General features: G+C 34.5%; 1 protein-coding gene across 1 annotated transcript; it reads right to left on the reverse strand.

Moving 5' to 3' along the window:
* Positions 1–51,697: 51,697 nt before the first annotated feature.
* Positions 51,698–373,951, reverse strand: LOC150107420 (glutamate receptor 1-like). The gene is made up of 16 exons (XM_090391848.1): positions 373,932–373,951; positions 373,456–373,640; positions 247,286–247,534; positions 143,965–144,215; positions 135,774–135,938; positions 131,462–131,662; positions 121,030–121,137; positions 118,075–118,185; positions 112,703–112,918; positions 79,803–80,158; positions 71,293–71,491; positions 59,926–60,170; positions 56,895–57,003; positions 56,399–56,536; positions 56,127–56,225; positions 51,698–51,815 (listed from the first exon to the last, which is right to left on the reverse strand). The coding sequence occupies exons 1-15, from the start codon at positions 373,949–373,951 to the stop codon at positions 56,130–56,132; spliced, it is 2,649 nt and encodes an 882-aa protein (XP_090247974.1). The 3' UTR covers positions 51,698–51,815; positions 56,127–56,129.
* Positions 373,952–456,662: the final 82,711 nt, after the last annotated feature.

Genomic DNA, 456,662 nt, shown 5'->3' on the forward strand with positions numbered 1-456,662 from the left:
AAAAATAAAATTAAATTCAAATATTACTCAGGCAAGAAAACCAAACGACCATTTCTTTTAGTTATAATTCAGTTTATTAATTATGACATTAAGCTGCACATTTATTAAATGCAATTTTTTATAAATGCGTATATTTATACTTATTTATAATTAACATTTTATGAAAACAGAATATTAATACATCATTTTCATCATCATCATCAAATTTCTGACAAGTACCCTGAAGGAGTGTACTACTACATGAAGAACTTACATTATTACTAACTTCCTACCTAAAAGTTTCCTGCAAATCAACCTGTTACCTGTCAAGACTCCAACATTATCAGATCTTATACGGGGTGTTTCAAAAAGGATGTCCCAATTTGAAAATTGTATATCTCTGCAACCACGAATCACAAATGAATGCGACTTGTACCATGTGAACGGCCTTGGCCCTGAGTTTGATATGACGACCACTAGATGTCATGACTAGCGTCAAATAGCCGCTACGCTTAGTTAATGAGAAGATGGCGTCTAGCCAACAGAAGGCGTTTTGTGTTCTCGAATTTAGCAAGACTGAGTCCGTGATTACGGTGCAGCGTGCGTTTAGACGGCGTTGCGGGATTGATCCATCACTGGACAAAAACATTCGTCGTTGGTATCGACAATTTCAAGAAATAGGGCGTTTTTGTAAGGGAAAGAGTCCTGGACGACCACGCACCTCAGAGGGGAATGTGCAACGAATTCAAGAGGCTTTTCAGCAAGTCCACTCGTCGTGCTAGCCGAGAATTTACCGTTCCTCATGTGACTGTTTGGCGTGCGTTACGACGACGTTTGCTTATGAAGCCATACAGATTGCAACTGGTGCAAGCTCTTCCTGTAGGCGACAAAAAAAAAAAAAAGAACAGATTTTTGTGATAATCTGTTAGAGGACATAGAGGACGACCTTTCTCCATGAGGGACTTGAGAATCCACATGAAATTGTACAGCATGAACGTGAGTCACCAAAACTTAAGGTTTTTTGCACGGTTTCCGTTAGAAAGGTTTATGACCCTTTCTTGTTTGAGGAAAACACTGCTACGGGAAACTCCTGTCTTGAAATGCTGCAAGACTGGCTACTTCCACAGCTGAATGAAGAATCTGAAGATTACATTTTTCAGCAAGATGGAGCACCGCCACATTGGAACCTCCAAGTTCGTCGGTTTCTAAACGAAACATTGCCTCAGCGTTGGATTAGATTGGACGCACGGAACCCCACGACTTCGCACTACACTCTTGGCCTCCAAGATCTGAAGACATCCATCACACCTTGTGACTTCTTTTTATGGGGATACGTAAAAGAATGTGTTCATGTTCTTCCATTACCCGCTGACTTGGATGAGCTCAGAACCAGAATCACGGCTGCAGTAAATTCTGTGACAGAAGACACTCTCAGACGCGTTTGGGATGAATTCAGCTATCGGCTTGATGTTGTCCGTGCAGCAGGTGGAGGGCACATTGAGCATTTGTAATTGTGCTGAGTGAACCATTAGGCCTTACTCCATACTTGGTAATTTATTTTGTAACTGTACCACATTTTCATTATTAAATATAATTATTTGAAATAGGGTCATACTTTTTGAAACACCCTGTATTTCTGTCTTTTGAGGCACTTTTTATTGTATCATTCCACCTATATCTTGGTTTTCCTCTGGGCCTTTTTCCTGCGAACCTGGAGAGATTAGCTCTGCCAACACATTCCTGGATGCTAATAATGTCAAGTTCTTTAATATTATCCTCGTTTTTAATATGATATTGTCTTCGATGTTCACGCCCCTAATCTTACTCAGACTCTCATATCTACGTTCTCTAGTCTTTTGGGATGCTTAAGGATCAAAGCTGTATAACTGAGAGGAGTCCTCCACATAGTCTTTAAAGGAATGCAGAGAACCGATCAAGGCATCTGACCTAATGTCTAATCCTCACCTTCTCGTGGTGCACCCTGTTGGGTATCTTCCTGGATACTGAACGAACGAGGATGGGCTGGCAATTTTGGATTTAGCTGAACAAATTTTATTCTTATTGGTTTAAACCACAATTACATAATTTTCCATTTACATATTATTTCAAATAGTCTATTATAACTAGTTAAGTTTATACTAAAATAAAGAGCCAAAAGGCCAAAAGGTGATCCGTGCTAGGGCGACTCGTAAATGCCTGCTGGCATATTCCCGTAAGCTCTCTGGTCAACTTACTTTTACGAAATTTTCATAGTTTCTACATTCGGCTTTGAAATAATGCTGAATTCTGGATCTAATAGCCACTTCATTTTTATAAAATAGTTTTAAGTTAATTTATTACTTTACTTTAATTTTATTTTATTTATTGTATTTCTACTTTTATTTCCTTTTATTAAAATATTTATTGTGTCACTAGAACACATTTCTATCAATCTCGCATATATTTTGATCATATTTTGCAATGGAAAAAAAAACTCGTTCTTCGTATGGATAACCTCTTAGTCGTTCACATAAAATCAGTTAACTTTATCAGTTAGTTAGTTAACAAATGAGAAAAAAAGCAACTAACTATTCCTTTCATACTAAATGAAATTTCACACCATTTCTTCAAACCTACTAATTGCACAAGCTGTTCTGGCTAACCTAGTCTTGCATATTGTTTAGTTATATAACTGATTTAATTAAGACTTTATTTTTATATAATCATTATTTATAGTTTATTTCTTTATAAATGAGCAATTTTACATTCTGATGCAATGGAAATAACATGAGATGCTCATGTACAAAGAATGAAAAAATTGGTACCAAGCAAGCGACCAATGCAAAGCATATAGGAATATCTTTTCTCGAATGAGAGCACCAAATATAAAATTCTAATCAAATACTTTACTTGAAGTTTTTCGTTTTTTTACTCATTTTCTTGTTGCATACTTGTCCACATTTTTAGAAAATTCCAAACCATACAAGTAGTTCATTATGAAAGTAAATTTTGAACTGCAAAGAACTTTAATTTCTAAGTTTCCACACACAATAAAGTGCATGTATAAGTACGTTCATTATTTTGAGCAATCATCTGGAAAGTTTTAATAATCACATATCCACTTTCGTGTGCATGGCTTAACTTATTTCAATACCATTCCTAGTTAATTGCTGTCCTTGCCTTCTGAAAGTTGCTAAGGAAAGAATCGCGGTGCATTTTATACGCAATCATAAGACTCTACACGGGGAAGAGAGTTGGGGTGATTGCCGCATAGAATATGCCGTACTCTTGTGTCGTAAAACGATCTGGTTCCCATGGAAATAGCGTAACGTAAACCAGAGAAATGGGATAATTTAAATATGAAATAAATTCTTGAAAGATGTGGATTCAAAAATTGTTACTGAGTGTGTAATCACAGTTTCGCATTTCAATGTTATCATTTCGAAAGAGGCACTCACTGCGATGATGGATATTATTCTTTACAGGAGCACTACATTAATTAATATACCGGTATTATATCATTTTACATTTTGCTTTTCCCTCTGGGTCAATACATTGATGAATTGTTTGGATATTTTCTTTTCTTTTCTGGTAAACTACTATAAATACTTCATCATAATAATCAATATTCGTACTCTAAATACAGGGTGATAAAAATTAAAGTATCCCTTTTTAAGGCCTTGTGGAGCACCATTTAGTGATTCAAATGCTGCAAGACCTTGCAGGAATACATATTGTGCATCAGGCAGAAGCAACATCAGGAAAGAAAAAGTAGTTTCAAAATTCACCACTACCATCAGGGGCATTATAAACACCAAATACATGGAATTTGCAAATCGCTCAACTCGGCAGGATCCAGGAGGGTTTAAAAAGATGGACAAGGGATTTTCTCTTGATTCTGTTTATGAATACCGTTCACTTACCTTGTCCCCAACGTGCTTTGCTCTTTGCTCGTGAAACTGTACTACCTAAACAACTGCAATGCTGTTGCTGCACTCCATGGATATCTCTACGAATTTCGTTGTCTGAATAAATGTCGACGAGGTCCACTATCTCCATGCGTTCCCTGACGAATGAATAGTCGTTTTGAAGAAACGGGATGTGCCCTTACGCAACTGTTTGGAAAATTCTACGGTCGTTTATGCATTTCTAGCCATTCAAGATAATTTAAGATTTTGGGGTACTCAAAACCCGCATGCAATCCGACAAATTCCTTTGCATTCATCAAAAATTACTGATTGGTGCGGGTTTGCAGCTTCGTTTATCATTGGACCATTTTTCTTTGAGGACATTCGCTACCCGGGTCCTTTGACCTGCCTGTTCATTTACCGACGAGATGTATGGCGATATGATAAACAGTTTTGTTGTGCCACAGCTACAATAGCTCTTGTGCATGGATTCAGTCATTTTCATGCAGGATTGGGCCCCACACATCGGTCTATCCGTACAAGAGATTCTTTGAGAACATTTCACGGAAGCCATAGTGATCAGCCGTGCGCTTCCCACTGCATGGCTGCCTCGTTCACCTTATCTGACCCCCCCCCATGACTTCTGGCTCTGTGAATTTCTCAAAGACTGGGTTTATCAAGATCAACCTATAACTTGCCAACACTGAAAAACAACATAGATGGTATATGCGCTACATTACTCCCGACCAACTGATTTCTTCTGGTGAACACACTGTGCAAAATATGCAGTTTGTAACATACCGAGAAGATCAGCACATTGAACAATACAGCCCGTGAATGCATAATCGGTACATCATACGGTGCCCACTGGTGAGGAAGTTTGGAATTACTTTTTCGCCCCCTCAGATATCGCTTCCGCATGATGCACAATGGATTTCTGCAAAGTTTCGCAGCATTTGGATCACTGCATGGCACTACAAGGCCTTAAACAGGGATACTTTAATCTGATATTACCCTGTGCTTTACTATGAAGCAGAGAACCTATAAAACGCGCAAGGTTTCTGAAAACTCTTAACTCCAGTTATCCTTTCTAGAAAGAAACACAAAGTAATGTAATCAAGTAGAATTTATTTGTATGTAATGTATTCAATAATATTTGAAGCATAAATGACTGTCTTCTGCTGTATGTGCAAAAATCCAAGAAATAGTGCTCATTGAGACTGCTATTATATAGACAAGACCACGGGCTCACCATCTGGACAGTAACGTTTCCTACCAAATATAGTTTAAATCCAACAGGAAAAAATAGACTATTCATCATAGAATGCACATATTCCGGAGAAGAAATAAGATTCGAAACAACTGAAAAGACAAAGAAATAATAATCATCACTCTTTATCATCACTGGAATAAAAATGTTACAATTGCGCACGAACTTCAAAACAGATTTTGTTTTGTTTCACACAACTATGGTTGTAGAAATCAAATACTTTATTATGAATATGTAGGACCTGTTCTCGTCAGGCGATGTACTATGGAAAAAAGATTACAATATAATACTGCATCATCTTCAAGCATAGGACCATATAATAAAAGATATTATACTACAATTTGAATCATTTTAGCTGTGTTTAGAAAAATCTCAGATACTAAACATATATCTAAACCACAAAAAACATCCAAACGTCCTTCATTGGTAAAACCTGGCAGATTAGTTAATGAGTAAATAACTGAGATCAGCTATCAACAATAGCTAATTTAAGACACTATTTAATCATGCAAATAACGTCTAAATATCAGAAGAAACAAACACGTATAACTTAGGAAGAAAACTCCTATTCGGCAAATTGGCTTGCATATTGCATAGCAGGAAGACTGTCCTACCTATCTGAAAATTAGCTGCAAGAAAAGACGAAGGCCACTCTAGTGAGAGTTACAAGAACGACTTATTAGAAACCACTGGAAAACATGTATTGCTAACGAACACAATGCTATCTTCCAGCTTCACTATCAACAGACTGAGGGTAATTAGTTTTTCCATTCACTACGATCTCTTATATAGACCATCATACATAGGTCTCTATATTGATGCCAACTTTGGGAATGTCTAGTTGTTCTTTCTACGTGAAATGGATATTCTGATGGGCGAATTTTAATATAATTTACAAGATAGATCAAGAAGCAGAATCGCAACGAAAAATATCAAAATTTCGCTCAGCATCGCTTATCTGACCCACTGCACGATACTTCTCAGAAACTATTTCAAGCACGAATACAGAGAGAAGTAAGCTATGCTATGAGCCCGCAGACACGTATATATCTAATGGCAAGGCGTCAGCAAATGCATACGGAAAAGCAACAACATCATTCCATGTGTCTGATATTCTTAACAACCCTCTTCTGAATCTAAGAAATCTAATCAGCATGTTGATCTAAAAACTGGATCATAAACCAACACGATTCATGTGAAAAAAATAAAATACTATCTAGATATGATTGATTAAAATTATGTGAAATATTCTTTTTAATCAAAGGTGATAGCGAGTGAAAAAAAAAATGCGCCATCTTTTTTTTTTTAAATTGTATTCTAAAAATGTGGATAACATTTAAAAATTTTCCTTAAAATATGAAACTAAATTTATTTTTAAAACTTAGAATGGGATGAACGCTATATAGAAAAAAAATTTTAAATAATTTTGTTATATTGCTGGAAATTTAACAAAGCAAACGACGTGAGAAAAGAAATTTTTAATAAAATATTGAAATAAAGGTAAACAATACTTCGCTGTATATTTTCATGAAAAATGACACTGAAATTCATAAATTTCGTATATTAATTTGAGTGCATGTGCATAAAAAATATATGAAAATATATACAAGTACATCTGTGTTTTGACTAGCACGTGACAGCAAACCGGAAGCGCCATGTATTCAAACAATGTAAACATCGATATTATGTGTTACCTTTCATTCTTAAATTGGACAAAGAAATACTAAAATGCACTCCACGTACTTTTTTCTAGTTCTACCAATTGTGTTAAGAAGAGTGTTTTCGTTCTAAAGAACCTAATTTTGAAAGATCTTTCAGAAAAGTTTAAGTAGCCGATGAAATACAGAAAAAGTATGATGGATGTCAGAAGCACACTTAAAATAACATTACTGAGATTACTGCGTTCTGCTGTTATAATAATGCCTGTTCTGTTACAGAAATAGTCCCATTGTTACAATTGTTTTTGATCAATAGAGAAACATTTCGTTGTGTTTGTGGGAAGCAAACATTCGATGAGATAATAATGAGCTGCGACTGTTCTTTATCAAGTAAATTATGTCTTCAAGTACGAATAGGATGTATCGGGAATGAGAGGATGAATTCTGGAAATCGTTTGTTGGCATATTTCCTGCTAAATTTGTTCTTGGAGATATAATTTCGTATTAGCTTCAATTACCTTTCATTGTTTTTATTTTGCATTGCTTCCCATTTGAAAACAGGAAGACCGTTGAGAACGTATTAACTTTTAGATAACAACTTACTATTTCATGCTGATTTTAAGCTTATGTTACACGTTGTTTTTTCGTAGATATAATCTTTTTATTTTATTTTTATTTTTTACAAATGTTGTCCTTGACAATGCCATGGACAACATTTCTAAAAAAAATGAAGTCATGTTCCAATATTGATTCCGATAAAATGCGAGAATTAACCTGCATATTACCTATTTCTCATAGAAATAGGTAATATGCAAGGTCAGATTCGTTTCTCTGATTTTAACGGCTGCCAAAAAATCCAGAGTAATGAAAAAAAAAAAAAAAACTTCTCTCCCAGAACTCTAGGAATGGGGTAAGGGAAAGTGCACTTATGATCAACGTTGTCATGGAAACCCCTAATCACCATACTTGGAGCGGGAGACTTCTCAAATATTAGCAATGGCAAATGATGGTCATCTAAAAGAGGCATCATCGTCTTTAATATGTTTCATCGGGGGTGCAACACTCTTGCCTGCCTAATATTTTCTAGTGGATGCAGTTGCCATCGTTACCTACGGCAATAAGTCCAATGTTTTACAACACACATCCGCAGTTTCCTAAGATGCATCATATCGTATTAAAAATCAAAATGTTTTGCTGATGTCACGTTACAGTTCGACGTGTGTGCAGGAAGACAGATATATAAGGACTTCAAACACGTAAAACAGAAATTTTTTTGAGTGCATGAAATTTTTTTAATAAATAAAAACTCCTTGGACCGTTACAGTTTCAATAATTCATCACATAATGTATACGGATTTTTATTTCGCATTTATGTTTTATTTATAAACTAACTGAAAAAAAATATTTGCATTAGAAAAGAAAATATGGAATTCTCAGGAAAGATAAACTGCCAGTAGAGGGAGCTGTAAAATTTCCGGTTTTGAATTAAAACTAGCCGATGAGAGAATTCATGAATTGGAATTACTTTCACGTGAAACTAAATTAATGGTTTTTAATCCCTTAACTTGAGTCCTACGGCTAATACTTACGAAGATAGCCACCATTAAGAATGCTTTCATCCTACTCTTAATTTTCTAACTATCTTTCACTCATTATCAATTAAAATTAATGGTTGTATCGATTTGGCTTAATGTTCACTAGAAAAACTTAGTTCACACCGTGTGGAAAGAGATTATTACTCCTGCTGATATGTGTGATGAGATTATTACACCTGTGATGTCACAAGAAAATTCTTCGACAGAAACGATTCGGGATTTTTCCAAGTTTAAATATTCCCCCTGGTGATTATAATCAAGATTTAAATGAGCTAATGCCCTGAATCAGTAAATCAGCTGTTTGAAAATACCGGTGTGAATACAGAATTAAAGTAACTGTTTATTCATTAAATATAAATATGCGATATATCAATGGTGAGCATAATATTTGTTTTTCAATTAAAAATTTTAATAACACTTTTTTGCCTTTATATTATGTATTTGCAACACATGTTCTTCTAATATTAACAATGAAGATTATACAGAATTTTTGAATACAGAATATATATATATATATATATATATTTTACAACGTATATTATTATAATATTCATAATGATGATTATTACAGATGTTTCTTTGTAATTTTACATTCTATATGTACAATATCAATGGATATAATCACGCTATATTGCATACTTTTGTTACAGTTATTACATACATTTGATTATATATGATACATTACTTACATTTGTTTACATATAATAAATACATTACATACATTAGTTTACATGTGATACGTACATTACATGTATTTGGTTACATGTGATATATCTTGCATGAGAACTAATTTCTCTGCTTTCATCCTCGAAGCTCATATGTAAGCTTATCTGAGGATGACACCAGTTGGTTATTATGTATTGGATTTTTTGCTCTGTTGGGAAGCTACAAAATCTATGATTCAAAAATTCTGGCGCACACACGCACGCACGCACGCACGCACGCACGCACGCACGCACGCACGCACGCACACACACACACACACACACACACACACACACACACACACACACACACACACACACACACACACACACACACACACACACACACACACACACACACACACACACACACACACACACACACACACACACACACACACACAATAACGTGAAATATATTGATGTGTCGCTGAACTGGAAGCCTGAACGATATATATATTGTTTTCATTAACTTTGTATGGTATTTTGGGTGCGTGTTTCTTGTTCATAGTATGTCCTTAGAGCTCTTTTCAGGCTATTTTAGTTTGTAAGGTTTCTGTGTTCAAAAGGTAATTTGTTCATGATGTCTGGGATGTAGAAGTTTCGCGTGGCCTTTCCGTAGTGATTATTGTATTTATATGTGATATAATTAGTTGTCTGGGGTCTTATTATACGGAATGTATTTCTGACTGTCCTGTAGTTGGCATCGAAATAATGTTTTAGCAAAGTTGCATAGTGACATAAATGTTTTGCTGTCAGTATTTTGTGTTCTGACATTGGAATGTTTATAAGGTCGTGGTTTTCTCTTTGTTCCCAAAAGATCAGTTTTGTCATTTTGTACTGTACAGACATTAATTTATTTAATTTGTAGAGTGCACAGAAAGCATGCGTTGTTATAGCGTATGTTAGTATATTTTGGCATAGTTCTTTGTATATTAGTGTTTATTATATTTATATTTTTTATAATTAATAATAATAATAATAATAATAAAAATAAAAAAAATAAAAAAAAAATAATTATTATTATTATTATTATTATTCTGCCATGAAACATAATTTCATCTAGGATGGCAAGGCACGTAACTCTGCCAGTTACCCGAATTCATACTTATTGCTGAATATAAATATAACTACTGCCAAATGTATTTGAGGTCAGTTTTAATAATGTGAGTAGGGAAAGTGGAGCACCCGGAGAAAAACTAACTCCATGTTCACAGTTTGAGACAAACTAACGCAATGCTATGGCAGGGAGACGAAAGGAACAGCAGATGAACCTTGTACTGAATATGGACTACTCTCGTCAAAACCGATACGTATGCCACGAATTTCACCATTCGCATAGGATAGCTTGTGTATATTGACTAATATTTTCGGTTTAATTCATTTCTCACCAAGTGTGATTTTATTTTTATTATTATTAAATTTTTCATACATATTTATACCCAGCCGCATAACTACTCTGCTTGGAAAGAAGTCAACGGACACCGTGTGTGAGAAAAACTACCATGGCGCCCACCTCGATAAGATGTAAGACCTCCTTTCACAACAATTACTGCAGCAATCCATTATCCTACGGGGCATACTTTCCACAAGGGTCCGACAGCGATCAATGGGAATTTAGACAATTCTTCCTGTTGGCATGTAATCGGATCCTGGACTGTTGGGGGGGGGGACGTCCTTAACCTCATTCAGCGCTACAGTTCATCCCACTGTTCAATAGGGCTCTGTGGAGGCCAATCAAGTGTGGTAACGTTCATGTCCACATACCACGCAGTTATAGCAGTAGCCTGATGACACAGTGCATAGTCTTACTGAAAGAGACTATGGCCAGTTCCGTGGAAACGCTACAAATTAGAAAACGTTTCATTGTCTAGAAGGTTCAGATACCTCTTGGAGTTCAAAGTTTATTATTATTATTATTATTATTATTATTATTATTATTATTATTATTATTTTACACCTCAAGGGAGTCCAAGGACTCATCGAGGAAGGCACCACCAAAACTCTCCGTCTCCACCACTCAATCTACCAACTAAACGAACCTCAACTACCTTCATCATTTACACCAACGCTATCTACCGCCGACCACTACTACCAGTAGTACTTTCACAGACAATCACAAACATCCAAGTCCATGGCGGGATTCGAACCCGCAACCTTTTGGCTGGATAGCGGATATGCTAACCACTCGGCCAATCAGGCAGTTTATTGCCCACAAACAGAGGTCCGAGGCCAAATCAGGAAATACAGGCCCAAACCATCCCATCGCCCCCACCACCACCACCTCAGAATTTCATAGTTGGGAGTTACGCAGTCTGATAAGTGACATTCTTCGAGCATCCACAACATCTACCCCCCGTCCATCTGCTCTGTAGAGGGTATAACGTGATTCGTCGCTTTATACCAAAACTTTCCGAACTTCAACGTCCCACCGTGCACGTTCTTTGAACCACTGAATATGCTGCATGTTGGTTTGGGTAAAGTGGGACTTGCATATTGTGGTCCTACCATAGAAAACCATGTTGACCTCGGTTGTGATTGTTTCGGGGAAGATTCGTGTTCCAGTCGATAATAGGAACTCCGCATTGGCCGACGAATGGCTGTGTTTACATGTTATCCTTCGGTCACGTTCGGTGAGTGTGGCGGGTCGTCCACTGCAGGTGGCACTGGCAGTTAACTCCTTGCGCTTCCATCTCAGTATGGTATCGCTGACTGTTCACCTGAGATAATCCAATTTGTCAACAATTTGCAGAACAGATAGGCCTGCAAAATGGCATCCTATCACAAGGTCTGTTTCAAAATCTCAATTACCTTCTCGCAGCCATTTCACTCTGACACACTTGCAATGACTTGGTAGTATCATATTCTCTAATATATATCGGCTGTAAGCACGTGACTCGTTACATGGAACGATGCAGCTTGCATCGTTCCATGTGTCGTTCAGTCCATTGACTTATTTCCAAGCAGCGTGCACGATATGTTCACAGTGCCCAAATTAGAAAATCATTATACATAATTTTAATTAAGGTACAAATCAGCCATTGCAGTTTTCTAATTCTTCCTTGAACTTACATGACTTCACCACTTCGATAACTTGCTGATGAAGTCCATTTCGCATATTTTTATCCTAAAAGTAAAATCTGACGTTCGTGTGTTTGTACTAACTCTCCTCTTTTGCTGTCAGCTTTTTTATTGTTCCCTCTGTAGAGTCAGGTTTAGTCATATGACGCTGTTATTTATCTTATAAAGGTCTTGAACTGACATCTGCTGTCGTCTCTTGTCGTCTCTTGCTGGATAAATTTCCCTTAGCCAAAGCAAACAACATCTACAAACAAATCAATGCATCTACACCCTTAGTCAATCCTCTCTGGAAACTCCCAGTTTTCTTGATATCCATTAAAAAACAATTCGAGTAAAGCCGGACCTAATAGTGGCATGACTAAAGGCTCTAATAGCGGTATCATAACTCCCTTACTCTTGTAAAAATTCGGTGTCATAGCAAGTAATTCACTACTCTGCTCAAGTTTACATCATCAGCAAAAAGAAAAATCTTACCCAATATTTGAACCTAAATCACTTATGAATATATTAAATACAAGGATTCTGACACTACCCCCGTGGTATAACACTCACAATAAGCTGGCTGTCAGAATATTCTCCACTGAACATTACTTCTTGTCATATATATCAGTCAATCCCCATTTAATGAGGTGAATCATCAGTACCTGTTTGGTACATTTTAATCAGAAGACTGCTATGCGGGTTGTAATTAAAGACATTACTAAAATACAAATATATCACGTCATAGACATTACATTGATCTATTTATTTCGTGACTTCATATAAAATAAACATTTTTGTCATAAACGATCCGCTTTAAAAATTTTGGTGTGTTGTGCTCAACAAGTGATCATTAAAAGTGATCTGGGATATCAACCAATATCCTAGATACGATTCTCAATTAGTTCTTCCATTACCATTACTTTGTATTTAAACCTAAAAAAAAGGTTCACTTTACTATGTTCTTCCTTATGTGATCATCCACCATAATAATTGGAATAACCCTTGCAAATTTCCAATCAGAAGAAAATATTCGTATCCGCTATTAGAGCCTTTAGTCATGCCACTATTAGGCCCGGCTTTACTCGAATTGTTTTTTAATGGATATCAAGAAAACTGGGAGTTTCCAGAGAGGATTGACTAAGGGTGTAGATGCATTGATTTGTTTGTAGATGTTGTTTGCTTTGGCTAAGGGAAATTTATTGAAGATAACAAAAGTGGGTCAATTAACCCTGGCAAACATCGTTTTACTACGAAGCGGCATCCTATCTCCAATCCTCATCGACTGCCAAATAATTTAAGATATCAGCACTTTCTTCCCAATGTATTATGCTATTAGGTAATTCTGGTCCTGAAGCAACATTTTGTCTTCTAACCGACAAGTGTTCGCTGATATAATATTCATTAAATTCTTTGCAACTTCATCTGGATCATTCAAAATTATTATTGATAAACTGATCGTTTTTAATTAGTTTCCATCATCTTTATTTTTTGCTTATCAATAAAAGCATTTAGATACTTTTATCTAAATTTTAGATAAAATTTAGTATTAATATTAATAATTCAAGTTAATTGTGATTCAGATTTTGTTTTTAAAATCGTTAATAAAAGTGTGGTTAATACCAGTTTCAAGTAACTAATTTATCAGATCCATACTCTTTCCAGCTGACCGGTGGCTTTATTGTAAAATTTACTGGTAAGAACAAAAAACATTAGATTATACAAGACATTACTTAAAATTATCCATTTAGTCTTAATGTCTCTTCCATTAAATAATGTCTTCCAGTTAATACTTTTTTAACTCTCTTAACATGCCATCAAAATTATTCTTTTAAATTCCCCCCCCTTGATGCTTTCTAATCATCATCATCATTTTTCAGTTTAGCGTCAATTCTACTTCAAACTTCAAAGGATAGATGTCGTAGAGGGAGTTCCAAGTAGTTAATATGGTTCGTCATTAATTCCTCTGATGTTTTTATCAAACCCACGATCCTATCTGCTTTAGTTAGTGCTTGTGCATGTGCTTTAAATGCCGATCACGACGTTGCTCCAGAGATTTATCACTGGTTAGTAAATTCATTCTTCCAGTCAATATCTCTCCTATTAAAATCCCCTATTAATGATACTTTAATTTTACTCATCTTCTTGAGTAACTAGCTTATCTCCACTACAGTAACTTATCCAAACCTTCAAAGGTACGTATCCCGTATATTTACATACAGATATGTTGTTTCTATTCATTGCCTAAATTCTGCCGCTGTTTGCTATTAACCAAATAATTAAACATTTAGTTAAAAGATTGTAGTTTCTCAAAAATTCGGATAATATGAAGGACGGCTTGCCATAAGGATAGGTGTTTATGTGTAGGAATTGTTCTCTACACAGTAAAGGCGATTTATAACTAGGTTTGCATACGGATAATAAGTAGCATGTCGGTATCCCGGAGTTTAATAAACTATCCCTAAAACATTTCTATTTAGGATTAGATTATTTCTGATCCTAAATAGAAATGTTGACTTAAATCACTGACTTAAATCAGATTACCAGAAGAGTACAAATGGGGTTATACCACTCTGAGAAACAGTAACCTCCAGATGTAGAAACTTGAGCTGAGTATAAATCACTTTATATGCGTGTAGCAAATTATCCCTTCTCACAGAAACTTGTCATTATTGTATTTAGAGTGACAACTTTGGCGCTTATGAGAAGTTCTGGAATGAATCAGTGATGTATCTTGCTGCAAAAGTCATTGTGACCCAGAATCAGTCCACTATGACTCCAATTCCAATCTAAATATTATCGATCCACCACTTTGAAAATAGAGTCGTTTCCCCGAGATATACATACTTCTATAATTCGATTATTTCAAATGGCTTCGTTCAAGGTTGGTATTATTTTCAGCTTTGGTTGCTGATGGATTTAGAAGAAGCAGCCCAATCGAGCAAAAATGAAAGGGTTTGTGGGGAGGATACCGTTCTTCGAAGACTCCTCAACAGCTATCATCATTCCACCATTTCTCATAACATTTGCAAATATGGTTGTTTCGCAAGTTGATTTATTTCAACTGAGAGCTGAAGTCAATTCGTAAGAAACGGAATCGAGTTTTCAAAGAGTAGGTTACTTCCTTCTGTACACTAGCACGTTTCATTCAACTGATTTCGGCAAAATTTTGGAATATTGTTGATTCCTGACTGTTTAGACCTCTGACATTTTTTGGAGCTATCGGAAAAACATGGAAGACGAGGATGTAAATGAAGAGGGAGAGGGGGGTTGTAAAATACTAAAGACTCCTCTGTAGGTCGGATTATTGTGACCAGTTATTCATACATGATTTTATTGCCTTTATATAAAAGTAAGCGACATTACATAAAAAATCATATACAAATAAGCATAATTCTGCAGAAAATAAAAAGCTCTTGGCTAAAAAATTGCCGGCCTGGTTGGCCGAGTGGTAGCTTATCCCCTCACCAGTCATAAAGATTGCGGGTTCGAATTCCGCCGAGGACATGGATGTTTGTGGTTGTCTATGGAAATACTAGTAGTGTTGGTGGGTCGGAGATGGCGTTGGTATAGTTGGGGTTAGTTATAGTTGGTGGATCGAGTAGTGGAGACAGAGATTTGCACAGTAGGTGCCCTCCCTCGATGAGTCTTAGGACTCGCTGGAGGTGCCACGAAAAAAAACAAAATAGAAAGAGCTTATTCGCTTACATTTTTGTTTCTTTTTTGTTTGAGTTATTTAGAATTTAATTATCCTGGGAAATTCCAGCAGCGCAGGAACAAATGCAACACTATCGTTAATGATATGCAAAACAATGTTAGCAAATAGTTGCCTGTAAGCAACAACAAGGTAGCTGCTTTGAACGCACTTTTTTCCCGCTCTGAATTCAGATGTTTTTATGAGACCGATGTCTTTCGTATCAAATGGGACCAGCGCTACAAGTGGCCAGCTTTTCATAATATTATCGTTCGGCTAATACTGCTTCTAGACTTTCTAAATTCAAACTCTTGAAGCAAACCTACAAATAAATAATTTTAGAGGTCTTCCCTGCTGTCATTATGTTCGTCACTGTACTTTTACTGAGTGGTTTACCGAAATCTTAATATTATTCTGATATTGATTTAATAACGTCCTCCTCCTCAAAACATTAACAATTTCAAATAGTTTCGAAGTATCGTCCAAGGTGATTTTAGTGATATTTAGAAATCTGATAAAGGACTTGATTTTAGAAACTTTGAATGGTCAGCAATCACCGAGAATAAAACGTGAAAAGTTATAATGAAATGTTGGCAACTTTTGAAGTGAAAATCTCATTCAAATTGCTTGACAACACCTAAAAATCAATAGTATACTTCTGGTGGCAGGAAACTGTGACATTTTAATAGTTTGTGAAAGGTTGCAGTAAATTTAACAAATTTTGTGATAAATGCACTCTTGGCAGATCCTTTTTAAACGCTTAACTCTGGAAAAATAGGGAAAGACTACATGCATTGCTCTGTCTTTCACGTAAGTGTTGTCTTGTTAAGTGAAGTGCTGCACCATCTTTGAATTAAAAATAATAACGAGAATAAAAATTTGATATTTTCTTCCTAGAATATTACGCTAAGAAGGGAATGAATGCAGCTCTTAGATAAGATTGACGAAATATTCTATCAATATCGCATTACAGCGGGAATTTAAAGTGAGTCGAATTTGCATTTAAATTATCATTAATATAATTAAGAAATGTATGAACTTGGAAGCGTCTAAATAAAACTATATCGCATCGGAGAAAATGAGACGTGTCCCAGAGTGCATTATGCGTGTGTGTATGTGTGTGTGTGTGTGATCGAAAATGGCAAAATCATAGTCACGACGTGTATGTCACGTTATTATTCATTAACATTAACTTATTATCACTGAGATAATGGATAATGAGAAGAATCACTAAATAATAATAATAATAATAATAATAATAATAATAATAATAATAATAATGCTTCTAAACTTCAAAGTAGATTTAGTTGAAATTAGGAATGATTTAGATATTAGAGCACTTCTACAGATCAGCACCTTCATAAATTATTAATGTAATTTATTTCATATGTTATTAATAACACCTGATCTTTCTTTTATTTCGGTCCCAAACACTGCTGCGACCAAATAACTTGGCTTTACCACCCAAAATGTTACACTATTATACAGCTCGTCTTGTCTATGAATGCGTGTGTTCTCTGGCTAGTTTACCTCGTAGGAAAAAAATGTGTATTTTAGTGTGTTTCGCATATCTATTTTACTTCCCACCATCATCATTTCTAGATTCTGTCAAGGACTTTTCACTGACGCATACCCTTCCTTTGGATTTACTGTTATTTCTAACAGAACAATGAAACAATTTGGATAAAATGTTTTCGGGTACAAAACGTTTGTTACAAACAACAGCCAACTATAGCCATAAACTGTAAACAATACGGAAAATGCAAACGTGACGCATGCAGTGGTATTTAACTTCCAACAATAAGGACACAGTGCCTACAAATCGAAGATCCTCATTACAATTTGTTTCACTCTGACTTGTAATAATTCCGATGCATGCATTTGAATGCCAGCAACATTCATAAATAGGCATGTAAACAGTACTGTAAATAATTGAAGTTCTAAAATAAATAAATAAAAATGTGGTATAAAGCCACGCGTAGAGTTACATATAAAATTAGGCTTTAACGTTTCTGTTTTCTAAAGTCGTGTAATTATTTCAGAATGCAGTTATTGGATAGTCGTTAAACCAAGCAGCATTACTCTTTGACGGGAGAAATTCATAACTCTCTCCCACATCCTTTATTTACATTTAAATGGAAACATTAAAAACAATAGCGTCAAATCAAAAAGAATGCAAAAGGCTTCATTAAGGAAGTCAGGAAACAGACATATTAACTGGGAATAAAAATGAGCCTGTGATTAATTACTTTTGACTGTCATCTTCATTAGCAGAGAGGAGATGGCTAAGACTGAATGGCCGCGTTGTTACCTTTTCTACAAAAGAGAATTCACTGTATTCAAACGCTGGTTATTTTGTTATGATGTGCTTTAAACAGTAGTTTAAATTTGAAAAAAAAAACTACGTTTATTAATTTATATGTAAAATGAGATTTGCAATTCCAGTAACGTTAGCAAATACAGTTGATTAAATATTGTAATTTAATTGAGCACAGTTTAAAATGTCGCATATAGAGGTGGGTAACTAAGAGGTTTTTATCAGCGTATTGCCACCTCGGACGAGAGATAAACCAGAACGATACATGACAATAAACACACCTGCAGTACCTATTTGCTGTTTCACTCTTGCAATTATTATTTTATACTTATCGATTTAGAACGCGTGCAGCCAACGTTTGTTACAGTTTTGGCGCTTCCATGGCAACGAACATTCAGAGTATTGTTGAACTTCGAGCCGTGTGCAGTTGCAGGACAGTATTTTGTAGCATATTGGAGTTTCTGCTTACAGATATTATTTCCCAGAGTGGAACTCCACCCCTTTTTTCCTTTCTCTACGAGGACAAAAAAAAACTGTCCTTTTTCATCTGGAATGAAAAAGAAATATCACCGAGCCCAATGCTACTGAAAATATTCCCAGTTTAAAAGGAATAAAATTATGGTGGTTTTTGTTAATTCCTGGAACATTCTAATCTGGAACATGAAGCCAAGAAACGTATCACTTTAAGTTTATAATTTATCACAATTTTCTTGGTTATTTTCACAAGATTTCCTTAGCTTATTTTCTTTTTTCAAATTAAATTTAAAAACTAAATTAAATGTTAAATCCTTAGATTTTTAATTAAAACAATTCTCAGATTTTTTGTTAAGGCGTTTCTTACTTCCTTAAAACACCCTTCAATTGTTTTTTTTTTAAATATTCTTAAAATAAATTTTTGTTCTTTGTTTAAATTCTTGTTTTTTATTATTTGTATTTATTTTCTTCCTTAAATTATTCTTTCTACTTTCTTAATGTTTTTCTTATATTCTTTTTACTCTTCCGTAACAAACATGACACATTTCCAAAAATGGTAGAAAACTTTATATTGTTATTTTGTGGCACGGAACATGCTGAATTGCGTAGTATCGATTTTAATGAAAGAAGTACAGAGATGAGCGAAAAATGTCATCCTAAACAGAGCTGTACAAGGTTAGATGCTTGTTAATTTGACAACAGACCAGCATTCTACCGGTTCTTAGACTAACGATACGCAATCAGCAAATCAGATTAATATGTTTGTGGAGCTGCCAAGAGATCATTATTTACTGAAGGTATTTTATCCCGCCTGCTATGTGATAGCTTCATGTAAGAAACAGAAATATTGGGCATGATATTTGCATTCCAGGAAATTGTGAATATTACATTCATTGTGGAGATAGTTTAGAAAATCTAATAATTTTTAACATGATATTGCACTATGTCATATTGCACATGTCTGCGGTTTTGCGGTTTGAGGCAATGAGAGTGCAAACGTTTAGACGTAAACCGTACACAAAGCGCTTGAGATGAATTATATGCGGAGAGGATCAACGCGATCAACTTAAGTAGTGAGTATTAGACGATGCTGTCATTCTTGTAGCGAAGGAACCAACATTTTATAGAACGTGAGCGGCATCTGTAATCGCTAAATATAGTTAACTGCTTATTGAGGTTTTTACGAAAATAAAGAATCTAAAATACTCAGTATTCTTATACTTTTTGTGCATAATATACGTCTCCAAAAAGTTTCCTTACTTTAACATCTATTGGCATTATTAATCTAAGGACATTTAGAAGATATCTTGGAAAAGTATAATTTTCTTTGGTTGGTTGTTTATAGAAAAACTTGTAACTCTTTTTCTAAACGAAACTTTTTGTTGGCAATATTTTTGAGATATTTACAAGAATATGCACAAAAACGGATTCCCTAAGCTCCCTCTTTAATTTATTTTGCTGTTAAGAATGAACATTAATTGATCGTATTAAAATACCTACCAACCAATTCAAGAAAAAGTTCGTTAAAATTATTTATTTAATCTTTTAGTAATGGATAATCCTACACGATGAAATCAGAGATGAGTTGTTCTGGCTTTGGTTTAAATTACGGCGGATGCAACTTTATTTCTGTATTCAAACTCAGTCGAAGAAAGCTTGTGTGCTTATTGTCCACTTCGTACCATCGGAGATCTTCTGGTTCGCTTATTTTCAAAAACAAACATGGACTTGTTTCGAGCCACTTCACGCCTCCCATAAGAAGTGGTCTTACATTGAACAACGAAAATTAACTACTACCCAGTGATATGCTGTATGGCTAGTCTATAATGTCTATTAATTATATGCGTGCTATGAGTAGTTTGTCTATGTTAATAGAGGTAAAATCGTGCCACATTCGTATGAGATCGGATAATTCGTCTTCAGCTCAAAAGTCCTTATAAAGATTCTGTGCACGGAATCCCAACCCAGACGTTTCCTAAGCGATGGACACGTAATAATGAATTTATTCTTTAACAAAATAAAGTCAGTTATCTTCGACAGCTTCTATCACCGTCTCACTAAACAGCAATTTCCTAAACGCTAATTATTTGCTGTCATTGAGCAGCAGCAAGTCCATTTCATGTATTTCACAGTGCATTAAGTAACTCAACCTCCAATATCGATCTTGAACTCTAATCCTTACGTTTCCTGACAGTCACCACCAATAAAAATGCAAGCACAAAGGGCGTAAAAACATCGAAGGTTCGTAATAATTTAGTTTGCTTGCATTTGCTATAACATCGTTCGTAATAGGGCTGACAGTCGGGTAGAGGGATGCCATCGTCGAAGACGCTGCTATGATTAATGATATTTCCCTTGTCAGATGAAAGCTAATAGCTCTGCCGCGTAACTCCACCCTAGCAGTCGACTAAAAATAACGACGTCTTCATGTAAAACTCAATACTTAATCAACGGAAACATTGTGGTCAGACAATTTTTTTTTCTAAATTTCGGGTTGTAGCGATATATTAGGGTGTAAAAATTGCACGATGAGGGAGCCGATAGTGCAAAAACAGGTGCGTCATTGAACATGGACTATTCCGGCTATGCACGTTAAATTAGACACGATGCAACACTCATCATTTGCCTTGCACTTCACTTGTGCATCGCCTCTGATGGGTACAAAAGAAATAGACTTTCTGTAAAACGCTAATCCCTTTGGTCCTAACGCGGAAAGGGAGGTTCACGGCAGTACAGCAAAATGGCGTCATGGATGAATACAAATGTTGATTTAAAGAAAATTATCATCACTGGTAGTGCTAAATAATATAAATAATTCTTGATATTTTAAGGATACTTGTGACATAAAGATTCAATAATATAAGCACGTAAACACAAGAAAGATATTTAATTAGCCAAATATTTTGATCTGAAAATTGCAGACCATCTTCATTGGCACTACAAGAATAGCTTTAAAAATACAAGGTGGAATGCTAACAATAGATCATTGAAAAATAGAACAAGCCGCGTGATGTTATATCACGAAGTATTAAAGTACTAAATATTATTAAGCAGAAACATGATTGAAATAAAGATATTAATTAAAAATATTAAATAACATAAAATTAATATGAATTAATGAGTTATCCTGATTAGACTTTCCCAGATTTTTGATACTGATATACTGTCATTCCGTTTCAGGTTGGGACGATGGAGTAATTCCTCTACGCTTTCTTTGAATAAACGTTCAAAGTTATAGCGGGATCTATGCTATAAGAGGCGAGTTTTTGACCATAGGATGTTGTGGTTAGTTTCAATCCCGTGCTGAGCCAATCCAGATTTTTCAGGTTTATTTTGATGAATGGAGGATTGATGTTCTTTGATTCGTTTTTCAAAAGAGCGTCCAGTTCGTCCAAAATAGGAGAAATCACAGTTGTAGGGAATTTTATAAACTCCAGGAAGAGACATAGCTGAGCGTTTGTCTTTAGGAGAAGGAAAATGGGAAGATAATTTGTTAATAGGTGAATACGTAGCTGTTAACTCATATTTCTTCAGAATTCTTGAGATAGGTTCTGAAATCCCGTAGATGTATGGAATTGGAACTCTACGCATTGAATCTTTTGTTTAGTGGTGGATTATAAGAATTGAGAAGATGTTGTGTACTCTTTTCGGAAAAGCCATTGAGTTTCATGTGTTGTTGGATAGTAGAAAGTTGTTTCTGTAGAAAATTAGAAGTAGAACGATTACTAAATTATTAAATCTTCTCTCATAATGTAGAACAGTAATACAACTCCTAGGAGCTGAGTTTCACATTATAGGTAAATACCAAGAATAGTGATCGGAGCTTGCTCCACTCTTACAATGAGTTGCCTCAGTGTTGCACTACCAAATGGGTCAGGTGTTGCACTATCCAGGGTATTTGCTTACGCATGGACTCGCTAAACTTTATATAGTTTCTATATTCGGTATGAAACTCTTGAGTTTCTTATTCGGCTATGAAACAATATGGGATGTAATATTCCTTAATTTTTGGCTCTTCTGATTAGACATTTTATGATTCCTGTTTTTTGACAAGGATGATGGGCTGATTCTTTAAGAATATACCGACCTGCGAACGTTGATTTCCTGTAAACGGTAGTTCTAAGAGTATTTGAAGGTGACCGGATGAGGAGAACGTCTGAAAATGATAAGTGGTTGTTGTTGTTGTTTTTTTTTCAATTTCCATAGTAAGCTTTATACGATGATGTAAGGAACTGATACTGTTTAAAAAAGAAGGTAAGGAGTCTTTGTTGTGAGGCCATATAGTAAAAATTATATATCTTACCCAAAACGATGGTTGAGAAGAAGACTTTTTCTAGATGTTCTAAATAAAAGTTGGCTAAAGCAGGAGAGAGAGGACTTCCCATGGCCGTTCCTTCTACTTGGCTGTAAAATTTGTTTTGACATAAGAAATATCCAGAGTGTATTACGAAATCGAATAGTTTTATAATCTCTTCTGGAAAGATGTCAGCCAGTAATTTTAAAGTCTCCTTGAGAGGTACATTTGCATATAAAGATTCCATATCAAAGCTCACCATAAGATCTGTAGGTTGCAATGAGATATTTTTCAATTTTTCTAAGAAATCTGAGGAGTTTTTAAGAAAGGAACTAGAGTTGCTTATGTGAGATTTCAATAACTTAGCTAGATATTTGGCTATACAGTAAGCAGTAGAATCAATACAATCTACTATCGGACGAAGAGGAAAGTCAATCTTATGTATTTTAGGAAAACCCTAAAATCTAGGAGGTCGTGCAAAATGAGTTTTAAGTCTTTCAATTGTGTCTCTATCTAAACTAATGACTACATCTAAGAGAGAATTTAATTTTTTAGTTGTCTGTTGGTTGGATCATAACCAATTTCTTGATATGTGGAGCGATCTCAAAGTAAAAGAGAAAGTTTTCTTCTGTAATTTGCAGAGTCCATAACTACTGTTGCTTTCCCCTTGCCAGGAGAAAGCAACAGTAGTTATCCTCCAACACTGAGGCAACTCATAGTAAGGGTGAAGCAAGCTCCGATCACTGTTCTTGGTATTTACCCATAATGTGAAACCCATCTCCTAGGAGTTGTATTACTGTTCTACATTATTAGAGAAGATTTAGTGATTTAGTAATCGTTCTACTTCTAATTTTCTACAGAAATAACTTTCTACTATCCAACAACACATGAAACTCAATGGCTTTTCCGAAAAGGGTACTCAACATCTTCTCGATTCTTATAATCCACCACTAAACAACAAAGATTCAATACGTCGAATCTTTTCAATACGAAAGATTCAATACGTTGAAAATTCCAATTCCATACATCTACGGGATTTCAGAACCTATCTCAAGAATTCTGAAGAAATATGAGTTAACAGCTCCTATTCACCTCTTAACAAATTATCTTCCCATTTTCCTTCTCTTAAAGACAGACGCTCGGCTATGTCTCTTCCTGGAGTTTACAAAATTCCCTACAACTGTGATTTCTCCTATTTTGGACGCTCTCTTGAAAAACGAATCCAAGAACATCAATCCTCCATTCATCAAAATAAGCCTGAAAAATCTGGATTGGCTCAGCACGGGATTGAAACTAACCACAACATCCTATGGTCAAAAGCTCGCCTCTTATAACATAGATCCCGCTATAAATTTGAACGTTTATTCAAAGAAAGCGTAGAGGCCTTACTCCATCGTCTCAACCTGAAACGGAATGACAGTATATCAGTATCAAAAATCTGGGAAAGTCTAATCAGGATAACTCATTAATTCATATTAATTTTATGTTATTTAATATTATTAATTAATATCTTTATTTCAATCATGTCTCTGCTTAATAATATTTAGTACTTTAATACTTCGTGATATAACATCACGCGGCTTGTTCTATTTTTCAATGATCTATTGTTAGCATTCCACCTTGTATTTTTTAAAACTGTTCTTAGTGCCACTGAAGATGGTTTGGAATTTTCAGACCGAAATATTTGGCTAATTAAATATCTTTCTTGTGTTTACGTGCTTATATTATTCAATGAATAATTCTTATTTGCAAAAATATCTTTAAATGTTTCTATTTCTACAGACATTCTTAAGAAAGGTGAAAGGTAAGATCTCTCTGGTTCTTTCTTTCTATCCCACAGTCCCTCTCTTTCGATCTCCGAGGCTCCTAGTGTGCTTGTTTTGTGCTTGTTATTAATCTTTCTTGTCTTCTCTCTCTCTCTCTCTCTCTTTCCTTTTTCTGTTTCTTCTTGTCATATTTTCTCCTTTTCATCTCTATATATATATATATCCTCTATATTTTTCTCTTCATCTTTACCAGCATCACAAGTTATCTGATTTTTCTTGCTTTTTCTAACATTTTGTTTGTGTACTCTCCATATTTTTATATTTTCCTGTTTTTCTGCGTTCAGTCATTTAAATCTACATATCCAAACTGAACTCTGAACTTTAATTTCGCATTTACTGAATCTATTTCACTTTTTTAATTTTTTACATTTTAATTTTTAAGTTCTCTGGGTTTTTTTAAAATTTATTTGTAGGCTTTTATTTTTCTGTCGTTCGCTCTTAGCCTGTTTCTTTTATCTTTTAAATATTACCTTTTAAATATTCATATAAAACATAACGATCCATCTCGATTCCTATTTTAGTATACTTGGTGTACATCGAGATCCCGTACTGGGTGTCTACTAGAGTACATTAAGCATGCATAACAAGTGAGGTTATATCGTTAATAAATAATATTCTATATTACAGTTTTCTGAATATACTAAATAATATTCGTTAATATTTTATCCTTTATGCATTTTGATTTTTCTTTTCTTTTGTTAGCCTTCGTACATCATAATTTTCTTTTATTACATTTTGTACTTTGAGTTTCCTTATGATTTCGGCTTTCTATTTATCTCTTGATTTTCTCGACTTCGCTATCTTTTTTTTTTTTTGACGTTACTTTTGTCTTAGTTCATACACTAGTAATTCTCCATCAATATTCATGATATCACTGTTTCTAATGCTAGCAAATAACTTTGTATTTGACATACTTCCGTTGGTTCTCAAACAGTATTTCATAGAATTAATAAGTCATCTCTTAAATCTATATTCGATAAAATTATTTTGAAAGGGACGAATGTTTGTTTGAATTCTTTCGCTCCCAATTCCTAGTGCCGTGCCACCATAATTAGCCACTTTAATCAATACTCAGCCATTAATAACGAAATCTAAAAATGAATTATAATTAACTATCGTAACAATTCTTTTAGTACATACTTTAGTATATGGCAGGACGCACATTCGACTTTTTATACACCAAACGATAAATGCCACTGTCATCTGACCAGACGCAAATCATTGCAATGAATAGGCAAGCATGTTCCGTTCGACATATATCACTCCGCGCGCCTCATGTATCATGCATATGTAAATTTCTAAAGTTAGAGTTTGTAAAGGAAGCTCAGATACGGTCCAAACAATAATTCAAGCTACAAGGGAAAAAAAGCAAGGGGTAAACGCAATATTGTGTGACATTTTCAAGTTCTACCGGCATCGTATATTTATTTTAGGAAATGTTGGTTATAATCCTGCTTTGCCACGTTTAAAATTATTGTTGAGAGGGCGGTCATGCGATGCTAAGTTTGCAATAGCCATAATATTACCTCTTCACTAAATGTCAGACCCGGGCTCTATAAATCTCTTCCTTCAAGCTGTTGTGTGACTTTATGTGGCAACACAATGTCTCACATAAATAATATTCTCTACCGTGTAATTGTCTTCGAGTAATCCTAATAGCATTTCGTCACATAAATCGCACTAAAAGTCAATGATATGAATATTTTAATAATTTATAGCAACGTCAAGGAAAAAATACCGGTAGAATATATCGCATGATAAAAATAACGTACTCTATAACTGTAAATCCCTTTCTTTATGCGTTGTTTTAACAGTCAAAATATATGCATAAATATGCTGTTATAAACAACTTTTGTTTGAAATTAAAGTCAACCCTCTTTAGTTCTCCTATTGGAAAGATCTGAAGGAAAAGATAATTTTATTTCAGATATTGTGACAGTTTATGAGTACAATGATCTAACAATGTAGAACTTCACATCATTTATCAACAATAAAAGCAGATCACTCAAAAACAGCAGAATCGTTTATTGATTAGTTTGAACCAAATATTGAACATCCTCAGGCAATATTGGACAGTCTCCGCAATAAATAATGACGACAGAATTAAATTGATCTGTGTACTGTTACTTTTTATCCTCCATTAATTAATCAAATAATGAAAATAAATAATCAAAATAAATCAAATAATTAATCAAATAATTAATTAATCAAATAATGTACCAGTCTTAAATATATTCACGTAGTACACTTTAGTAGGTTGATATAGAGATTGATCATAAAATTAAAAACTCATTATCTTGTAGTTACACTGGATGGATTTTTCCGATTTTTGAAAAACGATATTTGTGGTATTTTTGAATCCATCCCATAGCAGCAACTATTTCATTGACGAAGACATTGATTATCGTATTGAAAATCTAAGTTTGTCTGAAATGTGGTGAGTTTGTTAGTTAGCAATGAGGATGAACTTGAAGAAGATATTCTTAAATCAATGGTGCATTATCGTCTTGAAAGATTTGCTATCGTTTTCATGGTTGATTAGCGTCCCAATCCAAATGACACATAAATGTTATTTATGTGTCATTTTTTATTTTTTTCACAAATGACTAGTTCATGCTATCTTCGCGAAAAGAGTATAAATCTAGTGAAATTAACATTATTGTCCAAGCATGAATTCCAGTGTTGAGACAGACTGAGTTTTCAATTTCAAGAAATTGAAAACTCAGTTTGTTTCCAATTTCTTGTTTTAGTTTTTCAAAAGTGGCAGCTAATTGATGGACATTACATTGACAAATTAACTTTAAATAAAATTTCAGTTTCAGTTTCGTATATTTTATTTTCTGCCATTCTTACTAGAAATTAATGTTTCTCTCTCTCTCTCTCTCTCTCTCCACACACACACACGCACGCACGCACAGTTTTCTTCGTGATCGTGCATCACTTTCAGCTTCTTTTAGTGTTCAGGAAACCCCTTTATTATTTCTTAATAATTGTAACCTCGTATCACTCAAAGTGAAATGAGCTTAACATTAATTAAAATTAGGACTCCATGCATTCTAAACGAGTCGATATGGTTACTTGTGTATGGAGTCCTAATTAATAGCGTACCATGTAGAAAGTAGAACGATGAATGCAATAAAAGGTCAAGTACTGAACTATATCACGTGTCACTTTTCAAGTTAATAAGCTGCCGTTTCTAACACTACGCATTCGGTTGAAAGGTCTATTACGAACAGATTAATACAGTTTTAACCTCAAATTATGATCCGGCGATTAATTTGACCATCATATTATGCTATATCGGACATTACGTGTGTGCTCAGGTAGTTTGTCTCTTTTTTCAGAGTAGATATTTTTGTAGGAAAAAATAGTTACATCGTAATCAAATCGAATGTCTCATTCAGTTGAAAAAAAATCTTATAAAACCCAGATCATCACTAGAGACTACGCTATAATAATATTCATATTATATATATGAATATTAATATAGAATATGGAGTGCAGGCGCTCATCTAATCGAATTTCCAGAAACGGAATATAATTTGTTGTGTTACTTTTTTTTTCAGCTGACGTTTACCTTGCTTATTATATTTTAGAAAGATATGTACATCTTTGTGTTGTTCTTGATAGATATATATCATATTTAAGAATTACCTGGTGCAAAAATATTCAAATTATTAAGAACTGCTATTGTATTTAAATTTGCTAACTTCGCCATTACAAAGTTGTTTTAGTACTTGACACCAGTTGCAGGTCCTTTCGTTATGCTGCATTGTCTATCACATGGTGCAATTTAAGATCACCTTTCTATCTATGCGAGGCCTCCGGAGATACTGTCCATCCATTAATGACACAGAATGATGTTACAAGTAAAGGAATAATGTCTAAAATATGATATGCTCTAAGAGAGAGAGAGAGAGAGAGAGAGAGAAAGACAAAAGCTTTAAAAATTCAAAAATGAATGCCTAATAGCTGCTGTCTTTGCTTTCGCACCGACCCATTTTAATTTCGCTAAACCTGAGAAGAGCGCTTTGATCTCTTCAACCGTTCTCATCTTTCCTTTCAACATTCACCATAAAAACCCCACCAGCTACCTATTGCATAATATCTGCTGGCAAGCTTCGTGTGCGGTAAGATTAACAGCTTGATGTTGAATAAATTTGCTAGAATGGTAGAGCAATCACCTCTTGCTCTAAAACATGATACGTTCTACTAAATGATGGAAGTGTTAGCATTGCTGACAATATCGGACACCCTGTCAATAACAATCGTGTTTACTTTATCTTCGCATTCACCTGCTAATACGAAGTCATTCCGGAATTAAATGCTTGCATTATTTTTTTGAAAGTAGATTTAAGTAGACGACTAAGATGATTTTGTATTTTGTCACTAAAAATGATGAGAGTTAAAATTTATTAAGTATCGGCATATCTGTTTTAAATATCAGGGGGGGGGGAAACATACTTCTTTCGGTATATAAAATTATATTTAAAATATTTTTATTTTTCGTTTAATAAGTATATTTGAAATAACGTGAATCTTTTTCGATACGATAAGATTCCATTAGCAGTTTTTCCAAGTTAAAGGCAAATCTTATCTTTACATATTCTCATTTTTTCAGAAGCCAAACCGACACGCCTAAGTATAGAGCTCCCAAGAGCTTCAGCCAACGTAATACCTACTTAAATATTACAGATGTACATTGCTCTGAATTGATGATTACTGTTTATCTTGGTAGCGTTTCTCGTTTTGAATTACGTATAGAGATCATGGGATATAGTTGCTTGTATACGTTTAATTTTATTTCGTCTTCTTTCATAATTCCGGAAAGTTTTTAAAATATGCAATATTGTTTCCTTTCTTTCTTTCTTTATTTTTCTTATGAAAGGTGTGCATCTGTGTGTTACTAATATGCACGTATAAAATTCCTTCAGTATAAATGGAGATATTATCAGTAACATTCAGCCTAGCCTCCATATCGAAGTCGGTAACCAAACCGACTCCATTGGTCATAATATTTTGTGAAATCTATGGATGGCATTCAAAGGACATCATAAAGGTTTTCCACCTAAAGTGAGTTAGTCGGTCTCAAACTAGTGGAGTTTTCCGAATATACTCGTTGACAGACAAAATTCAAAAATAACGTGTTTTGTCATAATACTTTTAAGCCATTAAAGTAGAACATTCGGGTGGACTCTTCGGCAAATGACCGTTAAATGGACACAACAAAACGAAAATGGAATTTGAATGGAAAATAAAAAATTGAATTAGATGGAGTATCAAACAGGAGGATTTATCATTACAATAATTACTGAAACAAAGAAGAAATTAAAAGAACAGTGAAGCTGAGAGCTTTAGTATAATACATATTGAAATCAGCAAAGACTAAGACCACAGGGCATAGGCACGAATTTTGATTTGGTTTCATATCAAAAGAGATAACTTGCTACAGGAATGAAAAAATAATACAAGTTAGATGAAAAATAAATTGATACTACTTAAGAATGATTGAATCATATGCTCCAGAAGAGGGAAGAGAAGATAACAGCAATAAATTGTATCAACAATTATAAAACAAATACAGTTACACCCCGAGTTACGTTACATGCGAATTACGTAAATTCGCAGTTACATAATTAATATTCTAGCGCGTATGAACACGTTTGTGGGTTTGCGCAGGTGCGTCTTTGACAGCCTTATTCCAGTAGTAGTAGATGCCTACCGCAGTTAGCTCAGTCACTTGTTATCACTGCTAGTTTTGTTGTTGTTGTTTTTTACCCTTAAAATGGAATGCAAACGCAAAACTGAATGCACTGGTAATAAATCTTAAAAACAAAGGTCTGCAATTATTTAGAAGAAAAGTTGAAAATAATTCGTATGTATGAAGGCGGGAAAATTCTAGCAAAATTAGAATCGATGGATCCGAACACTGAGCGGTTCGAAAATGTTAGTCACTGTATCTATTCCGATATGTTTAGCTACAAGGCCATCTACGAGGACAAGAAGCATGTGACCACATAATCTACTCTAGACCTGTTTGTAAGATGCCGTTCACAACAAAGTCAAGATGACAACCCCGACTACCCTCAGCCTTCAACATCGAAAGGGGCAAAACTTCCAGCAGAACACAGCATTAGAACAGCCAACTTAGCAGTCACAAGACGGCTTTTTTATTTGAAAAGTGAATATTTCAGTTTCTTTTATATTATGCATTTTTCATACTTTCATATTTACAGTATGTATACAATTGATATTTTTTATAACTGTTTTTTTTTAATTACCCCAAAAATGAAAAATATTAAAAATGGAAAATATCTGATTAATGATAAAAAAAAAATAATGTAAGACAGCGGTATGAGTAGCCATTGAACATTTTATTGTATGTATGTAATTTGCAAATTCGACTTACGTAAAATTCGAGTCACGTAAAGATTTACGTAACTCGAAATTAATTACGTAACTCCGGGTGTAACTGTATAATCAGATAAACAATTTGATATTACCAGGAGATTCAAATATAAGGATTATTGCGATCTTCGGAATAAATACTAAAATAAAATTGGTAAAAAATAACAGATTTTATAATGTATATGAAATCAGTTAAATTATTTTGAAAGAAAAACAATCTGTAGGTGTTAAATATACAGAGGGTACGAAATTAGAGCTGATCACTTCTTTACTAAGATAAAACTAATATTTAATATTAATATTAAACCAATGCTTATATAAAATAGAAAAAATGAACAGATAGGAACAAAATGGTTTAATATAAAAATAATAATAAACATAGCAACGAAAGTCTGGGAAAGAACAACATTTAATAAAAAGATGAAAAAATGAAAAGTATTGACGATGAAATTAGTGAAATAATCAGCAAATGATGACGGTAAGATAGGGAGGTGCCCCAAAATCTGTTGCAACGGAACTGGTGGAATGTCATTTCGCATATATTTTCGCGCACCTACTTATCTTCCATCACAATTAATAACAGAAATTACCACAAAGAGCGCCACTAACTTCTATTCACCTGATTGTCTTTGTTTTCGAAGTCACTTCATTTGCTGCTTCACTGACTATATTTTGTTAAACTGTCTGCGATAATGCTAGTTTGATCTGGTGAAACGTCAGTTTGCAAATAATTAAGTTTAGTACGTAAATTATTTATTCCGTTTTCTAAGTTTTTGTTGCAGGAATTTCAACATCGATTCTACCATATTGTCTCTCTCGTTGCCATGGTCACGAGAAAGAGTTCAGCAAAGTCAACTGAATTATTCAATGCCAAATCTCCCAATTCAATATGATTAAAATATCTGCTAATGTCCATATGAAATCGCAATTTGATAGCAGCGGCAGCATCAGAAAAAATTTCAAAATTGAATTCCATAAAATAGGCCACAGGAACATTTTCAAACCATTTTAAATGTGACTGAGTTAATTTTTCTTAACCAGAGTGATAAGGTTCTGCTAATGGTTTATAAGGATTTTCGTTCCACATTCATATAAGCAGGGGGTGAACGTCTACATTCTTAAATATTAATAATAACTTTTTCACCATCTTCTTCATTCGGATAATCCCATAATTTAAAATTGATGTTGGGATATTTTAACAAATAATTCCTTTTACATTGTGAAGTTATTCCCACTCTTTGAATACAGGTATGGATATTTTTGTTCGTGCTAATTCTACAGTGTTGAAGATCAGGATTTGATTTCTAAAGATCGATTATTATTGAAGCGGAAAATTTGATTACTGAAGATAAACAGTTGTTGAAGATCGAGATTCGATCTTAAAATTTTGATCTTCAGCAATTTCATAGCATTAATTTGTAAACCACACAACGGTTAGGAGCTAAGTTTATTAGGTAAAGAGAAAAAAAATGTAGGCTTTAAAATACATATTTGCTTAGACTAAGTATATAGAAGCGCTCCTTTTTTACAGAAATGAAGGATGTCATTTATATTCTCGATTTCTGAGAAATGTGAATCTTAATGAACATTAGCCTTGAGGAAGACAATCATAGTTTTTGACACAGAAATAAATCTGTTTCTCTCGCATTGCAATCCAACAAATTCCCAGCAACAATACATGTCCTATATCTGTCAGAATTTCACACAAAGGTTATTTGTGTGAAATAAGAGGGTAATTTCATCCAATACGGCACAGGTTTTCCAGAAGGCTTCAGTCGAGACAAATGCAAACAAAGGCTGACAGTTTTATTCACAATATTCAAGCCTTCACCATCACACATATGCTTCCACGCATCTTTCTATTTAGCCATACCTATCATTGAATGTGATGATATATTTTACTTTCCGAGAAAAATCATAAGGAAGTCTAATGGTTGCACTTTTTTTCATATTTAATGATATTTTCAAAATGCATTACGCTTTTTCTACTTCTACTTCTACTTCTGAAATTCGATTATATAAACAAGGATATTCGCTTTAAGTGCTTATTCTGCACGTATGACGACTTCTCCGAAGTCCAATAGTCAGAGGATATTAGACTTATCTAGCAATTCTGCTAGCAGCTGTTAAAATCATTTATAGGATGGAGAGAAACTGCATTTGACAGATAGATACCTTTATTTGTTATTCCGGTTGGATAACGAATGGCTAATAAGCAAATTAACGATATGAGCAGTAGCGTCTCTAAAACATGCTTACTGATGTAGAAAAAAAAAATTTGTTGTTCTTCTATAACTTAGTAGGTTACAAAAGAAATGGTATGCAATACCATTGTATGCAAAAGAATTGTAGAAGTATCGAATACTATTTAGATGCCCCGATATTATTAAGAATATAATACTAATATTTTTTTTTCTGTTGGTTTGTCTGATTCTTCTTTTAAATTGGCTTTCCTGATAACCTAAGACCAGTGAATAATTTTGATGTAATATTTCTTTGTCATTTCTAAAACTGACTAATTAATAATTTGATCACATGGGTTGAGATAAACGAAGTACCCACAGCGTTAATTATATCAACATTCGCTTCGATAGATGAAAAACTGTGCTTATACAAATTAGACTATACTGACTTTAAAATACCGTAATTATCATCTTAGTTTTATAGAACACAATGTGACACAAATGTAAGAATTGGTGTCATCAGTTTCTTCAACAATAGGGATAAACTAAGAGAGATAAAGCTTCTTTAGGCAAATAGAATGGAAAAAAGGAAGATATTTTATAACATTTGTTTTATTTTTCTTTTATAAATGCATCATCCTCTTTCAGAAAAGGAACATAAGACTTCCTTATTAAAATGGCTCAGGCAGAAATTGCTAATGGGATTGCAAAAAGCGAGAAAGAATGACTGAAAGACAAAGTATTATTGATTATCAAAGAAACGGATGAACTGAAAAAAAAAAAGAAAATGAAATGTGACGTCTACAAAGATTATCCAGTAAAACCAAAATTAACTTAAGTAGTAATTAGAAGCAGAAGATACTCACAATGCCAGACACTAAAAGAGAAAAACTGTTCTTCGAAAGAAAATTTTTACTTGTTAATCAGCATGACGAACATCACCAGAACGAGCTTTCAATACTGTGTTGCATCCTGTGGAACAGAGAAGTTGTACTGGTACAAGAACGGATGTGAGGCCCTGAAGTGGGAAAGTATCTAATGGGCCATTATAAAATCATAAATTAGATTTTCGGAGGCTACTATAAATCTATATTTATGTCCTCTCGAAATTTGAGCACCTCAATTGACCAAGTTGGAAAGGGAAGCTACAGAAACCTACTGATTGCATATATAAGAACCGAAATTGATACTATCTTCCTGTCTAAGCGGTATTTTCCCCCAACTACCGCTTCATGTCATGTTCATGAGGCTTACCTCATATTTTTTTCATGGCTCTGATACAGTGTGCTGGAATGCATCACCTTTCAATTATGTTGTATTTACTGTCTCGGGAGTAACAGTGGCACTTTTGCACTCCTCAGTAAGATAATAGAAACACACCTTTTTCTGTCTTTCCATTCCAAAATTGTCGTGCATTCTTGCAATACTGTAGAGTAGATATCCCAAAATCGTCAACACACTTATTCGAACTGCTCTGATGCACACTGGGTAACAACCGTCCTGTGCCACGAAGTCCAGTTTTCCGGTCCACATCACCACGCTTCGAAAAACCTAGCTTTTTACCTTGAGAGTTATTCTTTTATAAATAAAGCATAACATTAGTAGTGTCGCGTGCCCATTTCGGCTGGGTGTGTGCTGTCGTGGCTTATGAAACCCGCGCTACAAAATTCAAGCCAGTTTGCCGTGTGATTACATTATTATCGGTGTATGGACGTTTTAAGAGTGAATAGCACATCAGTGCTCATCTTAATTGGTCTAATGCAATTAATTTTAGGATAACTTTGAATACTTGAATCACACTTGAATAATTGAATCATACTTGAATGCTTGAATCATACTCGAATACTTGAATACTTTGAATTACAGCTTCTAGGTGCTATTATCTCAGAGCTCACCCTGCTCGCCTTCTTTGCGGTTTAAAATTACTAGAATGCGAAGAATGTGATCCGCTGCGCCATCCACACATCTTTTCAAAGGATTCAAAGGCGTATGTTTTTTGTAATGTGTTGTGATTAACTCATTGAAAAAATTAAACCTTGAGAAATTAAAATTTATTCGGATCATTGAGAAATTTCTTCAAGAAATTTCACTGCTTTCTTGAAGAAGTGATCGCCTTCTTTATGCGATGAATATGTGACTCAGCTGACAAAAATATTTGAGGAATAACAATTTTATTCAGCTGACAAAATAAATCCTTAACGCTTATATTTATAATTGATCAAAATTGGAATTTAGTTTCAACAATGATAGAAACGAAGAATAAAATTCGAATATTGGATCTCTTTTCCTATTTCCGTCCGATAAAGATGGAATTTCAATAACTTCCTGTTATATCAGTGAGAATCATCGTCTGAAGCTATGCAACAGATATAAACATTGGGAGGATTGCATAATGATTTATTTTGTTTCTGTTCTGCTTCTATCATTTACCAAGAAACGGCACATATTCTATAATAGCAAACATTGAGAAGTATTTATAGTTTTAATTATAATATATAAGTGATTCTCAAAATTTAGCGAATATGCAATAGCATAATACATTGTTCATATCCTCAATAGTGATTCTAACCACACAACGAGCCTCCATAACATGTTTCATCTATGGATTCATTTTTTATCATAGATGAATGGTATTAGAATATATTCAATCTTTTTCTGCCCATTTCATGAGCTGAATGAGCTTTGACAAACATAGAGTCATCTTCTTACACTAGTTTATGCTTCAATACATACTTATCATCGGTTTTCCGGAACACAGGACAATATATGAATGAATTCTGTTTTCACTAGTATGTTTACTAGCATGACTGGATAAACATCATTATTTGAAGTACTGACTTTATTATGTTTGACATTGACTTTCATCTATGCAGAAGATACATTTAATCAATTTGTAGGAATCTTGGTTGCAGACGACTTAACGTAATAGGTCTATTATTACGTCACAACCACATATTCAGAAAACTTCAAAACGAATAGATACATTCTATTCTGTCTAAATCTCAGTGTTGTTCAGATCCAACAAAATATCTGAATGTAAATCAAGTATAACCATGAAAGGCTAACCTATTTAATGAATGGATTGTAAGAAAGTTGCTCTTAGAAATCTTATGTTGATAATACATAATCGTTTTGTTTTTAAATATCAACGATGGTTTGAGACGAGAAATTTAAAAATAGTTTTTGGATGAGATCTGAGTGTTGTCCAGAAAATTCTCATCCGTAGAATTGTCCATTAATGTTTAATATTAGGACAATAGAAGGCCTTTGTCTAGACGACATTAACGGAATTAGCAAGGGTGAACGGCCACAAATGATGACAACAGCGATGCGAAGGGAAGATAAAAGTGATGCATTGCTGAGCTACACAGTTGATAAATTGAATGGACACGCTAATCATGTTTTATGTATTTCACATCAGGGATATTACTAATAATAGATATTAGTAATCTCTTCTCAGAAAAACAGAAGTTAGAACTTGAAGAAATTCTTTTTCATAAATGCATTCAACATGGATTTACGTGAGTCAAAACATACTTACAGCTTCTTACTGCGTAACAATAAAAATATGTTACTGATATTCAAATCTTGAAAAAATAATGTTTTCAAATCATGTGCCTGTGTTAGAATATTGAAATTCTTACTTATATATATATATATATATATATATATATATATATATATATATATATATATATATATATATATATATATATATATATATATATATATATATTAAAAATTAATTGATAAATGGAAGCTATGAATTACAGATGAGTAACTTTCTACAGTAGTTTAATATTTTCTCTTCGGAGTAAGTTTTTCCTGTAGAAACACTGAAATTATTTTATTTTCCTTTCAGAGACAGTAAAAAACAGTATGGAATTAACGGTTTGATAATGATGATAAGTGTAAGCATTCCTTGAACTGTACCGATGACGAAAAATAAAATATCAAATGAGTATTTACCTGAAACGAAAAATTCTGACATTTGTAAAAACATCTCATAATTTCCGAATTTTGCACCATCATGTGCATTAAAGATAGATGAACTTGATTTATGTACAAGGTCCACTTGGAAACTAAGATTTTAAAGTAGCTTTATCTCTGAAGCGACCAGCAAAATATTGGAATTGCGGCAGACTTAGAATCAATGTATTTATATCTTTGAGAGATGCATTGACAGAATTTCTACCTAAAGAAATGAAATTTACGATGGTGGTCTGACAGGTTCTTGTCCGACCATAGATGGCATCACTATCGGCACGATTTTTTTTAAGTTGGTACATCTATCATAAGCATCTATGTGAGATTGTAAGTCATTCTATCAAGTAGTTTGTTTTATACAGCTGTCTGAGGCAATTGTCCGTCAGTAGTCTTTCCACTTCTCGAAGGAGATTTCAACTGCAGGTCTACACTTGGTTGAAGGAAGGGACAAGGCAGGTCCTGAACCACTCAACCCCCATAAACACCTACTAGATTTAACAATGAATGGAATAGACACCGACGCCCTGATAGAAACACTGGACAGAGGATATTCCTTGAAATGGATAAAATTGAGTATCGTGCGGTTATACATTTTTTTTGTAAAAGGTTTAACGCCAAACGTTAAACGTTTAAATTCATAAACGTTTAAACGTTTAAAGAGCCCATAAACGTTTAAATTCATAAACGTTTATGGGCTCTCCCCTCCTTCGTTTTTCGACAATTAAGAAATGGGCTTCCGAGTTTAAACGTGGCCGTACCAGCCTTGAAGATGATCCACGTGAAGGACGTCCAAAAAGTGTAACAACACCAGAAATCATTGATCAAGTGCACGATATGGGATTGGATGACCGGCGAATCAAATTGCGTGAAATTTCTAAGACTAGAGAGATTTCAAAAGAACGTGTTGGATATATTTTGCGTGAAGAATTGCAAATGAAAAAGCTTTGCGCAAGATGGGTGCCGCGCTTGCTCACAGCAGATCAAAAACACACTCGCAAGAAAATATCTGTACAGTGCTTGGAGAATTTTAACAAAAATAAAACTGATTTTGTGAGTCGCTTTATTACTATGGATGAGACTTGGATTCACCATTACAAACCAGAATCCAAACAGCAGTCAAAACAGTAGACAGAAGCCGGTTGTTCAGCGCCAAAGAAGACAAAGTCGGTTCCAACAGCAGGAAATGCATGGCATCGGTGTTTTGGGATGCTAAAAGAATTTTGTTTATTAATTATCTTGAATTAATTACTGGGGAATATTATTCCATCTTTTAACCAGACCAGACGAAAAAATTCGTGAGAAAAGACCCGGTTTGTAGAAGAAAGAAATCTTTTATCAGGACAGTGCATCTGCTCACAAAGGTGTTTTGGCAATGGGAAAATTTAGGGATCTGAAATATGAATTGTTGGAACATCCACCCTATTCCCCAGATTTGGCTCCCTCTGACTTCTATCTTTTCCCAAAACTAAAACTCTTCCTCGCTAGTCAGAAGTTTTCTTCGAATCAAGAGATGATTGCAGCTGTAGAGTGATATTTTGCAGATCTTACTGAGAACCACTACAGAGACAGGATAATTGCAATGGAGCATCGCTGGAATAAATGTTTTAGTCTTAAGGGGGATTATGTTGAAAAATAAAAATAATTTTGAAATTATAAATTCGTTTTTTCATTGTTAGGCCGAGAACTTTTCAGACCCCTCCCTCGTACTATTCAATGCTCACAGACCTGTTGTAGAATAACCGATCTTGCAAAAACAATAATGGCGAGTTTATGCTGTTGATTAACATATTAATGTTAGTTTAAGCATCATAAAGATTGTGCGCGCCACTATAGTACGGTCAGCGAATGTCGGTATAATAAAATTATCAATTTCATGATGCCATTAAGGGACGATTTTCAAAAATGGCCAAACTATACAAATTTTACTGGATCGGTGTTTTTCATACCTTCAGGTTGTTGTCCTTTTCTTTACAAATGCGTATTAAAGGTAACAGCTGGTGCAACTCTCCTCATCGATCAATTTGCAGACATACGTCACTTGTTGAACTAGAGAACAGGAAACTTCCGATAAATTCGTACTGATTTGCATTAAGGAATGTTTTCTGAAAATTTAGTTGGATTTAAATTCCATCAATAACCTATGAAACATTTGTTGAGTTCCTTCCTTCTCGGGCTGAGTTAGCCATTCTCAAAAGAGATTGCTAGATTTTCTCTAGAATCTTTTTTTTTTTCATGCAAAGTGGCTTGGCTGGTCTCAGAACTTGCGTCAACTGATATATTGATTATGCGTGGCTTTAATTACATGTTTAACTAATTTTAAGTACAGCATCTGGCGTGATATCCGATAATAATCCAATTCAAATCCTTCAAATCAGCATTCAGCTCATTGAGTTTCAGGAATATGTCGCAGAGAGAGCCCAGGATAATTATGAAGTGATGATTTAGCAAAGGTCATTACATCGATTTTCCTCTCTATCGAGAGCTATATAATTCGTCGAGAAAGGATGATCTAGTTCTCAATGATTTCAGAGGATTAAAATTTTACAAGGGTCATATGTAAATTGTGTATAGCAATTAGTGGAGTTACCAATGCTGAATGAAATGTATTCAGCGCGAAGGAGGAAACACAAAATAAGATATTTTCAGTGTCTTTCTCGTGCAAGATTATACCACATTTAGGATAAGGAACGAATATGCGCTTAATCAGAATAGAGAATGTTTCTCTGTATTATGAATACTCGACCACAGAACCCCTCTGAGGAAGTAAATTCTTCACTTAGCTCTGCTTATTATGAAGATCATGAACTTCCCGCGGTGCTGAAAAAAGGTGGAATACTAACCTTGGATGATAATTGCATCCAGCAATTGTCATCCAATATTGAACTATGGTGGATCCCTATAGCGGAGATGGTCGATCTTTTTCATTCCACAGATAGTGTTTGTTCTGAACTATTATCCAAGCGAATAAATTCAGGAGGGATGAACTGGGGAATTCTCCCAAAATGTCCAAAGCAATCTAATCTGTGGCATTTATACTTTGCTCCATCACTATTAAGCGACCGAAGACGTATGCAGAAAACATTGATCACACCATTAGACTTCAATGTAGTTTGTTTGAGTTTAACAAAATGTTTAACGCAGTCTCACAGTAAAGGCTGTTTGGATGGTTGTTTCCTCGTAGTTAGATGGCTGTCGACATAACGTAGATATTACTGTGCGCACTGTTAACCTATTATCTCATTGAATTACACATATTGCAACCCTGAGTGGCCAACAAAAAATTGGTCACTCAGGATAGGTAATTGCTATTGGCCGCCACTGGGATATAGTGCTGATAGATGCCGTCTTTTCTTCGTCAAACGAATTGCAGACGTCACTGATAAATATATTTCTTTACTGTTTATTGATATTACAGGAGAGGTATACAATACTACGTGTGTGTGCATATATATATATATATATATATATATATATAGATAGATAGATAGATAGATAGATAGATAGATAGATATAGATAGATATTTAAAATGACAACAATTTTGAAGAATTTTGACGGTTGACGGTTTTGTTCCCAATAATTAAGGCTTACCTTTCCTAAACCTTATCTACTCATCATCAAGGGCAATTTAATGAGCAGTTAATTCGGTGTCGTAATAACGAGCTGATAAATTATACGCTACAGCATTTAAATAATAATGAATAAGTCCTTGGTGTAGCATAATAAATAACCTATCAGAGTATTTGACTCTTGGTTACAAATACACAGATTCAAATCAGTAAAGGGAAATGTTATTCTAGACATTTTTTGTTGACGCTGGGTTAGCCGGTGTCCAATTACGGTTTCCGCTTTCTTTCTTCAATAAAATCGACTTTTCTCTCTCAGTGTAGTTAAAGTCGGCATAAGTATACATTTCAAAATTTATAGAGATTTGGTCTTAAAATAAATGAAATCATCATGGCCTTACTGATCAGAAGTAATGTAATCTACTGTCATTGAAAGAGTCGTTTCACGAGTGAGGATCATATCAATCCGTCGTTCTCAACCATGTTTCATTATCGTGTATACACGATATATATATCGTGTAAGTTAAAGAAACATTTCGAGGTTCACATAAAATATAAGAACGTTTTCGCTATTAAGTATGAAAAATTTACAGCGCGGACGTATTTTATACACATATAAAACATTGAAAAACATCATCATCATTGCGATGTTAGAATTATAATAATATGCAATCTTAGAATGAAATATTAAAAAACAAAGTCTTCGAAGCTGTTGGCTGAATGATAACGGAAACAGTGTGATTAAAATGCACTCGGTCGTAACTAAAGATTACGTTTTTACTGAGTGATTCGTTGCATCATGCAATAGAACAGGAGATCAACAGCGTCATTAAAAAATGCATTTTGTAATTACATTTTCCTTGCAGAAAACAAGAAAACTGTAATGCAGCGTAAAATCAGGAAAAAAGAATTTATATCCACTAAATCTGAAGAAAAAAAATGAACAAAGTTTTGTCGAGAATATTGTCGTGGTGTAATAGTGCAAAAATATTCTTTAGGATCATTCATTTTCTGTTGAACTGATTCATAGAATAAAACTTGTTTTGAACAAGTGTACAGACGGGAGAACAACAGCACACTATAAGTAGTTCAACTCATAATGGAATGAAAACTTGAAGATGTACAAGTGTATAGATTCTAAGTAAACAAATATATTTCTAATATGAAACCTATCATGTGTTGGACTAGGCATAACTGGGTATAGACTCGAGATAAATTACTTCAAAATGTTGTTTTCGATTTGTGTTGTTCGTAATGCTTCAAGATGAAGGTTTCATAATCATTTGAGAAATACACATTCATTTTTATATTTAGACAAATTATTTTAGTGCGATAACTTTATAGGTTTATGCTGTGTTTACTACGTTCGCAGTAAACACATTCATACAAACACCATTTTACAGGAAAATTCAATTTGTTTGATAACTGGGACATCTGGAGAATTGTTGTCTGCTGCAGCACATGTGCTTAAGTGAAAGACACTTCTCGAAACGTCTTTGACCAAAAATATCTGTGTCCCTATCTATCAAGGAGCAAAGGAAATGTGCTATTTTTTATGACATCGGTGCTGTTGTGTAGGCAGGACGGCTGATACTTTTGTATTTCCAGACTTAATTGAAAGTGAAGGAATGGTGAAGGTAGTTAAAGTGGAGCAGTGCTCGAGGAAGTGGATGTAAAAGAAACGTCAGGCTATGGTTATTTATGTAAGAGTCAGAGGAGAAGAATGATGCCAGAGGATCGACCTCAGGTGTTATTGCATCAGTATCATCAGAGAAAGAGAGAGATTCAGACACAGATGAGCACTGAGTGCATCTGATAGTATTTGAAAGCGCCGATAGGTATTCACATAAAACCAGCCACAGTAAGATTTGAACCAATAATTCTCGTCCATCCAGCCAACCAAGATTGCCCAGTTTATGTTACTTCCATCATGAAAGGTTCTAAACCTATAGCGCGTTGTATTTTGTGTATTTTGTATAGGGTGTGAGTGGACTAATGCTGGCCGGCTGTCTCAAAATATAATTTGTAGCTATTGTGGTCGTTTTGCATTTTTTTAAAATTATTTTTATTTTTTTGTGTGTGTTGAGCCCATACACGAGAGGTTGATTGATCAACCTTAGTACTCAGTAATGTTAGTTAATTAATACCGTGTATGGATAATGGGTTGGGAAAGGAGTAACTTGTTGGCACTTGATTTAAAAGACTGTGCATATTGTATTCCTTGGGAAACACAACAGGGAGAAGACTGTTCCATAATACAGCAGTAGCAATGGAGGAGGAGGAAGAAAAGAAACTAGTTTGTAGGTTTCAGGGTGTACTGTGAGGGGATGTTGGGCAGAAGCCGCACGTGTTCCGACGGACTCAGTACTGAATGGGTGAATTATTGATGCTATTTCAGAAGAACATTTTCCATGGAAATATTTATAGAATACACATAAGCAGAAACCAAACGTCTGTATAAAAGGGGGAGGAATGAGTTGGTAATATATGGGTAATTAATAAGTGTAATTGCTCTCCTCTGTATTGAGTCCAGCCTTTTTTAAAGGAAGCCTTTGGAGGGCTCCCACCCCATATGTAAAAGTAATGTTTCAATAGCCGGGAAGATCTGTGATTTGTCTTTAGCAATAGGCTCAGAATCTTGAGTTCTTATGGTAAGCCACTTGATATATGTTGAATTTATCTCTTGCAGTCATTTGGCACACACCCGTTGTTAGAGAAGCAGGTGGATAGTAAATGGGAATTTTGAATGCAGTGTAGGCATTTGAATGAAGACTTCATTACAGCCCTAATGAGTTCGATAATCACAAGAGAGAAGTGTTTAAATAAGAAGACAGAATTAGATGTCCCTGAGATCGTCCAACTTGGCTCTGCTATATTGCAGAAGTGTATATGAGGTTATGGATGGATGGCTGAAGGGAGTTTTGTGGAAGAGGAAAGTTACATGGTGTGAATTGCCGAAAGCTGCGTTCTGTATGGCATATTTTACCTGATAAAGAAAAGATCAAAGTACTGAGAAAGTATTGGGGGCGTTATCTGGTATTCTGGTTCTTAGATGTACGATTTGTGCTCAATTCGTTATTTGAGGGAGCCATTAAGGTAGAGTTCTCTCCACTCTACATGAAGGGAGCCATTCTGATAGAGTGGAGAGAACTTTGTTCTGGTCTTCAATGCAGGAATTAGAAGCGAAAAGTGATGCCAGTAAGTTAGCGTTATCTTTAGATGAGATAACTACAGTACCATCCAGATCTGACAGCGGTGGAGAGCTCGGTGGACTGATATTGCGCCCCATGGCCTTGTAAAGAGAGTAGAAGGAGCGACTGCCATTTGGGAGGCGAGTTTGCGGTAATTGGCACTTTCAATGTCTTGTTGAACTTGATGATTGTTTTACAGATGTTGCGATCTGCAGTATAGGCAGAGTGCGCAGGTGAAGTTTTTATCTTGAGCCATTTATCACTAAACGTTTACTTGAATTACTGAATTATTCACTTACACTGCTTGAAAGTGAGGGGATGAGATCAGAAAACAGAATGACTACTTTGGAGACTCAACTTGGCATCAGCCACAAAATCTCCGATAAGCAAGATAGTCTTGCAAAAAGAAAGTATCCTTTTAGAACAGGAATACTCACTAAGTTTGTCAGAGCCCCTTTTGTGGAAGTGAACCACGTCACGAGAAGTGGGGTTGGCGACTGTGCTTTGTAATTCTTTTTTCATTGCCGACACATTACTACATGAAAGTACAGTTAAATAGTATCAGTTCTGCAGGGTACGATTTTAGCTGTTTTTCGTTTCGATATCCAGAGATTACTTTAATTTCAAAAGTATCTGCAAATAAAAGTGAACAACAGATATAATTAATTATTGCTCGACAGAGTTTCTCACTGCTTCCACATAAAAGTCACATGACTATTAACAACGTCACCATAATTCAGAAGTTTCTTTATCAGATGGTCGACAATTTTTCTCCTCTTTGAAGTATTCAATTCAGTACATGCATAATTCTTTTCGGAAGCTCAATATCTATCAGTTCATTCATCGCAATATTAGGCTTTCGATGTCTCTAATAGAGAGTTTATGTAATGATCAAAGAAACAAAAAGGCACGCTTCAATAGCACGCTTTAATTAATGAATAAGTGAACACTTTTTTGGTTTTTTAATGAGTGACAAATTGAATAAAAATTACTCCGATGATGATGACGTATTTGTGTGTGTTATTTGAGTAATGACACCAGTACACAAGATATAATTGACATTTTATTAACGAAAACCCAATTCTAAATTACATGCATTAACAACAATAATCAGTTCAACAAGTTACAAACTTCTTTAGATACCAATTTGTAATCCAACACTTTCTTCCGAGATCTATTAATATGATATACTGCAAACAATCAACAATCAACCAACTGACCAACCAACTAACCAAACGAAACAAGCGACCAACAGTCAACATGATCAAATAAAGAACTGCATTATTTACAGCTAACAATTTATAATCTACGTCATTACATATAAACAAGAAAGCTACTTGAACCCAAATTAGATAATATTTCTCTGTACAAGTAATAGCATATTATGAGTAATGAAATAAGCAGACAAAAAGTGAAAAATATGTACACAGTTAACGACTAACTCCATAGTCATCAAGGGATAAAATTAATCTCAGTATAAATATCCCTTTACTCACCATTTTTATGGAAGAATACAAAGACATTTTATGGAATCTTCGTCCAGGCAGATATAAATAATATCTACATATCTATTCACTACAGTCCTAAATCTACTTTGGCAAAGTGCAGTGTAAAAGAGGTGGATGTCTTCAGCGTCTATCAGAGTGCTAATCCACAGGACAGTACCTCGAACATAAAGGAGTGACCTACAGCCGGTGGCTATCTACAGGTGTGGTTAAGGATGATGGCCACACATACGTCACTCATTGAGCGTCCTGCAGCCATCTCCTGATATGTGGCACAGAAAAGCACCATGCCCGCAGCTAGAGATCTCACTGCTGGCAAGAACCAAGGCACATTGAGTGCTCAGCGGGTGATATAACTTTAAAATAACATTTGGCACGTTTCGTTCAAACATACCAAAATAGTCTTCAGAGTTAACTTTGCCCATCCTTAGTATGAAGAGAGCAGTTGCTTCTTTCACACACACAAACACACACATTGCTTATATCAATCACCAATAGTTTGGCTCAAAAATTTACAAACTTACAAACAGATTTTAGCACTGAACTATTTTAAAGGATGACAATACGATCTTTTTAACACATTCAATAATGCATTTCATTTTCCTGTATTTTATTCAGGTTTTCTTCAATGATAACCATAAGAATTCGCATTTATTAAACGTGTCTGTAATCTTAATATTATAATACGATTTAAAATTTAGATTAAAAACACTTCAATAACAACTGCATCACCAATTAATTCTTAATCATGTTTTACTCCCCCCCCCACAAGATTTATTTTCTCTCTCAATATTTTACTTCCCTCTGTCTCTCATTTGATTATTCCTACATAATGTTTATTCCTTTAATACTTCTAAAATTCAAAACTGCAATGATGCTACTTTGTGTTCATATAAATTACTATTTATTTGAAAAATAGACAACTCTAACTTCGGCTATGGAATATGTGAATATTTTCTTATCACTAGTGTGATCACGTGTTAATTACAATTAAAATTTCGTGCAATTATAATTCCACTAAAAATACATTATTATCAAGACGTGATTGAACTTTACAGAATGCTTTTAAAATTTTCAAGCCCAAAGAAATAAAATTAAACCAAGAACAATGTGAACACTGTATTTTAATCGAACTACAATAATCAAATTAAAAATATTTAATAAATTAATAATTAAATAAATTATAATAATCGACATATCGTTGTTATTTCATAAATTACTCTTAATATTATCTTCTAGGAGTAAAATCATTAGAAATTAAACCGGAGAGACAAGAAACAATACAGTTACTAAAGTTAGCCTCCTCAAACTGCCTCCTCAACTGGCAGTTTGAGGAGGCTAACTACCACCTGACAATTTCTTTGTTATCCTCTTCGAAAATAAACGATTCTCCACTGTATTCCTCCACTTATGATGTTTAGTTACATATGAAAATAGATTCTCGTCTTCTCCTACTTCAACAAAGTCAAATAAGCCTAAAACATCCATCAAAAGATTTAGTTTACGAGTTGAAATGGTGACGAATAACTGATTAGCCTTCCTAAAATGAGTAATTTCTTCCCTGCTGAAGTCAATTAATCTTCTCTGTGTATCAGGATGCAACTTTGTTCAAAAATACATGGATTACGAAACTCCTCATTCCCCGTGATGAGTATCATGGTCACACAATGTGTACTCATTCAATCTTTCATTGGTCAACCCTACGCTCTCTATTGGACAGTCTCTTAATTATCAGGAAGGTGATCAAATGAAATGAGATCCTACTGTAAATGATTTCCTTCTGATCTTAGTATGAAGAAATGTATAGACTCATAACTCAAACCTTCTTCACCGAAAAACTGGCGCCATTCTTGTAACTCTAATTTCCCTTTTTTTTTTCTCTTCTGTTCAAAGACTGGACTTATACATTCCCCTTTCTTTCAGCTAAGAACACAAGCCATCCATAATTACTTCCAGGTTAATACTGAGTCCCTCTTCTCAATCATTATACAAGAAATGGCAAGTTAGCAAAAATGTGCTTTTTATCATCGAAAATGATCTGGAAAAAATGATAGTATATATAATATGGTATCGTTTTATTCAGATCATACCTTATCATGGGACATTTTTTCCAGGATAAATAGCGCATTTTTGTTAGCGTGCCATTTATGTACAGTTTCTTTATTCTTTTTTTTCCATGAAGACTCAGAAGATTGTTAACTTGTTTACTTTTAGCAAATATTGAGCAAGCAATTATATTTCACTAATACTACTGTTTCGTGTTTCTGCTGTTTAATTTTTAATGATGAAACAATATTATTATTTATGGGTTAACAGCTGCTTCATACAATAATTTTATTTCATTTCTTATAAAACTAATTATTCAGTTAAAGCATTAAATTAACAAATAATCAAAGATATACGTCACTAATAGGTTTTTGAATAAAAAGGTATCCTACTGACTAGGACCTAATAGTTGGTCCATTTTCCCTGTATTAGTAATGAATTCGTAAGTGTCATATAGGATATCTGATTTACTCTGCTCTATTATATCTACAAAAGATGATAAATTATTCTTAATAAGACCAATATGTGACTGCTAACAATAAATAAAACTGATAATTATAAACTGCTAATCAAAATTATAAACAGCGTACTTACCATTGTCTAGGAAGTAAAGAAAATAATAATAATCTATATCCTCCTGTAATTGGATACAGTCAGATAGTTCCGATCAGAGAATTAAATTTCAAAGTCGAACCTACAAACTAACTTTAAGTATATACTGCATCTAAATCTATTTAGAATATTCTTTTACTAAACCCAACAGAACCATTCACTGTACACTGAATGCAACGCTTCCTAGTTTATAAAAACATTACCTCCAGTCACAGAACCCACATCTTTGAAAAAAGAACAATCTGCACGTTTGTTTTTCTTTTAAACGTAGGCAATACTTCTCCAGGATTCAAATGAAAAGTCATTGGTCATTGACAGTCGCTCACCTTTAGGCAATGTTATTCACCATGGAATTTTACATGACGATCGGTGGCGATTAAATAAAAACAAAAACTGATCAATCATACGGACGCAGACCCCTGTATATCTCGTAATTAATTGAAACATAACGCACACAAAAAAAAGAAGAAAAAAAAAGAAAAATTCCCTTCACATACCTACACACAAAACATATCTGTAGTTTATTGTCAATCATTCATTGATTTGTATATATGCAAGTGTTCTAGAATCAAATAAGGCACAACCGCTGTTTCGACATTAAACAATTTTTAAATTGTCTAATGGTGCGAAAGTAGAAATACAAAGTTGAATTTCCAGTAGAAAGCAAAAAAAAAGCTTCTTTTACAATAAGGAGGAAATCGCAGACAATGTGTCTGATCTTCTTTGATAGCAATATTAGAACAGTGAGAGAATATTGAAGAGTAGTAAATCCTGTTATAGCTCATAAGATTTGGAACTTTAACTCTGTGGGCCGATAAAGAAGTATATAGCGATTGCAAAAAAAAGAAAAAAAAACTATGATCGCAGTACATGGTAAAATCTTTGAGCTTCATATGAAATATATTATTTGGGAAGGAATTCATCACAGTAGGGAGGTTAATTCGGATAAGAATTATCAGGATATTTGGATATTTTAAACAGAATTTTAAAGTTAATCAGGAGTGTTCAAGAAAGATCACATATTTCTGGACAATCGAGTTCCAACATACCGTGCTAAATTGACTACCATAGAACATAATGAGATTCAAGTTCTCGATAAACACGATAATTTACCAGATATAAAAACCTAAAAGACAAATACGAGAGCTAAATATAAAAGGGAATGTATCCCAATGCTCTCCTTAATTTGAATTGGGTTCTGATTCATCGGATCTATTTGAACCGCCCTCTTGCATTCAGGTAGAAAGTCCGTCTTGTACACTAATAATAAGCTCTGAACAATTCCAAAAAGACAAAAAATATATCGGTTCGTACTCCTCATCAATATTAATAACAGTAATCCCTTAAAGACAAGCTGGCTTCCTTACAAACTAGATCTGTATTTTCCACGAATTTTGACTCATGCTACCTCTTATAACCGATCTTTATCAAGAATTACATTTGGATGTTATGTATAAGAAATGCGGGCTATAATATGGTCAAATTGCCGGTCTACTTAATGTGCAATATAAAAATGCTCACAATAGTTATTTGCAGTGTAATACTAGGTCTAAAATTACGGTTTAATAATTTGCCTTCTTTCAGTAAATATAAGATGAAATTCGCATAAAGGACGGGATCCAAAAGTATCTTCTACTTATAATACTAAAACTAAGCTAGTTTGAGCGATGGAAGTATACTGTAAGTAATTGGCACTCCTTGATGATTCATTTAATATTACTAGATAGTGGTATAAAACTCTCCTAATTTGTACTTACAGTTCTAATTTAGCGGATATTTTTATAAAATGTTGAGCAATTATACCATCGGGACTGTAAAAACCATGGAAACCAGCCCGGAGAACATAAAGCATCTCACTGCTACTTCTCTTATTTTATAATCTGTTTCGTCTAATCTTGCAACCTTTAGAAATATCAAATGCTATTTTTATGGTTAATGGGTGTATGTTAAAATGGATTTATAGCGGTAAAGAAAGGAAACTGTGTGTGGAATAAAATAGATAACATTATTGTTACTCTGTTCACTTTCGAGGGAGGAGCTTCACTAAATGGAATAGCTGGATGTTCTTAGATGATATTCGTTGTACAATCGAGTACAGTTGGAATATTAATGAACTGTAACGTAGCATTTGTTCTAAACTGCTATAAAATCTTTAATAGTACTTAATTAGAAATAAATTGCATGTTTTGTAATTATATGCGCTAATATTCACCTGTCAGATACATTTTAGGCGAATTTTTTTTTTCAGTTTTCCACTGTACTGGAATTAGTTATTTTGCCTAAAACAGTAAACTATTTATAAATAGTGTAGAAATCCATTACTTGTAGCTATATGCTATGGGATTTTAATATGATATTATGAATTATAGACACATTGAGCACTCTGAGAATGTTTCACAGAGCAAGAAACACGCTATATTAGTTGATATAATCATGTAATATACACCAATTGAGGAAACCTATAATACAATACAATCAACAGTTGCAATCACATGGCAATTAATAAATGAATTAACAACTTTTAAGCACGTGCTCTCATTTACAATAAGGAGACTAATATATTTTGATTTTTCTGTTATAAACATATGAATTATGGTTGCTCAAACAATTCATTTGCCATCTGTAGTATTACTGAACAGCATATAATAACATGCAAATAGGTATTGTATGCAATATATGGAAAACTACAGGCCTAAACATGTTCCAGTCTGTATATAAACATGTTACCAAATATCTTAAACACTAACCAGAAAGTACTTAAATGTTGACTTTTGAAACAATTTATAGTAACCTATAACTCCAGTGGTAAATCAACATAATGGATTACTTGCTTAGGTGTTTATCCAATTCTGAAGCTAAGGATCTTGAGAATTTTCTAGTCTTTTGCGGAATCTAAGCTCTCAATCCTATTTTAGTTCTTTTTGTTTTCCACGACGTTTTTCTGAACACTCTGGTATCCAATATTTTGATGACTGATCACACTAGTAACAAACAGGCACCCGTGATATTTCTTACTCACCAGCAAGAATTTCAATAGATATATCGACGATTAGCCTCTTTGAAAGTGGATCACAGATGAATCTTTAAAGGTCAGTTTTGCATCAGATAAACAAGGAAAAATCTCCCAATCATTGGTCACACACACACACATAACAATTACCGCTTTTTATGTTTATTATATTAACACTAAATGAAGTTGGTTACATTTCGGCACTGAGGGCAGCGTTCCTCACTGGGACTGTACTGGTAATTATATTAAGCGTGATGATACTTGTTATTAAAATGCAAACTCGACCCAGACTGGTGCATAAAACATAAATTAAGGGGGAAAAACTTTATAGCATTCAACAAAGTTAAAAGAGATTATTCATATTATTATCGTTATTACACCAGCCTTTTCAATGATCCCATACAAAACACACGCTTCCCACTGAGAAAATAATTTCGGAATCATCCAAAATTGTCCTCTTCGTTTTTCCTTTAAACTTGAGTATGGAGATTTGCGTTCATGAAATCACTTAGTCCATCCACGGTGATCAGATTCGAAGCAGAAACATAGAACTAGCAAAATAGACGAAGTACGAATTAAAAGAACTGAAAGTATGACAAGTGAGCATCATTAAAACTACAAGCCAAGTGTTAACGAAATTAATTTAAAAACATTTTTTTTCTTGAATTACAGTATAATATGGTTTCATATCTTCAGGTCTCCGATAACGTTACAAGGTGATGATGGGCTAATAAGAAAATCGAAAAAAAAGTAATTTTTTTTTCAGCCAATTCAGGCATCAAATGACATTGTCGTGTTTAACAACGATGAAATTTTCTCTTACCTAAAGGCATTCACAAACATGCATATATAACGCGGGATTCGAACGCATAGCATATTGGCTGGAGAAATGACACGCTATCTAATTCGTCAAATTAATAATTAATTCAAATTCAAAATACAGTAAGAGCTACTATCGTGAAAACCGTGATCGTCCCTGTACTACTACACGTCGTCTATCTTACAGATATCAGGGAAAATACAGCATCTGATTTATATAAATCCTTCAGTTCTTTTGTCACGAGCAAGAGGTATAGATTCATCCACTTTTTCTCCCAGCTCACAATGCAGAATTGGCTTCCAACAGCTCAGATATCGCGTCTTTACTAACACCATTAGAATGATTAAGAAAACTCCTATCTCCACTCATCTTAGCAACCGTCTAGTCTAGTACTTCCTAGGATATTTTCTATCTGACTTCGGTATAAGTAACCACAAGGATCCCGTGAAGAAATTATCCCCGAATACTATGGGACTTCCTGTCATTTCATTAGCCAAAGGAATAAATCTGTTATCACTAAATCCACGCAGTTGTACTCAAAAATCTTCCAATTTCATATTCATCTAGCACCGAACTCGCATATGGATATAGGAATTTTTTCAAGTAGCCTCTACAAACTTCGCTGCTACCTTTCCAGACAAGACCTGTTCTGGACGATAGCACTCGGGAACTTATCAGTGAAGTGCATAAAATGCAGTAAATTGCAGACGGACAGCCCAACTAGCTCGAAACGGGTAATCACTTCTTTCATTACTGCCCTCTAATAAGATGTATTTGGTTTCGTGTTAGTGCGGCCCTGCGTGTTCCTATGTTGACAATAGAGAAAGTCGTATTTCTGCAGTTTCATCTACTAGTCAGCAGAAAAATCAAAATCATCATCTTTCTAATTACAGAATTCAAGTACCATTTATGGAGAATCCCGAAACGGGATACACAAACCCTGAAAGCAAGTTATAGTCTACAATAACTGCAGCTTTCTAGAGCCGTACCTCAAAATGTCTGCCTTTAGAACAGACCATTTTGGGGAACTCTTGGTTCATCAAGTATTGTGCACGCCACTAATAACTATGTAGGCAAGGAAATGACAGAAGTGATATTTGTCTGAAGCTTCGATTTTTTAACTTTAGTAACTTCAGAACCAGCAAGTAATCCAACGACTAACGCAATGTCCCTAGAAGGGAGAAGTCCTATGAAACCTTGGGTAGAGAAGGCCAACGCAAGGTGGTTAGCCTCGAGGGGGGAGGCCCCCACCCATGTATGGACTTCACACACTCCTTTCCCCTCTTTCTTTCAGGGTTTAAGGACCAGCATTCAGACATGAAGAGGTTGGAATGAACCTATAACTGATACTTTTTAATTGAGGTCTCGGTTTAGATCTCTGATGTTCTTCTGAACAAACTGTTTTACCGTTTTCCACTCTCTTAAGCTGTCTGTCTGTTTGGTCGCAGAAAAAAAGACTGCAGGCCCATGTACTCTAGTGGTTAGTCTGCCTGCCGCTTCGCCGAGAAAAGGCTAAGCTTGACGACAATACTTGCTTCTGGTTGTTCTGGATTGAGGTTCAGGGTGGTGACCGGACGGAGCGCAGAGATTCATAAAAGATCCAGTTTTGAAGCAACTTGAGATGTGACCTATTAGATCACTTATGGATTTTTGGAATTGGCAATTTGAAGAAATTCAGTTACCTCGTATCTGATGAGAACCAACATGTAAACACCTATCTAGTAAGTGAAACCTTAAAGTACCAATAGAAGTAAAATTTTTCTTAAATAAAGTCAAGGCAACTCCGATGCCGAAGATTCCATTCTCTTAAACCTTCTGGTCTATTCTTGAAACTTTCAAGGTTTCCATACATTCGACTGCGAAATAGAATTTATAATATTCTTTCGTTCTGTTAGTTCAAGTAGACGTTAAAATATAAGATTGCAATTACATTTATTTGAATGCATTTCTTTTAGCAGATATCTTTAGGAGACAAATTTGAAAGGAATGTTTATTTCTTCCGACTTTTAAATAGTAAGACTTGACATTTCTTAGAGATAAAAATCATCATTATAATATTTCCATGAAATGAAACTCTTGCGAAAAGGTGAAAGATTTAAAATATTATTATACGCTCATTCATCCAATAAGCCCTTCCTCTCTTGAGGGTTACTGAATAAACACGAGAATTGTCTCGAGAGAAAACGGAACAATCCCTCAAAATCTGATATTCCCAGGAGAAAAAGCAGTAAAATGCCCTAATAACAAGATAAGTTGTGTATCTAAGCATGTAATTCACTACACTGGCGAGAAATATTTGTCTCAAGAGATTTTTGAGACTATCTAATACGCATACATATTGAAAAGATGTAAATCAAGAAAAGTTTTGAGTTTCCGCTAAATAAATATCAAAACGAAAGCTGAGTTTCATTTAAGACAGAAAAAGTCTGCGATTGACAAATACGAGAATTAGCTGAACCATGAGGAAAAGAATAACAAACAACACTGGTTTGAAGTTGGATAATAAATTATCTTTAAAATTACAAAACAAATAAAGAAAGAAAGAAAAAGAAGAAGCTATACATCAAATCAACTAACGTATCAACCCCTTAATTATTTTTGTACGATTTTCAACACTTATCGAGTTTTACTATATTTTTAGATTAATCTGATGATGCAAAATTACGTGTTAATTATAGTAGTTGCTTAATATAAAATAAAATGTATGCTGTGCAGCAATATATATATGTATTTATGATAGTAAAAATAAAAGTAAAGATCTTAAAATTAAGAAATGGTTACAAATAATATTTAAGCCATCTCATCTTATCTTCCTTTCCGCCTATTTTACCTTGCGGTGTTCAGGATTTATTAATCAATGGACCTCAAACCGTTCACAGGATAAGGTGGTCAGCCCTAAGCCCCGGTGTATCCTATGCCTGTAGTGTTGAAAGACTGGTTTGCTTGCTTTGCGGGGTGAAAAAACCCCAGGATAAACTGGGAAGAAACCCTACTGTCCACTTTTGTACCACACTACTGTACCATTAAACTTTGTCAACTTTAATGGTACTGTACCAAAGCCTCCAGTCTTATTCATGCAAGGAAGATCACATTTTGTCTCCCTACACATCTGGTAATACCCAGATTTGTTTTCTTACGATTCTAATGTTTTTAACGTAAACACTTCACACTTTTTCACTTCCAAAAACAAGGTGTGCTTTTTCTCTCTCCGGATTTCACTTTTCGCTTTCATTTAAGGGTAAATATACAATTTTAAGAAGGCGAGGTTTTCCCTAAATCAGAGGAACCAGACTGAAACAGCTCATGATCTCAGTTCTGTAAGAACTGAGGCATTTGCCATGATTTCACCTTCAATCTCAGCAATGATTCATCGACAGGTAGAAATGTTTCAAAATAACTGGCAGATTTACATTGTAATAACGATATTACATCTGATGAAATTCAGGTATTTAAAAAAAAAAAATGCTAGTCGTTTTTCAATATTTATTCGAACGAGAGGAAGGGTGCAAAACTAATCGGCACACTTGGCGCGCGCGCTTCTTCGGTCACGTGTGTCATATTCAAATCACTATCGCATACTTTTATTAATGGCTCTTCTGCGAACGATTTTAAATTTAAATGTCGTGATTAACTGCGTAGGAATCGTAGTTATAAATCAAAAAAACTTAATAGGTGTTCTTCTCGTTGTATTTGACAAGAGAAATGCTTTAACGTGAAATTTCTTATGGATCTGTAAATGTTGGATTATCTCGAGTCAGGAAAACTTTACATCATTTCTTGTGGGAAGCCGCGCACATGCAACTATTTTATATTTCTTAGCTCATTACGGATTTAATTCGATTTTGAAAGAATGCATGAGAAAGAAAATAAGAAATTTACAATATTCGCTGAATGTATTTAAATTCATGCAAATATTACCTTTTTTTAAAAAATAAATTCTAGTTTTATTTTACACTTAAAGGAATAGTATTCAAGCCGGTAACTTTTTTATCTACAACCTAGACGAAAACGTAAATAGAAAGACGTTATCAATGGTGTATACCAATTATACAGAGCCTGTCCGTACCCTTCCTCGATCTGCATTAGGTCCGCCAGTGATGGACATGAGCACTTTTGCTTTCATAGCTTCGCAGATGGTCATCTGAAACAAAAATATTTGTTGGCATTAATTTGCACGTTCAATATTGTTGGCTTAAAAAATTTTTGACCTGGAAAAAATGCTTATTGGTATGGTCTTCTGTACTTCCTTGTTCTTTATAAGCAGCGGAAGCATGAATTATAATATATTAATGCAATATTAATTAATTTACTTACCTTAGATCTTTTTGCTTCCAGACGAGCCTTGTAACAAAACTCTAGAAGAGCGACCACCATTGCGAGCACAAGTCCGCCAATAAGGATATAGAAGCATCCAGCGACATTACTTAAAGTGAGTTCATTTTGAGAAGATTCCTGAAAAAAAAAATTAAAATGCAATTATCCTCAGAACAACATAAAAGCGTGAAGAACCCTATCTGACTTACCATTGCGTGATTCGAATTTCTTTTAATATCAATAGATTTTCTATTTAAATGTCTAAAAATATCTTTCCTGATTTCCTTTTGTAATAAAAATAAATGAAAAAATAATAGGTGTTCTTTTAAATGTTCCCTTTTAAATAAAATTTTAACCTATATTTTATTGTTACTCACAAAATTATCATACAAAATACATTGACTGACCGAAACTATTTCGATTGTGACACTTATTAATGATTTGAATTTCATTAATTTATGTTTTTATTACAGAAAGAAGAGGAATACATATTTACCTTGCTATCTCCGTTCCTGCATTCACTTCTGTCGTACCACCATTTATTTTCTAACCTTGCCAGATCACCTTTCTCCTTTAACCAAAGAACAGCAAGATTTAGTCGATCCCTGAAAATATAATTTAAAATCAGTATATATTCCTTTTTAATCTTCTACTCTCTAATTACTCCAAATATAAAGGGGAGTGTCATTCATGTACTGTATGGGAACCTCTAGAAGAAGTCCTGTTTCTACTCCCCGAGTCAATAATAAATAAATTTTATATTATTTATGCAGATCTTATTGACTCTATCTACTTCGATACTTATTGTTGTTGTTGTTCAAAAGTATTTGGAGAATAAAATGATGGCTACTGTAAAAATATATAAAACATTTCATGTTTAACGAACTTTAAAAATTGAAAAACATATCTGACATTTTCAAACAATATTAAAAGATCATTATTTTTACCTACAGGTAAAAATAAAATCATTTGTTTCTGATTAAAAAAATAACAATGTAAACTCTTCAAAGCATTTTTCTTCTCGTGTGAATAAAAAACAATAAGGCTTTGAAATTAAAAACAATAAAAAATGAAAAAAAAAACTACACGAAAAGATATAAGCACGTGTTAAAACGAACAATAGGTTACGCTTCTTCTATTGAAATCAGATAAGATGAGATGTATGCAACCTTTTCCAGTTTTGTACTCGACAACACATTCTTTCTCTTTTTAATTAAATCGCATTGTTAGAAACGTCACTTCGAGGCTTAAAGTGCTGAAACTGACGTAATAATATACAGCGAGACTGAAACTCAATTTTCGATAACAGGTTTTTTTTTAGCAAGATAAAACATAACATTACGTAAAATACAAACCAAGTAATTTTTAGAGAATAAAGAACTACGCATTTTCTTTTTTGTGACTTAGCTAATCATTATGGACACTTTTCAGAATAGACATTTAATAGGAAAATTAAAATAAAATATCAGAATAAAGAAAAATATATCCAGTAATGCAAATATTGTTAAATATAGCAATATTTGCACGTTGCGAATGATGTTTATATACAGGGTGTTCGGGATAAATTTGACATATTTATAATTAATTATATTTTTCCGTAAGTTACATGTATTAACACATACTTCTCTTCATTTAAAAGTTTGGACCCTTCTTCATTCATATACAAGATGTCAGAAAGGATGGATAGCTGGAACCCACCTGAATCATGGAAGAGAATAACTTGTATCATGATGATTCGTGCCCGCCATCAAAATAAGGATATTACGACTGCTGCCCAATGCTCCCTGAATACAGTAAAAACAATCAGGCATGGACTAGAGACTTGCAATGGTGACTACGAGGATGTAGCAAGAAGAAAGATCCCTAGCAGACGATCTGATTGCGTTCGTACAGCAGAATTCCTCGCAAATCTGCAGGAACAGGTGTTGAAGAACCCTGGCATTGGAATTCGGGCTTTGTTCGTGGAGTTGCTAACTGTAGTCAAGCCCTGGATAACAAGGGTAGCCAATGGTAGGCCGTATGTATGGCAGCAGGATTCGGCCCCTTGCCACACCTCTGGGAAAAGTCAAAAATGGTTGTCTGAAAATTTCTACGACTTCACCAGTCCAAATGTTTGGCCTCCAAACTCCCCAGACCTTAACCCCATGGATTATTTTGTATGGGGCGCAGTTGAAAAAGACACCAATCGCACTTCCAGTAATACAAAAGCCCAGTTAATGGATAAAATTAAAACAGTTTTTGCGGCCCTTCCCAGGGAGACTGTAGCATCAGCTTGTTCGAGGTTCCGAAGCAGAATTGAAGCTGTGATCGATGCTAATGGTGGTTATTTTGAGTAAATCTTGTTGATAGTATTGTAATTAACTCTGCCTGTAATGTTTTTTTGTCAATTCATTAAATTTAATAGATACAAAGAAGATTTTCTTTTTCCTTACGAAACTGTCAAATTTATCCCGAACACCCTGTATATATATATAAACTTTGATTTCGGATTGTTTATTCATTTTATTTTTATTTATTTTAATTTAGTATCTTCAGGTTTTTCCTAATCTTGTCTCTAATCGCTCTCTCTCTCTCTCTCTCTCTCTCTCTCAATTTAAAACTCTATCACTCGGGATAAAATGGACCAAGTTCATTAATTTACGTTTAAGCGTTTATGGTTGGCGAACATAAAATAACTCTCGGTAGATTTTTTTCCCCGGAACTGATCTTTATTTTCTTTTAATTCATACGCATTTTGCAATTAAATAATAGAAAAGCTTTGTAACTATTGATTTAGGCAAAAGGATTTTAAAACTTAAGTTTGCTTAATGAAATATTTTATGAGAAGAACTTGTCTGGGATGATTACTTTATATTTGTAAAATGAGATAAAACCATTAAGGGAAAGAAATTGCGAACGCAATTTCGCTTTGTACATTCTTAAATATGTGGCACCTCATTAAGGCATGGAAATTTCCTTCGTTCGGAATGATGTAGCCAAAGATTCCTTTTACCGATTAAACGAATACGTTCTTGTTATTAGTAAGGAAATACTCACAGAAACCGAAGTGAATAATGAGTTGGAAACGGAAATTTCTAGAATTTGATTTCGGAAAGCATACCGGAACCTTTACTGTGTGTTGCACGGCATGGGCGAAATTATATGAATTTGTAAAGAGCCCGCCGTCCCCTCTCCTCCCCCTCAAGGTGAAAAAAATTTATCAAAGAATTAATTGGGTTTTACTTAAAATAATACTGTTTTTCTATGCCTCAATTAGCAACTGAAAACATTTCTTTAGTTTGAGGTGGATATTCATTAAATTTTAGAGAGGTGAGGATCGCTAGAACAGCGGCATGAGTTTATGTATAAACAATTACGTCCACACATGAATCGCTTGCTTATGTCGTATAACATAGATACGTTTTTTTTATGTTTGTTTGCTTGTTTTTGTTGTTGTTTTCGTTTCTTGAAATTATCTAAGACAGTCTACTTTTTTTTTACAATAATAATAAATTTTAACCAAAAACTTGATTCAAATCACATAATACCTGAGAGTAGATCCAAGTGGTGTAGCAACCCCGTAACCTTTTGCATCCAGGTTACGACCGACCTTCATAGTATCGCAGGGTTGCCTTTCGTTGATGTAATCATTCTTCGTTGATTCAATAAGGAAGGCATATTTTCCTTTGGATTCCCTCACTCTGCGAATGCCTTCTTCATACGATGAAACAAACACGTGTTTCCTTGAGTTCATGAATTCCCACATGCGAGCATACACTGTAATCTTGGAACGCTGCCAAAAAAAAAAAAATAAATAAATAAAATAAATAAATAAAACAGTAAATGCAGTTTATAGTGCTTATTCATGCGTCCATTTGGATACTAAATTATTATTGTAAATACTAATTTTGATAATCTCTACCGATGAGTCGAATTCTCTTTCTCTATAATAATCTCCTGTACGCATCTTTTTTCCGAATTTGTGTAATCCGGAGGGAGAGGAATTTGCTATCTTCTGTAATATCATTTCAGTAACAAGGCAGTCTACTAATGAAAATTAGTTTTTTTTTTTTAATTTTATTAGTTTTTATATAACGAAAGAAAATATATAAAAGAAGTAATTTGTTCCCTGTATCTCCTGTTCTACAAGAATTCAAGTATAATTTTCAGTCTAAGGACATGCATAATTTTTGCCATTTCGACTATACATGAAAACCATTATTCGCTACAACATTAAAAGATCCCTGATTAATCGCCATGGTGACAACTATTCGTTTATTTCCCCCCTTACCCTCAGAAAAGGCGGCCTTCTTTCTGTCTATAATTTCCACATCATACCTTAATATACAACAAATCATTCAGTATCATTTGAAAGTAATGGTAAGGAGTACAACACAAAAAGAGAATCAAGACTGTCAGATAATACATAAGAAGTATAAAAAAAACACTGGCTTACATTGATAACACAGCTCGATTATACCATGACAACGATAGATGTCCTAATACTGACCGAAGTTGCAATAAACGACACAGAAATTTACGCATACAACATAAATAATTATCAAACCTACAACTTATGCAGACCAAACAAAAGAAGAGTTGGCATTGTGGCATTTATCAAAGAAAAATACAATGTGACAGTAAAACAAACTCACTTCGAACATGCAGAAACACTAATTTTGGAACTCACAAATAGCCACAATAGTATCGAATACACAATAAACACAATATACAGACTCCGAGATAATAATCCACTCAGTTTTCTTCACGAGTTAGAAACATGGCTAAGCGGCATCGAACCGTGTACAACACACAGGCTCATCCTAATAGGAGACATTAACATAAATACTCTTGACCACGCTTCTTCAACCACTAACACATATCTTTATATACTAAGTCAGTACAACATAAACCCTACCATTAACTCCCCAACAAGAGAAGAACTACTCAATAACTCACTAACACAATCATGCATTGATCATATCAATATACGGGCTTCCATCCATACATATACATCATCAGTAATTAACGTAAAAATTACCGATCACTACTTTGTCTCAACTTCGTTTTATTACGTTTCCTATCCCCCCCTCCCACCCCCACAAAAGTCGACAAAACTCGATCATACTAAAGAACATTGTCGATAACCAAGTAAAAAATACAGACTGGAATTCCTTACTTAAAATAAACGATCCTGTAACATTATACGAGAATTTTCAGCCAAAGTTCACAGAAATATACAAAAAAGCAACAAAACCTACACAAACGAGGCGACAATCAGACAACAATCCATGGATAAATGACGACATACTAAATTCTGTTGCTATAAATGAAAAGCTATGGAAAAAACTTAAAAAGTCACCCAGTAACACATATTTACAAACCTTATACAAAAACACAAGAAATAAACTAACAACAAAAATTCGTAGGGCAAAAAGACGCTACTACTTCCGAAAATTCATGGAATATAACGACAACTTTAAGCAAACATGGGCTACACTCAACGAATTAGTAACCCGAAAAAAAAAACTTCAGCACAAGATTTTATTGCAAAAAGCTTCGGTCAGGATACAAACCAAGAGGAACCAGCAGACATTCAACCATGCTTTCACAAACAACATCACACAACTCAAAAAAGACAAACTATCAACGATCAACAAAAAACTACCGACACAAAGTCAACAACAAAAACGATGTATTTTCCACCCATAACAAAACAGGAACTGAAAGAAGCACTCCTAAAACTAAAACCAAAGACTACTCCAGGAATGGACAAAATAAGACTCACAGACCTTATAACATACTTTGAACAAATAAATCCAATATTTTTGAAACTCGTGAAGGTAATATACGACACAGGTATTATCTCAAAAATCCTAGAAAAAATAACATACACCAGACTACAGAACTATTTACAGAAGTACAAAATCATCTCACAAAACCAATACGGCTTTCAGAAAACAAAAGCATCATTACTTTATTAGAAGACATCGCCGACACAATAAACAAAGCTCTCGACAAAAACAAGTACGCCGCCCTTATACTGCTGGACCTAACCAAAGCATTTGACACACTTGAACATGACATACTACTCTCCAAACTATACTCAATAGGTATAAGAGGAACACTGCATACTTGGTTCAAGAACTACGTCTCAAACAGAACACAAGTAACAAAAATAGGTACATGTCAGAATTGGAGTATACAAGTAAAACACGGTGTACCTCAAGGTGCCATATTATCACCCACTCTATTCAACATATACATCAACGATGTTCATAACATATCCATAAGAAGTCAAATATTTCAATACGCAGATGACACTGCACTACTAGCAATCCACACAGACATTAACACAGCTCTCTGCAAAGCACAACAAGACCTAAACGAAATCACAACATACTTCCACCAAAACGCAATTCTAATCAACGGCACCAAAACACAGATGTTGATAATACACAACCTAAGAATCCTCCGCCCCGCATCACTATCGATACATTGTCACACATACCGCTGCATTAACAACAAAAATACCTGCCAATGTTCCGAAATCAAACCTGTAACACACGCAAAATACCTCGGTCTCTATATAGATTCCCACCTTAAATGGACAAAACATATAGAATACCTACACACTAAACTCCGGATCATCGCAGCAAAACTCTTCCAAGTTAAAGACATTATTCCACCCAACATGAAAAAAAATTTCTATATCACGGTATCTGCGAATTCCTACTCAGATATGGAATAACAGTCTATAAAAATACATCAAACAGCCACCTAACAAAATTAGAAACACTACACAGGAAAATCGTGTCAACAGTGATCTGGACACCTTACACGCAACAACCAATATCCGACAAGCACATGGCGATACACAGAATTCTGAGCATTAAAAACCTGAAACACCACATGATATTAGCAAGGAATTACTTGACATTAACAAGGAATTACTTCAATATCATCTGGCGAAACAACAGAGACACATATCGTATAACACGACCTACAACAACTCTTTACATCCCCACACCCTTCAACAACTCATACGGTTCTTTTGTGAGATCACATCAGATACCCACGCAACTCAACAACCTACCAAGAAAATTAAAACACATAGATATCTACAACATTAAAAAACGAACTCTGGAAAATATACCAACAAAGTTAAGAAACCATTAGCACTAATATACACATCACAAATCTCTAGCATCCAATGCCTACATCCCATACATAAACAGTAGCAACAACATAAATAGTGAAGGCTAAATCCCACTCTCTTCATAAAAGCTAACCGAAGCTTCGAAGTAGGTGGGATTAACTTGCCTCACTCATCTACAAGTCATCCTTATAAGCAAATGCAGAAATTTGTATGTATAATCATTCTTTCTCAAACTTAAAAAAAAAAAATAAACAAATAAAATAAAAAATTATACAAAAAATTCTGTATAATCTTCATTGTTAGTATTAGAAGAACATGTGTTGTAAATACATAATATATATGCAAAAAAAGTATTATTAAAAATTTTAATTGAAATCCAATGTAGGAATTGCAGCACTTAGTGCTGAACTCTGTAAAATTATAAGATACAATGTCACACAAGATGTTTATTGTATGTATAAATATTTTAGCAATCAATAAAATATATTAAAAAAATAAAATAAAATAAATTATCTGAGGAATTACACTGATAATTCCTCATTTTGATATAATGATTCTAACAGAAGTATCCATAACTAATGACGAAGCGACTGCTTTCCAAATACCAGGCTTCCAACAACATAGATCATGTCGCCAAACAAACAGAGGGGGTGGAATATTAATATTTATCAAACAAAAATTAATAGCAAAAGAAACGACCTATCACTTTGAGCATGGCATGCTGAAACCCTTTGCCTCGAAATCACTAATACCACCAATAGACAGCATCCCATAATACTAAATGCTATTTACAGGCCACAAAACCTAAACAGGATAAAATTCTTGCACGAACTCAATTGCTGGCTTTCAAGCCAAGAAATATGCTCAACCGAATACCTAATGGTAATTGGCAACATAAACATAAATATTGCAAACGAAAACCAGAACACCACTGTACAATACCTAGACACGCTATCAATGTATAATCTAATACCAACAATAACATCATGTACTAGAGAAGAAATATTCGGAAATACTATCAGTGCTTCCTGTCTAGATCATATAAACGTCCGAGCACCACCAAAGTTACACTGCATCAGTCATAAAGTGCAAAGTAGCAGACCATTATTTCACTGCTCTAAACCTGCACACAAAGACATGCATGCAATGTTCTACAGAAGAAAAGCGACAGAAAACAATAATAGAAAGAAATAGTCAACTAAATACGATAAACAGACTGGGAACACGTGGCATCAGATTCAGCAGATATCTTATACAACAACATTAAACTCACACTGGAGGAAATTTATAAGAAAGCTACAAAGAAAGTCTGAATTCATTCAAAAACAACACAAAATCCTTGGATAACATAAAGCTTAATCCTAGAAATACACAGAAAGGACACTTTATGGAAAGAATTAAAGCGATACTACAGAGACAAAATAACCTCTGCACAAAACAACATGAAACAAACCTGCCATCGGATCAATGAGATGCTAGATTCTGTTCCCAACACCACCGCCTCCGAAAGCATAAAACACAGTTTCATGAAAGATGCAAAACCTACCCGACAACTAGCAAATGACCTTAACCAATACTTTGCAGACTCCGTCCAAGAACTGCACAGAAATATTCACCCAATCACAAAACGTAACCCTACACTTGGACCATAATCAAAACACACATTGTAGTTCCCAACCATAAAATCATGTTTTGTGATTGTGGGAATATATAATATTATATTCCTACAATCACAAAACATGATCCTTCGCTTGGACCACAATCAAAACAGACATTATGGTTCCCAACCATAAAAGAAGCAGAACTTCTCTCTGTAATACATCAAATCAAACCAAACAAAGGCCCAGGAATTGATGGTATAAGACCTAAAGATATAAATCAACATGCAACTAGTTTAAGTCCTATCCTACTAAAATTAATAAATAAAATATTTAAAACAGGATATATACCAAGTATGCTAAAGACCACCATAATCACACCCATATACAAACATGGAAAAAGAAATTTAATCAGCAATTACAGACCTATAGCAACATTACCAATTATCAATCAAACTATGGCGCGGATCATACTGAAGAAACTCACAGCATCAGAGAGACCTTTCCTATTATCCCCAAAACACAATATGGTTTTCAGATAAATAAGTGAACAACACATCTGTTGGAAAACTTTACAGACGTAATTAATACCGTCTTAGAAAAAAACAAAATTCCCAAGGTAGTCTTTATTGATCTAACTAAAGCAATCGAAACACTCACACATCAAACCTTGTTAGAAAAACTGAGGCATGTTGGAATAGACGGGCCTCTTCACAGGTGGTTTACAAACTACCTTCAAAATAGAAAGCATATCACACGTATCGGGTCATACCGAAGCAGAGAGCTACCAGTAAGATGTGGAGTAGAGTACCACAGGGAGCTGTACTCTCTCCAACTCTATTCAACATTTACACGCACGATATTAATCAGCTACCACTCCAAGGTAAGATATTCCAATACGCAGACGATACAGCAATAATACCCATCCATAATAAAGCAAGCATAGCCCAATCAAATATGCAACATGACATAAATCTGATCATAGACTGGCTCACGAAAAACTCCATACACCTAAACTCAGAAAAGACAAAATTTATGATATTCAGAAATCCACTGACTCTACTAGTTGATATCAAATATATAACCATCCAACATTCACTTTCCAACATAAAAAACACACAGAACAGCAAAATCACTCAGGTTGAAACAATACGATACCTTGGAATTTACTTCGATACAGATATGAACTGGAATAGCCACATAAACCATCTACATAATAAGTGGCAAACTCTACAGGTTAAAAGACATAGTTCCCATTCGCCTAAAAACACTAATATACAAAGCACTGTGCCAAAATATACTAAGATACGCTATAACAACGTATGCTTTCTGTGCACCCTACAAATTAAATACATTAATGTCGCTACAGTACAAAATGACAAAACTGATCTTTTGGAAACAAAGAGAAAATAACGACCTTATATACATTGCAATGTCAGAACACAAAATACTGACAGGAAAACATTTATGTCACTATGCAGCTTTGCTAAAACATTATTTCGATGCCAACTATAGGACAGTCAGAAATACATACCGTATAACAAAACCTCAGACAACTAATTATATCACATATGAATACAACAATCACTACGGAAAGGCCACGCGAAAATTCTACATCCTAGACATGATAAAGAAATTACCTTTTAAACATAGAAACCTTACAAACTACAATAACCTGAAAAGAGCTCTAAGGACATACTATGAACAAGAAACACGCACCCAAAATACCATACAAATTTAATGAAACACAATATATTCGTTCAGGCTTCCAGTTCAGCGACACATCAATACATTTCAAGTTACTGTGTGTGGGGGGCGGGGTGCGTGGGTTGGTGGGTGCGTGCGTGCGAATTTCTCAATCATAGATTTTGTAGTTTCCCAACACAGAAAAAAAAACCAATAAATAATAACCAACTGGTGTCATCCTCAGATAAGCTTGCATATAAGCTTCGAGGATGAAAGCATAGAAACTAGTTCTCATCCAAGATGTATCATGTTCAAATGCATGTAATGCAATGTACGTATCACATGTAAACCAATGTATGTAATGTATGTATTATATGTAAACAAATGTATGTAATGTAAGTATCATATATAAACAAATATAAGTAATGTATCATATGTAATCAAATGTATGTAATGTATGTAATAACTGCAACAAAAGTATGCAATATAGAGTGATTATATCCATTGATATTGTATATATAGAATGTAAAATTGCAAAGAAACATCTGTGATAATCATCATTATGAATATTATAATAATATACGTTGTAAATAGTTATTGTTATTATTATTATTTAAAAAAAAACTTTACGAGAAAGGATTTGTTATGCATAATTGTGTTCATATTATGTATGTAATTTATCTGAGAAATAATAAAATGTTAAAAAAAAATTATTATCCGACACCTCCAGATAGCCAAGAACACATCGAGAAGGGCTATACGATCGCAAGTATCAGTAAGAAACGTCATTGTTATTTACGTGAGGTATTTGACCATCACTAATCGGTTCTCCTCAGTAATGTAATGCAAGCCAGCATCAAAGAAGAAGAACAGTGTGCAGTGAGTCTATTTTTGTTTGCTAAAGTCGTATAAAAAAGGTGAGACTTATAGAAAAGCGTGGTGTCAGTGTTTTCGTCAGTAGATTAGGAAAATTCCAGTAAAGTGACATGTTCATATCCTGTCGAAAAAGTGTCGCCGACAAAAGATGATGATCATAATATTTATCCACGTTAACAAAACTGCTCAGCAATTACTCTCAATAGCAGAAGGATGATACCAAACACAATACACGTCACTTCAATACTGTTTATACAAGTGGAAAAAAATCCATTTGGATATCTGTAATTCTTATCTCCAATCGATATTGTGCGAGATTACTCCCTAGGCACAGTCTTGAAAGATGAAACTTTGATCTGCTGTTAGAGATTAGGCAGAACTAACTGTGAAAAACCCTTTTATTCAGTCCATATCGTACTCTGTTGGTTTGTGAACACTTTCGTTAGCTCAAAAAGTATTTGAATGGGCGCCATTTCGCCAGTAATCATACTAAGAAGCTGAGTTTTCTTCCAAGAATACAGAACATCGCCAATAATTGTACAAAAATCTATTTTAAATGAATAGACTACTATTCTTTCCATGCTAATTTAATAAATAGTTAATGAATATTATTGTACACATTTAATGATGTCATATCAGCATAATTTTAAACTTGTTCTATAAGATCCACATTTTTGTTGGCCAGAAATAGCGGCCTCTGGTAAGTTGCATAACACCTTAAGACTCATCCTAAATGTTAGGAGGAGTCTTAAGACAAATCTAATCTGACTGCATCTTCACATGCACTCAGATAATAATAATAATCGTATGATGGTACACGGTCGTGAGTCCCCTTTACGGGGAGGTACGGCACCATCTCAGTCCCCCCAATTTTATCCGGTTTGCGGGATGAAAAACACCAGATAAAGTGGCGGAAAAACCCTACTGTCCACGCCCAAGACCGGCTAACTTGGCTATGGCTGAGGAAGATCCTTAAGCTCCTCGCGTCGTCGACGGAAATCGAACCTAGGACACTCCTTCCCCAGGCATATGGTTGCGAAGCGCACAATGACTAGGCTAACCGCGAGGACATGCGCCCAGATTAAATTATGTTACGCTTAATCTGAAAAACTGCCCATAATTAGTGTCGAACGTCTTAACTTCTTTAGACTAGAAATCTTCAGGATTAAGAATACGTCATATCTGTTCATTATTCAACACTTTAAAACTGGAAAATGTTGTTAAATACAGTGTAGGGCTATGATATATGAAAAAAAAAGTACTGTTGGAGAAACACTAGATTTGTATGCATGCCTTTCGGTTTCTTATATCTTGTAAGACATTCTGGAAGTGTCGTATTCAAAAATCCCTGGATTAAAAACATGAATTATCAATAAGAAATGGAAATGCGACAAACTGTTGTAAGAGGAGGAATACAACGTGCAAATGTTGGGATGTTTAATGTTTTATGTTTAATGCTTCAGCAGCAAATAAACTACACGGTGAACGATCATCAAGACAGAGAGAAGGGGAGAGAGACAGAGAGAGAGAGAGAGAGAGAGATTAAACGTATCATTATTTTACAACTTCCCAAAGGAAAGAAAAGTGTATACGTTGTTCAAGGATGAACACCGACGGATTAGCAACACTCCTGGCGGTATGTAACATATTTGAGGAAAATGGCGTTGGAGAATTTCAATCGACAACAGACATTTCGATCAAACTCTTTTGGAACACACACGCACGCACGCACGCGCACGCACACACACACACACACACACACACACACACACACACACACACACACACACACACACACACACACACACACACACACACACACACACACACACACACACACACACAATGTCAATTTATGGACATGGACATTATTTTAATAATTTAGTCTAGAGTATCCAGAAAAGTTTTTGTATCAAAAATAGAAAAAACGCAAATTCTGTTTTTATCTCTATATATTTTTTTATTTACTTTTCTTCTTTTTGTATTTTAATGTTCCTTTTACAATGTATTTTGTTCGTGTTCTACCTTATCTTCAGAACTGTCAACACAGTTAACGGTTAATCTTTTCTAATCATAATAGTGCTTTTCTCCACCCAAGTTTGGTGCCATAAGTATTTTATTCTGATTGAGCTCTATTACGAAACTTTGCAATATGAAGATGCTTATGGCTACGTTCACATTATGACCCTCATTTGTTCTCATACAAATGCGAATCGCACAATGTGCACTTTATGTGCATTCCTTATAGTCAGTCGCTGTTCCAGAAATTCAAAAATAGTCTCATTTTATTAATTGCAAAAATGAAAAAATACATAATCTTCCAGTACCAATTCCTTAAAATAATAGCATTTAATTTGAATCAAATTTTTTTCAAAATTAGTTTCAAAAATCTTAGATCACCTTCAAAAACGTTTGCGTCAAGAGGTGGTCTCGCCTTCTCCCTTTTAGGGAATAAAAGACGTTAGAAGATTTATTTTATTTATTTATTTTTACGATCATCTTCCAAAGTAGGAGATACCAAATTCAAAGTACCATTCTAAAACATATTTTAGAACAACCTAAAATTTCTAAGTGTTCTAAATTATTCGTCGCTACCAATTTTTATGTGTAAATGCACTGACTCGTTTTATATATAAAAAGTGAATTACATTTACTTTATATGAGGGTTTGAAAAAAAGGGCAATTTAGTTTGGCTGTAGTTCAATTTTGTACGTGTTAAGATTTCATATTAACCATCTAGGAAAAAATGAAACACATTAACTAAAACATCGTTAATTATCCACAAATGAAACTTCACATATCAATTCTTTCCGTAATTAGCTAATGGAATCCAGTTTACAAGATGAAGTATAGAAAGGTTGTTCGTATTTTTCAGACACCTCAGCTGCAAGCGTGCAAATAAATTATATGACAACAACAGGGATTCGATTGTACCTACTTCCCACGAAACTTCTTACTCAAAATCAGGAAAACATGTATAAACATTATCAGAATTCTGTGGTAGATCAGATATTTTTATTGCATTGTTTGCAAAAAATTGTCTGATAAAATTCTATTTAAATAAAAAAAAAGAACCATTTGAAATCAGCGATACTTAGATGAAGTATTTCTGATTATCAACCAACAATCGCAACATTGCTTAAGAACATCAAGAATAAATATTTGTAACAATGTATCGTGGGTGAAGACAATGCATCTGTTTAAAAAAAGATTTGTAGTTTTGAATTGATTGGACGCGTTGAAAACATACGATGCTCCTCTCTTGAATCTGCACTGTGTAATTTAACATGTAAAATTGTAATCCACACATTGGATAAATGTATACTTCGATTGTTAATTTTCTTTGTATTAACAAATTTTACTTGGAATTTGAGCGTGTTCTTAAAAAATAGGCCATTGATAGCCAGTTCTCCTAACACTTCTGTTGCAAGGTCTGTAAATTTACAACTGTAATATATACTCCTTGGTTTAAAAAAAAAAAATGAAAAGTGCGAGTTTTCTCGTCATCCAGAGGAAATAATAGATTAGGAATAACGTGTTATATTTGGTAAAGAATTAAAACATTTGTAAGATAATATCACGCGGTATTTACCTACCCTAAAAAATTCTTGAGTGGAAGAGTACATCAACGTTCCGTATTCCACCTCGGTCTGTTTTGCTAAATCGTCTGCGGAGTTGATGGGTGTGACCATCCTTTCGACTGTCAGGAAAGCTGCTAAATTAGCTGTATAAGATGATATAATGATGAGAGTGAAGAACCACCATACACTTCCTACAATGCGCCCGGATACTGATCTGAAATACAAGACAGAAGAATCATCGATTCGGTTTGGAGATATATGAATTAAGACATGCAAAAAACGTCATCTAACGATTAATAATAGCAATAAAATAATTATTTTTATTCTAACTGTAAATGACATATTTCATTTGCTGTACATTTCTACTGTGTATGTTCAGCTAAATAAGTATTACATTATAAACCCACATACGTCTTGACAATTTCCAGTGAATTGTCATGAGGGTTTGTGTCACCTAGTTCAGTAAATATATCACAAGGGATATGTCACAAATTCCAGTAAATCGTCGGCATTCAATTCCAGTACGATCAGTCGAAGAAGACGATACACCAATAGACAAGACTCACAATGCTGGCCAAACTGGTTTGTTCACCTTTTGGAAAACAACGGTGATGTTAGTTACAGTCTATGAACAAAAATGCCATTAAGCTTGGTGATATAAATGCCATATTATGTAATCATTCTTTCTAACAAAGGCAAGGGAGAACAGATCTTTTCTTCAGCAAACAAGCAAGTTCTCAAAGACGAGATTCATGCTACTACAGGTCTTAAGTAATAGTTCTTCCTCTTATAATTTTATTTTCCCTTCTTGTTTCCTTATTGTAGAGCTCTTGGTCGTTACGTTCTGTTAATATAACCTGATCGAAGAGGAGTTAAGAAAGAAGCTCGAAGGGATTAAAAGTCCACGACGCATTTCTCTCCATAAATTACTTAAGAAAGCTTTTGGTGACTCGACATCACTTAAAAGGGGCAGACACGGAAAAACTTTCTTGAGCTTGTGACAGTTATCTAATTACTAGGCAAATATTTCGTCTCTGAGAAGGATCTCATGGGTAAGACACGTGAACTTGATGCCCTCTACAGGAAGTTGAGAGAGTAAAGAATCAAGACGCTAATCTGAGGCAAAACTTTGTTAAACCTTCTTTTTTTTAATTTTAAAGATTAGTCCTTTAACCTCAGAAGGAAGACTTCGGAACGACAGCGTAAAGAAACACTAATGCCACTGGAATTAAAATAACAGAGAACAGTGCTTAAATAAGCTACAATGACGTAAGTGTACATGCAATTCGCCTACCTTCATGAATATTTCAAGGCTGTTTGATTAGGCTCTTTTTGCTAGCCCTTCCATTAGTAGTCAGGTCTTCTGATAGGGACAGTCCACGTTGTAATCCAGTATGCTAACATTTTTTCAAAGATGTACAATATAAATAGCATTCAGTGGAAGTGCACTGAGATGGGACCGAGACTGAAAACAATCTGAACCTATTTAACAGACTCCATGATTGTAGAAGGCAGACATGAATCACATAAAGGTATTCCTATCCATTTTAGGTATATATCAGAATGCTAAAACTGTCTCTTTTTCAGAAATTAATTACGTTTTATTCAGTGTGTCAAATTAGCTGAAACTAAACAGTCTGCTTTTAAGTACTGTGTATAATTTATAAGAACTTTTCTAAGATTTTCATCGCCTGTTCCCGAGATTGTGGATCTCTGGCACGAATAAGTCGTTTTTGGTTTGAGTTACTCAGGTTTTCATCACGTAAATTCAAGAAAATTGACTGTAGAACTCACACTATTTCATGCAATAATATATAATGTTAGGAACCCAAAATGAAGGGGGAGTTGTCTGCCATACTCTCTTTGGCGTATGCCAATTAAAACCACTGACAGTTATAGACAAGAAGTTCTGTGATAGGCTAAGAGTGAAGCTAACTGCTCTAGTTTTCAAAAGTTAGTTAAGGCTAAATAGCCTTGCCTATTTCCTTTGGGGAATAAAAGGCGTTTGTGAATCTATTTATTTATTTTGAATCAGTCTCGAGAATAAAATTAGGCTGAGTGACTAAATGTGGATTCAATACAAGATGTAATTTATTTATTTTAGAGGGTGTTTAAGGGAGGGAAAACATTATTTTGAGACAAATGCGGCGAATATACACAACTAACAGCTCCAAGGGATAGTGGGGGGGGGGTGAGTAGAGGTGGAGTTGGATCGTACACAACGAACATCGAGAAAGCTAAAGTTAAGTAGAGGAGGTTCTTCCTTAAGTGAGTCCCTTGAGTGGTCGGACTTTCCATCCAAGGAAAACACAAATTACGATAAAAAAAAAAGTAATTGGCCCCGTCCCAGACTGGTTCATTCGCTTCGGGAGAAAAGGTTATAGCTCTTTAATTGCTTTATCAATTCTGATATTTCCAGCCTAAGTTACGCTAATCAAATTTATTTAGTGCGATTTTTATACTGAAGAATTTTCTACAGAAAAACCCAACTGTTTAAGAATGCCGGAAGTCATTAGACGGATGTTTCTTATTATTAGTAGATGTAACTATAAATACGAAGTTTAAACATAGCTGTGTTTTCACTACTATCATTTCTGTCTGTCTATTTCCTATACGTTAGTCCTTTTTAATTTCGATCTGAGATGAAAATTGCCCCATCGTTCCGTAAACGGAGCAGAGAATGTAAACAGAAATAACTCGGCAATTCGTTGTACGCATATATTAATGAAATCACGTGAACTGGCGACTGCCGAAATGCTAACAAGAAACACGAGTAATTATAAGAGAAAACAAAGCTGAAATCTCCAATGGCGAACAGCATTCCTCCACATGTACTGCTAGATACCAGAAGTAATGCGTGTTAAAGGTGAACTATTTCCGATATTTCATTCGCTATACAGAGAATTTAAAGAAAAACACTGAGCAATATTTCACACATTCCACAAATGCTGAAGATACGGTTAAGAAACTCTAATGAACAAATTATCGCACATTAGAATTAAAATTCTACATGCTGAGCATACCAGATTAATGCTAGGATTATGGTGACATCCGTCTCCAATCATTGACTGGTAATGTAAAAATAATAAAAAAGCTACACACACACACACACACACACACGTGTGTGTGTGTGTGTGTGTGTGTGTGTGTGTGTGTGTGTGTGTGTGTGTGTGTGTCTTACATTTTGTCACTTAAATTTTGCTGGCCTAGTTGGCCATTCTTCAGTCAATTGTCTGTAGGTTCGAATCCTGCTACGTGCATGAATGTTTGTGATTGTTTTCCTAATTCTGTGTAAAAGGAAATCTGCGATCGTACCACTTTCTTTGGCAGAAATTCCAAAACCATAGGAGGTACTGGAGTGACCTTACGGCATCAAATGTGAAGAACTAACTACATAAATTTTATAGTTGTCTACTTGTCTATATCATTTGAAAAATACGTGAACTCTATTTAGAAAAGCTAAGCACATATGAGCAATATATATGGGTTTCCGAACACATTGTGTTTAAAAATTATCTTCAAAGAAGAAAACAAATCATACGTTTTGGATCAACCTGCAGTAGAGAGTTACAAAAACGTTGTGTTTTATAACGTATTCATAAAATGTTAACAAAATGTTAACTAAGTATTTTGCCATTGACAAAAATGTATGCTTAGTACTCATCATATTTATTTTAATATAGAAGCAATTTAGTTTTTCATTTTACTTTTCAAATTACTAGATCGCAATCATACATTATCTTTGAGATTTGACATTCAACTATCTAATGAACTCTCGCTATGAATGGTGAACAATCAATTTCTGCGTTTAGTAGTAATTTAATCTCTTTGCTTAAATAGGATTTCGTTGATCAATGGCTTGTCCAACTAAACCAGAAATAGAGAGATGAGCTTTACAAGAGTGGAATCAAAATGTTATTTCACCGATGGATGCTTGTAAACAGAACAGCTGCTGTTCAAGTGAACACTCTCTCATTAGATGCATCTCCATTAAGAAATGGAATAGAATGAAAGCGGTATTAGAAATGAATCATCCAGTGAATATAAAAAGTGATTTAACCACTTCGTTAGTTGTGTTTAAAGCAAATTGTCGGAAGTGTTTTTTTTTTTATTTTATTTTAGGAAATCAGTTTTTTTTTAAACGTTGGTGCATATGACTACATCGTCATTTCTACCTGTAAATGTTCAGTTGTATAATAACTGATTATTAAATGCAGAGCGAGAGGTAGCCATTTGTAATAAATTGATCCAGAATATTACTGGGTGAGTTTCTAATTCCAGTTCATTACAAATCACAAATGAGTGACTGATCTGGGAAATGCGTCAATTTATTATGAGTTCGATAGCACATTTACTTCTATAGAACATAGAACTTCTAGAGCACATTTACTTCTATGCGTTGAAATGAATTGTTTTGAAGTGTGTTTTGAAATTAGTAGGGTGGGCGACGGGAAATGCTAAATCTTAAACGGACAAAAGAAATGCATCATCGTAATCAATGTTGCAATCGCTCAACAGGATAGTTAAAAAGGGTTCCTACAGAATTTTGAAGACAGCTAAGATCACACCTACACACCCACATACAGCTTATATATATTATTAAACAGAAAATGTCAATATTTATATAGTGTGTAATTCAGCATATAAATAGCGGATCGTGAGCGCTATTTCGTGGCGTAATCTATGTGTGTGTACGTGTGTGTACGCGTGCCAAGAAATGAGTTTCGGAATACTTAAGAAACATGGAAGAAGGTCTAATTAATTATTTATCGTCCATGGTCGCCACTGATCTCTTTGCTGGTGCACGAAGATGTTATCTGCTGTGGACATATTCCGATACATTGTCATCCAGTTGGTAAGCCATGCGTAATATCACAGACAGAAATTGGCACGGATATTATTATACTGAGATGGCTCAATTATTGCAGCGTACCGGTGAATATTTATAAAAGTATTTCTTTAAGAGCAATAAGGCACGAGGAAAGTCTTCGATTTTTCTACTTTTAGTTGAGTTATTTGGTAATACGGGTTGCATATTTGTTTGCAGTCGGTAAGATGGTAAGACATAAAGCGATTTTGAAGTGTCTACTGTACTTTTGCAATTTGTTCGTAGATTTAAATTTAAATATGTCAACAAATTATGCTATTAGATAATTGCATTGGTGAAAACAGCCGTAATTAGGCAAATTAATTCCCTTACTAATTCTCGATAATACTATTCCTGAATTCAAAGAAAGAATAATTATCTTGAGGAGAGCATTTATTTCTTACAGATATGGCATAACGCAGAGCAAAGAAGAAATTATTAAAAATTATAATGAAATTTATAATTGCTTTAATATGCATCAGAATTTCTTATCTGCTTTATATATTTTGTTTGTTTTTGTTAAATTAAAATACACACCAATATTTATTTCAAATCCATAACTATGAGATGAAGAAATTCGGCTTCCGTCAAAATCACAACACCACCCATCAAATCCATAGACTGGTAGAATACATCACCACAGGATTCAATTGGAATCAACAGCGATTATGCTTCAACAGCCACATCAAGAGCATATGCACCAAAGCTTCAAAAGTTATCGCCCAGCTATACCCCTTGATCAACAGATACAGCAAACTAAGCTCAACAAATAAAATACTACTATGCAAGACAGTGATCCGTCCCACAGTCATATACGCCTCCCCAGCCTGGAGCCATACCTCCAAGACAAACATCCTCAAGCTACAAAGACTACAGAACAAATGCCTGCGAATGATTCTGGACGCCCCGTGGTTCATCAGGAACGCCCAGATCCACCGGGACATAAATATCCCCTACATCTCTCCACTACTATGCTCCTTAGCAGAAAAATTCTTTATGAAGACATCTATCCATCCAAACCAACTGATACAACAAGTCGGAAACTATGACGGTAATGACTACTGGAAACATAAAAGACCGAAAGCCATCCTAACACCCAACGACGAATAACCACTTCTGCCCACTCAGGGCGAGCTAAAATAGTTCACAAATCTCTCCCATCACTGCTCCCGAAACAGACAACAGGGAATATGAAAAGCGTCAAGCTTCACCCTCTGCGCCATATATGTCCTGCGTCCTGCGTCTTTGATTTACATGTCTGCAATTCAGAGATTGATCGGCTTCAACCTTTTACGGGATTTTTTCATAGCCAAATTTGAGAACGGAGTTTTGTTTAATAATCAGATAGTGAATTCGGCAGTTTTTAAATTTTAAATTGTTATAAATCCTCCCTGAGAAATTGCGCATTGTGTGCTTAATTTAGACTACATTATCCGACTGGAGTTTAGATACGATATCGGTATAAGATTTTTCATAAAACAGTCTACATCAATACACGATTTTTTGAATTTTTTTTACTTATTAACAATTCCATCTTTTCATATTATATCCTTCTTATTTCATTCTTTGAAAAAGTTGAAAATAAAACAAGGATACTACTTCTTGCACAGTGGAAACCTGACTTTTAAATATTTACTTCCATTTAGACGATTTCAGTTGTTAGGATGTCCATTTTGAAAGCGCCTTTTTTCACCATTCCTTAATATCAACATGCATAAATCATTAAACAAGATTGAATATTTCACCATTTTTGAGGATTAAGTAACAACTGAGACACGCAAAGTAGCAATAAATTTCGGAGAAATAATCAAATAAGAACTTTATCTACTTCTAAGGGTAATAAAAATAAATATTCTAGTAACCCAGAGGCATTTAACCCAGTTGTGTGAGATTGTATTCATCCTAAATTCTTCCTTACATGAAATTTATTTCGCGGCAAACTCAAAGCTAAACAGAGATAAAATAGTCTTATAAAGAATTTAAAGCAGTTATTTCAGTCCTAAAGGAAACATAGATATTGCACAGAATATGTTTATCAATCATTAAATTTCGTGGTTACCACAAGAAATTTTGCATTCCAATTGGAGATATAATAAGCACTTATTTTTATTTGTTTTAAAAAAAGTCCTTCATTAAAAATATAGCATGTCTGTCACTCGATATTTAGCTAATTTTCTGCTATTCTTATGAACTGATTCAGTTATTCATTGGCTGACTGAAACCCACTACATGGTTTTGCTTTTAATTATATCCCGTTCTAAAGCATCAACCTTCAGTGAAAAATGTCCTGCTTGTCATACTGTCATACGCAATTAAAACGATGCATTTACGTGGGATATTATGTTTTTAATATCCCTTAAATTCTCTCCACTGTTTAGTTTATTTATCTTTAACTTTTTCAGAAGTAGAAATTCACTTACGATTCCATTATTTCTAATTACGTAACTGTTTTTCTAATGAACACATTCTGCTTACTTAGTCTGACGTCCTCTTTTATTTTTTTTCATTCTTTCTTCCATCTATTCGTTCTTGATGCGTTTAATTTATGGAAAGAATAATTCTAAAAACAATTCTTGATTAATTATCCATTGACAGATGCTATTTCGATACTAACAAAAATGGCGATTATAAAAGATATCAAATAGAATAAAAAATATTATCTTTTCTTTTCTATAGAGTTGTACAGAGCAGCGATTGCAGACCACGTGTACTATTGCGAATGTAAATCAAAGAGCTAGCTGTAAACACACAAAACCTACAAATAAAAATAAAAAAAAACTCCACACTGTTTTTATTGAACTATTTTTCGAGGGTTTTCTTGGGCGTTGACAGAAAAAAAATACACAAATCCTTTCACAGTTAAAGAAAGTACGCTTTCCATCTTCAATGCATTGGTCTGTCTTTGGAAAACTGATGTAGTGAGCAAGAAAGAACGATCAGCGAAAGCCCCTATATCTCTACATGTTGGCTGAGTCTGCAGTTTTGGGGGATTTTTTGGCTTTATCATCTTCATCTAAATGACCGCTGCTTTCTGGAAGAAGTGCGGTTGGGTTCATTGTGTTGCTATGGCACTCCGAGTCACTATATCCTGTAAATTATACGGTTCCAAATATACTCCATCGAGACGATGGAGATTTACGGAACCTATTCCATGCAGCGCTTCTATAGAATTGAAACAACATGACAATTTTAGGAATAATTATTATTAATGAATAAATATTAATTAATACTTTCTGAATCCCAAAAGAAATTCCATTTTTTTTTTCATTCTTATGTGGAATCAGAAAATTCGGATGGTTACCATAGCAACCTGCCCATTCGTGATCAGTCATAACTTTGAAACAGCTTGTCGTCTGTGTACCTTAATTAAAAGTGCTTTTTATAGCAATGTTTATTGGTTTGAATCTCTCTTCATGAAGGCGAGGACATTTATAACAGCGTTTAAACTGAAGATGTATAATATTGGCCGGTTTCACACGCAGATAACGCTATTTCCGTTTCACAATCGAATGCCAAATAGTTACTAGTTGAAAAAGTAGTTGAATTAGCCACAGATACAAAATGGATCAATTATGCAACGAAAGAACGCATGGGACTTTATTTTTTTTTTTTTCAGCCTTAAGACTGAAGAAAATAAAAAAAGTGTCTAGTAACCTACCTTGGACAGATGTCACACCCTTGTTGCATAAAAGCACCTAAGGAGAACCACAGGCTATTGTAAAGGGAAAAATCATTTGATATTGCTGGTCCACCGAATGTATCCTGATATCTCCATTCGTGGGGAGAAAACCTGCTGACGAGAAAGAGAACCACGGATACTCCGACATAAGCGAAGATGATGCACATCCATATTTCCTTAGATAGAGGATTCATGAAAGAAAACACTCCTGGTTTCTTCTTCATGGGCTTCTTAATCATAATACTGATGCCCAAAGACATGAACGGTTTTGTAAAGTCGATTACCCTTTCTCGAGCAGAGGTGATGGTTAGAGGGGCAATGGCCATGTCAGCTTCCTGTAGAGAAGAGAAACAGAACAAAAAAAGAAATACAAACATGTATGATATACAATCTTTAATTAAAGCAATCAGTGAAATAAATAATGAAGTATACTAGGTAGCAATGTGGATTCTATTAGCGATACAATGGAAACAAATGACTTGATAAGTTTGGAATGAGATCGCTCAAGTGAGCCTGAAAGTTTTTGAAGTGTTCTTGCGTATACAAGAATTCTTATTGTTATTATCGCGGTTAGACTTTCAGGTTGCTAACATAGAAGTGTAACTTTTAAAATGCAAATATTATTATTATTATTATTATTATTATTATTATTATTATTATATATTTTAATTAAATAACGCTATTATATAGTTTTAATGTGGTTCTAACTCCTATTTCTAATTTAAAAGTGTCATAAAGTAACTCTACTTGTCACGCTGAAGACAGTGACATATAATTCATCGAAATCGGCCAAGTGGAATCCAAAATCTGAGTGTGCTAAAAATTGAAGCGCACACCGCGGTTGCTAACGAGTATAGAACAAAGGACGTCGCCATCTTTGCAGCTATCCAAAGGAAGAAAGGTGAGTCATGAAGTGCAACAAGTGCCTGAAGGAATTGCCGTCCGACGGATGTCATATAACCTGCAGGAAATGCCATAGAAATCTTCACTTTACATGTTCCGGACTTTCAGAAACAACATGGCAACGCAAATCCAATGCCAAACGAGAAGAATGGAAGCCTAAACTGTAGAGAGAACAAAGAAACGCCGCCACCCACGGCGCAACTGATTACGCCGGAGGCAGAATCGGACGATGAATTGAACAGAGACAACAAAATACTGGTGAGTCTTATAATTTGAGTTCCGTAAATTTATTACTAGAAAAAGGTTTAGAAAATATAAAAGCCAGCTTAGTAGATCTTGTCCAAGAACTATTTGATAAACAGAATAAAGAAATAACAAAAAAAACAGCGAATATGAAGAGTTTGTTAAATTTAATAATTCAAACGTCGAAGAAGACTTACAAACGGTAAAAGACATTAAAACCAGCATTAAAGCATTAACTGACAGGCAGCAAATTGATAAAAGACACATCGGAACTCCGTCAAGAATTTAATTCCCTGAAACTACAATACGAAGTTTTAAACCAACAAAAACATAAGGAAGACCTTGTCATAAACGGTCTTCCAGAAACTGAATCCACAGAAAATCTCAGAGAAGTAGTTTTAAAGTTAGGCCATGCAATTGACATCCCCCTAGAGCATAATGATATTCAGACCATAAATCGGTTTCCCAGGAAGAACAAAAAACTGCTCGCCACAACCCGCACCAGTCATAGTTTGTCTGACAAGCAAGGCTACAAGAGACAATCTCATAAAAGCCAGCAGACTGAAAAAACCAGTAGTCAAGGATTTAAATGCATCGTAAGACATACACCAATCTTTCTATCTGAGTATTTAACACCTTTCAATCAGAATCTTTTGAACCAAGCAAGAAAAGAAAAAACAGAAAAAAGTATCAATTGTTATGGATCAAAGACGGCAAAATATTCTTGAGAAAGTCACAGACTTCAAAGTCTATACAAATAAAAAGCTCGGAAGATATAGACAGGTTGCCAGAGCGAAACAAAAGACTCCAACTTAGTTCAATAAGAAGATCTCAACACAACAAAAATGAATGTGAACCATCAGACAGATGTAATTACACCAGAATACATCAGTAGTTGTACTTTCGAATCGCTTGATGCATGGAAACAACACACAGTACAAGCGAGAGGTCTCTCAATCTTGCATATTAACATCAGAAGCATCGGAAAACATTGGTTATTGTTACAGGCTTATCTGAGGAATGACACTGATATTATTGATATATTAATTCTTACAGAAGTATCCATAACTAATGACGAAGCAACTGCTTTCCAAATTCCAGCCTTCGAACAACATAGATCATGCCGCCAAACAAAAAGAGGGGGTGGAATATTAATATTTATCAAACAAAAATTAATAGCAAAAGAAACGGCCTATCAGATGGAGCATGCTAAATCCCTTTGCCTCGAAATCACTAATACCACCAATAGACAGCATCCAATAATACTAAATGCTATTTACAGGCCACCAAACCTAAACAGGATACAATTCCTGCACGAACTCAATTGCGGGCTTTCAAGCCACGAAATATGCTCAACCGAATACCTAATGATAATTGGCGATATAAACATAAATATTGCAAACGAAAACCAGACCAACACTGTACAATACCTAGACAAGCTATCCATGTATAATCTAATACCAACAATAAAATCATGTACTAGAGAAGAGATATTCGGAAATACTATCACTGCCTCCTGTCTAGGTCATATAAACGTCCGAGCACCACCAAACAGTTACACTCCATCAGTCATAAAGTGCAAAGTAGCAGACCATTACTTCACTGCTCTAAACCTGCACACCACGACAATATCCATGCAATGTCCCATAGAAGAAAAGCGACAGAAAACAATAATAGACGAAGAAATAGTCAACCGCGAAATAAGAAAAACAGACTGGGAACACCTGGCATCAGATTCAGAAGATATCTTATACAACAACATTAAACTCGCACTGGAGGAAATATATAAGAAAGCTACAAAGAAAGTCAGAATTCGTTCAAAAACAACACAAAATCCTTGGTTAACACAAAACTTAATCCTAGAAATACACAGAAAGGACGCTTTATGGAAAGAATTAAAGCGATTTCCAAATAAAACAGCTTTAAAAACTGAATATAAGATAACAAGGAATCTCCTTGCAACACAAATCAGAAATGCAAAAAAGAAGCTACTACAGAGACAAACTAACCGCTGCACAAAACAACATGAAACAAACCTGGCATCTGATCAATGAGTTGCTAGATTTTTTTTTCCAACACCACCGCCTCCGAAACCATAAAACACAGCGTCATGAAAGACGCAAAACCTATCCAACAATTAGCAAATGACTTTAACCAATACTTTGCAGACTCCATCAAAGGACTGCACAGAAATCTTTCCTCAATCACAAAACGAGACCCTCCACTTGTACCACAATCAAAACAGACATTATGGTTCCCAACCATAAAAGAAGCAGAACTTCTCTCAGCAATACATCAAATCAAACCAAACAAAGGCCCAGGAATTGATGGTATAAGACCTAAAGATATAAAGCAACATGCAACTGGTTTAATTCCTATCATACTAAAATTAATAAGTAAAATATTTAAAACAGGACAGATACCAAGTATGCTAAAGACCGCCATAATCACACCCATATACAAACATGGAAAAATAAATTTAATCAGCAATTACAGACCCATAGCAACATTACCAATTATCAATCAAATTATGAAGCGGATCATACTGAAGAAACTGACAGCATACACTGAGATCTTTCATATTATCCCCAAAACACAATATGGTTTTCAGAAAAATAAGGGAACAACATCTCTCTTGGAAGGCTTTACAGACGTAATTAATACGGCCTTACACAAAAACAAAATTGCCATGGTAGTCTTTATTGATCTAACTAAAGAATTCGATACACTCACACATCAAACCTTGTTAGAAAAGCTGAAGCATGTTGGAATAGATGGGCCTCATTACAGGTGGTTTACAAACTACCTTCAAAATAGAAAGCATATCACACGTATCGGGTCAAAACGAAGCTACCAGTAACCTGTGGAGTACCACAGGGAGCCGTACTCTCCCCAACTCTATTCAATATTTACACGCACGATATTAATCAGCTACCACTCCAAGGTACGATATTCCAATACGCAGACGATACAGCAATAATATCCATCCATAATAACGCAAGCATAGCTCGAACAAATATGCAACACGACATAAATCTGATCATAGATTGGCTCACGAAAAACTCCATACACGTAAACTCAGAAAAGACAAAATTAATGATATTCAGAAATTCACTGACTCGACCAGTTGATAACAAATATATAACCATCCAACATCCACTTTCCAATTATTCACATCGTGAACTCTGTCCAAAAACTACAGGAAACAATTTCTCCTCACCCAGAGAAACATTCTCCACTAGGTTCAATGGACTGCATTGTCCATTACAAGCTCTCCACATACGTTGAAACATTCTAAGTCATCCCCAAAACACAAAATGGCTTTCAAAAAAATAAAAATGAAATACAGGAATTCTTCCAGTAACACTCCCGGAAGATTTCAAAGACCTAGCAAACGCTGTATTGGATAAAAACAGAACAGTATTAGTCGTTTTCATTGATTTAACAAAAAATATTTGACACATTAACACACAAAACCTTGTTGAAGAAACTAACACATACCGGAATCGGAGGTCGTCTACTTCAGTGGTTGAAAGCATACATGAAAAACAGAAAGCACATCACACGTATAAGATCAGCATACAGCAAAGAGCTTCCGGTAACCTGAAGTATCAAAAGGAGCTGTTCTATCTGTTTAATATACACACACGACATAAACCATCTTACCCTAAAAAGCAAAGTCTTCCAATACGCAGACGACACGGCCATAGTATTCATTCACAACAATGCAAATATCGCTTACACAAATATGCCATACGACATCATTCAAATCGCTAATTGGATAACCGAAAACAGTATATATATAAACCCTGGGAAAACAAAGCTATTGATATTCAAAAAACCCCAAACCCTACCCATACAAACCAAATATCTCACTATGCGACATCCATCCTCCTATACACAAAGCGCCGATCCTAAAATCACAACCATCACACAGGTGAAAACAGCACGTTATCTCGGACTTCACGTCGATGCTGATCGAAGTTGGAATAGCCATATAAACTACCTACACAACAAACTCAGGATAATAGCAAGCAAACTATATCGATTGAAAGATATTGCCCCGACACACAAATCTATAAAGCATTATGTGAAAACATTTTAAGATATGCAATCACATCATACGCATTCTGCGCAGACTACAGACTTAACAGGTTACAACTGTTGCAAGATAAAATGTTAAAACTGATATTCTGGGAACAACCCACACTTATGCAGGCAGCACGGACAAAACACAAAATATTTAAGGTGAAACACTTATGCCACTACACAGTCATGTTAAAACATTACTTCAGTCCACCCCTACAGATTAACCAGAAGAACATATCAGATAACAAGACCACAGTCAACAAACTACATAACATATGCGAGTAAGTGTAAGTACAATAATCACTACGTCAAAGTCACCCGAAATTTCTACGTATCTGACATTATTATTATTATTATTATTATTATTATTATTATTATTATTATTATTAATTTATTTCACATAATTTATTCACATAATTGATACTCAGTCAAAACAAGATATCTTTCAAACAACAATTTGACTGGTGATACAGAGCAATTCAGATTCTTCCCAAGAATTCTGGGTAGAATCTGGGCCACTATCTAAGCCACTTGATCATGACGGTATTCATAGTCAGTTTAAGCAATCTTACTGCAGGCACTGATTAGATATTCTACATGCTCATCTTTCTGATCGCATAATCTGCATTTGTTGTTATTATTGATGTTCGACATTTTTACTTCGATTGCATTAATTTGTAATCTGTTCTTGAGTTGCTAGAATAAATCCTTCTGTATCGTTTTTAATATGTCCATATTGTGGCCATTTCCAAGTCTTGTTCACGTCAATATTTTCCTCATTATCTTGAAGAAATTGACCATGTAAGGGTTTATTTTTCCAGCGCGCATATCGGTTATTTTACTGTTCCTTTTTGTAATCGAATTTGTTTCTTGTCGCTTTTAGAAAGCCCTCTTGTATAATTGCTTGAAACATTTGCTCAGAGTTATTGTCGGTGTAACTTCACAGTCTAATAACACTTGCAGCACACCCTCGTCCACCTATTCTCCTTGGTAGGTACTACCGGTTAACATCACTTCGTGGATGTAATGCATGATGCATAGTCATTAACTTTCTATTTTTGAGGTCAAGTTTGTCCAGGTCTTCTTTTGTCCAATCTATTATGCCAGCTGTGTATCGGATCAGTGGTATAGCCCAAGAATTCATTGCTCTAATTGTGTTTAATCCATTTAGTTTTGTTTTCATAATATTTCTACTCTTTTGGTGCATTGTGCTGCTGTCTGTTGTTTAACGTTCGAGTGGAGAATATCACTGGCTTCTAATATTCCTAGGTATTTATAGTGTTCATCATCTGAAATTGCTTTTATATATTTCTCTTGATCAAAATAAAAGTTTTTATCGTCATTAATTTTTTAATCGTTTAATTGATAAAACTGCTCATTTATCCAAACCAAATTTCATTTTAAAGTCCTGACTAAAAATACGAACCGTGTACAGTAGAGTGTATTTGCTTGGCCGATTTTACATGAACCTTTATTATTATTATTATTATTATTATTATTATTATTATTATTATTATTATTATTATTATTATTATTATTATTATTATTTCACTTTGATCAGACCTTTCAGATCATTCATTTGACCTCCCAAACACCTGCCTACTTCCAACACAGCAACCAAATCAATAAATATATATATATATATATATATATACAGGGTGTTCGGGATAAATTTGACATATTTATAATTAATTATATTTTTCCGTAAGTTACATGTATTAACACACACTTCTCTTCATTTAAAAGTTTGGACCCTTCTTCATTCATATACAAGATGTCAGAAAGGATGGATAGCTGGAACCCACCTGAATCATGGAAGAGAATAACTTGTATCATGATGATTCGTGCCCGCCATCAAAATAAGGATATTACGACTGCTGCCCAATGCTCCCTGAATACAGTAAAAACAATCAGGCATGAACTAGAGACTTGCAATGGTGACTACGAGGATGTAGCAAGAAGAAAGATCCCTAGCAGACGATCTGATTGCGTTCGTACAGCAGAATTCCTCGCAAATCTGCAGGAACAGGTGTTGAAGAACCCTGGCATTGGAATTCGGGCTTTGTTCGTGGAGTTGCTAACTGTAGTCAAGCCCTGGATAACAAGGGTAGCCAATGGTAGGCCGTATGTATGGCAGCAGGATTCGGCCCCTTGCCACACCTCTGGGAAAAGTCAAAAATGGTTGTCTGAAAATTTCTACGACTTCACCAGTCCAAATGTTTGGCCTCCAAACTCCCCAGACCTTAACCCCATGGATTATTTTGTATGGGGCGCAGTTGAAAAAGACACCAATCGCACTTCCAGTAATACAAAAGCCCAGTTAATGGATAAAATTAAAACAGTTTTTGCGGCCCTTCCCAGGGAGACTGTAGCATCAGCTTGTTCGAGGTTCCGAAGCAGAATTGAAGCTGTGATCGATGCTAATGGTGGTTATTTTGAGTAAATCTTGTTGATAGTATTGTAATTAACTCTGCCTGTAATGTTTTTTTGTCAATTCATTAAATTTAATAGATACAAAGAAGATTTTCTTTTTCCTTACGAAACTGTCAAATTTATCCCGAACACCCTGTATATAACCAGTGTCATCCTCAGATAAGCTAATTACAAAGCTTCGAGGATGCAGTTGAGACATTACATCCCAGTAGCAGTATTTATCTAACCATTATTTACTTAACATTCTGTAATGAATACTTGTAATAAACAGAAAATGTGATAGTAACACTTCAGTTACATATTTAAATTTAAAATTATATATTTAATTTATATATTTAAATTTAAAAAAAAATATTATTATGTAAACTGCAACATAAGTGATAATCAAAAGACATATTTCGGTGATTACACCACATTTTTTTATTATTCAGTTATATAAAACACTGAAATAATAGTTCCCGACAAGTTTCGTAAATAGGATTTACATCTTCAGGGGTAAATAGTATAACTTAAAGTTTAAACAAGAGAATTAATAAATACAAATCATAACCGTCTAGCTATTCATAAAACTCAAATAACAGAATGCAGATATATAACGTTATTGACGTTGAACAATACTGGACGATGTCACGTGTGCTTGTTCTCGTTCATACAGTCCGAGCTCAGATTGAGGTAGATTTTTTATTAGAGCTGACCACACTTGATGGAGAATTAAACCTTGATTTTTATTGCATTGGGTTGGTTTTTTTTAGCATATTAGTAGCTTCTTTAAATTTTCGTATATAACTGTTGTTTTCTATGTATGACATCGTCATTTTTTGCCAGAGTTTTTTTGTTCTCTTTTGTATTGTACGTCTGTTTGGTGTTCAGTCATGCATATTTCTCCAGATCTTCCTGTCTGTCCGTAACAAATCCCGCAAGAGCAATGGATTTTGTAGACTCCTGGTTTTTTAAGAGGATGATGAGGTGGTTTTGGTGGATGTAGGAATCTTGAGATTTTTTCCATAGGAAGGAAGGCTACTTTTATGTTGTGTTTGTTCATTAATTTGGCTAGCTTATCTGTAACATTTTTGATATAAGGAAGCGAGATTGCGTTTTTGTAATCCTGTTTTATTGTGTTGTTAGCTGGAGGCATTTTAAGGATTCTCTTGATGGTTTTTGTTTCATATCCATTCTGTTGGAGGATTTGTGTTAAGTATTTTAGTTCTTCATTACATCTTTCTTGTGTGCTGGAGATATTGTATGCTCTGTCTCGAAGAGTTTTAATTAAGCTTATTTTTTGTGAAGGATGGTGGTGGTGTGAGGTTGCATTTAGAAATCTTGCAGTGTTTGTCGGCTTCCTATATACTGAGAAGGAGAGTTTACTTTCTTCATTAACTTCTAATAGAATATCCAGAAAAGGAAGTTTTTTATTTTTTTCTTGTTCTAAAGTGAATTTTATGGTGTTGTGCAAATTGTTGAGATAATCTTTGAAATTGATAAGTTCATCTGTTGTTCCACTGAATATGATGAAAATATCGTCCACATAGCGTAGCCATATTTTTGGTTTTTCATGATAATTCTTAAGAGCATTGTTTTCAAATTTTTACATAAATAAGTTTGCTAATACCGGTGATAATGATGAATCCATGGCCAGCCCTTCTTTTTGTTCCCAGATTCTATCTTTATAGGTGAAAAAAGTATTGTTTATACAATGTTTAAAAAGATTCAAGATGTCCGGAGGGAAGAGGTCTTCTAGGAGATTCAAAATTTCTTATCTCGGGACGTTTGTAAACAAGCTGATAATGTCGAGACTTGCTAAGATGTCTATTGGACCAATATGTATATCTTTCACTTTTTCTATGAAATGTGTACTATTTTTTATGAAGGAAGATGTTTTTCCTATATGTTGTGAGATCATGTTGGTGAGGTATTTCGCCAAGTTGGAAGTCGGTGAATCTCTTCCATCTACTATTGGTCTTAAAGGTATATCTGTCTTATGGATCTTTGGAACACCATATATTCTTGGTATCAAAGGATGTTTTGATTGTAAGCATTTTTTAAGTTCTTCCGTCCAGAGAGGCACTTTTTTTATTAGATGGTTTGTTTTTTTTGTGTGTAGGCCAAGTCGGGTCTCTGTCTATGGGTTTGTAGGTGTTTGTATCTTCCAGGAGACTTTTCATTTTGTTATCATATTCTGTAGCATTTAAAACGACAGTTGCATTGCCTTTATCCAGGTTTAATTCTCCATCAAGTGTGGTCAGCTCTAATAAAAAATCTACCTCAATCTGAGCTCGGACTGTATGAACGAGAACAAGCACACGTGACATCGTCCAGTATTGTTCAACGTCAATAACGTTATATATCTGCATTCTGTTATTTGAGTTTTATGAATAGCTAGACGGTTATGATTTGTATTTATTAATTCTCTTGTTTAAACTTTAAGTTATACTATTTACCCCTGAAGATGTAAATCCTACGATTTACGAAACTTGTTGGGAACTATTATTTCAGTGTTTTATATAACTAAATAATAAAAAAATGTGGTGTAATCACCGAAATATGTCTTTTGAACCAATTAGCGACAGAAGTTTACGCCTGCAATAAATGATATTGTTTAACTTGTGAGTTATTAAGTGTAAAGTATTACTATTAAGTATTATTATTGTTATATTGTTATATATGTTAAAGTATTATTATTATTAATGGTAATAATACACGCTTTTTATTATTGTGTCAATGAGAAATTCTGCAAATGATAATGATATTATGAGTGATTATAATTTTTACTGAACCATTTGGATGAAAACGGTGCATTGTTGCCTAAATTTTAGTATTCATGTAATTATTTATAATAAACTATTATTATTATTAAAAAGAAAAAAATTATTTTTATTGATATTTATTGATATTAAACATATTTATATATTATTTATATGATCATATTATATATGTATATGATCATATTTTCTCAAACTTCGAAAAAAAAAATTTTCATTTCAACATGCAATGTTACAGTTTACATTGCAATGTTAACTTTAACAACAGTACACGTAAATTATTGTGGTATTATTATGTTTACTAATAATACATGAATCATTCTGTTATAGCATTTGCACATTATGCAAATTATAATGATATTAATTAGAAATTGTTCTTGAATCACATGAAAGAAAATGTAGTATCATTGCTGAAATTTTATATTATATGTATGCAGTTTATCTGAGAGAAAATAAAGTATTAAACTATTAAAAAAAATTTTTTTAATTATTATTATTATTATTATTATTATAGTGAGTACTATTTAATATAAATAAATTCGGTCCATGAATGCTTTTAACCTTATCGCATGCAGATTAAAGATAACATAATTTGGGAGTCTTGTTCTTGAGGCCGAACATTTTCAAGCCACTTTAGGAGCGCAGTACGCACAGTGGTGGTCTCACATTGGCAACATCAGTCACAAAAATCTGAGATTCGAGTCCACAGCTTATTGGGTGGAGAGCAAGTTAAGTTATTCATATATAGCCAGTCATGCCGACAATAAAATGATTTGGGGGATTTTGTATATTTCGACATTTTTAAAGAAACTGAGATTTCTAAAATGATACACCTGTTTGCAAAAAAAAAAAAATCTTCTGATATCCTATTTTGATTCCTTAAATTTAGCATAAATAAAAAAAGGGTTGGGAGCAGTAGTGTCTGAGACATAATAGCAAGCAACGACTGAAGGCACGAAGGCCATCCTACACAATCAAAACTTAACCATTGCAACAATGCGATGCGGTGGAGGATTCCTTGCTAACAGAAGAGAAGAGGTGAATGGTTCTAGTTGTACTAATATGGTTTTACGGTCCACGCACACCGATTTATGCTAACAGTGCACTTTGTGTGAGATAGACATTGACACTGCTCCATGCCACACGGAACCTGTCGTCTAGAAAGGGCTACAGGAACACAATAATGATTCGATATGAATGGAATCCCCTCCTCCAAGTCACAAGATCTCCATCTCACTCAGCATCTTTGGGAACGAAATGCTCATGGAAGGTCTCGCCGTGAACAACTCCGATGGACGCACAGGAATTCATCACGTTCGCCTAACAGTATACCTACAAATGTTTCCAAGTAGCCTGTCGTAGGATATCACTGAAATTGACCATGCAGCGTACCGAAAGCAGATTTATCATGCTGAGTGGTTTTAAAGAGACCGATCGAATTCTTAGAGTGAATTTATAAGAAGAATCTATTGGATTCTCCTAATAAATCCCATTCTACCCAAAGGAGATTTTTTTTCTTCTTAGTATGAAACAGTAATGAAATAAGAGCGAAAGATCATGTAAATTATCGAATGCTAAATCGCCTTACATTAGCAGTAATGGAAAGTGACCAAAATAAACATTAATCGCATTGATTACGAACAAGAAACAACTTAAAATATACCAAATAGATTACTGTTCAGTGTTAATAATAGTAGATCTTCGTTCTGTTTGTTTCACACGGCATGTACAGGAATTGGCAAGATCAGATCACAGTAGGAGATAACCAAGAAAAAGGTAGAAGTAGAGACAGTGGTTAAGGGAGTAAAAAAAAACTTCCCTAGCACACTATTAACGACAGCCTTCTAGAACAGGATTTTCTTGAGAACTTTACTGAGCTGAGTAAATAACATAAAACCTGAGGCTTCTTAGCTCGGCGAATAAAAGGGAATCTAAGAACAAGAAATTGGATCTTGAAAGATGTTTCGAAAATTCCACAGGGGATTAAGGGTCTTCACGTGCGTGTAAAAGGTACTCAAATGGAAAGTGACAAGTACGTGAAAGGGAACGTAGCTTAACATTTAGTTACTACAATAACTGCCTGGAGCACAGAAAGGGATGTCACGTCACATTTCTCTCTCTCTTTCTCTCTTTCGTAACGCGGAAGATAGCAGAGAACGTGTCAGCGAGTTTAAGATTATCGTCAAGTAAGCTACCTAAATAGATACGAAGTCCATGGATGTTATTAGAATCACTATGGCAACAGAGAAATGAACATTTTTTTACTTAATATTGAATAAAAGGATGGTGTCTTTCGGTAGTTGAAAACAACTTTTCAGATGTAAACTAAAATAAGCCGAATTTCTACTATACTTGACGTTGAAAATCAAAAAAAAAAAAAAAAAAACATGCTAATTATAAAAAGAATTTCAACTTAGATATTCTCATTCATCATTCATCATTGCATTTTTTAATAAAATAAGACATTGAGTTAATTAACATATAAAAAAATTATCTTTAATTAATCAAATATTGAAAATAATTTAAACAAACTATTGTAATAGAAAAGAAAGTTCAATATTAAGACCAATAGATGGCAGCACAGTAAACTTTGTCATAAGTAAAATAGCAAAATATTCAAAAGTAATCTAATGATCCATTCAAATAGCTTTAATAGTTACACTTGATGGAAGAGCTGTTGAAAAGTAAGCCACGTGCAGAATTCATGTCGACCATAATTAGTTTGGTTCGTATTCCTTATGAATATACAATTAAAATTAAGCAGGATTCCTACAAAAGTCGGTGAGTACTTGGACATCGTGATTAATCAGCCCCCAGCATTCGTACGCGGAATGTATTTCTAATATATGAGGGACACGTACGTTGAAGAACATGATATTATATAAACAACCTAAAAAACACTGAAAAAAAAACGAATAATTTACGTAAAAGATAATAATATGGTTATTTTTTTCTTAATTTTTAGGACTAGTTAGTGATTGAAGATTGAGTAGCATCTCCTCGAAACTGTCGGTTCAAATTATAACGTAGCACAAGTTATTGTGGAAATATTGGAAATATGTTTCATGTAATTTGTTGGTCATTTATAAAATCTGTTTGGTTTATACAGATTATTAGAAATTACTGCTAATAACAGCACACCTCTCTCTCTCTCTCTCTCTCTCTCTCCATCCTTTCGGATAAAATTATATTTGCATTTCCGCAATCAGAGCAAATACTCTTTCGGAAGCTATAACAACAAAACATACATCTAAAAATAAAATGCAACACGGCTATTTATATGCAGAATTTAATATCACTGAATTATCCAAATGCATACATCATCTGTTCACAGAAAAGTGTGCCTCCTAAAGTAAGACAAATTATTGGCAAGAGTCGCGGTGTCATTATGGATAGCCGGTCATCATCATTAAAGGATCGCGTCATATATAATTGCCTAGTAATGACTGCTGGGATATAATTTTCAAAACTCCATTAATTTTGCCGTCAGTTTCGGGAAAGATAGTCATCAGTCGTGTGTGTGTGCGTGCATGTGTGTGTGTGTGTGTGTGTGTGTGAGAGAGAGAGAGAGAGAGAGCAAATTTAAAAAAAAGAAAACGAAACAGACGTACATAAGAATGGAACTGAAATTCTAAAAAGGATGTCTAATATTAATCACGATGGCTAAATCGCAGCTGAAAAGATTACTGATTTCATTAGTCAACAGTTTTTGACTAAATTACTTTAAAGTATGTCGGCATTTATTAAAATAAAATTATTTCTCTTTTTTTTTTAAGCATTCTAAATTTTCTTCCAATTCTGAAAATGACGTACTAGGCTTACTTTAGGATGCACATGCGCATTAGATTCGAATTTTTGGGTCCAAACCCAACTCGGGATGTAAGGATATTTGATGAAATTTGTTATATGAGCTTATTATTATAATTGTTGAATCATCTTAGTTTTAGTTTAGATTGATCCATTTCAATCTTAAACGTTATAATAAATGATAATAAATTGTAATTTATTACAAGCAATTATCAAATAAACACATGCTGGTTAATACACGTTTTCTGTATTTATTTAATTGCAGCATTTGCCAGGGTGAAATTGTACTAACGATAGTTTATTGGTAAACTGAAAAGCAAGCTGAGTAATTAATTTTCAAAGAATTTCGTAACAATCAACTGAATCAATCTCTTCAGTTAAATCGACAAACACTGCAATGGAATTATCGTATGGTAGCACAACTCAATTTACCGTTGAGTTAATTGTACTCAGTTTAGTTTGTTTTATTTTATATCATTTTGTATCATTTGGGTTTATTTTGGAACTAAAATTGACCGACTTAAATCGATATTGAGATAACAAATGACATTGGAACAATTCAGCCAGGACGACGCAGTCGTTATATCGTTGTAGATAAAAAAGGGATACATTTCCGTTATTGCAAGACATTTAAAATCATTGGGTTCGATCGCTGTAGCAGGAACAATAACCTAATACAATAATAATTTTATTGGGTTTTGTCGATAAAAGTAATGAACAAATTGACTAATTGAATCTGTAATTCACTGGCATTTACGTATATCAAAATATCTTAAATACCCTGGTAGCATAATTGGAAGTCAAGTTATAGACAAGAAGTTCGTTTTTCTAGTAATCAAAGAATACATCGAAAAAGTCAGGAATATTCTGAAAACAAAACTATATGGATTAAACAGAATTCCAGCAGTGAATTCCTTGGGATATGATCCAATACACAATTGGCATAAAAGCTTAAACAAAGACCACCTGGACCAGCTGTATCTACCAAGAAGAACAGGTGAACGGGGTCCTCTGCAAGTGAGACAGACATTTGAAGAAGAAATTAGTTTAAAAAATTACATCGACAATAGCAATGAGCAAGTACTTCAAGCCATTTCATAAGTATGACTTCTAGGAGCAATAGAAAACAAATCCGATTACAAAATGAACAACAAAATATTCGATATGTGCGCTGGAAAAATAAACCCTTGAAAGGCCGATTGCTTGCAGATATTGAGAAAAAAATGCTGTGACCACAATGTCTACAATAAAGATATATTAAAAAAGAAACAGAAGGATTTATTCTAGCACTCAAGAACAGGCATTACAAACTAATGCAATCGAAGCAAAAATGTGGAACATCAATAATAACAGCAAATTCAGATTATGCGATCAGAAAGATGAGACTGTGGAACCTCTAATCAGTGCTTGCAGCAGGATAGCTGAAACTGACCATAAATACCGCCATGATCAGGTGGCCAAAATAGTTCATTGACATGTATGCAAAACTATGGCTTTCCTATTTCTGATAACTGGTGGCAGCATAAAAACAATGGAAAAGGAAACAGCAAAAAGTCTCTTGTACTTTAGATTACAAACTGATCGGCATTTAGAATACAATAGACCTGACATCACAATTATCGAATATCGAGAGGTTTGGATTATCGAAATCGCAGTACCCAGTGATAACAATATTAACAACAAAGAACTGGGAAAAATTGCGAAATATCGAGATCTGGCAATCGAAGTTGACCGGCTGTGGCTTAAACATACCAAAGTTATCCCAACAGTTATCGGTGCACTTGGGACAATTTTAAAAAAGCTGTCCAACTATTTACAAGAATGAAACATCACCGAAGTGACCACATATGATCTTAAAACACAGTATTACTTGGAACAGTTTATATTTTACGATGCTAACTAACAGACTATTCTAAGATTCTTGGTTACAATCGGAATTGTTCTGTATCACCAGTCAAACTGAATGATATCTTGTTTTGACTGTGAATAAAATATAATAATAATAATAATGTGGTAATTAATAACTTGCCAGCAAAGGTTGGTCGATTGGTAGAGTCTCCGCTACTAATGGCTCACGCAAAAAGTTAAGCAAGTCTGAGCGCAGTTAGCAGTTGGAAAGGAAAATCGTTCCATGGTTTTGGCACTCTGTTGAGGATTGGACACTCTTACAGGGTTAACTTCGGCCTGTAAACGAACTTATGTCAAACCTCTCTACCCTCGAGGGCACGTGGGGGATATGACATTGACAATTAATGTTGGTCACTTATTAAATTATTAATAAAAGTAGAAATATAAAGAACTGAAATAAAATTATTACTTTAATAGCTAAACAAGACCCCCAAAAAAAATAAATGCGATCTCTCACAGATAATATTGATACTCTAATAGACCAATGTAAGTAGCTGTCTCTGTTTGCTTAACTTGTTTTAAGCAAACGATGTCAAGGCCTGACGAGTTGCCTTACGAAAACTTGAAAACACACAAAGAGGTCAAAAATAAACCAAGTTTTACTTAATTTTGTGATCTGAACCATACCAAGCATATTTTATGACACCTACCTTCAACATAATTCTAAAATATATACAAATTTTAATTAGTAGAAGAACAAAAATAGCTCATTGGTTTCAAGAATATTTATTCTTACATTGCATAGATATGAAAAGACATTCTATTAGCTAGAATAGATATGAAAAGACATTCTATTTATATCTCAAATACATTCTATTAGCGCTGCCTAAGCATCCATATATGTGCCTTTTATTAGTGCATTTTTTTAAAGTTTCACTATAGCCTGATAGCTGTTTCGAACTGGTTGGTTCTCTTCAGAGACCAGAGCAGAAGAAACCTTAAAAAAGCAGAAACTCTCTTTTAGTATTAAGGAAATCAAATGTCACAGAAATGTATTTTTCGTAAGCGAACTCTCGGTAGGCACGTAAAATAAAAATAATAATATTATTATTATTTTAAAATAATAATTATTAAAAACGTTTCACTGTCAGGCCAGCGAAACCTTAAAAAATGCACTAATAGAAGTATATATGTTTAGACGCGAATATATGTTTAAACTCTTGGGAAGCGCTCATAATTTTTAAGTAGTGCAAGCTAAGGCAACTCGGGGATTCTGAGGATTGTATTCTTGTAAGCTCTCTGGTCCATTTTACGAAACTTCATAGTTTCTACAAACATTCGGCTTTGAAATAACGTTGGATCTAATATCTACTTTACCTGTGTAATTTTGCATCGCCGAAATGAAGCTGTATGGCTCGGTATTTTAATAATTTATTGTTACATTTTATTTTGTACTTGTACGTGCTCGATAAAAGGGACATGCGTACTCAATGTAACTCAAATACATTCTATTTTCATTGACTACCTAAGAATAGCTTACATCTCGATGATACGAGCAATTGAACACATTAGCAAAGCCTTAAAAGTTGGCCATTAGGAGATTATTGGAAACATAAAACGGGTCCACATTAAGACACGTTTGATGAATGAACGACACAAATCAATTGCCAAGGTCATTCCAGATATGTGCAGCAGCCATTTTGACAGGCTGGAGGTACCTTGAAGAGTCGAAGGAAGAGAGAGAGAGAGAGAGAGAGGAGGGGAGGGCACAAATCAGTTGACTTGAAGAAATACGGGGAAAATGAAGTGTCTTACTTGTTCCGTGAATTTCCCCGAAAATGCTTTTATTCTCTCCACAACAGATGCGGACCATGACGCTGACGAATGGAGCGTCAAATCCGATTGGAATCTCATCAAGCCAAGTGCAACAGTATCCTCGCAGTGTGCCCAATTACACTACAGGATAATCTGATTTACCGTAGACAACTGACGGTGATAAATTTGAACGGAGCAACTGACGACCATGCATCATGGAGTGCTGAATATGGAAACTCCAGGAACGCCTTGCTAGAAATGGTGCGCTAATGGATTACGAAACGCTAGAAACAAGCCGGGCGGTAAGCTCTCTCTCTCTCTCTCTCTCTCTCTGTCTCTCTTTACGTTCATGCTATACGAAAATAATGAAGTCACTCTGATACAAAAGGACTTCCTGCAGTTATTCTCACGCTCTTTCGGTTCTGTGCCCCCTCCCCCATTCAGTTGCCTACCACCATCTCTTCGTTAGCGTTTGTACGTGGCATCCGAACACACATCTCCGTAGTTCATCACATGAATTGTTATAATGAAAAGGCAATAAAATAACAAACAGGAATTTCTAACTTTATTATTTATAATTCAATTTTTCCCTTTAATCTCGTAATAAGATTCTCTTATGAAGATATTATATTCTCTCTTTGAAAAGTGTACACTGCCTGGCAAAGTATCAGAGCTCTTAACTTATACAGCCTATCTGATTTCACTACTACTTACACGATAGTGTAATGTGTTGATTTATTATATGCTCGAGGGAAAGATAGCTTGCGAATAAAGATTTTTTTGTTCCGTATATACGTGATCAAGAGCCACATCATGCAATAATTAAGCATCCTCGTTTTAACTAGCCGCCAATGTAAAACACTTAACATTCGTACTGGATGTCAGCTACAAAAAAACTTTGGAAAGTTGTACCTGTTAGCATTAAATCCCCCCCCCCCATCTCGCTAAGGAATTAGATGTAAGTTGCTGAAAGTTTTACCGCTGAGTTACAAAGCGTATTATACAACAGGCAATAAATTATTCTTGTTTAATCCATTGCCTTCTTTGTTTGCTTATGCTTCATATATTAATATATAGTGTTGGGGTTAGGAACCACAAGATGGCAGCAGTTGTCGACAGTAGTCTCTTCCCCCGATGCCAATTAAAATCATTGATAGTCTTGAGCCAACTATCTCTGACTAGGTATGAATGTAAATTGACTGCCTCCACCGCAGTTTCCATAAAAAAAAATAATAATAATAATAATTTTGGTTAAATGCTTAAACGCCCTCTATTGATCCCGTTGGGGAATGAAATGACTTAGCGGAGTTTTATTATAATTATTGTCAAGTATAATCTATATATAATAAATTTGTGTAGGTTCTTTTATAACCAAAATGTCATCTCATAGAAGAATAGTTCCGATTTTACTCAGATAACATAACATAAGCTGTTGTTTCAAACGTTTCACTGTTTTATACTAGATGGCAGCACTAGTTTTTATTGGTAAGAAAGTTGGCGTGCACTGCCACATTTGCAAGTATTTAAGGTATGTAAGTAACAAGCGAAATATCGGTTCACAAGATAAAATAAATGAATTTAAGTTAAAAAAAAAAAGAAACCCGGGATAAGTAACGGGATGTCAGTAATAAAGGGAAACCTAACTGTATAAATCTCCAGATAAAATTTAAATCATGAGCAAGACAGGTTGGTAAGGCATTGCGGTATTAAAGTGGGTCAGAAATAACTGAAAATTATAAGATATTTGTTCCCTTTTTTTACCTTTCTTTTTTACCTTTCTTTTCTCTTTTACTTTTGTTAATTGGCAAGGATGAGAAAATTTCTCTTCTTACCCATTTCAAAAATCATCGGACTTGTAAACTGTATTTATAAAAATAAAAAAAGAAGAAAAAGATTTATTTCACTGAAGTTTTGTTCGTATTCTATAATAGGTGTTGCTGTTCTCTTTTGAACACAGAGTATGCTTCTATTTTACAACCAAGCAACCAGCAATTAATTATGTTTTTGTTTGGAGATCTGTCAGTACTGTTTATGCAGCACATGAACCGCAGTTACATTGCCTAAGTAGTTAACAAATGCATACACGATCAGATGCATGCGAAACAACAACGTAATAAATCCCTTTCACTCGGAACACCAGCTTTACTGCCAGAAGTAAGTCTGAACGATGAAAGAAGAAACAAACTGCTGTTCACAACAACATACTTTTTAATGTTTGTATGTTTTTCATTTATTTCTTATTCAATTTTCTGTCATTCCAAATGTCCGCATCATTGCGTTGTTCCATTTGCACAACACCGAGGATTTATTTATTTAAATGCTGCTCGAAAAATAAAGTAGATTATCCGTCACTTGCAAATTTTTTTCCAGTTCGGTTCTTCGCCGTTAAAAGTCACCACTGACGTGAGAGCCCCAGAGATTTCTCCTATTTTCTGACATCACTTTCTGCTAAAGGCTGAAGACTTTCATTAACTTCCTTTGCAGGGACAAAGTGACAGTTTTTTTCTAAACTCGAGTGACGCTCAACTGTCATTTAACTTTCCCCACGCGCACATTTGCTGTCAGGAAGCAGATCCATCCATTAGTCTATCCAGGTTACAGTTAGCATCTTCGAGTGGATGGTCATGTAATTATGGAAGATGATGTGACAGCTATGACGGAAACTTGCACATAATTATAGAAGCCGTCTTCACCTGCTTCTTATGTAGCGAATGAAACATGAAGTCAACACAAATGAATGTATATACACACGCATACGTACGACTATTGCTCGCCGATAGTACTGCCCTAGAAAATTACTTGTAGGTAGTGGTATAAATGTCTTTCTCCAGTTCTATATCCGGCAATTGAGAATCATCACGTCTTTCTATCTTTCTATCATATAATTGTGCAAGAAAGGGACTCAGCAAACGGATGTATGGAATCCCGAGAAAACGAATAGAGTAATAATCTTATCTTAGTGAAGTTCTTGGTTATTGTTCGTAGATAGTTAATGAAGAGCCGTATCAGAAGGATGTTTTATTCTAACTGCTTCCTGCTAAAGATTAGCGCATCCTACTTTGAGATGTTAAGCAGAACTGAACCGCAGAGTCGGGCTTAAAGATGAACTTCACACGGAGGTTCAAGAGTCCTATGAAAGTTAAATGAGATCTAGGGAGAACGATTTCAAACTAATTATTCCAGCTAATGTAACATATTTTAAAAGTGTCTTTTATTATGATTATCGCTAGCAACACTGACAAGAATTCATTGCAGGAAGGCACTCTACACCACACAACTCTTCGTCTACCCTACTTGATCTTCCATCTACATGCTACGTCACTATCAACAGAAAGCTCTTCTCATACGAACAATAGTATGTGGAAATTTCAAAGTACACATTCTTAAGCATACAAATTATTAATAATATTCGGTGGGTCCGAAATCATCAATAACGTTGTGTATCGAGAAGTTCTGGATTCATCTAGAGAAGCAATAAATAATGAGTGATGATGTGAGGTGTACGATGGTCAATGTGCGATAGAAGTATTACAAAAGAGCTCGGACATTATCAAACAGTTAAGGGTTATAGGAAGTAGACGACCACGAAGCGGATTACGTGGTATATAATCCTAATAATAAAGTTGACAGTTAAAGTTTTTTGTTACATTGTAATCTTATGAGCTGAATGGGATAGTAAAGAAATATTTCTCTGTAATACTAAATCTGTTATTTTTAAAATTCATAAATATTTAATTTCTTAGTAGGAGACCTATTACGTAATATAATGCAGTCTGTTTTTGAAGTTGAAAACCAGACAAATGCAATCTCTTGTTCGCAATTTTGAATGCTACCCATCATGCTAGTAAATTACGGGGATATAAAAAGCCTATCATGTGACTAAACATCGAAATCGATATTTTCTCAACTTTTCATTTATGAATAATGAACTACTATTCGTGGTATCTAACAACATAATCCTATATGAGTACGACAAAGGAAATGACGATGGCTCAATTTCTTAGTATGGCAGAGTAAATTTCTTGATCGAAGGTTAATGCTAAATAACAAAATATGTGGACATGCCGAACGATGTTATTTAATCTTCATCAACCAAAATAATAGCTAGGAAATATCCGAATTCAACTCCCATTAAGAAGTGACAAGCTTCATTTAAAGCTAATCAGCAAATTCTATTAACACTTCTAGAAGACGTCTGGAGTATTTTCATAACTGGATTTTCATGAACCATAAAAAAATAAAAAACAGCGCATGCGTAACATTGTCCTCTGCAAATCACTGACTCAGTAACCCTTTTAAAACGTGACATTAACTAATATCGGGAACCTATTCACTAGAAATATTACAACATCTTTACATAAGAAAATCTAATTACGTTTGCTGCTTTGACAGAAGAGCAAATTGCTGATGATGTGCTGCACAGAGAACAAACGTACATCAAAAGAGGCCAAAAATGACATCGCATCAACCTTATAATTACAATGTAATATATGCGTCTTAATCATAAATTAAAACACATTTTTGACAAACGCTTCAAGAAATATAATAATATCGAATCTAAAACCAAATATTTCTCACAAAAGATAATCGAGACAGCTGAAGAAATCCTTGGATACAAAAGGAAAACAAATAAACGATGGATAACCGAAAATATTATGGACCTATGCGACGAAAGGAAATATTTGAAATCTCATATTAATAGCGGTGATAATAGAAAATAGTGTACAAATATTACTAAGATTATTAAAAAAGAAATCAAACATGCTAGAAACTTATGGATACTGTATGGATGCAAAAATATAGAAGAGGACTTAAATAAAAATAATCCTAAAAGTGCTTTTCAAATTATCAATATGTTAACCAAATCTTTTACTGCAATTAATTGGAGCATAGAAGATGGAACTCCTATCACGGACAACAGGAAAATAGTTGATAGTTGGAAATGTTACGCAATCAAGCTTTTTCAAAAGGACCCTCAACTGACTGACGATATTTAGGACGGAATTTTGCCAGTAAGTTCGGAGGAAGGAGATTACCCGATATTAAAAGAAGTCATTGCAGCAGTTAGCTTCTCAAAAATAGGAAAATCACCGGGAATTGATGGTGTTACATTGGAACTGATACGCGAAGAAGGTGACATCGTCATCATAGACACCTTGCTAAATTTATTCCAGGACGTATGGAATACAGAGACTAGGCCTTCTGATTGGCGGACATCTGTCCTTGTACCTATTACTAAAAAGGGAAAAAGCAATAAATGTAGCAACTATAGAACAATAAGCCTTATTAGTCATACAAGCAAAATCCTGTTAAAAATACTATTGTCAAGAATCGAAAAGAAAATAGAAAGCAGACTATCAGATGAATAAGCGGGTTTCCGGAAATCCAGAAGTACAATCGATCATATTTTTACAATACACATACTAGGTGAAAAATACATAGAACATAACAAAATAATCTGTGACAATTTTTTAGACCTTCAAAAAGCTTTTGACTGAATATGGCACGAGGCATTATGAAAAACTTTAGAACATTATGGTATTGAAAACAAAATCATTAGGATTATTAAATCTTTTTACTCCTCATTTGATATGAGAATTGAAATTAAAAATTACAGCAGTGGACTGTTCCGGACAGAACGGAGGGGTGTAAGACAGGGATGCATCTTGTCCCCTCCTCTTTTTAATTGTTTTCTGGAATATGTCATAGATGAAGCTAATCATGAATATGACACTGGAATAGTAGTTGGCGGACTAGGAATAAATAACTTACGTTTTGCAGACGATATCGATATTCTGGCAGAAAGTGAAGAAGAATTACAAGAGATAACCACCTGCATTTTCGGAACATTAAAAAAATATGGATTATACATAAACCTACAAAAACAATGATAACCTCAAAATCAGACATTGAATTCTTAAAAGATACAAATGGGCAATAAAAAAATTGAGAATGTAAAGAAGTTCACTTGTCTAGGAAGCACGTTGAGTCAAGATGGTCGTTCAAAAACCGACATCAAATACCGAATTGCTAATGCAACCGTGGCCCTACAGAAGTTAAAACCATTGTGGGGAGATAACAGAATAGTAATCACAACCAGACTAAGACTAATTGACACCTTGGTGAATTCTATCCTCTTGTATGGTTGTGAGGCCTGGACTTTATTGAGGGAAGATGAGAGGAGACTCCTATCTTTTGAAATGAAAACTTACAGAAGACTTCTGAGAATTCTCTATACTGCTCACAAAACCAATGAAAATTTCCGAAAACTGATTGATTCAATAGACGGGAGAAAAAGGGAAAATATTCTGACAGTCATCAGAAGAAGACAGATGAAATGGTTCGGAAATGTGGAGGGCTAATGGCATTCCAAAGCAAGCACTAGAAGGAATCGTTAAGGGACCAAGGGTTAGGGGGCCGACCTCGATTAAAATGGACTGATAACATCAAAAAATGGACAAATTCCTCCCTTTCCCAACTGACATCAAGAACAAGAATCCGAGACGACTGGAGGAGGCTAACAAAGAATATCACCTACTAGCCATGAGTGACCTAACGGTCCATTTAGGACTACGGGAGAGAATAAGAAGAAGAATCATAATCATTAAAATACTATCCACCTCATTATAAAACATTTAGAATCTGTTACTGCTGATCACTCCTTGGTATAGTTGAAGCTCAGTGGCAATAGCGATTGCTATTGCCACTGAGCTTCAACATCAGCTGTAGCGATTCAGCAACAGGAAATGGGATCTGCGATTGCCTACCAGGTTATCTTTGACTCCGGAATAATTCTCTTACATCACATCGTCGAGTGTGTTCTATGGGCCACTGTGTTCCTTTGTAGCCATTAAGTGATTCAATTCTCTAAATATCCACGACGCAAAAGTTGATAATCAATTAATAACAAAATATTAATTGTTACTTTTATGCTATATACTAAACTTCCGAGGACACCTTTTCAACCAAACTTTAACTATTATTGGATTTTTTATATCTATTGATTAGGACAGATGAACGTCCGACATTCAATCTAGTGATAAACAGCAAGTGTGGCTCCTCCCTACACAGACATTTCCACTACATACTCTCACACAAACAGGTTATATTGATCACATATAATTCTAAGAAATAACCTAACCATGTCGGAACACGACAGACCTTCGACGCCGATTAGTCGCCCTGCAGTCTAGGTAACCGGACTTATAATACCTATTTTTGTTTGTTATTGGCCATGCACGCCTATGCAGCATGCTTCTCCAATAATTTCTATAAAAAGGGTGGGGAAATATCAAAAACAAAATTATCTTCCGAACTAATGTTCAAGCTAAAAACATTCATTTTATAAAATGGGTGTGTGCGTGCTCTATTTCTTCTATAAGAAATCCTTGTATAAGATGGGTTGATGAAATTTACTGCTGATTTGTCGTCCGTTATTTTTTTTTTATTCATAAAACTTGTAATACTTGCAGATGCACTCATAAGAATCGTTCTTAAAAGAAATATTCACACAGCGACTTCTAAAGATAACAAAAACAGTAAATCTCGGTCGTATTACAGCTATTTGCTGATTCAGTATTCTCAATGCTCCGATTCCTGTTTTTACTCCATAATTTTCACTTCAACAACTGCTTATTTTTAATAAAAATAAATCGTGTATTTGCTTGCTATTTCGGTTTTGCTCATAAATATTGCTACTTTGTTCAGAAAGTTCTGTAAAACATCTAGGAAAAAACCCATTACTGTTTAACAGTATTTGGTTTTTAAGGGAGCCTTAGATTTTGCACTTAGGATACAAACACTCATTTGCTATTCGGTCTTTTCTATCACTACTAAGGTCAAGAGGACATTAGGATAGTTCATTCAGAAAAATGATTTCAAATCCCGTGTAGGATGCAAGTAATATTTAAATAAACATTTTCCAAATGAAGGATAAATGAATCGACCTCCTATGGAGATAGGGGAGTTTTTTCCTTCTACAAACTTGACTTTTTAATAGCCAAATCTGTTTTCATAAAACACATCACCTTGATTCATTCAGCTTTAGTTCCGAACAACCAATCCAACCAATAATACTTCCACGAAGAATGCTCATTCGAGTAGCAATCAACACCGGTTTATAACTCAGATTCCACCTTACTGTATTAATTACTCTCTCTCTCTCTCTCTCTCTCTCGTTATTATTTTTCAAGACTATCATTCAGCGTATTGGAATACCAGTATTTCCTGACAACTGCAATGCACACAACATTCGAGTATAACACAGATACTTTCCTCGTATCAAAGTAACATTTACCAATTTAACACTTTAGCATAGCGTAGTCAAGAGGGCACTAATACATTATATCTATCAACAGTTTTTCCTTCAACTGCTGATAGATATAACTGTTATTGCGTCTGTCAACAGTTGCAGAAAAACTATGCAACCTACAGTGATGTTCAAATTAATTTTGTTTCGTTTGAAAAGTCCAAAAATATGTCTTTCGCATACTTTGTTTGCATCGAATCAAGGGCTCTTCAACCCCAAAGGAACGTGATCATTAATTCAGATGTACCAGAGAGACATTCGATTAAGAGAAACGAAATATTTCAGTCAATAAATTTTGAAATTAAATATCTATTTTTTGTTGGAGAAATACCTATAACGGAAAACTCTTGCGAATTATTTCAATGAATGTAAGAAGTGTTGAATAAAAGATAGAAGAAGAAAAGCAAGTTTAAAAGAAAGTGATAAAAGTAAAGAAACGTATTGCAATAACGATAAGATATCTGATAAGATATCTTGTACCAAAAAAATGAGCAATTATTCTGAGTAACAGATTGAGGTAACTTAGTGAAAATAATGCGTTATTCATTAACCTTACTGCTCTCTTAAACCAAATGTAACCAATTGTAATATTTATACATTTAATGATACCTTCGAGATGAATTCTTTCGCGTATCATTTACAAATCACAATAAAATTGTTTTATTATCTTCCGCTGACTCTTTAAATTCTTATACACGAACACAAAAATAAAAACTCCAACCAAGATAAACTTGTGAATTCCCAGAAAGCATCCATTTATAGCCACTTCTCGAATGTTCTTAGACCGGCTGGCAAACAATTTAAATTGATTAGCGTACCTAGAAGGAAGGTGACGTCATTGGAACGTATGTATACCAAGCAGTTCATCTGACACTGACTGATGTTCGTTCAGCTAGTGAACAGTTCACTGTTGGCCATCTCTTCCCAGATATCGGTCTCCAATAGGGACTGTAAGCTAATTTGATTCTTTCTTGTCAGGTCGTTGAAGTTCCCCAGTGAAGCTCAGTGATTAATTAGCCTGTTGCCAGCCAGCAGTTTGCAGGGAAAACTGATAGGTGCCACCGAGTGAGAGTATAATGAACTAGCAACAACCATTCGTGGGCGGTCTACAATTAAAGCCACAATGAATGAAGCAGTGACGGACCACTGCGTGTGGGAATAGAGACGCCTGAAGAAGAGATAAATATGCTCGCATTTCTCTTGCATAAGAAAGACAAACAGCCCATCGTATCTGAGATATTCACTAAAGTGCCGTTGTAGAGAAAACTGATTTAAATGAAGACATGCGTTTCCAAGTGTTGTGAAATCTTCTGAGCATGCTTGGTTGTAATTTCTAATCTTTTAAGTCGTTGTAAACGTATAAAGACGTGTGCAAAGAGGACTGTAGGAAGCTGTGTATCTTATTTTACTGAACGGTGTATCTAAAATACAAGTTGTTCCATTTAAATCATGACTTAGGGAAAAAATTAGAAGATTTCTACCAAAACACATATTCATGTTTTTAATGGACACATCAAAAAAAAAAAAAAAAAAAAAGAGGACCACGTCATCAAACGAATGACGCAATATGAACCAAGCATTTAACCACCCTGCTTAAAATCGATTAATAATATTCATTAACTGATGTGAGCTTTTCTTTAGCTTCTGTCCACCACATTCTCCTAGTTAAAAAATGCCAAGTTAGCAAAGAGATAAAAACAGATTATTGGAAATCAATAACAAAAAATTACGCCGACGTAGTAAGTCAGGACAAAATGAGTGATCTCATTAGCATGTAGTTACAGAAAGTATTTTGATTTTATTCTCTTTTATGATGTAATTTTTAATCGTGCCAATTGTAATGTAAAATCATTAAATAAATGAATATACAACTAGCTAACAATGAGATTTGTTTGTGGTCATTAACAACCGTCTATTTCTTTCATACAAGGCAGCACAGACTGATGATATGGTAAAGACAATTGTTTAAAATGAAAAAGCAACTAAATCATCATTGGCAAACACAGATTATTTGAATATCTTCTGACGGTTGTTCATGTTAGAAGAAATCTATTGTAGTAAAAAGAAAGAAGAATTAAATTTAGCGATGTGATGAAGAACGACACACCGCCGACGAAACATCAAAACTCTTCTATGAATTTCTTTTCTTTTTTTTTTTTTTTCGTTCTTGGAGCTTCACCAGAAGCTCGCAGTAAAGATCTGATTTCAGCCTTCGACCTTTATTTACTTAACTGCACGTGCTCGCCAGTCGTCACAGGGCTATAGGTCACCGAGTATTGTGAGTGTTCTGTCGACTCTTCGGGAAATGAATAGATAAGTAGGAATAGCCTACTTCCGCTCGTCATTCCCCGTCTTTTCAGATTCATCATAGCGAGAAAGGTTAATGATGGCCGGAACTAGAACTGACAGCAGAAGTCATGAGAATGGAGAAGGCGAATATTGTACTCACAAAATTCCATTATTAGCAAATCCTAGCTTTACTCGACTCAGTTAAAGAGTTACGATTTTAATAGGGAAATGTTCTTCTTGCATCATCTTAGGAGGAATGGAGTGGAAATGAGAGTTGAAGTAAGTTTACAGGCGGTGATCAATGCAGATGTTTATGATAATGTCAGATCCTTTGGGAGTAAATGAAAAGCATGTTTGAAATACGCATTTTCAGGACAGTTCCCCCCACCTCTAGTCTTCAAAGAATCTTTAAACGTTTTTCTCTATTTAATGGCACTATACTAACCTATTCATAAAACAAAATAATAAAAAAAAACCTTCCTTTAATCCAAAATTCCTGCAGACACCGAAAACATCACTTGTTTCCAGTTTGCGTAATAACAGTAATTATTAGACCCTTCACTTGATGAATAGCTAACAGGAAAATGATTTTCTATCTACGAGAGATGAAATTTAATGTATACGTTATAAACCTCATGTACTAGTTTATGTGGCAGTGACGTCATCGCACGCAAGTTTGAAATGTCATGTGTGTAAAATTAACTGGCGCCTCTGTTTCTGGGAGTTTACGTGCTAATTCTAAAGAATTGACTGTCTGGAAATATATTTTTAGAAAATTAGAGTCTCGAAATCTGTTTAATAATTAATACTTTAAAATTATATATAGACTATAACATTACATGTATACTGGTTGGTCAATTTATTAGCCACACCTGACTCATAGCTATTCATTAGATCAAACTCCATCGCATCCTAGTTACCTGAGATTGCAGCACGACATCCCTGTTGGGAACAGTTTGTTGAACTTCATCACGCGCATGCTCAGTGAATAAGGCATACTAAAATTACACTCGCGATTTTATGACCAGTCCCTGACGTCCTGTATCCTATGACATGATGCATTATTCTGTTGCTGTTAGTAACCACTGTTTACTAGATGGATAAACTGTAAGCATGAAACAGTGAGTCTGGTGGGAAATAATGTTAACACTTTTGATGCTATAACAATTCAATAAAATACCATGAATACAAAACACCTAGTGGCGAATCTACTAATTAAAAGTATACGGTCAACTGGCGTATATAGTGAAGAAGGAGTACAATGCAATTAATAAGATCATTGTTGGTCGTGTTTTCCTATAGTGGTTGATTAGGACAGATTATTTGGTAGGCAGTTCTCAGTAATGCTCATACTAACATTCTTATTTAAGTTGCAAGTTCTTGGTATATCCAATGCCTCATTAAATCTACCAATAGTATATAGCATAGATGACTTATGGGTCTTAGAAGAATACTCATGCTATATTTCATCTTTCATAAACTCACAAAGAAACTAATATAGCCACAATTCTTTTTTCTCCATCTTTTGTAACTAACATATTCGCGTATTTAGAATACAAAACGAAAATTATCATGGTTTGTGCATCTTAAAACAATTTGGTCCTTTCTCATGCCAGAACCACAATCTGCCGATCCGTAATATAATATCTATTAATATTAAAAAAATCTTAATTCCCCTGGTAAACGTAATCCTATTCGTATTATGTTAATGTTATAAACATTTCCATATTATAAAATATTCTAAGGAATATGCAGCGCAAAACAATTTTCATCATATCGTAGGATAAATGACATCTTTCAATGCGATGACATTTCATCTAATAATTATCGTTGACAGTTGTAAAGCACAGAAAGAGGAGATAGCATTTTTAAGGTTATTGAAACATCCTCCAATACCGCTTGGCTTCGTTCAAAGTAATGCTTTGTTAATGTTACTTGCAAGGATTATTACAAAAATAAGTACATTTAGCACTGAGTCAAATGACTTCAAAATAGCCTCTCATTTGTAGTGATGTTTAGTAATAAGCTAAGAATTTCATCTTTCCCCTATCTGATGATGTCTTGAAGACGTCCCTGTTGGTATTAAAATCATTTTTGATGTTGGCGATGCAGTTGATGAGCTCCCTAACGACTTTTGTTGAGTTTCACTGATAAACTGTTCGTATTAGATGAGTTCTAGAGGCCAGGACACAGACTGAAGTGATAATTACATCTATTTAACTTCTTAGGGATTCATAGGCTGGGAATATATTCCCATGCCTTTTAGTAAATGTGGTCCTGATACGAATCATTATATTGGACTTCATTGATTCGTCGTCTTTTCAGATAATGAGAAGTTTATGAGTGTCCATGTTTCACTGCATTATTTTTTAACAATTTTTAGTAGGAGAACGAAAGTAGCGATTGTTAAACTATGGGAAGCTTTTAAAAACTGAAGTCATCATAATTAAATTGTCATAAGGATGAACATTATGAAAAATACTAAACAAAATTATCCCTTCAAAGCAAACTAGGTTAGTTTAATAAGTAACTAATCTAATTTATATAATAATAACTCATTAATTAATTAGATGTAACCAAAATTAACAACTGCTACAATGTTCACAGCTTAGGCTAGTTTTTCAATTTAGTTTCTATCTTAGGATTTTTGTTCAAGTATTTTAGTGCTTATTATTCTCACTATACTTTGATATTATCAACGATTTTGATCAAAGGATAAAACCACTTTTATCAAACTTTTGTTGCATAAAAGTGGTTTTAAGTCACCTTGTATTTTCACTAAACGATTATCATGTACTATTGCGTGACTCAGCCAAGCATCTTGTCCACAATAACAAGGAAAACTGGTGCGTCATCGAAACAAAGATGTGCAGAGCCATAAAATACAAAGATTTATCTCAAGACGCTTAGAAAAGACAAGAGCGCATTAAGTAAAATTATGTGATCCTCACTTAGACTAATCATGTTGACTGCTTCTATTCTAGTCTAAGTTATTTTGCATATAAACAAAAAAGAACACGAAAGATCTTGAGTAATCTACCAAATTACGTTATGTAGTTATTACGTATAGCGATAGAAGTTCAATTTTTACTTCCGAGGTATACGACGACGATGGATACGTCAGGGAAAATGGAGGCGAGAATATAACAATAAGAAAAAAGATACTTAAAGGTGAAATTCAAATTAATAAAAGAATTTGTTATACCAACAAAAATATAATAAATTTGAATTGTCGTTGCCTAAGCGGTTATTATCAAGAGATGATAAGAGCACTTCCGCTTCCTATGTATATGGCATTCAGTGTGCTTCTAGTTAAAGTAATTTGCCCTTATAACACCTCTGTAGTGGATTCAGTCGAATCCACGAAAGACGAATTGTCCTTCGTGGATGAAATCTTCTGGTTAATCCGCATTGTTTTACAAATCTGTTTATTTGACTGGATTTTCAATTAATAATAACCAGTTTCGTATAGATGTGGCACATCTCCCCCTACATGAATCTAGACTCCATTTCTTTTTTAATTTTCCAGTTGACACAGTCTCAATTCCCATGAATAAAAGACATTCTTTCTTATTCAGTGTTGGAAAATTAATTAAATAAGAAATCTTATCTTCCAAATAGGTTTCAAATTATAGTTCTGGCAATATAAATTTTAAAATCCATTTCATTCACTAATATTTTGATGAAACATAAAAAATGCGTCGCAATGAAGAATAAATTTATTAAATAAATTTGGAAATTTTTTTCCCACTTGGTTAGATTACATTAAATTTAGTTTAATCCTTTACCCAAGTGTAGGCAAACAAAGTTTGCACCTGAAGTATCTTCAGGACAGAGGAAACTCGTGGTAAAGGTGGACCAAGCTCTCATCACTACTTGTCTTAGTATCTCCCATATTGCAAAGCGCATCTCCTTGCGGACATGTATGATGCTATGAATTAAGGGAAGGACCACTACCCATCCCGGTGTTGACCTTTATTGAGGACTCGTCAATGGGAGCCAGACCCAGAGGTGGTAATACTAAGGTGGAAGCAATGGAGAAGTCATATTTACTTATAAGAGTTGCCAAAAGGTGTCTCACCTTATTATTAAATTACTCTGGATTTAGAGAAAGATACTTCAGCATCTTCGTGAAGAATCGTTCTAAAGATACTTCAGGCGCAAACTTTGTTTGCTTACACTTGGATAAAGGATTAAACTAAATTTATTATTATTTATATTTATCTTGCATTATTATTTATGCTACCATAATCAAGCTCAGTCCTGATATTTTATCCCGTTTCATCGTCATGCGATAAAGCAGTAGCTTCATGCATTGGCAGATATGTCTTAATTAATTAGATAATACTATAAATTAATAATAATATACAGAAGAAGACACTCACCTTTCTAATTAATTCTCCAACCATCCCGTTCCATCCAGCTGGAGAATTAGGATCTTGGCCGCCGTAATTGGAATCGTTTACTAGTTTCAGAATGTAAGTAAAATGTAGATGATCGGCAATAAGGTCAGCCAAATCTTTGCAGTAACCCTCGAATGCTTCGTTTCCCGTCAAATCCTGTCCGGGCTCAGCTTTTTTTTCCATTAAATATGGTTCCTCCTGATAATAATAATAATAATAAAATCGCTTTGCAGTGAGAAGTCTTCGATGTTCGCACACACAACTTAAATATATCTCTTTATTAAATAAAATTTATTTATTTATTTATTGAATAAAGGTTTAAGATATTTATTTCAAATGAGCATACTGAGAATTTAGTTTTATTTCATTTATTTGTATATTTTTGTCATCTGGCTGACCATCCTGTAACTTAATATTTTATTATAGGATGTGGTTATTAGAATTTGTTTAAGTCTGCTGTTGGAATCTGAGATTTATCCAGATGATGCAAGTTCATATGACGTGTCTTCCAGGGTTCTGTTCTGAGATAAAATATTGGAACATTTAGACTTAAAATGGAGGCTGAAGATACCTGAGATGATGCTATTTTTGCTTCATAAAAGGCAACTAGATTCTAATATCATTACATTTTTATTCGCAAGGAATATTGCGAGAATAAAGAAGGTTCTTGACCTAGAATTCTAATTTTAATATTATAATGACAGATTCTACCAAAATGTTGATTTTAAGAATAATTTCAGAATTTTGAAGTTATATCTCCTTTACCTAGAAATAATATGAAAATGTATTTCATATATACTCTTAGGAATATTTCTTAAATAGAACAATTTAAAATCTCCTTGAAGGCGCACAAAAAGTCTATGACTGGACTAATGTCGATGAAATTCAGAGTTTGGAATTTTTAATATCATTTACTAAAACCTTGCATTGCATTACTGGATTAAGTTGGATAATTTAAATTAGGTAGGTTATCTGTTTACAAGCTTCTTCGTGACACCATCGGAATAACACTTTCCTTACTTAACCTGGATTCAAATGTCGTCTGTAACATTTATAACAGTTTTGACTTAAAGTGAGGTAGCGGTTCTCGTATAGAGGTATTAGAGTTTTTTTAACTTTAAGAAACTTGAAGGTCCGCCAAATGCAGAACAGATAAAATAGCCTTTGGAATAGATATAATTCAGACTGCATAGCCTTAGCTGATCCCATGTAAATCTAAAGGGATTCAGCTGCCTTCTGCGAGATTGCGTCATATCTTAAAATATTCTGAGTTATATTTCCATGTGATATTTCATCAGATAGGAACTAAATGCTGAATTCCTATTATTATCAGCTTGAAATAGAAGAAAAACCCAAATTTTCTGAAGATGAATCCTTGGCCACCTCCATATGGGACTCCATGTTTGTCATTCATCTTCACCACTTGTTTGTACGAGGTTCCTCTCTAAAATGCATCTTTTAAAGAGGGGTGGTGGTGTGGGGGGGGTGAATAACATTCGTAATTCTACAAAGACATTCCCAGATAGCAAAAATATTAATTTCACTACACGTTTGAGGAATCAATATTTTCAGAGAACTGCAGATGATTAGGAAAGGAAGTGCATTTCAAACATGACTTTCAATTAAGATATAATGCCAAACAATATTCTTAATATCGTAATCGAAAGTCATGTTTGAAGTCAGTGTACCGGAAACAATATTTTTTTTCAGGAAGTAACATTCTAGTCTCCAGTGAAAGGGAAGCTCCTATCTGGAACTGCTTATTATAAGGTACAGAGGGCTAAAATGTTACTCTGCATTTATTGATATCAAATACAATGAAGAAAAGTGTACGAGAGCTTTGGTATTTATCATAACACAAAATATTTCGATTATATTAAATTATCACCATCACAATTCCTTTTCCAATATTATATCGGTGTGCTCATCTAAACTAAGAGCACGTGACGATTCCTGGGTATCGACAGAATTCGTTTAGTTTTCTCAACTTTCTGAACTTCTCAATAGATGCTTAAATGTCTGCATCGATAGAAAATCGTTTGTTATTGAGAAACGCAGCTCGATGTCGAGATATCGCTAACCGGGACACATCACTCGGTCCATTTTAACAAGCTATAGTTTCAATTGCTACTTTTTACTAAGCACAGAGCCAATTCACGGAATAATTGGCTGAATCTTGATTTACGGTCTGTGATTTGATAAGATTGCTAATTACAGACAGAGGTAGCGAACAAATGATTTAGTTTTGCCTAATGGTTCTGTTCGTTAGCTAATCTCAGCCATTCATTCTACTTAACACGGAAAGAGAAGACTTGCCGGAAAAATGTGCCCACTGTTATCGGGAGTCAAGTCGGACGATTGAATAAGGCTTTTGTCAGTTGTTTCAACGTAGATGAACGAAGGCATTTGTTTTGTTAAAATAGCTACTATGGTAACCTCGTTTTAATTATGAGATATTGCACTCGAATTCTTAATACCAAGTTTCCAATTGACAACGATAATCTGACTTCATTATTTGCATTGTTCAGTGGAAAAGTGATGCTTATATCAGCGCGCGCGTAGTCAAGTCAATTATCTTTAAGATGTGTAGAATTCAGCCTTCGGCTTTTCAAGTTAAGATGAAAATAAGGAAGCGGGTTGTGGATTCGGTGACGTAAAACTTATCTGAAAATGTGTGTTTGTAGGACGGAAGGTTTGAAGTCATTTCAGGGAAGCAAATGAAGTGCAGGATAAAGAAGAAGTACTCGATGTGGAAGTATCTTAAGAAATATAAATAAGAATATTCTAGACATAAGAGAAAGTTGAGAGAAAGTATAATCAACGGTTTTATCCGACTTCCCTCATAAAAGGCAGCCTTAGTTAATGATATCTCAGAAAGGAAAGGGTTAAAGCAGCTTTCTGTACCTCTGCTATGAAGGTTTAAGTGGGAATTATTTCAAAGATATTTATGCCATCTAATGGACACTTGAAAATCTTTTCAACTCAATCGAATTTTAGGAAAACTTAATATTCTTTTAAGAATGTTTAATATCTACTCTACCGAAAGATTTAGAATGGTAAGATTGTAAGTCTTAAAATTCCTCAGCCCACGCAGGCGCGCGCGCACGCACACACACACACACTCACTCTGATATTGAAAACAATACGTCTTTAACTTATAGCTTATCAAATGATCCTACTCAGTGTTCATAATATTCAATATTTTTTTTTTACTTTTAAATATGATTCAAGCATATTTTCGTATCAAAACGTCTGAATATATTTGACTAACGAAATCACTTTTAGTCTTTAGTAATAATCTGAGGATGATTATTTTATATAAAGATTAATCTCAGTTTTTAATTCTGTTTATTATGGTTTATCAAAAATCACAGAATTTTATGACGAAATAGTTAATTGTTTCGTCATAAAATTCTGTAATTTGAATTGAATTTACTAAGAATGACTAAACAGAAAATGCATTCATATGGTCTCATTAATTTGTCAATAAACACAGTGATATGGACAACTACAGAAAAATTGAATGTGTAAAACAAGAAGAAGATAATGATTGTTAACTAAATCAGTGAAGCTCTCTGTCAGGTTTATAGACAAGGCTTACATTTGATCTGCAAATATATTGCTTTCAATTTGTTCAGGCCAGTTTTTATTCGACAATATAATATTCATAATCAGTTATATGACAGAGCTTAGTTATGAAAATCGCCTACTCTCTAGTTAGAAAGATCCAGGTTTGAATCCTGTTGGGGGTTTGGAGATGATCGTAAATAAGACACGATCTAGAATCCAAATTGAAAAAACTCGGAAAATACATTAGCTTCTAAGTGTAAAGAGAATATAAAACCTTTTTAAAGAGGAAATAATGATAAGAATTCAAATATTTAATCATTCGTTTTCAAGTTTAAAAGTGAAGGGAAGTCTGCAAATGATGCGAGATTAAAAGGAAAGTAGTGTGCACTCAAAAACGTTGCAAAATAAGAGCAACGAAAGTCGGTTTCTCCTCCATTGCAATGCTCCCGCTCACGTTTCTTCATCAGTGGAGAAATTATACCAATTTCTGTCACCGAAATCTGTATGATCATTACTTTATTGGGCTCTCTTTATTTTCCAGATATAAGACTCCGTACTATTCTTTGCAACCTTTTGTGTTGGAGCAGAACATTTTCTCTCTCTCTCTCTCTCTCTCTCTCTCTCTATATATATATATATATATATATATATATATATATATATATATATATATATGGAATTATTCATATGAATACTAATTAAACACTGCCGTATTTGCTTCTACAGGTCGTCGCTATAATTTGTAGTTTCTGATATCTGCAGCCATTTACTGACGGAGTAATTAGCGGATCTGATATAACCTGGTCTAGTATCACGTATTCTGTGTACGCGTAGTGAATCTTTGACAAGGATATCTTGGCGTTATAGACCTGCCGCATAAATTATCCCCTTCCATCAATGCTCAGGTTACCTGAAGAGCTCGCGCATTTAATCAGCGGGCAGGCATTGCCCTCTGAATCTCCAGGAAATCATAGTAATTAGTAATAATTACTGCAATTGTTTGTTGTTAACATCGGGTTAGGTATAGTAGCATATATTCGGTGTTCCGCATTGCCTGTGACTGCCACGAATGATGTTATTCTCATGAAAGCCGTCAGAGGACGCTGAGATCAGTATATAAAATTAGGAGAAGAGAAATTTCTTGATTAGCAGCTTTGTTCAGTATTACTGCTATTTCTCGCGAATAATTAAAAGCTTTAAATGTGTTAAATATGAGATCGACCTATTTAATGAATGGAGTCCCAGTTTAAAGTAATGTTTTAGATAGATCCAAAGATAAGGGGAGGAGGATTATTTACCCCTCAATAGTCTGCTTAAAATCAGAGATTTGCATGCAATAAGACATCTGTGGAATTAATTATGTAGCGATACACAAAGTAGAAATTAAATTTTGACATCCCATTTCTCTTGCAGTTTCTAATTACCATAATAGTAATTTTATTATCTTTTCAAGGCGGTGAATAGAGAGATTCTTAATGTATCAAATGTACCCGAATTACTCGGGTTGCATAAATTACTGCCTTTTGTCTTTACTCATATTGATTTTAAACTACCAAACAATAGCTTCCATTGACACGTGCGCAATAATTTGTACTAGAGCTAACAACAATGGGAAATATGCTTGCATGCATTTTATAAAGTGAATAATATTATATACATACTCGTAAAATAAAACCTAATTTCATTCCTTGAAGGCAATTTCGACAACTGTCGATACGAATAATTGCAACAATAAGCAAAACTATTCGAATGAGATTTCGTTCTACGTATGATCAAATACTTACCAAGATACTTGTTACGACATACGTATTGTTTTCAAAGGTTGGATCCGTATTGACCCTTCTATATCGAGGAGGAAACATTTGTAATCCTCTCATATCCGACCATTCCGCTATCTGAAAGATCATAAATGATATTTACATATAATGAAAAACTCAATTTTAATTGAATTAACAGAGCAAGAAAGACAACTGGTTTCGCTATTAAAATATCAGCGATGATTTTTCCTTAGATTAAATCAGGTGACCATGAGCTGATTGCGAATCTAATGGTGCTTTTGCTCTCACGTGATTATTATAAATGTTTCGTATTTATTTATAATTGCAGTTAACCAGTCGAAAATGAACATTCTTAACATTTTAAATATGTTTGTTTCCTGATAGTTGACGGAAACTTTCACTATTTCTTCACAGCCTGTCTATAAGTAGTGTCTTCAGTTTTTTTATGTTGCCTAAATTACATATTACAGTATTTCTTAGTAAAATCCTATCCTCTCCCATAGTCCTTAATGGACCGTTGGGTCACTCATGGCTGAGCCATGAATGTCTAATTGGCGATGAATTAAGACAGATGGCGCCCATCGCCTCTTCTGTCTTCGTCTATACATCCTATGGCTGTATCCTGTATGTTCACGGGTGCGGTTTGCTTGTTTGCGGGATGAAAACCCCCACAATAAACTGGGATTTTTCATCCCGGTTTTTCAAACTGGGAAAAAACCCCGCTGTCCACTCCCAAGACCCGCAAACTTGGCTATGGCTGAGGAAGATCCTTCAGCTCCTTACGTCTCCGACGAAAATCGAACCTAGGACACTCCTTCCCTAGGCATATGATTGCGAGCGCACAGGCACTAGGCTAACCGCGGGGATCTTAGTAAAATACAACCGCTTAATTGCATTGCATATAAGTCAGTGCTCTTTTCTCGTGCCAACTGTTTCGTTCATTTTCTTAAAATCTTCATCATTGCAACTGCATTGAATCATTTGTGAATGATATAATCATCTTCATTTACATCTTCACGGTTTCAAGAAAATGTTTTCTTGAATTAAAGAAACTTCTTATCGTCTTTGCTGCTTTTTTGTTTTCTTTTCCAAGTATAACACAAAAATTAATTAGAAGCCATTTTTTGAAGGAAACGTTATGAATTTTTATTAATTTATGGAATGGAAGCTTCAAGAAGTGACCAAAATATAATAAAAAAAAAATTCTGTCCAAACTGATGGCCACGTTATAACTTCAAGAATAACTTTAGAAAATGACGTCAACTATTTTATGCAAAGAATAACTTCGAGATTATAAATATAAGAATAACTTCAACTTTATTATGTAAAGAAGAACTCGAATGTTGTAGATTTAATGCGTAACTTCATAATAAATTTAATCATAATTCCAGGTTATAACTTTCAGAAAAACTGAATAATTATGACTTTCACTTTTATAACTTATAACTTAGGGATATCTTCAAGATAAGAACTTGAAGAATAATTTCAAGGTTTAACTTATGTGCAGGCTTCTTGAATAAGTTTAATAAACTCGGAGCATTTAATATATAATATTATTAGTTCCATGCTTAAGAAATCAAAATAACCCTGCTATTTCAGTAATTGTTTATCTCACCTGTCAAAAGAACATTTTTCATTGCAATCTTCAAATCTCGGAAGAAGATTCTGCATCGAATATAATTACAGAAGAAATACGATAAATGTCGTTGAATATAATGTGGCAAATATGCTTATTTTCATTCGATTTTCCATTAAGCCAACTGTTTTCATTGTTCTGAACATATTCTTTATCCAACAAGGTCTTTAAAGTTGATAATCCTACAGTACACACGTATGAGCTACCAACAGACGAAAAACAATAATTCTCAAATAATTTCTTCCTTGAAAATTTGTTTAACTCTTCCGCATTCCTTTTTTATTCCTAAATCTTGTCAGGTGAAATCATGTATGACGATCAGCAAACAAGCAGTAAGAAATGTTAAGTTTCTAAATGAATATTCTAATTTAGATATTTATGGTTTGCATTTGTTTCGTCTAATACGATGGACGTTCTGTTTAACTTTAATATCCTACTACAAAAAATCTCTTTATCATGCCTACTTTAATCCCTTATAGTACAGACACACACACACACACACACACACACACACACACACACACACACACACATATATATATATATATATATATATGGAAAAACTTAATTACAATTCAGGAGTATTTCACAGAACATTATTATTATTATTTAATAATAATAACATTAAATAATAATAATAATAATTATTATTATTATTATTATACCTCCAGGGAGTAGGACTCATCGAGGGAGTCCCTACGTCACCCACACCAGCTGTCATATCTCATCTTAAACTTATTCACACTACATGCACTCACTGCTTCAATAGGCAAACAGTTCCATTCACGATTCTCTGAGAGAAAAATCTACCTCTCACCTCTTTCTTATATTATATTATATCGTAATATTTTATAATATTATATTACAGTACATTATGTCATAAATGTTCCCATTTTGGACATAGATGCATTAATTTCAAAACACATAACATATATCTACATATTTCATTAAATTAATTACATTTCTTATCGGATTGTAATATAGAAATAATGAATTATTTTTATTCCCTTTTGCATTGGTTTATGTTCGGTAAGATGTCCACAATTTTGATTTACAATAAATTGATGCAAGTCTAAGGAGAAATTTTAATCAATAATAGAAGAATAGGCGTCTATAAATGGTAAAATATGATGTATGAAGGTCAAGAAATTTTTTTCTAAACAGTTATAAATTAGGATATATATATATATATATATATATATCTTCGTACTAATCAACTTCCGACCCCCCAATTCCCATACTCTTCCGTGCAATTTATCTGACAAATATTGCTATGTTACACATAAACGTCGCGCACACTAGTGGCGACATCTGTTATCACTTACCTTCACCATTTCGCTGTTTACTGTCATTTCAACTACATCGATAGTAAAGTTGACTCGGAATCCAAATCCATCAAAAGTGATATTTCCAGTCAGTCCTTGAATTTCTGTCTGTAGAAGTTCAATACATGGTTATAGAAAATATCATTATGGTTTTTTCGCCTAAAGAAACAACAGTAGATTCTGAAGAAGAAGAAGAAGAAGAAAAAAAAAAAAATATATATATATACTGGAAATACAAAAATAAATCCATGGAACACATAAAATGCATATTTGTTTCATTATAAACCCATTTTTATAGCAAGCAAATGCACATAGTGAAAAATGTTAATACGATTTGTTCGGCTTCATTTTCATACCAGTTTCCTTTCGATTTCTTTTTTTCCAAAGGATAAATCCGTATGTTTCTTTGACGGTGAAGGAATGCGGGGGGGTGAGAGGGGGGAGAACAGATTTCAATGGCTTGTTTCTTTTGGAGTATTATTATTCGTACAGGATAAGCAATACCTAATTATAATTCTAACATTATTTCTGTTTAATAGGAGGAAGAGGCTTTAAAGAGATTATTTCTCTTTAAAGCCTCTTAAGAACACATTTATTTCTGGAAATAAATGTGTTCTTAAAATCCTAGTGGTAGCTTTTGTCTCCGCATCCTGATATTATTGAGAATCCGGCAATTTCATGAAAGACAGTAAAATGAAAAAATATCCCTGCACAAAATGTGACGTGAGAATAGTGTACAACTCTATTCTCTATTACTTAGTATGCCACTACTAGGTAAAAATAATTGACAAAGATATTTTGCTAATTCTTGAAATATATGGCTGCTCTAATTCTATAGTAAAATCGGAAAATAATTCTACACAGTATAAGAGCATACTGAGGGGGGGGAAATCCTAACAGTCACTAACTTAGAACTATTTATATTATATAAACTTATTTAATTTGTTGCAGTTCAGAATAATGAATGACCTTATAAACAGTTACTGCCACAGTTGTTGAGAGAGCTTAGTGTGTCCCATCGTTTCGAATTGAAATACAGTTATTTTTGTTCTATATTAGCTATTTTGTATTAACTATATTAACTGAATTACGCTATTGTTTTGCAGTGAAATGTATTTTGTTTATAGAAAGATGCGCTGTGTTATCTTGTTAGAATTATTATTATTATTATTTGTTACTAAAATAATCGTCGCTAAAGACGATTATTGTAAAACAAAATTATTATTATTATTATTATTATTAAGAAAGACCTCCATTGAGGGCGACCACATACTACACACACACACACACACACACACACACACCAACTATCGTGCCGTCATACTTATTCTTGAATTCATTCACACTGCTTGCACTCACAACATCTAATGGAAATCCATTCCAATCACGCACGACCCTCTGAGAGAAAAATCTAGCCCTCACACCCTTCTTGGCGACCTTCATTCTCAGATTCCAAGGATGCCCTTCATCCTTTTCCCACCATCCATAAATCGAAAAATTCCATTAATTGAAATCCTGTATGACCCTTTCAGAAGATTGTAAATCTCAATCGTATCACCCCTCTTTCTCCTGTTTGCTGGTCTCTGCAGTTTAAAAATTCTCAATCTGTCTTCATAATCAGTATTCCACAATCCTGATATCATGCACAATATTCCAAGTTAGGTCTTATCAAGGCCTTGTAAAGTGGCAAAATGGCATTCTTATTTTTACATGTGAATGTTCCTTTCAGCATTGCAATTATCTTTTGAGCTGTATTTGCAATCATGGCTCCTCCGAACTTAAAATATTTGCTACATGGCTCCCCCGAACTTAAACTTCTTATCTATTAACATTCCAAGATCCCTAGCCTCATCAGTTTCTACCAGCATAATCCCAACACTATTATACGACATTGTATGTCTAATCACGACGAAGTGAATGAGTTTACATTTAGTGACATTGAACTGACCTCCATTTTCCCATGCCCACAATTCCAGTATTCAAACCATTCTGCAAGTACTGCATATCAGCAGCATTACTAATTATCTTCCCTATCTTTGAATCATCAGCAAAATAGTTGTATTTCGCTTGTCAAATCCTTTCTAATATCATTAATGTATAGATTGAATAACAGTGGACCAAGCACTGGTCCTTGTGGTACACCATTGGTTACCTAAAATCTTGCAGACTCACATCCCGCGTATATTACGTTTTGATATCTGTCAGACAGTCATTGTCTTATCCATGTTAATATTCTATAACCCAAACCCATATTCTCCAATTTATACAACAGTCTACCGTGCTGTATTCTGTCAAAAACCTTAGCAAAATCCAGAGATATCGCGGTGTATCATTCTCCTTGTCTAGTTCAATTACATTGTTATAAAATGTGAGCAAGTTGTTCCTTCCTTTAGTAAACCCATGTTGCTCATTGCAAAGTAGAGATCTACTTTCACCCATTTTTGAATGCGAGCCCTCACCAATTTTTCCAAAATCTTCACCACCACACCTGAAATTGTATCCAACTATCGACTAATTGGTCGATAGTTGGATACATCAGTCTTTGTACCGCCACCATTGTGAAATGTAATGACCATACATTCCTTCCATTCGTGAGGAATCTTCCCTGTTCTGGACTCATATAAAATAGCCTGGTCGAAGAAATACCCAGTTCAGCCTGAACAGCCTTTTAGCACAGGTGCTAATATCCCATCAGTCTTTATTGCTGAATTCTCATTCAGTTTGTGCAACAGCTCTAATACCTCCTTCTCGTACACTCGAGTTTCTTCATCCAGTGAAGAGGTAGCAGCGAGCTCAATATCGTATATACCAGGTTGAAATCTTTTAACAAAATGAGCACCCATTAATCGAACTATCTCTTCTGCATCTGTAACCCTCACGCCATCTGCATTTAAAATAATTATTCTTTAATATTCATTCTTTATTTCACTTGCAGCATATTGATAGAATTCTTGTGGCTTGTCTATAGCACGCAGAGCCAGTTGCTTTTCTTTCCATACAACAGTTGTGACTATTCTAGCGTACTGCTCATAACGAACATCATCCTTATGCACACGGTATTCCTTCCACATCATCCCTTTCTTAATACGAATCTCTTGCTTGATAAGATTACAGATCCATTTGACTCCTACCTTATTTATTCTTCGAACTCTCGGATCAAACTTAGCACTCTTTGATCTCGAGTTCCTTTTGTCACGCGCTGCTTGAGGAAGTTGTCCCGCAACAGCTCAATAAACGCATTTTCATTCTTCTCATGAGATTATACTGCTACCCAATCAATATTTGGATAATTAAAGTCTCCCATTATAATTATTCATTATTCTTTTCACGCTCATCTTTTCTATTTGTCGACGCATTTTTTCATTACTAGCAACCGATCTACGAGGTCTGTAACAACACCCCAGTATGTAATTGATCTTGTTAGATTCCACGTCACAACAGATGGCTTCAAACTCGCTGCCACGTGAAATACTGTTAGTAGTAGTAGTAGTACCACTACTACAATCATAGGTCTCAACTTTAGCTGGATTCAAGTCATCCGATATCATTATCAGCACGCTCCACCCTCTCCTATCCTGTCTATATTTCCCAAAAATACTGTACTCTTTAAACTCGATACCAGTTATTAGGTCTGATTCTGATAGCCTGGTCTCACTAATGCATGCTTACTATCTGAGGTCCCAACATATTGAGGCAACAAACTCTATCCCTTTGTTTCTGATACGCCTAGCATTCGTGTAAAGACAATAATATACCTGCCTGTTCTTTTGTCCTGTTTGGAATCTATATGAAGCAGTTGGACAACTTGCAGATCTCTATTCTTCTCTGGTGCCTAATAAATGTAGACATCTTTGCACACGTTTGATCTGTCCGAACAGAACGAACACAAAGTCTAAATTGTTCTCTTCTCGTCAACATTTCTATGACAAAGCTCATTCCAATCATTAACACAGTTGTATAACATTGTCGCTCTTACACTTACATTCTGGCCATTTTCACCACATATAACTGTATTTTGTGTATTTTAATATATATATATATATATATATATATATATATATATATATATATATATATAAAACAGAGTTTCAGTTTCCAACTAATTCAATCACCACTCATATCACTTTTTCTAATTCGATCCTCTCACAAAGTTGGAATTTCGGTTTGGTTTGATATTATTTATAAGAGAGCGCACAAATTATTGAATCTTTTTGATATTTTGAATAATTGGCTGAATCTTGTTACTTTCTATCAAATACCACTGTGTGTCTATCATTCACCTAATGACACTAATATTATGAAGTGATCATTATCATTTCTCAAAATGTTGATTTTCTCCAGCACAAACGTTTCCTTTAGCCAATTCACCATCATCTTAAGATTTTAATGTTCTCTCTCTTGATGTCCCCCCCCCCTCTTGTGACCCTTCTAAATATATTGATATGTTGTTTGTCCTTTAGCGAATTTACAATGCAGTGTTTGACTTCTCCGATGGGAAAAAGCACTCAAAAGTATTCTCGTTATAATGTAGTCAGGCGGTATACGAATGCCAGATAGGATGAGCTTTTTGATTTCTATGCTTTGCCCTGCTTGGATATGTATTTTTCATTTCTGTTTCCATGTATTAACAGGCCATTAACACCCACAGCCTGCAACGAATCCTTGGCATTATGTCTTATGCTTAAGTTGCATGTCTAAATATTTATTCTCTGTGTAGATTTCATGTCCTCCTGGTTGGTTTACTAGTTGTGGAATGAAACACCGAAGTCTCCGAGAGGAAATCCTCCACCTTCATATGAGACTGTCGAACACACCTTCACAGTTGAAAAGCAGATAATTATTCTTCTCGTCCTAGACGAGATTCGAAACCAGGTCTTTCCAATCAAAAGCCTTCGCAACAGAGTGAGCTACGGAGGCTCTGCATATCAACTGCTGCAACTAAATTCAGACCTATTTCATAGATTTCTCAGTGGGATGCTGAAAACATTGTGGAATTTATTGGTTGCAGAATTCAATGGTCTTATTTTTGGGGAAACATTTTTTCACAGTCTTACTTTAAATTACATGCTAATCCCAGGACAAGAAATTTTTCTTCTTGAAAGAACTCTAACTCGTAATCGTATCGAAATAAATAAATTACAATTATTGCTTGAAAGTATTAAGCTTCACTCTCTTTCAAGGCATCCCTGAACAGCCATTAACGCAAAACAAATCACTAATTAATCACTTCACGGAAGAAATGCTGGCTTCATATTCACTGTGAAGCAGTTCAGACCTTCCTAAAACACTTAACTCAGTACAGAAGAGAACAATTAGATTGATTAATGGCGTTTCTCTGATCAATTCAGTTCCTCTCTTTCACACTGACATTCCTCTTGCTTGCAATTTCACAGTTCAACTCCACTCTAAGAGAACAAATTTTCTTTTAGAGTGGATCAATAATAATTATAATAATTTCTGAATGTCGATGTAAGATTGAATTCGTTGATAATAACAAGTTCACAAATTAAAACATCGCTCATAAATCAATTGAATCTGAACATTCTCATTTGGAAATGCGTCTACATTGGATACAGTTTTTGGAAACATTCATGTCATTCTTTCCATTGAATCTTGTATTGTCTGAGATAAGAAAGAGAAAGTGATCTTGCATTGCTGCCAAAAACTGAGAAACCTGGAAGGGCTCTCAAGTTGACTATGATCAGTTGAATAAAGAAATCTCTCTCTCTCTCTCTCTCTCTCTCTCTCTCTCCTTCAGGAAAATTCTTTTTTGCACAATCAGCATATCTCATCGCCATAAACCATTCTTTTGAGTTTATTCTGGGGTTAACTCTAATATTCTTTCCTACTTCACTGAAGGTTTACTGTGCATCCTGCAAACAGATGAATTTGTTTGTTTGTTTGCAGGAAGAGAAACTAGAGTAATACGGAAGGAAACCGGTTTTAGCTCCTCATGAGAGGCCACTCATCTTCGGTTGAAAAGCCTATTTATTCATAAGAAATGTTCGTCACGTTAGCAAAATGAATCGGTTTCCTCCAGCTTGTCTGTAAAATTATCCATCCAAATGCTCTACGTAATCGAGAGTACGGATGCCCGTTGCGTAAGAAACGGTCCGTATATGTTTTAAGATTGATGTTTTGGAGCACAAGTTCTGAGTACAACTGCGAGAGAATCAGGGATATAAGATACTTTCGTATCTCATTGGTTCACGATTTTCAAATGTTCCTAGATGATGATGATCATTTATTTATTTATTTATTCGTATGCAGTTCTCTCCATTTTCTCCCCCGTTCCTATTGGGACGAGTTGAATCTCCTCATGGGGGGAAGGGGTTAAGTATTTATGGCTGTAGATTCGTGTGTGTGTGTTCACGGGGCCGGTTCGCCTGCTTGCGGGATGAAAAAACCCCAGATAAACTGGGGGGGAAAAGCCTGCTGTCCACGCCCAAGACCAGCTAACTTGGCTGTGGTTGAGGAAGATCCTTAAGCTCCTCGCGTCATCTACGGGAATCGAACCCAGGACACTCCTTCCCCAGGCATATGGTTGCGAATCGCAAAGCCACTAGGCTAACCGCGCGAACATGATGATGATGAAGCATGCAGTATACTTACTGGTTCTGGGTACTGTTGGTGATGAAACGTGCTTTAGTCATCTGTTAAAGAGACAACTATCTGGTGTGTGTGTGTGTGTGTGTGTGTGTGTGTGTGTGTGTGTGTGTGTGTGTGTGTGTGTGTGTGTGTGTGTGTGTGTGTGTGTGTGTGTGTGTGTGTGTGTGTGTGTGTGTGTGTGTGTGTGTGTGTGTGTGTGAATTTAATAACTGTCAGAACGTACATTTGATAACCTAAACAGTTAGGGAAGTATTACTTGCAAAGAATACGCATCAGCTTACCAACACGGAAAAATAATATGTATACAAAATCAAAATACACAGAATCGTGAATAATTTGAAACGGAAGCAAAGTGATCGGAAAATGCAAACACTTCGGTATTTCTCTATTTATTTAAGTACGAAGGTGCTTAAAATGTCCGATAATCCTGTTTTCATCATGTGAGTGTTCGTCTCGGAGTCAATGCACTTATTAATGCACATAACAAAACTCCCTAGCGATGTACACATTCTCTTGGTTCATAAAATGTGCAACTCAGACAGTGGATAACAAAAAAAAAAAAAAAACTGCCAATCTCTTCGTATGCACTCCTGGATCCTTGACACATATCTTCTTCGTACAGAGAATGTTTTAGTGTCTTTGAAGATATTGTAGAGAGTTTTCCCCTAGCTGGGAACATGGATTATGCATTTTATTTTAGACCATTTTAACTGAGAGTGACGCAAACATGGTAGATGTGTTGAATGCTTAAAATATGAATGAAACTGTCCCACGCACTTCGATAACATTGTTACAAACATGAATATTGCATTGCTTTGAAAAATATCGAATCTTAAAAGGACGCCAAGAGAAATTTTATCCTGGCTGGCCATCCCATGAGAAAATAGGATATACGGAATACTGTAAAGCAAGCTACTCTTTTTTGGCAAGACGTGTTTACGTTATGAAAAAAGATATTCCTATCTTTCTTGAGAGATTGCAATTTTACCTTTACGACACGTGAGTTTCAGGTAGCCACGTTACTTACGGTTCGTGTCCGTGTGAAACCTCGCATGTTGTTTGCTAGTTAAAGATCGAGAATCGATATGCTGTGGCTCAATCTTATATATATATATATATATATATATATATATATATATATATAACCTCCTAACTTGAGTAAAATTAGCATTGCACGTCCAATTATGAGATATTCTCTTTTGCTCCATAACACAAATTTTTATTTCGTTGTTGGTTCTAATACTACAGAATTGGTTCTAGAATTCACTGGTCTTAATCTAAATCTTTTCTAAAGATATTTATTATTGTTGTTTTGCTTGCTATATATACGATTAACGAATATCATGATTCCTTGTTCATTTCTGCTTCACAATTTTAAAACAAAAATGTAAAAGGTTTTTCCAAGCTATCATACAAGTAACTCTTTACCTGCTCCTTGTGAGGAAAGATATAACTCCTATTTGAAATGACTATCCAGACGAACTACCTCATTCGGTGCTTTACTTCCCAGTCAGCTAAACAATCACCCATCTTTAGTTATATTCCATACAAAATGTAGACTGCGTTGTCAAAGATCCATTCTAACCGTATAACTAGTTTATCATTTCGAAGGGAATCCGGAAAGTTACATATTAACACCAACTGGATGGAGCTTTGTTCGATAACGAACTTTCGTTGAATTGCACTCGAATCGACTGACGAAATTAGTATCATTCCAACAATACCGGACATGTGACACAGTCAACTCAATTTTCCATTTGTCCTTTGATTATAAAGACATTGATTTCTGCGAGTCTCAACTAGGACGTGCGTAACCTTTATTGAAATGTTTAAGTGCTGGCAAGTTAGTCCGTCTTATATGTGGCACATTTTCTTCGTGTAAATGAAACAAATGGGCATCAGATCGTAAGTAATTAATAGATATTATATAATGTAATACTCTTACGTCACACCGTTAGGTGTCTCAACTGTAATTCCCCTGTTGTAATTGCTTGCAATGTAATTGCAAGCGGGGTACTCTCATACAGAGCCCTGCTTTCAGTTATAATCTACCCCCCTCAGTTCTTTCTTTCTTGAGTGCATTCGTTCTCGACTTCCATGAATAACCTCTCGTCCACTTTTATCGTATGCCTTTCATTTGCTCATGTAAATTCAATTAATCTCCACTCTACATCGATTGTTAAATCCATTAGTTTCTGTCTATATTGAAATGACTAATCCATTAAGAATCAGTATTCAGTTGCTATTTTTATATCACCCCTTACACAATGACCGATGAAAATTCGTATAGTTTTAACATCTTACTGCTTACCACTGCAAACCTGAGTTCGACCGATACGCATTTTTCTGATTTAAGTGATTTTAATATTATAAAATCGACACACACACACACACACACCACCACCACCACCACCACCAATAATTAACATAAAGATGTCTTCATATGCTTCTTCACCCAAGAACACTGAAACCTAAAAGAAATCAGTATGAATAAAAGACTACATAACCCAAGAAATCCAATAACCAGAGTGGTGGTCTCATACTGGACTATGAAAATTATGTAAACCTAAAAATAATACACAAAAATCCGTCCCAATAGTCTATATCCTGGCAAGCAGACGCTGATCATGCCCTGAAATTTTTATAAATGAATTTAAGAAGTTGCCCTTCGCAGGATCCACCCTACAGTACTTAAAAATTACATACAGGGTATTCATTCTTTAAGTGAGTACGTTGTGATAGGGACCGACCGAGGCACTGTTCGATAGCGAAACGTAGATAAGGGTTAACCAGCTGTCTTCTTATTTATTATTCTTTGATCTTTGCTCATTTAGACGAAGAACAGATGCACTTTCTGTCAACTGCCTAAAGAAACTAAAATTACGAATACCAGTCCAGAAGCACTGTAGCTCCATTTGTAATCATGATGCCATTTGATTTTAAACATTGTTTCGAATATCGCCTACAATGTTAGCAGCGTCGACTTTTCAACTGAAGGTGAATTCCAACTTCATGCGAAAGTGATAGAGTTCGATTCGGAATCTTTTTTGTTGTTGTTGTTGTTCTCGTCCTTCAAGAGACGTACATAGAACATTGATCCTGAGAATCCAGAATGGTAATTAATCCATATTAATTAATATTAATATTAATCCAGTTACATGCGATTAATGTCTGTCGTTACAAAAATTAGATTTATAAAAAAAGTTCAGTGGACTTAACCAGATCATTGTGTCTGATATTAAAAGAACAGGGACTTTAAAAAAAAATAGCAAAAAAATCATAACCGTCAAATGTTAAAAGCAAAATTAGTTCGTAACTGCAGGAAGAACATAATTGCATATAAAGATTTAAAAAATCTTCAATAATCCAAACAATTAATATTTCAACAATCAAAAACAATCGATCTATTTTCAAAACAAGCCAAAAGCAATCAATATATACATTTTTCTAATATTGTATAAATTATTTTCACTAAAATACAAAATATGGTTAAAACTATTCGAAATTTCGTTTTCTGGATGTTCACTATACAACAGAAAAAAAAACTTAGGACAATTTTTATAACAATTTCTGATTTTAGTTCTTTTCTTTAAAACTTGATGTCTAAATATAGACAAGGAAACTTGATCCAAAAGGTAAGAAACTAATTTATCTCTGCTGTAGCTACAAGTTTCAAAGCAACAGCTGAAATGAAAACTTCCACTATAATATGGTTGTTACACAAGAAGCGAGCATTTGATCTTTGCGACAGAAATAAAAGAACAAACAAGAAAGGAAACTTGAGATTCATTAGTGACCTAGGCTAGTTATACCGTTTCCAGACCTTCTTGAAGAAGCGTGCTATCCGCTCTCCGTGTTCCCAGGGAACCACCGGGATACTTCGACAGTCGATTCCCTTGGTGCCATTATTGTAGACTTCGCCTCGACGGAAGTTGTTGCGGAAGATATCCGGTTTCTTCTTTAATAGTCGACTGTAGGAGTCGAGGATGACCTTGGCCACATCGTACATCAAGGCAGCATCCGCCTGTAGGGGGAAAAAAAAAGGTAAAACGCACTTGAGAAACATTCAGGAGAAAAAAGAACTTCGAGAGGTTATTCAAGTGTCTTGTTAAAGCAAAAACGTAGTCGCTTATGAGATTATGCTGAATTAAGGAGGGCCTACGAGTGGCGAAAAATTGCCCATTAGAGAAGACATGCAGACGTTAAATGATACTCAGCTAAAAGGAACTTCCTGCGAATATTTCTTGAATGCTATCTTGCACTTAAGGATGAAAACAATAAAGCAATGGAACGAGAAAATTCTTCCTATAATGAACAAAATTAGAACTATTACGCAGAGATAGTGGTTGTAAACCGAGCTAGAACAAAGCCTCGGTAATGTATTGATGGGAATCAGCAATTTCACACAAGAGCTTCTCTGTTAATGCAGCGCTTGTTGTTATTGCTAGCGATTGGTTGCTTAGTACAGCAAGAAGTATATCATCTTATTTACAAATGAGGAACACTAAATATTCCTTGACACATGCGGGAAAATATATGGGAGTCCTAAGAAACTAGGGTTTGTTAGTTTCGTAAGAGGACTGTCCGTTAAAGTTTATTAAGACGGTGAAATTTTACATACGAAAGATGAAAAGAATATTTAATTTTCCTCTGTGTACAGTAGATGGCGTTGTTGTAGATGATGGAGACGAAGAGTTGTAGAGTAGGTACCCTTCCTCGATAAGTCACTGAACTCCTTGGAGATGTCAAAATAATAATAATAATAATAATAATAATAATAATCTTTGAACTGAAATGAATTAACTCGCAATAGATGTGGAGGAATAATCAGATACCATTAAAACAGAAATGGCTTCTGCTGCTATTGCAGTTTTAATTCCAGCTGAAAGTAGACATTCTACAGGTGTTATTAAAAGCAACTTGGATGGAACCTACGAGTTAAGTCGTGCACCTTGAGGTTTTTATCTTTGAAGCATAGCCAATATTCTTCCGATAATGGCTAAACATTAGAGATATCGCTGAGCAGGAATTGCATTGCATCTCGCATATGAAATGGTGTGAACATTTCCACCATTGATCTCACTTTACATTTTTCAATGGACTTTTCTCATTAATAATGTATGCCATGTAATTTAAAAGCATGCTATTACTACGAAGTATGATTACATTACTATGTGGATGTTACGTGCTATTAATACATGTCCTCATTAATAACATCCAGTTACTCGTATTAGTCATGAAGCTAATTCCGATGCACCCATATATTTTACAGTAGAATATGAAGAACATCTCAAGATAATTGTTGGTGCACTCGATCCTTTGTAAACGAATTCGTAATGCTTAATTCCATAAATGTAATAATAAAAATAATAAAGCACCACCTACGTAACTCTACTTTTGTAATGGAAAAGCAATCCGATTTTCAATTTGATACCCATATTTCCAGCCGAAGGCGTTAGCTGTTCTCATATGGAGTTGATAGCTTTCCTCCTCATTAAAATAAGTTTTTCTCTGCCAAAATAAACAATCCATCCCTAATGACGCATGCGATTAAAGGCTAAATACTGTGGTCCCGCAGCTTTAGTGCTTTGATCGTATTTCCAAATATCAACAATGAAGCAGTACCTACACGTGAGAAGCATAAAACTTTATGCTTCTCACGCATAAAACTTTATGATATGGTCATGTAATTTTTTTTACGAATGTAACTATGGGCAATTTATTTTATTTAAAACTCGAGTGTTTTCCCTGCTAGGGATTCGCAGAATCTATTTCCAATGTTACAAAAGTGTGAAAACTGAAAAGTGCGAAGTACGAAAACTTATTGTCACCACTGAAGCAATTGCTATATTTTTGTGTGTTCTTGAAATATGTTCTATTGAATTCACTGTAAGTCTGTTTCATCGGAAATATTTTAGAAACTTGTGCAAATATATTTCCAAGTTGATCACATGATTGCTTGCTTGTTCTACAGTGTTCATTTTACCTTTAACAAGATGACTCGTCATCACCAAGACTTCACGGAAACTTAATTCATGCCGTGACAGGGATGGTTAAGCTTATAAACAGTATGATGCGCCTGCTCATTGCGTATTTTCTCTTGCAGTTTGCAGTCATGCAAGATGAAAAGGTGAGTTTAAAAGAGACAAACCATGCGACCTCCTTATGAGACTAACTCAGCTACATTTGAAAAGATCTTATAAAGGCTTTCGATCCCGGTCATTCCAACCAAAAGAACATCTTGTTACCATGTATGTTTATTGCCGTCATGCTCAAAATTTTGCTGCAATTTCTTCAATGCTCAATTAATGCATAAGTAGTTTACATTTTACTATTTCTGGACTCGTTCATTTAACTAGATATTTAACTAGATAGGAAGCGTAACCATGTGCACTTGCAAGAAAACTAGGGTGAGTTATTGAAAATGTGAATACTAAGAAGTAAGCATTTTTTTTTAAATTTCACATTACAGTATGTAAACTTGATTACATGGAATCTGTCATCTTTAATTTATATACATCAGCAATCTAAAGATTTGCTGATGTATATAAAGTTTCCGATGACATAAAGTTTGCTGATGAAGTTTCATTCCATGCAGAAAATAAATCTGTTGTCATGTTTCTATGGAGAAGACAGAGCTAGAAAGCTATTCCAAAGAACAGCGGTAGGTGGAATAAAAGAAGAAGAACAGAAGTTTGTTTGCAGTTTGAAGAGAACTGCCATTGTCGCTAATGAAGTATATCAATAGAACAATTAGAAATGCATCCCCCATCCAATTATAAGCAGCATTGAAACAAGTGCAAGAAGTGCCAGAGGACTCGATAAAGTCATATGGAGTGAAAAATCCTGGTTTCTTTCTTATTTGTGTGTACCAAAGGAAACTGGTACAGTGACCAAACATACGAAGTCATGGACTCAATCTGATAGGTCACAAAATATAGTGGATCAATGACGTGACAGGTTTTCCCTGGCATTTTGACGTTTTGATATTACTAGGGAAAGGACCAAATGAACAGGCCCACCTCAATTCTTTTTTCCAGCCATGCACACGCATTCATGTTGATCATTTTACACTGTATGTGCGAATATACATGATTATCAAAAAAAAAAAAAATCAGATTTTTTGACAATTCTAATCCAGTTTTATTCTAACAAGTCACCACTGTGGGTTATTAGGCTATATATATGGAATAGATTTGTCATTCACTATTATTACGGCGTTTTTAATAATTGATTTACCAAAGAAAGGAAAGTTAGTCGCAAGATTGATAGCACATCGGTACCGTATGTAGGAAAAATTAGAATAATCAGAAATCGAATAGGGATACCCAGTTTCAATCCCGATGTTTGGATCCTTGATTGGAATTATCGTTGCAAATTCATTCTACTGTAGATTATTTAATTTTTTTATAGTCGATTCCAATTAGCGTTGACAACTTTAACTAGAATGCTTACATCTTCTCCGTGAATTTGTTTCTTTAAGAAACAATATCAATAGCTCGTCCTAAGTATTTCATCATCGAAATATCTCAAAAGCATTCGAGATATTCGCACAAGAAATAAATCACAGTATACTCTAAGTCACGTGATTCTTCCGGTGTTAAAAACATGGCAACCAACAAATAGGTGCATTTTTACGAGTAACGTCGTACGGTGTTATAAGGTGTGTATTTGTTTTAATCGAGGAACCTCGCATTTGAACAAGTCCGAAAGTTTAAATCACATAATTTTCAAACAAGTTTGTGGCATCTTCATCTTACCGATGCTTATGTATGTCGACAGCCAACTCATTTTCAGCGAGTTTTTGTTACAGGTAGGTTCAAAATATTAGAGTGCGCTTTCATTTTTATACAACAGCAACAGCCTTTTGAAGAAAGAAATTAAACAGAAATTACTGCACATTCTTCTTATTCTCTAATATAAGTCAGTCCAAATATGGAACAAGCATGTTTTCCGAATCACTCTTCTTCCTTTTCGTCCAGCTTGACATGATAGTTCCCAACTATCATGTCAAGAACACATCATGAACTTTAACTTAAATCCATGAGGTAGGTACAGTACATTTATGTATTTTCGTACCTCACTAGATATCATATGAAAGTAGAGAGCTTAGGAATAAAAGAGTTTGTACTCACCGATACATATTTCGTGCCCGCTCCAGGCCATCGTGTATGATCAAGCTGTGCCCACACATTATGAAACTGTCGGAAGTCTGGGCTGGTCGGTTGTAGGATTCTGAACCCAGTAACGTTGATAGCACCAAACTCTAACACTTGAGTATTCCATAGTTCGTCCATTACCTGGTAGAAACAAATAAATGAAATAATCCACTGCTTTAGTAATTTGAGATAATAAAAATGTTTAAACAGGGAATACATTAGGAATGTTTCAATCATTTTTTTAATAGATAGGATCTTATGAATTCATTTAATATTCGAAATATGTTATTCCGTCTTTCAGACGCGATAACAAATAACTAAGATGTATTATTTTAATACTTTCGTTGCAAACTTTGATTAGTTTTCTGCACTTTGTTGAATAACTGATAAATAAATCACAAAATTTTAATTATTGTAGAAATAAGGTGCGTCATCCATTCTATGTAGAATGAGCAGCAGATTGTTACTGAGATGCGAACCGATCCACTCTAACTACAGAATTAAAATATTAATAAAAAGTATCCTTCCTGTGAAACGGGCATGAGATAACTGCTAATATTTTCATAAACAAATTTCCAATGAAGCTGATAACAAGCTAAATGCCTCGTGTTTCGTTTGAACATATTAAGTCTGACATATTTGTGAATCACTAATTGAAGTAGAAATGAACGTTAACATTTACAGCTCCTCTGAAAAATAAAATATTTACAATCCAGCGAAAATAGAAAATAGTAATTAACTTACATCAGATATTAAAATAAATATTTTATAAAATACGAAATGTTTTATACTTTTAACGTCTTTCTTTATGATTAATTTAGATAAACACAGAAACCGATAAAGAAGAATATGTTCTATTAAAGTATTTACAAAGATTACAACCAAAAACATTTTATAACCTCTAAATAATGTTTTGATTGCTAATAACAATCACTGAAGATTGAGAAATGTACATATACTACCAAGAAGAGGGTGATATCAGAAGGAGAAGAAGGCATCAATTTATCGATTGTTCATTTAATAATGAAAAGCAAAGAGAGATATTTTGTTGGATTGATGCATATGAACGGTTAATGTTAATTGATGGATCCACAGGTTCTGGGAGAATAACAAGAAAGCGACTGATTGATTTTGATGTAAAGAAGGAGAAGTGCTGGTGAAAATACGTATAGCAACTGGATGAAGCACAATAATGCGGTCTGCAATAGATTATGAAGGGAATTAAGAAGACAAGCTATCAACCCAAGCAACACTATGGATCCAAGTATGTACTGGAAATTATAACAGATTTTAACCAAATCCTACTTGCTGAAATGGAGATGAAAACATTTCACGATACTCTTATTGGTATTTGAAAGATATAGTAGTTCACATAAAAGTGACATAAAAAATCAAAAGAGAGCTTAGCTTTCGTGATGACAAAGGCGTTCCCGATATTTATTGTCAACAAAATATATCCAAGTAGATAATTCATATCCCATTTACAGATATTTATTATACTCGTCATCATTTGTTTATGATATCAAGAACGAAATGCATTAGTACACTGCAAGTCAGTGAATACAGAATAATTATAATTAATAAAAGAACACCTGTAGAGAATTGCTTTTATTCAAAGATACAAAAAAACTTCCCTTAAAGCTAAACTTAGCATTTTATTATCAGTAATGTTGTGAGATTTTGCTGAGGAGAAAATCGAAAGACATAGGATTTAATAGTGGATATTCTACCAGAAGTGGAGTTTTATCTATGCAGAAGTGGTGTGAAAATTCGAAAGCTAAAAAAATGTTATTTAATAAAATAATTCGAACGAAAACCAACCAAAAAAAAAAAAAAATCCATGAACAGAAGAATTCAGCAAGGTCATTAGAAACATCGTTATTTTGTTTTATAAACTTGTCGGCTATATTATTTTAATTGCTGCAAAAGGACTTAATGAATGGAGGAGAGTTAAAGTTTTCCTTTTCCATTATGACCTGTTCAATCCTGTGAGACAAAGTCTTAATAGCAGGAAATTAAAACAGCATAAAATTAATAAGGAAGACCCAACTTGACCTACACTATGTCGATACAGGCATTTTTCAGCATTGGACCACAAATCAAATACTTCTACTGGAAAAATTATTCGGAGCAAAAAGAGATTTCTAAAAGTAAGAGTTCGGAAAGGTAGATGGACAGAAGCACATTTAATATGGCAGAATAACAAAAAATTATTTACTGCCAAGGAAATAAAAAGTCATATCAGAGTTTTTGTGATTGACATGGAATATCAGAGCAGACATGTGCAAATCCTAAAACAATTTAGGAGCATCAAGAATGCCAAGTGAAAAAATATATATATATATATATATATATAAATGTTACCGAATTTGGTAAGAAGACCAATCAAGTCATGAGAAGAAGGATTCCCCGAAAAAAAAAAAAAAAAAGTTCGAAAAGTCGCCGATATGGGTAATATGGCGACTTTGCATAAAACGCAGTTCAATACCTGTTTTTCTGGTATTATAAAAGCTATAAACGAAAATATTTCACAAACGCATTCCTATTGATAGTCGTCTTCAGCAAGTTTACTTATCCTGCGTTACTTATAAAGTTATTTTACCTTAACAAATGCAATTTCATCAGCCCTCTTCGTGAGTTTAGAACCTACCAGTACTGGTGTAAAGGTCCTCTCTCAGCTACCGCGCTTAGCTGAAGTTTAAGAATCTTTAGAAGTTCGACCTGGTTAGGTTAGGTTACCTAATCTAACCCGATTGAACCAGTCCCTAACCTTACTAACCAGAAACCACTGCTACCACCAGAAGAAGTTGCCACCGCGATTGTCGACAGATCACACCAAAATATTCCGGATGATACCGCCGCCCGTGAAATAGTGCGACAATTGCTTTATTCCACGGTATGGAAAGTCTTGCGCAAAATTATTACATTTTATCCATGCAATATCAGCCGTGCAGCAGCTGCTACACGATGATTATGATAAGCGACTGACATCTGCTTTGATGTTTCTGGTCAAACTGGAAGTTGAAAATGCTTGGTCGACTTCTAATTCTGAGGAGATGAGGCCAATTTTTATCTGAATGGGGCTGTAAACACTCAAAATTGTCGAATGTGGACTTCTGAATCACCTCACGCGCTCCAGCAACTCCCATTACATTTACCAAAAATTACCGTTTGGTGTGGATTCACAGCAGATTTTAGGGTCATTCTTTTATGAGATCATCATCACTCTTACAGAATCAGTATTTTGTTTCATTACAACACTTTTCACCTAGTAGCAGCATTATCCTCACTTCAAAAAAAAGTGGGGAGAAGGAATTACCCCTACTCTCAGAGGTGATGAAAGAGATAGTATCAGGCCAGCACAGTAGGTACAGGGGCGGATCACACTGGATATTTAAAAATAGCCTGCTACAGGATACAAATTACTTAATTAGCTGAAGGAACTACATCAACTCACTTATATGTGACCATGTCACATCACAAGCAATCATTGATGGTCAAGACCCAACTTCATATATTTACACAGAAGTAGAGTCATCGCTGAATTGGAGCAGAGGGGGAAATATTACATCAAATAAAGCAACAACATCCGCTCGGTTAGCCGAATGACTGCGATTTTCAACCATATGGAGAAGTGTATTCATGGCCGGAGAGGAAAGGAGTGTCCTGGGTTCGATTCCCGTCACCGACGTGAGGAGCTTAAGGATCTTTCTCAGACATAGCCAAGTTTGCCGGTCTTGGATGTGGACAGAAGGGTTTTTCCTCCAGTTTATCTGGGGTTTTTCCTCCCGCAAGCATGCAAACCGGCCCCGTGAACAGCCACCTTATCCTCGGGACGGATACGGCTTTGAAGGGCTAAGGATAGCCCCGTAATAGGCCACTAGGCCTAATATGTGAAGAGAAGAAGAAGAAGAATATAAAGCACCAACATAGGCAATTACTAGAAATGGATGTCTTATTTGAAAGATAGTGCTAAAGGTGCTCTTATAAGTTCTCGCTGCAAGCACACAAGCTTTACACATCCACCTACCATTTTGTCATTAGAAAACCATCAATAGACATTTACTAACCTTTGTGCCAAAATAACATACGGTGGAAGAATCTTAAAGGCCAATCCATGAAATCCTCCTGCACACCTTGAATTACTACCAAAGTGTACAAAGATGAAAAACATTCCTTGAAGCCACTTGCAAAATTCTTGCAGAAGCGAAACAACTCTCAACTTTTGTGCAATAAAAACAGTTACTAGTTACGCTACTTACCTAAAGAAATCATGCAATGCCTTGCCAATAAAGAGGTCATAGAAATAAATGGTCTTATCTGTAAGTTCTACCAAGCTTTCTGGGAACAGCTCGGGCCTCTCCTCTAGAATATGTACAAGGGCATACGCTGGCTACTCAATAGGAATAACAACATTGTCATCGAATTCGTCCCAAAAATGATGATCTCACCAAATATGAAAACTGGCTAATCATCTTCATAGTCAACACTGATTGCAAAATAACATCCAAAGTCATCACCAACAGGACGAAACTGCCCCTAGAGAAGATAATAGACAATCATCAGAGCAAAATCTTGCTCTGATGATTGTCTAAGTCTTGCCAACATAAACAATGGGTGCGTGAGCCTAGTGACATTAGACCAAGAAAGAATCTCTGAACGCATTGAGCATTTCTCCCTGTTCAAATTCTTGAAAGCCTTCGGCCCCAACATCATTCGGGTAATCAAGATGCTGTATTCTGATGCTGACTTTTGTCTAAAAATTAATAACAGACTCACGGCACCTGCGACATACAAGAGAGGAATAAAAGCCGTCAACTTCTGCACAGATTAAACAGTCTACTCAGTGAAACTCACCCGTGGATCCTTTCTTGCCAAGCACTCGCCTTGATGGCCTGTGCTGATGATGTCGCTCGCTATTGTAGTCCGCCAGGAAGAAGACTTTTCGCAGTATCAGTTGAATACAGGGTAACAACTTTTCATATCCAGTTCTTCAATAATCAGTGTCACGAAAAGTTATATAAACAACAACAGAAGAAATAGTCTGTTTTTCTTCCACCGTTGGGTTCCATTTCTACTTTCCTAGGAATGACAGCAGCGTATGTCCCGATGAGTCTCATCACCCATCAAAGGTGAAAATCCTAATACATACGACACAGAGTGAAAGTATTGCCTGTTTAGCATAAGTCCTGCCACAAACAATCAGATCTTTTCTCTTGGAGTTGACATGGCTTGAGATATCGTATCCATAAAACTTGCATGGTTTTCCCCGATCCTTATTAACACTCGAATACAGGAACCAATATTATCAGATGGACACTCTCAAATCTGCGATTCAGAAGGCTATGCCAGAAATCACATCATCTGAAGCCTATTTTTGATAACCAACAGCAGAAAACTTGATGCCTGTACTTGCAAACCTGTAATTCTACAGTGGTACGAGTGGTACGCATCTCGTCCTGTATGAGCACGAGTATATGCAATCCTAATCCAACGAACAGCAAATAGCTTCACCAGGGAACCCTTCATCATTTATGGAATACCTGTTAATTGGTATAACTACCCTACCGGAGTAGAGCCACTAAACCCGACGCTGACATGCACGGAGGAATGTGGCATAACGCCCTTCATATCCCTACCAAACTATACAAATTTAGTATGGATTTATCAGAAAACTGTTTCTTCTACGAGCGAATCGGAACAGTCCGGCATATCTACCTAAACTGTTCTCTTAATAGCAAATTGAACAACTTGTCTCAGGAACTACAGCTCTAACCAGGGGGATGTTTGCATTCAGAAGAAGAAGAATATCCCAGGGTTGTACATGCACAGTCGAGAAAATTCAATCTGCAACCATCTCTTCATCACTGTGAAAGTAAAGATATACAACTTTCTACAATTCGAGAGAGAGAGAGAGAGAGAGAGAGAGAGAGAAGCTGCTTTCCACTATGAGCATCATCACACGGAGAATAACACCCTTGATCTCTTCCACCAACACTAAAACGAAAGGGAGCAACAGTATCACAATCCATTTTTCCAGCTAGTAACAACACAATCCCCTCCCCTCCCCACAAAAAAGGAGGAAAAATTTTTTTGATTATATAATGGACTATTAACTTGAACAATGAACCTAAATTTACTGTTGTTTATCTTACATCTTTAATATTATTATATTTAACAATTAACGTGTATGCAAAAGCTCTGTCTGAATGCAGAGAAATCCTTGCAAATTAATATTTATCGCATGCACATAAGATTACTATTTTTAATAGAAAATATCTTCTAAACTCTACATCACAACTATAAGTATAGGATTAGCTAGAATGAAGTAGTTGTATTAATAAGATCTACAGCCATCATTCGGTTCTTTCGATGTCCGGATTACAAGAAAAAAAATCTGGATTTTTTGCCACTTATTTTGTAACATTATATAATATAAAAGTAAAAAAAAAAGAAACAAAAAAGGCAAGTTTCTTCTTTATGATTAAAATTCATGAATAAATCAAAGCCTTTCACCAGTCTGATCTTCTGTTATGTTAATTTGGAATCTTTATAAACATATTTCTAAAAATTATTCATTTTTTTTTTAATTAGAAACTTTCAAACAAAACGGATATTTCTGGCTAGTTAAAGCATCAACCCTCCGAACGTTCATCGCATAAAAACTAATATTTTTATGCCGATCAGATTACAAGGAAAAAAAAAAAAACATTTCTTTTAAGGATGTCGAAAGTCATTAAAAAAAACCTCGCAGAACGGATAATAATCAAATCACCGTGTTGTTATTGCACGCCTGAACGAGCTTATGAAAATACATGAGTCCCGAGAGTTTGTGGACAAATGAGTTCCTTAAAAAAAAAAAGATGATACATCTGAATTGATATTAGAATCACAGTTCTGTTTTCTTTCAAAAACCTACAGGATTGTAATAGCAGACCGTTTTTAATGTAAACTATAATTAAAATTGGAATATGCAGAATAAAAAAAATCGGGCTTTGAGACAAATATAGAAATGACGGTGCAACAAATATTTTCTTCTAGTAGAGAATACCTTACAACAGGGAAAAAATATCTTGCTAATTTTTGATTTCTGTTTCTTTATTCATTGGGAGGAATCAGGTGTCAAAGAGTAGAAATTAAATTCTAAGGTTGATGATAAACGAACAGGAAGAGTATCAGTGGTAGAGAAAAAAAAAGTTTAATTGTTGTCTCATAGAGAATTAATTTTTATGACACTTTCACCCACAAAAGGTGATAAATACAAGAGTATATTATTACCGTGATTAAAATAAGACCTTGTTTTTCATTAATTTTATATTTTTCCGTGTTTTATTTATTTTTACAGAAACCTTGACTCCCGATCGAAAACATGGATTTTAACCACCAAAGGTGATAAATCTATAGTATATTGGCCGGCTTGGTTGACAGAGTGGTTATTGTATCCGCTCTCCAGCCAAAAGGCTGTGGGTTCGAATCCCGCCGTTGGCATGGATGTTTGTGATTATCATGAAAATAGTAGTGGTCGGCGGTGGATGGCGTTGGTGTAGTTTATGAAAGTAGAGCGGTTCGTTTAGTTGGTTCGAATGGTGGAGATGGAGAGTTGTGGAGTCGATGCCCTCCCTCAATGAGTCTTTGAACTTCCTGGAAATATCATGTAATACTAATAATAATAATATTAATACCGCGATTGAAATAAGATCCTGTTTTCCATTAATTTTATATTTTTTCGTGTTTATTTATTTTTACAGAAACCTTGATTCTTGATCGAAAACATAGATTTTTTTTCAAGCCACTTCCTGTCTCCAGTAAGCGGAGGCAGGTTATCATGCTAGGCGATGAAATTCATCTCCCACCTAAAGACAATCACAAACATCCACGCCTACGGTGGGATTCGAACACACAACCTGTTGATGGGAAAGCGGGTACCCTAACTACTGTGTCAACCGAGTAGCTAGCACATCCGCTGGTTTCGACTGTCCTCTACAATCCATATTCCAAACTTTGAAAATAAATTAAATTTTATCTTTAAGCAGCTTAAACAGATATCCGATTATAGACTTTAAGATTATTCCAAAATTAAATTTGTGAACTACTATGACACTTATCGAATAATATCCTTCATAGTTTTTTCACTATGAAATGTTACGTCTGAAAATCAATTACTCACCAAACTAGTGAGGAGGAAGTGATAGTTCCTACGTCCCATATAGATATCCCTCACGTGATTGACGATGATCGCTCTTGCCACCTCCGCACTACAGTCCAGGACCACGTACTTCAAGGCTTCTCTGTTGCTACTTTCCAGGTTATGAAGAAAGTCGTTTGCATCTGAAGCATTGCTTATTCTTTTCACTACCTTCACTTCTAACTTGTGACTGTCGGTGGTTAATCTGAAGATATGTCGAAGCTTCAGTAGGCCTAAGAAGAGAACATAATTCTTACTCGATCCTATATAGTTCGGAAACATTCAAAATAAAACATATTTACAAGTTGGAAAGCAACCAGTCCGCCAATTAATTATTTTAACTATTCATTGAAAATTCCACAAGTGATACGCAGCATACTACTTAATAGACATACTACTACCCCTACCAATAATCTCATTTACTCTTTTTTATAATTACTTTATCGCCACTTTAATATTCTTTCATTTGATTTCATCTATCTTAACTTCTATGGGCTTCTTCCCTTTTTTACCTTTTCAGTTTACTCTATAACTGGCTTCAATAAAAAAAAGAAGGCTGGTGATGTCCTTGCACCTAATTAGCTCCTACTTTTATGAAAGAAAAAAAGATTAATTGGCTTCAAATCTCTGCCATGTTTATTCATCAGCTGAAATCTGAGATTATAACCTAACGAGAATCCTCTTGGTCAAAACCTACATTCAACCAAGTTGTGTGTGTACACTAATTATGCGTTTCGTATAAGCGGTCTTTATGCCAGTGCTACCGCTATTATTTCAGCAGGTGGTAATACAGTATGACCAAGATGGGATCGAATATCTTTGTTTTTTTCCTAATTCATCAAGATCAAGGGTTGGTGTAAATGAAGCAATTAGCTATTAAGGCACGTGTGAGGGTAACTAGTAAACGGATATCGCATTCATCACTCTCCTACTATGGAAATCAAAGCAATTTAACGTGTGTAACACCTGATGCATTAGCGAAGAAACAACGAATATATAAAGTAGTAACAACGTGCTATCGATAATATCAGGTGATGCACCTGTCTTTTTCCAATTATTTAGAACATTCTTTATAGATTATTACGTATATGAAACAAAGACGAATAACTGGCACTCCAATGTTCATCTAGACCAGGGGTCGCCAAACTTCTTTGACCGTCGACCCCTTCAAGAGTTTCTTGACTTTTCATCGACCTCCTCTATTTTACTATTACGTAATTTTAATATTACCTAATATGTATGTTGATGAATTTTAGAACATTAACGCTCACTTGTATGTCGATGCGCAAAAACGACACTGGGTTCGAATAAAGAAGCAACCGCGCACGTGTTGCAAATGACGTATTTACCAAAACGCGTTGCCAAAATGACGTATTTACCAATAAACGGATGTCAGTGGGAACCACTGACATCCGTTTATTGGTAAATACATCATTTTGGCCTACTTGATTGGCCTCCATAACTATTTTCATGACCTTGCTCCATCTTACAGGTCTTATTCATGTCACTGTTCCTACGATTCACTCTTAATTGCGTTGTCATTCAGGATGGAGGTAATCCAAGTTAACCGAATTAAATATTACCCATACAATGATATCTTATATTTTTCTGTCGAACCCCAATCGACCCCTGAGCCTGAGTCGACCAGTAACAATGTTATATCGACATTACACCTGTGGGTCGATATCGACCACTTTGGCGACCACTGATCTAGAGAGTGAATAGCTTTTTTTTTTTTTTTTTTAAATAAATAGCTTTTTAAAAATAAAAAAAAAATCATCGCCTATGGCCAAGGAAGCTATATTGAATGTGATGGTTCGATTCATGTTTGTTTTATGATATATTCTGAAGCTTTTTGGAGATTCTGCCTTTGTCTTATACATTTTAAAACGATACATCGTATACAACTTCGAAGTATGCTCTTCTCCAGGAACCAGGAATTTCCTCAAACTAGTCTCTTCAAGAAATAACAGTGTTTCCCATTGGGGAGTGATTTTTAGTACATATAAAACAGACAAATCGATCTTCAGAATCCAGTTACTTTACAAATACCTGAAATCATCGTTGTCAAAATTGCCTTTGCTATAACTTAAACCTTCCCCCCACTTTTTTTTTTCTTCTGTGCATTTTCTCCTGTTTTGAAGATATTTAGTTTTCTGATTGTGTCTGAGCTTGGTAGATAATCACCACGCCCTTTTATTCGAGAAAAAAGCCTACGTTCGAGTTCCGTCTAGTAGGCGAAAAAAACTTTATAAGTGTTATTTAATTGAAATTGAGTTAGTCAGTTCCATATATACGTCGGTGGAAAGGTCTGTGGTCTAACAAATTCTATTATCTCGGATAAGACAGACAAGCCAGCCATAGAACACATGCAATTGAAAGCACTGCGACTATGTAGATAGATTTAATAAATTTATCAGAACATTCATTAGGTTTATAATAATAATAAATACGGATATCACTTACGTCAATATATTATTTATTTTCTTAAAAAATAATTACGTTTTTTAAAGTCAATTAGTAGAGAAAGATGATTAAGCCTACCATGCAAGAGAAAAGAATGGAAAAAAAAATTTTTTCTTGTTACCGTTAGTCCTAAAAATTAATGGTGAATCACAAAAGCCGGTAAATCCTTTCACTTTTCATTTCATGATTATCACGTGAACATAATATGAGGACTTTTGAATATTTATAATGAAAACATTAAAAAGATTTTGCCATCCATTTAGCTTAAAACAAAAGAGGCGACAAAAGTAAATTCCTTCCTAAGACAGGCGGAGTTGGAAAGGATTATTTATTGTAATTAGTCGCCGATGAAGTCAACCAGATAGGACAAAAATGTTTTCCATGTACATGAAAAGCAACTTGATCCCAAGAGATGACAACCAATCGCTTACTTCACAAGCACCCCACCGCTAATTGTTTTCGGAGATATCAAAAGCGTGAACTTCGTCACTGCTGTGATGACACTCGACTCCCTATAATTAATATGAATCATCACAACAAATGACGCCTTGTTATTATGCACAGAAGCCTGATGTTTTTTTTTCTTTATGTAACCCACAACGTTTCTATAGAAGAACTGAAAAATGAGCGGTAAAAAGATCGCTATAAATCTCATAATAGTAACTGATGGTAGGACAACTCCCCTAGCGGCGATGCAATGAAGTATCGAATCTAATATTATTTTGTGTCAGATCTAGTTAATAATTTTACTGCTAATTCTATCACTCGCTACTTGCTTAATGAAAAACAATATAAAATGCAACAAATATAGACGCCAACAATACAAGTACAACAATCTGCATTCTTAGGTATCTCGTGTTGGAGAAAAGAATGCAATTTTCTCCAAATACCGACACATTGTTTACAAATATTCTAACAGCTTGTAAAATATCACAAACGTATGCCAAACATTATGGCCATAAATAAATTATTACAATATTGAATCAGATTTCAATCAATAAACTAATCCCTCGGTATGGAATAAGAATGATAATACGCAAGCAATTATAGCGGAAATAGAGGAGTAATAATGCAGAAACTCAATTAGTCTGCAATACTAATTTACAATTATAATGCGGCGTTGGAATTTTCGGGTTTGTGAGCACGGATGACGTTACTATGATTGATATTTAGGGTAGTTTACATATCGAATAGTGATCTCATCAAGTTGAGTTAGTTCCGTCTATATACGACGCCACGTGCGCATTGTATGCACTATTGTACCCTTTTATGATAATCCACAGATTCATAATTCACTTGGAAAGTCACCTTAATTGTTAGGAGTTCAAGATTAGTGCAACCGTTATTGTCAGGTAGGATGCAAACACACCTGTCATAATGGGCTTATTGTTATACTCTGACATTGTTGTGCGATGATACTCGTGTTCGTTTGTTATTTATAAATCATAATTCACTGAAGAGGGCGTGCATGTGGAAGTTTGTAATGCAATCCATTAGTTTACTATGTCTAAATTTAGAAAAGTGCCTGCTTGCGTGAATTATGGGTTTTTGGTCTAAATTAAAGTACTCTCGTATTGAACTATGTCATATATCACTGACGGGATGTTTAGAGGAAAAGAGTTCCCATGTTTTCATTTTATCGACCCATTTATTTTTAGATTCTTGACAAAAAAGTAAAGAAGATGGAAGGAGGTGGCTGTTTTTTTATGTTACGGATTTAAACATAATCATCCAAGAGCAACATTGGAGAAAAGCCATGCGAATGTTTTTACAAAAATTCATATAATAAAAAGATATAAATAATAAATTCAAATGAATATAAAACACTAAAGGGAAATAACAGTTGGCAGTTGATAGGATAACCTCTAATTGAAAATAATACATAGTTTTCGAAAAACCAAAGAATCGACAGCTGTTATACATCGTGAATAGAATACTATCGCAAAATCAAAGTGGTTAGGGTTTTATCATCAATAAAATAGTGTATGGTTTATTTGGTTTATTTTAAATTTAAAAAAAATGATAAGCGAGAAATAATATCCCGTCTTGCTTTAAAATTACTCAGATAGTCACTAGATGGAGCCTCTTGGCAGAAATTCACGTGCTGTTTCTCAGTTTAAAGAAGCCAGGGAGCATCTTGTTTATTAATTGCATCGATCTTACTTCATGTATCAGCCAGCGAAGGAACGTGCATATTTATTACTTCAAAATATTCGACTTGTTCGTTTTCACACATATTTTAATCATCATCATCATCATAATAATAATAAGCGCTATTTTTCTCCTTTTTCCACTTTTTCCCTCAGGGATTATGATATTAGTTTCTTCGATTTTGTATCATTTCTTACTCGATTAACCTCATCATCAACTTTCTCTATTGTTTTTCGTTTAACTCTTTATAATTTGTTCCTTTTAGTGCATTTCCTATAAGATTTCTAGTTCTAACAAGTTTGCTGGGCTGTTTTGTGGAATAAATAAACTCTTCACGATGCTAATCATTGAACTGGAAGGCGTTGACGTTATCCCTTCTATGTGAATGCTGTTGCAGTTTTATTGAAATTAACATATAAAACGGAATAAAGTGCTGAAGTGCTGATAAATTACATGTAAAAGATTGGAAACAAGAAAGAGATTCACTTTGAAAATTCATTATTAGTAATTGGTTACTGTAATTAGTTTCCATTGGATCATCATTAGAAAAACTTATAAAATCAATAATATATCATCAGTTCTACTCACTGTTCATTCTATTCATTTTCCGTTAATTTCTTTAACCTCGTTCTCCCTAACCTCGTTTTCTTCCTAATTTGTTTATTACCATCATTCACAAACGAGAACGTCTTGAAATTCGTAAACCTCAAGAATAAGCCTAGTTTCATAGAAATTATTATTAACGACTTTAAAGCCGTTAACGTTACTTTGAATATTGTTAATAATATGAACATTAATAGTAAACTCTTTATCTTTTACACCCACCCACCCACCCACCCACCCACCCACCCACACACACACACACACACACACACACACACACACACAGAGAGAGAGAGAGAGAGAGAGAGAGAGAGAGTGCGTAATATCTTTAGTTTGTCTGGACAATAAACAAATGGTTATTTAGCTATATTGGAAAAATAAATGGTCAATAATTCTTCATTCTTGGTCTTTCTCTTGAAGGCGATTCGATATAAACAAATTTATGCTTCTGCAAGTAAGGTAACGATTTTGTTTCTTTCATCTGCTGCAAATATTTTGTTTTCCTCTGATAAAGTACGTTTCTTTGAATCGCGGTCGATTACGCAGTGAAATTTTGTAGCCCTCCTCTTTCCACTCAATCTTTTCTCTCCAGAATAAAGTGGCTAACGCACCACCAATACTTGTCGATTTTCGATAAAAATGAAATACATATTTTCATTCCACACGAAGTGTTTTTGATAGCATTCTCCAAAACCATATCCACTTCTATACCCACCTTATGGTTATTAGGAAAATCTTACTTGGGGAAGATTGTAAAATCATAATTATTTATGTATTTGATCCTTAAAATAATTAATTTTATATTCCATATTAATTTTATTGAAGGGTGGTTTATTGTTTCAAATGACAGCTTCCACTGGTATGAAAAGTACTAAAATATTATTATGTTGCTTTTAAACACAAAGCGCACGTAGTCATATTTGTGGCTGTGTAATAAAAGATGATATTCTTTTATTATAACCAGTAAATTCATTCACAATATCATTCGCAGGTTTGTCCCCTTATTATCATGTCTTAGGTAACAAATGATAGTTGAAAGCGGGATAGTCGTAGAAAGCATTCGAAAGATACTGATATGCATGAAAAAGGCCAGTTTGGAGAGTTTCATCTCAGAGCTAAGGATCGAATCTTTTGTAAAAGGCGCTTGGAAGGGAAGTACGGAACAAGTCCTCGTTTGTACTACTCAAGGAAGAACTAGAACTTATGGTATACTTAAAAAGGGCCATCAATCGGGAAAATAGACATCGAAGCTTTGGAACTAGTGTTTTGATAGTGATTTAGCCACCTGCTCCTCTACTTAAACTTATGGTTGGGGTTAAAAGGTTAGTAATATCAGGGAATTTGGAACGTTTATCTGGAATTATGGTAGAGATGTATATGCGTTAAATACATTGAGGAAGTTATTTGCTTGTGAAGATAGCTACAAATGCTTTAAGATGTCAACGAATAGAATTGAATTTAAAAAAAAAAAGTTGATAAAATGGGAGATCTCCTTTTAATAATTAATCAGATGTAAATATGCTCGAAAATTTTTGCAAGGTGGAGTATAAGCATATTCAAGCCTCCAAGAAGAGAGAAAGAATCTCATAATTCTCAGATATATGTCAAATGGGTTAACTTTGTTTACCGAAGATGGCAACGTAACATTGCCAAAATATAGGAAGCATTGATTAAAGTTTTTTAATTAATATTTTTGTATACGTTGTATTTGCTGAAAAATTTAAAGCCACGAACTGCTTTTGTTTATTTATAAAAAATCTTTTGGTGCTTTCCCTCTGAATTCAAACTCCTCCTGAATGGGTCAGAATCTTTTTCATTAGCAATTCTGTCGGGTTATCTCAACTTTATTTACTCATCTGTTTTCCCACTTATCGTCACGTATGTAATACGAAGTATTTTTCTTGAGCTGCTATTCGTCTGTCATTTAGTCTTCTTTTTTTTATTTTTTTTTACTTTTCCAAGCCAGTTAGGTCGAAAGAAGAAGACGAAGATGATTGGAACATATCACGAGCTTATGTCTAATCATTGGCAGCTGATATGACATCATCCACTGCACCAAACGTCACTGCATCTCTCTCTCTCTCTCTCTCTCTCTCTCTCTCTCTCTCTCTCTCTCTCTCTCTCTCTCTCTCTCTTCCTTGGCGGATGAACTGTTGGTGCTAATTGGTTAAATCTTTCCGGAAATTTCTGATCAAAGTGACCGCACTAATTACACCCAAGTAGCGGCTAATTGAAGTCTCTAAAAAAAATAATAGTTTGTAAAGGAAAACGCACTTTCTTTCAAAAGAACATTTTACCGAAATAACAATGATGACAAAAAACTATACACGAAAATAACTTATAATTCATTATCTGTTCCGTCAAATTTATGAATGTTATAAGGGATCGTTGAGATATTGACAGAGATGTACTTATTTATTCTTTTTAAGGAAAGAATCAATTTTATTAATTTCAAATAAATAAATCGATGTCTCATTTTTCCCGATTAACAAAGAAAGCTTCATCTTTTCAGTAATCCTTTCTTTTTCTATTTTAATCATATTTATTGTTTCGCTTTGTAATTTTAATGTCACTTTCGATGTTTGCATTATTATGTATTTTATTTTTATTTCTTATGCAATGATTTTCATTATTCAAGATAACACCAAAAGAAACACGCACACACACACACACACACACACACACACACACACACACACACACACACACACACACACACACACACACACACACACACACACACACACACACACACACACACACACACACACATGTGACGAATCCATTCCAGTATTAGCAAATTATATACTTTAGTTGTTTCCTTCGTATTTTGTCATCTTGAATTTTATTTCTTTCATTGCAAATGAAATTGATCTTAAAAAAAGAATATTTGACATTTATGTTTGAATTTTTTTCTTTGAAATTTATTAAGACTGAAGAAATATTACAAATAATAATATAATACAACAGCTATGTAACACAAGTATTATATCAACTCAAGTAATAATAGAAGATGGTAAAAGTAACACTAAAAATAAAATACAACTACTGTTCGAGTGATAATATAAAGACTAATACGTTTAAGAAAACCCTTAGATTAAAGAATAGAAAAATGAAATAGAACAGAAGGAACTATGCAATTTGTATATGGCTAAGGATCATGAACTGTTTACTAGAAAAAATGAAACTGTAGGCGATACAGCTCCATTATAAAATGAAATGATTATCTAAAACTATTTTGCATGAGAGCACAAGTGAAATACAACATATAATATAATGAAAGATAACGATTCTAGTATTCTGTTGTAATATACGTTTAAAATAAAAGGCAGCATTATTTAATCCCATGTGTTTGTCTCTATTTGTCCAGTGTGCAAATATTTATGAGAAATATCATAAAGTTCTTTCCAGAGCGCAAACCATAACTATTACATTATCATTTACAATGTTTTTTTTACAAAGAATATGCAAATATACAGTTTCGATATTGGCAAAATATTAAAAATGGAACAGATTAATAGTGGCATATAAGAAATAATTCAGTAATGGTTAAATGTGTAATTATTTTATTTTGAATTCTTGTTATGGGCAATAAGTGATGTAGTAATCTCCACCCGACACGCGATATCATATTGTAATGAAATATACCTATGAATACTAAAAGCATCTTAAAATGCTGCCCTGACAAATTTTTAACATAATATACTCTATTAATTATGAACCTCAACTGGTTTGTTAACAATGCGAAAGGAGAGTTCCAGTCGACATGGAGATGGAGACCCAAATATTTTATAGAATGTTTATTAGTGTATACAAGCTACACTTTGATTCACTTCGTGCCATTTTATGAATAGACGGGATATAGTTAATCGATTAAGCTGAAGTATGTATAGAAGAATCTCAACCAGTGCGCATCAGGCGAGCAGAAGTCTGTGGAATTTAGATAGCTATTTAAACGTTCTCATTAAGATTTCAATGACCTCTGAGACTACACCCACTGTTCGTATACATATCGCATGCGAAAAGAAGACAATAGTCGCTAACAGCAATAAAGTAAGCACTTTATGTGAAGTACATTCATTACCAAAGATCTTCAAAAGGATTAATGGTTGCCGACCAAGCCCGTGATGATACATGCCGAGATAAAAGTGCCACATTTAATCTCCGCTACAGAACGCAAAAGAGAAAAGGTGTTTCGATTCACACCGACATGAGAAGGACGAGGAAATAAGAGACGGAGGGCAAGGCCTCTTCAAAAGCGCGCGCTACGCGTCTGGAAATTCCCTCCCAACAGTAAATGGCGCGAGGAAGCCATCGATCCTTAGCTTTTGCTATTCGCCATCTCGCGGTCCTGCGTTTGCTCTTCGCCATGTGACAATACACATTCCTCGGGGATTACTGGCAATATTTATCTGCGTCCTTGTCGTAACCGGGGAAGCTTCACCAGCTCGAGAATCACCTCTCTCTCTCTCTCTCTCTCTCTCTCTCTCTTCGGGTACTACCCCGGATGTCAAGTACGGAGCGCCTAATTTGTTACGGTTTCGTTAAATAATGTGACAGTGTGATTAAAGACGTTGATTACCAGCAAGGCACAAAGGTCTGCCTATCGATGCTGTGCAGAACTAGTGGCGATGAGTACGCGGCTGCAGTGCGTTGTCTGGTGTTCCCCCTATTGCATGATATCGTGCCCAAAGGCAGACGACTACGAGAATGTCACTTGTGGTGTTTTCCTGCTCCGAGCACTTTTTCCGACAGAATAATGGATGCTCCGTTACTTCACTCATGCGTGTATTTCCATGCATTTAAGTGCACACACTGGAAAAAGAAATACCGGAAAAGTACTTCTATAAAACCATATCTTAACGGTGATATCGCTAACGGCATCTGAAAACAGAACTGTGGACGAGAGAGAGAGAGAGAGAGAGAGAGAGAGAGAGAGAAAAAGCAAACATATCGAGTTATAATGGGTGCTACATAATGTTCTAACGTGGCAAATTCCCACGATACAAAGGGCAAAAAGCTACATTAGGACCTCACCGTTTGGAGTATTACATGGAGATGGAACATTTATTGGTTTGTTAATGCTCTGCATTAGCTTCTTGTACAATATAGTAATGGCCAAATGCGTTTCACTGAATCATATAAAATATCAATAAACATCGGTGAATTCTCAAAGTAATAAAGAAGTGCTTCGATAAAGAATGAATATATTGCATAAAAACGAAAACATTTTTGGCTTGTTGCCATAATGATTTTATGGCATCTCATGATAATTCAGAAGTTGCACATCTTCTGTTGAAGATGCTGAAGTTGCATGTATGATTGCTATCACATATGCTATAAAGTATATCTAATACATTATACTGGAACTGTAAGCAAAGTAGCAATCATACGTTGTGCATTAAACTTTATTTAAATATTCGATTCCTTTAGGCAATGATTATAATCATTGAATAAAGATGAATAATTATTCATCTTTCAATATTTTAAAAGTCTTTTTCACATTTTATTTCATGTCTGAAGCAGTCAAACAAAATGAAAAAAAAAAAGCGCATTGTTATTTTTTGCTCGTATTATGTAGGATAAAATATGTTAATATTTATTACACTGGCAAGACGTTCTTCTGAATAAATAAACACTTTCCGAAATTTGGTTTTCATTGCGTCTAATTGTGTTAATATTACATTTGAAGATTATCGTATGCTTGTAAGATAATATAGTTCACAATGTTCTAGTGGAATAGTAAGAATGCTCTTGAGTAGAAAACATAACTACTTACTTGATAGAGTAACATAAAAAATCACTTGACATAAAAACAAAATAATATCTTGTTTAAAAAAATATTTTGTTTTAACTTTAATATTTCGAAGAGGTATGCCAACCGCTGTATCGTATTCTGTTTCGCCGATGTCCTTTGGTTACGAAGACCTGAGTTAGAATCTTTTCAACTGAGTTAGCCAGTCTTATATGGAGGTGGAAGGGCTTTCCTTCCAGGAAAAGTCGGTTTTTCATCTCGCAAAATAGGCAAAAGGTCCAAGAGAACACACACACACAATTTATAGACATGCTATGGGAATTGAGGACGAAGTTTTTTGGTCGGAAAGACCTGGGTTCGATTCGCGTCAGTGAAGTGAGGAACCTTTACCTTTTGACTAAAGGTGAGTTAGCCAATCTCCTACGCAGGTGGGGGAGTTTTTCATCCAGAAACTTGGGTTTTTCGTTCCCCAGAACAAGCAAACCGGCCCAGCGAATACATGCATTGACAGACATAAGACACACGGAGGGGGGGGGGGGCATAAGGCCAACCACTTAACCTCGAGACGATTGCGGTGTGAAGTCCACAGCTAAAGAACCTCAGTGGTTCGTGAAAAGCTTAAAACAAGACATGGGAAATAGGAATAGCCACCCAATTGTTACATTTATAGAGTACTACGGGAATAATAGTCAACCATCCTATCCCGTCAGATCTATTTCCGAAATCCTGCATGGTGTACGCGTAAACGTACAACAGAAAGGAAGGGAGGAACGAAGTATGCACACACACACACACACACACACACACACACACACACACACACACACACACACACACACACACACACACACACACACACACACACACACACACACACACACACACGCGGTCTGTGACTATCCATTTCCCGCTTTTAAAAGAGTTTGCAAGTTCTCTTTTAAGCTTCACGTTGCAGATACGCCATCCTTGCGTATGCAAATGAAAGAATTTTGGCTGTACAGATGTTAAAAATATCTATTATTTGGAATCCACACAACAATTTCTAGAGCCATTACAAATTTAGTTACAGTGGCACCACTTGCAAGTGCAAAATGGCTAAAAAGTGTCGAAATTATATATTGCGAGAAGTATGACATGGCTGAAGAGAATCGGATAAAATGTGTGTTAAACAATAAACGGAATAAACATTTTTTTCCTAATTTTTTCAGAAAATTATATTGATATTAATAGTTATTCACTGGCTGTATGGAATTTATTTAAATATGGTGGTTGCGATTTCTATTAAAACGTTTTCTATGATTTCATCTTAGTTTTAATCGTCCCATATGCGATGGAAGTTTTTTAATAACTAAATTACTCACCACAACTCAGGTACTTGTTTGGATGCACTTATTTAATCTAAACCTAATAATAATAAGACGATTGTTAACAATGTAAACGGAAGAATAACACATTCTTTTGGGTCAGATGGTTCGAATACTAGCTTTCAAGATTATGTGGGTTGTTTTTCTCTTTGAAAGTAGCTTTTTCTCAAGATAAACACATTAGAAGATAAAGTACATTCTCAATAACCTTAGCTGTCTTGAGATAATGCTAAACCACAAGTCATTTCAAACTCTTGGAGAGGATAAACTGCATCTGCGCACAAAAAAAAAAAAAATATTAAATTATTATATCGAACGTTAATTTTAACTATGGTTGCAGAGGACACCATCAAACGAATGCGATTTCCTGCCATAAGTCCAATCATCCTTTTAATTGAATAGTTGATTTTTCGTTTCAATACGTGATCTCTTTAATAAAATATCATAATAATAATGTTCACTTGAATTCATAAGGCACTAAGCCGCCATATCGATAACGAAATTTCCTAAGACTCTGATCATGTAAGATGATTGGGAAAAGAAAAAAAAAGAAGAAAAGTTTGCGATGTGACCATAAAAGTTGTGCAATTTCTGCTTCCCAGAGTCTTCTTCTGACATTCCTCTTGACAGCGGGAAGGGTGGATAGGCATCACATCGCAAACGACTGACCATTATTTTCGGTGCCGAGTAACATACGGAGCAGACAAGGCGGGGGGGTGGGACGATCCAACATACCCACGTGCTAGCTAACGGAAGCAATCCTGTCTCCAGGAGATGGAGAAGGTAGTCATAAACGGAGCTCTCAGCAGTATTGAGATCATCTACTCAGGAATGTAACCACATCAGCATGGTGCCTTGGGAATCGCTATGGGTTCCGTAATATTCTGGAAATAAGATAGAAATAGCCTACCTTGAAGACGACACCAGTTACGAATAAGAGAGAGAGAGAGAGAGAAAAAAAAAAACTTTCTGATGCATCCCCCATCACTATTTTATTTGTTTGAAAATCCCTAGATCGTTAGAAACCGGGAAGGGAATAAACATCAGATATATAATAAGAGGACTACATGCAATCGAGTTGCTTTGGAAACGCACGCATTATATCTTATGATGAAAATATGCAAATTTCGCCAACACAGCTGCTTATTCTCCCTTGGTCACGTTTGTTAGAAGCAACTGGCATCGTTATATGTTGTTTCCGAAAGAAGACCTACTCTGTGAACTACGCTGTCTTTCTTCCTCTCACAGTGTTTCCAAAATACTTCTAAATCTCAATGCGTGCCAACAATGAAATTCATATTTCAAAAACGCTACCTGTCTGCTTAACAACAATACTGTTATAAGATCTTGAAAAAAGTATTGTTGTCTGCCGAATAACAATACTTTTCAAGATCGTATAACAGATAATGGAAAACATGCGTCTACAATAGAAAAATTAAATGGCATTCGAGCAGACTGCACGGGTGTGAGACCATAACACGAATTCCCAACCAATAGAAAGCGATCTTTGTCTTTTATCGCACTGCATTCAAAGCACATGGTAGGTTAATGTTTAAGAAACAGATGGGCAAATTTTACTTGGTAAATTTATTCAGTAACGATCCTTATCCAGAAGCCTCAGCTGCTCTGAATCAATGAGAGCTGTTGCTCGTGTTTTAAGTTCTTGAAAAACACCGTCAAACTCATTTGCCTAATGATACAAGGATAACGAGGGAATGGTGTTTGCTTCGTTGAATACACTACCACATGTCGGCACCACCACTTGGAGGGCTGTGACGATGTAGAGAGGTGAAGATAACATTCTCTAGCATCAGTTCATTATTCTCTCACTTGTCTAAGTACTTAAATTAGATACACCGCTTATGGCAGTCTTTAAGAGACTGGTAGCAAGCAACGATGGAGAATTGTGTCCATTTAATGACTGAAACAATGTTCATCACACGGTACTCTATAAAAAGTACTTGATAATTTTCAACATCCTTCCTCGGTAGATAATAAAAATTTTTTGATGATCAAATATGCCAAAGTAATATGTTTATCATTATGAAACTTTTAAAGATTTTCTAGAATTCTATACTATTAACAAACCAATAATTTCAAGAATTAGCGAGAGCAAACAATGTGCTATGACGTCACAATAGAGTCCCGATTTGCAACTTCACAGTGAATGGTGTGTTGATCCAAATATGATTTTTATTATTCGACATAGTGAATCAAAAACAGTCTTTTGGCTTTTCATATTATATTGGTAGAAGGAGGATATCCGTATACCAGAAAATGATTTATTTATTTATTCTCAAGGTGTGCTCACACTCTCTTGAGCCAACGATAATTTTAATAGGCTTAATTATGTTGCAAAATAAGAGTTCAAGAAATATTATGAGTAATATCAGCTGGTCGAGTGAAAGATATGCCATGTAAACACACATTAGTTACATTCATTCCATTTTAAACTATTTTTGGTTTCGTCATTTTTCGTTTATTTGCCACACGATAATTTCTTTCTTGGTTTCGTAACAGCAGTAAAGTCGACTTCAGCTAACAATTACAAAGTATTTTCAGGAGAGAAGTAAAATTCTTAGAAGTTTAAAGCCGGATTAGTAATAAGAAGTAACGGTCTTAAAACAGAGCCTGCGTAGCTCAGTCGGTATTTACATTTTTTTTTTTTTTTTTTTTTTTTTTACAACATGATAACATGCCCAATATCTATTTTCACCTAGAGTCCTGTGCAATCTTTTGGGCAGTTATTTTGTCATTTAACATCCATTGAAATATTAACATATTTTTACCAACTGAAAATTATAAGACATTACTTCCTCTTATGCAAATAGATCTGTTCATTACTATACAATATTTCTACGCTTATATATACATATTTACATTATATGTTTAGTTTTCTATTCCATTATTTTTTCTTTCAGAGCGAATTGTATTGGCTTGTTTTCATTTTTTCTTTATGGTGGGTCTTTTATTTCTATTATTTGTATGTTTTCTTCATATTCATCAGAGATAAGGCCTGTCTTCCGCCATTGGTGTTTGGTTATCTTTTTTTTCTGTTTATTGTGTCTGTTATGATTTCATTTAGTTGTTTGTTAAGTTTTTGCATTATATCTGGGCCTGTATCTCTTCCATAAATTCTGTCACATCTGTATGTCCAGATAGAGTACATTGTTGTTATAATTACAATTGCTTCGGTTATTGTTATGTTTCCGTCCTTTAGCCAGAATATGTGTGTTTTGTGACCGGTTCTTTGTGTTTTATAAATTTCTGAACAGTGTTCCATATTGGAGAGGTGTGGGGGCAGTATAACATTATGTGATATAGTGTTTCTGGTTCAGGGCAGAAGTAGCATTTGGCTGGAGCTTGAAGTGGAATACCTTTGTATGCGCACCACATTCTGGTGGGTAGGCAAGCGTGGTGAACCTTGTAATAAAATGTTTTTAGTTTCGGGTGTATGGGTAATCTGAATGCCTTTTTGAGTACATTGGATAATTTAATTTTACCTTTTCCAAACTCTCGGTGTTGTGGTGGTGGTATAACTGCTCGCGTGAGAGTGATAAGTGCAATTTTTGGTTTCATTTTGAGGAAATCTTTTATTGCTATATGATTATTAATGAATTTGTACCCCTCCGCAACTTCAATGAACATTTTTTTGGTATTTTGCCATTCGATTGTGGAAGAGAACAAATTATTTAGTGGGGCATTATTCTTTGCATGTAGTGTATGATTTATGCACTCCATGCTTTGTGTTCCGAGTAAGCTCTCTCTATGATTTTTGCTCTTGCACTTAGAGTTTTTAAATGTACATTTATTAAACCAAGTCCTCCAGCTTCTATATCATGAAATATTGTACACCTTCGTATGGGTTCGTATTTCGAATCCCAAATAAATTTTGCACATTCTCTGTGAATTTTGTCAACTTCGTTGCCATTGTAATTAATGTTGGCTACAAGGTACCATATTTTTGATAGTAAGAGTTGGTTACATATTTTTGCCCTGCTTCTAATTGATAGTTGTCTGGGTCTCATTTGTGAAATTTTTTTAGTAATTTTGTTATGAGCTACTTCCCATTGCTTGTTATGATGGGTTTGGTCCCCTATGGTGATTCCTAAAAGAGGGAGGTGTTCATTAATTTTAATTTCGTTTGGCACGGTTGGCTTATTTGCCCACCTGCCGACGAACATCGCGTGGCATTTATGAAAGTTGAGTTTTAATGCGGATGCCTTTTCAAAAGATTTAAATACATTACAAGCAATCGTGAAGGACTCGGCTGTGGTTAGCGTTAACGTAACATCGTCGGCATAGGCTAGTACTTTTGTTTTACCTTCTTCTCCTATATGAGTACCCGCTATGCCGGGATGTCCCGATATCGCTCGTATCACCGGGTCTAAAGCAAGAGCAAATAGGATCATAGATAGGCTGTCTCCCTGTCTGACCGAGCAGTCAATTTTAACAGGTGCCGACAGTTTCTTGTTGATTATGAGTCGTGACTGTGCAGTGTTTCATATGTTTGACATTAAGTTTTGAAATTTCTTCCCGAAACCTGCAGCTTTAATGACTTCTTTCAGGTACTGGTGACTAACCGAATCGAAGGCTTTTTCTATGTCCAGACTTATCAACAGGCATGGTTGTTGTGTTGCCTGGTAGTGTTCATATATACATCTAACTGTCAGAATATTATCTTCTTTTTTCTGTTTTTAACGCCGCAGGTTTGGAATCCTGATATTATTTTATGTATGTATATTTGAATTCGTTGTGATATAATTTTGGATAAGATTTTGTAGTCTGTGTTGAGAAGTGTAATGCCTCTCCATTGTGAGTTTGCGTTGTTTGTGTGTCTTTATTTTTTGGTATCAGTGTTATGTAACCGAGGTTGAAATATTCTGGGATGCTTTCCGAATTCTGTATTTCGTTCAGCATTTTCACAAATAGTGTCTCAAACAGGGGGTAGTAAGCTTTATAAAATTCCGCCGTGAGACCGTCAGGTCCTGGAGATTTGTGTAGTGACAGGGACTTTATAATATTTTTGCATTCAGTTTTTGTAATGGGGGAATCTATAATTTCAGCTTCTGACTTTGATAATCTCGGTAAGGTTTTTAATAAATTTTGTGTTTCTGTTATATCACTTTGTTTTTGGGAGAAGGTAGTTGTGTATTGTGAGTGGAAGAATCGCAGGAGATTTGCATCTCCCTCGACCTCTGTCCCCTCATGTTTTATTTTATGAATGGTGTTTTTTTGTTTTCTCTGCTCTTCAAAGAGCCAAGCTGCTTTGGACTTCCCTTCATCATGTTCCATTGTTCTGATTTTTGCACGTATCCAGGCCCCTTCAGTCTCTTTTATTTCTATTTGTTTCAATTTTGCTTTAAGAGCGTTGATAGCTATTTTATTTTCTGGGAGGGTACTGTCTGTATTGTATTGTCGTGTTAGTTCTTTGATTATGCTTCTTTTTTCTTGGTTTGTTGTATATTTCTCATGTTTTCCTATTTTTATAGCAGCCTGTTTTAAATGTATTTTGAATTGGTTCCAGGCATACACTGGATTTTCTATTTCTGTTATGTTGTCTAATATTCTTTTTATTTCTGTTGTAAATGTGTCTGTGTTGATTATACTGTTGTTTAGCTTCCAGAGTGGGTAGTTTCTGTTGGTGTATACATTTCTGTCGTTAGGCTCATGGGAAAGTTTGCCCTTAACCATGTAGTGGTCACTAAAAGTCAATGGCAAGTGATAAACCTCCTTAACGGTTAATCCCATCGGCTTATGTAGATTCTGTCTAGCCGTGAGGCATTGGTGGGGGAATAATGAGTATAAGCTTTACATGTTGGATGTAATTCTCGGAATATGTCTTTGAGTTGACATCGCTGTATAATGTGTGAAAAACTGTTTTTTGTTGTAGCATTTTTTACCTCTATGTCTAATATATTGTTTTCTACAAAATTCATGTCACCGGCCGCAATTATATTTCTTGTGTGTGCTAGTTTGGTTTCTAGGGTCTCCCAAAAGTGTTTTTTTTGTGTGTGTTCAGCCGGGCCGTATACGTTAATTAACGACACTATTTGTTCTTCCCAGACTATTTCAACCTCTAGCACTCTGTGTTCTATTAGAGTAGAGTGTGATAATAATTGTATGCTACTTCTCTTACTTATCAAAGTCATTAAACCTACAATGCCATTACTTTGGGCTTGTTCGCCAAGAATGTAGTAGTGGCACTGCAGATTTCTGTGTAGTTTTTGTTCTGCTTCTGAATTTTGTTTTAATCTGGTATCGTGTAGCATTACTATATCTACTTGGGTCTGGTATATTGTGTTTGTTAGCAATTTTTGTGAAACCTGGTTATTCAATCCATTACAATTCATTGTAATTATCTTAATTGGCTTATTCTTCATTTTTTGTATATATATTAGCAGGCTTTATTTCTTTCTGTTTTTCCTTTTTCTCTTTTTGCTTTTACATTAGGTACGAACTGGATTTTTTTACGTCTCCCTGGGGTAGAAGCGCTGCCATTTGCTTCATGTTTTCCCCTTTCGTCAGGTGTCATATTCTTTTCTTCCTCTTTTCTCATAGATACCTGATCTTTATCTGTTTCTAAACCAGTACTATTCCTTTCTCTTTCTTCCGTTGTTTTTTCTCCTTCTGGATTCACTGGTTGTGATGGCACAATTGATGTATTTTGAGAATCACCCCGCTCCAATTCCTCCTCGTTAGTGCCTATTTGGTTTTCTTCTTCTAGATGATGTACAGTATTATTATTTTCTTGTACATCATCTACTGACTCTAGCTCTTCTTCTTGGTTAGGTTGGTTTATTGCTGGTCGTTTAACCAACATCGATGCATATGTTTGCCCTTTACAGTCTTCCGTATCATGTCCGATTCTTTTGCATTTATCACACTTAGGTGCCATACACTGCTTTCGCAAATGTCCAATTTTCATGCATCTGAAACATGCCGGAGGTCGTCCTGGAATTATGACTATTCCGGTCATTTTTTGAACCTTAATTACGTACGGTATATCTTCTACTTTTGTATCTTCGTTCAGAGTTATAATTAATTTTTTCTTATTAGAGTTGGTATAGACGAAACCCTTTAGTCGGAAAGACCTGGGTTCGATTCTATCCAAGACGTAATGAACCTTTATCTAGTCTCTTTCGACTAAAGGTGAGTTAGTCGGACTCATACGGAGGTAGGGTTTTTTTTTTCACCAGGAAACCTTGCGTTATTTCTTCCTAGTAATTAGTTGCACCCCTCTCAAAGAGAGGAGGCCACACGATAAGGTCTTAAAATACTCTACAGCATATCAAGAAATAACTCCAAATCGCAAGAAGCAGGAGACCTCTGGATAATATATTCTTCAACAACGTATTAGGACTTATCTGCTAATTTATTCGAAATAAATAAAATGAAAGTTAAAAGCGTTCACAGACTTACGGATAAGCCAATAGCACATTAAACCTAATCCAGTAAGCAAACACTCTACTAATTAAAATACCAAACAGATGCGAGATTTCGCACACAGCACCATCGTATCGAACGAAATCCCTTGCTTTAATGAGACAAATCAACTGCAAACCAGCGTAGAAAGAAAGAAAGAAAGAAGAATTTTTTCATTATCCCTTTTGACTAGAATTAATATCACCTTATAGTATTCGACTCAAAGGTAAAAAATCCCGCATCATTCGGATCCCTATCATTCTCTAAATCTATTAAGAAAAATTCACCAACCAAGCCACCATCCATTCGCCGTTCGACTGCAAAATGTATTTCTTTTCTCTTCATTGTCGGTCTCTCTACTGCAGGTTTTGTGCTGTTATATTTAGCAAATAGCGCAGTCTACAGGAATTTAATTCCAATGTTAATAACCGTCGTCTTTCTTCCTATAATTCCATGGCACTGATGTAACACAAGCTTAGAGACTTTTCGTATTCGGAGTCATTATCTTCATCATACAATGATAAAATCTCAGCGAGTAAATAATTATCTGTAAGCGAATTCGAATTTTAACTTTATTTCCAATTAATGTAAGTTTACTGTTCACAAGCTAAATTATACTATGAGAGCAATCACAAGTTTTCCACAAATATGGCACGTTATGAACTGTTTGGATGTGGATGGATATAACAGGATTAGATCGAATTGACTCCTTCATCACAAAACAAGTAATTTGAGTAAACTAATTTAAGGAAATATTAAAAAATTATAAGAAACATAAAAGTTGCCTAATTAAAAGGTCCATAATTTTAAAAGTTCCGTACATAATAATTACACAAACTACACTTCAGACGTATGACATCCTGTCAGTTAATGACGGCAATCTTATGATATTTATCCGTCTGATGTAAGCGAAGAGAATAAATTATTTCTGTTAATTTTATCCGTCGTTCATCCCGTATTTCATTTTCAACTGCCATCCCCTTCCATCTTTATCCGAACTTTAATTTCTACTTCTGTTAAAGATTGGGTTAAAGGTTGAGTTGAAAGATTATCTGCATCAATGCAGCGCAGATGCAGCAACTGCTTCCAGCTATTGTTCTGATAATAACAAGAGCATTACATGAGATGCTAGCTTAAAGCGAAAATCCTTCCTTAATGAACAAAAAGAAGAAACTATTCTGTACTGAGAAGTCTCTAAGACGTAAACATAAAGCATTTCCTTTCAAAGATGATAACGACCTAATTATGAAAATTGCGTTCATTTTCGTTTCAACAATAGTAATTAGAATCACCGGGGCCCTTCTGGTTTTCGAAAGGGTTGTCTCCTTTAATTGGCATTCGACTGTTATTACAATGTGTGGTCGCTTGGTGCTTATTTTAGAAGCACAAGTAATGTCTTCCTTGTCAGACAGCATTTGTTTGTGTTTCTCGTAAACGTTGTTCGAGCATTATTAATATCATTTCAAGTGCTTTGTATCCGAGAAAAGACAGAACACATTTTATAGTAGCGGGACAATGTCGGATTTATAGAGAATCGTGCTTTGACCCCATTGCATAAAATAACAATTTAAAAGACATCAAATATCATTATATATACACAGAAATTGATGGAAGACAAGAGCAAATCCTCCTTTGTCAGAAATTGTCCCATGTTAATATATCACTGAGACTTGGATATTAGCATATAAACATGAAAACAACGGATGCCTGTCTTCCGATTCCTGGTTGAGTAGTTAGTTTCAAGAAACCAAGATGTAATGGAAGTTTTGTGATCGGAATTTATTATCAAAAATGCCTTTAATCAATCTTGAATTTAAAGTCATGCATGATGATTGCATATTTAGAATAATGTCTTAAAATTATTTGTAAATTCTAAAGTGCTATTTGATGTAATACAACATGGGAACAACTTAGTCATTAGATGTAAATACTCGTGTATATACATAAGGAAAAAAAAGAGAGACAGAAGGAGCGATAGAAGTTGTATAAATCAGTAAATCGAACACATTAGTTCTTAAATATGTTTGTGGGGATTTACCTTTACTAATGAAGACGGTAAAAAAAAATACATATATGAAAGAAAACTTTTTCAACGAGTTATAATAATATCTCACCTTATTGAAAAAATTCATCATTTAAGTTAGCGGAACTCGGGTTCGAGATTAACACACACCTCATTTGCACATAAATGTATTAAGCTTAATGGCTTATTCTGGCCAAATAACTTAGATTCATATAAATCTAATTAATCTTCTCTTTCAGAAGATTTGAACCAAGGCTTTTCAACCAAAGCGCATCGTCGATTGAGATACGGAGGCTTTTCTCATTGTTCATATAGCAATCATATTGAAAACTTGGGACATATTAAAACATCTTGGACGTCAACATTCGTGTATATGCAGTTGCATTTAATTCGTATGTCTTTGGATTTGCAGTTCATTCAACGACTAATATATGGTCCACGTTCGCTGCTGATAGATAAATGTGTCATTCAGCAAGGTCTTGTTGGTACATTTATCATTTAAGTCGGTCTTCGCGTATCTGAAAAAAAATTCCAAAAATGGCTTACTTTATAGTTGGTATTTGAATCAAAATTGATGTTTACCAAAGAGCGTTAGCATATTGCGATAGTAATATGTTAACGCACGGGCCACCCATAAAAACACTAATAATCATTATTACACGGCTATTTTGCCTACTTTCGTTTAGGAATGTCCCTTTTTTAATGTCATTGGCTTTTTACCCCTGACCCCCTTCTCCCATAAACTCTTCCCCTTCCTCAAAAAATAATTTCTATTTTCAGAACCCTTTTTTTCATATCTTACCCCCTCCAAAAAAGCGCTCCGCCCATCCTTAATAATAATAATATTATATATATATATATATCATAAGAAAAACTCTGGTTTTTTCAAATTCTCCCACATTTCCTCAACCCCCCACATTTTTCAAAAAAAAACAAAAAAAATCCTTCCTTTTAATAGCCGAACGGCAAAAGTATGCACAGAAAGAAGACAGTCAAGGACATCCGAAAAAAGGTACGTGCGAATTTTCTTCCTCTACATTCTGCATATATTTGTCTCTATAATACATTTGTAATGCCCTAAGATTCTTGAGTAAAAAGCCAATAACATTAAAAAAGGGACACTCCTAAACGAAATCAGACAAAATAGCCGTAAAAGTAATAGTTTTTAAGAGGAGTAACATGGGAATTTTCCCAGAAATAATACCTACTAATAATCATAATCTTCAAGCGAATTAATTAAAAAATAAAAACGGATTAAGAATAATTAAATGATTATTTTTCATCTTATTTAATACAGAATCGAAAATTAAATTAGTTTTATTTAGTTACGTATAATTAAAATAATTCATATGATTGATTAACTGTAATAAGACTGTTGCTCTAATAGTTACTGTTTTAGAATAATCGGTTAAAATAAATCTAAAGCCAATATCACCCGCTTTTAAAAAACAATTTTCACACAACTATATGACGACAAATAGGCCGGAGAAAGTATCTTCACATGGACTTTTTTTTTTTATCCGATGCTGCACCGCAGTATGCATTTTTCACCCCATCTTTGGATGATCAACGTGTGTGTGGTCGCTCTTCCTTTCAAACCATTACTTTAACGCAGTATCTTTTTATAGTGATTTCAAGTGTTTGACGAATTTTCTTTCGTATTCAGGAACGACAGAACTTTTAAAAACTCAGATAAAAGAATCGATCTAGATTGACGAAAAAAAAAAAGTGAAATAGTTTGCAAACTGTTCGACGAATAGTGACGTCATTGTAGAAAAATTTAGTTTATCGATTACATTTGAAGAATTATTTGCTCACACTTTCACATAACCCGGCACAGTATTATTTATTAGAACAACATTGAACTATTATTCAATTAAAAAAAGTAAAGATGTGGCCAGAAATGCTTACGTTGGAGTTTTACAGCAGTCTGCATCAAGAGGAGACAGCTGTACCAGAAATGCTTCCGTACAGCAACTCTATTGCAGGATCGTGTCTCGCTTATCGTGTAAGTGGTTCGTTCGTTGAAGTGGCTACACTTCGACACTTGTGTATTTTCCAGATAGCACGAAAACATGAACGGTGCCGATAAATTTTATAAACCCAGCTAAGATCTAAAAACGGATGCTGTCGAAAACTTCTTCTTACAAATGAGATGTTCGAAACGCTACGGTGTTACTTTTAAGAGAAATGGACGGAAAGATACAGAAAACAACTATTTTTTCTTTCTTTTTTTAATGAATTTGTTATTCTTTTTAATTTTCTAAAAGTCTCAACCCTTCTTTAATTGCACATTAATTCTAAATCGAAATATGTAAACGTGTTATAGAAACACTAATAATGACATTGATTAAGCAGAAAAATGAAGAGTAAATATTAGATTCATTAAACTTTTTTTTTGCACTAGTCAGATATGTCAGTTTTATTAAATACGTAACTGAACTTGTTGCTATACTTATTACTATATTGACTAAACAAAACATTTGTTCTTGACTTTAAATCTGCTTATACAGGAAACTGCACAGAACGTTATGGCTTCAATTCATCCATATATCTATTAAGGGGATGTATTCATCCAGAATAGCAGATCCTCCACGATTATGAGCTGCATCTAGAAGGAACGCATGCAGCATTCTAAATTCATGTAGTTCAGTGGCCTTACGACATGTGTGGATTAGTAGAATTTGGGCTGATTAGGCGATCCAACTTTCCTTTTTGAAAAATTTGCAAAATTTGTTCTCTACATCAATGCAGGTGACGTTTCTGCTATTATTTCTAACATGTGCTAAGCAGATATAAATGCATTGTTCATTCTGTGATCAATTTATTTATTTATTCATTCATATGGAGTTTCCTCCCTTTTCTTCCCCGTCCCTATTGGAGCGAGTTGAGCCCCCTCATGGGGGGTTAGGGTTAAGTATTTATGGCTGTATATCCGTGTGTTCACGGGGCCGGTTTGCGGGATGAAAAACTCCAGATAAACTGGGGGAAAAAACCCTGCTGTCCACGCCCAAGACCGGCTAACTTGGCTATGGCTGGGGAAGATCCTTAAGCTTTTCACGTCGGCGACGGGAATCGAACCCAGGACACTCCTTCCCCAGGCTTATGGTTGCGAAGCCACTAGGCTAACCGCGCGGACATTCTGTACTCAATTACAGTTGATTAAATCAATACTTCGAACCTTCTGTTGAAGACCCTACTGGTAATACTTCCTGTACTTTGCCAGTTAACAGACAGCATTTCGTGTGTGATGCCAAGCGATGGCTTTCTTTAAAACTATCTATTTTTAATTAACTTTTGAAACAGATTTTAAATAATGAACATAAAATAAGTTAAAATAAATTAAAAGTAAGCATTTTATATAAGTGTGTGCTTTTAATAATACCCACATTTCGATAAGAAATGAGTTTGATCTATTTTCGCTGATGTTTTTAATTTCAGTATGCTAAATTGAAACTATGAGGGGGGGGGGTCTGGAAAGTTCTCATAAACACCTAGAAAAAAAGTCATTAATTTTATGTCTTTTATACATCCTAAAAAAGAACAAATTATTACAATTTGATGAAACATGGGGATTAGAGCGTTTTAAGATATGTTTTTTCTTGTGGTTATATCAGTTTCTTTAATATCATTTTATCAGAACTTTCCAGATTCCGCTCGAAAAGATAAAATGTTTAATATTTTAAAGCAAATTTTTAAAACAGAACCATGATTAGATCGCCAATAAGCACGTTGGTATTATCCCATCGGACGATAAATATCATCTTCTGCCTATAAAAATCAAATAGTACCGTAATATAATATTTCTCTAGTTATTGTCAGTCCTGATGACGCCAATAATAAAATATCGTTAAATAAGAACCCTATTTGATTAATGAATTGATTTGTCAATTGATTTGTTTATAGTATAATCACGTGATTTTTGACTGGGCCACTCTTTACAGAGAAAAACAAAGTAATCCTTATGATTTGCAAAGATCAGCAAACTAAGGACGGCAGAAAAGTGGTCTAGTAAATATACTTTTAGTCATAATTAAATCAAACCTCTCTCTCTCTCTCTATCTATCTATCCCTCCTGAAGAACCGTCTTCGTGAAATTTATTACTATAGTAATATATTACTATAGTAATAAATACTATAGGGTTAAGTATTTATGGCTGTATATCCGTGTGTTCACGGGGCCGGTTTGCGGGATGAAAAACTCCAGATAAACTGGGGGAAAAACCCTGCTGTCCACGCCCAAGACCGGCTAACTTGGCTATGGCTGGGGATGATCCTTAAGCTTTTCACGTCGGCGACGGGAATCGAACCCAGGACACTCCTTCCCCAGGCTTATGGTTGCGAAGCCACTAGGCTAACCGCGCGGACATTCTGTACTCAATTACAGTTGATTAAATCAATACTTCGAACCTTCTGTTGAAGACCCTACTGGTAATACTTCCTGTACTTTGCCAGTTAACAGACAGCATTTCGTGTGTGATGCCAAGCGATGGCTTTCTTTAAAACTATCTATTTTTAATTAACTTTTGAAACAGATTTTAAATAATGAACATAAAATAAGTTAAAATAAATTAAAAGTAAGCATTTTATATAAGTGTGTGCTTTTAATAATACCCACATTTCGATAAGAAATGAGTTTGATCTATTTTCGCTGATGTTTTTAATTTCAGTATGCTAAATTGAAACTATGAGGGGGGGGGTCTGGAAAGTTCTCATAAACACCTAGAAAAAAAGTCATTAATTTTATGTCTTTTATACATCCTAAAAAAGAACAAATTATTACAATTTGATGAAACATGGGGATTAGAGCGTTTTAAGATATGTTTTTTCTTGTGGTTATATCAGTTTCTTTAATATCATTTTATCAGAATTTTCCAGATTCCGCTCGAAAAGATAAAATGTTTAATATTTTAAAGCAAATTTTTAAAACAGAACCATGATTAGATCGCCAATAAGCACGTTGGTATTATCCCATCGGACGATAAATATCATCTTCTGCCTATAAAAATCAAATAGTACCGTAATATAATATTTCTCTAGTTATTGTCAGTCCTGATGACGCCAATAATAAAATATCGTTAAATAAGAACCCTATTTGATTAATGAATTGATTTGTCAATTGATTTGTTTATAGTATAATCACGTGATTTTTGACTGGGCCACTCTTTACAGAGAAAAACAAAGTAATCCTTATGATTTGCAAAGATCAGCAAACTAAGGACGGCAGAAAAGTGGTCTAGTAAATATACTTTTAGTCATAATTAAATCAAACCTCTCTCTCTCTCTCTATCTATCTATCCCTCCTGAAGAACCGTCTTCGTGAAATTTATTACTATAGTAAGCAAGTACTCTTTTCAGCTGCTGTAGTCCATTGTTATGATATTACTATTTCTAATTTTATTTCTATATATTTTGAATTCCTGTCATAAAGCTGTATAAAATAATTGGTAGAAGCATTTCTTGTGTTGTCTGAAAGGATGTTTTGGTGTGAACGTAAGAAGAAGGAAAAAGTCATTATATCGCAGTTAATCAGAATGTATCGCAACCAATTCTACAAATGCATCTGAAAAATACATGAGCGGTCAATACGAATGTCACGTTGACAGATATGCAATCTACTCATGGATTTGTTCGATGGTATGTGAAATTTTATTGTACGAAGAAATTTCTGAGAAGCAATTGTTTCTGCGACCACCCTGAAAAGAAATTCGTTCTCCTTGAATGAATACTGATCGTTTCGCTAAGTTTATTTTTCCGAAGACGCCGTTTCGAGATATTTTATTACTTTTAGTTTCTGAATACAATTTGAATGCAGCTCTAACACATCGACTTAGTTCAAGGGAACTGCTCAAGAGATACGTTATAAAGTATCTCGGATTTTTATTATGAAATAGTTATTTCGTTATAGATTCTTCTTTAGAAGATTAAAATACTGGCATTGAGCGTCAGGTAAAGAGAGAGAGAGAGAGAGGAAACTACATCTCAGTTGAAGTGCCTGAAAGAAAAGGGAACTTACTCTGTTCATATCTAGGAAGCGGTTAGCATGTTGCTATGGTAACATTTTATAAAAGATATCTCGGAAAACAAAACTAAATTATATATATTTTTTTTATTTGAAATTTTCTGTTAATTTTGAGTTTTACATGATGAGATGTCACCGAGAAAGACTTTTTATTATTAAAATGCCTGCAGAGTTAATTTAAAAATTTACTTAAATTAAAACTTAAAGTTTAGAAATATATAGGAAACAGAAACGTTTTAGACGGAGTACAATTGAACACCAAATTAAAGATGAAATCAAAAAGAAAATATGGAAAAACTGGAACTGAAAGAATTAAGTTATGAAAATTTTGAAAATATCAATATATCATCATTGAATAATAACAGGCTTGGAGCGAGAGTGAGAAAAAAGAATGAACGTTAAGTATGTCATATGTTCGTCTTATCGTAAAGATGAATTATTACAAAATATTGTTGCGAAGAAAAACATAAAAATCTAAATGAATGCGAAATAAAGCAGAAAGATAAATGACATACTTTCATTAATAAACTTCATTCTTAGAATTCAATAACCGTCATTATTTTTTTAAACAGAAAATAATATCTTGAGAGAAAAGCATCATAGAAAAAAGAGTCCCCTTCCTTTATCAGCGTTATTTATCGTACATGTGTCTGAACTGATGTTATCTGACGTTTCTCTAGTTTTCGAATTAGCGAACTGGTTTCTGAATCTTACTTAGAATCATCTTAAAACTTCCGACTACAATGTCCATTCGAATCCACCTTTCCCAACGAAGTACCTCATAAAGAACCACTAAGTGCGCTAGATACAAGACCACTTTGCTTGCTTTAATATTTCTGAAAGCAAGCTGCACGTGTACTATTGTTACGTAAGAGCTCATGGACATGTTAAAAATGAAAATCAAACAGCATACTGGATAAAATGGAAGTTAGATATATAACTGCAACGATCATTATAGTATGTTTCTTATTTACTTAAAAATAATGGCAAATTACAAACTGAAAACAGAAGTAAGATTAGTGTTGTTATTGGAGAAAAACAATCTATTTTTTGTGCTTAAAATATTTTCCCTTCATCATTTCCTTGCAGTTAAATGGTTAATTTCATTTTGCTCATTTCTTGCAACTCACGTCTGAAAAGTTAACCAAGGAATTCGTCTATTTTTTTCTGAATTCTCAGATAAACTTTCTAATTCAACCGTCCAATGAAAAGATTGAATGGTATTCAACCAATTTAACTGCAGAAAACAGTTCTTCTGCAAGTGTGTGTAACAGGAAGTAACTTTTTTTTCGATGAGGAAATACGAAGGCTTGGAAAGCGCCGTCAGTTTCTCTTGACGGGAAACTGACTAATGGCGAGGTTGCTAACGAACTGTGAAATGATGTAGGAGCCCAGTTCTTTCATTTCGTGTCAACTCTGTCGGTAGCGCAATTCGTGCTCTCATGATTTTCTTGTTTGCCAAGAAGGGAACAATAAAACAGTTTCAGATTTTTCATAGTTAACATGAAATGCTAACCATAATTAAAAGTTATTGCACGGGTGTGTAAACCTGTTTCCATCAACGTCCATTTCACTTCTGAAGCACAATTAAGTGCATGACAAAAGCAACTGGCTAGAATTCAGTGGAGTGCAACTTTTTTTAGTTTTTTATTATTTATTTAATCATGCAGGGATTTCGAAATTTAAAGTCGTTCGGTACTGGCAAAAATGCACAACATTTCGTTTATATGGGGTGATAATACTGTTACAAAGTGCGTGCATCGTACTTAGTTGAATAGCAAAATTAATATAGAAAATCAGCATTGATTTAAAAAGAATTAAACACTTTCTTGAATTAATTTAAATGATGCTTTTAATCAAAATCAAAATATGAACAAATTTCGAAGGGATATAATATCTATCCCTTGTTTGAAAAAGTATTTTTATTTATTATTAAAATAAATTGGCTGGAATATTAACTGGTATATCTAATTATGGTAATGATAGTTTTATTATGATAAGGATATACAGTGACAATTATTTGGATATATAGTGGTCATTTTGAGGGTTGCTGTTGATTATAATGAGGATATCTATTGATTGTGATGAGGATATACGTACACTGATCATTATGAGGATGTCTGTTGATTGTGATAATGAAATACATTCGTCATTATCAGGATTGTTGTTGATTATGATGAGGATATCTGTAGATTATGATGGTTATACACTGATCATATGAGGATATACATTAATCATTATGAGAATAACTATTGATTGTGATGAGGTTATACACTGATTATTATGAGGATATATGTTGATTATGATGAGGACATTATCATTATTAGGATATTTATTGCTCACGTAAGCATATTTATTAAGTTGAATATTTATGTTAATGATGATCAAGATATATTTTAATTATGATCAAGATGTTAATTATGATGAGAATTTTGAAGCATGCTTATCTGTATTCTAAGTAAGTAATTCACCATTACTCTTTTCCGTTGAATTTAAGCTTAACAAATAACTTTCACTGCACGTGTTGTTCTATTGAGTTAAACCTACTTTATCTGAAAAATCTTGTGAAGAACTACTTTCTTTGGCAATATATTAAGTTTATGGACGTATATTAAAAACGCTGGATATATTCGGAAAACGGGGATGAGAGGGCACATGGCCACTTTTAGGTCGGAAAAAAGGCATCCCCCCCCCCCCAGAAGAATCATATACTTACAAGTAATCAGCACCTCCTACATTTCGCAGACAATTCACTCAGAGATAAGAATGCAGTGAATCCAGTCACCCAGAATGGAAAGTAATATATCAAGACGCTGGTCAGAAAGCTTCCTTTATACAGAATACAGTTAGTTGCCATTATTGGCGTTATTTATCTGAAGGTGGTCGAAATCACCGTCTGCATTGAAGCAATCCAAGTCCACTCTGCCGATCTAGTTGGAAAGCAATTCTAAATTTATAGCAGGTACAAGAAACTCTGCTGTTCAATGGAAAGACGGGAATGTCCACGCGCAAAGAATTTACGAACACCGAATTGACTTCCGTAGAACGCGCATTTATCCTAATGGCCCAAACCTCTCGGAGACGAAAATGCAATAAAACAGAACTGACCCTCGATGACTATGATCGAACATATCAGCGAAAGAGCTTCATTTATGGAATTTATTTCGCTATCAGCTTTATATCCGCTGCAATAAGGAAGCATTTTTCACAAAATAAGATTCGAAAGAGTTGATGTATGCTTCTGTTTTTTTTTTGTTTTTTTTCAGCTTTCTTTCTAATATATCCGTCGATGGATGCTGGGTCGAACATTTCAAATAGAGTTCTTAGAACTATATGGTATCTAGGAGTGTACCAATTACAACAGTAAAACAGCCAATTGGCAATGCAATAGAGAGAGAGAGAGAGAGAGAGAGAGAGAGAGATGAAGTGTAGAAATGGAGTTGCCATTAAGAATGGCAACTCCATTCTGATAATGGTCAATCCAATCAGTTTTAATTTCCAGTATTCCTTTAAAGGCTATTTTCAGTGCTTTTGACAGTTTTCCCTTCTGTAACATGGAAGGTAACACAACTGCTGTTAACGTTAGCAGGTATTAACTGTTGATTATTGTTCTTAAAATTTGTAATTATGGAAGAGGAAGCTAAGGATGCGTTTCATCCTGGAAATTCTGTTTTTACTCCTGAAAAACAGAATAATCAGCTATAATACGCATTCTTGTTGGAATCTGCTTTGTTGGAATCAAAGATAAGTTTTTTAGAAGAAACGTTTTTCATTACATGAAGACTAGTATTTTACCTTTAACTGAAAATTTCTGCTAAAATATCCTCTCTTTATATACGCGATTCAGACCTCTGTGTGTCTAACCTACATGCAAATATCCCCAGCACTAAACTCACTACACTCTACCTAATATTACTACATTATTTTAAATCTCATTATCTGGAATGCAGTTTACTATGACGAAGGAATCTAAAAGATATTGGAATAAGACAAACTACCAAAACTAGTCCAGTAATTATTGGAAACTGACAAAATAACTCAGTTAAATATTTTATTAAGGTAATATTTTGGAAAAAAATAAGATTCCAATATTTATTATTGCTTCGTTATTAGTATTTCGATTACATTTGTGAACGAGTGTATTAAGAAAAAACAATTATTGAAATGAAAAGCGGAAAATATTTTAATCGCTACTGAACACAGATTTCCGTTCTTCTTCTTTGTAGAATTAATAACACATCCATCTATTGAAATTGAAATTGGACTCTCAAAATGAAACTAAACATTAAAATGTAAATAGGAGTATGATGTCTGTTTACTGTTGAAGTAATCAGGTCTTGTAATATGTTACTGAGGTCCAATTTCGGATAGAATATTTTAAAAAATAAGAAGAATCGATACCCCATGTTCAGAAGAAACTGGAATTAGCTGCTGCATACAACACTATTTGAATTAGGTGCAGAATACTAAAATAGTAATAAAATGATGCACGTACCAAATTTATCTAAAAAAATATGCAGTGGTAATATGTGCATTTTCCCATACTAATAGCGAGAACAGTCAATTACTTTGTAAGATTGGATTCAGATGAATACGTTACAACTAGATCATTCTCTCAGCCCAATACACCACCGCGCAAATTGAGTCTAATTAGTCGCCCACTTGGATATTCCGTGCGCTCTACATACTGTTAATCGAATGCTTGATTGAACAGAATTTAATAGCTGCTAAATGACAGATCCCCATTCAAATGTTCCCAACTGCGGTTCGTCCGTCTACAAATGAGCTGTGTGTGCACGTGCATTCGGAGGTAATACATGTCTTGAAAGACATTATTTTTACTATGTTACAGTTTGATTAAAGTTTGCTTTCTGACGAATTCTGATATAAATTCTTAGGTATTAATTTAACATCACATTTTATTTATGAAAAACATTAAAAAAGATAAACTCCGCCCATAGTACATCATAACGAACCTTTCAGTTTAAAAATGCTACCTGTCATGCGCACTCCAGCTGCTTAAAATGGGAGGAGAGTTATTATTATTATTATTATTATTATTATTATTATTCGTGACACCTCCACGAGTCCTAAGACTCATCGCGGGAGGACACCTACAACTGTCTCAACTACACCGAACCTCTACTACGAATCATCTCCATCAACGCCATCTACCGCCCACCTCCACCAATACCACAACTAGTATTTTTTGTCTGTAAATTGCGTGTGTTCTGAAGGGCCGATTTGTCTGTATACGGGATGAAAAACCCGAGTTTCCGGGAGAAAAGCCCTGCTATCTCCTTATGAGATCGGCTAACTCACCTTCGATTGAAAATCGTCCAGATAAAGACTCCTCCCCTCGCGACGAGAATCGAACTTAGGCCTATTCCAATCGAAGGGCACAATGTACCGTCGTTCTTCCAATTGCGCTACGGAGGCGCTTCTTCGTTTATATCACCAACAAAGTATTTCCATAAAGTCACTCTTGTCCATTTGTCTAGTAAAGCACTTATATCACACTCATGAGAACAAACTGCGAACCATTTCTCTCTCTCTCTCTCTCTCTCTCTCTCTCTAATGAATGAATATAGGATTCGCTTATTGACATTAGGTTGACAACCCATCAGTGCCTTAACTGTCGAAACCTGATTTACCAAAATGCTTCCATAATGTTACATTGAAATGCGTTACATTTAGTCAAAAGCTTAGTAAGAGTTTTTTGCTATTGTCATTTGGTATAGTTTTGAAAAGCCTTTTATTTTGTAAATATTTTATGATTTAGATACCAACTTTACTACTTTAGGTTTTGGTTAACTTTCATATGTGCCATATATCTGGAAAAGATAATGTATTCGTGGCTGATCCTTCAGTACTTCGCCATCTATATCCATCGAGTTGTTTATTAATTCTAATTTTGTTCCATTCTAATTTTTCATATTTAATATTTCGGTCCTCAATATTACACTGATTGGAGCCTTGGGAGCTCACTCTTTCCTACAAAGCTACGTAGTCGGAAAGTCAGTGGGAAAGACCTGGATTGGAATCCTGTCTAGTAAGGAAGAATCTTTATCTGAGGCAATTTCAACTGATGGTGAGTTAGTCGGAAATGACAGGATGATTTCATCCGGAAACTCGGGTTTTTCATTCCATAAACAATTGTCCATGAACACACACACACACACACACACACACACACACACACACACACACACACACACGCACGCACGCACGCACGCATATCTAAAGACACATATTTGAAGATTTAATATCTAAAGACATGAACATTTATTGTTTGGCAAGAAAGAAAACTGTCTTGCATGCCCAATAAAACTACCTTGTTCTATCATTATTTCCTAATAAATACTCAATTAAAACTAACCTAAAATAACTTTCGAATTCCAGGATTTAAAACAATGAGGTACTGTTATAGTACACAATTTTCAGAGAATAAATTTCTAAAATTAAGTAAATTAATAAATTGCCAAAAAAGGAGAAAAACGTGGGTTATTGCTTTGTGAGTGTCAAATAAGTTCCTCAAAGTTACATTTGTTTTCTGTTTACAATATTAGAAAGTAATATGTTAATAATATTTGGTATAAATACATACTAAGAATGGTATTGCTTCGAACGTTGAGTTGGATCGGTCATAATTATGACCACAACTGCTAAGTCCAATGATGTAAATAAAACCGAATTTCCTGTGGGATAAAGTCTCCCCCATTTGTATGAAACATCAATTAAAAAGTTTATACGGGTTCTTTGTGTCCTAAATGAAATGCAAACGCGGTCTTTTAATGGAAGGGAAAATATCGGAAGAGCACTACGGACTTATGGATGTAGAAAATAAGTTACTATTGCTGTTCAAATAAATCCTTGTGTCATTTCTGAATCCACTCAATTTAGATGAAAAGAATCTTCTAACTAACAATGAAAACGTAGTGAAACTTTATTCATATTTAAATGGATTTGATTTAATATTAACGTATCATAAAAGTTAATAAATGAAATTGTCGATTGAATGTACAGCATATCCGCTTTGACCAACAAGCTGTGGGTGCGAATTCTATAGTTGGAGTGGATGTTGATGAATGTCTTTAGATGGGAGATGAAATTTGATCTTCCATTACTGGAGGTCTGATGCGGCTTGAAAAGTTCCACGTTTAGTCTCTAAAGCAAGGTTTACTGATTATCTAAATCTTAACCGATCAATGATAATAATATATTACAGATGTACAGTATTATATGATTGGTTTAGAATTAAGTTCTATCAGAAATGCTAAGAAAATGAAAATAGAAGTTGATTTGGTCTCTTGTACGCATGATAAAATGGCGTAAATAAAAATGTTTTTTGAGATAACAGTAAGTCCAGTATACAGCTATTTATTTGTATTTCGTAGGTCAAGTCCATCTAGAGTTTCCCGAGTCGTGCTAAAACGATGTTACCTCAATGTGCGTAATCACTATGCACATTGAGGTAATACCTCACTAAACTGAAATATGAAGAATTATAAATAAATATAAAGAAGAAAGGAAAGAGCCAACAAATAAGGTTCAAAATATTTGATGAGAATTACTGGAGTATTAAAACAACTTACTATTAATGGGAGCATATGTTACATATTTTAATATGGCAACTGCAGATTTAGACGGGTTTGCTATGGACGAATTAGCCAAAAACTATCTCTAAATACTGAACTGTTATCTCTTCAATGATTGATAATTTTACTTGGCAAAGGAATGTATGTGGATTAGTAATTTTTCTGTTAAGCATAAGCTTCTTTTCAAATTAGGGTACAATTGAACACAATATCTCTTAAATAATTTGCCGGCCTGGTTGGCGGAGCGGTTTAGCGTATCCGCTCTCCAGCCAAAAGGCTGCGGGTTCGAATCCCGCTGTGGACATGGATGTTTGTGATTGTCTGTGAAAATACTAATAGTGGTGGTGGGCGGTAGATGGCGTTGGTGTAGATGATGATGATGATGATGTGATGGTAGTTGCGGCTGGTTGAGTGGTGGAGATGGAGAGTTGTAAAGTAGGTGCCCTCGCTCGATTACATAACACTCCCTGGAGGTGTTACGTAATAATAATAATAATAATAATAATAATGTGTTCAATGTTTAATATATTATTCATTTAAATCACTCACAGGCAAAATTAATCATGATAGCGATCGAATAATTTAAATTAATCGGAATTTAAATTCGTATTCTACAGCTGTATCCGAACGATGTGGAAAAAATTATATACATGTGAAAGTTTTTTGCAAATTATATAAACAAATTCTAGAAAACAAAAAATTAGGTTTAAAACAATGTTTTTATGCTGTATTTTGGTAAATCAGTTATAATTACTTTTTCCCCTGTTAGTTAGTGATTCAGAAAATTTGAATTAGAAACCAACAGAATATAATAATCTTAATTCAGAAGTATCAGAATTCTCCAGTCTTCCGTTTTCGTAGTTCGGAAAATAACTTGTGAGGTGAAGCTTAAATGCTATGCTTAGTCTTAGATCTTCAGTAAATATTCATAAAATAATATCGCATCGTAAATAATTCCTGAAAAGTTATCTACTGGAATGCTACCAACAACCATCCGGAAGTATAATAAATGTTGCACTATGATAGGATATTTAATCAACAAGATAATAGCAATGGGAAATACACTTCGTTGTACTATTGATGATAAATATCATTTGATAATTAGAGTAAACCTAATAAATATATTAGCGCACGTACACAGCTGAACATAATAGAAGATTTGGACTTCAAAGTATTTACTAATATACCCATTACTCGACATAAATATGAGGACATTTCTAAAACTTCGATTAACCCATATCACAATGAGTCATTATATAAATAAGTCTTTCCGTGATATGTAATTGCTTTACATAACTTAAATATAGATGACAATCCTCATTAGTTATTTAATAATACAATCAACAACACTACATTCGATTTTCATTTTCCTACCATATAAATAGTGTGTAAGGTATAATAATCTGTGTAGGAACTCTTTACAACGGTGATAATCCTGAGAGAATTCTCGTCTATCAAAGAGATGCCTACCAGAATTGATGAAAGACTGATTGCGATGCACAAAGAATAAATTAGAGTACCTTTACCTGAGAGCATAAAAATATTACAGCAGTTGTACTGAATGAACTGACAGATGTGACATAAAATCATAAAATATTTACTTTATTCTCGCAGCAAATATTGAGACAGAGATGATGCATAAGAAGATTGACTTGGTGTGGTTTTGTTGCGGTTATTTTGAATTATGACGAAGCAATTATGGCTATGTAGCTAGTGTATTATGGATATAAATTGATTGTGTTCTTTGGCCCTTGGTGTGATCTTTTATATTTCTGAATAGATGTTATAGAAATATTTGCATATTTACAAACAGAAATGCAAACATTATAAGTTATAAAACAACAAATCTACATGTTATATGACGAAATTACCAGGATAATTACAATGGAGACTGTAGGCGTATGTGAGGTTGTAAACTGAAATAAGATACAAAATAGTAAATATGAGTCAATGTTCTAGAGAACTTCATGTATATTAAGTGAACATACTTCATTTAAAACTTAACAGCTTCTTAGTTGAACTGACTTCTTAACCAGTGAAGTCACTTCAAATTATTTTGATGCAATCAGAAAACACAGACGCAATAATAGCAAGCAGTGTTCGTAAAGGTTGACAATCGTGTGTTTAAGAATTATATACTATTGTAAATATTGCACCATTACTCCCAGGATTTATAATTCCAGAATCTCCTTGGGAGTAGACTGGTACTTAAAGTTACTTTTTTGGCTGAATGCAGTTTCAACTAAAACCAGTAGGAAATCCAACAGGAATTCATATGATAGGAAAGAGAAAATCAGGTAACTGCAAGAATATATGGAGATTGGACATCACAGATAGTGGTTGGATCTGACCTACTGTATTCTATTAATGACGCTAACAAATTCACTATGTCTTCCGGCGACTAATGTTTCTTTTCCGTAAAAACAACAACTTAACCGTTATTGCACCTGTGTTTCGTCCGAGGGAATTATGCCATCTGTCTTACTATAATCACTAATTCTCTACTTTCTCTACATCTCATAGCCTATCTCTTAACTTTCAGCTTTCACGAAAATACGAGCACCATTTCGTGCACTTGTTATTTCTGGTTAGATTGATTTCAACTGCACGATGTCTTCTAAATGTAGATCGTACGGAGTGTATTAAGGGTACTTCTGAGGAAGAGGTGGGAAGAGACAGCGGGGAAGATTGAACGAAGAACGGGGAAACGAGAGAGTAAAGTATACTGATTTAAGACATTCTTTGGTCGAATTACTCTAGCTGTACATCTTAATGTGCAAGATTGATAAATTGTTCGAATTCGCGTTTTAATTATAATTTTAAGCCAAAAAATAACAAGTGCATTTAGTTACGTTCTTTCTTTTTTAATCGACTAATATCACAGAAACAACAACAACAACAGATGAGTTGTTTTTTCTATAAAATATATCCCGTTGAGTTGAGAGTACAAAAGACTTAATTTCGTTGCAAGCTAATATCAGTAAAGTTAAAGAATAGAATCTGGAGAGAACCGTTCAAGTTACTCCTAATTACTAGAAAATCTCATCGTGCCATACTTATATTTGTGTCAATTACAGTTGAATTGTCCACACAGATATTCATCCCAAATACTAAGAGTAATTCTGATGCATGAAGGCACATCGATGGATTATTATGTTTATACAAATATTTCTTGTAAGTCGCTGTCACGTTAATTTAGAATTGTACTAATTTGGAGGAGGGAGGATTACGACTTTAGACTAGGACAACAAACCTTTTTTTCCACCTGGGAAATCACACCAGTCCATGAACGGCTATTTGATAGTGATATCACAGGCTATAAGCCAAAGATTTGACCGTTTTATCCGGTCCAGATAATTTCCTTCGCAATATACGATAATTGCATTACAGGCCTTATACTTCCAATGGCAATATGAAGAAAACTATGTTTGTATATGGTGGATGGTGTATCGACCCTCTTGCATAAAGTAACTATGATTGTTCTGCTATTCTTCAGATACTCTATTTCATGAGAAGAGAATATACAAACACAGTGCTTCTTATCTTCAATTGATTTCCACATTGAAAATCCATAGGTCCCTTTGTTATATTTCTGAAACTTTTCCGTCCACAATAGACGAAGAAGAAATGTCGAGATTACTTTGTATCAGTGATGCTGAGAGCAAGGCTAGAGTGTCCGATTTTTTTTTTTTTTTTTTTAATTAAAAGGAAAGTTACTGCAGCGGCAAATAGTAAGTGTCTTCAGGAAAGACCGAAAGATCAAATTACAGGAAGAGAGAGAGAGAGAGAGAGAGAGAGAGAGAGAGAGAGAGAGAGAGAGAAAGAAAGACTGTTTCAAAGTATAATGAATAAAGCTCATTTTAAGTTCTACTTGCGGACAGTTCATTCAGGAGTGAGTGACTTGTTTCGCTTTTACTTTACTGAGAATAACGAGAGCGATCTCCTTACGAAGAAACAAAAGCGCGCTAGAGAAGGACTAAAATTTAAAAGTGAGCAAAGCAAAAAAAAAAAAAAAGTTTATCAAAAACATGATTTTTTTCGGAAAATGCAAACTTGCCTTTAACATGGGTAAAACAAAGGAATTCCCCTCACCTGACAGTTGTGCAGTTACTCTAGATTCAAAACGCTGAAGTTTTCTACTTAAATGTTTGCAGAATATATTAAACATTATATTTGAAATGTGTATGACGGTTCTTGTGAACTATAATATTGCGTTTCTTAAAAATGAGTTGCTTTCCTTAGTAAATGAGTTTACAGAAATTAAAAGAATTTTAATGTAAGGGCATCTAAAGAATATTAAGAAGTGGCCATGAAATTGATAACCGATCACCCTGTAAATGCTGTTCTATGGCAACACACTGCAACTATGGTGGAAATCATATCATCATGTTGTCATCATCCTACATGTTGGTAGAATGAAGTTGCCACGCGTATCTAATTGCAATGATATTGCCAATTCGTTATTGTTATTTAGTGATAACATCACTGGTGAATTGTAATATTAGACACTATTTGTCCTGTTTTAAACACAAAAATTGACAGAGTCAGTATAATCGTGTAAAAGATTGGAGGAAATAATAATAACAAAGAGAGGTTTCGCAGCAGCATTCCTGTTGCAACAGGGATGCCACTTATCACCAAAACTGAATCTAGAGGTCGGTTTTAGCCTATGCACTCTACATAGTTTACGTATTGTTCCTGTAGCATAAAATTTTATCTTGTACCATTTCGTGTCGTTTTTCGTAATTAGATTCGTTACTTCGTCTGTAATTCAAACAATATTGAAGCATATTAAATTTTCCCGTTGAAAATGTTAAAGTGAAAAATCAAACGTAAGAAGATTCTACAGACTTCATATACGAGTAGTCCTCTAATCGAAATGTGTTGTTAATTATAAAATCCCATATAAGGAATATAAGAAAATCTAATTAGAACAGGATAATATATATTTAGGAAAATTCTATTTACGAGTAGATTAGGATATTATCTATTTAAGAAAAAATCTATTAGAATAGGATAATTACGATATAGGAAAAATCTATTTAGAAGAGGATAATATCAATTTAGGAAAATCCATTTAGAATAAGATATTATCTAATTAGAATTTATTTAATATCCATTTACAATATATTAACACATCTCGACTAACAGGTTCGAATGTACTGCAAAGACATGTTTGCTTCTGAATGTTGCTAGGTGTGGGGGTGGTATAAATTTCATCGCCGGTGTGAGACCATCTACTCGACAAGCCTGAAGTAGCTTGAAAGATTTTGATTCCCATGTTTTATATCTCAAGTAGAAATCGCGAGTTGTGTGAAAATTAAAAATAAAAAAATCGTAACCAACGCAAATGTACAAAAATAATAATTTCGATAATATTTCCAAAAACTGTATCCAAACAAATGTCACCTCTCGTATAAAATTCCTTAAGGTTGGGTTGTGCGAAATACTACATTTCTTTTTTTTTTAAATAAATACAAATTAGACGAAATGTGCATCTCTTTTCTATCTTAAGAATACATGTCGAAAAAAATTAACTCTCGACATCGAGGAAGTTCTAATATTTTACACTCTATAAAGAGAAAGCGAAATACCCTTCTATTCTCAATAGCACATGTCAGTAATTCTTTGCATTATGTAATAAGATGTAAACCACCATCATCTATCTTTATTTGTATCACACAACAGTTCTGCTACTGTCACCGATGTTTCTGTTTGCTGTCTTCAGCACAGTTTCATTGCCCATAAGAGGACTACGCCAGCTAGACAACCATGTCGTCATGCCTGACGAACTGTAACTGTGTCATTCCTTGTTAGCTACGTTGCTTGCTCACCTGGCAATGAATAGACAACGTATGACAACCATGGGACATGAAAAGGCAGTCAGACGTCATATCCTTAGTTACGGTGTGTCTGTGTGAATGCACTCTCCTATGTATTCTGTTTCCGGCGACAATAGAAGAAATAAATAAGAAAAATATTAATTGCCGATTATTGTTCTTTATTTTAAACATTATGGATTAATAATATTTAATTATTAAATACATTAAATAAAAAATAAATGTTAATAAATCTTTATAAAAATGTATAAAATATTAATATGCCGTATTTTTTGGGGTTATCTTTAAAAAAAATTACAAAATTAAGTTCTCTTTTTAAAAGATTATATTTTAGAACGACAATCTCAAAGGTCCCTGGTGTAATTATCTTTAAGTTTTGTCTGTTTATATATAAAATCTGTTGTAATTACTTTTTAATTTGACTTTCTATGACTAAATCGGTGTTGATATTTGGTTCTTAATATATTCTTAGAAAATATACTGATTTTCGAATATCAAAGTATTTCAAATATTCTCCTGCGTTTCCTAACACAAAAATACAACTCACTTGTAACCGCAATGCACAAAGCACACACGAGAAATATTTAAATACAAAACAGCTGCATCCTGCATTTCGTAGATGGAGTGGCATTTGAGTAAAATTCCTAATTAGCATTAAAACATAAGATTATGATTCCAAATATACAGCATGTGTCTGATTTACACAGAGATTAAAGGATTAACTTCTAACTAGTGAAACGACATTCAAGCAGTTTAATAAAGAGCGTTAAAGTACAACATGACAGTTAATTAAAAAGGAGCTCAGTTTTTGCACGTATTCTACAAGAGTATTTTGTTGAATATACAAGCTGTATGTGTGTTTGCATATTTGAATTTAAAAAATAAATGACATAAAGACGTAAAAGTGCACCATTCTGAGTGAACTAAATTCCATAAAAATGAAGAAAAAAAAAACGATAATATTGTTTTTTAAGTATTATTTAAATTAGTTACTATTCATCACATCAACTTATAGAACAGAGATCGAGTTCTTGTCTAATCCTGCGACAAGTCCAGAACGGACTCAACATTGTAATTGAAAATTACGTTGCACTAGTCTGTTCGTTTTCTGACCAAGAAAAACAGGGTCATTGTAAGCATGTGGTCATCTGAAAAACAGGGTGATCAGTAAATTAATTATTACTGAAGCCTTTTCGCATATATTTACCGTCTAACGTCTAAATCTCAAGCTTTTAAATGTCAATATTTGAATGTGAACATTTACATCTATCAAGTTCCTAATATTACTAAGGAGAAATTAAGTTTGATTGTGCTTAACTATCAAACCAAATGCGAACGTATGTTAAACGTAAATATTATTTGAAATATACAAGTTACTCATGCATAACAACGTCTGGTAAATATTATTCTTTTCCCCTTGTCCTGTATTTTTTCTTCTTTTCATTTTATATTTGAATCACACACACACATATATATATATATATGTTTATGTAACGTTATATGTGTATTTTTTCTGGATGAAAACCTATGGTAAACACTTGATTGGAATAATATAGTTTTTGTAAAGGTCCAGGATGTGAACAACCGTACGGAAAGCATTAAAACCAATAAGTGAAAACAGTAATGTGATATCCTAAATGGAGTTTTGCTGTCGCAATGGTAAACGATATATGATATTTCCCCAAAGTGAAAATTGCAGAACCTGCTTTCTGAATTCGAGTAGACAGTTGCCTGTTTCAATCAAGATATCGAGGGTTAAAGATCTTGTCAATTTTAACACGGAAGCGACAAGTTGTTAGGCAAGGCTTCTGGGTTTATAGTGGTGTAAAACATGTAATTCAGAGAAGGCAATTTGTTATTATTATTATTTTATTATTATTGTTGTTGTTGTCGATTCATATTGTAGGTCGATCTTGAAATGCGGTCAGAGGAACTCTTTGGTGGTTTGTCAAGGAGTCATCTGATGATGTACTCACGTGCAAATATGGTTTTGGCATTTTGTAAAAGTATATAAAATGCCAAAACCATATTTGCACGTGAGTACATCATCAGATGACTCCTTGACAAACCACCAAAGAGTTCCTCTGACCGCATTTCAAGATCGACCTACAATATGAATTTATACCATGATGTATACGTAACTAAAACCGAATATGTTCAAGGTTGACTTTATGTTTTCGAGGAGAAACCCTGATCACCCTGAAGAAATTTAATGTTTTCAAGGAGAAACCTGGATCACCAATTCAACAACCACCAACTCGTTTACCTAAAGCCAGTGAAAAACATGAAAATTAGATAAACCATATTCTGTCTAATCACTGCTGTGCGACAGACCATTGTCTAACAGACAAGCGAACTATGAAATCCACAACCCGATTATATGATAACTGGTATCTGTTTGTATCCATCCTCTCACTTTTTTTTTTATTTTCAATTTTTAGTTTCATTATTATTTATTCCTTTTCTACACTTATTTAGAGAGAGACACGTCATAATGCTTAAACACGAGATATTGAAATAATTATTATATTTTTGATATCATAATGACAGCCCAGAAACATAATTTTTCAATAGTAGAGAAAAACATTCAGCGAATATACCAGTCGACAAAATTTTGATTGGAAGTTAAGATATCAGCGTATATTCCAAAGGAAATCATCCAGATGCAAAATAATACAAAATTGAAAGGGGATATTCCATGAAGTGCAGCTGGATAAAAACTACATTATAAACTAAACCTAAAAAATTCTCCTAAAATGACAACCTGCCTATAAGAGAAGATCGATACATCTGTAAGGAATCCTTTTACAAAATGAAAGTAAAAGCAGAAAGACTTTTACTCAATGATGGGCTTCAGAAAGCACTCAGGTTTCCAATTTGAACAGTTAAGAAAGATTCGTCTACAATTCCGGTAGAAGATAACGCATCAAGTTTCATACTGGCTGTCTATAAAATATCAGAACTTATACGTTCTCTTTCACTCCAACTATACATTTCAATCCTTTTGTAAAAGGATTCTGTTCTTCAAGGAACGATAGTCACAAATATTATTATTTTGATGTCCGAATGGACTCCATCTCTGTTATGCGGACTTGTTACAAGTGCATTGTAACAAAGCTTTATTGTGTTGAGTGATGGTTAAAACTAATATCGGAATGGATCGTGAAAAATATTAAATGTTTCCTATGAGGTTATATTGTACGAAACTGCTTTTCATCCAATATAAGATTTATAATTGAAAATGTAAGAAAAACGAGGTCATCAACACAATGACGATCGTGTTTATGGGAAGCTCAAAGTTTTCATCGCATCTAAAAGTAGCGTTGTGGTAAAGTTGTTTACAATGGCAGACTAACGCGCCGAGAAAGTGTTTCACTAATTAGCCCTGAGGAACTTGGCACGAGCTAACGTCACTGCGAACAAAATTACATTAGTGGTATATTAAATTTTATGGGAAAGTAGGAGAAAAGTCTGGAGGAATTTTATTAGCCCCTTCATGACGCACACAGGAATGGTCTTGATGCCCTTCCTTTAATAGATTCGGGCAATGAAACAAAATTAATTCTTATTGACTCAACTCTTGTGAGACGTAAAGTCTTGACATACGTAATGTCGTTGTTCTGCATCGTTTCAACTACGAACCAGATCCCCATCTTCTCCCCTCGCTCTCCTCGCTTGCTTATTTCCTAATAATTTCAGTCATCAAACATTTCGTATTAGTCCCGCTGTGTTTTATCTCAATTCCATCCTCTGGCGTGTGCTAATTTTAATGTGTAAATTTTCTAAGTAATGGGATACGCTCATTAATTTCGTTACATCCGTGCTAATACCTAAGCATTGCTCCCCCCTTCCTCTCCTTCTTTCTTGAAAGGATACAATTGGCATGGCAGTGCGAGGGTAACCATGGAAACTTAATTATTGCCTTCAACGTATTTGTTTTTGTAGCATTCAAATTAAACACTCGTCTTAGGGACTGGAACGTTATCAGAACTTCTAAAGAACAAATTGTCTTATAATACAGAGAATTGTTGAAAAATCTTGCCTTTGGATTAAGATATTCTTCCAATTAACGAAATTGTTGAAGATCTATTTGCAAGGAGTAACAATCGGAATTTTGAAAAAAGATATATTTTCCTCTGGAGCTGTAACGATATATAAAAAATAATAAATAAAATAAATCCTCTCAGGCCTTTCATTACCCAAAGGGAGTAGTTGATGTTTTGTTTTATCCCAACTTTTCCGGAAATTCGTAGGCTGCTTATATCTGTCTTTCATCATTGCTGCAGTTCAGTGTCCATCTGCTATTTGGAGAAAGGCAACGAACTAGACAGAAGTGCCTACGTTTCCCAATCCTAGCGAAGTCTTATCTGTATGTATTGGTGTATTCGGCGGTAGATATTCTTGAGTGTGTGTTAATTACCAAAATTCCTCGGGAGGAAAAAAAGAAACTCTACTTGCTTCACTGCAGATTAACTCCTGTTCTACAAAGTTTTATGTATCCTCAATAGATAACAAGAATATGATGCAAAGTTTTATAAATGTGTCATAATGTTTCCATTCATAACTTTCGTAAGCATTTCAAAAGTTGAAAAGACCATAAAAAAGATTATTCGCGTTTTAGACAACTCTCAAACAGTTCCTTCCAACCAAAGGACATAGTAGCGAACGACTGAGCTACGGAGGCTTTGTCTGTTTATGGTTCGCATGTGTTAAATGAAGTTTAGGTCTAGAGACTGACTAGACCGAATAGAAGCGGCTTGTGATTTGCCTTCCTTTTGGGGTATCGAGTCCTTCGCAATGACTACGTCTTCATAATTAGTTTCGCCCTGTCAACCCCGTAATTAAAGATGTACCGAGGTCATTTATATAAGTAATCGATATTTAGTATTTATCCTATTTTTAACCAAGTGTCCATCCATCATTAGAAGAATAAATATGCGTCCATTGTGTCTCCTTGAGTTTGCTATTTTATTTAAGGTAATGATGTCAGCTGTTCCTTGGAACGTGTCTAAGTAAGAACGTAATTTAGTTATTTCTTTTTAATTATTTTCTTAAATTTAATTGAAATATTTTTAAGAAATGATTCAAACTCGTCTTCAAAAGGGAAGGAGATGTTTTTTAAATTCTAAATGCTATTTGTAGAAGATAGTGAACAGAAGACAGATATTCAGACTATAAATTATCGTTGAACAACAATAAAGTGGCCAGTAATTTGAAAAGTATTGTTTCAGATATTTCTCTGTATATCAAACGGTTTTTCACGTGCCAATTCCCTTACAGCTATTGCTATTCTACACGATTCTTCTGAATTTCATAGAAAAACAAACACAATCTTAGTGATACGTTTAAAGAATGCATTAAGATTCTGATTATGTATGATGACTCAATTTTGGTATTGAATACTGTTAATCTTGACTGACAGCGAAGAATTATATTCTATTCTCATAATTCACAATATTTGTATATTGTATTACATAAGAATAATATACTTAACAGTTTTGGCCTCACGCTATACTGTTAAATGCATAACATATTATTATCTAACATCCTTCATCGTTTATGATGCTTAAAATCTTAGTAAAAAAAGAAAAAAGTAACCTCGGCTTCTAAGTACCCAAGCTTCAGAGTTTTATGACGAAATATGTTCATGGAAAATTGTATTTTGTACGAAGCACAAAAAGGGTTTTAATTTTTTTTTTAAAAAATCATCTTTTTTTTTTCAGATCTATTTCAATGACTTAATAGTTGTGTTGCATTCATCTGAATAATTATTAAATGAATCGAATTACTTTTATATTCTGTCTAGTTTCTTAAATGTACGCAATCACAGGCTATGCTATGTAAACTGTAAAAGGTACTCGACGTACATGATCAACCATTTTATCATCTTTAAGCACAACAATCAATTTAAGATTTTCAAATTTCTTTTTTAACTATTGAAAATGTCTTATCTGTCTCCTAGATGCAAAAATTAAAAGAAATTATAAACACTGTTGTATACGTATAATGTGAAAATTGGAAAGCATACTGCTCATGGATGTTCTTCATTTTTCATGTTCATGTTCTTCATTTAAGAACATGAAACTGTTTTTTCTAAATGAGCAACGATAAGTGAATATTTTTGAAGTACGATTCATCTTATTTTCTAAATCAAATTCATTGTATATATTAAAGGTTACCGCCAAATTTTCTATAACTTAAAACTTTAAATAAATACATAAACAGTTACTATTTTCAAAAATAATTGCACAAAATTTTCAGACAATTATAGAAATTTTTTGTTTGTTTTAATGACATTTACAAGGTGGTTTCTCACTATTCAACTGATCCAAATTTAGTCCTTTTACAAAAAATAGAAACGTTATGATCGCTGATATTACAAACTATATTATTTATTAGTTAGTACAGTAATAACAGTGCAATTTATATAAAAAAAATTCACTTTGAGATTTCATGTTTGTTACACGATCCACTAACTAATAGAAAATTCAGTTATCATAGAAAACAAAAAGTAACTTTTTGTTTTCTATGATATCTTTCATACTTTCAAAGTAACTTTCACGGCTAATTTTATCAGTATTTTCCCAATCTAAACTTAAGCATTCTTTACCAATATTAGCAATAAAAATACTTTAAGCAGCAAGAAACCAACTGCTAATTTTTGTGGTTTAAGTGTCAATACCATTCCCTCTTTCTTTCACCTTTTCAACTTGTGAATCTGTACAAAGAAGTACGCAAGAGAACTTTAATTTAAACATTTTTCCAGCTGCCCTATCGTTTCCATGGTAACCGTTTGCTTCACAAACTTGAATTTACAAAACTCGAGAGAAACATGAGCGATTACAAATGGGGACATTTTTATTTCTACCAGTAACAGTTATGGCTTTGAGACAATTTATACTCTGCAACGATGCTTTTAACCGGAATGAATCGAAGTGGAAAGAAAACTTTCAATCTTCTTGAGGTCTTCACCTTTCTCGATTTTACTCTACTACCATTAATCCTCATGACTTCGTATGTATCACCCATAAAATCAGTCGAAATAGTTTTAACGCATGATATTTAATAATAAATGGTTGTGTTGGATACACAGATCACATATTGCAGAAGGAGTAAAAAAACAGACAAAATAAAAGAGCAACGTTTGATTGATGCTTCAAAAGAATTCCATTACTTTCCTTTTAATGTAAACGGAAATTCTAAATATTTCTAAATGACATTCATATTTCAAATGCACGGTCCATGTGCTGAAATCTCTTAAAAATAAATATTTCAGGGCTAAAAGATACAACACAGTCGTGCTTCCTGGACACATTCCTCCTTTTAAATCAGTCTTGAAGATTTGATTTCTTCACGGAGATGGTCATAATAAGGATAGTTATTTCAGTAGATGAAAAGGAACTTTGTAAAACCTATCGCGATCGATAAAGCAGAGAAAAAAGGTTTAGTGTTTATGATTCTGTTGTCTTTTCCATATTTTTATTGCGAAATTGTTTAATGCATAACACTTGTTGTGAATTTTGAAAATTATTAAGTGCCAAAGCACACATTATACTGAAATTAAAACTTCGTGAAAAACTAAACCGCTTATCCTTGGTCTTGTTGTAATTAATTATAAAGCTCTCCGTTAAGTGCATCATCGACAGGCAAGATTATAACAACGTACAGCTCACAGGAAAACTTTGTTCTATATAATAATAATATTCTTTCACACTCATCGTTTAAGTACTCAAATTGCTTGGACATTTTCTTCTTTATATGTATATTAGTAACCGGATAAGCTTTGTACGTTCCATAGCATCCCAGACATTTTTCATATGCTGCTGACCGCGAAAACGAGGGTTCTGTTAGAGTAGTTATTATATTATTTTATTCGTGGTCTTATAAATAAAAAACAGCGTTTCGGATGGTTTAACTATTCTACCTACTTGATATTTTATCTAACATTCGGACGTATTTTAATCAATTTTAAGACTAAAAATAACTGTCCGCGTATACTGATAATCTATAAGAGTTTCAAAGCTTGCCCATGTATAAAATATAGAATTTTATTCAAACATTCCGATATATTCATCCAACGTAACATGAACATCATCAGGGAGACATATCGCTAAATACTTTCAAAGCATGAACAACGATAGAAGGAATAAACCCGCAACAATATTCAACTAATAACTGAGTCAACCTATAACAGATAGGTTATAAATTAAGCAACAGATCGCTAGAAATGGTGAAATGAATGTTGTCTAAAGGTTCCAATTTTGTCTTGTTTCCCCGGCATATACCGTACATAAAATTATTATTATTATTATTATTATTATTATTATTATTATTATTATACCAATAGCTGCACAGTGGTATCACTGCTCCCTTTGTTTTTGTTTATAGTTTAAAGTGGTTTTAAGTCTGTTTGTAATTTAAAAGTTCCATAAATAATTCTAGTTGTCACGCTGAAGAGAGCGATATATAATTCACCGAAATTGGCCAAGTAGAATCCAAATTTTGAGTGCTGAAATTTGAACAGAGTTCACCGTGATCACCAACGATCAACGAACAAAGGATGTCCTTCTGTAAAGTTGCTCAAGGGAAGAAAGGTGAGTCATGAAGTGAAACAAGTGCCTCAAGGATTTATCGTCTGACGGAAATCATATAACCTGCAGGAAATGCCTCAGGAATCTTCTTTATATGTTCCGAAATTTGAACAGAGTTCACCGTGATCACCAACGATCAACGAACAAAGGATGTCCTTCTGTAAAGTTGCTCAAGGGAAGAAAGGTGAGTCATGAAGTGAAACAAGTGCCTCAAGGATTTATCGTCTGACGGAAATCATATAACCTGCAGGAAATGCCTCAGGAATCTTCTTTATATGTTCCGAAATTTCATAAACAACGTGGCAACGCAAATCCAATGCAAAACGAGAGGAATGGAAGGGCCTATACTGTACAGAGAACAAAGAAACGCCGCCATCCACGGCGCAACCGATTATACTGGAGGCAGAATCAGATGATGAACTGAACAGACAAAAAATACAGGTGTGTCTTATTACTAGAAAAGGGTTTAGAGAATATGAAAACTAGCTTAGTAGATCTTGCCTAAGAACTCTTTGATAAACAGAACGAACAAATAACAACAACAACAAAAAAAATAGTGAAAATGAGGATTTTATTAATTATAATAATTCAGCAGTCGAAGAAGTCTTGCAAACGGTAAAAGACATTAAAATCAGCACAAACGTACTCTGACAGGACAGGCAACACAAATTGATAAAAGTCATCCGAACTCTATCAAGAACTTAATTCCCTAAAACTACAATACGAACTTTTAAATGAGCAACAACATAAAGAAGATTTTGTCATAAACGGTTTTCCCAAAACTACATCCACAGAAAATCTCAGAGACGTAATTTTAAAGTTAGTCCATGCAATTTACATCTCCCCCTACAGCATAATGACATTCAGACCGTAAATTGGATTCCCAGAAAGAACAAGAAACAAAGCTTGCCACGACCCGCACCAGTGATACGTTCGTCTGACAAGCAAGTCCACAAGAGACAGTCTCATAAAAGCCAGCAGACTGAAAAACCAGATGCCAAGGATTTAAAAGCATCGTAAGACAATACACCATTTTTTGTATCTGAGCATTTAACACCATTCAATTAGAACTTGTTGTACCAAGCAAGAAAAGCAAAAACAGAAAAAATTATCATTTTTTGTGGATCAGAAACGGCAAGATATTCTTGAGAAAATCACAAACATCAAAGTCGATACAAATAAAAAGCTCGGAAGACAGAGATACGCTGCCAGAGTGAAACAAAAGACTCCAATTTAGTTTCAAAAAGAAGACCTCAGCACAACAAAAATGAATATGAAGCATCAGACAGATGTAATACAGCAGAATACATCAGCAGTTGTACTTTTGACTCGCTCGATGCATGGAAACAACACACAGTACAAACTAAAGGACTCTCCATCCCGCATACTAACATCAGAAGCATCCGAAAACATTGGTTATTGTTACATCCGAGAAATTACGCCGGTGTTGTTGATATATTGTTCCTAACAGAAGTATCCGTAACTAATGACGAAACGACTGCTTTCAAATTCCAGGCTTCAAACAACGTGGATTATGCCACCAAACAAAACGAGGGGGGGGATTTAATATTTATCGAACATAAAACAATAGCAAAAGAAGCTGTTTATCAGTTTAAGCATGCTGAAACCCTTTGCATCGAAATCATTAATACCACCAACGGACAACATCTCATTATACTAAATGCTATTCACAGGCCACAAAACTTAAACGTGATAAAATTCTTGCACGAACTCAATTGCTGGATTTCACGCCATGAAATATGCTCAACCGAATACTTAATGATAATCGGCGACATAAACATAAATATTGCAAACGAAAACCAGAACAACACTGTACAATACCTAGACACGCTATCCATGTATAATCTAATACCGACAATAACATCATGTACTAGAGAAGAAATATTCGAAAATACCATCACTGCCTCCTGTCTAGATCATATAAACGTCTGAGCACCACCAAACAGTTACACTGCATTAGCCATAAAGTGCAAAGTAGCAGACCATTACTTCATGGCTCTACACCTGCACAATATCCATGCAATGTCCCACTTACGAAAAACGACATAAAACAATAATAGACGAAGAAATAGTTAACCACGAAATAAGTAAAACCGACTGGGAACACATGGCATCACCAGTTCAACAGATATCCTATACAACAACATTAAACTCACACTGGAGGAAATATACAAAGAAAATCAGAATTAGTTCAAGAACAACCACAAATCCTTGGATAACACAAAACGCAACCCTATAATTGCACAGAAAGGACTTTAATTGTTTCCGTTGCTCTATGGAAACACTTAAAGCGACATCCAAATAACGCAGCTTTAAAAACCGAATATAAGATAACAAGGAATCTTCTTATAACACAAACAAGAAATACAAAAAGAAACTACTACAGAGACAAATTAACCTCTGTACAAAACAACATGAAACAAACCTGGCATCTGATCAATGAGATGCTAGATTGTGCTCCTAATACTACCGCCTCTGAAACCATGAAACACAGCTTCATGAAAGACGCAAAACCTATCCAACAACCTCCAAATGACTTTAACCAATACTTTACAGACTGCATCCAAGAACTGCACAGAAATATTCCGCCAATCACAAAACGAGACTCTCCACTTGTGCCACAATCAAAACAGACATTATGGTTCCCACCCATAAAAGAATCAGAAATTCTCTCTGTAATACATCAAATCAAACAAACAAAAAACGCACAGGAATTGATGATATAAGAACTAAGGATATCAAGCAACAGTTTAGGCTCTTTTCTACTAAAATTAACAAATAAAATATTTAAAACAGGACAGATCCCAAGTATGTTAAAGCCTGCCATAATCACACTCCATATACAAACATGGAAAAAGAAATTTAATCAGCAATTACCGACCCAGACCCATAGAACACTACCAGTCATCAATCAAATTACGGAGCGGATCATACTAAAGAAACTCACAGCACATACAGAGAACTTTCGTATTGTCCCCAAAACGCAATACGGTTTTCAGAAAACTAAGGGAACAGCATCTCTCTTGGAACTTTAAGGACGTAATTAATACCGCCTCTAAGACAAAAACAAAATTGCCATGGTAGTCTTTATCGAATTAACTAAAGCATTTGACACACTAACACATCAAACCTTATTTGGAATAGATGGACTTCTGCACAGGTAGTTTAGAAACTACCTTCAAAACAAAAAGCATATCGCACACGGGTCAAACCGAAGTAGAGAACATAAATGTCTCATAGGCTGGCTCACGAAAATCTCCATACGCCTAAACCCAGATAAGCCAAAATTAATGATATTCAGAAATCCACTGACTCGACCAGTTGATAACAAATATATAACCATCCAACATCCACTCTCCAAGAATGAAAACACAGAGAACAGTAAGACCACTACCATCGCTCAGTATGATATACCTTGTAATTTACTTCGATGCAAATATGAACTGGAATAGCCACATAAACAACTACACAACAAACTCCGAACAATACGTGGCAAACACTACAGGTTAAAAGACATAGTTCCCACCCTCCTAAAAACACTAATATATAAAGCACTATGCCAAAATACACTAAGATACGCTATAACAACGTATGCTTTCTGTGCACCCTACAAATTAAATAGATTAATGTCGCTACAGTACAAAGTGATAAAACTGATCTTTTGGGAACAAATAGAAAATCACGACCTTATAAACATTGCGATGTCAGAACACAAAATACTAACAGCAATACATTTATGTCACTATGCAGCTTTGCTGAAACATTATTTCGATGCCAACTACAGGACAGTCAGAAATACATACCGTATAACAAGACCTCAGACAACTAATTATATCAAATATAAATACAATAATCGCTACGGAAAGGCCCCACGAAGCTTCTACATCCCAGACATGATAAACAAATTACCTTTTGAATACAGAAACCTTACAAACTGCAATAGCCTGAAAACAGCCTTAAGGACATACTATGAACAAGAAACACGCACCCTACCCACACCTTACAAACTTAATGAAATATAATATATTACTTCAGGCTTTCCAAGTTCAGCGACTCGTCAAGACATTCCAAATAATCTTTGTGTGTGTGTGTGTGTATGTGCGTGCGTGCGTGTGCGTGTGTGTGTGTGTGTGTGTGTGTGTGTGTGTGTGTGTGTGTGTGTGTGTGTGTGTGTGTGTGTGTGTGTGTGTGTGTGTGTGTGTGTGTGTGTGTGAATCTATCAACCTATGGTTGTAGTGGAAATCATACGTATCAAACATCAACCTACTTCCTAACACAGCAAACAAACCAATAAATAAAAACTTACCGGTGTCATCTCCTCATATAAGTTTAACAAATAATTTTCGAGGATGAAAGCTGAGAAATTACATCTCAACCAAGTTCAATGAAAAAAAAAAAAAAAAAAGAGGGGGGGGGGACTCCATATACATGTATTACATTTAAGTGCAATAGTTGCAGCGCTTAAATACGTTAAATTAAAATTGTAAATATATATATATAACTCATTAGCAAATATATAAATTCTGTAAAAAAGCAATGTTATTCAACGGCAGAAACAATAAATTACCAACTACAGTAATGATTATAATTAATACATTATTCTGAAAAAAAAAAAAACTAAACCTGTTGTAAATATGTAATCACAATATTAATCATAATTTTAATACTAAAAAAGGATTGAATTTAAATAAAATGTAATCAATGTATGTATCATATGTAATTTAAATATGTAATCATAATTTTAATGAAAAAAATTATTATTGTATGTAATTTATTTGAGAAATAAATAAATTATCTGAGAAAAAAATTATTATTACATTGTCCTAATCATAATAATTTTAATAAGGTATAAAAAACGTACTTTACACTCGTAATTTCTTCGAAAGATAATAAACTGTGTTTAAAAAATTATTATTATTATGTGACACTTCCAGGGAGGTTTAAGCACTCATCGAGGAAGGGCACCTACTCTACGACTCTCCACCGAAAAATTATGATTAATATTATATTAAAATTATGATAAATGTGGGGAGAAAGTATCAGAGAATTACACACAGATGAAAATTAAATTACGTTTTAGGACTGTCCAAACTCCATACAAAGCAAAGCCATCTCCTTCAAATATATCCTTTTCAGAAGTGCAAGTCAGCACCCTACGCCAGCACACCAATTTTGTCATCGTAATGACTGATAAAGGTAATACCATTGAGTATAATTGTAAAATTAATATCTTATTGAGAGATAGATGAACTAACAGTGTGTTCATCAGGAATCCAAAAAAAAAAAAAAAAAGTCAAATCAATACATTAAATAAATTATTGGACAATGTCCAATATTCGGATGTCACTACTGCTGAAAGGTTACGAATTCATCATGCGCGTTTGCATCGTTTCTATGGGTTACTTAAAGTTTACAAGGGTAAAAACGCACTATGTCCAATAATGGACTGTATTGATTCTCCCATTTACTACTTGCAAAACATCTCTCTTGTCATCTTTGGAATGTCACTATCCGCACTTGCTCTTATATTAAAAACAGTCTTGACTTGAAGAGAAAATAAAACATCTATATCTGTATTATAATAAGATTATGGTTTCTTTTGATCTGGTCTCCATATTCACCAACATACCACTTCAAGACACACTGCAGTTTTGCAATATGATTTCCCAGAAGACAGTGTTAGCTTATTTAAATTCATCATCAGTGCATGTATTTTATATGGAGTAATTAGCTGTTCAAAGAGTCAAACGAACATCAATGGATAGTCTTATCTCACCAGCTTTAGATGATTATATTATGGAGCTTATAGGAAAATTAAATAACTCTTTGACTGTTACGTTTTTTGATGATATATTTGCAGTTTGGTCCCACTCGAAGCCTTGAATTATTTCACCTCCTGGAGAAACTCCTTGCCCCGTATCAAGTTCACTATTGACCATGAAACCAGCTGCCATTTTTGGATACCTTAATAGTTCGTAATCCCGCAGGTCATGTTCAATTTTTAGTTTATCTGAAACCATCCTTTATTGGAGGATACATTCACTCGTCTTCACACCATCATTAATCACAGGGGATGGGTATTATCAAGAGACTTGTACATAAGACTCATACGAGTCCTATCTACAAGAGACCCTTCTGATTCTCTTTTGTTATGAACCACATAAACTTAAAAGCAATCTGATGAGTAATGGATACAACGAAACTACCATTCAAAACATTATTGATACTTATCATCTTACGACCAGACTATAATCCCGTGTGAAAATAATTTCAATACCCTACCTGTTAATCAAGTGTTCTGCTCATGTCAACTTGGCTACTTTGGACAGACTGGCAGCTCTGATTTGATTAGAATCCAAGGACATCAAGACTACATTACAGTTTTGGAATTCGACAAGTTTGGCCTTGCTTCTCATGTTTTTGACAATAGACACAGAGTTCTTTGTAACTACCCAAATATTCTTCATTCCAGTAAGTTCAAATTTGATCGCCTTTTCCTTGAATAATGTGAAACGCTATGAAATTCAAACCTTAACCACTCAGACTGTATACCAATCTCTAAGTTTTGGAAAGTTATTATTATTAATTATTCATAATATTTTAATTATTTTTATTATTTACAACTTTTAAAACTGTTCCTTTGGACTCTAATAGTGTAATCGTATCAATTCAATTCAATTCAAGAGAGATTGAGAGAGATACATTCTTCAAGACTCGTTCTTATGATTCATGTTTTGCATGAAGTTACCGGTCTGTCTCCCTGATGATATCCATGTAACGTTGGATGATTTTTCAGTTAGATTTCATAAAATTATCAACATAACAGGCTTTCTGGTTCCCTTTTTCAGAAACAATAATAAGCAAAATTATTGTTACAGGCAGTATACGAGACTTCTTTCTGTTTATTCAATTTTTAATTCAAAACCCTGTCCAACAACAATTCTCTCGTTTTGCAGAAAATCAAGAGTGTTTACTAACGTTAGTTAAGATCGTTTAGGATATTTTAAATATTTGTATGGAGGAAAAAATAATGATTGAGCACTTGGAACAATAAGTCAAGCAATATCGTGAGTATTCTTTCTTTTTTCAAATTTAAATCTTAATACAACAGTAAATCTCGCATATATATATATATATATATATAAAGTTTTTTACCTTGGGTATAATATACGTTAAAGATACCAAGCTATTTTAAACCTGGTTTTAATCTAAGCCTGACTCCCACTGATGAGACCTCAATAAATAAATAAATAAATATATATATATATATATATATATATATATATATATATAGAGAGAGAGAGAGAGAGAGAGAGAGAGAGAGAGAGAGCAATCGGTTCACAATTAATAGGATTAAGAGAATTTCATCGAAATGTTTCCTCCTGAGTACACAAGCAGGCACTCAATCAGAAAATCGGTTGGATCAGCTGCTAATCACATCAACAGTGGTACCATAAGAGTGTACTGTTTATCCTGCTACTTTGTGGACAGTCAGTTGCAAAACAAGCGAATAACTTCTTAATAGGTAATAATGTAAATCTCTATCTTTCGAAAAATTAGTTATTATGCTTTTTTTATATAAATGAATACTTTTCATATCATTATTCCATTCAAGTATTAGGTCCAATGACCTATCACGTTCAATCAACTTTGCTTCATATAACCTATTAATGCAATAAGATAGGGTTAAAGCTTATGTACTATATACAGTCTGATTCTGATTATGTTTTTTTCCCCGACTTTTTTTCAGAAAACAAGCTTTCTTTACGCCCCTCTTCGAAAACTAATCTGCGAAGACTGTAATGTAATATATTATACCTCCTTCATTTAACTTCATTTATTTTTTTTTCTAACTCTACATGTTGTGAATAATATTCTTTTCAACTAGGAGTGAGTTATCCTAGTTGAAACTCCTGTCTCAAACAGAAGTGGCAATTTTTATCTTAGTAATTTAGGTGTTTTGTAAGCCGGCAACACGAATGAACAGCTGGAAAATACGGTTAGTTAACATATGATATATTTAGCCTGAAATATTTTGTGTATTCTTAAGAAAAGTCACTGTCGAGAATATAGTGTGAATGAGCTCTATGTGAGAAAAAGCGAATGACTTTAACAAAAAATTATTTAGATATGATAAGTTGTGTTCCAATCCAAGTGTATCAAAATAGTTATTGGTAATAACATTAGGTTTGGCCGATATTGAATCCCAATATTAGCCTACAGTAATTTTGGCCATATGTGCTGGTGACGCACAGTTTGGAGCTACTCGCAGACAAGTGAACGTCATCTTCCTGTAGTATGGCTCTTTCCACAACCGGAGTTCTGGCGATACTAGTATTGCAACCTTATAAGGCTATCCTCCCGTAAGCTTGCTTATTGATAGCACATAAGGCCGAATCTCCTGGTAGAGTTTCGTGAGGCATGCTAATCAGCGGGAGAATAATCCTATTGCTGACGCTTATGCTGATTGGTTGTGTATAGAATGAGACGAGGTGATGCTTGGAATGGAGTCTAGGCACTCACTGTGTCAGAGCTATGTCCACAAGCCTTTCACCCTTACTGATGCCCGTATTCCATAGATTTTTTCCTAGATTTCTCTGTCATGAATGTTATCATAACAAATTATACAGTCACTGCGTTAAAATAAAGTTTCCTTTAAAAACCAACAAAAATACAAAATAACCTCAAAAAAGTACACAAAAGTCCAACAAAATAAAAAAATAAAAAATACCATTTAAAAAAAGAGAAAAAATTCCATATCGCCTTTATCAACATCCGGGATCCACAATTCTAAAATCAATGATGTATCCAAATCTGACCTATTATTCTTCACTCTGAACTGCTTCCACTGACATCCTATACTACTGCAGCTTACTTCAACTTCATTATCATTACATCATGTATGCTGCTGTCTTCGGTAAGAAGGGTAGAACATGAACTTTTGTTAGGTGTGATATCTGATCTTATTGATTATTCACCTGTGAAAGTTGATCATATTCAGCATAATATACATTATAATATACAGTATCATATACATTTTAGAGATTTCAACGTCCATAATTTACACTGGCTCTCCTTCTTTAAGTTGACCCAAGCTGGAAGAAAAGTAGATATGTTTGCTATATGTAATGATCTAACAACAATCCCCCACACCTACCAGAATACTAGTAATGTTGATTATTCTCCTACCTCCCTGGTTCCTTTGTTTTTAACTCTCCTATTTGAATCTCTGGATATAATATATTCATGCTTCTTTTTGGATGACCTTCAGATTTCTATTCCTCTTTTCCATGGTCTGATTATTGTTTCCGCTTTCCTCATACAAGCACTTACTTCGATCAAATAACTGAAATTCTTATTGGTCCTCACAATGTTTATTCTGTGGAAGTCAATTTTCACATTATGGAAATTAAAGAAGCAGTGCATACTTGTCTGTTGGAATAACCACATATATTCTTTTTAGGATGGGATGCATTAAAATGCTAATCCATCCATTTCAGAAATGCTTGCAAAAGCAAAGAGGCCTCACCGAAAAATACTACTATACGTATTAATTTGCACCTACGTACCTTTATTTATGAACAATCAAACGTTACTTCTCGAGCTCAAGCCTACTGTGTATTCGGCGATTCTGATATGTTAAGCAATTATCTAGCAATATTCGTAATATTTTTTTATAATTAAGGCGGTATTAAAATTCTGAGAAAAATACTGAAGCACGTTCTTCCTGCCTTTATGTTTCGTATTATGCATTCGTTATGCAGAGAACATAATTTTGCAAATCATTTAAAGCATGTAGACCCGTCCATTGTTGATATACTTGTAAAAATGCAAAGCTTTTATCGTAAACAAAATAGCCACATAGAGATTGGGGAAGATAAAAAAAAAATTAACACTGTACGAGATAAATAAAAAGTCTGAAGATTTCTAGTGTGGTGAATGCCTCTGGTGATTAAGGGAACAAACGTGTGTCCCTCAGGAACACGAAGTAGATAAGACAAAATTCAGTTAAAAAAAAGGGGACCTGAAATTCGATTGTCTCTAATTTGAAAGTAACATTCAGAAAGAATGCATTTTTTTTTCGAAGGCTGATAGATTTCAAGGAGACGTAAATTAGGAAACAATTAAGGGCGTTGAGTTTTTATTGTCATTGTGCAGTTCCTTTCTTATCTCCTTATTACATTTAACCCCAATTCCCAGAGATCTTTAAATCATTTTAAATTCCCCCATTCTTTTCTTTTTCATAGAATTAATTTTTTTTTTGTTATATTTCCTCTCTCTCTCTCTCTCTCTCTCTCTCGATTCCTTCACGAAATAAATTTCTGTGAACAGCTGGACAGGACACAAACAATTTGCTACTAATTAATATCGACTGTTAAGTAAAAATGTTTCCGTTGTTTTGAATTACAATCTATTTAAGCCTGAAATTTAACTTATTGAATATTTGCTACTGCGCATGCTTTTATTTTATTACTTCCGATAATTAAATAGACAGCATTAAATGCTATACAGTCATTATATACATCTATAGAGGTTCTCAGCATCGTGATTGTTTTTTATGTTCGTAATTAATAACGCTCGTGGTCCAAATAGACGTCCTTAAGAATCACTTTTAATTTCTTTAGTTCGCCCATATTCTTTCTAAGTTTTTTCGCTTCTTTCTCCTCGAATTGAATCGGTATTCAATAGCCCTAGAAGTGAAGGATTGATCTATACGAGCCCTAACAATAAGCTGACAAACATCCAATATTTCTCGGCTCTTACATCGGAACTTTATTGCACAATTGCTTGCTGTGAGCCGTAATGTGGTTTTTCTCTTTTTCTGCTCTTTTTTTTTTTTTTTCTTTCTTTCTTTTCCTCACTTGAGCATCATAATAGTGAACGCCGAAGATCAATATTAAATGACAGCTCCTTTCTTTTGTTTCTGCTATCCGGTCCTTTGATCAAAAAACTCCGAAAGTGGTAGTGGAGGTAGTGAAATTCCCAGATGGCAGAGTGGACATAATAAGGGATGATCTCACACAAGGAGTACAGCATCGTTCCGAAAGCATTATAACTACTTGGTATGTCATCTATCACTCCAGCTACTGGTCTAGAGTATTTCCCTACGATAGGTCCGCTAACTAGTGCAGTATTGATAGATGAGACTCTCAACAACGTGCCGCTGTGTTATGAAAAATAGTTGACTTTTCTGCCGCTAGAGGCCCTTAAAGCTATTCGAGTGGAGTATTCTCTGCTTTCAAATAAACCAATATATATTTAAATATTTAAACGACATATTTAAATCATGTTTTATTTTGTCCTGAAATTGAACAGTTTCATGCACTTGTGTGGAATAAGTCATGAATCTAAATGTTTGATCTGAGTTCGAAATTGAAGTCTTTAGCGTAAATATTTGAATAACTAAGACTGCTCACTTCCCATCTACCATCGAAACTAAACATAACAGAAGTACACTTAGTCTATTGGGATTTAAATTTGTAGGACATTCCTCGACTAACGGATGAACCGAATATGTCCACAGAATAGAGAATATCATTATTAATGGTAGGCAGTAGCCATAACAATCATTTAAGCTGGACGGCAACAGGAACCCAACAGACAAGTTACACACATCAGATAAGTTTTCCGTAACTGGCTGCCACTTGGTTTATGTTAAGGGGAGAAGATAAGTCATACGCTGCACTGTTCCGGAGAAATGTCACTGCTTACCGTGAATTGTAATATGACCTGTGCTCAACATTGCTGAACTGTAAATATATCACCCGTATTATGCATTCTGATTTCGGCTTTATTCCGAAGAATAGACAGCAGACACTGACTCAACAAATGAGCACAGTGACCCGGATATAACCTTGTTCATGGACGACACGATAATAATTAGTTTCCACTGAAAGATTTACCTCTTTTATGAGTGCGTGCCACATATTTAAATCAGGAGTGCGTGCAGACTTATTTCATAAACAGAATAGTGTGCTTCTAAACAGTAAGAAGGTGATGAGGAAAGACCTTTATTTTAATTATTGATCTCAAATCGTTATCTCGAAATAGTGAAGAAATATTACATGTATCCATACAACCATGATAATGGTTGTCATACGTCATTGTTCTACCATATACGTTAAAATAAATCGAATATAATAATAATATATACTGGATTCTTTGAATACATACGTTTTGCAATCTTTCTGTGACAACAACTACCACACAGGATCAACTCATATTCACAAAATATAAAAAAAAATCTGATTATTGCAAACGCATACAAATTTATGTAGTTTTTGATATGAAATATCATATGTGGCCTATGTTCGAAGAACAGAAACCTGCTGTTTGAACAGTTTTCGTAACTGTGCTCTAAAATGTAACATAAATTTAAGGAGTAGAAAAGATAACCCTACCTGCTTGCCACCTATCGCTAGAACTCCGCATGTCAGTGGGTTTGCGTTGTTCTCTGCTGCACCTAGTCTCACCTGTTTTCCTCTTCGCAGTTCTTACTCCATGAAAAAGAGGAGAGGGAGAGAGAGAGAGAGATAATGACATTTGTGTCCCATTCTCTCTCTCTCTCTCTCATGAAAATTAGTCTGAGTTCATATAAAAACCCTTCCCTTAGTGCAACTCCTACCTGAAAGATTTTCTGAAACGTAAGATTTCATTCGTTTTCAGTTCCTTTATCACCCATAACCAATTTACGGGTTATCATTAATACCATTTTTTGAATTACTCAACAGATTATAAAAGTCTACTCTGATATTAGAATGTTTTTATTCTGTTATTCCTATCTTTACCTGACGTTAATGTTTATTGCTTCATACATCCGTTTTTCTATTCAGTCTAAGACTACAATGAAATTTTTAACCAATCTTACTTTTATTTCTTTCCATTTTCGATATGTTTTGTCATCATTAGAATCATCCTCAGAGCAACTGACAATAGGATTCAGCTGCGTTGTCTTCACCCACCATTATGTATAAAACACGAATATCAAACACTCATCTGATTTTTGGATGTTTTTTCTTCAATAATTTTAACCTTCAATAATACTTGCTTCTTATCAATAAAAATCTGAATTCTTTAAGTGATGAGCAAACATTGTTTTCTAATGTCTTTTCTAATATTACCGAAGCACTGTAATTTTCTAATTCCAAAACTGTTCTTTTTTACTTTGATATTATAATTTGCAAAGGTATGCATTCACAAATTAATGAACCTGTTTATAGTTCATGAATTAAAAATAACCAGGTTTTTAACTCATAGACTCTTTTTTACTCTTTATACTATGTGAGACAATGATGGAAGAAACGAGTGTTGTCCAGAGGAATAGGAAATCATTTTACGTAACGCAAACAAAGGGAATTCAACAGTCATTTTAAATAGTGTAGACAGTGACATCAAGATTACTTCCATGTTGTCGGACTCTTCCGCATATTCAGAAATGGACCATGTTCCGACTTGGTCGTCACATGTAAAAACTAATGATTTGATCTCCAGAACAAAAAGAAGAAGACCAAACAGAGAATGGGGCGATGACATCGTCAAAAGGTACGGAAACTCTATACACAAACTGAGTCATCTTGCACAAAATAGAATGCAGTGGAAGAATCTTATCAAGATGGCATCAGACACCTACGGGCGTTGAATCTATGGTTGTTGTCGATTGTTGACTTTTCAATTTATAGAAAGACCTTAAAAACAATTGAAATCCAAACATCCGATCACTTCAAATTTTTAATGGCATGCCTAAAGTTCATAAGACAAAAATCTCTTTACGTCCAATAGTTGATGGCAGAAGTTCTCCAGCATATCTCTCTAAACGCTCAACCCTCATATCGGACATATAAACTCCTATTTAGAAACCTCGACTCATTTTGAAGAGAAACTTAAAAACATTAAAGTTTCGCCATCAGATATATACTTGAAAACCTATTTCCTCCGGACATCATACGTCTCTTCCAACATTGCCTAAAATCTTCATTCTTCACTTGGAAAGGAAAATTTCACTACCAAATATATAGTCTTGCAAGGCTCACATCTCTCGCCTCTGATCGCCAACTTATACATCGAAAAAATTGAAGAATTAGCTATAACACAGGCGACCTTAAAATCACATGTATGGTGAAGACATCTTTATTTTTGAGAAACATCTTTATTATTTGGAAAGACCGGGAAGATTTCTATATTTTCTGAATAATCGACATCAGAAAATACAATTCACATTAGAAGCGGAAAATACGGAAAATTACCATTCGTAGTCTCCTTGTCGACAAAAACATAACTGACGGATTATCATTAGAAGTCTGTAAGAAAGAAACCCACACAAGCAGGTACCTACAAGCAAGCTCATTCCATCACTTTCAACAAAAAGATATCATCAAACCTTGAAAAAGAGAGCTTTAAACATACTAAAATGGTGAAATCAAAAGAAAATCAGAACTTTGAATCCTATTTAATCAGTACCTCTAAATTGGCTGCTCAAAACAGGTACTACAGAAACTTTTATTTTCTGATAAACCATCTCGTTGCAACGCAGAAATTAATTACAAAGGCGAGGGATCTGTTCCATACGTTGGCAATGCATCAAGAAAATAACCAAACTATTAATTGCAGTCAAAGTCATTACAGCCTTCAAACCAGTCCACACCTTACGAAACTTTTCTACGCTCCCCAAAAGACAAAGTTCAATTTTATAAACATCCGGGGTTGGAAACAAACGTAAAGAAAAATGGCGAACTCTTGTGTACATCCTCAAAGAAAATCACACGGTAAACTGGCAAGCATCTTCCATGCCTTACTTAGAAGAAAATTACTTCAAGAGGTTGTTCAAGGAGTCCTCGGAAGTTATTCGCTCAAAAGACAGATAAAATAGAAATCAAATAATGATCCTTCACGACATCTGGAAGTCATTCATTAACTGCGTAACGTTAAAGAACTGTCCTATTCCAGTAATCACATACAGTTTACACAACAGTGGAGAGACCGCATGTAACATGCATAACATGCAGGTAACTTGCATACTATTTCCAATAGTAATTGGAAAACGTTATGGCTTTTAGCCATAACTATAACGGCTTTTAGCCATATAGACAGTGAAACGTGTCGAGGGAAATACATCTAGTATAAATAAAAAAATGTCTATTAGTTTAAAACATCGTTATTTATTATTGAAGATAATCTACTCATAGTGAAGCGCACAAAAATGCTCAGAATTACTTCATTAGTGGGAATGAATTGTTAATATATGTTTTATTTATTTTTTTAATATATATATATGCGACTCCTACACATACGAAAAGTCGCAATTCTATTATGCTTTACTACCGTAAGTGTGCTTATTCTTCTTCTTTTTTTTTTCATTAATTTGTATGCTTTTTTGTATTCTTGTTTATTTTTTACATAATCTGGAAGCCTTCGCTGGAGACAAAATATGAAACACTTTTTCAAAGACTTCGGATCTCCAATAAGTGGCGCAGCAGTCTCACATTGGACGATGAAATGCATCTCACATCTAAATATAATTCCAAATATTCATTCCCACAGCAACAGATTCGAATCCCACAGCCTGTTGCGTCGAGAACGGCCAACCACTACGCTAACCATGGTAGCAAATCAGACTAATCAGTAAACATTATTTTGTGTACCAAGTTCGTATAGTATGAATGAGAACATACATGTATGTGCGTTTTTCCCATCCGTATTTCTGTGTAGAAAATATAGTATTTATATTTCGTACACACACAAAAAAAAGAAAAATATTTAATCAAACTGTCGGAATTACATGATTTATTGTTGCCTTCTTATTGTTGAAATCGTCATAGAAAATAACAATACTGAACCTTTGCTTTTGCGCCTAAAAATGATTTTCATTTTTAACATAATAAATGGCTAATAAATATTCTAACTTTAACAAAAACTGTCACTGAAAAACGCTTTGGATAATTCATCCCAAGATATTTTCGATAATTATCTATTATTAATATTACTTTTGACATTTTCTATTACACTCTTTTAACACTTTTTGATACTTGAGATACTTCGTCTAAATTATTTCCAGTGAAGTATTTGGTTTGATTATATATTCGACAAGGTGTTTCCATTCGGCTACTTACACATTTACAGCGCACGTGAAGTTAAATAATAGAAGAAAGAATGTTGATTTATCGCCGCCATGCATCCACGTAAACGGAACTTTCTAACATCTTAGTGGGTTGGTATCTTCCCCATGCCCATACAACCGAATAATTCATTTCTTTTATGGCCATTCTTCTTGTGTACAACTACACCGAACATCCTTTCGTTCTAGGTAAGATAAAAAGTTATTGAGGTACGTTTAAACTACCTATTTTCGTCGTCTTTTTACGGCAGTTGAATTCCTGGGTTTCCTTTAAATTGTTCTTCAGAAAGGCCTTTTCACGAGTCATGTCTTAGAATTGCCTTTTGTTGTGGAGTTTTTTTGACGCACAGAAATTACTGAACTTTCTTAAGTATAAAGTTCCAAATGTGCCTCCCCTCCGACATTATCCGCTGGGATATTGTCGGTGGAAATAATTACAAAACGGAATCTCTTCTGATAATCAAGATTGTTTTTTTTCCTTCCTTATATCCGGTCTTCTCGGTGAAAAACTTGAAAGGAATAAAGGAAGCTAACGAAGATAATTTCCATTCTTCTAGCAAGTTAATTTTGCTTACTGCTGCTGCACTGGTTCCAAGTTTCTTTTCTTTTTTCTTAGAGAAGTTATTATGCGTACATACTATCTTAAAATGTGTATTATTTTAAACATTAATGAAAAATATTAAGATGTTAGTAGTGTTTAATTGCCTTGATCAGCATAATAAAATGCGTGCGAGAATGTGTGTGTGTGTCACATTGGCCTTTCAAAAATAAGATGAAATGACCTACGTATATTGCACTTAAGCAGGGAATGAGTGCTTCAATAAATTATACTCAAATAACAGCACTTGGCATTTTCTGACTCATTTACTCTATTATATTACTGTACTGAAATTAACGTCCATGAATGAAAAAATGTATTTTGCCAATTTTAAATCAGATTCCATGTGCTACACAAAAAGAGCAAAGAGATCTTATTCATCATCAACATCATCCTTTACTAGTGTACATAATCTCACCGACGCCACATATTTCGAGATTCAGACTTTTTTGAGCAGCTTTAGAACAGTTCCATATTCCAAAGCAACAGAGATGCATTAGCTAATCTTTAAACTTGCATAGGTGCCTGTTTTCCCAATCTTTCATCTTCCATTCTGTTTACATATCCATCTTATATACACATCTTAGATTATCAATGTTTAGACATCCTTGAATAGTAATGATTCCAAGTTTATTTCTGTTATCTTTATTTCATTATAGATGTACCTTTGATATTTTATGATGATTTCCATAAATTTCTTCAGAATTTTCGTATCTTTGATTGCATTCTTCAATCAGCTGATAAAAATAGAAATTCTTACACCTAATATTTTCTTCTTTTATTACTTCCTTTTCTTCCATGTAAACAGGAATAAATAATTCTATAATACTAGTATTTATTGAAATACGTAACCAGGCGTGTCAAATGCGTACATGTAGAAATAGCACTGAAAAAAGGTGGTTGCAAGACTGTGGATTCGTATAAACCAGGAGAGAGGCATGAGTTGATTTCTGCACACAAAGCAAAGAGAGAAATTTACTGAACTCGCAGCATTTATGACAAACATGTGATGGGCAGGAAATAAGATTCTGTGTGGCTGAGTTCACTCGATAATAGAATTCTTGAAATGTATGAAAAAATGGGAGGAAAAACCCATAGTACTTTAGTCTAACAATATCTTTAAAGTTGTTTGCCGTATCTACAAGAATAGATGCCTGATATTTCAACAAATTATGGCAAGCAAAGTATTTTAACAATGAGGGAACTCATAAAATTGTTTATGACAAGCTTAAAAGTAGAAAGGGAAACATTGATTTCAAAACTAGTTCAATGGACATCATAAAATCATGTGTAGGGGAATATGTAGATAATCTTATCTGTACGAAATCCCCAGTGTCCATGAGAATGAAATTCAATACAATGACGCGCTCAAGCGCGCGCGCGCGTGTGTGTGTGTGTGTGTGTGTGTGTGTGTGTGTGTGTGTGTGTGTGTGTGTGTGTGTGTGTGTGTGTGTGTGTGTGTGTGTGTGTGTGTGTGTGTGTGTGTGTGTGTGTGTGTGTGTGTGATGTTGAAGTTGCTGATTATGACTCGGTATATCCACTCATTCAGTGTTACCTCATTTTGTTACCCGTGTGATCATTTTCATAATGTATCATCCACTAGCCTTTTCGATTATCTTCCAAATGCGAAGTAGATTGGAAAGTCACCTACCACTTGTTTCCAATGCTAATAATCTCGTAACCAAACGTTCTCACATAATTTCGAATATAAAATAATAATTTACAACAAATCTCACAGTCAAGCGAATATTTCATCAGAAACAAAAATGAAACTTAAGTGTGTTCCCATGAAGTTTTTTACAGTTTTTTTTTACCACTGAGACTTGTAAAGTGATAGAAAATATTAACATACATTAACATCATAAAATTTCGCAAATAGTGGTTATTCTTTAAAAACCCTGTCTACAGTTCAGTGGCCTATTATATAGGCAAGCTAACCAGGCACGTTCCCTTCTTTCATAATTAATCCATCAGGCTCGATTGGATTATTATTTCTCATGTAAGTGGTGTCATTTTTCTGGTAAAAATATGATTAGATGATTGCTGTTGAACTTTACTTTAAACACGTGCAACACAATGGATACAGAACTTGTGTCATGGTAAAAATAAATATAAGGAAATCAATGTCTTACTGGTCTGTTACGGTTTTGTGTTTGAGCTGCGTCTGTTGTCTCATGATATCTGTTAAATCTCCAGTTTGTGAAGTTCTTTAGTAGGAAATCCCCTAGAGAATTCTTTTTTTTAATTAAAAAATATTTATAATAATGAGATACGTTACCCACTTTTAAAACACTATTTTTACAAAGCGGTATTTTTATATTTAGCACGATCCATTGTAGGATATTGATGTGGGAAACAGTTACGGGTATAACTAGAAACAAAATTTCAGTTGCAATTAGAGTGATTTACATTCAGTTATAGAATGGCGATTATTACCATATGGCCATGTGAATACTTAAAGTTTTGCCAAAGAGAAAAAAACAACAATTTGACACATGCTAAGACCAGTTCTCGTCAGTAAAATATTATTTTGAGTACATCATTTAATACACGTAATGCAGTTAATAAGCAATTAATAAAACAATCCGCATAATCATATGTTCATTTGCGTTTTTTTTTAGAGTGAACCAAATTGGTTTTCCAACACGATAATTAAATTGTAGAAAAGGTCATCAGATTTCCCCTTAAAACAACATTGCATGATTTTCTTTAATTGGCTAATGAAAAATGCGAAACTAAGCATTAAAAGCTGTAATTAAGAAGCAGGGCTGTTTAATGTACAACAGACGTTATATTTGTCGAATGAGCTATTTTCAATTTAATAAAGGTTTCTTTTCTTTTCTTTCCTTTTTTTTTTAATTGGGAAGTAATCCATGGAGGCCTGTCAACTCTAAGAAGCCAGATGCAACCCAGTGATTGAATCATCGAAATTTACGAGACAAGATTTTATAAAGTAAAACTTGTCAATTATTACTATATTTAATTGGTTTTATGCACTAATAAATAGTTCTTTTGGCAGAAGAACTATTTGTCCTAAGATAAAGTTACAAACGGTAATCTAAGAATAACTACCATTTGGGAAATTAACAAAAATCAAGGATCGAATATGTTTTAACAGCTTCAAATTCATAAACTAGACATTGACTAATTGTAAACTTACTAGTATTCACTCCTGAAAAGCTAGTGACTTTTAGTTTTAACCGAATCCAGTAAAATCACCTGTTGAACCTGAGCATATCTGATTAAGGTTTGGTACTCGCACACAGTTCTTGACAAGTGACGTCATAGAGCCGATCTAATAGTTTCAATTTATTATTATTTTTTTTAAATTCTTTCAAATTGTATAAGAAACTCTACTGGTGGCTAAATAATGCAGTTTTATTTTAGGTTCACTTATGCTTACTCTGTAAAGGAATATTTATTTCGCTTTACGTTATCTAATCATTTATCATTAATTACGATACTGAATGACAGATGTAATTGATGTAAATAAAACGATTGTTGTGTCCGCGCGGTTAGTCTAGTGGCTATGCACTTCGCAACCATATGCCTGGGGAAGGAGTGTCCTACGTTCGATTCTTGTCGATGACATGAGGAGCTTAAGGACACCACGGATTACAGTTAGGAATACTGACCCAGCCATAGGCCTGATTCGTCAGCTATGCCGGTTCCAGAGCCAGGATAAAATTTGGGGAGACTTAGATGGTGCCGTACATTCCCGTAAAGGGAACTTACGCTGTATCATCACAAGGAAATTAATTGTACGATTATTGTACACAGTTTTTCAGAGGACTAGATAGTAATGATCAGTTTAGGAACACAAACGGAAACCATTAGTTCTAAGATTTTGTTCACTAAAATAAATCACTCCAGTTCAAACAGAAAAGGTACACTTTTTTTTTCCCTTTGCATTTCTATGATAAACAGTAGTTCATTCTTTAAGTATCAGCACTATGAATATACTAAATTTAAAAATAACTGCATTTTATTTTATACATAATGCTATTATAATTTATAACGGTTGAACAAAATTTTATTATTTTAACTGGAATAACAAACAGATATTTGCTGAATAGGTTTTGCCGAGTGTTTAGCGTACCCGCTCTCCAATTAACCTGTTGATGCGTTCGAATTACTCTTTTAAGCTTCCTGTTGGAGGCATAAATATCTTTAAAAAGTTCCATGTTTGAAGTCTACAGCAGGTTTTCCGATTAGGTAATAATAATAATAAACGTTTATCGAGCCCACAGTATTTATGTAGTATAGATTTACAACCTTTCGTTGGTGGAGTGTTATAAAAAGTATATCTTTATCAGGAAAGCACGACTAACCATCGGGTATGAACTATATTTAGTGGTCATCTTAAGGAAAATGTTAAGAATTGCAATATAATTTAAAATATGTTCAATATCGTGAATTCTATTTTGCAGGAAGTGCACACCATCGTTCGGTGTTTAGACCAGAATTCACTGTTAGTCCTAACAGCTTTATATTCAATGTTTTTTTTTTTATTTTTTTAAAAAGATCTGTAAAATAAAGTAGACGTTCATTGCACAAACATCAACAATAATAGAAGAAATTCTCTGATTATAATGTAGCAAGATAAGATCGCGTGGGCATGGAATTTAATAGTAAACTTATATCAAAAAAGTTCAATGTCGTCCTAGTGAGTAAACGAATTTGTGGTCGATTTCCTTAGTATTCATCGATCACATGGAACTCGGCACACAGAATTAGTAAAACTATTCACGCCCATGTTTTGAGAGAGTAATGATAACCCAGTTCTTGTTAATTTAAAAGCAATAAGGTGGCACTCCACCAACTTTCTGCTGTAGGAAGAATTCCTTGAAACTGTTAAAGAATAAAATCCAAAGAGAGGAGCCGTATCGCGGATCCCACTGCCAAATATAGAAATCCATTAGTTACGTAAACTTAAATAAAAAAAAATGCATCCAAATGATGGGGTTTCTTCCATAAAGATGCTACGTTACTATCCACACATATCTGCACCACGTTGACAGAGAGAGAGAGAGAGAGAGAGAGAGAGAGAGAGAGAGAGAGAGATGAAAATTGTTATAGGCGAGTACTGAGTAATATAGACAGCACCGTAACCAGAACTACATAACCCGAAGCACTTCCTCTGCCGCCTGCTTCATTACACCAGAGTTAATGACACGTGCCTCCTGCTTTCCTTCCGTCACGCCGCCAGGGCATAAAGTGCACTGAAGTCACACTGACACTGTAACAAAAATGCACGGAGGGAATGGCGTATGGGGTGGATGGGGGATGTCAAAGATCGAGATGTTTAAGGCTCTTCTGTCAGGATGATTGCCTGTGATTAGAATGTCAATAGCGAGCAAGTGTTATCGCGCAGTTCCGTGTGTGTGCGATGGATTATCTAGACGTTTGCTTACGAAGTCATTAGTGTTATTAGTCGAGTTCGATAGACACTTGATTGAATAGTTTTCAAGCTCGATACGGATTAACTGGGTGAAATGTTAGTAATCAAAACGCATTATTACGAAAAGTACGAGAAAGTTACCACTAAAAAGACTCTGTTTGTATTTGTGAGCGACGATCAATAATAATTATTCATAATTATTGTTGGTTTTCATAAAAATGATGCCTACTAAACATGCAAACGATGCGATGTATTGTTTTGTGATGCACTGAGTTTCGATTTCAATAGTAAGATATGCGCCACCATTTTCGAACGTACATGATGATTCATATTTAAATTACGTCACAAATACGTCACTCATACGCATTGAAAGATTTAATAAAAAATTAAAAATAATAATAAAAACTGTTGAGCATTGTTGGACTTTATTTTCTAAATCAAATGTTGATATAATTATTTTTAAACAAATCCGTGTTAATTGGCTAATATAATAAACACATAATGTTGTTAATCCACGACTGAGCTCATCAGAATGAAATGATATTAAAATATAATAATTTTTTTTTTAATTTGTAACTATGTATACTTATTTATTTATTTATTCTTTATAGCTATTTATTAGATTTTAATTTTATAACGTTATAAGATTTATTTAATCTATAGTCAATATTATATTAGACTGATTTGTCTAAATTGGTGTTTCATCAATTTCCACTAATTTCCTAGTTTGCGTTTGTGAATCAAACATAAGATTTCACCACTTGTAAACAAATGTAGAAGGATTTTTTTTTTCATGAGAAAATCTCTGTGTATGCCATTGATGACAAAGTATTGAAGTGGTTTTACTTTTAGAGCAAATTTTACTTAGTTATGTTTAATTTCATTGGCATTATGGCCAGGGGAACTAAAGCTACGAAGTCAGTATATTTCTATATGTTAATTATGTGTGTGTGGGGGAGGGGGTGTTCTCCGGCTGGTTTGCCTTAATAAGTACAATAACCATTAAAAACTAATACCTCATAATATTTGTGACAATTTTTTAAATTGCAATTCTACTAACTATTTGTGCCGCTTTGGTCATCTATCTATATATTAATCATTATTGTTCGTTTATGGCATATATTTTATGCCGAATATGTTTATGACATTGTTTGTTTGCACAAAATAATAAGACATTCCAGATTCATTTCTGAACATACAACTGTTGCCGTAATCAGTTACACGGTTGCATAATAAGATGATAGGTTCAACTGATGCACAGCTCATCCTGCTTTGAGTGACTTTGATAAGAAACAGGAAATTCATATTGTTATTATGTAACTGTTAAGCTGGTTACAGCAACAGTTGTATGTTCAATAATGAAAGGATATCTTATCATTTTGTATAATGCAAGTTCATACTTATACATTCAAAAGCACGACATTACCTTACACAAACTATGATGATAAATATATGGATATAGATAGCCAAAATGACTCTATATTAATAAACAAAGTACTACGTTTGGAGTTTAAAACCTGATAAAGATATTTGTGGTGTCTAGACAAAAACTGAAAAGAATGGGATTCTCCATTAAACTAACACAATGCCGTATTCAAACCTTAAGTAAAAAATGTAGGATTTTTTAATCAGTATCCAAGAGAGACGCATTATTGTAGCAATATCCCTCGGGAGGATTATCCTACAGAATAATTTATTATGTAATTAGTGTGAAAAAAGGCTTTCAAAAGTTTACAATCCAGTTCGGTGATAAGAGAACTTCTAAAAACTCATTCCTATTGGACTTTGGCAAGACGCCAACACATATTAATGAACTAATTAGTTTAAAACGTTGGTAAATTTATAGAAGTAAGCGAAATTATGGATAAAATGCATTTGCGATATTTGTATCATTCAGTAGAGTGCGCCCTTGTAACAAAAGACTATCGAATTCATATATCTCTCTGCCATGATTCTTTTTTTGTTAGGTTCTATAATGTCATCTTCCATAAAATACCAGGAGATCATTAAGAAGAAATGAGGTATGCATAAAAAAAAAGGGAATCAGTTATTGAAAATAATAAATAACACCTATTGGGAAGTATTCTGAAAGTTCTTTCCGTAATTTATGATTTTCTCTTAAAAAAGGCTGAAGCCTTTTATAGCATTGAATGTAGAAGAGTATTATTATTATCATATATTACCCTGGAATTCAGCTTAAAATGCTACAGTTGTCGAAACTCAAGGGGGGAGGGGAACTTCCGGAATTAGGAAACCGTAAATAGAAACATGGAAATCTTTGAAAACGTATATGCATCAAGTAGAGTTGCTTTAGAACCGAAATACAATAATCTTTTATATGCAAATGAATTCAAGTAACTAAGACCACTAGACGAATGTAATGAAAAAGGAGCTCTTTTAGGAATTTTGAGCCCATTTTTGTCTCCGCTAGACTATTCACAACGAAAATTACCCATATTGTTTCAATATGCAATCATCATTGAGATGACTATCTACAAATACTAAAAACCGTTTCTGAGAACTAGTAAACAGATATAAAATGGATTACAATAAAATCGCAAAAGGAATGCTGGGCAAGTGTTCAAAACAACTTCCTTTATTGAAAACGCCAGTACCCAATGACCGCTCGCCTGATAGCTCGCACTGTGCCATATAGGAAATTAGATAATAGGGCGAGCAAGCATCACAGATAGTTGGGGGCGCCGTAAACATCAGCAAGGCGGAGAAAGTCAGAAATTAAAAATCGATAGCAGCCTACCAATGTTTCTAAAGCCAACATACAGAAAGTATCATGTTCGCTGGCGTCTCGTCTCCGTAGTTTCGCACACGAAGGGGGAAGGAATTGGGGGAGGGATGAGTTGAAGGAATGGCAGCTACTCGTTTCGGAGTAACAACGACCTCGGTATCAAATAGGTTATGTCGCTTCTAATACCTGGATACTTTTCCATAGATGACACAACGCATTCTTAGTTACCAGTTCACCCCATCCAAATCTCCACCCTCCCTCTCTATCTCGACGGTGTTCGTAAGGCACACAAGAAGGAGGAGGAAGTAAACAATACGCAGCGGTAGCAGTCAAGTTTGTGAGCAGGTATACCGTTCCTTTTTTTAAGTAATAACATTCTTTAGTAGTGATGACAGAGAAACAGGGACGGCTGAGAGTGTTACAGCAACAGATGAATGGCTCTAAGTGCTTCCAAGAACCTGAACAAGAAGAAGCTTTTACCTGGCTAGAAATCTAGGTAGTCACCCTTTAAATTATAGAGTTTGAGCTGACATTTACCACTGCTGTCAAATCGTCTAGCTAAAAGGGAACGTTTTGCTATTTGCTTGTGCGCTAGCATAAAAGAGAGTAAGATGTCTGAAAGCGAAATTAATTTTTTCGAGCTAATAATAGTTATTTGCATGAAATACAGGGTTCTGTAAGAGAATAATCATGCAGGAATAATTCTGAAAAAAAAATGCCTTGATTTTCATGTAACTTAATCCCCATCCCTTAATAAAATAATTGCAATTTAATAGTAGTAACGAGTATTTGTGCGCACATGTACTAAGGCGTGAACAGCACGCCATATGATATCGTCACGTTTTATGAACTATATCTTGACAAAGGTACATAAACATAAAATTATTAACCACTATATACATGAAAAATGATCACACCGAATATTCGCATTCAATGTAAAGACAGCGGCGGAAAATAAAAGCACAGAATAAGTGTGTTCTGTTGTTCAATCTTCGAAGATGAAATATTTACTATTAATATTGCGATTTATCATTCCCGTATTTGAGCATTTTGAATCCCACTTATGAAAGGCTTAAACCTGTAGTACTTTGCTACTGTGGGTAGAATGATTGCTATATAATCCGGAAACTATACTCTAGACACAAAATTAGTACCTTTTTTTTTGAAGTTCAGTCCTCTAATAAGTAGGATGGGTGATGCTGTTAGTGGATGATTCACAGCGGCGACTGAAATCGCTTATCACCTAAAGACATTCACAAATCTCCGAGACCACACCCACACTGGGATTCATACTTGCAACTTGAGGTTCGAAGCGGATTCGCTAACCACTCGGCCAGCCAATGAGCTTCCACTCGAATCATATGAAAAGAATGGTAATGCCTTTAGCAATAGTTATGGGTATTGTCTTGTTACATTTCTCTTGTCTTCTCTTCTAGAAGCTGGGATTTTGAAGCATTTACTAATTATATCATTTATCCACTAGTGTTTGTTCTAGAATAATATATTAATTCTATCCAATATTCTACCAAGGCAGCTCACGGTGGAATAGATAAGCGTCTATTCTTTTCACAAATATTATTATTTGTGAAACCATATTAACCTAAAATTTTATTCGATATTTTCTTTTTAAAAATAGATATTAAATTTTCTCTGTGCCTACGAGCAGAGATGTATATCACAATGAATACTCAGCTATGGTCCAGAGCTGGGAAGGAATATTTCTTTCTCATTGGATTCAGTAGTAAACTATGAAGATGAATTACCTGCCGCCAGTTTTTAGGCTACGATAGGATTCCTAAAAGCCTCCATAACGTTTCTGCCCAACTAATTATCATTTGAGATTAATGTCTTACAGGTTTTGCCATAAGCTAGTATTTTCGTTACTATCTTGCTGCCCAAGGAGTCAGACTTCTTGAGGAATCAGAGTGAACTCCCGTTTGAATCACCAAGATTTCGTAAAGCTTTTTTTCCCTTTCCTTTTTTTAAAGTACATTATTGAAGAAAAACATGAATAAGACCGAAAAAATGATCTTCACATAAAAGGAAAATTATTAACAAAACTCGTTTATAAGTTGAACATTTCAATTTATGAATTATGTGAGGAAACGTATTGGAGTACTTGAATGAGAATTACCAATTTGATCATGGTAAATAATATGGATTAAGATATTATTTACCATGATATTTATTTACCATGAATTTTCTTTCGTGAAATCGGTTAAATTCAGAATTCCATAATTAAAAACAGTATTGAATCCACATCTCTGTACTTTATTCGGGAAGATGCAATTAAAAGCATTAAAGCCATCGGTAGAACATTAAAGGAAAAATATCGACTGATATTACAAAACTGTTCTACAACTAAGCGTGTCTTTCTTAGGCAGAGATTAGATTGACAGCAAATATGCTGTCCATTCTTCACCATATGCGAGTATGCCCAAATATGGTATGCTTTTATTTCCTTTTAAATTCCTTCCCCTACCCATTCGCTTAAATTTGCACCCATTTTATTGAAGTTTGAAGCTCTCACTACTTTGAAAATAATAATCATAATAATAATAATAATAATAAAATAAAAATAAAGAAAGAAAGAAGTACCACGGTACTTGAATGGATACGGAATAAGATATTCACAGTCTGTATTTCTTAGAATCTTAATAATATTTCGGCAAATTAAAAAACAACAACAATGAAAATATTAAGCCTAATGCTCGGTGTAAACTTTTCTCGACATAAAAGCAGCGATTAGCACATTTTGTTTATTCGTATCCAAAAATTAACTTACATACCTCTGAGTCGTCATAATCAGATAATGTAGTATTTTACTTCTTGAGGTATTTGAGCTTACAAGTAAAACCTATTTAGAATAAATCACTAAATATGTGATATTATGTGGATATTCAATTCAAATTCCTAAACCATTACTCTAGAATACTTCGGTCAACATATCCCTGAAACGTTTTCTTGAATGACATAAATACGAAGTGAATAAATTACCTTAAGACGATTTTATTCACAACGCAGACTTCTTATTTTCACTCAAAAGAGTCCACAACAATTATTTACACAGCGGATTAGCTATTCACTGTGCTGTTGTCGACAGAACTGAGTAAGTTGTTTGTCACACAATTTCTATTGGACATTTTGCATTTTTAAATTCGTCAAGGACACGACAATCAAATTATCTTCGCGCATAACATCACGAATTACTTTCAAAACAGTATTTGCAGTAAATTTTAAACGTTTCTATCAACTTAAATTGTGTCTTCTTGATAGATAAACTTGATAGCAACTTTTTTTCAAACTATCAGACATTGAATTTCAGTAAACATTCTGAAATTCAATTTCTGATAGTTTGAAAAAAAGTTGCTAAATCTTCCATTTGCTTTCCTTAAAAGTTTTGCTGTATTTATTGAGCTTTTTCTAATTCAAAGTTCTGTAAATAGAGTAGTCTGAAAATCTCTGAAGTTCGCTTACGAAACGAAAAGAAAATCTCACTTCTATTTACAAGATCAAGACATCAACTATCTTGTAAGTTAATCCTGAGAAGGAACAGTAAAATGTTTATCGCAGAATTCAATCTCATCCCTTTATCACAAGGCATACTTTATTACTACATGAGTTCACCCTTTCAAAATGTTTTATTTCTCCCTAATATGCTTGAAAACAGTTTTCCATTCCATTCCGTATAATGAGTTGTGTTGGCACACATACAGAGCTAGTAGAAATACCAAAGGATTGCATGGAAAGTGGGCAATTTAAGTTTTTAATTTACACGAGCAATTCTTCGTCGCATGTTCAAAAGAAGTTATAAAAGGAATGCACTGATAGAGTGTAGAAAAGTTAAATATAGCGCTATACCGCTTGTTTAATATATACGTTTATTATTTGCATTTTACTACTTCAAAGTGGCTTCCAATTACTTGCAGATCTCCTCAAGAAATCTAAATGTTAAACTGCTACACTGAAATACAAGTATCACATCTCGTGTCTTCTAACCACGATTTGTTAAGTCAAAATAATGTGAGGTGAATTATGATAAGGTGTTCTTGATGGAAAATCAAGCCCATTAAAAGTAAAATAGTTTCCTTTTACTGTCGAAGCTGCACGATATTCAAGCATTGCACAAAGAGTGATAATCTTTGACTATCTGAAAACATTTAATATAATATTAGACAACATTAAAAGGTGATGTTTCTGATATAGCAAAGGAGATTTGCTCAAAAAAGTATTGAGAATGTAACCATGAAAACAAAAATGACTAAATGTGGCTCATTTCCTTAATAATAGTATCCTTCTCCCAGAACTCCAGACATACCCCTTTGGAAACGCCTTCGAAGGCAGATTTTGATGTTAAAATGTCATATTCTCCGTTGATTCAATTATGTTAGCATTTCATTGGTGACTCAATACTTCCAAATTACCATTCCGTGTGAAGTTGAGTCATTTTCATCTTTGTAAAAACACACTAAATCCAAGCATGACGAACAAACTATTCTTGAATCTGAATTCATTATTTATTAATCCATATTTATTCTGAATTTCTACTTATATTCAGCCTTTTTTTTTATTAAATTTACAGATTTTTCTTTCTCTTCATTTTTTTCCACATTCTTGAAGGTATATTTTACTTTTTATATACAACGCAGAAGCAATGCAGCAAGACATTTCTAATAAATGTGGTTTTTCTTATCACCTGATCCGATACACTTTCACATATGCATCTTATAGTATCTTATGCATCTTTGGGCCTTTTTATAGCACTAGTCTATGACTAAATACGATTGAATAGGAATGAGTACGATCTGGAGAAGTACGATCTTAAATCACTTGTTCTGCATTCACGACTAGTTTCGGAGACTAATGCTATGTCCTTACTACTTAAGTACAACTACACGCACGAGTGGTTACAAAACGCATAAGGCATTAGTACTGTGTGTAAGCAAATCTGTTGATATATTTGTTGAATAAAAATAATCGTAGTCCTTGAAAAAACAGTTCAAAAAAGAATAGAAGTGGATGGAATCAAAAAATACGACCAGCTTTGTTTGGTAGAATCGAGGCTGGATTTAACCAGAAATTCCCATGTGGTTACAGGTAGGTTTAAGAGAAAGTGAAGGAGGTTTAGCAAGTTTTGCAGAACAGTGTCTGCAGAAGTCCACCAAATATGCGAAAAATATTCTAATATCTGGTGAATTTATATAGAATTAGAAGTTGCACTCTGATCCTAAAAGGTAATGAAGTGTTTTAGAAGCAAACGATGTTATGCATGCGATTAACTTATGGTAAGTTAAACTAAGGCAATATTTCAAGTTAGCGAGAGGCATTGGATTACTCTGGCACTGGTGACGAAACCTGAATGAGGGGAGATATCGATCTCATAACCCAGCGAAAATCGTCCAGATAATTAACTGGCAAGCGAACTGTAAAAAGTGAGCCTCACACCATAAGTTGGCTGTTTGGTACATTTTTGTGCAAGACCAGATAATTTTTTATAATCGATTATCTCGATTCATAATGGATCTTTGGGATCGATTGTGAATCGATCCCAAAGTGTCAGAATCATATTGGTGATTGATGATTAATATGCGGGACTCTAGTTCAAGTTGATGACATTCTGTATTGTTTGAGACACTGGGATCACGATAATGAAACGACGGTCGACTTCTCTCTCTCTCTTTCTCTCTGTTTTCGGAATGGACTAAAATATTTGCTTGTTTCTCTACTTCTGGATGAGTAAAAAGGATTTTAAAGAAGATATAGGATGAATTTTAATTGTGGGAGATATTTATTTCTTTTGAATACTTGTGGGCATCCAAGTCATTGTAGGATTCTTCTGATACGCACTCTCTGAAAACCAAAGACATTCATTCAGTTGTTCTTAGAAATGTGAAAGTGCTTTATCTTGGTTTTCCTTTCACATCATTAATATGTTGTGTTCAGGGATGTTTCGCGGAAGTGGAAAAGTAATCTATGTGATTTCGTTGTCAACAGTGCATGTCGTCAGAAACGAAATGGACGAATCGTCCGTAGCTCAGAGGTAATGAGCTCATCGTTACTTCTAGACGTTCTGTTAAAAATCAGTTCCTTCTTAATTCCTTTTTCATTTCTCTCTCTCTCTCTCTCTCTCTCTCTCTATATATATATATATATATATATATATATATATATATATATATATATACAGAGAGAGAGTTGCAATTCCTCAATGACCGGTACCAAGAATGACGATATTGTTTCTTCTGTATTATTAAATTGCTGTGTTCGGTGAGCTTGTCAAAAAAAAAAATGCTTTTTGTATAAATTGCTTCCAGCTGCATTTTCCCAAACCATCTTATCTAAATTCCAGTTACACTTAAATTCCTATTAATACTTTGAATCTTAGGGTATGCATTTCAGAGCACCGAAATTATATAACAGCACATCAAATATGCACGGTTTCAATTAATTTTTCTTTGCCTCCGGCAAAAGAACAAAAAAAACACTCACCTGTATGCAACCTTCTTTCAAGATGAACTCACTTCATTGCAAACCGGCGCACAATTTGTTAACTAATTTCCGCTGCGCGCATCTTTCTTCCCTTCAAGGCACTCATGCACTCACGTTGTTATGGAAAAGCGAAGAAATGAACAAGCGTGCTTGAGAGCCCATGGCTCGCGATCTCACAGTCAACTATGAACCTGTTGTTAAGTGTGTGTATTATATTTACCTCAGTTGCTGCCACGGCTGAAGGAGAAAAAAATGTTTATGAAAGTGATGAACGCTATTTTTTTGTACTTCTTTACAGGTTCGTTTAAAAAACTCTCAGCATTGAAAAGAACTCCTTCTTCGAGCTTCATTTTTTTTTTTTTGTTAACAAAACGGAAATGTGGTAGAGAGACGAAACAGCTTTTTCCAAAGCTACTGTTATATAGATTTTTGTCAAGAAAAAAAAATCTATAAAAAAAACTCGTTTCATCGGGGGGTCAACTTTCTTAATAAAGCTCCAGCAAAGAAGCAGCTAACAAAATCTAATTAAATTTGTTTTGGTAGACTCCTCTTAAAATAATGAACAGTGTTCATGAATCAGGCATTTTATTTAGGAAAGTAGAACAATGTCTTTTATTAAAATCACTAAATAAATGACATAAGGATTGCTATTAACCTTTAGTTACGAAATAACTAATTACTGTCTGCATTCAATTGAGCAATACAGCATGGATCCCAGTAAAAACAGATCAAACGCACTTTCCATTATCATTGGCTTGTATTTATTCTACCGCTGATAAGAATTCTACATTTTTACTTTATTATATTCCTCTCTCTCTGTAAGAAGATTGTCTGCACTAGGTACTCAACTGTATTTGACATTTTCAAGAGAGGCATGTGTCATCACCTTTACTACGGCAGACTTTTTGAAATCTAGCACAGCTGTACTGAACACTGTAGAGTCTCCGTAAAACAGTCTAATGAATGACATAACCTCAGTGGTTGTTGGAACTTGGGTTCAATTTTTGTGCATCTCTTTTCTAAAAAAATAAAATAAAGAAAAAAAAGGGCTTTTGCATACGAAGTGAGTTAGTCATTCTGTTGACAAACTTGATGGCACTGGTTTTCACTGACATTCGGATGGACGCCACTGGCGTCCATCTATCAAGTAGAATGTACTTGACGTCAGATATACTTTAGCCGGTGATGCATTGCAAAACTAATACTTGGTCGAAGTCTAGTAATATGCATGTAAGCTTTAACATGTGACAAGGAATCAGGTCTGCACTTTGCAACATTGGTATTGTATAACAAGCTATAACATCTAGAGATTGTCTAAACCTTGTCTTTAATCTTATAAAAAAGCAAACATGAGAATCAGTGTGCTGCAATGAATATTTGAAGAACACGCTAAGTGCAACGTCAAGAACAGTGGAAACGAATTTCCTACTTGCAGTTATCAACAAAGTAGAATTTGCATTCACATAACTGTCACAAGCTTCCTTGTAATAAAATGGAAAGAATACGATGATAAGGAGCCAGTATACCTCAGTATTCTGACTTATCATCTGACCACGTATATACAGTTTAAAACCATCTCTGTGGCGTCAGAAAAGCCACAGAGATGGTTTTAAACTTTCATACTCAGGACAGTTTGGCCTTTCTAATGAAGACTCATCGATGTCAATGACTAACTGCGTTTTATTGAACTTTCTTACGTTTACTACCTACAGTTCCAATTGATCCCTTTATACGTCTATACATTTCCACTCTCGCAACTTTAATACCATGGGTTTATGATTCTTCGAAAAAGTTTCATTTCTTTAAATCTTTCTTGCACAAAATTCATGGACTTTTTTGGTTAACTGCCAACTTATTTTATATAGCATTATCAAGGAAATTATTGCAAATAATGTCAAAGGAACAAGAGAAATAGTATGTGCACGAAACTGATTATTATCATGCATCAAATGATTTCTGGATTTCATTGGTTGTTTGTTCATTGAATTCATTTTATCTATAACAAAACACTCAGAGTAGGAACTGTAAGTTTGCTGAAATATTCACAGATTTCATAATGACCAAAGCCAGTTCAGCTAATTTCGTATATCTCCCATCCGGTTTTTTTTTTTTTCATTTCCATGCTTTAGTGACCAAGCATGGAAATTTTTCAAGTCACTCCAGGCCTCCACCAAGTAAGGCGATGGTCTCAGACTTGACGGTGAAATTTGCCTCCCACCCGAATACGTTCACAAACCTGCACCTGTCGGCCTCGTAGTAGGATTCAGAAATGAACACCTGTTGTTAGAGTCTGGATCTTCCCTCGGCTAACCAGACGCTCATTTAACTAAAGCTATATTTTTTATTGACTAAAGTGTTCATATCGCCACTAAACGATGGTATGCATGAAAGGCGAATAATTCCCTTTTAATTCGTATAAGCTTTATTGACAAGGTGATTGATGCATGAAATATTGGAATAAAAAAGATACTTTCTCTCACTAATAATTATATCCCGGCGAGAAAAAACTGCGTTATAGATCAAGTGTGATTTTTTTAAAAAAATTATTATTTATCGATGGAATTAAATAAAAATGTTTTTATTATATATAATATTATTCATTATTTTCTTCTCTTTTTATTAACAAATTTCTAATATTCTATATAAAATGTATGATATTTATGACTGTTCCTTACATTCTCTCTCTCTCTCTCTCTCTCTCTCTCCCTTGATTACCATAATTCGACAAAATGTTTCGAAATGGTTTAAAATTACAAACGACAATCGATAAAGAAATAAACATACTTCAAACTATGCAGATTATCTGAGAAAATCATAAAAGGGTACATTTTGAGCTGAACATAAACTTGTGTAAATAAATACCAGTACTGCTTCTTTCATAGCTTATCTAAATTTTGTTAAGGAGCTTGATTGGTTGAAATTACGGCCAGAACAACTAAAGAAATTATAGCCAGTTTAATTATGTCTGCTAACCGTGTGTGTGTGTGTGTGTGTGTGTGTGTCAGAAATATGGAATATCCTAAAATTAATTGTTAGATTAATATTAGTAAGATCAGAGGCCTAATTGCTTTTTTAATCTGCTGCATGTATTTTCCATCCAAGGTATGAAACGCATTTTTAATGATTCCCGTTTTTTGTTCGTCATTCTCCTCCTCTGTTAGAGTAATACAGGTGGTTAAGGATTGTGATCACGTGCAAATATACCTTCCATCGCTTGCTACCGTTTCACACGTGCAATCAGTTATTGTATCTAAATACATTTCTTCAATATTTGAACTAGAACTGCTAGCATTTCACTTAATGAAATGGATTAACAGATACCCGAATCTCCTGGAAGGCTTAATTCATTACGCATAACAATAGTACCCTTTAATATACTTTTAAGACCTGCTGCAATTATCCTTCCGTTTATTTATTGAGGATAGAACACCGTGGAAAAACTATGGTAACTAGTTTTCAACAGAATATAGTTCAATGTACATTAGCGGCACATATCATAAGTGGTCCACGCTAAGGCAACTCGTGAATGCCGGTGAGTGCATTCCCGTATGCTCTCATGTCAACTTATTTTTACGTAACTTTCAGAGTTTCTACATTCGGCTTTGAAATAATGCTGGATCTAATATCCATTTGACTTATATAACTTTGCATCGCGGAACTGAAACCTTTTGGTTCTTTATTTTAATAAATTCCTACTGTTATTGTACGTCCAGAACACTATGCACGACATGTAATAAAAACAGGATTTCAATACTGACTAGAAACTGATACGAAACCTCAGTGATATCCTTGTTATTATAAGCAGTAACTTGTTCCCACATGACTTCATTGTATAATGCTCCACACAATAACTTTGTTTCTGGCGAAACTAAGTTACTGTCGCTATTTTTTTTTTTCTTATGAAACTAGAACCATTTCCTGAAATAATTCGGGATTAAATATCATTGTCTCTAGGATAAATATTCAGTTTTTGATTTGAACTTTAGTTTTTTTCGTCTCCATTATTATCTATGCCTCTATGTTCAACACTTTGAGATGAATGTAAAGTTATATTTGCTACTCTTGCACGTTTTTTAATTTTTATTATTTTATTTATTTAAGAAATAATAATGTAACCTATATTTTAATTATAAATAAAGAAAATAATTTAAAAATTGAAAGAAAAATATTATAATTTTCTTAAAAATAAAAACCTACCTATATTTATTTTATATGATAATAGTATAATTAAAATATAAGATAAGATAGCAGTAGATGGTATTGTGGAGGTGGAAGGAGAAAATGAATACAATACCCTTGGAGGGTAATGGATGGCAATGCTGTAGCCAATGAAGTTCTAACTGAGGTTCGGCTATTGCTGTTACCCTCCTGCCATGATCAGAGCTTTAATAGCTCAATAACATCTTATCCTTACACTGTCCTCTACAGATAACGGGGAAGATAAAAAAGCATTCTTGCTTCGCCCCTTTAAGCCAGTCCTTATAAGGATAGCAGAAGATGAGCGGGAAGGTCGACCGTGAGATGCAGTGATTAATGATTAATACCCTTGGAGGGTAATGGATGGCAATGCTGTACCAATGAAGTTTAACTGAGGTTCGGCTGTTGCTGTTATCCTCTTGGGTGATAAGTTTCGAGAGTTTTTGAGTTCGCTCTCTTAAGGTTCTTGCGTTAAGGAAGCAATTTGAGTCTCTGGGGAAGGTTTTCTCCGGCATGGCCCGCTCAGGGGCTTTGTCGGTGATGAATTATTTTCTTCGGAATTTGAGAGATTCTGCTCGGTGGCTGGGGAGCCCGTCACTGAGTGGAACCAACGGTGAGATATGGACGGTCTTTCGCCCACTATGGAGTGGCCTAGAGATCGTCCGATTTTTTGAGATTTCACCTTTACTTAAATAGTCGGTGATTGATGATTGATTTTATACCCTTGGAGGTAATGGGTAATGGATGGCAATGCTGTAGCTAATGGAGTCCTTATAAGGATAGCAGAAGATGAGCGGGAAGGTCGACCGTGAGATGCAGTGATTAATGATTAATACCCTTGGAGGGTAATGGATGGCAATGCTGTACCAATGAAGTTTAACTGAGGTTCGGCTGTTGCTGTTATCCTCTTGGGTGATAAGTTTCGAGAGTTTTTGAGTTCGCTCTCTTAAGGTTCTTGCGTTAAGGAAGCAATTTGAGTCTCTGGGGAAGGTTTTCTCCGGCATGGCCCGCTCAGGGGCTTTGTCGGTGATGAATTATTTTCTTCGGAATTTGAGAGATTCTGCTCGGTGGCTGGGGAGCCCGTCACTGAGTGGAACCAACGGTGAGATATGGACGGTCTTTCGCCCACTATGGAGTGGCCTAGAGATCGTCCGATTTTTTGAGATTTCACCTTTACTTAAATAGTCGGTGATTGATGATTGATTTTATACCCTTGGAGGTAATGGGTAATGGATGGCAATGCTGTAGCTAATGGAGTTCTAACTGAGGCTCGGCTATTGCTGTTACCCTCCTGCCATGATCAGCGCTTTAATAGCTCAATAACACCTTATCTCTACACTGTCCTCTACAGATAACGGGGAAGATAAAAAAGCATTCTTGCTTCGTCCCTTTAAGCCAGTCCTTATAATGATAAGTCTGGGTAGTTGATATTGGTCGACTGTGAGATGCGGTGATTAATTAATAATATTAATACCCTTGGAGAGCAATAATGGATGGCAATACTGTAGTAGCCAATGAAGTTTAACTGAGACTTGGCTGTTGCTGTTACCCCCTGGGGCGCAGAGATTCGAGAGTTTGAGTTCGCTCTCTTAAGGTTTTTGCCTTAAGGGAGCAACAATTTGACTCTCCGGGGAAAGTGTTCTCCGGTACGGCCCGCTGAGGGGCTTTGTCGGTGAATGAATGCTTTTCTTCGGAATATGAGCGGTTCTGCTCGGTGGTGTGTGGGTGGAAGGCCATCACTGAGTGGAGCCAACGTTGAGATGGACGGTCTTTCGCCCACGATTGAGTGGACTAGGGATCGTCCGAATTTTTAGATACGGCTTTACCTTTACATATGGCAATGCTGTAGCCAATGAAGTTCTAACTGAGGCTCGGCTATTGTTGTTATCTTCCTGCCATGATCAGAGCTTTAATTTAATAGCTGAATAACACATTATCCCTACACTGTCCTCTACAGATAACGGGGAATATGAAAAGCATTTTTGCTTCGCCTCTTTAAGCCAGTCCTTATAAGGACGATATTGAATCATACAAATAAGTATATTTATTTTTTAAGCATCCTAAAAATCAGCCGTCAGAATAAAAAAAAAAACACTATATGAATTCATCTCTGAGAATTATACCGGAGAAAAAGAATAGAAATACAAACCAATCAATAAACAGATTTAATGTTTAAACGATTTGCAGTCCCTAACGTAATCAATGTATAAAAATTGCCAAAACCTTAATTTCTTAACAGTAGCGACACTAAAGGAAACCGTTAGTCAAGACATATGAATTATTCCTATAGAGTAAAAAAATAAAAAGAAATGCGATCCTTTAATGAATAAATGACAAACTGACTGGATATTATCCATTTAAGCAACTCGGTTAGCACCTGTAATGTGTCTGTTTTATGTTCAAATACCGAAACTTTCCGCTGGCACTTGAAAAAATCGCTCAGCCTCTCCAAGTACAGCAACCCACGTCACGATGATGATATTATTATAAATCATGAATGGCTTCTGCAGCTCGTGGGGAACATCGAGGAGGAGAAAGAACGTGATGGATGACCGATTATCACGAGTAAAGACTACAAAAAAGAAAAAAGGAAGGACTTAGAACATCTAAGAAAAATGATGGTCGTTTTGGGAAATGAAGTTGCAGATACTGGGGGAAGTTCTTATTTTAAAGTTTCTTAAATAAGTGTAGATATTTCAACTGACAATACGGCGACCATTCTAATGACGAAAAAATAAATAAAACATACTTGAACTGCGATTCGAATTTATTTTATGGCTTTAATATTTATGAATTAACATTAATATCTTCCAAGTATTATCTATCATTTCTGGTTATTTCTTTTGTCTTCCAATCCAATTTTACATTTGATTGTTGTCCAGCCATGCTTATATGTGATTATATAAAAGGTTTTATATATTTTATATGTTTTTATAAGATTATATACTTATATATATATTTTTTTTTTTAAACATAGATTTAATGACTTAAAAAACCGAGATAACTTATAAAGATTTTAATGAGAATAATACAACTAGTTTGGGCTTATAACAGCCTTCCTCAGGTATTCATAAAGGAAAAGAATAGTAATAAACATTGAAGTATCTAAATATATATATACTTATATATACTTTACTTATATGTGATTATATAAAGGTTTTATATAAGTATTAAATAATAATAATAATAATAACAATAAACCTATTACTGTGGTTTTACGTGTGTTTATTTAGTCATGCTTATATGTAAAAATAAATTTTAACAATGGGTTCGCAGCAACCAATCCATTTCCAGTTATTTTCGTACATTTTACTTCTGACAGATTTCAACAATGATGAAGAATGGTATTAAAATATCAATTGTTAAAAATATCAACTGGCAACCATAAGGAAATATACTCAAACGAAAAAAAAATCTAGAGAAGTGTGTTATATTTTAGAGATCTACATACCGTAAATTTATACGTTCAGTTCAGGAATTGAGGGGATTATTTTCTAAACGAATTACCAGTGGCTCTATTTCCTATCATAGAAATTAGAATCAATCGTATTTTGTCAGAGTCAATAAATATTTGCCTTTTTTGTGGTTTCTCCTAAGTTGTACGGGTAAAGCCCTGCAAAACTCTTATCTTGAAAAACAGAGACGCTTGCATTAATGGGTTACTGTGATTTGTCCAACAGCTGAATTGCGCCCAATGAGCAGGAACATTGTTTTGATGAATTTTCCACTCTTGGAATATTTTCAACAATAGATGTTGATTATTATTTTAAAAATAATAATCCCCTTCATAACTGAGAGGAAAAATCAGTAATGTTCTTTATGACAAAAAATTTCCATGGTGACGAATGTCAGCGTCATAATAGTATCCAGCCACACACATATTACTAATTATTATGAAACGTTCAGCGGATACTACATATTAATTCGAATCACATGTAGTAGACTATTGAGAGTTCGTTTCACGAATCATAGAATAGAACGAACTTTCAGATGCCATTCTCATCCACAAATATCGAAAGAGGTAACAAGAAATTGCCATTTATTTTAATATTTCACAACTAGTCAATCGTTTGTTAATTTCTCGATAAACTACGCACGCAAGTCACCAATTCTTCATTTCTATAATTGGAAAGGCGTCAGGGATGGTCCTCACCATCAACTGATGCCAGTCACTTGTTAATTAAGAGGATAAGAAGAAGGAATAATCAACTCACATAAAGAAATGTGGGTTCAGAGCAAAATAATGTGGATTTTCAGTTAAATAATAGAAAACAAATATAGTGATATGTTGCTTAAATATTATTAGTACAAACAAAAAACATAAATAAATACTTGTGAAACTTTTATGAAAGTTAATAAGACATCGTAAATACTCAAATAAGTATTATAATAATCTTCCCTACCAAAGTTTGGATCCGCTTCATATGTTCTTACTTCTATACATTTTGTATTAATGCGAGGATTTGATTAGTATCTTGTCTTAGTGAGTTTTGTAGAGAACTTAAGTACATAAACATTCTTACTCTCAATTCTTCCTGTCATTCTAACTGGTCAACTTATTTTTACGAAGCTTTCATGGCTTCTACATTTGAAGCCTTTTAGCTCTTTATTTTAGTAAATACTTTTACGACCGACCGAGAGTTCGCTTACGAAAAATACACCTCTCTGACATTTAAAGTTCCTTTGTACTGACGAGAGTTTTTGCTCTCTTAAGGTTTCTTCCGGGTCTGCCTCCCGCTGAAGAGGGCTTAAGATTTCGGGAGTGAGTGCAGAGTTTTGCCTTGAGAGAGCAATTTGATCTCCGGGGGATTGGAGTTTTCCGGCAGGAACTGTATCGGTGGGTGCGTTTCCCTGGAGAATGAGTGGTTCTGCTCAGTGGTAGGGTGAGCCTGTACCTGAGTGGAACCAATGTTGAGTTGGACAGTCTTTGAGTCACTTGTAGAGAGTGGTGTGGGAGGGATCGCTTAATTTTTAGAGTGGTGCTTTATTTAAACAGTGCCTGGTCTCTGAGGAAAACCAACCAGTTCGAAATAGCTGTCAGGCCAATGAAACCTTATCAAAATGACCAATAGAAAGCGAACATATAGACACTTGGGCGGCGCCTATGTTTTCTAAGTGGTCCGCGCTAAGGCAACTCGTGAATGCCTGTGAGTGTGTTCCCATATGCTCTCTTGTCAACTTATTTTTACGTAACTTTCAGAGTTTCTACATTCGGTTTTGAAAATAATGCTGGATCTAATATCCATTTGACTTATATAACTTTGCATCGCCGAACTGAAACCTTTTGGTTCTTTATTTTTAGTAAATTCGCACTGTTATTGTGCGTCCAGAACGCTATGCACGACATGTAATAAAAACGGAATTTCAATACTGACTAGAAACGGATACGAAACCTCAGTGATTTTCCTTGTCATTATAAGCAGTAACTTGTTCCGACATGACGTCATTATATAATGAGCCACAGAATAACTTTGTTTCTGGCGAAACTAAGTTACTATCGCTATTTTTTTTTCTCTTATGAAACTGGAACCATTTATTGAAATCATTCGGAATTAAATGTCATTGTCTCTAGGATAAATATTCAATTTTTGATATTTGATTTTTATTATCTGGTTTTCAATTTTAGTTCTTTTTTCTCTATTATTATCTCTATGTTTAACACTTTGAAGAGAGATGAATGTAAAGTTACATATGCTACTCTTCTACATTTTTTAGTTTTTATTATTTTATTTATTTAAGAAATAATAGCGTAACATATATTTTATTTATAAATAAAGAAAATAATTTAGAAATTATGAGAAAAAGTTTATAATTTTCTAAAAAATAGAAATATGCTTGTATATATTTTATATGATATTAGTATAATTGAAATATAAGATAAACGATACCGAATCGATATTGTATTTGATCGTCTGTTTGCAGTCATTATGACGGTTGTGGATTTTCATCTTCGTAGAACGTATTAATCAAATATGAGAAACTCTTGTTTTATCTGGTTTTATAGTGTACCTGCTAGATTAACTAGCAGAGACGTGATTAAAGTTATTAAATTACGGATTATACCGTATTTAAGAACAGCAGCACAGGTAAGTGGATGTAATTGCAACGAGGGCGATTCGTTGGGCCTAACAGCTGTTAGAATCGCCATTGTTAGCTCATCTATTTCAGATACTTATATTTGCAGGATTTACTTGAGTAGTCCATCTAGGACTACATGATACTTTGCTGGCAGGACTCTGCGGGATTATTTATACTGCTATCAACCAATTTCTGCTGGCAGGAAATCGCCACTTTGATATGGAAAACATCACAGAACAGATCCAGATCCTTAATAAGGAGCAGTCCCTAGAGGTACTGAAACTCATAATAGGCAAGTTAGAATCTGACTGGCCAGGATTTATAAAACAATATATTCACTCTAATGATCAGGATGGAGAGGAGAAGGAGAATGAGATTTCACAAGATGAACTCATTGCTGCTCTGTCACCAAAATCTCCCTGTCAAAACATCTCTCAAGGGGAGGAGCACTCTAACAAAAGAAGAAGAACTATAGAAGAACAGATGGATGAAGACATACCAACATCAGATGTCCCGAGGAACACCGAAAATGTTCCACGTGTTATTCTAAGGAACAAGGACAAATGGACCACTGTCACATCAGCCCTTAGGGAACATAAAATATAATATTCCTGGGCTAAAAATCAAGATGAAGGAATCAAAATCCAGCCAGCCTCACTCACTGACTACAGACAGCTGACAAGATTAATGGATAACAAAAAGTCTTCCATATCACACTTTTCTTTACCCAGTGAAAAAAATCTCAAAGTATTCGCGGGGTAACCGAAGGTGTCACCTGTGAAGAAATCACTGCTGATCTTATGAGTCGGAGTCTAACACCAGTGAAAGTAAGCAGGATGCTTAGGGCAGATAAACGGCCAATGCCACTGGTACTCGTAGAAATTAATAAAACACAGAAAGAGATATATGAACTGACAACAATCTGTGGCCTCAGAATTTCTACTGAACCACTAAGGAAAAAGTCGACAGCTGGGCAGTGCCAAAGGTTTGGCCATGCCCAAAAACTTTGCAAGGTTTGCAAGGCAAATTACAGGTGTTTAAAATGCGGCGAGGGCCACCAGACCGTCATGTGTACAAAACCAAGATCCACTCCAGATACATGCGCCAATTGTGGAGGACCTCACCCCGCTAACTACAAGGGATGCATTACACACCCAAATAACCGAGGGGTCATCAAAAACTACCTTGCCAACACATTTCCGCGATGCTCAAGACAGCCGCGCAAGTCACACTCCGGTCCAAATTATCTCCAGCTTGACAACTCAAGAAAGGAAACAAATGCCTAAAACTTATGCAGAGGCAACACCAACAAAGGCTGCTCCATCTCATGATCATATAAGCTCAAATCTAACATCAGTACTAACTGCCTCACTAGCAACCATGTTACGAGAATTAAGTATGACAAATCCTTCGCTGTCCTCCACGAAAAGATTCCTACAAGGTACCCACTCAAGACAGCCCTCAATAATGAATAAAAGATAATTCCATCCCAACTCTCTCTCATGATCAGTGCATGGAACGCCAATGGACTTAATAACAAAATCCTAGAACTATAAGAGTTCTCTCACAGACACAATCCTGACATAATACTGGTAAATGAAACACATCTCAGGCCAGCTAATAACCCCAAATTACGGAACTATATCATGTACAAAACGGATAGACTCACCAGCAGCGGAGGAGGAACAGCTATATACATTAAAAACTAAATAAGCTACAATGTTCTGACCACTCCACAAACCAAGAACCTAGAGATAACAGGCATTGAAGTTCATACCAACATTGCTGGCAGTATCAAAATCTATGCTGTATATAATTCACCCAGCATTCCATTACTGGTATCTGACTTAGACACCATTCTCAGCTTCATAGACTCCATCATCATGGCTGGTGACTTTAACGCCAAACATACAGCCAGGCATAGCTCCACAATCAACGACAAAGGTCGAACTCTAAACCATTACTCAACGCAACATTCTATTATTGTAACTGGACCCATGGAGCCTACCCATCACAGCTCAACTGGAAGTTCAGATGTACTTGACATAGACGTCCTCAAAAACATCAGATACCAATATCAGCTGGAAACAATAAATGAACTTTCGTCCGATCACAACCCTATTCTGCTTCAACTCGGTACACAAGAACAATTCTCCCCTCCCCACTCTTTCATCTCTTGGGACAAACTCTCCAGAATCTTACCTGATCACATTGGCCCAGTCCCTGCTATTCATACTAAAGAGGAGAATAAATTGGCTGTAAACAACCTTACCAGTCAAACCAAAAATGCAATAAAGTCAATTACCCAAACTACAGTCTTTCATCCAAGTGGTCGGATCCCCGAGGAAATCATGGATTTAATCAGACTGAAAAACAAAACCAGAAAGAGGCATCATAACACAAGAGCCCCTCAAGATAAAACAAATTTGAATAAAGAGATAAGTCCGAGAATCCCTCCAAAAACATCGAAACCAAGAATGGGAATCTAAGCTAACGCAAAATTAAATTCAGAAGGCAACTCCATTTGGAAGTTTCTGAGAACCTTCCGCACTAAAAGACAACTTTTACCCCCAATTCAGACCACAAAGGGAATAGCCCATACTGACAAGGAAAAGGCAGAGGCTCTAGCTGACATCTTGGAAACTGAATGCAGCCCTTCTTATGAAAATTTGAACATCAATCTCATCTACAAGATTCACCGCCGAGTCAGGCAGGCCATAACACAACAAAAAGATGACATAGAACCTCTCACACCCACTTCTCCAACAGAAGTTATAAATATTATAACCCACCTGAACAACAATAAAGCTACAGGTTCAGGTGGAATTACAAACAAAATAATCAAACTACTCCCCAGAAAAGCCATTGTTCATCTAGTCAACTTAATTAATGCCATCCTCAGGTTCAAATATTTCTCTTTAACATGGAAGATAGCAGATGTCACACCAATCAAAAATATTGGAAAAAACACCCAACTCCCTGAAAGCTACAGACCTATCAGTCTTCTATCTAACCTTGGAAATATCGCAGAAAAAGTAATCCTTGTGTACTAGGTTATGATCACAAACGGATAAACTAGGTATAATCCCAAATGAGCAATTTTGATTTGGTAAAAACCACTCCACCGTTCAGCAGATCCACAGGCTGATCGAATACATCTCCGAAGGCTTCAACCGGAACCTTCATACAACTAGTCTTTTTAGATGCTGAAAAGGCTTTTGATAAGGTGTGGCATCAGGGTTTTCTCTACAAGCTCATCACAGTCAATATGCCCACTAATCTAGTTAAAATAATTCACTCTTACCTCAGAGACAGATACATGCAAGCCAAAATAAATGAAACTGTATCAACCAGATCCAAGGTTCTGGCGGAAGTGCCGCAGGGCTCACTCTTGGCCCCCTTGCTGTTTTCTATCTATATAGCTGATATTCCTCAAAACCCAAGCTTAACAATCACTGCATTATATGTTGATGATACTGCATTATTAGCAAGATCTCTCAGCCCCAAACTAGCCATCAAAAGATTCCAAAACAGTATTCACACACTAGAAATGGTTGATGGACTGGAGAATCCAAGCCAACAAACAGAAGAGTTCAGCCATACTGTTCACTAGAAAAAAGCCTCAAATCAAGGAGGATATACATTTACTAGGTGTTGAAATCCCATGGCAGAATAGTCAAATATCTCGGCGTAATTTTCGATAAAAATCTACAATTCACCAACCATATAGAACACATAAGTTCAAAGACATCTAAAGTAATATCGCAGCTCTACTCCATGATCAACAGAAAAAGTAAATTCGATACTCAGAACAAACTACTCATATACAAGATGGTAATACCCCCAGTAATCACTTACGCATCTCCTACATGGAGTCATACTTCGAACACAAATATTCAAAAGCTGCAGAGAATACAGCACAAATGTCTGAGAATGAGTTTGGATGCCCCGTGGTTTATCAAAAACTCTCAAATTCACAGAGAAATCAACATTCCCTACATCACATCTCTCCTTCATGACCTAGCTGAAAAGTTCTTCATCAAGACAATTAATCATCCGAACCTACTGATCAAGCAAGCTTCAGACTATAATGAAGCAGATTTCTGCAAATACAAGAGACCCAAGTCAATTCTATGCTCAGCTGAACACAGTTAATCTCGCTGTCCTTTCAGGACGAGCTTAAAGCTCATTAATTCTCCACCCAAAGAACTTTCCTTTTCAGATGGAGGGGAATATGAAAAGCATTTATGCTTCACCCATCAAGTCAGTATCGTTCTGCGTTCTGCGATACAGAATCATACAAATAGGTATATTATTCATTTAAATATACGTTCAATGTTCATGGATGGCAATGCTGTAGCCAATGAAGTTCTAACTGAGGCTCGGCTGTTGCTGTTACCCCCCTGGGACGCTGAGTTTCGCTCTCTTAAGGTTTTTACCTTGAGGGAGCAAATTTGAGTCTCCGGGGAGGGTGTTCTTCTCCGGTACGGCCCGTGAGGGGCGTTGTCGATGGATGCGTTTCTCTGGAATATGAGCGGTTCTGCTCGGTGGTGAGGGAGCCTGTCACTGAGTGGAGCCAACGCTGAGTTGGACGATCTTTCGGCCCACTGTGGATTTCCACTATGGAGTGGTCTAGGGATCGTCCGTATTTTTAGAGTTGCCTTTACTTAAACATCGGTAATGTTCATCAGTGTTTAACGATAATTTGCTAGCTATATGATCGATTATAGCTGAATGTCAGGTATATATATATATATATATATATATATATATATATATATATATATATATATATATATATATATATATATATATATATATATATATATATATATATACCTGATATTCGGGCTAATATATATATATATATATATATTAATATATATATATATATATATATATATATATATATTTATTTATTTATCTGTTGTTCCATTACTTCATATTCAGCTTTCTTAATTCCTGTGCTTATTTTCTAAAACGGTGGATCTGTTCTGGTACAGTCTCGATTTCCACCAGACTCTTAGAACTATTCAGAATGTTGAATTGGTCGGGCTAATGGATATACAAAGTGGCCCCGCCGAACTTAATGTTGACAGGATTGCTGATACTCAAATTAGTCAATCGCAGACTGTTTCTCTGGATCCTACTGCGAACTTTAATTGGCTTCAGGAAGAGAACAGGAAAAAGAGTCAGAAAGTAATTAACACTTACGAAACTGCAGCACTTACAGACGAAAATAACAGCCACACTACTGAATGAATTCTTCGCGACAAGATCAGTGGACGACGGTAGTGACCACTATTAAAAACAGAAAGATTAACTTCTCCAGGATTCAAAATGCTGATAAAAGTAACCACATTCAGGTCAGATACGGTAGTGGATTATAGTCTTACAACATTTTAAATGACATAATAGGCCATACATGTTTATCCGCAATAGATCGGAAAGAATCTAACTTTAGTGCTGAGACACATCATAGAATAGGCATCTACTAAAGAAATAATAGTTGATTTCACAAAGAAGGTCTGGATCCCTTAAAATTCAGCCATAAATTTAGTTCTGACAAGCATCCCATGCCACTAATGTTGGTGGAAATTAGTAAGCAGAAGCGGGAAATTTATGACATTAAGACTGCGACTTTGTGGTTAAACTGGAATGCCTTCGTAGGAAAGTATTATTAGGATAAAGTACTTTTGCTAAAAATTTGGCCATGAAAAACAAAGGTCCGTCGTATTAAGCGCAGCGACAACCATCCTGCCAAATCCATCCGAAAACTATATAGTTTGCAAACAATATCCAGCTAACCAGAAACGGCTAGGGAAGCGTGAAGTATACCAACGATAACCGGGTCAGAGGAGACAGCAAATTTAAACCTCTCCCAATTACGACCACTTCATTTGCAGAAGCAGTAATTATCTCCAGCAAAAGGATTCACTCTAAGCAAAAAAAAGAACTTGCAGCAAACCGCTACAGTGCTACCATACTAGGAGAAAGAAATGTTGGTAGAATTCAACAAGGCAAACCCTACTTAGGAATCCACAAATCTATTTGTGGGTTCCCAAGTGGAGTTTCCCAAGTTGTTGACTAGGAATACCTAGTCAAAAATATCCTTGAAGAATTTAACCAACCACTTCGGTATGAGATTTTTTTTTTATGTGGCGCACACTCACACCATGGTCCATTCGAATTTATGCATTATGGAATAGTGAACGCAACGGTCCTAGTGGGAGTTAATTCGTTAAGGATTCCGTTACCATTCGTAGATTTGTTATTCCAGGCGGCGTGCTTAGCACTCATGCCATGTAACCTTTCCTTGCATTTATTATTGATTTTGAGTATCTAAGCATGATCTGGCACCAGTAGTTGCTTACTGCGTGTATAAAACGAGTAGATTTTTAGTCTTCCTAGTAGTTTGGATCACCACCACAATGATCTCAATATCTCTGAGGTTCTGATTTTAGGATGGAAAGAGACGAGATTCATTGCGTAGTATATTCATTTCTCGCTTGCCTGGTCGGCCGAGTAGTTTAGCGTACCCACTCTCCAACCAACAGTCACGGATTCGAATCTCGCCGTGGGTATGGACGTTTGTGATTGTCTTTAAGTGGGGGGATTTCATCGCCCGGTGTAAGACCACCGGCCAGCTTATTGGAGGAACTGAAGAGTGACTTGAAATGTTGCATGTTTGGTCTATGCAACATTTCAAGTATGATTTCTGGACTATGTGAAAATATAGTCCTGAAATCCTGCTCTATAGACACCAAATATACAACTTTTCAAACCACTCTTCAGTCCCTCCAATATTATATATATATATATATATATATATATATATATATATATATATATATATATATATATATATATATATATATATATATATATATATATAAATGATAAAAATGATAAAAAAAAAAAATCCTTACCCGACCTCGTAGAGATGTCATACTTCGAAATATGCATCGATATCAACTGTAGATGCTGGATAAAGACTTAGTTCGGACCATAATTGGGACTTTAGACACAGAATGTGACGAAACTGCTAATTGTCCATCTAAACTAGGAGAAGATTGCCGATGCCGTCCGCAATTTCATTTGTCTAATACTAACCGCCCATAAAATCACTTAAATTTGTCATCTAGTTCATCAAACATAGGATAGAAATACAAACATCCTAAAAATAGTCTTCACACAAATTCTAATCCCATTGTATATCAGTTTTAATGTATTTTATTTTTTACTTTGAGAACGAAAAGTCAAATGGCCTTTTTTAGAAATACTCAATGGATTGATGGTCAACTGAGATCAGCCATTCCCCTCTAAATCTCAGCACTCCTTTTATGCTCTCAAGACTTGAATCCACACAATATATATTTAATAAAACTGTTTTCATATAAGTGTCGTAAAGGCGGCCTCGATCAATAAAAACATAAAAAAAATAGAGATTCATACTATTGAATCAATAATTCGGATAACCGATATTAGAGACATAATAATTCGGCTGGAACTATTCAAAGGCGACCACGTCTGGAATATCTGTTCAGTTTAATATTAAATATTTCTTTTACTTTGTAAATATTTCAACCAGGAAATTCACTGTTGCTTGTGTACGTGTTTCTAACAGAGGTGTAAACCTTTTCCATTATTACAAGCACACCGTGTGTATTGATCATAAGGCATACAGTAGTCTTAAATGTTAATAAAACAAAGCCATAAATACAGTTATTCTGTCTACCTCTTAGGATATCGTCATAAAGAACCACAGGTCTGTAATGCGCTTGCTTTGATTCTAGGGGAGCTCTACGAGGACATAAATCTCCTTCGCCCATTACCTTTGTGTATGATACCCGACTGCGTTCCCCTCTCTCTCTTTCTCTCTAAAGTGCACTTTGGCTACGCTGTTTTCACGTGCAAGCACTGCACACTGGCGCCAGAGGGCAAAGGAGACGCTAGAAGTTTATCAAGGGATTAAAGCCATATTTTTAAGAATGAACTGACTTCATATAAACCCATTAAAATGATTTGCTGTGTGCATCTGGCTATCGCTCTGAATGTAAACGAAGTAATATTTCCTCTTCCGAATTCCTCAGTACGCTGCTAAGATTCATTAGTATAGATGTGCGCAAAACATTTCAATAATTCAGTGCATTTTAAAAGAAATATGGAAGTTATTATTCTATACAAATTCGCTATTAAAGTAGCTATTGGTACTCAGCTATGTAGGAAGAATTGTTTGTGTAAAATATTCACGTATTCACGTAATGGCTACTTAGCTAAACTCCCTGGAGTACATAGTGAGATATATAAATAATATTTGCATAAATGATGCGTAATAATATAGTTATAACACATTATATGTATCATTTGATTGTGCAGAATTCTGAGCCACTCAACGTGTCGAATGGGGAAGAAATTGATGAGATATTCCATGTTATTCTAAATGCACAGGGACAGCTATCTTCCAGTTTCTCATTTTCGTAAACATAACGTAACATTCTAAATAATAAATATAATTAATTTCTAGTTAATTTTACGACATGAATTTTACAGAAGATGTGAAAAATAAAAATAAAATATTGTTGATTTGATTTGCTATTGATTTGAGTTGATATTGATTTGTTGCTGCACACGACCGATTTATGACACCACAGTCCGGGTTATGTGTCTAAGAGCTTGTCTGCGTCCGCCGAAGTTATTCCCTCCATTTTAGAGACTGCACACCATGAATCTACATAACAGGCAGCACAACTCTGTACTTGTAACCGTTGGAATGCGAAACTGTCGTAAAATGGCACGTACAGAGGCATCCCCCCCCCCAAAAAAAATGACTTGCAGCTATCATTCCCCTCTGAATCTGTTAACTTTTTCCGTGTATTTATCGTTTTGAGGAATCATCTCGTTTTCCTAATTTTTTTCTTATTCAAAAAGTCTTTTTTATTAGTTATATATGATAAGAAAGAAATTACGTGCAACAAATAGGTTGTTGTATGAAAAGAAATTCACGTTTTAAATTTATTAAACCTCAATCCTTTATGTTTGTAAATTATCACTTTTCTGTTTTGAAATGCTATTTTTGACCCCTAATCTGAACGAAAAAAATCTGGCCTTAAACATAAATAAGTGAGATTGTGGCTGCATCATGTTAATGGTTTACAAACAAGGCTTGGATTAATCTCCCATCGAAACAAACAGAAGCTTGCAAGAGATTTCAGTTTTGTCAGATCATAAAATTAATAGAACAGAAAAAATACAACTTTGTCAAGAAGCCAATTTTTATGTTAATCCAGTAAAGATAATCTTATAGTGCAGTTGTACAGTGAGGACGGGAGAGTTAAGGGTTAGATAATCCAGGAACACTGCTCTAGAAACTACGAACCATTGAACTCGCTTCCTGGTGACGAACTTAATCTTCCACTTAAAGACATTTACAAACATGATACCCTCATTGAGATTCAAACGCTGAGTCTGTGTTGGAGAGCGGAGGTAGAATCCTCTCCACCAATTAGAGACCAACTTGAATGTAGACGGAAATACTATCACAAGAACTTCGTTTTGGCTTTGAAATCTTGTACTTTGTATTATTATGTGTGTAGTTGAGGCGTTGCTTCTTTAGTGTGACAATCTTGTTATGACAATTCCACTATAATAGCCTATGCATATTACGTTCTATTTTTCCTATTAAACGCACATCCTCAATATCAATGAAAAGAGAAAAAATAAATAAAAGAAAAAGAGAAAAAAGTAATTTATCTTTGAACTTAAATTAGAACACAATTTTAAGACGAGTCATTATAGGAAGTTTAGCATTCGGAATCACTGCGTAAGTTAGAATTTTTATTAAAATTCTAACTTACGCAGAAAGTTAGAATTATAATTGCACCAGACATATGTGGTGCAATTATCGTCTTTTCTTGAGATTTTTTGTTTATTTTAATTCTCATCATTTTTGTATCTGCATTTATTATTTGTACTTAGCTCCGAAACCCTCCTCTAGAGACCCAACTTTTTGATACCACTTCAGGCCTGCAATGGTCTCGCATCGTGCGATGAAATTCATTCCACAAGCATAAGGACAATCACAAACATCCATACCCATGGCGAGATTCATTATTTCTGATCTTTTCCTTATGACTCCACATAACTACCTCAACTTTATCTGTCCCTACCACTTCGTTGCTCATGTTTTTATCTTCATTACTCGGTTCTGTTTCATACATCACAGCCGGCTTACGACGCTCTTCCTTTCAGTCTTACCGGCACACAACGATCACATAATATTCCATAGTCTGCTTGAAACGTGTGACAGAAATGTCATCCACATTTCTTCTTCTCTCGTCAGAGAATGTACAGCATATTGGGGATGGAATGTTTTAGGTCTACTAAATCCTCGCCTCTTTGCTTCTAACCATTTTCATCCCACGTTCTACGTTATCAGTTAAAGCTTTCTTGATTGGTCAGTCACTCAGTATCACATCATCTTCACACATTAAACATTACTGTAATTCGTCATGTTTATCACCAGCGAATTCTACTTTCACCATTGTGAACAAGAAAATATTTAGTTCTGATTCCTAAGATATATCTTAGGGATCAGCACTCCCTAAATGTAGCATACATATAATCATCATCATTATTATTTTTACTATTTGTAAAAAGAATGGTTGTTGATATTGTTATGAGGGGAGAGTAATAATTAGCTGTTAATGGATGATGGTTGAGGTATTCTGTCGCATCGGGCATGCGCTCTGATAAGGAGTTTGGATTATTTTGTAATTTTTTATTTAAAACTAAAATTAATGAAGTTTATTTAGAATATGTATCAAGACAGAGTCGAAATGAAAACCAAAGCATTATTTTCGATTTCTAAATGAATCAGAACATAACGGATTATAACATACTTTTGAATAAGCTTCCATAATGAAAACAAAAGTAGGTCTTGGGAGCACTATTCAGTTATTAAATCGCTTATAAAATAAAATACTGAGAAGCTTTTTAAAACAAATCAACAAGTCATCAAGAAACAAAAAACAGAAACATTTTCTCTCTCTCTCTCTCTCTTTCGGCACAATAAATTCTGCCAAGACGAGAAGAAAAATACTTCAGCAATTCTCAGACAAGTATCTTTACAACTGCAAGATGTTGTCCTCTCTGTGAAGGAAACCTAAGGGTATTCGAGCTCATGTGGTCACCTAAAGATTTGGCAACCGTCCAAGTAAACAAAAGGATGTCAACTGTCTCGTAATAGCTCTGACAATGACAGGAATATGTTGGGTTGCTTCTTTGCTGTAACATGAGTGCAATGTTTTGTTAACAAGGTCTCGAACAACATTCATTTCATACCAACGAAGTCTTTACTGTCAACAAAGTGCACGAAGTCTATAAAGCGGAATAATGAGACAAAAGTTAAATAGATAAGAAAAAAATTGACATTTAATAAAAGCAGCTGATCTAGTGCTGTTCTCAAGTAACAATGTAGTCTCACGCATTCTAACAGTTGCTGAAAATAAAACAAAAGACTTTATTTAATTCCAAACTACATATGCATTTTATTGCAATTCTTTTCCTTCCTGTATTCCCAATTGTTGCATAACAATGTCTTTCATAACTTACTGAAATTGCCACAAGTGTTTAAATCTACGTCTATTTTGTATTAATAATATAAGTGGTCTAATGTTCAAATAAACGTTAGAATAAATTAAATATTTCAACTGGCACCTTTAAACGTTTTATTGCATCTACTTATTCATTCTAAACAAATACAAAAAAATCCTATTAATTAGCAAAATATTTAATGAGATATGCATAAAAAGAAAAAACTCACCATTGTCAGTATCGTATAGATAGTAGATAGACTTCCATTGATAATGTTTTATGACATCGAGAATAGCTCGGAGATAATGAGGTCTCATACTGAGTCCAAAATATGCTGGTCTGTCTGTGCTGGCTTCGGGGAAAGCGGGACTAAAGAACGGTATCTGGAATGTGTTACTGTAAGAGGCTAGAGTATCGTAAGATGGTTCGCTGGTGGGAGCGACTAAGGTGAAAATACCACGATTCATCTGGTTACATACTAGAAAGAAAACAGGACCACTCAATACGAGGAAAATTGATTATATCAAAAAAACAATTTTTTATTTATGCACAATACCCGTCTCAAGAGTTCATTGATAAACGTCAAAATCATTTACTATGTGTGTTAATTGTTTCAAATGGAAGTAATGTCATACAGTATATACTATTTTAAGCATTTTATCGACCCAATTTATTTATTTTATTAGATATAACAAGGCAACTTATATATTGCTGATAATCTATAGTTTTATATTTTAAATAATTTATATTTTATTTTTAAAAATTAAAAAAGTCATACACACCTTTAAATAATTTGATATATCAAACTATAATATGTACTTCATTTAAAAGGACTATAATCGAGGTAATGAGTGAAAATGCAATACCCTTGGAGGGTAATGGATGGCAATGCTGTAGCCAATGAAGTTTTAACTGAGGCTCGGCTATTGCTGTTACCCTCCTGCCATGATCAGAGCTTTAATTGCTCAATAACACCTTATCCCTACACTGTCCTCTACAGATAACGGGGAAGATGAAAAGCATTCTTGCTTCGCCCCTTTAAGCCAGTCCTTATAAGGACTATAAGGACTATAATCGATCTGGTCCCCGTGTGGTTGCCGGGATAAGAATAGCACCGACGTAAATCCATGCGTGTCGTAAAAGGCGACTAATAATTGGACGCTGAGATTCGAGAGTTTGAGTTCGCTCTCTTAAGGTTTTTGCCTTAAGGGAGCAATTTGAGTCTCCGGGGAAAGTGCTCTCCGGCACGGCCCGCTGAGGGGCTTTGTCGGTGAATGCTTTTCCTCGGAATATGAGCGGTTCTGCTCGGTGGTGGTGTGTGGGTGGAAGGCCATCACGGAGTGGGGCCAACGCTGGGATGGACGGTCTTTCGGCCACTATATATTGAGTGGTCTAGGGATCGTCTTAATCTTAATTTTTAGAGATTGGCTTTACTTACGTATCACCAATGTAGCCAATGCATGTCGTACGAGGCGACTAAAATTGGTACCCTTGGAGGGTAATGGATGACAATGCTGTAGCCAATGAAGTTCTAACTGAGGCTCTGCTATTGCTGTTACTCTCTTGCCATGATCAGAGCTTTATATAGCTCAATAACACCTTCTCCCTACACTGTCCTCTACAGATAACGGGGAATATGAAAAGCAATATTGCTTCGCCCCTTTAAGCCAGTCCTTATAAGGACTATTAAAAAAAAATAATCGATCTGGGATTAGAACTTTGAATCGACCGTAAGATGCGGTGATTGATTTTATATATATATGAGATACCCATATAGGGTAACGGATGGCAATGCTGAACCAATGAAGTTTAACTGAGGTTCGGCTTTTGCTGTTATCCTGGGTTAATGAGTTCGCTCTCTTAGGGTTTGCCCTAAGGGAGCACTTTGAGTCTCCGGGGGAGAGTTCTCCGGCACGGGCCGCTGAGGGGTACTTGCCGGTGAATTATTTTCCTCGGAATATGAGCGGTTCTGCTCAGTGGTCGGGGAGCCCATCACTGAATGGAACCAACGCTGAGATTAGGACGGTCTTTCGCCCACTATGGAGTGGCCTAGAGATCGTCCGTATTTTTGAGATTTCACCTTTACTTACATAGTCGGTGATTGATTTTATATGAGATGCCCATATAGGGTAACGGATGGCGATGCTGAACCAATGAAGTTTAACTGAGGTTCGGCTGTTGCTGTTATTTTGGGTAAATGAGTTTGCTCTCTTAGGTTTTGCCCTAAGGGAGCACTTTGAGTCTCCGGGGAAAGTGTTCTCCGGCACGGCCCGCTGAGGGGTACTTGCCGGTGAATTATTTTCCTCGGAATATGAGCGGTTCTGCTCAGTGGTCGTGGAGCCCGTCACTGAGTGGAACCAACGCTGAGATTAGCACGGTCTTTCGCCCACTATGGAGTGGCCTAGAGATCGTCCGTATTTTTGAGATGTCACCTTTACTTACATAGTCGGTGATTAATGTCCTTGGAGGGTAATGGATGGCAATGCTGTAGCCAATAAACTTTTAACTGAGGCTCGGCTATTGCTGTTACCCTCCTGCCATGATCAGAGCTTTAATAGCTCAATAACACCTTATCCCTACACTATCCTCTACAGATAATGGGGAAGATGAAAAGCATTCTTGCTTCGCACCTTTAAGCCAGTCCTTATAAGGATAATCGATCTAGGGTGATTAATACCCTTGGATGGTAATGAATGGCAATGCAGTTCTAACCAATGAAGTTCTAACTGAGACTCGGCTATTGCTGTTACCATTCTGCCATGATCACAACTTTATGTTGCACAATAATCGATCTATTCCCGTGTGGTTGCCTGGATAAGAATACGACCAATGTAGCTAACGCATGTCGTACGAGGCGACTAAAATTGGTACCCAGGGAGAGTAGTGGATGGCAATGCTGTAGCCAATGAAGTTCTAACTGAAGCTCGGCTATTTCTGTTACCCTCCTTCCATGATCAGAGCTTTAATAGCTCAATAACACCTTATCCTTACACTGTCCTCTACAGACAAAGGGGAATATGAAAAGCAATCTTGCTTCGCCCCTTTAAGCCAGTCTTTATAAGGACTATAATCGATCTAGATCTAGATGGCAATCGAAATGGATGGCAATGCTGTAGCCAATGAAGTTCTAACTGAGGCTCGGCTATTGCTGTTACCCTCCTGCCATGATCAGAGGTTTAATAGCTCAATAACACCTTATCCCTTCACTGTCCTCTACAGATAACGGGGAAGATGAAAAGCATTCTTGCTTCCCCCCTTTAAGCCAGTCCTTATAAGGACATAATCGATCTAAGGTCATCAATAACAATATAGAGTTTCTTTCTGTCAAATTTATTGATCCAAATTGGGTTTTTATTTTTATTTATATTTTTCCGCCCAACCTACGCACTTGGTTTTAAATCCAATAATTTTGCTCTTAATAATCCATTCATAAACTAGATTTCGTCACTGACTAAGCTAACTTCCTTTTACAATTCTAAGAAATTCTCAACATTTTTTTTTTATTTCCTAAACATTTCAGCCTACATATATGGTTCCTATTCTATCCCAGTTTTTCTATTCTAGATCTCCATTAGAAATTCTACAAAAGTAGAATGATTTTAAGAGCCAGCAATATCTTTTCTCAGCAGTTCCATCCACAGCAGTATTAAAAGGAATAGCAGTAGGTTATTGCTTTGTGCAACCGACCCACGGAAGGCCTATCAAGGATTATTGATATTTTTGAGAAAAAAATCTTTCGTTGTATACGATAAGCAAAGCTTTCGATATATAACGTGTCAATCGCTAAAAAGTTGGGATAATCCGAATTTTTTTTTTATATATACTTCCCAGATAATCAAAATTTTCATTGAAATCTCAGCTCCTGTCATTATAATAGGAAAACGTCTTTGCACTGCTCGATGTATAAAATCACGATCAATGTTTCTTGAATTCGTGAAAACGAAATAAGAGCTTGTGGATGAAGCAAGATTCTTAGGGAATACATCTCGAATACAAATTCTCACCAGAAAAGCATACCATTAATTTGACCAGGCTTTTAGCATATGAACCCAGCAGTCGTTATGATCTCTTAATACATGTCCGTATTCGTAACCTGCTTTATTCCCCTTCTTCTCAATTCATGCCATTCAAACCACACTGTTGATCGGCAAACCAACGTACATCGTCGTATTATTCACGTGACTTTGCACTTAACTCCGCATGTTTATCTTCATGTCCCTGAACAACTGAATGGAATGTGCATATAAAAGCCTCCCTTCTCCGCCATCCTCCTTCTCTATTCTCACGTCTATTGAGCGAATGGAAAACTTCCATTTTCATGATGCTCAGAGTTTTAGCAGCTGGGGTCCCGCTGTCATCAGTGACAGCTGACTATTGCCCGCGATCCCGGAATAATGAAGTTGGGATGACACCGTCATAAGCTCTAGCATCGGCGTCAGATGACGTTTCAGCAAACGCAGGTCACCGAGCACGTGCATTCATGCGAAGTGGACATGACTGCGCTTGAGCAATTCCATAGTTATTGGCATGCCTTTTGCAACTCGCGACTTTCCCAGACACCCATTCCATCGCTTTCAGGAGAAACACTGCAGGGAACATAAAATATCGTCCTTAGATTAAACTATTCTTTTCGTTCTTTTTTTCACTTTAATTTTCTCCTTTCTTCTCCTAACAGCATGTCAGCTTTGATGTTTTCATAAGTATTGAGATTCTGACAGCTCTTATACTTGTAAATTATTTAATACTGAAAAGCGGCGCCCTTCAACAAGGATGACATCGTTTCCATCTTGGCTTTAAAATGCGTTTCTATTTTTAATGTACCGCCTGCTTTGTCTTCAAATGCGTTTTATTGTTTTTCATATATGCATATCAATTGTTAATGCCGACAGTGTTTTGTATTTCAAATGTTATTTCTTTCTTAAGCGATATTTAGTTTTTAAAGGAAATTAAAAGATGACTAAAATATATATATCTACATTTTAGAAATCTACAACATATGTAGTACATTTGCGGCATATTTCGTTCTCACTTGACAATAAAAATCAATATATTACTTTATGAAGGAACAAAATCCACATTTTGTTGAGTGCAGCGCCCTCTGTTTCTACGGGTCAAGCAGCATTTCTTCTGTATCCTGAGGTCAAAAATCGCATTTTGTTTTATTATTATTTTTTTTTTACATTATTTGGTTATTGTTAAATCGGCGCCTAATAATTTATTAAACTATTTTTATAAATTAGTGGCTTTTTAATCATTATGAACATTTTTAAAATTTAATTTCTGTAAACTAAATCAGTGACTTTTATGTATTTATTTATTCAGAGCAAGATAGCAGATTCTTTGAATTTTTTTTCGATTGTTGTTCGAAATGTTCCGTAGGTTTTAACATTTAGTTGGGTAGGTACAATAATATTTTTGGGTAATCGTCTGCATTAGGAAAGAGCACCAGTTGTACAGTAAAGTAACTTTCTTATAATGGCTGCTAATATCTTTAACTTACACTCGAGAGTTACGAAATCGATTCTGAACAGGAAAATAAAAGAAAAAAAATTTAACTACTCATTATCCTGTTTTACCGATTTATGGCCTTTAGTCTTAACCTGACTTTTATAAGCAGATATTATTTTCTGCTCGTTTAATAATAATATCTCCCACAGTATATAAAAAAAATCAGAACTTCATAGGAGTTACCGGACTTTTTTTACGGGATTTCCATCCGTGAGGAAATAACAAGTGAGATTCGCACAACCGCATATATTTAGCACATGTGAAATACATGTAAAATTTCAGTACTCGTAAATTAATGTATTCTATCATAATAAATATCATATATTGAATAATTAGATACTCTAAGTCTAATTCCTTAGTTAAAACCTTATTTGCAGCATTCCTAAACCCTGTTTCACATCTGCATATTAAGAACTGCAAATTGTATCTGTTTTTAGTTCTTAACGAAAGAAAAAGAAGAAAAGAGAAAAAAAAAATTTCTCGGAATAACATTACAAATTCTACAAACAATTTCATGCCATACCTTTTGAAAACATACCGATGAATATTACATTTCTACGGAGGACATTCTTTATACACTTCTATGAAAGATTTTTATATTGGCAAAATCTAACTTGCCACATTTTACATCACGTTAACCATCAGCAAACAGACAACCAGAATTTCGTTGTTCCAGTTTGTAACGTTTCCTTTTTTTTTGCTTTTTTTTATTCAAAACATTTCCGAATCTCTGGTATGTCGACAAGGAGTTCGAAAATAATAATAAAAGAAAGCAAAAGGCTCCAACAATTGTCCTTTCTTCCTGGTACAAAGAAAATGAAAATAAAATCGAATTTGTACTTCATGAATGAATCAGAACATCATGCTGGTAGCGAAAATCAGTTTGGCAAGCTAGGAGTGTATCATCTGTACAGCACGCATGCACATGCACAAGAAATATCGACTATTTTCTTATTTTTGTATGCATCTGTGTGTGTGTGTGTGTGTGTGTGTGTGTGTGTGTGTGTGTGTGTGTGTGTGTGTGTGTGTGTGTGTGTGTGCGTGTGCGTGTGTGTGTGTGTGCGCGTGCGTGCGTGCACCCATATACACACACACACAACTCATATATTGCGCTGTTTCCATCCCTTTTTTCCTTTGTTTGCATTGCTTACCACTTCTGACGTTTCTTTTTTCCTGTAATATCTATTTCCAAACGAATCTATGGAATCCTCTAACAGATAATGTCGATCTCTCATACCACAGCATCGTGTACATTATGTAATGGGAATAACAACCTTATTTTAGCCTGGGAAATAAGATATTTGCTCGCATGTTGTTGAACAAGAATAATCAATAGTTTACTCGAGAAGTAATACATTTCCATGAGGTCGGGGAGATGGAATTTGATTTATTTGTAGCCTTTAAAGATCCAAAGAACAACCATAAAGGCAGTGTCTGCATCACTCTGACATTGATTACAGGCTCTTTGTAACAACTCACGGGTATAGAGAAACACGAAGGGAACAAGGAATGGATAACATTCGTTAAATTTCTCAGAAACCATAAATCTCCCAAGATACAATCAGAATTCCAATAGAAAACCGTAAACTTAAAATATCTTGATATTACATAAGGAGTAAGTCATAAAAGGGGTTATTTGGTGACATCTTTTTAATCAGACGCAATATTTTTCACTCAAATTCTCGAATAACTAATACTATTCTTGTACTTTTATACACTGACTGGTTTTTCATTTCTTTTTTTTTTGGGGGGGGGGTTCTAATAAACACGTTTGTTTTTATTAGAATTATGCTACCAGCCGAAAGGATTAAAATTATATACAAATATGTTTGACATCTCTGATTCTTCTGATCATGACCAAAGGTCATGATCAGAAGAATCAGAGATTTCCATTAACATTTTTAATTAAAAATATCTTTTATGGGAGCTTGTAATGTTATTTCGCGATAAGTTCATCGAATTCAGATCGGCAGAAGAAAGGCCAGAATCTCATGATTTTAACCGGTCAGAAGTATTTTGAATTATTGATCATAGAATTCACACCGCTTTGGTCAATAAAACCAGTCAAAATTGACAACGTGAGATGGAAATTTATTTATGCCCTACTCTCGTTACACCACAAGTCTTAAATCATCAGCAGAATTTAACTGTCTGCCGTTAAGAAAGAAAAAAGTATAGTTTTGATGCCCATAACCAAACGTTTGGACATCGGTAGGCAGGCAGGTTGTAATAGGAAGCGCGCAGTTTTTAGTATAAAATCTCTAATTGGAAACGTGCATCCAATCAACTTCAATTACTTGTTTTGCCTGGTGCAAGACGATCACACTGGTTATTAAAGGCCGGAAATGACTTCGAAATGTTACATGTTTGTCTTCTAACACAGTAGAAGTGAATTATCTAACTTGGCAAAACTTATGATTATCTAACCATGTACTAAATGCGCGATAGATTGACAAACTTTCTTCAGTGGGATTCACATTAAAAAAAAAAACGTATAGATATAACTCTCTTTTTAGACAGAAAGCGTTATGTTTTACTGAAATCAACTAATATAAAAATATACTAATATAATATATAATGGCTTCTCTGATAGAGAAAGAGGTAAGCGTTTCTTTTGAAGCAAAATAAGTCATTAATGTCATTAATTCTTCCTTTCTAACAAGACAGACCATTTCACCGAAGATTAAGATGAATAAAGTTGAGGAAAGAGTTATTGATAAATCATAATAAGCCTAGATTGGTGATAGAGAAGAGAATTTTATATTTTAACAGAGCTCAAACATAGACCGTGTATTGCTCAATTTATATATATAATGTCTCGTCTACATGCATTTGTAGTTTGCAAAAAGCTTTTTTTGTTGTTGTTCCTTTGGCATCTTTTCTATACCCTTTTCTAAATCCACAAAACTTAAATACAGATCCTTCTTGTAATTCCATGATTTCACGATTATTTGTCTTAAATGAAAAACTTATTCTCTATATAGCCTACACTCAGCTTGTTCTTCTCCACGTTTCCCTTCTACAATTTTTCTTAGTCCATCTTCTCAAGTATGCATACGTAAAGCTTACTCAGAATGATCATTAGAAAAATTCCTCTGCAATTCTCACATTGACTTTTTTATTTCCGGTTTACAGATGGGTACTGTGAGCTCTAATCCAATCATCCGATATATACGACTTTTTTAACCAGTCCTCCGAGTGATGCATATATTTGAGCATTATTGGTTGAATGATGTCTACTTCAGCTGCTTTAACACATTTAGGAAGATATTATAGTGATAATTTTATCAAGTATTTATATATATATATACTGATAACTGTGTTCCTCTTGAATAGTTTTTACCATTCTTTTGTCACACTCTCATTTAATAATCTTTAAATGTAATTTCTCCGTACATCCATTTCTGATTTTGAATTCATGTTCAGATATTCATGTCCCTAAACATGAATATCTGAACAAACATGAATATCTGAACATGAATATCTGAATATCTGTTCGTGTACGTTGCGCAAAACAGTGATTTGTGCAACGTACACGAACTTTTTTAGAACAGAGCTTTTTTATTTTGTAAATATGCACAGAGCTTTTTAAAAAAACTCTGTATACATTTTCTCTTTGACTATAAGCTACCAGTTACATAAAATCATTTGCCTAAGTTGGTATCTTGTCAGTGCTTCCCATATTAAGACAAATGCAAGAGAAAAGTATTTGTTTCATTATTTCTATGCCTTTTGTGTGAAGAATCCCATTTCCTTTATTTCAATCAAGAACAAAAAAAAAGGTACCTTAACGAATGCGCAACAATTCTTTCTGTTAAAAAATTAAACTATCTACCATTCCAGAGCATGGCAGACTGTGAGCAATACTCTTGCAAAACAAGTATAAGTCACCGGAAAGCGAATCCTTAACTAGATGTTCCCAACAACAAAAGCAATGTTCTTGAGATCTGCTTCTAACATGTGGCGCTGTCACTAGAATGGCTTCTCTCATAAGGTAAGCGTCTCTTTTGAAGCAGAATATGTCATTAATGTCAGCAACAGGAGGCTGCCACAAATGGGCACCGTTAATAATCACTTTATCAACCAACATGTAAGGAGAAATCTTTAAAATGTCTGCCAGCATTAGCGCAACTGAGCTTATGAATGCTCTTTTGTCAGAAAATATCAGTAATCGATGCTAACCTTGGGTAATACCGTTTTACACGTCTAAATGTTTGCTGTTAGTAACAGTCATTGTGTCAGAAGTGTTTTTCTTTTAATTCATTTCGAATATTTTATTATAAATGAACTGTTATCGTTAGCTGCGCCATGTCTTTGAAAAAAAAGTCGGGGTATTCCGAAACTGTTCGTGTATTTTCCGAAAAGATGGAACCCCTCCACAATTCATTCGTTGTTTACTTCTCCTTCCGTCGCTAAGGAAACCTGTCTCCTCTTCTCTTGAAATGAAAACTCTAAGAGGCTAAACAGCACGAATGTTTCTGCGATACCTAAGCATAGTTGAAACAATTGGTTCGTGCACTCTGTTGCCTAGGTGATAGAGAATTGTGTCCATTGTTGTAAAGATAAGTCAGCTCAGGGGAATGATTTTGCAATGTACATGGCTATGCCATTATCGTTCTAATTATTTTTTGATATTTTAAAATTCATGAGACTAATAAATTAAATCTGATTCTTTTCAGATATTCCAATACATGTACTTTATTATTCTAGTTTAAGTTTTCCATCGTAATTGCAATATACTCAAATCACACTATCGCTTTAGAGATGATCAATCTAGACCTCTTATTCAGCTACTAAAGTTTAAAATAATTGAGTAAAAGTTTAATCCTCTTAGAAATACGTTTGTTTTCTTGTTTTTGTTTATTATTTTTTCTTAACGGTTTCGTCATTAACAGGAAGATGGCGAAAGTTTCTAGAAATCAACAAAATATTATCCAAACTATCACTTCTAGAAATGATTACGAACAAGGTGGGTATAGAAATCATGTGTACAAATCATGTGTGTAATCATGTGTACGTCTGCATTCCAATTGCAGAATACCCAACTAGAAGAAAACAATAATACAACACAATATAACCAATATCTCTCATTGTCTAAACTGCTGTGTTGATACTAGACAGGTGATAATCCTGTAATGAAGCAGCGAATCTTAATCCTTACGATTGTAATATAAAATCATATATAGAATCAATAATTTTCAATGATTTATCTTAACCACAATTATCAAGGAAACAGAAAAACAAGTGAACCATAATTTTTAATTTTTACCTTTCAGTAGTTTTCGACCGTAGGTGACTTTGTAAGCATTGCCCACAAAGTATTCCTGATGAGATTTTTTCAGGATAGTTCACCATTGCTCCTCCCCCCCCCCAATTTTATCTGGGCTCAGGACCGGAATATGGCTGGGACGTATTCACGACTGCAATCCATGTGTGTTCACGGGGCCGGTTTGTCTGTTCCGGGAGACGAAACACCCAGAACAGACAAACGGGTGAAAAAAAACCTACCCCCGTATGAGACCCGCTAACTCACCTTTAGTCGAAAGATACCAGATAAAGATTCCTCACGTCACTGACGGGAATCGAACCCAGGTCTTTCCAACCAAAAGGCTTCGTCTATACTGATTGAGCTAAGGAGGCTCCAACTATACAGTAATAGCTGAGTAAAACAGAAACTATATTGACAGGTGAATTATATTCATATAATAAACTTCACTTGATTCAAATTGCTAAATGCGCTCCGGTGTAACATTCTACATGTTTGCAATGGTTTCTGAAAGGAAGTTCACAGATAAAAGTCGTACATCATTACAAGTTTGTGATGAAAATCAAGTGAATATCATACGATATATCTTTCAGCAATGTGTAGGCTTAACAGTTTTTATTTATTTATTTATAAAAAGACGACTTTTCTAAAGAAGTATAATCTTCTTACTGCTAGTCGACTTTTATTTCATTGTCTCATTTATTTCAAGTATTAATATTATACATAAAATTTTATCTCGAAATTTTAATTTATCCAATTTTAGACATCTCAAAACTTTTGAGTTTAATTTTAAAAGTTCATTTTATACTGTCGTAATTAGACCTATTTCATATTATATATATAACCACATCTTGAAAATTAACTGCATTTGGAAATTATCTTTTAATCTTTCAGTTTTAGAAAATCTTTCTATTATTGGGATAAAATATAAAGAACATTGATAGCACATTTTAGCCAATAATACTTTAGCATTGTCACTACTGGATACTAGAGTTTTTCATCCTGCAAAACAGACAAAACTGCTATAATGACCCAAGCAATTAACATACATAAGAAAAATAGTATATCTTTTCAGAGCCTGTTATTTGGGTGGTAATATAAACCAAACCAGTTTATCATCCTGACGTATATTTCTATATATATATACAGAGCCAGCTTCAAAAATTAAAAAAAAAAAAAAATTAAAAAGTGCGATATTCCGCAAACATAAAACTACTCCATTGTTTCTCTGGTGTAGCCATGGATATATCGATGGATATATCCATGGCTTTTCTGTCCATGGATATATCCATGGACAGAAAAGACACTGTGTTTGGAATGCAATAACGTCGATGGATATGTCGAACTCATCAAAAAATTATGAAAAGCACATTGATAATGCCTTTATTATCTAAACGTTCATTATTAACATACAATATTTTAAATTTAAAACAAAATGTGTATACTATTGAATTTTCCTCCCGTGTGTTAAAATATATAGTTCAAATATATATTTCATTCTTCACAAGTCTGCAGGAAATTAATTGTAGTTAATTCCGATTAATTCAACCATAACATAAATAACTTATACCCTATAACAAAAGTGATCATTAACGAGCCCATCTCGGAAGTAGTAAGTTTTCTGAACACTTTACCAGTATTTTGTAGTCTTCTGTCTTTCTTAAACCAAGTTTTATTTTTATTCAAATTCTCAGAAACACTTCAGAACACTTTGTTTGGAATACTTTCAATCATTAAAATGAATATTTTCCTCAAAAAAGGCAACTCATTAATCTACAGTAAAGCAGTTTCTGATTAAATATCACTAAAATTCGATTTTCCTCCTGGGATGATTTTTTTTGTATGGTGCAAGCTTTAACAAGAAATGAATACAAGAAGTCCATTTTAATAGATGCCGGTTTATGATCGTGCTTTATGGTGGAAAGAAAGTTATCGGAAAGATAGAATAAAAAAAAAAACTACCTACAAGTTCGAGCGACTTCAGCATTGTAATAACTAAACAATGGAACAGCAGACTACGAAGCCTTTTTAATAGCCACGCTATTATCGAACATATAATGGTTTAAAAAGGTATCTGTTGCCGGTGTATTTGTAAACAGACATTTTACTTAACACATGAACAAATACATATAATTAAAAGTTGGCGGTGCGTATTATATGTCGTACAGTCAAAGAATAAATATGACAGCTCCACCTTTTTGAGAGCAACAGTAGTGAACAATGTCTGGCATCAGAGTTTTGAGTTAAAACAATTCGAGATTTACATAAAAAGGTTAGCACAGCATACTGAAAAGTGTGCCAGTTTAAATTAGAAAGGAAGCCGTTATTTGTTGTAAATGCAAGAAGTTTGTGTCAGAAGGTATTCCTTTTGCCAGATGACAATGTGAGACTTCATTTAGGTGGCGCGATCACTGAAACAATTCCATAAATTAAAGTTTAAAGAATATTGGAAATTAAATTGCATACTGATCCTTCAAAAAATTATAGAAAACATCTTGCATGCAGGAATAACAATAAAAGCAGACAGAATTATCAAATAAATAAATATAAACATGAATTCTCTGGCGCCTTTTATTCCCAAATGGAGTAGGCAGAAGTCTAGTAGCTCTAAGCTTCGACAATCGGTCGACTATTCTTGATCTTTAGTTGTCATTGGTAGTTGAGTTCACAGCTATGGACTATTTGAAGACTTCGGGTGAGATAGAAAATTCTCCTGGTTGGCGACTAAATTCGAACCAGGGAACTGTATTGAAAAATAGTGTGTATTTTATCTTTCTAGATTTTATTAATAAATAGCATTAGTTTAATTTATCTTTCTGATTTAGCCTTGTACATTTGATATTTGAATAAATCACACGAGTTTTCACCGCAGTATAGTGAGTACAGATGATTACTCATATTTACTCAATTCCGAATCAAATATGGTTCATGGTTTTACGGATGATAACATTATACATTTATCAAAATGTAAGAAAACGGATGTTGTATTGCAGCAGCAATGTATTTGATAACAATATGTGAATAAATGAATCTGTTGAAGCAGCAACAATATGTGAATAGAATCTGTTGAATGGCGTTGAAGTATTTATCTCACGCAACTAGATTTTATGTGCTAGATCGCTTTTAAACAGAAAATCCATTTTCTGTTTAAAATGGATTTATCAATTATCAATTTGGAAAAAAAATAATAAAATAATAAAAAATAAGAAATTTAACGATTGGGAAAACTATTTCTCTGCTTCTTATTATGAAAGCAAAGATATTATTGTAATTAATATCACGTGGGCAAATTCTTTCAAACAAATAGAGGAAAGTCTTTCTATTTGTACACGGCTGTGTGTTCTTCGACGACAGTAAAGAATAGCTTGTTTTTCTTCAGGCTTTCAAATGTGATCGTTCGCCGCATTTCACATTTGTCTTCCTGACCGTCATGACCTCTGAAGCAATCTACCTACAGTACGAAGGTATCTATCGCACTGAAGTTTATTTTCTCCCATAGGAGTGACAGCATTTAATGTCTGTCAGTAACTCACAGACATTAAATATAGCGTAGCCCATTTCAACCAAATCAACATTCTTGCAGGTGGAAGTTTGGAGAGAGAAAAACCAATTCTCTCTAATATTCATCCTCGCCATTGATCAGTATTAATTAAATATAAGAAAATATAAAACTAGGATTCCCAAATTAAGCCATTATATAAAAGCAGTAAAAGATGAATAGAACATAACAATATTTGTAAAATATTTTCGTAACTGACAGATTAAATTCTTGGAGTTGGAATATCCTGTCCTTAATTAAAATTCATTTCACACATGCCTCTTGTTAGTTGATGTAATGGCTCTGCTGTGCATGCAGTAAACTAATAAACATGGGTTTGAATGTGCCCTGTTGAAAATGGCTTTAAGCTGACTGCGTCGTTTGCATTTTAGAAGCAAACTATATTATTCTCTCGATGTTAATTATATTATCCTTTTCCTTGCCGTTCTCGTTTCTAGCTTGCTTCTCTCTCTCTCTCTCTGTTAGTTTAATGACAACATCTAAAATGCTAGCAGATATGTTACAATAAGAGAACATTTTGTTCTCTTAATGCGGTTAAGGATTTGCATATACGTGGCACAGTTATGTAATAAAATTGAATTATGAAATGTCATTCAAATTACTGTAAAGAAAATAAGATTATCTTCAGCAAATCCAAAAATAAATACTAATTATTTCTTAATTATATTTGTTAAGTAGCGAACGCTGAAGATGAATAATTTATTATGATTCCATGTTATTTTCGACCATCTAAACGTAAGAAAAATTGACATAAACTGGGTTTTTGTCTCTCTTTTAAGTTGTTTTAAGGGTGAATAATCTCTTTTAAGTTGTTTTTATGGTGAATAAAAGAGATTATTCACCCTGAAGAAGCCAAACAGCTAAGTTGGCGAAACTTATTGGTATTTTTACTTAGTATCAATTAAAATCCTTCGGCCAAAAAAAAATAATTTATGTCAGTTTTTCTTATGAATTTAATTTATTCACTTATTTGTTTGTGAGGGTTAGAAAGATAGTATCTGGGTACAACGTAATCACAGCATGTCTCTAACTATTGTGCTGATAACTGTTCTTGTGTGAATATGACAGATTCACACAACAAAACAAGTGATGTACTTCAGAACGAATGGACGAGCACTGAAGAGGCTGCTGTAAATTATGAACTAACTAATTTCTTTTCTAGTGGTTTATAAGAGGTAGTGAAGAGAATAACGAAACAGATTTACAAACATTCTTTTTTTATATAAAAAGGGAAATGACTACTTGCTTCTTAAAGTGTTTCTACAGGCTTCCTTTCAATTATTCTTTTTTTTTTCATTTATATTAGATTATATATATAGCGTCATGGTAGAAATATCTCCAGTGACATCGTAATAATTTGGCTTCTGTAAACGCAAAATCAATCTGAAGGCTAACTGGCATACCATCATATTGTCTATAATCTGGTTATCATAACAGATTATCCTTCCTTATTAAACTAATCTCCATGTGTTTCCTACATGGTCAAACTGATATCTGTTTTCTTCCGTTTTTATATCACATGGATAAACTTGAAGAAATTGGAATCCCAGATGTAGAGAACAGATCAGTTAAGAACATAAGATTTTATGTATTAAAGACGGCAAAGCTGAGTATTGTAAATTTAAAACCTTTCTGCTTTACACATAAAAAGGATTTGAGTCGACGCTAATTACATTTTATCCGATCATTTGAGAAATACCATAAGAATGCTGGTATGCATTAAGCCCTGTGATTCTGTCATAAACAAACTCATTTACTATTGAACTAAACCAAACGGAATGCTGTTATATGTAGAAATTGCCGGATGCTCTCCAAAGTAGTGTCATTAAACATGTATACGAACGTAAAGATGAGATCGAATAGCGCGTGCATTTAACTCCACAAGTAGTCCCTGGCGATCTATAAGTGAGTCTCCACGTTTCTTCCATCGGGGCTTCACTTTCTCTTATATAATAACAACCGACATGGAAACATCTGCTTAAGCCTAACGTTTTTTTTTTCTCTTTTCCTATTAAGGGATTACGTAGTGATCCTAATAACCTTCAATAAAGCCATATCTTGGGCAAGTGGAGTTTTTTTTTTTTTTCGATTACGAATACCATGCAAATCGAGATGGTTTTTTTTTCTTATGAATCCCAAACAACATCCCTTGCCTCAATACTGGTTGCTCGCCATTATAAGTCATGTCTAAAGGGACTTATAACTTCATTCTGCAATCACCGATGAGGGAATCCTACACTGCCTCTAGCTCCATCTAGAGAGTAATAAACACGCCTCATCTGTTCACATTCTTACCTGTAGGAAGTAAGCAGACTGAGGGGATGCTGATACGCTGTGACTGCCCCATCTTTTCTTCCTTTCACTCCATCACAACACCAGGAGAGACTTCATATATGGGAAAGCACGCGGCATCCCTCAGGGACGGAAGCATAGGCGAAGGTGGTGAACATTGACAGTCTGGTTTTGACATTCTAAAAGTGATGGATAATGCGTCCTTTTTCTTCGCTGCGGGCGAATTATGATGGCGAGAGAGAGAGAGAGAGAGAGAGCGCTCCACGGCGACAACGCTTCGTTCGCAACGACATCGCTGTCGCAATGTACATCTAGAAAACGTCCAATAAAAGCAATTTGCGTCTTTCTGATGGGCAACCACGCCAGGTGATCGGAAGGTTAGTCATCGAGGTCCATCATCGGAAACAAAGCTGTTCTTTCCCACCCTCCCATTCACCTCGCCCTTTATGACAGTCGATTGTCCATAAATCTCGACAAAAACTTATTTTAGTTGGGAATCGCTTTTCTTTTTTAGTACTCTTTAGAGAGAGAAAGAGAGAAAGAGAGACAGCGAGAGAGAGAGAGAGAGAGTCGAAAGTTCTGTTGTCCAGCATATTAAGAATTTTTATTCATAAAAATGAAAGATGAGGATTCATATTTAAATAAATAGATAGATGAAGAGAGAGAGAGAGAGAGAGAGAGAGAGAATATGATTTTTATGAGCACTTTGACCAAACGGTATGACTACATTACTAGGAAATATAAGTAACTTCTTTTAGTAGGCCCTCATGCGCCCATTCCCTTCCAAGCATGTATAGATTTTTTCACAGCTATTCCAGGATGGTTTTCCTCATGCCAATCGTATATATTTTCTATGTAAATAGCAAGTTTGTTCTCCTGGCTGACTTTCCTGTTTTTCTGGATGAAAAATACCCACATTTGTGGTTCGTGGATACAGTGTGGTGGGTCGGTGAATTTATCTCTCGTGTAAATTTGGTGATTTTTGTCTGTTTTATTGTGTTTTTCCCTTATAAAATTAGTGTTTAATAGTATATTAGTGTAGATTTTAGTGTTTTATAACAAAAGATATTTCAATAATAAGTATACATTTAAAATGGCGCCAAAAAATCACAAGAAAGGTAATACTAAGAAGAGCACCGCAGTCGAGAACAAGAAGGCTAGCCCCCCCCCCCCAACGAAGTTATTGGAGATGTGGAGGAGGTTAATGAAAATTAATTAACCTCCAAAACAGCAAATTTAAAGCAGATCATCAGAGAGAAGAAGCGGGAATTAGAAAACGTCGAGAGGCGTTGTTTGTAAGTGACGTTGTTTATAAAAAGAAGGATCTTGTTTGGTATGGGGGATTCTACAATAAAACATGCTATTGATGAGCGAGTTATAACTTCAAGTTTACCCTGAGGAAAAATTAAGAACATGAAGGAAGCAATTCAAAAACAGAAAAGAAAAGTCAATGAGATCGTAATAACGATAAGTTCAGTATGAGAGAGGACATGAAAGGGTTGTTGGAAGAGGTGAGAGCGAAGAGTAAGAAAGTGAAAATCTTCAGTATATGACCTCGATATGATTAAAATGAATTAAGAAGAAGAGATATGATGGCCAACAATTCGACGCAGCTGTGTAGAAGGAATGGATGCGAGTTTTTCGATGTTTGAAGAGAGTTTTGGGGGGAAGATTTAATTTTTATAAGAGGATGGTCTACACCTGATTGCTTTTGTTAGCAGAAATCTTGAAAAAAATAATAACTGATATGTGACCTAACATAGAGCGTCAGGGAAACTAAATTATAAAGGAAAGAATGGTGAGAATGTGAGTGTAAGATGTTATATAACTTTGTTAATGACGGAATGGGCTTTATCATGGAAATGCTGATGAGAAGAGAACGATTTCGACTCTGTGTTCGTCCGGTTCGAATACATCAAACGTGTGTAAAGATGCCTATATGTATAAGACTAGAAAATAATATAGATCTGCAAGTTGTCCAACTGTGTCATGTACATGTCAGAGTATACAAAAGAACATTATTATGTCTGTACACGAATGCTAGTAGTATCAGAAACATAGGGGTAGAGTTTATTCCTTGGTCAATATGTTGGAACCTCAGATTGTAGGCAATAGTAATATCTAGCTATCACAATTAGACATACTAACTGGTATTGAGTATAAAGGGTAAAGTATTTTTAGGAAGGATAGAGAGGATAGGAAAGGAGGGGGACGTGCTGATAATGATATCGGATGACTTCAATCCATTTAGAGTCGAGACCTATGATTGTAGTACTACTAACAGCATTTCATGTGGCAGTGAGTTTGAAGCCATCTGGTGTGAGGTGGAATCTAATAAGATCAATTACATATTGGGGTGTTGTTACAGACCTTGTGGATTGGTTGCTAATGATGAAGAAATGCATCACCAAATGGAAAAGATGAGCGCGAAAAGAGTAATCATAATAAAAGACTTTAATTATCCAAATATTGATTGGGTAGCAGTAGAATTTCATGAGAAGAATGAAAATGCATTTATTGAGCTGTTGTGTGACAATTCCTCAAGCAGTATGTGACAGAAGGAACGCGAGGTCAAGGAGTGTTAGATTTGATTATAGTGTCAGAGGGCGTTTCAGTTAAAGATTCAGCTATTCTGCCTCCGGTTGATGACAGCGATCTTGCAGTACTCACTTGGGAAGTGACTAAATTTATAAATGTTTCATTCAGAAAAGGTTACATGCTGAACTACAAAGTAGAAAATTATGACCAACTGAGGAGTATACTGTGATCAGCGGAATGGGATTAGTTGCTGGATGGGAAAAATATCCAAGAAGAAATAGGGTAGGAGTCAAATGGATGTGTAATCTTATTAAGCAAGAGATTCGTAGTAAGAAATGGATGATGTGGAAGGAATACCGTGTGCATAAGGATGATGTACGTTATGAAAATTATAAGCAGTAGTCTAGAATAGCCACAACTGTTGTACGGAAAACAAAGTCTGAGTATGAAAAGAAACTGATTCTGCGTGCTAAAGACAATCTACAAGAATTCTATCGATATGCTGCAAGTAAAAGAAGAAATATGAAAGAATAAATCTTCTGAATGCAGATGACACAAGGGTAACAGATGCAGAAAAAGTTGTTCAACTAATCAGTGTCCATTTTGTTAAAAGCTATCAACCTGGTAGACGCAACATTGAGCTCGATGCTACCTCTACACTGGATGAAGAAACTCGAGTGTATGAAGAGTGCATTAGAGCTGTTGCACAAACTGAATAACAATTCAGCAATAGCGACTGATGGAATATCAGTACGTATGCTAAAAGAGTGTTCTGCTGAACTGACTATTCCTTTGACCAGGCTGTTTAATATGAGTCTCAGAAAAGGGAAGATTCTGCAGGATTGGAAAGAATGTATTGCAATTCCATTGCACAAGGGTGATACAAAGACTAATGTATTCAACTATGGACAAATGAGTATCTCAGGAATGGTGGTGAAGATTTTGGAAAAATTGGTTAGGGCTCGCATTCAGAAATGGTTTGACAGCAAATCTCTACTTTGCAATGAGCAACATGGGTTTACTGAGGAAAGGTCATGTTTTAGTAACTTGCTCACTATCTATAACAGTGTTGCTATTGAACTTAGACAACGGGAATGGATACACATTCTTTTTTCAAAAAAAAATAATAATAATAATTGAAAGAAAGAAAAATAAAAGTCGCCACTTTTTTATATATTAATGCATTGTTCTTATTTTGTTCAATCTATCTTTTAAATTGTTGTAATGAATCTGGTATCCTACTTCCCTTTTCACATGAATATGCCACTGAAAAAACAACTTTCGTTCATCACATAACTCATCTATCCAATTCTCGTCAGTCCAAGACGGATTGAGTACTCTGATCAGTTTAATGCAGTGGGGCTTGCCATTCCTATGTTGCATCCCTCTATGGGTGAGCATTTTTATATCTGTAGGTATGTGTGTTGTATTCACGGGGTGGGTTTGCCTGTTTGCGCGATGAAAAAGTCTCCACCTCCACCTACTAAATCATCTTTGGTTGAAACTCCTCCGATGAAAATTATTTGCTTCCTAGACGGGATTTGAACGCAGGAGTTTCCAACTAAAGGGTTTCGTTTATATCGCATTTGCATTCTCTCAATCTCATAACGTAAAACTAAGCATTGAAAGAACACATAAATAATAATAATAAAAAAAAACCGTACAACTCTTGGATAATAGCAATATGTCTAAAAACGAATGACAAAAGAATAATTAAAAGTGAGATAGAAACTTACAGTAAATTGAGAATGATTTTACACTAATTTTTTCTTTTCAGGGTATTTGTATTTTATAGATAGAATCAGATTACACAAACTATTAATACAACAATACTATTTTCTTTATCAAACTTTATGCCTTTTCTGTGTGATGGCCGTAAAGAGTATTTTAATAATATATCAGATGTTCTATTTTACAACCCCCCCCCCCTCCTCCTCACTGTGTGATCTAATTTTTACTTTAATGTTACAAGTAAGAGTTTAAATTGCGAATGTGGGAAGAAGAAAAGAGCAAAAATATGATGGAGTGGGGAAATTTGTTCCGCTGATAAATTTTTTCAAATTAACCAAATTCTCACATATTAAATGTTCTAGCTTTTTTAATCATTTAGCTTAACATTCTGAGTTTTTATTTTATGGGTTACAACAAATACCGATTCCATCTCTCTCTCTCTCTCTCTCTCTCTCTCTCTCTCTCTCTCTCTCTCTTAACAATTGTTCATCCCATTCCTGATAACTCAAAATCGAACCAAATGGAAGTATCGCCTTCCCTGCACAGAACAACTTTCAAAGATGATATTAGTTATGATAGTGTTTGCTATTAAAGTGTTGCATATAAATAACATCCTCTCATAATTTTAGCAATAAATTATTTACTGTTTGCTGCCACTAATTCTGATCAAATGGACATTTAAAAAATTTCATAGTAGTAAAACAAACTGACGGTTTTACAACGATGAATCGGAAATATTCAAAACGTGCAATTGTAGATACACACCTTTTAATCCAAATTTTGTTTTTCGTAAAAACATTAATATATTTTCATTAACCATAGAATCACATTTGAATATGGTATTAGGTACTACTGACAGGCAGGTAAATCACAAAGATCGATTTCTATTTGAACTTGTTTGTCTTTAACGTAAAGCCAGTGTGAATGACAATACCCTTAAGACAGTAAGGCAATATGAGGCAGCTCACTAGATACTCCCTGGAAGCTTTGCTCTAAAGTAAACACTTTTGCTGATGAAGTCCTTGTGAACATCATCGAAGATCAGGTATATCCAGCAATATTGCACATTCCCACGAAGTGCCTGCAAGGCAGAACTGCTTCACCCATTATTGTCCATCATCCAATAATTCAATATCTCCTCAGACAGATACCAAACCTTCAAGAATCGATTAGACTACATATAAAAGTTAATAACTGCTAGGGAACGAATGACACGTATTATTAAACAGATTTTTTTTAGTTCAGAATATAAACTTAGATGTAATAAACAGAATTCTAGTGCTCGACAGGTTGAGAGCTGGAATAAAAACATAAATATTTTAATAACGGACCTCAATTTCAATAACTACTATCTAGTTGAAGAAGTTGATGGAGATTCATCCTCAGTATTTGCAGATTTGGTTTGGATTGGTCGTAACTGTGATTATCTCAAACAAAGACTATTAGGCCAGTAAACTGTCTTGTAAACTCGAGGAATCTTTATTCCTTAAATTTAACCCAGAATTTCCAAAGGGAACATATAAAAAATTAAACTTCAATGAGCGGGGAGGTGGCCTCATACCGTGCAAATAAAATTCATGTACTACCTAAAGACATTCACAAATATCCAACTGCACGGCGAAATTCGAACCCGCAGGTGTTGATTTGATAGCGGATACATTAACCATAAATAGATAAAGGTTCATCTTGTTTTAAACTGGATTCGAACTCAAGAATGATGTATCGTTCTTGAGCTGTACAACGAGAAACAATCATTTAAAGAATTCAAATAATTAATTAGATAAAATCAGGAATTTTAAAAAACAGCATCGATTCAATTAAGGATAGTTTATTTTTCGACTGAGATTTCCTTCCTTTGTTATTTTTTATTCTCCTTTCCTCTAATGAGAAATAAATTAAAAATAATTAGCAATTCGATTACCAGATTTGTTAGTATTAAGAAGATCGTCCGAAATAGCAGCAGAGTGCATTTTTGTTTTCGTACTTGTTAAATATTCTAAATGCTTTGCTACAAACAAATTCTTAGATGCTTCTCCAGAACCTGAGAAGCATTCAATGTAAAAAGAGATCGATAAATATATTTCATTTAAGGCCTGTGGAGCAGCATTAACATTCTATAGCTGTAATTGGAGACGACCAAAGTAGCAGTTGTAGTTAGAGAAAACTGTAAACAAGGTGCAGGATGGGGTCGCATTTCGCAATTTATGTTTGGGAATTATCGGGTTTTATTGCAGCTCAGAGTAAAAGTATGGAGCACGTTCGGAACAAAAGAACTGTGCAGAGGGAGAGAGAGAGAGAGAGAGAGAGAGAGAGAGAGAGAGAGAGAGAGAGAGAGAGAGAGAGATGCAGGAAAATAAAACGTGAAATATAGATATTGAGAAAGAGAAGTTAAAAACAAACCGTTTCAGGCGTCCACTTTTCTTACATTTCGAAATCATTTCCATGGGAATTAAAATGTGTGTTGCTCAACTGTGTTCTTACGTATCCACTGCCAAAAACTCTTCTGCATTATATTCAAGAAATTGCTGAGTGTTTTACATAAGTGAAAACTTTGTATTAATTCAAGGAAAACTTCGCTCAAGTCCTTTATTTTTTTAGATGAAACGAAAATTTCCTTTCTTCAATAAACATTATTCATCTGATCAGAAATACATCCTTAATATTTTATATAATTTGCTTTATAAAATTAATGCAAATCAGTTTTTACTAGTAAATAATCATTTTATGGAAATTGTTGCTGTTTACAATGCCTTCTGTAACATGTAGTTAAATTATAAGCATTTAGTGCGTAGCAGTTACTAGATAATACAAAAAATAAAATACATTAAACTTAGGAAATGAAGGATAAACATGAACTATATCCGTAAAAGGACTTTGATTTATTTCAATTATTTATGTTCTGTATCTTGCTTCCCACTTTAATATTACATCTTGAAAGTTATCGTTTGAACTGTAATTCTAATTTGACTAAACTCTTAGATTCATTGTACAATATCCCAATAAAAATATATGCATCTTGTAAAATGACTCACAGTTTGTCCAGCGGAAAACCTAAATCAATGTCTTTTGCAATTTTTCCTCTTCTGCAGAAATGATGATGCATGTATAAACCACAATGGAATACATGAAGGATTACATCTGCTAGTTACCAAATATATGTAACGCAGAAATCGTTAAAACGAAAGAGTTTGAAAAGATAAAGCGTTAAAATATTTAGAAAAAATCCAGAAGATAGTGATCTGGTTGTTTATCATTAGCTAAGTATCGCGTTATTGCAATGTGAAATGGTATAATTACGGTTGTGTGTATGGAATGCACAAGTCCAATGAAATATACAGCAACAAATTGTGACACAATTCGCATCCATTTCCATTCTAATTGAAATATTTCCCATTTCCAGCATGTTGATCAACTGCATGAATAACCATCTAAATTACACCAAAGCTATTAGGTGAGTTTATGTAATTATGATATCCGCTAACTTACATTCAGTTGAAGAATCTTTATAAATTATATTCGCATCTTAAAAGGATCTGAACAGGGGTTCTCCCACCAATCTTATGTAAAGAACTGAGAATTTAATCAGATAAATGCTGCTATGTACTTCTTGCTGAGTATGTTAACGTATCAAGTGCTCACAAGCTATTCACTATTCATCCTTCACTAAGAGATTATTCACAGTTATATTCTTGCATTCTAAATAAATCGTTATCTTGGTTATGCATGCACATCATAAAACAATACTGTTTTTATTCCACAAAACATACATATAGTCATATAAATGGATTTTTACTAGATATTATTGATTTTATAATCTATCTTACATTAAAAGGTTAAAAGGCATATATAATTTGTACTTTACTTCTCTGTCTTTATATATTTTTATTTAGAAAGATTTTGTTGAAAAATACATTATCCATTAGCAGAGCTTCTAATTCAAGCATGCTTTGTTTTCTTCATTTTCCTGCACAGTAAAGAAATAAGACCTGTCGAAAATTTTACTATTATTTGGGCAAAATATTTCAGGACATCAGTTAAAATGCATTTCATGTAAGAATTCCAAACAAACAAAAAATTCAATTTTGCATCATTTACAGCAGGCGTGGCCAACTTCATTCTATACGAGGGCCAATATATGATGAGTGGTAGCGTCATGGGCAGCACACTTTTAGACAGAACTTAAATAAAAATAAACTCTGCATTTTTTCAAGGCAATAGTTATATGTATTGAATTACTATATTTGTTAAATCATTTTACCACTGGGAGAATAATATAAAATACTTCATTGATTTCCGTGTTGAGAATATAAATTGTTTCCGTCATCGGAAATAATGAATATAACTAATATATCAATCAGAAAATCTGCGGTCGAAACTAATAGCTAAATTGATAATACATATAATTTAATATAGTTTTTATCCTGCCGCGAGCCGCACAAAATCACGTTACGGGCCACATGCGGCCGCGGGCCTGCTGTTGGCCACCTATGATTTACAGTATCGATTTGTCGATTTAAGCAATAGACTAAAGATGGACAAAATTCTGTTATTATTGCATATCCTTAAAAATAATCAAGCAATAGCAGGCTCGTACTAGAATTACCATGCAAGAGTAAACGTTAATGGAGACATGACGAAAAGTTTTTATTATCCACTGGAGTTTTTCCAGGGAAACACTTTGACGCTATGTATTTTTATTATTTTCCTTGAATACATGTTTCAGACTCGAAGAAAATAAGAACAAAATGACTGTCAATGATTCGGTGTGAGAAACTGACATAAACACTCTTTGCTTTGCAGACGATGATGATGTTACTAATTGATTCTAACATTCCCACAGCCGAAACTCCCTAGATAATTTAGGTAAAATTAAAAACTCATCATCAGTAAACCTGAAGTCCTAAAAAACAGAAGAGAAGGGAGAAATATTAGGCTAAATGACCACATCTTTAAGTGATAAAAGATTTTCGGTACTTTGGTGCTCTTACATATTGAAAAGAAAGTACAAAGCTTTTCGTTTCCATAAAAGTCTAATATATGGAAATCCAATTTCATCATCACAAATACCAAACTTCCTCTATAATACCACCAATCAATCCATATTTACATATGGTTTTCAGACAACGAGCAGTTTATATCATCAATAGCTTTGAGAGAATGTATGGTTCCCAGGCATGGAACATCATTACTCCAGGAGCAATTAATCAAGATTTTGGACTACATGCCTTTCATCAATACCAGGATATATATTGGATGATCACACTGCTGCTACTGTCATTCTTTGAAGAAAGCTAGTAAAGACCCCGTAATAGAAGCAGTTCAGAAAAATTAGCTGACTGGTTTGGATACCAACTTAAACATTCATCCTCACCTATGTCCAGTGCTTTCGTGTTAGCTTTATAGATCACCTAATAGGCACTCTGGTAAAATTTTATTTAAAGATGAGACTCTTGAACTATCTGACATTTTCCATCTGGCACATGACAGAGCAATTCGGCTTAGCTTCATTTAATAGTTTTTATCTCCATGAGTTTCTGGTAAATTCCTGTTTCGGAATAAATTAGCTCTTAGGTTTTCCAACCATACCCTTTTCAATCCTGTTGTAAAGAAAGATTCGTACGTAGGGGAATTAGCTGCCATTAATGATTTATAAATACATGCGTTTATTTAATTTAATAGTACTTGTAATTATTGAACTAAACATATGTATTTATAAATAAGTTACTCCGGAAAATTAATATACTCCTTTATTTTGAACCCCATTCCCTCTAAAAATAAAGCGACAGACAGCAATATACCTGAATATTTTCAGGAGTAGCTTATTAGAATTTGGTATTGAACTCAGAATAGTTTTGCATTCACGATTACACTTGTTTGTTTGTTGGTGCAAATATCAGGGAAAAACGCAAGGAGTTTATATTAGGTATAATTAATAAAGCTGCTTCAGAAAAGAGAAGTTGGCTGATTAAAATATCAGATAATAAACTGAAGTGGAGAAAAAAATCAGACGAATAAGTTAAAATAGACAAGAGAGAGAGCGAGAGGTTACTTTAATATCATTTAATTCACTCTAGCATTACTTTATCAGCTACACTAATTTTGGTAACCATGGTGACTGTAATCCTCGGTGCAAATTCATCAAATTTATGCAATTCGAGAACCCTCTGTGAGATTTCATTTATACGCAGATTACCTGCAAACAGGTGGTCAGATTTCATTCTTTTAATTGCAACAAGTTTAGCGTACTTCCGGAATAAGCCTCTATCTGTAAGCTCACAATCAGTGCTTAGGTTAGAACTCCTTCGGCAGCAAATATCGCTTGTCCAACTTATCACGTCGTTAGATGCTTGCCTCTAAACTCCCAGTACCAGCGTGCCGTAGCCCCAACTTTTCTCTTTCCAAGAATAACAAAGTATATTTAGCCAGCTAAGTAGCTTTATCTGTGCTTAATTCCACTAATGAGGGATGTTGTTTCTACTCAAGAGCGTGAACTGGTCTTTACCTTTGACATTCAGGGAAAAGCGCTTCCTCGGTGAAGGAGCACCACCATCTGCTTTGCATCAAGACGCTTAATCTCTTCTTAGTGCAGTCGCGCCATGTGACTAATACCAAGCGTAGCGATCTGTTACTTGGTCTGTCTTAAGTCTAACTTGGAATCCTGCGGACGCCTGTGAATTATTGCTGCTATCTTAGAACTTTCTATGAGATTTCATGTTTCTATTCGAGCGAAAATCGTTTTCCTAACTCGGTGTACCACTTGCTACTAGAGTTTACTCTGGGAAGACGTCTCGAAGGAGTTATTTTAAAGCAGTTTTAAAGAGTTTTATAAAAGGATGATTTGAATTTATTGTGTACTGATCGTAGAGATGCAATTCATATGAAAATAATCAGCAAAAATATTATTTTATTCTATTAAGGGATTACAGGTAATCGATGAAGATTAACGAAAATCAACAACAATAATAAATAAATAAATAACATTTAAGCCACTAACTATTATTGCAAACCTTCGTTTTTCATTTGACTTTTATTTATTTATATAGTTTTTCAATTTTGACACTCCGCACTATGCAACTATAATCACAAAGCAAGCAATGATCGCATATAGAAGGGTATAGATCTTGCTTTTCTGGGTCTGACACAATTACGCCCAGATGCAAACAAAAAAATGGTTCAAGATCCTTCACAGATTATGATCGTTTGATTTTTAATGATATTTCTACGAAAAATGAGTGTAATTATCCTATCTTATCGAGAATTAGCAAAATGAGAAATCCCAGAGTTGGATAAGGGCAAATCCTGCTCTAAAGACCAAACATGGTAGCAAGAAAAACTGCCCAGCTACCACAGTAAGCGTGGATGATTTTCATTGCGTGCCGCAAGATATTAATAATTCATTCTTTGCCAATGTAACTGCAAAAAACAAACAAACTGAGATTGCTTTAGAAAAAAAAAAACAAGAAAGAGAATATGTTATCTTGATATGATGGAATATTTGAATATAGAATAATCATACGAGTATACGCGTATATCTGTATGACGTTACGTCATAATGTATAAAACAGTGACGTCACCTAAGTGAAACGCAAACACCAAAAATATCATATAATAAGGTTAATATAGTCTATGAGTAATTCTAAATAATATCGTTAATTTTAGAAAGAAGAAACTTTAAAATTCTGAAATGGAATGTTAGTGTTATTAGTTCTGATATTAACTTAATAAGAAAATATATTTTATTTCATTATCTTACTATTCATTTCCTTCTTAGTGCGTTTACATGCATTCATAGAGCTGTTCCCCAGTTAATGCCATTGTTTCATCCTAGCACGTATTCTTTGGTTTAGGAAAATTAACGAAAAGTGAAAGAAGCATTTACCGTGGGAATTACAGAAATTTAATGGGAGATAGTAAGGAATTTAAACGAAAAATTCTTATCATAAATATAATAAGTAAGATTGCTGATTTTAATTTCTACTGCTTCGTAACAAACTACGCTAAAATCATGGACAATCTAGATTTAATTTTCCTCTCATTTAAAGTAAATAAATAAATAATTTAATATCTCGACTTTCAGTAGCGATATACGATGCACTTTTGATGCGCTTTTTTATTTTATTTTATTCATTTATTTGTTTATTTATTTTTTAGAAATCAGTTCTGTTTACGTTAAGAAAATCTAATTCAAGAAATAAACAGCAGGGTAATTACTTGAAAAGTATTACTGTTTGGTTGGCAACCAGCCATCTGTGTCGAGTAGTTTAATGCTCTGGTTAGTTTGAATATTTGTTGTCTTTTTTATTGTTTTTTTATTTTTTATTTTTTTTTGTCTCCATAGTCTGCTGGATCTGTCATTAAGTGTGTTTTATGGCTAATTGAGTGATTTCTGAATGATAAACCTTTTCACTTACGTTGAGACCGGCTATCTAACTTTGAAATAAAAGCTTCTTATAAAAGTACATCTCTTAGTACGACAGGAATCCAACTCAGGAGTGTACTATTTGTCAGGAAATTATTGTATAAACAGAAAAGTAATAATTGTGTAGTTTTCAGTAAGAAGTAATTAATTGTTGTGGTAGAATCGAATCGTGTTTTGCCTGAGAAGCAAATTGTAATAAGAAAAGTGTACTTTTGAGTGGCATGCAAAGTTTGTTTTAATTTTTTCCTGAAATAGTTGATAAATAGCCTTGATAAAGTTATTACAATGAATTGTGGACAGAGTAAGGCGTTAAGCACTTGAGGTACTTTCATCAAGAAGTTATATTTATAAGATTCAAACCAGCCTTATTTTATAATAAGTCTTAGGATCGTTCTAAAGGATGATGACCAGAATTAGCAGGTGTTTCTTCTCTTCCTAGAGATGTAGAAAAGATTACTAAAATATCAATGCCTGAAATTTTGTAGGGAAATTAAGCACATTTTATTTTAATCGGATAAACTAGAGAGGTAAGTTCGAACTTCCCTCACGTGAGATTTTGGCAGTGTTTGGGAAAGTAGTTAAAGCAGAAAAGGAATGTATTAACAGTTTGTTAACAGGTGACGACAAATTTGAGAACATCATGCACAGAAGGCTGTGTCAGGGGTATATGAAATGAAAGGGAAGAAGAAGAAAGTTGTATAGGAGTTCGAACAGTTTAAAGTAATTTTAGCATGTTGGATGGCCAAGTGGATAGCGTCTCTGTTCTCCAACAAGGGTGCAAGTATGAATCCCTAGCTGGGCAAACCATCTTTTATTTTATCCTGAAGTGATTTCGCAAAGGTTCCATGTTTGGTTTCTTGAGCAGGGAAACCCATAGCCCATCCACAGTTCTATTGTAGTATAGGTTTTCAACCTTTCGTAGGTGGCATTTATATTAAACTGCTGTATTAACTAGTAGGTAGACTAGTCAGTTTACATAACAGGAAGCTGGAGGAATGCTGAAATCCACTTCGACAGAATAGTGTCCGTTGAAAATCTATCGAAAATGCAGAAGACAGAAAAGAATGTCTGCCATAAAGTGATTGAAGTAAGCTCGTGAGAGAGGATCGTCACGTTACAGTATTGTTCTGTATAGCATCAAGAATTTTAGAGAGATGTTCGATATACCACCACCACCACCACCAGATGAGAGAACAGTATTCAAAAGTTGATTCGATTTGGAATTTGTATCAGACTGGAAGTTGTGCAAATAATAAAGCGTGTCAGAAAACAGGAAACAACATAAGATCTTAAAACGTCGAGGAGAACATGAAAGTACTGTGTTTTTGTCAGGAGCCTCCGTAGCTCAGTCGATAAACACGAAGCTCTTTGGTCGGAAAAACCTAGATTCGATTCCTGTCCAAGACGTGAGGAACCTTTATTTGATCTCTTTCGACGAAAGGTGGGTTAGCCGGTCTCATACAGAGGCAGAGGGTTTTTCACCCAGAAACTCGGGTTTTTCGTCCCCCAGAACAGGCAAACCGGCCCCGTGAACACGTGTCTACAGACATAGGACATACCGAGAGACAGGGCTAACCATTATCTCCGAGGCAGGATAAGGTGGTTAGACCTAACCACCTTATCACGGTTTCAAATCTTAAGAGGGCATGCAAAAAACGAACGTAACGGGCCACTAGGTCTAATATACGTAAGAGGAGAAGCAGGAGTTGTTTTTTGTCAGAACGGTTTAAATGTAAATGCAAATGGAAGGAGAGAAATGTGACCTCGCTTGTAGGTATTATGAAATTGAAGGAGACGTGAAATGCGCTCTTTCTTAGAGATTAGAAAATGGATGAAGTGTTCTGTGGCCCAAAATGGAAATGCGTTTCACTGGTGCCTGCATAGATAGGGTAATACCGTCATAGTAGTTATGTATTAAGTTTTTGTTGAAGTGGATCTGATTTCGGTGAGAGTGGGTTGAGTCTTTCTTTCTTTCGATTAGGCATTTATATTGCATGCTTTGTCTGATGGTTTATCCAGGTTTTCATCTCTGCTTTTACATCCTGCGAAGCAGATAAACCGACAAGAACAGAAGCGATAATTCGACTGTATTTCGCAACAACTCAAATAATTAATGTTCAGTTTAAAAAAAAGTTTCATAAACATCCATCTGGTCAAAGTATTTGAATTCAAGTCTTTCGACCAAAAGAACACATGTCGTTCTTCTAGCACGAAAAATCAGGAAAGCTACATTAAACAACAGCTGGTCAACCGACCGACCAGTCTCGTGTGAAAAATAAAATACTCGAAGAGTCGTGAAAAGCTCATTGTCATCATTCTGTCTAAAAACGCAAAAAGAACAGAAAAATAAAAACGTTTAAAATTACTATATAACACCAAAAGCTAACCGATAAAAATGTTTGCATTCATCACATATGATATTTATTTGTATCTCCATTTGTATAATTATCCGTTTATAAAATTGCGTAAAATATGGAACACTGCGATTAATATGAGACTAATTTAATAATAAATCTCACTGAATAAAAAAGAAAGAGAAGTAACGAAAGATGTCATTTTAAAAATAATTTAGTGTAAGTAATTTTTGTATTTTGAAGAGCGTTCCTGAATACAAACAAAACAAAAACGAAAATCGGACTGAAAAAAAGAATGAACGCAATTTTCATATCAAAAAAAAAAAAAAAAAAAAGGAAATTGACTAATAATTGTGTATATCTCTTTTTCTTTCTTTGTATGTTCGGTTGTCTCACCAAATGATTAATTTTAGTAAAACAAAATTGCATCTCATTTATTAGCTGCTTGTAAAAGATTTCGAAGACTGCCTCTACGTTTCTTCATTTCGCGTATGCTCCTTTGTGCACATCAAAAAATAGTAATAAAGAGATGAAACTTGATGTGCAGTCACTGTCTCTATCTACCTCTGTGTCTCGTCACGTGCGCTTTTGTCTCAGCAAATGATTAATGTTCCGAATGGATTTTTTGGCACCTTCCTTTATCTTAATTATGAAGCTTGCATTTAAACAAATAAAAAATAAATAAATAAAAAAGAACATGTGACAATCTTAGTGAATCAATAAAGTCTTCGGAACACACACGTTCTTATTTGGCTGCTTTATAATAACGATAGCAATCGATTGAACCTGCCTTAATTCCAAACATTTCTTGAAATGTTTTTTTTTTTGAAGCTTTTATAATATTTGTAATATTTCGAGTTTTATTTCACGCACAAGATAAACACGATGCTTATTACTAATGCTGAATAATTGGGTGCAGATAAAATTTTATTTCTTCGACGGCGTGATGTTTTGAACTGTATTTGATACACACTTACCGAACAATCTTTATTGTTCGGTATCTTCGAGTAAAAATTTAGGAAAATATAATTGACCCTATTGTCCATTTTTTTATATAGTGAATATCGAACTATTCAGTCAGAAGAGTATTATAATAAATCAAATGAAACCAGCGAATGACATACTAATATGTATCATGCTCTATATAAGTCTATATCACATATTGTACAAAAATGATAAAATGGTTTGTCCTTAACTGGTCAGATAACAAAATGAAATAAAACGCTTGATGTTTTTAATTCTTCTTAAAAGCATAAAATCGTACTAATTTAACCTTGATGTTTCATATTCAATAACCTAACATTATATATATATATATATATATATATATATATATATTAATATTTGATTCGTTGTATCTGATTCACAGATTTGCAAATCATCATACCGGATCAGATCTCTCTCTCTCTCTCTCTCTCTCTCTCTCTCTCTCTCTCTCTCTCTCTCTCTCTTGGACTGTTTATCATTTATCATTAAGGTCTCCTGCCATAAACGAATCACGCCGATAGCTTCTTCCCCAATCTATAAACTGCTAGACATTCTTTTCTGCTCAAGTTGCTGTTTTTCATTCGCTCAGCTACTAACTCAATACAAATTCGAAATCCGTCCATCCTTAGAATAATGTTCCCATGTTCCGTTTGGTGCTTACTAATTCTCTCTAAATTGTTGATGCTGAGGAGAGAAATTCTCTCCAGAGGAGACATATTCTGCTCACTGATGATCCTTCCCTCCTTAACTCACTCATTTCAAACACTATCTCATAGAGGATGCATTGTTTCAGCTCTGTGTCTTTTCTACATATGCTTTCATTCACCCATTCACATGGACATTGCTCCACTGAACTGGCAACCATCATTCTTCCAATTTCTGTTGTCCCGTTAAAAGAAGAGCAGCAGCAACAGCTTCCCTGCATTATTTTTCAGTACAACTACAAACACACCGAACCCGCTTCTCTTCGTTCTGTTTTATTCCAACTATCCCTGTCCTCTGGAGCAATCTTTCCACACGAAGTGTTTCACAACAACTACAACCTTCAACTCTTCAAGAAAAATGTCAATAAATTTCTTTTTTCCCCAACCCTAACCTGCACCTTACACAACGCAATCATATCCTAGAGGTTTCGTATGTCTCGTGTACGATCGATATAAAAAAGAAGACAATAACGGTAAATAAATTAAAAAGAAAGGGGTGTGGAGTTTTGTCGTTCTATTAAATATGAATAAGTTATCATTTTATGCAATTCAGAATTATTGCCTTGTACGAGCTGAGTTTATCTTTCAAATATAAAAATGTTTATTTTTGTTTATTAGTTTTTTAGTCTGGACGCCTCTCGTATGAATTCATACAGAACAAGATAGAATTCACCAAAATACCAATACCAGTCTAACTGCATATAATACAAGGAACGAGAGTTTTGAAGACAAATGTAGGATTGCATAAGACGATATCAGTAATAAAACTGAATTAAAAATATATTAAACATAACTGACATTAGTATCAAGAATGTTGAAGAATAATTTTTCTCTGACAACCTAAGCAACGGTGGGATGAAGATTAGCTAAACAATAGTGTGAATCCAAAATGACGGCTAAAAAAACGAAGGAAAGATGATGATTTGCTAATATTGATGCAGTTAGGAATGCCAAAGAAGCAGATAATTAGTTGACGATATTAGACTCTTAACAAATTAAAATCAATTTTGAAAAAAAAAATATTAATAGAAAATTAATAATAATAATCACTGTTGATTTTAGAATTACTAAAATAAGATACAATTAAAAACTTCATATGTTTGTGGAAATTAATTTCTGCAAACAATAATATCCCTGATAACGAACAGTAAAAGTATTCTATTAAGTAATTTTTAACTTTCATATTTATAAAATATGCTGGTTTTTATTTCATCTTTTCTTTCAACATTGATTTCACCAATGCTCAAATTATCTTTCAACACTGTCATTTAGGACAGTACTATGATTCTATTATGGCAACCTTTAATAAATTAACGGATATTGTGTTGTTTTTTTTTCACACCGGTGTGGTCAAAATTCTTTTTCTAAGATTTATGAGTATGCTACAACGAATATCTTGCTTCGTTCTATCTTATACCTCCTCAACAGAAAGAAAAAGCGAGTATGTATGTTGTAATAAGAAAAATAAACTTGGAATTATAAAGAAATTTCAGGAACTCGCCAATAAAATTATGGTTGGAAAAACGTAAAGCTACGTTGGCGTGTCTGAAACTTATAAAAGCGCATGTAAAAGTTACCCAGAGTTATATATTGCGTGTTTTATGAAAGTGATGCAACTTTGTTTATTTTGCAAAGGCTGCAAATAGCTTTGCGTGTAATTATGGATTCTTCACAACTCGCGTTACTTGGGCTGAATGCCACAGCCTGTGTATGAAAGTTGATAACATCGCTTTGATTATGGGAGGTTGTTTGTGACACTGGCGTTTAATAATTTCTAATGAGAACACAGAAATATAAAACTAATATTTCTCGAAATATAAAACTAATGCTTTAAATAGTGCGCAAAGTATCATAATTTCGTTCTTTAACTGCTAATCTAATTATTAATATAATGATAAATTAAATTCAATAATATTAAACAAGTTAACATTACATTAATAACAATAGTTTATATTCAATATTCCATTATTGATGGAATCAAAAAAATCAGATGAATTGGATTAAAAAAAAAAAAAACCTTGACCATTACAGCACTGTCTTTAATGTGGGCATTTCTTCAATATTGTTTATTTATATTTTAGCAAAGCATATGGTACATTATCCTTAAACGTTTTTGGTACTCGAAGCACGTTAAATAAAAAACAACGCATCTATTAAACAAAACCGTAAGAGGAACAAAACTTAGAAACCAAGAATTTACTAGTTCAAGTTCGAGAATACATTCAAATTACGAAGTTGTGGGACAATTACTATGTGGACGTTCCGCCATCTATTTCTTATCTGTCGAAGACGGGTTGAATACCCTGATCAGAGGCTTTAGGCAATTTAATTTAGCTAGATTACCAGTCTTCTTCTGCATCTCTCTAGGGATAAGTATACTGCTTGAAAATAAGCCAAAAGACACCCCTATGGGCAAAATACATCGTGCCATATAACGAGTCACGCGTTTGTAGCCAGTATAAATTGGAGGAATATGATGCTCGTAAGTCAGTGCAATTGTGTTCAATACCTCTTTTTAACTTACGAAGTTAAAAAGAGGCGTGGTGATAGGACGCCATATTGCAGGCCTATCTGTTCGGCAAACTGTTGACAAATTTGGCCGTCACACATTAAAAGTGACCGTAGAGTGCTACAAAGAATAATATGTAAAAACCGTAATTCGCCCGTCAACAGGTTGAATGCGGAGTTCCTGACATCGATTAGAATGGTAGGACCACAATATGCAAGCCCCAAATTACCCGAACCACAATGTAGTCTTCAATGGTGCAAAGAACATGTGCAGTGGGACATAGAAGCTTGGAAAGCTGTGTTATGAAGCGACAAATGACGATACACCTCTACCGAGCAGATAGACACCGTTTAGGGTGAGGAAGATGTCCGGTGAAGTCTCTTACTGGAGTGCGTAACTCTCCAGTGGATGATGTTTTCCTGGTTTAGCCTTTTAGCCTAGAACCTTCGTTTGTGGTGCAACGAAAATTGAACTTCGAGAGGTATCTGAACATTCTGGATAATGCAATGCCTCCTACTTTGTGGCGTTTTTACGGTACTAATTATTGTGCCTTTCATCAAGACAATGCACTGTGCTGTGTCATAAAGCTGTTGCTGTAACTGCATGGTTTGTGGGCGGCATGAACTTGACTCTCCTCCACTTGACTGGCCACACTTGACTGGCCTTCACAGAGCCCTGATCTCAACCCTTTGAATATCTGTGGGATGAACTGGAGCGCCGGGTGAGGTCAAGGAGCATCCGTCCCACAACAGCCCAGAACATCATTTATATGCCTACAGGAAGAATGATTCAAAATTCCCATTGATCGCTATCGTACGCTTGTAGAAAGCATCTCCCGTAGGACTGTTGCAGTAATCGCAGCGAAAAGAAGTTCTACATCTTATTAAGGTGGACTCCATAGCTCTTTGTTCTTCACATTATGGTGTCCATTGACTTCTTTACAAGCAGTGCATTTTACGTTCGGTAGAACTATGGATGAAAATCACGAGAGTTCGACAGAAATAAAAACCTCCAACTCTGTATGAGATCGGCTAACTCACCATTTTGAATTGAAAAGAGCTGATAAAGGTTCCTCACATCATAGACTGGATTCGAACCATGATCTTGTCAATAAAAAAGGCTCATATTTACCACCTGAGCTAAGAAGGTTCTTAGAATTAACAAATACTCGTATGTACATATTTGTTAATTCAGTTCCTCAGATAGCATTTTATATGATATGAGTGAACGACACAGATGATGATAGGACTATACCACAAAAGAAATTGGACAGAAAGCCGAAATGGCTTCTAAATTATCACGAAAAATTTAATATTCTAAGTGTATGATACTAATTTTCCCCTAATATATTTCAGATTTTAAGTATAAGATAAGAACTCCTCCTCCACTATAGTGAATAGACGTCTAAATCTATTTATCGCTAATGCTATTCAGTGAGTTTGACAGTGAGAAGAATCGGAATACAAGAGCACCGTCGAACAGAGAATTTGATATGGAGCAGCACAGGAAATATATAAAACTACCAAAAAAATTAATGAGAGGAACAAATGAACGGAGTAAAATTTTACCAACTCGTCATAAAGAATTAATACCGTGTCCTTGCGCAAAAGTTTGTGCGTCCTTGAAACATTATGAATACACACAGAGGATCACTTATAAAAGGAAAACTAATTTGCTGACAGAAATGTAGGGGAGAACACCGAGTGCATGACTAATGATCAAAACATGAAGTCTGTCACTGTTACAAACTACATTTGTTCCTGCGAATAAGTGTCTGAATAAATTCATCGATATTAATGATTTTTTTTCCTTTTCTTCTTCTTCAGATGAATGACAACGCAAAAAAGGTGTGTTTTTAAAAAGAATAATAACACGAAATGTTATTCTTCTTTTTAAAAACAGAAGAATAACATGACGAACTGAAGCTGGAAGTTTAAGCTGCGAGCGTTTCGATTAAATGTCGTCTAAATAAGTTCCAATTCAAGTAACAATTCTAATCATTTTTCTCACAATAGCTATCATACATCTCATCGCCAGGGCGCTCACAACTACTGCTGGCAATTCATTCCATTCATTCACCACTTTCCAAGCAAAGAATCTACCACATACCTTGCTAACCACATTCTTACATAACTTCCGGGGGTAACCTCTTATTCTTCCCTACTTATTATTTAAAACTTTCTTTTCCGTCAATCTTATAGAACTCCTTTTGTAACTTATAAGTTTCTATCATATCCCCCTTTCCTCCGCCTGTTAGCTAAACTCTGCAACCTCACTCACTTTCCAGCAATCCTCGTAGAAAGTATTGCACGGAGATGTCACCATCTTGGTCACTCGTCTCTGAATCCTCCTCACTACCGCCTCATCCGTAGGAAACCCAAGTGACCAATTTGTCCACAATATTCAAGATGCGACTGAATCAAGGCCTTATAAAGAGGGATGATAATAATAAAAATAACACCAAATATGGACATTCCCTTGTCGTGGCTTTTATTGATACTAATGCAAGTTTGCAGTAAGGTTTTACCTGATTAATAAAGTCGCGAAATCGCTATATGTTTTTATTTTTATGCTTTTATGTTTAAAGTAAATCGCTCGATATATTCAGGGATTAGGATTTTAAATATCATACATTATGATCCTTCTTTCTAGGAAGAGTTTTCCCTTAACGGAAATAATTTACTGGTTAAATAAAACCTAAAATTTACTCGAAAGGTCCTCTTTGACATCAAATAGTTTGTATTTATGATATTTTTCATAATCTGTGTATAATAACCAATAGTAGTAGCATTTATCAGGGACATCTCAATCTATTCCTGCACTTATCATGCATATTTGCGTAGTACTTCATTCTAAAACGATTCCTAATCCTTACAAATCAAGTAGACATTCATGCTTATAAGGAATCAGTCAATATCCTCATAGCTGACAAGAAACACAAAACTTGACCATGAGGAAAAGAAATTCTATTGACAGTAAAATATCACCAGAAAGGAATCTTTCGTAAGAGGGCTTTCTTTTTCAGCAAGTTCTTATACAGCAAATGCTATTGATTTCCGCATAAATGATACGATATAACTTCAATGAAAGCAAATAATTCATTTCGCAATCATCAAGTATAAAAACAGACCATATTTCTTTAAATAGAAGCTCCCCGTGCATTATTTGCCCAATTTCCTCTTTACACTCTGTTAAATCTTACACTCACTGCCTTTTGATAAATTTCTACCACAATGAACTCTCTACAATGTTTGATATTAAAGTGACATGAAAAATTCTTCTACCGCGTTAATATATCTTGACCGTTATTTTGGACAGAAAAAAAACTTGTAATCGATTTCAAAACAACTCACATGAATGTATGGGGGTTCTGAAACTGCAAAGCAAATTATGGTTGGAAAAATGTGACAGTGGCTAACAAATAGGAAGTTCTGCAAAAAAAGAAAGAAAAAAACCTCATACAGTTATTTCGTTTAGTCAAATCGAGCATTAACGTGGGACACTTCAAAAACAGTTCACCACTTCTATCGTTTTCCTAATTTCTAGTTCGCATTTCAGCCTTTTTAATGACGAGAATGACTCTACCCTCAATGCGCACCTCATTCGCATTCACACGGCGAACTGCTAACAGCATGGAAATAGTCAAGTAATTCTTGGTTCATTATACAATTTCAATGGACCTCTGAACAGTATAATAGTCTGATTTAACAGCCATTTGTTGCGGGAAAGGTTAACAGAAAACAAAAAGAATTCATTAGAATTCTTCTCGCATTAGACAAGCGTTGATGAAAAACTGAAAAACTAAACGAAAAATATTATTAAACTTAATGGGCAAAAACACAACAGAATAACATTAAATGAATAAATGGATTTTATGGAAACACTGATCGATTTCAGGAGCATGTGTACAAATTAAATCTATAGTTTAGTGCTCATAAACTGTTTAGGACCTAAAGCATATTCTTGTATTTATATATGAAGATATTTTGAAATAATGCTTCCTATTACGGAATTAGGCAAGTTCATTCCGGTCTCACTTTGCACTAAATTTAAATAGTTGTAATTCGGCTTAGTGTGTATAGTTGCGTGGATGCTCACTAACATAGCTTATTAGTAAAATCTATGACAACGTAGAAGTAGAAGAAAAAGGTATACAGTAGATTTTAGTCAGATTCTATACAAAAAAATTTAGAACTATTTTTTATAGCCAATGGAACTTTAGCACTGTTAAGTATGGTTTTTGATTTACTGTGATTTTTTAAGTCAGCAATTCAGAAAAATCGGCTACAAAGCACGCGATATACATGCTATAATATTTGTTAGAATTAGGAACACGAGATGGAGCGGAGCCCAGTGGGTGACTTATTTTCGTTGCCTTTCATGTAGCACTCTGGTGTGATAAACTTCTCATCTCCCAAGGAAAGTATCAAATCTCGATATGATACATCCTTACGGAGAATGAAAAGGAATACTTTTCATCCTCAAGTAACTTTCAGATAAAGCAGCTCAAACAGTTAATATTATTTCCACACCTCATCTGTGGCTGGCTTCAATCAGAGATGAAAATGAAAAGAACTGTTATCCACAGTGGTTATTTACGCTGCAGGGATTGGTTATTACAGAAGACGAAAACTGTATTGTGGTGATACATATAATTAATATGCATTTGAGCACCATGATTACCCTAGGTAACATATTATTTTTAACGTCTCTCTTACACGTCAAAAATTGTGAACCAATAGTATATTGGTGGCCTGTTCTTTAGTATTTTATTCCTTTGGAGACTAATAATGGAACTCTTTCAAGCCACTTCAGGCATCCAGTGGGTGGGGCAGTTGTCTCACACCGCAATAAATAAATACTCATTTTCCACCTAAAGAATTACAAACATCCACGATCAGATTCGAACTCGCAGCTTGAAGAAGTGGTACGTTACCAATCGGTCAACCAGGCCTGCATTTGATTACTATTTCTTTAGATGATAAAGAAAAGGTCTATTAAAAACTTTGCATTAATAAATATCTTTTTGCATATGGTCAGAAATGTAATCTATTTATAATAAAAAGATATTCGAAAAAAGAATCGTACACTTTTATTTATTCATTAGTTTACAAAAATGAAGTAATTCTTCATTATTGTTTCAGTGGAACTCTTTCAAGCCACTTCATTCATTACTATCATTACTATTAAAATGATATAGAAAAACAAGCAAAACAAGATATTTTTATATCAACGTGATAAGCAGAGAATACTGTTCATCGAAGTTGTTCATAAATAGAAGGCGCTCACCTTCACTTTAGGTGAAGCTTATACAGTTCTTATCCAATGATTACGTGCTGTCACAAATTAAAAGTGTCTTTAATAAAACTCTTTCTAACAATATTATAGAAAACTGTGATGCTCTGAGAATGGATACAGTTTCATAACAGAGTTCGGTTATCGTTATACTTCAAATGTTTTATTATGACTGGAATCCGTTAATATTTTTTAATTGGCCTCACATTCACACTCACTGGTGGCAAAAATAAGATAATTAGGATTGTAACTGGCGAGATTACTAAAAGACTAAGAAAAAAGTCAATAGACTGTAAGATACAACAATTATTTCTAGTTCTTTTTCTAAGCTGAACAAGAAGTGTAAACAATTAATTTTCTTTGGACTAATTCAAACATTGAAGCATCAGAAATCATTTGAAAGGAACATAATGAAAGGATCAACTTCCTTTCGTTAGTTGCAATTGTTGATTTTCAAAACAATCCGAATAACAAATTAAAAAAGCAAATTATAACCCAGTGACTGCAACTAAAGCATGACATTCGCAGAAGGAACAACAACTTTTTTTCCTTCTGCAAAACAGTGACTTCAAAGAGAACATGTACGCGTTCATTAACACTGTTGTAAGCCTCTTTTAGTCTTTCTACATCTCCATTGTGCATTATAATCACCCCACCATACTAGCACGTAACTTAAATTTGAACCAATAAGAGCATAGCCAACCGTCTTTGCGTCTTCTGTCTCACTGATTTTTTAAAGTCCCCATGAGAAGAAGACACCCAGGAACTATTTATTTTCATCTTGTCGCTAGACGTGGTTTTAGCCATAGTGTAGATCTAATGACTTTCCTACAGCCATCTGTAGGACTCCATGGTGCAAGAGATCTGCGAGCTATCGCTCGTCTTTTCTACAAGGAAAGGTAATGGATTGGGAGCAAGAAGTACTGCTTATAGACTGTGCACAGTGGCCTCTAGGGACATCATCTAGCTTTTTGTTGTAACAAAAGTCCGTTCCAGCGTCTCCCCGTTCAAAAGTTGTTCCGCTTCTTTGAAATTTGCTTTTATCTGAAGGAGGGATAGAAAAGGGGAAAGAATGAAATGTTAAGGGAACAATATTCATTACTTGTACTTTTAGAACTGCCTCCTGGGAGATGAATAAATACTTCAGATGAGGCAGCTGCGCTGTTGTTATATTATATTTACTTCTAGACTTTAATGTGGATTTTAAAGTAAGAGAGTATGTTGTGCTAAAAAAACGTATCTTGGTTTATAAATTAAACCTTGATAACATGTAATCGAAATGTAATGCTAATACGATGAAAGTAGCAAGTTGATCGTAATAAGGTATTTGAATCTATCGCTGAAATGTGCAGCTACAACCTTAGAGACGATAGGAAATAGATAAAAAAAATTCGCCCTTGGAAAGAAGGGATTCGGAAGGAACGCAAAATAAGCATTACAAAGTCATTATCTGGAGAGCATTGATGGCCAACATTTTATGCATGAGGGCTACTTTTTAAATTTGCTTCTGGGAGAACACACTATTTATCCATCATGTGTTAGCAACAAAATAATGTTTTGATCGTTTAAAATTAATGACATTTGGATTAAAACACCATTATATAAATGTTATGACCACTTAAATGCTTATAAATATTTTTTTAAGATAACATGCAGTAAGAAGTATCTGTTTGGCTCACTAAAGAATAATAGCTTTGTGTGTGTGTGTGTGTGTGTGTGTGTGTGCGTGCGTGCGTGCGTGTGTATTCGTCCCTAGTGACCGAACGTTAGTTATCTGAACATTATACCACGTTATAATGTTTAGATACATGAAAGGGTTGAGCATTTTCCATATTTCCACCTGTGTTTTTTTGACAGAGATCAATTGAATGTCCACTTAAATGGCGAATATTTCTATTTTTCTATTTCTCAGGACTATTATTTAAAAAACATTTATTCAACACCCCCCCCCTCAGATACTGATGATCAAGTTTCTTTCACGGCAGCTTTAAAATAAAAACGCCGTAGGACAACATTCATTCAACATGTCTCATCTAAAGTAAAATCATCAGACCATTATGATTAAAACAATTTGATTAAAACAATTATGAAACTACATAATTGTTTAAATCAAAGCGAGTTATGCTTTCATCTTTTCTTAGATGAAGAGCATATTTTTTTTAAATATGTTGCTGGTATCCTGTTAATCATGGTGGCCATTTTTATTCGCAAGTTCACAGCATTTTCACAATATCGGGGGGTTTTACAATACAATTATATGTAATTAATCACAGTTTATTTCAAATTGTCCAATTCTGATGTTTTTACTGATTTTAATGCAAAATATGTGCAGTTTTGGATTTTTTAGAAAAAAGTGATGTTTTTTGAAGATGATGGCTGTCAGTTTTAGATACCCAGAGTTCTTTTTTCCACATTTTGAACTGTACTCTGCAGGCTTAGATTTAATTCACAAGCGTGTGATTATTTTGAAAATTTCATTTAGAAATGTAGCGGAATATGTGTGTATCCAAAATCACCTTCATTGAAGCCTTTCTTCTATGAAAACATTGTCTGAAAAATTATCTCAAAACCGCTGATTTTAAACCCCCAAAACTTATTCCAGTTTCAAAATTTTCCAACTGTGAACCAATCCGCAGTGTTAATGTGGTAAAGTGTAAGAAGTGCGGTAAAGAGAAGTAAATAAAATTGTTTATTTACTTCTCTGACCTTTAAATAAAAGTCAGTCACATACTTGTCGCCTATCAAGAATATTAACCATGTTAATATAATTTACGGATGAGCAATACTGATCATCACGATTTTGGTTTCAGAAAATCTGTACATGAACGTTTAGCTGCATATTAAGAAATAAAGTATGTCTTATACGCTTTATACATTTACAGAATTTCACACAGTGTTTACTGAATGGATTTATTTCCTATTCGTTCTTCATCCAATCCTTAACCTGTTGCTTATATGTTTGAAAGCCTACATTTAGAAAATGCTTTTTTTCTATAAGCAAAATATTCTTAGACTTTATCTCTGCAATTCCTAAACTACAATCTCTCTCTGTCCCCACGAAGTATTAGAGTATAATTTATGGATGACTCCTGAACAAGTTGCATGTTAATTGCAGATGCGATGTTTTACTAAGAAATAATTGTTATTACACACGAAAAGTAGAAACCTCTATAAGGACTCAATTACCAATAGTAAACTCCTATAGTAGCAAACTCAGAGAAAGAAAAAGTCAACTAAAGTTTTGGAATCAGCCTCATTTATTTCTTTGGACTGTGATGCATCCAAGTAGAACATCATGTCTGGAAATTGTAAAGCTGGACATTCATGCGATGACAGAAATTGTGCATCCGAAGAAAATACTATAATCAATTATAATTAACCGTAAGGAGACGGTTTATTTTGGTCAAAACAACTCCATCCAAGAAAATGCGTTCACAAGGTCATTTAGCAATCACCCACGCGGAATAAATCAGTAGTCAAACATTCAAGGTTATGCGACATTGACTTTTGTTCCACGGACTCTTCTTGTCGTTAGAAGTGGACAGATGATTTGTTTGAGAAATTTCGATATAATCAAGAGTTTATTTTATAAATGAATTTGATACTCGCTAAGCATTGGGAATCGCCATTGCTTTCTGTATCATCCAAATATGATTTTGATAGAATTAACAAACAGTAGATCGAATTCAAATCACGTCCCCTCCCCACCCACACACACACACAGTCAAGTCATCGTTAAAGTAGCATGGTGAACCTACTTTGCATTCAAACAGATTATGCTAATAAAATGCAATTTAGAAGGCTTAACGTGCGCGTATTTTGAATATTTTCCCATTCACAGTAACACATACAGTCCGTAGCTGATTTCCTTATCATTAAATAATATTCCGACATTAAACAATAATAATATTTAATAATTTCCTTATCATTAAAGCATATTCCTATATTAAATAAAGAAGATGGTAAAAAAAGTGCAAGATTTTTTTTCCTGAAGCCTGCATAATATAAAAAGAATTTCTATAAAGTAATTGTAATATCTAAATTTGGTTTGTTTGGAATTACCTTCATTGAGGTTACTGTATTACGTCTGTTAATTATGTATTTTCTGTGTGGGTTTCGGGATAAAGAACGAGATTTTCAGTGATTTAAAAGCCCTGCCATTTCCATATGAGAACGGCTAAATCACGTATATTAGTCTAGATTCTTCGCTTCCAAGACCAGGCTCGAACCCTCATCTTTCCAACCAAAGGACTTCACCGTAACCACCTGAACTAGGGTGGATTTTGCAATAAACATAAATATGAATATTAACAAAAAGCGTAAGAATTATATAAGCGGGTTGTCTGAGAAGTTCTCTGCCTAACAATAAAAAAAGAATTTATAATTTCAAAATTATTTTTATTTTTCAACATAATCTCCCTTAAGACGAATACATTCATTCCAGCGATGCTGCAGTGCCATTATCTCGTCCAATTTCACTTAAAACTCCCTGTAGTGGTTTTAAGTAAGATCTGAAAAATACCTCTTCTACAACTGCAATCCCCTCTTGATTCGAAGAAAAACGCTGACCAACGAGGAAGAGTTTTAGTTTTGGGAAGACTTTAATTCTGAAGTCAGAGGGAGCCAAATCTGGGGGAATAGGGTGGATGTTCCAACAATTCATAGTGCAGATCCCTTAATTTTCCCATTGCCAAAACCCCTTTGTGGGCAGGTGCATTGTCCTGAAGAAAGATGATTTTTTTTCTTCTGCAAACCAGGTCTTTTCTCACGAATTTTTTCGTCTAGTATGGTTAAAAGATCGGAATAATATTCCCCGGTAATTGTTTTACCCTTTTCAAGATAATTAATAAACAAAATGCCTTTAGTATCCCAAAACACCGATGCCATGACCTTTCCTGCTGATGGAGCTCACTTTGTCTTCTTGGGCGCTGAACTACCGGTTTCTGTCCATTGTTTTCAGTGCTGTTTGGATTCTAGTGTAATAGTGAATCCAGGTCTCACCATAGTAATAAATCGACTCAAGAAATCAGTTTTATTCTTGTTAAAACACTCCAAGCACGGTTCAGAGATTTTCATGCGAGTGCGTTTTTGATCTGATGTAAGCAAGCGCGGCACCCATCTTGCGCAAAGCTTTTTCATTTGCAATTCTTCACGCAAAATACATCCTACACGTTCTTGTGATGCCCATAGTCTCAGCAGTTTCATGCACTTTGACTGGCCGGTCATCCAATATCATATCGTGCACTTGATCAATGATTTCTGCTATTGTTACACTTTTTTTTGGACGTCCTTCACGTGGATCATCTTCAAGGCTCGTATGGCCGCGTTTAAACTCGGCAACCCATTTCTTAATTGTCGACAACGAAGGAGAAGAGTGCCTATAAACTTTTATGAACTTCGAATGAATTTTCTTTGGTGATAAACCTTTTTTACAAAGAATTTTATAACCGCACGATACTCAATTTTATCCATTTCAAGGGATACAGCCTACACTTTGGTTTCAGACAGCTGTATAAAACAAACTACTTGATAGAATGACTTGCAATTTCACATAGATGTTTTTGACAAATGTGCCAACTTAGAAAAAAAATCTTGCCGATAGTGTTACCATCTATGGTCGAGGCCGAGAACTTTTCAGTCCACCCTCGTATAAATCGTTTACTCCAGTTAGTTTATTTGTCTAGTGATCAATCGTATGATAATATTTAGCCAATAAATTTAAGTATAAACAGCAAAAAATTCGTTATTTTACAAGAATTTCCATTTTTAAATATTCAATAAGAACATTCAATTAATCTATTTATATATTTTTTAATTTTTTATCATAATTTATAAATTTGAGTTTAGTTTGTGACACCAATAACACCAAATATATTACCTAATGTAGAGCCACCATATCTGAAATGATTAGGAATCGGATACAAATGATACAAAAGTACACTACAAAGCAACACTCTACATTAATATTTATGCCACCATATATTTTCTCTCTCTCTCTTTATCTCTATGATAAAAATCATCGACTTAATTTTTACTTTTCTGTTGTATTTTCGATGGGTCTTATTTGAGTGCTCTAGATAAGAGTAATACAATTTTTTTTTCCATAGAGCAAGAACGAATGAAATAACAGTAAAGGAAAAAACTGATGAGGACAAAATATAGAAAAGCGATAGTGATAAAGAGGAAACCAAGAAAAAGTTAAAATGTACATGAAAGAGAGATGGGAAGAGAGAGAGAGAGAGAGAGAGAGAAAGGTGACTGAATCGCAGATGAAATGTCCTTTCTTCCTGCTTTTCTGTGGAGATAAATAAACCAGAAAATGGTGCAGGAAAGTTATGGAATACTAATCACACCCGTTTCGTGTTCGTGCGAAGCATGGAGTAAGATGGGTGCATTTGTCTTTGCTTTACGTGTCTACTCTATTTTAACGCGCTGTGCGATATTGCTAAATGCCAATAAAATGAAGAGGGAAACATAAAAACCGCCTCTAGAAGCAACAATAGATCTACGTTATCTGTGCTGTAGATGAAGTATGGGAACCTTTACCAAGCTCTTCCTCCTATGGAAGAAGACGGTGCCTTTGTTTGCAAGCATATTGATCGAAGTAAACCTCACATTCACCGAGAACCAGAGATAAGGAAATAGAAAGATAATAATAGGAACTTAAATAAAGCTCCTCTAACATTTTCATAAAGTATGCAACCACAAGGATGTAGAGTTGAGTTTGCAACATCTCAATGTAATTAAAGCTCTGCACTCGATTTTCTGCTACACGGCTGAAACCTTCAGCAGGTAATGGATTAAGAATAATGCAGTAAGAGCCTATTTCAAAGATTGTTGTTCGCAGGTTCTTGCGTATACATAACAAGCAGAAGAAAAGTGGAAATGTAATCAAACTCTTCACTGACAAACTTGGAAGTCCAAACATATTTTGCATTATGAACAGAAGGATATAAAATTGTTTCTGAACAAGGACGAATTTCACTTAGAAGAAACGTTTCTATTATCTAAAATGTCGTAAAATAGAAGGAAGAAACACCGAACTATAAACCTAAAAGCCTTAAATATAACAAAGACAGCAATATATTGAAAACAAGTTTCGAACACAAAATGTCTGATTGTTCTATAACGCAGTAGGAAGACAAGAATTCCAAATGTCTTGCTGTTTAGTCATGGGCTGAAATGTGTATATACCTAAATGTTACAGACAAAACATCGTCTAGATTTGGATGCTATAAGAAATGAATGACAAGATACAACGGTGACACTTTTCAGAATGAAAATAAAAGAAAACATTTCAGATATTCAGTGTTGGATCGAGAAATTGCTATTTTGATTGCCTCTTCAAGTATTTCTAGAAACTTCTGACATGTGATGAGCTGTTCTCTATCACACTTGCTTAGCTTCGTATTATATATGACGGGTCGTGTATTTGGTCTTGATTGTCAGAGTTTTATTGAAATTCTGGAGTTGTTTTCTTGAAAACAGACATAAACGTGAAATGTGAAATGCGAATGCAAATAGATGAACAAACAAACTTCCAAAAGCATTTGTAGTTGGCATCGGCCAAGTTCGGGTTTTCTCTCAACATAATTAATAAAACTAGAGCAGTTTGAGGAAAATAAACAGCCACACCACACAGGAAGGGAGAATATTTTCTTAGAAATAAGTATATGGAGAAGGATTATCTGATAACTTTCTTTATAAATTATAAAGAAAGTTATCTTTACGAAGTTAGTTCAGGATTTAACGTGCACAAAAATACTTTATGTATTCGAGAATACAGCCAAATAATAATTATTTATCATTATTATTTCTTCTGGCACTATTAAAGACCTAGTATCTGCATTTCTACTTTCTGTATTTTCATTTTTGCATCGCTATTCCTTTCTGTCAATGAAACAATAGCAACTATCATAAACTAAAGGAATAGGCGAAATATACGTTTCTTAATAATATTCAATTAATCTTCGATTCTTATACATTTTTTTCTTTTTCGATAAACTGTTGAAACCACGATCAACAGGAAAAAAAACATGTCAGATTAATTAAAGATTTTCAATAGATTGATTTCTTTTTAGTCTTCATTAAACATCCTGAAAATATACCTTATCAGTTATATCTGTTCCGATATACTTGAAAAGGAGAATAATACGCTTTTCTTAACTATTGATGGAATAAGCGCGTCTAAATGGTTCTAACTATCCTGAACGGTTTTGAATTTCTTACCATGTAAAGCTTTCAGAATTGAATGACAGCCTGTAGATCTAAAATAACCTTCCAAGGATTTCTACTGTACGATGGAGAATTTTGTGCATTTATATCATCTGCTTATTCTAACATAGTCTTCTTTCATACTGAGTACAGTATGGTTGATTTGATTCTTCACTTCATATCTCCATACAAATCTGAATTATAACCAATGCAGAAGCGCAGATCCTCTACTATTAGTGTAGTGAGCTTATTCTGACGGTCAATTTCCCAATTCGAAACAATGGCTTGCAAAAACAAATGCGAAATCTTCAAAAACATTCTGTACTTTGTAGTTTCCAAAGCATTAGCCCTCTCTAACCCAAATACTCTTATCGTAAGACTCTTGAATGTGACCTAATAAAATATTTGCTGGAGTTAAGTTAGCGAAAGAATGTAAGGGAAAATAATGAAACTTTAATAGACGAAGTAATCCAATACTGCCTTCTCCTACTTTTCTAATTTAACTAGCTATTCTATTTTCCAATTACCTTCAGCAGTTTCCTAATGTTCGGTTAGCAGCGCGAAATAGAATTTAAGCAACCTACCAAGCTATAAACGTCCGCAAATGATCATTCAGGTTGTTGAAGGTGCAAAGGAACACACACCAACAAGCATATTGAAGATCCCAGGGAAACCGTGCCAGATGGTATGGTGACAGCGAACAGCAACCACCTGGGGTGGTTACCAAGGCAACAAAATCCCTTCCGAGATTATTCTGCAGTAGCATTCCCAACCCACTTCTCGCACTAGCTATAGGTGGTCCGTCGCCTCATGAAAAATGAACAGTTACGGCTCTCGCCTTACGAGAAGCGAATGCAGAAACAGCGGGAGGCTATAGGAGGCAGGATGTCAGACGCTGCACGTGGAAGAATAGGTTAGGTAGAAATAAGAAGAAAAATGAGTGATAGATAGAAAGATGGAGAGATGAAGCAGTGGCGCATCATGCAAAGGGAACAGTGATTTAAAGTTATTTGGAAAATAAACCAAACTTTACATTTCAAAGCTTTGAAACTAGATGTAAGTTCTAGATATTCGAAGACCGCATCGAGCATTAGCGCGATTCAGGAAAAAGTTTATTAGTTCAAAAGTGCGATGGCTTGAGATCCTAGTTCCAACTTTTCCATGGGGTAGTGATGGCATTCCTATGAATAAAATTTCGTTTCATTTCCATTTCGCAGCTTTGTGAAATAGAAGCATGGCCTTCAATTTCAGGAGCTATACAGAAAATCTAAAAACTACCACAAACCAGTTTTATTGCCATTACGCACTTTTACTTCTTGTCGGCAAAATATTCGAGTTTTCGTTGCATTTTTTAAAATTATTTCTTTATTAATGTCATTCATTTATTTTCATATTTATATCCTGTTCGTTACGATACACAACGATATAATAACAATATCAAAATAATATACAAGAACGTTATATAGAAATTGCACACGGTTGGTTTCAGCGAAATTGCTTAAAAATAGGAATATATAGTTTTCTTAATTGTGTCTTATTGCTGTAAACACATGATATGGCTATAAAGTAATGCGACACAAACATATCAGCATACATATACTGATTAATTGTAATTATAATTCTTGTAATTACTGTAATTGTAATATATTGTAATTGTAATTAGTCAGGTGGGAATAAATCAATCACGCTCTGTCGTTCAAGTCATTTCTTAAACGTTCCTTTTGCAGGTTTTATATGGAAACATGAAATATTTATTTTGAATAGCATCATTGCTGTCAAGTCGTCTTTTACACTTTTTGGAAGCCACAATTCATTTTGAGATAAGACTGAAAAATATAATGCTTGAAAGGTGGACGATACTGTTTTTTCATAAACTGTCTCGCTAGAGGTGGTACATCTGTCATAAGCATCCATGTGAACTTTAAAGTCATTCCATAAAGTAGTTTTTTTTATACAGCTCTCGGAAGCCAAAGTGTAGGCTGTATCCCTTGAAATGGATAAAATTGAGTATCATGCGGTTATATAATTCTTTGTAAAAAATGTTTATCACCAAAAGAAATTCATTCGAAGTTCATAAAAGTTTATGGGCACTCTTCTCCTTTGTTGTCGACAATTAAGAAATGGATTGCCGAGTTTAAATGCGGCCGTACGAGCCTTGAAGATGATCCACGTGAAGGACGTCCAAAAAAAGTGTAACAATAGCAGAAATCATTGATCAAGTGCACGATGTGGTATTGGATGACAGGCCAGTCAAAGTGCGTGAAATTGCTGAGACTATAGGCATTTCAAAAGAACGTGTTGTATATATTTGCATGAAGAATTGCAATTAAAAAAGCTTTGCGCAAGATGGGTGCGCTCTTGCTCACAGCAGATCAAAAACGCACTCTCATGAAAATCTCTGAACAGTACTTGGAGCGTTATAACAAGAATAAAAGTGATTTTGTGCGTCGATGTATTACTATCGATGAGACTTGGATTCACCATTACACACCGGAATCCAAACAGCAGTTCAAAACAGTGGACGGAAGCCGGTTGTTGAATTTTTTTAGCTATGGAAAGAATGTTATAAGAAATGCTCACATTCAGAATATCCTTGAGGACAGCTGTAGAAAACAAATTACTTGATAGAATGACTTGTAATTTCACATGGATGCTTATAATAGATGTAGCAATTTAGGAAAAAAAATCTTGCTGATAGTGTTGCCATCTATGGTCGAGGGCAAGAACTTTTCAGACCTCCCTCGTAAATTAAATACGGAGAAAAAGTTTACCAATACGGATTTTATTTAGCTATGGAAAGAATGCTATAAGAAATGCTCACATGAAGAAGATCCTTGAAGAGCTTTAACAGAATTTTTAATAGAATTAATTTTCATACTCTGTGAATGCAACATTTTATTTTTCATAGTTTCAGACTCTCGATTTAAAATCAGAATTCGCATTTAGTTTTCCGGTTGGAACAGCGAGTAACAACAAAAGTGTCGTTGCTTTAAGCTCTGCTTAAACTACATATCATTCCTCGGAATTCATAACGTTTCAAATAGCTTTCCTGCATAAATTATGATATCATTTCCATCCTTCCATCCGATTTCTACAGCTCTTAGACAGGTCGACTCCATTCAGTCCTTCTAATTAGGGGTTTTAGGCAATTTAATGCAGCCAGTTTGCCATTCCTCTAAGGGTAAATATTTTCATGTCCGTTGTACGTGTTCACGGTGCGTGTTTTTAGGAAGGAAAAATGCGCCTTTCCGGTAGAGGAAAGCCTCCATCTCCGTACGAAACCGATAGCTAACCTTTAATTGAATAGCCTTGATAAAGGTTCCTCCGTTCTACAAGGGATTCGAACGCACATCTTTCCAAGCAAATGGCTTCGTCGAAATCAACTGAACTATCACGTCATTTAGGATTTATTATAAATATTCAAATACATATTCACTTTAAAACTTAAATTTGAACTTTCTTCTTCTTATTATTATAATAATCCTTTTATAAATTAAAGATACCAAGTAATTATATACTTGGTTTAATCCATTATCCAAGTGTAAGCAAACAAAGTTTGCGCCTGAAGTATCTTCAGGACTTGGGCTAATCCATGACTTCTCCGTTACTTCCACCTCTGCGTCTGGCTCCCACTGATGAGACCTCAATAAAGGTCGAAACCGGTCTGGGTAGTGATCCTCCCCTTAATGCATAGCATTATACATGTCTGCAAGGAGATGTGCTTTGCATTATGGGATACTGAGGCAAGTGATGAGAAGTTATACCACCTTTGTCACGAGTTGCCCCACTGAAAATACTTTGTTTGCTTACACTTGGATAATGGATTAAGCCAAGTACATAATTTCTTGGTATCTTTAATTTATAATATAACCAAGTGAAAAACTTTCAACTTGGTTATAATTCTTTTTTGGGGAGGTGGGGGAGTACCACTCACTTCGTTACTCAAATTACACACTGTCATTGTCTTAAAAATTTTTTAAATTTTAAAATAATTCTCGTCTTACACTTTCCAAAATAAAGTCAGTGTAAAACACAAGCAAAACCATGATATAATCTATCATAACTAATTCTTAGACCTAGTCTGCGATAACTGATCTAAGAGTCTTAAAACATCTTAAAAAGATACCGTAAGAAGAATCATTGTACATGACGAGGAAATAGTTTGTGTGTGTGTGTGTGTGTGTGTGTGTGTGTGTGTGTGTGTGTGTGTGTGTGTGTGTGTGTGTGTGTGTGTGTGTGTGTGCGTGTGTGTGTGTGTGTGTGTGTGTGTGTGTGTGTGTGTGTGTGTGTGTGTGTGTGTGTGTGTGTGGAGTAGGTGAAGTACAAGAGGAGCAAAGTGAGAAACAATTCTGCGGGATGATTGTGTCAGTCCCTCACACTACGCTAAACCGACTGTTCATTCGGAAGTGAGTGGTTGTGTAATCCCGTGTTGATTACAAGGAGTAAGTTAAATGATTGCCATGATTATAGGGTACAAAGCCGACCATTAATCTCTCTGCCTCCGGTACAATTACGGCATGCGAGTTAACAACAAAGACGGGATTAGAAATAAATTATCTGTTGGTAATAAACGAAGAATTTCTGTACGTGGATTGTACGAGTACTATCAGCTATCACGTGTTTGCTTTACTTGTGTGTAATTATATCAAAGTGCACATCTCACAGGCCAGTTGTTGAAAATATTATACACAAAAATGATGAAATATTCGGAAGTTATCTAAAATAAACTGCTCGGAAGTCTATTTTTATATAAAATTTATATCATATTTCCCAACATTTTTGTGAATAAAAGTTTCTGATGGAGATTTCACAATTTCTTTAAATGCCCTGTAGTTTTAATCTGACTTTCTTAAGATAAGTAACTTGTGAATAGATAGACAGATAGTTGATTTCGTGACAGTATCAAGAATTTCCGTGACAAGAATTCGTTACGCATTCTTTATAAAATGACATCATATGGATTTAATAGCAACTTTATCTTACGGAGATGTCAATCAATAGGCCATACTATCATTACGTCGTATTAATTGACATGACAAAATAATCCATCATGTAGCATTTGCTACTGCGAATATTTTCAGTCAAAAACCTACTCAATAATTTAAACAGATAAGGGTTTAAAGAAATAAGGTTGAAATTCTTTTCCAAAAATAGTTAAACATTTATAAGCATTCAAAACGGGATAGTTAACCAAACTAATTGAATTATTTATAATACGTAATCATTTTTATAAAACAAACTTTGAAACGAAATAAAAAGTGTTATAGAACGGCAGATTCTGTACCAATCGATTACTCTGCTCATACGACAGAGAACTTTTGTCTTATTCATCCAACTCCACACAACCAGTTATTTGTTATTTATGATTCTTTCCAGAATTAAGAATAATCTTGTTGCTATTTTGCCGGAAAATAAGGCAAATACTCCGGACACAATGCATGTGTTGACCAATAAATGACACTCCACACATTATCCATACCTGAACTTAAATTGCATACTAACTGTTCAGTGTTCCAGCATACCAGACGACAGACAGAGAGAAACAGAATCTAAAAATCCCTCATTATTGCAAAATTTACATAAAAACTTGTTTATTCTCTTTAGCAGTACACCTTCATCTTGAACATGTTATACCAGTACTTTCAATATGCTAATCTACTGGAATCCAAAATTCATAATTTTAAAATATAAATAAAACAACAATAGACAAAGACTAGCGCACACGTCCCAGGTGAACGGAGACATATGGTTACTAAACAACCTATATATTTAAACTTCAGAAGAGATAAAAGACGCCAGTATTCTTAAAAAGAAAGAGGAAAATAGAATTTTATTTTCTTTCAAAGAATATTCACTCTGTTCGCAAACTATTCATTCGATGTTATAATTATCGATCCACAAATCCACCGAGATGTCGTTAAGAGCATTGTTAGTTGGAATTTTTATTTTATATACCAATTTGAATTGGCTCGTTGCGTTTTACATTTTTAAGTCTTTTATGGTAAGAAATTGTCTGAATGTTCCACCATTTTGTTCCTACAAGGATCGTTGAACAGTGACGGACAATTCATAAAAATTCGTTCTTTGAGTTATGGTTCAATTTTCTTTTAATGATGTCTACATCTGTGGATGACGACAATAAAGGGTGGACAAAAGGTTCTAGACAAGGCGGCAGACGGCGCATCCCATTCCTGAAATATGAAGTGACGCTGCAGAAGCTCATAAAAGCTATCGTTAAATAGGAAGTAGACTATATTTGCAAATAATTCATTGCTATGTTCGCTAAAATTAGCGAACATAGCTCGATGCAAAGTTAGTTGTGGTAGGCGGCAATACCATTAAAATGCACTTAAGTCGCGATGTTTATCTCATTTATCTCAGAAAAATATTTATCTTTTATTCGAAAATACTAAGCAGTTACTCTATGTTTAATCCCAAAGAAAGAAAAAGCGATGTTTTTTGTTTCTTTGATGAAGAAATAAATTTCTCGAAAAGAGAATGTCTATTTAGAATAGCGAAATGCCGATCTTTATCTTTGTTCAGATTGTTCTTATTCTAATAGAAGAGTGCTGAGAAATATTTGAAAGAGAATGAAAGGAAGAAATGAAAATATAAAGATATTTAATATAACAAAAGAAGTATAATGACACAGCGAAAAATATCACCGCACATTTTTATATTTTAATATTTAAAAATTATTAGGACTGTTGTTTCCGACTGTGTAATTTCGGATCTAATTTCCTCAGCATGAAAATTGGTACAAATTGAATTTTAATTCAGTCCACGATAATAAAGGTAGTGCCAATTCAGTGAATGGACAATAACAGGTGCAACATCAACAATCGCTGCCTACAAAGTGAAACAATCAAAGAACAAAAAAAAAAAGAAATGTACTAATCCCAAAACTAAATCATTCAAATTATGATTAAGAAAATGATGCGAGCAATTTCAGACTCTCTCTCTCTACCTACCTATCTATCTATCTATTTCGAATTCCTACTACGACCCCTTCTGGACAACATGAATCACCTCCTGCATGTGTGGTGTATTTTAATCACTATGGGGTTAGACTACCAGTTAGACTACCAGTTAAAGAAAAAAAAAACACGGATACTAGAAATTACAGTACGGGTTTAATTACAATATAATAGAATAGTTCTATTTCTATAGTAAAGGAGTTAATCACCAAATATTTGTGCAATATTTCCGAAACCAAGTTCTCTCTATGTAGATATTTTATTTGTATTCAAAATAGTAACAAATGGTGTGTGCTAACACTAATGTGAAAAATACAGGATGCGTTTCTTTTATGAGTATTTTCATGCTACTTCTGGAAGCAGAGCTATGTTCACACTGTCTTACGTCAAACTATTGCAGATATCCTCTCGTTCTTTGATGCTCTTTCCAACTCTTAGCATCCACTGAGTGCTTGATTTTGTTCTGTTGATCATGTTAATCTACTAACATATATGACCCGTCCATGTCCATTTACATCTTTATTCCATTCATATTTTCATTATGTGAAGCATTCGTCTCTCCAAGACTCTTTGGGCCCCTTGTAAACTATCTTCCTCTTTATCACACGTTGCCCATGTAGAGAAGAAATTGTTGCACATAAACAGCTTTCTTTTTAATACCGGTAAATATGCTAACAGATACACTTTCTTATCCTATCCTTCTCATCCGTCTAGGACGAGTTGAGTCCCCTTCTAATGAAGGGCTTATGGCGTATTAATGCAGAGGGTTCGCTACTCCTTTGCTGCATCCCCTAAGGGCGATATTCATGACTGTAATCCGTGTGTGTTTTTGGACCGGTTTGCCTGTTTGCGGGATGAAAAGACTCAGATAAACTGGGGGAAAAAAACCTGCTGTTCACTCCCAAGACCGGCTAATTTGGCTTTGGCTAAGGAAGCTCCTTCAGCTCTTCACGTCGTCCACGGGAATCGAACCTAGTACACTCCTTCCCCAGGTATATGGGTGCGAAGCGCAAAGCCACTAGACTAACCGCGCGAAACTCAGATAACCTTTATATAGCTAAAATGTTTTCTTTCTAAGTGTGATTCTTTGATTTCTGTGTCTTGTTTTTCCTTAAACTGATTGTCTCAGAAAAATATAAACACCCATAGTTTCAACAGGATTATCTATTAATTTCAGCCCCGTTTAATTGATGACCTGCATTTTTATTTCAGCTCAGTTTGTATTAAATTTTTCCTACATCTTCAGTTGGATTACTATGTCAACCCCCCCCCCCCATTATTTCTCTGCCAAGATCAAGTGCGAAATATTGTTACTGGAATGCTTCATAATTAATCACAGAAACATCGACCTTTTTTGTTCTTCGTGTGAATGTTCTTTATTAAGGAATTTTAGGAGTAGAGAAAATAACAAAATTATGAGTGATTATTATCAATATTTATTTCTCTTATGCCGATGCCAATTGAATTTAAGCAATTTCCACTCCTCCTTACACACACACACACACATGCACACTGTGCTTGGGGGGGGGGGGATGGTATTTCTTTCCCATCTGCTATACATGCTATCTGTCAGTTAAATTTCGGATAACAGGCAGCCAACTTCACACCGGTCCTTTCTACAATACAGCATAAAAGAAACCAGGAGGACACCCGAAAAATAGAGCGTCGCCATCTCCAGGTGACGAGTACTTTCCCTGACATTTAATGTGCAATTTCTAACACGTCTTTTCCTTGTTCCTTCCGCCCATAAACACTGCACACTCAATTTGTGTTGTGACATTCGGGGTCAGTCGCCCATCGCTGGGCAAACGATGGGTTGGTCTAAAATTGCGAATGTTAAAGTTGTCGTGAACTTCCTTGAACAGGGTTATATTCTCCGTAAAATTGCTCGATTTTTCTCCTGTGGAAACAGCTAAGGTGACTCTCGCATCGATCACCGCGGACAGAAACAAGCTGTCGGAGGCAGGTCGGACAATTATTTCCTCTGTTCCGCACACCGATCACGATGTCTGCGAAAAGTAGCGGGGCAGAAGACAAAAGTGCTTCTCTCTCTCTCTCTCTCTCTCTCTCTCTCCGTGTAAACTTAGCTACTTTGTAAAGTGGACGATTCTTGTGAATAGCAATTGAGGAGAAATCGCTGTCTCTTTCTTTAAGAAGATAATCTTTTAAAACCACAAGCGCTAAGAGGAATTGCTTCCGAGATGCCGCACAGAAATATTTTGTATATTAATGTGAATTACTGGAATTTTTTACGCTTTCCTCGTACTTTCGCTCAAAGGACTGAAATTCAAGCTTAGCTTATCATTTAAAAATTAATGGGCATCCCCTTCAGGCAGTCTTGCAGTGTGCATGCCTCAGATGGAGAGAACAAAATAATGAGACAGTTTCTCTCTTTTTCTTGTCGACAATTTTTCTGTATGTTGTTATGGATATTTAAACATACCGAAGTGCTGCTATTTGAAATTTATTGCAGAATTTTATACAAGAGAGGAGAATAAGCAGGCGCCAGTCGTTCTCTGTATATAAGTAGGTAACTAGAGAAGTAAATTAAAGTTTCGTGTGGGGGAATCATTAGGAAACGATAATTAATATTTGGGTAAACCATTAGGAAATTCATTTCCTGCCTCGCATGATATTGGTGTATTAATATTAATGGGGTAACTTCTCTTTCCAACTCTCACATTCCATTAGTTGTTGACCCACATTAACTACTAGATGGAATTCATCCTAATGATCTAAAATAGTATTGTTATTTCTTTCTTCTTCAAGCTGCATCAGAAATTTCATATTCTAAGTGAATATCTTTAGAAATAATGGTACTAGAATAACATGCATTGAGATTCTTCAGGATGTTCCGGATCTAAACAGTAATTTCTCTGATTGCCTCCCCCCCTCAAAACTATTCTTTCTAGAGATACTCACTTATAATATAAATTTTCTGATGCAGCTTGATGAAGAAAGAAATGGCAATGCTATTTTAAATCAGAAGAATGGCCTAAATTAGTATTGTTGATCTAAGGATGCCATCCGTTTATTTTCATTGTCCGTCAGTATCATCAAGGAGTGAACCAATGTCCATGACACATTATTTCAAGATTTGAGGAAACGTCGTCCAATAATTTTTATTAAAATCGGATAATTATAACTACTCGCTGATGCCCATTAATTTAAAAAAATATTAAAAGATCCTTAGCCCACCCATGATGCTAAGGCACTTACATAAAGCACTCGCTGAATTAACTTGTGGATAGCTCGATTCTTCTGGATAGCAACAAAATGCAACTTCGCACTAATCACCTTATATTTTGTTTGTAAAATAACAGTAATTAAACAACATATATTAAACTTGAGCCTATCTGAATTGGTAAATTACACTTTAATTTCCAAATTTGTTACTTCATTCTGTTCCTCTTTTGTGAGAATTTTTCCTCAATCGAAATGAACGTTTTACTCCTTCATGCTCTACAAGTTCAACAGCATTTTCCGTCTACCATTGATTGATATTTTCTTGTCCACTTTTATAGATTACTCAGTTTTTTTTCTCTTTATCGCATTACTTTAAGTATTAATTAATGCAAGTGGGATTTACTTAACAAAAACTTTAGTATGATTTCGTATTTCTGGATAATTTAAGCTTCTTAAATCCATCAAGAAATCTTACTCAGATAATGATAATATTACTACTCTGCTGCTTTGACTAAGTCGGGTAGTTAATCAAATGGTGTACCAAATCAAGGTCTCCTAATATTTTTTGTTGCATTCTTCTTTTCTTTACTATGTGTTTAGTATGGGCGATATTTTTCTATTATAATAAATATGCAAGCCGCTTCTCCATTTTCCAGAAAACTGATTTGCAGGAGAATATTTTAGTTAATTTTTCACTAAGATAAATTAGTCTATGAGACGAGTGAATTGTGTCTATAAATTTCGCATATTCTCGTAGGATTTTCCAGAAATAAAGCCTTTCACCTCCTTATGGGACTGATCAATAAATAATAAACGGGAGTGAATTGTTGTTGATATCATGACAAGCTCCAAGTCAATTTGCCCACAAACCCGCCATAAAATACAAGTATACATTTCAGTTTGAAGTGTCCTCGTTCTGTTGTAGGAGGGGAGATATTTCAACCACTAAATATGACAAGAATAACAGTATAATCGATGTGTGTGTGTGTATGTGTGTGTGTGTGTGTGTGTGTGTGTGTGTAAGATTTTCACCTCAAACGGACACATTTTTTTTCTTAATCCTTACGCTAACATCATAAATAACAGAAGAAACTCGATGCCAAACTCTGCCGACAGGAACAACTTCTCAAAAAATATAATATAGTCCCGTAATAACAACAACAAAAACCACTTTGACATTTATTTTATAAACATGAGCAGTCTGAGACACAAATGAAGTATGCTACCATTTATAATTATTCAAGCTTCACCCCGTAAATCATGAAAGAATAGTCTATCTTATGAAAGAATAGTCTATCTATTATACTCTAATTACCCATTACCCATTATTCAATCCTTTTCTCATCAAGTACTAGTTTGAAACATCGTTCCAGAGAATTTCCAGTTTTGTTTTTGCCACAATACGTTTTTCTTCCGAGTACTAGTTAGTACAAGTGTTATTATTCCTAATGCTAAAATTCTTAATGTTTTTTAGGATTAAAACTCCAGTTTCTTTTTACTCTGACCCAGGAAAGACGAAATAAATACAATTTCCCCCTGTGAGAAAGGAAAAAAACGAGAAAAATGTGTTTATGTGTCAGTGACTAGAATTGAAGCTGCAAGAGAGAAATGCATTCATCTTGCGATGACAAAAGGTAGAGGTTGACTGCCTTCCGATTACTAAAATGTAGGACTTCGAGAGTATCGTCTACTCTCTCTCTCTCTCTCTCTCTCTCTCTCTGTCTTTTCAAAGAGTGAAACTGGGTGTGTTGGGGGGGGGCTTGTAATATCTGTCACGATAGAACTACACAATAAAAATACCGCAAGACTATGCAGGAAACCTTCTACTCTTTTTCATTTAATGTGTTAAGCGATTATAAATATTTAATCAAGCTAAGTGTGTTGATACACACATTTTAATCGGTTTCGACACCGCTGTTACCCTATGTAAACTATTCTATATTGGGTTTGCAGATGTTTTCTTGTAACTTTTCAGTGAAAAGAGAGCAAATTATATTCATTCTCTCATTAAGCCTTTTTCTACGAAAAAGACTGATGAGATGGTATTCAAAACACTTAATCATATTTGTATCAAAAATAATGCACACTCTCTCGCTATGGAATCATAATTAAATCAGGAAAGCAAATGTAATATAAAAATAAAGAAAACGTAATTATAAATCCTGTCTGGTGTGTGCATGTGTGTGTGTGTGTGTGGGTGTGTGTGTGTGGATTCACCATGTCTGCAAAGCCAGGACGGAAGGTCTAAAACAAGTTCCTAGCTCAGCAATCTCTATTCCATTAATTATTTTTCTTACGTGTCGTAATAACTAGAGTCAGCGGCATAATATAGCGGTCGTGTGCAATATACCTACCTCAATTACACTGTTTATTGTCTCATCAAGACTGGGAAACCTTTTTCCACAAGAACAGAAAATCCATTCTTGACTTTATTAGTGCATTCTGCGCGCGCTCATTAGAGCCGAAAGCTTTAGGCCAAAGCCTTCAGTTTCGCAACTAGAGGCAATTATCAGTTGTAATTAAACAGGATAACAGGGTAATTGGATTACAGGCATAACAAAGGACGCTACAGCGAATGCCCATACTGTAATTACCTTTCGTAATATTAGTGTAGCTTAATGGTCCTTGTAGCAACCTGGATGGAAGTCGGAACAGATTCTGCGGAGTACCAAAACACCTCATCCACAAGGGACGATGGCCAATCCACGCAAATATGAAACGCCACGCATAGATATTATAGTAGATTAGACGGGTCGCTCACATAAATAGAAATCGCACTATTGGACTGGTCCTCTTCATTGCAGAACTCATTATACGTAATTATTCCCATAATGCAATATTATGATAGCATCCTATTAAGCCGTGATTGCTTTACAATAGTCTTATACTATTTCATTTCTTTATGCATTTCAATTCGACTTCATTACTCCTCTACCTACACCAAGAGAAGTTAATGAAAGTGTATAATAAAAACAGACCAGGCCCATATCTAGTAACCTCGCAAGAATTAGTTTATGAATGGAATTCTGATAATGAAGTAGCGGTAAAAGCATACTTTAGTCTCACTTGATCGCTGGCCTTCTTTCGCTGAAGTAATGAGAAAGTACCAATATACGAATATTGGTACTTTCTCATGCGAAAAAATCTAGGAAAAAATTGTAAATGTGTAGAGTATAATATATGCTATTATTAGCACTGATGGTTAGTTAGAGGAAAAATAATTGAAACATATTTAGAAATACCTACGCTAAAGTGTGACTTGAATTTTGGATGACTGGTTAACAGAGTGAAGAGTTCTGCTGTGTGGGTTGGAGAGCAGAACTGTTCACTCTGTTAACCAGTCATCACATCAGTATATTTTTAAATTGATATGTTCTCAAAATAGTGATTTGCAGATATTATACTAATGAATAGTGCAAAGTTTCTCTTTGTAAAGGTTATGAAGTTTATAATAATCTCGGATGTCAGTTGTCTTTCATCACGTTTTATACACAACGTGCACTATATGATTAGTTATATGATTGCACATGTGATTAGCATGTGCACTATATGATTGCACATGTGATTAGCATTAAATAAATCATATACCTGAGTTGGCATTATTCAACAAAAATTTAAGTTAAAAATATCGTAAGCACTTGTAATTTATAAACTTATTTTATCATCTTTTGAAATTCTTTTCATTATTATAGTTGCAACGTTTCAAGGAGGTGAAAAATGTCAAGCATTGAATTCTCATTGCAAAAAAGAGAACGTGATCTACAGAAGACCATTATGAACATTACGAACAAACTTCTTCCAAAACAGTTTGGTTTTCCATTTCCGATCGTTCATACTTATGGAGGTGCATAATTGGTAACGTAAACTACTCATACGTTTCTGAACTTTCCGAATAAATGTTCAAAGAGTAGTACAAATATACTTGACATAGACGGTTTCGAACCAATAGTTTGTGAATAGAATAGAGCAGGCTTTTATCAACTCCGCCAGAACGACATTAGTGAAGTAAAGAGAAAAAAAATCAAGAGCTATTTGCAATAAAAATACGCATCCTGGTTCCAATCCATTTGAAAAGAGAGAGAGAGAGACCGATGATCATTTAGCACTTCTCGACTATCAAATATGATACCATTTCCGGTATGAATATTGGGATGACTATAATAACATTCCCACGAGTTGTGCGCATCATAATTCTAAATAAACATCCCCGAAATCGTATAAAACATATTTGCTTCTGCGTGTTCTTTTGTACAAAATATGAAATAATTAATTATCTTCATGGATAACTTTAGACGCTTTTGAATCAAAAGTTGATGTACGGTAAGCTAATCAAACTGAATTGTTAAACCAGTCTCTGGAAGTCTCTCAAACCAGAGGTTTGAGAGATGTCCAGAGCAAGAATTAACAATGAGTGCATCTAGAAAAGACAGTTAACGGAATGTTCTAGTGAAATTGACAATATTTTTGTATAAGGTTCATGGCATGGCTTTATACACTAACTGATCAAAAGTATCTGGACACGCCTCTGTAATTCGTAAACTGACATCTAGATGTCATCACTATGACCTCACTTACCGGTATAAAAGGCGGCACGGAGCTGTGTGTTGTTCCGTGATAAGAAGTACAAGGAGACCCATGACTTCGAACGTGGACTAGTTATTGATTGCCACATCAGTAAGAAATCTGTCAGAGACATTTCAACCCTCCTCAAGTTGCCCAAGTCAACAGTTGGTGACTTGGTTGTGAAGTGGACACGTGAAGGACAACCACAACAAAACCGCTGTCGGGTAGGCTCCGTTTAATGACAGACAGGGACTGTCGAGCGTTGAAGAAGGTGGTTCGTGGAAATTGCCAGACATCGAGAGAAACCGTCACCCGGAAGTTCCGCAGTGCTACTTTACTGTCCAGCCAGCACCATGACCGTGCGTTGAGAGTTAAGAGGAATGGGGTTTCATGGGCGAGCAGCTGCCCACAAACCAAACATTTCTCCTGTGAACGTTAAGCTCCACCTGCAGTGGTGTAAAGTGCAACGCCACTGGACAGTGGACAACTGAAAACGTGTGATTTGGAGTGATAAATCACGCTTTGCCATGTGGCAGTCCGATGGGAGGGTCTGAGTGCGAATGCCTGGAGAATTATTCCTGCAAGTGTGTGTGTAGTGTCAACAGTGAAATTTGGAGGAGGTTGCGTTACAGTGTCGGGGTGTTTTCATGAAAAGGACTTGGCCCTCTCGTAACACTACACGGAAATCACATGCGGAAGGGTACAAGGACATTTTGACCCGTTGCGTACTGTCTCTGGAGAAGATCAATTCGCTGATGACTATTATCTGTATCAACATGAAATGGTACCTGCCATAAAGCAAGGTTTGTGAGGGAATGGTTTTTGGACAATAACGCTCCAGAAATGGATTGACCGGCCCAGAGCCCTGACCTGAATCCCACGGAACACCTTTGGGATGAATTAGAACGATGGCTTCGCTCCAGACTCCAACGACCCACATCACAAACTGCTCTGGCTACAGCTCTTCAGGAAAAATGGGCTGCCATTCCTCCAGAGACGTTCCGACACCTGGTAGAAAGTCTCCCCGGCAGAGTTAGAGTTGTCATAGAAGCAAAGGGTGGACCCACCCCTGTATTCATGTCTACTACTGGAAAGTGTGTCACATGGAAAGTCTGATTACAGTTTCGAGTAGGTGTCCGGATACTTTTGATGAGATGTTTTGAAACCCACTCATGTTTCTGAGCCTTTCTAGTTCGTTGACTGTGCATTGTGTTTCTAAAAGACTGATTTCATCAGACTCTGCATGTAATGTTGTAATCATGGACCGTGGATGATCGAACAGAAGTCATAGGCATGTCTGCAAGGTTCTTCACAATAGAACATTTATTCTCCCACCAACAAAATGCTCCCTCGATCATATTAGACGCGCGGTTAGCTGTGAAGCAACACTATTTTTTATCATCATTTATTTTTGCCTTTTGACCAGAAATATTCTTATTGTTTTTCCTATCATTTCCGAGCAAGGAATCTTATACATAGCTGTCACTATCGCATCTGCGATAAGAGATTTCCCAGAACGTAAACTTGCACGTAGATTTTTTAGAAATCGCTAATATCGTCAGTTCATTTCATCTCCTTTCATTCTTTTTGTTGGACGAAACGTCTCTTCTGACTTTTGCGTTTATTCTCAGAGTTATGTGCGATATGCGAATTATTCGGAGACACAATATGCTAAACTGGAAGGGTACACGGTTTCTATGGCATAACTATATAAAACGAAGGAACAAATTAGCCCATCTGAATGAACACAAAGATTTGAAGTTATATATTAGTAACGTACTCTCATAAAAAATGTTTCTTTAGAATCCATAAGAGAATTTCGGTATTCTGATTTTCCCTTTCAGTCGTTTCTGACCGCAGGTGACTTTGTAGGCATTGTCCACAAAGTGTTCTTGGTGAGATTTTTACAGGTTAGTTCACCTTTGCTTTCCCCAGCCACCTCCAATTTTATCCGGGCTTCGGACCGGCATATGACTGGGACGTATTCATGACCGTAGATCCGTTTGTGTGTTCACAGGGCAAATCGGCCCTGTGAACACACAACCCGAGTTTTCGGGTGAAAAAACCCCTACCTCACCTTTAGTCGAAAGAGACCAGATAAAGATTCCTCACGTCACTGACGGGAATCGAACCCAGGTCTTTCCGACCACAGGGCTTCGTCTATACTGACTGAGCTAAGGAAGCTCGAGAATTTATTAATAAATAATACACATTATTTGTTATAATAATAATGAGGGTATACTCTGCAAAAGAAACGAAAATATATGTTCCTTCAGTTATTGTCACCGATAATGATATTTCGCTACGCTTCACAGTAGCATTTAATGTCTTTCAAATAAAACTTAATTATTGTACTTAATATTTTGTTATTTAGATCATAATATCGAATTCAAATTCTCTCTCTATCTCTCTCTCTTTCTTTTCTTATCAAACGCGTTATTATTTTCTAAGAATATTTTGAAACGATGCATGTTTTCGTTGCAGTCGCCATATAATTTTCCCCGATGGACACATTTTAATTTAAGTCAGCAAATATTAAAACTTTACTATCCTCAGTGGATTTCAATAATGATCCTAAATTCTTATTATGTTTACTTTCAACATTACGATCACACTCTCGGGTTCTCTCGAAGATTCATTTTGTGAGTTGGCTAGTCAAGGCGATTAAAATTCTTGGTTCATGAGTATATTAAAGCAAAATCCGGTTTTATGTTGAAAGTCACTGTGAGGTAAAAGAAAAACATACACATTTCTTTCTTTCTTTCAAAAATTATAATTATCTCTAGAAATTTGCATTCTTTAATGCTAATATTTTTGATATATACCAATACCAATAATCAAAAAAAAAAAATAATAATAATAAAAACCGTTATCACTGTAGATGGTACAGTGATATTACCATCAATCTAAAAGTACATCAACAGTCTAACCGTGCTACCTTAAAAATATAATGGTGGAAATGGTTAACATCGCTTTTGAGTATATTTTTAAATGTTATAAGAAATATAAGAATCGTAAATAAGCTATGTTACAAATTAAGAGAACGTATTTTGAAAAAAAAAAAAAAAAAAGCGATTACTCTTTTTATTTCAAATGTCTTATAACGTGCCAACAAATTCAGTGGTAATTAACCATTTATCTGATTATTTATCGCATATAAATGGGATAAACGATACACTTGTATACAGCATGGTGCACTTACCGGAATAGTTTAGTATTTAATACTTTATGTAGCACCATTTAATTCAAGTAAACAAAACTAGATTTAGTATTTAGTTACGAAAGTGGCTTTTCTTGGCCACTAAATAAACACGGATTAAAAAATTAAACCAAACAGAACGTATTTTGCACTGAAACCTAGTAACAGGAAATCAAACAGACATCATTTAAAAAATCACCACTAATCAAAAAGTCATTATTATCTTCTCCACTGCGTCTGTGATCCCATGAAATTTTAGGACCGTCAGCTATATTTTTCATATAAGATCTCAAGCTTCTACCTCACGTGAGAAATAATACCTCCTCTTTCAATCATATTAAATTAAAATCACTCAACATTAAAATTAAACAGAATTTTTTGTTATCTTTAAAGTTTAAACAATTTTTAAGAAAAACTTTAGGAGCATCCTGATTTTTCAAAAATGTCAGTATTAAACACAAAATTATTATGTCTGCATAAAGTATTAAATACCAGTGAGTCCAAAACAGTGTTAAAATCTTTTCAAAGCCTAAAATCATTCTTTCCTAATAGGATAAATACCTCGGAATTTCTGCCATTTTCCCTACAGACTGTTTTTAGATCATTCTCTCTAGTTTGATTAACATTCTTATTCCCTACCCCTCTTACCATGGAGGGGCTAATGGTTTTAGTACCAGCTCTTAAAGAACAATTTATATTTATAATTAAGTAACAAAAAAGGAACCCTACCTATTTACAACTTTCTTTCCCAAAGATTCATCCAAAAGCCAGTTATTTTCATCAGAATTGTGGCTGTAATTATCTGTTCCTGATTAGTCTCTTTTAACCCCGACTCAGTTATTTTCTTATTTACACTTTCTACTAACTTATCAATTCTCTAGTTGATTCGGCCACCGTTTCTTCTACCCACAAGTAATTTTCTGCAGTGAAGCAATTTCTACATTTAAGTGATATTCTATTAACTAATCCTATACCGAGATAACCGTCACAGACTTTCTCTTCTTTTCAAAAGTTTGCAGACTTACTTATTACTATCCGGCTTATTTATTTTAATTCAGTAATTTCTGAGGTGCGCTTACAAATAAATTTAATATTACTTTCATCATAACCACAAATTCTACATCTTAGAATTAATCCTTATTTACTCTAAACCTTGGAATTAATCCTAAAACTTATCCTAAATTAATCCTGCTTTATGTTTTTAGAATTACAATTCGGAACAAATTAACAACTTGACAGTTATACAATACGTAAACAATCAAAACATACTGAGTTTTGAGTACACTTCATCTTGATGATTTTACAAGCGCTACCTTGTTATTTGTAGTACAACGGCAAGGAACGAACTAATCAATACCATTTTTATAATATTTTGTAGTGGCTGTCCTATTCAACAATGCTAATTCAAGTTCAAATCGCATCTTCTTTTCAAAAAGGGTCTCTGAGAAACTGACATTGCAAAATAAGCACTTATAATAATCTGGTAATCACGTATCGTAACCACGTATGGATCTCATCCAAGTATTGTGAAGCGATTTGGCTTGTTAGGTTAAGCAATTAACGGCCTAAGCAATTAAGTAATTGCCTGTGTTAATCTGCCCGATTTATAGATTTTGTGAGTACAAAGAAGAAAAAATGAATTCAAAGGCTAAAACTCCACTAGGTTAGTTGGAATCACCTTTACAAAGGCTCATTGAGTCCAGGACTGGACTGGATTCGAACTAGGGCTTTTGAAAGCTGAAGGATGAATGTTGTCTTTGCTCTAAGAGAAATGTAGCGCGGCAAGTATAAATGCCAACGGACCCCTTTTATCACTTAAGAATTTCTTTTTTCTTTTTTGAATCCAAATAGAATAACGCACAAAGGAAATGAGTAGAACATTTTTAGAGATTTGGGTTGTAAACAGAACTGATATCTCTATAATTCTTCACTAACTAACCAGCTTTGTTAAACTTTCCCCACGATCTTTTTTCATATTATAATAATTACAAATGTGTATTTTTTTTACATTTATATTCTGGGCAAACATTTGCAATCAATCTTGACTTTTTGTCTTATCAGTGTCTTGTATAGAAACAGCCTTTTTTACTTTCTTCCATAAAGCTAATTGCTCTTTTAAATGTTTTTATTGACACGTTTTTTTTTTGTTCAGAGAAAAAGAGAGAGAGAGAGAGAGAGAAGGAAAAATCAATGAATAATAACAAAGAAGCTTAATGATTTTTCAGTCGGTTTTATTAATCAGCTCAGCACTAATGGTTTCCAAAAATTAACCAACCAACAAACTAGTGGGAAGAAAATAACGATAGTAAGAGCGATTAAATACCACTTTAAAAAAAGTATTGAATTTTTGTCAAAGTTCACATTTTCATCCTACATTGAAACTATCAGAAAACATGAACTCATTACAGATTTCGCATATGAAGGTGTTATGATCTTCAGAATCTACAGTAGTCAGTAAATTTTTTGAAATAGAAACAGTAAATGAAATTAAGTGAACTTCTGCTAAATCACGCATTATTATTATAAAAAAAGTTGTAACAATAATACGTGATTTAGCAGAATCTTATGAGTTTGCTAAATCACCATTGCCAAATTGTGATGTGTTGTAATCTTGCTATTGAAAGAATTTGGTTATGTTTAAATCATAATCAGTTTACTCTTGGTGCAAATTAAAAGCTTCTATTCACGGAGAAACATTTTGTTCCGAAAATCCTGATTAAATTTAAAAGAGAAACCGAGTCTAAAATTTCAAGTGTCTTCTATGCAGCAGCTTAAAGAAAATGAATTATAAAATACACCGCCAATCGAGATGTATGCATGCACTGAAGTATCGCTCATATTAGAACTATTTGTGAATTCAAATTCTAATGATGATGATTATAAATCATATGAAAATAGTACTGGTAATTCTGATTATGTATTTTCATATTTTTTTGAAATCTAGTAGAACATTAATCAATAGAACACAGCAACTGTATATGGAGTTGAATTCGAACTGAGCACCAAATAGGCAGCACATAAAAAAAAAGGAAATTCATAGTCAAAACGTTGGGTTATTTTTATTGTTTGGAATTACGTTGATAGCAATTAAGGATCCAGTAAATTATAAGCTTAACTACCGCCTTCTTCTAGTCAGTTTGCCTGTTTTTAGTTGCTTGTTTTGAGAAATAAAAACACCCAATTTTCAGAACCAAATACTTTGTCACCTCCGTATGAGACAAGCCAATTCATCCTCAGTTGAAAAAAAACCATCAGCGTTCTTCGCAGATTCTAGACAGTATTCAATATGCTGTAAATTACCTTAAAGACCACAAGTCAGTCTTTGGAGATGTATATTTCATTATTACTGTAAAACCAACATAATGCGCATTCAGAGATAAATTGGCAAGAAATTGTGCACATTACACCACTGGATTGGTGTGACTAAATGTTTAGATTTTATTAAGAGTAAAAAAAAATAATAAATGCTACAGATGTTAAAAATTTTCTATCTATACTTTTTTATGGCTAACAATTTTAAAAAATCACTCACCAGAATGATATAATTTAGATACCGATTTAAAACATTTTACAAAGTTATTTTTAATGGCATACTACACTACTTCCATGTACACTATGTATACTATGTTCCAAATTTTTACACCCAAAATTAATGTTGTCTGCTATAGTACGCCCACAGATTCGAGACTCTTTGACACTTCTGCGCATGTCACAAAAAGGAGAATCCATTCCGATAACATGGTAATCAATCCGTCTTCTGGGATGAGTTGTTTATTATTACACGTCGGAAAATGAACTTCTCTTTTATGATCATTGTAGATTTTAAAGTGGTAACTATTTTGCCTGTATAACAGTTGGGAAATTTTATCTATAAAGCACGTGATTTTGCGTGTTGGCGACTAATTAGTACGTCCTTCATTTCTTTCTCTCCTTCAATGATAACGCCCAAGAGTTATTTAAATCTCATTCTGAAGAATTGAGTGATTCCGACCTGCTAAATTTAGATGGACAGCGGGAAGATCCCGAAGAATCTGAAGAAAATTTAACCACTGATAGTCACCCAAAAGAGATTTCACAGAAACAATTTGAAAATATTTTTCGTACAATCGAATTTTTTAAGCAGCAATACTTAGAGTCTGACCCTGATGAAGAGAGAGGCAGTAAAATTTGCAGAAGAGTAAAAGAGGCAATATCGTCGGTTGCATGAAAAAAATAAACAAAATGCCTGCCAAACTACGTTAGCTCAATTCTTCGTTAAGAAACAGAATAATAAATTTATATTCTGAATATGTTTTATTGTGTTTCAACTTCATGGTATGGTTTCCTTTAACTAGGCCCTGAGACATACCTTAATTCTTTTATAAAAAAAATTAAGGTTCAAAAAAGAAATTTGAGGAACGAGTTATACTTTTTCCCATAGGTTATTATATCCGATTAGTGCGTTTTCGATTAATGCGCCTGTTTTAAAGAACGCATTAGGCGCACTAATCGAGGGATTGCTGTATGTTTCAATTACTCTACATCTCTTATGTTGGATATATGTTGGAAATCTTATGTTGGATCTCCAAACTGAAAATAAAGCAGTCATTTGGGGAGGTGGGGGAATTTTCAAAATCTGAATATAAACTTTAGTATAATTTTTGAGCTTGAATTTGAAAATATAATGGAAATCCCGCAAGACACTGAGTATCTTCCAAACATGATATGATAAAAGATAAGAAGGGCTACCCAAGATTTAGTTTCTGCGAAATGTCTTTTATACTATGGTCATCTGCTTTTAAATCTTATAGAAAACTAATTATTCCATTAGTGATCGGAACATTCTGATTTCTCAAAGTTTCTATGTTTGCTACACGAAAATGCTATAAAAAGATCATTTATCTGACGTAATCTACACTGTTTATTGACAAAGGCTGTCACGTGTCGTTAGCAGTATGTTACTGGTGGATTCCATTTAGCATGGCCATGTCTAATATTTTAACCACTGGGTGTAAAACATCTACAAACCTTAACTATTCGAGATTTGCAATAAAACAAAACAATCAGATAAATATAACAGCATTCAAACATAGTATTTCTCCCAGTCTTGAGCAATTCATTTGCATAAAACACATCAGTCGGTAAATACCGAGTAACGCGAATGAATCCACTCACAAACTTCGAAGTCTAATCGGGTAAAAAAAACTGATGTAGACAGATAAATCATTCCATAAAAAAAATAAATTCTCTCATATCAAGTAAATTACTTCGATCGATTCAGCTGTTCCCTAGTTATCTAGACGTAGGCTGTAATCTTCAGAATCATTTTGTGAAACCATTATACAGAAACATACTTCCCGTCAGATTATCTAGACTAAAGGAGAAAATAACAAGCATGATATTCCTGGGTCAATGAGGATGTTACCTATATAGAGAAAGAAAAAGAAAGAATCTAACAGCAAAACATGTCAATACACTCGTATTTCATAATATATTTCTCTATGAACAGTAGATCAAAAACTTTACATCAGATTGCGAACCTACAAAGGACAAACTACCATCATGAAAAAGATAGGCAGAATCTCACATGTCAAACAAACACCCATCATCCGAACGAAATCCCCTGATCAATAAGGGCTTAAAATACACAGGAAATGTTACGAAAATAAAACATAATTGTAAACTTCTCTATTGTATGTTGTGATAAAAGGAATTTCAAAATAATAACTAATTATTTTTATTACGTAGATTACCAAATGAAACCTTAAAGTACAAGCCATTAGGAAAAAGAAAACCAGGACGTCCTCTTAAAAGATTCAATGATGACTTCTAAGGCCGGAACAGGCCACTCCAGGCCTAAATCCTTGATAGGCATGACGATGATGATTTTTATTACGTTTTTAGTTTTTTTTATTAGTTATATCTTATAAATATGAAATCGCAGTTGTTGAATGGTATTCAAAATGAACTTTTTATATAATATTTGCGAATTACGTATTGAAATATGATACCTGGAAAATACCTTATTTTTCATAATAATGTTCTTGATCAGATGAACCAGTACTGGCCTTGCAATAATGATCCAAATATATTAAATGGCCTTCAAATAAAATGGAGAGTATATTACTATTATTCCAAGGTATCACTTTTCATTTCTTTTTACATTTCTGCTTGCCGTTCATCAATTATCTTCATATTACCAACATAACTAGCAGAATTTGATTCCACTGCGCACATTAGTGCAGCAAGATTATTAGAAGAACTGAATAATACAGTATGAGTGAATGCATTATCTCAATTAAATTGATTAGAATGGAAAAATAAAAAAAAATATTTCAGCAAAGCAATAAATATGCTAAATAGGATAATAAGAATTTCCACAATGACCCATGAATTATCCCTACACGGCCAAAAAATAAAAAGACTTCGGTTGCACTTTAGTATTGATTCGATAGAAGCATTTTCTTAAATAAAACAAGAGTTTTGTGTGAATATCCACAAGCTATCTTGATGCATAAATACATATACAACATAGAAAATAAACTGAATATAGAATATTTTTGACACAAATTTTATGTGCTTTCACCCACGAAAGGTTAAAAGCCAATAGTAATCATGAGATTTTTTATTTATTTATATTTTGGATTTTTATTTATTTTAATATAGTCTGGAAACTCTACTCTAGATCAAACAAGCAATTTTGGTGAATTCAAATAATAAATGAAAGAATATTAAAAAAAAAATTCCCTTAATTGTATTGCAACATAAAAGTAAAGACCCTCTGATAAAACGAAATCCCTCAATTATGTATACGAGATTATCTTATTGACTTCATTCAAGGCATTCCCGTATAAACCTGGGGCACAAAAGTCTTCTTACCGGCAATGGAAAATGATTTCTTTCGCCACTAAAGCAACTCTAAATATCAAACACCACAACAAAACGCTATCTGAATCACATTGAGTTCTTCGTTCCCTTTAAATTATTTCGTCCCAAACTTCACACAAATTTAATGAGACTTCCGTTATGGAGTTCATAGCAGAAGAAAATGAAATGACCTTCCAATGACCCGTTTTCTGAAGTTTCATTACTAAGTATAGATCGGCATACATACACAAGAAATTGAAATATGGATTTCTATGAAACGTTAGGTGACAGGATAGTACATCAGTGAAATCCTCTAGATTACTCGAGATATTATAAAAAATATATATAATAATAAAAAAACCCGAGTTCATATCCTGTCTATTAAAGACAGGATATGAACTCGTTTTTTTTATCAGGTTTTGAACGAGCACTTTAAATTCTGCTAAAAATAGGAAATGCTGAGGTTACGTATTGGTCATAATAAAATATCAAGCATATTCCTATTCTGAATAGAACTGTACAGATTTTATTATAACCAACATAATCGCAGCATTTGTTATTTTTAGTCAGATTTGTAGTGCTCGTTCAAGTCGATATCTTCTTAGTAGAAAGGATATCAACTCGTTTCTTTATCTCTTGAATACTCTCGATGAGGTTCTTGATTTTTAATTTTTCTTCTACCGTTTTATATACTTATAACCATGTGTGATGTTGTAATTCGAAACTTCTTTGCCATTATGGTGATATTACTGGAGATTATCTAAACTGAATGTCCACAAGCGAATTTTCAAAACCGTCGTCATGCTGCTCCCGTCTATATTATGCATTCGCGAAGAACAAATGCATATTTCCGTACGAAACATGAAGGTCATCAGCAATATCCCTGATTTCCCCCACATCTGTTCGTTTTAATGATCGACATCCACGATAACAGCTTTGTAGTCAATGCTCTTGACTAATCAGTCATCCACGCATTGCTGACATCCATTAGTTTGCACTCATCGGACAATCAGTTAATGCTTGTCCTACATGACAAGCGTTTCACCGGTATACGAAGGGCTCCGCCAATAAATGTCACTTGGTTGACGACTTTCTGAGGACAAAAAATCGTACAAGACTCCATTGTTGCATTGGCTTGAAACGTTTGGAATGCAACAGTAAGTGAATTTTCTCCACCTGTTAGATAACTACGAAAACCCCATTAAGAATTCGCCCTTCATTTGCATCTTCTGAAATGTCCCATTAAGAATTCGCCCTTCATTTGCATCTTCTGAAATGTTCAACTACTCTATGTCCAATACACAATAAATGTTGTCGTTTGCAATATTTAGCTGAAATGGCTGTACCCTAAATTTGCGCAAATGGATGTTCACTATAACGTTTCTTAATGTCGTAAAGCTACTTAACTGTCAGCATTTGACCTGCATACATTCATATTGAGTACACAAGACATGAGATTTTAGCAGCCGAAAACTTACATCCCTAATTAATAATTAAGCTTTGAATATATTACTTCCTTCCTTACAACAATACATTTCATTCTTGTCAAAATACCATCAGAAGAGATAGAAATTGTTGATTATCTCCCCTGAATCAAAATTTGGTTCCAGTGTTATATTTTAGCACATAAGTTCCTATATACTGTATACAACACGGTGGATAAATAAGATGTGTCCATAAGGCATTATGCTATTATTCATTTCCCTAAAAATAAAAGACAAGGAGAAGATGATTTCAGACAGACAGACAGATAAAAACCTACGCGCGTATTATGTTTTTAAATCCGTCAATGATATACATTGCAATGCAAAAAAGGTTACATTTTTAGCATCATACGAATTGAGGGAAACAAAAATGAACACACACACACACACACACACACACACACACACACACACACACACAGAAGAAAATATACAAACAAGAGATGGCATGAGTAGTCTTTTAGTAAAAGTTCTCCGATGAGTAAGATGATTTTTTTCGACCAAAAAAACTAATGTAATAAAAAAATAACACTGGGTTTATAAGTCGTAATGATTATTTAATAAACTTTCTAGTTTCTCCACTTAAGCTATGGCTTCGTCTGGGTTAGGATAAACACCTCTGCTTTACGCTCAGGCGTAGTCCTACACTTTTTTACCGTGTAGGCATTCAGAACCGACGTTCTACAAAATAGGTTGGCTACTCCTTATTCCTGGAGGTATACTATATCTGTGGAAGCGTGTGTTCACGGGGACGGTTTGCCTGCTTGCGGGAGGAAAACCGGAGATAAACTGGGGAGAGAAAACCTTGCAGTCCTTGCCCAAGATCCGCTAACTTGGCTTTGTCTGAGAAAGATCCTAAGCTCCTCACGTCAGCGACGGGAATCGAACGCAGGACATTCCTTTTTCAGGCATATGGTTGCGAAGCGCATAGCCACTCAGCTAATAACCATTCCGCGCGGATAGGATAAACACACAAATAAATACACTACACAACAAGCGTTAAATATGAGCCATTACCTAACTAAAAACACCTAATGTGTAGGAACCTTATTACACAAAAATGCAAGTAAAACAGAAACACGTGGAGCGTTGAAGCTGGCACAAGGGCAGTCATTGTTCAGCAGGTGCATCCGATAGTTTCCAGAAAAATTCCGATGTTCTTCAAGATGTAATATGTGACTTCCAAATGTCACACAAAAAAGAGAAAAAAAGATTTTTCTGTGCATAAAATAACACAATGTGCAGTACACAAGGAATTGTGGATCTTCTATCACAGGAACAACATTTCGAAATTTCTACTTGCTGCTCATGCGTGCCAGTGGGATGATGCAATAGTTTAAAGCAGGCATGTCAAACACGTGGCCTGCGAGCCGCATGAGGCCTGCCGACAAGTAACATGCGGCCCGCCAAACTTTGTAACCAATATGATTATTTAACTTTTGACAACACGGATTTAAATAAACATATTTAAAAAAATTAACATTTCCACTTGAGATTATTTTATACGCCAAACTACTCAGCAATTCCTAAAGGAAATAATGTTCTATTTGTCATTTCAAAAACATTCTTGTTACACCACTGCATAAATATCGAATTTTACCGAATTTTAAAGAACAAGTCTACGTATGGGGCTACATCCGCTGACCACTCTAAACGAAGGCTAGCCGTTAGCAATTTTCAAGTTGTAAGAAAGTGTAGTGCTTTCTTTATAATTAATAAAGAATTTATAAAAATAATGTCGATACCTTTGGACGTTTCTGATATCATGATCAGTTTAGATGTTGTTTCTTTATTTACAAATGTGCCTCTTTCTGAAAGCATTGAATTACTGCAACAGGACTTTCCTTCAGACATTGTAAAATTATTTGATTTTGTAATACATTCTGGTTATTTTTCCTTTAAAAATAAGTTGTGTCAACAAATTGAAGGAACAGCAATGGGCAATCCTCTTTCTCCTGCTATCTCAAATTTCTTTATGGAACATTTTGAACAACGTATCTTTGACAACATTTCTCCCAGACCTACTCATTGGTTCAGATATGTCGATGACATTTTTGCTGTATGGAATGGCTCTTCTGATGGACTTCAACAGTTTCTCACTAGGTTAAACGCACTTCATCCTAGGATCCAGTTTACCCTAGAAGTAGAATCAAATAAGCAGTTAGCCTTTTTAGATCTTATAATTCTTCTTCAACCAGATGGTAACCTACATTTCTCAGTCTATAGAAAGAAGACTCATACAGGCCATTATATCCATGCTGAATCTCATCACCATCCCAGTCAAAAGGCAGGGACTATTAAAACACTGGTTCATCGAGCCCACTCCTTTTGTTCTTGAGACAATCTTTTACAGAAAGAACTGCAATATATAGCGTCTTCCTTTTTATCTAATGGTTATAAGAATTGCTTCATTAAAAGAGCTTTGAGTAGTTTTAATATGTCTTCCTCTTCAAATACAGAAGAAATAACGCGCACTCCTATCCCTTATTTACAAGGCATTAGTGAATGTATAGCAAAAGTTTTAAAACCACTGAATATTTTTGTTGTCGACCGTTTAGAAAAATATCCACCTTTCTCACTTCTCCTAAGGACAAGCTTCCACACCTTAATTATCCAGGTGTCTACAATATTCCGTGCTCTTGTGGATTATCTTATTTTGGACAAACAGGAAGATCTGCCTCTATTCGGCTAGAAGAACACTAATCTTATAGTGAATACTTTAAATCTGAAAAGTCTGGACTTGCAGAACATGCCATCTTCACTAGATACAGAGTTCATTGGAGAAAGACAAGAGTCCTTCACAAAAGTCGGTTCCTTATGGAACGCCTTTATAAAGAAACATGTGAAACTTTACTTCATTCTCCTAACTTAAACAGATCCGACGGCTTACGTCTATCCCCTTTATGAGAGATAGTACTTTATAAATCAGCTAATCTTTCCTAACTTTTTATTGTATACATTTTTTTTTGTTAGGAACTTTATTGACCTTTTTAGTTATCTTACACCAGCTACTTAGGTGGCGCTTTTTGGAATTGTCAGTTATTGTTTAATTTGAGCTTAAAATGTACTGAAGATGCCTGTGACACACAGGCGAAAATTATACTATTAAATAATCTTTCTACGTGAGATTTCCGTTATTAATTTTGTATCGATATGTCTACTCACGGTATACCTCTCTTAACTTTATTAAATTTTTTGAGCTGTAGTTAAAGATTTCGTTAATGAAAAACGCTGTCAAGTTTCTTCAGAAAAATGATATATATAACTTTATTTAAATATGTAAACTTTATATTTTATATGTATTTTTTTAACATGGTTGTATATTCTACTTATATACTCTAATGTTAATATGAAAAAAATCTCTTTCCTCTTTATTTCGAGATTTCTTTTCTGTTGCAACACGCGGTTTGATGTATAATTCTTAAATTGGCGCTTGGAGATAAATGAGTTTAACATGCCTGGTTTAAAGCAAAACTTCAGAATAAAGAAACAATACGACTTCGGTCAGAAATCATCGCTCATTTTACATGAAAATACGATACCACATTTTACTTGATGGAAATAGTTTCTATCCATCTTATGGAAAAGGCTTTAATCACCAATCCCGTATAGTCCATACTTAAGCTTCTAATCTGATCCTTAAGTAGAAAGAACCACTTCGTGGGGGGTCCTGGTCGCTACCACGGATGAGATTTATGCTGAAGTCATCAACTGATTAAATATATATCAGCAAAAATGGTGTGATGCAGGAATGAAAACGTTCAGCAGCAGTAAATAAGGCAGAAAGGAGATTATATTAAAGGTATCTTCTTCTTCTTCTTCTCCCGTAGTCCTGAATGAACCGTTGGGTCATTCATGGCTGGTAGGTGATACTCTTTTTTAGCCTCCTCCAGTCGTCTCGGTCTCTTGTTCTTGATGTCAGTTGAGAAAGGGAGGAATTTGTCCATTTTTTGATGTTATCAGTCCATTTTAATCGAGGTCGGCCCCTAACCCTTGATCCCGGAATGATTCCTTCTAGTGCTTGCTTTGGAATGCCATTAGCCCTCTCCACATGTCCGAACCATTTCATCCGTCTTCTTCTGATGACTGTCAGAATATTTCCCCTTTCTCTCCCGTCTACTGAATCAATCAGTTTTCGAACATTTTCATTGGTTTCGTGAGCGGTATAGGGAATTCTCAAAGTCTTCTGTAAGTTTTCATTTCGAAAGACAGGAGTCTCCTCTCATCGTCCTTCAATAAAGTCCAGGCTTCACAACCATACAAGAGGACAGAATTCACCAAGGTGTCAATTAGTCTTCGTCTGGTTGTGATTACTATTCTGTTATCTTCCCACAATGGTTTTAACTTCTGTAGGGCCACAGTTGCCTTACCAATTCGGTATTTAATGTCGGTTTCTGAACGACCATCGTTCAAAAACCGACATCATCTTTATTAAAGCGTCCTTCAGCATCCTTATTAAAGGTATATAAATGTATTTTGTTAATTAAATCTTTGCTTTAACAACAGGTTAAAGTTCCGATTAAATTCTTGATATTTGAGAACTATAACAATACGTTTTGGTTCCTGAAAGATCATAAGATCAAATAATTTCGGATTTAGAATTTAGAATTCTAAATTCTAATTTAGAATTTATACATATCTCTCTCTATCTTGATCAATGCTGCATAAACCACAAAAACCTATAATCATTATGAAATATGTTTTATATAAAATTCTTAATCTTTATCCAATTGCAAACATACCAAAAATATTAATTACTATTCATTTTAACCGCAACAACAGAAATCTGCTTTCGTTCAGCCAACTTAATCGATTCATTTTAATAAAATGAAACTCATTAAGAGCGGTTTGTTTTCAGTAACAAAACAATAATTATCGAGTGACCGCTAAAGATAAAACTTGTATAATAAATGATACTATTTATGCTTACTAATGCATCCCAGTTCTAATTACAGCATAAAAAATAGATAATTTTAAACTCGCTCTTCGAAGGGGAGGGTAGGAAAAGGGAACATTATACAGGAAGTGTATCGCGCTACTGCAGATTATCCGAACGTAATTACAAGAGTACACTATTTTGTCACCGCAGTCACGCAACAATATTGATAGCATTACTTCTTTTCACCACGTGTTTAAAACGCTGGCCATCATCACTCTTTATGTTAAGTTTCTTGGCTGTCAGAAACCTACTCACGTACTAGCACGAACTACTGATACCTCGTGACTGGTTAATTTATCACCCATTTTGTTAATATGAACTTTATGGTTTCATTCATGTTTGTTTCCAGTGACGTCATTTAAATGAAATAAAGACGCACATCAATTGAATTTTTGTAACGTCATAAAGCTAGTGAACAATGACAATATTGTCACGTAATGACATAAGTAAAAAAAAAACACTAAAATTGCCATAGATAAATACAAGTTACGCTTATGCATCAGCTACTAACATTATCCGCAAAGTGTTTATGTTACAGATAAACGACTTGGATTTGATATTTAATTACTCTAATCAAATGATTATGCGAAAGAAGATAAGCTGATTTATTAGATAAACAAAAAAAACAAGATAAAGGAAGGAAGAATTATGAAATATATCCAATTTAGAGTAATCATTTGATTGGTTATGTGGAGTGAACTGTTTAAATTGAATCATTATTATTATAATTGTTTTATAACTTAACTGGAGAAAGCCACACTATGCCAAAAATCTATTGGAAAAGATTAAAAAAGTGAGAAATGAGCGTTAGAATGGTTATATTTACATACATTCGAAAAACTTGTGCTCGCAGTTCTTGTCGTGTTAGTTGCCTCGGAGAGCAGTATCCTACGTTCGATGTTTGCAAACTATCTTTTTATTTAATTTTCTTCTTAGCGTTGTCGAACACACACGCACACACAGTATTATTAATAAAAAAAACGACGACTTATTTTCACTTATAAGCTGGTTGATGGAATGGACACAACCCCGTGCTTCTTCCAATCAATGCGAGTCTCCATAGCTCTGTCGGTATCGACGATTTCGTTTGGTTTGAAAGACTTGGGTTGAAATTCCGTCTATGACACGAAGAATCTTTATTAGGATTTTTTCATCTGAAGCCGAGTTAGCGATTTCATTCGGAGTTGAAAGGTTTTTCCACCCGGAAATAGATTTTCCATCCATCCAGAGAAACAGCCAAACCAGTCAGCATAACATGCATTTAACGTAACACACTGGCCTCGTGACCTCATAGCTTTAATTGTTTCGGCCGTAATCCTAAACAAATAGAATAATCCATAGACCATGGGTAAGAATACATTCTGAGCATGGATGTTTTTCAATGTGACTGAACAGATGATTTCCATCTTTCGGTACAAGACCAGAAGATGAAGTTGTCCTGAAGGCCTAAGTACTGAAGTAGCTGAACATATTCCCGTTATTTTCTGAGCGGAGTTTTCGGATTATTTAATACTTATCCCACCCAATGTACTAGATGTATGATTGGTTTATTTGTTAGTATAACTGACATATGAATGTAGTATTAATCGATGATTAAAAACAAATGTTTTCTTTATTTGTTTTTGCTTTAGCTCAAGCTACAAAAGAGAACCATGTTTTAGTATTCTTGAAGCCGTTATTTACCCGATATCTGAGTATTCAATTCTCTTACCTGGATGAACTAGTATATCTTAAAACTACTGCTACATAAATATATTCGTTATATAAAGAACAATTTGCAGAATAAACAAATGCGAAGAGTAATAACATAGAGTACAATAATGATCCTGAAGCATTGCCTCATATTATATACAGAAACATAAAATAAAAGATTTTTTATTTTATGAATTTATCGAAGTATTTCACTTACAACATGTGCTCTTACATCACAATACTAATGAAATGCATGAGATTTCTTATAACATGATTTTCATTATGTTGTCCCTTTGCATTCACTACCATAAACCGATATTTACTAAAATGTTCTTTGACTGAGCTGATTTTTTCGGTAATGCTTTCTCCACCAGCGAATTCTTTCTAAATAAACCAAATATTTGAACCTCTCTGCCAACTAATAATACATATCTTGATTCAGTTTGAGAATAAATCAAATTGTGAAATAGTATACATACGTGGTTTCAAATCTACTGGGTGCAACATTAGAAGCAACCACGTCCACTAACATTTTCACAAGTATAGCGCGCGAATGACCCAGTAATAAATTCAAATGTGTGTGCTGCGCAGCAGTATAAATTATTTAAATTTAATTATTTCAGTGATCATCAACAACTCGAACTAGACCAATTTCAACATACCGTTAACATAAATGAAGCACGTCACGCATTTTCTGCACCACCTTACCTCAGTCCTGAAGATATTTTCAGGCGCAAACTTTGTTTGCTTACACTTGGATAAAGGATTAAACTAAATTTATTATAGTCTAATCAAGTTCAAAATAAACTTCCAACATAAGATAAAAAGCCAAACGGCTTATTATCCCCTTAATTTATTTAAACTTCAAATATCTTTCTTTAAATCCAGAGTAATTCAATAATAAGGTGGTACACCTGTTGGCAACTTGTATCTGCCTCCCGCTGATGAGACCTCAATAAAGGTCGAAACCGGTCTGGGTAGTGGCCCTTCCCTTAATGCATAGCAGTATACATGCAAAGCCCATATACGCTTTGCATTATGGGAGATACTGAGACAAGGAGTGATGAGAGCTTGGTCCACCTTTGCTCTGAGTTGCCTGGTGTTGCACCACCTTACCTCAGTCCTGAAGATATTTTCAGGCGCAAACTTTGTTTGCTTATACTTGTATAAAGGATTAAACTAAATTTATTATTATCTTCAAATTTTATGAAGATTATCTCATTAATATACATTTAATTGAGCATTGATAATTCATTATTTTTGTTAATTATTATGCTTTATATTTTCATTTATGCATATATTCAGATACTTCTAAAGATTTCAGTGGGTTTTCAGTAAGAATAATATAATTTTTTCATCCTCATCACGAATATCAATCCATCTACAGTAGATCTGTATCGCACAGTCAATGACCGATTTTTTTTTTTTTTGTCTCAATTAGGGTAAAGCATATTGGGATGAGAGCAGTGTACTAAGTCTGCGAACTGAGTGTTCTTTGCTGCTTTGAAGGATTAAAAAATGCTAATTTCCAGTAGGAAAAGCCTACAGTATCTGTTTGATACCAGCAATATTTTGCCGGTATCAAAATTTTGATAAAGACAAAACATTTTGATAAAGATAAAAGCCTTTATCAAAATTCTTCAAGTCGTAAAGAGCACTCGAATACAGTTCATTCCATCAAAAGGCCAAACGGTGCGTTGACCTTGCACCCACGTTACATTAGTATAAAATCAAATTGATAACGTTGTTTATGAATAATTAGTATGTATACTATGTTCAAATAAGTACTGAGATACTCTCCTGTTATAGAATAAAGTATACTGATATGTATTTCCTACTGCCTCCTTCCCAACCCGCTATAACAGGTAACAATATTACGCCTAAAATCGAGTTTACATCTGTATTTTTAACTGCAAGTAGAGAAGCTACTGACTTTGAAAGAGATGTTATCATAGTCGCCGTAGAAGCAGCCTCTCCAAAAATAAATAAATAAATAAATAATAAAAATAATAAAAAATAGTTACCAAAATGAATTATAGGTAATATTGTCTGCGGACACTATTACATATAATTGCAGACATAAAATTACACAACCACGAAATTTACTGGAATTACAGTCTAAAACACTAAGGCTATGCGCATATTATGTATGTGAATTAGTTGTGTTCTTCAATGTGTTTTTTTCTGTTTTGCGGGATGAACAACTCGAGTTTCTAGAGGAAAAATTCCCTCCCCACCACGCCCTCATTAAGGTAGTAAGATTTTTTCCTCAGTTTATCCTGGGATTTTTCATCCCGCAAAGCAGGCAAACCGGCCTTGAGAATTCAACACTACGGACATAGGAGACACCAGGGGCATGGGCTGACCACCTTATCCTGTGAATGGTTTGAGGTCCGATGATTAATAAACCCTCGACACCGCAAGGTAAAAGAGGGTGAAAGGAATATGAGATGATGATAATACACACTACTCTAATCATTCATTCGACAACACTGATTTCTTGGGTGCCATCAGAATGTGAACATGAACTTTACAGAATTTTCTTCAATGTAGCGTCTAACGTGTACTTATTGACATTTATTATAAGCCTTCTGCTGACCTTTGTGCTGACCTATAATAACTCATAAAGAATGGTGAAGAAATAAAAAAAAATAGAACTGAAGATTAATTTGTGATTTTATTTTGGCTTATAATATCACATTCATTTTTAGAGAAAACAAAAGGTGAACAAATATGGGTGCGAACGGATTTTGCACATTAGATAATTGAATGTGTGTTATGCCAAACTTGTATTTGGGCAATTGTTTTAAAAGCAACTAAAGCTATGAGACCAGTATATTATGTCCGTAAAATGTATACGTTTGCCTAGGAAAAACGTTATTCACTACCTACACATTACTGTTATTATTATTATTATTATTATTATTATTATTATTACCATTTGTTTTTATGATTCATCTTCATCACCTCTTAATTACATACCAACTCAGTCTTATCATGTCCTGGTCCAAAGTACTGTAGCATCTTTACCGCCAAAATGCACACATGTGGAAGAGAAGAATGTGTTGATGTATTTTTGAAATCATGAAGCTTGTAGTCAACAGGGAGGAAGACAATGTGGGGAGGTCTGCTTCAAAGAATAGAAGTGTAGAAATGAAGGAAGAGGATGAGAAGTTGGTTCGATGAATTGGGAGATGAACTGTAAATGGTGTTGACCTGCAGCTGCTCGTGTTCTTATGAATACAAGAAAGTGGAGGGATGATAGCATCACGTTCAGAGGAACAGTGCATGAAAATACCTCTAGAAATCTCTGTTACTTATTTGGATACGTTTAAAGGGATGCTCCATCACCAAAAATAGCTCTGCCTTCTCTGTGTATTTTAAATGTTAGGAGCGACATAAGAATATTCTTACACTGTCTTAGCATGAACCATATATTAGAATGAATGCGTAATATCTTTAATTTCTTAGATTACAAACTTCCTAATCCTATAAAAGATGGATGAAAATGCAATCGAACGCTACCTCGTTTGATAAAGTGATCACTTTTTAAGTGTGTAACTTGAAGCACATATAGCTTACGTTAAAAGTCTAATTACAATTCCGTTTCTTCAAAAAAGTATTTTGATTATTTTAAAAACTATCCAAAATGCTGACGTGAATTATTACAAATAGAAATCCTCGTACAGTACAAATGGGACAGTGGTATATGTAGAAACAAATGTTTTCAAAATTCAATAAAATATTCCCATCTGTGCAATCATTCTTCGCAACCGTCGTAAAAATTGGAATTTGGTTAGTGGATGAATTTAGAAATTAAATGCAAAGTATTGATCTGAACTTCTGCTTCTAAGAGGAACAAAGGTCTTCCTTGCTGCTTACGTCTTTGTAATCAGTTTCCGATAAAGAAGGTTTCCCCCCCCCCCTCTTAGTAGAAGATGTTTCTTTTATAAAGTAGCCCTTGTCGATTCAGTGTAGACTCCGGACAGATAAGTGCAAATGGAATTTGAATTAAAAGTAGTTTTTTATAACTACAAGAAATATCTAAGAGACATTATCATGTGCGTGTTGTTGATAACACATCTCCAACATATAATAGTAGTTTAGTGTCTATTTTCTTTTTTTCTTTTCTTTTTTTTAGAAAATGGAGTTCAGGAAATTTTTCTTAATGTAACACTATAAATCATGGTGATTATTTAAAACCGTAGTGATTTCCTCTTTGGGGTGAATTTCTTTACATGTCATGTGAAAAGCAGTCCATTTGCTATTTCTTTTCTGTTTATGAAGAAAAAAATGTTCATCTTACAGAAACATTAATTAATTAATTACTTCAATGAACTCTCAAGCAGTGTGCAATATCGAAATTATTTATAATATCAATGTAGCATACTGAATTATTATCACTATTCTCTCGACTTTCCAGCGAGCGGTAGATTCCATGAAATTTAAAATTTGTATATTTGTACACTTGTTAGGCATAATAGTTTAAAATCTTTTAAATTCATTTAAGAGGATTATCTATTAGTGATAGTTAAGCCGCATAATATTAATATATCAGTGCAAAGTAAATTCCCTAAAACAAATTGAATTACATGGATTTAATCATAAAAAATTTGAACAATATTGTGAGAGGGCGCTTGTGTGCATAGAAACAAATGATATGATAATTGTATATATAACAATATATTATCCATTTCAAAATTCAATCAGAATTATGCGGTAGAAAATGAAAACCAAACATATTTAAAACATTTAAAATATATTAGATAGATTTAAGATGTTTAGCTTTTAATGCTGCTTAAAGCTATTTAATAATAAAATATATTTCGATTGCACAAGAATAATGTTTAATTTGCCAAATATTTCGGTCTGAATATTACAGAAATATTTGGCAAATTAAACATTATTCTTGTGCAAACGTGTATATATTTCTAATCATTATGTCACAAGTATCGTTAAAAATTCAAAATATATTTCGCTAAAATAATTGAACGCTTGGATCATAAAATTTTGTGTACAATATTGTGAGAGGGCGTGTGCACATGCTAAGACAAATCTTACATATAAGCAATATGATATTATCTATTTCAAAATTCAGTCAGAAATACTCATGTACAAAATAAAGACCGAATATGTTTACATGTTCGGTACACATTTGTTTGTACTTCAGGGAAGTAATCTCTTTACGATCGCTCTAGAAACCCAAATCATGTGGTATTCATAACAGAAAACGACAAAATAAAACTCAAAGGACGAAACTTCAAAATAAATGGATGTTTTCATAATACTAAAGTCAACGTCAGAAATCCCCATCTGAACAGAGCTTCGAGAGCTTAACCTTGGAAACTAGCCTTCTTTCATTATGCAGATAGTCATGTAGCCTTTCTTTTCTTTTTTTTTTTTAACCTTCGATGTAAGGCTGGAGTAAATGCTGAATGCCCTTCCTTCCCGGACAATAAACTGAACTTATTTACATAGCAATAAACATAACCTACAACCCGTTGCTGATAATGTATGCAATACAGGGAACTGATGAATACGTAAATTTTTATGTTTGCAGTGTCCATAGAATGAGGGTGGCAGCGGACAATTTCCCATGCAAAATATTCATGAAATTCGTGAATTTTTATGAACCATCCCATGCTTAATATTCATACCCATATGTAAACTTTCTATAAACATGCCCCAAAGTGAAGGCGAGAAAACAACTCAGCATGAATACTTCTTCCAGTTTCTTGATTACTTTTCAGTTAGGACTGTATTAAATTTTCTTACACTCTACGCAAATAAAAAACACTGCCTGCTTTTGGAATGAAAATGGACTATTGAACAGCAAACACGAAGATGTCTCGGTTATTTTATTTTTCTATTTGTCACTCAGGATGTTTTCATTAATGGTAGCAAACAAAGTAATACGCATGATCCATAGTGAAATAGATTTTCTTTCAATACACTCGTTGTGGACACAATGTGGGTGATTTTTTTTTTATCGTAACTCTTTAGACTCGCTGGGTTTTCCGATCAGTCGAACATTTATTTATTTTATTTTATTTTATTTTATTTTTTTGCATTTTCAAACATCATTTGTTTAAGTACCATCACATTTGAAGAAATTTTTAAAATATACATCAATTTCAGTATTCCATTGGACAATTTTAGTATACTATTTTGTATTTAAATAGATATTTAAAGTTCTGTGCAGGTCGTTGCTAAGACTTTACTGATACTTTGCTTCAGGGAGTAGACAAGATTGAATTCATACATGACTTTTCACTTAATAGAAGCGAAATGACACAGGAGGTGTATTAGGGATACTTTTATTGTAAAGTAGTAATAGTAGTAGTAATAATAGTTATAATAATAATAATAATAGTACATAATTTAAGCTGTGACTTCATCCGTATTTCAAACAGCTTCAGATACACTAAACGCATGACTCTCTCTCTCTCTCTCTCTCTCTCTCTCTCTCTCTCTCTCTCTCTCTGTCTTCAAGAAAAATAAAAAAACAACATAGTTATACTTCCCTAATGGTAAACCATGAATAGCTTTTTCGCTAAAATCAACATTCTTCCTGAATATTCCTAATTATCTAGATATTTCCTCAACCATAGAACAGAAACCTTTCATTGTGTTATAGCCGAGCTGACTTAGCTTTATAACATGCGGAATTCGAATCTTCATCTTCATCTTCCTTATACCCTCTTTTACCTTGCGGTGTCGGGGGTCCATCGATCATCGGACCTCACTCCGTTTACAGGATAAGGTGGTCAGCCTTATGCCCCGGTGTATCCCATGGCCTGTAGTGTTGAGTTCTCAAGGCCAGTTTGCCTGCTTTGCGGGATGAAAAACCCCAGAATAAACTGGGGAAAAACCCTGTTGTCCACGCCCAAGACTAACTAACTTGGCCATGGCTGAGGAAGATCCTTCAGCTCCTCACGTCACCGACTGGAATCGAACCTAGGACACTCCTTCCCCAGGCATATGGTTGCGAAGCGCATAGCCACTAGGCTAACCGCGCGGTGGAATTCGAATCTAGGTCATTCAAATAAAACTGCAGTTAGATTTGATTTTGTTTTCAAGACGTTTGACTCTTCTACGGCATGTGTGTGTGTGTGTGTGTGTGTGTCATATGATTTCTAAGATCTTACACGTGAAAGAAATATTTATACGTAAAAAAAATCTTCCGACAACAATGGATATTAATTAGGACATAAATTAATCTATTAATTTGGATTAATTACTAAAATGTATCCAATCATCTCATTTTTGATAAAAAAAGGATTATTTTATTACCAAGATTAGGCAAAACGACTTGAAATGATGCAAAATTACAACAACGATAGTTGTAATTTTTGTAAAAAGACAAAAATCGACATTAGATTCGATGACGTTGATGAATGTGAGGACGTCACCACACAAGAATTCTATTTGGTCTGATGAAGTGATGGCCAATTAAAGAGAATGCTCTGCGGTCAATTAAATTAAATCGGTAACTGTGCGTTATGATTTCATAACATATAACGTGTTATTAATAGGCTTGCGGTTTTAGTGGAAGACTCCCATGGGCAATGTCCTTGAATAGCATTTCTCGTACCTCAGTAGTAGGGGTAGTGGTTTAAACCAGATCAAGATCAAGATAAGATAAGGAATCGTAACGTGAATGTTTGTTGTTATAGAGTTTGGAAAGTTTGGAATTTCGCTGGGGCCCTCGTCTGTCAGTGACATCAGGTGGTGATTTTGGTTCACTTATTGCATTGTGGGTAATATTTAGAGATAAGAATCGTGACGTTATGTGTTTGGAAATTTCTGGGGAACATATGTCTCTCTGTGATATCACAAGGTGTTTTGGTTTGGCTATGGAATTGTGGGCGATGTTTTTGAGATAAGATATCTTGGAATTTTCCCAGGGTGACACACATCTGTCATTGTCGTTATGTGTGGTTGTCTATAGAGAGGTGTACTAATTTCCAATACATTATCGGGTATTTCTTTCCTGTTAAAGGGTGGGAATTCTGAGAGTAGAGTAGAGTCGTAATGGCAGCAGTGTTTCGAGGTTTCCTGAGTAATTCAATTATATGCTGTTGTCACTCAAACATACATTTTTTTTTCATAGCTCATCCGTATTTTTTTCTATATTCATATTCTAATTCAAGTTCATATTTGATTCATAATTCATCTGAATATTTTGATTTGGCTAAAATTATGATCTTAAAGTTCAATAAATAAATTAATAAACAAATCGTGTGTGAATTCACGGCGATTTCGAAAGTGATCCTACTTAAACATACATACACTTTTGTTTTCCTACTATAGATCATTGTACTAATTTTCCAATACATTTAGGAGTATTTCTTTCCTGTTAAAGGTGGAAATTCTTACAGTAGAGTCTAGTGGCAGCTGTGTTTTTCGAGCTTTTCTGAATAATTTCATTATATGCTGGTGTTTCTATGGCATTTTTAAATAAATAAATTAAAATTAACGGACAGTTAAATGGATTACAAAACTTTTTGCATGTATTCTTGAAATTCTAATGATAATTTAAAATTACTTACAGCTTTCCAGAATGCCTCTTCTAAATACGAATATTCCAAAAAAAATATTCCAAAACAGTTGAATTTTATATCCACACAACAACACAAACACAAACCACAAAGAACGAAATTTATGTAAATACTGTAACCTGAAATAGTTGAATACTTCTTCCTTTAGATTTCATTTAGATGATATGTTGTCGTCATGAGCAACATCGACCAGCGAGCGGTTTTCTTCCAAGGGGTGTTTCATGAAGATGACATGAGTCACATCCATAAATTGCGGTATTGTTCAAAAGGTAGCATTTTCTCAAGTTTGGACGTTTCTCAAATACTTACATATGACTAAGTGAATGGTATTCACATGAACGTGATAACACATATCCTAAAATTATTCATTCTTCGTTTCCGTGGAAAATTATTGGTGTAGTAAATTAATGCTTACATTTAATTTTAAAACCAGTACTGACTATAAATTTAGTTTAATCCTTTATCCAAATGTGAGCAAACAAAGTTTGCACCTGAAGTATCTTCAGGACTGGGGTAAGGTGGTACAACACCAGAACAACTCGTTGCAAAGGTCGAGCAAGCTACCACACTCCTCTCTCAGTATCTCCTATAATGCAAAACACATCTCCTTGCGGATATGTCTGATGTTATGCATTAAGGGAAGGGCCACTACCAAGACTAGTTTCGACCTTTATTGCGGTAAGGTGTTGTACCACCTTACCCCAGTCCTGAAGATACTTCAGGCACAAACTTTGTTTGCTCACACTTGGATAAAGGATTAAACTAAATTTATTATACTCTAACCAAGTGAAAAATAAACTTTCAACATCTTTCTCTAAATCCAGAGTAATTTATTAAAAAAGGGTGGAACACCATTTGGCAACTCCTATAGGTAGAGATGACCGTATCTCAACTTGGGCCTGGCTCCCACTGAAGAGACCTCAATAAAGGTCAAAACTAGTCTGGGTAGTGGCCCTTACCTTAATGCATAACATCAGACATATCGCAAAGGAGATGTGTTTTGCATTATAGGAGACATTATAGGAGATACTGAGACAGGAGTGTTGGTAACTTGCTCCACCTTTGCAACGAGTTGTATTGTACCGAATTACCCCAGTCCTCAAGATACTTCAGGTGTAAACTTTGTTTGCTCACACTTGGATAAAGGATTAAACCAAATTTATTATACTCTAACCAAGTAAAAAATAAACTTTCACCAATACTGACTATTAATTTAACGTGCGATTCCTTGTGCTCATAACCTATTTCTGTAACTGAAATTTATTTATTTTATTTATTTTTTCTTTAGCATTAGTAATTTTAAGTAACGAATATTTGCGACAATCAAGGTTTTGAACTCGCCCTTGCGTTTTCTTTCAGAAATTTCTTTTGCAGCACAACAAATAAATATTTATTTCTTATTATTTCAAATGAATATTAGCTCTGTAATATATACTTTGTTAATTTCTATGTTACTTTTATTTGACTGTAATATTATTAACAAATGGCTCTGTAAAATAGCCAAATTCTTACAGTATTGTAACTTTTCAGGTGAAAACTTCCTCACTAAAATTCTGGCTATTAATTTAATATCCAATTATTCCTTTTGCTTCCAAGATTTGACAGTTTCTTGAAATATTTGAGCGCTTGCATGAACAAATAAGACTTTTAATTCAATGAATCAAAAAAAGTCTCTGGTTACTTTGTTGCATGAAATTTCACAAGGAAAAAAAAAGGGAAAAAAATGTTATCCTCCTTCTTCATTTGTATAACACATCAACGACACCCAATTTGTTCATTTAAATTTACACAAATTTATTTGAATAAAATATTATTTACAAATTGTATTTACTGAATCTAACAATACAGAAAATAAATAAATTGAAAAATACATCAATGGTTCTTCCATGCTTGTGGAATTGCCATCATGTGGTTTTTAGCAATGTGACTCTCATCTGAAAGTTAATTTTTCATTTGGTGTTTGTTGGGAATTTATTGCTGTAGTAAAATTAAGAGTTGCATATTTATTTTTTTTTGAAACCAATACATATACTTCTGAAAATTATTAACAGCACAGAATCTTTCGTTATGTTTCCAAAAGCATTTAAAAGTACACGTTATGGGCATCCAATTTCATTTAAATCAAGAACAGGCCTCCCTATTAACGTTGGTAATGTTTTTGATTTTTCCCTTCCTTTGACGAGTAATATTTGATATTTGCATGTTGATTCTATCATCCAATTTCTTAGTTTGTCCAGAGGTAGTGAACCAATTTCCCACTTCAGCTGATGGTTATATTTTATTAACCAAGAATTCTGTTTTTTAACTCTTTCAGGCAATTCTTTCCAACTACAAGGTGATTTTGTCAATGCATATCTTACAATAATTCCATGAGAAATACAAATTTCTTTAGGAAATAAATTTAAACTCTTATTCAAAAGAAATCGGCAATCAATTATCCCAATGATAAAAATTCGTATTTTTCACCCACTGTCGATTTTTCATAATCGTTATCCTTCATTCTTCTTTTTCTTAGATTATTTCATATGTCACCACAAAAAATAGTTATTTATTATTATTATTTCACTGATTATTAGCTCTGATTGTATACTTTATGGTAACTTTCGTTTACAAAATTGTAAATAATTAGAACTTTTCACAAAGAAACGTTCAGAGAACTTGGGCTCACCCATTATTTTTACATTACCAAACACAAAACACCACAACACAAAACAGCAGCTGCAATGGATGAACGATTACCTTAAGTCCCAAGCCACTCGACTCTATGGTATTTTCTTATAGTGCCGTTTACACTTACCATGCCCTACCCTGACCGTTCCTTCAAAAATGAACCTCTTGTACAGATGACTCAAAGACATGTTTTCACATGCTGCTGGATATATTGTTTGTGTGTTTTTATCTTACTTTGTGTGGGAAAAGGTAAAATTTGTATATGTGTTATTTCACAACTTTTATTAGTTGTGAAGATGCTGAGAGATTTTCACCAAAAATGTATGACATTGATAATCATTTACTATTTTTGGAAACTGAATTACCACCTATTCGTATCATGGGCAAAATTATTGCTAATCATTTAAATTCATCAATGGTAAAATTAGACTTTCAAGATTTTATCCAATTCGATAAAGATTCTTTATTTTGGGACATTTATGAACATTTTACAAAAACTGTTTGTGTATATTTGCAGACAAAAGAATAAGCAGAATGTTTAGGAAGGCATGGTGTCATTTCCAGACTGACACAATATCAAATGTATGGAAGTGTGGTTACCATGGTATCTGATTTAAAAACTCTTTTGCATGACCAGCTATTTTGATGTAATGTAACCAAGAAACAGTGAGTAACAAAAATTTTATTCATTCAACTCTTTGGAAAATGTTAAGAGTCTAAACTAAATATTGTGAAACATTTTTAGGTAATTACATGTTTTTTGAATTTTTCTCAGTGAATATACTTGTAAATAGTGTTTCAGCAAAATAAAATATGCATTTGTAAACTTAAATGAACAAAGATGTGTGCTTTTGTTGTTGTGTTTTTCCACAGTGAATTTTTTACTCGGTTATTCTGATTAGAACTTCATATTTAAATCCACAACTTTATATCTTAATAAAATTCTGTTTAATTATTTTTAAAAAAATCACAACTGTGAAATTAATGCCAGGACTTGAAAAAAAGTGTTGAAAACTAATATCCATGTATTGATTATTTTAGAAATTATCTAATGCTACCTATTGACATTATTTGAGTTATCTGAAAACAAATCGTTCAGATAATCGAAATTCCAAACTTAGAATTTGCTTGTTATACAGAGAGAGAGAGAGAGAGAGAGAGAGAGAGAGAGAGAGAGAGCAGCTAATTAACCCAAAACGTGACTTTAATTCTTAAAGTTTGGTATAGAAAAAATGTTTGTATTCTCCAGATAACAAATTTTACCTTTCCCCACACAAAGTAAGATAAAAACACACAAACAGTATATCCAGCAGCATGTGAAAACATGTTGTTGAGTCATCTGCACAAAAAGTTCATTTTTGAAGAAACGGTCAGGGTAGGGCATGGTAAGCGTAAACAGTACTATAAGAAAATACCATAGAGTCAAGTGACTTTGGACTTAAGGTAATAGTTCATCCATTGCAGCTGCTGTTTTGTGTTGTGGTGTTTTGTGTTTGGTAATGTAAAAATAATTGGTGAGCCACATATTCTCTGAACGTTTTTTGTGAAAAGTTCTAATTATTTACAATTTTGTAAATGAAAGTTACCATAAAGTATACAATCAGAGCTAATAATCAGTGAAATAATAATAATAATAATAAATAACTATTTTTGTGGTGACATCTGAAGTAATCTAAAAAAAATAAGAAGAATGAAGGATAATGATTATGAAAAATCGACAGTGGGTGAAAAATACGAATTTTCAGTTATCATTGGGATAATTGATTGCCAATTTCTTTTAAATAAGAGTGCAAATTTATTTCCTAAAGAAATTTGTATTTCTGATGGAATTATTGTCAGATATGCATTGACAAAATCACCTTGTATTTGGAAAGAATTGCCTGAAAGAGTTAAAAAACAGAATTCTTGGTTAATAAAATATAACCATCAGCTGAAGTGGGAAATTGGTTCACTACCTCTGGACAAACTAAGAAATTAGATGATAGAATCAACATGCAAATATCACTCGTCAAAGGAAGGGAAAAATCAAAAACATTACCAACGTTAATAGGGAGGCCTGTTCTTGATTTAAATGAAATTGGATGCCCAAAACGTGAAAACATAACGTGTACTTTTAAATGCTTTTGGAAACATAACAAAAGATTCTATGCTTTTAATAATTCTCAGAAGTATATGTATTGGTTTCAATAAAAATAAATATGCAACCCTTAATTTTATTACAGCAATAAATTCCCAAAAAAAACCAAATGGAAAATTAACTTTCAGATGAGAGTCACATTGCTAAAAACCACATGATGGCAATTCCACAAGCATGGAAGAACCATTGATGTATTTTTCAATTTATTTATTTTCTGTATTGTTAGATTCAGTAAATACAATTTGTAAATAATATTTTATTCAAATAAATTTGTGTAAATTTAAATGAACAAATTGGGTGTCGTTGATGTGTTATACAAATGAAGAAGGAGGATAACATTTTTTTTCCTTTTTTTTTCCTTGTGAAATTTCATGCAACAAAGTAACCAGAGACTTTTTTTTTTTGATTCATTGAATTAAAAGTCTTATTTGTTCATGCAAGCGCTCAAATATTTCAAGAAACTGTCAAATCTTGGAAGCAAAAGGAATAATTGGATATTAAATTAATAGCCAGAATTTTAGTGGAGAAGTTTTCACCTGAAAAGTTACAATACTGTAAGAATTTGGCTATTTTACAGAGCCATTTGTTAATAATATTACAGTCAAATAAAAGGTAACATCGAATTTAACAAGGTATTATATATTACATAGGTAATATTCATTTGAATTAATAAGAAATAAATATTTATTTGTTGTGCTGCAAAAGAAATTTCTGAAAGAAAATGCAAGGGCTAGTTCAAAATCTTGATTGTTGCAAATATCCATTACTTAAAATTACTAATGCTAAAGAAAAAATAAATAAAATAAATAAATTTCAGTTACAGAAATAGGTTAAGAGCACAAGGAATCGCTGGTAAAATTAATAGTCAATATTGGTTTTAAAATTAAATGTAAGCATTAATTTACTACACCAATAATTTACCACAGAAACGAAGAATGAATAATTTTAGGATATGTGTCATCACGTTCATGTGAATACCATTCACTTAGTCATATGTAAGTATTTGAGAAACGTCCAAACTTGAGAAAATGCTACCTTTTGAACAATACCCGCAATTTTCGGATGTGACTCATGTCATCTTCATGAAAGACCCCTTTGAAGAAAACCGCTCTCTCGGGGATATTGCTCATGACGATAGCATAGCATCTATGGGCTGAAATCTAAAGGAAGAAATACTCAACTATTTCAGGTTACAGTATTTACATAAATTTTGTTCTTTGTGGTTTTTGTGTTTGTGTTGTTGTGTGGATATAAAATTCAACTATTTTGGAATATTTTTTTGGAATATTGGTATTTATAATAGCCATTCTGGAAAGATGTAAGTAATTTTAAATTATCATTAGAATTTCTAGAATACATACAAAGGTTTTGTAATCCATTCAACTCTCCATTAATTTTAATTAATTTATTTAAAAATGCACTAGAGACACCAACATATAATGAAATTATTCAGAAAAGCTCGAAAAACACAGCCGCCAATAGACTCTACTCTAAGAATTTCCACCTTTAACAGGAAAGAAATACCCCTAAATGTATTGGAAAATTAGTACAATTATCTATAGTAGGAAAAAAAAAGTGTATGTATGTTTAAGTAAGATCACTTTCGAAATCGCCGTGAATTCACACACGATTTGTTTATTAATTTATTTATTGAACTTTAAGATCATAATTTTAGACAAATCAAAATATTCAGATGAATTATGAATCAAATATGAACTTGAATTAGAATATGAATATAGAAGAAAATACGGATGAGCTATGAAAAAAAATGTATGTTTGAGTGACACCAGCGTTTAATTGAATTATTCAGAAAACCTCAAAACACTGCTGCCATTCCGACTCTACTCTAAGAATTCCCACCCTTTAATAAGAAAGAAATACCCGATAATGTACTGGAAATTAGTAAACCCATCTATAGACAAAAGAAATTAGTAAACCCATCTAATGACAGATGTGTGTCACCCTGGGAAAATTCCAAGATATCTTATCTCAAAAACATCGCCCACAATTCCATAGCCAAACCAAAACACCTTGTGATATCACAGAGAGACATATGTTCCCCAGAAATTTCCAAACACATAACGTCACGATTCTTATCTCTAAATATTACCCACAATGCATTAAGCGAACCAAAATCACCACGTGATGTCACTGACAGGCGAGGGCCCGAGCGAAATTCCAAACATTCCAAACTCTATAACAACAAACATTCACGTCATGATTCCTTATCTTATCTTGATCTTGATCTGGTCAAAAGAGTCCCACTAATCACGACACGATTCCTTATCCACTAATATATCTCCATTTTCGATTCAAAACAATAACGTCACTTATTTACAACTAACAAATGACGTATGTCACTTATCTCCATCTGATAACAACAAATATTCTCGCCACGATTCTTATCTTATCTTGATCTTGATCTGGTTAAAAGTGTCCCACTAATCACGACACGAACCCTTATCTCTAATATATCTCCCTTTTCCATTCAAAATAACAACGTCACTTATTTACAACTAACAAACGACGTCACTTATTTACAAATAACAAATTACGTCACTTATCTTCATCTGATAACAACAAACATTCACATCACGATTCCTTATCTTATCTTGATCTTGATCTGGTTCAAAGTGTCGCACCAATCACAACACGAATCCTTATCTCTACCATCACCCATAATGCCATACACGAACGAAAACACAAGAACTGAAGCCATTGACACATGCCCCCAGATAAATTCCAAACATTCCAATCTCATGACTTCACGATTCCTTATCTTATCTTGATCTTGTTCAGACCGCCATCCCTACTACTTACCTATTTATTAATAAGGTATATGTTCGAATAAAAAATATGAAGTATTTGTACATGCGCCTTAATGAGAAACAACTCTGTGCACACACACACACACACACACACACACACACACATACACATGCGAAGGGTATGAGATGTCAGTAATGCTTAAATATCATATTTGTTTGTGATTTGTATTTGCTTTGGCAAAGCCAAGACACAAATCTCGTCCATTTCCGATTCTTTAGTGGAGTATATTCCCTGTATGTCTGTCTCCAGAAAAGGAAAATCGAAATAACTGCTTTGCTTATCAGAGATTATGGCAAAAAATATTTTTCTAACACGTGATAGTAAATCATTTGCAAAAACAGTCGTTGCTGTTTGGATTTATGATTTCAGTTGGCTGCGCTGTGTTCCTAGGCCGGTTTGCCTGTCTTTCCAGTAAAAACCCTCCACCTCCATAAGACACTAGATTATTCATTGTTAGTTGACAGGTCATTCACCTTCGGAAAGGATTCAAATCCAAGGTGTTTCCAACCAAAGGACATCATAGTTACCTACCTACTTAGCTACGGAGAATAATTTGCATGGCACATTTGCATTTGCGTAATAGAAAAGAGTAGAATCCTTATGCAAACTTTGAATGCGCCTTTCAAATCACATTAGTTTGTAATCATACTATTTAAAACAAAATGGCAAAGCCAACGACATGAATTGGTTGGCCGAGTGGATAGTGTTTCCGGTCTGTAATCTACTTGCCATAGGTTAGAAATCGGTTTTATTAAGGTGGAATATAACCATCGTATCGAGCGATACCAATGATATTCGTTCCACGTCAAGCAATATTAAAGTATTTCCGACTACTCTTCAAATCACTGGTGCATTGTTAATTAATGAATCACCTATTTGACATTGGCAAGCTTCACTTTCGTGATGTAAATGTAATATAGATATTATATTTACATTGCAGGTAATTATAAATTTCAAATTGTTTTAGATGACTGTTTTTAAAAGAAGATAATGTTTCCATACATTATCTTTTCTCATCAAATTAGCTCCCTCGTTAACATTCAGAATTTAAAAACAAAAATTCAAATAAACTTTTTGTCATGTTAATCACTGAACTAGGTAATAAATTTTTATCTCCAAAACTTATCGGCTATATTCTTATTCTGAGAACATCTAAGATGAAGTGAAATTAGATGGTAAATTGATAAATTCCCTACCTTCAGCCTTAACTCGGCAAGAGTTCAAAATAATTAATTTGATGAACACATCTGTCGGGATTTTTCCAAGTTCACAAGTGGCTTCTTTTCTCTTCTAATGCCAGGTTTCATTTTGGAGCAAATTTGAACAAATAGGCATTATCCAGTGAGTGGTGACTTCCAGCAGGTTTCTCTTGATAAGCCTGGGATATCATCGTAACTGTGTCTATATACTCATTGTCTTAAACGCAAATATCTTACACATAATATGCGATATAAGAAAATATGCAATATTTTCTTATATTGCATATTTTCCCTTCTTTTTCATGTTGTGTTTTTATTCAGATTTGCTTTTTTAATGTTATATTCAAGGTTACACAGGCATAGGCAGTAACTATTAATACTATTAAATCTCACTTGAATATTAAGATAATTATTGTTTGTGAAATAATCATTTGCCCAAATACAGGAAGAATTTCGTGTTATTGATTACCTTCTGTGTTTAGTTTAAAAATATGCATTATTATTAAAGCATCGTTTACAATTTAATTAATAAAAAGTATTTTAATAGAGGATCACAATAAAAATGAATCACTATCTATTGCTTTAGGAAGGGAGAAAACGGTTTAAGAAGAAAAAACCCTAGGCTTCTATTCACCATGAACAGATTTGATTAAGTAAAAGACATTTTGCTCTAACTACTTCGGAAGTAAATAACTTCTAATAAATAGTAAAATCAGGAAGATCAGTTCAAAACAAGTGTATACTAACTATATGATATGGGAACCATCTTGCAGTTCCACTAACCAATGAGAAAGATCAGCTACATTCCGGATATTTACAGTCCGTTTGCACATCTGTTTAAGACGTATGTTCTCACCAATGATTAATTACTTAGAATTATTTAATTTATTTTCTGCTAACGAGATGTAGCTACTCCAATCTTCATTTATTCATTGCAGCTTACATATTCGAGTCTAAAACTATTTCAGCTTCAACCCTCCACCATCCCTTCCTTATAAGACAACGACATTTCGATTTAACTTCACCGAAATAAATAATTTTCAATACTCTATCGTCGACACTGAATTCTGTGTTTGATATAAACTGTGTGCAGTGAAATTCAATTAACTTTGGATTTAACAAGAAGGAATTGCGATAAAGCGTTCTAGTATTGTTGAGCATCAAACCTTTAGTCATTGTTATTCTTGGATTCCTCAACTAAAATCTTCAGAGAAGTTTTAATCTAATCTGTCTTCTTCGTGATGCCTGCTTTGTAGTTTGCATTAGTGAACTACCTTCATTCAAATATATGGAGTAACAACAGCTGGCTGAATGACAAGACGTTCCACAATAGTTTTACCGTGCACCTTTTGAAATTACTGCAGTGAAGCTGATGAGGATGTTCTTGTTGCGTGACTGCGTTCCAGTTCCATACACCAATTCAGAACTATTCATTACCTTGTGAACCTCTAGTAGTAGCAAGATAAATATCTCGTTCCAAGTTACACGCTGGAATGAATGAATGAATGAATACAGATCGAAAGATGTGAAGACGACCAGAAATGGAAAAATAGAGCAAGTAGAAACAGATAGACAAATAGAGAGAGAGAGAGAGAGAGAATGGGAAAAACGTAGAGTTAATGTAAGAAAGAAAATTCTAAAACAGTTTAAAATCTAAAAGTGAAGAAAAGATAAAACTCACCTTTATAAAGAAGATTCTTTTATAACCTTTCTCCTCGGGCTTTATATTCACTTGGCTGGCGTGCTAATGTCTCACATATCACGTTTATTTATAACCGTTGGCCAGCAAATTCAGTACATTTCATTATTTATTATCTTTTACTTAATCCTTATTATGGCAGATAAAGAGAAAAACAAGAAGGGTTCCTAAGTGCTTTTTGCTCAGAATCAATCACAACTTTTACTGTTTCACGTATTTAAATTAAAGACTCCGTAGAGTTCTTCGTATATTGATTTATATTTGAATTATGTGCCGTAAGTAATCCTTCATTAAAAGATTTTCTATAAACCTAAATTAATTCAAAGATTGTGTGAACACCCCACAGAAGGATTGTCTTTTTATTATGGCAATCCCGATTAAAAGCATTTGGCTTAAAAGAAAATGTTCTAATGAATGATTAATTTCCCATAATACCTGAATATGTTCTTGAAATCAAGCAATAAACTTTCATTGGGTCACTATATCTGAACAAAATCTTAACATCAACAGAAAATCCGACGAACAAAATACAGTTTGGTATAGGTTAAGTGTAAGTGTTTACTTACAGAGTCACTTTGCAGAGAGCGAGAATTGTCTATGTTAGGGTTTCCCAGTTCTGAAAATTCCTTAATTCAACCACGTTATGTTTACTAGGTTACCAAATTAAATAGTTCCAAAGGAATTGTTAAATCGATTATGGTGTCTACAAAACTATGTAATTGTAATCTTGGTGTGACATCTCTATGAATTAGTCTGAAACCTGTTTCGATGAAATTTGTACGAAAACCACTAAAATTCATTATAAAGGAAAAATTAATGTTACTCAGATAATTAAATAATTAGCTTCTATCAGCGTTATATGCATAAGAAAGGAACTTTTCTGCCCATTCAAATAGCCCTTGTCAATTTACAAGGATGATTTCAAAACTTCAGCGCATTGCACTCCAGTTGTTAAACAAAAAAATTAACAAAATGCATCCACAGATCTTCATTATAAACTCATTTCTACTTTATCACTTTTGTCCAACTGCGGCATAACCTTTGGATAACTCTTGCATTTTCTATAAGCAAAAAATTAATTCTTTGATGAGTTGAGCCACTTCAGCATAAACATCATCACTGAAGCGTTTTCCATGAAGTAGCTTCTTCAAGGTTAAGGGAACAGATCGAAAGGTGGGGTACTTAAACTGACGTGATGGCGAAACAAGTACATCATCCCACTGGCCACGTATTCGGGTGCAGAACCTATGAAATAATCCCTCGTAGCGAAATCTTCTTCAGAAAAATCCTAAATAAGGCTAACATTCGAAGTACTTAAAGCATTCTTATATCATGAACGTTATATCATCTTTTTCAATCTAAGATATAATCAATATCATTTTTCATCTGGCCATAAATTTATCCTTTATTTTAATACAAGTTAATAGGTAAGATGTTTTTAAGTGATTATTATTACTATTTTCACCTAATTTGCTCTTCAAATTGCTTTATGCTTCAATTATATATATATATATATATAAAATCTGACCAAACGTCCTCCGATTGTAGAAAAAAAAAAGATGTTACTACGCAATATTCAAATTGTATAGCCTATAATGAAGTAGCTCAGAAGTGATATCGATTGTGTATATTAATATGAGTACTTGAAAAGGGTTAATACCAGTTCAGGGGGAAATAATAATAATAGTCTAAAGTCTTTCGTGAAAATATTTGCATACCTACTTCTGCGCAGCAATCTAATATTTCTAAATTAGATAGTTGGTGATGCTGAGCCCAAAATAGGTCTAAAATGCTGATAGGAGCCAATTATGTCTTTAAAAAAGACTTGTTACTCTTTTTCATCTCATCAGTCACATGAGGAAAAGGAAGGGTTTTCCCATCACAGGAATTCTGGTTCATAACTTAAAGCAGCTAAACCAATCAGAGGAACACACGCAAAGTAATACGCATAGCAATTCTGGCCTCAGAGTGTTAATAGTTTTGCCTGTAGATCTGAGTAATCTAAATTCACCCTTAGATACCCTTAGATATGGAGAATCCGATTTTGCCGATGCGAACAGCAATCACGAAACGTTAAAAAATCTGCATTCTATGAAATTTTAAGAAAGAATTATGTTATACATAGTTCTTTCTTAAATCAAGTTTTTAATGAGGACTACTACATCAGGTTAATTGGAATGAATGGGACAAAGCACACATTGAACCGCTGATCAATGGCAGTCACTTATTCAGTGACTCGTCACAGTACATGCTCTTCCGATATGACGGATGTGTTGGGGCATGTGACATCTGGAGAATGTTTCTCATCTGAGCGTCTTTCAAATGATGGTTGTAGATGAGAGAGATGACAGTATAAATGAGTTGAATTGAGTTGCTCGTTGTTTCTTATAGTATGAACTGAGTCCGCTTAGTACACGGAATCTTGACTGCTACGTCGCACATTTATGATTTCGACAACTGTGCGCCTCATTGTATTGTGGCAGTTTTTTCACTTTACACTTCCCAACAATATAAACCTCTATGTGACAAAGTTGTGATTTAAAACACGTAATTTAAATAGAATAATATTGGAATATTGCAGCGAACAGAACCACCTCAACCTCTATAGAATATCTGCAGGATGAGTTAAGAACAGATTCAATAGTACACGATCGTGCGAATCTGCTTAACATACCGAAAGGAAATACCATGAACTTACACAAATTAATAGAATGATTTTTCCCATCACATTGGAACAGTTATTACACAAAGTGGACAACACGTTACTATTTCTATAAGTAGATATTTTATTTATATCTGCAACTGTAACTTGAATTTTTTGATAAATAGTGTTTTTATAATTTTAATTAATTACACGTACTTTTACACAATATATTTGCACATAGTAGCACATTATACGTAAGTATTTTATAGTAACAAGTATTTCTATACACAAGGCTCTTTTATTATTTAATACAAGAAAGAAGATTCCATTATGGAGAATGAAGTAGATGTCATATCAGTTATTCAGCCAATAGACTGTGGATCAAATCCTTGAGCATTTATTTTTCGAGTGAATTTCTTCAGATGGGAGATGAACTTCATGTTTAATCAGGTGAAGGTTATATATATAACTTCATCTAAACATGGTGTAAGCTTATCCAGCTGTAGGTAGGTTTGCTACAAGACAAATTAAGAACGCGTACAGAATTCTGCTTGTTTGACAGCATGTTATGAACAAAATTCATATGATTTTAAATTACTAAAAGGAATGCACTTCATATCTTCTAAACACATTCTTAATCCAATAAATGAAGTGAAGGAAACCCAGTTTGGAACTGCTCATTTAATCAAACGAACAGAAAGATATAAAGGGTTTGGCATATAACGCAAATGACGTCTTAACGTACAATTTGAGTACCATATTCGACCAATTTCAAAAATAAAATAATACACAGTTTCTCTATTAAAATATCTGAAACTGCGGAATAAAGATTTTCTAGTGTGGATTAAAACATTTATTTTCGACTCCCTCTTTCTGTTCCTCATGCCAAAATTCCTCGTACTGTCATCAGCGCTTTTACCGTTGCATTACAAGATATTCTAATTCTAAGCAAATGGATGACATTTAGAGTTCAACAGTTTTACTGATTCTCATGTCATCGTAGTGAAAATGTGAACTCCTTATTGGAGTATATACGCATTATTCGGCTTACGGAATGCGCATTCGATTTAGCCAGGAATCAAGGTAGACAGCTCACTATTCTTAGATGGCCTTGTAACCAAGAAACTCAAAGAAGGATTCAAGTTTCCATACACAAGAAAGTTCCCGTATATAAACAAACATTTTTCAACAAAGAACGTACATGGACGTCTTAACATCAAATATCTTTTTATTCCCTCTTTAGGTCTTAGACACCGAAAACGAACTCATCAGTAGTGAGGAGGAGGACGCATTAAAATGTATTACTAAAGAATATCGATACAGTATAATGAAACCACTCGGTAACTTGTTCACATCCCTGATTAGTTCTCAAAGAAAAGTATTCCTTCAATGTCGTATTAACTGACTGAAGGCTCTTATTTTATGCTGCAGATATCATTCATAAAAACCTTAAAAATTGCACTGTTCGATATTTTGAAACTGTGAGAAATATTGGGTAGTTCTATATCAAGCATTTTGAGCACTCCCAGAAATCAATGAGTTAAATATTGATAAGTAAGAATACTTTTGGAAAAAACCTTCCATTTCAAAAAAAAATGTCTCAGAACTTTAAGACGGAATTAAATAATAAGTTTCAGCATTGAAGTTTAAATGTCAAATTCTGCCATCATCTTAATCATTTTATACCAAACGGGATGAAATGAAAGTGATGTAAATTAGATCACCTGAGGTAGTCACGTGTCACATTTAAAGTTAAGTTGTAGGATGAGTAAACAAAACTTTTCGGAACAGATATGCCTTTGCGATATAACTTACCACTCGGAAAAAGGTCATATTCATCATCCTAAAAATTAGTTTGTCAAACTTCTTATAAAAATGCGCAGATATTATTAGAGGAGATATCTGTTTTGTGCACGACACTCTGTGAAGTAGAATGACGACTTTTCTATTGGCTAACAACTTAGTGATGTCTGCCAATCCTTTCCAGATGAGGAGATTTTTTTTTTTCAAATATAGTCAAAGAGATAAGAAAGATAAGATGCATACTTTAAACCTTATTTAAATTAAGGGGATATTAAATATCCCACATTGTTTTAAAACCGAATAATAAACTAAAAGATTGGAATCAGAGAGTTTCATGCCGAATATAGTAAACTATAAAAGTATCGGCGACTACTAGCGTGAGCTAATGCAAGTAGTCCAAGTGCGTAGTACAAACTCGGGCAACTCGCAGCAAAGGTGGTAAAGTTCTGATCGCTATTCTTAGTATTTCCTAGGAAATGTATGCTGTTATTACATTATGGTTGGAGGTCACTACCACAGGTTTCAGCCTTTATTGAGGCTTCATCAGTGAGTAGCTAGACCAAATTAATACCAAAGGGTATAGGGAAAGGAACTTATATACTCTGCTATACGAGTTGTCAAAAAAGGTGCACCCATTAAGTTACTTAAATACAAAGAGCCAATAGGCTTCATTTCGGCGATATAAACATTATTTAAATTAAGGGGATATTAAATCCCACATGAGGAATTTAATATTAAAAAAAAATATAATATAAAATATAATAAAAATTTTAATATAAAAAAAAACAGCACACGCATAAAAAAATCAGAAATTCTAGTTTAATCGTGTCTTACACGATTAATAAATCTCACTTTCCAGAATGCGCAGTTTAGCGATGAAGTCAATCATCACCTCTGGACATTTAAGTTACTCTTTCACAACGCAAGTGATAAGATTCTTGAACAAACTGAGAATCTGATAAGCTATGCTACATGAAATTTGCTTTCCTCCCTTCAGGTCACAAAGTAGTTTTTGTAAGGATTAGTAAGTCTTGTCGTGGAGTTTGCAAGACTCAAGAAGACACTCTGGCAACGCATATCACTGCCAAATTTAACTCTAGACCACCTAATATCTTTCCAATTTATTTTTTTTTCAGATGATTAAGTTGTTTGTAATTACTGCCGAAGCAGCCTAAGGCTGTGAGGCCACTGTATTATGTTCATCAACTGCATGTGTTCTTCTTTCCAGTTTGCCTGTTTTGTGGTTTTTCCGCAAAATAGGCAAACTGGTCAAACGAACACACACACACACACGCGCGCGCGCGCAGTTAACAAACATAGTACAGTGGCCTCATAGCCTTAGATTGCTTCGGCAGAATCCCAACAAGAACCAGTTTGTAAGGATGCAAAAACAGAATTTCCGGGAGAGGGAAAACCTGCGACTAGCTAACTCATATTGCAGTAGAAGCTGAGTGTTGTAGTTATTTTTCATTAGTTGAACGAAATATAACATAATTACAACAAAATATTGTAATCGCAAGAGTTATCGATATTGGATTATCAATGTTGGTAGAAAAATGTTCAAATACTTTACTTTTCACGATGCGATCGCAGAAGAGAACCAGTTATTATAAATTTCCATTACTTCATCCAACTCAAAACGTCCAGTATCTGCTGCGCAATCAAATAGTTACGTTGTAAGTCTATATTTATTCAATAAGATGCAAATTATCACTCTCAAGTAGTTTAGATTTTGTAAGTAGGAAAAAGCTTATTTAGAATTATTTAACATAGTGTCATGTTGATAATAAACACTTCTCTAAAAGTGTTTTTAGAAAAGTGTTTTAGTTTTTCTAAATTCGGTATCCGTTGATCAAATTTAATTCGCATTATTCGACACACTAAATTAAATTCACATTAAAAATAATGAAAATGCTACTGAGGGGGGGGGGGGTATAGAGGAAGAAGAAAAAATTTTACATAAATTAAAAAAAATGTTTCTATATTAATATGCTGGTTAACATTAACATGGGCTGCGGTGACCTCATTTTAATCTCTCTAATAGTATACATAACGAAAATAAGAGCTGCGAATTTTTTCGTGGATTCATAAATATAAAACAATGGTTCATATTATCTCATTATGCAATTTTCAAATATTACTTCCGGTAATTTCTTTCTCTGGTGTGTCATCAGTTGCGGTGTAAAAGGATCTCGCATTTCAACACAATAAGAAGGCGTTCCCTTAAACAGTAGCATATGAATAATAAAAGAGCAGGAGAGAGAGAGAGAGTGGGGGGGAACCGTTGTAATGGTGACTAATCCAAAGCAATTAAAGAGAACTTTGGAATATGACAAGTTGCAAAATATAATGAAAACCTGAAAGGGTATATCGTACACAGATGTTGCTTTCCCACGGGAAAATATTTATAAACATGTGACATGAACGGCAGCCTCTCCCTAGGTCATGAAAATGAAATGAGCGAAGTATAGTAAGAAGCAAGCATCCCTTAACATCAATAACACTATTCGAATAACAACATCCCTTAACACTATTCGAATGCTAGCATGCTGTTTCTGTCAATGATAAAAACTGTTTAGCATAACATTAAACAGTAAATGACTGTGAAAGAACCGTATAGCGTTATGCTGTTTCTGTAAGAGAAAAACTGTTTCTATAAATAAAAAAAAATGCTGTTTCTCTAAATATAAGGAACACATTTTCCCTCTTTTCACTTTTTTATGATTATTTCATTTCGTGTTTTCACACTTTTGTGGAATCATACATGGATGTCCTATCATGCAGCATTCTTTCCAATCCCATACAGATTAAGAAATGTTATTTCAATTTAACATTTGTTCACAAATGTTTTCGTTTCTCTTATTTTATCGATTTTATCCAAGTCTTGCCACATAGCTGTGGCTTCAACTTTTGCTCAGTCGGTACCGAGGAAAGCATTGAATGATCAACGCTATACGACATGACAGTCAACAAATTCTTTTCACGTACAGTTGTCGGAAGCATGCGGTAATGTAACTTGAAGAATAAGTAGCTCTAGATTCAGATTTTTTTTAAAAATTTTTTTCCTTATTTTGTACTTAGACGGAGACTTCCAAATACGTATGACTGAAAAATAATCGATAATTTCAGATACGCCAATTAATGAAAACACAGCCAATCGCCAATAAAGTATTTTCCCTTTATAATGTTACGAAAGCAGAGATTTTATTGATCACATAAAATCTCCCTACCATACTGTGTTATCTAATGCACTATCGTAATGTAAAAACAGAGCTCATCCCAAATGACTGAATTACTAGTTATGTGAGTTGTGGTAAAGTGCATTGTGTTATATTTTAAGATTAGGCCAAACCAGTGAAAGTACAAAATGAATGTAATGTTTTAAGTAATTTTGTTGGGTTTTTACCTGCTAGAAAAAGAGAAAAAAAAAGAAACTAAGATTCCATTGGCTGATGTCCTTCTCATTACGGAAACTGTATTCATTACCTTCGAAACCTATTTAAGATGCTAAAAGTACTTCTTCAGTTAGAGAAAGTCGAACCAGTCGCGTTTCCTTAATACAAGAACAAAATTCTATCACACGCTTTCAGCATTTAAAACATGTATAATCGTTCATTTATAAATGAACGAATCAAAGTTATTAAGAAAATGATGTGAGTATTTAGACAATGTTGTAAACAGCAAAATAGTGAGAATGCAAAACAAAATGGAACATTGTCTGAAACATATTTTGTAAGCTACTTCAAAATCCAAACAGGAAAAATCGCAATGTAATCGAAAACAAATCCCAATAAAAGGCACAAGAATTTTTTAAATTTTCTATAGCTGACAGCAAAAAAGCAATTGGTAGATATTCAGGCTTGCTTTTAAGCAAGAGAAATTATTCTAAAAACAAATTACGATAGATTGAAAAATACCAGCTTCTCTGCGAAGAAATAATCACAGCACTCTCCCATGAGAAATTATGCCAGTCTAGCGAAATGCCTTGAAAATGAGCCATTTCAAAGGCTGAAAGCAAATAAAATAAAAAAGTTTTTAAAAGATAGAAAAACCATACAAATGACTTTGACTAGCCTTACAAGTATAAGCTTACATGGCAGCGCATAAATACTGGCAATACACACACACACGCACAAAGAAACATGTCGACTGTGAGAATTGCGTACAAGGTAGAAGCGATGTAGTAATCAAGAACATTCCTCAAGCAATAGCTAAGAGCTAGGTACTTCTTTAAACGCGACAACAAAAGTAAGAAGGAAATAAATTTGAATATATCTCGGTCTTCTAGGAAGTATTTACTTCAGTGCAATTAAGACGTTCACATAAAAATCTGAAGGGTATAAAAAACCGATTATTCCTGTTTGTGTGAGAACAGTGGATTCAGATTGCTATAGGGTGAACAGCAGAAAATAGATCGGACACATCGGTGACTAAAGGTTTATGGCTGTTACCGATGTGAAAATAATGAGCTCTGTTGAAAATAAAAATGACCCCTTTTTATATTTAGAGAGAGAGAAACTAACTCTCTGAACTCTGAGATGAACTTTGGAAGTAACTAAGCACTCTCCATATACAGTAGGTTGGTTTTTATTACTAAAACGGCTTTGGTAACTGAATAGGAGAAACGAAAGTTAAAAGTGAGAAAAAAGATTATCTGGCTCAAAAGGATTTGTAGTAGTAAAATTAATATATTAATGCATCTTTAATGTGCTCTTAATAATTTAACATTTTCAGAATTAAATCCATAAACTTAATTCTAAAAAAAAAAGATAGGCTGAACTAATGAAATGAAACAACTTTGTACTAGCAACATTATCATGCAAGAGGGGAGCTAGATGATTCTGACTTCTTGATACTTACGTTACTCTCATTATGGTGGCAACTATTACTTTAAATATGGTCTTTCGCGTCAATACGTTAAGTCATGAGTTGTATAAATTATATAGGAATTGCAGATTATTCTGAAGCAAATACTGAGTTTATTGATTAGCTGTAACTAAAACTTACTCTTCACAAAAATGAATGAACGATTTGGTCTGAGACTTGGAAATTTTAAATCTCACGTTCTTGTTTTCTAATAATTGACTGCAAGAAAGCGAAGCCAGTCAACTAGTTCATTTATTCGCTACAGATTCAATAAGCTCATTTTTTTAAAAATTCAAATGGCATTCCTAACAGTCGCTCTTACAAGTATAGAAGCAAATCAAGTGTTTCGGATTTATCTCCAGGTTACCTACTTTTATGAGAAATCAGTGATTGCTTTAGTGATTTTGAGGAAGGAAAAAGCTTGTCGTATGACCATCGGATTGCACTTCATGCCTTCATAAACGGGAGTTCGTGTTTAGCAGAAGAAAATTCAGTTTGCTGGTTATTGCTCAAAATCGCGCCCAAGAAAACATGTGGCTCTTACATGACTATTCGCTGGTCGATTTATTTATTTTGCTTTACGAAAAAATCCTAGTTCCTGAAAGATAAATTGTATCTATTCCATATGAGACAGAGTGATTCACCAATAAAATGGAAACGCTTTCAATTCATCCCACAACAACTCTTAAAATAACTGTATCCTAGACAGGATTCGAAATCTTCCCGGTCAAATGGGACGTATTGTACATTTAAAGCCACATTTCAGCATCTTTCATGGAAACATGGTTTAAGTTATCGTCCTTGTATGGACTGCATATTAACATCCCAATGACATTCCCAAACTCTTACAAACCATTTACGGTTATAAATGTGGCAGCAAATAAAATGAAAACGCTTTCAATTCATCCCACAATTGTTTCTAATTAATTAGAGGGATTCGGGGAGTACGACAGTCGTGACAGATCTTACGATGCACGACTTAGTTGTAAAGGAATTCTAAACCGGAAGAAGGTTGAAACATTGTGACAGGCAATGACGGCAGGAGAGAGAAGATTAAACGATGAAACAAAATTATCCCCGTGAAAAAACAAAATAGAAAAGAAGACTAGCATGCGGATAACTTGAAAAGTGATGGCCCTGATGTCGGGGTTCTCTTTCCTTTGAGAATAATTTCTAGTTGGAGATGCTAAATGGATGCCCGGAGAAACACACGCTGTCCCAGATATGTACATCGTTTCAGGAAAATTGCATAAAATTCTGACAATAACAAAATCAATACAAATCCAGCGTGTGTATTCTTTTCGTTTCAATAAATTCCTGTCATCATATTCGGTTTTGAATAATGCTTCTTCCAAAGTAGATTAAGTTTATGAATCCATAAAGGATTCTAGACAGAATAATTTTTCTAAAAAAAATCCATTCTCGTCTATTCTTTAAAATACCCAGCTTTTTTAAAAAAACAATATTCTTTTTAAAAAGATGGTTTATCTAATTTATAATTTTATTTGTTAAGTGTCTGAAACGTATAATGATTGTTGTTCATCTAGAAATGCCAAATTTTCAAATGTGCTTTCTTTCATTCAAAGTAGAACACATTTTACATTTCGTGATTTTTTAAATAACTTAATTGCTATAGCTACGACGATGACGCCTCATTTGCCTTCTGTTCGAAAGAGCAGGTTCGAATCCAGACTAGGGCGCTAGTAACCTTCATACGGGTTTGAACTGAAGATGAGTCAGTACGTCTCATACAGAAGTGGAGAAAATGTTCCACCCTCAAATTTGGGTGTTTGCCTTCAGTAGGTTGGTTTGTAGGTTGGCCTTCAGTTTTGTAGAACAAAACTGAAGGCCAACCGTTCCGAAAAAACACCTAATTTACAGACAACACATTAGCCTTGTCTTAATTAGTGCAGCTGTAACCCCAACTATCAAAAGATCTTATACAGATCATTTTGTGCAATTGTAATCTCAAAGAATAGCGTTAGTCGAGTTAGAATATTGCAGGTCTCTTGACAAGTCTTTTGTATTTGAATTTCTTTCTTTATACTATAAGAATTACAAATTAAAGTTTCTAGCATTATCTGTCATTCGGTTGGTTGCAATTATTGCAACTAAGACCATGAGATCCTCATGTTACGTCTATTGTATGCGGATATTATCCGACCGACTTGTCCGTTTTGAATGATTAAAAACCATGCCTGAAATTTCTCTCCATACGAAACTGTTTAATTCTTCTTAAGTTAAAATGCAAAATAATTTATATATAGTAATTTCGTTCTTTCGTTACACACACACACACACACACATGGGTTAACCTCCACGTAATTCAAATACCAGTAATAATGCTTATTTAACCATCTAAATGAGTGGCGTTTGTGAATTCTAGTGATTTCTATTTCCCATATTGATGGTAGAAATTATTTCTATGATACATGATTAATTCTTTTATAACAATTTCTCTCATGGAAATCTTTAAAATCTTAAAATTTTGGTAGGCTTAAGGCACTCTTCAAAGCATTAATATCGCCTGTCCAGTTTTGATCTCGTACTTGTGTTACCCAAGGCGACTTCTTTTCACAACTATCTGAATAACACGAATTCAGCTAAAAATGTCTGCCTCCAAGAAATTAATGACGGCTGCAGCTGACATACGCATCCGGTCTAGTGAGAAGTTCTCGATGTCTCATGCCGACGTTATGCCGTATGGACACATCGACTGCTGAAACATGTAACACTTAATGACAGTCAGTAGAAAGAAGAGCTAAGAGATGTGCTTTCTACCATCTGTTGCCATCAGTAATTTTTGGTTCATCATTGTCAGATGTAGTTCGATGAGTTCTAGAAATAAACTCTACTGTGGTAATAAACATGAGTTTGCTTATCTTCTAAGCGACGGTCTTAACTAAGCATGTGAAGGAGAAAAACTGAGTACACGAATAAGAATTTTTTTAGGGGGGGGGGGTAAGATAAGACAAAACTAAAGCGATAATTACAGAACCAAATCTTTCCTCTTCAAGATTATATCTTTAACATTAACTAGTCGTAATTTAGACTGCACCCATTTCTTTGTGCATTTTAGTCAGGGCTATTGTGCTCCTTGTTTCTTAGCTGAGATCGTAAACTATGCAAATTCAACTTAGAGAGAAAGAGAGAGAGAGAAGGAGGGAGAATTTTATCGAACTATTAATAATATTAAAAATGTATTTTATTACCTGGAAAATGATAAGAAATGTTATATTTCTTAATTACTTCTGCCCTGAATTAAGCTATTTGTGCCTTTTCGTTTCTCAAATACGTTTTTGTGTATTAATTCCTATACCAAAGCATTTTTCTTACCTTTTCTCTAATCTAATATGGTAAAGTTCAGTATGCAGTTTTAAGTATCCAAATACGTCTCGTAAAGAATTTTTCTCGTAAATAATGTTTAACAAAAATCACTAAAGTTAAATTATAAGTTTTTTTCTGTCAGTGTCGCTGCGTGTTCCTCACACAGTAATCAAAGAAGTTACAAACTCGCTCCCTAGGGAAGGAAAGCATTTCGTACGTATAAAGAAACTTGGGAAACAAATAAGAGGAAACAGGAATACAAACCAACCATTGAATGTCTCTCTCTCTCTCTCTGTGTGTGTGTGTGTGTGTGTGTGTGTGTGTGTGTGTGTGTGTGTGTGTGTGTGTGTGTGTGTGTGTGTTTTATGTCATCATTTTGGTTGAATCGCTTTCTGTTCCACAACTTTAACACAAAAATCCTGCCAAACTTGGTACATTTAAGAAGTAGTCGCCTCAGGTATTCGTCCTTTAAAATACAAATTTCTTTGCATATCAAAAGCACCTTTTTAAATACGGTAAAGGCGACTTTTCCCCCTCTGCTTCTACGAACGGCAGAGGTAGTTGAAGGAGCCGTGTTGTTCAGCGCTGTTGGAAAGTAAACAACTCGTTCTTTCAATTTGTAAGTTTGTAGCCTTTGGCAGTTTTGCAAGCTGTCGCAAAGAAGAGGCCAAACAAGCATCTTGGTGTTAGATGTTTATGTGTGTGTTGGAAAGATGCCTTCAGCTCAAGTGATGGCACTCATTACTTTCAACGTGTTTCAATTTCTTTAAAAAAAATGAAGAAACCGTATTTACCTTTATTTAAAATTCACATATTTATTTCTATAATTTGGCGAAGAACTTTTAATGACTATAGTGGTTTCTTTTACAATGATCGACCACAATTTCGTAAGTGATTAATTACTGTTGTTGGAATCTTCATCAGAAATATCATATATAAAGATGAATTTCTTTATATATATAAATACGGTATATGAGCCTCCGTAGCTTAATCGGTATAGACGAAGACCTTTAGTCGGAAACACCTGGGTTCGATTCCCGTCCACGACATGAGGAACCTTATCTGGTCTCTCTCTCTCTCGACTAAAGGTGAGTTAATCGGTCTCGTACGGAGGTAGAGGATTTTGTCAGCCGGAAATTCGGGTTTTTCGCCCTCAGAACAGACACTTTTCCCGTGAACACACACACTCACTTCTACAGACTTAAGACACTCCTGGAATGAGGAATAACCAACCAATTCCGTAGGATTTCTGTTCCGAATACTTACATGGTAAAGTGTGGGTCTGCGCGTGAGCGTAAATTAGGATAGGATAATATATATATATATATATATATATAATCACTGCTTCTTTTATGGTATGTAGCGATAAAAACAAGATATTTCGTGATCAAAGTTGAACTATTTATTGTTTAACTGTTTGCGTTTTGCGTGTATAGATTGATATTCAAAATAAAAAAAAACTTGAGCTAATTGCTACGATAATTAAACATCAATTATACACAAAATCAATTTAAAATACTTAGCGACTAAACATTCTTGAAGTGCATAATTTTTAATATAATTTACATTTTATTTTTCTCAACTGTCTGCCTAGATCTGTGAAGTTCGTGACTAGGTATGTTCCGTCATCCTTTGAATTAGTTACCGAAAAGGGCAAGAAATATTTTTTTTTGTTCTTCTTTTCCTTGGTTGTATTGTAAACGAGGCGACACGTGCTGCTTTTAGAACGGTCGATGTCACTTAACTTGTCCCGTGACTGCCATCCTACCACTGCCACGCTCCAAGACTGCTCCCACTTCCAGTTAATTGACTCCTAGTCGGTTATCCACCGGGAGATAGCACTAATTATCCTAATGACAAGCAAATATGCTCCGTTAAATTACAGTTTTTGCCCTAATTCAATAATTGCAACCTATCAGGGACCATATCTTGTCAGAAGGGGAGACGCAGAGATAAAGACGAGAATCGTTTAATGACGGAATGATAGAGGGAACGAATCTGTGTGTATCCACCAGATCAAAGTGTACTGTCAACACGTCGTAATGGAATCACAGGGAGAAATTTAGACACAGCGAGTCAGTTAGAAAAACAAAGCTACAAATGCAAACATTAATTTCACCCTACAACTGATGCTGGGTTCACGGACTACGCAAGGCATTGAAGAAAGCAATTACTTTTGACATTCATTCTATTCAACATTGGATTTTTATTTTAAATCAGTTCCTCTTTCCGTGACACTGGATTTAACAGATTTGCAATGTTTATTTGTTTCGAAATGTTTGAAGTAATCCCATCCAGATTGAAAACTGTGTGGATGTAAGGTGCACCTTGACAACCTCTGTTGTAAATCCGCTTTGCTAGCACCAAGTCTGCGAAAGATCAATAACAAATATACAACACGTGCAGTAAAAGAAACTATTTCAGTCTGCCAGATGTTTGATCCAATGCTGACAACAGGGTTACTGCAATCCTCTTGTTTCAATGTGATTCCTGTGAGGAATTAGATTGAAGCAAAGTTTTGATTTGTCTGAATGTCCTCACAAATCTGAGATAATTACTTTTCTTTACCATTAAGAAACAAGATAAATAAACCTTATCATTAGTGGGCAATTATCGTCCATCCAACTCTTTATCTGTTTTATTGAGTATGCTAATGTGGATTGATTTCAATTATTCTTTAACAAATTATGCGTAACCATAAGCGTATTTATAGAATATCTTCTAGAAATCATTAAAAACGAAAAGGTGTTTTGAATAAATGAATTTAAAAAATTAATCGATCAAGTTCGTTTTGCTTCAAAAAAGATTTGGAAACTCCTCCCATAAGAAATAAGATTTCAGTCTTTAGTGGAAAAATGTTACTTATTATACAGCCTCGTGATCACTTGTATTCATATAGGCTGGTCTATATTATAAGTTGTTCTTTTTTCATCAGCGATACATAAATAGGGAATACAAACCAGATTGATCTACGATCTATCATTTTAGCAGTTGGTTATATAAAGCTGATGTTGTGGTATAAAAAAATTTTTAAAAATTACTTTTAAATATAAAAATTTAAATAACAAGCTTTTTAACTTAATGCTCCATTTATTAACTGCCGATTGAAAGTTTTAAATATTATTAAATATTATCCCTTAATATCATCCAACTGTGCCAAATTGAAGCCTTTGGGCTCTGTACGTTAGTAGATTAGATGCGCTACCGTGAGTTCACTTACGACAATTTCAATTTCTGACATGGGACTGTTATGGTACGGAATAAAGGGTTTTGCTTTCTTTAGGTTTTTGCCTGCTCTCTGAGGAGAACCAAACAGTTTGAAATAGCTGTCAGGCTAGTGAAACCTAATTTAAGCACAACGAACATGAGGAGTTCTGGGAAGAGTTCGTAACTTTTAAGTAGTGCAAACCAAGGGAAATTTGATGCTAAAGGTTGTATTCTCATAAGCTCCCTGCTAAATTTCGAAACTTTTTTTTTTCAATTTCCTTTCTATAGTTGGTTATAAAATATGGATGGATCTACAATATCCTCCCATTTAGTAGCTTGCTTATGTCAAATTGAATCCTTTTTATTCTATGCATTAGAAATTTAGTATGAATAATATGTATAAAACAAACATCAGGTCATCCATCGGTATGGTTGGCTAAGTGGACAACACTTACGCTCTCAATCCCACTGGTTGAGGATTTGAATCTCTCTGTGGCACGAATGTTTGCGATTGTCTTTTAGATGAATTTATTTTATCTTCCTTTTTTAGATCTCTGTGGCCCCAGGAACAAGATTTCAAATATAAAAAATGTTCAGCCAACTGCTATATGAAATACATCTTCGGGCTTTCGTGCATATGATTAAAATAAAAATCCGTAACAAAAACCTATAGATAATTATAGTTATAAAAATCATAATATATCGGTCATCTAAAACTTGAACTCAAGAATGTTCTTTTACAATTAATAAGATATTCTTAGGAAAATTCGTTTAGTTCTCCACTTAAATACATCTTGAGTTTTTCTAAAAACCAAATTGAAGCTGACTCATGGAATACATTTAACGACATTAACGATGATATATCAGCATAGAAACACTACTGATCGAGCTTGACTGAATTAATAAACATTTATGGCAGGTGCAACTCTGGCGGTATATGCACGCGAGAAAAGACCTTCGTTACCTGCCATAATAAGGAATATAAGCCACTTGATCCATCACGCTCTTCATCTTCGACGTTCGTAAAGTGTCAGAACCACAGTCACCTCTGACAATCCCCTTGTCAATAGCTTCGTAAAGTTCCGCAGTTAGCTGAGAATCTAATATATGGCCAAGAAATCTCATCCCCCCCCCCTGCCTTTCCAACGCATTCTTTCCTTATCATTAGGTGCTAATGTCTTCCGTTGTGCCTATGCACATTCTATGCTTGCCACGTACGCCCATGTCCCGATGGATTTTCCAATTAAAGAAACTGAGGAACACCGAAGACATTGTATATCACCGCCGAGACCGTACATCTAGAAACCAATCTTTTCGGGCACATACATTTTCATTAGCAGAAATTACATCGGACTTTAGTGAGCGACATTCTACCTCTCTGCATGAAAATCTACGCATTTTAATAATAAACGAAGTCAGTGATGCATAAAAGCAAGAGGAGAGAGAGATAGAGAGAGAGAGAGAGAAAATCAATTCAAACAATCATCAACGCCATCTGCTACCGTATCTGATGAACTGAATGATGTACAACAGACCAGCCTCCTCAGTTTACGATGATGTCTGCTTTTCATAATAGAAATTCTTTCGTGTTTTCTTGGTTATGACAAGAACAATATGAACTTGGGGAAATTTGACAAGTTTTTTAAAAGTTATTTTTTTTTATAACGTAAACACCGAACACACTTTTACTGACTTATTTTCGCTGAATTATAATTTTGAAAGTTCAATCATTTATAAGTTGACAGGTAAATATAACTATTAATCACCAGAGCGCTATCATATTGACGCATAAACCTCTTGCTTGCTCGTGCATGTATGATCACTCAAATATTGTGAGACAGTAAAATATATAATGATGAGGTGTCTGCACCAGTCCCGGAAAAAAAAAAAAATCCGCATGTAGCTATGGGAAAAACATTTTTTAAAAAAATTATGTATATTTCGCATATTATTCTGTATACGAACATCGCAACGAACTGGCTTCTTTCTTTGCATTTATATGCGGTACTCATCAATAAGTGTTAGTGCTTTGATACCGGTATATATTGCTTAAAATATGAGACCAATAGGCATCGTTCGTTATGAATGACAACAAAACATGCTTTCATTTTTCATCCTTCTTGTTCCTTTATTCTATAGAATTCCATTTACCATTTTCACAGAGTGTTCATAGTAAAAGTAGCCGCCCATCACCATTAATTAACTTGCTTTATCAGTAAAAACAGTCTCGAACACAAATTTGTAGCTAAGATAAAAATACTGTTACTTTTCGGACTATTTTTTTCTTTCTACAGAAAGCTCACGTAACTATTCATTTCTAAATTTCGTCTTCAATTATCGCTTGGTGAATGTTCCTATTGGATAGGATATGCGTTTGTTTACTGCCATTTTCTGTAACTGCCTTCATGATTAATGATAGTTGGCATTATTTGTATTGTCACCGTCTTTATCTGCGTCACTTTTTTGGGTGAATGCAACCGCACACAGCCCGGTAAATAAAACCCTTGTAAGCTAAGCAAATGTCGTTTAAAACTATGAAAGCAGACGAAATGTATCCGAAGGCATCGCAAATAATATAACAGTAGTTTACTAAAGGTAAAATAATTTAAAGATCTACAATTCCCTGTGATGATAGAATTCTCTTACATGAAAAGCGTCCACTGACACTGAACTAGATTATTACTATTTGTCTTCGAAAGCTAAATTTATCATTAAACTAGCTGCCAATTATGCAAAGAAAACCTAATTCTTGCTCTTATTTTATTACTGCCTTTATAATAAATAAGTATATTCGCCATTATAACTAGTATTCCACTACAAGATGAAGGAAAACCTGTTCTATGAATGTCTTGCTTATAAATAAGATAGAGGCAGCTAAGGTGGTTTCAGTGTAGTCTCCCGTGTGCATGTGTTTTTACGTTGATGTCTGTTTTGTGGTTTGCTGGAGGATTAATATTTTATAGAGGCAACGGCATGTGTTCGCCAGCCATTTTTTACGAGAGAAAGAGAGTATCCTAATTACCTGGAGGGAACACCCTGCCGCCTCCCGGATGAGACCTAATAACTCGTTGTCAGTTTAAACAGCCTCCGATAAAGGTCCATCGCGTAAAGGATTCAAATGAAAGTGTTTCCAACAAAAGGTGACTATTATGTGCTTCTCCTTAGCCTAATAGATGGTCGGACAGCAATACTACTTTGATTTAAAAGCACTGATAAAGTTTCTTCGCGTTACAGACAGGATACGAATCCAGGTCTTTCCGATCAAAGGGCTAAGTCGAAACTAACGGACCTAAGGAAGCTCCACCTATCATACACTAAGTATGATAGTTGGAGCTTATGATAGCTGACAGAAGGATTTTCCTTCCGGAAAATTCAGTTATTCATTGCGTATAGACAAACAGGCAAGAAAATGTACAGAATTGACAAACAGAAAGAATATGCAGATGGATGAACCACCCTAACAACGCAATCACTAGGCTTCTATGAAGTCCAATTACTTGACAATGAGAAACTATTGATCCTAACACGTAAGGGAAAGGTGAAAGCAATATAATTTATTGTGAATTAATTCAACGCATTCGATATTATTTTTTTATGTGATGTAAAAATTCTCAGTGGAATTATGAATTAATATGTTTAAAGTGAAACCATAAAGACAATTTGTTTTCTGTTGCTGAGCGCCACCATTTTAGTGATGAGAAGATAACATGCATGAATACACATACACAACGTCGTTCCCTTCCCACTCTTTAGGACAAAGGCAGTCATCAAATTTTTATAATTTAATCCTTACGGAAATTAAAGGACTCTCCTGGAGCTGTCCAAAAAACCCTTAGAGGCAAATCGACTTCCCCAATATCTTTTTGTAGCACTTTTCTTCTTGGCGTGTAGTACTGAGTGCTTAATCTTTTACAAACGAAGTTGCTTTTAGAAAAATGAAGATAAGAATACAAAATATATAACGCTTATACACGCAGATAGGTAAAGGGCATTTTTTGCATTATCTTTTTTTAGCTGTAATTTTTCATAAAGATAAAATCAAATTAGTGTTTAACCGCTAGAAAAAAAGTGTCGGAAAGCAATTTTATCCGTTGCGCTAATAAATTAAGACTGCATGAGCTGCTTGAGGCCCTGATATACATTGAAGTCAAAATGATTAGTTCCTCCAACAGTAAAGTTGTATTACCATAGGCTTCTATGGAATGCTGTGCAAAGAATTTCGGTACAAAACAGGTTGTATAATAAAGACAGGAAGAAATAAACAGCATGCGATAATAAAATACTGGACAAATACTAATTAAAAGGGAGTGCTTATAATGAATATGAGATTATTTTGAAAACAGATATAATTCTCCCTCCCACCGTCAGCTTACCATAATATATAAAAAATTACAATTAATACTCTCCAAAAAGAATTTATATATTTACAAAGATATGCAGTATCTTCCGTGAAATCTATTGAGAGCAAAATAATTTAGAAATTCTCTATAATACCATGGCTGCTGATTCGGATTTACTAATTAGTTTTCAAAATGAAATGTTGAAAAATTAATTTCGGAAACAGCGAACAAGCAATAACAATGAAGAGGAGGAAAGAAGGCCATACTCAATCCATATCGTCAAAGGCAATTTACGAATTATAAACTCGTAAATGCGTACCGTCTCTAAAAATCATTAAATTGCTCAATAAAATTACGAAACCAGTACATAATATCAAGAAAGATGGTTTGGGATGAAAAAATTATGGATAATTTTTTCATCCAACTTTCCTCTTACACGTCCAAGACATTCAAAGCAATATCTTTGAATTCATCTACAAATTATTAGGGCAATAGCTAATGACGAATCAAAATAACCTGAATATATTTTGCCAACGTAGAAGATTATTAATGAACATTTATTTAATCTTATGTTTTATCATCACTAAAGCGCAGAATAACTAAACGTATAATTTATAATTGAGCTATTTAATACCGTCACATGCGGAACAAAATGTTACACTAGTTATTGGAAATAATAATTAGCTTCCTCGGTTAACGTATTAGGCCTTTTGATCCATTATGGCCACGTTACTTAGCTTGTTTTTAAAACCTAGTTAATATTATGATAGGGCAGCTAATCCTATATAATGACTTGCTGCTATGGCAGTGTGTATGATTTCCGGTAGGCAACAACCCGAGTTTCCGAAAAGCTCTTACACTTCCATGTCAAACAAATTTACCTTCAGTTGAAAAGTCCTTACACCTGTTTGTTTTTAGAGGGGATTCGAACCCAGATCTTTTAAATCAAAGGGAAAGATGTCTTTTAATATGGTTACATAAATTCTATGTTAAAATTTTAAAATTAATAAAAGGAGAAAGGAAAATGAATTCTTAGTTGACGAGTCACAATTGTTTAAGTCACTTAATAAACTCGACTCGTTTCTTTCCGCTTAATGATCATACAAACAAATATTTCCTTCGCTAGAAGAACAAAGAGAACAAACAGTAAGGAATTGGTTGGTAATCATTCCCGATTTTACTAAAACCTTGCACAAAGATCGACATTTAAGATATTGTATTAGAAAATCCATCTTTAGAGGAAGTGGAGAAAAAAAAAATTCTTTTCGTCGTTAATGGCATTCACACAAAGTGTGTGCTAACCGACACACACACGCACAAAAGAGACAAATGCTTTTAATGCAAATTTCTAAAACTTCAACTTCTCAAAAGGAAGTAATTTGAGGTGCTTTAGAGAAACTTCACGTTTTCTCATTCATATTTGATTATCACTTTAATAACAAACTCTCGGACTTAGAAGGAAACTGTCTAGCGAAAAACATAAAACTGCAAAATCCTGTTAAAGAGATGTTGCAGTATTTTTAAATCTAAACTGCTGTCAACAAACATTGAATGCATCCAGCACAAAGGTTATATTGACTTTAGGCTGGCTAAGTCAATAGAGCCTGTTCCTCCGAATATAAAGTAAGCTTTTTTAAGTAATGTTTTCTGTCTGAGGAATAATAAAGCGCAAGAAATAAAGTAAACAAAAATGCGTAGGATTAGATTTGGAATTCATTCTTGCAAAATCTCACCTTGAGGGTATGTGGACGAGTTTCAAAATAAGTAAGATTTTTTCCCTGTTTCTTTCTTCTAAACTAGAAAATTTGACATCATTTTTAAAATTTGCCATAAATTCTTTTTAAAGTATGTCCCGTATTTAGTGAATAGCTTTAATTTTCTAGCATAAAATTCCGTTCGACTCAAACCGAATTTTATGCTGGGTCAGCAACCGGCGTCTCTCGAGCACTACGAATCTCTTTAATCTCAATTTACAGAGCGCGCATTAAGTCGAGTAATTATGTAATCAGATTTTAGAAGTGATTACCGCTTTATATTCACTGTAAGGGATGCTCTGTCGCGTTCAAGCGTGGTGAGGATTGACGTCCTCAGACACTGTTGTTGCATGACAGCGCATATCTCGTGTCAAAACTTCACTGACATTTTTGTACACGCTAACAACAGTCCGTTCTCTTGATTATTTTCATTTATGCCCAATTTCATCGACAGTATAAGCACATTCTGAGAATTTTTCCCATGTTCTAAGAGTATAGTCACATATTCAGGAAAATAAATAAATAAAAATAATTTCTTCACTACCCTAAGTTTTTCTCACAACTCTCATATATGCGTAGTACCCGCCTTTGACCAACTATTTTATTTGTAGCTACACTCTCAGACCATAAATAAAGATTTGCATTGCTGCTGCTTGAAATCTTAAGTTTCCGAATAATCTATTAAAATAATAAATTCTACCTGGATTTTAGAAAAAAAACAATCTCTGATTTCAATATCGTTTTGTCTAAGAAACTCAATTCTGAATATCAGAAAACCTCAAATGATAAACACGTAGAAGATTTAAAGAAATCAAATCAATTGTTTAAATTAGCTAGAAAGACTGTCGTTTGTTGGCTGTTTGCCAACTTGTGTCCATTCTTCTATAACAAATAGCACGGGTTATGTAAACCGCAAACAACAGATCACACGTTTATAAATCGACGTGAATGTGACTAGTTATTTAGCGACAAACTTTGGCATTTTCATCGCAGAATAATAGCCAGTTAAAGTTATTTGCAAACGCTAGTAATTACACATGAAAGAACACGTGGATTTACGATCACCGGTAAATTCTCTTTGTAGTTTTACGCTTGCCTAGTTATCCAACGCAACAGTACGTTGCACAGAACACAATACCGTTTTGTCAGTCTATTTATCTAAGTTGTAAGGTAGAAATTTTATCAGAATTGTAATCCGTTCATTGAGTTCAGTCCGATACCACGTGAAAGAGCCTTCTTTTCTTTCAAGAGCTAGAAAATTAGCACAAAGCAAAACGAAGTACTTGTAGAGATAACAAGCCTCTTAGAAATGAGAAACCGTGGAACAGATACTCTAAACAAAAGGAATCTAAATTAAAAGATTCCGGTTCTTTTATAGGAGGTAGCTTTTAGATTCAAAGACGGACACCCTGTACGAAACGTGAAACTACGATAATGAGCTGTTCCGTTTCGAGATGAAGGAAGTCTTAAATAACTTCAAAAGGATGACGTGGTAAACCTTTCCACAGAAAAGTAAAGTGGGGCGGTATAATTTGTCTGATCACAGCTAATAATTAATAACATTAAAACGATAGTAAGTTGCCAAAATAATCTCTGAAGAGAGATTATTTTGGCAACCTAGTATATAATTTGATAGTGTTTTAAGTTACACCAAAACGAAATCAACTGAGATTGTAAAAGAATATGTATGCATGTAAGTTGCGCGTGTTCTCTAGCCGATTTGTGTATTTTGCTGGATGAAAACCTGCGTTCCTGGAGGATAAAATCCTTCCACCTCCGTATGAGATGGTTACATCATCTTCATTTCAAAAGTTCTCCTCATTCTACAGATGGGAATTAATATCTTTCCAACTAAAGGGCGGTGTCTCTACTGAACCTTCTATGGAAGGACTATTTGTTAGGTATTGAAAGAATTTCTATCTTCCTTGTTGGCATCATCATCATCAGATAGTCAGATTACTATCTGTAATACTTACAGAAAGGACGAAGGTTTTTAAAGATGGATTGACGTATCAATGACCTCTTTGAATCTCATGCCAAACAATCGATGATGGTCTTCCAAAATTTACTATTCTTTCCTAGTCTTATTATGCTAATGTTTCTCCTTACACATAGTTGGTTTATATCAAATCTTAAACTGCATTAACACATAATATTAACTTTAAATATGCTAAAATGTCTAAATACTCTGTTTAAGTTTTTGGTCTTCTGTATGTCTGTCGCTAAAATTCCAACACTCCTGAAACAGGCGCACAGTTATGAATGTCAGTCCATAACTTTCCTTATGTTTGAGAAAAGATTTAATTTTAAAAAACAAACATTGCTCAGCATTGATTTTGATCACTATTTTTAAGTTATATAGATAATATCTCCCTATATGAAAGCATTGATAACCTAGTTCGGTTCAATGAAAGGTATTAAGACGTCTAGTACGAGTTTAACGTTCATTGTAAATTGCTGTTAATCTACCAGTAAACTTATCGTACATTTATCTCGCGTTATTAGTATTGAGACTGTAGTTATCGAAATTCATATTTTTCTAAAATGCTGAAAAATAGTGAAGTTTTATACGAACAGTATTAACATGTACTATTAAGATATCGTTATTTGATGATCTGAAACTGCCTTAGCATTTCGAGCATATGGAGAATAGCATTGTCCAGTGGAAAACAGACTCTACTCTGACGCTTTAACTATTTTCCCTTTTGTGCTTTATATTAACACACAGAATTATTCTACATACTAACACCGAAGTAGTTGTAATAGCTAGGCTAGTATTGCTTTTATATTTATTTAGAAATCAGAAAGTAACATCACGAGTAACAATCGTGTGCATGCAAAGAAAAAAACCGGACAAAATTACACAGAAATAACTCAGAATATTTAGCTTATATTAGTGATAAACGTGACAAGAGGTAACAGCAACCAAACACAGACACCCCTTCAACATTTTTACCGTTTTGGATGTTTCTACGAAGTCTGAAGTTAAATACGCATCTGTAGAATGGATACGCTCTGAATCTACTGCTTCATTTGCATTTAGAGATAAAAATGTAAAATGAAATCTATATTTGCATGCAGATTTCAAACGTCATACTTACACGTTCTCGCTATTTTAAAAGGATCTTCGGAGTCTATTACTTCTATAACGGGTTCGACCTTGAACCTCGCTTGCGTATCGTTGGTGTTGTGATTATGGAAGGTGTACTTTAAGGCTGTTTGTAGTTCATCCGTCCCGTAGATAAAAATGGCACCTGAAAATTCAAATTCGTAAGTAATATGTAAACTGAATATAACAATAGATAATATTGAATTTAGGCTATCAAGTTACAAAATATTTTTCTTAACTTCCCAACCTTATCTTCTACTCACCTGCATAGATTAAGTCCTCAAAGCTTGAGGACTTAATCACGATTAACGAATCAGTACTTACTAGAATTCGTGTAGTACTTTACCACTAGTTTAATTTCTGGTGTCTGGTGAAGATCTACATATATATATATATATATATATATATATTAAAAACGAATGTCCTGGTTCTTTTTTTTTCTTCTTTCATAATTAGCATTTGTTTTACTGCAGTTGTGTAGATCTCATTAATATACGAAACCGATGTGCTGATGTAGGTTTTCACCGTGTGAATCAAAGGGAAACTACAATGTCACTTCCACAATGTTTACTACTAGAATATTACAGAACGAATACCTCATTAAAAATAAATAAATAGAAATGAAGGGAGCTCAAAGCTGCCGATCTTTTGAGACAAAGCCACCTTATATAGCCTACCCTGTACTGAGCTGCCAACTACGTTCTACTCAAACAAAAGGTGGACAGAAAAAATCCTACGAAGCTCTGAAAAGTTCAATTCTAAAAGATGAAAGGGATAAAATTGGATTAGCTAATAAACAAAATAACAATAAGTATACGAAGAGTGAGTATAGGCATAAAGAAATTAGTTTAAATAAATCGTTTATAAAAGTAAAATTCACCAAAAATCTAATTCGAATCAACTTTCATGTTTGATTGTCGAAGGAATCAATCGCAGAGGGATAAGACACGGTATTACACACAGCTGAACAAAGATCGGAGGCATATTATATGAAGAACTAAAACGAGATGATTAAATTACTAATGATAAACAGATCGAACATGCTCAGATAAGTGATTGCAAATTAGAATGTTCCGTATAACAAACCGTTGCAGAAAGTATGCATAAATATATGTAATGAATTAATTACCAACTCTTTAATAATTTCTCTGTATATGCAAATCCGAATTCCGTTATGAACGGAGAGCGTTAATCCCCTTATAAACAAAGGTGTTTTCAAATCTGATGTCCGCACCACTTGTATGACGACATGACGTTGTGAGTTTATTAGAACGCCGTTTGTCAGAACTGCCTGCTAATGACATTTTTCACGGTACACTTCTTTGTTGCGTGTAATGGATTCGTTCAAGAACGGGGGGGAGGGGGTAAGGAGAGAGCCACGAAGTCTTGATGCAGCAGTATTTCATCTTGTTAATCCTAATACGACATTTTGAGCAGACAAGGTAGAAGAGCCGTTCGCTTTACAAGAGCCTCGTGTAATGACATTAGAATGATATTAGGGATAGTCTCTAGCAGCTAGTGAATTACTTACTGATGACCATAATTAATATCGCACTGTAGAAATGATAGCATGTATAATTACAGCCTCGTTGTGAATACAAAATGGACTTTAAATCACCTCTATGGGTATAATCAGGTTTCGTTTTGGTCTTTTCCACACATGTTAATGGAATATGCAAATACAGGCTGCATTTTAAGGATACAGAGAAATGGATGTACAATAATTTGACCTGTGTATACGCAGTAAAATACTTAATATTCACCAAATTATTTGTAGTTGGAACTACCAGCAACTCATTTTAATTGAAATGAAGTGAGCACTTTGCACTGCTCGTCTTTGAAGTAACTAATTGATTAGTAATTTGCTTATATCAAGTGTAAGAACACGGTACATAAATTAGGCTGGCCTAGAATAAACTCACTTTTCGGTCGGATCCAAAATAACTGTATAATCTAAGTATATTTTTCATATTATCTTACGTAATGTTTTGAGAGGTTTGTTATTATCTTTCTGAAGTTAATGGTCCGAGTAAAAAAAAAAAAAAGAGACATTTCTGATAGTTCAATTTCGACAATTTGGAATTTGTTTTCAAGCAATGTTAATGTCAACAATTTATAAACAAAGTTATAATAAAATAGGTGGATAAAGATAACTATAGATTAAAGCTATTTTTTGTGCGTGTTTATCAGTGTTGTAATAAGAAAAGTAGACATTAAAAAAAATACTCCATATCGTATATGGCTCAATGACTCCTTAATAATAAAGTCTTAAGTCCTATACTCTTATGACCTTGAAAATGTTTGGCCCACGTACGCTCTCTCTATCTATCTAAAGTTTGATGGTTGTAAATACAGATTACAATTAATTACCAAAATAAAATGGTTTTCATAATTTACACTGTTATCTGAATCCAGGCACTTCCAACTACATCTCTGCATTTAAGACACGTCCTTAAAGATTTCTTAGGCCTTGAATGCTGTTGAAAGTAACCTAGACCGTCCGAGTCGATTGATGAGCTTCGTAAAACTGGAAATCAATTCCCATTTCTCAAAGGCTGTCCTCCGCCTTCCACTGCAGTTTGTGTAAATTACGTGATAATGCTTGTTTTTGAACCATTAAGCTTTCTACACTGGTCGGGAAAAAATTAGAATGTGTGTGCGTGCGTACGGAACGCAGTCGCCTTCTGTGATAAAGTAAATCATCCACACCAAAATGCTTAGTATTTTCTAAGTATTATGATAAACTGTAGCTCAACTACACCTTCTCCATAATTAAAATTAGCAAATAATACCGTAAACATTAAACGCTGCCTCATTATAGCATATACACTATCTCTTCCTTTATTGTTTAATAACAGCATTTCGACTGTTCATTCAGCTCGATTTCCAGTTAACAATTACTCGTACACCAAATCAGTACTTGGGTCACAAACGCAGGTAAATTTGCAAAAGTGTCCACGGATCTTCTTCGGAGTAAGGTTAGCCAAGCAGTGTGAAGAAATGACGTGGTCAAACAAATAAATAAATGAAGGGATTCTTAAAGAATACTCCTCAGCAAAAAAGAATAGCCTCAGCAAAAGATATCGACAAGCCCACGTGAATTTATTTTCGAGTTGAGTTTTGTCTGGACTTTTTTTTTTAATCTCTCTCTGTTTATGTACAATCCCTGTATATTCTTTGGGGAAGGGAGATGCGAGAGCGAAAGGTTCTGTGGGCTCCATAACGTAATACAAGATTTCTCCTGAAATAGTATTAAACATTTCATCTAAAATGTTGTAATTCTGGGACTTATTCCATCGTTTTTGTATTATTTTTGCGGTAACTGGTATTTATTTAGGTATATATACTATAGTTCAACACGTTTTACGTTTTCAAATACTTGGAAGTAAAAAAAAAATCCTCACTGATATCCTATCGATGGGAAGAGTTTTACGTTCAGAACTGGTTTCCTTGTGTACAAATATTCTGACAAATAAAAAATAAAATGCAGACCAACCAGGAATCGTCTTCGTAACTGCCTTAGTCCTGTGAAATTTCTTTGGTCAATGTCCCACAAAAGCGACGTTTCTACTTCCGTGGGATCAACAGCAGTGATATTAACCATTCCTGGACTGCCAATAGGTACTGATAAATGTGCGCGATATGTATCCAAGTGACTTCAGACACACCCTACCCGCTGGTGTGGTGGCAGCTAATTTCAAGCTGTCATGTACGGTCGCCGCAGGTGAAGAGCCGGGAGTCAGAGGTGATAAATCATAACGACTTTTGCTGCCGTCATCTTTCGAGAAATAAAGCTCACCACGATACAGCCCATGAGCGCTAAAGGCGTGGATGCTATCTATCAAACAACCGGTCGCACGCTGACCTTGGTGTCGCGTTCGCTACTGGTCGTACAAATAGGATCTAATGTTCGCCGACACGCTTGCGATAGAAAACGAGAAATGTATTTGGGGTTGTGGAGATATCTGAGAACTTTAAAAGTATACTAAAGACTGGGGAATTCAAAATCACAGCAATGAATTCCATTGAGAATAAATAGAATATTTAAAACATCGGTGATTACGAGTACATTATGACTATTCTGAGGATGCTTTGTGATGTAGTTTTCAGGATACATGCGTGGTAGAAAAACTGAAGTTCAAATTTTCGACAAGGATATCAGGAATTTTTCCAAGTATTTTCAATCCAGATTGAGTTTATCAGTCTTGGAAAGTGGAGGTGAACTTTCTCTCAAACCTTCAGTTTTTACTTTCACGAAATATAAAAGTTAACCTGAGAACACACAATGAATAAATGTAACAAATGATCCCCACCTGATCTGCGATAATTCTGAACAAATCTAACGAAAGCTAATCTATCTCGATTTGAACCAAGTTTGACAAACTTATTGAACATAAAGTAAAGTTAATTTGTTCGTGGTTTTCTGCAAATAGTGTAATAAACAGATGATAATATGCCAGCAAAGGCATATTATTGGTCGACTGGTAGAGCCTCTGATACTAATGGCTCGCAAAAAAGTTAAGCAAGTTTGAGTAGTTGGAAGGGGCTGATCGTTCGATGCTGTTTGGCACACTCTCCCTTGATGAGTCTCTGGAGGTGTCACATAATAATAATAAAACATAATAATATTATTATTTTAAACCAGCGTATGAAATAATTTGGAATCCGTTCAAATTATTTCATACGGCGAAAGAACGGATCAAAAATGAGAAGTCGTAGCCATTAATATGACTGATCGGTTTTCTTGTTAATAAAAAAGTGGCGCATCTGTTTTTCTGAACGCAGAGGATTTACCACTAATGGGTTTCCATTCCACGAGCCTAAACATTAATTTGAGATTGTAAATACATTAAATCCACATGAAACATTTCTGATTTAGTCAGTGAATCTCGTTCCCTAACACCTCACCTCCCCCCCCCAAAAAAATGCATTCAGCTGATGATTCAACAGTACTATCATCTCAACTAATGAATGACTCTTTTTGTATACACGTTTTTATATTTTATTTGTATTTATATATTTTATTAATGTTTTGCAAACGAGACATTAATCAAAGCATCCATAATAGATCTGTTAATCGGTTAAACCACATCACACAACTACCATTTTGCAAGCATTTTTTTATTCTAATTTAGAAAAGCAGAATTTTCTAAAGTGCCGTTTTAGCAACACTTTTCGCACAAATTCTTCAGCCTATTAGCTTCTTTCCTTCCTAAGTGGAAAGAATCTCATTAAAATTCGGTTTCTGGAATCATTACTAAACTCATCGAGATAATTCAGTTGCGCATTTTAGAACATATACATGAAATTCAATTAAGCAAACACCCATTAACTGTTAGCAGCAGTTTAACATATGTAATTCAACATTAACAGCTCATAAACCCAGCCTTCCATCTTTGACTCTCTTCTACTGATTCTTTTTATTTTATTACGCAGGCTCTTATTAATTTACTTAGTTTTTACCTTATTGAAAATTACACTCCGGTTTTCTCTCTCTCCTCTCTGTTTCCCTAACTTAATTCTCTTACAATTTGTTTTCATGGCCTATCATCGATCTCCTCCACTTATGTCGTCTATCTATTGTCGTCTTCCTGAATTATCCTCTCCTCGATCGCTTTCCTTCACCATTTTTCATCCTTTCACCAAACCTTATCTTCTCTCTATATATCCTTTGTTCGTTTGCTTATTTATCTCTATTTCTTTCTTTCATTCTTTACTTAAATATATTTTGTTAGTTTTTACCTCTCTCTCTCCTAACATCTTCTGTTTTGATGTTAAGTTTTTCTTTCTCGTCTCTTCTGTAATTCGCAGTGTCTTTATCTTTCTTTTCACTTCTTTGTTTCATCAGTTTCCTGTCCGTATCTCTCTCTCTCTCTCTCTCAGCCGCAAGCACAGACACTCATGCACAAACACAGTTACCATCTCAAGAACGAACGAACGAACAAATCCTGCGTCACGAACAAGGATGATGCCGTGTAATCAGAAAGGAGGAAGGCGAGAGTAATAAGTTTATTGTGGTCATTTTCTTCAGCTGTTTCGATGTGGGTTTCTCTCACAAACATTTTTCCAAGACTTGAAAGTGCTATAAATCTTTAACTAGGCGCACTAACACAGTGAAAGAAGTAAATGAACTCTGAATCTTCTACTTCAACAATATCCCATAACATTACGGAGTGTTCAACCCCAAATTAGTTTTTACGAAAGTAAGAAAGAAAGCAAACGAAGGATTCTTAGAAAAACATAGAAAAATCATTAGAGTAAAAAAAAAAGAGAAAACACATCGTTGAATTAACTATGTATGCCTTTTCTAGAGTGTGGGATCCATGAGTACTCTCTAAAGTAAACAGCAGGAAAGATTTCTAATCAGACTAAGTAACTAGTTGGAATATTACTTTGAGTATCACCGCTCTCTAACCTAGTGTTTGCACTTTCTGTTTTTCTTGTGGTATCACACTTTTATAACGAATGACACGAAAGGAATAGTTCTATTTCCACAAATTCATGGTGGTCATCGTAAACCAAACTGTGAGACGATGCCGATGCTATCTGTTTTCTCTTCCTCTCTCTCTCTCTCTCTCTCTCTCTCTCTCTCTCTCTCTCTCTCTCTCTCTGGTTCTATTTTTATTGTACGTTTTTCCTTATCTATCTCTCTCTCTTTTTCGTTATGCTTCAGAACTTTGCTTATGTGTATAACTTTGGACGTTGTGCAAGTTTTTGTTGCCAATCCATAAAAGTTTGTGGTGACTGACAGTTCTCAAAGTAGGTGTAGGAAGAAAAATTTCCAAATCCGTTCGCTAGCGAACACGGGTTCACCAAAGTGTGTAACACATAATATATAAAGTTTGTAGTAAACATCACTACTGTGGTTTCTGTGATTTTGGAAGCGGAAGTGCAAACTGGTGAAGGAACTGATTGAGCTGCTTTTATTTCCATCGTATAAATAAATATTAGTGAATGAAATGTACATCTATAACAGGATTCGAAATATTTACTTCAGCAAATATTTTACTTATTTCTTTCGTTATCTAATTCTCCACTGTGGTCTCAACTCTTTCCTTCCAGTTCTTTCTTCTTTGCTCCTTTATTTTTTTTACTTGGCTGGTCTCCTTGCTTATTTTTTTGTTTCACTAACTCTCTAATAATAATTTTAAATTAGTTGTCATCTTGTTTATTATAAATATATTTAAATTTAAAATAATATGACAGTCATGGAAATATCTCACTGAGAACAGGAGTCCAGCAAACAATGTTAAGGTATTTGTTACAGAATATTCCGTATTTAAATCGTTTTTCAAGCTTATATTGCATGAAAAATGGTCATTACAGAATTTACCAAGAACATCGGATTTGTTCTGGTAGAACAGCCACGCATATTAATGTGCTTCTGTATAAGAGGATACTTGTCTATTCGGCAACCAGAGTATGTGAATTAACGCTGATCACGGAATTCTACAGTGATCAGAGGCAAAAAAGGTTTCAGGGCAGATGGTCCAAGATTTTTTTTTTTTGTTCTTTTATAAGCCAAATTTTAATGGGGAACTGGCAGTTGTGATGCACCTAGCATTGCAACTGTCACGAAATTCGCATCGCCAATACCGTATAGTCTTATTCTTGTTATAAAAGTGAAAATAATAACAATAATTTTGTTATTATTTTCATTATAATAACAATAATTTTGTTATCAATTTACCCCTGTCACTCATCACAATTTCAGCCATATTCAGCACTGCCAAATTTTAAGGATAAATTACAAAAAAATGTTAACATAAACTGACTATTATTATTAATGATCACAAGTTACTTATAACTCCTTGAATTAATATGAAGAATTGGACAAATAGTATTGGACGAATAACCTCAAATCCAGGTGCTTTCAGGGCATTTCTTCCAAGTTTATTCAATTGGACGAATAAGATTGGACGAAATGTCCTACTGGACGAGAAAAGTAATGGACGAGATTTTGATTGGACGAAAATAATTTGACGAACTGCCCTGAAACCAAAAAAAAAAAAAAAGAAAGAAATATGGGTGATAAATGATGCTGTAATTCCTCTTCTCCCAAGGAATTGTGTATTGGTTAAAAAAATTCTGTCAGTAATGTCATAGTTGAATGGTGACATATGTGCACTCGAAGCACAAAAGAGAGCAGTCAGGCTGATTAATGACTCATCTCTTACCATCTCACTCCAAACCCCTTCGCACATGAGTTTAGTATCTGTTGCATGCACCGTTTATAAATATTTCGAAGGTAAATGTTCATCATAACCAGCGTCAATAATTGCGCGCTCTCTCTCTCTACCAAATTCATTCAGCTGCTACCCAACACCAATTCACAGTCCAACCCCAAAGTCATTGAAAAAAATTTCTCTTCTTTTCCCCTCATTCCTTCTGTTGCTGTTGTCCTTAGCTAAACAATATTCAGCATTAAAAAATCATGAAATACACCATCATGTTGTCCCCCTGGATATGCGTACACGCACACAAAAACACACACAAACGTTTCTTAAGAGTAAAGGTTTGGATTCAGATAGCGCTGGGAAAATAAATAGATTAGTAAACACGCTAATCCCTGGACTAAAGTTTCAGACCATTACAGCTTATTCACTGTTTGTTCCTTGTCTCTTTGTGAGTTCCTTCAATTAATATCTATTCATTACTGTGCACTTACAACGTTGCACAATTTCATATGACATAATCATTTACGGAGTTACGGTATCATACGATTATTTGTAAACCAACGAGGCATCTGGAGTAGAACCCAATTTGTAACTTACGAATTCCAATACGACGTTATTGTTGACAACTTATTAGGAACTACTTTATTATAAAACATATCTTAAAGACTTCTTCACAGTGTGAAACTGTATGCCCTTTAGCACTGTTTCACAGCAAAGATGAGAGATGTGTTCCTTATGTAAGTAATCCGTATTTATCTTTGCATACAATAATACTTAGATTGTACGTTCTTACCACTGTGCTCAGGAGCGTACTGTGCATAATATAATAATCCCGTGGATTATCATGTCTTAGGAAATTGTGCGCCATTGTACGTGTACAATAATGAATAGATAATTCATTATTGTGCACGTGCGAATAGATATATTCAGATATTATCGATTGAACACAATTACAATGAGTGCTCAATATTTTCCTCGTTTGAATAACAACCAAATATTTTGCCAATAAACCTCTTTAATATTAAAATAATAAAATGACAGTTTAATATTTTAATTGAACTGGAATACAAAAATAGAACCTCGAAGATGATAAGATAATGTTTTTTAAACAAAAAGATGGATATAAAAGCGCTGTTCACATATGTAAATATCATTATAATTAAAAGATCACGTATTGTGATCTTTCTCTTTTCTACCGCAATTAACATTCGAAGTGCATTCAAAGTCAATGAACAAAAGCGGTTTACCTGTGATGGACAAAAATTAATCTATTTAAACCATTTATATCCTGAAAGGCCTCTTTAATTATGATTACATTGCATAATGTTTATTAATAAGTCGAGGCTCAGTAATTTTGATTTATTATAATACTCTATTATATGCTGAACATTATATGCATTAATCATTTAGGTGTTATCCTACTGTCAAATTTATACTTAACATGAAATCCCGTGACTTACCACTTGATTCAGTAGATTTCACTGAAGATCAGAAGAACAAGAAGAATTACACTCTACAAATAGCGTTTAAGACTCATTAAAAATGGCTTTTTTACTTTAACTAATCTATTTTACAGGTTTAAGCGCTCACAATTTATAATGATATGGAAGAGCTAAAGTCTGCACCCACTACGACGTATCAACTCGTATTATTGTGTTGATTTAAACTAATAATAAATCTTTGTAATTATACTTTCGGATCCTTAAGGCGATCTGCATAGACTGGCTTTCGTAATAGTAATTTTAGGACGTATTGTGTGTAAAGTGGTGTATTTTCCTGACCGGTAGGAGACGAGTTTCCTGGAGGACCCCCCCCCCCGTCATCTCCATAGAGACCGATTAACGCAGTTTCAATTGAAAAGCCCTGAGAAAGGTTCTTCACGTACCACACGGAAATCTTTTGAATGATGCTGTTTCGAACTAAAAAGCTTCATTCAAACTGACTGAACTATTGAGGTTCTACAGATCCAAACTACACAGTAAAATTTATTTTCAAATGAATCGTAATCTAATTTCTATATTTCCCCTGGAAACCCATTCATTTTACACGAAAGATCTATTTTTCTCTCAAAATGAAAACGAAACAGGAGGAAAGGAAAACTTGATATACGATTTGTGCTATTCAGAGAATACACATCTTTGAAAATTCGTGTTACAAAAACACGTCTGTCTAAAAGAGGATTAACGGAAGATTTAGTTGCGCACGATAATGAAATGTCAATGCCGAAGAGCTTCGGAACGTAATTTTAGAAAATTAATAGAATCGAAACAATTCGATCTTGCTATCTGGAAACCTATTTCAGTAAGTCCAGTGCTTCTTACTGCATGTCCAAATATGATACGATCTGCAAACTGTACGTCGACAGTAATCATGCCAAAAACCAAAATTAGTATTAGGGTTCATATCTAGAAAAAATCGAAATATGTGTCTATAAACTCCACGTATTGCGAGGTGCGGAAAGCTATTTCCAAGTTTGGCGGTCTACGAAAATATTCTTAGGGACTACACGGTATTCAACATAGAAAGAGTATCTAGAATAACCAATGAAACTCCTCTCTCTCTCTCTCTTTCTCTCTCGTTCTTTTTCTTGAAAACTGGAGTCTGCTGTTGTTTAAAGAAAATATCAAAACCTTCTCCTTATGTTTATTCGGCCCTTATTCTTTACTGTACGTTTAAGTTTCATGAACGTGATGATGTGAGGTGCAGTAGGAATTGGAATGATAGAAAGTTAGTAGTTGAAGTATAGCATAGTACCGACTATAAAGAATATCATGTTCCAGGTCAAAGTGTTTTGTAAGATAGATCACTGTAGCAAGACATGAGCAGAAAATAGAAGTTTTGTGCACCTCCATTATACTGTTTCCATTCGGCGATCAGGTAATGAAATTTATCGATATATTTAATAATTCCATGCTGCAATTATTAAATAATTCCAGCAACTGTTCATTCAAGTTCTTTTGGACACCGATACTCAGTAATCGATGGAACGCTATTGTGATATTTTCGATAATTTCCCTGCTGAAAGATGAGTTTCCCTAGAACTTTGAGTACTTATAGGAGCAATGACGTGGTGCAACAAACTCATAGGAGGGCGATCATTTTTCCTTAAAACAATGTGGCCACTGCTACACGTTCAGACATAACTGTGCAAGGCCAATCATTCGGAGATATGTGATTGTGCTCGATGATAACCTCGATTTCGTGCTTATTGAAGCATGTTTTATGTTACCAGTTCAAGCACACAGTTTTCTTTGTTAGTTTGTTCTAGCTCAGAAGCAATCGAGTAGTTACGTGGTAGGCACGACAATTTTTAGTTATTGCTAGTTCAGTGGAAGAATAAGTAATTTTTGTGGCATGCAGTGCCATAGGAATGCAATCCTCTATGCTTGAGCAGTTGCCAGTGGTTGTATATCAATTGTACTATGCATGATGCTTTATGGAAAATGATAGCGTACTTTCTGGATGTTTATGAATTTTTTTGAGCTAAGCCCAATCGCTGGTTACTGTTATTCCAAAAATTTGGAATAACAGTAACCAGCGATTGGGCCCGAAATCAACTTGTAACTTCGGGTCTAAGTAGTTGAATATTATTGTTTTATCACTTTTATGTGATGGACCTATCAATTACAGTTTTTCACATTTGAAGCGTTAAATCAAAATAAATGAAAGATTGACTAAAATTCAATATCGAAAAATAACAAAAAGAACGGTTTGAAAAACGAAAAACCGTTTTTAAGCCGAAATTTCTTCTTTTTTCCTCTTTGTAGATTGGAATACAGCAATGCTTATGCTTCTAAGAGTCATTAAGCCTTTCAGTCCAGACCAAAATGAAGGTGAGGTGTATACTTTGTTTCCTCTTCATTCGTGAGTTGCGATCTGTTATTGCTGAAGATCCCCGAAACTTCTGTCCCAATGGAACGAAAAGGAGAAGAAATTAAAACGATGTCCACATTTCTAATGGTTATGTCGTTTAACTGATCTAGATCGGTTATTCCTTCACTGTTTTACCTATTTTGACTGAAAATAAGTGCTATCTGATAAAAATGATCTTATATAGATGAATGAGACAAAGTATCGAAAAGACAGGAGCTGACTACAAAGCGCTTATTGGATCATATTATTGTTATAATTATTGAAAATATAAACTTCCCTTGTCATGGTTTTACTGAATATCAGAAGTACTGTAAGTTTGCATTTTCATTAATTAAAATAATAATGTGATCCAAGTAAGCGCTTTGCAGTCAGCTCCTGACTTCTCGAATTTATACGCTTACTGAGAGATTACTTAAAAAAGAATATGAGGCAGGAGATTCGGGGTACGAGAGTGTTGGATCTTGTTATAGGATCAGAAGACTTATTCATAACTAAGTTATTGCCTCCGATTGGGGAAAGTGATGATAGAAAAACGTGGAAATTCCAGTTAAGAAGGGGTCTATGTGGAACTATAAGGCAGATGGTTATGATCTTGAAGCAGTACAATAAGGATCTGCAAGGGAAGGATGTTCATAGTGCATAGAGAAATATTCAAGGAGTATCTGGAGGAAGCAAGCACCCAAGATCAGGAGGGTAATTCGGGTAGGAATTAGATGGATGAGTAGTATCATTTGGCATGAGCTGAGAACAAAGTGAATGTTGTGGAGGATGTATAAAGAGAAAGGTGGACCAGCTAACTCACGAACGGTACAGGAATCGGGCAAGAAAAGTGACCAGCATGGCAAGGAATGCAAAATCGGATTATGAGAAGAAATTAACTGAGCAGATGAAAGGAAATCCCAAAGATCTTTTTCGTTATGTAACGAGTAGGAGGAAGAAAGGCTATGGAAGGTTAACTTTAATGAGTGCAGATGGGAGGTAACAGAGGCAAACGAAACTGTTGTACTACTGAGTGACCGTTTTCCAAGAGCGATCATCCAATTGAAGATATTGTTATGACAGAGGTGACAGGGACTGATGCCAGAACAGAGGTTGAAGAATTGGAAGAACTTTGGATATTGCAGAATCTGAATGCAAATACAGCTGCGGGATTGGATGGTATATCAGTTTGCGTTTTACGAAAATTTGCAGGGGAAAACTGACGATGCCCTTGACTAGGCTGTTTATTTTATGTCTCGGCTCTGGTAAAGTCCCAAGAGAGTGGAAGGAGAGCAAACTAATTCTTTCAAGGAGGATCTAAGTCTGTAGCAAATAGAGACCAATTAGTATCTCTGGAATGATGGTTAAAGTATTGGAAAAGGCGGTCAAAAAAAGATACTTCAGGAATAGTAGAAAAGAATGTGATACTCTTTGTGAAGGGTCAGTCATATCTTAGTCATCTACTAACTTTTTTATAATAGAGTGACAATTGAGTGCGATAAAGGGAATGGCTAGACGATGATTCTGCTGGATTTTTCATAGGCGTTTGAGAGAATACCCATGGAATACCGTTACACAAATTAGAACAAATAAGGATGGATTTGAAACTGGTGATATGGATAAAGGGTGGCTGATGGGAAGATACCAAAAATTAGTGAATGGAAAAGAAGAACTAGGAGAAAGCAAGTGACTAGTAGTGTGCCACAGGGCTATGTGCTAGAACCACTGATGTTTAATTTGTATATAAATGATACAGGAAATAATTTGAAGGAAGATATTCGTTGCTTGTTGATGATGCAAAGTTTGGTAAGATATAGTAAATCAAGTCGATGTAGAAAACTTGCAGGAAGATTTAAATAGGTTGACAGTATGGGAAGAACATAATGGATGTCAATTTAATGAAAAGTATAAAGTTATGTATTTTGGGTTATTGAGTAGCTCACAGGATTACTTGGTTATTGAGGAATACATTCTTATAGATAAGAGAGTTATCTTTCCTTTTTATAAAGTCTTACACAACCACATCTGGATTACTGTGCTGAGGTCTGATCACCTGGGGATAAGGAAGTGGTGGAAAGGATCCGAAGCGAGTGACCAAGATGGCACGTGATCTATAGAATGCTCCCTATGAGGGCAGGTTGAGGGTTTGTGGATTGCAAAAGTTGATTGATTGAAAAAAAAAGGGGGGGGGGATAAGATAGAAACATTTAAGTTTCCAAAAGGTTTTATAGGACTGATGCAATGGAAATATTTAAGCACTTGGATGATGGAGCAGAACATGAGGTCATCCCCGGAAGTTCGGTAGGAGTGTGGTAAGCACAGGCGTGGTTAGTGCATAATCAAACAATACTAGATGCAGAGCGGTGAATGAATGGAATGGGCTGCCTGAGTTAGTTGTGACTTCTTTGTCTGAATGGTTTCACGGAGACGTACGATAGATATTGTACTGATAGTTTGGGTCTTCCACGATGAGTCTTGTGACTCCATCAAGGTGCCCATGAAATAATTTCTATCCTAACAGTAAAAATGAGCTTCGTATGTTTGTTGGAATTGAAGCCACTGGTTCAGCCTAATGAAGTAAATTCATTTGGCTGAACCAGAGGATAGCCAAGTTAACCCAATATCTTGTATATATTTTTAGACGCCCTAAATTAATTTATAAACTTCAGTTTATCTTAATAGATAAAATTATTAGACTGCAACTAACCAACAGATCAGATTTTCATAATTATCACTATACAAACCCTCTATACACTTAATCCATCTTCTCTAAATACTCTCACTTTCTTTGATATCCGTTTTAAAAACCTTGTGAGTAAAGTTGGGAGCAATAATCCAATATTAGAATGACTGACTTGAATAACAGTATCATTACTTCATTTCTCTTAAAGATGATTTTTTTTAAAAATTAATCCTGCCGTCAGCTGATCTTTACTAGTTGACTTATTAATATTTAATATACTTTCTGAAATTAAATTCCCTCAAATTCTTTTATTCATCGACTTTTTCCAAATCCTATCAATTCCTCTTCTGCTTCCACGCTTTAGGATAATCATGAAAAGAACTTAGATCATCCGAACAATTGATTATTCTGTCCACTACATCAGCAAAGAGGGAAATGTTATTCTTAATATTTGAATCGAGATCACGTATGAATGTAATTGAATATATTAAACAACAGGGAATCCTAATATCGAACTATCCTGTGGTACTTCGCTACTAATAACTCGGCTCGGTGAAGAGTAAATACGACTTACATCTATTATGTCAACCAAAGGATGTCAGATGACTGTTGATATCTCATGTGATCTATTATTTTATCGGTTCGTGTTTCCTAACTTAATATGGCTGCTAGGTAATGAAAAATCTATTTGTTTCACTATAAGTAAAGCTAAAGATTTGCATAATCAAAATAATACGTTTGATGATGAATAACAGCCTATTTTTCTATCCACTGCATGGTTAATGCCTCTCCCATTGCGGGAAAGGCATAATACTTTAACTGTACTTTATTCTAAGGCAAATATTACAAATAAGTACAACCATTATGTACGAAATTACTCCCTAAACATACAGGGTTTGGATTTCTCCTTCAGTTGATATTTTAGTGCTGCAAACCGAGCAGTTTAATAGCAATTAACACATGCGAACAGTAACTGGATTCTCTAATATGGAAAATACATCGATTTTTCATGTTAATGACTCTGCATGTCTACCTTTTTTAATTTTTTTTTCTGTAAGGAATCAAATCTCTAAGCGTTTCAAAATATTTTGAAGAAGAAAGCTATATAACACAAATAATTGAAGAGCCAGGCCTTCATGAACTGATTTAATAGAAAACTAAAATGAGAACGAAGCATAATCTGCTTTTACAGTCCTTCTGGAGGTTATTACACACAGAGGTCAGTACCAAGAGACGATTTCACTCTTAAAATGGCCATTTCAATAACAGTTTTAAAAGAATAGACGTTAACGATTGTGAAATTGCATGAAAAAAAAAAACGTATAGTTTGCGACGAAATATGTTTCTATTCAATTAAATTAATGAATATTAAGTAAAAATCGATCATCATTTCGAACCAGAGTGTTTGAAATTTGATAAAAAGTTCGAAAATTAAGTTTCAGATATTGGTTTGGAAATAATGATATATTCTTAATATCGTTGCATTTAACAGTTTTACATTATTAAATTGAAGCCTTCGCTTTCTTCAATTAATATACTTCTGTGCTTAAAATAACTGGAAAATATTTATACATTTCGCTATTTCAAGTTCATTATGAATTGTACGATTATATAATTGTGCAACTTATAACGAAATTTTACGATTATCATTATTGAAGTTCATCTTCCATTCACTTTGTGAATGGAAGATGGCTTTCTGGCCTTCAATGGCATTTATGAAATGATTAGGAAAATGTATTCACATCATACACAAGAACGACCTTATATTACAATTTCATGAACTGAGCCGATGTAATCTAAATCACTTCAGTTAATCTCAATGACAATTCATATCTCTTATGAAATTGCTTTCGTAATGAACTTCAACCAGTAGTCCAAACATGACCACATCCACTAATGGCTTAAGTCTGATATGTGGGTGCAGAATAAATGTACGCCGCAATATATGCGACTTATATTTAAAAGCATTTTAGGTGAATCCAACCCACTAAAAGGAAAAGCACATGATACATTATGAAAGGACCTATTTTGAAAGAACTAATGGTTAGATAACACTGTTCTCTTGCTTTAGAAACATAGTAATTTTTAAACCACTTTACGGTGATAGTCTGACGCTAGGCGAAGTCATCTAGCACTTAAAGACCTTCACAATCATTTATACTGCAGTGGAGTTCGAACTGAACTCACAGCCTGTGGACTGGTTGGATAACGAAAAACCCATTTTGCTGGTAAATACAAGTACTTGGATGGATGTTTTCAAAATCTTTACAATAAGGTATAGATATCTATTATTGGCTTTTTTATACAGTGACTGTATTTTTTATATTTAAATTTCGAGAAGAGATTCTGCTGAGAAGTGTGTATAATGAACTACTCAACTACACAAAATTAGTACGTGTGAAACGTTTAGTAGCAGAGTTCAAGGGCCAGTCCTGCTACCACTTGATTCATTAGGCATTAAAATATAAAACAACAGTGTGGAATGTTGATTTCTGCACGTAACACTTGATTAAGGAGGAGATCTGATTCAGATTCAGTCTATAATGTGGAGAATTTTTTGAAGCCATTTGGAAAAGAATGGCTTAAACCCTAAACAGTAAATCACCCTATTTGTTGTTGCATCGAACTGAAGGCAACTGTTGCATGGAACTTACTTCTTAAAATATTCACATAAATCTGACTTAGTTCTCTAGCGAGACGAATTGAAATGCTATCATTGTAAAACGCGAAATATGAAAATAATCTTCTCCGAATCCAAAAAAGCACATCCTTATTTTCTCCACACACACTATTAAAGAAGCAATATGTACGCTTTAAGCCATCTGTGAGAAGCACATCTTGCTGGTTGCCCGAATGGGAGTGGACGTGAAAAGATAACAAGAAATTATTTCAAATACAATGAAGAAAGACGCTATCGTGAAAATGCTATGGTGCGCGCACACACACACACACTTAAAAAACCGTAAGTTTCCCCGTGGGGTGTAACACCTTAATCCCAAGGGGAAAAAAGTCTTCTGATTATTGAACCAACGGTGAAGTGGGATATAAATGCTCGTGAAACGGAAATTTCCTTTCTCCACCATCACCCACCCTTACCCAGAGTCTCCTTTCTGGTGATTCACCTGCCGTGCCACTGACACCTGGCGCATCACGATAGTCACGACGTTTTCTCTAGTGTCTGCACAGTGAAGCAGATGTCTCATCCACGGCTGTTGTAGTAATAGCAGCATTGGCGCGTGCTTCATAACACTCCAGCTGTCGGCATGCGGTATTAGCTATCACTAACGGATGAGGAAGGAACTAACAAGTGACAAGAATGAGAGAGAGAGAGATCTAAAAAAAAGCTTCAAATAAATCGCTAATGTTTAATTGCCACCAGTTATGTATTAAATCGGTGATATTTAGAGTGGAAGACTATTATGACAAGCAATATTTTAAAGATCCATCTCATTTAGCGCTGAAAGCTTCTCAAATATTTTCGTGATTAATGTATCTAACAATCACGTAGCATTACCTGAAATGAACATCAGACGCTTATCTCGATAAGCCTTTAGCAAGATAAACAAAGATAAATCTACGATTTTTTTTTCCTTTGGTGAAGGTGGGGTGTATGCGCTGCGCCTTTGAATGTACTCAAAGGATTAATTCCTTTTGGTAGGGAAAGGGATGTAAATCACTCGAGCCTGAAACATATGTTCAATTTCTGTCTAATGGAGCTATCAATGTGATTATCTGGACTTGGCATACTGCATGAATTTTTCGCAAAGCAAAAGACAAACACCTGTTCTGGTATTCTGATTCCGGTAATGACTGGTTCCTTAGTAATATCGGTCATATGTTTAGCACATTCCAGTTAATGAGTTTTAAATGATTCATCGTCTACTTTGTAAAGTACAAAGAAAGGATCCTTCTGTATTATTCGAGGAAAAGAAATCTTATCATAAGATAATAAATGATTAATTTAATTTAATTTTGAGAAATCTGTCATAATTCCTTCTTAAATACTATTTAAAGAACATTATTTAATAATTTTAGGTATTTAAAATACAATATTTTTAAGTATTATCAAAAGAATATTCTCAATATTCGTTTGTATTTGAATCCTTGTTAATATTTTTCATATGCTTATTATGCCATGTATGTGTAATAACTTCATAGATAGATTGTTGATGGGTTGGTTTGCGTTTCGTATGTTTTCTCGGAGTTTTTCTATGTATGAATGACAGGACAATAAGAAAGTTCCCTCTGTCTTTCTCCCCCCCATCTCTGGGATGTTTCATTCAACTCGAGTTGAATGAAAGGCTAGAAATATTTCGCTTTTCTTTGATATATTCAAGTATGCTTTCACCAAAGTGAATGGGTCTTACCAAATAGACCATAGTGGCATCCAGAATAGTGCAAAAATAATAAATATGAAGAAAATTATTACTTCAGTTACTCTAGCGAAATAAAACTGAAGGACATAGTGTTGATATTGGTATTATGTTTTTATTCACCACTAATCCAAACGTTACTAATCGAAAACCTAATAATCGTGAACCTTGCATTAGTTACATCACATGGTCACGCATATCACTACATTAACAATGCCATTAATTGTCGTAGTGTCACCATCGCCATAAATGAACAAAGTACAGTGAATATCTTCATAACATACCTGGCATCATGTCGCCAAATTATTTAAAATATAATATATGATACCGATCTACGCTAATAAAATCATCTACCATCAAATTTGTGAAACGGCACTCAGATATGACATCAACAGTCTATGCTAACACTACAAGCAGTCACCTGTCCTGTCAAAAATAGAAAGAATGCGCTAAAATCATGTTCATAGCGTTTGCTTTGGAAACCTAATAAACACGAATCTCCGACCAGTCCAGTAATGGCTAGACATAAAATTCTAAGCATACCAAACCTGACATACTATGTAGTTATATTAAACGATTACTTCAATAATGGTTACCGTTGCAATTTAAATCCCTTCACATTTCTAGGGACTAAAATAACTCGTACGATGCAGTGTTGAGAGAACATCTCATATTTACTCTGCTCAACAATCTGTTACACAAATTAAAACACTTAAACAATTATTGAATACTAAAACAGAAAAGAAATTAGGAAAATGGAATTATGGAACAGAAAGACCAAATAATATCATTTTCCTTGGATGCTAAAGAGAAAACTACACACCAAAACTAAATAGTAGCCATTTTCATAGAAGCTTATTCTGGCTTCAAAGATGGTGGGATTGTAATGCCACGTTATAGATAATTTTATTCTCTATAACGAATTTCACAGATCATTCTGAGAATACTTTACTCAGCATTCTCAGAATGATCTGTCCTTAATCTTCCAGTGTTTATACAATTACTGTATGTGCTAAATTAAGTATAATGAATTCATTTCCCGTTTATTCAATTTTAGACTGAATACCCAAAACAATAAAAATAAACATAAATAAATATATTAGATCCATAAGGTATTTTTAATTCTCGAAAGATATTTTTGGTTTGCTAATAATATGCTGCTGGATTAAAAGTCATTACGATTGAAAGGAAAAGAGGCAAAGATATGTACTTGCATTTTTCTGTTTCCAATCGCTTTCGTATTACGGTTAGAACCACCAAGAATGACTCTTTGAACTTGCACGGCTAACGCAAGTTGATTATACAGAAGAAATTTTAAAACACTGAGAATGATGTAGTGAGCAACTACACTGAGAATTTCAAACAATACATCGATAGCATATAATTAATAGCTATCTTTTTTACTAGTTAACTAATTATTTTTATCTAATTAAAATGAACTAATTATGTCATATTACATATTGGTACTAATAAATGCTAGAATTGATATTAACAATACTAATAATACTAGTATTAGTATCAATGCTATTATTACTATTTAAATATATTTATTCATGTTTACAGCCTTATAGTTATATAAAGGATTAGGAAAATGGCTTGTATCAGAGTTATCTGGGAAGTTATTGCGATATAATTGTTACTGTACATAGTTTCTTAGCTGCTTCACTGGAAGTGAATTTAACATGGAAGTACAGTATATAGTCGGTCTGTAGGTATTATTATAGCCACCGGAAAGGCATTGTCTTGGTGTTGACGAACTACATAAGCTGATTCTCTGTTACTCTGTATTCTTCTTTGCAATGATGCCGTATGATTATCATGTAATGTCATAAAAAAAAACACAAAGTCAATCTCCTGGCTTTGCACTTTTCCTACAATGCGTGCATAACTGACCATAATAAATGCCTCTCAACCATTCCAGATGCCCTAAATACAATGTCACCTATATCCTTTCGCCAGAAAGAGATCAAAAAAATATTTTACAAATTAGACAAAATGTCTCATGGCGCTGATGGCATTCCTCCACTTGTCCTGAAGTCTTGTGTGTACTAGAACTGACTCCTGCTCACTGTATATACTCTCTTACTCCACTGGTATCTATCCCACAGGCTGGAAATTGGATTATGTTCAACTCCTTCCCAAGAAGGATAACAAATCACTGCCATCAAACAACCACCCTATCTCATTCACTTCAGTCCTTTCTAAAGTAATAGATAGAACCATCAATTCCCAGCTAATTAACGACAACCAGTATGGATTCTGTCACTGCCGATCAACAGATCTACTCACATATATCATCCATCTCTGAACGAATGCCAAGGAGAAGTTTGGTGAATGCACTTGATATCTCCAAAGATTTTGATTTGATTGAGTCTGACATTTACTAAACAAACTCCCATCATTTAATCTGTTCCATGAATTCTGCAGTTGGATTGCCAGCTCTCTGTTTAGATCCAATGTGTGATGGTGAATGGATCGTTATCCTCTCACCATTCAACTAATGCCAGGGTTCCACGAGGTTCTGTTCTCTCTCGGAAACCCTCTTCCGTGTGTGTGTATATATATGTGTATGTATATATATATGTGTGTGTGTGTGTGTGTGTGTGTATATATATATATATATATATATATATATATATATATATATATATATATGACCTACATCAATTGATCTCCAACCCAATCCTCAGTTTTGCAGGTGATAGCACATTGCACTCTTCCCTTTCATTTGATAAACCTTACTCCACACAAATCACCTCAACTATAACTGACCTCGATTCTGATGTTCAAGCTATCCTCCAATGGGATTCAGATAACCTCGTCAATTTCAATCCTAGCAAAACCCCAGTTCTGTCTTTTTTCTCACATAAAAGAGCAATTTCTCCCAGTATTACCTTTGCAACACTCGCATTTTCATACAAGATGATGAGATTTCTCTTCTTGGGAGAGGCTTGATATCAAGGTAATTCCAAGAATAGAAATCTCATCTTGGAATTACCCTGGTTATGATGTGTTCATGGAATAAACACATCATAACCATTGCATTCTCAGCTTCTAAAAGACTAAGATTTTCTCTTTCGCTCAAGGCGTTACTTCACCTCTTAACAGCTGTTAATCTTATATAATTAACAAATCTCTCCATCTATTGAATATTGTTCTCATATTTGGGATGGGGCTACTAAGAGCTCCATCGAGAAGCTTGAGTAGATAGAGGAAGGCTATTATATTGATTAATAACCCATCTCTCACAAACTCACTCCTCCCACTTTCGAACTGGCGTTTGGTTTCTGCAATATATGCATTCTATAAATATTTCCATGGGAAATGTTCACATGAAATAGCATCAATAATTCCCCCACTCAGTACTAATCCGTTGGAACACATGCAGATGCCACCAAATGTCCCAACACAGTACACCTTGAAATCCACAGAACTAGGTTCTTTTCCTCCTCGTTCATCTCTGCTGCTGCTGTATTGTGGAACAGTCTTCCACCTTGTGTGTTTCCCAAAGAGTACAATATACAGGCTTTTAAATCAAATGTAAACAAGTTTCTCTTTTTCCCAACCCATTACCCATACACGGTACCGGCATACCAACCTCTAGTATATGGGCTAAACATGTAAAAAAGAACCTGTTGAGTTATTGAAGCACCTGTTTTCTATTAGCTGCAGAGGGTTGTTACATACATAATTTCCCATTTGCACAGCTCTTTCTCTCTCTGAGATTATCCGGTAGTTTCGATACTTTGTATTGCGCTACTGTTTCGTATAGTTACCCCATAACGGATTACTGCATCATACTACAGCAAGCAAGCAAGAAATACTAGATCTGAATACTAGATCCCATTCTTTAAAAATCTTCTATACCAGGCAAGGAAAACGAAAACAGAAAAAAAACTATACGTTTCTGTGGACTAAGAATTCATAGGTTTTATGAGACAGGATGAAAATACTCGATTTATATAACTGCAAGAGAATCCTACCTGAGCAGTCTATCAGTATAGTTCACTAACCCTTTCACATCCTTAAGAACAAGCTTTACAATTCTTTCTAAAATATGGCATGGAGATCTCAAATCTGGACGAACATATCCAGTCAGAAAATGTAAATTTTAAGATCTTTCACTTTTTGAAGAACTGGACAGACAACTTCCACAAATACCGACTTAACCGTCTTACACACAAACATAAGAAGTGTAAAGAAACACTGGTTAACATTGATAACACTGCTCCACAACACCTTGACAAACATAGACGTACTAATCCTGGCCGAAGTTGTAATAAAGGATTAAGAATCTTAGGCATGCAACATTAATAACTACCAGTCCTGCACCTTACGTAGACTAAAAAAAGAGGGGGAAGCATCATGGCATTTATAAAATAAAAATACAGCGTGACGGAAAAACAAACACGTTTCGAAGTTTTGGGATTTTTGGAAATCGCAAATAACGACAGACATAGCCTCATATACATGATAAACGTACTACTATATATATGCAGATCCCCCAGATAATGTACCCAGTTTTCTGCGGTATTGAATTCCGTACAATACATCGGCTCATCCTAATAGGAGACATTAACATAAATACTCTTGACCATGCTTCTTCTTCAACCACTAATACATACCTTGATATACTAAGTCAGCACAACATATACGCTACCATAAACTCCCAACAAGGGAAGAAATACTTAACAATTCACTAACACGATCATGCATTGATCATATCAACATACCATCTTCTATTAATACATATTCCTCAGTAATTAACACCAAAATCGCAATCACTACTTTGTTGAAACGAAGTTGAGACAAAGTTCTGCTCTCCCCAACATCCCAACGCTCTACAAAACTCCTTAATAGTAAAAAGCATTGTCGATAACCTTATAAAATGCAGATCATAATTGCCTAATTTGACTGAAATTGGAACTATTCACAGAAATATACAAAAAGCAACAAAGAGTACACAAAGAGGGAGAAACAGATAATAACTCATGGATAAATGAGGGCATTCTAAATAGTATTACTGTAAAGGAAAATTCTAAAAAAATTCACCCAGTAACACTTATCTACAAACATTATATAAAAACAAGAAATCGACTAACAAAAATAAATTCGTAGGTCAAAAAGACACTACAACTATCATACCTTTTTTATGGAATATAATGAAAATATGAAGCAAACATGGGCTACACTCAACGAATTACTAACGCGAAAAAAAGAAAAGTTCGCCACAAGATTTTATCGTAAAAAGCTTTGACCAGGGCATGAACCAAAAGGAACTAGCACACTCATCCCACAAACCATGCCTTCACAAACAATATCACACAATCCAAAACAGATAATCTACCAACGATCAACACAAAATTACCAACTCAATGTTAACAGCAAACTATTTATTTTTCACTTGTAAGAAAAACAGGAATTGAAGGAAGCGCTTTTACAGCTAAAACCAAGGACCACTCCAGGAATAGACAAAATAAGACTCGCAGACCTTTTAATGCACGTTGAACAAATGAATCCAATATTTTTGAAACTCTCGGGAACATAATATTCGACACTGGCATTATTTCACAACAACTGAAAACTGCGATAATTACACTAATTTACAAACACGGCAAAAGAAATGATACTCGTACACAAAACTACAGACCAATAGCTAATCTATCAGTCATCTCTAAAATTCTTGAAAAAATAACACACACCAGACTACAGAACTATTTACAGAAGTACAACATTATCTCACAAAACCAATACAGCTTCCAGAAAACAAAAAGCACCATCACCTTATTAGAAGATATTGACACGCCATAAACATAGCTCTCGATAAAAACAAGTGCGCTCCTTATGCTTCTTGATTTAACCAAAGCTTTTGACCACTTCAGCACGACATATGGCTGACCAAACTATATTCAATCGAATAAAATGATACCAATATTGCTACTTATTATTACTAATAATAACTGATAAGTCATTCTAATGGCAAGTTACAATTACCATTACTAATAAGTAATTGTAATAGTAATTCTAACTAGTAACTAATTCCGTGCTTCTTTTTAATCCTAATGATTCTTATCTCTACCATCGTGGATTAATCTTTTGCTTTCCGACTGCAAACATTCAATTCCTGTCCATGACGGAAGAACTTTACAAGAGCCTGTCATCGTTTTAATCATCTCCCTTCCAAGAAAAAAGAAAACTGAACATTTAAAACGGAGCCATTTTTCCGACACAAGCACATTACATTCTAAACCTCTTGTCTGCGCAAAACGAACCAACCAACTTTACCAATTGTAATTAATAATTCTGTCGTGTTTAATAATCTTCAAATTTAAACTCGCATAGATATGCGTGTGATAATCCTCGTTCTGCTTTCCATGTGGTAACTAGGCAACAGGCAGTGACGACGCACATATGTCGAAGATATGCGGAATTGCGGTATTCATTTCAAATCATTATTTAGACGAATAGAAGAAAGTAGACGAATTCCACTTTCTTATCATCGAGCGCGTGTATAATTAACATCAAAATATTTTACATACTTTTTTATTAGCCTTAGATTTTTAAAGAGAAAAATCTTTCTTTTCTTAAAAACGGATTTAATGACAGACATAATCCCTATACTCTCCCGTTGCTCAATTTCTCTTCGAGATTAGATTTGGCTAAAATCCAAATCCTTATTCCTGAATATAATCTAAGATGTTAGAAAGATTTTATGAAGACCTTCTAATCGACTTTCAACTTCCTGGGAAATGTTGTAGTTAGCTGGTTGATCCAGAAATCCACCGATAGGATGTGTAAATTACTTATCGTTTTTATTGCCCCTGAAAGTGGCAATAAAAACTTTGGAAGTGTACAAATCTTGCGAGAAAGGCCAGCTTGCAACAACGGGCTTGCAGTATTGGTAAAGTTACATAAGTAACTTAAAGTGGAAACGTAACACTCATCCGTTTGTAAATGGATGCAGCAGCAGAAGTATTTTAGATACATTTTAAACTCATTTTTCGTGTGAATGATTAAAGGCGGCAGAAGAAACTTTTCGAGCTTTATCTTAATATTTTATTTTCCAATCTAACGCATTAATCCATATTTGTTATCTTAATCAAAACCTTCACTTGCAAGGGATTAGTAAGCTAGAAGCAGACTAAACATTACAAATATAATGTCCTTTTTTTCATTGCATCGAACAACGACCAGCACCGATTATATTAGATTTATGGAATCATCTACCGTTTTAAGATATATAACTTTAATAATATTAAAATTCTACGTTTCGAACTTTGCATTAAGTTCATCTTCAGGAATGCATACATGCAACATATACACTAAAGCCGTGCTATGCTATTAGAGGCTACATGATGTCTAATACTGATTAACCAGTCTAATCTGGCTTCTTGTTGTTGAAAAAAAATATATTAATAAAAAATAAAATAAAATAACAGTTGCAAATTACATTAGCCAATCTGTAATTCCTATTTTGACATCCAGTTATTAAACCTCCTGATTAATTCTGCCATTTTATATTAACGTAATCACTCATAGCTTAGATTCCTATTCATTCTTTGCCTAACCTGTGGTTATTATATTTGGCAAGGAAAAAAATGTTCTCTTGTTAACCTTTTTTATTGATGTAAACTTGTCAAAAATTCAAATAGCTGATGCGTTTATTATTTACGTTTCTAGAGTCTGATGATCATGAGATTAGTGCTACTGTAGTTTGATAGTCCAGGCGGGGAGCGATATCGTTGTTTTTTTGATGGTCGTATTTGTGCTGATCAATTATTACAGAATTTTTGAGACTTTTACAAGCTTCTTTAAATTTTATTTCGTATCAAATCCTTGTGTAAGAGTTGTGTACCTTTCCAATCAATTCCTATGAATGCCTCCCAAAATATGATCGGAAAGGCCTGGTGGACTACACGGATACGAATTCCATGTTCTTTTATTTTCTAACATCGTCTGTGCGTCCAGTCGCACGTATGTACGGACGTTACGATACATTTAATTTGGTATACTCATGAACGCCAGAGGAATTGGGGGGGGGGAGGTGCTTGGATGCTGAAGAAATATTTTAATCTTATAGAAGGTTTAAGGTGCCTTCTATAAGATTAGGGTATGTATTATTCCTATTTTCTGTGTTGTTAGGTGGTGATAGGACTGTGTGTATACATATTAACTGATTAAAGGTGTTCTGTTTATCTATGTTTCTCGAAGATAGACATTAAATGACTGTAAAGAATTACATTAAGGACTACCTTCTTTCTGGCAGTGGCTCTGAACTGAAGAAAACATGGACTGTACTTCTAGTTTGTATTATGGAATTCTCTGAACTGGGAAGCATCAAGAGGGCTAAAAATATCAGCAGCCTGGAACCATTTATGTTGTCTGTAAATGTTTATTTATATGAAATTGGAATGGGTCTTAAGTTTGGACCTCCGTGGCTTAGTTGGTAACGAAAACACCTTTAAAAAAAAAAAAAGATCTCAGTTTGAATCTCTTCCAAGAACTTTTATAAGGGTTTTTAATGAAGATAAGTTAGCCGAGTTTTTTCCCCTCCAAGAAAGACGAGTTTGTCATCCCCAAATCAGCTAAACTGGCTCAAAGAGCAAAACAGGCGTAATTCACAAATAATACACAGTCCCACAGCCTTAACTGCCAAACTAACCAGACTACAAGTTTATTGAAATAATAGCAACCGATGACTTTGCACTTACATTGTATTTTCCTTGCACATTTGTTGCAACGTTTCTACTCAAGGTGCTGGAGTTTTGCAATTTTTCTCTGGCTTTCTCGTCTCGTTAAGATATAACACAAGTACCGTTCAGCATATAAATTTTTCTTTTATGGTTAAACTCATGGATCACACCAGTATATTCTGACAAATGACGAACGAAATCTTTTAAAAATGGCAATACATATATTTTAATAAAATTTATGTTTGGTTCCTACATAAAACCAAAGGAACGAAATTTTTTTCTACGTTTAGCGTGCAGATTCAAAAATTGCACTTTGTTCATAAAACGAATATATTGAAAACGAAATTTATACTAAAAAAAAAAAAATACATTTTTCAAAATAACATCCGGAGTTATTTAACTCATGTATCTGCAATTAACGATGCTTTGCTTTTGTGCTTCGGCATAATTCAAAGCATGAAAAGCAGGGAAAGAAATAATCAATATCGTGATCTTCCGTTTTTATCCCACGCCAGATAGTTATCATTCGCGAAGCATTCATTTCTTTAATCTGCGGGCGCTTATGCGTTATGATTTCCAAGAAAAACTCAAGAGTGCAGGGGTTCAGTAATTATCCGTACGATGGCACTCTCGCGTCTTTCTTGTCCTATCTTCCATGAGCAGACCTCATTAAAAGGAACGTCTTTTCACTTTTCGTTTGATAAGCGAATGTTCCTTTCGATATTAATGATGTTGTGGCTTGTTCGGGATCGTTTAATGTGTTAGGTGATCTTATCTCTGTCATTCCAAATAAATCGCCGAGTTATTATTTCAGGTCAACCGCATCATGTGTGCCTCAGAATCGTTGACTACGGCATATTGATTTTCATGATTAAAAGTCAGTTTTATTTTAAAACAATCTGAATATAGAGCGAAAAGACGGATTGGAGCGATTGGGGAAGGAAATACTGCTACATCCGCTTATGAGGTTGAATAGTTCGCCTTTGACTAGAAGGTCCTTTTAATCTTAGACGGGATTCGAAACCAGTTTTCAACTGAAGTACAAGTGTCTCATCATTCTCTAATGGAGCGCTAGAGAGAGAGAGAGAAAGAAAGAAATGTACATCACAAAACAAAACTGTGGCTTATGCTGGATTATCTGAACGTGAATATGTGGTCTGATTTTCTCGAAAAAGTTCTCTCTTGTCTAGTTGTTAAGTGTACATTCTTTAAGTTAATTAATTTATTAAACTAAATTTAAATTGTTAAATTTAATTCATTAAACTTCAAGATCTAAAAATAGTCAGAATTCAGTATTATATCACTAACGTAACGTAACACTGAATTATGACCATCATGTCGTATTTGGTAGCTTCTCGCTTGGATAACAGTTTGTACTTGCCCTTGACGTTGATTCCACTAGAGGTCCAATGACATTGGTGTGGTTTCATTATGTCTCAAGATATGACGCTATACTTGAACTGAAGCATATGTAGTGTTCTTTCGTTTCACAAACAGATCACAAAAACATCACAAAGATGGATTGGCTGCAGGTTCATTGGGTTGCTCGTCATTCGAGATGGGCAACATCTTCCCTATGTTCTTACTTGAACAAATTGCGTACAGAGCGATTTCCGTTGACAAGGTGCATTATATTCCCGAAAGATCTTCGATTAAGCAGATCACTTTGCGAAAATATGGATAACTTTTCATTTGCGCGATTCACAGAAACAAACAACTCATTGTATCAGCAAAATTTTTTCCACTTCAATTATGCCCAACTGCGTGCTGATGACACTATTTTAGCCACTTCTGTTGCTGACTTCGCCTTCGGTGAGTTGAGGGTCTCTTTTAGGACTGTAGACTAGTTGCGTTCCACTCTGGAGTGGCTGGTCATAATTCAAAGTTTTACCAATGGATTATCGATGTGTGTGTGCCTGTTTATTCTTACCAAAGAGTACGGTAGTTCTTTTATTGGCGTAGTCGATAACAAAGACAACTTTCGGTTGAAAGAACTGAGATCAAATTCCTCTCCAACACGAAAGGAACTTTTAAAAGAGAATTTTAACTGCTGCTGGGATGGCTTCACGTGCACGTAGTATAAAGCGAACGCTCCTCTGTTTCTCTTTCTCTTATGATTAAGAAAAAAAAAAAAGTTAAAATAACTATCTTTGTTGATTTCACTGAGTGTATTACGAAAACGAACAGGGTGGTTGAACAAAGTTTAATATTAAACAAAGTTCAATTCTTTTGATCATTAAACTCGTCAAGGTGGAAGAATACGACAACGAAAGTATCTTTTAATAATTTCTGCGACCATTTTCTTGTTCATTTAGTCGCTTTTTACAAAATTGCGCAGACATGTATTCGATTTTTGGTCTTTCCGTATGCAAAAATATACAAATTCTGGGATTCTGACTGAATATTGAAATTTTGTATTTGAAATCGGTACAAAATCTACCTAAATCGATTTTTTTCATTTCATTTGGAACATTTAGCAGCAAGTTTTTTTTTTTTTTTTTTTCGAAATTACGTATAGCGTCTACTTATTGTAGTGATAGAAGAAACAGAATCCCGTGATAGACTGAACAGTTAAGTCCATTTTTTAAACAAGATGTGCCGATTCCTTTTTTTATATCACTCTAATAAAGATATGAATATGCTGTTTTAATAAAATATTTGTATAAATAAAAAATGCATTCTCTCTTTATCTTTTCTAAAAAAAAGTATTTATAAAAATTAAAATAAATACAATCATAAATTATATCATAATTTTCAAAAATTAAGAAAATACCGAACTTTTAAATGAAAACGTATGTGGAAGTATGTTCAAAAGTTAAAATAATTTATAGTTAAGAATTAGATAATTCATATTCAATAAATGAAAATAAATAAATGAAAGAAAAAAGTTAAATCGGGTGTGCAAAAACAGCTACATATTCACCGCTGTGTGTGTGTGTGTGTGTGCGCGCGCGTGCGTTAGGTAAACAAACAATTCCAAAAATTATGTTAAATCTTCAAAATTCGTTTTTAATATTGAATAATGAAAATTGTTCACATGATCAGAATTCAGAAGCAGACAAAACACAAAACATGTACGCCTAATATGTGCTCGGAGAGGAATGTGCTCTATGTATATCAGTGAGGATGTCATGCAATGCCTAATCATAGGATTTTTTCCCCTTGAATGTCATTTTTCACTTTGGTGTTACCTGCACAAATATATCTCGTAGTCCTGTATCAATTTATACGAAAAAGTTGAATATTTGTTCTTTTCTATTGATGAACGAAAACAAATTTTTACTAATACACAAAATAAGCAAAAATCATCTCAATATTTTGTTATGATATTAATAATTCGACAATAATTAAATGGAATTTGACATTTAGGATCTTTATTAATATTTCGAACCCTTTGAATTTCAATCGGAACATTTGTCGATACGCAAATGAGACAAAACGAGTTTATATATTTATAAACTTAATATTATTTATCAATAATATTAATTTTTTTATATATTTATATTTAGGATGCCGGTCAAAATGGGCCGACCATAAATGCTCTCTAAATATCGCGTACTTGTCGGTGTTTTGCCAAACTAGCACCACTTGACAGAGTTCTTTGAAGGACGTAAATCTTTACCATACTTGTTAATAATTCTCGCAAAAATTCAATTCTGACCTGTTCCGAAATGCATATATATGCTACAGTACGGTAATTGTTGTTAAAGTAGTCATAGACTCGAGACCGCCTGTTTAAATATTTTTTCATTATATATATATATATATATATTTTTTTTTGGCGCATCGAAGGTATAATAATTCCTATTGGCCTGAAGGAATTCAACGAAATTTTATTTAGATCGTTATTGAAATATGTCGTTTCAGATAATATATTTTAATGACACAATTAGTTAAAGCAAAATTATCTGCGGAAAGCGAGCCAAAAATGGCTATACATGCATGTTTATATAACAATCCTTTAATTAATAAACACATTTTATGATTGTCTGAAATCATTTTCTTACTTGTTTTGTAGAAGGAATAAAACGTTTAATTGCATGGATCGCAATACTCTCAGTTACTTTTAATAAACACCAATGCAGGGGGGAAATTTGTGCTTGTTTATAGCGCGTCCTACAAAGATACTTTTTTCTTTCTACGAACGGAAATAATTCTTCAATAACCGTATAATATATTCCTTAATCAAGTTGTCTGGTTTTTTTTCCCAATAGAGATTTCGTTTTCTCTATTAAGTCGTCTTACAGTTCATTCTTCATTCCAAGAATTCACGTTCAGAATGAGCTTTCTTGATCTAAAAAGTATCGAAACCAACAGAATGGAGCTTCCCCTAACCAAAATCTAGAGATGAATCAATCTCAGATTTCAAAATGAATTTTTAAATTTTATTAACAGTGAAGATATTGATGATACTCGGAAAGCAGTTCATTGGATCCCGATCACTAGTGCCAGCCATATGTGTACATCTGGACAATTGTTGTTATGGTAACATAAGATAATGGCTATCATTTGATGCAAACGGTAAATGGATTTTGTATAATAAAGTTTCATATACTTACTCATAATATAGTGCTAACAGAGTAGTAATAGTAACTGATAAAGTATTTTTTTTAGCTGGTGGATCATAATAATATTTTTTATTACATTACATACATTTGATTACATATGATACATTACTTACATTTGTTTACATATGATACTTATATTACGTACATTGTTTACATGTGATACGTACATTACATGCATTTGGTTACATAGGATACATCTTGGATGAGAAGTAATTTCTCTGCTTTCATCCTCGAAGCTTATATGTAAGCTTATCTGAGGATGACACCAGTTGGTTATTATTTATTGTTTTTTTTTCTGTGTTGGGAAGCTACGAAACCTATGATTGAGAAATTCGCGCGCGTGCGCACACACACACATACAATAACTTGGAATGTATTGATGCCTCGCTGAACTGGAAGTCTGAACGAATATATTGTGTTTCATTAAGTTTGTACGGCATTTTGGGTGCGTGTTTCTTGTTCATAGTATGTCCTTAGAGCTCTTTTCATCCTAATGTAGTTTGTAAGGTTTCTGTATTCAAAGGGTAATTTGTTTATCATGTCTGGGATGTAGAAGTTTCGCGTGGCCTTTCTGTAGTGATTATTATATTTATATGTGATATAATTAGTAGTCTGAGGTCTTGTTATACGGTAAGTATTTCTGACTGTCCTGCAGTTGGCATCGAAATAATGTTTTAGCAAAGCTGCATATTGACATAAATGTTTTGCTGTCAGTATTTTGTGTTCTGACATTGCAGTGTATATAAGGTCGTTATTGTCTCTTGGTTCCCAAAAGATAATAATAATATTATAATAATAAAGATAATGATGATGATAATAATAAGAAGAAAGTATAACTTTCTTCACCTAGTATGAGAACTACTACCCTGATTATGGAGGACTGAAGTAGCTTCAAAACATGCTTCGAGAACAAAAAAGAGCTAGATTATCTAATCTACTCTTTAATTTATTAACCAAGTAAAATTGCTCTGAGCTTCTAATAAAGTTTACGACGCAAGGAAACTTTCTTCGATAAACTTTCGTAAATATAATCAAAAGTAAATTTCTTCAAAATCCGGCCGTCCAGAGCAATGTTCTTATTTAGTAAAGAAAAATCAGATGGATAAAGTAGTGAAAATGGTGCTTTAAAAAAAAAAAAAAAAAAAAAAAAAAAGCAACAAATGATACGTTGAGATATGTTGTTTAGTTGGTCGGGTTTTTCTATCCAGGAAATGTACTTGCATTGAACAATTGTTACCATGGCAACATTAGAAGGAAGCTGCTATTTGGCAACCAGGTCACTGAATGTCTGTAACTTCTGTCTTTTATAACTTGATTGCTACTATTTTGCGGCCTCAGCTAGCAAATAGCAATATGCTTAGTTTCTCTCATTAGCTGGGTTTGTCTAGACTTTTATTTCCGGAAATAAATGCAGATTGATTAGAACAACTGACAAAACAAAGCATTGCACTTATCTACAATGTGTAGACATCTGCAACGATATTTCAACAATACTCTAGATAAAAAAAAAAAAGAAAGAAAGAAAGAAAAGGAAAACAATTAGTCTGTATACGATAGACTTGTAGAAATTCCTTCTAATATAGGATGAAAAAAATGGACTGCGCGGCTCTGATTAAACACGAATTAATTGCATCCCGTATGAAGAATATTGTAAGACGGTTCGAATGCAGGGCAAAGAGCTCTTATAATGTAGGCCTTGCAAGCAGACTGATGTCATTTGGATCATCTTAAGTTTAATTGAAACTTTGAAAATGTGATCATGGTAAAGAGCTAACCATCATATTAACACTCACGGGATATTGATAAATTGTCCAACTATTCCATAAGGTCCGCATCCACTTTAGTTGGAGAATTCGTATAAAAGATGCTCTAGTTGAAGCAGATACATGAACATATTAATTGTACTAAAAGTTGGAATTTGGTCTTCATTCAGATGGAGATGACAAGAATTACACTTTACGCGTAGAAGAGGCAAAGATTTTAAAGCAACGGATGATCTCATACGTGATAACAGCTCCTAAAACTCTTTGAGAATAAATCTATTAATGAAAATGACATTTATTTAAAAGTAATTCCGCTGATTATCGAATTTGTGTTTATTATCTTGTTTTATCTTATTGTATCCCATTATTGGTGAATGATATACTAAACATCTTCAAAACAATAAGTCAACTAAAATAATCCTAACAAGCAATTTAATATTTGAATTTCGTTCTTCTTGTTTTATTTTGTTTATTTCTATCGCCATATTTTTTACCAGTTGCTATCTTTTTTTCAATGACTTTTTTTCATGTAGTTACTAGCGAAAATAAAATGCGCTGTAGTCTTTAACCAAGGCGGAATTCCTTCAGTTTCTGCCAAACTCTTCATTCTGATGTTCCTACATAATGAAGAAATTAGTTTTATAAATATGTCGATGTGTCAGAGACTTAAAGGTTTAGTGGGGTTTTACCTCTGTTGTTTCTTGAGCGGCATGTATTTGTGCATTTAACTAAAGTGGCTTTGATACATTCATTGCTGTTTCAGAATCTACATCGATCCAGTATCAGGCTATCAGAACCATGGCCAGTGTTTCTTGATAACGATAGAGAACACTTAAGCAGGACTTTGACAAACCAATCTGGAATTCTGAAATGAAATATTAATGAATTTCTGAAGCAAATGTTTGAAGGGCCTTTCCTGAATATTGAGCTAGATATAAACACACTTGATCTCTGTTAATTAGTGAATATTTAACGAATGGAACAGCTGCTGGAATAGATTGGGGGGAGGGGGGGCGTGCGTGCGTGCGCGCCAACATATGAAAGCTAATCGCGTCTTAAATTTATCATGTAGCTATCAGGAAACATTACTGTCCGAAAGGACAGAACACTATAAGTGCATTCTCAAGGGAGGAATCCTGAAAGTTTACTATTTTCGGAAAATACGTCCCTATTCGACATTTTCGTTTACGTGACACAATTTAAAGTTTGAATTTCTATAAATTTGTACATATTAAAACAAGTCATAAATATGACTGCATGTACAATTTCATACTACAGAGTTCTGGAGGAACACATCACAGCAACTAAATTCATCCGTCATGAGAGATTCTTTGGAATTATGTTTTAGACAAAAGAGGTAATAAGAAAGGATCGAATGCACATTACCTAACTAAAGAAATGCTGCTGACATTTCTTATTACATAAAATAGCCTAACTTGATTAATGAACATGAGCGATGTAGTCGTTTGGAATACTTGAATCTAATGCAGCTCCAAGGCTGTCTCATAGCATTGAGAACTGCCCGAATAGAAAAGAAATGCTCAATTATTTCATGTTTGCAGTGCTTTTGGATGCAGATATATGTTCGCCACCTATAAAATACTACCTTTCAAACATCCCTCAAATGATAGATGTTAGTAATTGATGTAATTTTCTACTAATAATTAAGAAGTTATAAGAAACTTTAACAATATCTTACAAGGACCACTTACAATTTTCAGATATCTATCTTTTAAACATATTTGTAAAATTTAATTATCATTACTGATCCTATCAGCAGAAGGAAGGGATTTATAGTTATCCTAGTGGATAAGTAAGGTCAGGCGCATTACACTGTGAAACACAGAACAAGACAGGTTATTATTTTAAGAATCTGGATTCTTGCAAGTTTGGTTGTCGGTGTGAATATTGCGCTCTTTCCAACCAACAGGCTATGGATTCAAATTCAACGATGACATAACGATTCTTATGATTTTGTTTCGATGGGAGATCAGTCTCATCTCCCATTGTGAGATCACCGTACGTTTTATTGGTGGCCTTCAGTAGTTTTAAAAAAATTACATATTTAGTCTGTAAACCAGGGGTTCCTGATTATGAATGACATTACGAAGATCCCTGAAAGCAATCAGATTAGCGGAGGAGTCGATGTTTTATTATAATCATATTGTTTTGAAATCATACAAAGTGCGTTGATTTCTCTAAATATAGTTAAGTACGCACTTACGTACTGCAGTTGGTGCACTGATTTTTAAAGATTGCATTGAAAAACCTAGTTTTGAATCCTGTCTAGAATGCGAGTAACCTTCACAGGGATTTTAAGATTAAAAGTATGTTAGCTAATCTCATAGAGAGTTAGCGGGTAGCTTTAAATTTCGAAAAATCCAGAGAAAGATTAAATCAGAGAACATACGAAATTAAAGGTAGCTTTGGCTATTTATGCTTAATCAAAAAATAAAAATAAAAAATTAAATTAAATTAAACAAATACGATGTGATTTTGATCATAACTGCTTGGAAACAGAAAGCAATTCCTATTAAAAAACAGAACCAAACATTGTTAAAAGGCAAAACAGTTCTAGTTTAGTAATAACTTTTCTCTTCGCATTTTCTAGACAGAAATGTTGGTTTCAGACCACCATACCCAAAATATTTTTGAAATTTAAGGACTCTGCAAATGAGACCATGTTTTTGTCCATTATTACAAAAGTATGATCTTGTAATACAAACATTTCGAAGTGAATTCCAGATGACGATGTTGCAATTAGCACAGGGTTCCTCCGTTAAATGAACTGAATCTGAATTTCGAAGTTCATTCTAGCATATGCCACAAATGTGGTATGTATTCTGTGATTTTTTCCTATAAAAACTAGTAGATTTCAAATGAATGGCGAATTTGTCTTTTTGATGAGCCTCATTCGCAAAAGGCTATTATGTTAGCCTTTCGCACGTTAGTGTTAACATATGGATGAAATAAGGATTGGATAATCCAGAAATCCTGCTCTAGAGAACAAAGTGGAAATTTTTCAAGCTGAAGTGGAAAGAGTTCTTCTTCAAAAACTTTTTTGACTTCATGAACTATCTCTCAGATTATGAATTACAATGTTATTTCAAAGCATCTTTTAGGAAGATGGACCGAAAAGTGGCACACTTTTCTGGCCGCTTCTTTCTTTTCCGAAATTCAAAATGAAACTGAAGAGAGCACGATTTGGTGACATAATCATGACCTTTTTAAAACAAATTGCGACTATCTTTATTGAGCTCAAAAACACAAGACATCTGCAATGTTTTCAACCATAGCGCCTATCTTGGGAACTCATTCCATCGTCACAAGGGAAACACTGCGAAGAAAAATAGTAGATATATAAAGTATTATTTTAGAGAAAATAAATCTGGCGAAGTTCATGATAATATTTCGTTTCGGAATTTACAAAATAGGAGTTTATTTGTCGGTCTGATTGGCTTAATAGATCGCATCTCGCTGTTCTCCAACCAACAGGCTATGAGTTTCAATCCTACTGTGAGAATGAACATTTGTTAATTTCTTCAGAAAGTAGATGAATGTTATTATCTGATGTGAGACTACAATCTTGCTTAATTTTCGATGTTTCTATTAATTCTAGTTTAGGAAAACAACTACTAGCAAATCTGAATCTCTCGCCAATAAATTCCTGAATCTTGATCTCTTTTAGCATTTAACCCACTAGTTATTCGGATATTTGCAGCTTATTTTATTTGAGTCTATTGATCTAAATATTTTAGAAGGCAATTCAAAGGGCACACAGTAAGAATAGGCTTTCGAAAGTGTAGTGCGAGTCTTCGAGCACGGTTGAACTCATTAGTATACATAGAGGTATAGTGAAGTTGCAGTACACTCATTCGAATCTACTATCATAAAGAGACCAATAGTATTCAGCTGCACGAATGTCCGGTAAACCCTCTTATCACGGCCTCCACAACCTACCACGTTTCCTGTCCTCATTAGCGTAGTAACCCGGATGTTAATTGATACCCATGTGAATTGAATCGTTAGCCTGTCAAATGCACTCCGTTTACTCAGCAGTACATAACAATTGAAGATTAAGTTCTGCCTAGTAGCAAATGAATTCCGACTAGTTCTACCTATCGGTATCTACATAAGGTAAAAATTATTCACTTTTTTGAAATATATTTTCAATTTCACGGAAATTGTTACACTTAAAAAAAACTGTATGGCAAGCAGGATAATAAAATGGCTATCGTGTTGGGTTATGTTGCATGGGTGTTCATTTATACTTCTATTTACGTTTGAAACAAATAAATTCAATCGAAACATGATTACTTTCATCAAACATGTAAACGATACCTTGTTATTACAACGGTTATACAATAATTTTCTATAGTTTGGAGTGACTATAATACTCCGAACTATAGGAATTTGTAATCAGTTATTTTCTATTCAATTTAATTAATGTATTAAAAATTAAATGTGGAGTCCTCGTAGCTTGTCAAGAAAAGCTCCAGCATGATTGGTTATGTTCTTCGGATACTATGCTCCTTCCTACATCTAGTCATTAATCATAAAACGACATTTATTCATGGCAAATAAGACATGCAAAGAATAGAAGACCCAGACCGGAATATAGAGACTGCAAAAACAATGAAGAAACAGTCAAGGTTCCATTCCTTTCGGTCTACTGGTTCAAAAGATACATAAAACTTGGAAAATCTGCTTTTCTATTGATATTACATTGTATTGCGATCGGATAGACTGCGGATAGATATGTAAAATCGATCTGCATAAAATGCAGTTCTGCCGGTAAATATCTATCCACCAGTTCTGTAGAAATGATAAATGAGGTTTTCTGATATTTATATCCTACGTAGTAGAAAAACTGGTTCGCTGGTTACCACTTTAAAGATTCAATCAGTTTCAGAATTTCGGATTTCTGAGTTATTCTTCAGGTCATCTCAGTTTTCAAGAATGCACGAAAGTATTCAACATCCATATTTCCCTGAAGAAAATTCGATAGTTTTTTTCTTATATTTCTCTAATACTCGTTAACAGCTGCATTTTCACTTTCGATGTAATTCTATCCCTGCCAATAATAAAGAATCAAATAATCAATGGAAATATGCCAGTATATTGTTGAGAGTTTGATCTATTATCTCTAAAGAAAAAAAGAAAACGAAAGCATATTGGAAAAGGATTTCGTGGACTGTATGTGTGTATGTGTCATATCTTTCTTATTTAATTAAAAAATCGACTGACTATAGCATAATTCATTAAAATGAGAGCATTTTATCATCTTAGGAATTGGTAGCTACTCCTCACTGCTGAAATATGAATTGCCAAAAAATGAAAATAAAATAAAAGCTAAACAAACACATTTCCTGGTTGTCGTACGGGTGTTATTTTATTTCATATACCAGCTTATAATTACCACTTATAGTTTTTGATCATTAAATGTAACAACTGCGCCCAAATTTGAAGTGATAATTGGATGCGAAACGCAAATCGACAGCTCTTGGAATTGAATTGGTTTCTCAAGCTTAATCGGTCAGTTGGAAATGTGAAAAAGAAAAAAAAAACAATAGAGAGAGATCAAAGAAATGAAGATCGAATTAAATCCTAGTAATTAGTCAAGGATTAAAGAAAACTAATATATTGATAGATTGGGAATAAGATACTTTCCGCAAATACTTCACAAAAGAAATAAATATAGTTTGAGTAAACTTTAGGTTGCAATGTAGAATCATCGAAGGTGCCAACAGAGATGATCTTGCGGCGTCTACGAGTGCTGCATGAACGCAGAATTTTACGGGCAACTTTAGGAAGTTACTTTTTTTGCTGAATTTATGAAGAAGCGAAACAGCAATTTAATACGTACGTAATACAAATTTACTTTATCTCATTTAGTAATAAAATTTAAAGAATAAAATTTAGTTTATAACGACCGCTGAATACAGGCAGTGCGTGAAACTAATTCGATACGTTAAAGACGCTTCTGTAGTTACGAAATGCTTGAGTCAAGAGAATAGATAATGTTAGTAGATTTTTTAAGGGTACTAAGTTAGCTAACCCAGTCCACGTACGTTGTTCAGGTATATGTTGTGATATAGGTTTAAAAACTTTCGTGAGTTGGATTCGCATGAAAAAAATCGTATCCAAATGGATACTTGGTGATTTTATGTGCGATTTATATGAACGATCTTCGCTAAGACAATTTTGCTAATTCATTAGAGTTAATTTTAATTGCATTATTAATATCTTAAACTCCATCGAGTTCTAAAGTCCATTATGTTACTTTAGGTAAATGTTCGCTAGGGGTTTACGTCAATATAAGAATTTTCCCTATTCAGAAAAATTATATATCATATATTCCGTATAATTATCACACTAACTTCACAATAATTATACAGAATATATTATATAATGGTATATAATGCTGCAGGTCGCTTGATGTTATTTCTTTTCTTTTTTTTTTTTAGTTGCGTTTTGCAAAATGCATGAGTATTCATTACATTCCTTTTTTTTCCCATTCATATAAAAGTTATTTCAGAGGCACAAAGGGACAAAATATCGAAATTATAATTGTCTGTTGCTCTGTTTAGATTGAATTGTGGCCACAAGAATATATTAGCATGACCCAATCCGATCGTTTTACTAGAAAAATTATTCCATCTGATATTAATAATTCTCACTGAATAGACTGGAATTTAATGAAACTTGGTATTTACTGTGAAAATTTGTTGATTTTTTATTTCAACTTTGTAAACAATAAGTCCACAAAACCAATCATTCATTATGTAATAAACATCTTGTATGCTTTATACAAACGTTCTACCATTCAACTGAGCAGCTCTTTGAATAAAGTAAATTTTTCACAGACATTAAACAAATTGTGTAATTTGTTCAATAAGAACATTAAGAATTAATAATTAGGTTAATAATTACGTTTTGCTATTTATCTATAATTTCATTTTATTGATTAAAAAACGATTTGGAATGATAATTTTTTCTTATTTTTTTTTCGTTCTAATTTTCTCGTTTTTATTACAAAACTCAGATGGAGTAATAACAGATCCTCTCTTACTTGATGATATTTAATGAACTCGGGAAATCTGTTCTTCCTTTCAATAAAAACTTCACTTCAGAATGCACCCTATTGACAACTATAAATGACTAATTTTACATGATTTTAGTTACCTTTTCACAGGTCTAACCAACCACAACCACAAATCAAATTATCTTGCATTATATAAAATTATGTCTACACACACTCAATTACGGGATCAAGATTATTGCAATCTACGCATACTGACAGGTGTCATGATGAGCTATGTTATCATTACTTCATTAGCATTCACTAATCTCTGTTAATTGCAATTTCCTGCAATGAGAAACTGTCCTGTCATGCATCCAATATCATTTGTAATATTCTGGCAAGTGAATAAACCATCTCTAACTAGAATATGTCACTTGAGTGCGACATCCGTTAGAAATCTGTTTATGTGCATATTAAACTTATGTTCGTTTTCATAATAAAGAGCATTTCGTCCGCAGTGAACTATCTTGCAATGCATTACTTTAACCTTATTTAAATATGAGAAACCTAAAAGTCTCTGACGACTAGAACAAGTTTGTATAACTATAAAAACGTTATGCATGATAGTTTCTTGAAAATGGAACTGACGTCATGCATACCGTATTGGCGTGCACGCGTTCAAATGCTTCAGTCAGAATCCGGTACATGACCACGTGTTTGGAGTTTTTCGCATATTGTAGTTCAGTTAAACTGAGAGAATTAATAAGATTTTTCCATATGTCTTTAAGAATTGCACTTTGATTTCTATTTAAATTATTGCCTGTGCGTAGCACCACAGCTGCTTCTTTGAAAGTTCTGTATCTGTAGTCATTCTCGATGTAAGGCATAGAACTGTTTTTCCAATCTATAACGTGATTTGATGTTGAGAAATGATGAGCTAAACCAGATGTGATGATTCTATTGTGATTGACATCCCCCACATGTTCCTTCTGTCTTATTTCAAAACTTCTAGAGGTCTGTCCAATGTAATAAAGGCCACACGTGCATGGAATTTCATATACTCCAGAAAATTTGAAGAAAGGTACCTCATCTTTGGGTGATCTTAAGACTTGTCTGATCGTGGTAGTTGGTTTAAAAACCACTCTGATGTTATGAGCTTTTAACATTCTCGCCAATTTTGTGGATACTGAATTAATGTATGCAATGACAGCTGTGGACACATATTGGGACACCGTAACACGTTGTTGGAGGTTGTCTTTAAATAGCAATTTGTTGCAAATGTTAGAGGGGTATCCATTCAGAGATAGAGTGTTAGCTATTAGTGACAGTTCTCTCTGTACATCTGCTTCTTTCGAAATAGACCTTAAGGCTCCATTACGACCATATGAATGCTGTGTGTTTGTGATCTATAATTGTTAGACGAATAATGTAGATATCTACCTGTATCTGTGGGTTTCTTGTAAATGGACAGTTGAATATTGTTATCTTCTTTCCTCGCCAGTATGTCAAGAAAAGGTAGTTCTTTTTCTTCTCAAGTTCCATAGTGAATTTGATCATACTGTGTAGTGAGTTGATTTTATTAAGAAACACGAGAAGGTTTTCCATGGTATCCTTCCAGATGATGAACACGTCATCGACATGTCTCCACCAAATCGACAGTTTTAGTGAAATGGTGAAAAGAATATCCTTTTCAAGTTTTTCCATAAATAGGTCTGCCCATGGTGGTGATAGGTCTACCCATGGCTAGACCTTCCGATTGTTTGTATACCATGTTGTTTACCTTGAAGAAATTTGATTTCAGGCAATGATGAAACAACTACGTGATGTCCTGAGGGAAGAGATCTTTAAGAATGTTGACCACCTCTACGACCGGTACATTAGTGAATAAGGACACTACATCAAGACTAGCCATAATGTCCGTTTCTGACATTTTGATACTCTTGATTTTTTCCACAAATTATTGAGAGTTTTTAATTTAGGTCTCTGTTTGTCTAATTGTTCCTTTCATTAAATTTACCAGATGCTTTGCTAGTAAGTACGTAGGTGAGGATCTTCCATCAACTATGTATTGAACGAAGAGGTACGTTTTCTTTGTGAATCTTGGGTTCCCCATAAAGGCGTGGAGTAATAGGATGTAAGGATCTAAGTTACTAAACCACCTTACATTTCTGAAGAGAGATGTAGAGATTTTGCTATCATTCCGAAGTTCTTAGTAGTAATAGGACATATCCAATCTGCAACAGCCAAAAGAATATATTACAAGACTTCGTTAGCGCTAATAAGAGAAAGTATACAACATATCAGGTATGAGATTAACATTATTGACGAGAAGTGCAGAGAACAGTTTTATGACATATCTACCAGTTTGGACTACACGACTTGGAATAACATAGACCACGTATTACATCGTAGCTACGAAAAAACTTTCAGAGCCAGTAAAATCACACAAATTAAAAAATTCGAAGTTCTTTATAAGAAAAAATTCCAGTCGCACCACGGACTCCCTAACAACAAAGTGATTTTCAACTTTTCAGATTACAGGCTTTCTAATCATGAATCAGAAATCCTAAAAAAGGGTTTCGACTTCGCCATCACCCCTAACTTTATTCCTAAAATGGATTTCATATGTGGGATAGAAAAAAGTCTTTATCCTCTTCCAGAGGCTACAGCAAATGCTATCAGATTCAATAGTACGATTATTCTTGCTTCAGCAAAACCACCAATACAGATGATAAGAAAGCTATCTGCAATTTACGGTACAACAAAGACATTATAATAACCAAAGCGGATAAAGGAAATTCAACAGTCATTCTCAACTCGAAAGATTACTTTAATAAGATTAACTTGTTACTGGCAGACAGTTTCACTTACCAAGTCAGATAAAAATCCCATCATGAGTAATCATCTGGAGACTAACGCTCTTATCCGCAATATGACCGGTTGGTCGGATGAAACTAAAAAAAAAAACAACTTAAATTCTTACATCCTATTACTCCACGCCTTTATGGGGCACCCAAAATTCACAAAGAAAACGTACCTCTTCGTCCAATAGTTGATGGAAGATCCTCACCTACGTACTTACTAGCAAAGCATCTGGTAAATTTAATGAAAGGAACAATTAGACAAACAGAGACCTACATTAAAAACTCTCAATAATTTGTGGAAAAAATCAAGAGTATCAAAATGTCAGAAACGGACATTATGGCTAGTCTTGATGTAGTGTCCTTATTCACTAATGTACCGGTCGTAGAGGTGGTCAACATTCTTAAAGATCTCTTCCCTCAGGACATCACGCAGTTGTTTCATCATTGCCTGAAATCAAATTTCTTCAAGGTAAACAACATGGTATACAAACAATCGGAAGGTCTAGCCATGGGTAGACCTATCACCACCATGGGCAGACCTATTTATGGAAAAACTTGAAAAGGATATTCTTTTCACCATTTCACTAAAACTGTCGATTTGGTGGAGACATGTCGATGACGTGTTCATCATCTGGAAGGATACCATGGGAAAACCTTCTCGTGTTTCTTAATAAAATCAACTCACTACACAATAAGATCAAATTCACTATGGAACTTGAGAAGAAAAAGAACTACCTTTTTTGACATACTGGTGAGGAAAGAAGATAACAATATTCAACTGTCCATTTACAAGAAACCCACAGATACAGGTAGATATCTACATTATTCGTCTAACCATTATAGATCACAAAAACACAGCATTCATATGGTCGTAATGGAGCCTTAAGGTCTATTTCGAAAGAAGCAGATGTACAGAGAGAACTGTCACTAATAGCTAACACTCTATCTCTGAATGGATACCCCTCTAACATTTGCAACAAATTGCTATTTAAAGACAACCTCGAACAACGTGTTACGGTGTCCCAATATGTGTCCACAGCTGTCATTGCATACATTAATTCAGTATCCACAAAATTGGCGAGAATGTTAAAAGCTCATAACATCAGAGTGGTTTTTAAACCAACTACCACGATCAGACAAGTCTTAAGATCACCCAAAGATGAGGTACCTTTCTTCAAATTTCCTTAAGTATATGAAATTCCATGCACGTGTGGCCTTTCTTACATTTGACAGACCTCTAGAAGTTTTGAAATAAGACAGAAGGAACATGTGGGGGATGTCAATCACAATAGAATCATCACATCTGGTTTAGCTCATCATTATTGATACAGGATAATTTCAGTCCAATTAAGGTAGAAAGTTATTATTGCAATAATAGCGCAATTTTTCTATGAAGCAATGAGAGTGAAGGCTATCTGCTGTGAGGCGGAATGTAACAAGAATAAATACATGGCTGATGTTTTTCAGCCATGTATTTATTCATCAGTTATTAGTGACAATAAAAATGCATCGTAATAGCAGCCATATTGGTGGTAAGAGAGTAATCATCATAGATGGCTTTAATTATCCGAACATTGATTAGATACTGAAATCGCTCTCATTAGAAGAATGATGCCAAATTTATTGAGCTGTTTCCAATTTACTTCCTTAAGGAACTCAGGGTCAAAGAGCGTTAGACCGAATTATGGTGTCAGAGGAAGAATTTAGTAAAGAAATGCCTCCACTTGTTGAAAGTAATCATATTGTACTAAGCTGCAAAGTGGCTGAGTATTTGGATGTTCCATTGAGAAAAGGTCACATGCTGCACTGCAAAGCAGGAAATGATGACCAACTGAAGATAATACTAAGTTTTCGAGTGGGTGGTGTCAGTCACTTGATGGGAAGGATTTCCGTAGCGCTGGGGAAGCATTAAAAAGGATGCCATTTCGGAATGTGTTCCCAGAGTTTATAGAATATGTAAACTCATTAAAAAAGCGATTCCTAAGAAAAAGATCGTGGGCATAAGAATGAGGTCAGTTATGAAAATTAAAATCCGCAGGAAGACTTACAGCTATTGTAACGAAAGACAACCTAAAATAATTCGCTCATTATTTTATAATTGAAAGAAAGAATGAATGAACTAATGCGGAAGAATAACGCTACTTAATACGAATGGTATGCTAGTGGCAGATACAGAAAAGATTGCACAACTAAAGAGTGTCCATTCCCATTTTGTTAAGAGTTATCAACCTGGTGTATGCAACATTGATCTCGATACTATCTCTATACTAATATCTTTGGTGCCGTATTCTCATAAATGGAATACGAATTCGGCAGTAGCAGCTGACGAGATATCAGCACAGATGCCAAAATATTGTTCATCTGAAATGGCTATGCCTTTGATCTGACTGTATACACTCATGTGCTAAAACATTACAACTACGCGTCTATTTCTGGCAGACCAGACTGCACGGTAGTCTGAACACATGCCCTCACATCCCCGCTGATGCTAATTCCACATGAGAGCATTGTGGCGCGATGGTTCTAGACTCTTCCAGATGATAACGCCTTGAATCACAAGGTTGGCATTGTACTAGCGTGGTTCGATGAGCATATCCAGGCATTCTGTGTGATCTCCTGGCTGCCAAGTTCTCCTGATTTGAATCGCATCGGAAACTTGTGGGATCATGTAGAATGCAATATCCACCGCTCGATGCCAGTGCCTAGCTCAGTCGCTGACCTCTGGAACGTTATTCGGTTTACTTATCTATAATACATCAAGACACCTTTCATAAGTGTAAACGGTTATCTTAGTCAAGGAAACCCAGCATGCTAGCAGGTAGGATAGGTAGGTGGTCATAATTATATGGTTCACGAGTGTAATTTGAGTCTCAGCACAAGTAAGATTCAGCAGGAGTGGAGAGAATGTATGATAATCCCATTGCACACGTGTGGTGATAAGACTTTCTTTCTCTCCCGTAGTCCTAAATGGACCGTTGGGTCACTCATGGCTAGTAGGTGATATTCTTTGTTAGCCTCCTCCAATCATCTCAGTCTCTTGTTCTTGATGTCAGTTATGAAAGAGAGGAATTTGTCTAGTTTTAGATGTTATCAGTCCATTTTAATCGAGTTCGGGCCTAACCCTTGGTCCTGGAACGATTCGTTCTAGTGCTTGCTTTGGAATGCCATTAGCCCTCTCCACATGTCCGAACCAATTCATCTGTCTTCTTCTGATGACTGTCAGAATATTTTCCCTTTTTCTCCCGTCTATTGAATCGATCAGTTTTCGGACATTTTCATTGGTTTCGTGAGCGTTATAGGGAATTCTCAGATGTCTTCTGTAAGTTTTCATTTCGAAAGACAGGAGTCTCCTCTCACCTTCCTTCAATAAAGTCCAGGCCTCACAACCTTACAAGAGGATAGAATTCACCAAGGTGTCAATTAGTCTTAATCTGGTTGTGATTGATATTCTGTTATCTCCCCACAATGGTTTTAACTTTTGTAGGGCCACGGTTGCCTTAGCAATTCAGTATTTAATGTCGGTTTTTGAGCGACCATTTGTTTATTGCCAATTCTCTATTTGTTTATTGCCAATTTGTATCTTGAAGAGTTCAATGTCTGATTTTGAGATTATAATTGTTTTTGTTTTTTGTAGGTTTATGTATAATCCATATTTTTGTAATGTTTCGAAAAACGCGGCTGGGTATCTCTTGTAATTCTTCTTCACTTTCTGCCAGAAGATCGATATTGTCTGCAAAACGTAAGTTATTTATTCTTATTCCGCCAACTACTATTCCAGTGTCATATTCATGAAGAGCTTCATCTATGACATCTTCCAGAAAACAATTAAAAAGAATAGGGGGACAAGATGCATCCCTGTCTTACCCCCCCCGTTCTGCCCGGAACGGTTCACTGCTGTAATTTTTAATTTCAATTCTCATATCAGATGAGGAATAAAGAGATTTAATAATCCTAATGATTTTGTTTCCATTACCATAATGTTCTAAACTTTTCCATAATGTCTCGTGCCATATTGAGTCAAAAGCTTTTTGAAGGTCTAAAAAGTTGTGACAGATTATTTTGTTATGTTCTATGTATTTTTCGCCTAGTATGTGTATTGTAAAAATATGGTCGAATGTACTTCTGGATTTCCGGAAACCTCCTTGTTCATCTGACAGTCTGCTTTCTATTTTCTTTTCGATTAATGACAATAATAATTTTAACAGGATTTTGCTTGGATGACTAATAAGGCTTATTGTTTTATAGTTGCTACATTTATTGCTTTTTCCCTTTTTAGGAATAGGTACAAGGACAGATGTCCGCCAATCAGAAGGCCAAGTCTCTGTGTTCCATACGTCCTGGAATAAATTTAGCAAGGTGTCTGATGATGTCACCTCATTCGAGTATCAGTTTCACTGTGACACCATCAATTCCCGGTAATTTTCCTATTTTTGAGGAGCTAACTGCTGCAATGACTTCTTTTAATATCGGATAATCTCCTTCCTCCGAACCTCCTGGCAAAATTCCGTCCTAAATATCGTCAGTCAGTTGAGGGTCCTTTTGAAAAAGCTTGTTTCCGTAACATTTCCATCTATCAACTATTTTCTGGTTGTCCGTGATAGGAGTTCCATCTTCATCTTCTATGCTCCAATTAATTGCAGTAAAAGGTTTGGTTAACTTATTGATAATTTGAAAGCACTTTTAGGATTATTTTTATTTAAGTCCTCTTCTATATTTTTGCATTCATGTAGTATTCATAAGTTTCTAGCATGTTTGATTTCTTTTTTAATAATCTTAGTAATATTTTTATGCTGTTTTCTATTATCACCGCTATTAATATGAGATTTCAAATTTCTTCTTTCATTGCATAGGTCCAAAATAGGTGAAAAAAGACTGCCGTATCTAATTATCATCTGTCAGCAGCTCTAAAGTGGTGAGGATTTTGGAAAAGTTGTAAGCGCTCGCATAGAGAAATGGGTTGACAGAGAATATAAAACGGAAAAACACTTATATGGGCTGTGTGCTTCGCAACCATATACCTGGGAAAGGAGTGTCCTGGGTTCGATTCTCATCACTGAACTGAGGAGCTTAGGATCTTTCTCAGACATAGCCAAGTTAGCCGGTCTTGGACGTGGACTGTAGGGTTTTCTCCCCAGTTTATCTAGGGTTTTTCATCCCGTAATAACTCGACGCATTGAGAACTCAACCCCTCTACACACATAAGATACACCGGGAGGCTTAGGGCTAACCACCTTATCCTTGTGTACCGTTGCAGGTAAATGAATAGAAAACCCTCGACACCAAAGGTAAAAGAGGGGAAAAAGGACGAAGATGAAGAAGATCATTACACATCGCAATGAACAGCATGGGTTTTCTAAGTGAAGGTCATGTTTTAGCAACTCTTGCTCACATTCTATAATAATGTTACCATTGAATTAGACACAGACCATAGAAATATCAGGGAATGGATGCACCACAATACTTTGGATTTTTCTAAGGCTTTTGACAGAATACAGCATCGTAGACATTTGCATAAATTGGGGAATATGGGTTTGGGTTATAAACTATTGGCATTGATAAGATGACTGATTAACAAATATCAAAAAGTGGTGTATGGAGAATGTGAGTCTGCGAAATTTAAGATGACTAGGTGTACCTCAAGGATCAGTCCTTGATTCATTGTTGTTCTATCTTTAATGACATTGGGAAGGATTTGACATGCGACATACTATTTGCTGATAATACAAAGATTGGCAGGGATATCAGGAATGCGAATGATACGAAGTACTTGCCAAATGAATTAAATAGGCTGGAACTGCGGGAATGTGAAAATGACTGTCATGGATACATGTTCTCCTGTCAGTTTAACGTTAGTGAACGCTTTGGCATATTGGTGAGATTATTCTTGAAAAAAGTGATCAAGCTAGGGATCTTGGAATTTTAGCAGATGGGAAGTTGAACTACGGCAATCATATAGCAAGCATTGCGAACTCAGAAGATAAATGCAATGCTGAAATTAGTATTAACATGGTAAGATAAAGGAGGCATTTCGCCACTTTACAAGCTAATAAGATTTCACCTAAACTAGGCAGATCTGATCTCCCAGGTGATGAAGGTAGAGTGAAGAGGGTAAAAAAGAGAGTTTTTTTAAAATGACATCGGTGTGTGGAATGTAAATTATGTGGCAGCAGATTCAGATTGAGAACGTAGATTGAGAATGCGCCGACTGTAGACATTAGCAAAACAAAAGAAACAGGGATGATGTAATATAGATTTATACACTTCAGGAAGGGCCATAAAGGGTCAAAGGAGGTGGAGTTTCCGTTTTATTGAGGATGGAGAGAGGATGAGAAGTTATCCAAAGAAGTTGAGAATTAATGGATTAACTTTAGAAGTAGTGAGTGCAAACAACGTAATTCAAGAAACGTATGATAGGTGGTATGTGCAATATGTGATCACACTTGATGAGTTCAAACTACGTGTCATACCTGGAGATTTCGAATAATAATAATCCGTTCTAGATTACATTAAAGAAAACAATTCTCCAGAATAAAGAAGAATTATGTTTAGATGGTTTTTTTCGTAACATTATAAAAAAGAAGTTAAAAGTTTGTATATACCAACGAGGGAGAGAAAGTTCCGCTGAAGAATTTCAAATGAGAACATTTGATGTTCATGGAGGTTGAAGCGAGATGAAAACCATTTTATTAATGTTATCCATTATTATAACTGGCGAAATGTTGAAAGAACCGTTTGAACTGCAACTGGAAATAGAAAGATTCATTTATTTCTTACGATAATTTTTGTTACTGATGCTTTATTTTTTTAATAGAAACTTTGGAGCGATCCAATGATTTGTAACCTACTAAGAGACTCTCGACGTTTTAAGTTTCCACTCGGTCAGCTTTTATTAACTGTTCTTTTTTATTAACTTTCTCAAGAATGAAAATATGTTTGACATGTTACTAGGAAAGTTAAATCAAAGGGTGGAAACGGTTGTTAATTAATCAGAAACCAGAATTTAAGGAGAAGAAAATAAACCTTTACTCGCAAATATTACAGGCTGTAACCTCTTCATTATGAATATTAATAAGAAAATATTTTAAAGAAGGAATTGTCAATCACCGTCATGAAATTAATCATTGAATGTCCGCACTGATAGGCTTTGGAAGTTTGGAAGGATAATAAGCAATTAATTACAACTTAATGGATCCGCTTAGAATTAGTGATCCTGCTACGAAAACATCCAATGCCGAAATGATCTTAATCAACCTAAAAAAAGTTGCAGCTCGTGATAGTATTCCTTTATAGTAATATCAATCAAATAATATCATAACCAAATATTATTATATTATCAAATAGTAATATAAAATCAGTAATAAAACATAGACATTGGTTTTCCGGTGGCTCCACCTGTTAAAATTCAGTTTCTCCTTCCATTCGTTTTGACATACAATTTCACTGCTCAGTTGTAGATTCAAATTAATTCCTGAAACACTCAATATAGTTTTAATAATAAGCCAATACCTAGAAATACGGACATAATAAATTCCTCGTCATTTAAACATGAAATTTCCCATTACCTGATAGGAACTTCTATTCCAAAAAGAAGTTCCTGCTAAAGAATTATTACCAAGTTTGCATACAAACATTCACCTGTCATTGCAGGCAATCGCTGCAAACAGAGAAAAATGTCGAATCCAATCTAAAAGAGAAGACAAACCATAACAGCAGACAGACTTAAGAGGTCATTATTCGAAAGCTGCTGCTTAAATATGACAGCAATCGCTTCAGCTTTTATATTTTTTCCCATGAAATTTTGCCCAAGTTAGGTAACAGTAGCGCAGGATTTTAATTTTTACAGTTTATGGCTAGAAATTTCATGCTAGCAATGATTGATTTATTCATTGAGAGATTTCTGAATAGTGGAGAAGATGGCTAGTAATAGATTTCTCCATTATTTTAATCCAGAAAGAAGAGAATTCAATTGGGTAAGAATTAATTTTATGGTAATGCTTTAACTGAAAAAGTAGATTGAAATAATGATTGGGAAGTAATTTAAGAGTTGAAGGATAAGTATCAGTGCATTACGAGAGAATGAAAAGTCAATACAAAATAGGATTCGTTATAGAGCACAAATCTCCACAACAGTTGGTGGAATGCCATTCATATCGAAAGTGTTGATCAAGACCTGTTTACTGTGTAGTCAGGATAGAAGAGAACTATGCTATCATTATGCAAAAGAGTTAGAAGCAGAGTTTTATAGTCAATCACTTTGACATGAGATAAGAAAGCAAGCCTGTATTTGGCAACAAAGTATTTTTACTTTTCAGACATTGATATTTTCTAAAAGAGATCGGAATTTAATGTCGTCAAAATGAATACTACAAAAATGGACAAGAATATTTATTCAAGGAGCTTTATCGCTGATATACGTTTATAATCTTTTTTTTTTAATAACTGAGGAGGCTAAGTTGGTAGAATTTATAAGGGTAGTTCTTTGTTCCTTTTATTCTTGTTTTCTAAGATATTAAAAGATCTCTTCTTAAGGCCTGTCATTTTTATAATTCAGAAACTGAATTATAAAAACTTTCTGAATGGCTTAGCGAGCAGTGCTCTATGGGATTACAAATCAACACCAAGTAGTGATCTTAAGTAGTAGCGTAGAAAAGTTTTTGGTGCCCTTGGCAAATTAATAGCTACGCGTTTTTTTTTTTTTTTTTTTTTTTTGGTGTGACAATTTCGATAATTTGTAATATATCCTGTCACTGACGCCCTTCTCGCAACAACGCCTTTGGCAACTGCCCCAATGTCTCAGCGTAAATTCCTACGCCACGGATCTTAACTTCTATGAGAACAAGCGATATGTACTTAGACGGATTATTGGTGAGGAAGAGATCAAGATGTTTGGAGAATGGTGATAATAAATACCAACTAATCTTAATTTGCTAAATCAGTTCATTTGAAAGAACGGGAGCCAGTTGAAAGTTTACACTTTCAACTGGCTCCCGTTGAAATCGTGAGAACGTTAGGAAATTTGAAAATGAATGAAAACTCAGTATTGAAAGGAACAAAAATAAAAAAGAAGAGTTGAAAATGGCTTATAGCATTATGAGAATGATAAAGAAAACAAATAAATTTGATGAAATTGTGCCTATTTTTATATATTAATGCTGAACACAAATATGAGTAGCGAAATTTACAGTGCCATATGTGAACAGTATAAAGCCTGAAGCTGCTTGAAAAGGCACCATATTTGGATTCCAGAGAAAGTTTCTAGAGCAATTAACGATTTGCCAACCGATGTTATTAATATACTTAAATTTATGACATTTGCTAAGTCATTCTGTGTCCGCGATGTTAGCCTAGTGGCTTTGCGCTTCGCAACCATATGCGTGGGGAGGGAGTGTCCTGGGTTTGATTCTCGTCGACGACGTGAGGAGCTTAAGGATCTTCCTCAGCCACAGTCAAGTTAGCCGGTCTTTTTCCGCCAGTTTATCTGAGGTTTTTCATCCCGCAAGCAGGGCAAACCGGCCACGTGAATACACAGGGATACAGTCAGAAATACTTAGAGGCATACGGCTAACCATCTTATCCTCGTATTTCGGTTACGAAATCCAAGCATGCTTGGAAGGTTGTGGGCCTTAAAGACCTGTTAAACCCATGGGGATAGGATAAGTCATTCTGTATAGATATTTATCTATACAGAATGACTTATCCTATTTTTATTTATCTCATATAGATAAATAAAAATATGTTTCCTTAGCTAGAGAAGATAATTCAAGTAAATTATAGGTTAAATACTGCTTGGCATTAGATATGAAGTAGATTGTTTGGATTTTGACAGAAGCACCAAAGGCTTTGAGATTAGCGTATTATGTCTGTTAGATGTGTGATTTCGTCTCACTGGTTTGTCTGTTTTGCGAGATGAAACACTGGATATAATAACTCATGAGCAGATTTTACCTTCATACACAGGTAAAGGCTACTTAGCTGGAAAACATATGAAATCAGGGTTGGTTAAGAAAAGTGATAGCTTGGTATCTTTTATCAAAAATAAGACTATTTTGAACATTAGAGATGGAAATGGTCATCGAATAAACTTATTTCCAAAGTGGATCGTGAAGATATCGAAACGTTTGCATTAATCATTTTGTTTTGTTTATTTGACTTTTTGTGATTGTTTAAAAGAATATGAAATTGGGATGGGCATGGAACACGTAGAGATGAATTCTTTATTGAACCATGTACATAGAGAATGATCAAATCAACTAACTGTGGCTTCGGAAAACACACGATGATCGGATTCCCTCTAAAGCAAACCTGACAGAGAGCGTGGTAGCAACATTATTCGCTAGCACCATCAGACTCTTCCTGATATTTCTTCAAAAACGATCACTTTAAACTTATCCTCGAAATGAAGAGAAGAAGAAGGGGGGAAAAATATGGAAAAGCTCAAAATTTAATGATAATCATTTGGTAATAGACTCCTCAAAATTTAAAATGAAACAAAACTGAAAAACGATTTTGCAAAGAAATCATGACCAGTTCTTTAATAAACCGCAGATTTTAACGAGAATCTAAGAAGTAAAGAACACATTTATTCTGCCAGCATTCAGTACATGCAGTATTTCTCTGCGTATACCGAATGCTGGAACGCAATATAGAAAGGTATGTGCCTTTTAATTCATTCCGAATATTCTCTTCCTTCTTTTAGCTCCGCTACCTGTTTACAGCAGCAGTGTACTGTGAGCAACAGGTCAGTGACCTCCGCCTCTAGTAGTAATATAAACAGCGTCCGTCAGTATACGCGAAGTACCGTAAATATCGCGGTATGATCATAAAACGTCTGCATATGAAACACTTAAGACTCTTGCAGAAAATTCAAGACATAATTACTCCTGTGAAAATGCAACAAATGATAAATTCCTAGATATTCTACATATTTCTAAAAGTTTATGAATATAGTAAATGTGAAAACTTTGAAGTTAAATACTCTGAGTTTGAGATCTAGTAATTTTGATTTCGTTTGCTATGTTGAAAGAAGAGTGCAGAAATCAAACAGCGAATTAAAAAAATAGATTCCTTTAATTGATGCATCATTACGTAGGTTTCATTTTATTGAAACACACAGGATATGGAATCAAGTCGTTTGTTCATTTGTCTTTAATTGTAATTGTTTACCTCGTCCGGTTTTAATAATGTAAAAACGTTATGAGACAAAATAATAATAATAATAATAATAAGAGTATGTACGCATGCTCGCGCGCGCATGCAGTTGAATTTATATAAACGCTACAGGAAATACACATATTTCCTGTAGCGTTTATGTAGCATGGCAATGTCTTATGACCACATTTAGTTTGTTGAGACGGATGTCAAGCATGTTAATTACTTCCGGTTTCGAGATGCACGTATTCCAAAAGAAAAACAAATAAGCAATATGTTTAGGAAAGCCAACAAGTGACATAAACATGGCATACTGATATGCGCGACACCGTGTACTGACGTTATTAATGAAGTAAACCCTCGGGTCTAAACAACAATCAAAAATTTATTTACTTGCAACTAAAACAACAGAATTCTCTCGCCTTACTAAAACAGCTAGACATCATTAAATCTGATCCCTCTCTATCCTTATTGTTGACTGGATTTCTCTTCTCTTTGCATTGTTAGTTACTTGAATTTTGAGTGCATCTACGCTGTTTGTTTATTTCTATTGCTCTTTTTCGATAGCGAAGACTAATGCAGGATGAGAAAGAAATAACGAAGGGCAGCATCTGTATGTTATCTCGACTCTGATAAATGACTTCGGCGTGCTGTGTGATTACAGTAGCACACATTCGACAGCAATCTGAGCCCTATTGAATGTTTTGACAGTGTGTAGAAAGTAATAGACACCTCCAGCATGGTGATTTCCGATGATTAATGTGAAATACGCCGGCGCCAATCCAATACTGTCTGGAGTTCACAGATGCTTGCGCCACATAAAATATTTTAAGAAAAGTAAAGATTTGTTTGCCTTTCATGCCCAAATAACTTCGATGTTAATACTTCCAGTCCAATCCCTCTTGCTGAAGAAAAATTCTCTGGCTGTTTATAACAATAGCGACTTGGTTTTAAGTTCCCCATTGAAACACTGTGAATGGGTGAAATGGTAGTTTTGTTCAAAATATAAAACCCTTTTGACAGTTATGTCAAGTATCCCATTTTGACTTTTAACTGCATTTTTCCTACACGTCTGAAACTAAAAGTTCCGCACTGTGCACGGTGATTTATGTAGAATTTACAAGAAGCAATCAGCAGTTTGTATAGCTGTATATGCAGTACGATTTTACCAACGCTAGTCACGTTTCAGATGGCTGACACTTGACATTAAGGTTCCGTTGTATTCGTTTGCTATTGTTAGGTTTCGGAAATCTATTTGTCGTCATCACACGTTTTGGCACGCCATCACAGCAGTAGGTAATTGTATTGAATCCCCACCCACATCCACCAAGCAGTCTAAAAAGTACGCATATAAAAAACAAACTGAGAGAAAGAGTGTGTGTGAGGGAGAGAGTTACGTAATACAGCTACGTGTCTATATACTTAGATGCATTTTTTTGGACAATATTTTCACATACTTCAATTTACTATTACTTTATAATATGCAGACCACTCTGTTAATTTTCTATTAATTTAAGTGTTGCCAAACCCTTCAGTAACAAAAACCAAATAGCAAAGTATATGATTTGCCCAGAAATCAAAAGTGGCTCAACTCCCTTCACCATGAACCCGAATATTTAAGTATCTTACTACCTACCGACAAACTAAAATCGGGATAAACTGGACTATGTTAATATTATATCTGTTAATTAAGTGTGTTTTGCGGCCGGTTTATTTGCTTTCGGAGTTTTGAAGAGAAGACCCATACTGCGTTTTTAATAGCTGGTTAGCTCGCCTTCCGACTTAAAAGTCTTTAGAAATCCTCTTCGCGTTTTACAAGTGTTTTAGGGGCGAACTATTCCAAAATATCACTACAGTAATAATAAAATTATAATTATGAGACGATTACCAAAACTATTGATTTAAAAATGTTTTTGAATCAAAAGCAGTTCTAACGAGCGCTGATGTTTAAAGCCCGGATTACTTAGTTCCAACATCTCTTTCCCTATATTTTTGAGCACCTCTGTAATAGTCGTGTGGACGCCGAGATAGCTACCCTTTTTGTTGGCAACACCTGGAAACTGAATCCTGTCTAGGAAGAGACGCACCAACTGAACGGTACTTAGGTCAGTCATACATGGATGGAAAGATTTTTCATACCGCTAACTGGCCAGAAGAATATATATACTCAGTTGACGTATATAATACATCGTCCCCATACTCTTAGTTGCATCGGACGTTAAACACAACCAAATCGATCTCTTTTCTCTAAAGCACACTATTTTCCTATCCATATTACCAAGATTCAGCCAAGTTAATATAATTTTGGGAGATCTTATGACTACGTGCATGTGATGACACTACATTAGATTTCATGTAAATATCGTAAGTATGAACAGCTACACGAATTATCTCAAATGTAAATTCAGTTCTTCAGGATTATCTTGTAACTTCTTGAAGATGTGATGGCAGGTCCTTGATGTTGAGAAGATGAACCGAAATTCCAAGTGAAGAGACAAAAACAAAAACTTTCATGAAAGCTTTCAACTGCCTAACAGTAAGTTGAAAGTTCAGTCGTCACCTCAAGCAAAAATAGTGGAGGGGAAAAAAAGAAAAAAAATTACCCAAGCATAACTCATGCTTCGTCTCATCATTACACAGTTTCTTATCACAGAAATATTGCCAAAGGCAGAAAGGAAAATTCTGTGAAATCACCAAATCGAGAAGGATAGAAAACATACATCATTTTTCAGACTGTATTTACCTGCTGTTATGTTTATAACCAAACACTGGCATTGTTCCAAATGTACGTGCACATATCGGTCAATAAATAGTACTCATAGAAAAACATAACGAGGCTAATATTTATTAACAGTTGAATATAAAAATGACACTGATCAAAAATAGGAGTGAATTTTGATGCCAAACAATCTTTTACAAGCATTTTATATATGAGACATGACTGAACATGAACGTCGAGAAGATAATTCAAACTTTATTGGCTTCTTTCACTCGCTTATTGTCTTCTCATAAATTTCAGTCTAATAGCACTCAAACAACAATTCAAAAAGCTCAATAATTAATGTTTTAAAACGATCTGAATTGCGAAAAAATCCAAAAACAACAATGTTACATAAACTGTTTACATGTTTATTATTAGTACTAGTATTTATATTAATAGTTGTAGTGTAGTAGTTTAGCAAGTTACATAATATATATATTCCTAAATCTTCTAACATGAACACTAATAACAGCTATACGACTGAAGAGCGATTAATTGTACTGCTTAAAAGTATAAATGACATCATCACATATTCATTGTTTAAGAGGGGAAAAAAGAATGATGGAAACATTCGAGTCAAATAACGCCCAATTGCTACCGTTTTATGGCCAACTTTAAAAGTCGATATCCTCATTTCAATAACACGTTCTTCTCGGTCAACCTGGTCCGACTGTAGTGTCCGTTGCAAGATGGAAACCCCGATGAAAAACGATGATGTAGCGATCTATCATCGTAAAGTGGAAGGGTAGAATTTAAATTCGTCTCCTTCCACAATTCTCGGCTCTTTCTACTGGATGCGCATAAAGTATACGGCAAAATCAGTACCGGTGGGGAAGAAAAATACGCCCCTGAGAGAGGGACATGACTAAAAATATTAAAGTTAAGGTAGAAAGTAGAGGAAAGTTTGAAAAGTGTTTTAGGGAAAAAAAAATTAGTCAAAGTGCAAGAAAAAAAGAATTAAGAATCAAAAGAAATAGAAAATAAGAATAGATTGAAACAAATATGAGCATGATCATTATTCATTATGCATTACTATAACAGTTATTCATCATCATTATTATGATTCATTATTATAACAACTGAACATAGATGCTGTTTACTGTAGACAGTCCATTTATGGTAATTTTAAGTTTTGTTACACTTCAATTAGTTCTTCCAAATTTTACCATTAAAATAGTCGATTTAAAGAAATTAACAAATTCATCCAACTCAAGTGAAGAAACCAACCAGCAAAATTTAGGGATAAATCATAGATAACATTCATGCAGAAACCAACTAGAAAAATCAGGGATAATATGCATGCACAAAACATCTGGCAAAGCATGGATATTTAAATCCTCCATTATCAGTCATCCTTGATATTATTTGTTACATCTGCATGTATGCGTGAGCGATTTTTACATACATTTAACTTTTCTTCTTTTTTTTTTTTTTTCCTTTTCGCAGTTGCTACGTATAGTTGGATCATTTAAATCAGCGATTAACACACCGAAATGGTGTGATGTGGGAGATCGGAATGAATCGAATATCATCATCATCAAATTCCTGCCATGTACCCTCAAGGGGTGTACAGGATTCCGAATCGAATAACCTAAAATATAGGTTGATGCAGAAAATGTAAGTTGTGCATAGCGTAAATTGAAAAAACATACCTCATTTCCTGATATTAAGAACCATTCGCAAAAATTTAAATAGTAACATACTTTGCCGATGAATTGATAGACATGATGTGCACTCATATACTGAACCTTCGGGTATGATGAATAAAATCAATTTCTGACGACATTATGATTTCACGATTCGTTTTTTTTTTTTTTTTTTTTTTCATTTTGAGAATTAAAAGAACCTTTCAAATATATACAATTTCCTGCAGTAAGGCAAAGCGAATTAAAGTAAAATAAATTATATGCGAAATACATAATAATTACAATGAAAATATTTTAAAATTTAATAGCTAAAAGTTTAAATCCATCTTGGTTAAGAAGGACATTCTTAACCAAGCCATTGTCATTTCTATTTAGTTCAATGTCTGGCAAACAAAAGTTTCTGCAACTTATAAGAGAAATCGGTACCGACTTTTCAGTAAATAAACTCCGTGCATAGATGTCTTGAAAAAATTCGTGTAATGTGATTAGGTTAAGAAAATAACACAAAGCATGTTAATTTATTATTTTTTAATCCAGAGATCCTAATTTTGTATTGAAGGAAATATAAAACTAAAACTATAATAAATTTAGTTTAATCCTTTATCCAAGTGTAAGCAAACAAAGTTTGCACCTGAAGCATCTTCAGGACTGAGGCAACTCGTGATAAAGGTGGACTAAGCTCTCATTATTTGTCTTAGTATCTCCCATAATGCAAAGCACAACTCCTTAGTATCTCCCATAATGCAAAGCACATGTATAATGCTATACATAAAGGGAAGGTTCCAGGAATCGTAACCAGACGTTGGTAATTAAAACATCAATTATTCGGCCTGACATTTATGAATAGTTGTCATCCGTAATGTCGACTGCAACCAACTCCCTCTGACGAGACCTCAATAAAGGTCGAAACCGGTCTGGGTAGTGGCCCTTCCCTTAATGCATAGCATTATAAATGTCCGCAAGGAGATGTGCTTTGCATTATGGGAGATACTGGGACAAGGAGTGATGAGAGCTTAGTCCACCTTTACCACGAGTTACCTCATTCCTGAAGATACTTCAGGTACTAACTTTGTTTGCATACACTTGGATAAAAGATTAAACTAAATTTATTATAGTCTAAACAAATGGGAAAAAAATTCCAACATCCTCCTCTAATCCAGAGTAATTTAATAATAAGGTGCGACACCTTTTGGCAACTCGTATAGGTAAACTTGACTTCTGCATTCAACCTTGGTATCACCTCTGGGTCTAGCTCCCACTGAAGAGACCTCAATAAAGGTAGAAACCGGTTGGAAGGTTGGGTGATGAATGGCAATGCTGTAGCCCATGAAGCTGTTGCTGTTACCCCCCCCCCCCCCAGATGAAATATGAGCGGCTATGTTCGGTAGTGGGGTGAGCCTGTTACTGGGGCGGGAGGGGGAATAACTCTGAGTTTTGATCCTCCGAGTCGCTCATTATTGGGTGATCTAGGAGGATCCCATGAGTTTTTGGAGAGGTAACCCCGCATTTAAACAGGGAAACCGGTTGGGAGCTTGGGTGATGAATGACAATGCTGTAGCCCGTGAAGTCAACTGAGGCACGGCTGTTGCTGTTATCCCCCCCCCCAGATGAAATATGTGCGGTTCTGCTCGGTGGTGGGGGTGAGCCTGCCACGGGGTAGAGCCAACGCTGAGAGTTCTTCTCAGTGGCAGGGTGAGCCTGTTACTGTCGCTCATTGTTAAGTGATCCGGGGGGGGGGATCTCTCACGAGTTTTTGGAGAGGTAACCCGGCACTTAAACAGGAAACCGGTCTGGGTAGTGGCCCTTCCCTTATAGCATTATACATCTCCGCAAGGAGATGTGCTTTGTATTATGGGAGATACTGAGATAGGAGTGATATTAGCTTGGTGCACCTTTACCACGCGTTGCCTCAGTCCTGAAGATACTTCAGGCGCAAACTTTGTTTGCTTACCCTTGGATAAAGGATTAAACTAAATTTATTGTAGTCTAACCAAGTGGGAAAAAACTTAAAAAAAACTAAAACTAAATAGAAAACGATCTAACTGATGACTATTGAGATTTCCTGAAAATAAAACTAAATGTAGCGTTGAGACAACTAGGAATCTGAATATTTCATATTGAAAATTATGTTACTAACATCTCAGACTATTGAACTCAGATTTATTTAAAAGCCTAAATAAACCTTTTATTGGGCACTGACGCAGTTTTATTCCTGGTGAATTATTATTATTCAACCAAATAAAAAATATCCAAATATCCAGGATGGGAATACAGGGAGAGAGAACTTCATTTACGTGTATGTATGTATATATATATATATATATATATATATATATACACACACACACACACACACACACATTGGATTATTTAAGAACCGAAAGACGCAACAGCCATAAAGTCACGATACCCTAAATGCAACTCTGAAATGATGTAATGCGAGTAGTTGTTCGTCTTTTACTTTACCACGTGATCATGATTAAACCTTTATATTTATTACACCTTCAGAGTTGGTGATTATTTCGAAATATCGATCCACATCATCCGAATAGATTACCGTTTGGTAGAGTTAGTGGAGAGGAACGCAAGCAGCATCGTAACCAGACGTCGGTAATTAAAACATCAATTATTCGGCCTGACTTTTATGAATAGCTGTCACGCGTAATGTCGACTGCAACCAAAAACTAGGCTACGCACACGCATCTAGAAATGAAACACGATTTCCTTCGGTCACTAATAATAACTCGGCAGAGTTATCGGTAATTAAGATCTTCAGTAACGAATTCGAATTTTTCGCTGTCCTTCAGGTGAACACACAGTTGATGGCATTTGCCACACAAAAATGTGTGTGTGTGTGTGTGTGTGTGTGTGTGTGTGTGTGTGATGCGATTAAATCCATTTAAAATGAGTTGAACTTAATTTTTGTAATACTTGGATTGAAATCTACGAACATTCCTGTGTTGCACGTACAGAAGAATGTTTAAAACTGGAGATGGGATTTAGATTAAACTAGTTTGCTGTCAGATTACCAAGTGCCGAGATTGTCAAAGTATTTGTTCGATGGTTTCTAAATCAATTTACAAATTATGATTCTAGTTTATTCATAAAAATATCTTAAATATTTGTACCTATTTCATAATTTTTTCATCATATAGCAATACTAATTACAGGTATGTATGAATATATAGGTATCTGAATATCTATATCTACTCTATAATATAAAATGATAAGCCTTTTTTTGTAACGTTTTTGTGTCACGTTTTTTGTCAAGTTATTTGAAACTTTTTTGAAACTTAGGGGCTACCCTGAGTGTCGAGTCTTCAAAATTCGAGCCATCAGAATTCAAAGAGAACCGGCCTACCAGTCCGGAACTCGGGGGATTGGGCACCGTAGGCGTCAGGGGAGCAGATCCCCGTAGTATTATATAATTCACATGTTTAATTTAACAGACTGGATTCAATTTAAGAGAAATATCTTGCTCATTTGCAGAATAGTTGCCTCTGTTTCATGCTCAGTTTATGGATTTAAAAAAAATCTATATATATATATTGTACTTAAAAGTACCACCCTTGACGAAGTATCTGAACTTGTAATAGTAATTCGAATCTCAGTACGAATTCCAACTGGAAATCAGATAACCTTAAAATACCTGAAAAGTGATATGTGTTCAAATTCCAAGTCACAAATGTTTGTAATTTATTTCACATTTTGGATTCACACTAATTCTTGGTTGCAAATTCAAGGATCATCTGAAACATCCTCTTTGTTCTTTTTGAAATCGTTAATCCATCGAAATATTTGTGCTCAGGATAAAGCATTATTCCCTAATCAGCTGTTAATGTATCACAAAACGATACTGACTGGTTGTTCTAGTCTTTAATTTCTGAATGAACGTTAGGTAATGCCCAAGTAGTATAACAAAGCAACTTATGGCCAATTTGCCGGCCTTGTTCGCCGAGTGGTTAGCTTATCCCCATTTCCAACCAACAGGCTACCGGTTCAAAACCGGCAATAGGACATGGATGTGTGTGATTAACTTTATATGGGAAGTGGTTTGAAAACAGTTCCATGTTTGATCTCTAGAGCAGTTTTTCCGGACTATAGAAAAAAAAGGTATTACAAATAATTATCCGTACTGTCAGGTAATAGTGCTATGCTTCCTATGCTTCTCTAGCGCCCCCATCACCCAGAGAGAGAGAGAGAGAGAGAGAGAGAGATTCCTGTTTATTGTACGTCTTTTTTTTTTTAATATAGTCTCATTACTTTACCTTTACACTGAAAGATAGATATATAGAAGAACTGCAGTTCTAACCTGCAGTCAACTGTATTCAGAAGAGTAAAATACTTCACTTTGTTCATTCAAATTCAGAAACCATTCGTTGTGCAATTATCTCTCCATCATTTCGAAAACGATTATATGCAACATCTACCTTCGACACACTAAAGCAGACAACACAACATCCTCAGAGAGAGGCATTCGGCAGCCTACTCAAACCCTTTACACAGAAGGTGAGAATCCCTCTTCTCTACGAGTATTTGCCGTTACAGACACTTCACTGCTTCGATCAACACTTGAAAGGGATGAAATTCTGAGCAGGGAAATACCATCACAATCCATTTTGCAACCTACATTACCCTTCATGCACATAGACCACTGTAAAAAAACTCTATCTGATTGCAATGAATTCCTTATAAATTAAATTGATATTTTTTAAGACTGTTGCATAAATAAATGCAATAACAAGCACAATACACACACACACACACACACGCATCAAGCTTTTATCTCCTTCGAAGAAAAAGCTTGTTGTTTCATTGGAATCGATTTAAGATCTGAGCGGTATTGTCGGCCCTAAAACGCGAGACAGATTCAGTCAAGGGAATCCTAAATGTTTCCTTTCTCGCAGAAAATCTGATCACGAATCAGTCTTCAGAATCATTCTACAGTGCTTTTGAGAGATATTTTGTCCACCAGAGTTGTCTTTGGGGATGGTATTTGGTTTCTGAGCCACAGAAAAATGCCATGCGCCTGTGAATATCCAAGCATTTTTAACTAACAATAGCATCCCAGATGACAAAGTATTATTAACAAATACTGAAACAGGACTACAACATCAGTTGAACAGACTACTGGAGTCCTGTATCAATTATGAAATGAAAATTAACATAAGAAAAACAACGGTAATGAAAGTCGCAAGGAAAGAGGCAAATATGGATATCAGAATAAATGGGGGGAAACTGAATCAAGTAAAGACATTTAAATATCTAGGAAGTGCGATTAGCAGTGATGGAAGATGTAAAAGTAACATAAAAGCAAGAATAGCGATGGGAAGAGATGCCTTTAATAGAAAATGGAATTTGTTCAGAAGTAAAATTAACAGAAACCTAAAGAAAAGACTAATAAAATGTTACGTGTGGAGTGTTGCCCTCTATGCAGTTAAAACTTGGACATTGAAGAAAGAAGAAATTAAGATTTTGGAAAGCTTTGAGATGTGGATTTGGAGAAGGATGGAAAAAAACAAATGGGCAGATAAAATAACTAACGAAGAGGTCTTGAAAAGAGTGGAAGAAGAAAGAAGTCTGTTAAAGAGGATAAAAAGAAGAAAGGGGAAACTGGATCTATTCTGAGAGGCAATGGAATCATCAGAGATGCCATCGAAGGAAAAATAGACGGAAAAAGTCCCAGAGGAAGAGTAAGGAAAACAATCTAGATGACATGTTAAATGGAGACAGGTACACAACCTTGAAAGAGAAAGCTCAGAACAGAAGAGAGTGGAAAGAAAGTTTTTGCTACTAAGAGAATAACCTGCTCATTTGCAGAATACTTAAGAATAAGGAAAAAGCATCCCAGTGGTTTTTTACCAATGGCCTCGTTCACTGAATTTGTATGCTGTCTTGTGACTTTTCCTACTAGGCTGAAACCCACTCTGAACGAAAAGTATTCCAAGACATCGCTGGTATACAACTAAATACGGTACTACGACTGTAGGTCATTTCCAAAACGAACTTTTCGAAGGAGATGCATTAACTTTATATGCAAAGAATTTTGTGGTTACTTTTAATCAGGTAATTTTGGCACGGTAATTGTATACTCCTCTTTATTACTTTTTAATAATGAAAATGATGACTAGTTTTTGTCAAATGCCATTAAGTTCAATTGAATTAGCGTTCTGTTGAGGTTTATTATTATGCCTTTTACTAGAAACTCCAATAGGTGACAAAAATATGAACTTTACGAATTACCCATTTGCTTCTATACACTGAAGAAAACTTAAAACTGTTGCAAAAATACGTTTCAGACTTGTCATATTTTGATAAAACAATACTTAAACTAATAGTCACAAAGCACACATTAAATCTGTAATCGAGGTTTAATAATTTGATAATAAATTAATATGGTCACGATATTATTTATTTATTACACTAATTTTGCATTCTTCCTATACACGTGAGTTTCATCCTGGGAGGTTGATGCATGACGACGTATAGCTGTCTAAATTGTTAATAAAGTAAAACTAAAATATAAAAAAACACTTTTTTATGAATTTATAGTACAACTTTAGTCCTGAAGAATGCATGTTTTTTGAAATTTGAAACATATCTCAATCACAATCTGAGAAAGATGACCACATACTGCATGCTTCATGGTTGTATAGGTGTTAAAGTGCGTGTTTAATATCGTTTAAGTTCCAAGACGATTCAATAGGAACATTTTTTTCACCACATCCTGCTAGTGCACCATATGTTATGAAACTGGAGAATAAAAACAAAATCTGCTCTCAGAGAACGAGAAAGTGAATTTCGGAATTGACTTCTTAACTGTGATGGAGACGTATCTGTTGTGCACAAATCTTAATGAAATCACCGACAAATAAGTTAATTCTAAATTGCTGGTGCCGGAAACGAATTTCATTTAGAATGAATGAGTTAGTAGACTTGTTCTTGATTGACAGTTCAATTATAATTCACTTTTAAATGTGTTTTTAGATAATCAGCAGTAATTTTATAAAGTTCTGAAGATTGTAAACCATTTCATAGTTTAACCTATTAACCATGTCGATGTGCATCCGGTTTATAAGAAAATCCCCAAATCAGCATAATTATATGGATTAGGATGTGCTTGTTCCTAACACCAATGCAATAACCACATAGGACGAATTTTAAAATTTAGGTGTGAGTTTTCCGTTAGAAGAGCTATTTTGAATCCTCAATCTAGTTTTAATTACAAGGCATATCACAAAAAAGGCAGTAGTAGACGAATGATAATTGCAAATTAAAGTTTTAAAGTAAAATAGTTTTCTTCCAATAGATTCAGATCTTCTATGTGCAAGAGCTTCTTAAAAAAAAAAAGATAGAGAGAGAGACAGAGGGAAGAATCTTGCAGTTCATCAAGTCTAATGCGCCATAGTACTTCTAATGTACTCTGATGCTTGGGCTGCAGATGGTGACAAAGCAAAGCAATCAGCTTTTCTCTCTCTCTTCTTGGTTTAGCCTACTTTACTGATCTCTTGATTATGTTAGTACCACAACAGCCATTTCCTCTTCCCAACACCGTCTGTTTGTGAAAGGAAAAGGAAATGGCCTGACAGGCTGTACATTTTATTTTAAAGAAGAATGACTGTAGCATTTCTTGGAATAAAGTTGAAAGTAAATTTTTAATATGATTTTTGAAAATAATATAGTGAGTTACATTTCTGAATTGCTACACTTTACATGGAAGAAGGAAACAATTGAAATAAAAACCTCTCTCTCTTTCTCATCCCCCCCCTCCCCCACACGTTGGAAGCTGAACATGAACTGATTCGCAAGTAGAGTGACCAGACCAATTTCCAAGTAAGCCGATTCTCTTAAGGACGATAAAACTGTGCTCGTAAAGTAATTCGAAACACTAGTCCAGAAAAGTTAGTATAAATTTAGTTTAAAAATCGCAGACTGACCTGTATTCCATATTATATTTCTTCTCTATCAGTCCTTAGGAATGGTTTCAATAATCAGCTTGAAAATTGCCTTTCTTAAGTACTTAATATGTGACTTAATCAGCGAAAGTGTTAAATTAGTTAAATTAATTTTCTTTTCTCATTGTGTGAGTTACGTATGCTGATACTGTTTGATCTTGAAGAGATTGGAGCTAAACTCATGAAATTTTCGAATAAAAATAATCGGTAGGAAAAAGCATCCATGAAATAAATTCCATTGGATACTATAATCTGTATTTTAACATATATTTTGATACATGCAGTAAAATCGTTCTCTCTCTCTCTCTCTCTCTCTCTCTCTCTCTCTCTCTCTCTCTCTCTCTCTCTCTCTCTCTCTCTTTCTTTCTTTCTTTCTTTCTTGTGACTCGGTTCTCAGCATCAACTATCTTTGAGGGAAAAATCCTGTCAGCTGTCTCAGATTTAATAACAAGCCTCACTTGAAAAAATCTGAAACAAAATGTCTTATCTTTGAGAAAATCAAATATTAAAATCTTTCCAAATTATTCTTTTACGAACTAAGCAGAGACAGCACGTGGAAAGTTTACAAGCTCGAGATGCAACTCAGGCTATGAGGGGGAATATCCTGTATATAACTGCACATCAATATTTCTTCATTGAGGAGGGGAGGGAAAAAGAGGTACAGTTTCTGGTGGGGAAAAAACCTATTACTTAAGCATGAGATTGGCTAACTCAGCGTTTCCCATTCTTTACTAAGCTGAGTACAATTTTTTTTTCGATTCAACTGTTTTTGGCCCATCACTGTACACATACATGTATGTGTGTTTGCTGAGTTAAATAAGCAATTTTGTAATACCAGTAAAAATATCTCATAATTTATTGGTATCTGATAGGCAACGCACCACTCTATGTGTGTATGTACGAACACGCGAGTATTATTAAACTTAAAAAAATATTACATATTGTTGTCGTATATTTTTTTTAATCATTTGTGACTTTTTCCTCTATCTATAGAGGGAAAAGTGTCATATTAAATGCCATGTTATATATTAAATCTCATGTCATATTAAATAAATTAAATTTATATAAGATAATGTTCATATTATATACATATTTATATATTTACGAAAATTCTAAATTTATAAATTTTCTAATTAAATTTTCGCGGACGTAATTTTGTTTCAAGGACCGATACAGACAAGGAACACACCTTCCGAAATGCTAGACTAACTGATCTTCATTTAAAGTCTACATAAACGTTCCGCTCATTATAGACATGTTTAATAAACGGAAGAAATATATAAATATTAAACATCTATACAACGCACGAGGTATATACTTAAAACAGATAAAGCTAACCACGCACATCCGAAACACTATCTGAAACACATTATGAATTCCGATATTCATCCCTATGCACTATGCTATGATTTTCTCATTAGCAAAGGAAGTTCTTGGTTATATTAACTTTAAAAGCTGTAACAACTGGGAGGAATCGATGTTCGAGTTGAAGTTATTCAATTACTGAAAGAGATGGATTAGTTCTAATTATGATTAATAACTCCGATATATGGTTTCCTTTCACGTAATTGGAAATCTAACCGTTTATGACTAATCCCATTATGTTTATGATAATACAAGAGGCTTCCCAGGTCAAAATGTTAAGCAGTTGTGTTTGCAAATAATCGATCTGATTATTTATGCACTTATATTCTGAGATGAATGCTGCCTGATTTCTTTCCCAAGTGGAGAAGTCACTCAATAATTGAGTTTGATTTATCGTGAAGACAATATCAAGTTTCATATGCCAGCCTACTACCCCCAGCAGGGTTCTGATTTCAATGTGTACATGGATATTTGTGAATATTGTTAAGCGGTGGAAGCATTTCATCTCATGGTGTGTGTGCGTGAGACTTATTGGAGGACTGACGGATTGAAAAAGTTCCATGTTTGGCCTTTGGAGCAGTACATTTGGATTACGTAGTCCTTCGCCCACCTGTAAAAATATCTAAAGGTTTTCCTCGTGATTTCAATTACGCGAAGCCATCAGGGGTATTAGAATATGAAAAAAGTCTACTTGCTGTGTGTTTATTAAAATTTGATATAGATTGCATTCATATAATACTGACACCTAGTGAGTGTGCATTTACTACAGATGTGTGTGTGTATCCTAAATTTTATTTTCACCCTCTTCTCAAGTTGGACATCGAAGAAAGTAACAAAAGAAAATAGCTTTCAGACCTGTTTCACCCTAAGATCGATTTAATTTAAACACGAATTATGAACGCAACATTATTTGGAATCATATTAACAGCTTCCAAAAAAGAGAAGCGATACTATTTTTTAATAAAAATAGCTTACGAATTTCAATAACGCACATCTATCTCAAAAACACATCAAGTGATATTTATTTCACAAGAGTTTCCAACTTGTCTCGTGAAAAAGAATTCTTTCCGCTGATAAGATGCCAGGCGATGACACGATTCACAGTAGCGTATTGTCTCGTGTTTCTTGAAAGCTAGGAAATTAGAAACCTAATTGACCTTTAAGTACTATAGATTGCATCGCAAGAGCGTTCTGTATGTTGAGTTAAGTTGCATATTTTATTCAGTAACTGATTTGTATGCAGGTGAAAGAGCCTAAATTTTTCCAAATCTTTTACGTCTTTTAATGTTCGTAATCTTTACGTCTTGAATCTTCATATTTAAGTTGAATATTAGAGTCATTTAATTGGAAAATTTGATTTAAATGTCTCCGAAATATTTCAAGGATTTACGTGAATAGGCCAAAATAAACTGATCGAAAATTAATCTTAATTTATTATAATTAAGTAATTATAATTGTGGAATCATCTGAAATTTAGACTGACTGCCGATGCTCTAGTACAGATATCGCTTTTTTTAAACCATCCTGAAAGGTGTAGATAACCAGGTTAGAAATCCCTATTATCATTTAATGTAGTTTGTTAACTGAGAAGGCTCTGACTCTAGATCAGACAATGGAAAAGACGAGTGTTTACAAAATCGCAGTATTTTGGAAAACTGCGTGTAGCGTCACAGTTACTAAGAAGAGAATAATAACAGCGTTTCAGATTACATAGGCAAATGCTTTTCAACGATCTGTGCTTCCTAGAAGCATATGTCACACTTCTGCAGGTCGTGTATATCATGAATCGGCTTAATCAACCATCTCCGAATTTTCAATCAGCTATTATATCACTTATATTAGCTGATTAAAAGACAATCATACTCGTTTCAGAGTGATGTCAGTGATGGGCGATGATGCGATATGACTAAAGCATTCATTATTTTTAAAGAAAAGATATAAGCATTTTACTTAAGAAAGAAACTGTGGGAAGGAGTGGGAACAAGTCTTAAAGAAGATGCGTTTTATAAACGTCAAAATCCATGGTAGGATTCAAACATACAAATTGATAAATTGGAAACGGATATACAATACTATCCACTTGGCCACCCAGGGTTGCAGTTTACTCCTCCAAATTTAACACATTTTCGTATTTGTAAAACGACAATAGTAAAGTCGTACATGAGTGGCGTTTAAGAGAAAGCAAAAACTATTAACAAAGTAGAATATCCCCACGATGTATTTTTGGCAAATATATAAAATATACATACATGAAGGAAAGTTGCTCCAAAAGTTGTCTCGGGATAAGAGAAAATGAACGAAGACGAGAGAAATCATATTGGTGAATTTGCAGCCTTTAATGATAATCCTATCCACAAAAGTTCGTCAACCTATAGCAGATTAGTTCCGCGATTAAGCTAATGATTAAATAATCTGGAATTCCATTGTTGTTTAGAGACTAAACAGTATTTTTTCCATGCCTTCAAGATCATAACAAATAAAAATGGCAGGTTCAAACAAACAAATGGCACTAGGCAGTGAAAAATAAAACACCCACCACTTAAAAATATTCACAAATTCCCATGTCACTGTAGTATTAGAATTCATAGGTTGTAAGGATACAACGTGGAGACTCCATCCAGTCACCCTAACCAGCTTGCACTTCAGAGTTTAACTATAAATCAATTATGGTTTTTTTTTTTTTTTTTTTTTGTCTACATCCCAACATGTTTAGAATAAATGCTAGAATTACAGAGGCCATTTAGGTTGGTTGCCTTGGAAATGTCCACAGAAAAGACACTGCAGTAGGAAACCAAAGATTTGTGTGATGCAATAATGAGTAGTGTTTGATTCTGACTGCTCTCTTGGACAGTTTAGCATTAATAGATCTTCAGAAGAAAAAAGTAACATTTAAAGAGAGAAACAAATTCTAGTTTTTGATATCAATAAGACTGAATATTTTATCATATTGAAGACCAAATATATTCGTATTTCAATAGAAAAATATGTGATTTTTTTTATAACATTGAATTTTTATAACATTGCTAAATATTAGAAACTGTTAAAAAGATTCCAATTTTATGAAAGAAGAAAAATAAATATATAATGGCGCAAACTCTAACAGAAAACCTGCATATACCTTAACTAACGTGATATTTAGGACACGCGTTTACTACCATGAAATGAACGATGTCATTAAGAAGGATTTGAAGATGTACCTTAAGAATTTTATGATATATTTTTCTTTATTTCCTCAATCTTTCATAAAACTGAATATAGAAATGAATATAGTTTGCAGTAAGAAAGTGAAGTAATATATAAAAAAGATAGCATTTTAGAGTTGGAGAGACATCTCGCACTCCATGGTTTGTATTACAAACCATGGAGTGCGATGCAAATACGTCATAAACTGGCAGGTTAGTTAAAGTCATTTTTATGTTCATACCTTCCCCAAGTAAAAAAATCTTTGAAACGGCAGAAGCCAATCTTCGAATTCCTCTGAATTTGCTCGTGGCATTTATCTTCATTGGAGTAACGATAATCAAATACGATAATAGAAAAAGAGTCCGATCTGGTATCACTTAATTTGGTGAAAGAGTGAAAGAAAAACACATCAGCAGATTGATGTGCTTAATATGGTAGAAGGGCATTTTTCGAGATGTGAAATGCAAAAGTTTAAACTGAAGGGGCAACGCACAAACGGTTCAGTTTTGCATTTAAGGAACTTCTGCTAGTAATAGCTCTTAGTATATCTGTCCAATGAATCAATACAAATGAGGAAAGAGAGGAATATATAGTTAGGAACATTAAACTGATTGTAATAAACAGCTTTTCTGGGTCTCTGTTCACTGGGCATCTACAGATGCCGTACGGTCACTCCGATGCTCGATGATGTTCCACACTAGGCCGCGCCATGTAGTCCTGTTGTTGGCCCTTCTGGCAGCCTCAACTCTCTGAAGATCAGTCACTCCACACACGCCATCCATCCATCTCATTGATGGTCTACCCCTGCCTCTTTTTCCAGGAACTTTACCTTCTATTACTGTTCTTAGAAGTCCTCCTTCCATCCTTTCTATGTGTCCAAAATATTTTAATTTTCTTCTGTCAATATCCTTAAGGAGCCTTAAAGTTCTACTAATCTATTCTAACACCCATTCATTTGTACGCCTTTCAGTGTACGATATCCTCAACAGCCTTCTGTAACACCACATCTCAAAAGCAGATATCCGTTTCTTATCTGACTTCTTTAGGTTCCAAGTCTCGCATCCATAAGTTGCTGTTGGAAAAACAACTGCATCCAAAATCCTCAACTTTGTTCCCATGGAGATAAATCCATCCTTCTAGATTTTAGACAGGTCCCTGACTATTGTTTTAGCCATTCCTAACCTTTTTCTGACATCTTCTGAACAGCAATTCTTCACATTAATAATGGATCCCAGGTACTCAAACTTGCTGACTTCCTCAGTTCTTTCTCCATTAAGATACATTTTGTTTCTCAAAAGCTTCTCTGTTTGTTTTTCCTTTGAGAACCATGATCTTTGTCTTGCTAGAATTGAGTTGAAGTCCTCTGTTATCACTGATCTTGTTAACTTTGTCAAGAATTAGTCCTAGTTCTTCCATGTCATTACAAAGGAGTACTGTATCATCAGCGTACCTCAGATTACTGATCAATCTACCTCCTATCGTAATTCCTGTCTTGAGCTCATCCAATGCTTGACGCATGATGTCCTCTGCATATATACTAAACAAGTGAGGAGAAAGTAAACATCCTTGCTTAACTCCTTTTCCAACTTGAAGCCAGTCAGTCAATCCAACACCTGTTCTTACTGTGGCTTCTTGCTCCTTATACAAGTTGGCTATCAACCTGATAGTGTGTTGAGGAAAACCCATTCTTTTCATTACTTCCCACAGTTTCACATGCTCAACACAGTCAAAAGCTTTAGAGTAGTCTAAGAAACACATTACCAGAGGGAGTCTGAATTCTTTATATTTTTCTATGATCTGTCTAAGGCAAAGGATCTGACCTCTGGTGCCCCTACCTTTCCTAAAACCTGCTTGTTCCTCGGGCATCTCTGCCTCAACTTTGGCCTCAATCCTATTTAGCATGATCTTTAATAAAATTTTACTTGCATGAGATATCAAACTAATAGTTCTATAATTCTTGCATGCCTTCATATCACCTTTCTTGTGTAGTGGTAGGAAAACTGACTTCTTCCAGTCTCTAGGCCATGATCCTGTCTCCCATATCCTTGTAATCAATCTATGAAACACTCTTATCCCTCCATCTCCTGTGACCTTAATTAACTCTGCTGGGATTTCATCTGCACCTGGGGCCTTACTGCTGTTGAGCTGCTTAACTGCTCTTTCAACTTCATACCTAAGTGGAGAAGGTTCCAAATCAAAATTTTCTTGGTGGGAGGACTCCACATTTTCTTTATCCACTCTGCTGTACAGTTCCTCACAGTATTCTTTCCATCTGTTTTTGATTTCCAACTCTTCTGTTAGTAATGATCCATTCCTGTCTTTGATGACATTCAATTTAGGCTTGAACTTGTGCTTTAAGTCACGAACTAAATAAAACATCCTTTTATAATTATGCCTTCTCATCTGGAACTCTATTTCTTCACATTTATTAGTATAGAACTTTTCCTTATCGTGCTTGATGGCTCTTCTGATTTCTCTATGTAATCTCTTGTATTCTTCGGTCCCTGTGTCTCTTTGTTTTTCCAACCGCCTTCTTTTGATTAGTTCTCATGTTGAATCTGATATCCATGGGTCTCTTGGTTTTCTTATTGGGCCGAGATACGTCTTCGCTGTATCCTGTATTATCATCTTGACTCCTTCCCAAAGCCTTTCTGGTGAGATTTCCTCATTGGTCTCCAAAAAATCATCCAGCCGAGTTGATGTTTCTTCTGTGAATCCACTAGGAATTACTCTAACATCCAATCTAGTGGAATGTGCCTGACCTGGAAGTCTACGGAGTCTTAGTCTTACTTTGGCTCTTACCAGCTGATGGTCTGTACCACAATCTGCTCCAGGACAAGTATGCACATCAGAGACGCTTGTCTTCCACCGCTGGAGAGCCAGGATGTAATCAATCTGGTGCCTTGACCTATCAATGTTGGATGTCCAAGTATAGGTCCGTCGTGGATGTTTCTGGAAGCAGATATTGGTAATAACTAATCTGTTAGCACGGGCAAATTCCAATAGTCTTTCACCATGGGTGTTACGTTCACCCAGACCAAACATGCCACACTCCGGCCTGACTCTCACACTCTTTCCCACTTTTGCATTTAAGTCTCCTAGGATGTATAGTATGTCTCTCCTTGGTAGGCAGTGCAAAACAGTTTGCAAGTTTTCATAGAATTCTTCACTCTCTTCTTCAGGCCTATCCGTGTGGGGTGCATAAACTACCATAATTGATACATTGGTAGGCTGAGCCTTAAGTCTAATGGAGAGTATCCTATCATTAATGGGGTTATAACCAAGAAGGCTTCTTGCCTGAGTTGTCTTCAGTATCACAGCTACCCCATGATGTTTTGAGTCACCACCTGAGTAAATAACTAGCTTTCCATCCTGTCTTTTGAAGTGACCTTCTCCATTCCATCTGGTCTCTGTAATTCCCAAGATGTTAATTTTATACCTATCCATCTCTTTACAGACAATCTCAAGAGTACCCATCTGTAAACCCCGGACATTTCATGTACCTATGTAAAATTCCTTTCTAAGATTAATCTTATACATTCTGTGTTGCTCATTCACGGTATCACTGACTTTTGATGGAGACTGTAATATACTTCTCGAACAGGACCCTCTGCCTAAGCCCTGAACGCGGCTCTGATTATTCTGCGCGACAGCCGATGCAGCATGAGAAGCGTTATTAGGCACAATCATAGTAGCATTTTGAGTGAAGTCACTGCAAGAAGAAAGTGGGTAAGTGAAAATTTTTAGATTTTAAAGAAAGAGATATGAAAGATTGGAATAATTTGTAATCAAGAAAACTTCAGAAAATTTGCAAAAGAAATTTCTAGGAAACGAGAATATACATTATATCGTTATGACAATTTTCTCTACGCAGTGTTGTAAACTTAGAACACATGATATTAGCAGGCTGCTGGGTAATACACCCAATAACGTAGAATGTGTCTGAAGCTTGAATATACTATATAACTTCAGGCAGAGTGTTCTAAGGCGGCCTAAAAACTTACTAGGTAACCAAGGCCGACTGATCCGAGGTTACTTGCTTAGTAGATTTTAATTATTGATTTTACAGTAGTTTCTTATTCATTTTATCAAACGTCATTAATAAAATACAATGAAATACATCAAAAGATGTATTTTATTTTTCAATGTGTGTGCCATCATTCCTTTGTGAAATGGATAATGGATGCATTTGGTACGCAAACTAGAGTTTTTCCAAATTATTAATCCTTGGTCTATCCAAAGATAAACTATAAATATGCAAAACTCTTGGATAGGATTGATATAAAAAAGTTGCCACAAGATTTGATTGATCGCTTTTCAAATAATTAAAATATGCAATAATCCATGATCCATACCTTTCGATTGCTTAATCCCTTCCCAATGAAAAAACAAATTATTAAAGCCAAGATCAAAGAAGCAAAAGAAATCTGGATGAATTAAAAATGTAGAGAAATTGAAATTCTACAAGAAAAACATAACAGTTTTAATTTACACAAAAAAGCTGAACGAGACCTCAGGTATATTTAAGAAAAAACAACTATATGTACTTCGAAACAAAAAGGGAGAAATAATATCCGAAAAAGATGACAAAATACAAGAATGGGTGAAATATGTAGAAGAACTCCTTTCTGATAACAGACAGAACCCAGAATACACTTATGAACAGATAGACGATCCATGCATTCTAAGATCAGAGGTAGAATGTGCGCTCAACTCAGCTAAAAATGATAAAGCCTCAGGCCCTGATAGAATACCAGCAGAAATAGTAAAGTTATTAGAAGGTGACAACATTGCTATATTAGTAAAGCTATTTAATAATGTCTACGATACAGGCATATTCCCACAAGACTGGTTACAGTCGACCTTCTTCATGCTACCTAAAAAAGCATATGCGAAAACTTGTAATGACTATAGAATGATCAAGCTAATGAGTCATGTTCTCAAAATGTTCCTGAAAATAATTCAAAAACGAATATACAGAAAATGTGAAGACACCATCAGTGATACCCAGTTTGGCTTTAGAAGCGGTTTGGGAACAAGAGAGGCTCTTTTCTGCTCTCAAATCTTATTCCAAAAATGTAATGATCAAAACGATGAAGTACTCATTTGCTTCATTGACTTTGAGAAAGCATTTGATAAAGTCCAACATACTAAAGTGATTATACTATTAAAGAGAATTGGATTAGATGGTAAAGACATCAGGATCATTCAAAACTTATATTGGAACCAAAAGGCATCTGTTCAAATTGATGACATTATTACAGACCCCATTAACATCAAACGAGGAGTAAGGCAAGGATGTGTGCTGTCACCTCTTCTTTTTAACATATACTCAGAAGCCATATTTCAAAAAATCTTAAAAGGAAGAGAGGAAGGGATTAATATAAATGGTGAAATCATCAGTAACATCCGATATGCTGATGACACAGCTCTCCTGTCTGACAATATTCAGGATCTTCAAAATCTTCTGGGACTAGTGAATGAAGAGAGTGAAAGAATGGGATTAAAAATATTACCAAAACTAAATTCATGGTCATAAGCAAGAAACCAATTCTTAATTCATTATTTTCTTTAAATGGGAAACGAATGGAAAGAATGACAAAGTTTAAATATCTCGGATGCTGGTTAAATGAAGAATGCAATCCAGAAATGGAAATAAAAGTTACAATTGAAATGGCAAGAAAAAATTTTCTCCTGATGAAATCAACACTGTGTAACCCCAGTTAAACTTAGAGCTTAGAGTATGCATGGTTAAATGCTATGTATAGTCTAAACTGCTGTAAGGTGCAGAAACTTGGACTTTGAAGACAACATCAATAAAAAAACTTGAAGCCTTTAAGATGTGGTTATACAGACGAATGTTAAAAATCCCATGGACAGCAAAAACCTCCAATCAGGAAGTACTGGAACAAATGGGGAAATCACATGAACTTTTAGATACCATAAAAAGAAGGAAAACTGCATATCTTGGTCACCTACTTCGTAATGAAAAATATAAAATACTTCATTTGCTTCTAAAGGGGAAGATAAATGGAAGAAGAGAACAAGGAAGACGAAGAAAATCTTGGCTGGCAGATATCAGTGGACTGGCATGAGCTCTGAGGGACTGTTTAGAGTGGCTGAGGATCGCTCAAAATTTGCCAAGGTAGTCGCCAACCTCCGATAGGAGATGGCACTCATTAAGGATATGGCACACATCAAGGATATGGGAGCATCATGGCCTTGAGACTGGAAGACGTCGTTTTTCATAATCACTACATACGAAGGGAGATATGGATTTCAAGAACTATAGAACTATTAGCTTAATCACTCATGCAAGAAAGATTTTATTGAAGATCATGTTAAATAGGATTGAGACCAAATTTGAGGCAAAGGCGGAACAAGCAGGTTTTAGAGAAGATATGAACACCAGAAATCAGATTCTTTGCCTTAGACAGATCATAGAAAGCAATAAAGAACTTAGACTGCCTATAGTAATGTGTTTCTTAGACTACTCTAAAGCGTTTGACTGTGTTGAGCATGTGAAACTGTGGGAAGTAATGAAAAGAATGGGTTTTACTCAACACGGTATCATGTTGATAGCTAACTTGTGCAGGGAGCAAGAAGCGACAGTACGAACAGGTGTTGGATTAACTCAGAGAAACAGTCAGAAACTTGTCTAAATTCTGGAAGGATGGATCTATCTCGACCGGAACAAAATTGAGGAATTTGATTGCAGTTGTTTTTTCGAACAGCGACTTATGGATGTGAGACTTAGAACCTAAAGAAGTCGGATAAGAAATGGATAGCTGCTTTTGAGGTGTGGTGTTACAGCAGCCTGTTGACAATATCATATACTAAAAGGCATACAAAGGAATGGGTGTTAGAAAAAATCAGAACTTTAATGCGCCTTAAGGATATTGAGAGAAGAAAGTTCATATATGTTGGACAGACTGAAAGGATGGAAGGAGAACTTTTCAGAAGGGTAATGGAAGGTAAAGTTCCTTGAAAAAAAGGAAGGAGTATACCGTCAATGAGATAGATGAATGAATGAATGGTGTGTGTGTGTGTGTGGTGACTGATCTTCAGAGTTGAAGCCTCCAGAAAAGCATACAACAGGACTACATGACGAGGACTGACTGGTGTGATATATCACCCTAGGGCATTTGTGGATGTCCAGTGAACAGATGATGGCATGATAATTCTTGTTTTCGAGTCAGTTGAGATGCCTGCTGAAGAGGTAGGTTTCAAATGAATTATTTTGCGTTGGAATGTATGGAGGAAGACTTTTTTCTATTACCACCTTTCACTAAGAGAAATCATTATTTCTGCTAGAATGATTCATTCAGTTTCATCTTTATTCTCCATCTATCTATTCATTGAGCATCATCAGATACCGTATGGTCACTTAGATGATCGGTAATGTGCCATACCAGTCCTCGCCAAGCAGTCCAGTTGTATGCTTTTCTGGAAGCTTCAACTCTCTGACAATCAGTCACTCCAGACACACGATCCATCTGTCCAACTCACTGACGGTCAATCCCCTTCCTATTTCTCTAGGAACTACCTTTTGTTATTGTTTTTTGAAGTCCTACACCCATCCTTGCAACGTGTCCAAAGTACTTCAACTTTCTTCTGTCGATATCCTTAAAAAGCCTTACATTTATTCTTAAACTTCTTCAATTCTATTTTTAGATCTTTATTCTCACACGTATCAAAATCCAAGATGTATGTAAAACATCCCAAGTTATGCTTCTGACATCTGATTTAACTTTTAGCACTATCACTGATAAATGTATCCAGCAAACAACCGTTTATTTTCTTTTTCGTTACTATGGTGTTTTGAGGAACAGTAGTAAGAACTTATCCCAAGTATATAACTTTAGTAATAATCCCATAAGAATATTTAAATGAAACTTTAATTTAATTATTAAAATTTCACTTCTAAAAAGAAGTCAGAGTTCCATCTTTAAATAGGGTGGAGAATTTTTATTGTTAGAATCAAAACCAAAATTATCCTGAGATTTTATACGCTCACTAGACTTGACGTCAATTTAGAGTTGATATTTTGCCCTATTGATATTCATCTCAAAATTAAGATTATCGAAAACAACTAAGTGTTTCATAAACTAAACCGCAATAGCATTTCATCACATTGTTTCAACAATATTCGAAAATTTTACATTCTCGTTCTATTCAAATACTCCACGAAAAGAGTGGAATGGTTGGTGTGGTTGGCCTAGTGGATAGCGTACTTGCTTTACTACTGAATAGTTTTTGGGTTCAAATCCCGTCGTGGGCATTGGTGTTTATAAATGTCTTCAGTCTGACATGAGAACACAGTCCAGCCTGAAATGACTTGGAAAGAAGACACGTTTCTCATTACATTTATTATCTAGAAATTTTACAAATCAGTTTGGTTCTATAGTATTTACATATCTGTTGTCTGTTTCGATCAGTTTCAAAATATTTACTAGTAATTTGAATGATGTTAATTACGATACAGAATTAATAACAATGATATGACTTATTATTTACAGTGATATATAATCTAGTAACAGAAATATAATTGCAAGGAATTAATGCTTGATCTTTAACAAGAACCTTGATTACGACAATAAAACAAGCCAAAAATTGACAATGTTAATGTTTTTAACTTGTTTTAGATCTTTGAGAAAGATAAAGAAAAGAAAAAAGAAAGAAAATGGTTTGGCTTCCGATTCAGGGACCTGCGGAAGCAGAAGTTGAGAAAATGGCGGATAGATAGCGAAAGATTATTATTTGCGTATTTTCTTTCTTTTCTGTCTTTCTAAGAAGTGCATTTCTTGAAAGTAAATAAAAAACAATTAGATTTGAATGTTTTAAATGACCGACAGTATTTGATCTACTTAGAGAAATAAAAGCTGTTCCCAACAAAGCACTACTTGTGTTAAATGGATGGTTTCCTTATACAATCCAAACATTCATTTTATTGTTGACTTTTTTTCATTTGTTTAACAAGCATAAATCATCGTAATTTATCATCGGATCAATGAATTTAGATTAAATTTAAATTCATTGAACATTTAAATTAAAACAAAAAAAAACCTTTAAGCAGGGTGTTTTAAAACAATCTCAAACTTCGTTTGTGTGTGTGTTTTGCAATCACTGTTCACCAAGGAAAATATCGCAGATTTTTCTCGAAGTTCGAAATTACCATCTATCTTCTCTTGTCTTCAAATGACCAATTTAGCAAAATGCTGAATTCAAAATCAAAAGTATTATTTTTTATCATTTTAAATTGCTTACTTTTTCTTTACTGTTATAGACCATTATGTAAGTCTCGTTTTTGCCTCCGTGCTCAAGTTTCCAATAACTAATATTCAGAAAGCAATTTACTTGGATTTTTTTAGATTACATATTTGAGTTCGTTTCAGTAGACACTCATTTAGGTAATTCTCATTCTCGAAATGTGTGTGTGTGTGTGCGCGCGCGTGCGTGTTTTGTTATTTATAAGAGTCACGTTACCATCCACTTTGGAAACACGAATCTGTTTTGATGTTGAAGCATCCAACAGCCATTTCAAGAAATGAACTTAAAGAAAAAATCAAGAATTTTGAAACAGATTTGTTTAGTATAGAATGAAAAGTGATGCAGTTTAATCTATTTAAACGACAAAATAGATTTGTAAAATCTTCTCTGAAGTTTAACTAGTATTTATAAGACATTTCGATTCTTCTCGAGTTCATAAGTAACATTATCACTGTTTAATATTGTTTCAATCTACTGAAGTATTCGGAATAAATACGTTCACCAAGTGTCGTCCAAAATTTCACTGTACAACATTCTGTAAAGCACAAGGTTCAATGAAGGCGCAATTGCTCTTAGTAACAATGGACATGAGATGGGATACTTTCTTCAGAAACATATTGCCTATCAACGATTATCTAAATCACGCTCATCTTAATTAGTGTGATATTGTTCTGAGTTTCAACTAACAAGAAGTTCATTTTTTGCTCATCTAGATAACGAATTGTGAATAAAATTACAATACATAAGTGCACGAGATGAATTTGTGAGGAATAATCTCTAAGGACAAAAAATGACAAGATCATATTTCAAGAATGATTGTGTAATTTAGATACCACCGAGCAAATTTAAATACTATGCAGGCGTCCGTGTGGAGAAAGGGTATGAATGTCACTCCGCATAATGAGAAAATACCATTATTCCATAAACACATCATTTATCACGCTCTCCACGCATCAACGATAAAATTAAAATAAATAAACTAAAAATAAAACGTATTACGTCATAATATGCATTTTTTTCTATATATACTGAGAGTGAACTCATTTTATATGCGATACGTCGTCTGGTTTTTGCTCTACTTTCTCTGTCTCTCTTTCTTTCTCTCTCTGAGAGTAATGAAAAAAGGTAGAAAGAAATATTTGATTTAATGCATGAAATCTTTCAAATTCTTAATTTATTCAATAATTCAGGATCTATCATGTTATATCGCAAAAAGGTAATTTAGACTGTTGAATTAAAATACCGTATAATCACTGCTAATTATTAGTGATTATATCGTATTTAATTATAATTAAGTGGGAAATACTTTATCTTTGTACAGATACGGTAAAGATTCACGGGCCTTCTCTGGAGGTCGCTGTACGGCAGTTGGTCCATGATTTTGAAAGAATATTGAACTCAATAATGCGTTGCAATGATAATATTTTCTGTGTTTATTCTTATACGATTAAACGATATACTTCATATATTTTCTACATTTTAAAGAAATGAAGAGCGATTCTGTAGCTCCTCTCACTTTCCTACCCTCTGACTTAGCCCACTCACTTTCAAAATGTATAATTAAAGATAAAATGAGAGATAACGAAATTAAAACAAAATAGTACATTTATATCCATAGAGAAATGCTGATAAAGTAAAATTATACATATAAGAAAATAATTTGAACGGAAAATCGTCACATTAAGATGGACTTCTAAGCTTGTTTACCTCAGAAATGGAAGCTTCCAATAAATTGGCACACAGCCGGATTACCAAAAGGTACTTCGGTCCATTCCATTCCTTGAGGAAAACATCTCACAACTGCATTATGTATTACTTCCTGCAGCCAGCAGGTCGTGAAGTTTAAAACTTTATGAAAGAATACATAATTTAAA

Source organism: Typopeltis vanoorti, chromosome 4 (genome assembly GCF_054136105.1).
Source record: "Typopeltis vanoorti isolate ZY-2024b chromosome 4, IOZ_Tvanoo_1.0, whole genome shotgun sequence".
In the NCBI taxonomy this organism is placed as follows: domain Eukaryota; kingdom Metazoa; phylum Arthropoda; class Arachnida; order Uropygi; family Thelyphonidae; genus Typopeltis; species Typopeltis vanoorti.

Bases quoted from the DNA above. Each gene is read 5' to 3' on its own strand.
- LOC150107420 (XM_090391848.1), bottom strand. From the start codon at position 373,951: ATGAGATCTACACAACTGCA. The intron at 131,663-135,773 runs GTGAGTACAAAC...TTCCCCCTACAG, and splicing joins CGGGCACGAAATATGTATCG to GCGGATGCTGCCTTGATGTA. The intron at 56,226-56,398 runs GTAAGTAAATTA...TTTTTGTTTCAG, and splicing joins TGGAAGCAAAAAGATCTAAG to ATGACCATCTGCGAAGCTAT.